At 41.4% G+C, this 529,955-nt stretch overlaps 1 protein-coding gene, 1 long non-coding RNA gene and 1 pseudogene across 2 annotated transcripts; 1 reads left to right on the forward strand and 2 right to left on the reverse strand.

The window, feature by feature from the left end:
• Nucleotides 1-112,617: 112,617 nt before the first annotated feature.
• Nucleotides 112,618-487,223, reverse strand: fam135b (family with sequence similarity 135 member B). The gene is made up of 20 exons (XM_043687860.2): nucleotides 486,663-487,223; nucleotides 389,650-389,746; nucleotides 368,319-368,398; nucleotides 292,288-292,427; nucleotides 276,826-276,896; nucleotides 261,989-262,162; nucleotides 260,994-261,120; nucleotides 222,220-222,373; nucleotides 217,038-217,087; nucleotides 214,010-214,165; nucleotides 207,765-207,838; nucleotides 192,041-192,195; nucleotides 183,257-185,312; nucleotides 178,523-178,695; nucleotides 176,991-177,082; nucleotides 159,965-160,062; nucleotides 136,564-136,715; nucleotides 127,697-127,807; nucleotides 115,112-115,225; nucleotides 112,618-113,824 (listed from the first exon to the last, which is right to left on the reverse strand). The coding sequence occupies exons 2-20, from the start codon at nucleotides 389,724-389,726 to the stop codon at nucleotides 113,619-113,621; spliced, it is 4,260 nt and encodes a 1,419-aa protein (XP_043543795.2). The 5' UTR covers nucleotides 389,727-389,746; nucleotides 486,663-487,223; the 3' UTR covers nucleotides 112,618-113,618.
• Nucleotides 293,331-304,370, reverse strand: LOC148150476 (uncharacterized; annotated as a pseudogene).
• A 4,393-nt stretch (nucleotides 487,224-491,616) lies between the features above and the next one.
• On the forward strand, nucleotides 491,617-494,111 carry LOC148150477 (uncharacterized). The gene is made up of 3 exons (XR_015757039.1): nucleotides 491,617-491,886; nucleotides 493,282-493,315; nucleotides 493,448-494,111. It is a non-coding gene; the product is annotated as an uncharacterized LOC148150477 (long non-coding RNA).
• The last annotated feature ends 35,844 nt before the right edge of the window (nucleotides 494,112-529,955 follow it).

The raw sequence follows: 529,955 nt of genomic DNA on the forward strand, positions 1-529,955 counted from the left end.
CCTCTTCATGACCAATTAAGAATCAGTAACAAATGCTGGCTTTTCTGCAATGGTGACCTCCCATTAAAGAATAATGAAAATGTATAAACCCCCCACGAAAAGAATTGAGCTCTGGTAGCAGTATGGAAGATAGGAGTACAGAATTGTCTCCCTAAGAGACAATGGTTTATCACACTGACAGCTCAGAAGCTGTCATATTTATTCCCTCTGAAAGCAACCAGCTTAACTAGGTGAACTCTTATGGCCATCTATATTCTCAAAATACAGCTAGCTATGAACATGTGGGCTTTAATTTATTTAATAAGTTTATTAGATTAGATTACTTACAGTGTGGAAACAGGCCCTCCGGCCCAACAAGTCCACACCAACCCGCAACCCACCCAGACCCAATCCCTTACATTTACCCCTTCACCTAACACTACGGGCAATTTAGCATGTCCAATTCACCTAACCTGGGAGAATGCGCAAACTCCACAGTCACCTGAGGTGGGAATTGAACCCAGGTCTCTGGTGCTGTGAGACAGCAGTGCTAACCACTGTGCCACTGTGCCACCCACAGTGTCTATCTATCAGTATTCAAAGTTTGTGAAAAGATTTGTAGCTCGGGTGCTCGTTGCTGTGGTTCTGTTCGCCGAGCTGGAAGTTTTTGTTGCAAACGTTTCGTCCCCTGTCTAGGTGACATCCTCAGTGCTTCGGAGCCTCCTGTGAAGCGCTTCTGTGGTGTTTCCTCCGGCATTTATAGTGGCCTGTCCCTGCCGCTTCCGGTTGTCAGTTTCAGCTGTCCGCTGTAGTGGCCGGTATATTGGGTCCAGGTCTATGTGTTTGTTGATGGAGTTTGTGGATGAGTGCCATGCTTCTAGGAATTCCCTGGCTGTTCTTTGTTTCGCTTGCCCTATAATGGTAGTGTTGTCCCAGTCAAATTCATGTTGCTTGTCGTCTGCGTGTGTGGCTACTAGGGATACACGACCAGCTATCCTTAGTAGCCACACGCAGACGACAAGCAACATGAATTTGACTGGGACAACGCTACCATTATAGGGCAAGCGAAACAAAGAACAGCCAGGGAATTCCTAGAAGCATGGCACTCATCCACAAACTCCATCAACAAACACATAGACCTGGACCCAATATACCGGTCACTACAGCGGACAGCTGAAACTGACAACCGGAAGCGGCAGGGACAGGCCACTATAAATGCCGGAGGAAACACCACAGAAGCACTTCACAAGAGGCTCCCAAGCACTGAGGATGTCACCTAGACAGGGGACGAAACTTTTGCAACAAAAACTTCCAGCTCGGCGAACAGAACCACAGCATCTATCAGTATTAACTTGTCAGATATCTGAGTAATCCAATTCAAAATTAATCTGATTAATTTCGATTACTTTCAGATACTCATATCAACGGTACATTTTTAGTCACAAAGCCAGTGAATGCTAAAACACTGTGGCACAATTTAACTGTGTTTTCATTGTGATTATTTTATCAATTTGTTGGTGTGGAATAAGTTGGTCATAAATTGCAAGCATATAGATAAAGCAAATACATTCACAAGAAGATCAACCAGGTTGCAGAAGAGAGACATTATGGTCACAAGGGAATTGTTTCTAAACTTCTGCTCATTGTGAGGAATCTTGCCTGCTAAGAGCACAAATGATGTTTTGTTTATGAAAATTGATTGAACAACATGGGACAAATCTTTTATTCAGACCTTGCAGCCTTTACTTGTTCCCCCAAACCCTTATGTTGTGATGTTTTAACATGACCCATTTTTTCAGAGACTTTAACATTTGTTCATTTAGTAAAGCATAGGCCTTTATACTCATAGGCTTTTATGCATTGGTTCCTGGCAGTTCAGCTGATCTTAAATGTTAATACATTCTCAAACAACAAAAAGGATAAGACCACTACTTTCATGATTAACTTCTTATAGTGACATCTCAGCGTATGGACAAAGAGATTTGCTTATTTGGTTTGCTAATTTCAGACCTCAAATAGAAGCTGAGTGATCTTTACTGAATCAAAGTCTTGCTTTTTATACCACCCACGCTGATACCCATTGTAGAGCCACATCTCCAGTATTTGCTTATTTGCTAACATTAATTAGAGATGTCTGTCACTGCATGAATGCCTTTTGTCTGCCAACAGAACAGATGACAAATCCACAGCCAGTGTAGAACATGGAAATAAAGACCAGGTTTGATGTCCTGTCTGATGCTTTAGCTACTCTCAGTAACAGTAGCGCTACCAGCAATGAGTTTTCACATGAAGAAAATGAAAAACCTCAGGCAGTTTTTTTTTCACTTTTGATCACAAACAATTAATCTCTTATGGAGAGTGTGACTATATGAATGCTGGATGAGAACAGGATGAGTGTGCATAACCTATAAACTTGGTCAAATAGCATATAGATATATAATTTTCATTTTATCTTGTTTAGCCCACTAAACTAAAGGGCAGTGTTAAAATCAATCAGGGAAAATACAGTTTTGCATATTACCAGTTCAGATTTTTAGGCAAGACTTGATTTAGACCATCAATGATTCCATTACTAAAATGGGTAACCTCATTATAACGTTAAACCAAGCATCTTATCAAGAAATTGATAAGACGATGACAAAATTGGCTTCCAAATGTTAAGTGCAGCTGAACATATTAAGTGCAGCTATGTTATACCAACGCCTCTTTCAATAAGTCCATTGTTTTCATATGCTCCTTTGACTGTTCAAATATTACTGAAAGAAAGTGAGGATTGCAGATGCTGGAGAGTCAGAGTCAAAAAGAGTGGCACTGGAAAAGCACAGCAAATCAGGCAGCATCCGAGGAGCAGGAAAGTTGATATTTCATCAGGAATGTGGAGGGGGAAGGGGGCTGAGAGATATGTAGGGTGTTAGGGGTGGGACTGGGGGCAAGGAAGGTGGGATGCGATAGGTGGATGCAGGTAAGAGGTAGTTGTGATAGGTCAATGAGGAGGGTGAAGCAGATAGGTGGGAAGGAAGATAGACAGTTCGATCAGATCAAGGGAGTTGTAAGGTTGGATCTGGGATGAGGTGGGGAGATTTGAAAACTGGTGAAGTCAATGTTGATGCCATTTGATTGTAGGGTCCTGAGGCAGAAGATGACGTGTTCTTCCTCCAGTCGATGGGTGGCTTTGATTTGGCAGTGAAATGCAAATCATGTAAGATGATAAGCAACACGTCATGCAGCTCAACAGCACCATTCCTTGATAGGTACAATGGAGACAAAATTGAAATGGAGGAGTGTTGACCTGAAGATAAAGAATGAAATAATGTCAGGGAATGGATCAGCATGAAAGTCAAGAGGAATTTGGAATTACCCAGAAACTTGTTTTAATTTCACGATGTAATCATAATTGAATTGCCACCCCAAAGGCCAGCCTGATTAATTACCTTAATTTTCAGGCTGGGGAGTGGGTTGTAGTGGTCAGCACTGGATCAAAGGCTTCATGATGGGGAGAGGTCAGGTGCTTGGGGGATTGATTGGTGGCTTCATGATGGAGATCGAGAACTCATACGTGGAGGATTTAGTGAGCTCGAGAAAATTGGAGATCGAGAATTGGAATAACATAATAGAACTGAATATGTCAGAGAACATCAGGATGTTTCTTGTTACGACACTGGGTAAAGCCTCCTGCTTAATTTAAATCAACAACACAGAAAAGATTTATCCCGTGCAGTAATCTGTGAAAATTCAAGAGGCTAAGAAACATTTAAAGTAAAAATTAACAACTTTATTTCTTAAAGTGTAACAGAGAATAATTAACTAACAACTATTTACAATTCCTTCCTATCTTTTACTTGCCCTTCTATAATACTAGTCTGATAAAACCCCTGATTAAGATTTACCATAATTCAACTTTTCAAAACCAGCCAGATGATGAATCTTCTCATTATGTCTTCCTCTGTTTTCTTTTCTTCTTCTTAGGGATTTCTGCTTCAGAGGTTACTGATCAATAAAGGTACCTTTAAGAGAGCTTCCTCCGGACAGTCTGCAGATGCTGATGGCTTGGCAGTTCTCCCCCAAACTGTTCAAAGTTCTCCGAACTTATACCCCCAAAGCATTAGATTGTGTCATTGGCTTTTAAGATTATCAATATACTAAATTCAAATTTGATTGGAGTTTGGTATTTTTTGGGTTATAATGTAAACTGACTGGCCTAATTTGAATTTGTTTTGTCATCTCCAGGCAACCAGCTACTCAAGTTGTTTGACCAAATATTACATTATATCTTGGTCAGAACACGTAGTGTTGTGTCAGGTAGTTCGGCTAGATTTTAACTCTTAAAGGTACTGTATACCCACATCTTCATAACACCTCCCTCCTGAGGAAAAAAATGAACCATCACAATAAAAAGATGGCTTCATTTTTTTCTATTCTTTAAACACATTACCCGAACATATAGATAACTTTAATCTAAGTTCACCTTAACTTCTTCCCATATAACTGTATATATGTATATAACATTAAACAAAGAAAAATCTCATCTAAACTTTATACCCTACTGTTGTTAGAATACTGAATGGACTCTCAAACTCTTAACACTTGTCTAAACCTGTGTTTTTGTTTTTTGCCATGATTTACCTATTATTTACTATCTATGCTACTTAACTCTGCGATCTGCCTGTATTGCTCACAAGATAAAGCTTTTCACTGTGCCTCGGTACACGTGACAATAAATTCAATTCAATTCAATTCAGTTAAATCTGCGATAACACATCTGTGATTACAATCTTACTACCCGCAACATATACGATTTTTAAATTAAAAGTCTATAACATAAGTCTCCAATGAAATACTCTCATATTCTTTCAAGCATTCTAAGAATGTAAGATGATTGTGATCCAGGTACAACACCTTCTCCGACACATTGTTCGTGACATACACATTAAAATGTTGTAATAGTTCTTTTGATTTTGGAATATTTCCTCTGGTAGATGTTGATCTTCTTTGAAAAGTAACCAACTGGCAGTTCAATCTCATCCTTATCTTCCTGTAGCAATACAGATCCAACTCCTATGTCACTAGCATCAATGGTGACTTTAAAAGGTTTTGAAAAGTTTGGTGTAGCTAAAACTAGTTTGATGGTTAATATTGAATTCAAATGGTTGAATGCCTCCTGGCATGGTTCTGCCCACCAAAACTTTGTGTTCTTCTTCAGCAAGTCAGTTAATGGTGCCACTACACTGCTGAAGTTTGGAACAAACGTCCAATAGAATCCACTGAGTCCTAAGAATTGAAGCACCTCTTTCTTCGAGGTTAGTTATGGAAATTCCTCAATGACTTTCATCATTGCCTGTGGTCAACCTTTCAGGACTGATGTTATGTCCCAAGAACGTTACCTCTGCTTTCGCAAATTCAGTTTTATTTAAGTTTATCACCAGTTTTGCTTCTCATAGGCGTTCAAAGAGCTCTGCTGACTGTACCATGTGATCTTTCCAGGACTTCCTAAAGATCACTACATTATCCAAATAGACTGCACAGTTTGTTAACCCAGCCACAACTCTGTTCATGAGTCTTTGGATGTGGCAAGTGTGTTTTTATTCCAAAGGGCATCACTTGAAGCTGATATAGTCCACTTGGGGTTACAAATGCAGAAACGTCTTTCGCTGTCACTGATAAAGTTACCTGCCAGTAACCACGCATTAAGTCCAACTTGGTGATGGAACTGGCTTGTCTGACTTTCTCAATACAGTCCTCCAATCTAGGAATTGGATATGAGTCCAATTTTGGAATGGTGTTAACCTTCCAATAGTCCACGCAGAATCATTGTGTCCCATCCAGTTTGGGAAATAAGACAATCGGTGAACTCCACTCGCTCTGGCTGGGTTTGATGATGTCCTCATTGAATATTGGCCTCCACCTTCATCTGGCTTTGACAGGATTAAGCCGACAGAGGTGTTGTTTTAATCAGAGCAGTATTCCCTAGGTCTATTTCATGTACAACACATTAGTCCCCCCCATCTGATTATTTATAATGCAGTAACAAATCTTTCAACTATGTTCTATGCTCCTGAGACAGATAGCTGACTAACCTATCCCACTCCTCAAGAACTTCTTCATTTTTTAATCTTTTTTGAGGCACATCAAAAACCACATCATCTGGATTTGATTCCTCAATCTGTGGGACAGTAACTAACACCTGTTTCTCCAGGTATTTCAACATATTCACATGACATACCTGATACTTTTTTCCTGTCTGGATTTAGTCTCTACCTCACCTCCAATACATAATCTAAGTGTGAGATCTCCAACTTTGGTCCTGTCAATTTTTATTTAATTAATTTCAAAGAGCCTCTCACTTCATGCCCGAATATTAACTCGGGGGGAGTAAACTGAGTAGATTTGTTCGGGACATCTCTAATGGCAAGCAATACAATGGGATACCTTTATCCCAGTCATTCGGGTAATTCTGACAGTATGCTCTCAACGTTGTCTTCAAGGTCTGATGCCACCTTTCTAATGCTCCCTGGGATTCAGGATGATACATACATTAAGGTGTCGTATGCCTAAACTATCCACAACTTCCTTAAACAACCTAGCAGTAAAATGCGACCCTTGGTCTGACTGAATCTCTCTGGATAGCCCATACTGTGCGAAGAAAGCTACTAACTCCTCTGCCACCTTTTTTGACTTGATACTCCGTAATGGAATTGCCTCTGGAAATCTGGTAGACACGTCCATTATGGTTAACAAGTACTGGTTCCCACTTTTAGTTCTTGGGAGGGGACCAACGCAATCAATTATAACCATGTGAAAGGTTTTTCAAATGTGGGAATTGGCAACAAAGGTGCTGGTTTTATTACCACCTGAGGCTTACCTACCATTTGGCATGTATGACACATTCAGCAAATATTAACCACATCCTGTTGCATTCCAAGCCAATAAAAATGTTTTTGTACCTTAGCCTGAGTCTTTCACACCCCTAGGTGACCTCTACAAGTAGTTCATGTGCTCACCATAACACCTCCTGTCTGTATGCTACTGGCAACACAATCTGGTACATTTCTTCTCTTCACTAACCTGTCGTGGTCTCCATTTCCATCTTAGGATTCTATCCAAGGACACCACTTCGACTCACGCATCCATCCAAGGACAAGCCAAACAGAAACACGCACGAGAATTTTAAGAAGCATGGCATTCCAACCAGAACTCTATCAACAAACACATTAACTTGGATCCTATTTACCACCTCCTGAGAAAAAGAACAGGAAATGACATTACCACAGGAAATGAAATCACCACAAGAAATGACATCACTCACCCAAGGAAACCTAAACACGTAAATAAAAAGCAGGCCGTACTATCAGTGCTTCACCAGAGGCTACTGATGATGTTACCGAGTATGGTGACGAAACATCTGAAAATAAACCTTCCAGCTCAGCAAGCAAACTTACATCCAGGATTCTGTCTTTCAGATAATAACACTCCAGAATATTCTCTGCCTCCTTTTCAGATACGACATATATATCTTTTATCTTCTTGTCTTGCTGCTGCAATTCTTTTAGTCTTTCAGGAGTAACCACTTCTGTCTGACCCACTACCTGTTCAGATTTTTCCTGCACCATTGTGTCAAACAGGGCATCCGTTAACTGAACCTCAAATCCTTCGTCTTTCTATTTACTTTTCACTTTGTGCTGTGACTTATGATCCTGGGATCTGGTTATCACACAGTCTGGGAAAATAACAGGATATTTATGTTTTAACTCCTCAGTTTCCTGGTCTTCCTTGGCCTTCTCCATAACAAGGGATGTTACTCCCATTTTGGATGCTGCCAAATCATTCCCAAGAGCAAACTGAATTCCTGGAACTGACACTCTGTCAAACACTCCCACTGTTACTCTCCCAGTCTTGAGTTGGCACTCCAAACTGATCTCACACAGTGGAACACTAAATTTCTGTCCATCTATCATTACCACACTCTCAGGTAACAGATCAGAAAAAGTTCATATTCACTCATCCCTTCCTATTAGGAACTGGTTAGATCCTGTATCTTTCAAAATTATAAATTCTTGTCCTTCTCCTGCTGTTCTTTCTGAGTAAACTTTACTCACAGAGGCGAATTCTTTGTAGAGGTCAGGTACTAACTCCATTCCCAGCCACTGTTGAGGCTGTGCACTCTCCTACAGCTCCTCAGCTCTTCTTGGGTTCACCTTTACTGCTGCCACTGGCTTTTTACCACATCTTTTCCCACAATGCCTTTCTTTAACGACCAGCACTTTATATGTCCCAATTTATCACATTGGAAACACCTAAGGCCTTCCACCTCCTTTCCACCCTCTTGGGCTTCTTTTTTTTATCCTGTTTTTACCAGTGTACTCTCCTCTTGGTTTCATAGTGTAGGATCTGCCCTTCTTCCAACTTCTATCCCTCACAGGATGAAATTCTGGCCAAAAGCTTGTCTTATGCACCAACATGTACTCATCTCCTAATTGTGCTGCCCCTCACTTCCTGCACTTCCTGAACTTACTGTTCCTCCATGTGAATTCTTTCCATCTCTGGAAGTGAGTTTTTGAACTCCTCCAGCAGAATAATCTCTCTTAGAGCCTCAAAGGTCCTATCTATTTTCAAAGCATGCACCTATCTATCAAAATGACTGTTTAATTCTTTCTAACTCAACATAAGTCTGATCTGATTCCTTCTTTGTGTTTCTGAACTGCTGTCTATATGCTTCTGGTACCAATTCATAAGCACTTAAAATAGCCTGTTTAACCTCTTCATAATCTCTTGACCCCTCATCTGACAACATGGCAAATACCTCATTAGCTCTGCCTACCAGTTTAGTCTGAACTAGCATTACACATAAATTCTCAGACCACTCCATCTGCCTAGCCAATTTTTCAAATGAAATAAAAATGGCTTCAAAATCTTTCTCATCAAAATGTAGCAGAATTTTGACATATTTGTATATATCATTACCTTCTCTTTTAATCTCCATTCTGTTAACTTGACCTTGCTAAGTCGCAACTTCTTAAGTTCAAATTCTCTCTTTTTGCTCAGCTAAGAATTGTCTCTCTCTTTCTTTTCCTCTATCTATCTTTCTCTCTCCCTTTCTTCTCTCTCTTTGTTTAGCTAAGATACTTCTCTCTCTCTTTTTCCTCTCTCTCTCTCTCTTTCTCTGTCCGTCTCTCTTCCATCTCTCTCTCTCTCTGTTTATCTTCTAACTCCATTTTCCTCAATTGTAATTTATTTTTTTTACCTCTGTTGCACTTATCTGTTTCTCTGACACACCTAGGTGTTTGAATAGTTCTCTTAAAATTTTAGCTTTCCTTTTGTCCTTGGTTAAAACCAAATCCAATTTCTTTGCAACTTCTTAAGTTCAAGTTTTCTCTCTTTTTGCTCAGCTAAGAACTGTCTCTCTCTTTCTTTTCCTCTATCTAAAGATATGGCCTTTTTCTTTCCTTCTAAACTTTCTCAGCAAATTTGAGAATCATCTTCAAATCTCATAACCTCTTTAGCAATTTTAAGAGCCATTTCTCTCTATTTTAATTTAATCAACCACAGGTCACCGAAATTAAACAAATTGTCTCACCTACGTTTTATTTAAAGATCTAGGACACTAACCTGCAAGTGTTTAAATCTGCCAGGATTTTTGTACCCCCAAATCTATTCAAATCTGTCTAAACCTATTCAAATCCCAATGATGAGCCCCCCAAACTGTTACGACATGGGGTAATTCCTCCTGCTTAATTCAACCAACAACACTGAAAAGATTTATCCTGTACAGTAATCTGTGAAAATTCAAGTGGCCAAGAGCTGTTTAAAGTAAAAATTAACAACTTTATTTTTTAAAGTGTAACAGAGAATAATTAACTAACAACTATTTACAACTCCTTCCTCCAACCTATCTTTTACTTGCCCTTCTATAGTACTAGTCCAATAAAACCCCTGATTAAGATTTACAATAATTCAACTTTTCAAAATCAGCCAGATGTTGAATCTTCTCATTATGTCTTCCTCTGTTTTCTTTTCTTATTCTTAGGGATTTCTGCTTCAGAGGTTACTGATCGATAAAGGTACCTTTAAGAGAGCAATTCTCCGGAGAGTGTGCAGATGCTGGTGGCATGGCAGTTCTCCCTTAACTGTTAAATTTTCCCCAGACTTATACCTCCCAAAGCATTAGATTGTGCCATTGGCTTTTAGGATTATCAATATACTAAAGTCAAAACTTAATTGGAGTTTGGTATTTTTTTCAGGGTATAAGTTAAACTGATTGGCCTAATTCGGATTTGTTTTATTGTCTCCAGGTGTCTTGTTCAGAACACGTAGTGCTGTGTCAGGTAGTTCTGCTAGCTTTTAACTCTCTTAAAGGTACAGTACACCCACATATTCACAACATTTTAATTGCAGAGATTCTTAAGGAAGACAGCAGACCTGAGAGTTAGATCCAAAGATTTTTTAATCTCCTGAATCCAGAATCTCTTCACCTCAATGAAGTAACTAGTTTTCATAATGTGTGGAAACTCTGTCAACAATAATGAAATGATTGACCATATTTAAAAAGTTTACTCCACTTGGCAAAGTTCAAATGACATGCTAGATTTCCCAATCACAAAAAGTGTAAGCTGTTTATAAGTAGCATGTTTAGTTCTGGCATTTCAGCTGGTCAATATAAATGATTCCCATCAGCTAAAACCAATCAAACTTTCTTTGATATCATTGAGAAATTTCCAAAACACTTCAATGTTTGTCCCACATGGTTTATAGTCTCGCAGTTTGCAACCTTTGACAAAATATCTAAGCATGAGCTGACAGGATGAATTAGGAATAAAAGTTAAACAAAGAATAACTATCAACTGCTTAATTTAAGCAATTCCTTACATTTATTCTCAGAGTTTCAATTTGTGGCCATAACATGAGGAACAAATGATGCACGCTAAAGAATAATTCATCCCCCCACCTCACACTTAAAGAATTAGATTTTCTAATTTAAATTTCACCTGTTGGAAAAAGCTCAAGTTAACATCTTCAATTTGATCTCCTCCAAATTATTCATTGTCCATTATCAGCTGCACTCAGAGTCTGTGATAATACTGATAAACTGAGGCTTCTACAAATCCCTATTGTCAATACAGCTGGTTTACTATCCACATAGTCAAAGTGCAAAACCAAAGCAGCACATATAAAATGTTCACCTTCTTTAGCATTCTTAGAGAAAGAATGAGAAATGTTATATTCCCAAGATCAGAAATTAAAACAGAAAACATAATGCAGATCAGTGTGTATCTGAAAGAGAAAGAAATGCATGTTAAAAAATTAAACGCAAGATCTTCCAAAGTAAAGGATTACCAGGTGAAAGTTCATTTGCCTTAGTTGTTCCAGTAAAGATCTGAACAATTTGGTTGATCTATGCTAGATTATAAGAAAACCTTAAGGAAATTGAAAGGCCATTTGACTCATAAGAACTTCTTCCTCTCAGACTCAACCAGTATAGCATCCAACTTCACTTCAAACAACCCCAATATTTTACACTTTGATCAGCTTTCTCACTTAGACAGTTTAATACCATCACACAAGTTTGAACTTCTCAATGTCCACCTCAATTGGTGTTAGTATTTTCTTCCATGCTTTTTTATTAATGTTTTGATTTTTGATGTTCTCTAGTTATGCCTTCCAACTTCCATCCTCCACTTTGTGTTGTTGAGTATCTCGAAGTCCGCCTTAGAGGATGGTCACCCGAGATCTGAGGCTGAATGTCCCAGGCCATTGAAGTGTTCCCCAGCTGGAAGGGAATATTCCTGTCTGGTGATTGTTGTGCAGTGTCCATTGATCCATTGTCATTGCGTCTGCCTGGTCTCGCTAATGTACCGTGCCTCGGGGCATCCTTGCCTGCAGCATTTCATATAGACAATGTTGGCCGAGTCACATGATTACCTGCCGCATGGTGGGTGGTGTCCCCATGTGTAACGGTAGTATCCATGTCGACACTCTGATATGTTTTGCAGTGGTTGCCATGTCAGGTTTGTCCAGTCTTATGGTCAATGCTGTCCTGAAGGCTGGGCAGTTTGCTGTCAGCAATGGTCTGTTTAGGGTAAGGTATGCCCATACTAAGCCTTGTTCATCCAATGACCCTTTCTTAGTATAGGGTTTAGATCAGAGTGGTGCTGGAAAAGCACAGCAGGTCAGGCAGCATCCGAGGAGCAGGGAATTCAACGTTTCGAGCAAAAGCCCTACATCATGAATACAGGCAGGAAACCTCCAGTGTGGAGAGATAAATGAGAGGAGGGGGTGTGGGCCAATCCCTCTACACCTCCATCCGCCATGACCAGGGCCACCAAGCCCTCCGTTTCTTCCTCTCCCGATGTCCCCACTATACCCTTCCACTGACACTCTCATTCTTTTGGCTGAACTGGTCCTCACCCTTAACAATTTCTCCTTCAAATCCTCCCACTTCCTCCAGACCAAAGGGGTAGCCATGGGCACCCGTATGGGCCCCAGCTATGCCTGTCTCTTTGTTGGCTACATAGAACTGTCCATCTTCCGTAGTTACACCAGCACCACCCCCCTCCTCTTCCTCCACTACATTGATGACTACATCGGCGCCACCTTGTGCTCCCGCGAGGAGGTTGAGCAGTTCATCAACTTCACCAACACATTTCACCCCGACCTTAAATTCACCCGGACCATCTCTGACACTTCCTTCTCCTTCCTGGACCTCTCCATCTCCATTAATGATGACCGACGTCATTTTTTTTACATTTTTTACAAACCTCTTCCCACCTCTTCCCACCCCACCTCCTGCAAAAATCCCATCCCATATTCCCAATTCCTCCGGTTCCGCCGTATCTGCTCCCAGGAGGATCAATTCCACCACAGAACACACCAGATAGCCTCCTTCTTTAGAGACCGCAATTTCCCTTCCCACCTGGTTAAAGATGCCCTCCAATGTATCTCATCCACATCCCAGACCTCCGCCCTCAAACCCCACCCCTCCAACCGTAACAAGGACAGAACCCCCCCCTGGTCCTCACTTTCCACCCTACCAACCTTCGCATTAACCATATCGTCCGCCGACATTTCTGCCACCTCCAAACGGACCCCACCACCAGGAATATATCTCCCTCCCCACTCCTTTCCACTCTCCGCAAAGACCGTTCCCTCCGTCAGGTCCACACCTCTCAACAAACCACCCTCCCATCTGGCACACCCTCTGCCACCGCAGGAATTGCAAAACCTGCACCCACACCTCCTCCCTCACCTCCATCCAAGGCCCCAAAGGAGCCTTCCACATCCATCAAAGTTTCACCTGCACATCCACCAATGTCATTTATTGTATCCGTTGCTCCCAATGTGGTCTCCTCTACATTGGGGAGACTGGATGCCTCTTAGCAAAGCGCTTTAGGGAACATCTCCGGGACACCCACACCAATCAACCCCACCGCCCCGTGGCCCAACATTTCAACTCCGCCTCCCACTCTGCCGAAGACATGCAGGTCCTGGGCCTCCTCCACCACCACTCCCTCACCACCCGACGCCTGGAGGAAGAACACCTCATCTTCTGCCTTGGAACACTTCAACCCCAGGGCATCAATGTGGACTTCATCAGTTTCCTCATTTCCCTTCCCCTCACCCTACCTTGGTTCCAACCTTCCAGCTCTGCATTGTCCTTATGACCTGTCCTACCTGCCAATCTCCCTTCCCACCTATCCACCCTCCCCTCTGATCTTTCACCTCCATCCCCACCCCCATTCACCTATTGTACTCTTTGCTACCTCTCCACAGCGACGCCCCCCCCCCCCCAATTTATCTCTTCACCCTGGAGGCTTCGTGCCTCTATTCCTGATGAAGGGCTTTTGCCCGAAACGTCGATTTTCCTGCTCCTCGGATGCTGCCTGACCTGCTGTGCTTTTCCAGCACCACTCTGATCTAAACTCTGGTTTCCAGAATCTGCAGTCCTCACTTTTGCCTAGTTTCCACAGTATAGGCTCTAGTAAAGCAAGATCATCATCATTCTACAATTCTCATTTTTGTCTTCACATCTCTCCACGGCCTTGCTCTCTCTATTTCTGCAAAATCCTCTAATCTTGTATTCTTCCATGATTTCTTCAGTACTCTTGCAGTATTTTCTGCACATGTATAATTTTAAATGCAGTACCATTGGTGGCCATGCTTTCAACTGCCTGCATCCTTGATTCTGTAATTCTCTCAATAACCTTCTTTGCTTCTTTCTTGCCTCCTTTAAGCTACTTCTTAAAGCATATCTCTTTGAACAAACATAAGGTCATCTGTCTGGAGACCTCAAGTGGCTCTGTGGGAAATATTTTGTTTTATATGATTAAAGTAAATTGTTTTGAGATGTTTTACTACAGTAAAGGGAATATATAAATGTCACTAGTTGCCTTGACTGTTAGTATTTCTGCAGCATTTTCTCAAAATGCTTACAATGTATTTTCAGGAGGTGAAGCACAGAGTTAATCATTTATACTTCACTTTTTTTTGTTGGGAGGAGGAGTGCAAGATGGATAGGGTCCAAAGAAATTGGTAGCTACCCCTCAGAATGCCCAGGTTCTTAACTGCATGATGAAGCTCCTGCTCTGCTTTTGTAACTTTATCACAAATGCAAATCAACTCTTTTTTTGTTCCCATGACGTTTCTGTTGAAAATGTGGCAATACTGTTGGAGTAGCTCCAGTGAAGCTCCAGGCTTATAATGATTTTACATTTATATGTTTATCATAACTTATCATGCGGTACTGTGTGGATAATCTTATCTCACATTTCATATATTTTGTGGCTAACTAAGATTTGTTGTATAAGGTGATTGTTCTGAAAGAATTAATGCTAAAGTTGCATTAATTCCACCCAACCTAATTTTATAAGATGTTGTGGGTTGGTTTAAAATGGCATCATAGTCAGGACAGACATGGTGGGCTGAAGGGGCTGTTCCTGTATTGTATTGTTCTATGACTTGGACACAAAAATATTAAGTCTTCTGGAACGAACCAATGGAGTCAAATGTGATATAACTAAAAGTTGTAATTGTAAAGACTTTAGATTCCCAGAGCATTCTTGCAATGATGTCACAGAACTGCTCACCATTGGGCATAAATAATACAGCATGGCACAGTTGTTAGACAGATCGCTGATGGAAGAGTAATAGAATTCATGGAATATTGTAACATAAAATCAAGCCTGGCATATTTTAGGTTACTACATATAGTTGTATTTAGTATTATGCAGTAAACAAAGTTTTAAACAAGCCTAACCGTAAAGACAGTTATTGACCTTATCATAGCGTCATTGAGTCATGCAGCATGGAAACAGACCCTTCAGTCCAACTAGTCCATGTTGAACATAATCCCAAACCAAACTAGTCCCACCTGCATGCTTCTAGCCCATATCCTTCCAGACCTTTCCTATTCATGTATCCATCCAAATATCGTTTAAACGTTGTAATTGTATCCACACCCACCACTTCCTCAGGATGTTCATTCCACATACGACCTACCCTCTGTGTAAAAAAAATTGCCTCTTATGTCTCTTTTAAATCTCTCTCCTCTCATCTGAAAAAATGTTCTTCCTCGTCTTGAAATTCCTCATCCTAGGAAAAAGATAACTACCATCAACTCTATCTAATTAGTTTGATGATTATATCTATCAATAAAGGACACATTTTTTAATGTAAGAGGAGTGTCTCTTCTTTTATTGTCATCTATTCTCAGGTTGTCAGACCCAGCATTGAAAAGATCACGAGGGACAACAGCAAACTGTCTCAACCACATTAGACAACACCAGGTTATAGTCCAACAGGTTTATTTGGAAGCACTAGCTTTAGGAGTGCTGCTCCTTCATCATGTGGTTGTGGAGTATCTGAAAGCTAATGCCTCCAAATAAACCTGTTGGGCTATAACCTGGTGTTTTATGATTTTTAACTTTGGACACCCCAGTCCAACACCAGCCCCACCAAATCTTTGCTAATCAGGTGATACAACATGATGATCAATGATGGGCAGACAGAATTCACTTGATCCTGAAGAATAGAGGCTATTTTTGAGGCAAGTGGCTTATCACTTATATAAATAATACAACTTTAAGAAAGCATCATCACTCAATCAGCAGTTAAAACATTAAAATTGACAAGCAGTCAGCAATAGTTGATGACCACAAAGAAGAACATCCAGGAATTTAAAGATCCTCCAATAGAGAAAAGATTTACAGCAAATCAGACTCAAGGTTAATTGGCCTTGTCTCAAAGAGTTACAGTCTTCAAGTCAGAACAGAATGTATTCTAGTTGAATTCTGCAACCTGCAGACTGCCAAAATTTGTGAGGTCAGAGATTTTGAGAGAGATGGCATAGTGCTGAGTGTGAATGTCATTACTGTATATGTATGGATGTGACCAGAGGAAAAAGCTTTGGGGAGTTGTTGCTTAAGTTAATTGTTATCAGAGGCTCTTATGACACACTAGCAATGTTCCTATCTTTGGGCAAGGAGGCCCAGGTTCAAATCCCTTCTGCTTCAGCGGTCTGTCATAACTTTTCTGAACAGGCAGATAAGAAATAAGTTAATAATTGCGAAAGGCTTTTTACCCAAAACATTGATATTCCTGCTCCTCAGATGCTGCCTGACCTTCTGTGATTTTCCAGCACCATACTCTCAGCTCTAATCTCCAGCATCTGCAGTTCTCACTTTTGCCTGGTTCCTGATAGACGTGACCATGTTAATAGTATCTATTGTTTGCATGCATTAAATCACATCATGTTGTATAAGACAAATGCTTGTGTTTAAGATTCTTTAGTGGTCTATCCTTACCACTGATAATTTGACAGCCCTTTAGATTAGATTAGATTACTTACAATGTGGAAACAGGCCCTTTGTCCCAACAAGTCCACACCGACCCTCCGAAGAGCAACCCACCCAAACCCATTCCCCTATATTTACTTTTCACCTAACACTATGGACAATTTAGCATGGCCAATTCACCTAACCTGCACATCTTTGGACTGTGGGAGGAAACCAGAGCAGCCGGAGGAAAACCACAAAGACACGGGGAGAATGTGCAAACTCCACACAGACAGTTGCCCGAGACTGGAATTGAACCCTGGTCTCTGGCACTGTGAGGCAGCAGTGCTAACCACTGTGCCACCGTACTGCCCAAAAGGCTCAGGATAGATACAGGATTGGCCACAGTAAACTACCTCAATGACAAGAAACTCATATTAGTAACCAGAAGATACCCCAAGACACCAATTCAACAGTCAATTGCTTCGACCTCCTTGAGAACTACTTGCTAATATATTCTAACATTTTCTACTTCTCCCTCTGCTGTGTCTTAATTTGCAAGTGTCAATTAAAGTCCACCTTTTTTCATAATAAGAGAGAAACAAAATTAAAGGTTTGATTTACCAGATAGCTGAAAATTGGAATTGACAAAAGGCTGGGAACTGCCCTATCCTTTCTATCACAAAATGGTTTGTAGCTACTGGGGCACCTAATTTACTTCAGAGACACTATGTTAGTGTGCATTTTAACTGCATTGGTCCATCGATAATGATATCCACTAAGTGACAAGATTAAACAGAGGTGTTTGGTTTGTTTGCATCAATGTGGTATTCTGGGCCAGAAAGTTAATACTATTAATTGGTAAATTAAATCTACCCAGTAATCTTTAATCCTCCAAATCCTTTCCAATAGCTTTTCTGAACTGTTTGCAATGTGCTTTAATTAGTTGGCTTGTTATTCTCCACTCAAAAATAAATTAACAAAATCCTATTTTTTCCTTGCTTTTTAATGGAGTCATTCTACCTTTCAGACTGCGATCAAGTGTCCAAATTGTATCCAATTTCAGCCATAAAGCATAAAAAGACAAAAAGAAAATCAGAATGCATCATGTAACAGTTTGCACTGATGAATTATTCAAGAATTAAGGGTTGTGTGACGGAATGATTTTACATAAAGCGCCTTAAGTATATGATATAAATTACCAGGTTAGACCACTGAAGCAAATCGTATAAATTAGTGTAAGAACTAACTGGATTTATGTCCGGACATAAAATGGATTAAGGGATACAATGGGATGAAAGAAATATAGGTTTCAGAGGAACCAAAAGAAAGGGTGGGTCATTGGTTCAAACTGTATTTTCTTTTTCCTAAAATTTTGAACACATAAATTACAAACGGAATAAGCTTAACACCAAATCATGCATACGTTTGTCTTCAGCTTTTTAACTGTTCATCAAATTGGTGACATTTTCATTTGAATCTACACTGTGACTGTGCCATCACATTTTTCACCACTGCAACTGCATCAGGTATACTCAACACACATGCAATCATGATGCCTGTGACATTACTGCCAGCGATGCTGCAGAAAATTGCACAAAACAAACAATAGGACCAGTTGAAATATTAAACAAAGACATTTCAATATGTGCAGCCTGAATAAAATGTGTTACTTACTCAACTATTTCTCTAATATGTAGTTTTAGATGTTCTTTAAGTATATTCAGGCAACCTAATACCATGGTTCGGGATTTCAGTTTCCATTGTTCACCAAAGCACCAGTCAAAAGCCCTGGTATCAGTATTTTGCTATGTCTGTTGCCCTGCTCACTGCTTTCAATACCTCACTGCTGTCATGCCATTCACCGCCCTGTTCCATCACTGTCAACAGCATCTGTGAATGAGGGAGCAAAATTTTCTCTAATTAGCTTGGAGACAATGCGGAGTCAGGTACATGGTGACCAATGAGCAAGCCAATGTGGACAATCTCATCTGTGTGTACACAAATTGGTTGAGCAACCAAGTGGACCATTTTCTTATCTGTTACTCTTGCACATAGTTTGTGTTGAGTCAACAATATCAACAGTAGTACAAACCTTTTTTTCAGAATTGTTCCTCACCAGACAAAGATTACTGGAACTGGTTGTCAGACCTCATCAATTATTCCAGCTGCATATAGCTAACCTGGTACAGCCACTTTCTTGTACATTTTTTTCAAATAAATTTTACTTGTTGGCATGACCATTTCCTTCTATATAGTATACATTTGAAAAAAAAATTGATTTAATTAACCTCTCTCCATTCAATATATGACATTGTATGTTTTGTAGGAATGTATACTTCAGAGTATAGGGTTAATGATATCTTTACGCATTGAATATCTACTGAGAATGTATGTCAGGAACTATGTCATAGTGTGGTCAGATCACAAGAAAATGGAGCCTAAGTCTGGGGACTTCTCACCATCCCTTTTATATTTTCATGCTTAACATAACCTATTAAAGTGGACTTGCAATACGAAATGAATTTTCTTGATATTGTTACATGTGCCTAGATCTTTTCAATATTATTCCACATCAGGTAAATTGAGCACATAGAATTAATTATTAATGTAAATATTTAAATAGATTCATTTCCTGAATGTCCTTTCCCTTTCTCTAGTTCCTTAAACTTCCAGAATTCACCATATGAGCAGAATCAGTCTTGTGCCACCATGAGACACAGGTAACATAGCACAAGGCAAGAATTGCTGGATTTAGAAAGGGGCTGGTAACGTTATTATGTGGCCTCTTAATATTTTCACCTTGTATTATTCTAAACGTCAGAGACTGCAGGTGTAATTTACTCAGACTCTCAACATTTAGACAACATTTTCATCTCCGAGTGCAATTACAAATGCAGACTGTACCAGTCTGAAGGAAGTATATTGTTCCTTAGTTATGAAGATCAAAACTGAGTTTGATCTCACCAAAGCCCTTATTATTGTAGCAAGGTTTCGTTCTTGCACTCTAATCCACATGCAATAAAGGAAAACATAATATTTAGCCTCCAAATTTCTCATTGTATCTGTGCCTTCCTGTGATCAGTGTGGCCCTTTTACACATGAACATGGCTTTTAGAAAATATATTCTGTTTTGTTATTTTTATGACCAAAGTGAATAACCTCACACTTACTATATTACTTATAAGCCATCTATTGCCAACTGAGGTAATGCACCTATATTTCACAGAATCCTTACAGTGTATAAAGAGGCCATTTGGATGACGAGCATTCCACATTTATCATGGGCTAACCCACCTAACCTGCACATCTTTGGACTGTGGGAGAAACCAGCTCATCCCATGCAGACATGGCGGGAGCATATAAACTTCACATAGAGAGTCACACAATTGTGGACTTGGACCCAGGTCCCTGGTGCTGTGGGGTAGCAGTACTAATCGTTGTGCCACCATGTCATCCTTGTTTTGACATCTTCCTTGTCACCACCTCACAGGCTTACATTTCCATCTAGCTCATGAGCTTAACTCAGTAAATTCTGATATATTACTCTTTCCTTTGAAAAAGTCATTAACCTAGATTGTAAACAGCTGACATTCAGCACCACTGGTGGTCCATGTGACAACTTGAAAATACCACATTTATCTTGTCCACTTGCATCCTTCTGCTGTCTAATCCTCTATCCTTGCCTCTGTGTTCATGAACATCATGAATCTTTAACTTGCCTTGTAATCTTCTGTCTGGTACCTTATTGAATGCCTTATAGAAACTCAAGCATAACACATTTACCAATTTCTTTTTATCTACTCTACAAGTTGCATATTCAAAAATCTCCACTATGTTTGTCTATTGCAATTTCCTTTTCACAAAACAGTAAAACAAGAAATTAGAGACAAAAACAGAAATTGCTGAAAAAAAACAGCAGGTCCACAACATCTGTGAAGAGAAAGCAAAGTTGACATTTTGGGTCCAGAGATTCTTCTTCAGAACACTCACATTCTTCAGAACAAATTTGTAGAGTTGGGAATGAGGTTGGCCAGGTATGAGTTTCCTGATTGGAGCTGTTAACCTGGGCTACTCAGGGAGTCCTGGCTGACAGATACAAACAGGGGACTCAGGGATTCTCCTCACTTTAGTGACTGACTCTGAGTTAGTTGGTCAGAGTCCATGTACTGTCCACATATAAATGAATGGTGACTTGATGATGTGATATCGGACTCCGTGAACTTATTTTAAAATATTAACTCCAGAGATGCTGCCAGACCTGTGTTTTCTAGCAATTTTTGATTTTGTTTCTTTTTCACAAAATCCAGTTGACTTTGATCATAAAAAAACACTTAGAAAATGATAGTTAAAAATCATACAACATCAAGTTATAGTCCAACAGGTTTAATTGGAAGCACACTAGCTTTCTAAGCGTCGCTCCTTCATCAGGTGATATCACCTGATGAAGGAGCGACGCTCCGAAAGCTATTCTGCTTCCAATTAAACCTGTTGGACTATAACCTGGTGTTGTATGATTTTTAACTTTGTACACCCCAGTCCAACACCGGCATCTCAAAATCATGACTACTAGAAAATCATAGTAAGGATTTTTTAATGGTAGATTCCAACACTAATGACTGATGTCAGAATGCCCTGTTGTGTCCTGTAAGTCCTTGTATTCTCTCTCTTTTCTTGTACAGTGGTGTTACATTTGTCATCTTCCAATTTGCTGGAGTCATTCGAGGACCTGGGGAGTTCTAGAAAATCAAAGACGGCCCATTTCTATCACAACAACTATTCGCTTTAGTACCTGAGGATGTAAGCCATCTGCTCTTGGGGATTTGTTTGAGTGAAAACATAAGTGTGGGTAGTGAAAATAGACTGCTGAATAAATATTATTAACTTACTGTTTCTGTGTGTTCAGAGCTTCCCTGAAGGTTTCTCTTTGTCAAGATAGGTTGACTAAATACCACAATAAAGAGAAAAAATGAAAGAAACTGGTCAGGGCTCAAAATGATGACCTCAGACCTAGCTTGATATGGGGAAAGATGAGTTCTATCTGACATAAACTTCAGACGAGAACCAGTTGAGCTCATCATTAACTGAACTTAAATTGTGTAATAGCCATTTCCTTATCATTACTGCATAAGTTTTTTAAGCACTTACAGAATGATGTTGAATTATCATCAGTATGGCGACACATAAAATAAATGATATATTGCCAGCAAAGTGAGAGTCTTGAAATCAGATATCACTATTATTATTAGTTAGTGGTTCAAAACTGTTTTATCTTTTTAAAAGTAATGTTTTTTTATGAATACAGTAAAGCAACATTTTTCTGACTATAAAGAAATCAAGAATATATTTCTACATATTTCTGTTACTGAGAGGCACTTTTTTAATTAGACCATCTGAATGTATTTTTCAGTTCTTTCATCCGATCCATTCAAATACACCCTGTGTACAATTGAATAGCAAAGTCGGTTCTTAAAGATAAGCAGTGTAATTTAAGAGATAGACAACAAATACGTTTTGAAGGTGGAAAGATGAAATAGAAAAGTCAGATGAGGAAAACAGCCAATAATATGAACCATTTCTCTTCAACATTTAAAGTATTAATTCTCCTGCTCATAATGGGAGACATTTTCCAAAGGCACAAAATCTTGATTACAATTTAAAAGTATATAACAAATTGCACAAATAGTATTCAGTATACTTTACATTAAAATAATAATATTGCAAACAATGATCACTCTCAAGAGATTGAAACTAGCTTCTCAATTTTTACTGATGTTTCAAAAATACATTCTGCCACAAGAAAGTCACAATGATGTGTCATTGATTTACATAATTTGTTTTATATAATATGATTCTCAACATCTAGCTCTAGGTAAAAGAGAATGAACAAAAGGATGTATAACTTTGCTCATTCTCTGTTTAATATGACCAATTTGTCAGGATGCGGCAGAATTGATCCTGTTAAAATCATTAAATCATTGTAACAAATTGCTGATCCACTTTTTGCTGACTTGGAAACTTAACAGATTGCTTACTCGCTGCTGGTTGCAAATTATTACTTCACAGAATCAAATGATTGCCCTTTGCATTTTGCTACAGTTAAAACTTTCATATGTCTGAAAGTGAAGCATGTTAATGCATGAGGGTTTTATTAGTAATAATGGTAATAAAACCATGACATGAGAAGTTATAAAGTACATGAATCATTTTAGTGAGTATCTGAGGTGCTGAGCACTGAAATATATTCATGTAAATCCCAATGCCAAATGCAATCTATATTCTTGTGTTTCACAAAATCAGTTAAGCAATGTGGTGAAGCTTTCCTGCATTCACTGCTTTAGAAAGGTATCTGTTCAGAGTTTCACACAAAATAATGCTGATTCTAGGCTGGACATTACCAGATACTTTTGAAAAAGAAGATTAATGTCACCATGACATCAGTATATGCAAAGAAAGCTTAAATTTCAGGAAATGCCAGCAAGATAACAAGGTGCAAGTGAAAACCTTTATGGAGGCATCAAAGAGTTATCACAGGATATGATATCATTCATGCACTGCGTAGGATACAATAGACTTTAATGATCCTGTACTTGCTGATTAATTGTGAGAAATCTTTATAAACCTGCCCACCAGCCAAGATCTGAAGGTTGTGATGATCGGCCATTTAATAGACCAAAATCATTACAGGCCTATAACTCTAGCTGATCAGAAGTGCAATGCAACAAAGTTGTCTGCTTTTCTGTCCACTTTTTGGTCAAGTTGGAATGGAATGACAAATCTCAGCTGGGAAAAAGTGAAGTTAGATCTAAAAATCTGTCGATCCAAATTGCAGTTGTGCAATAGGGATAGGGTTAGGGTTAACCAGAAGTAATTGCAGTATCACTGAAGGAAGGAATTAGACACTGATATCAGGGACTGAAGTGGAAGTATGGTGGGAAGTCAATACCTACCCATTGACTTCTGAGCTTTAGTCAGCCAATGCAAGGGATTGTAGCTGATTTGCTCTCAGAAAATGAATTCACATTTTAAAATGTTAACAAGACTGTTTACACATTAGCCAGGTTTTCCCAGGTTTTCTCTTATACTCTAATTTATTCCTTCTCATTAACCTTTTGTCATTGTCTGTCATTCTTCATATTCTGACCAATCATCTGGCTTACAACTCATATTTGCTGTTATTTGTTTTTTACTTAAGATTGATGCTATAGTTAACCACAGATCCTCCCTTTAGGATGTTGCTTGATGATAGGAATAAGTAGGAATATAATAGCATTCTTGAATATCTCATTTAATATCTGCCAGTGTGTCTCTATTAATCTATATTGATCTATACAAGTTCATTTCAGCTAGGTCAACTTTCATGCCCACAAATTGCCCTTGCTAAAGTTTAAATTATTAGTCTTAGACCTAAAGTTAAATCATACTGTGATTAGTGATACCCTGAGGGGCCTGAACACCCTTAACACTCAGATTATTATTTAATTCTGTCACATTACATAATACCAGACCTAATATTACCTACTTCCTGGTCAATTTCAAAACATGCTCCTCTCAGAAGCATTTTATTGACAATTTCCAAAGAAGAGCTATACTTGACTCAAAATGTTAACTCTGTTTCATTCTCCAGACGCTGCCAGACTTGTTGAGTTTCTCCAGCACTTCCTGTTTTTATGTCAGATTTCCAGCATTCATGGCATTTTGATTTCACATGATTATTGCTGTCTCATTGTCACATGCAACAAATATCTCTTCTTATATACATTATCCGACATTGTGGTTACTGATAAAGAGCCCAGGGACCACTTCATTAGTAAATTCCTTCCCCTGCTATTCCTCATCTCCCTCCAAAGTGATTTGGCATTCTGATCCCCAAATCCAAGGTCATCTCTAAATTATTGAATATATGTCATATAATAGAATCCTTACAATGTGGGAGCAGGCTATTCAGCCCATCAAGTCCACAGAAACCTTCCAAAGAGCATCCCACCCAGGCAGACTCTTATCCTATTCCTGTAACTCTGCATTTCCCATGCCTAACCCACCTCGCTTGCACATCCCTCAACACTAGGGGCAGTTTATCATGGCCAATCCACCTGACTTGCACATCTTTGGACAGTGGGAGGAAACTGGAACTTCTAACTGACAATCACCCAAGGCTGAATTGTACCTGGATCCCTGTTTGGCAGCACTGTTAACCATTGAGTACAAGTTAGAATGTACAACAACCAATGTCTGTTCTCTGCAATAAAAGCTACTTTAAGGGTGAAGAAAACTAATTTATTAGTCCAATTTACTAGTTGCTATGTCTTTCTTGCTGAAGCCTCCACCTTTACCTAGCTTCCTATTTTTCTTGAAGTCATCTGTGCTTCAGTACTCAAGACACAATCCTTGTCATTCTGAAGATTTGTCATCATAATGACTATCACATTGTATAATAAATTACTAAAATATGTTTGATCAATTGTTTTATTATGTTATTAATGCTTTGTTGTGCCCTTTCCTGCCATTCTCTGACCCTCATTACAATTTCCTCTATTACCTTATCTCTACTCATTGATATAGCACATCATTCTATGTTTTATCCCTTGCCTACACTATTAAGTTATAAATGCTCTATACTTTTCTAGATATGAGGTTCACAAGAACACAGATCAGGTGATCTGAGCAGCATGGTGGCTCAGTAGTTAACACTGATGCCTCACAGCACCAGGGACCCAGGAGCGATTCCAGCCTCGGGCATCTGTCTGTGTGGAGTTTGCACATTCTCCCCGTGTCTGCATGGCTTTCCTCCCACAGTCCAAAGATGTGCCTGTTCGGTGAATTGGCCATGCTAAATTGTCCCATAATGTTCAGGGATGTGTAAATAAGGTGTATTTTCAGTGGTAAATGTAGGGTAATGGGTGTGGCTGGGTTATTCTTCAGAATGTCGGTGTGGACTTGTTGGGCCAAAGGGCCTGTTTCCACACTGTAGGAATTCTATGAAGGTGAAGATTGTCCCAGTCACCCACCTCTCCAATACCCTGTGTGATGCTATTATGGCTTTAACAGGTTATTTTGTCCTGAGTATTTTTTTTGAAGAGGGGTTTTTAAGGCAGAGGTGCCACAATGGCTATTGATGGCCCATAAAGTAAACAGGTTGGGAGATTTTTTATAAGTTGGAGCAATAGACACAGCCTGAATGGTGTGTTCAAGCTCCCACAAAACAAGGATTTTTAGTTTCTTAGTTTGTCAGTAGCAGTTGTTGCTGGGTTTTCAGTAAGTTTGGAAGCGACAGCACATCTCTCCCGGCTGTCACACTCTCTCAGAGATTTTTTTAAACAGAATCCCTACAGAATGGAAATAGACCCTTCAGCCCAACAAGTCCACACTGACCCTCCCAAAAGTAACCCACACAGACCCATTCCCCTACTATTCTACATTTACCCCAGACTAATGCAGCTAACCTACACATCCCTGAAAAATATGGGCAATTTAGCTTGGCTAATTCACCCAACCTGCACACCTTTGGATTGTGGTAGAAACTGCAGCACCCGGAGGAACCCACGCAGACACAGGGAGAAGGTGCAAACTCCACACAGATGGTTGCCTAAGGCAGGAATCGAACGTGGATCCCTAGCACAGCAGTGCTAACCGCTGAAGTATTTTCTCTGGATGTTTTTCCTCTTCAGCTGCTGGAGTTGCATGTGAAACAATCTGTTTTCTGAATTTTCCTTTTTGCCAAGGGTATGTTTATGGAACATTACTATATTGGAATAATTACTGTTTGGTAGTTAACTAATCTATTACTCTGTTAAGTTTTCCAAAAGAGTTACAACTGTATTGTTCTTTTTTTAAATTGTTGTATTTTAACTAGAATGTATGAATGAAGTGTGTTTTACTTCAAAATTGGTAGTTTGACTAATCAAATTGCATCTGGAACACATCATTTTACACTTTAAAATAAAGAAAACATTAGGATCTAGACTACCTTTGTAATATATTTTCAGAGATCTGGTCTGGTACATGAACTAGAACCTGCAAATACAATGCCAGTTCTCTGTAGTAAAAGCTATATTAAGGCTGAAGAAAACCAATTTATTAACCCTTCACTAGTTGCTGTCAGCCTGACTTTTTAATTAATGAGTAGAGACTTTTGGTCATCATGGACCAGTCACTTTGTACTATCTGCAAACCAGTGAAAGCATCCAGAGAAGGAAGACCAAACAACAGCAAACTGATCAGCACAAGACCCATCTCAGTAGATCCTAGAATCATACAGAGTAATTGAATCATTGAGTTATATATCATGGAAACAGACCCTATAGCCCAACCTGTCTATGCCGACCAATCTTGAACTAATTCAGATCCTCTGATTAGAAACCGTAGAGTTTTTTTTCCCAGGTTGCATTCTGTCTATAGTGCATGTGTGTTTTTACATAGAAAGGGGAGTCGAGAATGGTGTTACAGTTTTACCTAGCAGAGCTAAACACTGACACTTCATAATTCTCTACCTGTAGCTAGAGTCTATTTGTTTGCAATAAATAGTCATTTTTGTTAAGTATGGAGTATGTTTACAGGTAAAGCACAGGAATTTTTTTCTTTCACTGCCTGAGAAGATTTCTCGGGATTATGATGCTGTGAAGAATAATGTATTGGTTGCATGTGAATTAGAGCCCAACGCAGATAGGCGTTGGTTTCAGAATTTAAGGAAGCAGCCAGGGTCAAACCTATGATGAATTCAAAGGGTTAAGCAAAACAAATTTGATAAGGATATGAACATTAAAGGCTGAAACCACATATGAAGCTCTGAGAGAGATTATTCTCCTTGAGGACATTGAAAACACACTACCTTCTGTGTTAAGAACTCATGTTGAGGACCAAAGCATTGCAACTGCTAAATTTAGATTTAGAATTAGATTTAGATTTAGATTTGATTACAGTGCGGAAACAGGCCCTTCGGCCCAACAAGTCCACACCGACCCGCCGAAGCGCAACCCACCCATACCCCTACATTTACCCCTTACCTAACACTACGGACAATTTAGCATGGCCAATTCATCTGACCTGCACATCTTTGGACTGTGGGAGGAAACCGGAGCACCCGGAGGAAACCCACGCAGACACGGGGAGAACGTGCAAACTCTACACAGTCAGTCGCCTGAGGCGGGAATTGAACCCGGGTCTCCAGCGCTGTGAGGCAGCAGTGCTAACCACTGTGCCACTATGCCGCCCACTACCACAGTGCCGCCCACAATAGGGACCTGTAATGGTTGACAACTTTGAGCTAATCCATACAGCTAAACATTTTTCCTGTCACACTCATAACTTCAAAAGTGATATTAAAAATATGGAAGAAAGGAATCTGAGCAGTCAAGGATAACTGGGAATGTCCAAAGGTTTTCTCCTCAGAACAGAAGGGGAAGTACTGACGATGGAGCTGAAAAGCAGAAGCCAAGCTTCTTCCATTGCCATGAGGTGAGACATATTTTTGGAATGCTGGAAATTGAGAGGGAAACTCATGGGAATGATTGGAGTTGATAAGAATTAGCCTGAAAAAGAAAGAAAAAGTCATGGTTCAGATTGTAGTTTTAACAATAACTTAAAGTCAAGAGCTAGATGCTGCTGTGAGTGGAAAAGGCATTGTAGCTAGGGTGAGTGATATGAAGGATGCTTATTGAAAAAAAAATGGCCTCCTTTCCTTCAGAGAAAGCATTCAAACCCATAATTGTACTGAGGGGTCCTGGGGACTACTCAAGCTATCCTGTTGAAGAAGGATTTTGTTGCCCGTCCAGACTGATCAATGAAAATCAAAATATTGGTAGTGGGATTGATAGAGAGTATATCCCAGTTATAGAGTCATAGAGTCATAGAGATGTACAGCATGGAAACAGACCCTTCAGTCCAACCCGTCCATGCCGACCAGATATCCCAACCCAATCTAGTCCTACCTGCCAGTACCTGGCCCATATCCCTCCAAACCCTTCCTATTCATATACCCATCTAAATGCCTCTTAAATGTTGTCGTACAAAGTCCATTTAGAGTTGACTTAAGAGTCATTGACTCAGAGTCTTGCAGCAGGGAAAAGACCTTTCAGTCCAACCATGCCTGTGCTGACCATTCCCAAACTAAACCAGTCCCACCTGCCTGCTCTTGGCCCATATCCCCCCAAACCTTTCCCATTCATGAACTTAACCAATTGTCTTTTAAATGTTGCAATTGTGTCTGCATCCATCACTTTCTCAGGCAGTTCATTCCATACACAAACAACCCTCTGTGTAAAAATATTGTCTCTCATGTCTTTTTAAAACTTTCTCCTCTCACCATAAAAATATGCCCCCTAGGTTTTGAACTCCCCCACCCAGGAAAAAGAACCTTGTCATTCACCTTATCTTTGCCCCTCATGATTTTATAAATTTCAATAAGGTCACTCCTCAATCTCCTGAACTTCAATGAAATAAGTCCCAGTCTTTCCAGTCTATTTTTCCATCCAAAACCTTCCATTCTTGGCAATATCCTGATAAATCTTTTCTGAACCCTCTGTAGTTCAATTCTATCCTTCCTGAAAGAGGGAAATCAGAACAGCACACAGAACTCCAGAAGAGGCTTCATCAATGTCAGTAACACAATGTCCCCACCTCTCTTACATCCCCTTTGTCACACCTGAAATGTCTATACCCTGAACATTGAGCTATCAGTCCTGTCCTTCCTTCAAACATGTCTCAGATAATGTGATCATATCCTAACAATTGCCAAATGAAACCAGCTCATTCAACACATAGCAGGGATCAAACTTATTCTTTACAGTTGAATTTCAAGTTCGGCAGGAAACGCCCCATCGGAGTCCCTGATTATACATTTCTCCTTTAAATAAGCCAAGTTAACATAAAGAGCCAAGTGTTTGGCTCATTGCCCCAGCTTATCAATGAAAGAGACTGGAGACGAATCGGGTATAAATTGGTAATCAATGAAAAGCTACAAGTAAGTAAGCAGAGCTGCAACAGAGTGCAGTGACATGCTATGTGTGAAATTAAGAGATGGCAAAGGTCAAGGAAATTTTTGCATCGTGTTTCTGTCAGTATTGTATTTCTGCCTTGTTTCATTTTGGCTTTCTGCTTGTTTGGATGATAACATCCAATTCTTTAAGAATAATTCAGGCATTGTGCTGTCTTGCTTTTTTAGATGACTGTTTTAATGCAATTTGTGCCATATTGTTCAAAAGAGATGAACATATATACATACAAATCCACCTCACTCAAAAAGGTAGAATAAATTATGAAAGATATGTGGTCTGTTCAGGGGGTAGGGCTCACATTTTCGGGAAAGCACTTCTTGTTTCAGGACTGTCTGGTTAAGGCCACAGTCTGTCTATCAGATCTGTGCAGAGACATAAGTGGGAAGGGATGTATTGGGAGACAAGGGGGTTGCTGTTACCAAAGGATGGAGACTTGGGGAAATATTTGTGCTGATTGAGGGCCGCAGGACATCAGGAGTGGCTGCGGGGGAGATGGGTGCATGAGAGGGAAGAGGAGTTAAGGTGAAATTGTGAAGACAGGCATCTGTATTTGTAAGGGGGGGGATTACAGTAAGGTGTGGATGGGAATGGGATAATGCGGGAAGGGGGTTTATCCATGATCAGTTATATTTAGGTTTAAAGACTGGGGAACAGTGCATGACGTGGCATGAATATCCCCATATGCCAGAGGCTGGGTTTGGGAGTAATGGGGTATAGTGGGTAGGTGGAAGCTCTTATAGAGGGCTGGTTGCAATGCTCCCTCTCAGTCAGCAACTGCAAAGTTGCTGGGAGATTCTCTGCACTCCAATCAGCATAGCCAACACACTGACTTCTGCTGCTGGAGTGTAATACTGGAAGAAGCACTCATTGGGTGTAGACCTGAGAAGAGCAAAACCTAGAAAATTGGAGCAAGGGCTTTCAGGTAGGGGATCTACTTGTCCGGGGCCTCACCAACACACAGAAGCAGCGGCTGCAAGCCACTGGTCAAAGAACGTTTACTGTCACCTTCGGTCATCATGCTGCAAATTGAAATTATAGAATGGGAAAGAAAATGACTGCAGCCACACTTGTAGTAGTAGAAGGGTAAAATAACTTGACCTGTGGAGGAGGGGACCATAAGACCCAGTAATTTTAGAGGGTAAGAGTACAACATGTTGACTCATTCATTGTACATGGCAGAGGCCTGGAGCTCCTTAATCCTGAAGATCCCAGTGCATTGGCTCCACGAGTGTTGTACACCTCCCTGTGCCAAATACTGCTGACCACTTCATTGACACCAACACTTTCACACACAGAGAGACATGGTAAAGAATATAGATTTTTGGTCATGAGGAAGAAGAGTTGGCACAGAACTCATTGCCTTGTATATGCCTTATTCATTTTGCTTCCACATGATTTAGCAGGCTCTCAACAGACTGATTCATAGAACATCCTGTAAACCACAATGTTAGGTGTCGTGCTGGCACAGTTACATTCAGGGCACTCTCAAACTGACTGATTTATTGCAAACACTAACATTTACAGAAATGTGAGGCTTCATATACAGTGTAATGTGACTGTATCATCGATGTGTCCTTAAAATGGCTTTATTTTTTTTTCTCTCCTACTATGTCCCAGTTGCTGTAATTGGCGGCGCAGAACCTCTGCTCAACAATGGAGTTTATTGGCCTTGGAAATTTGTCCAGGTGAACCTGGGGACATATGTGTCCAGACAACCCAGACCTACTGAGAGTCTCCTTGCCAGAGGTAGGTGGACCCTCTTCAGCATGAACTTCTAAGCGATGGAGGAAGGCAGGCATAATGAAGGTGGAGCCCTGACCATCTCTGGAGTGTCCTAAGAGGAAGGAGGATACTTCTGAGGTGAATGTGTGGAGGTTCTCCTCCAACTGGGTGCCTCCTGATACTGCCCTGTCTCCCTATGAGGAAGGGTCACCAGGAATAATCACCAGATTCTCCATTCAACCTGTCAATCTCAAAATATTGGATGCATTGATGGTCATCTGTGAGACTTAAATGGATATTGAGAATATGTAAGTTGTAAGTGTAAGCCATCCAAACAAATTTGAGAGGTTATCCCCATAAAGCTTAGACTTTTTGTCTAGGTGTAGCTAAGTGGTCAACAGCCTAAGCAACTAGCCCCAAATAAAATTGGACAATCTAAATTAAACTCAGCTTCTGTAAGCAAGGCCTGATGGACCAGCAGCCCACATAAGCTGACCAGAGTGGGTAGTATATGTGTTTTCATTTGTTTGGGGAAAAGTTAATATAATTTGTTGTGTAAGAGTTATTTCACTAACCATGGTTCTTTCTTTGGCTCATACAGAAACAGCACCTGATTAAAAGCATTTTATGAAGACTATGGAAGTGATTGAAATATCTGTATAGAATGTTTCACAGGCAACAAAAGTACTTCTCAAACCAAATTATATTGTCTGAGTTTCCTCTCTGTTTTTAGTTCAAGTTTTTTTTAAAATTCCATTCCATTTTGCAACCATAAAAGAAGACAGCACAGAAAAAGGCCATTTGGCCCATCTCATCCATGCCAGCTTATTGATTTTTAAAAATTTCTTGACGATCCAAGCTTTCTTATTTTTGTCTATCCTTTTATTTCTCTTTCTATCGCTTTACTTTCAGTTGCTTTTTACTTTAGAACAAGGAGTAGTAGTAAGTCATTAGGCCCCTTGCACTTGTTCCACCATACAATAAGATCATGGTTGATTTGATAGAAGAGTTGGTGTCTTAGTGGTAATAAAACATTGCCATAGGTTCAGATGACCATAAGCTGCAGCATTGTCAGAGGACCATAGCCTCCTCCTTACTAGAGAAAGTGAAGCAGCTGGTGGTGAGGATCACCACACCTCAGGCGAGGTTGCGAAGGTGGGATCTTCCTGGTAACCCTACTTGAATCTGGTAATATCCTCACTAGTAACTGAAAAATAAGATGAATAACCAATTCAGGAATGTCAGTTAAAGTCACAGTGTGGTACTACCCTCCAATTTGTCGCAAGTGTTCCAGAGTTTATTGGGATGACACCAATGCATCCACTTCTTTCAGTACACTGGAATGTAGATGATTAAACTTTGGGAATTATTAGCCTTCAATCCCATCAATTTTCCCAATGCCATTTCCTGACTAATTGTGATTTCCTCTGGTTCATCCTACTCACTAAACTTTTCTAGTTTGTTGTTTGTGTCCTCTTTTGTGAACACAGAACCAAAGTATACATTCAGATTTTATAGTCGGTTGGTCAGTCTTTGTTTCCCATTAAAAATTCCCCTGTTTGTTACTGTATGAGACCTACATTTGTCTTCACCATATAGAAATCTTTACTGTCAGTTTTATGTTCCCCACAAGCTTTACTATCATTCTCTATTTTCCCTTTCTTAGTCAATCCTTTTGACCTGCTTTGCTAAATTCTAAACAGCTTCCATATATTATGCTCTTTTTTAACATAATCAGTTTGTATGCTTGGATCTATACTTTTCTAACTTCAGATATAATGGTTTTACTATCTTTGGAACATTTAGTTTTCATTTTTCTTGCATTCTTTGTTGTTGTTCTGATGCTTTCTGCTGTTATCTGACCCTCAGTTCCCAAATCACTCATTTTCTCTTTACTTCATCTGTACTCTCTACTGCTGAGAATCCTGTCAATCCCTGTCACTATGCTCCCAATGACGACGATTGCATTCCTTATTGCTCCACCCACTTGAATGGTTTCCTGTATCATGGTGCTATGTTCAGTTTGCTCAGTCCCTACTCTCATCTAAAAAAACTGAGAGCACCTTAAAAACTATCAGACAATTGCAGAAGCTGGCACTCCTGCACTCCTTACCTTTGGGTCCACTTAGCATTCTCTCCTACTCCTGAACATTGATCAAATCAGAAGATGCTATCCTCAGTGAAGTGCTTGCCTCTTGATATCTATCCCTTCCTTAATGTGTTGCAGTGTTGGCAATTCAGAATTCTGCCAACAGACTCCAAGTTAGAACTCGTTGAGCTGTGAACCTTAACAGAAATAGTTGCCTGAATCACAATAGATTCCAAAACCTCCAACACACTGAAGCCTTTGCACATCCTGACGTTTCCTGGCTTGCTGGGTTCTTCCAGCTTCCTGCTTGTCTATTCTTGGCACATCATCTTGCTTTACATTTAATTCTTGTATTCACTTATTTATATTGTATTTTATATATCTTATTTACTTTATCATCAATATTATTGATGAATTACACTACTTGACATTTGAGAGAAGGAACAGACCCTAACCACTATGAGATACTCACCAAATAGTTCCTTTTCTGTCACAGAGCAAGAGCCAATTCCAACTGGAAGTAGATTTAGGCTTTATTGTCACTTGTACTCAAGTACAGAGATACAGGAGGACAGCAAAAGGTTTACAATGTTGGCATTCATTGCACCATCTTAGGCACCAGGTACTTAGGGACAAAATCTTGGGTAAAAGTTGGGAAAATAAAGAAATAAGATAAAAGTTCAACATTACAGTTCTTCCAGAGCAGATAAGTTTAAGGTGAGGGGGAAAGTTTTAGAAGGGATCTAAGGGGTAACTTTTTCACGCAGACGATGGTATGTGTATGGAAAGAGTTGCCAGATGGAGTGGTGGAGGATAATATAATTACAACATTTAAAAAGGATCTGGATAGGTATATGAATGGGAAGGGATATGGACCAAATGCTGGCAAATGGGATGATACTTATTTCGGATATCTGGTCAGCATGGACAAGTTGGACCGAAGGGTCTGTTTTTTGTGCGGTACATCTCTATGACTACATGATTCTTTGTGTAAAGTAGTAAATAAGAAATAAACTTTTAAGTTCCAAATTATAGTTTTTCTTTAACTTTGGTCCCGCAGTCACTCCATGCTGCACTTTCCCCATGAGGGCTTAATCTTTCCCCTGCACTGGATTCGATCTCTTGATCCCCGTACTTCTGCACTGCCATCTCACCGCAGAATGAAATTCTCTCTCTCCCACACTCAGCTCAATTTCTCAATCCTGCACCTTCCCACTGCTACCTCACGGCCAACTGCCATTCAGGCTCACCAGCTGCATGCACAGGCTGCCAGGGTGCTACTTCAGGCCACCAGCTGCTTTCAGAAGAAAGAGAAGCAGTCAGAGCCAATGAGCTCCAGCTGAGGAGGCCTACTCCACTGCCATCTTGGATTCTAGGTGAGAAGGGCAAAAATGCAAAAGCGAAAAGAAATAAGTACTTCTTTTCTCACATGGTGCTGAACTCCCCAATCACTAACCTTTCAGGTTTGCACTTAAATTCCTTAGCTGCACTTGATGATTAAACCAATATTAATTAAAATTACTGTGAATACTCAAACTGGAATTAGACACTGGATGCAAGTCGGGTAGAATTTAATGGTCTCACTGGTCACATGTTTGGTGATGATCAAGTTCAATTAAGTTGGTGATTGGAAGATCTGTGGATGATCTCTCTGCCCTGCCACCAAATGAAGACTTGCTACTTCCATTGAATACTGCCCTCCTTTTAGCTGTCTCAAACTGTGAAGAGGGAACCAACAACTGGAAAATAGGCTGTTGGGGCAATATGTGCATGTGTATTTGTGTTTCTTCACACACCCCATCCACCCACTCACCCTCATCTCTTTCATCAGCAATATAAAGCTGTAAGAAAGCAAATGAGCATGTGCACATCATAAGAATTATGATTGAAAAAAATGTCCAAATAATTTTTTTCTGGATAAACAGAAAAGCAAATGTGTTGAATTTTTATGTTATCTAATAACATGTGCTGTAGTAATGTTGCCAGCATAGCCATAAGTGCTAAGTGTTAAAAACACATATAGCTATGCTGATATCAGTGTAACAAGCTTGCAAGGAGCTATTGGAATTATTGCTAAGGTTAATATATCTACAGTACTGACAGCGCAAACAAAAAATATCAACTTTGTAATAATTTATACAAAATATACGCAGACAGACTTGAAAAACTACTGTGGAGCATCTCTTTGCCATGGAGATAATATGAACTGTGACAAATAGCAAATGACAGTAAAGAAAACACTTTCCCTCAAGATGCCTTCTTACATATTTTATTATTGTATTATTAAACTGCATGAATGATTCCAGGCAGGATGTGGGGTGGGTGGGAAGCAGGGACAGCTTCTGTGATACATATAGCTTGTGATACATTTATTTACAAAATTCATCACTTTATGGAAATCAATATTGGTGACCCAGCACCCCACTGTCTGATGTGAAGTCAGTCATTTCCAAGCACACGATACTTGTCATTTTGATTCAGATCGCTATAAAACGCATCCTGGATGTTGTATCGGCCGTAGCCAAGGTTTATGCAGCATGTGTGTGTGAGAGAATGAGGAAAAGAGCCAAAATTGTGGATGTGGGAGGGGAGCAAAAATTGGATAGCCCTTAAAATTAACCATGGGGATCATGATCAAAGCTTTGTATCTTATGTTCATTGAGCAGTGCTGATGTGTCTCATGTTCACATAAGGCCAAAGCCACTTAAAGCCAGTCTTCTGTTTTTAAAGATGGTGTGCATTCTGGCTGAAACAAATGCTTGAAGAGCTGGAAAGACATTGAGCAAAAAGAACAACTAATTGTGCCATAGAGCAAAACGTCTGGCCCAAGGTTGGCTGGATGCAGCATGAGAGGCCTTGGCAAACGAGAGGATGAGCCATATCACCTTTTGTTGAGAAACATAGAAGATAGGAGTGAGAGGATTCGAGTATGGGATGAGGGATGTATTGCTGCAGCTTCTACAGAACCTTGGTGAGAGAGCACCTGGAACCAGAGAATGAGTGAGTAGTACCAGGAGAGAGACAAAGTAAAATTCATATGTTTATTGCTCGTAGTTTTGAGAACGGAGAGTGGACGAGAAAAATCTGTTCTGGTGAGAAATGGGTAAGGTTGAGCAATTGATTCCTAATTTATTGTTTGTAATTGATAAGGTTCACAATGGCAGGAAAATTCAGCCCTGTGGACTGCTCCTCCTGCAATAAGGGGGGAAATCAGGAACACTTCAGTGTCTGTGGTGACCGTGTGTGCAGGGAGTGTGCTCAACTGCAGCTCCTGATTGACTGCATGGAGTGACTGGAGTTGCAGATGGACTTACTGTGGAGCATCAATGATGTTGAGGACATTATGAATAGCACGTTTAGTGAGCTGGTCACACCAGAGTCAGGGCTACATGGGCAGACAAATGTTGGGTGACCACCAGGAAGATGAGCAAGTGTGGGCAAGTGCTACAGGTCTCTCCTTTTGCTATTCCTCTCTCAAACAGATATATTATTTTTCATACTGTTTGGGGAGAGGTGGACTCTGAGGCAAAAGCAGCAACAGCCAAGTCTACGACATCATAGTTGACTCTGCTAACAGCAGGAGAGAGAAAAGACTAGGAGAGTGTTAGTGAGAGGGGACTTGATTGTAAGGAAAACTGACAGACAGTTCTGTGGCCACAAACAAGGCTCTTGCATGGTATATTACCTCCCTGGTGCCACGGTCAGGGATCTCTGTAGGGCGTTCTGAAGGAGGAGGGTGAACAGCCAGCAGTAATGGCACATTTCCATGCAAACAATATGGGTAAAAAAGAAATGAGGTCTTGCAGTGGTTTGTTTTTGTGTTTGGAAGCCTGTGATATTCAGCATTACCACTGGGATTGGTGCTGGGACCATTGCTGTTTCTTATGTACATTAAAGATTTTGATATGCATGTAGAAGGTATAAATAGTAAGTTTGCAGATGGCATGAAAACTGAGGTGTTGTTGATAGCGATGAGGCTAGACTCAGGCTACAGACAGATATTGATTAGTTGTTAAACTGGGCAGAGCAATGGTAGATGGAATTTAATCTCAATAAGTGTAAGATGAAGCACTCTGAACTCCTTACTTGAGAAGTTTTTCTGCTATGGAGAGAGTGCACAAAGATTTAACAGACTGATTCCTGGGATGGTGGGACTGACCTATGAAGAGAGGTTGAAATGTTCAGAATTATATTTATAGAAGTTCAGAGGAATGAGGGGGGATCTCACAGAAATCTATAAAACTCGAACAGGAAGAGACAGAGTAGATGCAGAAAAGATGTTCCTGATGGCCTGGTGTGTCTAGAACCAGGGGTGACAGTTTAAGGATAAAGGGCAAACTATTCAGGACTGAGTTTTGAAGAACTTCTTTCACCCAGAGGGTGGTGAGCCTGGGAAATTTGTAACCGCAGAATGCAGTCAAGGCTAAAGCATCATACGATTTCAAGACGATTCCTTGATCTCTTTCGCACCAAGACCTAAATCCAAGGTCTTGGTGCGAAAGAGATCAAGGAATATGGAGAAAAAGCAGGAACAGGCTATTAAGTTGAATGATCAGCCATGATCATACAAGTGGCACAGCAAAATCAAAAGGCTAAATAGCTTACTCCTACTACTATTTTCTATGTTTCTATGAGTATATTATTTGACCCTTTCAGCCAGCTCTGCCATTCAATATCAATATAGCATCTATACTCTATTTAGACTGCATAACCTATGTCAAAGATAGTCAGATCCTATTGTGTTAGATTTTTTTAAGTTTATTTATAATTCTACCCCCTTAGAAAGCAATGATATCACAGATATAGTCTGATTTCTGTACTTACTGATATCACTGCTGATTACATTATGCACACATAGCCAATTACACTGACTCAATGATACAGAGCGTGACTGACAGAGAAATGGATACCTTTGTGACTTTCTATATGTTCTGACATAGTGAACCTGTCTTAAAAAAAACAGGTCTGTCTGGTCTAGAACCTGTGCCATACAAAAATGCCCCCTTTGACAGGCACGATGATGGAAGTGGAATCAAGTAAACATGATGGTCACTGTTACAAGTCTGGAGTTGATCACCTGAATGCAGCATCCTGAGATGTAATGGCCTGATATGAGAGATCACGTTGAGCAAACCTATCCACAAATCTCATTTTCCCAGTAATTGAACTATCAACCTCACACCATGTTCCATTCACCTGCCAACAATCTCCAGTCCCAACTCAAATTTCACATGGTCTTCACACACTTATGCTGTTAAATTCATGACTGATAACTTGGAAACAATGTCAACTATTCACCATATTGGGTGCTTAATCCAAACACTACACCAACACAATTACACACTTCTCACTCTCTTGTAGGATAAGGTAGTATATAGCCAAAGGCTGAAGGCATCTAATCATAGACCCACTCATGGGACAGATATGGTTCATCATCATTCCAGGAGCCTTATTGTTGCTGATCTCTATACAAATCTCTAACATAGAGTCATACTACACAGAAACAGACCCTTCAGTCTAACCAGTCCATGCCAAACGTAATCCCAAACTAAATTGGTCCCACCTGCCCCCTCCTGGCCCATATCCCTCCAAACCTTTCTTATTCACGTACTGATCCAAATGTCTTTTAAAAGTTACAATTGTACCCATATCCACCACTTCCCGAGGAAGTTCATTCCACACGTGAACCACCGTCTGTGTAAAACAATTTCCCTCATGGATTTTTTAAAATTTCTCTCCTCTCCCCTTAAAACTGTGCCCCCTACTCTTGAAATGCCCCATCCTAGGGAAAAGACAACTCCCATTAACTCTATCTATACCTTTCATTATTTTATAAACTTATATCAGGTCGCCTCTCAACCAGCTACATTCCAATGATAAAAGTCCCAGCGTTTCTTTATAACTCAAAACTTCTGTATTCAACAACATCCTGGTAAATCTCTTCTGAACCCTCTCATTCTTAATAATATCCTTCTTATAACTGGGAAACCAGAACTGGATGCAGTATTCTACAAGAGGTCTCACCAAAGTTCTTATAACCTCAGCATAACTTCCCAACTCCTACACTCAAAGGACTGAACATTGAAGGCAGGCATGCCAAACACTTGTCTATATGTGACACCAACTTCAAAACATTATGTACCTGCATACCGAGGTCTCTCTGTTCTATGACACTGCCCAATGTCCCACAATTAATTGCATAAGTCCTGTGCTTGTTTGTTGTACCAAAATCCAATGCCTCATATTTATCCAGGTTGAACTCCATCTGCCAGTTTTCAGCTCATTGACCCATTTGATCAAGATCCCTTTGTAATCTCAGGAAACCTTCTTCACTGGCTACTGTGCCACCAATTTTGATGTCATCTGCAAACTTACTAACCATGTCTTCTGTATTGTCATCTAAACCATTTATATAAATGACAAACAAAAGAGCACCCAAAACTGATCCCTGTGGAACACCACTGTGACAGAGCTCCAGCCCAAAAAGCAACCCTCCACTCTGTCCCCTGCCATTAAGGGAAATAGGTATCCAATTGGCATGTTCACCCTGAATACCATGTGACCTCTGGTACAGAACATGAATGTAAGTATGCCAAACTTCAAATGATCACAATGATCATCTATTTTAATATACATTCATGGGACATGGGTGGCATTGAATCATATAATCCCTATAATGAGGAAAGAGTCTGCACTGACCCTCCAAAGAGCATCCCACTCAGGCCCAGACCCCCTCCCTATCTTCATTAACTTGCATTACCCATGGTGAATCCACCTAGCCTACACATCTCTGAATGCTAAGGGGCAATTTTAGCATGGCCAATTCACCTAACATATATGTTGTTGGACTGTCAGAGGAAACCAGACCACCCAGGGTAAACCCATGCAGAAAGGGGAAAATGTGCGAACTCTGCACAATCAGTCACCTAAGGCTGGAATCGAACCTAGGTCTCTGGCACTGTGAGGCAGCAGAGTTAACGACTGAGCTGCTGTAGCACCCATTGGAGGAGTATTCCACCTGGCCAAACTGCCCTGCCATGGCTTACCCTTACATTACTTGCCTTTCATGTACTTCCTCAAGTTAAGGGATTTTTAAGTATACTGTATATCTAAAGAGCTTACCTTATTACTTAAATTTCAAACAATCCAAATTTAAACAAAAGAGTTTTAGTGTGACGAGTGGACAGAAGAAATAATCACCCAGTTTTACTTGCCAATGCTGCCGTTTATCACACCTTGGCTTCCAGATCCATTTGATAAGCTTATGTTTTACCTGTATGTCTCACTTGAATGTATTCAAAACCCACCCCTCTCACTCGTCTCACTGAGGCCGAGCATAGAGAATGGAAAAGAGCATCTCCTTCTCTAAGCCAATTCCTTTCTCACAAACTAAGTTTTTCAACTCTGAGCCAGAGCACTTCAAGACAGAATACTTAGCCTTTCTTATTTACATCAGTGGGATTCAGATAAATATCCTATATGGTTTTACAAATAAAACCTTTTGAGCCATTTACTTAATTTCTCACCTGCCTTCGGGGCCTTGATTTACTTGATTAGCCCTGCATCCAAGAGACTGTAAAATTAAAGCAATATATTTAACTAAAATACTAAATTGTAGACAAGCTGTCCAAGATTTAACACAGGATTAACACTTAAATGTAAAATTTCCACCAAGACCCAGACCCTTTCTCTTACGGATGCCTGTTGCTGCTGTTGGCATGCACTCCTACACTCTTCACTGAATCAGATTTGATGGTAATGGTTGAGCAGGGAATATGCTCAGCCATGAGGTTACAGGTTGTGTTGGAGTACAATTCTTTTGCTGTTGGGGGTCTACAGCACCTCATGGGTGCCCAGTTTTGAGTTGTCAGATGTGCTCGAAGATTGTCTCATTTAGCTTGACGCTGTCTCCACAAGAACCTAGTGGACAGGAACACCACAGCAGCCAGATTGATGAAGATGAAGTCAAAATCTTACTCTCTTGTAGGCTCCTTCACCATCTATCACAGAACCAGTCAAGCAATAATGTCCTTTAGGACATGGGCAGCTCGGTCAGAAGTGTTGCTACTAGCCACACAGTGATAGATAGTGATTGGCCTTCTGTGCCTTTACTACCCTCACTGCCTCCTGCAGGTGGTGTCATCATAGAGAAATATTGATTCACCAGCGGAGGGTTTGTGAGATAGGTAATAATCAGCTGGAGATTTCTTTGCCCATGTTTGACTTCTATCAAATGCCTGGTATTGATTTCTATGAACCAGTCATATAACGGCTGGAAAGTGACAGAGTGAACATCTTCCAGTTGCTGTAACTCTCCAAGTTTCTATGCAGTGTTTGAAATGCGTGCAGTCAAAGGCACCTTGCACAGTTAGAGAATTGACATCGGGTAAAGCCATGTGCTCACTCCACCACATTGCAGACTTTTTGCCAAGCGAGAGTGCAATGCAGTTCTCTTTACATACAGAGTCTCAGGGACTTATTGCATACAACAAGAGATGGCAAACTGGGAGATGATGTAAATATCATCTGTTTCAGTCTGGAACAAGCCCAACATTGCATTCACATTCATAGCCGCTGGCAATGCTATCTCTGCCCAACTTTTAAACTGTTGGTTGCCATGAATCCATGCTGATTGTCCCTGATTAACTGAAGATCTTTGAGGTATTCAGTTACTCTATCTTAATTATACTCCCACCAAGTTTTCCATCACTGATATTAGGCTATTTGGACTGTAATTCACTAATTTTCCTCTTCCGCCCTTCTTAAAAAGTAGAGTGACATGTGCATTCACTCCCTCCACCACAATGTTCAGTAGCAACAGTGAGCACTCCCTACAAGATGTAGGCCAGAAATTCACCAATAGTCCTTAGACAGCACCTACCAAACCCATAAAATCCACCATCTAGAAGGATAAGAGCAGCAGGCACATGGGAACACTACCACCTGTAAGATTCTCTCCCAGTCAAATTTCACTTAGAAATATACTGCTGTTTCTTCATTTACACTGCATCAAAATATTGGAATTCCCTTACTAAGTGTTGTGGGTGTAACAACATCAGCATTCAGTGCTTCAAGAAGTCAGCTCACCACCACCTTCTTAAGGTCAATTAGTGATGGGCTATAAATATTGCACAGAGAATGCCACCCAGATCACTTGAGTGAATAAAATATTTTCTAACACTTTCATATAAATCCTATGCAAATAGCATTCTGGGAAAAGTTTGCTGCATGGATAATTGTTCTTTTGAATGGGATATCCTGGATTACGATAAGTTTTAAGAATGATGAAAAGCCTTTTTTTTATTTGATTGCTTTGTATAGTATAAAGGTTTTCTATTAAAAGAAGAAACTGGTATATGTTCATGGATTGATTGTGTGCTAAAGATACAAAGGTAATGTGCATTGTTTAATCAAGGGCTGAAATCATAAAAAGAAAATCAGCTGTGACATTGAGTACTAGGAGAAAATAAGCTGTAGGGCTGCATCCAGTGAATAACACTACTATCGAATCAAAGGATTGTGTCTTATGTTGTGCTTCATCATTTGGTTTTGACTTATTTCACAGTAGACTCCTTTCTGCTGCTGAAAGTATCTTACGTTGTGCATGGGTAAAAGTGATTGGTAGTCAGATAGAATTGAGGTGTAACATGGCATTACTGGTGTAAAATTATGCTAATTGATCTTCCTACTCTGCACATTATCAGGACCTCACAGCAATGTGGACCAGGATTCGATTCCAGCCTCAGGCGATTGTCTGTGTTGAGTTCTTCCAGTGTCTGCGTGGGTTTCATCCGGGTGCTCCAGTTTCCTTCAACAATCCACAGATATGCAGGTTAGGTGAATTGGCCATGCTAAATTGACCATAGCGTTCAGGGATGTATAGGTTAGGTGTGTGAGTCAGGGGTAAATGTAGAGAAATGGGTTTGGGTACGGGATAGTCTTCAGAAGGTCATTGTGGATCTATTGGGCCGATGGGCCTGTTTCCACACAGTAGGGATTCTAAATATGTAGGGATTCTACATTTTTGCTGTGCATGAGCTAATTCTCTTGCCAAAACTAGAAATGTTGCATCTGCCATGATTCTGAAACTATGAATGCCTATATCCTAATTTTGTAGTTAAGATTGTTAAATAAGAAGTAATATGAAAGATCAATTTACATGGTTGAGGTGACAACCTATGACCTTTGGAGATCTTATTCTTTGATAGTATGTATTTCTCTGCTCATGTGAGCATTTCTGATATGATTTGTAAGGCATCAAATTTAAGGCTAGAATATGATATGTTCTCTTAAATGTCAAATAAGGCATGTCTTTAAGTTTTATTAACTTTCTTTATTGTCCACACTGATCCAAGATTTATATTATATTCATATTTGGAAGGGTTTTTCTAACAGTATGAGCATATTTGGACTAGATTCAAAGAGTCTTTGTGTTGTAACCTACTGTCTTTATTTTACCTGCATCCTCAATCTGACATTATCCATCACAACCTTTTTATTGTCCCTACATTTTATCAATATTATTGTTCTCATTTCTCCTCCGAAATGTTTTCCCGTGTGTCATTCAAATTTATGTTTAAAACATCTGATTTTTACTCAGCAAACAGGATGATTGAAGATTCCTGTCCAAACCTATCCTTTGCAAGTTGTCTTACCCCAGGCCATAATCTAGGCTAACACTTCAGCTCAATGCTGCTGTAGATATTATCTTTGAGACAGAGACATTAAATTGGCTGCCAGCTTCGATGAATGACATCACAGAAGTGCTTGATAATGTCAATCTCCAACAAGAGAGAAACTAACCATCTCCCCTCGCTGCTCAATACATTACTCTCACTAAATCTCTCATTATCAACAGTCTGGATGATCACTGACCAAAAATTGATCTGGACCAATCATATAAGTATTGTGGTTAAACATCAGGTCAGAGACTAGAAATCCAGGAGCAAATAACTCACCTCCAGCCTTCCCTTTGTCCATTCATCATCTGCAAGGCACAATTTAGGAATGTGCTGGAAAACTTGCTTGGATGTGTGCTATAATTAAAAAAAAAACAAATTAAATTTACACAATTAAATGGTGCAAGGTAAAAATATATCTTAATCAACCAGTTTGGACATATTATGACAACTCTTTGTGTCTTCACATTTGGCGGTGGTGTTTGACTTCCACCTTCTGACCCAGAGATAGCAACATTACCACTGCACTGCAATGCTGAGTAAGTTTGAATTGAAGGCAGATGGATAGCATTGTGCGAGTATTGTGGAGCAGCCCTTTCGGGATCCTCAAATACCTGCATCTCTCTTAAAAAAAAATGTTATTTATTCCTTCCACCATGATGCAACTTTGTCATATTGCCTTTTGCTCAGTAGACTTTCAGATCAGTAAGGTGAACTTTAGAATTTGTGTTCACTGTAGTGGCTTGCAAGCCATACCTATGACCCATGACATTCTTCTATTCTTCACCTGTATCACGCAACCCCTTCTTCCTTGACAACTCTTCATCAATGTGGCTGTTTTAGTCCCATCACATAACTATCAAGCTGCCCAAGGCTCTTGTTGGCCTTATACTCTTCCCAAAGTGAGACCAGTGTGAAATTAACTTGCCTTGATCCCCAACCTCCCCTACCCCTTGAGAACTTGTATTTTCTTCCCATCAGGGGGAAAAAGTGAAGAGTGTAGATGCTGGAGATCAGAGTCAAAAAGTGTGGTGCTAGAAAAACACAGCCATACAGGCAGCATCTGAGGGGCTGCAGAGTTGATGTTTTGAGCATGACTGAGCATCAGGAATGTGTGGAAGGGGGTGTGGGGGAGCAAGGTGTCTTGAGAGATGAATGGGGGGGGTCGGGGCTGGGGGAAGGTAGCTGGGAATGTGATAATTAGATGAAGGTGGGTGATGGTGATAGATCAGAGTGGAGGGTGGAGCAGATGGGTGGGAAGGAAGATGGACAAGTAGGACAAGTCAAGAGAGTGGTGCTGATTTGGAAGGTTGGATCTGAGAGAAGGTGGGGGAAGGGGAAATGAGGAAACTAGTGAAATCAACATTGTGGTTGGAGGGTTCCAAGGCGGAAGATGAGGTATTCGTCCTCCAGGCATTGGGTGACTAGAATTTGGCAGTGGAGGAGGCCCTGGATTTGCATATCCTTAGTGAGGGAGTTGAAGTGTTTGGCAACAGCCCAGTGGGGTTGTTTACTGCGTGTGTCCCAGAGATGTTCTCTGAAATGTTCCGCAAGTTGGCGTCCTGTCTCTCCAATGTAGAGGAGACCACAAAGAGAGCAACAGACACAGCAACAGACATAGTAGATGATGTGTGGAGATGCAGGGGAATCTCTTTCAGATATGGAATGATCCTTTGGGGACTTGGATGGAGGTGAGGGGGAGAGGTTTGGGTACAGGTTTCACACTTCTTGCAGTGGCAAGGGAAGGTGCCAGGAATGGAGACCAAACAAGGGAATCATGGTGGGAATGGTCTCTGCGGAACGCAGAGAGGGGTGGGGAGGGAAATATATCTCTGATGGTGGGGTCTTTTGTAGGTGGTGGAAATGGCAGAGGAAGATGCCTTGTATCTGCAGGTTGGTGGGGTGGAAGGTGAGGACCGGGGGTTCTGACCTTGTTACGGTTGGAGGGGTGGGGTTCAAGGGTGGAGATGCAGGAAGTAGAGGAGATGTGCTGGAGGGCATTGTTGACCATGTGGGAGGGCTAATTACGGTCCTTAAAGTAGGAGGCCATGTGGGATGTTCTGGAATGGAATTGGTCCTCCTGGGAGCTGATGAGGTGGAGGCAGAGGAATTGGGAGCAAGGGATAGCATTTTCACTGAAGGGGGTGTGGGAGGAGGTGTAGTCCAGGTAGCTATGAGAGTTGGTAGGTTTGAAGTAGATGTCCGTGTTGAGTCAGTTGCCAGAAACAGAAAGGGAGAGGTCCAGGAAGTGGAGGGAAGTGTCCGAGATGGTCCACGTGAACTTGAGGTTGGGGTGGAACATATTTGTGAAATTGATGCACTGTTCAAACTCGTTGTGGGAGCATGAGGTGGTGCCGATACAGTCCTCGATGTAGCAGAGGAAAAGGTGAGGAATGGTGCCAGTGTAGCTGCATAAGATGGACTGTCCATTGTTTGCCTTATGACTCCCACCCACCCTCTGTGGACCCCTTCTTCCACCTCCAGCACACTCCATCCACTTGGACATCCAGTGCTGGTCTGTTACCTCCCTCAATCTCTTCATCTCCAATTGCTTCTGTGACATTGACCATCTCAACCTGTCCACCCTCACACCCACTCCAACCTCTCACCCTTACAAGGCACAGCCCTCCACTCCCTCCACTCCAACCCAACCTCACCATCAAGCCAGCGGACAAAGGGGGGATGCAGAGGATAGTATGGCGCATCAACCTCAACTCCACTGAAGCCATGTGCTAACTCACGGACACCTCTTCCTACTGCCCCCTCAACCATGACCTCATCTCCATCACCAAACAATGATCTCCCAGACCACCCACAACCTCATTACCTCAGGGGATCTCCCATCCACAGCCTCCAACCAGGAACTGCATACCGCCTGGTTCTACCTCTTACCCAAAATTCACAAACCTGACTGATTCGGTCCACCCATAGTCTCTGTTTGCTCCTGCCCCATCGAACTTATCTCCGCATACCTTGACACTGTTCTGTCCCGTTGGTTCAGGATCTCCCCACATACCTTTGTGACATGACCCATGCCCTCCACCTCCTCCATGACTTTCAGTTCCCTAGTACCCAATGCCTCATCTTCACCATGGACATCAAGTCCCTATACACATCTATCCACCATGAGGAAAGCCTCCAAGCAAGATGGCGCCAGATCTGGTCGACTCCTTCCGAGCTCCTGCATGCAGATCTAAGTTTCCTATTTCCAACAATCGTTCTTCACACTTTAAACTTAATAGCATGCTTTTAAAAATTACTAAAAACTCTGTTTTATCTAAACTCACAGGTTTGAAACTCCTCCGATCCTCAAAGCCAGCTTACTGGATGAAGGTGGCAGACCACGTGGTGCCCATAACCCATCCGACCACCCCGGAAGAAGGCGAGGCCAGCTGGAGGCAGTCTATGCGAGTCCCAGGCTTGGGGCCTGCAAGAAAATGAAGGGGCCTGAGAGACCTGCCACAGGAAGGAGAATCAACACAAAATGGTTCCAACCCCATAAGATGCCTGCCTGACAAGGAATCTATCCGAACTTACCTGGAGAGCAGCCAAACATCTCTGCAAAAAATATGGCTGGACCTGAAGCAACAAATTGGCGGTAACTGAAACCAGGACCTAACTGGACAAATCAGAACATAAGCAGAACCCTACCTTCTCCACTGGGTCCTAAGCACACACCCTCTGATTTAAAAAAAAAACCACACAGTAAATAACCTGTTATACTGGGTCCTAAGCAGACCCTCTGCAGAAATACACCAAACTGCAACCTCCCTGCTCCACAGGGGCCTAGAAAGGATCCCTTAACTAGAAGCAGTCAGAATCCACTCCACCAGACTACCAGATCACTCCAATGTAAGAAACCTGCGAGGAAGCGGGGTAAACATGCCGGTCTGCTGGTAAGATTGAGACTACATGGTTTCAAGACCCCCCTGCCTAGCTTACTCCTAGCAAATGTACAATCTCTGGAGAACAAGATGGATGAACTCAGACCACGGCTCAGCTTCCAGCATGAACTGTGGGACTGCTGCACACTCTGATTCACAGAAACCTGGCTCAACCATCCATTCCCGACTGCGCACTTCAGGCTGATGGTTGTTCTATCCATCGTATGGACCGCATAGCATCCTCAGTTAAGACAAAGGTTGGAGGGATTTGCTTTTTAATCAACAACTTATGGTTCATGGACATTGCATCCCTGGGCAGCCATTGCTCCCCAAACCTTGAACTCTTCACCATCAAATGCTGCCCCTTTTATCTACCACGGGAATTTACCTCTGCTTTACTAACTGTTGTATACATACCACCACAAGCAAAGGTTGAGGAAGCTCTGGATGTGATGTACTCCACCACTAACACCCTGGAGATGGAACACTGAGGCCTTGTTTATTGTGACAGATGACTTCAATCAAGCCAATTGAAAGAAGCTATTGCCCAAGTACCACCAGAACATTAGCTGCCCCACCAGGGGCCTGAACATTTTAGACCACTGCTACACCACTGTGAAGGATGCCTATTGTTCCATCCCCAGCCCTCATTTTGGGAACTCCGATCACAATGCCCTGCTTGTTCTCCCGGCTTACAGCAAAAGCTCAAGCAGGAGACCCCTCTCCAATGCTGGTTGGAGGAGGCAGAGGATCAACTCTGGTGCTGTTTGGAATCGGCTGATTGGGCCATGCTCAAACAGTCCACAGGTACCTTGGACGGGTACACCACCACCGTCGGAGACTTTGTCAGCAAGTATGTGGAGGATTGCATACCGAGAAGGTCAATCTGGGTGTTCCCCAACAGTAAACCCTGGATGAATCAGGACATACAGAACCTGCTGAAAACCTGCATGAGGTCTTCAGATCAAGAGAGCCACTCAAATACAAGGAATGCAAGTATGACCCTCGCAGAGCCATTAAGACAGCCAAAGACCAATACTGATCCAAACTAGAGACCCAGACAGACACCCGGTGAATATGGCAAGGACTGAATGACATCACAGGTTCTAAAAAGAGACAGTGCAAGATAGCACATAGTGCACTGAGAACAACCTAGCTCTCAATGTCAGCAAAACCAAGGAACTCATTATTGACTTTAAGCAGGATGCTCCCCTACACAGTAACAGCACAGAGAGAGAGCAAGTGGAGAGTGTTAAGCTCCTGGGAGTGGTCATCCACAACAAGCTTTCTTGGACCCTTCTTGTGGACGCTCTGGTTACAAAGGCCCAAAAATGTCTCCTCTTTCTCAGGCAGCTGAGGAAATTTAGCATGATGGTGAATACCCTTGTCAACTTTTATAGGTGTGCCATTGAGAGCATTCTGTCTGGAAGTATCACTACCTAGTATGGCAACTGTACCACTTAAGATCGGAGATGGTTAGAGAGACTGGTGAACTCAGCTCGGACAATCACAAAGACCAACCTCCCATCTATAAAATCTATCTACCAGGCCCGCTGTCAAGGAAAGGCCGTCAGCATTCTCAAAGATCCATCTCACCCTGGCAATGTTTTTCCACAATCTCTACCATTGGGGAGAAGTTACGGAAGCCTGAACACACGCACCAGCTGGTTTCGTAACAGTTTCTACTGCACTATTAGAATATTGAATGGACTCACAAACTCTTCATATTTGCCTGTTTTTGCCGCTGTTTACCTATTATTTACTTATCTATGCTACTTAACTCTGCGATCTGCCTGTATTGCTCACAAGACAAAGCTTTTCACTGTGCCTCAGTACACGAGACAATAAATTCAATTCAAGCCCTCCATTTCTTTCTCTCCTATTGACCCATTTGTACCATTCCACCAACACACTCATTTGTTTTGCTGAAATGGTTCTCAACCTCAGTAATTTGTCCTTTGAGTCCTCACACTTTCTTCAGATCAAAGGGGTGGCCATGGGTGCCTACATGGGCCCCAGCTATGCCTGTCTCTTTGTTGGGAACATGGAACAGTCTATCTTCTGCAGTTATCCTCCACTTCCTGTACCTCAGCCCTTGAACCCCACCTCTCCAATTGCAACAAGCACAGACGGACCTGGGCCTCACCTTCCACCCCACCAACCTCCGGATACAACACATCTTCCTCCGCTATTTCCACAAGCTGCAAACAGACACCACCAGAGATATATTTCCCTCCCCACCCCTCTCTGCATTCAGCAGAGACAATTCACTCCATGACTCCCTTGTTAGGTCCATGCCACCCACCAACCCACCCTCCACTCGTGGCACCTACCCTTGCCACCACAAGAGGTGAAAAACCTGTGCTCATAGCTCCCCAGTCACCTCCATCCAAGGCCCCAAAGAATCCTTCCATATCTGACAGAGATTTTCCTGTACTTCCACACGTGCCATCTGCTGTGTTCATTGTTCATGATGTGGTCTCCTCTACATTGGGAAAACAGGATGCCAACTTACAGAATGCTCCAGAGAACATCTCTGGAACACACGCACTAAACAACCCACTGCCCTTGGCCGAACACTTCAAGTCCCCGTCCCACTCTGTCAAGGACATGCAAGTCCAGGGCCTCTTCCACCACCAAACTCTAGCCACCTAACGCCTGGAGGAAGAATGCCTTATCTTCTGGCTTGGGACCCTCCAAACATGTGGGATCAATTTCACCAGTTTCATCATTTCCTCCCCCCACATTATCCCAGATCCAACCCTCCTATTCAACACCGCCCTTTTGAACTGTCCCACCTGTCCATTTTCCTTTCCACCCATCCGCTCCACCCTCCACTCTGACCTATCACCATCAACCCCCACCTTCGTCGACCTATTGCATTCCCAGCTATCTACGCCCTGCCCCACCCTTCCTCCCATTTAGATTTCTTGAGCATCCCCACCACATTCCTGATGAAGACCTTATGCTTGAAATGTCGATTCTCCTGCTCCTCCGATGCTGCCTGACCAGCAGTGCTTTTCCAGCACCACAATGTTTGACTCTAGTTTCATCCCATACCCTATTAGATCCCATCCTATTATATTTAAATTGCTCCCTATGACTGTGACCATCCTCTCAGCCACCAAATATGAATAGGCTAATTTCCACTCTTAAGCTGACCTAAACTTCAATAATGGCCCGGATAGACATAAAACCCCTTAGATTATGTAAAATCTCACCTTCTCACTGACCATGATCCATTCCACATTGATAGACCTTGCAGGGCACCTGCGAATAACAATGGACCATCACTCAGATTCAATTTGTAAGATGTCTGTAAATGATTAACAAACAAGTCCCAGACTGATTTTGCTTGACATCCAGGACTGACTGTGGCCTAATAGACATCTTCGGCAACATCCTGCAAACCTATAGTCACTACCATCTGGCAGGGCAAAGATAGCAACTGCATTGGAACACCACAACCAGCATTTTCCCCTGCAAACCACTCACCATCCTGATTTGGAAATACAGTGTAACCTCAATTATCCAGCATTCGATTACCCAAATTTCAGATTATCCAGCAAGATTGTAAGGTCCCAATGCTTGGCTAAGCTGGCATTCGATTATCCGAACATTCAATTATCCGAACAAAACACTCCCCACCCATGTCATTCTGATAATTGAGGATCCTCTGTATATGGCTATTCCTTCAGTATCACTGGATCAAAATCCTCAAACTCTTCCTAATGGCATTATGGGCCTAAATTCATCAAATGGATTGCAATAGTTCAAGTAGTCAGTTCACTACCGTTGTCCAAATCCTATGAGTGAATGAAAAAAAGTCACTTGCATTTGCATTGAAACAGCCACCATACACACCACTACCAAACCCCAAGACTAAAAATGGCTTCGCCTCTGCACTGGCTGTGCTGGTGCCCCCTAACTAACTGGGTTTCACTCTCATAGAGTCATAGAGTTATACAAGCATGGAAACAGACCCTTCGGTCCAGCTCACGCGTGCTGACCACTTTCCTAATTTAATCTAACCCCATTTGCCAGCATTTGGCCATATCTCTCTTAAACCCTTCCTATTTATGTACCCATCCAGATGCCTTTTAAATTTTGCAATTGTAACAGCCTCTACTACTTCCTCTGCCACTTCATTCCATGCACACATTTCCTTTGCATGAAAAAGTTGCCCTTTAGGTCCCCTTTTAACTCTTTCCCCTCTCACCTTATACCTATACCCTCTAGTTTTGGACTCATCCGACCCAGGGAAAAAACAGTAGCTGTTCATCCTATCTGTGCCCCTCATGATTTAATGAATCGCTAAAATGTCACCCCTCAGCCTCCGACATTCTACGGAAAATAGCCCCAAACAATTCAGCCTCTCGCTACATCTCAAGCCCTCCAACCCAAGCAGCATCCTTGTAAATCTTTTCTGCACCCTTTCAAGCTTAACATGTTTCCCATTCGCAGTGAAATCAGAATTGGACACAGTATACTAAAAGTGGCCTAACGAATGCCCTCTCATCCCACTGAAGATATTCAAACTTTCCATTTCGCTCATCACCATGCACTTCATGAATAGATCTTGTGTGATTGCTAAATAGACTGCAGGAACATGCACAAACTCTGATGTTGACTTTGTACAATGCCATTGATATCACCACTTACCTTCATATTGACATTTCACATTTTCCTATGGTTTATACTTTGGAGTCTGCGATCTACTCAGAACCCCCGAGCCACAAATTGCCTGCTTTTATTCTGTGCTTAAGTGCCGCCAGTATAACTAAAGTTGCTTCCTGACCTAAGTAGCCACCCAATAGACTGGTGTTAGAATAAATTAGACAATAAGGGTAAATAAGGAAAACTGAAAAGCAGACCTTTCCAAATATACAAGAGGAACTTTGTGGACACTGAAAATTAGTTCAGCTGGAATTTGTACAAACCACAGTGCTAACAAAATGTTCCAGAGAGGTCTTGGAGTGAGAAAAGATTTAGAGACAAGAATGTAATGGTATAAGAAATAGAGAAAATATCCTTGACTAGATAGAGAAGATATTAGCCAATAGCCAATAACCTAGAATAGACATGTTTTTAATACTTGTATAAATCAAGATTGGAATTTGGATAATGAGACTTACGTGACCAGAAAATTGTATAAAATACTAACCTTTTCTGTATTCATCAGAGTTACTCTAGCTGGCCCTAGAATACACTCTCCTTCTGCTTCACTTGAATAAATTATCATAAATTTGTACTCAAGACTTCTGCAATTGATTATTCATAACCACGCCACATGTATTTCTGTTCTTCAATTGTGTAGAGTGATGGATGCAGGACACATTTTTCCCTCATTCATATGAAGGTACCTACTGCCACAGTAGAGGTTACAGCAAGGTGAAGTCAAGGACCATTGAGATATTTTTGATAAAGGGAGCCAACGCTATGTAATCACCTGGACAGGAGGCTAAAGAACAAGTTCAACAAGTACATGCTTGCTTTATGCAGTTTGGTTTCTGAAGTATTTTGTTTCTTGATTGGACGCAAGTTATGTGGGAATTGTAAGTTATTTCCAGCAAGTTGTGAAATTAATGAGTTGCAAATAGAAGTACATAAGCTTCTAGCCACTTGATGGTGAGAAATTCATCTTGGCAGCTAAAGAGGAAAGACTTAATTTCAAAATCGTTTCATTGGTGAGAATACATTCTTACCCAATTCAGCCATCATGTTTGTTCTTATTCTTGGTACCTCAGGGAGTGGAACATCATTCTATTCTCTGTTTCATTCAGTCTGTTCATGGACATCAAAACTGTAGAACTCATGACTTCGCTCAGTATTGTCATGAACAGGTGCAGAAAATAATCAAGCAAGCTAATGGAATGCTGGTCTTTACACACACTGGACTGGAGTATAAGGATAAAGAACTTATGCTGTTGTTACACAAAACTCTGGTTAGACCACTCTTGGAGTAGTATGAGCAGACGGGGGCACCACATCCTAGGAAGGATATATTAGCTTTGGAGGGAGCACAGTGTAGGTTTACAAGAATGATACTTCAACTTCAGGGGTTAAGTTATGAGGAGAGATTAAACAAATTAGGCCTATTTTCTTTTGAATTTATAAGATTAAAAGGAGAGCTGATCAAAGTCTTCGAGAAGTTAACAGGAAAGTACAGGACAGATAAAGAAAAACTATTTCCACTGGTTAGAGATTCTCGAACTGGGCAGCACAGACTAAAATTAGAGCGAGACCATTAAGGAGAGATGTTATGAAGCACTTGTGGAGCTTCCTTTCACAAAGGGTCTTTAGTGTTAGATCAATTGGTAACTTTAATTCTGAGACTTTTTTTGTTCAACAGAAGTATTAGGGATATGGCCCAAAAGCAGTTATACGGATATAGGCCACAGCTTAGCTATGATCTCAGTGAATGTAGAACAGGGTCCAGGGGCTGAATGGCCTACTCCTGTTTCAATGTTCCTATGATCCTTAATATTCCTTGACTGCTCTAAATTATGATTTTGTACAATTCAAACTTCATGATGATTCATGACTCGTGCATCTTTGAATTGATATTAGTTCATCCTTGGTGGTGTCCTTCAACCAGGTTCCATATTATATTAAAAATGTAATTAATTGAAATTCTGGAATGGAGGTACAAAAGAATTCTACAGTGACGCAATTCTCAAACATCCTCATCTCAAATGTATATCACTCATCACTCTGCTGTAATACATTTCCAAATTAGCAGCCAGTTAATAATGAATTTTGGTGCAGTTCTGACTCAAGTTTAATATATACACTGACAGCTGGATTACACTGGTAAGAAACCATTCACTTAGGATTCTTTTCAGCTGTCAGAGAAGGCAATTATCGCCTTTATCATGACTGGATTTAAACCCAGGTCCACGAGGTAAAAAGGACAGTGTTTTAACCATCTATGCCAGCCTGTATGGACTGGATTGAACCTTGATGGAGCAGATTGTTTCTGATAGTCCCAACATAGCAATTCCTGTCTCCTAGGTACATGAAGACATTTCAGGTCACTAAGAAGGAGGAGGATTATCATCTCCTAAATTATTCAGAGTACAGTCCTATGTCTTTAGGCTTTGCTGTCAAATATTATAGAAGCACAAGCAAGTAGGCTTGTCAACGAAAATTACTGCACAAATAAAAGGAAGCCCAATCTCACAAAAGGGAGAGAGGAATAAATAAATCATAACTGGTGCACTGTTCAAAATGAGGTCAAAATAGCTTGTTTATTGTATTCCAATGCATATGTTAATTGTACCTGAAGAGTTTAAAATTAAAATTAAAGCACATTTATATTCTTCTCATTTGTAACCTGCTTGTGACCAGTAGTTATTTGTTGGCAATGATGACCCTGAGCTAAGCTGAATGTAATATGGACAAAATCAGACTTCATGTAACCAGATAGAAATGAAATGAAAATTGAGCATGACAGCAGAGAGCCCTGTCAATGATGTACTGTGTAGCTGAACCATCTGATCAGACAGAGTGAGCAGACATATGTGTGCTGAATTAACTGATGCCAGACAAGGCTTCAGTAGTGTAGGGACAATTAGTTTCAGTGTCACACTTTTGAGAATTAGAAGTCAATATTAATGTTTTAAACTATTTTTAACACAAAAATGATAAATTAAAGGATTATTTCACAATCAATGTGCTTTCAGGTATTCAGTTACATTCTGATTCTGATTTTGGGACTTTATATTAGTTAAGACAAAGAAAATATCACAGGGAAAATGAACCATTAGGGAATATCTAGCTTTGTATCTCACTGTGAGAATTGTAGAGCTGCTACAGGCATATGACCTAACTATTTATGCAAAAATCTATATGGATTCACTCAGGCGTCTTTTTAACTATCATTGAGTAGTCACCTCAAATTATTTGGGGTAATCATTGAAACTCTTGTTGTAGAATATTATGCACATTTAGATTGCATTCAGATCTTTCTCTTTTAATTATTTGAACTTGACTTAACAAAGACTTTCTATTTCAAGTGACTATGACGACCTTAAATACAGACAAAACAAATCCTAGTTTTATAGTCTGCCTGCACGTTCCACTGCCACAGGGAAAGGGGAACCAGTGTTCTTTTTTCTGAGACTTTTGCTTTTGTGATTCCATATGTGCATTTTCCTTACACCTCAGCTGACTAACTTGCACTGCCATGGTCATTGGGAAGAGAGCATATTTCACACAGTTCAGTCCACTTTTTCTTAATTTGTATTCACATAGGCCACATTCTATCATATATCCTGATGCACTGAAGGCAATTTTAACATCCTTCCTTTGAGCTCTTTCAGCCCAGAGCAGGATTTATGCCTAGGATCGTTCTGGTTCTTTGTGCCTCAATTCAATACTTCGGAGTGCATTTGGGGACATAGCCATGAGAAATGTTCTTGCTAAAAATAATGCGTTACAGTCGGTATTAATAGTGAAACATGGACTTTTCACTTGCTAAATATGTTAAACAAAGGATAGAAGACAGAAATGTTCTGTGAAGATTAATGAAGTTTGAAATGTATTACTATTACTTCAGACAGCATAGAAGGCTAAATAAGACAATCTGTACTTTTGCGAAGATAAAGGGCAAGGTTAAAGATAAGGCAGTTGCCTGTCTCAGTCTCTAAAGTTTGCGCCATTAGTGTAGCATTAGCTTGCTTGAACTATGCAAGATTAGATTCCCTACAGTATAGAAACAGGCCCTTCGGCCCAACAAGTCCACACCAACCCGCCAAAAAGTAATCCACTAATGCAATTTAGCATGGCCAATTCACCTGACATGCACATTTTTGGATTGTAGGAGAAAACCCACACAGACATGGGGAGAATATGCAAACAAGCACCCTAGGCTAGAATTGAATCTAGGACCCTAGTACTGCAAGGCAGTAGTGCTAGCCACTGAGCCACCACACCACCAGAGAGGGAGCTTCAAATATTAGCAGTTTGTCTTTGCCAGCGAGAATGGGATAACAGCTGCAATTCTACATGAAGGGTGGAGACAGTTTACAAGACAAATTAGAATAACTTTAGGAGCAGTGTCTGTAGAGAATTAACCCTTTAGTCCCTTGAATTTGATCATTCTGAATTTCATATTTTATTACTATTTATAAATTGTGTTTGGTTTTCTAGCATTGCTAGAAAGGCCAATATTTAATGCCTACCACTATTGTCCTTGGGAAATTCATTCACAATATTATGGCTGTAGGGTCACATCGAAACAGGCCAATAGGTTTTCCTTCCCGAAAAGACGTTAACTTGCAATGAGGAGATTAGACCCTTGCAAATGGATATATATAGTTTAGGAGAGTGGGTCAAAATGTGACAGATGGAGATTAACATGCATAAGTGAGAGGTCATGCATTTGGGTCAAAAAAATGGGAAGGCGACCTATTATCTTAATGGGGAGAGACTTCGAGGTGCTCTAGTGTAGAGGGATCTAGGTGTACACGTTCATATGTCACAGAAAACTAGCATGCAGGTACAGCAGGTAATAAAGAAAATGAATGGAATGTTGACTTTTATAGCTAAAGGTATAGAATATAAAGGTAAGGAAGTATTGTTGCAACTAGACAAGATATTGGTGAGACCGCACCTTGAGTATTGTATGCAGTTTTGGTCCCCTTATTTGAGGAAAGATGTAATGTCATTGGAGGCAGTTCAGGGGAGATTCATTAGATTAAACCCAGAGATGTGGGGTTTGTTGTATGAAGAGATTGAACAGTTTAGGCCTATACTCTCTGGAATTTAGAAGTGTGAGGGGAGATCAAATTGAGGTATTCATGATGATAAAAGGCGTGAATAAAATAGACATGGAGTGGATGCTTCCTCTTGTGGGGCATTCTAGGATGAGAGATGGATAAGGGGGAGCAAATTTAAAACAGAGTTGAGGAGAAACTACTTCTCCCAAAGCATTGTGAATCTGTAGAACTCACTTTCCCAAAGTGTAGTGAATGCCGGGACAGTGAGTAAATTTAAGAAGGAGTTAGACAGATTTTTAATTGGTAATGGGTTGAAGGGTTATGGGGTGAAGGCAGGAAAATGGGGTGAGGAGCTTATCAGCCTTGAATGAATGGCAGAGCAGACTCAATGGACCGAATGGCCTAATTCTGCTCCTATATCTTATGAATTTATAAAAGTTCATAAACCAGTTGGGTTTCTTTCATAACAAGCTAATAGTTTCATGATCATCAATCCTAATATTCGCTTTTTATTACAGGTATACTTAAGTTCACCAGCAGGCATGGTCAGATCTTAACTCAGGTTCTCAGTGTAAATCCCTGGATACTCATTGTGCCATCACACCTGGGCGTACTCGTGTTTTAACGTTAGTAAAGCCAATTGTTAGAAATCTTGTACAAGACAATTAGTACCTGAAAGTGTCCATTGACAGCATATCATAAGTCTGTGAGTGTCTGTGTGTTTGTCGGTGTCTGAATGTGTGTCAGTGTGTGTGTTTAGGTCTTCTAGTTTTTAGTCTAAGGCTAAGGCGACATGGCTGACAGTAAGACATACTCACTCTTAAAACGAGCCTGATAACTCACAAGAGACTGTCAGGTAACTCAGATTTAATGTAACTAATTACTGTGGATCAGATCCTATTTTACCAACCAATATTGAGTCCATCGCCTGCCAAAGACTCTGTGTGGGCATCCTTTTCCACTTTGTACCTATCGTTTAAACTAAAATAAATAAGGGGGATCAGTGGCTGACTCTACAGGAAATTTCTCAGATGGCTCCAGGAGGGTATAGTCCCTGCAGAATGCTGATAGTGGAGGAGGGAGAAGATGCATTTGGTGTGGCCTTCTTCTGAGGTGGTGAAAATGGCAGAAAATTATCCTTTGAATGAAGAGTCTATTTGGTGGAACATAAGGGCAAGGGGAACATTGTCGTTCTGGAAAGGGGGAAATGGGTGAGGCTGAACTGCAAGAGATGGTCAGACATGGCTGAGGGCCCTGTCAACAGTAGTTGGGAGAGTCCTTAATGGGGGAAAGAGAAGGTTATGTCAGAGGCAGCTCAGTGGAAGGTGACATTATCAGAACACATGTGATAAAGACAGAAAAACTGGGAGAAGGAAATGGAATACAGACGAGAGAAGACCCATTCTCTCCCTTTAACATCTTAATCTCCAACCATTTTTGCATGTCTTTTCCTCTTTCAGTATTATTAAATACCTCCTTGTCTTTTGCACTTTCACACTGTTCCTTTCTCCACAGAGACCAATAGACCTGCTGGGTTTCTCGAGGATTCGCTGCTTTTGGTTCACAATATATACCATGCTGACAGAGGAGTGGATTTTACCATATATGCCAAGAAATGCATTACTTCTAAGTGTATTGCAGTGCAAGTTCAGACAGATGTAAGAAACTGGGCTGAACTTCAGTATGAAATTAGAGTTAGAGTTAAGTGGATTCCTGCTTTGTTACTGTCTCTGAGAGCTGTGGTATCTAATCTTTGATAACAATATCCAAGCACACAAAAATGGTAGCTAATTGGAGAAAGGAAACTACAGCTCACTACTGAATTTATTAATTTTTAGCCTCACCTTTTGACATTCAATTATGATATGACTCCTCAGTGATTAATTCCTAATTAAGACTTTCTATGGCATCATTATTCAATGCCTTAAGGAGAAATTAAAATCCACACCTTTCAATAGAAAGTGGCGAATGCTTGATAATGTTGCATTTTTCTTTCAAAAAATAATTATGATTATGAGTGTTTTCACACTGTGTAACCTGTAGCTTTTAAAACTTCACATGTCATTCATCAGCACTAATTTTTAATTTACATTGATTTCCCACTCTGCTCTCCCCTTCCCCCACATTTCCTTATACTTTATAACCTGGTGCATATAGTCTACAATGAAACTTAGTTCATCACTTCATTTTTTTTGGCACTCTCTAAAGCAGAAACAAATAGATTTGTGGAACAGATTTTGACGACAGTGCTCTCGAGGGGTGTCTGTGAAATGGGTTGCAGAAATGAGATGACATTATAACTGAGCCTGAACCTGCTTACCCACAATGTTCGTGCAAAGGCATCATGTCATGATCAAGAAAACCAAATCCAATTATTTATTTTGCCTTGCTTCAAGGATAATACAGGCAATTTTAGCAGATCTTATTGGCATTCCCATTGACATCAGCTAACTCAGTACAGAGGCAGTATGACTATAACAAAACCAATGTAAAATTAGCCTTCTGCTATTGCCGCCTTGGTGAGTCTAGGACTGCAGTGCATTGATTAATTGGTCACCGACCAGAAGTAATTATCAAATTTTGCCTGTGCTCAAAGAGTAGATTATTTTAGAAGCCCCTATGGCAAACTAACTGAAGCTGTTCATAGAACTAAAACATTTCTCTATGTTTTAATCATGAGAATCAAGTGCTTCCATTTATAGTGAAAAGATTAAAACTGATGGGCAGTGTTTAGGTATAAGTTGTAATGAGTAGAGCTTTTCACTTGCTTAATGGGGCTACTTGTCTCTGTTTCCTTTTGTCTCAATGTGAGAAGATTCTGAGTTCAAGTTATTAATGCACAAACTCATCGTCTGCATGGTACTCCACCGCACTATTTAAGGAGTGCCATAAAGTTATACTATTCAAGCTTCTTTTTATTTCAAATATATATTTTATTCAAAAAAAATCTTTATTTATGTATACATAGTCATAACGCAATTCGATTCTGTACAATAGAATATCAAGGAAACAATCATTGCAGTTAGACTCTATTCAAACATGCCAAAGACATCTCTTACTTGATCGAGTCTAATTGTACATGCATGTGAGGCACTAGGAGGGTCAAATAATTGAATGGATCCCCAATTAACTTGAGCAGGCAGACCTCAGGAAGTGATCTTCCCCTACTGTGCATAGGCAGCAGCTACCCCAAGCATTAGTGTGCCCCTCAGGTTGCAATCCTGGACCTTGGAATGTCCCAGTCCACAACACTCAGTCAAGGTCAACTCTTTGTTCTGGAACTCTTTGTTTTGGGCAGACCAAACAACATCTTCCACCAAGTTGATGATCCTCCACGTGCGATGGTTGTTGCGGTGTGCGGAAATAGACTGTAGAGCTTCATGTTACAGAACTACTTCGGATGAACCTTGACAAACATCATTACATTCTGCCATTCCAGCTGAAGTGTGAGTGAGTTAGTCCAGTTGGCGAGTTGGCTGGTGTGTAGTGCAGAATGACACTCATGGGCCGAATTCCCTTTCTGGCTATGGTGTCTATGGGAACTGTATCCTTGCCTTTAAGTACACTGCATCATTCCATCCTTCATCATTCCTAATGAAGGGCTTATGCCCGAAACGTCGACTCTCCTGCTCCTCAGATGCTGCCTGACCAACTGTGCTTTTCCAGCTTTTGAACCACACCTTTTGAATCTATATACTGCAGACTGGTGACCCTCAAGCTGCATATAAATAATTGTCTCCCTCAACAATTGAAAGATATTAATAATCTGTTGTGGACCATGGCTTCACACTTAATGTTAAAACAAATGCTAGCCCATATTTGTACGGTAATGAAATGCGGTTTTGTAGTAGCAAAAATACCAGGAGTCAGGGATCCAAAGTCCTGATCCCAAACCCAGCATTTTCATTTTTGTAGGGACTATGGATTGTAAACATGCAATTATTGGAGGCAACTGGCTATGAATATGATGAAATGTTTCCAAAGAGATGGGACTTTGGAGCCCCTGGTATCTGAAAGCTGAAGTTTGCTTTCAGTGCATTTCTTTTGGATCACTGTGAAACCCATTTGGATCAAATCCTCAGACATCTTTGAGAGAGGTACAGCACCCTTGCAATTTTGAAATGTAAGCATAAAAAGTGTAAAAACTATTTTTCTTTTATTCCTCCATGGTGGGCATCACTGACTAAGTCAGCATTATTTTCCATTCTGACTTGTTCTTGAGAAGGTGGTGGTGAGCTGGCTTTGTGAAGCCTTGAGGTCCTTAGAGTGTCAGTACACCCAGAGTGTTGTTAGGAACAGAGTTCAGAATTTTCATGCAGCAACAATGAAGGAATGACAACATAGTTCTAAGTCAAAAAGTTATGTGTCTTGGAGACTAACTTGAAGGTGTTGGTGTTCTCGTCCATCCGCTGCCCTCCTCTTTCTAGATGGTGGTGGTCATAGTCTGGAGAGTACCGTTGAACATTCCTGCTGAGTTATTGCAATATATTTTGTAAATGGTCCATGCAGTTACTAACTGTGCATTGGTGATGAAGGGAGTGGAATGTGGAAGATGGTTGACGAGGTGTTAATCATTAGCATTCTGAATGGTGTCCATCTGTTTATTGTTGTTGGAGTTGCACCTATCCAGGTAAATGGGGAGTATTCCATCACACCCTTGACTTGGACCTCATAGAAGGTAAACAGATATTGGAGAGACAGAAGATGAGTAATTCACCACAGAATTCCTAGCTTCTGATGCAGATTTCGAGCCATGGTATTTATGCAGCTGGTGCAGTTTATGTTCTGGTTAATTATGTTGATTCAGCAATGGTAATGACATTGAAAGTCAAGCAGAGATGAATAGATTCTTACATGCTGGAGATGGGCATTGCCTGGCTGTTGTGTGCAGTGAATGGTATTTGTCACTTATTAGCCAAAATCCTGAATGTTGTCCATGTCTTGCTGCGTATGACCATGGGCTGCTTCAGAACCTGAAGAATCATGAATGGTGCTGAATATTGTGCAATTATCAGCAAACATTTCTGCTTCTGACATTATGAAGGACAGAAGGTCATTCTTGAAGCAGTTGAAACTCGTTGGGCTGGGGATATTACCCTGAGGATCCTCGTATGAGGAAAGGTTAGACAGGCTAGGCATATATCCTTTGGAATTTAGAAGAGTGGGAGGTGACTTAATTGAAACATATAAGATCACAAGGGGTTTGAACCAGGTAAATGGGGAAAGGCTCTTATCGCTTGTAGAGGAATCTAAATCTAGGGGTCATAGTTCAGACAGAGATGTTCCTGGGGCGGCACAGTGGCTCACAGTGCTGCGTCACAGCACCAGGGTCCCAGGTTTGATTCCAGCCTCAGGTGACTGTCTGTGTGGAGTTTGCACATTCTCCCCATGTCTGCGTGGGTTTCCTCCCACAATCCAAAGATGTGCAGGTCAGGTGAATTGACCATGTTAAATTGCCCATAGTGCTAGGTGCATTAGTCAGAGGGAAATGGGTCTGGGTGGGTTACTCTTCGGAGGGTCAGTTAGACCGAAGGGCCTATTTCCACACTGTAGGGAATCTAATCTAAAAGCTTTTTTTTCCCTCTGAAGGTTGTAATTCTTTGGAATTCAATTTCTTAAAAGGCAGTGGATGTAGAATCTTGAAATATTTTTAAGGTAGAATTAGATAGATTCTTAATTGCTGTGGGGATGAAAAATTATCCAGGGTATGCAGGAAGGTAGAGTTGAGATTAAAATCAGAAATGCCATGATTTTGTTGAATGGTGAAGCACACTCGAAAGGCCAAATGGCCTACTCTTGTTCCTTGTTCTTATGTTCACATGTTTATATGAGCTCCTACACTGATGTCCTTGCAGTGAGATACTTAGCCTCCAAAAAAACACAGCCATTTTCCTGTGTGCCAAGTATGACTCCAATCAGCAGACAGTTAGTTCACTAATTCCTATTGGCTCCATTTTTATCGGGACTTAAATCTTGGCATCACACTGAGACAATTGCTGCCTTAAGTCAAGGGTAAACACTCTCACCTCACCTCTGGAATTCAACTCTGTTATCCATGTTTGGACCAAGGCTATAATGAGGTCAGGACTTGAGAGGTACTGGCAGAACCCAAAATGACAATTGCTCAAGAATGTAAAGGTAAAGTCATTATAGTTCCCAAGGACTGCTCGCTAATTAAAGAGAAACGACTGGTGGTGGTTTAATCTAACCGCCACCACAACTCAGGCAATGGCAGAGGTTCAGAATCAAAGTCCTTTCAACATATTGATTTTAAAAAAATATCTGATGATAACTTGGTGCACATAGAGTATGAAAGGCTGTGGGTGATGGGTCAATAAGTGGCTTGGGTTGAAATGAATGGTCCATGGAGAGTGAGTTGTTAGAGCAAGAGAGACGTTTCTTGTTTTAATCTTTATCTATAAACTCTGAACACAGAGCAGGAGTCCTCAGGCAAACTATCTGACAAGCCTAGTTCATAAACCGGCAACCTCCTCTGCACTTCCTGCGTTATCTGGCCTGACTCCATCCATCCCAAACCATAAATGAACAGCGCAGTCAGTGATTTTTTTAACGTTGAGTTTGAGAAGCTAGGATTTTTCCAACCTCTGCATCTCTGATTCAAGAATAAAAAGCTGGGGCCACTGTACATAACACCCTTCAATTAAATAAATGTTAGGTATTACATGGACCAGATTGAAGAGGAATAGTGACTTTTTCTCAGATATCCTGACCAACATTCCTCTCAACTCAAGACCACTAAATCAAATTAATTGATTATTCATTAGTATGACAGGTTGTTTGTGGGATTACTGGCTCAGAACCTTTGCCTTAATAAAGCTAATCACTGCATGTTAAAAGTATAGATGTACTCTGACAGGCTTTAATATCAAGAAATGTTATCATAATGAAACTTCAGTGTTATTTAATTGAAAATACATTAAAATCACTTAATATATTCAATGTGTGACATTAATTTCCAAACAATTTTTGATATTGTAGCTCCAAGCATTTTTATTACTTTTATATTAGAATTATAAAGAAATGTCTTTTCATTTTCATTTAATTCAAAATTTATAAAAGAAAATGATCTATCGGTAGAGCTGATTCCACATAAATTATTATAAGTTTATCTTACCTGAATATTTGTTCAGCACTGGTCTACAGGGTCAATTTTAGGAAAGACTGCAATTTGTTACACCATCCAAAACTAAATCCAACCTGCTGTTTCTAGATACAGCCCCACATGGATCCTCATCGGTAAACTAAACAGGGTTTCATACAAAGTTAAGGTCAAAACAAAACAGAGTCATACTTTCAAGCACTAGCCCACTATCCAGTAGCCAGCTTAAACAACATAGTTACTTGAGATTAGAGTGAATATCTATTATTGGTTCCCACAGACAGAAATTCAAAATGCAGAAGTTGACCAAAGATCCTTAGACAGCATGTTCCAAATCCACAATCACTTCCATCCAGAAGGGCAATATATAGGCAGGCAATGAGAACTTCACCACCGCCAAAGTTCCCTTCTATGCCACTCAACACTCTTATTTGGAAATATGTCGCCATTCCATCAGTGCTGTTGGGTCAAAATCCTGGTATTCCTTATCTCATGGCATTGTGGGTCTACCTACAGCACATGGACCTCAGTGGTTCAAGAAGGCAACTCATCATCACCTTCTCAAGGGCAACTTAGATAAGGGCTAGCATTAGACAAGGGGCAATGTCTAATACTTGAGGGCATGCCTTTAAGGTAAGAGGGGAAAGTTCGAAGGAGATGTGAGGGGCACATTTTTTATATAGAGAGTGGTAGGTGCCTGGAATATGATGCCTGGGATAGCAGTGGAGGCAGATGTAATAGGGGTATTTAAGGTGCTTATAGATAAGCACACGAATAAGCAAGGAATAGAAGGATATTGACCATGGGCAGCCAGAAGGGATTAGTTTAATTTGGCATCATGTTTGGCACAACATCGTAGGCCAAAGGGCCTCTTCCTGTACCATACTGTTCTATCTTCTATATCCTAACTAGGAACAGACAATAAACTCTGGCCATGCTAGCAGACCCATGTACCAGGAATGAATCCAACAAAAGGAAAAGGCTTCAGAGAGAGGAAGTGGGAAAAAAAAAAGCAGACACAATCCACTTTTTACTTCCGAATTTCTGTTGCAGTGCAGCCTCACAAAATGTAATACTTTATCTGGATGTGCTCTGTTGCCAATGTTTCTCCAACTGAATGTGTCACAGTTCTTACACACATGCTATAAGTGTAGCAGTTTATGCTGGATGCACTGCAAGTGTCCTGTGATTAAACATTTTATTTTGGTTGGCTTCTTCCAAAATTAGAAGCTGCTTTCTTAAAATTTCTGTTGATCTGACATTTTACTGAATGTCATTCATGTAGATGAGCTGGTGCAGTTATAAACATTGTCATCTGTACACACACATGCCCAGATGGGTTGGGACACCCAAAGAACATTATAATAGTGACTCTTCAGGGCCACATACTTAAGAACCAGTGAATGTGCCATATGTCACTTTATACATGCAATGCAAGACAGCAGTTTCCAAACAATCTACAATTGGCAGCATAAAGTAACAGCAAAGTCAAATTTAAGTCATGATCAATTAATCAAATGGTTTGAATGAATGTAAGCTATTAGTATTCCCTATCAGTGCTAGCTGTGAAATGCAATTCAGGAATGAAGTTGGTCAAGCTAAATTTAGGCCAAAGTTGTAGGGCCAACAGTAATTAAATATTTCAATGCCATTTCAGATTCAACATTTGCAATGTAACATTAGAGATTGAATGTAAAGTTTAAAATTATATTCAATAAGTGATCCAGTGGTCTGTGCATACCAGTGCTTGAACAAAGATTGAGAAATACAAATGTGCATGTTTCCGACTTAGTGTCATAGAATCATAGAGATGTACATCATGGAAACAAACTTTTGGTCCAACCCGTCCATGCCGACCAGTTATCCCAACCCAACCTAGTCCCACCTGCCAGCACCTGGCTCATATCCCTCCAAACCCTTCCTATTCATGTACCCATCCAGATGCCTTTTAAATGTTGCAATTGTACTAACCTCCGCTACTTCCTCTGGCAGCTCATTCCATACATGTAGCACCCTCTGAGTGAAAAAGTTGCCTCTTAGGTCTCTTTTATATCTTTCCACTCTCACTCTAAGCCTATGCCCTCTAGTTCTGGACTCCCCCACACCAGGGAAAAGACTTTGTCTATTTATCCTAAGCATGTCCTTCATGATTTCATAAACCTCTATAAGGTCGCCCCTCAGCCTCTGACACTCCAGGGAAAACAGCCCCAGCCTGTTCAGCCTCTCCTATAGCTCAAATCCTCCAAACCTGGCAACATCCTTGTAAGTCTTTTCTGAACCCTTTCAAGTTGCACAACATCTTTCCGATAGGAAGGAGACAAAAATTGCATGCAATATTCCAACTGTGGCCTAACCAATGTCCTGTACATCTGCAACATGACCTCCCAACTCCTATACTCATTACTCTGACCAATAAAGGAAAGCATACCAAATGTCTTCTTCACTATCCTAACTACCTGCAATTCCACTTTCAAGGAGCTATGAACCTGCACTCCAAGGTCTCTTTGTTCGACAACACTCCCGAGGACCTTATCATTAAGTGTATAAGTCCTGCTAAGATTTGCTTTCCCAAAGTGCAGCACCTCGCAGTTATCTAAATTAAACTCCACCTACCACTCTCAGTCAATTGGCCCATCTGATCAAGATTTCATTTTAATTTGAGGTAACCTTCTTCGCTGTCCATTACACCTCCAATTTTGGTGTCATCAGCAAACTTACTAACTATACCTCTTAGGCTCATATCCAAATCATTTATATAAATGACAAAAAAAGTAGAGGACCCAGCGCCGATCCTTGTGGCACTCCACTGGCCACAGGCCTCCAGTCTGAAAAACAACTGTCCATCACACCCTCTGTCTTATACCTTTGAGACAGTTCTGTATCCAAATGCGGGGTTTCACCCTGTATTCCATGAGATCTAACATTGCTCACAAGTTTCCCACAGGGGACCTTGTCAAATACCTTACTGAAGTCCACATAGATCACATCTACTGCTCTGCCCTGATCAATCCTCTTTGTTACTTCTTCAAAAAACTCAATCAAGTTTGTGAGGCATGATTTCCCTTGCATAAAGCCATGTTGACTAACCCTAATCAGTCCTTGCCTTTCCAAATACATGTACATCCTCTCCCTCAGGATTTCCTCCAACAACTTGCCCACCACTGACGTCAGGCTCACTGGTCTATACTTCCCTGGCTTGTCCTTACCACCTTTCATAAACATTGGCACCATGTTAGCCAACCTCCAGTCTTCCGGCACCTGACTATCAATGATACAAATATCTCAGTTAGAGGCCCAGCAATCACTTCTCTAGTTTTCCACAGAGTTCTAGGGTACACCTGATCAGGTCCTGGGGACTTATCCATCTTTTTTGCATTTCAAGACATCCAGCATCTCCTGCTTTGCAACATGGACATGTTTCAATATGTCACCATCTACTTTCCTACATTCTATATCTTCCATGTCCTTTTCTACAGTAAATGCCAATGCAAAATACTAATTTAGTGTCTGCCCCATCTCCTGTGGCTCCATACAAATGACGCCTTGCTGATCTTTGAGGGGCCCTACTCTCTCCCTAGTTACCCTTTTGTCCTTAATGTATTTGTAAAAACCCTTTGGATTCTCCTTAGCTCCATTTGCCAAAGCTATCTCATGTCCCTTTTTGCCCTTCTGATTTATCTCTTTAGTATATTCCTGCCTTTATACTCTTCTAAGGATTCACTCGATCTATCCTGTCTCTACCTGACATATGCTTCCTTCTTTTTCTTAACCAAACCCTCAATTTCTTTAGTCATCCCTTTACCTTTACCTTTAGCATTCCCTATACCTACCAGCATTCAGTCTAACAGGATTATACTTTCTCTGGACTGTTGTTATCTCATTTCTGAAGGCTTCCTATTTTCCAGCCATCCCTTTAACTGTGAACATCTCCCCCAATCAGCTTTTGAAAGAGAAATGACTGGAAGTACGAAATCCTTGGCGATGTTGATATTTGCAAATTCTTTTATGATGAGGAAAATAGTATTTATTTTCTCTTTCTTTCTTCCAATTTGTGTTATCTCATGTGGAGATGCCTGTAACCAGTATTTGAGCTCTTGAAGCTGCTGACATCCTGTGCTGAGGGTCCATTAACAGCCATGTTACACTCCCCATATTTAGGTCTGGTGAACATTGCTGGATTGTGGTTGAAAGCACATGGCACATCATATTAGCTGACTGAAAATTTACAATGTTGACAAGCAAGTTCTGAAGAATTAGTCTGAAAGTCTTCCCAAATCTGTTTGCTGGATGTTAATAACATTTCTGAGGGAGTGAAGTGTGTTATTTTGTTTAACATGCACATTACCCTGATTGTGCAAGTTGGTATCCGCATAATTGCTCATTAAGTCAGAAACATACGCATTTGTATTTTTCATACTTTACCCATACAATACATTCCAACAGCTTGTGTGAACCACTAAATCAGAAACTAATTCAAAGCAATGTGAAGGAATATTTCATAAATGAGTAATTACTGGAAGAAAATTTGCCACAATAGGTATTGTCTTTAATATTGTCCAAAAGAGTGTATTATATAACCAAAGAGCTTAAGAGATATCAAGTGATACCAAAGGGACACTATCTACATATGTGTACTCCTCCAATGGATCTCCATCTAAAGGATAAAGATTTGGAAGTTTTCACAGATGTCTATCTCCGCTCAGAAATATACCTTTATCTTTTCCATACTTGCACTCTACCCCATTATCAAAATTCATTTTGTGCAAAAGATGTTTCTACTGTTTTTAAAGATGTTTCTACTGTTTGAATTGTTGTTCAACTTTTTTACAACTCTGTATTGAAATCTCTCCATTTATGTTCCCTTCCCTGGCACAGTGTTAGGTATCGCAGATAGGCAGGGTGGTGAGGAAAGCATTTAGCACACTTGCCTTCATTGGTCAGAGTATTGAGTGTAAAAGTTAGGATGTCATGTTGAGTCTCTACAGGAAATTAATGAGGCCTCTTTCAGAGTATTGTGTACAGTTCTAGTCACCCTCTGCCATAAGAAAGTTATTAGTAAATTGAAAAGGGTGCAAAAAAGATTTACAAGCATGTTATTGGGATTGGAGTGTTTGAGTTATAAGAAGAGATTGGAAAGGCTGAGACATTTTTCCCCTGGAATGTAGGAGGTTGAGAGGTGATGTTATAGAGTTTTATAAGATCATGAAGGGCATAGATAAGATCGATAGCAAAGGTCTTTTCCTTCAGGTAGTACAGTTCAAAACTAGAGGGCATAATTTTAAGGTGAGAGGAGAACGATACTAAACAAATCTAGGGGCAACATTTTCACACAGAACATGGTTCCTTTGTGAATTGAATTGCCAGATGAAGTGGTAGACACAGGCGGAGTTGCAATATTTTAAAGACATTTGGATATCTACATGAATAGGAAAGGTTGAGAGGGATATGGGCCAAAAACAGGCAAATGGGAAACCTGGTCAACATTGATGAGTTGGCCCAAAGGGTCTGTTTCCAGACAGTATGTCTCTATGACTCTAAGATCATCCAATAGGGTCTAATTCTACATGTAAGCAGACATTTACCCAAGCCTGCATACCACTCTTTTGACTCCTCCATTGTCGCTTTCCTTAAATGATTAACCATTTGCACACTCTCTGTTCTTGGATGATATGTAATTGCTATCAGTTAAATATGAAGACCAAAGTCATTACCTTGCCACTAATTCAATCTACCAGCTAATCTCTTTCACAAGCCTCAGATGGTTGTACTAATCTGTTTGCAGCTACACTGTCCCATGGAACCCTAACCTTTAATGACCATACACATATTCACTCCATCTTGGGAAATGTGTCTAAGAAGAATCATTGCACTCGAAATATTAATTATAATTCTTGCCCCATAGATGCTGCTAGACTTGCTGAATATCTTCAGCAATTTCTATTTTTATTGCAGATTTCCAGTAGGCATAGTATTTTGCTATTATTTGAATGTTCTCTGTCTTAGATGCATTTCTGAAACCTTGCTTGACTCTGAAAGCATTTTAGTCCACATGTCCCTTTAACACTTACTTATGCATTTGGCACCACCAGACTTGGCTATTCCAATGCATTGTTGGCCAGCATTCCTTCTATGTCTTTTCTAAATTTCTTCTCATCCAAACATCTCCTCTCTGTACTTTGCATCATCATCTGTCCATGGAGCTCCCGATAACCTATAATGTCTGCTGATTCGTCAATGCCTCCAACTGTAAATTTCTCATCTTTGCATTTAAAGTGGATCAATATACAAGTGATTTACGACACTCCTATCTGGGCTACTGTCCACAACATAATGCTCAGAATCTAATGAACAGAAAACTGTTTTACATGCAGCAGTTCCCTGATCAGGGAGAAAGTGAGGTCTGCAGATGCTGGAGATCAAAGTTGAAACTTTATTGCTGGAACAGCACAGCAGGTCTGGCAGCATCCAGGGAACAGGAGATTCGACGTTTCGGGCACAGGCCCTTCTTCAGTTCCCTGATCACCAATATTATATCTTGCAAGACAATTACCCAGAAGGCCATTGGCATACTTTCATTTTTGTCAATTGTCTGTACCCTACACATTTGAAGGCAAAAAGAGAGACTGGAATAATTGTTCTGTTACCATGGGTCATGATATATTTGTGATAACAACTGACAGAAATTTAAAGGTAAAATGATTATTGCCTGCTGTCTCGTCTATGAATTTATTTCCTAACAGTGATTTAGCATGGAGGAGGAGAAAAAAGAATTTGAAAAATGCTGGAGTTACAGATTAACATTGATAATAAAAATGGATTTACAGAAACACCAGTGTTCACTTCGGCCTGATACATTCATCGTTTTTTTATGTCTTTGATCTTAATCCAACGCAATTCCATTGTGAGGTCAAAGTTCCTAGGTGGTATGGGAAAGGCAGTTACAATTGATTCTCCCAACAGTCGTCTACTCCTTCCAACCAGTATCACTGCCTCATGTTTAAAGTCTGTACTTTCTGACTATTAGTTTTCAAAAAATGCAGTTAGTAAAGCTGCATGCTTGCTTGGAAACTATGTTTCTGCTATTGCGGATTCATGCAGACTAAAGTCAGATGAACATCAAATTATGATTGCAAATGAGTGCAGTCCAGAAGTCCCATCATTGAAGCTGAGATTGAAGAAATTGCATTCTGGGTAAAATGTAGACCATTTTCAAAGGCTGCTGCATAATTTGTCATGTGGAGGTGCTGGTGTTGGACTGGGATGGACAAAGTCAGAAAAAGAGAGTACTAACAAAAACCTCTGATTTCTGGCTATGCTCAACTCAAGGAAAAATCCAGTCATTTTCTTAGTATCCTGATTTCCATGTGGCCACTGAACACCATGAGGAATATCTCTGCTGGTGGCAATTCATTCTCTTCAACAAAGGTAAAACCCATCCTGACTATATAGAACATTAACTAACCTGAACAAGCACTACTAGGGTAGAAAGTATGGAAGGAGAATCGATGTTTCGGGCATAAGCCCTTCTTCAGGAATGCTCATTCCTGAAGAAGGGCTTATGCCCGAAACGTCGATTCTCCTGCTCCTTGGATGCTGCCCGACCTGCTGCACTTTTCTAGTAACACAGTTTTCAGCTCTGATCTCCAGCATCTGCAGTCCTCACTTTCTCCTAGAAAGTAGGGAGGTTGACAGATAAAGACATGAGCTAGTAAAGCCTTGGAAATTATGAATAATTTGTGAGATTATGTGTTTTATTACTGAACATTTACTACAAGGTTAAGCCGCTTTTCATTTTAATCAGTTACAATGGAAGTTAAATCTTACTGAATCATCCTTGCCTGCATTTCCTAGTAAATAAATTTTCTTGATTAAATATCTAATTGAGAATTGTTTCCATTGACTGCTTAAGCACAAACCTTTATGGCAAATTGTGTTTTACAAATAATCTGCAAGATAACAACAGGAAATGTATTTGTCATTGTCAAAAGCAGGGGCCCTCAGATGATCCAGCAATAACCCCTTGTTATGATGGATGCCAAGGAGTGCATGATTGTTGTTTATTGGTCATGCACAATGGCAAGCACTGCAACTTGCAAGCTTGCAGCGCCACTCTCTGGATACATGTCAGTAATGCAGTCCTTTCAAATGTGGCAGTCAAGCAACATTTTTAATGACTGACCATGTAGTGTCATTTCAGAGAATAGATTGTTAAATCTAATGAATGATTTGTTGAAGGGGATAGTCAAAGTAACACACTATAAAGCACTTACCTTCATTTGCTTTTCTATAATTTTGACTGTACAATTCCTCTGTCGTTTTACATTTTCTAGTCTCCTTTGATATGCAATTCAGTGCCCATCTGTTACATTGATTTCACAATGTGATCAGAAAGAAAATGTCAGCAGTTTTATTGTGTCTAACAGGATGTTTCCTATGTATAAGCACCTGATTCTTTCACGTATGTATTAGCATATTATTAAACATTTCGTAGAAAAGTAGTAAACAGTGATAAAATGTCTCTGAAAATGTATCAATTAATTTGTCTAAAAGCATTTATCTTGCAAAAAAGCAAAAGGAAGTGAATGAATTGGTAAGCAATTTCTCAAAGAGAAATGTAACCCTATTTAATGTCTCTATTGAAATAGCAACAAAATAATTGAATATCATTGTGTTATGTGTTCGCACACTGATATTTTAAAGTTCCATTTCAAAGCTATTACATTGATTTATTGTTTTACATCCATAGTTATCAGATGTCCAGAAGGCATTTGAGCAATTGTGACACCATTGACATGAAAGCATTCTTCTTTGTGGGTAAAAAATGCAAAAAAAAGGATAGAGGGTGGAGGTGCTTAGTAACTCAGGCCTGCTAGAATTGATGATGAGAAGAGGTAATTCAATAGATTTAAAATTGTTTGAAAGGCTTATAAACAAGCCATCATTTTAACTCAAACTCTAAGCCTTAAAGTGGACTCTGGCTGCAGGCATAGGCTGCTAGGAGGTTGTGATACTGGAGTAGCAACCGAAAAATGCAGTTGACTTCTGGAACATTCAGCAGGAGGAATATTACAGATGCTTCTTAATTTTTCCATTTTCGGGTATTTCTTTCCAGTCAAAATGTTCTTGTCTTGCTTTGAAGCAGAGAGAGAGAGAGAGAGAGAGGTCTTCAACTTGTATCGTTTTTTTCAGACAAAAATCCGATGTCTCAGTTTCTGTCACAAAGAGAGAGTTTTTTGAAACTGCAGCTTTGTAGTCTAATCTGACAGCAAGTGATGTTTTCATCTCAATGTGGGAAAATTCTCTTGATGGTGAAAATCAGAGAGAAAATGAAGACATTTTCATTCCTCCTGGGAGAACAAGGGTGAAGTGGGGTCTGGTTATTTTCTTTATCTTTGAATAAAATGTTAATTATAGCTTGTTCACTTCCTGTTTAATCCATGTTAATTCTATGAAACTTGGCCAAACTGCATGATCAGAGATTGCCTCTTTTTGGGGCCATTTCAGTTTACCAATGTCCCTGATTTTAACTCACACAATTCAATTCAAGATACATTATCCTCTTCTATACCATCATAATACTATACAGGCTGCAGATCAGCTGAAATCAAAAGGCATTGGAGGTAATCACCTGGCCCAGGTTAATAATTAGTTAAGAAGTAGAAGATGGAGTTGGAATAAAAGTAATCATATAATCATGGAACCTTTCCACAGATCATGTCGGGAATCTATTTTTTTCAGATTACATGTCGATATCTTGGATTAAGAAATAAAGTTGCATTGCTAGTTTTTGAGATGATGATGTGGAAGCACAATAAGATGTCTAAAGGAAAGCAAAAAATCTAGAAGGCAGAAAATTTGCATACATTGTACACCTATGACTTGCGAAATTCATGTGATCTCTGCTGTAACTTGTGTCTTCATGCAAAGGCTGAGAATGCTGGGACAGTAGACATTTCCAATTCTGATAGTCATGGTTTGGGAAAAGTATCATGAGGAAAGTTTGTCAAATGAAATGAAACACATCTCAATGGATCAGAAGGTGGGATAGGCTCAAATGCTTGAATGCCCTATTCCTGTTTCAATAGTCCTACTCACCACTCACCTGGATGGATGAGATGAAACAGTAATTCATAAACCAATAACAGTCAAAGGCAAAAAAAGGTTTGTTTGATGAGCAGCACGGTTGCTGGACTAGCTTTTTCAGGTCTTCATAAATCAACGTCTGAGCCTATGACCAGCTGATATGTAGATATAGTAAAGTAGCTGGAATATCCAAGAGAGTAGATTCAAAGTTTCACCTCAAATTAGCTTGTCCCTATCATGGAGTGGCAGAGTCATAGTGAAGGTGGTGTGATATACAGCAATAAACATCCTAACTGATTAGCACTTTGTTTGACCAGTGGTATTCTTGATTTGGAGTCAGAAATTCTTTCTACACATAATGCAGTTTGATATTATAATGACAGATTTTTTAGACAATAAGTCAAAGGCTCTTCTGCCTTCTCAAGGAAGATGATGTTGCAATGGTATGTTACTGGATAAGTAATCCAGAGGGCCAACCTAACATTATAGTGTTGTGGGTTCAAATCCCACCAAGATAAAGTTTGGATTGAGATTTACTGAATTAATTATGTAATGAATATGAAGCTTGTCTCAGTCTAAAACATTCATTGATTGTTGTAAGAACTTATTTGGTTTATTGATGTGTTTGAGGCAAGGAAATCTGCCATCCATTCCTTATCTGGTCTCCATTTGACTCCGGTTCAAAGATAGAGGATTTAATCTTAACTGCACGAAATAAGTCATGCAGTTCAAGGGGAGAATGGGCAACAACTGGCCTTGCTGGTGACATCCTTTAAAAGGAAAAAAGAGGTTGATTTAAAAGACCCCATGTCACCATTGAAAGGGGAGCAGTTGAGTTCTCTCTGTGTCCTGGGCAACATTTGTCCCAAAAACAACAAATGCCAGATTCTCTTTATTCAATGCAAGTTTACAACTATGATACCTCAACTTCAGGGGATACGTTCTGAGGAGAGATTAGTCAAATTAGGTCTTTATTCTCTTGAATTTAGAAAGTTAAGGGATGATCTAATCGAGGTCTTCAGGATATTAACAGGGAAAGATAGAGTCAATTAAAGGTAAACTATTTCCACTAATTGAAAATTCTAGAATTGGATGGTATAGTCTAAGAATTCATACAAGGCCATTCACGAGTGATGTTAGGAAGCTATACTGTATGCACAATGTAGGGGAGGTTTGGAACTTCCTACCCCAAATGGCAGTCAATGCTAATTCAATTTTTAAATTCAAGTCTGAGAGAGACAATTTTTTATGAAGTTAGGATATCAAGGGATATGGGCTCAAGCAAGCAATTGGAGATAGGCCACAGATCAGCCATGATCTTAATGAATGGCAGACCAGGCTGAGAGAGGCTGAATTGCCTATTCCTCTTTCTAAGTTCCTGTATTCAATTTTCCCCTCACCATCTATTGAATATCGGCTGGCTACTTTTCCATATGTTATAACCACTCTATTGTTGAAAGGAAAGAATACATGAGGTCTTCACACCCTTTGCAAAAGAAGTAATGATGAAGTTAGGAAAACTTTTTTTCATGCAACTTGTGGTAGTTAGGCTCTGGTATGTACTGCCTGGGTGTGTGGTGGAGTAAGCTTCAAACAAGCAATTCAAGAGAGATATTAATTATAATCTGATAGGGATGAATATGGAAAGCTGGGGAGAGAAGCTGAGGAGTTGTGTTAAATAAAATATTTCAGTGGAGAGCCAGCACAGATGGGCTGAGTGGCCTCCTTCAATATTCCAACAACTTGATGACTTCAAAAGCAATTGTTTATCTCAAGCATTATTGAAATTTATTTGTCTCTCTTCAGAAAAGGTTTAAAAACAAGCTGCAAACGATCATTACCAAACAGGAAGAATGCAGTTAAATTAGACAACCATGGTTGAATCATGATAAGATCATTTTAGTTGGGCTCATGATGACTGAACAAAATGCTTTTGTGTCTGCATCTTCCCCCTCCCCCACCAATTCCTCCCTGCTCCTCATTGTTTGCTGACATACGCTTGGGCTATGGGCCCACATTAGCATCGCATTTGGGGTGGAATCACAGGGGAATCGAATCAAACAGAAATCCCTGAGTTTTCATTTTTTTAGGCCCAGACACTGTATTTCAATGCTAGCTAAGTTTATTTTCATAATTTCGGGATCGAATCTGGGACTGGGAGGGCGGAGCATTTACAAAGTGAATCGCCACAGAAAAATGTAAAATTTTTAAATCGTGAGCTCTTAGCTCTATTATCAAATAAAAGCATGTTTTATCTCTTCATTAAAAATTCTAATGCAGGCAATGTATTTACATGTTGCAACTGCACAGATGATACATATATATAAATATATGTATATAAGAGAGAGAGAAGGTTCTATTGATTTTCTTTTCCATTCATTTGAAGTAAAGTGAAATGATGTATTAAAATAATGCACTATGTCCAAGTGATAAGGGAAAAACAATTTCCATAAACTATTAGTTGTGATGGCAGCTATTACAAGATTATTAAGTTTCGAACCTGTTTCTATCCTCAAGGGAGAGCACAGGTCACTGGAGGGTAACTCTCACCTCCAGTCGCTAATGATATCCTAAATTAGGTGTTGAGCAATCGCAGCTGACAAAAAAATTGTAAGAAATTAATTATAATGAACTCATTAATTATTCTGTTATTCGGAAGTGTCAAATGGAATGGTGTAATGAGCAAATTTAGACATGTACTGCAGCTTTATATCTTCTGATCCTCACCGGGGAGCTACTTATTGTATGTGTAATGGGAAGCCAATGACTTCTGGGCAAGGACTTGCCCACTTTGCATTCAGGAGACATCTCATTTACAATGCAATTTATCCTGACACAAAAGTGGTAATGGTTCAACATTTGCCACTTTCACCATCGACGCACAATTACTCACTCAGGCTTCTCTGAAATCTCCTTCCAAACCAATGATGTCCAAGACCTTGATGGACAAGGGTAGATGATGCATGCAAACACCACTCTTCCAAGCTTCCCTCCAAACTACACATGCCATCCCATTTTGAAATTATATCACTGTTCCTTTAGTGTAATAAAGTCACCCCTTAACTCACCCCCACCCTTCTCCCCAACACTAACAGTCTTCTGAGTGCCCTGACAATCTCAAGTAGTTTAAAAAGGCAGCTCACCACCACCCTCTCCAGGACAATCAGGGAAGGACAATAAATGCTTATCCAGTCAACGAAATTGACATCCAAGGAATGAGTAATTAGAATGTTTATAAGAAGAGTGAATGGTCGAGAATAGGTGTTAATGGTAGAATAGAATATAGATCATAGAATATAATCAGCACTGTTGATGTTGTGAAGATGAGGGTACAAAATGAAAGGCAGAATATGTGGTCTTCAGTTGCTGAATTCACCGTTGAGTCCAGCAGGCTGTAAAATGTCTAATCATAAAATGAAATGTTGTTCCTTCAGCTTGCATCACCGAAACACTACAGCAAGCGAAATACAGAACAGTGAGCATGAATGGATATTAAAATGACAAGTGACAGAAAGTCTGGGTCATACTTGTGGACTGAGGAAATGTGTTCCACAAAGCAGTCATTTGGTACCTCAATGTAGAGGAGACCACATTGTGGGTGCCAAATGCAGCAGACTAGAATGAAAGGTCCAAAAACTTGCTACTTCTTCTCGTGAGGTGTATTTGCGGCTTCGGACAATGAGGAGAGAGGCTGTAACGGACAAGTGTTATTTCTCCTGTGATTTCATGGGAAGGTGCTGTGGAGGGAGAGGAGAAATTGAGTGTGATGTAGGAGTGGACCCGGTGTCATGGAAGTAATGGTGCCTTTGGAATTATGATAGGAAGGAAAGGCAAGATGTGTGTGGTGGTGGTACTTTGCTGGAGGTGAGGAAAACTGTGGAACTGACAATTTATCCTGAAATGTTGCTAAAGCTCTGGCTTTCTCCACATTGCGCTGAAAAATCGCAGAGAGGGTTGTATGCTTCAGTTTCTCAGTGGCTCTATCTCTCTGAATTTCTGGTTGCCACAACCCTCACCACTGAACCCCACTTTCTAATGAAGAGTTTTTGCCCGAAACGTCAATTCTGCTGCTTCTTGGATGCTGCCTGACCTGCTGTGCTTTTTCAGCACCACACTCCCGACTCTGGTCTCCAGCATCTGCAGTCCTCACTTTCTCCCAGCACCCCCAAGTTAAAACCACTGTAACACCACAAGGCATAGTTAGCACATTCCAGGCAATGAGTGGTTGAGTTTAGTTTTAAAGTAGAATTTCACATGGCACATGAGACAGTGCTTTCTACATCTTTCTGAAATGTATTGCCTATTCAAAGTGTATAAGTTTCACAAGAATTTCAAGAAGCCAGGGTTTTCCATTAATAAGAAAACGGTATTTCGTGAAGCTTATGAGAATTAAAAACCATTTTCCTTTGAGAACCACATGTATTCTGACTGAATCATTGTGAGGACAAAGGATTATTTACAATTAACAACTGGTTCTCTTGTGTGTCGAGAGCTCAGTCCATCCAAACATTCCCAAATTAAAGGAAGAGTTAAATTGTCTGAACAGAACCAAAAATACCCAAGATGTTGCTGAAATGGTGAGATGAGGAGGTTCAATTTGAGCATAAACGTTTGGCAATGGAGGAGGCCCAGGTTCTGCATGTCCTTGGTGGAGTGGGAAGGGGTGTTGAAGTGTTCAGCCACGGGGCGGTGGGGTTGGTTGGTGCGGGTGTCCCAGAAATGTTCTCTGAAACAATCTGCAAGTTGGCGTCCTGCCTCCCTGCTGTAGAGGAGACCACATCGTGTGCAACGGATACAGTAGATGACATGTGTGGAAGTGCAGGTAAATTTCTATACGATGTGGAAGGATCATTTGGGGCATTGGGCGAAGGTGTGGGGGTAGGGATTGGTGCAAGCACAACTTACTCTCTCACTCCACCACGGACATGCAAATCCTGTACCTCCTCCATCGCCAAACCCTAACCATCTGACATCTGGAGGAAGAACGTCTCATCTTCCACTTTGGGACTCTGCAACTCAGGGGATCAATGTGGATTTCATCAGGTTCCTTTTTTCCCCTCCCCCCATCTTATCCCAGTCCCAAGCCTCCAATTCGGCACCAGGGTCTTGACCTGTCCTACCTGTCCATCTTCCTTCCCACCTATCTGATCCACCCTCGTCTCTGACCTATCACTTTTGCCCCCACCTTCATCTACTAATCACAGTCCCAGCTACCTTCCCCCTAGCACCCTGCCACCCCACTTATCTGTCAGCGCCCATACCCGGCCCACAAGCCTCATTCCTGATGAATGGCTTATGGCCCGAAACGTTGATTCTCCTGCTCCTTGGATATTGCCTGAGCTGCTGTGCTTTTCCACTGCCACACTCTTGAATCTGATCTCAAACATCTGCAGTCCACACTCTCTCCTACTTTTATGTAAAGCAAAACAAACTAAAAGGTTTTATGGTGGTTAGCTCTTTAGATCTCGTTTCCTTAAACGATTAACCATTTGCTCTTTGTAATTGCTTGACATGCTATTGCTTAAAGTATCATCATAATGTAAGGGAAGCCTTGCAACAAAAAAACATCAAACAGCTGCAAAGCTTGTTCTCTTGCCAAAGCACAACGACAAAAGAGAAGAATATTAGATTGATCAACGATTCCTGACAGAGAAGTCTTTTTGCTAGATTTAAAAATAAAACCCATCTGTTATTCAAAACTAAGTAAGTAAATTGCTGAGAAGAAGCATTCTATGCAACAGGGATGAAATAAAATCACTGGAGAGTATTGTTCAAGAGGTGGTTCTGAGCAGCTGAAGTAGGAGAGCCTATCAATTGGATGCATCGGTAAACATTCGATGAATACAAAGCCAGAAGCTTATCAACAATAGGTTGACTAATTCAATTCTGAGGAAGGGTCCATCAGCCCAAAACATTAACTCTGATTTCTCTCCACAGATACTGCCAGACCTGCTAGGTTTCCCAGCAATTTCTGTTTTTGTTTCTGGTTGACAGCATCCGCAGTTCTTTAGGTTTTTACATACACTTTTCAACGCATTAAAATTCTAACTCTTCACAGCTGATAACTTTCAACTATAAAAAGGGTCAAAGCGAAACTAACCTTGCTGAGTTTCAGCACATTTACAATGTTGAATACAATGTAAATGTAATAAGCAGAACCCAACTGCTACAGGAATAGTATTTACACATTTGAACTGTCTTTGTGAGGACTGATGATCCAACTAACCTTTCCTTTCCTGTCAAAGAATTTCTGTCCAATGTAGTCTCCTGATAGTGTTTTAACAGAACTGAATGCTTGCATGGTTACCTCACAGGGCACTTAAGAGTAAACCATGTACATATGGGACTATGGTGGCATACAAGACCGCTCAACAAAGATTGAGATTTACTTTTGTAAAATACATGAGTGAACTGTTTGGATTGTGTGGTATTCTGACAGCTTCATTACCATTGTTAATAATAGAGTGTGAGAACCTTAGTTGACTTTCTCCTTGCCAACTTTAGACATACCAGTATAAGCTGGAGACCTCTACATACTCAGTAGCACATCAGCAGGGTATTGAATTGTTAGAAATGTTACCAATTATAATGTAAATCCATTATCAACATTCTGAAAATAATGGCAAAACATCTTGTAGCAAACAGAGAAGTGAGGAGTTTTGTGTTGTACTGTAAAAGTTCCTTTGTCTCTCATTTGCTAAGTACTCATTGTCCATGAAAATCCTAATAACAAAACTAGGTTGATATTTTATATGTAGCTAGTTAATTAGATATTCAGTTTTGCAGAGTTTGTAAATGTTATTCGAGATTCTTAATATTTAATTTTCCCAATTATGGTACAGTTCGTTCTGATATAACTCGATAGTTCCATTCCCGTGTGACCCCACGTTATAAGAAAATCACGTAATAGCAACAATTTAAACTAATGGGGCAGAATCAAATTATAGCCAATACAGATAAGGAATGTTTGTGTTCTACAAATAATGGTCTAAATTCTTCAATTGCATTATAGCCAATTCACATTGAAGAAAAGCACATTATAGCAGAACTGACGGTACTTAAAGGCAATGGGTTATATTTTCACCTTGTTTTCTTTCTATCAGTTTTAAAATCAAGAAATTCCCTTGTTTAGATTGCTGGATAATTTCTTGATTTTAAAATTGATAGAAAGAAAACAAGGTGAAAATATAACTTATTGCCTTTACGTACAGTCAGTTCTGAAGTAATTCCATATAGAGCAGCCAATCACAGCACACATAAAGAAGTGAGTTAACAGATGCACTGCTCCATTGACCATGCTGGAGCAACCTACTGCTCACTTTCTGATCTCTCTGAGGGGCAAATGACATTGATATCATGACAGGCTTGGCTGGTTTATCTCATGCTTGGCTGCAAAGGATTTAACACTATATGATTCATTGGGACTGATTATTTGTTTGAAAAATAGTTGCTGGAAACACTGAAGGAAGAAAATAAATATAACCAATAAATATATGACTATATTGACATTCGTTGAGTTATAGATAATAGCTTTAAATATAGAGATGTACAGAGAGGTATGAAGAAAGATATAAATGTTAGATAAACTAACATATATAGATATTGAAGTATTTTTAAAAGTCTTCAGATAGGATAATGATGTTAAAACAAAATAATACCATTTTGCGCATAGAGAAATGTATGAAGTTGGTGTCAGATGTTGCAGTCCTGTTGAATATTTCCCACATTTCCTGTTTTTTAATACTGTATATAAAAATGGTTTATTCATATTGCTTAACTGTTTGTCTGTGACGGAGTCCACAAAGTTGTTCTGAGTTGAAAACATTTAAAATTCCATTAATGTTTCTTCAAAATTGCTCAGCAATGAATAACCATTCATTAAGGATATAAAATCCTTTCTAAATTGTCACCAATAGCACATAGAAACAAACGCTCTGAGTGATGTCCTGAGGTTGGGGATTTAATTTAATTAACCTCCTCTTCCCCCATTCTTGTTTCTAAATGAGACAGTGAAGGAAAAAATCTTCCCTCCACTCCACATCTTTTTAGCAAAGTTGTCAACTTACACTAATCTGATCAAAGACAGATCCTGTTCCATTTTTTGTTTGACTTTGTTCTGCTCTGTATGACTATGTTGGATGAAAGATTGCTCTGAATGGAAAGTTTAATTTTTTTAGCCCTGGAAATGTAACCACTGTCCAGTCCATGATTTTAATGATTCAAATTATCATTTCCAGGAAAATCAGTGCTCATATGTTATCCAACAAACAATTTAATAGGTTTTAATAGAATTGTAGAGAATCATGAGATTACTGATATTTCACTCAGAAGGTATCTGAGCTATTACATTAATTAACAGGACAGAGAAACCTAAAACATTTCACCATCTACAGTTTCCGTCCATTCAATATAGTGGCTGTTCAAAAAGGAAATAATTAGGAAATAGAACAGACATATTTCCAAAAACAAAATGGAAATGCAGCCTAAGCTGTAGTTCCTTGGTTGGGCAAGTAAAATTAAAACTGCAATCTGATTTTTAACAATGTCTGATGACAATTTCAGGTTTAATAATCAAAAATAAAGCTAGAAAATGTGAAAAAGAAATTAAAGAAGTTGAGGGCAGATTTGAAGGAAGACTTGACAGAAAGCATAATAGGAATGGTTAAGCATTTTATAAAAGAGAACAGAATAATTTGCTTTATATTCATTCTCAGGCTGTTAGTGTTGTTGACGGGTCCAGCATTTATGGGTCATCTTTAATTGCCCTTAAGAAGTAGGTCTTTATTATACTGAGAAGTCACTGTTACCTGAAACTGACTGTGCTCAGACTGTCCAGGTGGAATTTCACATTGACCCTAGGTTCCTGAACCTCCTTCAGAAGCTTGCGCTCCTCCACCCCCCCCCCCCCCCCCCCCCCCCCCCCCGAGTCCATCCACCTGCGGTGGAAGTGCTTCATGTAGAGAGGACTGCTTCTGCACACCATTCATTTGTACTCCTTTGTGCACTGCTCAGGCATGACATGGTGCACTGCTGGGCAGCAGGAATCCCCAGTGGAGGGCTCTCTATGCAGGAATCCTTCTGCTTCCCTTTGGGAACCTGAGGTGGATGCAGTCAGCAGCTATCCTGGGTAACTGCACATTGCAATAGCTCATGGACTCCCAGCTTGACTGTTTATTTTGCAGTGCTCTGTAGTCTCTGTACCTTGTATATATTGTCTGTGGGGATTACCACCCTCCCCTTCCACCTACCTCCTTTCTTTTTGTTTGAAACATCTTTTGTTGTGCTTTTGGTTACACCCCAGCCTCACATTCTTGATCTTTGGTGCAGAGGGGTGGTGCAGGAAAGTCAGAGGACCTTCTCATGGCTCTCTTCCTGGACCTGACCACGCTGACCATTATTTGGTCCAGGCGGCAGGTAGTGGAGGGAGTCACAGTTGCTGACTGTCTGACTCTTTTCGTTAGCTACGTTTGTGCCTGAATGTCCTTGAAGAGGGAGCACGCAATGTCCACCAATACTCTCGATGCCTTGAGAGAGAGAGGTGGGCACCTCAGGGGACAGATAGCTTTATCTTCCCTTCCAAGTCCAATTTGATTAAGCCTCCTCGCCTTCTCCTTTGGTGGTCTGCATTGCCTTTTAATGATTCGCATGTAAATTAAACAATTGGAAAATATGGCAGTGATTTACTGATGGTGTTAAACAGGTGAAAATTATCACATGCACTTTGCTGATGAGAAAAACCATTTTGATGTGCGCAAAATTACTTCCAGATATATATAAAATGAAATTAAATGCCCTGAGAAGTCTTTCTCTAAAGGGGGAGTTAAGAGTTAACAACATGGGTCAAATAAGGACAACAAAAATAGAAATGTATTTCCTAGTCAACCTACCTTTCTCATGAGACTACTTGCACTATTCTAAATAATTGTCCATGTAAGCTTCCCCACCTCTGAAGTTTATCCTTATAACCAATTTTGAATTAAGGCCATAATTTTTATGATTCTTCAGTCCTCTGGTCCTGCTCTTAATTTTAAGTTTTTTTAATATTATGTATGACTTCTGTCACTAATATAGGTGCCGTGGTAGGACAACTTATTAAACATTTCACTATATTTTTCATGTAAATGTACGTGTGATAATAAAACTCGATTCGATTCAATTCTATTCTGTTCTATTCTATACTATATAGTTCATATCCAAGTATGACAACTGTTTTCATGTAGCATGTGCAGCATTCAATGTAAATGTAGCAACATCCCACACCAGTAGGAAAGATGAATGATCAGTTAATAGCAACGATTCTGTGGTCCTAGTGCCATTGAAGGCTGAGAGGTTCACTGTGTATAAGGTTTCTAAGGTCCTCCAACCTCTGGCCAACATTGGTGTATTCAGTTACAGAAGTTGCAGTGCATTATAGTGTCCTTCAGTGGAGCCAGGCCAATGATTCAGTTTCAATTTATTGATGGAAACCTTGAGCTTTTTAAAACTGTTCTTCTCTCTTAAGAGACTTGGTCTCACAACAGGATCTCTTATGCTTAAGAGGTAAAAACAATGACTGCAGATGCTGGAAACCAGATTCTGGATCTGTGGTGCTGGAAGAGCACAGCAATTCAGGCAGCATCCGACGAGCAGCAAAATCGACGTTTCGGGCAAAAGCCCTTCATCAGGAATAAAGGCAGAGAGCCTGAAGCGTGGAGAGATAAGCTAGAGGAGGGTGGGGGTGGGGAGAAAGTAGCATAGAGTACAATAGGTGAGTGGGGAGGAGATGAAGGTGATAGGTCAGGGAGGAGAGGGTGGAAAAGGAGCTAGGCAGGTCGGACAAGTCCGGACAAATCAAGGGGACAGTGCGGAGCTGGATGCTGCCTGAATTGCTGTGCTCTTCCAGCACCACTGATCCAGAATTTCTTATGCTTAAGTCAATCCTATTTCTGATGAGCTCATATTCCAGTTACCCAGACTTATAGTATTTAGCTAGCTTTTGTATCATCGCATACTGATCAATGGGAGCTCCTCTGAGCTCTGCCTTTGGATATATACCAGTAATAAGTAGCATTAATATTGGATTCAAAGGATGTTTTCAAAACCTGCAAACCCTACATCTCTCCTGTTTGGCTTCCCTTATCCGTTGTGAGACTAAATAGCTTGTAGAATTCTTTCCCTAGTGCTGTTGATAGAGTTTCAACTGTTACATGTGTAATTTTTTTAAAAATCCAGTTCTGCAGTTATTGCATATATTTCTTGCTGAGACTGAAACAAATTACTATTCTATCTTATATTTCTTTTAATTTCAATCACAGGAGGGAGAGGAAAATTCAAGGCCATTTTGTCTCGCCCGGAAATTCAATATTCAAGACTGCAGATATAATTCTATCTCTTAAATGTAGCTGGTTCTCTCACAGCTCTGAGATTTACTCAATCTCACTTCACATTTCTGATGCCATGTTTCATAAGATGCGTTTTAATGGTTGTTCCAGACTAAAGTGAAAGCACTTACAGCAGAGGTAGAGATGATATTGGCACAGCAAATCAGCCAGGACGCTGTACACAAATGCATTTCTCGAAATTCAAACCATCCGTTATCTCTTCTGTTCAAACAACAAAGCAGTCAAAATTTTCTAATCTCCATCAGTATTTTCCAATACTAAACAAATCGTTGTGAATCTGTGATATGAACTTTTATTGTCCCAATATCTTGTAACAATGTGGATCACAAATCTATACCCACTATTCTAATTACTTCATCCAAATAGATGATCAGGAAATTATCTGTCAATTTAAAGTATGACCCTGCTAGCTTCTTGAGGGCATTCTACTTGCTGTGGTTCTGTTCGCCGAGCTGAAAGTTTTTGTTGCAAATGTTTCGTCCTCTGTCTAGGTGACATCCTCAGTGCTTGGGAGCCTCCTGTGAAGCGCTTCTGTGGTGTTTCCTCCGGCATTTATAGTGGCCTGTCCCTGCCGCTTCCGGTTGTCAGTTTCAGCTGTCCGCTGTAGTGGCCGGTATATTGGCAACGAGCACCCGAGCTACAAATCTTCTCACAAACTTTGGGCATTCTACTTGCTTGCAGAAACATATAAGTTTTCAGGGTTAGCATTTCAGGTCAATGATCTTTCATCAGAACATGAAATAGTGCTAGCTGAAAATGTTAGCTGTGTTTCTGTCCACTGATGTGGCCAGACTTATTGAATATTCTCAGCAATTTTTTTGTTTTAATTTCACATTTCCAGAATCAACTGCATTTTACTTTTAGTACTTGCTCATTATCAGCTCTTGGGAGAAAAGGAACGAGTCCATAGTGGGCGAAATGTTGCCTTCATTTATTACCTGACACTCTCCCTTAGCTGAATTAAGTTCGGGGCCATACTTTTACAAAGATAATCGTGCAGTTGAAAAACCTCTTTTAAAGGTTCTTGAATGTAATACTGACCTTTTTAAAAAGTCTATCTTTTTTTGCAATAAAGATTAAAATGATTGACTTACCCTTCTGCACAATCAATGACTGATCCAGAAATTGGATCAATTTACAAAAGGGATAATAAGCCTGTCTTTGCTGAAATTTGCAATTACGCTAATTGTTCCCATTTGTGTGCGCTGTTCATCAGCTGTAAAGATGGCCACACTTTCAAGCAGTGACGAATGTGCCAATTTTTAACCTTGTTCTTGAATTTATATTGTTAAAAGCAATATTAGGAAGAAAAAGAAGAGTGGATGGAAATTGCTTTCCTTATAACCTTTGAAAAGCCTAGCTTTATTAATGTTAAATAAGGTCGTGTGCAGACACAATCCATTACTGGTAATTGTGTATTTTAACAGTGAAAGCCCGAAATGTGTGCACAGTACTTCAGTTAAACAGTAAAATATATCTTAACAAAAAAGCCCTGGTATTGCAGCTTTGCTACAAAATGTAAGTCTTTTTGTTTCCTTCTGTTTTATGTACTGATTCATGGAGTCTTAGTCTATAGACACCAGTTGCACTCTCATACCTCATTCTGTTACCTTAGGACTCAGCCACATTACTCTGTTCATCCACAGCTCTTAAAAATAGATTCGCTGGTTATACAACTTATTTCCTGTGGGATGATGCTATGCATAATTTATCTGGTGTGTTCGCTCAAGTAACAGCAACAAATTTGTTTCAGAAATTTATTTGTTCGATATGAAGCTTTGGGACATCCAAGGAAACAAAGTACAATATTTTCTTTCATGCAAGTGATCACTCTCCCATGGTTAGGCTTGGATGGTGAGCATTGCTAAAATGAGGGTCTGCTGAGAGTGCCTGCTGTCTTCATCTAATGTTGACAAACAGTGCTATCTAGAATAGTCAGGCAGGAGGCTGGAAATACACAGCAAGCCAGGCAGCATCAGGAGGTAGAGAAGTCGATGTTTCAGGTGTAACCCAACTTCAGGACTGATGGTGGGTGTAAGGGGAGCTGCAGATAAAGGGGGTGGTGGGGGCAGGGTGGTGAGGTGGGGATAGGTGAAGGCAGGCAGAGGGTATGACCTGGTTGGTCAATGGAAGAAATGAAATTGGTAGGTGGCTAGGAAGGGGAGATGGTGGGAAGGGAGTCGGGAGATGGGATGGGAGGTTATTTGAAACTGGAGAACTCAATTTTGAGTCCTCCGGGCTGTAGACTGTCCAGGTGGAAGATGAGCTATTGTTCCTCTAATTTGTAGTATGCTTCATTGTGGCAATGGACGAGGCCAATGATGGTCATGTCAGAAAGGAAGTGGGAAGGGGAATTAAAATGGGCTGAGACTGGGAGCTCCTTCCACTCCTACCTGTCACCAACTGGATTCATTCCTCCGGGTCATACCCTCTGCCTGTCTTCACCTATCCCCACTTCAGCATCCTGTCCCCACCATGCCCTTTATCTGCAGCTCCTTCTACACCCACCCCCAGTCCTGAAGAAGGGTTACACCCGAAACGTCGACTTCTCCCCCTCCTGATGCTGGCTTGCTGTGTTCTTCCAGACTCCTGTCTGTGTACTTTGGATTCCAGCATCTGCAGTTTCTTTTTTTTAATCTCTAACCAAGTGCTGTCTAGAATAGCAACCTAAATCTTTGCAACCTAAATGTCACTCTAAAATTCATCCTGAAATCTCTCTGACTCTAACCCTCTAAGGCCTCCTTTAAAACTCTCCTTTAAACTTATATCCTTGAACAAGATTTTGGACGTTTCTGTCTCTTTGTATCTCTTTGTATGGCTCAATGTTAAATTGGCTTGACAGCATTCCTGCACAGCGTTTGTGATTTTTTTTGCTTCTGTTATATTTCAGTGGATTGGAGAACAGGAAATAAAGCTCTTCTACTCCTAGAGTTTTCATAAAAGGTAAAGTTTTTAAAAGGTAATCAAATTTCCTGGTTTACCTGCGTTTTAGACCTCGGTTAACATAAAGGAAAGCACAGCCCAGGTTTCTGTGATTATCAATAATTATATTATTTCAAATAAGTAGATACTAATAACAAGTAAACAATTATGAATGGTTGATGTATAAATTTACTAATTAAAACTCAAATCCTCTTAAATTTCCCCCTCTATGCACAGACACAAAAATTGGGTGTTATGGGTTGAGGGAAAGATTAAGAAAGCAGGATAATGGTCCCTGTTCATAGGGTTCACTGAGATAGTCCTTTTGACTTATCCGGAAGTATTGCTACTTGATTCTGCTTCTCCACACACTTTCACTTGACTGTGGAGATAAAGGTTGGCTGGTTCCCATTTAGAATGTCTCTCGTTTACTGGTTAAGAACAACTGCTGAGGGAAAGAGACAAAAAAAAACTAGATATCTTTAGGTATGAGTTTTTTTAATGCAGGTCATAAAAAGCTCCTTCTCCTCCAGACATCTGATGGCCAAAACATTCCTACCTCAAGCAGTTCAGCTATTTGGGAGCCAAACACATTATTGTTGGCAAGCAGAAGACCAATGTCTTCAGTAACTGGTCACTAGTTCACAGACTAATCAATCACTTGATGCTAGACAAAGTTCCATTTGTACACGTGGCTTGATGGCTACAAATTAGGCTTCCACTACTACTTTAACAAGTGGAGATGTGGAAACTTGAAATATAGCTAGTGCAACTTGGTTTTTATGACAATGCTAGTTTGGCTCTGATTTTCCCAATGTTATTGGGAAGCTATTTGATGGAACAGATCTCATTGTAACACTGAGCTTAAAAGCTACCAGTGAAAGTTCTCTCTCAGTGAGGCTATAATTACTTTGTTTTTAAAGCTTTTTCAAAGTGTGAAAATGTACAGGAAGAAATGTCCGGATAATATAAAATGATCCACACTAATAAATTAATTTAAAGAATGACCAAAAGATTATTAATAATTATCTAGTTAAAATACATATCACAATAACAAAAAAACTGCCTTGCAGATGGTGGATAAGCTTTAAGGAGTGAGGAGATGAGGTAACTACTTCAGGATTCCTAGCCTATGACCTGCTTTCGTAGCCATTATAATGATGTGGCTACCAGTTCAGTTTCTGGTCAATGGTAGCCCACAGGATAGTTGGGGATTCAGCAATGATAATGTCATTGCACGTCAAAGGATAATAGTTAGATTGTCTCTTTTTGGAGATGATCATTGGCTGGCATTTGGTGTAGCACAAATATAATCACATGTCAACTCAAACCTTGATATTGTCCAGGTCTCACTACATTTGAATATAGACTGCTCCACTATCAGAGGAGACAAGAATGGTGCTGAATATTGTGTAATCATCATCAGAAATGACTGACCATTGGGAAAATCAGAGCCAAACTAGCATTGTCATAAAAACCAAGTTGCACTAGCTATATTTCAAGTTTCCACATCTCCCCTCAATATTATGTTTGGCAGTTTGGAGAACCATTTAATAATTTCTGCTCCCAAAACCATCACCTTCTCCAGGTCAGTCCCTAAGAGTAGACTGACCTGATGCAGCTGTCAGCATACCAGATCATTTTCCAAGTTCCACTTCCATAACAGAAGTTGAATCAGGAACATTGTGTAATCTCCCATCTGACATTATGATGGAGGGAAGATTATTGATGAAACAGCTGAAGGTGTTTGGGCCAAGGATACTACCTCCAGATATGTGCTGAAGCTGAAATGACTGACCTCCAATACCCGCAACCATCTTTCTTTGTGTCAGGTACAATTGTAACCAATGGGGAATTTTCTCCCAATTCCCTGTAATCCAAGTTTAGCTCGAGGTCCTTGATGCCACACTCGGCCCATTGTGGCCATGATGTCAAGGACATTTACTCGCACCTCATTTCCCAAATTCAGCTCTTTTGTCCTTGTTTGAACCAAGAATGTAATGAAGTCGGGACTGAGTGGCCCTAGTGGAACCCAAACTGAGCAGCCATGCAGGTAATTGCTGAGCAGCTGCTGCTTGATAGCACTGTTGCGAACAATGCCCATCACTTTACTAATTACTGCAAGTAAACTGATGAGTCACCAATTGTCCAAGTTGTATTTGTCTTGCTTTTTGTGTGCTGGACAAACCAGGTCAATTTTCCACATCGTTGATCAGTTTAACATAGCAGCAGTACTCACACAGCTTGGCTGGGGGTACGTCAAAGTCGGGAGCTTATGTCTTCAGTACTATTGCCAGAATTTGTCGAGGTTGAGAGGGAATGAATAGAGTTGGTTGAAGCCTGTTGATTGTGTTGCAAGGCACGTCTGCAGGAAGCGATCATCCACTCAGTACTTCTGGTTAAAAGTTGTTACAAACTTTACAGCATTGTTTTTTACTCTGATGTCTTGGGCCTTTCCATCATTGAGGATGGGCATACTCATGGAATGTCCTCCTTTGGAGAGATTTATTTAATTATCCATGATGATTCACAATTGGATATGGCAAGACTGCAGAGCTAAGGTACAATCTGTTGTTTGTGAGATCACTTAGCTCTGTCGATCATTTGCTGCTTATGCTGTTTGGCATGAATGTTTGCAGCTTCAGCAGAGTTGAAGGTTTTTAGGTATGTCCAGTGCTGTTCCTGTCATGCTCTCCTCAATCTCTTGAACCAGATTTGATCCTCTGGTTTGATTGTAAATGTTGGATGGGGGACATGCCAAGCCATGAGGTTTCGGATTGTATTTGAATAAGATTCTGCTGCTGTTGGCCTGTGACACCATATGAATGCCCAGTCTTGTGTTGCTAGAGCTGTTAAAGGTCAGTCCCAATTAGCACAGTAATAGTGCCATGCAACATGATGAGGATATTCTCAATGTGAAGATAGGATTTTGTCTCCACAATAACTATGCAATGGTCATTCTTACTGATATTGTCATGGACACATGTAACTGTGGCAGGCAGATTGGTGAGAATGAGGTCAATTATGATTTTCCCTCTTTTTGGTTGTCTCAGGATCTGCTGCAGGTACACTTTAGCAGCTATGTCCTTTAGGACTTGATTAGTTTGGTCAGTAATGGTGCTGCTGAGTCACTTTTGGTTATGGACATTGAAGTCGTCCACCCAGGTTCATTCTGCATACTTGACCCTCTCAGATCTTTCTCCAGCTGACATTCAAAATGGAGCAGAACTGAAGGGGGGGGGGTGTTGGTGATAGGGGGTCAGTATTCTATAATCAGCAGGAGGCCTCCTTGTCCATAATTGACCTGTTATCATGAGGTTTCATGGGGTCTGGCATCAATGATGACTCCCAAGGCAACTCTCTCCTGACCATATACTGCTGTCCTGCCACTTGGAAAGAGCGTAACTAGATGGTGACAATGTTATCTGGGACAACAGTGAACAATAGGAAATGATTATGTCAGGCTTATGCTTGACTGTTTGAGACAGCCCTCTCAATTTCGGTGCTAGTCCTCATATTTTAGTAAGGACTTTGCAGGTTTGACAGTTCCTTGTTTCCGATGCCTGGCTCAAAGCCAGGATTCATTCTAAAACCCTTTAGCAGTTGACACAACTGAATGGTTTGCCAGGCCATTTCAGAGGGCAGTTCTGGAGTCAGATCTAGACCAGATCAAGTAAGAAAAGTAGTCTCCCTGAGATATAAATCCACAATGGCCAGTGTCCTGTCACCAAGTTAGTCTTTATTTATACATGGAGAGTCCTTGACACTAATCCAGCTCCATCAGAGCCAGTTCTCAATGAGCAGAAACTGTGACACTCTTGTTTATATCTATCAGCCAAGGCTCTCTGTTTGGACCAGATTAACAACCTCAATCAGGGAATCCATATTCTATGAGGTCTAACTGGCTGACCTCGTTACAATCACTACACTTGGAGGGACCAAATCGACTTTTATGACTATGGTTTCACAGTCATTAATAAACTTTTAATTCAAAATTTTATTGAATTGAAATTCTATCATTAGCCCTAATATCAGACCTGGAATTATGGCCTTTCTTCTATTTATTTAAGTTTTGTCCTTACGTGTGATCTTTAAACCTGCTAGCACCTGTATAATTTTTGAATATATAATGATGAAACTTTGTTGAGTAGGTGTGTTGGCAGATAGCAGCAGAGTGGTGCTAAGGTAGCAATGTCATGCAGTGTTGGAAATTGAAGTCCCTTTCAGACTGAATTTTCCCGGTATTTATTGCATAGCATAAAATTTAATTCAACTGTGGGTACAGCAGCAACTAGCTTCCCAAATTTATCATCTATGAAAACAAAAGGAAAACTTGCAGGGATCAATGAGGTGAAGACAAAATAACACACGGTGTACAATTGTGATTGGGGTGCAGGAGCAGAGTGTATATATGCACAAATCACTGAAGGTGGCACAACACACAGAGAGAGCAATTAATACAGCATACAATGCGCTTGGCTTTATTACTTGGGGAATAGAGTACAAACGTCAAAAAGTGTATCACTGAAAATGCACAGCAGGTCAAGCAGCATCCGAGGAGAAGGAGAGTTGACGTTTCAGGCATAAGCCCTTCAATTCCTAAAACGTTGACTCTCCTGCTCCTCTGATGCCACCTGAACTGCTGCGCTTTTCCGGTGGCGCACATTTTCACTCTGCTGTCCAGCATCTGCAATTCCCACTTTCTGCATAGAATACAAAAGTAAGGAGGTGATGAGCTTGTTAGACTTCAGCTATGGTTTACTATTGTGGGGACCACATTTATCCTTGAAAGTTGCCACCCAGGTTGACAGGGTTGTTAAGAAGGCATACAGTGTTTTAGCTTTTATTAATAGAGGGATCGAGTTCTGGAACCATGAGGTTATGCTACAGCTGTACAAAACTCTGGTGCGGCCGCACTTGGGAGTATTGTGTACAGTTCTGGTCACCACATTATAAGAAGGATGTGGAAGATTTGGAAAGGGTGCAGAGGAGATTTACTAGGATATTGCCTGGTATGGAGGGAAGGTCTTACAAGGAAAGGCTGATGGATTTTAGGCTGTTTTCGTTAGAGAGAAGAAGGTTGAGAGGTGACTTAATAGAGATATATAAGATAATCAGAGGGTTAGATAGAGTGAACAGGGAGAGCCTTTTTCCAAGTATGGGAATGGCAAACACGAGGGGGCGTAGCTTTAAATTGAGGGGTGATAGATATAGGACAGATGTCAGAGGTAGTTTCTTTACTCAGAGAGTAGTAAGGGTATGGAATGCTTTGCCTGCAACGGTAGTAGATTTGCCAACTTTAAGTACATTTAAGTTGTCATTGGACAAGCATATGGACGTATATGGAATCGTGTAGGTTAGATGGGCTTCAGATTGGTATGACAGGGCGGCGCAACATCGAGGGCCGAAGGGCTTGTATTGCACTGTAATGTTCTATGTTCTATTATAGGAAAGATGTGAATGCACTGGAGGGAGTGCAGAAGCGATTGACAGCAATGGTTCCAGGAATGAAAAGATATTTCCGTGATGAGGATAAATTGAAGAAGTTAAGATTGTTCTTCATTGGAGATAAGTCTCAGAGGAGATTTGATAGAAGTGGGCCAGATAGAGAAGGTAGGGAAAAGCTGTTCTAGCTTATAAAATGAACAAGAATGAGAGTGATGTGCAAAAGAAGCAAGAGTGATAAGAAAAAAAAACATTTTCACAAAGCGAGTCATTAAGATATGGACAGCACTGCCTGGAAATGTTGGCAGAGGCAAGCAGATAATTATTTATATAGAAATATTGTGCAACCAGGAGATTGGCACTCGATAATGATGGTCATTTGAAGAGGCCTTATAGGCACAATGGGCTCCTTCTGCAACATACCATTCTGTGATTCTGTGATGCTCCATTGATCTAGCATTGTCTGATGCCATTAGTGCTCTATTGTTAAGATATTGCTTTGGAAATTAAGACATTTTATATTTAGACATGATTTGGATATGCCAGTGTTGGACTGGGGTGTACAAAGTTAAAAATCACACAACACCAGGTTATAGTCCAACATGTTTAATTGGAAGCACACTAGCTTTCGGAGCGTCGCTCCTTCGTCAGGTGATAGTGAAGGTGATGAAGGACCGATGCTCTGAAAGCTAGTGTGCTTCCAATTAAACCTGTTGGACTATAACCTGGTGTTGTGTGATTTTTAACTTTATATTTAGATGGAATAGTAAACTAACCCTCAGCTGTTGGCAGGCAAGGGGACAATGGTCATCCTAATGTTATGCGTAACTGTCCGTGGTAATTAACTGATGACAAATTACAGGAGAAAAGAGCAAGCGAGAAATGTGAATTATCTAAATACTCAGTGCAGGATAGAATTCGTTGAATGGTGGAGCTTACCGAATGGCCTAGTTCTGCTTATGACTCAATTGCCCGTGATCTGGCAGACACTGGAGTATTTAATGTACTGCTCATAAAGCCGTTTTCATCTAATCTTTGAACATTTTTACTGACTGTTTATTTTTGTGGATTAATGTTAAACCCGCATTGCATCTGCTTGGAAATATGAGATTAGTCTTAATTCCAAATAAGCAGCTTTGCTTGCAGAATTCAAAGGAAGGCAGAGAAGAGGTTAGAGTTATTTATGACATTATTATAATGTTATGTATGTGCATTTGCAATAAATACTCTCGGTGCAACTATGGTTTACTATATTAAAAAAACCTCAGATCAATCTTGCGATTCTGCACCACGATCCACATATTCTGGAGATCATTACTGAAATATCATATAACTGATAATCTCAGGGTAACTGGATTGATATCAATTTACTGTCCGAGAACGTTGGGATGGCCTTAATGCAACAGGATATGATGATTATGTGGTACATTGACAGGACCAATCTTCTCATTAAAAATATATAATTCGATATAACTTGTTCGTCTTTGGTTTCCTTAGGAAGAAACCACTTGCACAAACTGATGAACTTGCCATTATTTTACCCAGAGGAAGCCAGATTGAAGCAAAATTTCAAGAATTCAATAATTGTAGTGAAGACTTATCGCTTCAGGATTGCCATCTAGTGGCAGAGGTGCACAGCTGCAGCCTCAGAAACCAAAATGGGCCATTCAATGCTCATGGTTTGAGACAAAAAAACCTGCAGATGTTAGAATCTAAACTGGACAGGCAGAAGGCTGGAAGTACCCAGCAAGCCAGGCAGCATCAGGAGGTGGAGAAGTCAACGTTTTCAGTTAACCCTTCTTCTGGACCTGATGCTGCCTGGCTTGCTGTGTTCTTCCAGCCTCCTGCCTGTGTACATTCAATGTTCATAGCATGTATGAAAAATTGAATATAGAGCTACTTTGTGTTTGAACATATTTTAAAAAGATATGATGCGTATATCCTTGGCAGGACTAGCATTTATGGCCCATTCCAAGTTGAAAAATGTTGATACAACAGTGGGACTTGAAGGTTACCCTTAAACGATGACCAGGTTGGTGTGGGACCAGAGTCAGGTATCGACCCAAAGAGTTTAAGGCCAACAGTGAATCGCTTTGGCTTTTAGCACAGTGGCTGAGTGGTTAGCACTGCAGACTCACAGCACCAGGGACCCGAGTTTGATCCCAGCCCTCGGGCGACTGTCTGTGTGGAGTTTGCGCGTTCTTCCTGTATCTGTGTGGGTTTCCTCCGGGTGCTCTGGTTTCCTCCTACAATCTAAAGATGGGCAGGTTAGGTGAACTGGCCATCCTAAATTGCCCATAGTGTTCAGGGATGTATAGGTAAGGGGTAAATGTAGGGGAACGGGTTTGAATGCGATACTCTTCAGAGGGTCAGTATGGACTTGTTGGGCCGAAGGACCTGTTTCCACACTGTAGGGATTCTATGACTGACAGCAGTTTGATGGCCACTTTTGCTGTTGCTGTCAGTATTTTACATTTGCTTATGATTTTCATCAGCCATCCAAATTTATTAAAATTACACAAACTGTTTACCCGCAAACACAATGTGACTTATTTGTTTCATGATAGGTATAAAAAACAAGCCATTAAGAACATTGAGTTAAACAGTTCATTGTGTTGTTGGTGTAATGTATTTTGAAGTATGGAAATGATCAAATCAGTTAATGTTCTTTAATTTACAGTTTCACATAAATACTTGCACTTGTCGAGCAGATTATCAACTAAAAGATTTATGTTACTATAGCATTTAAATTAACTCAGAATGTTTCAAAGTGCTTTGAGGCACTGTTGTAATGTAGCTAACACAGCTGATGACTTGTACACAGCAAGATACCACATATTGTGATTTGAGCCAAATAATCTGCTATAGTGATTTGACATCAAGGACGCTTATGGGCTAGGACTTCAGAAAAAGCGTCTGTTCTCTTCATCCAGTTTCCTAAATATCTTTTACAACCACCTGGTGACATATTTAATCTTGGTTTAAGTCACCTTAAATTGTACACCACTACTCCAGACTTTAGAACCATAGAATTTATAGTACAGAAAGAGGCCATTCAACCCATTGTGTTTGTAATGGCTTCTGACAGTGCTATCTAGTGAGTCATATTCTCCATGGCCCTTTAACTTCAGCACTTTGAAATACATATCCAGCTCTGTTTTGAAACCTGCAGATGACACCAAAATCGGAGGTGTATTGAATAGCAAAGAGGGTTACCTCAGATTATAACAGGATCCTGACCAGATGGGCCAATGGGCTGAGAAGTGGCAGACAGAGTTTAATTCAGATAAATGCAAGTTGCTGCATTTTGGGAAAGCAAATCTCAGCAGGACTTATACACTTAATGGTAAGGTCCTAGGGAGTGTTGCTGAACAAAGAGACCTTGGAGTGCAGGTTCATAGCTCCTTGAAAGTGGAGTCACAGGTAGATAGGATAGTGAAGAAGGCGTTTGGTATGCTTTCCTTTATTGGTCAGAGTATTGAGTACAGGAGTTGGGAGGTCATGTTGTGGCTATACAGGACATTGGTTAGGCCACTGTTGGAATATTGCATGCAATTCTGGTCTCCTTCCTATCGGAAAGATGTTGTGAAACTTGAAAGGGTTCAGAAAAGATTTACAAGGATGTTGCCAAGGTTGAAGGATTTGAGCTATAGAGAGAGGCTGAACAGGCTGGGGCTGTTTTCCCTGGAGCGTCGGAGGCTGAGGGGTGACCTTATAGAGGTTTACAAAATTATGAGGGGCATGGATAAGGTAAATAGGCAAAGTCTTTTCCCTGGAGTGGGGGAGTCCAGAACTAGAGGGCATAGGTTTAGGGTGAGAGGGGAAAAATATAAAAGAGACCTAAGGGGCAACTTTTTCACACAGAGGGTGGTACGTGTATGGAATGAACTGTCAGTGGAAGTGGTGGAGGTTGGTACAATTGCAACATTTAAAAGACACCTGGATGGGTATATGAATAGGAAGGGTTTGGAGGGATATGGGATGGGTACTGGCAAGTGGGACTAGATTGGGTTGGGATATCTGGTCGGCATGGACGGGTTGGACTGAAGGGTCTGTTTCCGTGCTGTACATCTCTATGACTCTATGAATCTCAACCACTCTCCCAGACAGCGAATTCTAAAACCTAATGACTCTCTGAGCAAAAAAGTTTCACCACATCTCGCTCTTCACTCTCTCTCTCTGACACTCTTGAAATTGTGATCCCTAGTTACTGACATACCAACTAGTGGAAACAAAATTTTTACTCTGTCAAAATTGTTTATAATTTTGAACACCACAGGAAGGTCACCTCTTAATCTTCTCTGCTCCAAGACAATAAGCATAATTTCTCTAATCTTTCCTTGTATCTGAAATCCCTCATTTCTGACATCATTCTAGTAAATCTGATTTGCACTCTCAGTAGTGTTTTAAAATCCTTTTGTTAAATAAGGTGCCCAGAACTGAACGCAATATTCCAAATGTAGTCTAACCAGTGGTTTGTACAGATGGAGCATCACTTCTTTGCTTGTGCATTCTATGCTTCTATTTATAAGCTCTATAAGTCTTCTGAACAACAGTTTCAACTTTCCTGGCCGCCTTAACAGAATTGTATACATGAAATCTAAGTCCCTCTGCTTCCGTACGTCCCTCAATGTTGTACCATTGAGCCTGGATTGTCTCTCCATGTTTCCTTGATTAAAATGTATTACTTCCCATTTTTCTGCATTGATATTTATCTGATAGGTGTCTGCCCATTTGGTCAACTTGTCAATGTCTATCTTAGGTCATCAGCATTATCATCAAAATTAATTGTTCTCTCTAACTTAGTCTCATTTGAAAATTTAGAAATTTGCAACGCCAATGCCAAATTGTTTATATAAATCAGAAAAAGCTAGACTCCTAAAACCCCTGTCTTTTAACTAACTTCTAATCCAGGCTACCATGCACCCATCAACCCCAAATATTTCTAATTTGCTAACTAACCCACAATGAGGCAGTAATGCTTTCGAAATGCTCAAATGTACGACATCCAAAGTACCACCCCCATCCACTACCCATGTCACCTCGTCAAAGAACTCAATTCAATTTGTCTGACATGACAAAGCCATATTGACTGTCAAGTATTACCTTATTTTTCTCTACATATATATTTACCTTATTTCATATTATGGCCTCCATCAGTTATCCCACTGTTGATGTGAAGCTGACAGGTCTGTATTTTCTGCGTTATCCTTTGCCCCTTGTTACAGTTGCAATCTTCCAGTCTCTTGAGGCTAATCCTGCATTCAGAGAGGGCCTGCACAATTTTTGTCAATAACTGAATGATTTGCTCCCTTACCTCTGTCTGCAATCTAGGCTGCATCCCATTACGTCTTGTCCACCTGGAGTGCTGACAGCCTTTTTAACAACTCTTCATTATTAAGGGGAAATTCTTTTTATTAAAAGGGAAAGACTTAAGAACTCTGAAGCTCATAGGGAATTGGGAGTCTTAGTTTAGGATTATCTTAAGGCTAACCTACTGGTTCAGTTGGCTGTTAGGAAGGGAAGCGCATGTTAGCATTCATTTCAAGTGAGTTGAAATACAAGAACAGATAATGTCTTGCTGAGGCTGTATTAAAGCTGTTTTTTTTTTTGGATTATTATATAAGCAGTTTTGGGACTCAAGTCTAAGGATATATGTGCTGGCTTTGGTGGGTGTCAATATTTAGTTTGCAAGAACGATCCTGGGGTGAAGGGCTTGTTGTATGAGAATTCCCATCTGAACTTGATGGAATATAGGGGGATGAGGGTGGGAATCTCATTTACAGAATACTGAGAGGCCTGAACGGGATGGATGTGGAGAAGATGCTTCCACTAGTATGAGAAGTATGGGGCACTCTGAGAGTGAAGGGATGACTCTTTAGAGTCATTATCATACAGTCATACAGCATGGAAACAGACTCTTCGGTCAAAACAGTCCCTGCCAAATGTAGTCCCAAACTAAACTAGTCCCATCTGCCTGCCCCAGCCCATTTCCTTCCAAATCTTTCCTATTCATGTACTTATCCAAATACTATAATTGTACCAACATTCATTTCTTCAGGAATTTCATTCCACACGCTGACCACCCTCTGTGTAAAAACATTGCCCCTATATCTTTTTCAAATCACTGTCCTCTCACCTTAGAAATGTACCCCCTAATCTTGAAACCCTCCATCCTAGGGAAAAGACAACTACCACTAACCCTATCTATACCCCTCATTATTTTACAAACTTCTATAAGGTCGCCTCTCACCCAAACTGAGATGAGGAGGAACTTATTCAGCCAGAGGGTAGTGAATCTCATTGCCACAGAAGGCTGTGGAGGCTGAGTCATTAAGAGTGTACTTAAGACAGAGATATATAGGTTTCTGATTAGTAAAGAGGTCAAGTGTTATGGGGAGAAGTTAGGGGAATGGGGTTGAGAAACATATCAGCCATGATTGAACAATGGATTGATAGGCCGAATGGCCTAATTCTGCTCCTCTCTTTATAGTCTTATGCATTAACGTTTCTTTGTTAGTTAATCTTGACTCATTTAGATACGGCTTCCCATTGTCCCAATCCCTAAATAGAAACTGGATGCTGATAATTCCTATTGTAAGAGGCAGAGGGTGACTCCAGCTAACTGCTTGCTCCCCTTTACCTCTATCTTGGACACCAGGCATCAATATCTCCGGGCATGCTCATTAGGCAGTAAGCATGTTCACTGTGTGTCCAAAGATATACATCAGCCTTGCTGCATCATCATGGTACCTCTCCAATCTAATTGCACTGTGGTTTTGCAGTTCAGTGCTGTACACTGGAATGCACTAGTACCTTTTATTGCAATGCTATTGTCAGGACCCCACGTACACAGGGACAGGCACCCAGGGAACATCTGAGAATTGCTCACTTGCCCTTTTACCATATACTCACAGACCCTACTTCAAAGCTCATAAAACCCCTGCTTTTCTTTGCCTTTTGGCAATTTGCCCCTTCCGCCAGAGCTTAAAGGCTCACAGTGCTTCCATCATGCCTTGCTATTTAGCCCAGACACAGAGCCAGACAGATGGTCATGGTTGCTAATAGTCATCAGTCAAGGGGATTAGAGATGCTGCTGTGTGGCACTGTGCTATGTCAATTTTGTGTCTACAGCATGCATCAGCATTTAAAGCTTCAAATACACTGTATGTGCATCAACCAATGGCGATGTCTCAAGGTCTGAGTGGTCCTCAGTAAAGTCAAGGTGGGGCTCCTGCCAGTCAGGAGGTACAAAAGCAGTACATCATACACATCATCAAATCTCAATCCAGGGACTTGTACACATTTAATTGATTGGGGTGGTCATGGTCACGGGGCTGTGTAACTATAATCCAGGGATTCACCTATGGTCTGTTCTGAAGGTCCATTGCAAACAGTCATGGATGCTGTGTTCAGTCAGTCAGGGAGCTGTAAACTGATCACTCAGGGGTCTGGTCGCACATCAGTAGGAGCTGTCTGTACAAGTCAGTTGGTGTGGTAGACAATGCTTAGTTGTGGGGGTCTCTTAATGAAAGGGGCCAAGGGGAATTTGGGAAAATCAATGCTGAGGACTGGTGATAACAGCCTGGGATGCAGAGGGAGGATTTCCATTAATCCAGAGACTCAGCTGATGTTCTTAGGACAGAGCTTCAAATCCTGCGTTGGCAGAATTGGAATTCCATAAAAATCTGGAATTAAAAGTCGAGCAAAGACATTGTTGATTGTCAAGAAAAAAAACATCTGGTTCATGAATGTCCTTCAGGAAACTGTTGTTCTTTCCTAGTATGTGATTCCAGACTCTCAGACGCTTGATCCTTAACTGCCCTTTTGGATGATCAGGAATGGGCAATACATGCCGGGCTTGCCAGTAACACCCACATCCTATGAATGAATTAAAGAGTAAAGTTGGAGAAGAATGGAAAAAGGGAGTGGATTTAATATATAAGGGAAGACAGTAGAGCCTGGGAGGACATAAACTACAGGAGCTTTTCAGAGGTCACTATCAGCACGGCCTTTGCAGCACAATAGTGGGGATGACTAAACTGTAGGACTGGGGCTCAGGGGTCACTGGAATTTCAGGGTACTGGAGTGCTAAGGGTCAAGGGTCATAGACGTTTCAGGGGTAATGAAGACAGCTACAGGTGGAATTCCAGGTGATGCATGTGGTAACATGTGGAGATCAGTATTGATGGACTGGGCAGGGAGTACTTGGAAGAAGTGGCCATTGAGGTTCAGGGGTATCTATTTGATTACCAGACTGAACCTGAGACAGACTGTGCCAAGCATGACCTGTGTTTCCTGCCATATTCACAATGTCTGTGACCACACCCAGCGAGATCACAGTCAGTGTCTCTTTTCTGCCTGAACAAGGGTGCTCCACTTGTGACAGAAATGAGAACTTGCAAGGGTTAATCAGGTACTCTGCACAGGTTCAAGCCAACCATAATCATAGGACTGTAGATGCAAAACGCATGGATTGCCATGATAGGTGCAAATGCTGGTCTCAGGTAATCTTGACCATGCTAATGGCCCTTGTGGATTGAAGATAGTCCTCTCTGTGAAGCAGAATTAAGCACAGTTGACATTAAAAAGTGGCATTTGTGAATAACAAAACACAAAAGGTACTGCAAGATCTTAAAGGCTGCAGACAGGTTTGGGAATGATTCCCTCACACCCTAAGTGGTAGATATATGTTTTATCTGCAATGCTACTTTACCCAAGTGAAGAGAAGATCTTAGTACTCAAATTTATAATCTCCCACTGTGTTAGTGTAACGTGACTACTGATGAGAATAGGAATAAGATCCAATGTAAAAGTTCCATGATAAGGCATTCCACGGAGGACTATGCTAACTCGTCACTTATACATAACACAAATGCTGATTGTTTATATGACTAAAGAAGTTTTGTGTTTCTTATGTTCCCCATGCAGGTTCATTGCAAGTGTGACTAATGGATCCAGTCACAGCAGGAGCTTTCAAGTTGCTGTGATGCAACCAGAGAAATGGAGGAGGGATAGATGTGCCAGCCAGACTCGGACCAGCAACAAGCTTCAGCAGCAACTGAGATCGCAGCTAAAGGTCACCTCAACCTACGCAAGAGGTACAGGAGAGCCAGATTATCTCACCCTCAGTTAGGGAGATGCAGTATTGCCACACACTGAGGATGTCCAGGTACACCGTCACAAGACTAGGCCAACTACTGGAACAGGAGCAGAAGGAGTGGGTGACCATCAAATCCCAGTGGCTGTCATGGTGGCAGCTACACTAAAGTGTTAATGCAACTGGCAACTTTCAGGGACCCATTAGAAACCTGTGTGGAATCTCCCAATCATTGAGCCACAGAGGTCTGAAGGCTGTTGGTGATACAGTTTGTGCTGGATCACTTCACCCCATGACGAGGTCAGTGCTGCAGCCTGGTAGTAACTTTCTTCTCCCAGATGCAGAGCTCTATAGGTTGTACATATATTGCATTGACAGCAGTATAACAAAACACAGCTGACCTTATCAACAGCAAAGGGTTCCACTTCATTAATTAGCAAGTCACCAGTGCACTGCTGATACCATATCTTAGACATCTGTGTCAGGGACCCTGGGAACTGCTGTGATGCCCACATCCTTGAGAATGCTCATGTTCCTAGTTCAGTTTAAGGGCCAGATACCTTACAAGCATGGTTACTGGATGGTCTATCTTCACAGTTAAGGACTCCATTACATACACCCCCCGATGGAGCACAGTGCAGATAGAATGCAGCTAATTCCTCAACTAGGGCAATGGCAGAGCAGATTCCAGGTGTCAAGAAGAGGAGGTTCCAATGTTTGGATTGGTCTAGGGTCACCTCATAGTTCATTCTGGACAAGGCATGCTGCAATAATCCGAGCATGCTGTACTCTGAACAGTTGGAGCAGGCAATGTGGGGAAGTGATGGAAGCTGAAGAGCTGTGAGTGGCACTGCGTTTTAGATAAAAAGTGGCACTGACTTCAACCAGGTTATAAGATGGGCTAGGTAAGCTGTGTGGCTTGGACCTTAAACAGCGTTACATGTGAGACTTTGCAATATATTAAAGTATGAGCAATTCAGTGTGAGCTGTGCCACCCTTTTACCTTGAGAAGTGTTGGTTTGTGGTAGCTCTCCCATTAGACAGTGATGGCCTTGTGGTGTTATCACTGAGCTATTAATGCAGAGAACCAGGGAATGTTCTGTGGTCAAATCCTGCCATGACAGATGGTGGAATTTTAATTCCACAAACATTTGGAATTAAGAGTCTAATAATGACTGTGAAACCATTGTTGGGGGTATGGAGGAAACCAAAATGTCAGGTTCATTAATATCTTTGAAGGAAATATATCCGGCACGGTGGCTCAGTGGTTAGCACTGATGCCTCACAACAGGAGGGTGCCGGGTTCGAGTCTGGCCTCGGACGACTGTCTGTGTGGAGTTTGCACATTCTCCCTGTGCCTGTGTGGGTTTCCTCCCACAGTCCAAAGATGTGCAGATCAGGTGAATTGGCCATTCTAAATTGCCCATAGTGCTAGGTGCATTAGTCAGAGAGAAATGGGTCTGGGTGGGTTACTCTTCAGAGGGTCGGTGTGGACTGGTTGGGCCGAAGGGCCTGTTTCCACACTGTAGGGAATCCAATCTTATCTGAGACTCCAGATGCATGGGAATGTGGTCGAATCTTAACTGCTCTATGGGCAATAACTGTTGGCCTAATAGTCTGTGAATGAATATTCAAAAGAAAAAAATAATGTGAGAGGCAACTGTGGACTGCCAATGTTTGAGTGGGTGCATAGCTGGGCTTCACCAGGATGTCCTGGTATTGATGGGTACTTCTGCCAATAGCAAGTGTTAGAATAAGGGAATGATACATAATGAATCAGCAAAGTTTTAGATAACAGCATGATAAAACCCTTCAGGGCTTGAGGAGAGAAACCCCCTAGGAAACTCACCAAAAATCTCATTTAGCCGATTTCTCATAAGATTCAAATACTGCCACAATAAAAGACTTAATGGGTTCCGAATAAAGGAAGCCAAGAACTTTATTTGGTTTGTACACAGAACACAAGCCACCATGAATGATGCAAAAGCAAATGTAGAAAAATAGTCGAATCATATTGGCACTGACGACTATCTGTTCTGTACACAGTTTTAGTCAAAATAAATAGAAGATTTCCATCTTGCAATGGCATCAATGTATACAATAAATTTCTGCTTTCAATTTACATGAATAATTATAAAGGTTGGGAAGTTCCTTGGTGCTGCTTATACTCTTCAAAGGTTATTTTGCCTTAAGTATAACATAATTCCTGTTTATATATAGAATGGCAGCAGCTCTGAGGAACTTTCCAGTCAAAGTCTGAAGGCATCCCACTCTGCACGTATCTGATATCTATTAAATTGTCCATGTATGTTTGTATGCTTGTCCCAAAGTCAATCCTTTCAGCACTGGGTCTGGAACCAGGGTAGATTGATGTTTGGTTTTAAGTGGGCAAACTGGTAAAATGTCAAAATGCTCTAAATTGCTAATGGATTGATGACATTGTTTGTTCCATCTGCAGGTGCAATACTAAAAGGGGGGGGGGGGGTGCGGTGGGGAATGAAAATCTGGCTGTGTCGCACTTTAAATTTGCTACAGCACCATGGGAACATCCATAAACCCTGGATTGTGAATTTTGGAAATCTGAAATAAAAACAGAAACTGGTACAAGAATTGACTGGCACTTGAAACAGATATTAAAAGTTCTAAAGTTTCATTTGTCCTTATAGAGTTTTCCATCCAAAATGTAAAAATCTTTCAGGTGCTGCCTGACCAAGAGTGCGTTTAAGGAATTTCTTGGGAATAGAGCAACAGAGTGGGGCTTATTGGGCAGTCTTTTCAAAGAGCCAGAACTCGCATGATGGGCTGAATGGTCTCCTTGTCTGTTGTATGATTAGGTAGATATTTTTTCTTGCTGTTGACCAGCCACTTTGACAAAAACATCATATTATGTTTGGCTGCCTTATTTGAGAATGAGAGTCTACTTGTGCCTCGATTGGAGAAAACATATTCGCAGTCAACCTGTTCAAATATGACCTAATATACCTCGCAAATGCAAGGAACTTGAATCTGTGTCATTCAGCCCAAAGGTAGGGACATGACCACTGAGCCATAGGAACACCAATTAGTCTTATGAAGGCATTTAGGTGATAGATCAAGATCTATAGGAGTAAACACCACCAAGATTGAAGAGAGTAGATAAAATGATGAGCAAACATCAAGATTTTCTTTGTAAAAGCCTGAATATCATGGATGAAGAGGACATTTGAACAAAACAAGCTCTTCGGCTTTGAGGCGATGGAAATTATTCATTTCTTTTTACATAAATGGCTTAAATAATGATTTGAACAGAGTAGCTGGGTGTACATTATCTGAAATAATGAATCGTGGGTAGAGACTGAAAAAGAACATTTGGAAATGCAATAAGTCAAAAGGCCTGAGAGAGAGAGAGAGAGATTGAACAATTATATCTGTCATTGACTACATCGTGTAACCTATGGAGGGGGAGAGAAGAGGCAAATGAATAGAATAACAAAACAAGTTCATTCATCCATATAATGTGGGACTCTTAATTGGCAAGGTTAAAATGGAATGCTCTTTTCTACTTGATGAATCTAGTGATAATTTGATCACAGACTCAACTGTGACCCAGCACAGTCTATTTAGTTTAACGCAGAACTTTTTTATTTTATCTGTAAAGCTCAATTATCGGGCGGCCAATTTGGAATTGGTTCAGAGAAGCACCTTTACTCAAATTCAGCACCTGAACCTAGGGCAAGTTGGTTTTGGATTTCCTTGTTAAACTGACAAGGCTGATAGAAAATCTGGATATAAATGGGCCTGTAACAAAATGTCAATGTGTGACATAGACCCACAAAAGGGAAGAATCAATCTGTAACTACTTAATGAAATGAACTGTGAAAAAAGGTCATAATATTAAAGCAGTTAATGCTAATGTTAACTGTTCAAACCATTAAATAAGAGTGCATTAAGGCTGCTTATTATGTCCATTATAGTAATAAAAGCAAGAGTGTAATGTGCATATGTACCCTGAGCTGCCATCTTAAAATGTTAGGCCAACACCAAAATTAATAAATAAAGATTGTGATGATCATGAATTATCTGAAATAAAACAGGATAGACAGTAGTTGGCTAGATCTTCTATTTTTCTGAGTTCTTCATACACTTGTGCCTCATAATAATGGCCCTTCTGAAAAGATGTGGCAAGAGTACAGTGTTCTGGCCATATGGGAAATCAGGCATTTGTCAAGATTTTATAGAGGGGATGATGCTGAAGCAGAGCTATTATTGCTCACAATTGTTTCAAGCCCTGTCTGCAAGTGACAGCAAATACAGTCCATTACCCAACAACACTTCAATGACCTTGTCAACTGGACTTCAAGTAATTGAGCTCCCTCACGCTGTTATGTAGTGGCCCTGCCTGATGATGTTATTAGCAATTGTGGTTGTTCTTTCCACGCAACTTAATGGAAATTGAAGAATCGGAAAGGAAATTAAATTTCATCAAAATTCTACAACGGCTTAATTTTAGATAAAAGCATTGTTGTTTGACACAATTCTATGTTGTATGCTTTTGATTCTGAATCTTTCAGTCATGTTGGTTGTACGTCTAATTTTTAATGGTACCAGCTACCACAGAAGGTGCCACATCATTGCAAAAGGAGGCATGCAGATTGCCTACATCTTGTCCAGGTAAGAGTTTTAATGAATAGGGACTATATTCTTTTACATTTAGGATCCTTGGGTGTGACTAGCACTTGACTAAACAATGTTGTGACAGAACATCACATGGAAATTACTCAACAGAGCAATAGAAAATAGGTAATATTTAGAAAATATTAAGATAAGGCAGGTTTTCTTTCCCCCAGGAGGACTATTGATAAGACTTGGTGACTAAAATTAGTGGAAAAGGTGGAAGGACAAAAAAGAACTTGAGGGGGGTTAAAGCTAACTTTGTGCAAAGAGACAAGGAGGAACTAACAATTCATTTGACACAACTGCAGATTGATTAGAAAGGAAATATTTAAAAATCCAAATCAGTTTTGTACCAGAAATATTGGTGTAAACCTTTCTCTACATTCTGACAGAATGAATTGCCCGTTCAGTATAGAATCTTTATAATTTTCATTCCATCCTTTTGGGATTTATAAAGGACAATTAATTCAATCTGCCACATTTTCACATTTACATGAGGATAATATCTACCCCACTATACCTTCTCTTCCAGATACTGCTCAATGCATCGTATTATCATAGCAGTTTCTGCTTTATTTCAGAATTCCAGCTTGAAAAGGTAGGGGGCAGGCAGCTGACATAAATGCCACTCCTCAGCACCTTGCTTTTTATTGTAGCAAAATTCCTTACACACTTTGATTAACCCAGAGATGGATGCCACTTTGAAATGTCAGTTGCAAGCATCAGCTAACCATGGACTTATATTGCACAAATATGATGGGCCTATATTAATAGTAACTAACATCTAGGTAACAGATTGTACCAGCGTATAAATCATTTCCTTATTTTACTTTTACCCTGTTATTTCAATGAAAAGCACATTTAAAGGTGCGATTTATCAACTGGATTTTATATTCTTACATGTACAATCTCAAATACTGTTAGAATTAGGTTACCACAGTATGTAAGTATGAGCAATTATGGAAGATAAACAGTGCGCATAGGCCCTTACCATATAATATCATGATATGGAAATATTTACTAATGCACAAAACACTGCAGTAGGATCTGGCACTTTTACAATTAATGGAAGGAGATCCAAAACATAATAAAATCAAATTCTAATATTATGATTAATTCCCCATCAATGCTGCAATTTCAGTCACATTTTTGTTCCCTCATGTCATTCACATACAGAGGGAGACTAAAATACATTCCTGGGCTGTGGGAGGCAACCTTGGATGCTGGTTTGTGAAGGGGGTAGTGGTGGGGAGAACAGTGGGGCAAGGAAAATAGCAGAGGACCCTGTTGGGCTGGCTCCCTGATGCTATCCCACTTCTGGCTCAGAGCTGCAGGGATAGATTGCTATGGGCAATCTCCACATGACAATGATGACTCGAGACAATGGCCATTCTCCAACATCAATTGAACTTTGCTAGGCTCACACACTATGATGGGTCTAACAGCTCTTTCTTTGTTATTGAAATTTATGTAGCTTTGCAAGAATGACTCAATTTTGCCATGACCCTCTCCCACTGGGGCTGCTATTGCTGCTGGTCCTCCTGCAACCCTGTTCCAACCACCAACTTTGGCTGGGCTGATGAAGAAGGCTGCCTCAGGCAAAGCTCTGCTGTTGGCCATCCTACTGAGATGTATAGGCCGGGGATGCATAAATGGTGCCAAAATCCTGTTCCCAGTACTCATGGGCAAATTCAGTCCAGAAGCCTGAGTACCTTAAAAAAAACTGAACCAATCTATTGCATCTGAATGACATTATAATTTCATGAAGCTCATAACATTCGTCAAGACTGATCTCCTCAGTGGGACAACAGATAGTCTGGAGGTAAATTAAACCTATCAGTCAACAGGTTCCAACAATAACTTTTTTTTCAAAAAAGGAAATCATTTCACCATAATCTCTGTCTGAGGGAGAGAATGGTGAATCATAACCCCTCCAAAGTAGGTGCTTTTGGATCAGGTGGGAAGTAAAAATGTGACAAGTCTCTAACACAATTGATTTATTCATGATTTTACTGGAAGCCGGATGGAGGGCCTGTAGGGTACTGGTGATCAAATCTCTCTCATGAGGTAAGTCCCCTTATTCCAGCTTTAATGCTGGCTGATTGGGTTTTCTAGATTATGGAAACCCAGAAACTAAAGGGTAATGAGGATTGCTGAATGGAACAGGTATGAGGCTTTAGAACTCAGCTTCCAGGCTAGGAGAACTACCCAGGCCCACTACCAACCATCTCCCTCAAACCAAATCTGTTAATGTCCCCAGCAATTGGTTCACTCATCAGTAAGTTATGTCCTCTTGGTACCCTCTGTGGGCTGTTATTTTCTCTCATGCAATCTCAAATTGCTCAAAATCTCTGCAATCTTATCAGCTCCATCCATGATATCTCTGGCCCTCCACAGATTTCTCTTCTCCTCCTCACCCAACTTCTCTGACTCCTTTCACAATCTTATTCTCTTGTCTCTCGATCACTCCAATCTTCAGCAATTGTCTCCTCTACTCTGCCCTCAGTCTCTCCTCTCAAGCTGGCTAGCTATTGCTGGCAAACAGACTTGTAAAAATGTTAATCAGATACTGCCATCCAGAGGGAGACATTTCTTTCAGGATTCCCTGACCTTAAAACTGCATCCTTACACTTGTAAATTTCAGGGACAGAGTGTGACAGAAAGAGATAGGCAGTGCATGTTTGTAGGGACTGGATTTAAATAGGGGTGTCAAGGAGTCAACCAAATGTGCTTATGATTGTTTTCTCTCCCTTAAAGCTGTCTGATTGGATTTAAGAATTTCAAGTTAAATTGCTGTTTGGTAGAAATGTTGTTTTTTTCACATCAATGCTTTGGGAATGCAATTACTAGTTTTTTTCCAACAATCTCAGAGTCAAGCAGGTTGATCTTGTCTCTCTGTGACAGTATAAAATGGATGTTAATGAGTCATGAGCCCATTTCATACTTTATCCCAATTTTAGTTCCATGGAAGTCAACATATATTAACTATGAAACTCCCTTATTGAAGTTTTTACACAAAATCATGAACTACATCAAGCTTCTCTCAATGCAGCTAGAGCGTGTGCCATAGTAAGAAATTAAAGTTTAAAACTCAAACTGCCATTTCGCACACAAACTGTTTATGCTTATTCCATCAGGTACTCAGACACTCCCTCAACCCATAGCACTGTCTGGTGATCTCCCTCTTTAACAAATTGTGAACTGATCCAAAAAGGTGGCTACTTCAGTCTGTCTGTGCGGGCTCTCTGTTTTCTCTAATCTTCTACTTGAATATGTTCTCTATTGCTAAGTTTCCTCGAACAGGCTTGCTAGGCCTTATCAGAGTGAATTTAAGAGTCAAACGTACTGTTGAGGTCTGGAACCATAAGGAGGCCAGAACAGGCAAGGATGACAGATTTTCTTCCATGAAGAATATCAGTGAATCAGCTCAGTTTTTAACAACGCTTGATAACAATTGTCATGACCACCATCACTGAGACTCATCTCTTACCAAGACCAAATATTTGGATTTAAATTCTAGGAGAAGTTACAATGGGATTTGAACCTGTGTCTTCAACTGAACTGCTGGAATACTAGCTCAGTGGCATGATCACGATACCACTATATTCTAGTCTTTCTTTGCAGCTCAACAATTTTCCACTTTCAAATGTACAGGCAGTTCCTGAGTTAAGAGCAGGTTCTGTTTTTGAGTTCATTCTTAAAGATGATTTGTATGCAAACCAGAACACAATACAGTACAAAATATAATAGTCGTTCATAAGCATGAACAAACATTTGCATGTCAGATGCTTAGAATTAATATTAATATGGGATCCTGTTCGTAAGTATGAGCATATGTAGGCCAGATGTTCATACATTATGGACTGCCTGTACATCCAAACCAACTTCCTTTCCCTATCTTCCACAAAAGCTAAGGCTTTGGGTTTATAATGAACTTGAACCACACTATATTTTTTCTGTGAGTGCTTCACCTGAGTGAACATAGCAAAATTAATAGTCAAAATTAGAGTGGTGATGGAAAAGCACAGCAGGTCAGGCAGCATACGAGGAGCACAGAAATTGCCCTTCATCAGGATGCCCGAAACGTCTATTTTCCTGCTCCTCATATGCTGCCTGACCTGCTGTGCTTTTCCAGCACCCCTCGAATCTTGACTCTAATCTCCAGCATTTGCAGTACCCACTTCTGCCATAGCAAAATAATATTCCATTCCCCAGTATTGATGTTCCTCACAATGATCAAGGCATAAATAATTTGGTTTTACTTTAGTCATGAATCACTCACTCAACACGACCAAGGTAGACTCACAAAGTCATCAGCCTTTGCATTTGCTGAGTTATGAATAAAATTAATCCATATGTTAATGAAAAATTAATGAAAAACCCTGGGGTGCCCTTCACACTAACTAATACAAGAAACAGCAGGCACAAGGGAGTAATTAATTTTCCAAACTCATAGCTGGGAGTCAGGAACCATTTGCACACTAATTGATATCACCTAAACCTACAATAACACTGCCCACGTGTGATTATTCTTCTTCACTCATTATTATACAGGTCCCTCATCATTGCATGGAATGGTTCTCATAAAGGGGAAATGGACTGTTGTAGGGGGCACTCGGGATTAAACTGGCACAGGTACGGACATGCAAGTAACTGAAGACATTTGTTGCATTTGGCTCTACTCAAAATTATGAGTTTCTGTTTGAGGAGCCAATGCAGTGCCATGTTTATTCCAGAGGAAGCAACCAACATTCATCTTTTATCACGTGGAGATAGACACATGACAGTTAAACAATAAATAAAAGATAAATCAGAATCTTCTACTCAAGCTGCTTCTCATAGAAAGCCTTTGCTCAATGTCTGTATGTATTTTAAGGCAGGAAAGTATTTATAGATAAGTTTAATCTGAAATGTAAATTATTTTTCGTACTATTTACAATACAATCATGTTTTTCACATGGGTTAATAAATGGATGTTTGTAATCAAGAATCAAAACCGACTCAAGTCAGTGCTTTCCGACAAGAAAACATCTGAAAATGCTGGAATATTTTGGGGTGCTCCGAATGAGGAGGAGAAACTTGGGGTGCTACTTGAAGTAGTTTAGACCTGCCACCAGCAAAAACTTTTCCAGGAACAGTTCAGAGTCCAGGACGGCAATGTGAGCTGCCCGTCCAATCAATGCGTTGGCAGTGTTTGGCAGTGCATGGAAAATATCATAGCGTATCAAAGTGCAGTCCTCAGTCTCTGTCACTGGCCGAAGGAGATTGTTGATCATTTCAGTGTAGACAGAACCTGTTCCAGCAGGAAAAGGAAACATTAGGAGAAAAAGAAATGTATGATATTCACAATAGAAATTGATATTTCAAAGACATACGATTACTTGCGAGCCCGGAATTTGAATATTGCTGTAATTGTGACACGTTGCTGAAGCTTTTCTACCTGCACTCATCAGGACAAATGCAAAGAATGCCCAATTCAAATGACCTTACCAATTAATAATACAGGAGAAAAGGGTGCTGATTGGCTGACAAGTTGATTCTGAATGGGTCAGCCATTGCAATGGAAGAAAACGATATATTTTCAGCTTCAGCTGCATAAAGAAGATCATAAGACATGGGAGTGGAAGTAAGGCCGTTTGGCCCATCGCGTTGACTCTGCCATTTAATCACGGCTGATGGGCGTTTCAATACCACTTCCCCGCATTCTCCCCGTAGCCCTTAATTCATTGCAAGATCAAGGATATATCAATCTTTGCCCTGAAGACATTCAATGTCCCAGCCTCAACTGCGCTCTGTGGCAGTGAATTCCACAGGCCCACCACTCTCTGGCTGAAGAAACGTCTCTTCATTTCCATTCTAAACTGACCCCCTCTAATTCTAAGGCTGTGCCCACGGGTGCTAGTATCCCACCTGACGGAAACAAATTCCCAGCGTCTGTGGGATACGCTATGATATTTTCCACGCACTGCCATGCATTATCTTGTAAGTTTCTATTAGATCTCCCCTCAACTTTCTAAACTCTAATGAATACAATCCCAGGATCCTCAGCCGTTCATCGTATGTTAGGCCTACCACCCGGGTCTGCTTCCCCTCGCTTCCTCACCCGGGACTGATTCCACTCGTTGTCTCACCCGGGACTGCTTCCCCTCCCTGTCTCACCCCGGACAGCTTCCCCTCTGTCTCACCCGGGATCATCCGTGTGAATCTCCACTGGACACGCTCCAGTGCCAGTATGTCCTTCCTGTGGTATGGGGCCAAAAACTGGACACAGTATTGTAAATGGGGCCTAACCTGAGCTTTACAAACTCTTAGTAGCACATAGTTGCTTTTACATTGCAACCCTCTTGAGATAAATGACAACATTACATTTGTTTTCTTAACCACAGACTCAACCTGCAAGTCAGCCTTTAGAGAATCCTGGCCTAGCACTCCCAGATCCCTTTGTACTTTGGCTTTATGAATTTTCTCACCATTTAGAAAACAGTCCATGCCTGTATTCTTTTTACCAAAGTGCAAGATCTCACATTTGCAAAGGAAGGAAGAAAGGAAGTAACAAAACAAAGCACAAGGAGATATTTACCAGTCTGTCTGTCTTTTAGTGCTGTCTTACACATTTCAATCCGGGCAGAATGAAAAGGAACATATCGATCCTGCGTTGATGCCACAAGCATGACATTCTTGAAGTACTGCAGCCCTACGTCAAAACAAAAGATTTATAATTAGAAGTTTGATTCAAATAAAGCATTTGGTTTTCAATTATTAGAAGTTTTTACTTCACTCATTTCCTTCTCAGTCTCACTAGGTCTGCTGGTACTGAGAAGGATGATCGTGACTAACCCCCATATCTGTCAAAAGCAACAATGAGCTGAATAACAAGAGTCTAATGCAATCCAGATCTGAGAGAGGAGAAATGGAGTTCTGGGTTCTAAGTAAGCCAGTAGGATCTGTGAAATTAACAGAATCCAAATTGAAATCTGTGTGCTTTCATCCACTCAGTTAACTTGCAGGAAACACACATTATCAGAATAAACAAGCTTAGTTAATTTTGCTAGGGACAAAACTGCACCTGGTGGAATCCAAAGTAGACAGACTCTAGGCTGGAAGAACACAGCAAGCCAGGCAGCATCAAGAGGTGGAGAAGTCAATGTTTTGGGTGTAACCCTTCTTCAGGGCTGAGGGTGGGTGTAGGGGAAGCTGCGAATAAAGGGAGTGGAGGGGGTAGGGTGGTGAAGAAGGGATAAGTGAAGACAAACAGAGGGTACGATTGACCTGGTTGGTCAATGGGAGGAATTAATCCGGTTGGTGGCAGGGAGGGATGGAAGGGAGGGGGAGGGGCTGGGAAGAATGTCGGGGGGTGGGAAGGGAGGTTATTTGAAACTGGAGACCTCAATGTTGAGTCCTCCGGGCTGTAGATGTTGTTCCTCCAATTTGAGGTTTGGTTTGTTGTGGCAATGAAGGAGATCAAGGATGGTCATGTCGGAGAGGGAGTGGGCAGGGGAATTAAAATGGGCGGTGACTGGGAGGTCCGGTCGACCCCTGCGGGTCCAGTTGAAATGCTCGGTGAGCTGATCCCTAAGGTTATGCTCTGTCTCCCATGATGTAGAGAAGGCCACAGCGGGTGCAGTAAACTAGGTAGGAGGAGAGGCAGGTGAACCTCTGTCTCACCTGGAAGGACTGTTTGGGGCCATGGATGGAGGTGAGGGGGGTGGTGTACTGGCAGGTTTTGCATCTTTTCCGGTTGCAGGGGAAGGTACCGGGGTGGGGGGGGGGGGGGGGGTGTTTGGTGGGGAACATGGTGCAAACCAATGACTGGTGAAGGGAATGGTCCTTGTGGAAGGCAGAGAGAGGTCGGGAGGGGAAGATGATCTTAGTGATGGTGTCCAGTTGAAGTTGGTGGAAGTGTTTAAGGATGATGATTTGGATGCGGAGACTGGTGGTGTGGTAGGTGAGGACAAGGGTGACTCTGGTCTAAACACGCCCCTCCCAACACAATAAAGAGTGGTGAAGTGAATAGAGATGGTGTGGCGGAGGGCTGTCTGGATGACGGTGGGAGGAGGTGTAGTCCAGGTAGCTATGGGAGTCTGTGGGTTTGTAGTAAATGTCTGTCTGGAGACTGTCGCTGAATATGGAAATGGAGAGGTCAAGAAAGGAAAGGGAAATAGACTAAATGAATTTGAGAGTGGAGTGGAATTTGTGAGCGAAGTCAATGGACTGCTCCAGTTCAGCTTCGGTGCTGGACGCGCATCGATGCAGTCATCGATCTAATGGTGGAAGAGTTGAGCTACAGTGCCTGTGTAGGTACTGAAGAGGACCTGTTTGACACAGCCGACAAAGAGGCAGGCGTAGCTGGGGCCCATCGGGTGCCCATGGGTTTGGAAAAATGGAAGGGAGTTAAAGGAAACATTGATGAAGATGAGGACCAGTTCAGCAAAGCGGAGTAGAGTATTGGTGGAGGGGGACTGGATGTATCTGTTAGAGAGGAACAGGCAGAGGGTATGGAGGCCATCCTTGTGGGATTTGAATGTGTATAAGGACTGCACGTCCATAATGAAGATAAAGCCCTGGGATTTGGGGAGCTGGAAGTTACTGAAGAGGTGGAGGGTGTGGTTGTTGTCGCGGACGTAGGTGGGAAGTACCTGAACCAAGGGGGAGAGGATGGAGTTGAGATAGGACGAGACGTGTTAGATGGGCAGGAGCATGCAGAGATGTTGGGTTGGCCGGGCCGACTGAGATAGTATGTTCATGGGTGGCTGACAGGTAGGGTAGTCAGTGGACTGGGTAGCAGCTGGCTAGTTTGAAGGTGAGGTACATTGGCAGCTAGATAGTGTCATTCCCCCTTGTCCTCACCTACCATCCCACCAGTCTCCACATCCAACGTATCATCCTTAAACACTTCTACAAACTCCAACTATGCCCCACCAAGAACATTGTTCGGTCTCCCCAAAGATGTGGTCTTTTCTACTTTGGGGAGACCGAACGTAAACTTAAGGAATGGTTCACTGAGCATTGCAACTGGGTCTGCAGGGGCTGACCAGACCTCCCAGTCACCGTCCATTTTATTTCCCCTTCCCACTCCCTTTCCGACATGACCATCCTTGGCCTCCTCCATTGCCACAACGAACCACAAATTGGAGGAACAACAGCTCATCTTCTGTCATGACACCCTACAGCCCGGAGAACTCAACATTGAGTTCTCCAGTTTCAAATAATCTCCCTTCACATCCCCCGACTCCCTTCCCCACCCCTCCCTCTCCCTTCCATTCCTCCCTGCCACAACCGGATTCATTCTTCCCATTGACCAACCAGGTTAAATGCTCTACTTGTCTTCACCCATCCCCACCTCACCACCCTGCCCCTGCCGCCTCCTTTATCTGCAGCACCCCCTACATCCACCCCCAGTCCTGAAGCAGGGTTACATTTGAAACATTGACTCCTCCACCTCCTAATATTGCCTGGCCTGCTGTGTTCCTCCAGCCTCCTGCCTGTCTACTTCAGTTCATTTTACTGGCTGTCAATCATGATGGGCTTCATCCCACCTGATTCACTGCAATTGATGGACAAAACATCTCCTGATTTTCCAATAGATACTTGCAATAAATATAATTCGCACTCAGTGTTGCAGTCCACGAATATCTCTGGTTTAATGAGTACAATGCACCAAGTTGTCTCGATGAGTGTGGCTTGAGCAACATCCAAAAAGCTCAATGCAGGCAGGAGGCTGGAGGAACACAGCAGGCCAGGCAATATTAGGAGGTGGAGGAGTCAATGTTTCGAATGTAACCCTGCTTCAGGACTGGGGGTGGATGTAGGGGGTGCTGCAGATAAAGGAGGCGGCAGGGGCAGGGTGGTGAGGTGGGGATGGGTGAAGACAAGTAGAGCATTTAACCTACTTGATCAGTCCCCCCACCTAGATGAATAAAAGAAATTCATCAAACTTTGAACACATCTTTCAAACTCACAAGCTCTATTATCTTGAAGCAGACACATAGAAACACCACCAATTTCAAGTTTTCATGTGAGCCACACGCTGTCCTGAGTTGAGACTCTTATCAATGTTCCCTCTCTGTTGCTGGCTCAAAATACTGAAAGTCCCTTCAAACAACAATGTAGGTTCATTGCAGTAATTCAGGAAGCAAGCTCATCTCCAGCTGCTCAAGAGCGGTTAGGGATGAACCACAAATCCTCGCCTTGCCCACGATGCTCTAATCCCATGAAAGAATAAGAAAAGGTTAGGGGACTTTAACTGGGTCAAACATAATGATTAATTTGGCATCCTTGATCTGATCAACATCCAATGTCTCTGGCTGGACAGCAAATGTACAGGATGTTACATGAGGAGAATCAGGTTGGGTATCTCTTGCATATAGGGGAGACAGTGGCGTGATGACCATGTTGCTGGACAAGTAAACCAGAGCTAATGCTCTGGGATCAGAAGTATAAGCCCCTCCCCTCCCCAGGGTGGCATTTAAATTCAATCAATGAAAACGGAATTGAAAGCTAGTTCCATGGTCACCAACACGGAGGAAATCCCCAATTGTTGTTTCACTAATGCTCTTCAATGGATGGAAGTATGCCCCTTACCCAGCCTGGCCGACATGTGACTCCAGACCCACAGCAACATGGCTGACCCTTAACTGCCCTTTGAAATGGCCTAGCAGGCCACTCAGTTCAAGGGGAATGAGGGATGGGAACAAATGTTGGTGTTGGTAGTGGTGTCCGATGGAAGAATAACAGGGTTAAAAAAAAACCCTCCTTCGGTAAATAGGTTGCTTACAATTGTTCACACATGAAAAGAACTTGATTATGGATGACTGTACCCTCAGAGGTTGATTCAGTCATGAAAGAGTTTTCAGTAAAGGACGAAAACAAATCAGGAGTAAAGATTTTAAAAATCCACACTTTGAATGCACACTTTGACTGATTCATAAGGAGCAAAATATTTCTTCAAAAAAGTGAAATGACTGCAAGCATTGAAAACAGAATGCATATCATATCATGCATAATTCATAGAATCCCTACACAGTGTGGAAACAGCCATTTAGCCCAACAAGTTCACACTGACCTTACGAAGAGTAACCCACCTAGACCCATTCCCCTACCCTATTGTTCAAGAATTACCTCTAACTAATGCACCTAACCTACACACCCTAAACACTAGGGGCAATTTAGCATGGCCAATTCACCTAACCTGCACATCTTTGGACTTTGGGAGAAAACCGGCGCACCTGGAGGAAACCCACGCAGACACACGAAGAGTGTGCAAACTCCACACAGTCACCCAAGCCGGAATTGAACTTGGGTCCCTAGCACTGTGGGGCAGCAGTGTTTACCATTAAGCCACCATGCCGCCCAAATGCCTCTACTTTATTTAATTTTGCATATGTGTTGATACAGAGCCGACTGAGTCATAGCCTCTAACTCTTTCACAGATCAGCATTGAAACAGTAACTATTTACTGAATGAGACATTTAACTCCCTATTGTTTGGGACAGTGTGCATTGGGCCATGTGAACAGATTATATTTTCTTCACATTTTTGGGATTTTTGACATTTGTGCACTATGAATTGAGTAATTTTCAGTGGTTGCACAGTACAACCACTGAAAATGGCATCCCTGGGTATTTATATTTCGCGAGGCTAGTGCAACACTTCTACTTTCCACATCACCTTTATGGCCACTTAAAAGACCTCTTTAAAGTTTAGTGCCACTATATACCTAATAATGATTAGCTTTTTGTAATGCCCTGCAGACGCCTGCAATGGATTTCACACAGTCCAAAATTATTTTCACTTTGCACCCACATCAGTCGATAGAAATAAAAGGAAGTACAATGTTCAATTGATTTCAGCATTTAAATTCCTCTGAATGACATTAATTCCTAAATGATCAAACTCAGCTCTGAAGAAGTCAAAATATTACTTTTAAACATTATGTATTGTGAAAATTTCAAGCTCCTTGAGTAAGCAATGTAAAACAAAATATTTTCAGTTTGTGTACAGACGTTGAAACCAACATTACTGATAAAAAGTAATGATTCAAGAATTTGCAATCTGCAGGCACCTTGTGCAAATACCCGGTCTTTGCTTTTGGGCTTTAGATATGAACATCACAGGATTATTTAACTGTGGGGCAAGAAAGTTTGAAACTAATCGTGTTCGAATATCCTTAGACTTTTCTGCTTTAATGTTTGCTGATATGTGGAAACAGCATAATTATTGTTGAGAAACAGAGAGAACAAGCAGATCATTAAATATCTGACTCACTGGAGACCTTATCATTCAATCCTTAATTGTAAAATGCTCACGTTTACCACTAAAGAACTGCTAAATGAAAAGCAGAAGTTGCTGGCAAAGCTCAGCAGGTCTGGCAGCGTCTGTGGAGAGAAATCAGAGTTAACATTTCGGGTAAAAGTTCTGACGGCGGGTCACTCAACCCCAAATGTTAACTCTGATTTCTCTCCACAGACACTGCCAGACCTGCTGAGCTTTGCCAGCAACTTCTGCTTTTGTTTCTGATTTACAAAATTTACGTTTTGAGAAATGAAATAGTCTATTTCACTCATTCATTTCCTTTTCTTGACTTTTGCCTCATTTATAATTCATGACTCTATTTAAAAATAAAACATCCTTAATCATATTGCTTTTAACTCTTCTTTTTTCTTCTTATCTGACCCACAGCGGAGTTAGGACTCAAAAACGTCCTGAACAACCATTTTAAGTCAAATACTGTCAAGCTAGCAGTGACGCAATGTCATCCTGTTTTCACCTTTTGTCAACATTGTCAAAGTAGATCATTCATCTCATTGCTGGATAGGGAATCTCACAGCATACATATTGGAAGCTGGATCTGCAATCTGAAATAGCAACTTTCTAAGTAAATCGTTATTAGGTGTGTTCTTTGAGGTGTTTCAGAGAACAGTAATAGTGAAAGCCTTTTCTGGGTTTATGTCTGTATGCCTCAATTTTTATCCTGACAGTGATGAACACTGGTAAATTTTATTTGAAAAGTCCTCTGCTGGTCCTTATTCAGCTGGCAAGGTACAAATCAATAAGCAAAAGCTGAGATCAAATTGCCAGGAGCTCTGAGAAAATTGAGACTGCTTGTTCGTCTGCACCATGCACCCATCACAGAAACTTGAGGGCTGTTCTCAGATTCATGATACAACTTCAGATGATTTCACATCCCATATTTCAGAACAGAACACTTTGTACTTGGTTATCAGCAGTAATGAGTTTTGTCTTGCAGATTACATTACTTCTTGCCGAACTGCAGTTAATAAAGCCGTCATCACAACATTTACAGGGGCACTATGACTTGCAAGAACATCTGTTTCAGTATTTTTGACAGATGTTGGTACTTTGTAAGAAGCTACTTAATATTGGTGCATATGCTCATTAATAAACACAGCTGCCAACAACATTGATCTCTTTAAATCACATAAATATTGCACATTTTTCATGGTGACTTATGCTTTTAATAGTAATTTGGATAGCAATTTTATTTTGCAAGCTTTTTGTCCAAGCCGACAGTTTCAGACAATACTTTGCTCAGGATTACTCTCAGGAATGCTCCAATACTGGGTTGAGCCAAAATCCCTCTAAATATTCTTAGCAAGTGTCCTGGTCACCAGCTCCATTCTCCTCAATGAGAATAGTGTGAAACCGCTCCAGACCTTGGTACCATGCTTAGAGGCATTGAGTCATAGAGATGTACAGCATGCAAACAGACCCTTCGGTCCAACCCATCCATGCCGATCAGATATCCCAACCCAATCTAGTCCCACCTGCCAGCACCCGACCCATATCCCTCCAAACCTTTCCTATTCATATACCCATCCAAATGCCTCTTAAATGTTGCAATTGTACCAGCCTCCACCACATCCTCTGGTAGCTCATTCCATACACGTACCACCCTCTGTGTGAAAAAGTTGCCCCTTAGGTCTCTTTTATATTTTGCCCCTCTCACCCTAAACCTATGTCCTCTAGTTCTGGACTCCCCAACCCCAGGGAAAAGACTTTGTCTATTTATCCTATCCATGCCCCTCATAATTTTGTAAACATCTATAAGGTCACCCCTCAGCCTCCGACGTTCCAGAGAAAACAGCCTCAGCCTGTTCAGCCTCTCCCTGTAGCTCAGATTCTCCAACCCTGGCAACATCCTTGTAAATCTTTTCTGAACCCTTTCAAGTTTCACAACATCTTTCCAATAGGAAGGTGACCAGAATTGCATGCAATATTCCAACAGTAGCCTAACCAATGTCCTGTACAGCCGCAACATGACCTCCCAACTCCTGTACTCAATACTCTGACCAATAAAGGAAAGCATACCAAACGCCTTCTTCACTATCCTATCTACCTGCGACTCCACTTTCAAGGAGCTATGAACCTGCACTCCAAGGTCTCTTTGTTCAGCAACACTCCTTAGGACCTTACCATTAAGTGTATAAGTCCTGCTAAGATTTGCTTTCTCAAAATGCAGCACCTCGCATTTATACCTAGGTCATCACCAAGACGAACATCTCCAAAACAACAGCAAAAATGGCTTGCATCTTTAATCTAAAGAAGCATCCTAATGGACTTCACAAACATGCTACAAGAGATAAATTCCCAGAAAGTCACATTCACAGATATCTGGGCTAATGTGAAGAACCTTTAAGTAGTAATTCAAGGAATGAAAGAGAGTTTGGGGCCATGGCAGCTGAGAGCGCAGCCACCCATGGTGTGGCAGTTAAAACCAGGGTTGCTTAAGGGAACAGAATTAGAGAAGAGCAAATTTCTCAGGAGTTGTGTGGGAGAAGGAAATTACAGAGATAGGGAGTGTTGAGACAACATCAACAGGGATAATGATTTTAAATTGGGGGTGTTGCTTAACAGAAGCCCCTATGGGTCAGTGAGTGATGGGCAAATGGGACATGATACAAATCAGACAGTGGGCAGCAAAATTTTGAATGACCTCAAATTTAATGTGTGAGAGGCCAGGAAGAAATGCATTGGAATGGTCAGGCCTAGAGGTAACAAAGGCTTCAGACATTGCTTCAGTGGGTGAAATAAAAAGTCTTATTGAGGGTTCAGGTCTAGGATTGGAATTGCAACTCAGGGTCAATAAGTCTGTGAACTGTTTAGTTCAACTTAACATAGCTACAAGTTAAAAAGTGGGAATCGGTAACTAGGGCATGGAATTGTACGAGGAACTGAAGACAATATTCCCATTATTTAACTTGAGGAACTTCATCCAAAACCAGTTAACAGCCAAGCAGTCTGATTATTTAGAGATGAAGGAGGATGACAGATAGTGGTCAAGAATAGCTTGGTGTACCCCGTATTCATGTGAAAACTGATTTTGCCTCTTGTTACTGTTGGCTTTGGCTCACTTTGGCTTTGGCTCACTTTTTTTGTTATCCAGTCAGAGGATGTGGGCCTGAAGAAGGTAGCGTTGAAGAGAGAGTTAGAGAATTTCTGCAGTGCATCTTGTTGATGGTACACACTGCTTCTCCTGTGCGTCTGTGGTGGGGAGAGTAAATGTTTGCGGACGTGGTGGCACTGGACAGGTATTAATGCAGGGGGTAGTGTGGCAATCACATAACATCAAAGGGAAAGTATTCTTAGCTTCAATACAAACTTGATATTTGTCATGACCCTGGCTGCTCGGGCTATGATATACTGAGTGAGAGATTAATCCATGGCCACTTCATCAACACGGACGATCACCCTGAACTGAAGCTGTACTTTTTCCTGTCATTTGAGAGCAGCTAAAGGTAAGCTCTATTGTAAACGGTCATTGACTTTAATTGTGCATTCACCTACATGCCCTTGATACCATTTTACAGCATCTGTGATCAATATCTCAACTCTTCACATCCTGCTGCTAACCTTGTCGTGTTCACAGGCATTAACTACTATTCCCTCTTTTTCTCCCCATCTGCAGCTTGCCTTGGCCCTTGGCTACACTTGAAAGGGATGACTTGAAGAGACCGAGCCTGGGTCTGCAGTTATAACTTGAATACTGGAGTTGATCAGACCCAGAGAAAGCAAGCAATGTTTGGCGTGGGAGTTAGTTTATTCTGGAGTTTTATATTCTGTGAGCTGTCTTTTTTATATTGGCTGTGCACCTTGAATGACATTCTCAATACAGCATCTTTCAAATTCTTAAATATGTTCTGCAATTGATGTTGCCATATACACCATCTGAAGCACAAAGTCCCATCTGTATGGACTTTTATATCCAGTTAGACCCTGAGGAATCTATCTGGGAAGCATCTCTGTATTGCACTACAGACAGTCACACTTACTGCATATAGATGGGTCTGTCCAAGCTGTGTAGTTGCAAATATAGGCACTCCAATATTCTGCGCACAGCAATCAGCGTCCTGACACAGATCACAACATTGGCTGCTGATGACAGAAGCCACTACCACATGGACCTCAGTGGTCCACACAGAAGATAAAGAAACTCAAGAGAACGCTGGCCATAATACACATTTTCATAGTGCTGCAATTACAACAGGAATCTTGACCAGTATGGCGGGCTCCCAAACCAATAACGCTTCAACAACGACGGATAATACTGATCCTGAAATTAGTAACATCTTCTGGTTTCAATTCCCATCACAAACAAGTCTTTCACTGATCCTGTGCTACTGGCTTTTCCTTCTGGGAAACCAAGAGAGTTGCTTTGTTTTGGATGATATCAAGATTCCTGAATGGCTTTGGAGCAGCACTTATCCAGGCAAATGGGAAGTATTCTATCACGCTCCTGACATGTGCATTGTAAGTAGCGGACAGGCTTCATAGTGTCAGGAGATGAGTTACTCACAAGAGATTCCTAGTCTCTGACCTACTCTTGTAAACACAATACTTATGTGGCTCGCCCAGTTCACTTTCTGGTTAGTAATAAGCCACTGGATGTTTACAGTAGAAACTTCAGTGAATGTATTCCATTGAATGCCAAATCGTTAGAATAGTGAAGAAGGTGTTTGGTATGCTTTCTTTTATTTGTTAGGGTATTGATACAGGAGTTGGGAGGTCATGTTGCGACTGTACAGGACATTGGTTAGGCCACTGTTGGAATATTGCATGCAATTCTGGTCTCCTTGGAAAGATGTTGTGAAACTTGAAAGGGTTCAGAAAAGATTTACAAGGATGTTGCCAGGGTTGGAGAATTTGAGCTATAGGGAGAGGCTGAATAGGCTGAGGCTATTTTCCCTGGAGCTTCGGAGGCTGAGGGGTGACCTTATAGATGTTTACAAAATTATGAGGGGAGTGGATAGGGTAAATAGACAAAATATTTTCCCTGGGGTCAGGGAGTCCAGAACTAGACGGCATAGATTTAGGGTGAGAGGGGAAAGATATAAAAGAGATCTCAGGGGCAACTTTTTCACACAGAGGGTGGTACGTGTATGGAATGAGCTACCAGAGGACGTGGTGGAGGCTGGTACAATTGCAACATTTAAGAGGCATTTGGATGGGTATACGAATAGGAAGGGTTTGGAGGGATATAGGCCGGGTGCTGGCAGGTGGGACTAGATTGGGTTGGGTTATCTGTTCGGCATGGATGGGTTGGAACGAAGGGTCTGTTTCCATGCAGTACATCTCTATGGCTCTATGGTTAGATACACTCTTTTTGGAGATGGTCATGGTATAATACTATTATTGGCACTTGTCAACCCAAGCCTGAATATTATCTATTACCATTTGACCATGAATTGTTTCAGTATCTGAGGAGTCAGAAATAGTGCTGAACATTGTGCAAAGAGCAGGGACCATCCCCAACTCTGAACTTCAGATGGATGGAAGGACCATGTAAGGGTCTCAATCTGGGCAAAGGCAGGTAGGCCAAGTTAGGCTATATTTCATTTGACTAAAAGTATGTCAAGGTCGAGATGGACGGAAGGCCAGGCTGGGTGTGTTCCAAAGACGTTTTACAATTCCTTGCTACTCACTTCTGCCCCACTCATCAGTTTCCCCTCTGCAAGCCTGCATGTGAAGCACTGTAATGTTTTATCCACAGTGATTTAAACCTGGCCGGAAAATTAATAAATGTGTGTGATTACACACACATTAATAGATATCAGAGAGGATCACAGAATAGCAGATATTAATGATTAACTAAATAGTGAGCTGAGCTGTGCATTTAAACATATTTCAAGCTAAGCCTTAGATTGAGTTTGCCAGCAGTTTCCAATACGTTTTCGCAACTCTGAATCTGAAATGTTGTACCAATTAAGATTCCAGATGGTGCATGTTTAACTTTCCATTAGCATTCCACTGGTTTTTCTTCATGATACTGTAGACTAACCTGTGCTGTATCATGTCAAACTATATTGCAGCTTTGATCATGATGGATTGATAGTCCAGTCTTCAAAGGAACAAACGGTTAAAAACAAATAGACTGTGCCGCAGGGTTTTTAAATCTTTGTTGTGTTTCTGAAATCACGAGCCAGCATTACACATACTTAAAAGAAGAACTGAAAGGTTTCTTGGAAGAATTACTTGATTATTTATGTTTATACAGTTTTCAAAGGGAAATAAAACTCTCACAAATTCAGCTTTTAATGTGTATGCAATTTAAATCTAAAATTTAAAATTTATGTATTATTTAAGTAGAAAAAAATGAATAATTAGTTTAGCTTGTGCAATTCTGTTCAATGCACCATATTTTCTGTCAATCGATACAATGAATACCTAGCAGAAATCTAAAATGGATTTTCGCTGGCTATTTACCACAATCAGAATTAATCATTAGACATGAACTAAGTTATTTTTGCAAGTCAGAAAGCAGAAGATGTAATTTTAATATCACCAGGAATGTGAAACTATTAGATGTTTGGAAAAGAAAAATAAGAGTGTAGAAAGTGCTAGAACTGTTGCAGATTCCTATTCAACACATAACAGTGGATATCAGATGAAGAAAGGCTCGACTGTGATGTTGACTTTGATTGACTCATTTCCAAACAGCAACATCAAGGGTCAAGGGCTAAACATATACTTATGTGAAGTGTGGAAAGTCATCTTGCATTTGTTCATCAGTGCCTCAGCTTTAGTTATTTTTGTTCAGAGCAGCAAGGAAACAGGAAGAGATTGGAGGTGGGAAAGGGAAAACGTCAGCATGCGCTTCAATGGAATAATACCCAATTGCTCGAAAATGCACAGATCACATAGCACCTACCTGGCTTTTCACTGAGTTTATACAGAAAAGTCTTGCGAGGATCAGCTTGGTCCTTGAAGGTTAATTGTAACAGTGAGCTAGACTTTTTCAGCTTCTGCATGAGCCAAAGACCTAAATTGGTGAAAGGGCACAATCAGTTACTGAGAAATCATTAAAGCCCAAGCACTCCCCCGTCTAGTTCAGACAATGACAAGGAGAGAAGACAAGTTAAGTCAAGTCCTGATTAAGTGATGCACAACTTGATTTTTAACGCACACAGAATGTGGGGAGATGGCTAAAGCAAGTATTATTTGAAGCAGGCCCAGGGAGAGAAATTTAAGGTTTTGGTGCTTCTCCTGTTTCTAGGCATCTCATTCCCCCAATATCTTTTGCATTAAAAATCCTCCTTCCATCCATCAGGTCTCCCAAATCAGGAATAATTGCCAGAGTAGGGTCAAGCTGCTTTAATCAACCTGATCAGATATGTTACAACACCCCCATGACAGACAAGACTTGAATGCAACCCTTCTGGCCCATAGGTACAGACACTATCACTGTGCGATAAGAGCGTCTATATTTTTAAGCATCTTGTTATGACACACTTCCACAGCCATCATGTCCTGAAGTGGGAACTAAGCCTGGATCTTGTGGCCCGAAAGTAGGGACACTAACACCGTAAGTCCATCTGCAAATCAAACCTCTTAACTTCTGTAAATGTGTCCAGTTCACTCGATTTGACAGGTTCACAGCCTTTCTGTCATTCTCACTGTCCCATAGACTCTCTCACACATGTATATAGGAAACCCTGGCCACACCATGATTGAGTGATTATGGAGAAGCCAGGAAGGGAAAAATATAGTGGGAAAACAAAACAGAGGATCAAAGGCTGGTGTGTGTGTGTGAGGTCAGTTTCAGTTCAGTATCAGTATTGGAGAAAGTGGGATTTGTAGATGGGATAATGTGCAGCACAAGCATATTATGGATGGTATTCTTGCCAAGTGTATAATGAGGCAAGTAGAAATGTTTTTAAACTAAATCATGGGGCAAGAATCAAACTTGGGAAGTTATGGTAAATTAAAGAGTCAAGGCCAAAGAGAAAGATACTAATAAAAGAAATAATAAACAGACTGCTGCAGGAAGTGATAGAGAGGGCAAATTGAAGAGTCAACCAACAGATGGATTTACAATTTATAAAGAAAACAAAAAGGAAAAAAAAAAACTAAAGTGAATAAAACTAAAACTGAGTGTACATCATGTTTGAAACAAAACAGTTAGAAATGAATAAATACAATAGAATGAATAAATAGTTGCTTAGTGGGCACGGTGGCGCAGTGGTTAGCACTGCTGCCTCACAGCGCCAGAGATCCGGGTTCAATTCCCGCCTCAGCCGACCGACTGTGTGGAGTTTGCACATTCTCCCCGTGTCTGCGTGGGTTTCCTCCGGGTGCTCCGGTTTCCTCCCACACTCCAAAAATGTGCAGGTCAGGTGAATTGGCCACGCTAAATTGCCTGTAGTGTTAGGTGCAGGGGTAAATGTAGGGGAATGGGTCTGGGTGGGTGCGCTTCGGCGGGTCGGTGTGGACTTGTTGGGCCGAAGGGCCTGTTTCCACACTGTAAGTAATCTAATCTAAAAAAAAATCTAATCTAAAAAAAACAAAAACAAAAAAAAAAACAATGCGGTAGCAATGACAGAGACATGACTGCAGAATAGCATGGATTCGGACCTGACATCAATACTGGATATGGAGAAATGACTGGAAAATAGGAAAAGGTGATAGCGTTGGTCCAATCGTTCATGACTGCATTTGCACAACAGAGAGGGATGAACTAAATTCAGGAAAGCAAATGTGGAAACAGTTTGGGTAGAAAAGAGAAATGATAAATGCAAGATCCACTTATGGGAGTAGTGTACAGGCCCTATAACAATATTCACATTGTAGGGTTGACTATATAGGGAGAATTAATGGCTCAATTTTTTTCTGCTGGCCAGATAGTCATTTTTGACGCATAGATGATAGTTACACATGGGGACCCTGTAGAGTCCCTGAAGTAGCAGACTTCAGGTTGCCTAGAAAACTGAACATTCATAGGGTAATTTGCCAATTGCTTGGAACCCTCTTCAAGTGTCCATTTCAATCAGAGAATGTACAGGCTTCTGCTGCAGTTAAGTAAATAGTTGCTTGGGTCTGTCACAAATCTAAGCTGAAAAATGTGTTGCTGAAAAAGCACAACAGGTCAGGCAGCATCCAAGGAGCAGGAGAATTGACGTTTTGGGCATAAGCTCTTCTTTCTGAAGAAGGGCTTATGCCCGAAACATCGATTCTCCTGCTCCTTGGATGCTGCCTGACCTGCTGTGCTTTTCCAACAACACATTTTTCAGCTCTGATCTCCAGCATCTGCAGTCCTCACTTTCTCCTACTCTATTACAAATCTAGGCTAACTCTTGAATAATTATCAAAGTGACTCCACAACCTCCCACATTGACATCCAACTCCACCTCCCCCAGATTCCTTATATCTGCAGAACCTGATCCAGCGCAACCCTTTATCCTAAAGGCCTGACAGCCCCTGTTGCCAGACCTGACAACTCCGCCTTCACCACTCCCCATATCACATCTTTTTCCTGCAGCTAAACCTGAAATCCAAACCCCTCTGGAATGCTAACACCTCATATTTACATTCTGACAAATGCCTTGGAGTGCAGAAGTGTTAGTGGAAAGCAAACACATCACAATCAAATACCACTCCCACCCTGGTTCAACTCTCTTCCACCCTCTTCTGTCAGGCAGAAGATATAAACACTTAAATACATTTACGGACAGCTATTATCAGACCTTTGAATGAACCTCTCAAATGTTAATGTTGATCGCGCTCTCTGCACCTTCTCTGCAGCTGTAACACTGAATTCTGCACTCTGTTCTGCTACCCTAATGCACTTTGTATGGTATGATCTGCCTGTAGAGCATACAAAACAACACTTTTCACTGTATTTCGGTACATGCGACAATAATAAATCCAATCAAATCTTTCTCGTTACAGTCAGTTTGCTGTATGCTGTGATTTCAAGGTTCAATATTATAACCATCCACTTTGAAAGCTCCTGACATCTCATCCACAGCAAACTCTCCCACTGGATCCAATATTTCCCAGTCACCCTGACCTGTGCTAAATACCTGGGCCCCTTGAGCCTTGGCACCCAACCCTACCGATCTGGCACCATATTTACCTAACACTGTACTACCTACCAACCTGACATCCCATTTAGAATAGAGAATGGGCGATTTTGTTTTTCCTTAAAGTGCTGAGAGTTTTTGGAACTCCTCTCTTGAAAAGATGGTGGAGGTAGAGTCCTTGAAAATTTATAAGGCAGAAGTGAATAGATTATTAGCTTTATATGCAATTGTTTGTCAGGGATGGCAGGAATGCAGATTTGAGTTTACAATCAAATTGGCTATCATCATACTGATCAGCAGAGCAGGTTCAAGGGGCTGGATGTCAAGATTAGAGTGGTGCTGGAAAAGCACAGCAGGTCAGGCAGCATCCAAAAAGCAGGAAAATCAACATTTCGGGCTTTTGGACCAAAATGTCGATTTTCCTGCTCCTCGGATGCCTAATCTTGACTCTAATCTCCACCATCTGCAGTATCCAACTCCTCAAGGGGCTGAATGGCGTACTCCTGCCCGTAGTTAGTATGATTGTAGGCTTAACCTTACCTTCAGTTCTAGCAGCCTGGAGTCCATCTGAAGGAAATTGAAGAACCCAACAATGCCCAAAATGAGCAGTGCACAATGTCAGTAAGAAGGGAGAGATTGGCTATCTGGCTGCCTCCTACTCAGCTGTTCAGAGAAACTTAGATCATTGGCTGACTAACCAATAAAGCCTGCATCAGGTTGGCTATTCTCGCTACTCAATGTCCAGATTGACAGTCTACTCAGCCAATAGATGGGCTCCCAAAGGTTTGAGATTCAGTAATTAGCATAATTTGCACCCACATATCTCAGGCCTTGCACCGAGTTTCTGGGAAGGAATGAGGCAGTGCAACTGCTACTGGAATGGGTAGCAGACATTGTGTTTACACCTTTGGAGGAAAGTAATATTCAAAACAACAACAATGCCCAGAGGTGAACCAAGAAGAGAGGCAAGAAACAAATCAATGGAAGGATTTGGAGGCTAGAATTAAAGCTGATGCAGTCACCCTCTGCTCAGCCCCAACTTTGTGTTTTGTTATGATTTAAAATTTTGAGTTATGAGTTAAAATTTAGAAGAGGCAAAAGAAGTGGTTAGCACTGCTGCCTCACAGCGCCAGAGACCCGGGTTCAATTCCCGCCTCAGGCGACTGACTGTGTGGAGTTTGCACGTTCTCCCCGTGTCTGCGTGGGTTTCCTCCGGGTGCTCCGGTTTCCTCCCACAGTCCAAAGATGTGCAGGGTCAGGTGAATTGGCCATACTAAATTGCCGGTAGTGTTAGGTAAGGGGTAAATGTAGGGGTATGGGTGGGTTTCACCCATGGGTGGGCGGGTCGGTGTGGACTTGTTGGGCCGAAGGGCCTGTTTCCACACTGTAATCTAATCTAATCTAATCTAAAAAATGAATGGCATTTGAAAAGTGGTTCATGAAGGTAGCTCACCACCACCTTCTCGAGCAACTAGGGATAGGCAGTATATATTGGTCAGACAACAACTCCCAAATCCCCTGTAGAAAACAATGACTTTTTTTATTGGTATTGTCTTATTTACGTTTGAGAAGTTACACTTTGTATTGTCAATGTGACCATGGATCAAGCAGATCTTGGCTAAGCAACTAGATGTTCAAATTGTTCAGTGCCTCACACGTGTAGTCCATTGAGCAGATGAATTAGAAGTTGGGGTGGTGATGGGAGTGGCAAAGTATAAAACTATATGAAGTGCGCAGTAAGCTTCCTGACTTTCTTTGCAAGGTGCCTTGTTTAGTTTTGCAGAGGACACTGATGTCATTGCAATGTCAGTGTATGAGTGATCTCCAGGACTGAGGTAATGGTCCCAGGACATGGGTTCAATTGCAAAAGAGAAGATAGTGGCATTTAAATGCCATTAATAAATTTGGAATTGAAATCTTGTCTCAGTCATGGTGCCACAAAACTGCCATTGATTTTTTTTGTTAAAAACCCCATTAGGTTTGCTAATGTGCTTTAGGTAAGGATATCTACTATTGTTATCTAGTCAGAGCGAAATGTGACTTGATACCCATAGCAATGTCATTAATCTTTACTGCCTTCTGAAATAGCTCTAGCTAGTCCCTCAGACCAAGGGCAATTAGGGATGGGGTAACAAATTCTGACCTTGAGGTTGACATTTCATGATGAAATAATTGTCAAAAGACTTTTAGAGGCCAATTCAACAGTGGAAGTATTCTAAGATGATTTGTAAGCTCCAATCTGAACAGAAAAGAAAGCAGTTGTTGTGACTTGGCTGAACCAGTTTGTTTTCACTTTTATAGATATTTTATAATCGATATGTTAGTGATTCTATAACACACTTCTGGGACAGGTGTGGCTTGAAACCAGGCCTCCTGAATCAGAGCTATGGACACTGTTACTGGGCCACCTCAGCTCCAGCTTTTTTTTTTAAGCTAGCCTTCTCTGCCTGAAAGCAGCTGGAGCCTAAAATAATCACTTGCCCAGTTCCAGACCTGACGACGCAGTTTTTTTTTTTGACAGCATTTGATTGCTATGGCAGGTAATGGGACTTCCACTACAATTAAAGTCAGTTCTTTCACCATTCAGTACTTGAAATGTGTTGTAACATACAGTTTCTTGTCTCAGAAACGCAGTGGGGAATGAGCGTGGCTCGTGCTGCTGCCTCAGTGTGACACTGCGATTCCCCTACACTCAATACAGTCTGAATGAGTTTGCCAATTAGTGTGGAATTGTCGCAGATGGGGTGCTGTGAATCTCATCACTGGCAATTCAGTCAGGCAGCCAAATTCATCGCATGCAGCAGCTTTTCAGGAGAAACATGGAGAGTGAGAGAAAACGAACACGAAAGAGGCAGCAAGCAAGAAATATTTAAAAAAAGAATCCACATCATGAAAAATGCAGACAGAGAATGACGTCGACATTCTTAAACACAGAAACCGATAACTTGCATCTATCTGAGCTGGATTATTCTGCAAATCCCAGAGGTGAAAGGACAGTGTGCTCATGCTGACTTGACTCTTAAATCTCTCTGCGAACAAATTGAGTCTTGATAAAGATTTGTTTAAATCTGATTAGCATCTGAGTAGATTTGAATTGCACACAACATGGTTTAGTATAAAACTATGGGAACAGCTGTTGTCTAAGATCACAACTAAACTATTGCTGTACGCTCAGCAATCTGTCATTGCCTCTAGTGCCTTTCATCAGCCAGCATTTGTTTCCAACTAAATATAGAGAAAAGAAACTCTATTTCCAGGCAAAAAAAACAACAAAGAATTTCAAAAATCTTTCCTGAAGAGACTTGAATTTACTAGAAGTACACACTTGAAATATCAGCGAGAATGTTAGCGTGTGAATAGCATTTTTTCATGATGACAATTAGGGCTACTTACTGAGATTGTTTGTCATAAATAACTTGGTAGTCATACATGAATAATTAATCAGATATTAAAGTGACTGGGTGAAGCAAAGAGTTTTTACCATTCCTGACCATGAAGGTGTCCCCTTACTGTGTCTGCATTTGTTTATCTTCCAGTCCCTCAAATTAGTAGTATTATTCAAGGTTGACCTTGGACAATCATCTCTTGAACGAACATCTCATTAATTGAAAGTTTAAGATGCATCAAAGCAATTTGTAAATATTCAATTGAATAACTTTGTGAAATTAGAAAGAAAAATCAACAAATCTGCTGATTTATCATAGAATCCTACAGGAAATGTACTTCATATCTTTTCTGTCTTAAAGGTACTGAATATGAATGAGGATTCAAATTTTAATAACTTTTTAATTTTCATATTAATAGGAAACCCCTGAAGGTCAATGACAATAGGGATATTTGGCAAATGGGAATTATTATGGGATGGAAGAAATGCACAAGATTTTAAAAGTGGGAGTTTATGTTTGGATGTGAAGCTGGAGGGAGCAGATAAAAGCAAGGATTATGATTTTTGCAGCCGTGGGAGTGAGGGGAGGGAGGTGACAGACTGTGATGAATGTTAAGTGGCCTTGGCATGTATACACTGCAGTGTTTGACCTTTTTATTCAGAGTTAAACAGGAGACGGAGGATTTATATGATTTGGTTTTGCTGGAGCTAGTGACTGGTGAGGAGGATAAACACCGTTAGGTTTGGAGGAGAAGCTGAATGGTTTCTGTTGGAAGAAATTGACTTATCCAGTCAGCTGTCTATGAACGAGTGGCAAGTGAATGTTAGTCAGAGCATCCTCAGCATGCATTTGGGGATATATATTGGTTCCCCATCAACAAAAGTATCACCAGAGATTTTCTTTTACAACCAGTCATTACAATCCTTTAAAGTATACATCACCATAGTTAGATATCTGCCATGAACCATGAATCATGCATCATGGTTCAGTCCAACCCCAATCCATGCCAACCACGTTCTTAAACTAAACTAGTCTCACCTGCCTGCACTTGGCCCATACCCTTCCAAACCTTTCCTAATTATGTACTGATCGCAATGTCTTTTTAAATGTTGTGATTGTACCCAAATCCACCACTTCCTCAGGCAGTTCATTCCACACAACCTACCCTCTTTGTAAAAAAAAAATTGTTGCGCATGTCTTTTTTAAAAATCTTTCCCCTCTCTCCTTAAAAATGTACCCCCTCATCTTGAAATCCCCTATCTGGGGGAAAAAGACAGCAACCACTAACTTTATCTTATACGTCTCATTATTTTATAAATTTCTATCTGGTCGTCTCTCAACCATCTCAGCTCTAGTGAGAAAAGTCCCAGCCTATGCAGTCTTTCTTTATAACTCAAATTTTCCAAACCCAGTAACATCCTCGTAAATCATTTCTGAACCCTCTCCAGCTTGATAATACCCTTTCTATAACTGGGCAACAGGACTGGATACTAATGTCCTGTACAAACTCAACATGATTTACCAACTCCTGTACTCAAAGGTCTGAGCAATGAAGGAAAGCATGCTTGGAGTACTGTATTTTAGTTGGCCTTTTAGCAGAAGGATATTATTAAGCTGGAGAGGGTCCAGAAAAGATTTACCAGGATGTTGCTAGGAATTAAGTGTTTGAATTCTGCGGAGAGGTTAGATAGTTTGGGGCTTTTTTTTGACTGGAACGTCAGAGATTGAGAGGTGACCTTATAGAGGTTTATAAAATCATGAAGGGTATAGATAGGATGGATGGTATGTGTCTTTTCCCTATAACAGGGGATCTCAATACGAGGGGGCACATTTTTAAGGTGAAAGTAGAGAGATTTAAAAAGACATGAGGCAAACTTTCTACACAGAGGATGGTTCACATGTGGAATGAACTTCCTGAGGAAGTGGGTACAATCACTACGTTTAAAAGACATTTGGATAGGTACACAAATAAGAAAGGTTTGGAGGGATATGGGCCAGGAGCAGGCTGGTGGGACGACTTTAGTTTGGTCAGCCTGGACTGGCTGGACCGAAGGGTCTGTTTCGTGCTATATAACTCCACATGAGGCCTCCTGTACAACATTACATTCCAATTCCTATACACAAATTCTGAATAAGGGGCAAAAGCATGCTAAATGCCTTCTTAACCACCTTGTCTACATGCAATCTTCAAAGAACTATGTACCTGGACCCTTGGGTCTCTGTTCTACAACAATATAAAAGGCCCTACTTTTAACAGCATAGTATTGTATAAAACCCATGGCGTGGTCTTCATTTTATTACCAAAATAAATTTTAGTCTCCTCAACGTACCTGTGCTAACCAATGTGCTATTATTATACAGTGTTCCCAGATGTGGCCCAGAAAGTGATAGGAACGTATGCAGCTTGTTCAGGTAGCATCGAAACCTTGGTCGTGTCAGCACTGAGCGAATGATGATGTTGCCCAGTGAGTGGCCAATGAAGCTGCAAAGAAACACAGAAGATGAATTAAAACCTCAGAATACCTGACAGCTCCAATCTTGGCAGTGAACAATATATATGTGATGCTGACAATTAACATGGAGAATAAGCAAGTCCAGAGGCTGGAAACAAATATCAAGGTTGGATTATATTACAAAGCATGACAGCGGAACTGAAAATTAGATTGAGAAATCAAGGTGAATGATCAAGCCCTACAGCAGAAGGGCAAGCTAAAGTATGTTACAGTCTATATTAATAGCTGAAACCTAAAAGGAATGTTAGTGAAAACCTTCTGGTTACCATTTAGCAATTGCTAGAAATCATTAGCAGTGTGTTTTTTTAAAAAAAATGTTTTGTCACCAGCCAGGGTGTGGTGTTTTCCAGCTTCCTTTAAATGATTAAGTGAAGGACATTCTAGTGAGTAAAATTTACATCAGTGGGCCATAAGTAGCCCTTGAACATTTGCAAGTTCAGCTCAAGATACACAAGCAACACTTGTGTTTATGGTAATTTCTTCCAAGCACAGCAAATGTTGGAAAATTGGGCCATAAGCCATAGGTAATGTGCTACAATTTTTCAACATTCTCATCCATATCGAGTGGTAGTGTCTTCACGTACCTCAAATTAAAAGCAAGGGAAGCAAAGGTCTCTGAAGCATGATTTATGGCTCTTAGAATTGGGCTTTCAAAATTTTTGAAGAGCAGTGTGTTTGGCTCTGCAGCTCTGAAGAGATTAGCTTCCCTTTCCTTTGCTGTTTTCCCTTTCTCCTGATGATTATTGTAGGGGGTGCATTGGTAGATTTTATCAACAACATTTATTATTGCAGTTTTTATTTCAATCACGTTGAAATGTTTCCTTTCTGTCTGAAAGAATATTCTTTCTCTATTATCTGAATAACCAGAAGTGGGCTATCTCTGACAAACTGACAGGATTTCAGCACAACTGGAGTGGATGCAGGAAAACAGGATTCAAGAAAAGGAGTTCTTCCAATTCTACCTTTCATAAAAGCAGCCTGAATCACAAAGCGCCTAAGAACAGAGTGCAGACCACGGTGGGCTACCAGTCAAAATTAATTTAAAGGTGAAGCATTTCTTGCTCCTGCAATACAGTATTGGTTGTAGTGTAACAGGTTGACAGGTGATGAGAAATTTGTCAGTTGTTGGAGAAAGGAAAATTGTACAGACAGTTGAAGCAGTGGAAGGTGCAGGACTGTGGGGAGAAATCATGGCTCTGTGAGTCTGCTCCCAAAAACAAAGCACGTGACACAACCGGCCTCCTCCTCCTGTACTATAAATTTAGATAGTTCCAAGGCAGATCAACAGACAGCTGATATGCACTGATCTTATTTCCCATTACACAACTCTTGAAACACCTAACCAACAATGCTTAGAGGCAATTGTCTCCACAGGCTCTAAATCAGTGGAGAGACAATTACAGAATCCAACCATATGCTATGCCGTAAGTAGTCAACCTGGCAGTTCCGTCAACGGCACTGCAGGCCTCAATATTTTTGGCTCCAGCTCATTTCAGCCGAGTATTACACTGTCAGCTTATGTAGCCACAATCAATGCAGCCAACAAGCAAGTGAAGCAACGGTTATGATCACAGCACTTTTGACTCATTTGTTGTTGAAAAGAAGCATGACCCTGCTTGCCAATATGACTCCTGTGTAGAAGAACTGATGCCACTCTTGCGATCATCTGTCCAGCAGATTCCTGCTCTTTAATTTTTGCCAACATGTCTTGTTTGCCCTGGCACTTCAACTTCACTGACTACATTCCCTCTGGTGGGTGTGACTGTGTTGGCACTGGTGTATGTTTGTGAAACACAGGACCTTTTGCAGCATAGTGTTGCTGTGATATGAAGGGAGATGATAGGAAGTCACTTTTCCAAGCTTAGACCAAACATAAAGGAGCAGGTGCTTCAAGGGACAACTTCGTGCAAGCCTCATGTTGGAAAATTCTACACACAGGGAGCAAGAGATGTGTGTCTGAGAATGTAAATCCTAACTTTCAAGGGAAGGGGCTGCAGGTGACTGAGCAAAATCACACAGGCCTCAACTGTTACACAGCAAAGGTTAACCATATTTAAACAGAAGTAGAAGTCCACACATTTAAGTGAGAGATTCATTTGTTTGCAACAGTGCATTAAACTCATTAAATTAGATTACTTAGTGTGGAAACAGGCCCTTCAGCCCAACAAGTCCACACCGATCCTCCGAAGAGCAACCCACCCAGACCCATTCCCCTACATTTACCCCTTCACCTAACACTATGGGCAATTTAGCTTGGCCAATTCACCTAACCTGCACAGTTTTGGGCTGTGGGAGGAAACCAGAGCACCCGGAGGAAACCCACTCGGACACGGGGAGAATGTGCAAACTCCACACACAGTTGCCTGAGGCGGGAATTGAACCCTGGCCTCTGGTGCTGTGAGGCAGCAGTGCTAACCACTGTGCCACCATGCCATGCCTTACAGGTTACAAGCTCTCCACATTTATTCAACTAATTCAAACCCAATTAACTCTTAACTAATATATACCATTCCATTCTACCATTGTATCTCAGGCCCTCCTTCAAATCATATTAGATGACAACATCAGCTTCCACCAAACTACTCCTTGTTTCTCCTCCTACTTTTTTCCCATTGAAGTAGTAGCATCCACCTTTTACTTTCTTTCAACATTTTTGGCGTTTTTTTTTGGGATTCTGAAATATCTGCACAGAGGCCGGAATCCCATCACCAAGTCACTCTATATTGACAACCTGGGTCAATCAAGGATTTCTGTCAATGACATCTACCTGGTTCCAATCACAACACATTGCCCACTAGCTAGATTTTCTGTGGTTAGTTCTGAAAGAAGGAGAACTTTACATTGCAAATTCATTCTAACTAATCAAGGAGTAAGTTGATGCTTAAAAGTTGTTACTGTGTGATTTTGTACTAGTTATTGGCAGATCCAGCTCATGATAATCATAAAGGAAACCTAGTCCTGTATGCTTAAATGCTGGTATCCTTTGCTTAAATATGGTCTTTGAGGTTTGGAGAGGTTTTCATTTTAGTGCCATTACCTCACTGTTATGTCACTGAGATCAACAAGATGTGTTACAAAGATATATATATATGAAAAACTTGAAATAAAATTCATATACACTTCATCTGCTGCAAGGGCAAACATTAAGTGAACATGAAGGCATCAGATTGCACATTCACTTCTTTAGGTTTTTGGGACAGCATATATTTGATGGACCGAACAACCTTCCCTCGTTTGAGGTTATTAAGAACTGTTTTATTATGATACAAAATGCACAATTCAATCTTTTTTTTCTCAAAGTTCACTTTGGTAAATTAGTAAAGTGTAAGATGCCTGGTGGAACCTAGGAAATACACTAAAATGACCTGCACTTTGTTGTCCTGCTGAATCCTGCCTGTGTTGGCTTTATCAGTAGTTCTAGACAGAGTTAAGACACCTACTATAAAAAAGCAGAAGCATCTTTATAAATGAGATCAGATGAATTCTCTGCATTCTAGTTGAGAGTTAAAGTCTGTTCTGAGAAAGGACCCCAGTGTGATTTACTACTAAATGAAAGCCTGTCAGAAGAGAATCAGGATGTGAATATTCTGACTTACATATCTGGTGTCTTGTGTATCCTTTACCTTTTTACCACAGTACTGGTGGCCCTGCTTTTTGACACCTTGACCATAGATTTTTTGAATCAGAACAGAAAATGCTGGAGAAACTCAGCAGGTCTGGTATCAGCTGTGGCAAGAGAAACTGAGTTAACAGAGTCCAATAACTATCCTTTTGGAATGGAAAATGTTTCTCTCTCTCCACAGGTGCTGCCAGATCTGCTATGTTTCTCTGCCTTTTAAGTTTTATTTGACTTCCAGCATCCGCGGTATTTTGTTTCATACTAGATTCAGGAGATAGAACATAGAACATAGAAGAATACAGCGCAGTACAGGCCCTTTGGCCCTCGATGTTGCGCCGATCCAAGCCCACCTAACCTATACTAACCCACTATCCTCCATATACCTATCCAATGCCCGCTTAAATGCCCATAAAGAGGGAGAGTCCACCACTGCTACTGGCAGGGCATTCCATGAACTTACGACTCGCTGAGTGAAGAACCTACCCCTAACTTCAGTCCTATATCTACCCCCCCTTAATTTAAAGCTATGCCCCCTTGTAATACCCGACTCCATACGCGGGAAAAGGTTCACACTGTCAACCCTATCTAGCCCCCTAATCATTTTGTACACCTCAATCAAGTCACCCCTAAACCTTCTTTTCTCTAATGAAAACAGCCCCAAGTGTCTCAATCTTTCTATCTCCCTTTTGGATTTTAACTGTACTTGACACTGAGGTTTTTGACCAAGGTTTTGGTTATTCATCCTAAACACTCATTTTTGGCTCAGCTTTTGTATTTCTCTTGACTTCACTGAGCAACTGGTGATAGTCTTCTATGTCAATAATGTCATATTAATATCGTGTATGTGGTTACTGTTCTTACTAAGGTAGCTCCATGAATTATCTAAGAACTGGGTAATGATTTCTAAAAGACTAAATATTCGTGGTCACAAAATGTGGTGAAAATCTCTGACACAGGCCCAAATAATATTTTTATTCTTGTTCAATTCAATTCTCTCCATTAAAAAAAATTGATACAAAAGCTTTTCAACTGTTTTCTATTCCTCTGACCAGAGCAGTCTACATTCCCCAGTTTAGGCCACTAGTATTTCTACAGCAATGACCAGTGGGTAGACATTCTAGAAGTAAACTTACACTACAGTAAGAATTACCAAATAATTGTGCAGCATTTTACCTAAGGAGATTAAATAACTAGTATGCATGTCATGGTGAGTTAGATCATACATTTATAAAGAAAACAAACCTGATAGATTGCATGAACAATGAGATGTTTTCAGAACAGGGATTTATTACTAAGGTCAGCAACCCTGGACCCAGTGCTTCTCAACCACAGCTAACCATCTTCACTTTATCCTCCCACCCCAGCATTTCTTTTCCACTTGAGAAAAAAATCTTAATTACCTCTGGTACCCATTCATAATGTCCGCTTCAATGACTTTCCCTGATAACTTATTCCACAGTGCCATTATGCTTTGAGTAAAAAAAGTTCCACCTGAATGCACTCGTCCTCATTTCAAATTTGTTTCTTTGATACTTTGGATACTTTGCTATTTGTAATCTTGAAAGGTTTGATCAGGTCAAGTCAGGAGTTATTTTAAAATGAAAATAAGTCTTGGTGGCATTTTCTTGATATGATCAATTGTTATCGTGGAAGAAAAAAAAAGGAGCAAATTACTCATTATAAATCAGTTATATTGTTCTCTTTTCCTTTATTTTCTCAAGGTGTCAATTCACAAATATACAGTTACTTGCAACTTTTCAACATTGTGATCATTTTGCATTGGCATTTTGAATGACAAAAAACACCTTGAGGCATATCTATCTACTTTCCAAAGAAGAAAAAATAACCCAGGATCATCTACTATTAACTGCCTCTTTATTGACAAGCAGCCCTTAATACCACCTTACAATAATCAACTATTAATCACCCCTTGTTGCTTGTACCTTCAACTCCAAAAATGTACAAAGAGCTCAGGGATCTTTGACACCTTTCATTCAGCTGCATATGCTGATTTACCTCAATTCCCCCTGTGCACTGCTCACTTACTCTTAGTCATCAAGCCAGTTCTCACTCAAGCTCCTTTTCACTGTTCCCTTGAATCCATTAGACCAATTTCCTCCTCCATTGATCTCAATACGACAAAACTGTTGAGAACTTAACGAGGCTTAAAGGCTCCTGAATGTTAAAATTGACCCTTCTCAGGATTCCTTTTTAAAACTGGTATTGTCACTAATTCTTCACCTTGTTTTGTTTCATGTAAACTGCTATCCCACTTCCAAACTCTCCTCCTCACCATTTAACTTCTGACCTTATTAGAGACTTGTTCAAAAAAATGAGAGGTGAGGTGAAATAAGAGTGATTTCCTCAACATCAATGCAACATTTCACTGAGTATGTGATAGAGGCCCTCGAACAATGGGAATCAAAGAAACCTCTCTACTGATTGGAATCAGTAGAACAAAAGGAAGATGTTTGAGGTTGTTGGAAGTCACTAACATGAGCCTCAGGGATAACTGCAAGAGTTCCTCGGGATAGTATTCTTGGCTTGACCATCCTCAGTGGCTTCATCCATCATAAGATCAGAAGTGAATGTTCGTTGATGACTGTACCACATCCAGTATACTTCACGATTTCTCATAGTGAAACAATCCACGTCCATATACAACAAAACTTCCACAACATCAAGTCTTGGGTTGACAAGTGGCAAGTAACATTCATGCACCAGAATCAAGAAACTCCACACCATCCAAGACAAAGCAGCTTACTTAATTGGTACCTCGTTCACCATCTTTTAACATTAACTCCCTTCATCATGTAAGCATATTGGTAGTAGTGAATACCATCTACGAGATGCACTGGAGGAATTCACAACGATACCTTCCAAACATACAACCTCTACCACTTAGAAGGACAAGGACAGAAGTGGCATGGGAGCCCAATTCCTGCAAGTTCCCCTCCAAGGCATACAGCACCCTGACTCAGACCTGTATTACCATTCTGTCACTTTATTGGATCTCTGCTAATTACTAAGCATCTCCCTACACCTCAAAAACTGCAGCAGGTCAAGAAGGTAGCTCACCCTTGAGTGCGATTTAAGGATGAGCAAATGTACTTTGGTCTCGTCAGTAATACTCGCATCTTCATTCTAAAGAAACAAATCCTTGACCATATCTTCAATTCTTCAACTCATACCATTGTCTCTAACTTGTTTTTGTCCTTCTCTTGGAATCAAAACAGCCTTAGGAAAAATCTAAATGATATGACGTCAGTGCATTTTCCTTCTACTTCTACTTCTGCATCCTTTGACACCGTTAACTATAACTTTTTCCTTAGTGCCTTTTATCTCAGTGTCTGCTCTCACTTACCAGCACTTTCAGAGGTGATGGCCTCTACACAGCACTGGTCTATAAGAGAAATGAGTAAAAGTTGATTTTTGTAGCCTCACTTGTCTACAGTATATTTGTGTGGTAGAAATCTGCAATTGCGTCATAAAGTGATGAAAATCAAAAGCTAGTTGGTGAGCATTGCAAAAAAAGTTAATGTTTCAGCAGAGCTGCTGGATCTTTCATCAGTTCAACATCTTTGGTTCTCTAAGGGTTTAGTTCTTATTCTTTCATGGGGCATGAGTGCTCTGGCAACATTAGTATTTGTCCATTCGTGATTCCATTTGAACTGAATGGTTTTCTACAGCATATCAGAAGACAAATTAAGAGTTAAGTAAATTGCTGTAGGTCTAGAGTCACATGTGGGTCACACTTAGTTTAAAAAAAACAGCAGCTTTCCTTCATGGTGAACCAGATGAATTTTAACGATGACTATTGGCAGTTTCATGGTTATCATCACTAAATCTAGCTTTTATTTCCAGACTTATTCATTACAGCATTAGTCTTCCGAATTACATATCCCTGACATATCACTACTCCATTGCCTTCCCTATTCTTCATATTGTTACATTTTATGTCAGCTGTTTCCTCTGCATAGTTCGAAGAATTTTGCAAAGCCAAGAGTTTTGCTTCCAAGAATACTTTCTGTTTACTTTTGACAAAGGCTGAGGTAGCGAGGCCAAGAAAGTTCAAATGATCTATAGATGTTTGACAAGCTCAGAGTTGGACAGATTATCTTGTAGCTTTTATGACTGGTTTTTATGGATTTCTGCACTTTAAAAGAATACCTCTGAGAAGCGCTCTGACATGAGCAGTCAACCTCAGATTTTATCATGAATTTTTTTAAAAAACATCTGAATCGTTTACTTTGCTCTGATGATCAAACTTTTTTCTCCAAGTCCCCATACAAACCATGGGCTGGATTTTAGACATATATCCTGCTTCTCCACTGAAAAGCCAATTGTGAGCCAGCTGACTTAGCTCCTGGCTACCCTACGGCACGAAAAGCAGCATTAATTGTCTCAGGAGAAAATTGGAAAACATGGTGGGCTGAAAGCTCTGTAGTCTCAACAGCGCTAGGATCAAGTGGTGGCCACAGCTGAGACTACAAGCAGTCCCTGAGAAGAACAACATTGGAGCTCAAGTCTGGTATTTTAGTTGTGGGTCACATGGGGTGAACCCAGCGAGAGATGGTCAGGAGTGTGGAGAATGGGGTTAGAGGGGCTGCTAAATTTTGATTTTGAGATGGTGGAGTGATCCCTCCAATTTTCACAGGCTGTGTCTTTAAAGGAGGTCCTCCCTTTCCTTCATGACAATAGGCTGCTCAACGTTACTGCCAGGTTATCTACCTTGCTTCCATTCACCCTGTCCCACACACACACAAAAAAAGTAGAGGCAAAATGAACCAGTCTTTATTTAAAAGGGGAAAGATTACCTAAAGCTATGGAACTGAGTAATGTGGGAGTCCTTGTCCCTAAAAACAAAACTACCGTTCAATGGGAAAGGCAAATAAGATGCTGGCTATCATTTCAAAGGGAATATAAAAGTAGGGAGGCTTCGCTAAAACTACACAAGACACTACTCAGACTACAGCTGGAATACTATGAACAGTTTTGGGCCCCTTAGCAAAGATATACTGGCTTTGGAGGCAGGCCAGAGAAAGTTGACGAGTTTGATACCAAGCGTGGAGGAATTGCCTTATGGGGTGGGGTTGAGTAGGTTGAGCTTGCACTCACTGGAATTTAGAAGAATGAGAGGCAATCTTATTGGAATGTGCAGGAGTCTTAAGGTGATTTGGCAGGATAGTTGAGGAACGGTTGTTTCTTCTTGTGGGAGTGTTTAGGCCCAGAGGGCATAATCTCAGAATAAGGGGTCCCCTTACTCCTTATCAAAGAGAGATAAGGAATTTCTTCTGAGGGTAGTGAATCTATGGAATTCTTTACCACAGAGGACTGTTGAGGCAGAGGTCATTAAACATGTTTAAGAATGAGGCAGATTTTTTTTAAAATCAGGGAGTCAAGGGTTATTGCAGAAAAGTTGGGAAAGTGGAGAAGGTGGTTCAGATCAGCTATGATTTCATATGAAGGGCTGAATGGCCTACCTTTGCTCCTATGTCTTCTGGTCTTAAGTGGTCATTAAGGCCCTCAGTGGATCTAAGGGTTGGTGGGTTGTCTGATAGCATTTCTGCTGACTATAAAATCCAACATGAGTTGGGGGGTAAGAGGGAAGGTCACCACATTATTTCACACCTTCAGTTTCAGCAGCTTAAATTGTGAAGTCTAGCTCCATGATTCAATCGAAATATCATCATTTTTTTAAGCCATAAAAACAAATTGCTGAAAGTACTCAACAGGGTGCGTAACATCTATTAATGAAAAAACAGTTAATGTTTCAGGTCTGTGGTCATTTAACTTGTCCATTTTTGTAATGCATACCTTGGATAGCTGTTCCCAGTACTGACTGTGATTGTAGCAAACATTATGCTCTGAGTTTCGGTTCTAGGTTCAGTGTGCAAATTGGGACATTTCCCAACTCTGCAAACTCAACCTGGGGAATAGTGGTCCTGAATGTCAGATTTTCATGCTGGGGTGATGGCATTCCCTGGTAAGCAACCCCAGAATGAGAGCACAGGCTGCCAATTGCAGAGGCAGGTTGTGAGAAAGCTTTCCCTCAGTGTTTAATGACAATAAAAGAATGAATGAAGTAAGGAACATTTTCTTAGCTCTCAAACCTAACTTCCCAGCTCTTGTAGCACACTCTCTTCATGCTGTAGCTACATGAAACCATGACTCCTCATACCCTCCATGCCAACCTTGACCTTTGCCCAACCTTCATGACCTCTCATGCCCTCCATGTGCTGCACTGCTCATCCAGATCTGGGTGCCTCTGCCAACTTACTACCAATTTATGGCCCCCATATAGCAATTACTGAACATACAGCTGCAGTGACCACCATAGGTAGAACTCAGGACCCATGCAGAAATGAGAATTTAATTTTCTATTAAATAAAGTTTGAAGCTTGTGTGCACACTTCAGTATATTGGAAAAAGAACACTGATACGCATAAAAACCTTTTACTACCTTCACTTTCCTTCAACTAGATGGAGTTTTATAACAATAAACATTTAATGCAACTACACAATTCCCTCATAAAAATGGATTACTGCCCCATTTCAAAAGCCTGTTACAATTTGTGGCTGTCAATCAAACTGACAAATTACAGGAACCCGACTATGTTAATGGGTGGTTGTGAAACCAAAAGCATAACATCAATCTAATTACACAAATTCTCATAGATATGGCAACAGAGTGAACTGGCAAGAAACGAAGACACATTTTCCAAATATTTATCGCTTGACAGCTCCCATTGACAGGTGATTTTGCAAGTCCTCTTGAAATTTCTCACTGCTCCTCTTTATAGTGCCCTTTGACATTTTTGTCAGCTACACTTCAACATGATTCTTTGACAGGACCTCTCAACAGTTTTGATAGGGTTTCTTGACAGGAGCTGCTGAAAATCCTGACAGTTCATTGTTGTCAGAATTGTTGCCAGTTCCAATCAGCTTGACAGAAATTTTATATGTTGCCTACTTCAAAACCATTTTAGAGTGCATCTTTTCTCTCCAAAGGGTTACCCTGGCTATTTAAACAAGTCTACAAAGTTCTGACCTGCTCATACCAGAGGAAATCCGAATAAGTTGAGCAAACCAAGGGTACTAAATTCAGTGACGTAAGAACATAATTTAAATGGCTATCTGCCACTTTCACTCAAATAGTGAGACTCTCTGTCATGCGAAAATTCTGGTCTTTCGCATCTAGAGAACCAAGTTCGGAAGATATGGGCCAGAATGCAATTGACCTATAATCTACGTAAAAAGAACTAAGAATTCAACCAGCCTGCACCCCAAACCCCACAACTCAGAGCATAAAGATCCTTCTGTATCAGGTGATTAATTGATTTGTGGTATATTCACCTCCACAATCTTGCCCAGACTTTAATCTGTGTTTTCTTTATGAATGATTTACTGACATAAGTGGAACTTCACCTTCGTTTTGCTTGAATCCATATTGTTACTGTCTAACCAGTTTAATTATAAAGCAGGATTCCACACTGCCAAAACATGCTCTCAGATCAGAAGCCAAAAAGTAAAGGATCTGGAGCAGGTCAGACGTTCAAAGCAAAATGCCAGGAGTGTGAAGGAGAGAGATGAAGCATTGGGAGCAAACTAAACCAACCATAGAGAAAATCAGAGAAACATTAGTATTAACTCCAAGTGAGGAGTGATAGAACCCAAGGCACTTAAAACAAATAGGTTAAAAAATCAAGATACAATTGTTGTATATTGTATTTTTATCAACAGATCAATTGGTTCTAGAGATCTGAAATAAGGGATCATTAGCCTCAGGGAAAAGGGTACAACAGAACAAAATTCATGAATATAAAAGGACTTGAATAACAAGTACCTGGTGTTTTCTTTCTCTCTAGATCAGGAACAAGTCTATTTTGTTAAATTTCAATTATATGGCTATAGAGAACGTATCCTCAAGGAAGAGGAGCAGGCAATACAGCCCCTCAAACCTGCACAGGTATCTCCATCAGTCATATTCCCCCTCATGAGCACGTTACTAATGTGTGAGAATTCTTGAGCCGGTGCCACTATTAAGTATGATCATGCTGATCTCATCTTGGCCACAATTCTAAACTTCTGCCCATTCTCCATAACCATTTAACTAATCACTAATTCAAGGAGATGGACAGATTACTCAGTATAACTGAGTACTTTGGTACCTGTGAAATGCAAATGTTGCCAGCCCCAGGGGGTTTCTCATGTTCCTGACGCACACGTGTGCAGTGGGTGTTGTCAGCCTGAGGAAATTGGGCTAAAATGTTTGCAGCTCAACCATTTTTTCATTATAATGCATCTGTGATTGCTACATGGATAGTACGTCCTGGAGAGATCACTCCTCAGCATAGAGTGTCACAGCAGAAAAACAGAAGGCAGGTTGGTTATGCAGCAATCCGGAGTGTACATTGTATTTTTACTAGTATTCAGTTGTGAATATTGACATGAGAGATACTTCCCCTGCCAGAGAAGAACAAATCCTGTAGCTCACCTACACAGGGCTGTAGAGGTAACACAAATCGGAAGCAAGGTTAAAAAAGCAAGTTTTCGAATCACAAGATCACACACTGAGAACAGGCCCCTTGGCCCAACAAGTCTGCACTTCCAAATAGTTCTTGGGATGCGAATGATGCTGATTCAGTCAGAATTTATTGTCCACCCCTAATTTCCATAGTAACGTGCTTACTAGCGACACTGCTACTGATGGAGTAGCACGCATCCAGAAAGTGAGTTCTGTCTCTGGCCGACTCCATTGTCAGATCTAAAATTACCATAGCTTTAAACTGAAGACAAAGAATAATCCCTGTAAGTCTGTTTTCTTATCAGCTTGCTCTAAGTACAGAACTTGGTGAGACAAAGCTCTGGAATGCTTTCACCAAAGACCTGAATTTCTGCCTGACAACTGAATGGCAAGACGACAAAGTCTGAAACAGCGAGGACCATCAGCACAAGGGCACGATAGCATGGACGCCACTTTCGATTTAATTTAGCCAGGTAGGTCATAAGGACAACAAAAGAATCCTCAAGCAGATCTTTGGAGAATGGTCTCAGGGCAACATCAAAGAGGACAGTATAAATGATACAATGACAGCCTTTTTTTGGGGGGAAAAAAAAGCTTTCCTGCATTGCAGACTACTTCCCTTGGCAGAACATTAAAATTGCTTAACCATGTGGAGACAAGCATTGAAATTTAGTTCACTCTGTCTGGACGACGAGCTACAGCAAACCCACAACAACCAATGAGTTTAAAGACAGGCCAGAGGTAGTACAGCAGTCGCAATTTTGTCAAGAACTAACACTGTCAAAGTGATCTGGCCATTTTGTGGAATCCATAACAATCCCACATCGTATGCTTCAGTCACGAGGATCCAAAAAAGACAGTTAAGTTACTTATAGCTTGAAAATACTCAAATAATGAGGAGTCTACCAAAAGAGAGGGTTAAAACAATGACTGCAGATGCTGGAAACCAGATTCTGGATCAGTGGTGCTGGAAGAGCACAGCAATTCAGGCAGCATCCGAAAGAGAGGGTTGGCAGGCTTTGGGGAGTCAGCAGGTTAGTTGCTCACTGCAGGACTCCCAGCCTCTGCCTTGTTCTGATAACCACAGTATTTATAAGGCTCACCCAGCTCACCCATTCCTGAAGAAGAGCTCATGCCCGAAACATTGATTCTCCTGCTCCTTGGATGCTGCCTGACCTGCTGTGTTTTTCCAGTACCACACTTTTCAGCTCACCCAGCTCAGTACCAATAAACACCAACAGGAGATGGTTAGAATCTCTTGTTGATAGTGTTGAAACTGCTGTGAATTTTCATGTTTGGGCTTTTAACAAATAACAACCATGCTTTACAACTGCCAGACAATGGTCTGTTTTTAGATATTTTCTGATCAACCTGTTTAGAGATTATTACATACCTTTTTTGAATAGGTGGAACTCTAACCTGGGCCTCCTGATTGGGAGGTCAGGACTCTACCATTGTGTTGTTAGAGACCTGTAATGACTTGTTTGCATGCATATTCACTGTTGGCATTAATACAAACATTCAAGATAGAAACAGCAACGAGCCGTTTGGTCCCCTCTGGATAATCCATCACTTAATAACATAATTGCTGAACTAATTGTAATTTCAACCTTACATTCTCACCTAACTCAATAACCCAGGTACTAAGATAACACGGTAGCTCACAGCAACAGGAACCTGGGTTCAATTCCACCCTCAGGAGACTGTGTGGAGTTTATACATTCTCCCTGCGTCTGTCTCCAATGCTCATTCCAAAGATGTGCAAGGTAGGTGGATTAGCCATGGGAAATGCAAGCTTATAAGGATGGGAAGGTGGGGGGAGTTTGGACGGGATTCTCTTCAGAGGGTTGATGTGGACTCTGTGTGGAAGGAGGCCATTCAACCCATCGGGATTTTATGAACCCTTCAACCCCTTGAATACCAAGAATATACAAATATCCATGGAGCGAATGCTATTTGCTACTTAAGTCATAGAGATGTACAGCACAGTAAAAGACCCTTCAGTGCAACTTGTCCATGCCAACCAGATATCCTAAACTAATCTAGTCCCATTTGCCAGACCTTGTCCCATATCCCTCTAAACCCTTACTATTCATTTATCCATCCAGATGCCTTTTAAATGTTGCAATTATACCAGCCTCCACCACTTCCTCTGGCAGCTCATTCTATACACGCACAACTCTTGACACAAAAACGTTGCCCCTTAGGTCCCTTTTAAATCTTTCCTCTCTCACCCTAAACCTATGCCCTCTAGTTCTGGACTCCCCCTCAGCCCCTAATTTAATAACCTCTATAAAGGTCACCCATCAGCCTCCTTCGGTCTAAGGAAAACCATCCTAAAGTATTCAGCCTCTCCATGTAGCTCAAATTCTCCAACCCTGGCAACATCCTTATAAATCTTTTCTGAATCCTTTCAGGTTTCACTACATGCTTCCGATAGGAAGGAGACCAGAACTGCATACAACATTCCAACTGTGGCCTAACCAATGTCCTGTACAACTGCAACATGACCTCCCAACCCCTACACTCAATGCTCTGTCCAGTAAAGGGAAGCATACCAAACATCTTCTTCACTATCCTATCTACCTGCAACTCCACTTTCAAGGAGCTATGAACATTCACTCCAAGATCTCTTTGTTCAGCAACACTCCCTCGGACCTTACCATTAAGTGTACAAGTCCTGCTCTGACTTGCTTTTCCAAAATGCAGCACCTCACACTTATCTAAATTAAACTCCATCTGTCACTCCTCAGCCCATTAGCCCATCAGATCAAGATCCTGTTGTAATCCGAGGTAACCTTCTTCACTGTCCACTTCACCTCCAATTTTGGTGTCATCTGCAAACTTACTAACTATACCTCCTATGTTCACATCCAATCATTTCTATAAATGATTAAAAGCAGTGGACCCACCACTGATCCTTGTGGCACTCCACTGGTCACAGGCCTCCAATCTGAAAAGCAAACCTCCACTATCTCCCTTTGCCTTATACCTTCAAGCTAGTTCTGTATCTAATTGGCTAGTTCTCCCTGTATTCCATGAGATTTAACATTGCTAACCAGTCTCCCATGAGTAACCTCAGCGAATGCCTTACTGAAGTCCATATAGATCACGTCCACCGCTCTGCTCTCGTCAATCCTCTTTAGATTTTTTTTGAAAAAGTAACAATCGGGTTTGAGAGACATGATTTTCCATGCACAAAACCATGCTGACTATTCCTAATCAGTCCTTGCCTTTCCAAATATATGTAACTCCTTCCCTCACGATTCCCTCCAACAACTTGCCCATCACCAATGTCAGCCTCACCAAATTATAGTTCTCTGGCTTTCCCTTACCACCTTTCTTAAACACAGACACCATGTTAGCCAGCCTCCACTCTTCCGACACCTCACCTATGACTATCAATGATACAAATATCTCAGCAAGAGGCCCAGCAATCACTTTGCTAGCTTCCCACAAAGTTCTCAGGTACACTTGCTCAGGTCCTGGGGATTTATCCACTTATTTGCGTTTTGAGACATCCAACATCTACTCCTCTGTAATATGGACTATTTTCAAGGTGTCACCATCTTTTTGCTCACATTCTATATCTTCCATGTCCTTCTCCACAGTTAACACTGATACAAAATACACATTTAGCATCTCCTGTGGTTCCACACATAGGCTGCCTTGCCGATCTTTGAGGGGCCCTATTCTCTCCCGAGTTACCCTTTTGTCCTTTTAATATATTTATAAAAACCTTTTGGATTCTCTTTAATCCTAGTTGCCAAAGCTATCTCATGTCCTCTTTTAACAGCCCAAACCTGAATGCTCATCAGAGTTTCATGTTTCAGAGAACTAACAGGTATTTCTGCCAAAATTAACTCCAGATTGGTACAGTTCCTCTCTCCTTCCTGGGCCAATCACACCTCTGACACAATTTTACAGGTTCTGAGGGGAGTAGGATGAACCATGAGAGATTGTGGTTCACATCAATACCAACAACAGGTCGAAAGGGGGATGATATTCTGCAGGCAGCGTTTAGAGAGCTGGCGAAAACTGAATGAGTTCCAAAAGGTAGTAATTGCTGTGTTACTCTTGAGGCCACGGATTCATGATCACAGAACCAAGGGGACAATGCAGATAACATTTGGCTGTTATAACGGTCCTCGGGTAATGAGGCCTAGACAAACTTGAACTGTTGCACCTCCAAGGAATGGGCACCATTGTGGCCAAGAAGCGCAGGATATCTGACAAGGGGATAGGAATCAAAGAATAGGTTCAAAGAGATGACAATTTATGTGCGAGTGAAAAGAGGAAGCAAAGACTAGAAAATAAACAAAATCAACAGCTTCATGCTGGCTAGTCCAGTGAACCAAGAAATGAAAGAACAAATGGCAACTTGGGTATTAATTTTTATCTCAGGCAGCCCACTCCCCAGCACTGGGATCTTCAAATACAGACAATATCAAGCAGCTGAGATTTTGTATTACATGTTATTTTGTAACAGCACCTGGAACAGGACTAAATTGACTAAATCTCTGCTCAAATGAGAAATAAATCAATACATTTTCTCCTCCTGAAGGCACTGACTCTACACTGTGGTTCCACAAGCCTCAGCCTGTGTGTTCTTTGAATGCAAGTAGTGCCAATCATTATTGTGGAACATAGTCTGACATTCTCAGGTATGCACTTGCTGCCACAGTCATTGGATACTGAGTAGGAGCCCTGCCTTGCCTAACTAATGGAGTAGTGACCTGAACGCAGCACCCTTATCAGCAACATAAGGTTAGGTGCTTAGCTGCAGCCAGGTAATTGAACCAAGCAGCTATCTGACACAAATACCACAGCTACTCAGTATAACTCAAAAGGGCAAATTCTTGTCTTGCAACGGAGATGCAAATCAAAGCATAAAATTGAATTGCGATTTCGTCAGTTCAGTTTTGCTCCTGTTGCTGTCACAGATTTCACCACAATAGTGACACTGATGACCAACCCTGAGCAATGAGACATTCTGTGTGGGAAGTTCCTGGCTCCAGAAATTAGAACTAAAGTGGCCATATGTTCCTTCAATTTATTTGCCTTGTTCACCAAAACTCCTGTTTTGAACCATCCAACATGAAGTTGTCAATTATTCTATTTATTTTCTTGTCTTTGTTTCCTCTTCTTTTCACTCGTTCAAATTTCTTGCTTTTTCCAATGTTGCTTTCTTCCTTCTGAGTATTTTGTCAAATTCTTATCCTTGTGTCGGATGAGGTAACCTTGAGCAAACATATCATGTGCAAAGCTCCCCATGGCAACAGTGGTGAATTTTTAGTTTTCATTCACTGGGAGAGCAATTTTCCTTTGCCATTGTCATCCCACACCCTTTCTGTATGGTGGGCTTGTTTTGGGATCACCACTGTGAAGTCCACAGGAAAATGGTACGACTCCTCGAGAATTCTTATGTGCAGGAGAGAGTTTTGGAAACCTTAAAATAAAAATGCACCACCCCAGAGAGTTTGTGACCACTGGGGAAATTATTCTGACGGGTTGTGAAATTGCTGAACCATAAGTCTGCAATGCACTAGTCGCAATAATTACAACTATTAGATGCTGCAATCTAAGATAGATGTGTTTTTAATTCAGTTTGATTCATAATAGGAATCTGTTCTGCAAATGCAAGTTGACCCTTCCATTGCCCATCATTGCGTAAGTGTCGTCTCTCACTAAAGAACATTTACTGATGGGGAAAGTGTCACAACATATAGGAGATGGAGGGTAAGGTCTCGTTAGCCTCTGTTGCCAGGTTTTATGGCACAATTTTTTTTTAAACAACAAATTTAACTTACTTTTGAAAGTTGAAAAGAATGTTACCTGTTCAATTCCACTAACAGGCACTCTGCTTTGAAATGAAACATTGGCCTACTCCTGTTCCTATGTTCATTCAGCCCATCATGATGTTCTGCTCTCCATCGTGATCATGGCTGATCCTCTATCTTAAAGTCATACGACTTGACAATTTTAGTTTCTAGAAGTCTTACTTATTAAATATATTCAGTGATTTCATCTTCACAGCCTTTTTTGGCAGAGAATTGCACAGGTTCACTACCCTCTGAATGACAAATTGCTCCACATTCTGTCCAAAATAGCATATGGCATACACAGAGACTGTGAATGTTTGTTCTGGTCAAGGGGAAATATAACCCTGCACCAATCTGTCCAGCCTTGTCAGAATTTTGTATGTTTCAACAAGGTCCTTTCTCACTCTTCTAAGCTCCAGTGAATACAGGCCCAGTCCTCCCAGTGTCTCCTCATATGATTGGCCTACCATTCCATGAATCAGTCCAATTAGCTTTTGCTACACTCTGTCTATGGGAAGCATATTTTTTCTCGGATCAGGAGACCAAAACTGCACACATTACTCTGAATGTGGTCTTACTTAGGCCCTGTTCAACACAGCAATACACCCTTGTTCCTGTACTCCATTTTCCTGCAATGGAGGTTAACATGCCACTTGCCTTCCTAGCTGCTTGCTTACCTTCAATGACTGGTGTGCTAACACCCAGATTCCTTTGCACATCAAGCTTTCCAAATCTCTCACCATTTCAATAATACTCTGCCAGTCTGCTTATCCTACTGAAGTGAACAACTTCACATTTATCCATGCTGTACCTCATCTGCCATGCATCTGTACATTTAATTAACTTGTCAAAATTATCCTGTAGCCTCTTTAGCATCATCAGCAAACATGTAAATATTCCATCAATCAAATTGTTGATATATATTGTGAACAGTTAGACCCAAGCACTGGTCCCTGTGGCACCCCATTCCACAAATGAACTATTTATTTCTTTTGTTTTCTGTCTGCTAACCAATTCACCTTCCTTGCTGGTACGTTACCACTGATCCCACGTGACTTAATTGCGCACCATACCCTGGGAATTTAATCAAAATCATTCTGAAAATCCGAATACACAACATCCATTGATTTTCCTTTGTCTGCTCTGTTACTTATGTCCTCAAAATAAACTCCTATAGGTTTGTCAAACATGATTTGCATTTTGTAACTCCATGTCAATTTTGTGTAATTGTTAGTATTTTCTAAGTGTCCTGTTATGACAGGACACTTCTAACAGACCCCAGCATTTTCCCTACTACCAACGTTAGATTAACCAGTCAGTAATTCAGTTTCTTCCTGCTCTCCTTTTCTAAGTAGCCAGGATTGTTCCAGAATCCACAGAATTTTAGAGGACAAATGAGAAATCAGCTATTTCCACACCATTTCCTGTAGTATCCTGACCTGTACATTGAGGCCCTGGGGGTACATCACCCCTCAGGCCTACTTTTTTTCTCCATCACATTTTAAAAAAAAACTAATACTTTCAATTTCTCCTTTCCAAAAGACCCCTGCTGCCCCAGCACTTATGAGAAATTACTTGTGTCTTCTGTGAATGAAGCTGGTTAATTGTTCTATCATTTTCTTGATTTAATTCTCCTGTTTCAGACTGTAAAGGGTCTACATTTCTCTTCACAAATCATTTTATTTTCATATAGTTACAGAAACTCTTGCAGTCTGTATGTATGTTTGTTGCAAATTTGCAATATTTTGTTGACTCCATATTAGTTTAAAGCAATATAGTTGGAATTTCTTTTTAAATAGTATTTTTAGCCATTCTGAATGCTTGGTTGGATTTCAAAAGCTTCCAGTCATTTCAGTTCAGCAGGTAGTCTAGTGATCTGAGAAACACCAGAACATTTAATAATAGGCTGTAATACCAACAGGTAACTTTAATGTGGTCTCTTGTTTGTCTACAAGCCTAATTAGTCCCAAAAAATTCTATTTAAACTAGCATTTTCTTCTTTTGCTTTCTAGTATCAATAACAATGTTTTTGAATTCAGGGTATTATTAAATTGTTAGAACATTGAACCAATCTTAAATAATTAGAACAATGATTTTAACATTCCTATTGATATTGCAAAAACCCAAGGACTGCTCATATTTTATATACTGAGCAAAAACTGAATATTGCATGGAGATTTGAGGAGACTTGGGGGTGACATGGGCAACCTGAAGTGTTATGGATTGGCATAGATTGGCATGAATGGCATGGCATAAAGGAATTAGAATGGCATGAAGGGTCGTCTGGTGACAAGAGAATTGGATAGAGAGGTGGTGCGAATTTGGGAGCTGGGCTGTTGTGTTGGACAACGGAGTACTACTTTCCAAGCAACTCAGCCCCCACACCCACAATCTCCTCACAGACTTCAATGCTTGCAAAATATAACATAAATCTGACTCCTGAATGAAAAACAAAAACAGAAGTCCCAGGCAAAATGACCAATGGTCAGTTGTCCATTCTGGGATGTATACAAATTAGGTTTTCCAGGTGATTCCAGACTAGGATTTAGTCTAGGACTACAATTCCAATCTAAAATTTGAAACTGTGGCCTAGATATTTCAAGACAAGTTGACAGCACCAAGACTACAGGGGCACAAGGAACGATCCCTGTGGCTGAGTGGTTAGACTAGAGGTAAACCTAATACTCGGCCCCAGGGCTCATTTCAGTGAGACATGTGAGTTGTGAAGAGCTGCTGGGAAACTTGCCCAGAAAGGGGCTTTAAACTCAAGCCATCAGAACATAGAACATTACAGTGCAGTACAGGCCCTTTGGTGCTCTACGTTGCGCTGACCTGTGAAACCTATTTGAAGCCCATCTTACCCACACTATTCCATTTTTATCCACCTTTTATCGAACATCCATTTAAATCCCCTTAAAATTGTTGCGTCTACTACTGTTGCATGCAGGGCATTCCATGCCCTTACTACTCTCTGAGTAAAGAACATACCTCTGACATCTGTCCTCTTTCTATCACCTCTCAATTTAAAGGAGACTGTAAAAGGCGAAGCAGAGGTGATCATGAGGAAATGGCCATTAAAGGCTGAGTAAACAGGCAGGCATAGATAATCAATTTGCCAGTGGGTGGGTAGGGAGAATGAAGATATAATTTTAATGTTGTGGTGGAATGACCACCCCACTTCTACTAGTTACATGTTCAGCATACTTTTTTTAAATTTAAAAACCAAACTATTGGCGTACACAAAGAAATGCAGAAACTCGATTAATGAAGGGCTGGGGTGGGGTCCATTACTTAGCTTATACCAATATGGTGTGCAGTGTCAGTACACTTGTGGCTTTGAATGAATCTAAAATGCCATATTGCAAGCTACACTAGTTTGAGAAAAATGGGCACGATGCCCATGAAATTCTCAGCCTTTATGTCGAAGAATGAAAGAATAGTTTATATTGATTTCCAATTGAAAAGAAGGCAGCACTCTGAACAAAATGTACTCTTCCCCCCTTCTTGTAATTTTAAACTGAGGATGTTCTCTGACTTGCAATTGACAACAATCAGCAAGAACGAGTGCAGGGTAATCTCCTGGCAATAAGCAGTTGCTGACAATTACTCTGCAGTTGTGAATAAAAAGAAACAATCCATTTTCAAACTTGTTCTTTCCACCTCTTTGGAGGAAAGGCAGAAATGAGTGACAGCTGGGAGCTAGATAATTACTTGTGTGTTTCAAAGCTTGCCCCTTTCTGTTCACACAGGTCCGCATTCAACAATTACAGAGAGTGCATCATTTGCTGAGTGAATTGGATATGATCTATTATGTCCGCCTGGTATGGTCTCTAGAGGGACATGGAGGAGAGGCAAGGAACGGTCTGTAAATCGAGGCAAACATTTTGCAGGGACAGCATTTTAGACAATCTGCAACGTGAAATGATTTTTGAGCAAACTATCACTTTATGATGGACATGGTGACTCACTACAATTTGATGGCAATTCTTCCCAAAGGCATTAGTGCAGTTAACTTATTTTTATATATATTGCTTTGTCCAACAAAGCATAGCTGCTGCAGATCTGTGCAATTATTTCTTAACTTTCCACTATATTTGTTTGTCTGTACTTTGTGCTCATGACGAGGAGGGGATGCAATTCATATTCTGAGAACACTTTTTTTTTTTCTCCAGGCAATTCTTCCCAGGTTGGGTAATAACAGTAGAATGTGGTCTCACTGTTACATTCTAAGTTTTGACCCATTCTAAATGGCTGGAGGGAGGGTCAAAACATTTTACGTAGGGTGGAAGGGGATGTTTATATATATTAAAAAAAAAAGGAGCACTTGATCCAAAAGTGCTCACATCTCAGACATATTTAAGTTCAAGGGACAGAAAAAGATCCCAATCACTGATCATGCTCTCATTACTGCTGGATAACCTGCCATGTATCCCACAGAATTGAGACAGAGAATAAATAACCATGCTGTTGGATTTGGAGATGCAGGTGTTGTACTGGGGTGTACAAAGTTAAAAATCACACAACACCAGGTTATAGTCCAACAGGTTTAACTGGAAGCACACTAGCTTTCGGAGCGACGCTATTGGAGCTATGCACCAGAATGCAGTATTACCAAGCTCCGCAGAAGTGCAATGGGTGGATTGCTTAAGTGGTTTGTGTACTGAGTTCTCTTCAATCTAAATTGCAGTGAGAGCATACGAGGAGCTGGTCAGAAGGAACACTTGCCCCACTTACTTGAAAACCCTCTGTAAATCCTCATGCATTATTTGTCTTGCAGATATTCTGAGCTGTCACCTTTTACGTGCAAAGGAAAACTCTTTGTACTCTATCCTAGGATGTCAGAATGCCCAATTCAGGAGAGTAACAAGACTGTCAACACCATAGAATCTGTGACCTATCTGCTGGAGACCACCAAAAAAGGATTAGATTAAGATCATCCGTACTCAAATTTTCATAGCATACTTGCAGGCACCAGCATAAAGAAGCATACAGTCTCCAGTCTCCCACAGATGTACCAATAGATTAAAAGGAAGATGCACCGAAACAACATTTAGCCACAATTAAAAATGGAATCGTCTACCAAGCATGTCATATGAAATTGGCTTTATTACATGCTATGCATGTCTATAAGGTTTCTGCACTTTATTTTTGTTTAAATATGTGAAGTAAATGACTTACTTGCTAGTTACACCCATGCAATTTTGATTCTTTTCAATAGGAAACATTATACAAAAGAGTTGTGACATTTACCTTATTCTAGATATTGTCAGATTGTAGAGATGGATATGTTGAATAATTTCATCCAAGAGTCGATCAGTCATTGCATCAAAATCAGCAAAGGTGTCGCTCTGCAGACAAATGCAAAGAGCAAAATCAAATAAAATAAATACAGAAAAATGGATCACAGCACGAAGATTATGAGTCACCTCACTTTGAGCAGCTTGTATCTACGTTCAGGAACGTAAATCTGACAACAATTTCTTTTCTACTTTTCACTTTCCCTCTGTTCGTTATAAGCAATTATTCATTCACATTTCACTATTTAACTTACTGCTGTGCAAAATTCAAAGGTATAATTGCAGCTCCTTCCCACTCATTCCCTCCCATGCTACAGACAATCTCGGTTGAAATTTGCCGTGGTAATTCTACTTGGGCAATTTACCAGAAAAGTGTTTCATTTAATGCTAGACTTTTCTCCCATCAAAAGATAACCCAATCTACTGAATTTATTTATAATCTTAAATTGTTCTATGAAAGCTACCAGTTGCTGTGTTTCTCCTGTTAAGCCCTTGTGTGCATCTTGTCTCATAACCTTTAGCTCCACAGTGACCTCCTCCACCTATCTTTTCTGCCCCAAAGCCCTCCTGAATACAAGATTTTGGTCACTCCTCCAAATATCTTTTTAACTTGGCCATCAGTTTTATCTGATGCCTCTGTGAAGAGCTTCAGGGCATTTTCCATTGAAAGATCAGTGTAAATTCAAGCTGCTGATGTTCTTGTGCAGTTTATGGATGCTGTTTAAACATGTGTTGATGCTTCCTTTCAGGTAACACTCTAATAAGGGGCATCCAGTCAGGTGATACGTTGGGAGTAAGGAAAAGCTTTTCCATACAATGAGTACTAAGGGGCCAAAATGTGTTGCCTGGAGGGGGAGGCAGGTTCAAATGAGATATTCAAGAGGACATTGGACAAGTACTTGAATAGCAATAATGTGGAAGGACGTGGGGAAAAAGTACGCAGTTGCTAATAGGTAATGGAGCTCATTTCAAAGGCCAATGCAAATGTGATGGGCTGAATAAGCTTCTGTGCCTTAACCCTTCTGTGAATAGAATAGATCAGAATGGAAAGGGTTAATCCAAGCAGTAGCATAGATCCTGCTACAGAATTGACGAGAGATGAAACCTGCTGGGTAATACATCTGAGGTTTTTTTGTTAGACAAAGTTACTGAGTGTAGCTGTGAAAAATGTTACTTTTTATCTAAAATGTGAAAACGTACCTCTAAGCCAGAATACTTTGATCAATATTCAGGCATTTCCTTAAGCCTGACTGTGTGCGTCAAGTGGATAAGGTGATGAAACTTGTGGGAAGAGACTACTGAGATCAAATAGTTAGAATGTTAATTCTGCAAAGGGCTCAGACTAAGTGTATGTTAAGTTTGGGTAAGAGTGAGGAGCTGCGACCAGAGAAATTGTGAAGAGAAAGGACATAAAGGAAGAGGAAAATTGGTCTAGCCTCTAGGACAGAGATAACAGTTGTATCATGATCACTAATGCTGCCTTGCAGTGGCGTTGCTGCTACAGTTTATGATGCTGCCTTGCTGATATACTTGATGTTCATTGTAAATCAAAATTAAATTGCTTTTCATCTACACATGTACATAGTCCTGTCTGATTTGACAAGAATAAATCGAAGCTACATATATTTAGAGACACGATGATTTACCGACATCTCCACAACAACCTATTATCTCCATTTCTTGACACAAAGGAATGCTGAAGAACTCGAGCAGATTGTCAGGGAAAGCTGAAGAGCGCAGGATTTTGAGCTCATTCAAAGAACAGATATAGCAATGTAAAGAATTTGCACTTATGCATCAGCTTCAGACTGTCTCAGAACAACAAAGCATTAACAAAGTGTAGTGATTGAAGCATAGAATGATTATAGCATGGGAACCCATCCAGCCTGTTGAGTTCATGCTAGCTGCCTGCAAGAGAAACTCATACAGCTATAACCTCACCCATCCTTCCTTCACACCCTGTCCATTCCTGGTTGTCCTGTAATATTTATCACTTCAGGTGCTTATTCAGTTTTCTTTTGAAATCTTTAAGTGATCCTGCCCTCTCAGATATATCCCTCTAGATCCCCACTCACTTGATGGAAATGTTTTCCTCTTGTTACCATTGCTTCTTTTGCCAATTGCCATAAATCAGTGCTCTCTGGTTCTCAATCCTTCCACCAACAGAAACAGTTTCACCCTTTTCACTCGGTCCAGATCCCTCGTGATTTTGAACACCGCGATCAAATCACTTCCTCACAAAAGGAGGGATAGTCCCAGCTTCTCCAAACTAGTCAAGTAAATAAAGTTTCTCATCCGTGGAACCATTCTTGTGAAGCTTCTGTGCACCTTCTCGAATGTATTTGCAATGTTCCTAAAGCCCAGAACGTGACAATATTCTCCAGTGTTCTTGCAATCAAAGAAACATTGGAAAACCCAAACTTCTCCTAGTATCTTTGGGTGTGTTGTGTTTTATCCTGGTAACATAAAAACACAGACAACAGGAGCAGGAGTAGACCCATCGATCTTCCTCTACCATTCAACAAGATAATGGCTGATCCACTATTACAATGTCCAAATCCTCCTCTCTTCCTGCACTTCTCAATATCTTTTAGCTTTGAGAAATCAATTTCTTTCTTAAATATATTCAGTGACACAGTTTCCATCATCTTCTGTGATTAACTGGTTCACTGCCCTCTGCATGAAGAGAGATCTCCTCATCTCAGTCTGAAATGGCCTACCGTATACCCTTGTTCTCGACTTGCTGACCAAGGGACACATCATGCCTACATCCAGTCTGTCTAGGCCAGAATATTATTCATTTCAATGAGGTCCCCATATCCTTCTAAAGTCCAGTGAGGACAGGCCCAGTCAACCCAATCTCTCCTCATTTGACAAATCTGCCATCTCAGGAATCAGTCCAACAAACTTATCGATTATTCTTTATCAATTATGATTACAGTCAGCCTTGCTAATGCCTTTTCTTATCAAGTTTTGGTACACTGAGTATCTCAGCCATGATTGTCACAATATCTACTTCTTTTGTAAAGATGAATGCAGAATACTCATTTACTGCCTCATCTATGCCCATGCCTTTTTGCGTATGTCCCATTTGTTGGTCTTAGTAATCTTTTAGCATTTAGGTATGGATAGAAGACTCTGGATTCCCTTTTGTGTTAGCAGCCAGTTTCTTCTCCCTCTTTGCACCTCATTATCTTCAGCTCTCATTTGTATTATCTACCTGACACACTCTCCTTTTCTGTTTCATCTCCCTCTCAATTGTTCTTGCCATTCCATCGCTCTGGGTTTCACCCTTGCAAGAATATACCTCAACAATTCCTGAATCATCTCCTCTTTAAAGGCAGAACTCTACTCATTAATGGTTTTGCTTGTCAATCTTTGATTCCAATTCACCCAAGTCAGATCTGTCCCCACCTCAAAGGAAAGCAGAGCTAATGTTTCAATGAAAGCAGGTTCATCAGATTCGCAACATTAACTCTACTTTCTTCCCACAGGTGCTTCCAGACCTGCTGAGTTTCTCCAGCAATTCCTGCTTTTGTTACTCATCTCAGAGAAAATGGCCCTCTTGCAATTAAGCATTTTCACTCTAAATTGTTCATTGCCTTTTACAAGAAATAACCTACATCTTAAAGTTCTAAAATCACTGTTCCTTCATGGCAGAATCTTTCCAGGCCTGAAGGACATGGGCTACAGTGAGAAATTTGGAAATATGGGGTGAAATGTCTCGTGCCACGTTTCCTGACTGAGATCAAAAAAAGTTGTATTTTCCAACCAGGTCCTAGACATCAAGTTGCGATTGTAATTTGAGTGGCAAGAGGCCTATTGATGAGGGATTCTTTCGTATGAGCTTCCTTATTTCTACACAAACTTGCCTCATTAATAGGCGGGCTCCAATTGTCCCTCCTGCTAGAAAGTAACTAGTTGGCATGAAATCCCGACAGGCACATCTGAGTGGGGTTCAGCTCACTGCTTGCTTCTCTTGGACAGCTGGCACCAATGCTCAGGGGACATTCTATGGGCAGTGACTACATGCATCCCATGTCAATGGACATTGGCATCTGGTACGCATCTGTCTCCTCTCGTGATCCTGGCACACCTCCATTCTATTTACAGAACAATTCTGTATTTCACTGAGTCATGCAGCACAAAAGCAGCGCTTTCAGCCCATCATGTTTGTGCTAGGTGAAAGTGGGGACTGCAGATGCTGGAGAGTCAGAGTCGAAAAGGATGGCACTGGAAAAGCACAGCAGGTCAGGCAGCATCTGAGGAGGAGAGTCGACGTTTCAGGCATAAGCCCTTCATCAGGAATGCCCTCTGGTCTTAGACATACTTGCTTTGGGGGAAAAAAAAATTGCATGCTCTACCCTGTCTCTGCCTCTCATAATTGTGTACACCTCAATCAGATCTGATCCAATCCACCCCCTTCCCCCTGCCCCAGCCTCCTCTGCTCCAGGTAAAACAAACCAAGTCTATCCGGTCTCTCCTCATAACTGAGACATTCCATCCCAGGCTATATTCTGGGGAATCTCCTCTGCACCCTCTCCAGTGCAGTCACGGCCTTCCAATAGACAGCTGCTCACTCACTCTCAGAACATACTCACTTACCACCTTATTGGATGATCAGAGCATCTCTATCTTGCCCTTTTTGTGTTTTGCCCCCTCAGCCAGTCCTTAAAAAGGCTCTGTGTTGTTTTGTTGTTTGTGGCACAGCTTGTCATAGTTGTCCACAGTCAACAATCAAGAGGGTGGAGAAGTTGTGATCTGGCACTGTGTTACATTAATCTCAGGCCTACAGCATACATCGCAAACACACTACATGTGCTTCAAACCTATGGATCCATTTCAATGTCAAACGGGAGTTGTTCTCAGTTAACACAAATGCCTGGAAATGACCATCTTTAAATAATAGATCAATAACCATTGCCCCTTGACACTGTTAGGGTGAAAGGAAAGGCTGGTAGGTATAGGGAATGCTGGATGCCGAAAGAAATTGAGAGTTTGGTTAAGGAAACGAAGGAAGCATATGTAAGGTACAGACAGGATAGATCGACTGAATCCTTAAAAGAGTATAAAGGCAGTAGGAGTATACTGAAGAGCGAAATCAGGAGGGCTAAAAGGGGACATGAGATAGTTTTGGCAAATAGAATTAAGGAGAATCCAAAGGGTTTTTACAAATATATTAGGGACAAAGGGGTTACTAGGGAGAGAATAGGGCCCCTCAAAGATCAGCAAAGCGGCCTTTGTGTGGAGCTGCAGAAAATGGGGGAGATACTAAATGAGTACTTTATGTCAGTATTTACTGTGGAAAAGGATATGGAAGATATAGACTGAAGGGAAATAGATGGTGACATATTGCAAAACGTCCAGATTACAGAGGAGGAAGTGCTGGTTGTCCTGAAACGCATAAAAGTGGATAAATCCCCAGGACCTGATCAGGTGTACCCGAGAACTCTGGAAAGCTAGGGAAGTGATTGCTGGGCCTCTTACTGAGATATTTGTATCATCGATAGTCACAGGTGAGGTGCCGGAAGACTGGAGGTTGGCTAACGTGGTGCCACTGTTTAAGAAAGGTGGTAAGGACAAGCTAGAGAACTATAGACCGGTGAGCCTAACATCGGCGGTGGGCAAGTTGTTGGAGGGAATCCTGAGGACAGGATGTACATGTATTTTGAAAGGCAAGGACGGATTAGGGATAGTCAACATAGCTTTGTGCCTGGGAAATCACGTCTCACAAACATGATTGAGTTTTTTGAGGAAGTAACAAAGAGGATTGATGAGGGCAGAGCGGTAGATGTGATCGATATGGAAGTAAGGCATTCGACAAGGTTCCCCATGGGAGACTGATTAGCAAGGTTAGATCTCATGGAATACAGGGAGAACTAACCATTTAGATACAGAACTGGATCAAAGGTAGAAGACAGAGGGTGGTAGTGGAGGGTTGTTTTTCAGACTGGAGGCCTGTGACTAGTGGAGTGCCACAAGGATCAGTGCTGGGCCCTCTACTTTTTGACATTTACATAAATGATTTGGATGCGAGCATAAGAGGTACAGTTAGTAAGTTTGCAGATGACACCAAAATTGGAGGTGTAGTGGACAGCAAAGAGGGTTACCTCAGATTACAACAGGATCTTGACCAGATGGGCCAATGGGCTGTGAAGTGGCAGATGGAGTTTAATTCAGATAAATGTGAGGTGCTACATTTTGGGAAAGCAAATCTTAGCAGGACTTATACACTTAATGATAAGGTCCTCGGGAGTGCTGCTGAACAAAGAGACCTTGGAGTGCAGGTTCATAGCTCCTTGAAAGTGGAGTCACAGGTAGATAGGATAGTGAAGGCGGCGTTCGGTATGCTTTCCTTTATTGGTCAGAGTATTGAATACAGGAGTTGGGAGGTCATGTTGCGGCTGTACAGGATATTGGTTAGGCCACTGTTGGAATATTGCAATTCTAGTCTCCTTCCTATCAGAAAGATGTTGTGAAACTTGAAAGTGTTCAGAAAAGATTTACAAGGATGTTGCCAGGGTTGGAGGATTTGAGCAATAGGAAGAGGCTGAACAGGCTGGGCCTGTTTTCCCTGGAGCTGAGGGGTGACCTTATAGAAGTTTACAAAATTATGAGAGACATGGATAGGGTAAATAGGCAAAGTCTTTTCCCTGAGGTCGGGGAGTTCAGAACTAGATGGCATAGGTTTAGGGTGAGAGGGGAAAGATACAAAAGAGATCTAAGGGGCAACCTTTTCACGCAGAGGGTGGTACATGTATGGAATGAGCTGCCGGAGGAAGAGGTGGAGGCTGGTACAATTGCAACATTTAAGAGGCATTTGGATGGGTGTATGAATAGGAAGGGTTTGGAGGGATATGGGCTGGGTGCTGGCAGGTGGGACTAGATTGGGTTGGCATATCTGGTCGGCATGGACGGGTTGGACCGAAGGGTCTGTTTTCATGCTGTACATCTCTACAACTCTATTTAATGGCATTATCATCATTGAATGCCTTACTATCAACATCCTGGCAATTACCATTGAGCAGAAACTGAGCTGGATTCGCCATGTAAATACACTGACTACAAATACTGCAGCAAGTAACTCACCTCCTGTATCCCCTAATCTTGTTTACCATCTACATAACACAGATCAGGATTGTGAAGGAATACTCCCCAGTTACCTGGATGTGTGCAGCTCCAGAAACACTCAAGAAGCTTGACACCATCCAAGATTAAGCAGCCCACTTTATTGGTACCACATCCTCAAACACCCACTCCCTCCAGCACAGTTGCAGCAGTGCAGACCATCTGCAAGATGCACGGCAGACATTTGCTGAAGGCAGATCTTCCAAAGTCATGACCACTTCCATCTAAAAGGACAAGGGCAGTAGATACGTGGGAACACCACCACCCCCAAGCCACTCACCGTCCCGACTTAGAAATATATCGCAGGTCCTTCACTATCACTGGGTCAAAATCCCAGAAGTACCCCCTCACGGCATTGTGGCTCTACCTACAAGAGAATGGACTGCAGTAGTTCAGGAAGGCACCTTTTCAAAGGCTGCCTGGGATGGGCAACAAATGCTGACTTTGCCAGTGATGCTCACACCCCATGAATGAATGAAAAAAAATTCAAGCAGATCTGTCCTCAGTGGGCGAGTCAGTCAGTCAAGGGGACTGTTCACTCACATCCCAGGCACTTCAGCACAGCCAGTCGTCCACTCAAGACCATCAGGGCCGGGGCTTAGCTTACCACAGTCTGGGATAACACCACGGTCAGAACGGCAGGTCAGTGCAAGGAGTCAGGGGATTCACTGCTGGTCAGTCGAAGATCTGTAGGCAGCCTGTTCAGTTTTCGATCAGGGTTATCCATGCAGGTTCATCAGTGGGTGGGCCACGATCAGTCCTGGAATGCAGCCGATTCTTTAAACAGGTCTATCGCACAGCACACAAGAGGTCTCCTGAAGATGAGGTTCCAATGGTTTGATTGTTGCTTATCATAGGACGTTCTTGTAGTCGGTGAGGGTGGCAGAGGGATTCAATGCTGGAGACTGCAGGCAAAATCCTTGTGATGCTGAGGGGACAAGGACAGTGCAGGAAGAAAACTGAACATACAAGAGACAGAGCTGGCTGTGCATTGGACAATATGAGATTCTATACTCACAACCGTACTGAGGCTGACACCAGTACAGTTGTGCCAGATCACACTGTTCCAGCTGGTTTCTCTGTGACGAGGTCAACTCAGACAGGATAATTTGACAACACAGTGGCTTTCTCTCAGGTGCAGGGTGTGATAAACTACACGCGGGACACGGTGAAAGGGCCATACTATAATGCAGCTTATATACAGGTTAACTGTGATCACTGGTACCACTTTGCAAACATTCGCACATTGTATCCTGAGAGCTGCCATGGTGCCTCTCATGTTCAAGGTGTGTTTGAGATGCTGGCTCTCTCACACAGGAGGTTACTGGGAGACAAGGCCTATCCTTTCTGGCCATGCCTGATGACTCCCTGATCGGGGCTGAGCCTAGACAAGATGAAACCTATTCTTTACCCAGGGCTATGGTGGAGCACACAACAGATCTCCTGAAGGGGAGGTTCCAATGGTTTGACTGTTGTGAGGAGGGGGTTTGTTCAGTGGGTACATTCCAGGAACGTGCCGCATCCAGGCAGAGAGGGAATGTAATGGAACTGATGAGCTGGGAGAGCAGGAGCTTGCTTCTGAGGGGGATAAGTGTGAGCAGGAGGAATGTGATTTCATTCACATGACAGAACGCAGCAGTGTCAGAAGCCACCAGCCAGACAGGACTTAACTGAAAACCTGTTCCAGGAGATGTAAGCAAGGTGCAGTGATCTTCCATCAAGTGCTTGGCAAGCAAGCAGCTAGTTTCTGGTCTGAGAAGCAAATGCACCTTCCATTTGTTTAATTGCTGCTTGTTTTGGTGTCGGTGAAGAATGGGGAGTGTTTGAATCATTCAAAGTCTTCTCTGGATCAGATGGTCCCACATTGAGCAATGACAAAAATCTGAGCTACATTGTGTACTTGGGAACAAGTAGTATGAATTTAGAGAGAGTTATGAATTGAGTGTGGCTAAGGACGTGAGGGGATAGAAGGTTGGTGTCTCATTACCTAGTTAATGAGGCGAGTTTGGGATGGCCACTTAAGAGAACACACTAGGCCTTATAGCGAGAAACCTTTTAAAAAACATGACACTTTCCTAGTTTCTCATAAGGTTCAGCCCTAAATTGACACATGATGGAATTTTTCCATCTACATCCCTGTTCTGGAAATAATCTGAATGCACAGGGAAATCCTCCTTCCCTCAGTGATTAATTTATTACTATTACATTTATAATGAGAATAATGTGTCCCATTATCTGTCATTTTCTTCCACTCCTCTGCATTACCTTGCAAATTTTCTCCACCATATCCCATGAGTTGTTGCCATACAGAATAAACCTAGCAACGTAATGGTATGTCGAATGATTCTTGTGCATAATCATGTCCTTCACCTCGCCAGGATATTTTCTTTTTCCAGCACTGCACCACTCTCCTCCACCACCATGTTCTTTTCTTCCATATCTTTCCTGAACACCTTGTATCCAGGAACATTCAACAGACAGCCTTTCCCTTTATCTTGTCTCCATTATTGCCACACCGTTGTACTTACCTGTGTCTGCAGCTCATTAACTTTATTTATTTTATGTTTCCACACCAGCACTGCAAGGCTAATTTAGACCTTATTACATACCCTCTCAGTCAGGTCCTATCTTTCTGTCTCATCCTGTCTGTCTCTCCTAAACTTCAATGCAACTTTTAATCTCACGTTTTAACTTCCATCGCTTTGCTGAATTGGTTTGCATACTTGTCAAAAGCACCAGCAAACTGCCTCCAATTCTTTGGTTATTCACAGGAAACTTATCCTGTGAATTATTCACAAACTGCCATTGCACCTCTTTTATTCACTTGGGAAGGCTGACCTGGATAAAAATGCTCATCCGAATGATTGGACCTGATGAGGTGTGCAAATGAATGCAAAGTGAGCCACTGAAGCCAAATGTGGTAATGCAAGACTTGGTGTTCAGACAGGAGATGATGAACGGTCCAACAGATCTTCTTCAGGAAGGGGAGATCCAGGAGACGGCAGCTTCAGCAGCGGCGATGGCATTGCAGCCCAATGCAGGAAGAGTGAGCGGTGAGGGAGGTCGCTGGTATCTCCGATGGCTGTGTCAGGGTCAGGTCTCCCGCAGAGCGAGCTAAGCAGAAGACTCAGACTGAGGAACCTTTAACTTTAGTCCTTTATTTTTCTAGTTTATACTAAAAAGTATTTCAATATTCATTATTATCTTATTTCTTTATTCTTCTACTTAATGTACGAAGATTTAACCTTGTTTTCAAACTTTGTTTCTTTTACTACTTTGCACCTAATTGTTCTGTACCCAGGTACCTTTGCACTTAAGATGGAACTGTGTGTGGCGACATTATACACTTTTCACTGTACTCCTATACTTGAGCATACATGATGATAAAATCTAAATCTAAAAAACATCATTTGACTCTATGTTGTGATTAGTTCTGGTGGGAAAAGACATTCCATGCAAAATATTGACTGTTCTCCAAAAATCACAAAAAAGTACAACACAATGTTAATTAGGTACAGCTCCAAGATATCTTTTACAATCATCAGGTTTATATGATGCTATAAAGGAATGAATATTTTCACCATCAGGTAATGACTGAGTATTTTCCTCCTTTTGATATTTGAGATGAGACTGGGCTCCGTTTATTTAGCACATCTAAATGCCTTGAGTTGGTAATTTTGAGCTTTCATTTATAGGGTTATTCTACAAGTGGCTTGCCACAGAGCACCAAACCCTCAGGCCAGGGAAGGTTCCCTTTCCCTGACTGACACTGGTGAATGGGTTTTCATATTACAAGAGAGCATGGCCTTTATTCTGATGCTAGCTCACCAAGGAACAGACTCACTGAATTCAGTTTCACAACTTGCAATGATGGAGCTGCAGGATGCAGGTCCAATGCAACAGCACCTTGACTGTCTAAAATAAAGGGCAATGGAACATCTCCAATTTCCTTTCTGGGTCACTCACCATCCTGGCACGGATAATATGCCACAGTCCCCCTATCATCACTGGTTGAAAACTCTAAAACACTTTACGAGCTGAAAGCACTTTCACAAGAAGAACTGCAGCATTTCGAGCAGAATGCCCACCACCTCCATCTCAAGGCTTACTAGGAAGGGGAAATAAATGCTAATAATGACTGCGAAAGCACCATATATTGTACCATGTACTTTACTCCACATTGCTGATATCCTCCCAGATCCTCAACGTTACTCACAACAAAGTGGTAGAACATGATCTCCCCCCAGTGGCTCTTGATTGGTAGTGCATCCAGAATTTTAAAGGCTGCTTGCCATGGGAACTTAGAGGACGAGCCACTGCACAGAGCTGACATGAAGGAGAGATGAGTGAAGACGTGATAATTGCTGTGGAACCAGTACAACCATCAAAGAACAAATGGATCCCCTCAACCCAAGCCCAGCCCCTCTGTAATTTCAACCTGTTCCTATCTGAGTTCAACTAGTTGATGTCTGACCACGAGTTTCCAGCATAACCAATGAGCCTGAGCAATTATGCATTCACATAAGGATTAAGAACTCAGCATTACAGTGTGCAAACTCAGTCTGATTTTCCAACACTAAAGGAAAAACACACAATGAAAAACTGAGCAAGCTCAGCTGTCTATCTGTTTTTGACCAACATGTTCATTTGTTGGATAACAGCTCCCTCTAGTGCATTTAGTCTGCATTCTCATACTGGAGCAGCTTTGACCGAAATATTGGCCTCCTGTGGATTTTAATTTAAGAGATATTAGGTCTGTTTATGAAGAATATCAGCTGCTGACATTGCTAATTCATCAGAGACTGATGTCTGATAAGAGCCTGTAGGTTTTATTATTTTTCACACCAGGTGTTTAATTGTTGGGCTGTCTACTTTTTTTCTTGTCTTCTGCTTGGATAACGTTCCACAGGCACTGGCCACCCGCTGAGATCTAGCCCTGGTGGTCAATCTTTATGTGCAGGTCCAGACAGCGAGTACGGACAGTTGTGTGCACCCACACATCATAATCTGGGTCACTGAACAGGTAATCAAGAGCAAGGTCAATTTCTTCAGCTCTCTAACTCATTTTCAACGGAATTCACTTTCATGTCAGCCAGCATACTAGCTATTTCCTAGTCACTATTTGCTGTGTGATACCTTGTACATTGAATGTCCCGCCTCACTTTCAGTGTTTATGTTCATCCACCACTAAAGATAATAGCAGGACACTGTGAGAGTGTGTGTGGAAATTCTATGCTTTGATTTTGTTTTTGCCAGTCACTCAATCAGGGCAGTGTGTGAGGAAATCCATTTGGAAATGTATGGGGCAATTAGTTGAACTGCTAATGCGGTCATTAGCTCAGGACTGTGTTTATACAACAGTTGCAGGAGTTGACACTAAAATATTCTAACATAAATTCCAAGTCTCCTTCTCTGATTTTTCTTTGTGTGTAACTTTGCTTTCCTTCTTTGTATTCTGCTTTCTCCAGCGCTCTCAGCCTTCACTTCCCATCTGAGAATGTGGTAAGAACACCAGAAACTGGGAGCAAGAATAATCCACCAGTCCCTCAAGCTTGTTCAGCCATTTGATTCAATCAAGTGCTCATCACGATCCTAACTCCTGTTTCCTGTCTGTCTCCTGCTCCCCATGTCTGTGTGGGCTTCCTCTGGGTGCTCCAGTTTCCTCCCACAATCCAAATATGTGCAAGTTAGGTGAATTAGCCTTGCTAAATTGCCCATAGTATTCAGGCATGTGTAGGTTAGCAGAATTAGTCAGGGGTCAATGGTAGAGTGATGGGGAATGGGTTTGGGTGGGATACTTTTCAGAAGGTCAGTTGGGCTGAAGGGCTTGTTGGGATTCAAATTCTAATTATCGATCAAATTATCTCTCCAATTCTACCACAAGCTCCTGAATGCTATTCACCCACACATACATCAGGAAGATGCGAGTAGGCTGTTGTAGAAAGGAGAATAGAACATTATTGCTTAAGCTTCTTTGCCTCTCCTCATCTCCTTAATGATGCCCCTCAGAACTTGGGTCTTTGATGAAGCCTGTCCTAATTTCCCTCTGTTATTTTATTTGCTCTTTTTCTATGCTGTCGATCTCTATGACTCTATCACTCAGTCATAGGAGAACATGACCAGTGTTTACACCAATGCCAAGTGTAGCAATCTGCCTGAGACTATCCTTTCCATTTTAACATCCATTCTATATTGATTCAAGGTCCTGGCATCTACCTTCCAAGATTTAGTATGATTTCCTAGACAGGGGGAATGAGAACAGGGGAACAGGTAGATTTTGGTGGGTTAAAATTAATTCTAATTAAAACAGAATCACAGAATTATGTTGTAGAAGGCCATTCAGCCCATTATGTATTATACCAGCTCGCTCATTATTTTTACTTTGTGCCAATCTCCTGCCTTTTCTCCATGACCCTACACGTAGTAATACCTGTCCAATTCCTCACTGAATGCTTCCATTGAATCTTCCACCACACTTCCAGGCATTGCATTCCAGACCCTAATCATTTTCTGTGTAGAAATGTTTGTTTTAGAAAAAAACTCACTTCACATTTGCTTCTTTCGCAAAACACCTCAAAAGCTGTGCCTTCTGCTTCTTGATCCACTTATAATTGAGAACGGTTTCTCCCAATCCACTCTGTCCAGATCCTTCATAGTTTTTAAAACCTCGAAGAAATTTCCTCTGAGCCTACCACTCCCCAAGGAAAACGTTCCAACTTCTCCAATATTTGTTCATAACGGAAGGGTCTCACCCTTAAAACCATTCTCATCAATCTCTTCTGCACTTCCGCCAACATAGTGACGTCCTTCCTAAAGTATGGTACTCCAAACTTTACACAACACTCCAATAAGGTGCAGTATGTGTCGTATGTAAGTTTATCATACATAGGACATAGACCAGTACAGCCCCTCCAGCCCTCGATGTTGTACCGGTCTTTTATCCTACTCTAAGATCGGACTAACCTTCATTGTATTAACTTCCATGTACCTATCCAAGAGTGGCTTAAATGTCCCTAATGTATCTGATTCTACTACCACTGCTGGCAGAGCATTCCATGCCACCACTTCTCTGAGTAAAGAACCTACCTCTGACATCTCCGCTAAACCTTCTACCAAGTACCTTACAATTATGCCCCCTCATGATGGCCATTTCCACCACGGAATAAAATCTCTGACTATCCATTCTATCTATGCCTCTCATCATCGTGTACACCTCTATCAAGTCACCTCTCATCCTTCTTCATTCCAATGAGAAAAGCCTTAGCTCCCTCAACCTTTCTCCATAGGACATGCCATCCAGGCAGTATCCTGGTAAATCTCCTCTGCACCCTCTCTAAAGCTTCCATATCTTTCCTATAATGAGGTGATCAGAACTGAACACAATATTCCAAGTGTGGTCTAATCTGGGCTCTATAGAGTTGCAGCATAAACTCACGACTCTTAAACTCAATCCCATGCTAATGAAAGCCAACACACCATACACCTTCTTAACAACCCTAACAACTTGGGTGGCAAATTTGAGGGATCCATGGATACAGACCCCAAGATCCCTCTGTTCCTCCACACTGCTAAGAATCCTGCCTTTAATCCTGTATTCTGCATTCAAATTTGACCTGCCAAAGTGAATAATTTCACACTTTTCCAGGTTGAACTCCATCTGCCACATATCTACCCAGTTTTGCATCCTGTCAATGTCTCACTGCAACCTACAACAGCCCTCCACAACTCCTCCAACCTTCGTGTCATCAGCAAATTTACTTACCCACCTTTCCACTTCCATATCCATGTCATTTATAAAAATCACAAAGAACTGAGGTCCCAGTACACCACTGGTCACTGAGTTCCAGGGTGAATACTTACCATCAACCACCACCCTCTGTCTTCTATGGGCCAGTCAATTCTATATCCAGACAGCCAAATTTCCCTGTATCCCATGCCTCCTTACTTTCTGAATGAGCCGAGCATGGAGATCCTTATCAAACACCTTGCCAAAGTCCATGTACAGCACATGCACTGCACTACCTTCATCCACATGTTTTGTCACATCCTTGAAGAGTTCAATAAGGTTTGTGAGGCATGACTTGCCCCTCACAAAGCCATGTGGACGATCTCTAATCAAACTTTGGTTTTCCAAGTAATCATAAATCTTGTCTCTCGGAATCCTTTCCAATACTTTGCCCACCACTGACATAAGACTTGACTGGTCTGTAATTCCCAGGATTATCCCTATTCCCTTTCTTGAACAAGGGAATAACAATTGCCACCCTACAATCATCTGGCAGTACTCCAGTGAACAATGACAATGTAAAGATCATCACCAAAGGCACAACAATCTTTTTACCTCACTTCCTGTAGTAACCTTGGGTATATTCCATCTGGCCCAGGGGATTTATTCCTAACATCAACCTGTTCTAGCATATCAATCTGTTTCACACTGTCCTCATACCCACCAGACCCATTTCCCTCTAACTAATGCAACGGGCAATTTAGCATGGCCAATTCACCTGACCTGCACACCTTCGGACTGTGGGAGGAAACCGGAGCACCCGCAGGAAACCCACGCAGTCACGGGGAGAACGTGCAAACTCCACACAGACAGTCGCCCAAGGCTGGAATCGAACCTGGGTCCCTGGCACTGTGAGGCAGCAGTGCTAACCACTGAGCCCATTTTGCTGCCACTAGTTGCTATCTCAGCAACTAGGGGCCACACTTTCAGAATTGTCAGTAACAGAGTTAGGAGTGAAATCAGGAGAAACTTCTTTACTCAGAGACTTGTTAGAATTTGGAATGTGCTGCCTGAGAGAGCGGCAGAGGTGGATCCCACAGGAATTTTCAATAGAGAGCTGGATATATGTTTGAAAGTGATTGATTTCGAGGGTTACGGAGATAAGAATAGAGAGTGGGACTTTGCACGTTCTCCCCGTGTCTGCGTGGGTTTCCTCCAGGTGCTCCGGTTTCCTCCCACCATCCAAAGATGTGCAGGGTCAGGTGAATTGGCCATACTAAATTGCCTGTAGTGTTAGGTTAGGGGTATGGGTGGGTTTCGCTTCGGCGGGTCGGTGTGGACTTGTTGGGCCGAAGGGCCTGTTTCCACACTGTAATCTAATCTAAAAAATCTAAAAGAAATCTAACTGGGTAGCTCTTATAGGAACTACTGCAGGCACGATGGGTTGAATGGCCTCCTTCGGTACTATAAATTCTAAAATTCCATTATATAATCTTAACTAGTGGAACTGGCCCACCAGGTTGATCTAACAGCTGAAAGAGAATCAAAAACAGAAATTTCTATTTTTGTTTCTGATTTCCAGCATTTGCAGTTCTTTCAGTTTTCATTTTTCTGAAAAGAGAAGGATAGGTCAATGTTTCAGAAGGGAAAAGTCTAAGCACGATGGCTCAGTGGTTAGCATTGCTGCCTCACAGCACCAGGGAACCAGATTCAATTCCAGCCTTGGGTAACTGTCTGTGTCAAGTTTGCACGTTCTCCCCGTGTCTGTGTGAGTTTATTCCAGATGCTATGGTTTCCTCCCACATTCCAAAGATGTGCACCTTAGGTGAACTGGCCATGCTAAATTGCCCATAGTGTTCAGGGTTGTGTAGTTTAGGTGCATTAGCCAGGAGAAATGTAGAGTAATAGTATTGGGAAATAGATCGGTGTGGGATACCATTTGGAGGGTCAGTGTGGTCTTATTGGGTCAAATGACCCTGTTCCCACACTGTAGGGATTTTATGTTTTTCCTTATTTCATATTTGTTTCCAATTTGTTTCTAAGATATCAAATTATTAACAAAACACCAGAGGTTATTCCCCACCAATAAGATCAGGTTACTCAGTTTCACCTGATTCTAGCCTACCTGGTTCCTTTCGGACATTAAGAAATCCAGTTTGGCACCAGGAAGTCCCAGCTCAATGAATGTCTTCACAAGTCTCAGGTCTGCACTGTTACCTGAAAAGAAGAACTATTCTTTAATTACCCTCAGCATGTCCAACTGGACAAGTATAGTCATCAAGTAAATTACCGCTCCTGCTCAGATTCAGTCCTGAGATAGCTGCAAACAGTGAGAGTAAGGAGTTCATCTTAAACATGCATTTTATGGATATCTTGACAATGAACATCAAGGCTCACGTCCGTTGACTAGCTGTTGACTGGGAAGTTGGAGGTTTGTTGGCCTTAATCCAATTACACATAAGGCAGCAAATTCATGGAGAAAGATTAAGCATTTGTGTCAGGGTTACAAAAAAAATGTGGACTTCACCAGTTTCATCATTTCCCGTCCCCCCACCTTACCTCAGTTCCAACCTTCCAGCTCAGCAATGTCCTCATGACTTGTCCCACCTGTCAATCTTCCATCCCACCTATCAGCTCCACCTTCCTCTCCAACCTGTCACCTTCACCCACACCTCCATCCACCTATTGCACTCTCAGCTGCCTTCTCCCCAGCCCCACCCCCCTTCCATTTATCTCTCCACCCCCAGCCTTATTCCTGATGAAGGGCTTTTGCCCGAAGCATCGATTTTTCCTGCTCCTTGGATGCTGCCTGACCTGCTGTGCTTTTCCAGCACCACTCTAATCTTGACTAAAAAACAATTTCATTTAGCAAGATTCTATTGTTCAATGCAGACGTGGAATATTGCTGAAGGTTCTCATCTTGCACCCATTAGGACAAACACACTGTTGTGATCCTTTGAAATTTGATATGCTTGTGCTTGTCTTTATTCTGTTCAGCAAAGACGCAACAAGGATTACAATATATCAGAAGTCTAGCCTCTCAAGAGGAATTGTGCCATTTTAGAGTTCATGACATTAACTGTACCATGCTACAACTATTGGTCACAGATCTGAGGGTAGAGACAGAAAGGTGGGGGCAGATTGTCACCCATGTCCCCAAGTGCAGGACAATCACTTAAATTGTGGGCATATTTTGATCGTGCTTTCTGGATCCAGGCAGGTCTAAACAGTTGCCTATCATGCCCATTCAAGTTTGCATCCCTCGAATCTAAGGAAGTGACAGATTTGGGGAACAGCCTGGATGTGAGAGAGAGAATAATGGTTTTACTGGGGGCTGGATTGAAAAAGATACTGAGGTAGTGGCTGAGCAGCAGATTGGCAGCTGCAGAAACATTGTGGGGGTCAAAGGATAGACATTTGGGATTTTGACAGCGTGGTTGTAAGTGAATTGAGGAGAACCTTTCTGTTAAATTGAGGTAGAGACAGAAGGAAGTAGGCTTTTGACAAGGAAGTCTGATGTGTGCGGAGAACAATAAAGGGGGATGGTTAGAGATGGTTTATCTTGTGTAGGCAGTCCAGCTATTCAATATCCTCATTGGGGCTGTGAGTGTAGTGAGGTGTATTATTCTAAAAACTGACTCCACAGTCATTGCCTACCGTCTAATCCATGAACACAGATAATCAGGTGGATTCCCTCTTCCAAATTCACCTCCTCCTCCTCTTCCTCTGGAGTGAAATAAGGGATCTCAGAAGCCAGAAGAGGCAGATCACTGTACAACAACCCTTCGAACTTCAGTCCCTTTAGCAACTCGTCTTTGGCCTGAACAAAACTGAAACAAAAAGAAGGTACCATGTTGAGATCTGTATATGTGCAGCACAAAGAGAGAACTGGCACAAAATAACCCTCTTTGCAAGTTTTTTCCTTATTCGAATTAACCTTAATCTCTTATCGAACCTGACAGCTGTGTACAACTGGCGTACTCAGATTTAGCAATTCATGATTCAAAAATTTCCTTCTAAATTTCATGAGCCAACACCTCAAGGAACTTAACATGCCATTAACTGAAGGTCTTCCCAATTTCCTTTGACCATTCCTTTGAAAATTCCAGTGCAACCTGAAGGCATCAGGTCACTGACATTAAGACTAGGAGCACTATTTTTAAAGGACGTGCCTTACCCTTCCTGCCTCCATAAGCAATTCAAAATCCTATCCCTGATTCCTAATTAGGTCCAAAGAAAGTACTGAGGAAGGGTCACTGGACCCGAAACATTAATTCTGCTTTCTCTCCACAGATGCTGTCAGACCTGCTGAGTTTTCCAAGCAATTCCTATTTTTCTCCCATCTTTCCAGCATCTGCAGTTCTTTGCTTTTTTTTTCTTTTGTGTAAAGTGTTCTAGTACTCCAGAATTGTAAATTGAATGTGCAGATGTCTGGCTGCTTTTAGGCACTGAATGAGTTTAGATTATTCAAAACAACATTCAATACCTATATGTCAAAATGAGTGGCTTGTCTAAAGCATAATTTTGAGAATAATTCAAATTAGATTGCACTAGTAATTCTTGACAAGACATTAAACAACATGACAGCTTTCAGGTATATAGGGAAAATGTTCCGGTTATGTCTTCGCTTCCATTTGAAGTCATATAGCTGGGCAGGGGTACTTTGCTTGTTTATTATTTTAGCTGCTACTCCATGTTCTGTACTCCATTTAAAGGATAAAGTCAATACAAAATATTGTTGCTGTCTTCGGGGATAACGTAATTTTGTTCATGGTATGCAAAGAAGGAATGCTACAAGGAGACAATTTAGTGCAAGTCTTCTGGTCTCTGGACAGTTGGACATCAGGGGTAGGCGAGGGTGAAGTTGACGAGGTGGCAGAGGGTTTGGGGCAAAGTCTTCTGGAAGGGCAAGTTGGGAAGAAGGAAGTTGATGAGGAATAGGGGTGTGTGTGTGTGTGTGCGTGGCAGGGGCATTGATCAGATGTGGAGAGCTTGGTCTGGAACCAGATAACAGTTGGCATTAGCTGTCAGGATGGGCTGGGAGGAGGAACACAAATTGACAGTCTGAGCAATTGCTGTGGTGGGGTGTCAGTTTAGTGATGAAGCAGGAATTAAGCCAACTTGTACTCCCTCTAATCATTTCTGGGTAGCTTTTAAGGTGAGCAAGCCAGAACTGTTCGAAATCACCAACTCTACCAAAGGTTTTAGAATCTCTCTCAGATCGTTCTAGATTATGATGTTTAAAGCTATTTGGATAGATACATTAACAGGAAAGATTTGGAGGGATATGGGCCAGGAGCAGGCAGGTGGGATTAGTTTAGTTTGGGATTATGTTCGGCACGGACTGGTGGGATCAAAGGGTCTGTTTCCATGCAGTAACACTATGTCAAGTAAGTGACATTAGAATTTTAAGTTTAAATTAACTTCTTGTCAGTGCACCTGGACTTCCAAACAGTCCGGCTGTGCGTTTTTCAGTGTACATCTTGAGACTAACTATCCCTATGATTAATCCATTTTGCTTTTTCCTTCAAGCGTAATATGTTTATGTTACCTCATAGCGCCAGGGACTCAGGTTCAATTCCCGTCTCGGATGACTGACTGTGTGAAGTTTGCACATTCTCCCCGTGTCTGCGTGGGTGTCCTCCGGGTGCTCTGGTTTCCTCCCACAGTCCAACGATGTGCAGGTCAGGTGAATTGGCCATGCTAAATTGGCCGTTGTGTTAGGTGCATTAGTCAGGGACAAATATGGGGAATGGGTCTGGGTGGGTTACTCTTTGGAGGGTTAGTGTGGACTTGTTAAGCCGAAAGGCCTGTTTCCATACTGTAGGGAATCTAATCTAATCCACTGTTCTCAAAGTGAATTCTGCAGTCACCAAAGTGGACTCTGAAGCATTGTATTAACATGGAATTATTCCACGAAGTGGTGGAGGGGACAATGTTTCACAGAAGGAGGTGTGGGGGACCGGAATCTATTCACGCCATTGTGTGAAAGGTTGACTGATTTTTGTTTGGTGAAGGTACTAAAGGACATGTGATGAAGGCAGGTAGGTGGAGTTAAGATACAGTGCCTAGATCAAAGTGGTGCTGGAAAAGCACAGCAGGTCAGGCAGCATCCAAGGAGCAGGAAAATCAATGTTTCGGGCAAAAGCCCTTCATCAGGAAACTTGATTCCTGATGAAGGGCTTTTGCCCGAAACTTCGATTTTCCTGCTTCTTGGATGCTGCCTGACCTGCTGTGCTTTTCCAGTACCACTCTGATCTAGACACTGGTTTCCAGTATCTGCAGTCCTCACTTTTGCGGAGTTAAGATACAGACCAGTCACAAATTCTAGAATCCCTACAGTAGGCTTTTGGCCCATTTAGTCCACACTGACCCTCCGAAGAGAATCCTATCTGGACCCATACCCCACCCTATCCCTTTAACCCCGCATTTCCCATGGCTAATCTAGCTAGCTTGCACATGTCTGGAGGCCATAGGCAATTTAGCGAAGCAAATCCACCTCACCTGAACATCTTTTGACTTTGGAAGGAAACTGATGAAGACATGGGGAGAATAGGCAAACTCCACACAGTTGCATGGGGTGGAATCGAACCCAGGTCCCTGACACTGTGAAGGAGCAATGCTAACCACTAAGCCACCGTGCAGCCCACTTAACTGACTGACAAAACATCTTAGGTCTAGAATAGCTTCCTCCAGTTGTTGCACTGATGAATCAGCATTTCATTTTGATTTTGATTATTCTTGCACAGAATGTAGGCATCTGTTGTCCATCCTTAACTGCCCTTGAACTGAATGGTTTACTTAGCCACTTCAGGGGGCAATAACAAGTCAACCAGATTGCTTTAGACCTGGAGTCATATGTACATCGGACCAGGTAAAGATGTCAGATTTCTTTCCCTAAATACATCAGACGGGCTTCAACGATAGTTTCATGGTTAAAGATACTAGCTTTGGATTCCAGACTTTTTTTGAGTCAAATTTAAATTCCACAATGCTACCGTGTTGGGATTTGGACCAGTGGGCAGAGATCCTCTTCATTCCCGCCAGTAGGAAAGTCAGGGGCAAGTGAACGGGCACATGACCAGAAAGTGCTACAGACATTCTAAATCATTGCAGAGGGGGAATGCTGGCCCTCAGTGGCAACAAGTCACACCCTCAGAAGCTGCCAGACAGTTAGATGGGGTGACATCTCCAGCACACACAGCAACACCAAAGTTGTGGGCCCTGCTGAGATTATGGGCAGACCTTCGAAGGAGGCCTCAGTAGAATATTGGATGCCGTTAAATTGGGGCATGGGTCAGGGAAGTTTAAATACGTGTGGATAGGAAGGAAGTGAATACTATTTTCTTGGGGGTGCTCACAATGGGCACCATCCAAAGGCAGCATCCCCTTTTCTCCTCCCATTTTGAAATCTTACAAAAAGGGCTGACCACTCCTACTCGCCTGCTCCCAACTCCCATGTTATGGCATTGGCAAGGCATTACTGAGGTCACTGAGCCTCGAACAAGTTCAATATACATATGGTAGTAGGCTGGGATTTTAAGGATGAGTTGAGAGGTTGGTGGGCAGTTGGATGGGATTGGCACTTACCCTATGTTTTCCATCTCCTTCCCCCAACCAAAAACACACTTGTGGGGGGAAACATCCAGCAATTTGTTTCTCTTGAGTCTCTGGATATAGTCCAGTAACATTACCATGGCACCATTTCTCCCAAACTTGCACTATGCAGTGTTAATTGTGTGCCTTAATGATTCCCTATGTAAATGATCCTAATTTTGGATGTGCACCTTCACTCTTTGTATGTATGAAGCAAGCTGTTCATCAAGTGTAATCTGACCTGAGGTGTTTGCATAAGAACATGGGAATCATCAATTCATTTTCCCATCTCCTTTGTCCTAAGTACATTAGGATGCTGCAATCTTTTTATTCTTCACCCAGCCTGGCGACTTCTTACTCCCAGCCTGAAGACTTCTTACTGTGTATGGTCCTCTACATTGATTACAGATCAATTAATATCGGAATAATTTAGGAATAATCCTCGGCAACATCGTGGGCCAAAGGGCCTGTTCTGTGCTGTACTTTTCTATGTTCTAATATGACCAACTAAAATATATATATAAAGCTTAATCCTGTTCTAGTTGTTGAAAGAACTTTGGGAATTTACTTGAGAAATTTTTCTTTTCCTTACTGTCAATTGTGGTATTTTCGACAGGTCTGACTTTCTTATTGATAGGGCAGTTTTCATAGACTAACCCAGTTCTAATAAGAAACTTCAGTCTGGCCTGTTTTGAATGTCTCAGTTCACCACTAGAAGGTGTCTTTATCCTATAATCCCAAGGCATGTGCACAGATTGAGATAGGATATAAATCAGTGACGGCTTGTAGATTTACCTCACCATTCTCTCATTGGTTTCTGCATCAGCATCCTGTGAAGTAGAAGAGACAACGCCAAACGAGCCAATGGGCTGTCTAGTAATGGGAGACGCTAACTGCTTTGAGGGAAAGGAAACTGGAGAATCCCTCAGCATGGAAGAAAATGGCAGGCACGTGGCTGTGCATGAAACAGAAAGATTCACCACCTCAACCACATTCCTCTTCTCAAAGGCGATGCCTGCATTACCAGTTTCAGAGGAATTTCCACCATGAACCATAGGCTGAAGTTCACCGTTGTTGGTATCCATTGACAGGTTTTCACCCCCATCTTGTACTCCTGTACAGCTATCACACTGCTGCCCCATTTCTCGTTTTCCTTCGTGTAGGCAGGGAGCTTCTTCATGACATGTTCTGTCAGGCAAGAGGACATCACTGAACGTGGCTTTGGTCAGCTCCAAAGACTCAGTCAGCAGGTCAGGCTGTGTTGTCAATTTACACGTCGTCTCATCACTGCTGTTCGGCACAAACACAGAATTTGGCAACTTATCACCAAATGATTCATGATCGCCATTTTGCAGCTCAGCAGAAAGAAATTTAATCTCTTCTGTGTGACTGTCAGGGTCAGAATTGTTAACATCTGTATCTAATAATCTATTAAACTCTACTTCCTTACATACAAGCTCTTTAACACTGTGACTTATCGAATCGCTATGGCTATCAGCACTGAATACATTTGGAGGCTGGTCAATATTATTATTCACTTCAGAGGAACACCACTGATCTCTTGCCAGAATGAGAGCATTTTTGATGGGCTCCATTTTGCTGCTACTATTCAGTACTGAATCTTCTAAATGCTTTGGCAGGATCTCTTTATCTGACAGAGAATTAGAATCCTCACTGTCGTTCCTTTGAACTGAACGCATATCATGTTGGTCTTCCCTTTCCTTCTCTGAGGAATTCCTATTCAGCCATTGATTTTCATCAACTATCTGTTGCTGTATTAAAGATTCTGGGGTTTCACCTGTTTGATCTGAGCTGCTGATCTGTGGGGCTGAAACAGATTTGGTCAATTTGCTGAGTTCCACCTCCTCTTCATCCTCAAATGGTAATGAACTGATTGATGTCAAAGAAGCCTGAATCCCACTGGGCAAACTGGTGCCACTTTCAGTCTGACCACCCTCCAGTGAGTTCCTGTGGATTGCTTGTGCTCTAATTATCTGCTGCACAAGGTCCCGGTCACTAGATGAATCCAGTGGTTTACGCATCTCTGACCAAGCCATGGAGCTGGGCTCACTCTCTATTCCCGAATCAGATATTAATGAAAGAGATCGTTTCATGGCCCCAGATATAATGGGATAGTCGGCATTCTCTATCCTCCTTCTTACAGATTCGTGTTCAAAAGACTCACTGTCCATATGCTCAAAGTTAACAATAGAATAGGGCAAGTCCAAACCTAATTCACTAAATTCTTCCTTCTCACTAATTTCAGTGTCATTAGAGACAGAGCATTCGCTGGGTTTTGTTCTATTTGGAGAGCAGACTAACACAGTCTCACCCTGATAAGGATCCTTGGTGCTGGGTTTCACCTCAATGTACATCAAGCCTGACGTTGATCCCAACTGTTTGACTAATTTGGCATCATTACATTCAGAGACAGTTTCTTGCTGCTCAGGATTCAGTGACTTTTCATTCAATCGGAGTGATTCAGAATGATTTTCATAGATTGTCGAGAGCTCCCCTTGATACGGTCCAACAAACCTATCTGCTTCTGCGTTCTGAATACTTTTGACTTCATTTTCACTAAATTCATCATATTCTTGGCTGACAAAAGCAGCCAAATCCACAGAGTTGTACATCGTTTCCAAGGAAACAGTTTCATTCAGTGTCTGTGTTCCAGATGTTCTTGTCGCAAGCACCTTCAAGGCCTCGGAATTCAAAACACTATCACGTATTTGCTGGTACCCTTTCACTTCAATGGGTAACCTTCCAAACTCTGAAATGTTTGTGCCCGACACATGATTCACCTTGGGTCCCATCTCCCTGTTCGATGCACCATTATCAAACATGTGGTTGGCTGCAAATAGGAAAACACAATTTATAACGTAGCCCAATAAATACTACATGTCAACAGAATATTCAACCAGGTCAAGTTAAGAATGTAGTTGCTGTCCAATGATTGTCCAATTAGCATTCTAATGGAAATAACTAGCGTGCCCAGTGTGATGCATTGAAGTAAAAGCATCACACTGGTGAACCAAGGGGCTTACGTTAATTAAAGCACACCATTGAGGGATGTTTATCCTGCATTTTAGAAGTTCAATTTTACAAGTTCAAATTAGGATGCAGTACTAAGAGAAGTAAATGGAAAAAGCTCTTTTTTTGAAAGTAAACAATATGTGGGTTCATATGGATGTTCTTCTGGTGAACATAATATGGCACCACAGTGAGTAGATGCCTCAATGGAAAAAAAAGTTTATTTTTCTAAGTTTTATTTTTCCCTTGCTTCACCTCACCTGGCAATCCTTAATAACAGCCAGGGTACAAAACAAGCCCATCAAACAGTTTTACAGCCTCACTTTAGGAAACCTTTAAACTGGTGTAACAATTCAGGAAACATGACTGGAAAGGAACATCAATTATTGTTGAACTCTAAAATAGAGCTGAAACAACAGCGGATAATGTAAGTCAGAAACAGACAGAAGTTGCTGGAAAAGCTCAGCAGGTCTGGCAGCATTTGTGAAGATGTTAATTTTTCAGGTCTGATGACCTTCCTCTGTACCTCTACTAAAATAGTGCCACTACTTATAGTGTCCATTGGCTAGTTCCAGCTGGGAAAGACAGTTTTGAAGACACATTCCTGGGGCTGCTTTTTTTTTAATGCAATCAATATACTCACAACCAGTATACACATGGTCTACTGTGTCTGCTTTTCAAAAAAAATTATCATGGACCTGCTTAAGAATAGGCGGGGCCTAACCCAGACCTTCTGGCTCAGAGGCATTTTTTTTTCATTTAACCTAATTTTCTGATCAACCTGTTCACAGATGTTATTACACACCTCTGAAGCAGGTGCTACCTAACTACAACTTTTTAATTTTTTTAATATTCAGTTTTCTAACCAACCTGTTTAGTGATACTATTACACACTTCTGGAACAAGTGGGACTTGAACCCAAGCCTCCCAGACCTCCAGTCCAGAAGTAGGGACACTACCACTGTGCCACAAGAGTCTCGAGAGGTCTTTTATTAATTAACCTATTTTTCTAATTAACTTGTTCAGAGATATTATTACATACCTCTGGAGGTGTGACTTGAACCCAGGCCTCTCGTTCCACAACAGCATCCTTCTAGAGGTGGGATCAAGGGCTCAGGTTACAAGGGAACTCACACTCAACAAACTCCATTGGGAGTTTAATTAGTAATTCCCCATGTGACTTGAAGGGGTTATCATATCTAGCATGTATGAAATTACACTGGCTTGCAAGAATAATTGTTATTGTCAATGGCACTAAAACAAATCATGGTGGTGAACATTTCTCCCCCTTATGGCTGCTAACAAAAGTAAGAAATAAGTACATTAGCCCATACTTAAAAACTTAAATAGCCAAGGAAAGAAAACTTAATGTGTGAAGAACGATTAGGCTTTGGAATTATGCCATGAGATAGAAACATATACTTCTGCTCAAAGGTCAATGCTCTAAACTAGTAATCATTTCCCTCTTCACAAGTGCTCCCTGACCTACTGAATGTTTTCATTTCCTTCCAGATTAGAGCACCCTCTTAGCATTTTTATCTCATGTTCTTTCAGCTAAGGAGGCGATCTCCCATTTATTTCAACTGATTTTACAGAGGTTGATAGGAGAAAAGTATAGTCTTATTTACATACTCGTTTTCCATTGCTTCATTTGATCTTTGAAGATGGAACATTTTATCACTGGGAGGAAGTGAGACTGAGCTCACATCTTTTTAGCCAGGAATAAATCAGGTGAGGTTGCAAGATTACTCAGAGAGGACTTTAAAATTAGTTTTGGATGGTCTTAGGAAAGTGCAGGCTGAACGCAAAGGATTAAATAGCCTCTTCCTTTGCTGTGAAATCTTGTGCATCATAATTTCTTTGAAATTTACATCTGCACACCAACTGTATTCATTTGTTCCAACACCAGTAGGTGGTGCAAACGGCAGTTTGCATCAACAATGCAAGTTTTTGTTTGATCTAAGCATCACTTCGCCTGAATTTTGATCCCCTCTTAGGTACACTCAAAATAGAAAAAACAAAGAGTTTGTTTCAAAATGTTCTAGTCATCATTCATTACCATGTTAAAAATAAGCTAAGAATATTTTAGAGTACATGCTTTTATCATGGCAGAAGAGTGTGCATTCATCAAATCAGGACCTCTAAAGAATACTTCCCAAAGCATGGAAGTGTGCGCATATCTTCTATTTCTCCTTGTTTTTACTTTACTCTAGCCTGACAACATGCCTCAAACCCAGCCTCCAAAGATGATCTTCTTCCATTTCTCAAACCAGCCAAACTGCAGTCACTGTAGTTCCAATATATTCCCAATTAGTTGTGGCTTTTCTGCTTTCAGCTTGAGATTAGATCTGTGAGCCTAACATCTGTGGTGGGTGAGTTGTTGGAGGGGATTCTGAGAGACTGGATCTCCAGGCATTTGGAGTGGCAATAACTCATTTGGGACAGTCTGCATGGCTTTGTGTAAGGGACATTATCTCTCACAAATTTGATGAAATTGTTGAAGGGGTGGCCAAGAAAGTAGATGGGAAAATCTCAAAAAAAAAGTTATGTTTAAATGCTTCCTTTTTAATGTGTGGTCTCTCTAAACAAATTAATGAGATGCATAGACAAGAAGTAGTTTGAGGTCGGGGCGGTGGAGGGGGGGGCGAGAAATTGTAAATAGCCAAATTATTAACCTATCTTGGCAGACTTCTCATACCCATTGTCCTGTAAAACCTTTGATCCCTTCTCATGGCTGTGAGCAAAAAGATACAAGAAAGAGACTGGAAGCTGGCAGCCAGATTATTTGGAACAGAACAGCAGTTATGGTTTTTAATGGGAAAACTGTGAAGGTTTTTGCCAAAGTGAAGAGCTTAGAAATGCTGGAGAATAATCAGAGATTATCTTGTTCGACCTTCTAATCTGTATTACCACGGTGCATTCCTTAACTGTGAGTGACATTTTAAGATAAGTTCTGTGAGCTGAATTAAGTGAGCCTAGTGTCTGTATCTTCCCTATGTCACCAACGGTTTGCTCAGTTTTCTCTCAGAGAGATTTAAGAAACATGAAAAGCCCAAATATCCGGTTCAGGTGATACGCAGATATTATTACGCCTTTGAGTCATGCTATTGTACAAACAGGTTTATGATCATATGATGTCAACCTTCATAAAGAAAATGCTGCTCAGAATCCAAAAAGGGATGGACACTAGTCTCAAATATGTAACCGTTCAACTGCATAAAGAACCATGAAAGAATATTACACTCAAAAGTAAGAGGAGGCACTTACTCCCTCAGGTGGGGCTGAGAAAAAAACTGCTCCCACCAAGAGAAACAAAAACGGTGACTTGCTGCAGGTGTCTGTAACTTGGCTTCTTTTATATTTAATGTACATTTATTAATTAAAACAGTATTGAAGCCTTGCCAGATTAATGTGGAGGGATTAATGGGGCTGAAGTGCAGTATATCAGAATGTCAACATCCTGTATAAGGCAGTATTTGGACATGACTGTGTATTCATGACGTACATTGGTGTTTGCCTCAACCATGTGGTTAAGCCGAGTTTGTGAACTGGATCCATAACCTGCTACTCTGAGAAAGGAATAACTAATGTCAATATCGAGAAACAGTGGCCATAAAATTTTGGTTACAAATGGCAATCACGGCAGCATTCAATCTCCAATTCACTTCACTTGGCTCAGGAGTGCAACATTTCACCACCAGAAAGTTTTGGTTATGAGTAACATTTAATAGATTTCACAGGATATAAGTTGCTGCTGGTAATTTTAGTGAATGACTCATTTCAAATGTATATAAGGAGGAAGACAGTAGGTAGGAAAAGAATAGATCCATTCAAGGACAGAGGAGGGAATTTATGCATGGAGCCGGAGGAAGTGGGTGAGGTTTTTAAATGGTATTCATTTGCATTATTCACAATAGAGAAAGATAGGTGGATGAGGCCAAACAGAGATATGTTGACATTGTAGGAGATGTCAATATAAAAATAAAAAGGAGGTGGCGGTGGGTGTTTTGAAAAGCATTATAGTAGACAAGTCTCCAGGGTCTGATGGGATCTATCCCAGAACTCTGAAGGAAGAAGATGAGGAAATTGCTGGGGCCTTGTATGAAATTCTTGTATCCTTTTTACTCACAAGAGTGGTCCCACAGAACTGGAGAATATCCAACATTGTTCTTTTGTTTAAGAAGAGCAAAAGGGATAATTTTGGAAATTACAGGCCAGTGAACCTTACATCAGTGATAGGGAAATTATTAGAGAAGATTGTTATGGAAAAGATTTACTCACATTTGGAAAAATATGGATTTATTAGTGACAGGCAGCATGGCTTTGTGCAGGGAAAGTCATGTCTCAAACTTGATTAGACTTTTTAATGAAGTGACAAAGATGATTGATGAGGTCATGCTGGTGGATGTGTCTACATGGACTTTAGCAAGGCCTTTGACAAGGTTCCTCATGGCACGCTGATTAAAAAAGGTGAAGTCACATTGGGACCTCAGAGAGCTAGTAAGATGGAAACAGAACAGCCTTGGTCATAGCGGTGGAAAGGTATTTGTCTGACTGGAGATCTATGACAGAAGGTATAAGTTAGTGTAGGTTAGGTAGGCTTGGATCGGCGCAACATCGAGGGCCGAAGGGCCTGTACTGCGTTGTATTCTTCTATGTTCTATGTTCTATGTTCTATGTATATTACAGGGATCATTGCTGGGACCCTGTTTTTTTTGTAATATATACAAATGGTCTGGAGAAAAAATGTAGATAGTCTGATTAGTAAGTTTGCGGATGACACAAAGATTGGAGGAGTTGCAGATAGAGGGGAGGATTGCCAAAGATTACAGGACATAAATTAGCTGGAGACTTAGATGGAGTAATGACAGCCGGAGCTTAATCTGGTCAAATGCGAGGTGATGCATTTTGGAAGGTCTAATGTAGGAAGGAAGTACTGTTAGATGCATTAGCATACAGATGGACATAGGTGTCCAGGTCCACAATTCCCTGAAAATGGCAATGCAAGTAGACAAGATGGCCAAAAAGGCATATGGCATGTTTGCCTTTAGCGGTCAGGGCACAGAACATCAACATTGGCAAGTCAGGTGTACAACTTTAGTTCAGTCACATTTGGAATATTGCGTACAGTTCTGGTTGCCACATGACCAGAAGGATGCAGATGCTTTGGAGAGGATTGAGAAACTGTCTACCAGAAGGTTGCCTGGTTTGGAGGGTATTAGCTAAGAGGAGAGATTAGAAAAACTTGATTTGTTTTCACTTGGAGGTTGAGAAGCAACTTGATATAAGTTTAAAATATTATGAAACAAATTTATGGGAGGAATGGATAGTAAGAGAGTTTTGTTTTCCTGAGGATAGAAATGTCAATTATTAGGGGGCATATGTTAATGGTAAAAGGGAGAAAGTTTAAACGAGCTGTGAGACCAAGCTTTTCACACAGCAAGAGTGATAAGTTCCTGGAATGCAGTGGTAGAAGCAGACACAATAGCAATGTTTGAGAGGCATCTGGACAGATACATGAATAGGCAGCACCTTGTGAGAAATGGGTCATGTAGATGTAAAATGGTTTTAGTTTAGAAAGCCATTAGGTGTCAGTGCAGGCTTGGTTGGCCAAAGGGCCTGTTCTAGTGTTGTACTGTCCTTCTTCTGCATCAGTTATACTAACGACTATGGAACAGTCGGATGATGTCCGTTATCCTATTCTCACTGTCTCATCACCAACTAATTCAATTTACTGATCAAACTGACAACGTCCTCAATCAGGCTAGTCACCTCATGGTTTTCATCAGGATGAGTTCAAAAAAAGCTCCTCCTGAAACTACAGGTTTGAGTACTGCAACAGTGGTCAGGCTTCTCAAAACGTCTCGTTCCGCTGGATGAAATCTTAATCTGGATCTTCCTACAACAATGCTAGGACTTTAATTTTTATAAATGTGAATGACAGCAGACTCAAAAATCATGAAGTGTGACAATGTCAATTGTTAGGTGAAAGGGGAAAACACAGCAAGATTCAGAAACAGTTCACAAACAAGCCAGTAAAACTGGTTAAGAGCTGGTTATGTTATCAGTTTCTAGCTGTTAACAGGATTAAGGGATACTGCAAGAATATAGCTTGTACTTACATGGAATAAGAAGTGATGTCAATAATTTCCTAACATGTCATGGCTACAACTAGTCAGTAGAATTTAATCAAATGAACCCTGATGGGATTGGCCAGTGCTCATGCATTTAGTGGAAGAAAAGTACTTGCAGAGTCTCAATTGGATGGCTGCCAAAGTAGGCTGGTTGGTAATGTAACCAATACTAATGAAGCATAAAGTATTTGTTTGTAATTAAATCAGGGATATTGCTATCCACTACACGTATGCTTGAGTAAAGCCAGCCAAACCACCTGGAGTCTCAAGTGATCTGAGAGAGAATCAGAGGGTGTGTGAACTATGGTGAATCTCCCCTTTCACTGGGCTATAATTAAATAGAAATGATCTATCTGTATAGTGCACATGTAATGGAATGGCAGATGTAAAAAGTAAATCAGAAAATGTAACCAACCTTTAGAAATAGATTCTACATATCGATCTTCAAATATAATAGGAAGATTACTCCAGTCTCCATCTATATCCAGACACTCAATGGGCAGTGGAGGCATACTGGTGAGGTAGGATGAATTTCTGACAGCTGTTGCAACCTGGCTGTGCCTTTGGATTCTAGAAATAGGAAATAACAAAGTGAGATTTAATGTTCTTACAACTTTGTGTTGAGGGTGGATAAACAAATCTGAGGATAAAGATAAAATAAAACAAAGGATTGTGGATATTGGAAATCGGAAACAAACACACACGTTGCTGAAGAAACTCAGTAGCTCTGGCAGCATCTGTGGAGAGAGAACTTTCTGAAGAGGGTCACTGGACTCAAAACATTGACTCTGCTTTCTCTCCAAAGATGCAGCTAGACCTGCTGAATTTCTCCAGCAATTTGCTAAGTATAAAACTAGTTGACAAAAGATGAATGGTGAGTGCTCACAAGGGAAATACTGTTTATTAGTGAGGTTGTAGATACGTTTGCTAAGCTGAGGCAGTTTTGTTTTTGCAGACGTTTCGTTGCCTCGCTAGGCGATATCATCAGTGTATCTTCGGTAAATTGTTGGTGGTCTGTTCTGCCTGGTATGTATATGTCCCTGTTTGATTGTATTTCCAGTTCTGTATCGGAGTGGTTTGTTTATGCGGTTCAGTTCAATGTGTTTATTGATTGAGTTCCGGTTGAATTGCCAGGCTTCAAGGAATTCTCTGCCGTGTCTCTGTTTTGCCTGTGCCAGGATGGTTACATTGTCCCAGTTGAATTTGTGTCCTTCATTGGCTGTGTGATTGAAAATGAGAGAGTGCCGGTCATGCCTGGCAGTGGTGAGTTGATGTTTGTGCACTTGCACGGTCAGTTTTCTTCCTGTTTGTGCTCTGTCGTGTTTTCCCAGTCTTTGTAGGGTGTCTTGTAGATTACGCTTATCCTGTTGGATGGGGGTGTTGGGTCTTTAATCTTTGTGAGGAGCTGGTGAAATGTGTTTACTGGTTTATGTCCAACAGGAGTGTAATAAACACATTGAACTGAACCCCATACACAAACCACTCAGACACAGAACTGGAAGTACTAACAAACAGAGACATAGAAATGCCAGGCAGGACAGAGCACCAACAACTTATCGAAGACACACTGATGATGTCACTCAGCAAGGTAATGAAATTCTGCAAAAAAACACATCAGCTCAGGGAACCAATCTATAACCTCACCCACAACCCTCGCCACAAATCTTTTCAAAAACACTGTTTATTAGTTTTAAATTCCCAACATCGAACTGTTCTAGAAATTGGAAATCAAATTTGAATTACTTTACTATTGAAATCCTTGAAGTGCAAAGAAACTGACCACTGATACTTTTTTAGCATATTGATAAAGTGGAAATAAAGGCTGTTCAATTGCAGTTTTGCTTCATGACAAAGTAATTGATCAATATTGTGGAATACAGTCGTGGGCGGACTGGTTAATGGAACATCCATGATGATATAACTTTTGAAAAACATTCTTGCACAAAAGACAGGTGAAGCTGTGCCAAATACTAATTTGAAATCAGATCTCCTTTTCCAAACCGACTGTATTCCCTCCTGTACAAGCCGATTTCATTTAGAATTCCTCAGTCAAATTCCAAACGGTTCACCTTTGGCCCAGAAGACCGTAAGGCACAGGAGCAGAATTAGGTTATTTGCCCGAAAGAGTCTGCTCTGCCATTTGATTACGGCTGGTATGTTTCTCAAACACATCACCTGCCTTCTCCCCGTAACCCCTGATCAACTTACCAATCAATCTCTATCTTAAATACACTCAGTGACTTGACTTGGCCTCCACAGCCCTTTGGACAATTAGTTCCATAGAATACCACCTTCTGGCTGAAGAAATCCCTCCTCATCTCAGTTCTAAAGAGTCCATCCCTTCTATCTGAGGCTGTGCCCTCAGATCCCAGTCCCATTGTTCAGTACACCTTTTCTCCCACTCCTGATCAGCTCAATTGCACCTCACCTTCACCACTCATTCCATGTTACCGGTAAAACCATTACTCAGTCTCATTCATGTCATTCTTTGTGGAATGGTTCTCCTTGTCACTCTATTTAACTCAAGGGGTAGAGACTTGAAGTGAGATGGCTGAAAACTGGTTAGAACATTGACCACCAGATTTATCAGGTGGAAGGAAGCATGATCACATCCTCCTCTCATCAGCAAGAATCGCTCACATTTCCAGGTTCAGTCTGTATCACAACAATAATTCCTGCCCAGTGCCCTTTACCGTTTACTCGTTTTTAACTATTGGACATTATAGCACTCCTAAAAGATAGTCTGTGATTTTTAAGAATAATTCCTCAACATAAATATCAATTGCTGTCAAATCCGGGTTGATAGATTTCTGTTAGTGATAGATATTGTCTGTATTAAAAGTCATTCTTGGGATGTGGGCATCATTAGCTAAGCCATCTTTTATATTGTCCATCACCGATTTCCCTGGAGAAGATATTGGTGAGTTATCTTGTCAAACTGTTGCAGTTCTTGATTTATAGGGACACCCACAGAGATATTAGGGAGGGAGTTCCCGGACCCTGACTGATAGGGAAGGGACAGCAATATAATTCCAAATTAGGATGATGTGTGGCTTGGAGGGGAAGCCACTGATGGTGGTGTTCCCATGCATTGGCTGCCCTTGTTCTTCTGAATGATAGAAGTCATGTGTTTGGAAGGTGTTGTCAAAGAAGTTTTGGGAATTTGCTTGTAGATAGTACAAGTGCTTCTTGTTATTGTCAGTGGTGAGGGGATTGAATATGGAATTTGGGGTGTCAAACAAGCAGGCTGCTGTGTCTTGGACATGATTTGGAGATGCTGGTGTTGGACTTGGGTGTACAAAGTTAAAAATCACACAACACCAGGTTATAATCCAACTGTGCTTCCAATTATACCTTTTGGACTACAACCCGGTGTTGTGTGATTTTTAACTGTGTCTTGGACAAGCTGCTCAAGTGCTAGTGGAGCTGCACTCATCCAGATCAGTGGAGAGTATTCTGTTACACTCCTGGCTTGTGCCTTGCAGATGGCTTTGAGAAGACATGACTAATTACTTACTCGTTACAGAATTCTGAACTTCTGACTTGCTCTTGTAGCCACAGTATTTCTATGACTAGTTCAGTTCCATTTCTGGTCAAGGATAACTGCCAAGAAGTTGATAAGGGGGAGATTCAGAAATGGTAATGCTGTTCAATGTTAAGGGGCACTTTTCCTGTTCAATATGCTTAGTGCCTGGCACATGTGTGGAGCAAAGACAAAAACTGTTTGATGGAGCTAGGTCACACATCACCTAAGATATCACTGCATGTTAGGACAGAATTTCACTGTTAAACAGCCAAATTCCATTCCTATGACTGATCGACACACTTTCTAATGCTCATTGTTTAAATAGAACAAGGAAAACGTTAAAAGCTGGCCTAATCTATTTGCCTTGATTCGATAACAGCAACCTTACTTCTGAGTTCAAGCCCATCTTGAGCACATAACGTAGTATGACTCTTCAATGTGACACTGATTTGAAGGTGCTGGTGTTGGACTGGGCTGGACGAAATTAAAAATCACACAAAACCAGGTTATGGCTGGAAATGTGTTGCTGGAAAAGCGTAGCAGGTCAGGCAGCATCCAGGGAACAGGAGAATCGACGTTTCGGGCATAAGCCCTTCTTCATTCCTGATCTCCAGCATCTGCAGACCTCACTTTCTCCTCAAAACCAGGTTATGGTCCAACAGATTTATTTGGAAGCACTAGCTTTCGAAGCGCTGCTCCTTCATCAAGTGATTGTGCTGCATGATCTTCTTGGAGATCTTCTCCACTTTGAGCCGGCAGTTAGTGGTGTCGATGGTAGTCATGATTTGGAGGTGCCGGTGTGGATTTGGTTGGAGGAGCACAACCGCCTGATGAAGAAGCAGCGCTCTGAAAGCTAGTGCCTCCAAGTAAACCTGTTGGATTATAACCTGGTGTTGTGTCATTTTTAACAATGTAACTTTGAAGGAGTGCTGCATTGAGGTGTGGTTTTTGTAAGAGTTCAAACTCCAGCCCATCTTTTCTGTCACAGTGATGTAAAATATCCATTGACACAATTCAAAGAGCAGCAGAGGATTTGGTCTCACATCAATCGTTATCCTTGAACCAATATCAGTAAAGAAGACTGGGACCTCTCTGTGCACAAATTAGCTGTCATTCTTCCCATATTGCAACCATGCCTACAGGATCAAATATGAAATCTTTTGATGGCATGAATTTCTTTGGAAACATTAAGCTGTGAAAGATGCTTTATATCATACACACACATACATTATTTCTTTTTGAGAAAGAATATTTCCCCTTGCAGGTGTATCTGAGTTTCTGCCTTTCAGGTAGATTCAGTGCTTGTCATTATTGAATTTGTAAATCAATTTTTACATGATTTATCAATATCAGCTTCTTTTTTGCCAAGGAACAAACAACTCTTGAAGAATAATGATTTGCTGAGAGCTAAAGGTTGATGTAGGGCAAGTAACTGTGTAGTGATTGGAGCAAAGTCAGCCAGATGAACCTCACAGAATACGAGTTCCCTGATAGAGGCTGTTAACCTGATGCAATCAGGGAGTCCTGGCTGACTGATATAAACAGGAGTGTCAGAGGCTCTGATCACTCTAGGAGCCAGCTTTGTGCTAGCTGGTCAGTGTCATGTAGTCTGCGCATGTGAATAAAGGATGACTTAGTGACGGGATACTGGCATTCATGGACTCATTTCAGAATGTACTGTCATTTTTCCATTGTTTTGGATAATGGTAATTTCATAAATAATCTGAATCCTTCAATTAACACCAGGGACAAGGACCAAGGAGAAACAGATTTAAATTCGCTTTCTCATTGCAGGTAGAGGTGTTCATTGTATTGGACTTTATAAAGTACTGTAATGCACCAGCTACTAACAGCAACTGCAATAGCCCTGGTTAAAAAAAACACTAATTCAGCACATTTTCTGTCAGCAACCATAACCAGTTGGAAAATGGTTAAAGGATTTATGTTATTCTTTTCTTGGCTTACTTTTTATCCCAGTCTCAAAGTAAAGCATCCAATGTTACTTTCTTCATTCTTCTCCAGCCAGACAATGAACTTAACCAATTCAATAATCCAGTTGAACTTTTGCAGCCCACATCATTCAACATTATTCAATCTTGATGGTTTTCAGTCAAAAACAGCAACATCTTCCACCTTGTGGAGATGCAATAGTACTGAGGACTGCATGGTTTTCTGCTGAAGACACTGCCTTATGTTTCAGCAGAGTTGCATCAGAATTAATGGTATCTTTTAGTACCTAATATTAATAAATGCAATTAAACTGAGTGTTCTATCCTCTTCTGAAAAATTCACACACACTCAGGAGGGGAGAATTTCAACACCCCATAAATCAGTGGTTTTTGCATGAAATAATGCAAATGTTTCCCTCCATTTTGAACATTCTGATTAGCCTTAAAGATTTCCTCAATCCAAAACTCTCCGATACGGATTCTTGTGATTGCTCACCCCTCTCCACCTTTCCAATCATCTCACCCACAACTGAACCTCTTGCATTGAGAGGCGACAAATTCTTCCCCAGCATAAAGGTATATAAGGGATAAAAGAATAACTAGAGTAAGGTTAGGACCAATCAAGGACAGTAGTGAGAAGTTGTGCGTGGAGTCAGAGGAGATAGAGGAGCGCTAAATGAATATTTTCTGTCAGTATTCACACTGGAAAAAAGACAATGCTGTCAAGGAGAATACTGAGAAACAGGCTACGAGACTAGATGGGATTCAGGTTCACAAGGAGGAGGTGTTAAAAATTCTGGAAAGTGTGAAAATTGATAAATCCACTGGGCCAGGTGGGATTTATCTTAGGATTCTCTAGGAAGCCAGGGAGGAGATTCCAGAGCCTTTGGCTTTGATCTTTATGTCATCATTGTCTACAGGAATAGTACCAGAAGACTGGAGGATATCGAATGTTGTTCCCTTGTTCAAGAAGGGGACTATAGACAACCCTAGTAATTATAGACAAGTGAGCCTTACTTTGGTTGTGGGTAAAGTGTTGGAAAAGGTTATAAGAGATAGGATTTGTAATCATCTCAATAGGAATAAGTTAATTAGGGATAGCACGGTTTTGTGAAGGTAGGTCCTGCCTCACAAACCTTGTTGAGCTCTTTTCAGAAGGTGACCAAACAAGTGGATGAGGGTAAAGCTGTTGATGTGGTGTATATGGATTTCAGTAAGGCATTTCATAAGGGTCCCCATGGTAGGCTATTGCACAAAATACGGAGGCATGGGATTAAACGCAATTTAGCGATTTGGCTCAGAAATTGGCTAACTGAAAGAAGACAGAGGGTGGTGGTTGATGGGAAATGTTCATCCTGGAGTCCAGTTACTAGTGGTGTACTGCAAGGATCTGTTTTGGGTCCACTGCTGTTTATAAATGACCTGGATGAGGGGATAGAGGGATGAGTTAGTAAATTTGCAGACAACACGAAGGTTGGTACAGTTGTGGGTAGTGCCGAAAGATGCTGTAGGTTACAGAAGGATATAGATAAGCTGCAGAGTTGGGCTGAGGGGTGGCAAATGGAGTTTAATGCAAAAAAGTGTGAGGTGATTCACTTTGGAAGGGGTAACAGGATTGCAGAATACCGAATAAATAGTAAGATTCTTGGTGTCACCCCAGTTAATAGGACTGTTAAGAAGGCATACAGTGTGTTAGGTTTTATTAGTAGAGGACACGTGTTTCGGAACCATGAGGTCATGCTGCAGCTGTACAAAACTCTGGTGCGGCCACACTTGGAGTACTGCATGCAGTTCTGGTCACTGCATTTTAAAAGGATGTGGAAGCTTTGGAAAAGGTTTTAGAGAAGATTTACTGGAATGTTGTCTAGTATGGAGGGAAAGTCTTACGAGAAAGGTTGAGGGACTTGAGGCTGTTATTGTTAAAGAGAAGAAGGTTGAGAGGTGACTTAATTGAGACATACAAGATAATCAGGGGGTTAGATTGAGTGGACAATGCAAGCCTTTTTCCTAGGATGGTGATGGCTAGCACGAAGGGGCTTAGCTTCAAATTGAGGGGTGATAGATATAAGACAGATGTCAGAGGTAGTTTCTTTACTCAGAGAGTAGTAGGGACATGGAACACACTGCCTGCAACAGTTGTAGACTCGACAACTTCACGGGCATTTAGGTCATTGGATAGGCATAGGGACGAGAATGGAATAGTGTAGGTTAGATGAACTTTGGATTGGTTTCACAGGGTGGTGCAACATCGAGGGCTGAAGGGCCTGTACTGCGCTGTAATGTTCTATGTTCACCCAGGTTTTCAATCTTATCCTCCATTGTCCTTTTCAGCATTCCCGAGGTTTCTAATCTGAACCTCTCGACTCTGCTCACCAGACAATGATCTACTACATGGGCCTCTGCCTTCCTGTCATTCTGACTGCCGTATGGTTTACAGGACCTGAACAGATCTGATAAGCACTGCTTTTCAATGCCTGGGACACAACAGCTTCGAGAAGTACCTATATGAAGTTATTAGTGATGACTTGGAAATCGTTTAGGTATTTCACATTCTTTCTTGCCCTTTTTCTTTGCCTCGAAGTTAAAATCTAACCCAATGATTTCCCAGCAGGACATACTGGTTATAAGGAGACAGTGGGGACTGCAGATGCTGGAGATCAGAGTTGAGAGTATGTTGCTGGAAAAGCACAGCAGGTCAGGCAGCACCCAATGATCAGGAAAATCTCTCTACCTCTGAGGCTCCCAGACTCATTCCTGATGAAGGGTTCCAGTCCAAAACTTCAATTCTCCTGCTTCTCAGATGCTGCCTGACCTGCTGTGCTTTTCCAGCATCATACTGTCCACACTGGTTATAACTTAGGCACGGAAACCCAGAATCATTTTGTTTTTCTAGCCCAAACGACCTGATGCCAAGTGGATGACCTAAGGGAATAACCAATGGAGATCAGTTGTTTTAATACTATTAACAAAGTTGTCTTTAAATAAAACAAATCAAAAGATGCCTTTCCATAAAGGATTTAATGCCAATTTTTTTTTTGAAAACACAATAAAAACGGATAATGACCGGTGCTCTTCACTGCAACAGAACACAGTCATTTATAAGTGTACCTTGACAGAATTATTAATAATGATTTTCATTTTAAAAATGGCTTTCAGTTATCTTATGTAATTTAAAGCTGCAATGTTTTCCTTAGAGATAAGAAAAAAGAAATCAAATTTTGCTTTTGGCTAATTGAAAGAGAACATTCTGTGCCATTTGTCGAAATACAATGGAAATGATATTAATCAAGTATCATGTTTAATGTGGGTTCATCAAATTCAGCATCATAACTGATTTAAATCTCCAGTACACAGAGTAATTTCACCATTCATTCTATCTCTGTTGCAATGTCTCTTCCCCCTCTTTCTCTTCCAAAGGATATTTCAAGGTGACCAAATTGAATTTTTTTTTTGGAACAGGGCAATTAAAAACTTTGATCCAGACACAACTTTCATTTTCATAAAAGGGAGAAATACAAGTCTCATTTTAACATGTTAGAGGCAAGGCATGGGGAAAGAACTCAAATGGAATCTAATTAACATAGAGAGTAATTCTCTTATTTATCGACATGCTGTCTCCTAGTGACTGACATCCTCTGCAGATACTGGCAAGATTTTGACCTCTTCCATTATATTACTATTTGTCTCTTTGATTGTTAACTCATCTTTTAATCCAAAGTATCTATTTCCATGAATCCAATTTTTTGCCATAATTCCTTTAATTGTCTTCGAAGACCTTACCTTTAATTGGCAAATTCTGGGAATGTCCTCTCTGTATCTTCCTGACCCTGCCAACTCCCTCTTGTTTTTAAATCATTCCTTTGCCTCTTTGGTTCTGGTTCTGTGTTTCACTATTCCACTATGAAGTGGTGTGAGCTATTCCTACTTTTACAAATTAAAGTTGTGATCAATCTCCAAATTGTGCTTTTGTAGATGTGTAGAGTTATAGGGAAACCAAAACAAACAGGAAAAACCACTGATGCCAGCACAATCGATGTGTTTAAAATCTACAAAAAAACAAGAGTATGACAAAAAGTAAGGCAGCATCTCATTCATCGAAATAAAAGTAAGTCACTGCAGATGCCAGCTATCTGATTTTTTAAAAAAGTTAGAACATACACCATAGAACAATACTGCCCTTTGGCCTCGATGTTGCGCCAACCTGTGAACTATTCTCAGCTCATCCCCCTACACTATCCCAAAATCATCCATGTGCTTATCTAAGGATTGTTTAAATCTCCCTAATGTGGCTGAGTTGACTACCTTACACAATATTCCAAGTGTGGCCGCACCAGCGTTTTGTATAGTTGCAGCATGATATTGCAGTTCCGGAACTCAATCCCTCTACCAATGAAACCTAACACAGCGTATGCCTTCTTAACAGCACTATCCACCTGGGTGGCAACTTCCAGGGATCTACGCACATGGACTCCAAGATCCCTCTTCACGTCCACACTACCAAGAATCTTTCCATTGACCAAATACTCTGCCTTCCTGTTATTCTTCACAAAGTGCATCACCTCACATTTAGCTGCATTGAGCTCCATTTGCCACTTCCCAGCCCACTTCTGCAGTTTATCCAAGTCCCTCTGCAACCTGTAACATTCTTCCAAACTGTCCACTACTCCACCGACTTTAGTGTCATCTGCAAACTTACTAATCCATCCACCTATGCCTGCATCTAAGTCAGACTGAATATTTTCCATCAACTAACACTCACTGCCTTCTTCCAGAAAGCCAGTTTCTAATCCAAACTGCTAAATTACCCTCAATCCCATGCCTCTGCATTTTCTCCATCAGCCTACCATGTGGAACTTTATCAAAGGCTTTACTGAAGTCCAAGTATACCACGTCAACTACCCTACCCTTATCTACATGCCTGGTCACCTTCTCAAAAAATTCAATGAGGTTTATGAGACTTTTTTTTTGCCTGACTCCAGATCTGACTGGGAAGTTATCTGATTCCCACCCATTGATTGAGACTGCACTGACAATGTTGGTGTAGAGCAGTCTGATCCAATTATAAATTCCCTCCCAAAAGCCCATTTTGGAGAGAACATCTCTCACATACGTATGTGATATCCTGTCAAAGGCTTCCTCCTGGTCCAGGCTGATGAGGCAGGTGTCTGCACTGATCATTTCATCTCCCCTGCCAAGTAAGTTCAAAAGAAACACAGCAGGTCTGGCAGCACCTGGCGAGCAAGTGCTTACGGTTTTTGTTTTGGTTAAATGGGGGTTTTGGTGAGTTACATTGAATTATTCTTGCTGCAAAACAGTGTGGGTATTTTCACCATACCTTACCAAACCCACGGCATTCATTTGTGCTTAAGCCTTCATGACGATTTTCAAATCCCACTTGAATTTTCTCCAGGTGCTCTGGTTTCTTCTTACTGTCCAAAAATGTGGTTAGGTGGATTGGCCGTGCTAAATTGCCCATAGTGTCCATGAATTTATAGGTTAGATGGATTAGCCATGGGAAATGAAGGGTTACAGGGATAGGATGAGGGGATGGGTCTGACTGGGATGCTCTTCGGAGGGTCAGTATAGACTATTGGGCCAAATGGCCTCTTTCTGCACAAGGGATTCTGAATTCCATCCCATCTCACATACTCACAGTGGCAACCCATCGCTCACCAGAATTTGCTGGCATCCAGAGTATCGGAGCCATCTTTAAAAGCCCTTTGTGCACCCAGACAAACATGGCCAGTCCAATGCTGCCCTGCACAGTTCTTGACATATGGCAGACAGGAGAATATCGGCACCCTGCTCTGCAGCCAGGCTCCTGGAGCTCCTGCTGGACAGGGTGCTACACAAGCAGAACTTCCTCTTTCCCCTGGATCAGCAGTGGATGCTACAAAGCAGACTATGCCAACCTGGTCCGATATTGCCACTCAGGCTGAAGCAGTAACCAACAACAAAGGAATGCTCAGCACAGTAGAATAGAATAGAATCCATGCAGTGTGGAAACAGGCCCTTCGGCCCAACAAGTTCACACTGATCCTCTGAAGGGTATCCCACGCAATCCTATTCCCCTAACCCATTATTCTACATTTGCCTCTGACTAATGCACCTAACCTAAACATCCCTCAACACGATGGGCAATTTTAGCATGGCCAATTCACATAACCTGCACATCCTTGGACTGTGGGAGGAAACTGGAGCACCTGGAGTAAACTCACACAGACACGGGGAGTATGTCCAAACTCCACGCAGACAGTCGCCCAATGCTAGAATCAAACCCAGGTCCCTGGCAGTGCTAACCACTGAGCCACCGTGCCACCATCCAAGAAGAACAAGGTCAGTATCTTACTCCACTCCATCAGGGTCAGTGCCACTGTTTTCTCTCCGATACCTTGCATTCACTCTCTATAACTGTATTTTCCACCAAGGCTCACGCTCTACCATTTGCACATCTTAGCCACTCACCCTCACCCACCACAACCTGCCACACAACTAGGCCTGAAAGCTCTCTATGCAGCTAACTCACTTACAGTGGAAACTTGCCCAGCTGCATCTATACTATTAGCTGTACCACCTACTTTCATTTCGTAGAATACCTGCCTCTCTCTCATCCCAGAAGCGAATCAAACCACAGTAGGGAAGAATGAATCACTGGCACTGATTTGTCTGTCATTCGGCAATTAATGCTTTGATCTTTCCGAAAGTTCCAAAACAGTGCAACAATGTATAAAACAGTAATTACTGCTTCTAGAATTTGAGGAAATCAGCTCCAACACTGAAAATACCTCAAAAAAAAAGCATCTCTTACAGCCACAATTTCTTCCAGTTCTCCATCTTGGATTACCCAGAATTCTGAACTTAGAGGTTTATAAAATTATGACAGGCATGGATAGGGTAAATAGACAAGGTGTTTTCCCCAGAATGGAGAAGTCCAAAACTAGTAGGTTTAAGGTGAGAGAGGAAAGATTTAAAAGGGACCGAAGGGACAACATTTTCATGCAGTGGATGGTGCGTGTATGGATTGAACTGCCAGAGAATGTGGTGAAAGTGGGTAAAATTACAACAAGAAATTTGGATGGGTATATGAATAGGAAGGGTTTAGAGGGATATGGACCAATTGCTGGTAAATGGGGCTTGATTCACCTAGAATATCGGGTCAGCATGGACAAGTTGGACCAAAGGGTCCATTTCCATGCTGTACGTTTCTATGACTCTGTAATGCCAATGAGCAGAAGATCCCTGACTCTGACAGCAGGGTCTGGGCTGGTATCACAGGCTGCCTTTGACCTTCTGTATCCTGAGTGAAGATTATTCCCGTCACTGATTCGTGGCCTGGAGACAACTGTGGCAGGTTTCCTGGCTTTGAATCTGCACTAGGTTGCACAGCAAGATATGTGTGATATTAGCCTGATATCCCTGTTAAGGGGGAAATAAAAGACAAGCCTAGATAAAATGCCAGGCAAGTGAGTATCCAAAAGGCTCTGAGATCGTGAGCACTGATAGTGAGCAAAAAACCCCAGAGATTATAGCCTGATCTAGACAATGAACTGGGTGCTGTTCACAAGAATCAAATGTTTTTGTTGAACAACTGCAGTAATTATTACCAGTGCAGCTGGAAGGGCAAGAGTAAACTACAGAAGCCTCCTGTAAATGAATCTGATGTATGCCATGAGAATTTATAGCAGTTGGCACATCAGATGCCAATGTCAATGAATGTTGGGTATGCATATTCAGTCCTAATACAGCGTGCCTGGGATCTTGGTCTCCAGTGTCCAACATGGAGGTCCTTTTTAGCAAGTTGAACCTGCCAGGAAACAGTCACACTTTTCATGTCAAGATTTCCTGATGACTCGTCTGTATAGTGAGTTTAGTAAGACTGCAAACTGATCCTACAAGTTGGGCTGTTAACAAGAAATGCAACTCACAACAAGGAGTGTCAATTGGGAATTAACCACTGCTTAGTAAGAATCTCACAAAATCACTTGAGAAAAGTGTACAAGATCTTGCAAAGCATTCTTATGTTGTGGTACGTCTCTCATTCTGGATTAGAAGTTTCAAGTCCCACCTGCACTAGACATGCATCGCAAGATAGCTGAACAGGTTAATTAAATTATCTACAAGTTGCCGCATGACAATCTCAATGCCAAAATGGGCTTCACTAAACTATCTCGCCTGATTCTGACACACATCACACCACAGTCCACATCGTGTCTGCGTGGGTTTCCTCCGGGTGCTCCGGTTTCCTCCTACAGTCTAAAGATGTGCAGGGTCAGGTGAATTGGCCATACTAAATTGCCCGTAGTGTTAGATAAGGGGTAAATGTAGGGGTGTGGGTGGGTTTCGCTTCAGCGGGTCGGTGTGGACTTGTTGGGCCGAAGGGCCTGTTTCCACACTGTAATGTAATCTAATGTAATCTAAAAAAAAAATTCAGAGTCTAATATGATTCCACCCAATGTTTTGTGTCTAATATGAATCTTCTTCAGAATCTGAAGTTCAGGTTTGGAAGAAGAGTTTTATTGGAAGTGAAACATCAACTCTGTTTCTAGCTTCACAGTTGCTGTTTTGGTGCAGAGTTCTCCATCACTTTCTACTTTTTATTTCACTACATTCATCATCTTCTTTTGCTATGCAGATTTCTGCCCAAGATTCCTCCATTTGCCCAGGCCTCTGCTAATGCCCCAAGTAACTGCTGCACAATACATAATAGTGGCCAGTGCAATTCAATCCAGAACCACAGGTCACATCCAAGGCTATGGGGTAAGCTGTTTATGACTGAGATGAGGAGTGTTTTTTGATACCCAGAGATTGTTGAGCCTGTAGAATTCTCTGCCACGGAAAGCAGCTGAGGCCAAAATATTGAATGTTTTTCAAAGAAGAAATGGATATAGTTCTTAGGGTTTAAGGGATAAAGGGTATGGGGTAAAATCAGGAGCAGGGGCTGAGTTGGATGAGCAGCCATGTTCATACTGAATGGCTGAGCAGAACCAAAGGACTGAATGGCCTTCTCCTGAACACATTTTCTTTGTTTCTCATCTTTCCTTTCTTGTGTTCCATCTGCTTTACTGGCCATGACAGTGTTGCTGATAGTGTGGATACAATCGCATAAGCCCAACCCATCAATAACACAGTTTCTGCTCAATGGCATGGTTTCATTGCACAGAGTCTCATGGAGACACTGGGGGTCTCAACCACCAGTTGGAGAACTAGCACGAGTCCCGGTTCACCCTTTACCTGGATGGGCTGCTGTATCTCATTAGACTCAGCCACTTACAGGGCCTGCAGTGGACATTCATCTGGGGTGAAGGGGCCCAGGCAGGCTGGAAATTTTATCCTCTGAGATCTGCTAAAAGCTGACAACACTTTTGTATGGGTGCTACTGATACCACACCCATTGGAGGCCTAGGAACTTCACTGGGTAGCAGAAAGGAGGGAAGTCACAGGGAAAAAGGAACAGCATCAAGTCTACCAAAAGTGCACAGCCCATCCCACTGTTTCCAATGCCAGGTGGCTTGGTCAGCTATTGAGTCCCTATGAACAAGGGATTCCCTCCAAAAGACTACAATAAAGTTTACACAACGTGGCCCTTAAAAATGTGCATCATTCAGGGTTCATTTTTGAATCTTAATTGTAAGAGTTATATCAATTTAAATTGTAGACTGAGTTAATTTTGTGGGAGAAAGTGAGGAAACATCAACTCTCCTGCTCCTCAGATGCTGCCTAACTGGCTGTGCTTTCCAAGCACCACAATTTTTGACTTAATGTTGTGGGAGTCAGTTAAAAATATCTTTGCATTCTGATAAATTGCAAGACCATTCCAAGTATAAGCTTGTTTTCACAATATGCACAGAGGTTATTACAAAGGAACAATTATGAATGTTCAGACATTGATTTTTAGTTGGCTCTTATTAGAATGGCTCCTGTTACAATGGCTTTAATGAGAATGCCACCTTGGGACTTCAAGCTAACGTGTCTCTTGTTTCACTGATTGAAGTTCTTCTGTTTTCTTTCCTCAGCATTCATTCTGCACACTAAGCTACTAACTGGTGTGGCTTATTAACCCTTGCTACCCTGTGCACACCATCAGGGGCATCCTGAACTCTAATTGCCATCTAATACATAAAGATCACATGTTCAGTCTCAAATTAGCAATGCGCAGAATGTCTGATTGATGATTAGTTTCTTAAGAGTGATGGTCATCTTACTGAGTTTACCTCCTATTATTTCCTGTCTCCTTAAGGCATCAAACCTTATTACTCTAGTGGGTTAACAAAATAGCATTTCATGATATACCCAAATACATAAAGATTAAAATCATTACAATACCATTTATAGATCTTAAGTACAATGTAGTTACAAAGCTATATGGATTTTAAATGTGAAACTGTTTCAACTTCAAAGTGATGAAACATTTGTCCTGTGCTGATAAAGCCAGAAACATGAATCTCTTCCAGCATTTGTTTCTTGTGGCTTGAGGACATATGGTACATTATAATAAAGACAGATATAAAAACTACAGACAATATGATATGACATCAATATTCTATTGAATAAAACTTAAAATATAATTTGTTTCTTCATTTGTTGACCATTACACATAACTAAACTATAAGTACTGATTGAAAAATAAACTCTATCCTAAAATGGAGATTGATAGAAGGACTTACACATATTCCTGGAATGTAAGTGCCATCTGCTTCTGGTGCTCCATGAAGAAGAAAGCCTCTGAGAATCTTCTTACCTGTAGAGAGACATATGAGTTTCTTTCATCTCAATTTTCTAAATTATTTCTTCTATTTTTAAAGCATCTGATTTAATTGTCACCAAGTGTTGCTTCTCTGACTCGGCTATGTCACTTCACCAATAAAAACCTGCACAAAAACAGCCGTTGAAGCACAGTACAATTTGCATTTCACAATTTAGCCTGTAGAAACAGTAATTACTTAGCAGGTTTTCAGTGTCAAAATAACGATAAGCCTAATAACACTCAGCGCTATTTATGTACAAAGTCAGATCAACAACAGTTCAATTACAAAAGCCAGAAGTTGCGTTATTATCAGCTTTATGAAAATGGAATGTTGCTATCTTCTTCGAAATGCATGGCCTGGCATTTGGTTGTTGTATACATGCAGTAAATGAACTCATCACAGAATGTTAAATCAAGTTGTATCCTGATACCAACATGTTAACACTGCCAACTTTTCTCTCTGTCACTGATTTTAAATATTAAAAATGTGGAATTTAATTCCTTCATAGTTGAAATTATTAGGAGAAAGTGAGGACTGCAGATGCTAGAAATCAGAGCTGAAAATGTGTTGCTGGAAAAGTGCAGCAGGTCAGGCAGCATCCAAGGAGCAGGAGAATCGACGTTTCGGGTATGAGCGCAAACGTCGATTCTCCTGCTCCTTGGATGCTGCCTGACCTGCTGCGCTTTTCCAGCAAGACATTTTCAGTAGTTGAAATTATTGTCGACTTTTTAAAAAAATGCTTTGTTTTACTATTCTTTTCTGCCTTTTTTGTCTTTCTCATTGTTAGACTATTAATCCACAGACCCAGGTAATGTTCTGGGGACCTGGGTTTGATTCCTACCATGGCAGATGGTGGAATTTAAATGTAATAATAATCTGGAAATAAAAGTTTAATGAAGACCATTAAACCATGCCAATTATCAGGAAAAACCCATTTTGTTCCCTAAAGTCCTTTAGGGAAGGAAATCTGCCATCATTACCTCATCCGACCTACATTTGACTCCAAGACCCACAGCAATGTGGTTGACTCTTAACTATCCTCTGTACAGTTCGGGATGGACAATAAATGCTGATCCAACCAGTGACAACCACATCCTATGAATTAATTTTAAAAAAAAACCTGGTCTTCCTTTCACTTCTGCTCATCATTCTTTGTGCACCTGATTTAATATTGAATTCATCCACTTGAATGTATACTTTCACCTCAGTCATTGCACTATTAACTTCACAATCCTTCAAGGTGACTGGTTAAGCTGAGATACACCTGTTTGTCCTGTTCAGTAAGGTCCCAGCCGTTCGTTCCGTCATTTTGATATCATTAACTTATACTTTGAACAATTTATGATGGAAACATTCAGAAACATAACCATACAAGAACAAGGCAAAAGTGAGAACTGCAGATGCTGGAAACCAGAGTTTAGATCAGAGTGGTGCTGATCTAAAGGGCTTTTGCCTGAAATGTCGATTTTCCTGCTCCTCGGATGCTGTGCTTTTCCGGCACCACTCTGATCCATACAAGAACAAGGTCTAACTATACCCAGCCACATCAAAATTAGCCCGATAAGTTCATTAACAAACAATGCACTATTTTGACTTCTAACCCTCGGATACTGTTACTATAACTTCACAAACTTCCCACCAACACACCAATCCCACCTCTACCACCACCTTTATGGTATCAGAGATAGAACATTTTTCATCACATTATTTAAACCAATGTCTCAGAAATGGAGAAACAATAATTTGACTAACAGTCATTATTTAGCCCCAATGTGCAATTTAAAATGTTTCTTAAATCCTAGATAAGTGCTTGTATACCGTTTGTCACAGTGCTTTCTCCCTACCTTCATCACATTTAAAATACTGTAAAACGTACCATAAAAAGGCAGAAACGAACAGTAAAACAAAACAATGTTTTAGAAACGCTCAACGAAGCCCTCTTCTCTGATCAAACCAATATATTTCAAACAATACGTTAATTCAGGACATCAGAACTCAGGTTCATGAGACAAATCCTCATAAAACCTCCAAGCTGATCTTGATTGCAAAATACAAGTGCGATCTAAATGTAAAACTATTTGTCTGTAGAGCAAAAACACAGCTGAACCATTTTCTACCTTTACATTGTCTCCACTCCAGATAACAAACAGTCTCAGATAAAGTTTAAAATCACACAACATCAGGTTTTAGTCCAACAGGTTTATTTGGAAGCACTAGCTTTCGGAGCACTGCTCCTTCATGCAACCACTTCCAAATAAACGTGTTGGACTATACTGGTGTTGTGTGATTTTTAACTTTGTCTACCCCAGTCCAACACCAGCACCTTCAAGTCTCAGGTAAAGGGAGAGTTATCCCTTTCAGCTATTATTAACAGGAGAGGATGATTGTCATTATACAAAGTGAAAACACCTTGCTGACTTGTATTATATTTCAAATCCTTTGCCAATGATGTATTGATATTTGTAAAAGGAAAAGTTTCATTTAAAAATAAGCTGGATTACTGCAACATGAATGGCATTATCACACTACTTTGCTGATAAATGTCATTGGAAAGCTCAGGTAATGTCAACCAATTCATACGAGTTCCCTTGAGAAAAGTAATATTTTGCTGGGGATTCAGTTGAAGGATCGTACAGCAAGAGAAACAAATGACTGGACTGAAAAGGGTCAATCAAGTTGTGTCTCAGGACATCTTCATTCACCTTTTCAACTGGATTGCTAACAATCTGTTACTGATCACCAGATAATGAAACTTCACATAAATGAGTCTTTCTTTGCATTGTATGGTGCATTTACTGCACAATTTATCCAGGAAAAGAATTGCTTCAGTAACAATCGCTTTCCAAGTAATTGCCAAGGGATGTACTTTATGGGGTTGGGAATGGCGATCAAAATGAATTACCCACCTCACCAACTGAAGTTGATTGACACTTTGCCAAAGTGCACTCTGGCTGCCCCATAATGCTGATGGCATGTCTTTGAACCCCACCATGGCAGATGGGTTAATTTGAATTCAATGAAAATCTGGAATACAAAATCCTAGCTTATGGCAAACATGGAACCATAGTATATTGTCATAAAATCCTATCTGTCTACTACTATCCTTCATGGTAGGAAATCTGTCATCCACAGCAGTGTGGTTGACTCTTAATTGGAAGAGAAACAAAGGATGTGCAATGAATGCTAGCACAGCCAGTGAGGTCCATATTCCATGAACAAACAAAGGAAAAGTGAGTTTTGCCTTAATTAATGCAGAGCTGGACCTTCACTCCTCAGAGATAGGAAGTCCCGTCTAAGAAACTTGCAGTCAGGAAGTGAATTGCTCAGCGGAGCATTTCCAGCCTCTGATCTGCTTCTCTGACCACAGCTAATGAACTTCTGTTTCTGGTCAATGATAACATGAGGGTAGTGATAGTGCAGGGGTAGTATCAGCAGTGTTCATGTCATCCACTGCCATAGGAAGATGGTTATATTCTCTCATCATTGCTTGGTACTTCTGTAGCACAAACATGAGTAGTCACTTATCAGCCCAAGTCTGAATTTAGTCCAGGTCTTGCTGCCCTAGGACCCATACTGCTTCTGTACCTCAGGACTGATGAATGGTGCTCTTTGAACCCCACCATGGCAGATGGACATTGACAAAGGAGCTGAAGATGGTTGGGCAAAGAACATTACCCTGAGGAACTTGTGCAGTGCTGCCCTGAGACTGAGTTAATGGTATGCGTACACTTGAGCCATGTACAACACTAAATTGAAGACAGTCATTGCTGGTGTCACCCAGCCCTACTACTAATTCACAGTGACTGCTGGATCACATTGGTAGAATTCCTAGATATCATACACAGACAATTGTTACCTTGATGTTAAGGGCAGTCATTCACTATTGAGTTTATTTTTTCTGGTCCATTTAGAGGATCAGGGTCACTAAGATGTGACGAACTGAAACTAAGCACCAGCGAGCAGGTTGTTGCTGAGTAAGTGCTGCCTGAGAGCACTGATGACACCCCTTTGAATACATTGTTGATAATCAAAAGGAGACAAATAGGATGATAATTGGCCAGCTTGGACAGGACTTACCTGAGAGGTTTTCCATATTGTTAAATAGTTGCCAGTACTACATCTGTACTGGAACAGCTTGTTTAGTGATGAGGCTAATCCTGGAGCAAGTCATCAATACAATTGCCAGAATGTTGTTAGGGTGCATTGCTTTTGCACTATATAGTGCCTTCAGCTGTAGCCACCTGAGGAGAAGGCCGAGATGGATCATCCACCTGGTACTTCCAACTGAAAATGATGGAAAACACTTCAGTCTTCTTTTTTTCATTGAAGTGTTAAACTCCCCATTTGGTGAGGGTAAGAATATTTGTAAAGCCTCCTCCTCAGGTGAGATATTTAATTGTCCATTACTATTCAGAACTGGAAATAACAGAGTAGCAGAACTAAGACTTGATCTGTTGATCATGGGATCTCTTAACCCTGTCTGTCACTTGCCGTTTATGCTGTTTGGAATGTTTATGTTATAGTTTCACCTTGGTGACCTCTCATTTCTCGGTATTCAGGATGCTGCTGCTGACATGCCTTCATACGCTCTGTGCTGAACCAGGCTTGATCTCTTGGATTGACGGTAATAGCAGAGTGGGGGATATGAGGTTACAGATACTTCTGATGGCAAATAGTGCTTCACAAATGTCTAGTTTTACATTACTAGATCCACTTGAAGTCTATTCCATTTCAGATTATGGTAGTGCCATTCAACATGGTACAGGGTATCCTTTATATGATAACAGGACTTCACCTTCACATAAAGGACCTGATGTGATCAATTCCATTGGTACTTTTTTGCATAAATGCAATGGCCAAAGTCAGATTTGTGAGGACAAAGTCAAGTATTTTTTTCCATATGTTGGTAACCTCACCACCTGCCACAGTCCTAGTCTGACAGCTATGTCATAAAATCATACAAAACAGAAACAGGTCCTTCGGCCCACCATGTCTATGCTGACCAATAAACACCAAACTACAATAATCCCACTTCCCTACATTTGGTCCAGAGCCTACTATGCCCTGGCATTTTAAGTGCTCATCCAGATACTTTTGAAATGCTGTGAGGAATTATGTCAATGCACTTGAAGAATTTCAGAGTGGTCTTACGAGACTAATGTATGTGTATTCTGAGGAAAGATTGGACAGGTTAGGTTTGTACTTGCTAAAGTTAAGAGTAAGTGATGACTTGACTGAAATATACAACTTTCGGGGGGTTCTGACAGAGTGGATCTGGACAGGATGTTTCCTCTTGTGGGAGAAGCTAAAACTAGGGAGCTCTACGTAAAAATAGAGGTTTCCCAGTTAAGATCGATGAGGAGAAATGTTTTCTTACAGAGGACTGTGAGCTTTTGTTCCTCAAAAGGCAGTGTGTTTTAATACATTGCTGACTGAGGTAGTTAGATTTTTAATATGGAAGGCTGTTGGGGTAGGTGGCAATGTAGAGTTAGCAGGTCAGAAATAATCTTGAAGCAGACTTGAGGAGCTGTGTCATACTTCTAATTCATAGGCAGGCCATGGTATGATTTGTCTCATTCCTCTTGGCCTCCACATTGACAGGCCTCGACACAACCTCCTTTCTTTCCGATTTGCAGTTTCTAAACAGCCAGGTGTCATTTAACCAAGTATTTTTACTCCCATCAGATCTTTTTATGCAATTCTTGTCTGCTTTTTTTTTTACAAATGCTTTTTTTAAGATGGCGGTAGACTTTTTTTAAGAAAGCCATGTGGTCATAGGGATAATAAGAGAAAATCATTCTGGAAAATGCTGAATGGTTTGGCAACCTCATTGGGATTTTCATATACTCCAAGAGGCATAAGAGAAAATGTTGATGGATGGACTCAATTTAGGCAGAAGGGTCGTTTTTGTTTGACCTCTTTCAGAAAGTGGTGGAACAGTGTGTGATCCCTTTTGTACCTGGACATCTAAAAACACAACAGAAGACTCACTTTTTCTAAGTGAGTTTGTTAAGTCCTTTCCATCCAGATTTCAATTAAACATTGTATTTTTAACATTTAATTGTTAATAACCCTTTATTGTAAGTGAACAATCTGAGTCACAACATTGTTACATTTGGGTGGAACAAAACAAGATGTTGCATATGTTACAATTGTTATATTACCCTCAGACTGTGATGATCTTGGCTTAAGAAGGCTGTAACGTCTGGTTGGAGTGTCATACTGTCTAGAAACTGACTCCACAGCGCTGCAAGGCAGGAACAGAGCTGGGCCAGGTCCCTGCTGATCTGTTCTGCCACTTTGTCTGGGTTGTTGAACATCTGCAAGAAAATCATAAATATTTTACAACCAAAAGAACTTACCTTAAAACCTACAATCACACTTCATAAACTGGCAGTGTTATGAACATGAGGTAACATATTTTGAGCAGCAAGATAAAAGTAGAGATCTTATATATTAAATGATGAAATGTTAACAGGAGTAAAATTCAGAAACATTGGGCTGTTAAGTCATGGTGTATTTCTTAACATTCTTATAATAGAACATGTTATGGTTAAATATGTATCTTATTCTGTTTAATGTTGTTTAAAATTTTATTTTGCACATTAGAAATTTCCATTGTCGACAAAGCGTTGGAGGTGACATTTGTTTTCAAAAATATTTGAGTAATTCCATTACTTTAATTTTATTTTTATTATTAAGTTGTTTAACTGGGTATTCAAAATATTTTTTTTTCATTCATTCATAGGAATGAGGGCATCACACATAAGGCCAGTATTTATTGCCCATCTCGAATTACATAGAGGGCATTTAAGAGAAAACCACATTGTTGTGGGTCTGGAGTTACACATAGACCAAACCAGGTAAAGATGGCAGTTTCCTTCCCAAAAGAACATTAATGAACCAGCTGGGGTTTTTTTTCCTGACAATTGGCAACGGTTTCATTTTCATCATTAGACTCTTAATTCCAGATTTTTATTGAATTCAAATTCCACCATCTGGCATTTAAATGTTTAGCAGTTTCTTATTGTCTCCTTTACTTGCTCTTGATTTATATATTCCTTGCATATTCAGATTTGCTGCTTTTCCTTTGAACAAACAAACACATTGGAGGATAAAAATGCGACAAAAGTGTGGTAACGAGCAGCATAAACTCATTCACCTCACTGGTATCTGCAGTACCTTTTACTCCTGTAGATGTCACACTCTATCACATACAACGGTTGGAGATTATAGTGAGAATGTATTACCCTGAGAATGCTCAAAATGGTTACAAGGCCCTGACAGATCATTCAAACTGTTCTCAAAACATTTTCCTGCACAATTTATTTTGGACTATTTCTACACCTGCAATATTCTTTAATTCTAAAATTGGAACTATGGTGAATGTGTTACCTCATCAATTGATTCACTATTTTTAGAATTCAGAAATAGTTGAGTTTAAGAACACAAAATGCTTCTTTCCATTATATTTTGACATATCAACAGTGGCAGCAGGAATACTCATAAGTGGACAATAGCACATAACATCACAGTGAGAAACAATAACCAACAAAATAATGCAGCATTCTCCTGAGATCTCTTCACTTAATTTTTGAAAAACAATGTTAGTCAACTAGACATGGGTGAAAAAACAACGCATCAATACACACAAACAGAAAATCTGCTAGTTAATCAAGGATCGGTAAGAAGAAGCATCACATTTCTTAGGGAACGTCCAAATGGTGCGTTAAACCTAAAGAATGGAGATCGAAAAGTCTCGCAAATCCTCTCACATCCTGAAGTCCACAGAATGCATTTTGAGAAAGTCACAAAACAGTGGATACAGGATCTTTCAAAAAGAACAAATCCATTGATATTGTTGGAATAAACGATCAGTGATACCCGTCATGCTTGTATAGTGGAGAGGGCATACCTGTGCAGTGTTTATCTCTCAGTTACCCCCTTTCAATATTGTAAGCACTTTCTCAGTATAACTCAATCTTCTGAATCTAAAGGCTTTTCTTGTCACATCCTCAAGTATCACCTTTGTGTCAAAGTAACCAAAATTGGATAATGTGTTCACGTTATGGTATTTTAATGCTACTATATGATTTTAAGCAGACGTTTACTGACTTGTACTTGATTGTTTTACAAACTCTGCATTCTGATAGCTTTTCAGACAACTGAATGTATCCAAGACAATCTTCTGAAGCCTTTCATCTTAACTCTTTGCTCATTTAATTCAGGACTGATGACTCAGTTTTTATAATCAGCCATATCTTTTAATCTTTTACCTGACATGTTAAGTTTTTGGTTCAACTTATTTTTCTGTTTCTAACCAGTCTCTTCAGATTTGAACTACTACACCTGGTTTGGTATTGCCAAATATGATCATTTAATAAGCTGCTCATATAAATTAGAAACAGCACTTGCACCAATGCCCATCTGCAAGTTCATCCATTGACTTTGCATTGTGTTTTCTGCATTTACAGCATCTCCTCTACTCTGTGTGGAATAGACAATGTGATGTTGGGAGTTTGGGCAGCTGCAGCTCGTTAGAAGAATATCTACTGTCACAGATAATTATTCTAAACAGCTTTTAAAATATTATCCTAATTTATATTTCTGTTGCTATTTTATACCTCACAGAAAATACTTGCTGCTTTCTATAAATTTATTTGTTCCGAACCTATATACCTTCATTCTTGACTCTATTAGATAGAATCATAGAATCCCTACAGTATGGAAACAGTCCAACAAGACCACACCGACTCTCCGAAGAGTAACCTACCCAGACCCATTTCCCTACATTTAACCACTGACTAATGCATCCAACTTACACATCCCTGAACATTGCGGACTATTTAGCACAGCCAATTCACCTAACCTGCACATCTTTGGATTGTGAGAGGAAACCAGAGCACCTGGAGGAAACCCACGCAGACACTGGGAGAATGCGTAAACTCCACGCAGACAGTCGCCCGAGGCTGGAATCAAACCGGGTCCCTGGCAATGTGAGGCAGCAGTGCTAACCACTGAGCTGCCCAAGATTTAAGTCACTGTGAAAATTAAAATTTGACTTTGGCAGAAATTTTAAATGAACAGTAGTGGGTGGATGATCTGCTCCTGCCCATTTTTTCCCAATTGCCAAAGTTCAATTTCATTCAAATATAAAACTGACACTTTTAGAATAGGTAATAAAGCCCTTACCTGCAAGTTAATGCGAAGCTGGCACAATGTTTCTTCGATGAGGCAGTCCTCTGATAGCAAAAAAAAATACGATCAGAATTCTATCCCTCAATTACAAAGTCACTATCATACATTGTGTGATAATGTATAGACAGAAAAAAGACTGCAAATGGAATCTGAATCATGAAGCGTGAAGAAGATGCAATTTTATCCATCACCATTGTTCCCTGGGCTCTCTACTTCACATCTGATGTTAACTTTTTTTAAGCTTCAAAAAACAAACCCCACCAATATCTGACAGAAAAAAGCCAAGTTAATATTATTGGTGTAGACGTTTGATAGAAATATTGCGAGATACGGTATATGCCTAAAAATTTTTACCTTTTTTTGTTTAACAGATACCGACAAACTTGTGCATTTTCTGCAGCGGCAGTCTTTTGTTTGCCAATAATGGTCATTTTGATGATTGCATTATCTTTAAGTGCACTTCTTATGAAAATGAGGTTGTGGGATAAATTTTGCGGCAGTGATCTGAAATTTCTATCTCAGTTCAAAATGGTGCCATTCAATGTAGTTCACATTCAAAATCAACTTTCTAACTTGCAGCATTCTAATGTTTAAACTTACCTGGAGGAATAAGTTTTGGAATGAAGAGCTGTGTGATGTATTTTATGTTTAGATCTAGCTTTACATCAATTGCATCTTGGTTGTTTAGCAAACTCACTGGATATGAATTATACCCCAGAGTACATTCGTGAACAAAGAATGGGTCACTTATGGCACATGAACAGTGAAGTCAAATAATGACACTTCAATTAAAACACATATTAGCTAACTTTGAAAATAGCTGCACCATTTCTATGTGCTGCTGTATCTTCGCTGCCATCAGATGTCAAACGTGGATGGCAGTTTAGAAACCCATTTCCATCCACACAGTAGAGAGTTAGTACTAACCTGCAAAAGGTACCCTGTTATCTTTAAGATATACAAGTCTGTAACACTGGGTTGAGGTCAACCTTTTGTACTGGAGGATCAAAAAGTTTCAGGCAGACCAAGGAGTATCTTTCACTTAATTGGTAGTCCTCCAGGCTCCATCAGTGTGTGTCCCAGGGAAGCCCATACAGCACAGGGTCCTCCATCACAGACCTGCTCGGGATAAACCTCGAGAGAAATACCCTTATCAGTTGCTGGGCTTTCTATGCAAAGGCAATTTCCAAAAAGAGATGTGTGACAGCGTCTTCACCACCACAATCTTCTTAAGGGCAGCAAGCAGTGGTACGGAGTGTACAGGTATGTATGAAGGACCTGACAGGTACTGCCCCTCTCACCACCAGTCCAAGCTATGATTTGGTGCTTAATGGAAAGTTCAAGCTAGGAGGTATTTTTCAAAATACAGTCTGCTCAGGGACCCACCTGACAGAATTGATCCTCTCCTTTCTCTGCAGGACATTACATGCTGACACTGCCTGATGGACTTGTTGTCAAGGGTTTTCTCGGCAAATGTTTCCATGAAGAACAAGTGATACGTAACGGTCCAATTACTTGGCATCCTTCGCAACGCTAGGGATGGGTACATCCTCAGCATGTAGTGACACTTGTTGTTTGTGTACTGAGGATCTACACACAACTTGGTGCAGCTGCATACAAAGGTGAGCATCTGGATGAGGGCAATGTTAGGTATGTTCTTCCCCCCTCCCTTATCCAGAACATGCTTGGGACATCTATCACCAAGGCGTAGTGGGGAGAGGCCACCATTTAAGTCTTTCTGCCAATGTACAATGAAGGTCTGTTAACTTTCAAGATACCATTGTGGCCTGAATGGGAATGCAAATAGTTTCCTTTCAAATTTAGAAACATTTTTTTGTTGCAACTTTATTAAAGCTCTAATGAGGGATGTCAAAATTCCACAATATTTTCTTCATAGAATTGAACTGTTTACACCTGCATTTGCTTTTAGATAATTTATGAATGAAGTACTTAATTTATTTTTAAAGAAAAAGATGTGGTCGATTTGCCAAAATATTCAGCTCCTTTATTATATCATACAACTACTTTCAGCCACAGGCAAATAAGAGTAAAAGTACTGCCTTTTTCAAAGTAGAAAAAGAGGCCACAATGTATATGTCAATGTGCTTCAATCCTCATATTGTGCTTATGCAGCAAGAGTAAGCAATGAGAGATGGGTGGCAGTTAAAAAGAGCAAGATTATGGACATAACATGGAAGCAGCAACTCTATGCAAGGACAGATGAGTGATTTAGGGTGCTGGATTCAGACTCTTAATTTGTGCCTTGCCATAAGCTAGTGGTCATTTTAAAAATAGTTGAAAAGTATGGTGCTGGAAAAGCACAGTAGGTCAGGCAGCATCCCGGAAATAGGAGAATTGATGTTCTGGGCATAAGCCCCAAAATTCCTGACGAAGGGCATATGCTCGAAACACCAATTCTCCTGCTCCATGGATGCTGCCTGACCTTCTGTGCTTTTCCAGTGCCAAACTTTTCAACTCTAATCTCTAGCATCTGCAGTCCTCACTTCCTCAGTCATTTTAAAGGCACACAGGCTCAAATCCCACTTCTGACATTACTTATACAGAATAGGTTTCTCAGTATGAAATGCCATTTGGACATTCTCAAGAAGTGAGTCATTGGCAAGGACTGCATTTATTGCCCAACATGAATATTCCTGGGAAGGGGAGGGTGGCAGCAGCCAATTCAGAGTTGAGTGAAGAGTCAATACCATTGGTGTGGGATTGGAATTATATATCGAAAGGACATCATGTAGAACAATTCAATTTTAATTGTAGTCTGATAGCTGCATGGACAATTGTATTGAAATTGTGAAGTTGTAAAAATTTACAGATTTTATAACACTGAAATGATATTCTCAAGTTACCATCTGATTTGAAGTTGTAAGTATGAGTCTTTGTCTCCCAAAGAAATAAGGAATGTAACTGAAAATTTTCAAAAACGAAGTCACTCAACCAAAAACATGAATTGCCTCCTAAAAAGGTACCTAAATAAACTTTCCAAAGAAGGAAGTAGTTGGGGTGGGGGTGGGGGAGTGGGGAGGTATGTTTAGTTTGTGATTTTGTATGCACAGTCAATGATGCCGAGGTCACCACTGACAGGCCAAGGGAAAAGTTGTCTTGCAAGTCCCATATATTTTCATTGGGCGATGCAGATTTTGACAGCTTCTGGAAACATGTTGATTAGAGTCATAGAGACATACAGCACGGAAACAGACCCTTCCATCCAACCCGTCCATGCCGACCAGATATCCCAACCTAATCTAGTCCCATCTGCCAGCACCTGGCCCATATCCCTCCAAACCCTTCCTATTCATACGCCCATCCAGATGCCTTTTAAGTGTTACAAATGTACTAGCATCCACCACTTCTGCTGGTAGCTCATTCCATACATGTATCACCCTCTGCGTGAAAACGTTGCCCCTTATGTCTCTTTTATATCTTTCCCCTCTCATCCTAAACCTGTGCCCTCTAGTTCTAGACTCCCCCAACCCAGGGAAAAGACTTTGTCTATTTATCCTATTCATGCCCCTCATGATTTTATAAACCTCTATAAGGTCACCACTCAGCCTCCGATGCTCCAGGGAAAACAGCCCCAGCCTATTCAGCCTCTCCCTATAGCTCAAATCCCCAACAATGGCAACGTCCTTGTAAATCTTTTCTGAACCCTTTCAAGTTTCACTTGGATAGGAAGGAGACCAGAACTGCATGCAATATTCCAAAAGTGGCCTAGCCAATGTCAATAGTGGAAACATTCTGGCAGGTAAGTGTCAAATATTTTGACAAAATATTTAACTATCACGGTTAGATTTGAACTTCTAAGTGAGACGAGTGTTAACTGCAGTGATCGATCATTGGGTACTGTCCTGCAAGGCAGATTGACAATTGCACTGACCAACATTGTGCACATGCTAAGCTACAAGAGTACTTTTTATAGATGTGAAAGTATGATGCCTCTACATTCAAATGGTGTAGAATTGTGCTGGATAATTATTTTGGCATGATCTGAAGTGATTGAAATTTTTACAATCCCAAAGCTTTAAAAACAATTTCTCTGGATCTTAGAATTCCTTGAGGTTATCTGATGTAGCTTAAAAAATAAACCCTAGCTATCTGCTGTGCACGCATGGATTGTCTTGATGGCCGAGCCTTTCACAAATGCTTGACTAAGTCTCAGATACTATTGATGTGTTTAACTAAGCAAAGGGCTGTTTCTCCATTTTGGTAGCTTTCATAGGTTGATGGATAATTATTGGCCTTTAGCATGGTTTATGACTAGATGCTTGTTTTTCACAACTCAGTGACCAGTTGAAAAAATATAACTTTCGCTAAATCTTTTTCAAAGCAGTACAAATGGAGGTTTATTGTGTGACATCTTTATTTGATTGTTTGGGGTTTATTTTTGAATGCCCATTTCAAAGCCTTCCCACTGTTTTCCCATGGCATCTAGATTAGATTATCTACAGTGTGGAAACAGGCCCTTCAGCCCAACAAGTCCACACTGACCCTCCGAAGAGTAACCCACCACCACCCCCTGACTAATGCACCTAAGAACTATGGTTGAAAAATGTTGTGCTGGAAAAACACAGCAGGCCAGAGTACCCGAAGGAAACCCACACAGAAATGGGAAGAATGTGCAAACTCTACACAGACAGTTGCCCAAGGCTGGAATCAAACCTTGGACCCTGGCACTGTGAGGCAGCAGTGCTAATCACTGCCATCGTGCCGCCCTAATATTGTAAATAAGGATGAAGTGGCCTGAATGATACAAGGGGTGGATAAGGGAATGTGGAGAGGCATATAAATTGATGTAGGGGCATAGGCAGCAACCCTAATGGGCTTTCTAATCTCATCAGCACTCATCCTTCCCCATCCCCAGGAAGGTAGCAGACCTGAATCTTGATCATTCAGATCCACAGTGCTTGAAAACATGGTAGAGATATGAGAGGTCATGGGTTCAGGTTGTACAAGTTGCAAATGGCCTAAAAAATACATTTCCCAAACCTGGAGTGAAATTTGAGCCCATATTCTCTCAGCTCAGTAACATAACCATGACAATGCCTGGCCTCACAGTATGGTAAAATTGATACCAGTGAAACTGCAGTTTAGCATGGGTAAGCTAAAGCGGTGAAGTGGAAGACAACAGCAATATTACACTTTAAAAATCCACTTCTCTTACCCAGTTGAATCTGATGAAGTTCTGGGATCTGTTTCATGATTGCACTGAAGTAGCAAAGAAGTCCTTTGTAAGCAGAAAGTAAAGCTCGGCAGAGATTTTCATGCCATCGGTATACATGCTGCATACAATCCTCCGAGGTGACATTTGTGTTCCCCTAATAGAAAGAATAAAAAACGTCTGATATGAGAGAACGGAATTTCATGCTCCACACTTCTTATTAATGAAAGCAAGACAACCATAACCAAGATGGACCATGGTTGGACACAATTAAATAATTCCGACATTTTTCCAGGCAACAAACAGAATTGTAACACTTCATGTTAAAAGAACAATGCCTAGTCCATGACTAAGTCACCTTTAGGATGCACTTTTTCTGTTATGACTTTGCTTTTGCTGTTTTTCAGCATTGTCAGGGCTTCTCAAAGCTTTTCTCTTTTGTTCCTCCTTCACAACAAATACTGTGTCTTCCACATCTGGCCCTCTCCTTGCATTGTCAGTTTCCAACTCTAAACATAACCAACTGCAAATCATCATTCCTGGGATCAAATCTGGGGAACTCTTCCCTTCCTTCACTATTCCCCATCTTGGAACAGTTATAAGATGTAAAGGTCAATCTTGACATTAATTTTCTTGGATTCCTATCAACCTTACCATTGTCTTGACTAAGGACTTGGGTCTTCCAACGAGCTTTCTCAACTTTTACAAAGAAGTTGCATGCCTTGGCAATGGCGAAAAATAGTCATGATTTGGATGTATTTAGATTAGAATTAGTCTAAACATTATGGCACAGACAGAACACAGAGGCTAACACTTTCAACATATTGTCTGGCTAACACCCATTGTTACAGTCAACCTGAGAATGTAACGTTTAAAAACATTTTGTGATTGACACATGGAAGAAGTGAAACTATCATGGTATTTGAACAGATGAAAGACTCAACAAACAATCAAGGTATTATTCAATGTATAATTTCAGTTACATCACACTAAACTTTTGCTATAAATTCTATGTCTTACAATTGTGTCCTCCACAACCACCTGATGAAGAAGCGATGCTCCGAAAGTTAGTGCTTCCAATTAAACCTGTTGGACTATAACCTGGTGTCGTGTGATTTTTAACTGTGAAAAACAGTGGTTGAGTTTTACTCATTTTAAGTTGGGGAGTGACACTTCAATGGCCTAATTTAAAGAAACTCTCCCAATTCACCCACAAAACATTTAAGCAATATTAAAAAAAACAGCAACACGTTATTTGAAGGAATCACTTTTTTCCCCAAGCTGATAAGATTTCATCTTTGAAGAAAAACAAATTGATGGAGAGAGAATGCAAGTGTTATTCGAAATCTCCTCAAAGCATGGCATAACCTGAAAAGATAATCTGTATTAGTGTTAACTAGTCGCAGCTCACCATCAGTTCCTCAAGGGCAACTGCGGGTGGGTAATAAATGCTGGCCCAGCCAGTGGTACCCATATCCCATGACTGAACGAAAAAGAATGCTGAAGATTTCAAAGCAGGGACAGCACAGGTTAAAGTTAGTCCTTTAACTTATCGATTCTAGTGATTTCAAAGACACTAAATGGAAGCCACCGAATTTCCTCTGTCTCCTGTGGCCATGCAGATATTGAATGAAGATAGAATCAAATTAGGCTTTAACGCTCTCTTTCCAGAATAAATGTAATTGTCTACACTTAATCTTTAAAGATGAAAATGTGGGAAGGATACCAATGGACTCCCAGTGTCATGGAACCTAACTCATGATGAGATGGAGCATGTAAAATGAAAAAACCTGCAGACAGAAATATATATACTTTTTCAAAAAACAAATTACGTATTTACATTTACATGAATAGAAGTTTATCTTGTAATAGTCCTCCATTAAAATCAATCACATTCCAGTTTGGAATAATATTGAACATAATGAAATTAAGCAGATTTACTCTCTCCAGCATGAGATGAATTAAAATCAAAACAATTTTTAATCCTTGAGAGAGTCACCCAGAAAACCATACATCAAACTTCTCCAATCAACAGCAATTCAAACTAGTTCGAACAGGAGGGCTACCAGATGTGGCATAATGTTGTAAAACATCTCAGTAGCAACCCAAGTAAACTGAAGTGTAACACAAAGCCCAGTTAACTGAGGTGAGGAAAACAAACTGATATTGCTGATTAATGATATTGTAAAATGAGAGTTTGTCAGGCAATTCTTATGATCAAAGTGCATTAATCAGCAGAAAAAAATTAAAAGTTTATTAATTAAATTAGACACAATACTGAAGAGTAGGGACAACTGAAACTGGGAATACAAAGAAAATAAAGCATTGCAGATTACTTAGAGACATAATTATAATATATTGAAACTCATGACAAAGTTTGAAACTGAGTAAATTCATAATTCTGTGCAATATTTGTATTTGCTGTGCAAAGTAAAAGTACCACATCTCCGATGAACTGAACAGCACTGAAAATTTATGCTAATGAACTAGCTGTACTCCGAGACAAGCTGTCCCATTCCAGCTCCAACGTTACCAGATAGTGCGGAAATTTGTCGAGAATAGCATATGTGCAGGCGGATTTAAACTTGAGGCAGACTGGGAATGCAGCAAAAAGGAAGGATAACTTAGGACATCTCATGACTTCCAATATCTCTAATGATAAGAATGTTAGCATTAAGGCACTTTACCTGAATGCTCGTAGCATTCATAACAAAGCAGATGAACTAATGGCACAGATCATCGTGAATGATTATGATGTAGTAGGCATCACAGAGACGCGGTTGCAGGGGTTCAGGACTGGCAGTTAAACATCCAAGGATTTTCAACTTATTGAAAAGACAGGGAAATGGGCAGAGGGGGTGGGGTTGCCTTGTTAGTTAAGAACAAAATTAAATCTATGGCACTGAATGACATAGGGTTGGATGATGTGGATTCTGTGTGGGTGGAATTGAGGAACCACAAAGGCAAAAAAATCATAATGGGAGTTATGTACAGACCTCCTAACAGTGGTCAGGACCAGGGGCGCAACATGTACCGGGAAATAGAGAAGGCATGTCAGAAAGGCAAGGTCATGGTGATCATGGGAGACTTCAACATGCAGGTGGACTGGGTAAATAATGTTGCCAATGGATCCAAAGAAAGGGAATTCATGGAATGCTTACAGAATAGCTTTTTGGAACAGCTTGTCATGGAGCCCACAAGGGAGCAGGCTATTCTGGGGAGAAAGTGAGGTCTGCAGATGCTGGAGATCAGAGCTGGAAATGTGTTGCTGGAAAAGCGCAGCAGGTCAGGCAGCATCCAGGGGAAGGCCCCAAAGGAAACTTCCATATCCGCCACAGATTCACCTGCACCTCCACACACATCATCTATTGCATCCTCTGCACCCAATGTGGCCTCCTCTATATTGGGGAGACAGGCCGGCTACTTGCGGAGCGTTTCAGAGAACACCTCTGGGACACCCGGACCAACCAACCCAACCAACCTGTAGCTCAACATTTCAATTCCCCCTCCCACTCCACCAAGGATATGCAGGTCTTTGGACTCCTCCATCGTCAGACCACAACAAAACGACGGTTGGAGGAAGAACGCCTCATCTTCCGCCTAGGAACCCTCCAACCACAAGGGATGAACTCGGATTTCACCAGTTTCCTCATTTCCCCTCCCCCCACCCTGTCTCAGTCAAATCCATCAAATTCAGCACCGCCTTCCTAACCTGCAATCTTCTTCCCGACCTCTCCACCCCCACCCCAGTCTGACCTATCACCCTCACCTTGACCTCTTTCCACCTATCACATTTCCGACGCCCCTCCCCCAAGTCCCTCCTCCCTACCTTTTATCTTAGCCTGCTGGACAAATTTTCCTCATTCCTGAAGAAGGGCTTATGCCCGAAACGTCGATTCTCCTGTTCCCTGGATGCTGCCTGACCTGCTGCGCTTTTCCAGCAACACATTTCCAGCAGGCTATTCTGGACCTAGTGCTATATAATGAACCAGACTTTATAAAAAATCTTAAAGTAAGGGAATACTTAGGAAGCAGCGATCATAATATGGTAGAGTTCAGTCTGCAGTTTGAAAGAGAGAAGGCAAAATCGGATGTAATGGTGTTACAGTTAAATAAAGGTAATTATGAGGGCATGAGAGAGGAACTGACGAAAATAGACTGGAAGCAGAGCCTAGCAGGGAAGACAGTAGAGCAAAAATGGCAGGAGTTTGTAGGTATAATTGAGGACACTGTACAGAGGTTCATCCCCAAGAAAAGAAAGATTATCCGGGGAGGGATTAGACAGCCATGGCTGACAAAGGAAGTCAGGAAATATGTTAAAGAAAAAGAGAGATCCTATAAAGTGGCTAAGAGCACTGGGAATACAGAAGATTGGGAAGGCTACAAAAACAAACAGAGGATAACAAAGAGAGAAATAAGGAAGGAGAGGATCAAATATGAAGGTAGGCTAGCCAGTAATATTAGAAATGATAGTAAAAGTTTCTTTCAATACATAAGAAACAAACGACAGGCAAAAGTAGACACTGGGCCACTTCAAACTGATGCTGGAAAGCTAGTGATGGGAGATAAGGAAATAGCTGGAGAACTTCACAGTGGAAGACATGAGTAATATCCCAACAATTAAAGGAAGTCAGGGGGCTGAGTTGAGTATGGTTGCCATTACAAAAGAGAAAGTGCTAGAAAAGCTAAAAGGTCTTAAAATTGATAAATCTCCTGGCCCCGATGGGCTACATCCTAGAGTTCTGAGGGAGGTGGCTGAGGAAATAGCAGAGGCGTTGGTTGAGATCTTTCAAAAGTCACTGGAGTCAGGGAAAGTCCTGGATGATTGGAAGATCACTGTGGTAACCCCCTTGTTCAAGAAAGGATCAAGACAAAAGATGGAAAATTGTAGGCCAATTAGCCTAACCTCGGTTGTTGGTAAAATTCTAGGATCCATCATTAAGGATAAGGTTTCTAAATTCTTGGAAGAGCAGGGTCGGATTAGAACAAGTCAACATGGATTTACTAAGGGGAGGTCGTGCCTGACAAACCTGTTGGAATTCTTTGAAGAGGTGACAAGTAGGTTAGACAAGGGAAACCCAGTGGATGTGGTCTACCTAGACTTCCAAAAGGCCTTTGATAAAGTGCCACACGGGAGGCTGCTGAGCAAGGTGAGGGCCCTTGGTGTTCAAGGTGAGCTACTGGTATGGATTGAGGATTGGCTGTCTGACAGAAGGCAGAGAGTTGGGATAAAAGGTTCTTTTTCGGAATGGCAGCCGGTGACAAGTGGTGTCCCGCAGGGTTCAGTGTTGGGGCCGCAGCTGTTCACATTATATATTAATGATCTGGATGAAGGGACTGGGGGCATTCTAGTGAAGTTTGCCGATGATACAAAGTTAGATGGACAGGCAGGTAGTACTGAGGAAGTGGAGAGGCTGCAGAAGGATCTAGACAGTTTGGAGGAGTGGTCCAGGAAATGGCTGATGGAATTCAATGTGAGCAAATGCAAGGTCTTGCACTTTGGAAAAAATAATACAAGCATGGACTACTTTCTAAACAGTGAGAAAATTCATAAAGCCAAAGTATAAAGGGATCTGGGAGTGCTAGTTGAGGATTCTCTAAAGGTAAACATGCAGGTTGAGTCCGTAATTAAGAAAGCGAATGCAATGTTGTCATTTATCTCAAGAGGGTTGGAATATAAAAGCACCGTTGTGCTACTGAGACTTTATAAAGCTTTGGTTAGGCCCCATTTGGAGTACTGTGTCCAGTTTTGGTCCCCACACCTCAGGAAAGACATACTGGCACTGGAGCATGTCCAGCGGAGATTCACACGAATGATCCCTGGAATGGTAGGTCTAACATATGAGGAATGACTGAGGATCCTGGGATTGTATTCATTGGAGTTTAGAAGATTAAGGGGAGATCTAATAGAAACTTACAAGATAATACATGGCTTGGAGAGGGTGGACGCTACGAAATTGTTTCCGTTAGGCGAGGAGACTAGGACCCGTGGACACAGCCTTAGAATTGGAGGGGGTAAATTCAGAACAGAAATGCGGAGACATTTCTTCAGCCAGAGAGTGGTGGGCCTGTGGAATTCATTGCCGCAGAGTGCAGTGGAGGCCGGGACGCTAAATGTCTTCAAGGCAGAGATTGATAAATTCTTGATGTCACAAGGAATTAAGGGCTATGGGGAGAATGCGGGTAAGTGGCGCTGAAATGCCCATCAGCCATGATTGAATGGCGGAGTGGACTCGATGGGCCGAATGGCCTTACTTCCGCTCCTATGTCTTATGGTCTTATATCCTGTGTACAGACGGCAGAACAAATCCGACCCAGTGAATTGCTGCCCTGTCAGTCTAATCTTGATCATCAGCAAAGTCATTGGAAGGAGTCATCAAACAGCACGTGGAAAGAATAACCTGCTCACTGACACTCCGTTTGGGTTCTGCCAGGCCCACTCTCGGGTCTCATTACACCCTTGCTGCAAATATGGACAAAATAGTTGACCTTCAGAGGTGATGTGGGAGTGTTTGTCCCTGACATCAAGGCAACTTGTGGCATCAAGGAGCATTACTAAGTCTAGAATCAATGGGAATCAAAATAAAAACTCTTCATTGGTTGGATTTATATCGAACACAAAGGTGACTGTTGAAAGCTAAATCAGCTCAGCCCCATGACATCAGTAGAAATGCTTCTCAAGGCTGTGTTGCAGACTCGAACACCTTCAGCTGCTTCATGAATGACCCTGCCCTGACTAACGTCAGAATCCAAACATCTGTCATGATTTCACAATGTTCAGCACCATCTTCGACATCACAAAAACTGAAACAGTCTCTATTCATATGTCACACGACCAGGACAACACCCGGGCTTTGGCTGTTCTGGCAAGCAACCATCACATCCACTACAGTCAGGCAACAGTTACCTTTAACAGGACAAATTCTATCCATTGCTGAACTTCCCTCTACCAACGTCCTGCTAGTTACCATTAACTAGGAACGGAACTGGACCAAAGTAATACTGTGGCTCAAATAGCTGGTCTGAGACCAGGAATTCTGTGGCAAGTAACTCACCCCTGAATTGTCCAAAGCCTGCCCATCATCTACAAGTCAAAGTCAAGCGTGTACTAGAATACTTTCCATTAGTCTGGATGAGTGCAGCTCCAAAAACACTCAAGAAACTTCATAACATCCAGGGCAAAGAAGACCACTTGATTGGTACCCCTTTCATCAACATTCAGTTCCTTCACCACCAAACATTGTGGTAGCACCATATCTCATCAATAAAATGCACTGCATCAAGGCTCCGCTTCTAAACCTGCAACCTCTAACACCTACAAGGGCAAGTGAAGCACAACATATACGGCAACACCACCAGCTGCAAGTTCCTTTTCAAGCCACACATCACCCTGACTTGGAACATTTTCACTGTTCCCACAGTGTTGCTGAGTCTAAACCCTAGAGCTCCTTTCCTAATAGCATTGTGGGTGTCTCTAGACTCTAAAGCCTGCAGTGGTTTAAGAAGCTCACCATCAGCCTCGGTCCTTGCCATGCTCTCGCCTGCCTGGTCGAGTTAACTTGGACTCTTTAATTCTGTACTAGCCTCAACCTTCTCTTTTATCTCACTCCTGTTTACGGTCCCACACCACAGCAGACAGATTCAAAGTATTGATCAAGAACCAAGCCATATCTTCTGTCTCAAAAGCGTTTTGTTTTTGCTCTTTAATTAACTCCACTGGTTTGGAAAGCCAGCAAGAGACTGTCTTATTTAAAAACAGATACTTTAGAATGTTCGAACATAAGAAATAGGAGCAGGAGAAGACCATATGGACTGTCAAACCTTCTCTGCTATTCAATGTGACCATGACAGATACTGGGTTTCAGTCACAGGCAAATTGAGGAACGGTGCACATTCACAAAGATTTGGTTATACTGAGAAACAGGAAGGTGGACAGACTAGGAGATTGCAGGCTGGGAGGGAGGAGAATTGACTAAAAATTTCAGAGTATTAGCTGGAGGGCCCAGGGAAGCATTTAAATATCGCACTTGGCAGTTTACATATAATCTTTTAGCTGCCAGGTTTCCTGAGCCCTGGAAATCACAGTCTATAGTGTTAGATTTAAATAACTGCCAAATTCTGAGGGATGCAGCTTTATTTAAATAGAATCACTGATCTGCTTCTCCAGAGCAGATTAATCAGATGCCTCAAAGCTGTGTGGTTAAAACAGAAGTGGAGCATTCGTAACAGGGTGTCCAAATTTGCTGTATGTAACATCCATTATTCTCTGAATTCTGAACCTCTGCTGTCCATTATGAGTGAGGTAGAGAGTTTTAAATCCTCCCATAATCCAGTTTCCTGTAGACACAAAAGACGCAACAATCCTCAGCCAGAAGTGCCAAGTGGGTGATCTGAGGTCCTTAGCATCACAGATGCCAGTCTCTAGCCAAATTAATTCACTCCATGTGACATTAAAAAACAGCTGGAGGAGGCACTGGACGGCAAAGGTTTATGTGCCCTCACAACAATCTGGCAAGAGCATGAAGACTTATGCTCCAGAACCAACTGTACTCCTGGCCAAGCTGTTCCAGTTAAGTTATAACATTGGCATTATCCAATACCATGGAAACTTACCCATGTAGGTCTTGTACTCAAAAAGCAGAACAAAACCAAATCAGCCAATTATTGCCTCAATCTGCTTTTTGTATCAGCAAACCAATGGAGGGGGTCATCGATTGTACTACCAAGCAGCTCTTACACAGCAATAACCTGTTCAATAATGTGAGTCTCTTGCTCGGCAGAGGTGAGTTGCCAATTAAGGGGGAATAGAGCTTGCTAAATGCCTAATTTACATAGCAATTTGCCTCATTAATACTCAGTTTCCAACTGACAAAATGTGCCCAACAAGCTAGATGTCAAGAATTCTCAATGTAGAATGGGTAATTCGTTCAGCTCATCACTTGCTCCAAAGGACCTTTTTGTTGGACAGAGTGCAACCATTTCCCTAGCCCTACATTCATCCTGGAACATCTAGATAATAGCGATACCTACATCAGGCTCCTGCTTTTTGACTACAGCTCCACCCTCAACACTATAATCTCAAAACTCCATGATCTAGGTCTCAGTTCTACCTGCTGCAACTGGACTCTCAGCTTTCTGACCCACAGATCTCAATAAGAGATCAGCTCCAACATGATAATCCCCAACACTGGCACTGCGCAAAGATGTGTACTCAACCCTTAACTGTCCTCCCCATACACTCACGACTCTGTGGCCAAATTATGCATAAATGCCATCTACAAGGTCATTGATGACACCACCATTGTAGGCAAGATATCAAAAAATGATGAGTCAGAATACAGGAAGGAAATACAGTGCTTGGTGTCATGGTGCCATAATACCAATCTCTCCGTCAATGTCAGCAAAACAAAAGAACTGATCATTGACTTCCGGAAAAAAGGAAGACACGTGCCCCTGTCTACATCAATGGAACTGAGATGGAGAGAGTTGACAGTTCCTAGGAGTAATGATCACTAACCATTTGTCATGGACCTCCCAGGTGGATGTGACGGTCAAGAAGGCACAACAACACTTCTTCCTCAGGCACCTTAGGACATTCGGCATGTCCATACACGCCCTCACTAACTTTTACACATGCACCATAGAAACCATTCTATCGGGTGCATAATAGCTTGGTACACCAACTGCTCTGCCCAGGATTGTAAGAAACTACAGAAAATTGTGCACACAGCCCAGGTCATCACAAGTGCCAACCGCCCATCCATAGACTCCATCTACACTTCCTGTTGTCAGGCCTACAAAGACCCCTCCCACCCGCAGTAATGCTCTCTTCCAATTTCTTCTGTCAGGCAGAAGATACAGAACCTTAAACACGCATACCAACAGGTTCAAGAACAGCTTCTTCTTTACCATAGTTAGACTGATGAATGAACCTCTCTAATGTCAAATCTAAGGTCGATCTTGTCTTTGCGCACCACCTGTGCAGCCATAACCTTGTATGCCATGCTCTGCCTCAACACCCTATGAACTGTATGTACTTGTATATTATGATCTGCCTGTACTTCATGCAAAACAAAGCTTTTCACTCTACCTCAGTACATAAGACAACAACAAACCAAATCAAATCTAATGAGAATAGAAATAATAAGGTATACCATATGAATGTGTGGCTGGAAAAATAGCATAGGAGGGAGGAATTCAGAATCGTAGGTCACCGGGATTAGTTTTAGGGAAGGAATGATTAAGAAGCTGGATGAGTTGCGTCTGGGCAGGACTGTGACCAATGGCCTTGGAGAGGCATTCTCAAGTTAGGAACACTTAGACAAGAATGGTAGAGGGATGGGAACCAGAGCAGGGAGGCAGAAATAAGAGAACAAGGACAGAAACAAAACATAGGAAGGTGAGAAGCAAAAATGGAAGGCAGAAAAATCATATGAGAAAAATAAATATGGCGACAGTACAAAAGAAAACTAAGATGACTAACAATATTTAAAGGACACCTCAAAGACTTTGTGTCTCAATGCATAGAACATTCCCAACAAGATTGATTAATTAGCAGCGCAGACAGATATTGTTGCAATTATGGAGACATGGTTAAGGGAGACCAAAATGGGAACTAAACATCCAGCTGTATTCTTATTTAGAAAGGACAGCCATAAAGGGAGGGAGGCGTGGTAGTATTGTTAGTAAAGAACACATCAATGCAATTGTGAAGAAGGATATTGATTCAGAAAATCATGCTATGGAACCTGTATAAGCAACACCAAGGGGCAGAAAACATATTTGTAGGCCTGAAGCGAACAATTGGGGGGAAAGCTGTGTCATGGTAGGAATGTCACTAAGTATCCAGAATCCCAGGCTAATGTTCTGAGCAGGTGGTGAAATCTGAATGGAAAAGAAAAGCTGAAGACAAGAGAAAAAGCTAGTACAATGGCAACCATGTAACCATGTCGATTGTTCTAAAAATACATCTATTTCACTAACGTCCTTTAGGGAAGGAAACTTGTTATCCTTACCAGGTCTGTCCAACATGCAACTGTGGACCCACACCTTAACCACCCTCTGGGTAATTAGTGATGGGCTGTAAATCCGAGCCTAACCAGTGATGCCCACGTCACATGATTGAATTAAAAAAAGGCCAAGCTTCATGAAACCAAAATCCATTAAACTATAAAGACAGAGTAATCTGAAATTAATTTTTGTTCTCCAAGGGAAATGAAACCAGATTGCCATACCCCATGGGAAGCATTAAAGATCCTCATCTCTTATCTGATTTACATTGTGATGAGAATTTTCTTTCTCGGAGATGAAACATCACTTGAAATTATGAAGTCTGTAAACATAACCTCAGCAGACAAGAGAATATACAAAACCAGCTGCTAATTCAAGAAGGTCTTTTTTTTGTTAGACCAGAGGGGGTGCAATTAACAACACAGTGCTGAACACAGGCTGAGAAAGCTCTGTGCTCCCCAAGGAGCAACATGCCCAGCTTGCCTGCACGCACTGGAATGAAACATCAGAAAACTGAGAACGTAAAGGGTAATTGTAATATTTACAACTGGCCTTGACAGCTTAAAAAAAAAAGACAACTAACTAACCACTCAGCTTAAAACCTTAAGCCTTTAGGATACCCAAAGAACATAAGATTGTTCTGTCTGAAAGCTACAAAAACAGATGTTGTCTGATCTTTTATCTTCCATTGCACAGGGACTATCACCTTTTAATTTTGAACCTCTGTACGTGTACGTATATATATATGTACATACTGTGTGTATGTGAATGAAGCCCCAGGTAACTGCAAGAAGACTGTCTACTTGTTGGTGGATCTTAATTATTTTTCTTGGGGTTCCTGCACAGTACACTTTTTTTTTTGAGGACTCCTCTTGAGATTTTCTACCCCATAATTTTCTTCTCACTCCACTCCACTCACTTTGCAGCCTCGCTTTCTCCCACTATCCTGTTTCAGCCTGCCTGTCACCCACTTGGTAGCCTTCCTGTTTTCTTCACTGCCCTGCCACCTCCCTGTCTCCTCTAACCTCCCTCACAGTTTTCCTGACCTTCTTTGCAGCTTGTCAAACCCCAATCTCACTATCACTGGTGGACCCGGCAGACGCCGATGTTGGTATAAAGTTGATCCTGGCTTCCCACATCCCATTGCCAGTAAAAAGGCAGCTCCTGAACCTGATCTGTCCCACTCTGTGCTGGTTTTGATGCTCCTGGGTTCATTAGCGAAACTATGAGCAGCTACTATAGGAGAAAACCATCCTGTGGTCGGACAAGCAGCCCATTTCCATTTCTCCATCTACGTATAGTGAGGGCCTTTCTCCAACTGATTTTCCCAAATTGTTCTTTCATGAGTTTCAATGGGAATTTAAAAAAAAAAACTATTTTTCTAATCAGGGATGTTATTACACACCTCTGTAGCAGCTGGGACTTGAAAGAGGTTCTCCTGAAACAGGAGTAGGGACACTACCACTGGGGCAACATGAGGACCTTCACGGCACCTGAGTATTCTGATTGTTGTTTAGGAAGCAATAACATTGCTTGTTCTTTCACTCATGGAAACCTTGTGATTGCTCCTTATTGCTTACTGTAAAAGTAGTTAGCTACATTTCAATTAAGGAAGAGGTATAGCCTTATGCTAGATGTTATTTTTGTTGACTGGCCATGAAGGTTGAAAAGAAAGGAGTTGGTTTATTTCCATTCACCAGGTTGCAAAGTAAATTGGAGACTTAAGTCTGAGAGTTCTCATAGCTTAACAAAAGAATTGCAGTAGGGAATTTTTTTTTTTCCTTTGAAAGCTACTTAAAAAAAGCTGCAAATAGCTTTTCTGAAGTCTGCAAAAATAAAGAGCTAGGAGGTCCAGTTTTGATGTTAATGCCTTCGTGGAATAGGCTGAGAAAACTCATTATAAGTTAGGGCACTGGCCTTGTAGGATTCAGAAGGTGCTGCAAGACACTTCAAGGTGGTATTCTGTCTGAAAGCTACAAAACAGAAATTGCAGAATGGGCAGTAAACATCTGCAGATAGAAGCTGAAGATACTGAAACATACAGGAAAATTCAGTCGCAGATAGCAGAACTAAAATTTCAGCAGAAAAAAAACAGGAAAAAGAGAATTCTAGGAAATAACATAGAGAGGAAGCTACACAGGGGCTCAGTGGTTAGCACTGTTGCCTCACAGTGCCAGGGATGCCAGGTTCGATTCCAGCCTGTGGTGAGGTTTGCACATTTTCCCTGTGTTTGCGCCTGTTTCGTCCAGACGCTCTGATTTTCTTCCACAGTGCAAAAGGTGTGCAGATTAGATGGATTAGCCATGCTAAATTGCCCATCGTGTCCAGGGAGATGCAGGTGAGGTGGGTTTAGCCATTAGATATGTGTGCTAAGGGAGAATCCCAATAAGCTCATTAAAGGCAATTTAGGAAACCACCTTAATTCAGGGCTGAGATAGTGAAATTTGCCGTGTAATCCCAAGTTTGATGAAAATGAAGCCATTTATATTTCTTTCAAATGGTCAGCATATCAGTTAAAGTAGCCAATCCAACAATGAATGCTGTGGCAGAGTAGGTTGACAGTAAAAGCCCATGAACTTTACTCACACTTGCATGAGGCAAGTACGACCAGCTATGAGGCAGCAACAGTCAATATTTTAAATGGGTACCAGTGAGGACCAGAGATTCTGCAGCCTCAGGAAACAGTTTCCTTGGAATTGGAAAGGCTTAAGTAGCTTAGGGAGATACACAGTCTCATCCTAAAAGGAATTTAAACCTTAGTTGGGATAAACTAAGGAGTTTGAAAAGAGAGCAACTGGTTCGCTCGTTCTTACCCAGTTGTAGCTGCCTGCACATTCCATTCCAAGCCATACTCAGTCCTGACTTTGAATTATATCACAGTTCCTTCACTGCCGCTGGGTCAAAATCTCTTTCTGAATGTGCCTACATGCGATGGACCTCAGAAATGCAAAAAGGTGGCAAGCAACCATCTTCCTGTGGGTATTCAGGGATGGGCAATAAATGCTGGCCAAATCAGCAAGGGCCCTTTCCCATGTGAGGCATACCAACCAGCATTAGTTAATGCAATTTATGAAATAGGCTTTCAATAATTTAGTAGTGAGATTAGAATATGAAAATCATGCAGTGTAGCATTTAGTCTCCATATGGCATTTACGTGTAGCAAACCATAGTACAAAAAGCCCATGCCAGAAGACCATTCTTGACTTGTTCTTCTCTTCAACAGTCTGCCTTGAACTCAAATTCACAGACTTGGGTAAAAACCACACAACATGTGCTGTGCTATCTACATGCATGCATTTCTAATTTTATACTGTTCTACAACATATTGCAACAATGCTGTATAGTAACCTACCTCTATTGCTATGTCCTTGCAGTTCTGCGATTGAGTGTTTATACTGAAGCAATTTTCTGGCAGCCTTTAAAGGAATGATTAGATTCCCTCCAGTATGGAAACAGGCCCTTTGGCCCAACAAGTCCACACCGACCCTCCGAAGAGTAACCCACCCAGACCCATTTCCCTCTGATGAATGCACCTAACTCTCTGGGCAATTTAGCATGGCCAATTCACCTGACCTGCACATGTTTAGACTGTGGGAGGAAACCGGAGCACCCGGAGGAAACCCACTCAGACATGGGGAGAATGTACAAACTCTACAGTCAGTTGCCCGAGGCCAGAATCGAACCTGCGTCCCTGGTGCTGTGAGGCAGCAGTGCTAACCACTGAGCCACCTTGCCACCCTATGCAGCTTGCCCCCTTGTTTCTGGCAGGAAGTTGATTAGAAATGGAAATCAGATGTAATATTATCAATTGTAATTTTCAGGGTCAACAGGACAGATGATGTACTCATCTAGCCTGCTAAACACGGTGGCTCACGGCGGTTATACCCTCATGACAGGAGCCCCAGCATGCTGATTCCCAACCTGTAGGCCCTAAAGCAGTTTACTGTTTTAATTGCAAAAATTAAATTAAATTAAATGCATAGATGGAAAGGGGCTATCTTTGATGGAAAATACTGAATCTTTTTCCACAATCCTGAATTTCAACTGATCTTCTCAACCTCTGTTCTATTTCTTGTTCACATCCACCCTTCCTTTCATTAAATGGCATTACAACCAGTGCATCATTCACAGTCAACACTGACAACCTTCACTAGTCACATCAATGCTGTAGCTGGAAAGTCAGCACATCACCTGAGTGTATCACAGCTTGGGAATTCAGGGGCTCCAACAGTGACATTGCTGGCCTAAGTGAGACATGGCATATCGATGAAAGCTGACAAATAAAGCAAGCAGCAGAGGTACCAAAGAAATATCACCACCACAGAGTGGGTTTCAGCATCAAACATGAGCTTGTCTGCTACCTCAGTAATCTCCTGGTGGGATGAGCAAGGACTTCACAACTGTCCAGCTCAGTCCAAAGAGGAATCAGCAAATCAGTGCCATCAGATCACATCCTCTTACCTTGAGGGAACAGATAAAACCTAAAATGGATTCTACACTGACCTGGAGCAATCTTTAGCCTGAATCTAAGTAGGCACTAAATTGTTTTTTCTTGGGCATTTCAATGCCAGAGTTCAGAAGAATGCAAATCCCTGGAAGTGTATAATTGACAAGGAAACAGCAGGGATATCAGACTCCAACAGAATCCTCCTCTTTTCAGTATGTTTCAGACATGAACTTCTTATCACCAACACTCTGGTTCATCAACAAGACAAGATTTTGTGGCAACAGTCAAAGTCCAAACACTGGCATTTGTTCAACTATGTCATCACTCAGCATGGGTCAGTAGAGGAGTCCATGCAGCTCAATCCATGATAGGTACTGCTGGTTGCAAGACCAGTCACCACCTTATCTCATCGACCTGACTCCCAAACAGTGAAGGCAACCTAAACAAGTAAATTAACATCAAAGATCTCATCAATCTTACTCTTTCAAGTTAGAACTTCACTCAAATCTCTCAGACTTCAGCCTTTTGTTTTGAAATACATATCTAGAATCCCTACAAATGTGGAAACAAGTCATTTGGCCCAACAAGTCCACACCAACCTTCCGAAGAGTAACCCATCCAGACCCATTCCCCTGGCCTATTACTCTAAATTTCCCCTGACTAATACGCCTAGTTTACACATCCCTGAACACTATGGCAACTTAGCACGGCCAATTCACCTAACCTGCACATCTTTGGACTGTGGGAGGAAACCGGAGCACCCAGAGGAAACCCACGCAGACACAGGGAGAATGTGCAAACTCCACACAGACAGTCGCCCAAGGGCGGAATCAAACCCAGGTTCATGGCGCTGTGAGGCAGCAGTGCTAACCATTGAGGGACTGTGCTGCCCTCAGTTTGCCTGGTGGCTGGTTGAACCTAAAGTCCACAACAACAAAGGACTTGCAAAGAGGTCCTTGGTCTTTCCACCAGGAAAAACCAAGACTGGTGAGACAAAAGCCACCAGGAGATACATGACAAAATCTAGCATAAAGCAAAGCTTTAGCTGAATTGAAATTTCAACAAATCTTTGCAATCTTGGAGGCAGCTGATCACAATCATACAGTATAAAATCATGACACAAACAATAAATGGTGGACAGAAACAGCACAAGAGATCCAATAATTTACACACAACAAATGGCATACAGTTTCTTCAGCATTGTCGAGACAATCTCTGCCCCAAGTCGATGTTTTCACTGTAATGAAAACCAAGCATCACAAAGAATTCATTGAGAGGGCCCAGACAACTTGGTCACTGTGCAGTGAATTCAAGAATACATAAAGGAACAGCAGCAACGACTTTATATTGCTAGTTTTTACCTCCCAAAGTTCTTTGACTCTCAATAGTGAAGGCTCATTGAGTGCGCTCCAGTTCCCATTCTCTGCCTACTCCAGAAGTCATAGCGTCATACAGCACATAAACAGGCCCGACAGCCCACCACGTCTATACCAACCAACAGACATCAAATTACATGAATCCCAGTCACCTGCATTTGGTCCATTGTCTACTACACCCTGGAATTTTAAGTTCTCATCCAGATGCTTCTTAAATGTTCTGAGAGTACCTGCCTACACCACCCTTACCCTCACCCTCATGTTCCATATTTCTACAACCCTCTGGAAAAAAATCTTTTTCTCCAATCCTCTCTAAACAACTTACTCCTCAATTTAGACATACATCTTCTGATCTTGGACACAGACTCAGAGCTATAGTGATGTACAGCACGGAAATAGACCCTTCGGTCCAATCTGTCTTTGCCGACCAGATATCCCAACCTAATCTAGTCCCACTTAACCAGCACCTGCACTAGATCCCTCCAAACATTTCCTCTTCATATACCCATCTAGATGCCTTTTAAGTATTGCAATTGTATCAGCCTCCACAACTTCCTCTGGCAGCTCATTCCATACACGTACCACCCTCTGTGTCAAAAAGTTGCCCCATAGGTCTCTTTTATATCTTTCCCCTCTCACCCTAAACCTATGCCCTCTAATTCTGGACTCCCCGACCCCAGGGAAAAGACTTTGTCTATTTATCCTATCCATGCCATTCATGATTTTGTAAACCTCTATGAGGTCACCCCTCAGCGTCTGATGCTCCAAGGGAAAAACAGGCCCAGCCTGTTCAGCCTCTCCCTATAGCTCAAATCCTCCAACCCTAGCAACATCCTTGTAAATCTTTTCTGAACCCTTTCAAGTTTCACAGAATTGCACGCAACATTCCAACAGTGGCCTAACCAATGTCCTGTACAGTCACAACATGACCTCCCAACTCCTGTACTCAATAGTCTGACTGATAAAGGAAAGCATACCAAACACCTTCGTCACTATCTTATCTACCTGCGACTACTTTCAAGGAGCTATGAACTTGCACTCCAAGGTCTCTTTGTTCAGCAACACTCCCTAAGACCCTTACCATTAAGGGTATAAGTCTGCTAAGATTTGCTTTCCCAAAATGCAGCACCTCGCATTTATCTAAATTAAACTCCATCTGTCACTCCTCAGCCCATTGGCCCACCTGATCAAGATCCCATTGTAATCTGGGGTAAACTTCTTCACTGTCCACTACACCTCCAAATTTGGTGTCATCTGCAAACTTACTAACTGTACCTCTAATGCTCACATCCAAATCATTTATATAAGTGATAAAAAGTAGTGAACCCAGCACCGATCCATATGGCACGCCACTGGTCACAGGTCTCCAGTCTGAAAAACAACCTTCCACCACCACCCTCTGTCTTCTACCTTTGAGCCAGTTCTGTATCCAAATGCCAAGTTCTCCCTGTATTCCATGAGATCTCACCTTGCCAACCAGTCTCCCATGGGGAAACTTGTCGAATGCCTTACTGGAGTCCATATAGATCACGTCTAGTGCTCTGCTCTCATCAATTCTGTTTGTTACTTGTTCAAAAAACTCAATCATGTTTGCCAATGGGGAAAAGATTCTCACGATTTACTCTGTCTATAACTCTCATTATTCTGCATACCCCTCAGCCTCCTCTGCTCCAAGGAAAGCAACCCCAGCCTATCCAATCTTTCCTCATAACTCACACTTTTTATCCCATGCAACATCCTAGTGAATCTCCCCTGCACCTTCTCCAATGCAATCACGTATTTCTAAGAGTGTGATGAACAGCATTCTATAGCCTAACCAATGTTTATATAATTGCAACACAAATTTATTGCTTCAATATGCTGTTGAAGATTCTGTTTGTCTCCTTCACCATTCTGTCTCCTTGTGCTGACACTTTCAGGAATCAATAGACTTGTACATCAAGGTCCCTTTGTTCCTCAGTACTCCTGAGGAACATTGTGTATCCTTTCCTTATTGGACCTCCTAAAATGCATCACCTCACACTTATTGCGATTAAACTCCATCTGCCATTGCTCTGTCCAATTTACACCTGATAAATTTGAACTGTTTCCGGAGACCATCCTCCTCACTATCAACAACACCCCCAACATTTGTATTCATCTGCCAAGTTACTATTTATACCTACTACGTTCACATCCAAGTCATTAATGTAAATAGCAAATAGCAAGGACCCAGCGCCGATCCCTGTAGTATTCCGCTGGTCACAGGCTTCCAATCATAAAAACCAGCCCTCCACCATCATCCTTTGCCTCCTATTTGTAAACCAATTTCGGATCCAGTTTCCCAACTTTCCTTGGATCCCATGGACTCTTACCGTTTGAACCAGCCTTCCATGAAGGACATTGTCAAAAGCCTTTATGAAATCCATGTAAACCACACTAACTGCACTACCTTCATGAATATATCAAAAAACTCAATTAAATTTGTCCCTCTAACAAATCTGTGCTGATTCGCCCTGATCAATCCCTGCCTTTCCAAGCGGTGACTAATCCTGTCCCTCAGATTTTTTTTCTCTTGAACAGAAGAACCACGAGCAATCCTCCAGTCATTTGACTCTTCACTTATGGCCAACAAAGTATTAAATATCTCTGTCAGAGTCCCAACTATCTGCTTCCTTGCCATTAATAGCAGTCTGCGTTGCATCTCATCAGGCCCTGAGGATTTATGCATCTTTATCCCCATTAAAATGTCTTATGCCTCCTCCTTATTAATCTCATCATCCCAGACAAAATCCCCAGCAACAATGTCTTTCTCCTCTGTGAATGCACATGGGAATTATTCAGCTAAGATCTAACCAAGGTCCGCTGGCTCCATACACAGATTGCCCCTTAGATTAGATTAGATTACTTACAGTGTGGAAACAGGCCCTTTGGCCCAACAAGTCCACACCGGCCCTCCGTACAGCAACCCACCCAGACCCATTCCCCTACATTTACCCCTTCACCTAACACTACGGGCAATTTAGCATGGCCAATTCACCTAACCTGCACATTTTTGGACTGTGGGAGGAAACTAGAGCACCCGGAGGAAACTCATGCAGACACGGGGAGAATGTGCAAACTCCACACAGACAGTTGCCTGAGGAGGGAATTGAACCTGGGTCTCTGGCGCTGTGAGGCAGCAGTGCTAACCACTGTGCCACCGTGCCGCCCAATAATAGGTCAATAACAGGTCAAACTCTTTCCCTGGTAAACCTCTTCCTGTTGATATACTTATCAAAAGCCTCGGGGCTTTTCTTGATCCTATCTGTCAGACATTTTGCCTTTCCTATTCATTTTTGAAGCAAACTCCGACACGTTCTGTACTTTTGATGTTTTTTTTTATGTGCTGCACCTGATATATGGATTCTTGTTTCTTCTTTATCAATCTGATGATATTCCTTGACATCCAGAGTTTCCTGGACTTGCTGCCCTTGCCTTTCCTTTCTGTAGAAACAATGATCATTTCAAACAACAGAGAATCTAATCATCACTCCCTTAAATTTCAATGGCATTACCATCACTGAATCAACCATCGTCAGAGAGTCACAGAATCCCTACAATGCAGTATGAGGCTATTCAGCTCATTGAGTCTGCACCGATCCTCTGAAAAGCATCCTACCCAGACCCAGCCTCTCACCCCATCCCCATATCCTTACATTAACCAAGACTAATCCACCTAACCTGCACAACCCTGGACATGGTGGGACAATTTAGCATGGCCAATCCACCTAACCTGCATAAATTGGACTGTGGGAGGAAACCGGAGCGCCCGGAGGAAACTCACACAGACACAGGGAGAATGTGCAAACTCCACACAGACAGTCACCCAAGGCTGGAACTGAACCAAGTTCCTGGCGCTGTGAAGCAGCAGTGCTAACCATTGAGCCACCATGCCACCCAACATTCTTGAAGTAAACATTGACCTGAAACTGAATGGGACAAGCCACATAAATACAATAGCTAGAAGACCATGTGAAAAAGCTAGGAATTCCACAGACACCAACTCATCTTCTCACTCTTCAAAACTTGTCCACCATCTCCTGTGCACGCCAGGAGTGTGATGGAACCTACTTGCCTGGATGAGGGGAGATCCAGCAACACTGAAGGAACTTGACACTCACAAAGCTTGACACCATCCAGGATAAAGTTGGTTGCTTGATTGTCACACCTTCAACATTTCCTCCATTCCTAACATTGCACAGTGGCAAAAGCATTTACCATCTCAAAGCGCATTGCAGTCACTTATCAAAGCTTCTCTAATAGCAACTTCCAAATGCTTAATATTTAACATCTAGAAGGATAAAGACAGTAGGTGCATGGGAACACCAGCACCTGCAAGTCCCTCTCCAAGACACTCAACATCCTGACCTCAAAATATATTGCCGTTCCTTCACTATCACTGAGTGAAAATCCTAGAATTCCCTTCCTAATAGCACCATGACAGATTGCAACCGTTCAAGAAGACAGTTCTTCAATACCATCTTCAGAGCAATTGGCGATGAACAATAAATGCTGGCCTAGCCATTGATACCTACATCTCAAAAATTTAGTTTTTTTAAAAAATACCAGGTGATCAAGTGGAGTATAACCACCTGATGAAGGAGTGGCGCTCCAAAAACTAGTGCTTCCAACTAAACCTGTTGGACTATAACCTGGTGTTGTGCGATTTTTAACTTTGTCCACCCCAGTCCAACACTGACATCTCCAAATCATAAATTATTTTCATTCCTCAGTTTTGCAAGTCTCTTGATCACCTGGTATTTATGGGAGATTTTCTGTGTCTTCTTCCATGAAGTCTGACACAAAGGTACTTTACCACCTGTTCCCAATTACAAATTCTCCTATCCTCACCTGGCATGGATCTCTGATTAATTTAGATAATTGTTTCCTAACCATATACCTACTGGAGCTTTTGCTGTTCACCTTTAATATTCTTTCTGGCCTTCCTTAATCAGTTTCTTGTCCCTCCCTTGCTGGTTTCTAAAATATTCCCATTCTTCAGATTTAGTGCTTTTTCTGGTATCCTTAAAAACCTTTGATCGAATGCAATTTTTAATTTCTTTTGTTACCACAGCATGGTTTTAATGCAGACTTGCTGTATAATTTAATATGTTTTTTGACAATTTCCTACATTTCTTCCTGTAAGGCATTAGATAAAATCACATCTGTTTAACTTTGCTTTCACATGTTTGCTCTGATTATTCATGAAGGAAATAATTGCCATGATGGCCTGATTTCTGTGATCAAAGTGACAATTCATTTTCTGGAGGCCAGCTTCAAAGCACTTGTATCTCTGATCTGAAACCACTCTGACAGTTACAAAGTAACATTTGGAAAACACAGCCAAGAAGAACATGGATTTAATTTAATTTAATCAAACCATCTTGCTTTTTGTTCATTTTACCACCACCCCGGTCAGTTTCACCTTCACTCAACTCCTGGGTCATGCCCGAATAGAGTATAAATCATCACTGGCAACCCTCCCACATTTTATCAAGTTATTTTTCTTGTGCATTATTCTGTTTGTGGGGAAAACAGAGTGTAGATATTTCCATATCTATTCAGTAGAGCATATAATCATGCAAAAAGATGTAAGTGGTGAGAAGATGGGGGCGTGCTACTGTGGGAAGACTATCTTCCTCTTATGAGTTTTCACAACAAATTCGACATGGGTAATTATTTATTCCAAAGGCACAAAACAGGAAGTTCAGCCTCAAAGGTTTAGAAGGACATGTGAGGAAGTTCTGGAAAACACTCAGCCGGTCTGGCAGCATCTGTGAAGAGAAAGCCGAATTAACTCTTCAAGTCCAGTAACCCTTCATCAGAGCCGATTGTGGCTCGGAAAAGGTTGGTATATATAATGAAGAAGACGTGGGGAGGAGGAGGAGGAGAAAGCCCAGGAGGTCAAGCCCAGAGAGAGAGAAAACTAATTAGGGCAGACAAAGAAGTGGGGAGAGGTCAGCCCGGGAGATTCATTTGCTGCTAACAGGGACCATTAGTGGCTGACAATGGGCTGTTTATGGTAGCAGCCAATGTGATAATAGGACCTGTGTGGGAGAAGGCGCTCAAAGCCTAAAATCGATATTGAGTCCAGAAGGATGCAGTGTCCCCAAGGGGAGAATCAGGTGTTGCTCTACCAGCTTGTGCTGAGGTTTGCTGGAGCACTGTAGCAAGCCTGAGCCAGGGATGTTGGCCAGGAGACAGGGTGGCATGAAGTAACACACAACAGGAATCTCAAGGTCATATTTTGCAGACAGATAGTGTTCTGCAAAGTGGTAGCCCAATCTCTGTTTTGTCTCTCCAAAATGGGGCAGGCCACATTGTGAGCAGAGAACACAGTAGACTAGATTGAGTAAATAGCAGTTAAATCAAAATGTTTCACCTGGAAGGTGTATCTGGGGCCTTGAATAGTGAGGAGGGAAGGAAGTAAACCATTGGATGTTACACTTTCTGCTACTGTTTTGGAAGGTGCCGTGGGTGTCGGGGGGATGTTGAGAGTGGAAGAGGAGTGGACAAAGGTATCCCAGATGGAAAGGTCCCTGTGGAATGCTGACAAGGGAGAGGATAGGGATATGTGTCTGGTAGTGGCATCCTACCAGAGGTAGCAGACATGGCAGCTAAAGATCCTTTGAATGTGGATGCTGGTGAAGTGGTAAGTGAGAACTGGGAGGGCCCTATTGAGGTTTGCTCTCCATTGGGGAGATGAAATACAGATTCAGCAATTGCTCTCCAGTACACATACATTCTGTCTGCAAAAATGACCATGGGCTTCCTGTTGCCTGCCACTTCCAAACACCATCATATCCCCAGGCCAACAACTCTGTCTCTGGGCTTGCTGCAGTGCACCAAAGAAGCTCAGCTCAGACTGGAAGAACAACGTTAAAAATCACATAACACCAAGTTATAGTCCAACAGGTTTAATTGGAAGCACTAGCTTTCGGAGCACTGCTCCTCCATCAGGTGGTCATCAGGTACAACGACCTGATGAAGGAGCAGTGCTCTGAAAGCTAGTGCTTCCAATTAAACCTGTTGGGACTATAACCTGGTTTTGTGTGATTTTTAACTTTGTACACCCCAGGCCAACACCGGCATCTCCAAATCATGGAAGAATAACAACATCTCACTTTCCACTTGGGGGCACTGCAGCCTTCTGGACTCACTATTAAATTCAATAATTTTAGGGCCTGAGCACCTTCGCCCATGCCCTTACCCCATCATCCACACACTAGACTTGACATCACATGAGCTACCACCACAAACAACCCATCGTCAGCCACTAATGGTTCCCATTAGTGGCTACTGATCCTTTTAGACTGACCTTTACCTCCTCCTTTGCCCAATGATTTTTCTCTCTTGGTCTCTGGGCTCCATCTCCAAGTATCGTTTGCTCCTGCCTTTTCCCTCCACCCCATATACCAACCATTTCCTAGCTACAACCAGTTCTGAAGAAGGGTCAGGTAATTTCAAATGTTAATTCTGCTTTCCCTCCACAGATGCTGCTAGACCTAATGAGATTTTCCAGCAATTGTTACTTCTGTTCCTGAACTCCAGCACCCACAGTTCTTTCGTTTTTTAAAATTTCATACATGACGTATTTGTGGTTAGAAGTCAAACCGGTTATTACCTGCATGTGCTCATAGACAGGCATCTAGTTAAATAAGATTCCCAAAATAGTTATCTGGAGCGTGAACTCATCAAACGTTTGTCAAATCTGCTCTCTTCCACCTCCTACCACCTCCCACGTTTCTACACGAAGATGAGAAGCTTAGACAATCTCAAATGACTTCTCCATGACTGTCCCATGACTCATGAGTCAATGCAATTTAAGTAGGCTGACTTGCACCAGATCTTCTACTTATGACACTGAGGGGGTGGATCCTTTGGGTTCCTTGCAATATGCCATCGGAGGCAGACATGAATAAACCTTTGAAAAATAATCAAGTAAGGTTAGCCAAAAATGACAAGCAATCATTCAGACTGAGAACCATTGGCACTATCCCATTCCCTGTAAAGATAGATGAGACATGACAATATCGGAGGACAGTAGATTGGAGCTGTAATGCAGAGGAAAAATAATTTTGTCTTGCGCTCCCAATGGTGCTATACATCTCTTCATGACAGAGAAGTACAAGCATTCTCAGATGTACTCTGTTTTGGTGCTGTGCTGCTTTTCACCAGGGCTCAATGTAATTAGATTGGATATGTTTCTTCATGCCAGCATCCTTCATCCACCTCACACAAGACAGATATCTTCATTCTCACAGCCTTTGAGATTGGAGGAAAACATTTCCATTGACTTTGTTAATGATGACAAAGCTACTCCTTTTGGAAACATACTACATTATGCTGTACCAAAGGGAGAACAATAATGTGAAACTTTGAATGAGTCAAGGTTTGGAAGCAACTTCCACATTCTGACAGTGAGGCTGCTACTGCTGAAGAAGCAAATCCTGCTTTTAAACTATGGATCAAATAGGATCCCTTGGTGGAGTCAATTTATTAAACCTATCATAAAGGCCCAGGAGAACATGTCCCATCCGGTCTTGGTGATAAAAAAAAGTCTCAGCCATTGCTAAAATGTGACTGTAGGAAAGCAACACGATGAAAGTCAATTATGAGATGCTACATGACCTTGTACATTCATTTAATTATTCTTGTGGAATATGATGGCCACTGACTATTGCTGCACATACTTTAATTACCATTGAGAATGTGGTGTGCCATCTTCTTCAACTGCTACAATCCATAGTGGGTAGATAAGTGCTGTTAAGAAGGAAGTTCCAAAGTTTTGACCCAGCAAGAGCAATGAACAGTGATATAGTTGCAAGCTAGAATGGTGAGAGACTTGGGAAGAACTTGCAGGTGCTGCAGTTTATATAATTCCAAGCTCTTGTTATTGAACTGGTAGCACGTGTACCTTTGGAAGCCCCTTTATGATCACTTTATATTTTAGATTTATAATATATTCAACAACATTTGGGATGTTACGTTTAAGCTGTACAGGACATTGGTTAAAAACACTTTTGGAATACTGCGTTTAATTCTGATCTCCCTGCTATAGCATTATGCTGTTAAATTTGAGGTGGTGCAGAAAAACAAATTACAGGGATATTGCCAGGGTGGGAGGGTTTGAGCGATAGGGAGAGGCTGAATAGGCTGGGTCTATTTTCACTGAAGCATCCAAGACTGAGGGGTGACCTTACAGAGGTTTACAAAATCATAAGGATGGGGTGAATAGTCAAGGTCTTTTCCCCAGGATCGGAGAGTTCAAAACTAGAGGGCATAGTTTTAAGATGAGAGAGGAAAGATTTAAAAGGGACCTGAGGGGCAACTTTTTCACAGAGTGTGGTACATGTACGGGGTGAGCTGCCAAAGGAAGTAATGGAGGCAGGTACAATTACAACATTTTAAAGGCATCTGGATGGGTTTATGAATAGCAAGGGTTTAGGGGGATATGGGACAAATGCTGGGAAATGGGATAGATTAATGTAGGATATTTTTGTCAACATGGACAAGTTGGACCGAAGGATCTTTTTCAGTGTTAGGACTCTGTAACGGTAAATTAAATAAATAATTCCACAATCGTGTACACCAAACACTGAGCAAAGTTTAAGAAGAGTATTCTATCTTTAATTACGTTTTCCTATAAATACAATGTTGCTGCATTAATACACAGCTCTCCCATGACCATTTGCATGCAGTGCATTGAGGTTCCTACTAGACCATGTTGTATCTGCTCCCCCCTTTGAACAAAAGGGTGCATAAGTTTGCAAGATTTCAGCAATAAAAGGCATTCAGTACAACCTGAGTTTTCACCATTTTTTGCATTAATGTTAAAATCACTGAGCTGGAAGCAGGCTCTGCCCACAGAACCTTACCATGTTGCCTGGGTGAATTCATCTCCATCCCTCAGTGACATCTGTGGAAAGGACGATGGATGAAGACTCGCCATCTGAGGTAGTTTGGGCTGAGGTTAGGAATAGGAAAGGTGAGCTCACCCTGTTAGGAGTTTTTTACAGGCCTCCTAATAGTCCTAGAAACGTAGAAGAAAGGATTGCGAGGATGATTCAAGAGAAGAGTGAAAGTAATAGGGTGGTTGTTATGGGGAACTTTAACTTTCCTGATATTGATTGGGAAAGCTATAGCTCAAGTTCGTTAGATGGGTCAGTGTCCAATGTGTGCAGGAGGGTTTCCTGACACAATATGTAGATAGGCCAACAAGAGGTGAGGCCATACTGGATTTGGTTCTGGGTAACGAAACAGGCCAGGTGTTAGAATTAGAGGTAGGTGAGCACTTTGGGGACAGTGACCACAGTTCGGTGACTTTTACTCTAGTGATGGAGAGGGATAAGTGTGCACTACAGGGCAAGAGTTATAGCTGGGGGCAGGGAAATTATGATGCGGTGAGGCATGACTTAGGATGTGTGGCTTGGAAAAGTAAGCTTCAAGGCAAGGGCGTAATTGATATGTGGAGCTTGTTCAAGGAGCAACTATTGAGTGTCCTTGATAAGTATGTACCCGTCAGTCAGGGAGGAAAGGGTCGTGTGAGGGAGCCGTGGTTTAATAAGGAATTGGAATCCCTTGTTAAATGGAAGAGGGCGGCCTACGTAAAGATGAGGCGTGAAGGTTCAATTGGGGTGATTGAGAGTTATAAGGTAGCCAGGAAGGACCTGAAGAGAGAGCTAAGAGCAGCAAGGAGGGGACATGAAAGGTCCTTAGTTGGTAGGATTAGGGAAAACCCTAAGGCTTTCTATAGGTATGTCAGGAATAAAAGAATGACTAGGGTAGGAATAGGTCCAGTCAAGGATAGTAGTGGGAAGTTGCGTGTGGAGGCTGAAGAGATTGGGGAGACACTGAATGAATACTTTTCATCAGTATTCAATCAGGAACAGGACATTGTTGTCAATGTGAATACTGAGTCACAATTAAGTAGAACGGATGGCCTTGAGGTATGTAGAGAAGAGGTGTTGGAAATTCTGGAAAGGGTGAAAATAGATAAGTCCCCTGGGCCTGATGGCATTTATCCTAGGATTCTCTGGGAAGCAAGGGAGGAGATTGCAGAGCCATTGGCCTTGATTTTTATGTCCTCGTTGTCTACAGGAGTAGTGCCAGAAGATTGGAGGCTAGCAAATGTGGTTCCCTTGTTCAAGAAGGGGAGTAAGGATAACCCTAGTAACTATAGGCCGGTGAGTCTCACTTCTGTTGTGGGCAAAATCTTAGAGAGAATTGTAAGGGATAGGATTTATGAATATCTGGATAGGAATAATGTGATCAAGGATAGTCAGCATGGTTTTGTGAAGGGCAGGTCGTGCCTCACAAACCTTATTGAATTCTTTGAGAAGGTGACTAAGGAGGTGGACGAGGGGAAAGCGGTAGATGTGGTGTATATGGATTTTAGTAAGGCGTTTGATAAGGTTCCCCATGGTAGACTACTGCAAAAAATACGGAGGTATGGCATTGAGGGTGAGTTGGAGGTTTGGATTAGGAGTTGGCTGGCTGGAAGAAGACAGAGGGTAGTAGTTAATAGCAAAGGTTCATCTTGGAGTGCCGTCACTAGCGGTGTTCCGCAAGGATCTGTTTTGGGACCATTGCTGTTTGTCATTTTTATAAATGACCTGGAGGAGGGGTTAGAAGGTTGGGTGAGCAAGTTTGCGGATGATACGAAAGTTGGAGGAGTTGTAGACAGTGAGGAAGGATGTGGCAGGTTACAGCGGGATATAGATAAGCTGCAGAACTGGGCAGAAAGGTGGCAAATGGAGTTCAATGTAGCTAAGTGTGAGGTAATTCACTTTGGTAAGAGTAATAAAAAGATGGGGTATTGGGCTAATGGTCGGATACTTGGTAGTGTGAATGAGCAGAGGGATCTTGGTGTCCATGTACACAGATCTTTGAAAGTTGCCACCCAGGTAAATAGTGCGGTGAAGAAGGCATATGGCGTACTGGCTTTTATTGGTAGAGGAATTGAGTTCTGGAGCCCTGAGGTCATGTTGCAGTTGTATAAGACTCTGGTGCGGCTGCATCTGGAGTATTGTGTGCAGTTTTGGTCGCCATACTATAGGAAGGATGTGGAGGCACTGGAACGGATGCAGAGGAGGTTTACCAGGATGTTGCCTGGTATGGTAGAAAGATCCTATGAGGAAAGGCTGAGGCACTTGGGGTTGTTTTCATTGGAGAAAAGAAGGTTTAGGGGTGACTTGATAGAGGTGTACAAGATGATTAGGGGTTTAGATAGGGTCGACAGTGAGAATCTTTTTCCACGTATGGAGTCAGCTATAACAAGGGGGCATAGCTTTAAATTAAGGGGGGGGTAGGTATAGGACAGATGTTAGGGGTAGGTTCTTTACTCAGCGAGTCGTGAGTTCATGGAATGCCCTGCCAGTAGCAGTGGTGGACTCTCCCTCATTATGGGCATTTAAGCGGGCATTGGATAGGTATATGGAGGATAGTGGGCTAGTGTAGGTTAGGTGGGCTTGGATCGGCGCAACATCGAGGGCCGAAGGGCCTGTACTGCGCTGTATTCTTCTATGTTCTATAAATCTGCTCACAGGATTTTGAGACAGCTCCAAAAATTAACCTGGAAGGATAGGCTACAAGGAACAACTAGAAAGCTTTTCTTTAAAAAATACTACAAAACAAACAACTTTCCACAAACTAACAAATATCATTTGTGAATTTAACAACAAAAAAAATTAAACCAAAATTAAGCTAACGTTTGCATCGAGTCTGCTCCATCATTCAATGAGATCATGGTTGCTCTAACAATCCTCAACTCCACTTTCCTACCTTTCCCACAAACCTCGACTCTCTTACTGATCAAAAATCTCTCTCTCAACACTGAATATACTTACCAACCAACTTTTACAGCTCCCTGCAGTAAAGTATTCTGCAGATTGACTCCCCTTCAAATCAAATCCACATCATCTCTGCCTTATACACTGAGATTGTGCTGGGCAAAAGTGAGGAATGCAGATGCTGGAAATCAGAGTCTAGACTAGAGTGGTGCTGGAAAAGACAGCAAGTCAGGCAGCATTGATGTTTCGGGCAAAAGCCTGCCCCGGTCCTAGATTTTGCCAAGGGAGGAGACAAACTCTTTGCATCTACCTGCCAAGCTCCCAGATAATCTTATCTATCTCCATTAGGTTGCCTCTCATTTCTCTACATGCCAATGAAAGCAAACCCAACCTTGGTGGGCGGCACGGTGGCACAGTGGTTAGCACTGCTGCCTCACAGCGCCAGAGACCCGGGTTCAATTCCCGCCTCAGGTGACTGTCTGTGTGGAGTTTGCACGTTCTCCCCGTGTCTGTGTGGGTTTCCTCCGGGTGCTCCGGTTTCCTCCCACAGTCCAAAAAATGTGCAGGGTCAGGTGAATTGGCCATGCTAAAATTGCCCGTAATGTTAGGTGTAGGGGTATGGGTGGGTTGCGGGTCGGTGTGGACTTGTTGGGCCGAAGGGCCTGTTTCCACACTGTAATGTAATCTAATCTAATCTAATCTACTCAGCTTCCAGCCTAGTGAATCTTCTCTTGACAGCCTCCAATGTCAGTGTATTTTTCTTCAGGTAAGGGGACCAAAACTATTCACAGTATTGAAGGGTGGTCTGATTAGTGCCTTGTATAGTTTGAGCTCGATTACCTTGGTTTTAAACTCCATCCCATCTGAAATAAAGGTGAACAGTAATTTGCCTTCCATTGCGATTCATGCATGGAGGCTGCAGCTTTAGATTAGATTACATTACAATGTGGAAACAGGCCCTTCGGCCCAACAAGTCCACACCGACCCGCCAAAGCGCAACCCACCCATACCCCTACATTTACCCCTTACCTCACACTACGGGAAATTTAGCATAGCCAATTCACCTAACCTGCACATCTTTGGACTGTGGGAGGAAACCGGAGCACCCGGAGGAAACCCTCGCAGACACGGGGAGAACGTGCAAACTCCACACAATCAGTCGCCTGAGGCGGGAATTGAACCCAGGTCTCTGGCGCTGTGAGGCAACAGTGCTAACCACTGTGCCACCGTCTTTCCCCATTAAAATAATATATAGCTCATCCATTCTTCCAAAACCTCATATTTTCCCACATTCTATTCTAGCTGTCACATTTTGCCTAAAGTTTTAAACTGTCTATTATCCCACTACCTCCACCCATGCTTTTCTTGACTGTTTTCTATTAGTTAGCCAATCCTCTATCCATGTTGATATACTACACCCAACACCATGTGCTCTTATCAAACATTGTCTGAAATCCCAAACATATTACATCCACTGCTTCTCTTTTATCTATTCTTGATTGTCACCTCCTCTATGAATAGTAATACATTTGTCAGGCATGATTTCCCTTTTATGAAGCCATATTTTCATTGTGTGATTATATTGTGTATATCTAAATGCCCTGCTATTACATCCTCTATTATAGATTCATACATTTTCCAAAATAACTTCTGTAAAACTATAGTTTATTGTTTCTGTCTCCCTTACTTTAGTGTTTCAGCAATGTAAAGGTGGCAGAAATCTGATTGGAGAAAGAACGGAATTGCAGGAAAGAGTCTAGAGGTTTGGGAGATGAAAACATATTCAAGAACATAGCAGAGGAAACACAAGTTGGAATTGGGGTGAGGATGGGGGGATTGGATCATGGGTGAACATTTTGAGGAGTGACTTAATAATGGATGTTTTGTCAGTGAGGGAGACAGTATGTGGAGAAAGGGCAGAATTAACAATATCAGCTAACAATCAACCCTGGATGAGACATTTGGTGGTTAATAATTTGATCACTGTAAGATTGAGGAAGAAAAGGTAGGTGCCCTGGAGCTGGGGAAAGCTAAGATAGGAGATGGGAAAGAATCCAGAGGAAAGTTTGAGTTCAGAGCTAGAGATGTGATGAACACTGAATGAAGCTGATCACAGTGAGATAGATGAAGAAGCCAGCTGAATGGATGGTTTTAATCATGATGACACAAGTCCATGTTCTTCTCGTACTTGTTGTTGATGATGAGAGTGAAGTAAGCTTGGGAGCATCATTTCTTAAACTGGTCTGTGATGCAAAACATTTTGCATTTAAGATGATTTTTGAATAGTAAAGAGATTTGGCAATGAAGGACAGTGTCTAATAATGCTTTATGTCTTCCAGCCAGACATTGTGAAGGATAGACAAACCAGTTTTCTGCCATAAACATTCAAATATGCATCCCTCTGACTTAAATGAATTGGGGAGGGTAGTATACCAAGACAATGTCTAGGGTGAGGTGAAGCAATAGTTTTAATAGGAGCCAAGGTCTCAAAAGTGGAGGAGAGGATGTGATTAGCAAACTCGCAGCTCCAGAAATGTCATGCCAAATTGAGAGACAAAGGGAGATAGTTGGGATTCAATAAGTATCGCAATAAGTGGCTTGAGAGAAAGTTTCTTCCGGAGCAAACAATGGAAGAGGTGTCAGGAGGGAAAAGGGAATGTGCACTTTATAACATCACCTAACATTGGGGTTTAAGAGAATGGGATATTGGTTTGCAAACTGTACTGTAGAAATGGGGTCCATGGAAAATGTTGATCTGATGGACAAGGTGAGCTCAAGTAGTGCACAAAGGAAGACAAGAACAAAATTGTAATTAGATTGGGGTAAATCTTTCAGGGTACCAGCTCCATGGTATTAAGGCCAACAATCAATCCTACTGCATGCATTAAATAATTTACTACAAAGCACTTGGCTCATTTTGAGCTATGTTAGGGATTTCTTTTAAAAATTGAACCCCTTGATTTGTACTCCCTCTGAATAAATCAAGGAGTAGAGTGTACTTGAGAATAATTACATCAGTTACTTGGGAATAGCTACATCAAGCTAATTGCAGCGATAAGAATAAACAACCATGACATGCAGATTTGAAGGTTTGCAAAACATCAATTAGCAGCAGATTGCTAGTGAATAAAATGCTTAGTCTGTACAGGACCAAAATGCTTCCGACTGACACTTGACAGTCTTTGAACAATATACTTGCAGGTGTTATGACAACTGTTTAATCAACTGTACTGAACATGTGTCTCTACACAGACTTACTTATTATCAAAGCTTCTCTGTATAACGGGCCAGAATTCTCTATTGAAGGCAACATTGGTGCACCTACAGTTATATGTTGCAATCTAAACGTTTAATGCATTTACAACACATCTGCTGTGCAACTATGCAACATCAAAGAGAGGCCAGGAGTGAATGAGAAGCAGCATGGATAATATAATTGATCGGCAAGTGCTAACCTTGTCAGCAACACCACTACCCAATGATTCGATAAAATAAAATCGTTAAATGATTTGGTCTGTGTGGCAGATGATATTGTTTTTATTAAAAACCTTGTAAAATGGATAATAATGTGTGAAAATATGTATCTTGTAGAAAAAAACGTAATGTCAGTTTGAAAAGTGGTGCCTTCCACTTGTATTTAAGTTAATGCCAAAGTAGTTAAAATGCAATGATGAGTTCATATTGTGATTTAAAAAGTCCTAATAATTTTTTTAAAAACTAGCTCATTCAAATTATATGTTGCACAAGTTTTCTTTCTGGAGATCTGAAGTGGGTAACTTCTCATTTCCCCACAATAAACTCCATTTTTCACAGTTATTCAGCTTGCTCCCCACCACACTTCAGATATTGCACAGTATCAGAAAAATGTCAGGACAGAGTAAAAAAAAATTCATACCGATTTCTTCTGATCTGCAATTAATTATGTTGAGGCACATGTCAATCTGCAGACTTTGAAAATTTAAGGAATTACACTCAATGAGAGGAGGCAGTGTAAAATTAAAATAAAGATTTTTTCAAATACAAAGTACAGTACAGTTTGTAGCAAGGAAAATACGAAGAAATTAGTAAGAGCTGTAGGAAAGTGAATACAATACAGTCAGTTCTTCTATAATTTGATGGCTGTGTTCTTGTGCAACTGCTGTGTTATAGAAAAGTCATGCTTTAAAGTACTGGTGCTGTAATCACATGACAGCCAACAGACATTTTAAAAGTTTGCACTTTAGAAACAGCTTTCCCAATTCATCAATCTCGTTACAGCAAATTTGTATTGATAAAATAGAGTCATAGAGATGCACAGCATGGAAACAGATCCTTCGGTCCAACTCATCCATGCCAACCAGATATCCCAACCCAATCTAGTCCCACCTGCCAGCACCTGGCCCATATCCCTCCAAACTCTTCCTATTTATATACCCATCCAAATGCTTCTTAAATGTTCCAATTGTAGCAGCCTCCACCGCTTCCTTTGGCACCCCATTCCATACCCTTACCACTCTCTGTGTGAAAAAGTTGCCCCTTAGGTCTCTTTTATATCTTTCCCCTCTCACCCTAAACCTATGCCCTCCACCACTTCCTCTGGCAGCTCATATAACAGACTGACCTGTACAACCTCCCCAGGAAAGTCCATGCTAGAAGATTTTTAAAAGTGTATTAAGCGAAATAAAATCCATGGCTAAGGCTACAATTGGCCCCTTAAAGACAGAAGCAGGTATAATTTGTGTTAAAAGCAATGGAATGATGGATTTGTGAATAGATAAATAGGACTAAGTCCTCATGGTAAAGGAAATAGATGAATGATGTGACAAGAAACAAAAATAATTTAACAGACGAGCTTCCAGATTTAACTAAAGGACAAAAATTGTTAATAGAAAGAAGAATTCAACCAAAACTTGACACTTTCAGAACCTGATTCTTTCCACGGCACATTGTAAAGGGAGGTGAGCAAATTTTTAATCATGATCATCGAAAACTCTCTGATTCAGGAATTATTACTTTAGGTTCAAAAATTGTCAATGTCAGTCAAGCATTGAACAAGAGTTGAGAAAGAAGCCAGTAAATGATAGTTTAACATCTGTTGTGGGGAAGTAAAAAAAATTGCCATAAGGTTCTGAGCAACTGAGCTCTTGATCAAATTGGAATTGATCAGAGAAAATCAAAATTAATTTGTAAACATTAAATTTCATTTATTTTGTCAATTTTTTTCGAGGAGCTCACTAAATCAGAGGATGGTCAATCTCTACCACAGAGAGGCTGTGGTGGCCAGTTTACTGAGGATATTTAAGAATGAGCTTGAGAAAGTTTTAAATATTACAAGGCAGTGAGGTCGAGGATTAGCTATGTTCACATGGAATGGCAGAGCAAGCGCAAAGAGCAAATAGCCTATTCCTGCTGCTCGTTTCTATGTTTCCAATATGTGTTAGAATACAGAGTGTAAATATTCTACATATGGATTTCTGGATGGCATCGATAAGACTCCATATTGTTAGCAATAACATTAAACCCAATGAATTGAAGAAAAGCTGGTAAATTAACCATGAATTAGCTAGGTTGTAGGAGACAAATGAGTACAGTTAATGGGGCATGTATTCCAATTGCTGAAAATGTGTTGCTAGAAAAGTGCAGCAGGTCAGGCAGCATCCAAGGAGCAGGAGAATCGACGTTTCGGGCATGAGGGGCTCATGCCTGAAACGTCGATTCTCCTGCTCCTTGGATGCTGCCTGATCTGCTGCGCTTTTTCAGCAACACATTTTCAGCTCTGATCTCCAGCATCTGCAGTCCTCACTTTCTCCATGTATTCCAATTGGCAGCTTATGATTAGTAGTGATTCTAGGGATCTGCTTTCTGCATTTCAATATATTTATCAATTACATAGGTGAACAGAAAGCTGTACAACTACGTTTGGTGATAGCAGTATCTGAAGTTACAGTGTAAGTACTGAAGCTGGAAAAGTGTCTTGACAGGTTAAGCAGGTGGATAAAATCGTGTAGCTGAATGGAAAGATGGTGAGACGACATCTACTTTGGACCAAAGATTTAAAAAGGCTTGTCTAAAATCAGTTTTGAATGAGGTATTATTTCTTATAGATAAACATTGGAGACAAAGATCTTCAGCTGCTGCCCCCAAGTTTGTACTTTTCCAAAAAAATCCATCCCCCTACCTCAACCAAGTTTTCAGACTGTTCACTAGTTTCATGTTTCATTTAGCACTGATGCCGTCCTCTACAGTTACAGGTTAATGTACTCCTGTTGTTCTATTTGACTCTGAACTGAGCCTCTGATCCTGTATACACACCGTCTGCACCTAAAACGTTATTCTATCATTTCCATTCTGCATTATTTCCATTATCCATTGGACATACTCCCATCTTCTACAATATCAACTTAACTTAACCTCTTCTGATTTGATCCTGCTCGAGCCCATCATCATTATCTATTCTCACCTAGATCAGCTACCAATTATAGAACAGTATTAAAATGTTCATTCTTGTTGCACTTACTAGTTGATGTGTGCTATGCATCTTAAAAGATCTATCATCTCTATTTTTGTGAAATCTAAATTCTTATGACTCAGGCAGGAATGTAGATGCCTGGGCTCTATCCTTCACTGTTTCATCCTAAACCCCTCCGCATTACTATTTCTCCGAGAGATGTTACAAACATCAGGGTATTATGGTTGGGTAAATTAAGATTAGAAATAGGAATAACAGAGGAATAAGTCATTCTGTCCTTTGAGTCTTGCCTATAATTCCATAAGATCAATATCAGTCTTCTAAGTTGCTCAATAAACCCAGCCCACCACTCTCTCGGATACAGAATTCCAAAGTTTAATAATCTTTTGAGTCATGAAATTTCTTCTCATCTCAGTCCTAAATAGCACAACTTTTATATAAACACTATCTGCTAGCTCTGGACTATTAAGACAGGAGTCTCAGTTACTCAGTATTAATTCCAGTCAAGCTCCCTAAAAATGTTAAACATTTCCATGACTTCACCTGTCCTTCTGTTACATACCAGAGAATGTAAGCCCATTCAATCCAATCTCTCATCAACTCCACTCTAGAAATCAATCTACTTTGCGGAGTTGGTTGCTTACTGATAATGTCACTAGAATAGTAATCCAGAGCTACAGACTAATGTTTTGGGACACGGATCAAAACCCACCATGGGAATTGGTAATATTTCAACTGACTAAAATCTAGATTTAAAACACTAATGATAATCATGAAATCATTGTTGATGATTGTCTTAACAACCTATCAGATTCACTCATGTGATTCAGAGAAGGAAATATGTCTTTATTAACAGGTCTGACCAAATCTTCAGACCCACAGCAATGTGGTTGACTCTTAACTGCCCTCTGAAATAGCCTAGCCACCTCAGTTAAAACAATTGCTAGAAAGTCTCAAAAAAACATAAATCAGATCAACCTGCTGTTGATCTAGGCACTGGAAGCAATGCCAAACACAGACCTAATGACCTTGCAAAATCTTTCTCAGCAATATTTGATGGCTGGTGCCAAAATTGGGAGAGCTGTCTCAGGGACTGTTAAGCAGCAGTGTGTGTAATGGAACAGACTAAAGCCACTCAAAACATGTGATGGAAATAGCCTAGACCCACTAGCGTTTCTTATTTTAAAGGCAAGTGCAAGACATTGCATTAGATTAGATTAGATTACTTACAGTGTGGGAACAGGCCATTCGGCCCAACAAGTCCACATCGACCCGCCGAAGCGCAACCCACTCATACTCCTACATTTACCCCTCACCTAACACCGCGGACAATTTAACATGGCCAATTCACCTGACCTGCACATCTTTGGACTGTGGGAGGAAACCGGAGCACCCGGAGGAAACCCACGCAGACACGGGGAGAACGTGCAAACTCCACACAGTCAGTCGCCTGAGGCGGGAAATGAACCCAGATCTCTGGCGCTGTGAGGCAGCAGTGCTAACCACTGTGCCACCGTGCCGCCCACATTCAGATGCAATTCGATGGGTCAAACTACCAGGTTTGAAACAAAACACAATTTATTAATATATTACCATTAAAATACAGAAAAATAAAAGTAATAGAATTGGCCTAACTAACGATCACAATACTTAAAATAATAAACTATTTATGAACTGCTCCAATATAGTAAGATTCAATAAACACACCCTTGGCAAATGCAAATTCAGAAAAATATATAGGTTTCCATGAGACAGAGACACAGAGACATAGTTGCTTTTACAACCCCAACAGCTACTGAGAGGTAAACTAAAAATCCTAGTTCTGTGGGAGCATGACCATACCCATTCAGGCTACTTCTATTATTCCAAATTTTTCAAAAGAAAACAAGGCTTCACAAGACGTTTACTTTATTGGCTTGAACCATACTGCTCAGCACCTCTGTCTCAACTTCTCTTCACAAAACAAGGACAAAATACACTTCTTAAAGGCATAGTATTGTCACATGTGACACCGTCATAGATACCAAATAATCCCTTACACAAACTGTCCAGATCAATGCCATCACCATCGCTGGAATGTTCTGTCCCACCAACAGCAAGATGCAGCAGAAGTGATGGGATTGTAGTACACAATGGAACTCCAAAGAATTTCCTTTGGAGTCCTTAGCATTGACTCTGGACCACTTGAAGTCTCATGTCATCATGTCAAACATGACCAGGCAAATATTCTGCTGATGACCACATACTGCCCCTCCACCTTCTGCTAGTGAGTCAGTTCTACTTCATGTTGAACACCACTTGGCGGAAGCACTGAGGATGGCAAGAGTGCAGAATGTATTCTGTGGGGAAGCAGGGGATCTGCAATGTCCATCACCAAAAGTGGCTTGACAACACCATCACTGATTTTACTAGTACTAATGACATTAAATTCTTCACTGTCATTAGAACTCAGTTCCCTTATAAATTCTCCAAGCAAATAAAACAAATCAACTATATATGAAAGACATTTAAATAAATCATAGTACAATGCAACTTGACCATAATTACAATACAGTTAAAAAAAAACGAACAGGAAAGGCAAATGCATGAGAGAAATGCTCTGTAGGTCCATCATACAAATATGGCAAAATATCTGAATCTCAGAAATATCCTGCAGCAAAACACTGAGGTGGAAATTCGCTTACCTCAACTGTAAGCTGCTTGTAGTAGCTAGACCCAAACATGAGGTTTTCAAGATTCAGATTTGATACATTCGGTTCCATCTCCTGACCACTTTTCCCAAGCCAGATCCCTTTGCTTAGTCGAGGGAAACTAAGGGACAGAAACAAATGCTAGTGTAATTCAAGAATGTACATGGAGCATTGGGGTTTATGGGGTTATCGGATGACATTTTGTGATCATTTAGGTGAGGGATGAAAGCATTGGGAATGGAAGATTTATTTTCTGTCATCTCTTCCTTCTTTTAATCAGAGCGAGTATTGCCCAGGTCAGATACAACAGAAGGTAGCACTGTCTTCTACACAGTGCCAGTGTTTAGCCATTACGAACTGTAGAGCATAGTTGGGTATGAGGTTAAGTGTGTTTGCTAATGCAACCTTGGAGTTTGCTTGATTGACATGTGAAGAAATTACCTGGGAGGTTTTTTTTTATGCACTGCAAAATTTGTTTTTGTTTTCCTAATCAACACTTCCCCACACACAAAATAAATACTCTCTGTTGGTGACATACAGACATGTCTTGTACTTTTGTATGGAATCCATAACAGATTGGGATGACTTTAGGGTCTGCTGCAAAGTAGACTGCGCAGATAAGTCAACCTTTTTTCTGTTGCTGTTATATTCAATGAATACAAAAGCAAAATACTGTGGATGTGGGAAATATAAATTAGAGCTAGAACAACTGGAAAAAAATTGACAGGTCCATTAGCATCTAAGGAGACAAGTAGAATTAATGAATCATCGACATGAAACTCCAACTCTGCTTCTCTTCACAGATAATGCCTAACATGATGAGTTTTTAAAGTTTGAATTGTTCTTTTCAATAATGGCATTTTACTTTGGGAAGAACCACGCTGTCACTGTTACTATAAAAACTGTTTGGAGGTCTAAGTTACCACACATTTAAGTTTTCTGCTAAGACACCCTTGCAGAAAGTATTGCAATCATATTCACCACTGTACCTTATCAACGGTTGATGTAAAGCAACAAGCGATGCATGCACAGTCACGGATATGACGGAGAGATGGAAATAGTCAAACATGACAGGTACGTGATGATGCAAGCCCCTCCTTGGATGGAAGTGAAGACCCAGCCTCCGGCTGCTGATCAAGGGTATTCCTGCAATGTCACTCAACCTGTTGGCAAACGGGAAAATGGATTTCAGATGTAACTGGGAAACACAGCTCTGACAACGATTCTTCAACATTGGGCAAAAGTAGTCATAAAAATCCTGGAATGATTTACGTGCATTCCAAGTCACTGTTTTAAAAGAGAAAGCATTATAAATTAAATTACCAAAACAAAACCATTATTCATTTTGTGTAAATAGAGAAATCATGGTTACAGAGACATGAGTTCCTGTTTGTTCGGTTCTGATCTTCACAATTCAGTGAAGCCTCTTAACTAACCATTTCCATGACACCAAACCTGAAAGAGTCAATTCTCCATTTCATGTAACTATTCATTTACGAAGAGCTATCCAGTTTCTGATTTTTAAGAAGCACACTAACACTGCTTCAGGGTAGATGTTGCAAACAGAAAACATTGTGACCCAAGTAGCTTTGGAAAGAAAAACAAGAAATTGCTGTGAATTAAGCCTCAGAACTACAAAGCAGTAGACAGATTGAAAGGATTAGGGAAGAAAACAAGATAAAATAAATAAGACTTGGGTTAGGTGGTGAAGCCCAGTTTTAAAAGCCTGGCATCTGACAGAAATGAGTTCTCTGGTTATGACAGTTGAATTGATTGTTGATTCAATTTCATTAAATTGGTATGTATTTTTAATTAAATTTTAAAAATTACTTTTCAGCGCTCAGCTATTTTTACAAAATGGTAAATATTATTATCTTGTGAGTATGTCATTTCTTCCTCTCCCATGGGTGTACTGAGTCATGCAAGAAAATCAAAGATGGAAGATAGCAAAACGGTCTGAAGAGAACTCTTGGATTCAGACAAATAATTGCAATAAAAAGTAAAAGTTTCAGCCTTCCCATTCCTTTTGTTTAATGAAACCATAACTTGTACTGTCAACAAAGGCCCACAGCAAGAACAAAAGTCAAAACATTTGGACAGTGTCAACTAACATTCATAGAGAAAAATGAATGGCAAACCCAGAAACATGGTCACCTCTGCACTGTTACGCATAGTGAAGTATATTAGTCACATTTCAAGATTACAGGAGTGCAAGTTTTGCATTGAAATGAAGAAAATTATTGGATTGTAATTATGTTCAGCCTCTGATATAATTACATTTTCCAAATACGACTTTTGAATACACTGTTGATAATTAATGATATAACTGTCCTATTGAGTATTACCATACTTCAGTCATTTACTGTTTTTAGTTTGTTCAAGTGAAATGCCAACATCATTATGTGTGACAGGACATCTGCGACACTTCAACTCAGATTCACAGTATAAATGGATAAATATCTGGACCGATTTAATTTCGATTTGCAATAATTAACACTCAGTGCCCAGGATGCCCCAGCCAAAACAACTCTGACACACAGCAATAACTGCTCTTTCTCAAGCTGTGTGTACATTGTTTACATCTACACTGACAAAACGTATTTCTCTTTTACATATTTGTGAAGCCAAGGGTGGAAATGCTAGCGAGCTGCTGTCTGCACTTTGGTTTCAAGGCTAGTATTTTTTGAGTCAGGCCATTACTGATGAAGAAACACAACCACATGTTTCTGACAAAGGGGAAGGTTGTGGCTTAAAAGCACAGAGCTCTCAGAGATCAAATTTAAGCAGGAGGTGGAGGCAGGTAGAATATGAGGAGTTATATATACAGAATGAAAACTGAAGTCTGGGTTAAGCAGCAGGGATTATGACAAAAAAGTACTGCTGCTTTTACACTTCTTTTATCAGAGCCAACCACATACTGTATCACTGGGGTGTTACTGAGCGATGGGATGACGATGACTCTGGGGATTCTATGCCATCAGCAATGTTGTGGACTGAGCTAAGGACGTGCTAAGGTTAACCATGGAATCTGGACGAGGTAAAGCTTCTGTAGGAGGCAACGTAATGGCCAATTCCTGTGGGAATTAAAAGAATTGAACTCTACTGAAAATTATACAGAGGCCTGGAAGTTTTTAAAATCACTACATATAGTGCTGTATGTGCCAAAAGCAATTCCAGTAAATCTGTGGCATCATTTTAGTTTTCATGATTTAAAGCACCTTTATTGAATACATTTGCCCTTTAATCCATCCTTACCTTCTGTTCATTTTGTTTGATTGTTGAAATAAAAGTCACACAGGTTCCTAACATATTGATGTCACCTGGCTCTCTTCCTCTCCATCTTTATTTCCATGATTGTTGTGGACAATAAGTCCCCATTTAATATTGATTCACCAGGTGTTGTTTCATTTCAAAGCTATTAATAAAATATATCAATAAATCTATATAATGCTGCGAGTCATTTCCTAATTTATGAAAGACCTCTTGTTCCACGGCTTGCTGTGCAAGTTACCTTTTCCCTAATGCTTTGGTTCCTTCCCTCTGATCTGAAGTTCTTCTTCCCCATACTCTTGCTTCCACCCTCCACTTTTAGTTTTAAAATTCCCAGTGTCCACTGCAGTCATTGCAGACTTCAGAAGGTCCTCTTACCTTATCCTGGCACCCAGCCTAGATCCTGGCCATAGCATCTGCCCAGACCCCTCCTTCTGCCCTAACCTTCATTCCCTCTTCTCCCTGTCCAAAGTTCACATTCTTACATTTAAAATCCCCGATGTATGTCACCACCAAGACTTGAGTTGCTGCTGGCTCCCATTCTGAACTCCTGAACTCTTGGGTTCTATTTATGCGAGAAGTTGGTCAGTGCTACCATTTTCTTTGCTACCAACGTTTACAACTGATCAATGTAAATCTACAATGGGTGGGTGCAATTTTTAACTTTTTTATGATTTATTTATGCAGTATTTACGATTATATTAATATTGTGTTTTTTAAAATATTTTTAAATGTATGCTATTGCAAAATGATTTTATTTATGAATTGATTAATTTAGAAATGTGCAGCATTTTAACTTCAAAAATCATTTTTCTGCTGACAATGTCCTATAGTAGCTATCCATACTGTGTTTCTTGATATTTATTGATTTTTTATGATTTTGCAAATTATTACAGCTTTGAATGAACAGTACTTCAATGTGCATTTGTTTTTCTCAGCAAGAAGTGTCCAAAAGAAGCTAACTTCATTTTTAACACTGATTGCTATCAGAAGTTATAGTTCACTTTAAATTGTGATTTTCAGACATGCAATCACAACTTTAAATGAGGGCTACCTTACTGCCCAAATGCCTGAACATTATCAATTCTTGAGTGAGGTAGTTTCCTTCAGTTCAGCACAGTTAGAATTGAAGCGGATGAAAGCTATTTACTCAAAACGAACCTGACATGTGCAACTTGAGAGTCTACATTTCAAACTTTTAACACATACTCTCAGTTCTGGCACATTCCCTAGTTCACATCGTCCTGTGTCACATCTAAATTATGAAAAGCACTCAGATATATCTTCAATAAATCATTACCCGATTTCTCCAATACTCTCCATTTGAACTTTTAGTTCCACCTTGCACAACTCCACGTCTTCTCGAGTTAATCCACACCAACTGACATTCTTCTTTGAATCTGACATGAGCATATCAACTTGAAGTTCTTTGTCTTTTTCCTGTAAATCTTTCAAGGCCTCATTCCACCATTTCCCTGCAATCATCTCCAGTCCTATTTTACGACTTGAACATTCTACTTGAGCTGTTATAAATACCTCTCCATTTGCTACACCATCAGTGGAATGTTGACGTTTTCTGGTGCACCTCCAATGCAGCTGCAGTCTTGCATGCCTCGCTCTGTCTAAGCGCCTTATGATCTGTCATTGTTTGCTATGATCTGCCTGTACTTCTCACAAACAATTTTTTTCACTCTACTTAGGTACATGCAACAACAATAAATCAAGTTAAATCAAGTCAGTAGCAGAAATTTCAGCTTTTACATCTTTGCTGTTTAGCGTCCCTTTCCAACGGTTGTTGTTCCACTGCTAGAGTTCTGGAGTATTTAGTTACATGAAAGGTGCTATGTAAATGTTTGTTGACATTATCAACAGGTCATTTAAACATTCAAACTAGAGACGTACAACTGTTAACATTGAAATTTTCATCCATCATCCACATGATATGGCATCTCAGTACAGGTACATGAATTAAATGAAAAAACAAAGAATTATGGTAAAATTAGCTGATTTTTGACTCTTGTTCATCTCTCATATGCTTTGGTCAAAAAGCAAATGTGTGGATGGTCTTCATGGTTCAGTCATTTAATGAGTTGCATAGAATTGTTAACATATATTAGCTGACACTGAATGAGCCAGAACAGAAGTTAGCCTCAGGGACAGATGAGACAAGTGAAAATTGAGCTGGGTCTCTGTGGTGCTATATGACTCAGCCACCCTTACAGGAAAATGCATCAGTTCCAAAAGTACATGAGGCCGCCTGGATTATGATTGTTCTAGCACTGTACTCCTCCATTGCTCAACAGCCTTGGCTCAATGTCATGACTCAAAAAGACAGAATGGTCACTGAGAAGAAGTTGCAGCAGTCTGCACACAACTGGATTGTCCCTTAACATTCGTTATCATTTTAGGACAGAAGGGAAGGGAATTGGATGAGAGGAATGCTAAATGTACTGGAAAAAGCAGATCAGAGGAATTCCAGAGTCTGATAACACTAGGTAGCTGAACTAAATTCCATCGGTGTGCATTTTATTATTTTTATATTTACTACATTTCGATTCTGAGCATTGATGAGAATGGGAACAAAATGATAACTTCAAGCTATCCAAGTAAGCAGGCTGAGAAAAAAATTAAAATATTTGCCACTTGGAATAGCCAGATTGCAATGGAATTTTATGAACTTTTTATGGGGTTTTCATTTGTTTTGATGAATTCATGTATTTCTTTTTATCTTTGGCACCTAATTGCGTAAATTTTGAGAGATGATTTGACAGGCTTTTCCGATAACTCACCATTCAAAATTATTGCCTGAATTATTGCACTGAAAACCATGTAAAAATATTGGTTATTAAGAATGTCAAGTGTAGGTACTCTACAAATGCTCATGAGAACTATGAAAAATAGATGATAGCAAATTTCAGATAGCAATCTGTTGCCTTATTTTCCACACCATTAGATACAACTAATTCCTACATTATATACACTAAATATTGGAATACACTAACATATTAGTTGTTAACTGTTTAAAGAATAATTGTGAAAGAATAAGCATGGACAAATTTTAGTTTGTCAAATCCTCTTGAGAGTTAATTAATTAAATATCTTTAATGTGCCAATAAATTTGTTTATCTTCTCAAAAGTTGATCTCCATTACCTTTGAATTAGCTTCCAGCAAAACAAGAAAGAGAATAATGCTGCTTATGGAACACCTTTACAGTCTCAGGCTATCTCGAAGGAGTTCACAGTTAATTTGTTACTTTCAAAGTGCAGTCATTGTTATGCAGGCAAACAGCAAGAAACTGGCATGCCGCAAGCTTCCACAGATAAAATTAAGATAATTAATTAGTGAATCTTTTTTAGCGATGCTTTTGCAAGATAACTGATGAAGAAGACTGCTGTGAACTCCAAATAACGCCATGGGACTTCTGTGTTCTCTTAAACAGGCAAATATGATTGATTGATTGATTTCACTCTACTTAGGTACAAGTAATAAAGCTTTGTTTGAGTTGTACAGGCAGGTCACAGTAAGCAAGGATATATAGATCATAGGGTGAAAAAAAACCTTGGAAAGAGTGACATGTACAGGTTACATCGCATAGGACCTGCGCTAGACAAGATTAACATTATCAAGGTCGGGGGATCCAAGATGGTGGCGACCCAGTAAGACTGAGTCTATAGTGCTCCTCCCAAGACTTGGGCACAGTGGGTCACCTACCCCCTACCAAGCTCACCAAATCATTTATAATAGTTTTGTAATTTAATTAGTTGTGTAATACTACATTTAAACAATTTAATCCTAAGTTAAAATGACTAAAGGGAAGGGAGCCCGCAGCTCTCAGCAAGCAGGAACCCCTCCCCCACCCTCTCCAGCTGCAGCAGAGGCGTCCACAGCCGCCCCGGGGGACTTACCAACAGTAACAAGCCTTGCAGAAATGCTTTCCAAGCTTGACTCGAAGATCGATGCTTTTATTGTCGAATCCAGAAATCGTTGGGAGTCGCTCTCGGCCGCGCTGCAGAAGCACGACCGAGAGATTGAAGAAATTCAACGCCGAGTCGGAGGGGCGGAGCTAAAGGCCGCGACCTCCGAGACAACCGCTCAATCGGCCGTGGATCAGGTCCGCACTCTCGAGCAGCGAGTCCGGACCTTGGAAAATCATATTGACGACCTCGATAATCGAGGTCGCCGAAAAAATATTCGTTTGCTGGGCCTTCCCGAACGGGAAGAGGAAGGCCAGCTTACAGCATTCCTGGAGCAGTGGCTGCCACAACTTTTAAATCTGCAAACTGGATCAGGCCAGGTAAGGGTGGAATGGGCCTACCGGGTCGCAGTATGCGGGCCCGGCTCGAACCAGCGCCCACGCCCGGTCCTGTTCCGGCTGCAGAGCTACAGGGAGAGGCAGATACTCCTAGAAGCCTCTAGAAATCTCGGAAAAGACCCCCAAGCTATGATCTAGAAAGGATCCAAGATCATGCTATTTCAGGACTTTTCCCCGGCTCTGGTTCGAAAGAGGAAGGCATTCGACGAGGTGAAGAAGCGTTTAAGGGACTTAAATGTTCAGTACTCCTTACGCTACCCAGCGATGTTACGCTTTAACCATGAAGGATCCGTATATAACTTTGGATCACCAGAAAAGGCTAAGGAATTCTTGGACTCTCTTAGATAAACTGTAGGACATAATGGATGTTGGTCTGCCTTTCCCCCCCGCTTTGGTTTATATCCCCTCCTTTTTTTTTCTTTCTCTTATCTTACTGCTTAATATTATCATGGGGGGTGGGGAGAGGGATTTGATTTTCTCCCCCTCCCCCCTTGGAGTTGTTTTCTATTATTATTTTATGTATATATGAGGGATGTATGTATATGTGTGTGTGTATGTATATATATTATATGTGTGTATGTATGTATATATATATATATATATATATATATAAGCTGGGGGATTTGGTTAATGTTGGTGGGGGGAGGTGGTTACCTTATTCGATTTTACCTCTGTCTTTAGGAACGGGGTTGTTTTCCCTTCGTTATTTTGTATTATTATATTTAATTATTATTTGTTGAAGTGGTAATTTTATAGTTATATGTTTATATATGGTATTAACATTACCAAATATACCCAGGTGTTGGTATGGGTGGGGGTGGGGTGCTCACTGTTAACTCTAGCTTTGTATTATATTTGAATTCTCCTCATTTTATTGAGGAGTGCCTGGGTCAAGGGTGGGGCATTGGTTGGGAGAGGATATGAGGGACTTTTGGAGAGGAAGTGACGCCCCCTGGGAACAAGGGGGAAAGTCTCCAATTAGATACGTTTTATTTTTTTTTATTTAGAAATAGTTTTTACTGTATTGTTGTGGGTGTATTAAAGAGGCTTTATTTTTGTAAATTTTACATGTTCCACGCTCGGGATGTTCTGGATAGGGTTCCCCCTCCCGAGGGGTCTCGGATTGGCCCAGAGGATTATGGTTGATCAGTCGGTTAAGTGGTGCACCTGGAATGTCAAGGGGAGTAATTCGCCACTCAAAAGGAAGAAAATATTATCAAATCTTAAGAAGGAAAGAGTTGATATAGCTCTCCTACAGGAGACACACCTGTCAGATAAAGAACACTTGAAATTACGACAGGGCGGATTTGATCAGGCCTTTTTTTCTTCTTTTAGCTCAAAAAGCAGGGGAGTTGTTATTCTTGTTCGGAAGAATTTCCCTTTCAAAATTCTAAAGCAGATAAAAGACGAATCTGGGCGATATATCTTGATTAAAGCCCTCATAAATGGAGAGGAATATGGGATTTTAAATTTGTACTGCCCCCCGGCACACCCCTTTAAATTTATAACGGAAGCCTTTTCAAAATTGATGGCTTTTGATGCCCGTCATATAATTATAGGGGGAGACTTTAATTGTATTATGGATCCGGAAATAGACAGGATTCCCAAGAGTACTGCAGGAGTATCTCCCAGATCTAGACAATTGATGGATCTGAACAAAGAATTAGGATTAGTAGATGTATGGAGATGTCTTCATCCACAGAGTAGAGATTTTTCTTTCTACTCTAATCCACATAAATGTCATACCAGAATTGATATGTTTTTTGCCCCCTCGATTTTTTTAAATTCCATATCATCCTGTAAAATAGGTAATATAGCAATTTCTGACCACGCTGCTGTATATATGGAAACTAAGGCGAGGAACAGTGGGACATCCCCTCGGCATTGGCGTATGGACCCCTTCCTAATGAAAGATAGTAAATTTGTAAAGTACTTCTCTCAAGAATTTAAAACTTTTTTAGAAATTAATTCAGGTACAGCTAGCAACCCGTCAATGATGTGGGAGACCATCAAAGCTTACACGCGAGGCTTGATCATCTCCTACTCAGCGACCCAGAAGAAATTAAAGGGAGAACAACAGTGTCTGCTTGAAGCCCGCTTAAAAGCGGCTGAAACAGCATACACTGATAGACCTTCTATTATTAAATTGCAAAGGATTACAGCTCATAGGACAGCTCTAAACACTACACTTACTCAAACGGCTACGAGGGAAATATTATTTGCAAAGCAAAGGTTATATGAATATGGCGACAAACCGGGTAGATACTTAGCATTTCTTGCAAAGAAAAAAAAGGCCCCTCAGACTATTATGTCTATCAAGGAAAGTACGGGTATTTTGACTCATGATCATAAAAAGATTAATGCGACCTTTAGAGAATTCTATTCTGAGTTATATAAATCACAGGATTGTGAAGATAGGACGAAGAGGATGCAGTCATTTTTTAAAAATTTGACTTTTCCAGACCTAACTCCGGAACAAGTATCGGTCCTAAATGCTCCTCTTACACCCCAAGAAATAGTTGATGCAATTAGGCACCTTCAAAATGGTAAGGCGCCGGGCCCAGATGGCTTTCAAGCTGAATTCTATAAAGAATTTACAGAAATACTGGCTGGTCCACTTATGGACATGTATAACTATGCATATAGTCAGGGCTGTCTCCCGCCTTCGCTGAAAGAGGCAAATATCTCTCTTATCCTTAAAAAAGGAAAGGACCCAGAAGATTGTACATCATACAGACCAATATCCTTGCTAAATGTAGATTTTAAAATCCTCTCTAAAACGTTAGCACTGAGACTAGAAAGGATACTGCCACATATTATAAAGGAGGATCAGACGGGGTTTATTAAGGGCCGTAGATCATCCAATAATGTGAGAAGGGTTCTGAATATGATTCAAGCTTGTCATCAAGGAAAGATACCAGGAGTAGTGGTTTCATTAGACGCGGAAAAGGCATTTGATAGGGTCGAATGGTCATATTTGTTTTACACATTGGAGAGGTTTGGCGTTGGACAGGTGTTTACCAAATGGGTCTCAACATTGTATAGTGATCCCAAAGCAGTTGTGGTAACCACAATGGATTAGGCTCGGATAGCTTCAGTGTGGGTAGGGGCTGCCGTCAGGGATGTCCCTTCTCGCCACTGTTATTCACGCTAATAATTGAACCACGAGCAGAAGCTAAACGAGCTGATCCTAATATAGTGGCCCCAAGGATTGGCACAGGTAAACATAAAATTACCCTTTATGCAGATGATGTTCTTCTATTCCTCAGTAACCCTTTGATGTCCATACCTCGCTTAATCCAAGTTATTAATACATTTAGTGCATTCTCAGGCTACAAAATTAATTTTTCAAAATCGGAGGCTATGCCAATGGGTGGCCTTGCTGTGATACCCCGCTTAGCGGACGGTTCCCTTTTTCCCTTTCGCTGGTCCCTGGAGGGTTTCTTATATTTAGACATTTTTATTACTCCAGTATTTGGTCAGTTGTATAAGGCTAATTTTGTGTATTTATTGGAAAGGATAAGGCAGGACCTCCAGCGATGGGGAGACCTACCAATTTCCTGGTTGGGTAGAATAGCATTAATCAAAATGAATATCCTGCCCCGTCTCCTATATCCTATGAGAATGCTTCCAGTGATGCTGCCGAGGACGGCTTTATGTAAATTATACGGCTGGCTGAGTTCCTTTATCTGGAATCATAGGCGGCCCCTCATTAAGCTGAAGAAGCTACAGCTTCCACAGGCAAGGGGTGGATTGGACTTCCCAGACTTTAGGAAATATCAGTTAAGTTCCCTATTGAGTTACATAGCTGATTGGGTCTTGTCTGATCCACAATCAATCTGGTTGGACATCGAGGCTTCTCAAGTAAAATACCCACTTATTAACCTTTTATTCTCAGACAAGAGGAAAATCATTACAGATCACTGTAAAAACCCTATAATACTAAATACAATCAAGGCTTGGAATATAATGCGGCAAAATGAGGGTAATTCACATAAAACATCCCCCTATGCACCGATAGTGGGAGCATGGGGATTCCAACCGGGGTTAACAGATGCCACTTTTAAACTCTGGAGATCCAGGGGTATCTCATGTCTCGGGGATTTATTTAAAGATGGGGTCCTGATGTCTTTCGGACAGCTGCGTCAGAAATTCGGATTACCCAATGGAGACCTCTTTCGATACTTCCAAATTCGAGATTACATACAGAAGAAGACTACGTTATTAGATAGTCTTTATAAATCCGATAGAGAATGTAGTGTCCTACGACCAGTGGGGGTATCTTCCGTCAGTAATATTTATCATTTACTACATGATGAAGTATCGGGAGATATGGATAATCTGCTTAAAACATGGGATCAGGATCTGGGACTAGAAATCTCCACAGAAACGTGGAATGATATCTGGGAAAATGCTAGAAGAATTACTATTTGTAACAGAACCCAGGCTATCCAGCTGAAGATACTTCATAGGGCCCATATAGCACCGGTTCGATTGGCAAAATTTAAGGCAGGAGCATCTCCAATGTGTCCTAAATGCAAAATAGAGGTGGGCACTCTTGTACATTGCTTATGGACCTGTCATAAGATCCGTAGATATTGGACTAAAGTAGCAAGTACCCTGACAGAAATTTTAGGAATGGAAATTAAAGTGGACCCTGTATCTCTCCTCTTGGGCTTTTCGAACTTTCCCTCCCTGGACACGTACGGGAAGAGACTATTTTCTATTCTTTCTTTCTGTGCAAGGAAAAATATTTTGGTGAACTGGGCGGCGAAGGGCCCCCCTGGACTTTCAAATTGGCAGACTAATTATGGAATGTATTCCCCTTGACTTCCTTACAAATATGGTGCACCGAAAGACCGAATTATTTTATAAAATATGGCAGCCCTTTTTGAATTACATAAATACAGATATTTCGGCTATCCTAACAAGGGCTTTTATTTAATTGAGATTACAAACCTGGCTGGTCCGCGGCCCCTCAGGGGAGGAATCCCGCACGAATACGGGTTTTATTATATCTGATGCTAACACATCCCGAGCATGTAAGAGACTTAAATATACACCCTGGTTAGTTGTAGGTTAGATTAGTAGATAGTTGAGTTTTGTTTGTTTGTTTTTTGTTTTTTTTCTTTTCGTTTTTTTTTGTTGTTTTGTTTTTTTTTGTCAAATTTTGGCTATTGTATATTTGAGCTAATTGTATATCAATGTTTATATCTGAGAGTTTTGTTTATTTTTGTAAACTTGTAAAAATGTTAAATTTCTAATAAAAATATCTATTAAAAAAAACATTATCAAGGTCAGCATTATTTGAAGTTACAGATTGCATTCATCTGTCTAATAATGGCAGAGAAAAAACTATTCTTCAACCTGTTGGTGTATGTGTTCAAACTTTTGTATCTTCTGCTTGACAGAAGAGGTTGTAGGAGAGCTTTCTTGGGGTGACATAGGTCTTTGATGATGCTGGCAGCCTTTCTGCTGCAAAGAGAGGTATAAGTTGACTCCATGAATGGAAGGTTGGCTTCCATGATGGTCGGGGCTGTGTAGGCAACCTTTTGTAGTTTCTTACGGTCCTGGGAAGAGCAGTTGCTGTACCAAGCAGTCATGCACCCAAACAGTATGCTCTCAATGATACATCTGTAAAATTAGTGAGGGTCCTTATAGACATGCCAAATTTCCTGAGGAAAACCAGGCAATGTTGTGCTTTCTTGATCATCACGTTTGCATGGGAAGTGCAGGACAGTTTATCCTGGTTGTACAACTTAACATTTTATTATCTTAGCCCAAAAATAGTCCCTCTCCCTCTCAAAAATACAGGAGTCCCTCTGAACTTGATCAGAGGGATCTTGATTAGATGGGGAAGTGGGCTTCGCATTGGTAAATGCAATTCAATACAGTTAAGTGTCAGGTGCTGCACTTTGGAAAGTGAAACTAAAGTAGGACTTATACAGTAAATGATAGGATCCTGAGGAGAGTTGTGGAACAGAGAAACATAGGAATACAACTAAATAGTTCTTTGAAGGGTATGTCCCTGTCAGGCAGGGAGGAAGTGATAAGGTAAGCGAACTGTGGTTTACTAAAGAAATTGTACCTCTTGTTAAGCAGAAAAGGGAGACTTATGTGATGTTGAGACGAGATGGTTCAAATGAGGGCGATGAAGAATTACAGGTTAGCTAGGAAGGATTAAAAGACACAGATATGAAGAGCAAGGAGAAGACCTGAGCAGTCTTTAGCAGGTAGAATAAAGGAGAATATTAAAACTTTCTATAGTTATGTGAGGAATAAAAGAATGACTAGGGTAGGAATAGGGCCAGTCAAAGACAGAAGTGGGAAGTTATGTGTGGACCCTGTGAAAATCAGAGACATGCTAAATGAATATTTCTCATCTGTTTTCACTAAAGAAAAGGAGAATATTGTAGAGGAGAAGACTGAGATGCAGGCTATTAGCTTGACAGGATGAGGTTAGTAAGGAGGAGGCATTATCAATTCTCAAATCTGTGAAAGTAGTAAGATTTATCTGAAGATTCTTTGGGAAGCTAGGGAGGAGATGGTGGAGCCTTTGACCTTGAGGTTTAGTACCAGAGGACTGGAGGATTGCAAATGTTGTGCCCTTGTTCAAGAAGAGCAGCAGAGATGACCCAGGTAATTATAAACCAGTGAGCCTTACATCTGTTGTAGAAAACATTTTGAAAAGGATTATAAGAGATAGGATTTATAATCATCTCGCAAGCAACAATTTGATTGGAGATAGTCAACACGGTTTTATCAAGGGCAGGTCATTTCTCACAAACCTCACTGAGTTTTTTCAGGTGACCAAGTATGTGGATGAGGGTAGGGAAGTTGACGTGGTGTACATGGACTTCAGCAAAGCCTTTGATAAGGTTCCATGTGGTAGGCTATTGGAGAAAATGCAGAGGTATGGGATTAAGGTTGATTTAGCAATTTGGATTAGAAACTGACTTTCTGTAAGGAGGCAACGAGTGGTTGTTGATGGAAAATATTCATCGTGGAGTCCGGTTACTAGTGGTGTGCCACAAGAATCTGTTTTAGGACCACTGCTGTTTGTCATTTTTATAAGTGACTCGGAAGCAGGCATATGTGGATGGGTTAGTAAGTTTGCAGATGACACTAAACCCGGTGGAGTGGTGAACAGTGTGGATAAATGTTGCAGGTTTCGGGGGACTTGGATAAACTGCAGAATTGGGCTGAGAGGTGGCAAATGGAGTTCAACGTAGATAAATGTGAGGTGATTCACTTTGGGAAGAATATCAGGAAGGCAGAATATTGGGTCAATGGAAAAATTCTTGGTAGTATGGATGTGCAGAGGGATCTTGGAGTCCACGTACATAGATCCCTGAAAGTTGCCATCCAGGTGGATAGTGCTGTTAAGAATATATACAGTGTGTTAGGTTACATTGGTAGAGGGATTGAGTTCTGGAGCCATGATGTCATGCTGAACTGTACAAAATACTGTACAAAACTGCATATGGAGTTTTGTGTATAGTTTTGTTCACCCTGTTATAGGAAAGATGTAGTTAAACTGGAAACAGTGCAAATAAGATTTACAAGGATGTTGCTAGGAGTAGGCCTGAGATATAGGCATAACTTGGTCAGAATAGGACTTTATTCCTTAGAAAGTAGGAGAATGAGAGGTGACCTTATTGAGATGAAGAAAATAATGAGTGCATATAGTAATTTTCCCAGGGATGGGAAATTGAAAACTAGAGGGCATAGGTTTAAGGTGGGCGGGGAAAGATTTAAGAAGGAGCTGAGGGGCAACTTCATCACGCAAAGAATGGTGCTGATATGGAATGGGCTGTCAACGAAAGTGTTTGAGGCAGGTACAATAGCAATTTCAAAAACATTTGGATAGGTACATGGATGGGAAGTGTTTAGAGCGACATGGACCAAATGAGAGCACTTGGAATGAGTTGAGTGGGCACCATGATCATCATAGACCAGTTTGGGCTGATGGGCCTGTTTCCATGCTGCAATACTCCATGACTCTAACTGTAACTATGAGTCAGACTAGCTTTGTGTGACTAAGTCCCAAGAGTGGCAAAAATGCTGTCAATGACAAGTTAACGCATACAGCGGACTGAAGAAGGGGAAATAATAATTATGGACCTATTATCAACAACAAGCCATGACAGGCGAGTGGTCCTTATTGGCAAATTACTCTATTTAGTATCAGTAATCCATTGGGAATTCTACTATTTTTAGTGAAACACTAAAATATTACTCACTGCTGTTCAGAGTCTGTGAAATGCAGGTCAAGCTTCAACTGGAAGTCTACTTCATTCAAGGCTTCTTCCACCTGCAAAATGAGACATAAGAATAAAATAAAGTTGCAATACTCTGTGACAGAAATATACAATTAACGTCATAGATATTTGATAGAAACAAAGGCTCTTGAGTATTGTTGTATAAAAAATGAAATATGCTTCTCGCTCTTTTCATCTTCCACCAATCAGGACAGAATCACAAGAACACCAAATTTGAAAGCAAACAACAACTTATACAGCATGAAAAAAAGGTGTGAATGGTTGAAAAGTGGACTAATTTGATCAAAATGTTGTCATGCAGAGTGCTAGCCGGCAGTCATTTGCCAGCTTTTGTTCAAATTCAAACTGGGCAAGTTGATTCTGATGAGTCAAGGTGTTGCCATGGTGATTGCCCAGGGCTGAAAATGTGTTGCTGGAAAAGCGCAGCAGGTCAGGCAGCATCCAGGGAACAGGAGAATTGATGTTTCGGGCATAAGCCCTTCTTCAGGAATGAGGAAAGTTTGTCCCAGGGAAATGGTGTCATCAAGCCTTAGTTCAATGAAACAAGGTGAAGTGTTCGGACATTCTCCTTCACAAGTTGAAACATTTTCTGTGAGTTTGGATGGCTGTTGTTTGTCAAATCACGTCGCAGGCTCCAAGTAAAACCAGTGTGGGCATGACAGGCCGAGTGGCCTCTGGCGTGGTAACACTTCTGAGACAGTCACATCCTTGCAGCCACGAGAGAGCCATGCACCTACCTCTGCACAATTTCATGTACTTTGCTAGTGAGGATGGAAATACCCACTTGCTCAAAATATCTCAGGTGGAGTTTACTTCTCCCCACAAGTGGGCTTGAAAGCCTCACTCAATTCAGTGCACACCAGCCTGTTACACACCTATCCTGCTACCTAATTCACAGGGGGGCAGTGGAGGGCGGGATGCACATACTTCGTCCTAATGAGGCCGTTAAATAGCCAATTCCAAGTGCCTATTCCTCCTACCCTCCAGTAGTTTATACATATTGGAGAGAAGTCCAAACCAAAAAGGAAGCCTGGCAGCTCTAGCTTCCCATCTGCCCATTGAAGACACCTCAGAGTCATACAACCATCTTTACCCTACCTGCTACAGCACCTTAAACACTGCCTCCCACGTCCCATATACAACCCTCACAGTTAGTCAGCCAGCAGAGAAAGAACGCCTCCATCCTGGTTTTGAACAAGAGCACATGAGAAATATGTGTGAACCTGTGGTTCCCTGATATACAGAGAACAAGTTCAGTCTATTTCATTTTGTTTGTCCTTGCAGATCATAAGGTGTAAAAGCCCAACCCCATGGATAAAAGCAGTGGCTCCATCTCTGACAAGGAAGGCTTACTACAGCCTGCCTTCTGACCCTCCAGCTATACTGCAATCACCCACTCCTTGGAAGATTTGGATATAGAATTGGTGGTCAATAATTCACACGCAGACACATCAGAAGCTGAAGGAGATACATCAACCAGAGATCTCTGATAGTGGTAAGTCAGGCTCCGGATCAATGAAAAGTCTGTTGTCTTTTCCAGGCCATGAAATGATAGAGAGAGATGAACAAGAGAGAAATACAAAGTGGCAGAGGTTATGCTGACCCATACCCATCCTTGGGTTCTGTCATGGATCTAGCATGGGCATGCATGGCTTTGTCCATGAAGCGTTTGGCAATCATCATGAGAGCAATGTTTATCATGTAATCCATATACACAAAGCCTGGCTTCCACTGCCCTGGCAAAAGGTCTCAGTACAGCCATGTCTAGGCAAGAAAGAATTGAAATACTTAGGCCATACTTATACTGAAGGGAAATATCAAGTATTGAGCCGCTTGGGCAGAGCCAAAATGAAGTTATGAAAAGGAAATCATGTTGGACAAATCCACTGGAGATTTTTCAGAATGGTATTGGCAGGCAAGACAAAGAGGAACGTGGATGATATATTTTGTAGTTTCAGAAAGATGTTAATATGGTCTTCTAGATGTTAGTAAGCAAAATTAGAACAGTGGGATAAGTGGCAACATCCTGTACTGAGGTTTAGGTAATAGAACGAAAATCAAACAAGATAAAGAATAAACAGGTTATGCTCAGGTTGACAGGCTATAAATATTGAGGCACTGCTAGGATCTTTGCTCCAACCCCGATTGACTTAGATGTGAGGAGTAAATATAATATTTACATGCTAGTGAATGAAATAAATGGAAGTGTGTGTGGTGAGGAGTATGCAAAGAGTCACATAAGGATTTCAACAGACTGGGTGAGCAGGCAAGAACGTGGCGGATGGAATATCCTGTTTTATGGCTGCTTCACATTTGATACTTTATGTTATCCTTGAGTTTGAAGGATTATGAAAAAAAGGACAGTGGATCTGTTCTTTAGCAAGGCATTTCTTGAAAGGCACACATCACCAGTGGGGAAGTCATCTCAAATGGGTTGGGGGAGCAGTCTCATCATGGGCTGGAGGTTTACTCCCAAAGAAATCTGGACCTTAATGCTGGGAACATGTAGCAGAGTTGCTGATCTGATTCTAGACCTTGAATCTGCTCACAGGAAGGCAATCCTATTGCTGACTCTGGCATGCAACCTGACATCTTATGATCGAAGGAGGGGCTGTTGTCTGCTGGATTCAATGGTGCAGATAGAGATTAAAGGGTCAGAAGAGAAGCAGTCCTGCTACATCTTATCCATGAGGAATGATACCCTTGGCCATTTGCGTCACTGCAGCTGCCAGTTTCTGACACTTAGCACACCGTTCGGCTTCAAAGTAGGACAAACTGGAGACTTCCAGCTCTATCCAAGTGTCTAAGATGATAGCTGAAAATGTATTGCTGGAAAAGCACAGCAGGTCAGGCAGCATCCAGGGAACAGGAGAATCGACGTTTCGGGCATAAGCCCTTCTTCAGGAATGAGGAAAGTTTGTCTAGCAGGCTAAGATAAAAGTAGGGAGGAGGGACTTGGGGGAGGGGCGTCGGAAATGTGATAGGTGGAAAGAGGTCAAGGTGAGGGTGATAGGTCAGACTGGGGTGGGGGCGGAGAGGTCAGGAAGAAGATTGCAGGTTAGGAAGGCGGTGCTGAATTCGATGGATTTGACTGAGACAAGGTGGGGGGAGGGGAAATGAGGAAACTGGTGAAATCCGAGTTCATCCCTTGTGGTTGGAGGGTTCCTAGGCGGAAGATGAGGCGTTCTTCCTCCAACCGTCGTTTTGTTGTGGTCTGGCGATGGAGGAGTCCAAAGACCTGCATATCCTTGGTGGAGTGGGAGGGGGAATTGAAATGTTGAGCTATAGGGTGGTTGGGTTGGTTAGTCCGGGTGTCCCAGAGGTGTTCTCTGAAACGCTCCGCAAGTAGCCGGCCTGTCTCCCCAATATAGAGGAGGCCACATTGGGTGCAGAGGATGCAATAGATGATGTGTGTGGAGGTGCAGGTGAATCTGTGGCGGATATGGAAGTTTCCTTTGGGGCCTTGGAGGGAGGTGAGGGGGGAGGTGTGGGCGCAAATCTTGCACCTCCTGCGGTTGCAGGGGAATGTGCCGGGAGTGGAGGTTGGGTCGGTGGGGGGTGTGGATCTGATGAGGGAGTCACGGAGGGCGTGGTCTTTACAGAATGCTGATAGGGGAGGGGAGGAAAATATATCCTTGGTGGTGGGGTCCGTTTGGAGGTGGCGGAGATGACGGCGGATGATGCGCTGTACATGGAGATTAGTGGGGTGGTAGGTGAGGACCAGTGGGGTTCTGTCCTGGTGGCGATTGGAGGGGCGGGGCTCAAGGGCGGAGGAGCGGGAAGTGGAAGAGATGCGGTGGAGGGCATCGTCGACCACGTCGGGGGGAAAATTGCGGTCCTTGAAGAAGGAGGCTATCTGGGTTGTACGTTTTTGGAACTGGTCCTCCTGGGAGCAGATGCGGCGGAGTCGAAGGAATTGGGAGAATGGGATGGCGTTTTTACAGGGGGCAGAGTGGGAGGAGGTGTAGTCCAGGTAGCTGTGGGAGTCGGTCGGTTTGTAGTAGATGTCAGTGTTGATTCAGTCGCCTGAGATAGAAATAGAAAGGTCGAGGAAGGGGAGGGAGGAATCTGAGACTGTCCAGGTGAATTTGAGGTCGGGGTGGAAGGTGTTGGTGAAGTGGATGAACTGTTCAACCTCTTCGTGGGAGCACGAGGCGGCGCCGATACAGTCATCGATGTAGCGGAGGAAAAGGTGGGGGGTGGGGCCAGTGTAGTTGCGGAAGATGGACTGTTCCACATATCTTACGAAGAGGCAGGCATAGCTGGGGCCCATGCGGGTGCCCATGGCTACTCCTTTCGTTTGGAGGAAGTGGGAGGATTGGAAAGAGAAGTTGTTCAGGGTGAGGACCAGTTCAGTCAGTCGAAGGAGGGTTCAGGGTGAGGACCAGTTCAGTCAGTCGAAGGAGGGTCTAAGATGATATCCTACATGCTGGAGTTGTGTTGGCTATTCATCTCTTGCTCCATTTCAATAAAAGCCTAGTCTTGGTAGATTAGATTAATAAGTTTCCATTTTTTGACCATTTAATGATAAAATCCAACCCCCCCTCCCCACCATGGATTCTAATTAATAGTAAAAGACAATGTTTGTATCAGTCCAATGTTATCTATGCCAAATAAAATCATACCTATGTAAAAGGCATTTGTCAAATATTTCAAAGATATCATTGAGTAAAAGATATTCACTTTTTGACAGTTACAGACTATTTAAATTGATTTTGTTTCAATAACTGCAACAAGAGGCATAGGTAATCTCTGCAAATTACAGAAAAGCAGTCAATGCACTGCAAAAATTTTGTACATTCAAACTTTTAAGGTCAGGCACTCAAAGAATGTCTACGCATTTTGGAAGGAGAAATTTATACTAATTATCTGGACTAGGAGTCTTTTCTGAATCTGCAGTCAACTGCATCCATCAAAAATAATTGTACCACCAAGAGATAAGTACTCGGCTCGAGTAGATATGTTCAAGTGTCCAAACATGTCTTAATTACATAGCTGCTCTGCTGACCAGAGAACCCAGGGCACCTTAACTAAATTACCATGGTTGATGAGAATTTCTGTACAGGAGGAACATGAATCAGAGGGAGGACAATTAAAGCCTAAAAAAAGCATGGAAGGAGACAAGAAAAATCGCCTTATACTGCAGCGTTCTCTCATATCACAAAGAAGGGTACAAGAATTTCAAAAACGCAATTTAATTCTCTGAGGGGAAGTTTTTTTTACCGGCTTTCTGATTCTTGACTGTTATCGATTTTTCTCTTTACACAATATTTAATATTACCTAGTTGCTCGGCAACACAAAAAATCACTGCATCTTATATAGATTATTCGATCATTTTAATATGTAGCAATTATTATGCCTACAGCTGGTATGTCTAGTTCAAACTAATTCACTATTTGAAAACTAGACATTCTGGATGCCCCAGATTATTGGATTTCTATTGCAGATCAGGACTATTCCTCAGTCTCAAGGAGGAAGAAAGGGACCTTCCAGACTAATGTGTTTCAAGAATTGACTTTTAAATCAGTCAAAAAAGATGAGAGCAATTGAATAGGCCAAACAAAAACAAAGACACTGACTTTACTCTTTAAAGCATCAAACCACACCATGGGATGTTCAAATCAACATAAACAACACCGCTTATTTGGATGCATCCGAAAATTTACATGGTGAGACTGGCATGCTTTCTATATGTTTATTTTTCAAGATCAGTGAAAACTATTTGCAAGAGGGTCCTCCACATCTACAAGGTTACCAAGCAGCCAACACGTAATTAGTAGCAAATACATTGAAAGTGGGATATTCCAATATTGAGGCATCTTCTGATCTGTTTCACCTTTAAGGTCACCTGAAACAACATAGAAACTTGACAATAGGTAAATTCACAGCCTGCTGAGAGAAGACCCTTCCCTTCTACTTTAAACCACTTTACTATCCAAGAAACTACAGGCCTACTCTGACACTATGTGGGAGGTTAGGGATTGTAAATTAGTAATTCAGATAAATATCAAGTGTAACCTACAACATCTAATCTGTGTGTTGAGAGTGTGGGACATGACTTTTAATTCAGAGTAATGAGAGAAATAATCTCCTTTGTTTTAAATCTCACAAAGCCTGATGTTGCATTATTGAATTGGGATTTCTACTCCAGTGGCAAGAAAACACATAATTCATTCATCATGTTTCAAACTGATCGGAGGCAAAAGGAAGCAAACAAATTCTTTCTAGTATTTCAAATTCAAATCAAGTATCTAATCAGTTTTTATTTCCAATTTGTTAATTAACTATGCCAAACATTTGAAATAAAATCGAAGTGTTGTGAATCCTAGAAATAAAACCAGAAGTTGGCGTCTCTTCAAAAGAAACATATTGGGTTGGAAGCATTAACTTTGGATAGAATCATTCCAGGCTGTGAACAATGTGAGCACTGGTCAAAAGGTTGGAAACATTGCCAGTGAGAAACTTCGGCATCAAGAGCAATGAATCCCATTTTTCAACCAAGTTCTGAACGGCAAAATGAGATGTTCGCTAGTGATTGGCAACAGGCTTATTTTCATGTATCAGCGTGCATTATCATCTCGTTATTATGTAATCCCACCTCACTTATATTCAGCTTCCCATTTTCCCACCTGCAAGACAAAAACTACAAAGTGACAATACCTGGCATAAAAGTTCAAGTAGCTACCTAATGACTACAGCTCATTACTGCCTCCTCCAAGTCTCTGTCTTGGACACCACTGGGATTCCTCCATAGGCAGTGAATGCATTCATGCACAGTCCATGGACATTGACATTCAACACGTACCATCCTCATCGCACGCTCATGGTACACCTCCAATCCACCGACAGTTCAGCTCTGAACCTTAACAGTTCACCCGTACCTTTCATTGCAATACTGCTGCCAGGACATTGGTACCGGTCCATGCATGCAATCTCACATGACCAGAAGCATCTTAGGGATCTTTGTTTGCTCTCTTAATGGTCATTTACTTCATGCTTACTTTGATATTTTCAGTCTTTCTTTTTGGTCTTGTGGGGTAGTCCTACAGAAGATTTGGATTGATGCCCTGAAGTGATAATTGGCCACAAGATGGGTTAGTATTCATCCTCTTGCGGAAAAAAAACAAGATACTTGAGTTTATTCCAGTAAAACTTGCCAGGGATTTTAATGTCTTCATGCCTTACCACCACACCACCATCTTATGGTCTAGTTAGGTCCATTTGAAATAATGGCCATGAGAGAGCCAAGAAGCTGGCCTCGGACATCAAGGAGAAGCCATTTGGTGGTGAGAAGGAAGCTCTCAGTCTTGCTTTGCCTTTTCATGCTTTGCTGCCTCAGCTAGAGCTTTCAGTCGCTCACTACATTTGTATTCCAGGGCAGACACAGAGCCAGGTAGCATACCGTACTACCCAGCAGCGGTGGGTACTACTCAGTCAAGGGGATAGATGCATTACTGTGTGGCACCATGTGCCACAATTGCATACATGCATCATGTGCCTGCACCAAACACATAGCAGATGCTTCTACCAAATGGTCATGTCTCAAAGCCTGAGGGGAGTAGTCCTCCGTCAGGCTAAGTGGGTGAGGCACAGTAAGAGATCAACAGCTTTCCACATCAGACTAAGAGCTTGGGATGATCAGAGGCTGGATTTCCTCTGTACCACCCCATCTAACAGGAACTCCAGGTCCCTCTCAAAACAGGGCTCCTTCACTGTTGCTGGATCAAAATCCTGGAATTCCCTACATGAGGGCACTCTGGATTGACCTACGGCATAACAGTTCAAGAAGGCAGCTCACCACCAACCTTTCAAAGGCAATTAGGGACAGGCAATAAATGCTGGCCAGCTAGCGACACTCACATCCCATGAATGAATACAAAAAAAGTAATTGAGTCATAGAGATGTATAGCATGGAAACAGACCCTTCGGTCCAACCCGTCCATGCCGATTAGATAATCCAATCCAATCTAGTCCCACCTGCCAGCACCCGGCCTATATCCCTCCAAATCCTTCCTATTCATATACTCGTCCAAATGCCTCTTAAATGTTGCAATTGTACCAGCCTCCACCACTTCCTCTGCCAGCTCATTCCATACATGTACCACCCTCTTGTGCGAAAAAGTTGCCCCGTAGGTCTCTTTTATATCTTTCCCCTTTCTCCCTAAACCTATGCCTTCTAGTTCTGGACTCCCCGACTCCAGGGAAAAGACTTTGCCTATTTACCCTATCCATGCCCCTCAGAATTTTGTAAACCTCTATAAGGTCACCCCTCAGCCTCCGACGCTCCAGGGAAAACAGCCCCAGCCTGTTCAGCCTCTCCCTGTAGCTCAGATCCTCCGACCCTGGCAACATTCTTGTAAATCTTTTCTGAACCCTTTCAAGTTTCACAACATCTTTCCGACAGGAAGGAGACCAGAATTGCACGCAATATTCCAATAGTGGCAGAACCAATGTCCTGTACAGCCACAACATGACCTCCCAACTCCTGTACTCAATACTCTGACCAATAAAAGAAAGCATACCAAACGCCTTCTTCACTTTCCACGTTCAAGGAGCTATGAACCTGCAGTCCAAGGTCTCTTTGTTCAGCAACACCTCCTGGGACCTTACCATTAAGTGTATAAGTCCTGCTAAGATTTGCTTTCCCAAAATGCAGCACCTCGCATTTATTTGAATTAAACTCCATCTGCCACTTCTCAGCCCATTGGCTCATCTGATCAAGATCCTGTTGTAATCTGAGGTAACCTTCTTCGCTGCCCACTACACCTCCAATTTTGGTGTCATCTGTAAACTTACTAACTGTATTTCTTATACTTGCATCCAAATCATTTATGTAAATGACAAAAGGTAGAAGGCCCAGCACCTGCTCCTACAAAACAGAGATGCAACACAAATCACTATCCTGCAGCCTCAAAAGGATTTATACAGACTTTTATTTTGTCATTTGCCCCTTTCCAATTGGCACTCCACTGGTCACAGGCCTCCAGTCTGAAAAACAACCCTCCACCACCACCCTCTGTCTTCTACCTTTGAGCCAGTTCTGTATCCAAATGGCTAGTTCTCCCTGTATTCCATGAGACATATTGGACTATTTCTCTCTCACAGATGCTGGCAGACCTGCTGGCTTTCTCCAGCATCTTCTGCGCTTATTTCAAATATCCAACATCTGCAGTATTTTGCTTTTATGCCAAATTTCCTTTGTCTGCCATTTCCTGGGCAAATGACGCAAGCTGTGCAGTGCAGATGCAGACTAGCACTGACTGTGCACAACTGACTTTTAAATATAATGCAGCATCAGGAACTCTGTAAAATCTCTAAGTACTTCTGCCTAAAGCAGGAGGGACAATATAGCAAGCAGGTTAACGTAGGAGGTGGTCCATGGCAAATGAAGCAGGAAGGTAATGGGAGAAAGCTTAAGCGGCCTTGTGGAGACAAACCCTCTACACAACTCTCCAAAATTGATACATACTGATTTCTGGTAACATTTGGTTCTCTGTTTGTGCCTCCACAGATGCAACCAGACCTGCTCAGTGCTTCCAGCACCCTCTTTTTATCTTAAAACATCTTTGTTGTCAAACAAGTTTATTCGTCATCCAAAGATGTAGCACAACTGGCTGAAGATTGTTCTGACCTGTACCTTTCCGTGGCTCAAGACTTACATATTTAACATTTCTCATGTGGTGGTCCTAACAATCTGCAGACAGACAGATGCAAAAAACACATGAGAGTAACTTACAACTGTTCCTGATCAATAAAGTTGAGTTTTCAAAACTGATGTCTAATGAAATTAAGACATTTGCATTAAAGATATATTGACAATGGTAGAATTACCATTCAGGCACGCAATATGTATTAAGTTGTAAAATCACAGTCCATAAGCATGGGAAACGAACTGCTCCTACAAAACAGAGATGCAACACAAATCACTATCCTGCAGCCTCAAAAGGATTTATACAGACTTTTATTTTGTCATTTGCCCCTTTCCAATTGGAGAGCAATTGCACATAAAACTTGGGGCCGTAAATTTAGTGCCCCAGTGACGATTGAAAGAGAAAATAAGACGGGGACTGCGAATTCCCACCTCGGTGTATATTCTTTGGTCTGTACCAACTGGGGATGCTCCAGACAATTTCAGAGTGCAGCAGATACGGAGAATGGATATAAATTACCCCACCACCTTTGAGTATGAGGAAAACACGCATCTCCCCAACTATTACTTATATCCCAACTTATATGTCACTGAATCAAAATCCTCAAACTCCCTCTCGTACAGAATTGTCAGTCTACCTACTGTAAATGGATTGCAGAGGTTCAAGGCAGCTCACCATCTCTTAATGACAACTAAAAACGGGCAATAAATGCTGGCCCAGCCAGCCAGATCCATGAATGAATTTAAAAAAAAAGTTTGCAGACTTCAACATGAATCAAGACAGCCAAGGACAAGAAAAGGATTAATAGATGACATCTCTCAGCTACAACTAGCCTTGTTTTTGTGTCACTTTCCTATGCTTCCACTGTCTTTTATTGTTTCTACAAGGCCAAATGGCACATACTAATTGCCTTGTTTTCATAATACTTGTACTGTATCCCATACACTGAAACTATGTGAAAAAATGTGTCAGCCTATAACTTAAGAATTGCCATCATGAAAGAAAATCCAGGTAGATTTCGGACAGCAGTTACAAAATACAAAATATTCATCACCTGATGAAGGAGCAGCAGTCCGAAAGCTAGTGCTTCCAAATAAACCTGTTGGTCTATAACCTGGTATTGTGTGATTTTTAACTTTGTACACCTCAGTCCAACACCAGCACCTCAAAATCCTGGCTTGATTTCAATAATGTAATCAGTTAAAGGCTTTGCTTCTTTAATGGTACAAGTCTCCACACTATTTCTTATTCAGTATCTCAAGGTTCCATGGCAAATTAGACTGTATATTTTTACTTATTTATTCCATGTTCTGCATCTCATTATCAGCTGAATTTGCCTTGTTTCTGTGCCACTTCGAATTTTCCAAACACAAACAAACCTCTGTGCAAAACATTTGCCTTTTTTTTAAAAATCTCTCTCCTCTCACCTTAAAAATGTTCCCCTAATCTTGAAGTCTCCCATCCTAGGGAAAAGACAACTACTATTAACTCTACCTATACTTCTCACCATTTTATCTCATCTCATTTGATCGCCTCTCAACCTCCTACACTCCAGTGAGAAACATCCCTGCCTTGCTTTATAACTGAAACCTTCCATGCCCTGCAACACTCTGGTATATCTCTTCTGAATCCTCTCCAGCTTGAGAAAAACAGTTACTACATGTTTTAGGAAAAAAAGTTTTTCTGTAAATCAAATTAAATGAATTAAAGTTGGAAAACAGCTGCAATGTCTTGCTTCATCTTTGACCCTTTGCATTCTCAATAAGAAATGAAATACAGCTCATTCAGAAAGTGAGGGGACAAGTGTGTTACAATAAAAGATGCTACACTGTGCATTTAATTCTGTAGATGTCTGTTTATTATAAAGGAAGAGTGTGTAGAAATAGTTTAGATGTCTAAGATGCCAATATAAGAACACAACCAAATATGAGGTAGACCATACAGCTCCTTGAGCCTGGTATACTGGTTAATACATTAGGGAATTGGTATGGGAGAGAGGAGAACAGGGTTGAGAAATATTAAAGCTGAACCGAAGAGTGGCATTAAAATCTTCGCGAGCAGCAGGACCAAAACTGCTGCATCTGCAAAATAACATCTAGGCTCGAAGGAAAGACCAGACAAAATAAAATTTTGTTTTCTGTGTGATAATGCATGTGGGCTACTAGACAGCTTCAGGTCAACATGTTCAATAAAAACTCCTTTAACTACCAAAAGTGTGTCTGTAAATTTTAAACACATTTTGTTTGTGCATACGTTGAGTCATGACTTGGCATGGAGGAGTTTATTTAATTAAAACCTGAAGCAAAAAAAATTAAGTCCATTCAACTTTCATCTTAAATGTTCTTTCATCCTCCAACCACTGACTCACCAATCCTGATTATACCCAGAACAAATCACTGAGCAGCATTGATTTTGAAGGCAAGCCACTTATTTGCCTCGCCATTACTGTCCAGGCTAAATGAATAAAGGTGATTTGTTTTTTGGCAGAAACATGTATTTTGATTTCATGTTCTTCAGTTAATTTTCAATGCTTTCAAAGTTTCCTCTTTGGTGTGAAATGAGTTATGGCTTTCAGAACTAGTTGGATTTACTCTAGTTAGTTATATCATATCTGAGTTACAACTGGAGCTTTTATATGTTAAAAACAAATCAGTACAGGTAAATACTACACATTCCAGGCAGTGCATTTTATTAAATGCCAAGAGCATGAGAAAAATCTGGCTCCTTCTAAGCTGCACCTTGGTGTCAATCCTGACATAGTTACTGATATTTACACCATGTGAATTATTATAAAACTACATTATGCAAAATGTGATCATGAGCTTGAAAACTTCAACTATATTGCTATTTTTCAAGGTGTTCATGGTAAATCTGGTGATATTGATTTACAATATCAGGTGTAACTTGATTCAAAGCAACAAAATTTCTGACTAAATACAATATGACTGGCTTACAGAAACTGGACTATAAAACACCAAGCTAATTTAAACACATGAATTAATACGTGTAGCATACCTGATACTGTAAATCAATATCACTGGATGCACCATGTACACCGTGGAAAATGACAATATTGTTGAAGCATGCAAGCTTATGATGGCATTTTGCTTTAGAACAGTTCAACAGGTATAAGCATCACTAACTATTGTCCTGGGGATGGTGGTGGTGGTAGAATTGCCTTCTTAAACTACTGCAGTCTTGGGCCTGTAGGTGGACCAACAATGCTGTCAAGGATAGAATTTCAGGGTTTTCACCCAGTGTCCCTGATGATATATTTCCAAATCAGGATAGTCAGTGGTTTGCAGGCGGCGCTGTTCACAGGTAAACATGTTGCTTTTGTCCTCCAGATGGTAGAGATTATGAGTTTGAAAGGTGTTTGAAAAGCCTGGGTAAGCTGCAGCAGTCCATCTTGTAGATGATAAACACTCCTGCCAATGTGAAGACTGGAGGTGGGGGATGAGCTGCCAAGTGAGCTGCAATCCAGTTTAGCATTCTTAAAGAAGAGGATATATAAAGACAGGGAAAGATGGCTAGTTCTTGCCAAATTTTCTGATGTTGGGATAGTCTCACATCCCTCCCCTTGCTGGTTTAACAACTCTCTTGATACATAACCATAATCTATGATTTTCTTTTGGATAACAATTTGATTTCATTTCAGAAAATCCTTCCAATATTCCCTTATGGCCGTGTCAAATCTTCCCCAAAGTGAGATATCATTCGTCAACATTCTGATTGGTTAAATACTTCTCTGTAAATGTCACAATCTATTTTTGTCTTCGCTTTTACTGTAAACCGTGTTTGAATTGATTTTGAAACAAAAGGAAATATATTTGAAGATCAATCATCATGAAGACACCAGCAGAAGGGGTTTCTCCAGAGGAGGGAAGGGACCCTGGAGCAATGAGCAGTGAGAAAAGAGATCTCATAAAGTCTTCTGAACAGTAACAATTGTATTTCAATGTTCTAGATTCAGCTGAGGAGGTAGACAATATCAATAAAATTGCTCTATTTTTAGTTTACATTTTGGCTGAAAGACATTTCACACTGCTTTTAAAGTGTCATTTAAAAATGCTAGATAGATTTGTCCAAAGCTGTTTTTAGCAACATCTGTTTCTTTTGATTGTTGATTTTTTTTTGTTGTTTTATTCATTTGTAACTAAGTAAGTTTAGGGCGGCACAGTGGCTCAGTGCCCCAAAGCGCCAGGGATCCGGGTTCGATTCCAACCTTGGGCGATTGTCTGTGTGGAGTTTGCACATTTTCCCCGTGTCTACACTGGTTTCTTCCCACAGTCCAATCCAAAGATGTGCAAGTCAGGTGGATTGGCTATGCTAACTTGCTCATATTGTTAGGTGCACTAGTCAGAGGGAAGTGGGTCTGGGTAGGTTACTCTTTGGAGGGTCAATGTGCACTTGTTGCCAAACGACCTGTTTCCACACTGGGTGGAATCTAAAAAAAATGTCATTTATTCTTTGATCACTGTTAGGATGTGGGCATCGCTTAATAAGGCCAACATTTGTTGCCTGTCCTTAATTGCTATTCAGAAAGTGACAGTACTACAAAGGGGCATAATTACTGAAGAAATTCTGTCCACAAATGTTCCAATACATTGCCTTATGGTGCTTTTAGAGTCTACATTGTGCCTGTGACTTCACAGGTTACGGTGCAGGGACAAGATGGTGAGAAGAGTGGAAAACTAGACACTACAGCATTCTTGCAGACTGTCCATGCAATAGCTACAAGAACATAAGGAAAAGTAGAATGAATATACTACTTGGCTCTTCAAGCCTGTTCCACCATTCAACAAGATTGAGATTATTTTTCTACCTAAACTCTACTTTCTTAAACTTATTCCCACACTAGTTAACTTTCTCAAGCATTTTGCAAGCACAAAACTAGAGTCAGGGTAGCCTGTTATATCATTTGCTCACAGGCACCACTTTATGCCTCCATTTTGAGCATTCTTCCCTTTGTTCTTACTTCACCATCGCCCTGCAAAAACAAAGACTCTATATTTGCATTCCCAAATGGAGGTACCTATCATTACAAAGCTCGAGCTGTACTGAGTGTATCATCTGTCCTCTAAGTGTTCAGCAAAGTCAATACATTATTCTGTCAGTGCTTAAGCTGAGTCTTGCTCAGTGATCCTAGCATTTCTTTCATTTCTTTGTAAATTTCTATGTAACAACACAACACTTATCATGATTATGATAATATTGATCATTTTCCTTCTAGTTCCTTTCCTAATTAGTAAATATTCCCAAATGAAGTGTCAAAATTTATTGAAAATATAATAGCATGTAGAGTGATTTAAGAAAATAAGAATAATGACAATTATTGATACAATAAACATTGATTATGTTCTATATACAGGGCTTTCCATCAGTTATTTGATCGTTTGCTGAGTATTTAACAGTCCATTAAACTGGTTAGTTCTGGCTTACTAATCCAGTTTTCATACGTGCTTTTCTTTTGCAGGGACAGTTAAGGACTGTAATGTTCCCAAAGTGTACGATTAAAAGCAGCTAATTCAAGAACAAATTGAAAATGCATGTTTGCAATTTATGTATGGAGACAACTTGAAGAGAATGGGTTATAGGATGAATGTGTCAATCCAGTGCTATTGGCAGAGAACCTTGATGATGGAAACATAGGTTTGAAATTGGGCAACAATGCAATTATGCAGAAAATCTGACCCCTGCCCTCTTCAAAACCTGCTTCCTACTTGCAGTGTTGTTACCCTTAAGAATACAATGTTTAACAAAATAACTCACCCTTTCTCCATCCAACAAGAGATGAACTCTGAAAAGGCTAGAGTTGTTCACTACGACCTCTTCATTTCTGTACAAGATCTGGAATATCTTGCTGTAGACTGTGCTGTCATGAATGAAGGGTGGACTGGGGACCGAATCACCTGCAAAAAACAAACAACTTCAGTGTATACTGAAACAAAACACCTTCACTGCCTCAAATTGCTCTAGAATGCAATTCAGGCTACTATCAATTCCTGAAATTATTTGAACTTCTGACCAAAAGAGAATTCTTAACAGCAGTAAAAGACCAAAGACATCTGTTCTGGACTAGGCCAGACCACTCAAACATTCTTAAGCAGGCAGCCCAGACCATAACTTTGCAATTTGTTTCAGTAAGTGTACAGTGAAAATTACCCGGAGTGAGGTAGCTAGGTTGACGACCAGGTTTTAAAACAGGCAAAAATTTATTCACAATAAAACACAAAGAACAGAATGAAGAACCTCAACAGAACTCAGTCTATCCAAACTAGACCTAATGATGCTGTTCCAAATACACACAACAGTCCCAATAAGCAAAGCCCCTTAAAAACCAGTACAAATGGAACACGTGTTTGCAGGTTGAGGTTAGAAGGGGAGAGAGAGTGAGAGAGAGTGAGTGAGTGAGTGAGAGAGAGTAAGAGTGAGAGAGTGAGAGACAGACACAGAGATTCCACACAGCTCACTGTTGAACTCCTCATTAGTTCTGGACTAAACTAAACTGCTCAGCTAGAGAGCTGACCACTCCCCTTTCATTATACAGGTCACTCCTACAACATGGCCACTTTGGCCTGAAGTCTCATCTGTTTACACATAAACAAAAAGGCCTCTCAATACCCTCTAATCTGTGTACCAAACCAGACTATCTGGAACCGAGAGTGGTTTATTACCCCTCTGAAAAAAAATCAAGGACATAGTATCCTTGAGAAAAGGAACAGCATTTAGAAAAAAGAAATCAGCCTTATGACACATTCCCCCCCCCCCCCTTTAAAACCAAGTTGGTTGTCTAAACACACATATACGCTATACTAACTATAAATGTGCAAACATGCACAACCACATGCAAATTCAGGCTGCGGCACACCGGCTACCAAATGCCTCCGTATCGCATTCGAGTCTCGATAACGAATCAGCAATCGTGTTTTCATGACCTGCCACATGCACAACAGTCAAATTGAATGGCTGCAACAACAAGCTCCATTGAAACAGTCTGGCATTTCTGTCCTTAAATGTTTCCACAAATGTCAATGGGTTATGATCAGTGTACACAGTTGTCTCAAATGCACTGCTGGCAATATAAACACTGACATGTGGTAATGCCAACACCAAGTTTAAAGTCTCTTTCTCCACCATTGAATATTTCTGTTGGTGAACATTCAACTTTCTGGAAAAATACCCAATGGATCTCTCGATCCCCTCTTCATCCTCCTGCTGAAGCACCACACTGACACCCACATTACTGGCATCGATAGCCACCTTGAAAGGTTTTGCGTAATCCGGTGAGGCTAATACTGGGGCAGTGGTTAACACAGTTTTTAGACTGTCAAATGCTTTTTGACAGTCCACTGTCCAAGGAAACTTCTTGCCCTTTTTTTAACAATTCAGTGAGTGGAACAGCTACCCTGCTAAAGTTCGAAACAAACCTTCGGTAAAATCCACTCAATTCCAGGAACCGTAGTACTGTTTTTTTTCCATCGACAGTGTGGGAAATTCCCCAATTACATTCATTTTTGCATTCCATGGGGCCATTTATCCATGTCCAATAACATGTCCCCGGAAGGTGACTTGGGCTTTGGCAAATTCACTTTTAGCTAGATTTACCACCAAAGTCAATCAATCAAGTCCAAAAAATGCTGTAAATGTTCCTTCCACGAATGACTAAAAATCACCAGGTCATCAATATACACAACACAGTTGGGTAATCTGGAAATGTCCTTATTAGTCAGTCTCTGAAAAGTGGCTGGACCGTTTTTCATATCTAATGACATGACTTTGAACCGATATAGTCCATTTGGCATTACGAAAGCCAAAATTGCCTTTGCTCTCTCTGACAGAGGTACTTGCCAGGAACCTCTGAGCAAGTCCAACTTAGAAATGTAAGTTGCTTGTCCCACTTTTTCGACAGTCCTCCAACCATAGAATTAGATATGCAGCAGTGTTTGTAACGGTGTTGACTTTGATACTTTTAATTGCTGTCTAGCCAACTCTCCAGCTCTATTTAATCGTTCTCTAAAATTTGACACCTAGTCCAAATGGGTGGTCTCTGAATTCTGACTGATTTAACTTCTCCTTAATCAACTTTAACAGTCCTCTTCCTGCATGCCCAAACATTAATTCAAACGGACTGAATTTGGTCGATTCATTCAAGTGCAGCTTTGATCGCAAGAAGTACAAACGGAACTCCCTTATCCCAATCATCTGGATAATCCTGACCATAAGCCCTCAACATGGTCGTTAGAGCTCTCTCGTGCTTTCTGCAATTTCGGATGGTACGCAGTAGATTTGAACTGCTTTATTCCCAAATTATCCATAACCTCCTTGAACAGTCTGGATCTCTATTGGTAATCTGTATCTAATAAAACAATTAAGTAATTCTTCTACAACTCTTTTAGATGTGATGGTGCAAAACAGGATTGCTTCTGGAAATCTAGTCAACACATCCATTATTATTAATAAATACTTATTCCCACTTTTTGTTTGAGGTAGGGGACCTACACAGCTGAAAATGTGTTGCTGGAAAAGCGCAGCACGTCAGGCAGCATCCAAGGAACAGGAGAATCGACGCTTCGGGCATAAGCCCTTCCTCAGTAATCAGGATGCTGCCTGACCTGCTGCGCTTTTTCACCCCCTTTCTATACCCTACTGGCAAAACAATTTGATGAATCTCTGCCCATTTCTCATCTGCTTGAATGTGTAATGATCTCCATTTCCTCATTAAGACATCATTTGTTAAGTAATGCCACACATTCACTTTCCTTCTCCGAAAGTGCCTTCTGATACAGCTATTTTAAGTTTTCATCTTTCTGCTGTAATTCAATCAGCTTAGCAGAGCTAAAGATACTTGTATGTTGACCTATTTGCTCCTTCTTTGTTCCACTTATCTGATCAAAAAAGTCTTGAATAATGCTATGTCAGCTTCCTTATTTGTGCCTTTTGAACTTTCCTGTATCAGCTTGTGCCTCTGTGATCTTGTGACCACACCATCAGGGAAAATTTTTGGATAAACATCCTTCATGTCTTCAGTTGCCTGCATTTCCACTGGCTTTTCAACTAGAATAGGCAGCACACCTGCCAGTGAATCAGCTACATCATTTGCAAGGAGAAAGTGTATTCCTGGAGCTGAGAGTTTGCCCTGTACTCCTAACACAAATTCTCCACTCTTCTCTAGACTCTCTAGCCTCAATTTACATATTTAGCACTCTTTGTCGCACCATGAATTCCTGTTACCAGTACCTTTTCTGGCAGTAGTTCCTCAGGAGTACATGTCTCCTCATCCTTCAGCATTGTAGACGGAAAGGATCCCGTGTTCCTTAATACTGTAACCTCCTTACCTACTATTCCTGACCTATGTGAATAAACTTTACCCTTGCATGTATTTTTTTTAAGCAGATATGGCACTTCCTCCTTAAATCAACCTCTGAACATCTTGTATGCTCTGAGGCAGTTGTCTAACTTTCCTTGTGCTTTTTGTTACTAGTCCAACACAACATTCAGGCTTGTCTGGTTTTCCTAGATCTGGCTTTCTCCTAGCCCACCAACACTGATTTTGTGTGGCTGGAGTGGCACAATTAAAACACCGGAGCTTTTTAACTTCTTTGTCCCCCTCAAGGGCTTCTTTTTTACCCTGTGGTAAGTTATCCTTATGATCTTCACTGAGATGAACCTTTCCCTTTCTATGTGAGGATTTCTCTTTGCTCCAATTTCCATCCCTCGTGGACTGAAACTGATGCTGGAAGCCAAACCGTATATTATGGACCAGCTCATAATCAGACACTTCAGCTGCCAAACTTGCCATTTTAAATCTCTGCTCTTCCACATAAGTCTGTACTGTTTCCTCACTAAGATTATCTTCAGCCTTTATCTCCAATCTTTTAAGCTGACTTTCCTTTTAAAGTGTCAGTTTTTGAAGTTCAAAAACCCTCTTTTTCTCTATGCTCTACCACTCTCTTTTACCCTTCTGCTTTTAATCATAATTCAAACTGTTTCACTTCTATTGTGCTTTCATTATCTCTCGCCTCTAACTCAAGCTACTTCATTTGCAATTGAATTCTTGCCATCTCTATGGATTCTGATGGTTTCTCCAGCAGGTTTAAAAGCTGAGCTATTATTGTAATTATGTCTCATTTCCTCACAGATGCAGACAGTTCCAATTCCAGTTTCTCTACTAATTCCTGCTACTTGGTCTTATTCCCCTTTTGTAAAACTTCCAAAGTCACCGCATCCATATCCGGAAAACTTTTGGCAACTGAAAGAGGCACTACTATCCCAAGCTATGTCTACCTAACCAAACCAACACCTAAAATAAAGACACTAGCACCTACCACTCGCTGTTTAAAACCCCACAAAGAGCTCCCAATCTGTTATGGACTAGACCAGACTACTCAAAGCATTCTTAAGCAGGCAGTCTAGACCGTAACTTTGCAATTTGTTTTGGTAAGTGTACAGTGAAAATTTCCCAGATTGAGATAGCTAGGTTGACTACCACGTTTTAGAACAGACAAAAATTTATTCACAAGATTACACAATGAAACACAAAGAACAGAATAAAGAATCCCTACAGAAGTCAATGCATCCAAAGTAGACCTAATAACCCTGCTCCAAATACACACAATAGTCCCAATAAAAGCCGGTGGGGAAACCATTCCCCATTCATTATATAGGTCATTTCTAAAACTTGACCACTTTGGCCTGAAGTCTTATTTATTTACGTATAAAGAAAAAGGCCTCTCAAGACCCTTTAATCTTTGTACCAAACTAGACTAATTGGTGCCGAGAGTGGTTTATTACCTCACTGAAAAGACAAGATATAGTATCCTTGAGAAAGGAACAGCTTTTAGAAAAAGAAACCAGCTTTGTGACACATATAACATCTTTATTACTAAGATCCACATATTTTCTACTTTATTACATAATTTAACTTTTCTCTCCATAAACTACCTTGAATTCAATTATTTTTGTACTGTCTTTGTCAGTGATTTTCCCTGACTGAATACTGGGAAGAGAAAAAAGGGAAGGTTTACCAGAAAGGCATATTTTAAACCCTAGGACTATTACTGCCGCTGAAACATTTTGAAGTGTATGTCCGCCAATGGGACATAGAGGCACTGGCAAATGCTCAGCATAATAACATTTTAATAGTATAGTAGGCTCATTCATAAAGTCAGGAAGTATGGGACATAGGGAGACTTGACTGGCTGGATTCAGAATTGGTTGGTTAACAGAAGGCAGAGAGTGGTTGCAGATGGAAAGTATTCTGGCTGGAGGTCAGTGTTGAGTGGGGTCCTGCAGGGCTCTGTGCTTGGGCCTCTGCTCTTTATAGATTTTATAAATGGCTTGGATGAGGAGGTTGAGAGGTGGGTTAGTAAATTTGTTGATGACACAAAGGTTGGAGGTGCCTTTGATAGTATTGAGGGCTATTGAAGGCTGCAGCATGACATAGGCAGGATGCAGAGCTGGGCTGAGAAATGGCAAATGGAGTTCAATCTGGATAAATGTGAAATGGTACATTTTGGAAGGTCGAACTTGAATGCTGAATATAGGATTAAAGACAGGATTCTTGGCAGTGTGGAGGAACACAGGGATCTAGGTGTTCAAGTACATAGATCCCACAAAGTTGGCATCCAAGTGAATAGGGTTGTTAAGAAAGCATATGGTGTTCTGGCTTTCATTAATATGGGGATCGAATTTAAGAGTTGAGAGGTTTTGCTGCAGCTCTACAAGACCCTGGTGAGAACCAGATTTGGAATATTGTGTGCAATTCTGGTCGTCCTATTATAGGAAAGATACAGAGGTTTTGGAGAGGGTGCAAAGAAGGTTTACCAGGATATTGCCTGGACTGGAGGGCTTGTCTTACGAAGAGAAGATGCTTTTCCAGCAATACACACTCAACCTCAGTTGTAATACTGATCTGTGTTTGAAATTCATTACTACTGGTCGTGGGGAGACTTCCTGGAACAGTCGTAGCTGGCTAAGTTCCTTTTTCTGGAAATGAAGAGTTCTCAAAAATATCCACTTGAAGAACTCTCCCTGCATTGTCATGATGACTTTTGCTAGGATTAGCTCATACATTTTGCATGGCGGAATTACAAAGAAAGGAGAGGAGGCAAGCAAGCCAAATTGTTTATCTGACTGATTTCAGAAATGCACTGGTCTTATTACATTCAAAATGAGCCATGTGACATCTCAAAAGACAAAATGACTCCAGCTAAGCTTCTTGCTCCTGGTAGGTGCATCATTATTACTGTTGTGTCCAGTGCCTTTTCCTGAGCAAATTGCTCTCTGTTCAAAATTTTAAGATATTAAACCTGCAATTTCCCCTCCGAGCCACTCACCATCCTGACTGAAAATATATTGCTGTTCCTTCATTATTGTTGGGTTATAATCCTGGACTTCTCTCCGAATGGCATTATAGATTTACCTACTGGACTGCAGTGGTTCGAGAAGACAATTCCGGGTCACAGTAAATATTGGAGTAGTTAGCAACACCTAAATGCCATTATTGTTTAAAAATTTTATTAATTAATAAAAAGGATCACAGCTCTTGGTGAAATGAATAGTAGTTTATAAATGAATTTCATTACAGGGTGTAAAAACATAAATACATTTGCATGCATTCACTCTAAGTTCAAGGAGTACAGTTTTTTTTTAGCATCTTGTTAATCAGGTAATTCAGAATGTTTTTCTTTAGCCCTGCAATGCGAACAGTCTTTAAGAGGTAGAGCTGCAACATTAAACTCCATTGAAATAGGTTGGCATTCAGATTTTTAAGTATTTTTTCATAAAAGGTAGAACATAGAACATAGAAAAGTAAAGCACAGAACAGGCTTTCTGCCCACGATGGTGTGCCGAGGATTATTTCTAATCTAAAATAAAATAACCTATCCTACGCATTCCTCAATTCACTACTCTCCATGTACATACCCAGCAGTCGCTTAAATGTCCCTAATGACTCTGCTTCCACTACCATGCTGGTAATGCATTCCATGCATTCACAACTCTCTGCGTAAAGAACTTACCTCTGACATCTCCTCTATATCTTCCTCCTAACATCTTAAAACTATGACCCCTCATGCCAGTCATTCCTGCCCTGGGGAAAATGTCTCTGGCTATTGACTATCATGTTTCTGATTCATTACCTTCTTTACCTCAATCAAGTCATCTCTCTTACTCCTTCTCTCCAGAGAGAAAAGTCCGAGCTTAGTCAGCCTCTCTTTGTAATATCTTGTAAATTCTACTTTAGAAATAGAAGCAGACTGACTCAAGATTGGGATATAGCCAGACGTTAACCTCACACCTTTAATGCATTGTCTGAGCTAAGATGTCACCTTTTCTTAAGAAACCTGACGTTATCTTGAGAACGTGACTTAAAAGAAGTTCTGGGATTTACACATTAAAGAACTGAAACTAGAAAATCCATTCTAAAGGATGAAAGACTTAATCTAGATTTGTTCAATGTATTATTTTAACTGCATGACACTGTAATCTTTTGTTATATATTCTGTCTTATGGTCCTGCTTCACAACCATCTGATGAAGGAGCAGCACTCTGAAAGCTAGTGCCTCCAAGTAAACCTGTTGGATTATAACCTGGTGTTGTGTAATTTTTAAATTTGTCCACCCCAGTCCAACACTGGTTCCTCCAAATCTTGTTCTTAACAGTATCCATGACATAGTCTGAGACCCATGTAATTAAACATATCACCAACCTGGGTACATTTAAATTTGTCTTGATGGGTGGAAATGTGGAACTAGAATAGGAAACAATGTACCCCTCCCATTTCCATGGTAACTCAACCTTAAATTGTATCTTTGTAAAATCTCACAAGATCGAAACATAAATTATCATAAAGTTCTTAGCTGGTGCTCAAATTCTGACAAGGATACAGAGACGTGATTGAAGTATGTGATGGCATACAGCAGCAGGTCATGGTTTTACACCTCGGATTCCTCATGCCATAGATTTGAGAGTAGGAAGACTCTGAGTCCATAAAAATAGCTGATGGGATACAGATTTAACAAACCATTTCTGGATGAAGCTTTATTGGCATTCCATATCACAACGCTGGTGGTCCATCTAAAATGAGCTGAGAGTTGAAACAGATTCAACTGTGACTGTTGCCAGTGTCTTATCCATGGTGTGAATGTCATAAATTGGTGGAGTATGCATAAATTCTCCTGAAGGGCAGATAGTTCTCAGGTTTTGGAGTTTTTTTTTAAAAATCACCTGCTCTATAAACTTTAAAACAAGCCACAGCTGCTAATGAGAGCTTTTCAAAACAAAAACTGTTTGATTTGCAGAGGAAGGTCCAAAAAGAAAAAGACCTTGAATGCTATACTTTGATGAGCAATTAATTTACCTTTCTCGAAGCATTTTATTTATATTGTTATGAATGCTTGGCAGAGTTAGAAAAGCTTGAGTGAGCTCAGTAAGGGTTTCTGAGTTTCAAAATGTAATGGATAGCTTATTGAGGATATTAGAGGATGAGACATCTTTAATGTTGGAGCTCAAATAGAATTTTGTTTTATGTGAGATTCATTACTTGAAGATATTTGACGTTTCTGTTCTTCTTTCTGAATGGAAATTTTATTCATGATTGACTATGTAACAGAGACAATATATTGAATTATTAACATTTACTTTTTTCCCCTCATCTTCACATGATACATGAGGTTCTTTCATAGGGGATAAACTGGAAAATATCTACTATGACGTTGATCCCACTGTTAGTTAAGAATAAAACATGATGGTATCCTCTGTTAGGCCAAAGGCATTGCTACTTCCAACATCTGCCAGAATACTTAGAGTCATAGAGATGTACAGCATGGAAACTGACCCTTCGGTCCAACTCGTCCCTGCTGACCAAACACCCCAACTAATCTAGTCCCATTTGCCAGCATTTGGCCCATATCCTTCTAAACCATTCCTACTTATATACCCATCCAGATGTATTTTAAATGCTGCGATTGTGCCAGCTTCCACCACTTCCTCTGGCAGCTCTCACCATACAAGTACCACCTTCTGTTACCACTTAGGTCCCTTTTATATCTTTCCCTTCTCAATCTCAATGTATGCCCTCTAGTTCTGGGCTCCCCCACCATAGGGAAAAATGGCCCCAGTCTATTCAACTTCTCCCTACAGCTCAAATCCTCCAACCCTGGTAACATCTTTGTAAATCTTTCCTGAACCTTTTCAAGTTGAACAATGTCCTTCCTAAAGAAACTTAACGTCAGGATGAGGCTACTTCTATGAACTATGGGCTAAAGGCAGCCTAATCCAATTAACACAGCACCTTGTATTAAACTGCTGCTGATGAGATGATTGAATCTTTCCCATCGTAATGGCAAAAGCTTCAGGCCAATCATAAATGTAAACATGTGCAGGGCCTTCTTGTGGCATAGTGGTAGTGACCCTACCTCTACCTAGAAAGACCAGGGTTCAAGATGGTATGCACGCTCACAATACAGGAGCAGGGCCCTGATCCTCTTCCTATTTACTAGGCTTCAACCTCACTTTCCCACCCATTCCCAATATCATGTCCAATGCCCTTGAGTATCCAGAAATTTATTCACCTAAGTCTTACATATTCTCACCTTCCAACCACTCACAACCCTCAGACACAGAGAAACGTAAAGATTCATGTAATCACCGAACAAACTTCTCTGGGTCTAAAATAACTGACGCCTTGCTGTCAGCTGGTCTAATTTCGCGCACTTATTTTGTTTGAAGGGGTGGGGGTTAAAACAGACTGGTAGCATCCAGTCTGTCAAAATATGTTAGCTAACACATGTTGCAAAATTGCCATGAGGTGAGGGGTCCATTCAGCCCATTATGCCTGCCATTCTGAAGGATCAGTTTGCTTCATGCCCCTGACCCACTCTCTCCCTGTAGCCCTGCTCATTCTTTGCTTTCCTATCATTTGAAAGACGCTGACTTCAACTGTAACTTCAGCGAGTGTGGGCCCTGACACAGATATACATACAAGTCGTTCTGCTATAATGCACATTTCGTCAACATGAATTCTTTGCAACACTATTGACAAAGAGGGGACACCGTTTCTCAAAACGATACTTTCAAAACATGTGTTGGCTGTAGCGTGATTGCATCGCCAAAACTTTAAATGTGATTGAGAGAATCATGGAGATGTACAGCAAGGAAACACACTCTACGGTCTAACTTGTCCACACTGACCAGGCATCCTAAATTTAGTCCCATATGCAGCATTTGGCCCATATCCCTCTAAACTCTTCCTATTCACATACCCATTCCAGATGCCTTTTAAATGTTGTAATTGTACCAGCCTCCACCACCTCCTCTGGCAGCTCATTCCATACATGCATCACTGTCTGTGTGGAAAACGCCCCTCAGTTCCCTTTTAAATCTGTTCCCTCTCAACTTAAACGTATGCCCTCTAGTTCTGGACTCCTTCACTCCAGGGAAAAGACCTTGTCTATTTACCCTTTCCATGCCTCTTGTGATTTTATAACCGTCTATAAGGTTAAGCCTCAGTTTCAGTGATTTGTATAGCGTGACTTTTGTGTAGCGTGGGGTCTCACAGGAAAGCAACTGCAGTGTAATAGCAGAATTACCTGTACGTAAATACTCACATGCGGACAAGAGGGACTGCTGAGAATGGAGGGTATGGCTCAAATTGTCTTCCTTCCTACTTGTTTACAATGCAACTTTAACTTAATAACAGACTGTACATTATTGATAGGTCAAGCACAATGCAATTGGCCCTTCCAAACAAACATTGGCTCCCACCCTTAGCACGTCCATCTCCCAGAGTAGCCCTTACCTTAGTCTTCCCATTGACCACGTATGCCCCCAGCCCTGCCAGCGCTATCAGTGAGCAGCTCATCGATCCTGGCCATCAAGAGGCCAATATTGGCACAGGCTTGTTCCTTGTCATCCACCCTGGAGGTCTTGTCACCTCTGATGCTCCAGGTGGGCATGCTGAGAGGGCTGACTACCTTCCCCGTCCATCAGGATCCCATTCTGGTGAAGGGTCAGCACTTCCATAAGGACCTTATTGTCCAGTCCCTCCCCCAGAAAATTGTCCTTGACGCAGATGCCAGAGCAATTCATGCAGGGCATAATATAGTTGTTGACCAAGTCCTGCATCTGCAGTCTCAACTGCATGTCCTGCTATGCCCTGCCCATCACATTAACGTCTCGGCACACCAAGGGCACAATGTTTTCATCCTCCTCTTTCTTACATTTGGCATCCTTGCCAGGGCCCGGATCTTCGCTGTGGCCATTCACCAGTCTTAGACCGCCAGGACTGTCCCAGTTTTCCAGTCTTTTCCACTTGGGTACATCTGGGCTATCACTCCCGTCTGCTTGTAGGCCCCCATCACTGTCTCCCTGCCACAGGCAAGGGGCTAGCATCAGACATGGGGTCTCCAAGGTTCTCCTTCTACAGTTGCTGCTCGCCGTCTCCTGGCCAGCAGAAAGGGTGCTGAGGACTGGATCGATGGTCAGCATGAGGTCCCGAAGATAGCGGTGAGGTTGTTGGTGCAGCTTCCGTGCACTCTCGCCATGCACAGTGACCACAATCTATAACCGCTTGAGAGCAAGTGGGCACTGAAACTAGTTGGGATTCCCCAGATGCTGTAGACATTTGGGTGCCAGTAGGAATTGGGGCTATTTCTACTGCCTGCAGGTACTGTATCTATTTGGATGCCAGTGGAAACTGTAGCCCCTTGGATGCCAGTCGGAATTGGGGCTACTCTAGTGCCCACGGATACTGTAATCATGTGGATGCCAGTGGATGCTGTATCTATTTGTGTGCCAGTAGATACTGTGACCACCTGAGAGGATACACTGTCTCTGCCCACTTTCACTCCCATGTCTATGTCCCCGAGGTGGGCTGGAGTTGGCGGTGGGGGGGGGAGGCTGCCAGCTACCACCGGCTGGCTGGCAAAGTCCTATAGGCACAGTGGCCAGGGCTAGCGGCTTAGTGGGGCAGGGGGCAGAGCTGAGAGCCTCTGGCTGAACAGTGGCATCAGTCACTTGGGCAGCGACGGCTCTGCCATCTCAGCTCACGTCCCGGGGCCATGGCTTCGCAGAACCCGGCACCGACTCATGGACATCTCATCCTCACCAGGCCGGAAAATGCTGTACCCACCCTCCCTCTTGCTCACTGCCACCACTTCTCTCTTGCTCTTTCACGCTCTCTCTCTCTCTTTCCTCAGCAAATTGCAGTCAGCCACCACCTGCCTGGCGCTGCATTTAATGACTTGCACATGTCCGGGGCTGCACTACCTACAGGAGCCCCAAAACCCACCACCTCCTTTCCATCAGCCCTTGTGTCAATTACGTGTGCACAGCCTTCTGCCCTTCATCCACCCAGGCCAGACTTGTTTGAGATAGGTGTAGTTCAAGTTGGGTCCAGGCATTGCTTCAAATTAAAGTAATCTCAGAGCGTCCCTACCTGAAAGTCAACAGCCTTCCACCAGCCACTCTGGGTTAACACTATTTAGTTTTGAACATGCAACAACCAAAGAACAATGCAGGGCTAATCAACTAATATCTGCATGCAAATGGAATGATATATTCAATTTGGAAGATTTATTTTCTGGAGGATTTTATTTTTGAAATATAACCTGGTGAATGCTGCAATGGTCAGTGATGAAATTGTTGGACTTGGGAATCGTTTACTTGGGTCACAGGCAGATGAATCATTGTTTTGGTTATCTCCTCCTCATCATTATCATCTCGATGCTGCATAGCTGATAGCAATTAGGAATTTAGCCTCATGATGATAATCGTGTGCAGGAGAGAGACATGCACAATGGTCTGTTCTATCAGATTTTATGTTGGAATATCTTCCAATATTTGCAAGTGGACAGCTATGCCCTTTCTCCTTTATCATAGAGTAGCTACTCTCTGGCTAGCGGAGGTGGTTACATTGAAAATTTGAAGATGGGACAACAGTCTGCCTCAAAATGAGCACACAGTCTCTGCCAGGGCACCAGGCATTGACCTGTACAATGGCGTGTTAATTATTGCCAGACATCGAGGAAGCAAAATCCCTTTCAGCTCTGGTCCATTTTAGGTGGGCAGGTTGTGGCCTCACAGTTAAATCCTCACACTGACACACTGCATCAAAAAAGCCTATCAACTGAGTTTTAAGCTGATTGACATTAAAATCTGCATACTTCCAGCAGATGCTCCCTGATGTAGTAATGTCATCAAATTGGTGGCTGAAATTAGAGCTAGAAGTAATCACAATTCTGTGGATGTAAATTCGCTCCCACTGCTGAAAAAACTAGCTGCCACAGGGCCACACAATGCAGCCTGTTAATTTAATGGAGTAACACCTCAAGCAGTTTAACAGATGCAGAAGATAAATTAAAGAACGTTAAGTGTTTTTCACTGAAATGATATTAAACTTCTTCCTTCCTTTAGCTCCTTGGAGGTGATATTCCTTAATTGCAACAGGTCAAAGAGAGATATTTTAGAATTTTTTTTTCCCAATATTTGTATGCCAGAATCCCTTCATATAATGTCAGTTCCTTGATTCAGTAAAAACCTTGCTCTAATTTCTCTCCTTTAGATCTTCCCAACTGTGTCTCAACTATTTCTGGATTAGAGAATGGGTGATCTCCTGCCAATTTCTGCTAACACTACTGCTAATCCATCTGTTCAAAGAAATACCACTGTAACTCTTCATTCACACTCTGATCTGCTTCCCTTCTTGCCCTGTAGGGAAGATCCAAGTCTCTGCTTGACACTTTGCCCTCAAGGAAATGCTAGGGAAGGGAATGCAGAGTGTGGAAAATTGCAGGTACAGATGGTTTGATGCCAAAAGCACTGCCTCATCATAGATCAGTGAAAGGAGCTGAAAAACAGTATACAGAAAAACATTCAACATGATTCAACAGAACTTAAATAGGTCAGTTACAGTATGCCAATTAATAGCAGCATCACTCTGGAAGGGAGGTGAAAATTATTGCATCTATGCTTGTGATAGCATCCTGCCATGAGCCATTGAGACTGAGAAGTGGAAACCAAACGGCCTGAGAAAGGTTCAGGTTACAACTTTGGATGAAGCATATCAGCAAGAGACAAGAGCCATAAGAAAGGAAGGAAGGAAACTGTATGTAGGTGTGGGTGCCGGTGGGGGTGGGAGAAGGGAAATAAAATGCAGGTGAAAAGAGGTTTCATCCGAACACAAAATCATCATTTTTTATTTTGTTTCATCACCAGGTTTGTCAAATGATCATGTAAGAAATTATCTCTGCTTAAATCGATTTCAAAGAAAGTACAGTACATCTAAATCGAAGCTCACCTAATTCACACAAATGCAGCTATTTCACATTTGAATTGGACTGGGTTTGACCCATTAGGTTTCTTCCAATGCCACATCGGGCATTCTTTTCTCATTTTTAAAGAAAGTTTCAAGAACACAGGAGTCTTGCTGAGACAAAAAGTGTTCGAGAACAGGAGAGTCCTGAAATGACTGTGATCACTGGTGTCTCTGAAATATCAGAACTATTTAAAATCCCCACCAATCCTGGACATAAAAGTGCTTCTGAAATTGGAATTGATAATTCCAAGATGGTGGCAGTGGAGTAGCATGTTCAGGCTCCTGCTTGTCCACTGCTTCCTTCCATTTCTCTTTTTCCTTTTTCCTATAGATCTCTCTTAACCTTTTGTCCTTGGGAGCACGACTGCAGCGGAACCAGTGGCACTGGTGATGGCAGGTAGCATGGGCCCCACAGCGAGATATGCAGTGTGGTGACTTTCAACTTTGGTGTGTCCAGCACAGGACTCGAGACAATGGTGGCCACATTGGCATCGACAGCTGTTCTGATGTCAGCGCTCGCTCAAAACGATAACATTCTTGCATTTGTGGTGGACTCTGATACTTTAATTGGTTCCAAGATGGTGGCCATGTCGGTGAGGTGGGCCCAGTGGTGACTCCGATGTTGGTGGGTCAGGTGTAGGCAGTGAGGTGCAGGACTCGAGGTAGCAACAGAGGGGGTGAAGTGGTGGCAGCACCATGGCATTGGTGGGACCGGCGCAGACAGCAGGAGTCAACCCAGCTCAAGACTCATGGTGGCAGCAAGGCTGACCTAAATATTTACTTCCCTTTTTGTTTCAGTTTTGGGTCTTGTTCTTAATTTTAACGATTGTATCCTAAGATAGAGCCAGAGAGTGGAGGCTCTATACATTTTTCACTGGATTCATACTCGGGTACACATGACAATAAGATGTAATTTCATCTAAAATAGTAGTATTACATGGCAATCTATACCAGTACCTGGTCAAAATACTTGAAATAAATAGTATTGGTCAGTAGAGAAAACTGGTAGCTGCTTCCTATCAGCCTCTGTCTAAAAGTCAGGCAAATTGGCAAATTTGGTGTACCTTTTAAAATTTTTGTGACAACCCTAGAAGAGAGGAGTTTTACTTCCAGCATATTTCCTCAGCCAGTTGTGACAGTATTTACATATTGGCTTGAAAACACAGGGCCTTGAAAAATCTCAAGCCACTTCAAAATGAGTATAAGAAAGGAAAAACCTGACACCGGAACACACAAGGAAATTTGGTGTCGGTGGCCAAAAGCTTTGTCAGAAACATAGGATTAATGCAGCATCTAGGAGATCGAGGTAGACAGGTTTAATCAGAGCTCAGACAGCTGAAGACAGAACCAGGGCTATATGCCAATATGGATCAGCAGAGATCAAATGAATGAGACTTGCTGTGAGTCAGCACATAGACGGCTTTGGACTCTTGGATAGGTTTATAGATAGTTGTAGATACAGCTAGAAGTATAATTAAAAAAAAGAATTCCTAAAACTAGGGATGGTTTATGAAATTTGCCAAAGATACCTACAGGGTGAAAACAAAAACTAAATTGTGACTGATCTTTTAATTGAAACCAGAAGCCCAGTATTCATCACTTGAATCCTGACATTTATGTTTCTAAATCATTTTCTTGGCAGTCTGATCGGGCAATAGAAACAGATGTAATAACATAAACAGTAGCTGGCCCAAAGACTCTGGCTCCAAGAAGATGAATTAAAAGACAGAGAATTAAAGCCTAATTTCATAGTACAGAGATTGTGTTTCAGCTGAGTGTTATGTAGCTCAAGGTAACTCTCCAAACACAACCCAAGATGATTTATGTTTATGGTTCATAAATCTCATGTACCAACAATATGCACTAAAGTTCTGGTAATCATACTGTTAAAACTTACCGATGAGGAGCCAATCTAATCCCAACACACCACTACTGTGATTTAAAGTTCAGAAGATCAGGTTGTAAGTGTGCTCACTGACCTGGTAGATTTGTTCTCAGACATTGTCACCATATTAGGTAACATCATCAGTGTGCCTCCAATGAAGCGCTGGGGTTCTGTCCCACTTACTATTTGTGTGTCTTGGTCTGTTGTGGTGGGTGATATCACTTCTGGTTCTTTTTGGGAGTTTGGTAAATGGGGTCCAAAAATCAATATGTTTGTTACTGGAGTTCTGGTGTGAATGCCAGGCTCTAGGAATTCCCTCGTGTGTCTTTGTTTAGCCTGTTCCAGGATGGATGTATTGTCAGAGTCGAACTGGTCTTCATCTGTGTGTATGGATACTAGTGATAGATCTCTAGACAACTTAATGATGAGGCAGGCCACAAACCTACCACTACACTGAAACAGCTCCTGATGAATTTAAAGGACACAGTACCAATAACCAGCAGAATGAATGCCATATACAAATATCCTGCATGAACTGCAACAAACATTACATTGGACAGACAGGCAAGAAACAAGCACCAAGATACATGAGCACTAACTAGCCACCAAAAGACATGACCAACTATCACTCGTATCCATACACACAGACAAAGGGGGGCACCAGTTTGACTGGGACAATACATCCATTCTGGGACAGGCTAAACAAAGACATGCATGGCAATTCCTAGAGGCCTGGCATTCAAACTGGAACTCCATTAACAAACAAATCAATTTGGATTCCATTTACCAACCTCTTAGAAAATTAACTGGAAGTGATATCACCCACTACAACAGACCAAGATACATAAATAGCAAGTGGGAGAGAACACCAACGCTTCACTAGAGACTCTCTGATGATGTTATCCAGCATGGTGACGAAACATCTGAGAACATCTACCAGCTCAGCGAGCAAACTTACAAGGAGAAAATGAAGACTGGAGATCAGAGCCAAAACGTGTGGTATTGGAAAAGCACAGCCGGTCAGGCAGCATCACAGGAGCAGGAGAGTCGATGTTGAGCACAAGCTGTTCATCAGGAATGAGCAAATTTACAACCTGATCCGCAACCTGAGCTACAAATCTTCTCCAAAATTACAAAGTCCAGAAGATCCTAGTTTCAATTTTCTCAAGTGCTGATCCTGTTCTAATGAAACTTGTTAGACAGCATGTATAACATGTGGACATTGTTCTTACCTATCATCGGTATCAGTCATGCTGCGATGTTCTCCATGTTTGAATAATCATGATTGGCACTCCTCAGGTATGATAACAGTGGATGGAAATAGACTGCCCTGTGTAAAGGGGTGGAAAAAGGCCTACCTAATTTGACTCCCCATTTCTTTCCTTGAGATCATAAGACATAGGAGCAGAAGTAGGCCATTCAGCCCATCACATGTTTTTTGCCACTAAAGGAAATTGTGGCTGGTCTAATAATCCTCAACTCAGCTTTCCTGCCTTACACCATAATCTTTGATTCTTCATTGATTAAATATATCCAAGGCTGAAGCAGCTTGTAAATTGCCCAGACTCTACAACTGCCTATGGTAAGTAATTCCACAGATTTACCCCTCTCAGAAAAGAATTCTCTTCATCCTTGTCATAAATGGGTGATTTTATATTCTGAGATTATGTCCTCTGGTCCTAGGCCCATCACAAGGGGAAACACTCTCTCCACATGTATCCTGTCAAGTCCTTTAAGAATCAGTGATGCTTCAATAAAGTCATCTTCCATTCTCCTAAACTCCACTCTGCCAAACCTCTCCTCACAGGACCGTCCCTCCATACACAGAATCAACCTAGCGAAACTTTTCTAGATTGTCTAGGATGACGGTATATCCTTCCTTTGAGGAGAGGCCCATACTGTTCACAGTATTCCAGCTGTGGTCTGGCTAGCATTTTGTATAGTGTTGGTGAGACCTCCCTATTTTTATACTACATTCCCTTTGAAACAAAGGCCAACATCCCCTTTGCCTTTCCTACAGCCTGCTGAACTTGTAAGCCAACATTGTGTGATTTAAGCACAAAGGCTTCCAAATATCTGTGGTGTAGTTTTCTGTAGTGAATATCCATTGAAATAATCTTTAGCTCTATTTGTCCTGCCATAGTGTACAACCTCACATTTTCCATCATTAGAGCGAACACCTGCTAGGAATCAGCAAAAACTTGGCAGATGGAATATAAAAGTGCTGATTGAATTTTTTTTCCTAAAATTGCAATTGAATCTTCCTCCACTATTCTCTCAGGCAACATGCTCTGGATCCAAACCATTCACTCTTTGAAGATACTGAAAGCAATTAATGCTGAAGATCACAGCAGGTCAGACAGTATCCACGGAGAGAGAGCAAGCTAATGTTTCGAGTCTAGATGACACTTCAGAGCTGAAGAGAAGTGTGGAGGTGACAGCATTTATGCTACAGTTTGGGTTGGCTGGGGGAGGGGGCATTGTGGTGCTGGTGGAGAAAAGACATTGATAGTTCAAATTAAGTGATTTGAATGAGAGAATGGCAGAACAACGGTCTCCTGCCAGACTTGAAAGGACACAGTCAGTCCACCTGGGGGTCAGGAGAGAGGAGAGAGAGGACATGATTGCAGAATGTAACAAGCTAAGATGATAAGGAAAGAAAAAGTTCACAATTTGAAGGTGTTGAACTCAATATTTGCCCAAAAGTGCCTAATCTGGTGTTGCTCTTACAGTTTGCGCTGTGATTCACTAGAACACTGCAGCATGCAAGCAGGACACTGTTAAAATGACCGTCTAAGGAAAGGACAGGGTCATGCTTCCGCAAGTCACTTTTGGCTCTTTTTTCAAAACAGCCTGCTCTTTGTCTCCTAATTCTTCTATCTTATTATGGACCAGGCCAGACCCCCTCAAAATATTTTAAGAAGGTAGCTGTGACCTTAACATTTTCTTATTTTGAGAGGGAGATGTGAAGTGGGTGTTCTGGGTGTGATGCAGCTGGTCAAACCACTAGGCTTTAAGCAAAACAGTTTATTTAAACACTATAGTTGAAACATGAACAAAATAAAACAGAACTTAGAATGATTTACTTATCAATCCGATACAGCAACCTAACTAATTAACTGTTCCAATCCAGTAACATCCGTAAACACACCCCTCGGCAGAAAGGTAAATTCAAATACAAATTATTACAGGTAGGAGGGAACAACGCAAATTTCAGAGAGTGTCAGAGGAATTCTTTACTAATGCTTGCATCTCTCCTGGACTCCAACATTTTGTGACTGCTAAAGCTAAAAACAAACTAGAACTGGCTATTCCCCTTCCATTATTAAACTAGACTCTTCAGCACCTCTGCCTTTACGGCTTCTCTTCAAAACAAAACCAAGGACAAAATAACATTTTTAAAGTGACAGCATCATCACAATCTAGAATCTCAGAATCTTTAACAACCCAAGCAAATCTCCATTCAAACATTTGTGCTCCAATAAGGATACCAATAGTGTCTCAAATCTGTCCACATAAATGTAGTCCCTCATCCTAAGTACTACCTTCAAAAATCTCTTCTGCAAACTCTAAAGTTCACATCTTCCTGAAATTGTGGAGCCTGGAACTGCACACAAATAAGCTGTAGAAGAATCAATATTTTATATTAGTTCACTATAATCATTTTGCTTTTGTACTCAGTGTCTTCATTTAGAAATTCCAATTTTAACATTTTGAATTGTTTTCTCAAACCATTCTGCTCCCTCTGATTGTTCTGCACACATAGCCTTGTTTCCCTATTCCTCCATACTCTTTGGAAATCACTCTTTAATTTCTATTGCTTCTCCTTGTTCCTTTAACCAAAATGTACCACTTATTATTTTTCTGCATTAATCTCATCTGCCATGTGCCCACAATAGCACTAACCTGTCTCTGTCTTCTTGAAGTTATTTATCATTCTTCTCATAAAAAGTAAAACAAAGAATTGCGGAAGCTGAAGATCTGAAATAACAAAAAATAAATTGCTGGAGAAACTCAGCAGCTCTAGCAGCATCTATGAAGCCAAAGTAGAGTTAAAACTTGAAAAGGTTCAGAAAAGATTTACAAGGTCGTTGCCAGTGTTGGAGGATTTGAGCTATAGGGAGAGGCTGAATAGGCTGGGGCCGTTTTCCCTGGACTGTGGGGTGACCTTACAGAGGTTTATAAAATCATAAGGAGTATGGATAGGACAAAATAAACAAGGTCTTTTCCCTGAGGTGGGGGAGTCCACAACTAGAGGGCATAAGCTTAGGGTGAGATGGGAAAGATATTAAAAGGGAGGAGCAACTTTTTCACGCAGAGGGTGGTGCGTGTATGAAATGTGCTGCCAGAGGAAGTTGTGAAAGCTAGTATAATTGAAACATTTAAAATGTATCTGGATGGGTAAATGAATAGGAAGGGTTTTGAGGATATGAGCCAGGTGCTGGCAAGTGGGACTAGATTAGGTTGGGATATCTAGTCAGCATGGGCGAGTTGGATTAAAGGGTCGGTTTCCCTGCTGTACACTCTATGACTCGATAATGCTTTAAATCCAGAGACATTTCCTCACAACCATTCTCAACATTCTTCTCTCTGTTCACCGCACTTGCAAGTTCTGAAATTGACCTACATCCATGTGGTTTATATCAAGAAAAACAGTAATGCAAGCAACAAACGCTAGGAAATCCTATCAAAATCCTAACAAAAAGCATCTGTTTGTTCAGAAGACAACTATTTATCATTAATCTGTTTCCTATCACTCAAACAACTTTAAATACTTGCTTCCAAAGCCTCTTTTACTCCATAAACTTATTTTTTATTTCAATATTATTGAGTGACACTTTATACCACATCTTTAAAAATCCATATAGATCACATCATCTGCATTAACGGCAACAAACCTCGCTCTGTTACCACAAGTTGAATAAACACAATTTATCTTTTATTTTATCATTAGTCCTTCATGGGACATTGAAATCATTGGTTGTCCTTATGGGGGTGGTGAGCATTCTTCTTGAACTGCTTCAGTCCAACTGGTGCAAGTATACCCACAGTGTTACAGTGGAAATCTAACAATATTACCCAATCACTGAAGAAACACTCTTCCAAATCAGCATTTTGGGTGACTTGGAGGAAAACATACACGTGGTGTTCCCACGTGTCTGCAACCTTCAGGCCGGTAGAAGTAGTGAGCGTGAGTGTTGCTGTCAAAAGGTGGCTTTGTTACAGTGCATCTTGTATTTGCTACACACTGCAGCCACTGTACCTCAAAGTGGTGGAGGAAGTGAATATTCAAGGGAGTGGATAGAGTGCCGATCAAGCGGACACCTTTGGCATGGAGAGTGGGTGTTGTTGAAGCTGCATTCATCCAGACAAGTGGAGAATATTCCATTATACTCTCAATTTGCATCATTTGGATAATAAAAAGATACAGGCAGACAAGAGGTAATTCCCAGCCTCTGATCTGCTTTTATAGCGACAGCATTCACATAGCTGATGCAATTAAGTTCCTAGTCAAATGGAGCCTAACTGAGGTTTGTAATGCCCAAGGTCCCAAAAATACTTCCCAGATGCAACAGAATTTCACCTGTACTTCATTCAATGTACTCTACAGTATTCACTGCTCACAATGTGGACTCCTCTACATTGGCGAGACTAAATGCTGACTGGATGACCAAACATGTCAGCTGTGTCCACAAGGTTGACCCTGACCTTCTAGGTGCTTGCCATTTAAAAAAAAGCACCTTGTTTGTTGGTTAATATGTGTCCTGAGCTTATTGCAAACGTTCCAACGAAGCAATGCAGTTTGAGGAACCACATCTCATTTACTGCTCAGGCACATTTAGGCCTCACAAACCCATTAGTGAATCTCAAAACTTCAGAGCCTGATTCCATTTTTCTTTCATTCTCTCCACACAATGGACTTGCCAGCGTCTTGTTTACTTTGCTCTCAGTGGTCAGGAACCATTTTCATCCATCCACAACTTCATTTAGACAATATCTTTATTTCTCTTTCAACCCCTGTCCACAGATGTGACCAGACCTGTCAAGACTCGCCGTATTTGTTTCTATCTGAATATATAATGTACTACCACATCCTGTAATAACAGATATTAGGCTAACTACCTCCTATAATTATCAGAATTCTGACCCATTCCCTTTTTAAAGAAAACTGTCTAACCCAGTTATATCCTTTCTTAAATAAGGAGACCAAATGTGTACTGAGGTCTCCAGACGAGGTGTTGATGGCATTGATGATAACTAGACTGGACCAGTAATCCAGAGTCCCAATCTAATATTCGGACAACTTCAGGCTGAAATCCAACCATGGCAGATGGTAACATTTGAATTTGTTAATTTAAAAATAAACAGCCGAAACATTAAACTAATGGCAATCATGTAACCATTGTCAGATTGTCATAAAAATCCATCTGGTCCATTAGTCAAATCTGCCACCCTTACTTTGTCTACATGTGACTCCCAGACACGTTAATGCGGTTCCACTTAGCTGCCCTCGGAAATGGCCTGGGAAGCCGGTCAGTTTGAGGGCAATCCAGAGATGAGCAATATATGCTGGAAGAACCATTGACACCCACCTTTCCATGCATGAAGAAAATATGTGATCTCACCAATGCCATCTAAAACGGTAACAAAGTTTCCTTACTTTTATTTCCCATTTCCCTCACAATGAAAAGCATTCAATGTGCCTTCCTAATCACCTACTGTATCTACATAATTCTATTTTATTATACATGTACCAGGTGGCCTCCATCCCTCTGTACCTCAGAGTTCTGCAATCTCACTATTTAAATAATATGCTGCCTTTCTGATCATCCTGTTAAAGTAGAGAAGTTCATATTTTCCTACATGTATTGGATCTGATAGTTTCTTGACCACTCTCTTGAAATATCTATATCCCAATGCAGATTTCTTATGACATTTTACAACATGCAACAACTAAGGTAGGAAAGTATCATCAGCATATGAATCAAACAATTATTCAGCCCTTTCACCCAAATCATTGCACTGCTATCCTCCAATCTTTAAATCACAAATTTGGCAAAGACATTGGCAGTAGGACAGAAACAGACTAGTTCCTCTGAAGGTGGGTGTGGGAACTGTACAGCTGTGTCAGCCACAGCTCAGTTGGTGACACAATCACCTCTACATTACAAGGTTTGGTGATTAAGTCCCACTCCAGGTCTTGAGCACTAAAACTAAGGCAGAGCCACCAGTGCAACACAAAGAACACAATGTACTGTTACAGGTGCCAGCTTACAGAGAAGACCTTAAACTGATGCCAACTGCCCACTTATGGCATTATTTTGAAGAAAAAGAGAGCTGTCCTTAGTGTCTTGGCAAACACTTACCTCTCAAATCAACATCACAAAAAGCAGCTTATCCTAATGTCATTTGTGGGATATTACTAAGCACAAATTGGCTATTTCCAACATTTCAACCATGACTACAATCCAAAAAATACTTTTCAAAAAAGAAGTACATCTTTGGAGATGTATTGTGATCACTCAATAATGCAAGTCAATCTTTGTTTTAATCACATAAAGCCAGTGTAACCTTGAAAAGGAAGGGGAAATTATTATAAATTTTATTTAATCCTCCTGCAACAATCTTCAAGGTTGGTTTTAGAACAAACAGATTAAATTACATTGAATTATTCAAATGTAGCAGTGACCCCTCCTCCCACCTCAATAACAAACACGTTTCTTCTTCTGCTTCACCAATGCCCTTCCTTTACCAACAAGATCATATGTGGTGCTGTCAATGACAATTTGAGTGTTATTACCATTTTATTAGAAATTGCAGTATTCCATGCCTACGTAAAGCAAGACCTGGTAAACTTTCAGGCTTAGACTGTTGATTGATACATAATGCGACTCTATTGCCAAGCTCCCCACCATCAACATTCTTGAATCAGCCAGGGTCAAAACAAACTGGTCATTTACATAAATGCCAAGGCAAAAGGTTCGAATTGTGGGATGAATGGCTCACCTCTGGATTATCAAAGCTCTGTAATATCTACAATACTTTCCACTGCCTTGGATGGCACAGTCTTTGAAAAGCTCACTCCTATCGGAGATGAAAAAGTCTCCTTCAGCAGCCCTGTTTCACAAGTTTAAAAAGCCATTCACTGTATCACATTAGTATCATAGCTGTGCCAAATACCATTGATAGGATGCACTATGGTATCATTTCACTGTTTATTTGGTAACCCATCCAAATCCTGCTACCTCCACCTTGAGGACAAAGACAGATGGATTGGGCTTATGTTCCTGTTCCTTCACTGTTGCAGGCTCAAAATCTTAGAGCTGTCTATTTAACGGCATTTATGGAGTACCTTCACCACATGGACCATAGTGATTCACAAATATTCTCAAGGGCAATTACAGATGGTCAATAAATGCCAGACCTGCCAGCAATGCCTACATCCTAAGAATTAAGAATAAAAAACTGCTGAATTTTTCCAACGCAGCCATATTATACAGAATGTCAGCACTACAGTCAGCCCAAGCTGAAATTGGATTTCCTCAAGTACAATGCTGTTAATTTAATTAATGTTTGCCTTCAGTCACTCCTGATGGCAATAACAATTTATGACTGGATGAGCTCATAGACATAAGGTATGACCTTACATAATATCACATGCAACGTGAAGGTTAAAAAGGTGATTCTTTTACTGCATTTTCATTAATATCAATATCACCAGCACAGTTAATGAGCGGTGAGCAAATAATCATCAGAAGTTCAAAATAATAAAACTTTAAAATTTCACCAGTTGTCCATGCCTGCACAATCACCACTAGAATTACATTGTCTGAATTTGCACCAAATTGTTGCTTTATTTTCAAGCCTTTTTTTTTCAAATAATTTCTCTCTGCAGCAAAACACAGTAATTAAAGTTTGAAACACTTTGTACTTTCAACAAGAATCTTGAATTTATGTAACATCTTACATCCGTTGATTTCCAAAAACCTTTTACATTTCATAAATCACTCATGTTTAGTCATTTGCTAATTGGATGAACACAGCAGGCACTGTATAGAGTTCAAGGTCCCCTAAAACAGCAATGAATGAATCGATCAATTTTTAGTGGTGTTGATTAATTATTATGACAATAAGTCTCATCTTAATGTTTAATCGAAGATAGACACTGAAGCTCTGACTCAATGTGCTGTGTTGTAACCTTGACTCTACACCGAGGTCCGAGATGCAATTTAGATCCACAATCTCCTGATATTATGATCATATTTCCCAGGTTAAGAGGATCATAGGCTAAAGAACAACGCAGCAGAGCAACAGTACTTCTGACTTAAAGCACTTGATAGTGTTCTTTATTTATGTGCAACTCAGTCAGGAAAGAACAATTCAGAGAAGGGTGACTGTTTCAAATCAGAAACTGGTGAACATTTCGAAGTCTCTAACCCCAAAAGCTGTGTAGGCTCACTAATTGAGTATATTTAAGACTGAAACGGAGAGGTTTGGCAATATCAAAAGGTAGCAGGGGATAAAGGATATTGTGGAGAAGCAGAGTTGAGGTAGAAGATCTAGTCAAATAACAGAGAAGGCTCAAGAAGCTAAATAGCCTATTCCTGCTCCTATTTCCTTCTAAGCATGTCTCTATCAGAAATTGCATGTTCCTAAAATTCATTACAAAAGAAAATGAAATGCCAATAAATGATTAACCCAAATGGCTAGGTTTTTTGTGCATTCATAATATATTGCAGAAAACTAGCTGAAATTATTCGTGAATATTACTGGTTGCAAAGACATATCCATGAGCACAACTCTACAAGTGGCACTATAGCCATTAAATATAAATTGATATAACCTTCCACATGTCTTCTTATATTAAAAAAAGCAGGAGGGGCCTTACATTCTCATGGGTTTATGGACAGTTCTGTATCGTGGTAATGTTACTGGAGTAGTAATCCAGAGGATTGTACATCTGGAGTTCAAAATACAGCATGGCAAATAGAGAAATTTCAATACAATTAATCAAATAGAATTTTTTTAAAAAGTAGGCACTACTGGATAATGATAAAAACCCATCGACCTCACTACGGTCTTTTAAAAGAGGAAATAGGAGGTCTTGTCTGTTCTGGCATGTGATGCTTAACTGCTCTTTGAAATGGTTTAGAAAGCCAGTTGTATCAAAGCACTACTGGATAAGAATAGAACCATATGGTCAATCCATCTTCACCTGGACACCCAAGGTGCCTTCTAAGGTTAACTTGACTAATATCTGAAATGAGCAGGTTGCTTTATGAGGAAAGACTAGAAAGGCTATAGCTGTATCCTCTGGAGAATAAGAATCAGATGTGGTTCAATTGAAATATGTAAGATCCTGACTGGACTTGACTGGGTGGACATTAGGTAAAAACAATGACTGCAGATGCTGGAAACCAGATTCTGGATTAGTGGTGCTGGAAGAGCACAGCAGTTCAGGCAGCATCCAAGGAGCTTTGAAATTGACGTTTCAGGCAAAAGCCCTTCATCAGGAATAAAGGCAGAGAGCCTGAAGCGTGAAGAGATAAGCTAGGGGAGGGTGGGGGTAGGGAGAGAGTAGCATAGAGTACAGTGGGTGAATGGGGGAGGAGATGAAGGTGATAGGTCAGGGAGGAGAGGGTGGAGTGAATAGGTGGAAAAGGAGCTAGGCAGGTCGGACAAGTCCGGACAAGTCATGGAGACAGTGCTGAGCTGGAAGTTTGAAACTAGGATGAGGTGGGGGAAGGGGAAATGAGGAAGCTATTGAATTCCACATTGATGCCCTGGGGTTGAAGTGTTCCGAGGCGGAAGATGAGGCGTTCTTCCTCCAGGCGTCTGGTGGTGAGGGAGCGGCGGTGAAGGAGGCCCAGGACCTCCATGTCCTTGGCAGAGTGGGAGGGGGAGTTGAAATGTTGGGCCACGGGGCGGTGTGGTTGATTGATACGGGTGTCCCAGAGATGTTCCCTAAAGCGCTCTGCTAGGAGGCGCCCAGTCTCCCCAATGTAGAGGAGACCGCATTGGGAACAACATATACAATAAATGATATTAGTGGATGTGCAAGTAAAACTTTGATGGATGTGAAAGGCTCCTTTAGGGCCTTGGATAGAGGTGAGGGAGGAGGTGTGGGCACAGGTTTTACAGTTCCTGCGGTGGCAGGGGAAAGTGCCAGGATGGGAGGGTGGGTTGTGGGGGGGGCGTGGACCTGACCAGGTAGTCACAGAGGGAACGGTCTTTACGGATGGCGCAAAGGGGTGGGGAGGGAAATATATCCCTGGTGGTGGGGTCTGTTTAGAGGTGGCGGAAATGTCGGCGGATGATTTGGTTTATGCGAAGGTTGGTAGGGTAGAAGGTGAGCACCAGGGGAGTTCTGTCCTTGCTATGGTTGGAGGGGTGGGGTCTGAGGGCGAAGGTGCGGGATGTAGACGAGATGCGTTGGAGGGCATCTTTAACCACGTGGGAAGGGAAATTACAGTCTCTAAAGAAGGAGGCCATCTGGTGTGTTCTGTGGTGGAATTGGTCCTCCTGGGAGCAGATCCGGCGGAGGCGGAGGAATTGGGAATACGGGATGGCATTTTTGCAAGAGGTAGGGTGGGAAGCGGTGTAATCCAGGTAGCTGTGGGAGTCGGTGGGTTTGTAAAAAATGTCAGTGTCAAGTTGGTCATCATTAATGGAGATGGAGGTCCAGGAAGGGGAGGGAGGTGTCAGAGATGGTCCAGGTAAATTTAAGGTCAGGGTGGAATGTGTTAGGTGAAGTTGATGAATTGCTCAACCTCCTCGCGGGAGCACGAGGTAGCGCCAATGCAGTCATCAATATAGCAGAGGAAGAGGTGGGGAGTGGTGCCGGTGTAATTACGGAAGATCAACTGCTCTACGTAGCCAACAAAGAGACAGGCATAGCTGGGGCCCATGGCTACCCCTTTGGTCTGGAGGAAGTGGGAGGATTCAAAGGAGAAATTGTTAAGGGTGAGGACCAGTTCGGCCAAACGAATGAGAGTGTCGGTGAAAGGGTACTGTTGGGGACGTCTGGAGAGGAAAAAACAGAGGGCTTGGAGGCCCTGGTCATGGCGGATGGAGGTGTAGAGGGATTGGATATCCATGGTGAAGATGAGGTGTTGGGGGCCGGGGAAACAGAAGTGTTGGATGAGGTGGAGGGCATGGGTGGTGTCTCGAACGTATGTGGGGAGTTCCTGGACTGGGGGGGATAGGACAGTGTCAAGGTAGGTAGAGATGAGTTCAGTGGGGCAGGAGCATGCTAAGACAATGGGTCGGCCAGGGTGGTCAGGCTTGTGGATCTTGGGAAGGAGATAGAACCGGGCAGTGCGGGGTTCCCAGACTATGAGGTTGGAAGCTGTGGGTGGGAGATCTCCTGAGGTGATGAGGTTCTGTATGGTCTGGGAGATGATGGTTTGGTGATGGGGGGTGGGGTCATGGTCGAGGGGGCAGTAAGAAGAGGTGTCCTCGAGTTGACGTTTGGCTTCAGCGGTGTAGAGGTCAGTGCGCCAGACTACCACTGCGCCCCCTTTATCCGCTGGCTTGATGGTGAGGTTGGGATTGGAGCAGAGGGATTGGAGGGCTGCGCGTTGTGAGGGTGAGAGGTTGGAGTGGGGGAGGGAGGTAGACAGGTTGAGGCGGTTAATGTCCCGGCGGCAGTTGGGAATGAAGAGGTCGAGGGCAGGTAATAGGCCAGCGCGGGTTTCCAGGTGGATGCAGTGTGTTGGAGGTGGGCGAAGGGGTCCTCGGAAGGTGGGCGGGAGTCCTGTTTGTGAAAGTAAGCTCGGAGGCGGAGGCGACGGAAGAATTGTTCGACGTCACGGCGTGTATTAAATTCATTGATGCGTGGACGGAGGGGGATGAAGGTGAGTCCTTTGCTGAGGACTGATCGTTCGTCCTCAGTGAGGGGGAGGTCTTGGGGGATGGTGAAAACTCGGCAGGGCTGGGAGCTGGGATCTGATGTGGGTGTAGAGCTGGGAGTGGGGGCAGAACCTGTAACTGGAGTGGGTGTGATGGTGGGGGGAATGGGGGTGGAGTCATGAGCAGGCGTAGTGTTCCCCTCGGGGTTCTGGGGGGTGGGGATAGTGACAGTGGGGTCTGTGGGGGGCGTGTCAGCAGAATGCAGGTGAGTGGCGCTGGTGGGGGCGGAAGTGGTGGTGACCATGCCAGTAGGGGTGGCGGAAGTCACTGAGCGTGTGGCATCAGCGATGATGTGAAGGGCGGAAGTGATGTCACATGTGAGCTCCCTGATTAGGGTTTTTAATCTGGTCCAATTAAGGAGTCCTGGTTGACATATAAAAAGGTTGAATGTCAGAGAGATTGACACACTAATGTTTGGTTCTGCATGAGGCAATACGACAGTCAAGGACTGTTAGTGTGTAAATAAAGGATGACTTGTGGAGTTATTTCACTGTCCCAGAGGTGCTGGCACCATGGCATACAAAGAGATTTGTATTAGAATTATGGAAATATTACACCACAAATGACCTTATTGAAAAAATCCAAAGTGAAACTGGTAGGATAGAAATCAAGAGGATGTTACCTTTTGTGGGCAGACACGAACTAGGGAAAACATTTTTAATAAGAGATCCCCCTTTTAAGAAATTAAGGAGAACATTTACTCCCCCCAGACTGAGCAACTGTCCTCCATAAAAAGCAGTGGAAACTGGGTCACGAAATTCATCCAAAGTGAGTTGGATAGATCTTTGATTAATAAGAGTCGAGGCTAAGAATTTTGAATATCTGCCACTGCGCCGCTGTTGATCTCTCCTGTATCCCACTAAGTCAGCTCTCTGCAGCTAGCTCAGATTTCATACCCACATAGTTTCCCTTAATTAGGTTTAAAATAACAGACTTTGACCCAATCTTCTCCCTGTCAAACAGGATTAAAAATGCAAAACATTTTGGTTGCTGCTGACTGAGATGTCTTAGCCCTGACAACATTAGCCCTGTGGGCGGCACGGTGGCACAGTGGTTAGCACTGCTGCCTCACAGTGCCAGAGACCCGGGTTCAATTCCCGACTCAGGCGACTGACTGTGTGGAGTTTGCACATTCTCCCTGTGTCTGCGTGGGTTTCCTCCGGGTGCTCCGGTTTCCTCCCACAGTCCAAAACATGTGCAGGTCAGGTGAACTGGCCATGCTAAATTGCCCGTAGTGTTAGGTAAGAAGGGGTAAATGTAGGGGTATGGGTGGGTTGCGCTTCGGCGGGTCAGTGTGGACTTGTTGGGCCGAAGGGCCTGTTTCCATACTGTAAGTAATCTAATCTAATTAACTAATCCTGTCAAATTACACAATACCAAGTCTAATATAACTTGTTCTTTGGTCAGTTCCAAAATGTGGATCTCTAAGAAAGTACCTCAATAGCATTATATAAACTCCTCATTGAGGTTACTGATACCAATCTGATATTTCCTATTTTAAAATAATGACACTCATGATTGTGATCCCTTTATTACAAGTAACCAAAATTCCTTTGTATTTTGACCCACATTGTGATTAACATTAGGGGGCCTGTAGATCACTGCAACTAGTGGTTGGATTGGAAACATGCTAAACTGACACCCTTATTCAAGAAGGGAAGGAGATAGGCAAAATAGGAAACTGTGGACAAGATTGCTTGATCTCTGTCAAGGATAGGTTGCTGGAGCCAAACATAGGAGGTGAAGATAACTGAACACCTGGAAAAACAAAGGTCAATTCATCGGTGTCTGCATGGTTTTTTAATTTGTCCCATATTGTGATTAACGTTAGGGGGCTTGTAGATCACTTCAATTAGGAGTGGGATTGGAAACATGCTAATCTGACACCGGTGTGAGCACATTTTTATGAAGGGAAGTCATATTTGACAAATTCAGTTCTTTGAGGATATAACCAGCAAAGTGGATTATGAAACCTGGTGAATCTAGGCTTCCAGAAAGCATTTGACAAAGACTGATCAAGACTTATGCAGAAGAAGGTTGGATCTGGGGTGTTAAGGGTAGATTATTGACTTGGATAGAGGATTATCTGACTAGCAAAAAGCATAGGATAGAGACAAATGTGTCCTTCTTAGATGATGAACTGTAACTACTGGGATACCACAGGCTTCTCAGCACTCAACTATTTACAATCTATAATCTGCAAGCAGGGACAGAAGGTAATTTATCAAAATTCATGAATGAAACTAAAATAGGTAGGAAAGCAGGCTGTATTGAGGAGATAACGAGCTTACAGATGGATATTGATAGGCTTGGCGAATGAGCCAGAATCAAGCTGGAGTTTAACGTGAACAAGTATGAGATTGCCAATATTTGCCCTTACTTTTTGGCCAAAATGATTTAAACAAGAAGCAGATTCAAATTGCATCAGTGCAGAGGGATCTGAGCATCTTTGTGCATGAATCACAAAAAGTGGGTATGCAGGTGCAGCACATAAGGCAAATGGAATCCTGGCATTTATTGCAAAAGGATTGCATTATAAAATTAATGAATTGTTATTACAATTATACAAGGTGGTGTCTAATTTTGGTCTCCTAACTTGAGGAAGGCTGTGGTGGCACTGGAGGCAGTCCACAGGAGGATCACCAGGTTGATACCAGGGATGAAAAGGCTGTTGTTGAGGGAACAGTTGAACTATTTGGGCTCGTACTTCGTGAAGTTCAGAAGATTTTGGGGGAGTCTCAGGTATTTAAAATGCTAAAGGGGATTGATAAAGTGGATGTTAAACAGATTCTTCCTCTTGTGGGACAGTCTCGAGCAACAGATCATGGATATTGAGAGAGAGGATGTAGGTTCAAACCAAGAGGAGGAGAAACTACTTCTCTGAAGGTTGTGAACTGACTGTCCAGAGTGCAGTGGAGGGAGAATTAATCAACAGACACAAAAAAATGTTTAGCTAAACTATATACAAATGGGAATTAAATGGAAAGCTTTTCACTGTTTGAAGTCATACCTGGGCACAAAAAGCAATAGCTATGCTTGTTGGACATCAATCATCATTGCAACAGGACATTTCTGCAGCAAGTGCACAGGAGAGAGATATTATCTGAATCAACCTGTTCAGAGATATTATCTCACACTTCTTGAACAGGTGGGTTTTCAACCCCTGGCTCCTGCTTCAAAAGGTAAAGTCACAGCCACAAGAGCCCATAGTTTCCCAGTGTGGCACCCAGACCCAACCAACTTCAGCTGCTTCATCAATGACCATCATAAAGGTCGAAAGTGGGAACGTTCGCCAATATCTGCACAACGTTCAGCATCATTCACAAATATATCTGAAACAATCATTTCCATTTCTGATGTGGGAAATATTCAGTCTTGGCATGATAATTGCCATTTGACTGAAAGATTTATTGTTGTCACGATACAGCGAAATATCGTGTTTGGTATGCTGTACAGGTAGATTGTATCATACAATGTGCATCAGGATAGCAGAACAGAGGGCAGAATAGAGTGGAGACACCAAGGACAGATATTCAGATAGAATGCTTAAATTTTATACACCTATAAAAAAATCGGTAAGAGTCCTTGTGGACATGCCAAAGTCTGTTAGCCTCCTGAGGAAGTAAAGACTTTGTTGTGTATTAAACAATTAACTTGTCATTACCATCTCCATGAGATGGATCTATCTAATCGACCTGCAACTCCATTTTCAAGGAACTATGAACCTGCATTCCAAGGTCTCTGCTCATTACCACTCCAAAGAACCTCGCATTGAGTATACAAATCCTGCCCTGATTGGCTTCTCAAAAATGCAGCACCTCACACTTATCTGAATTATACTCCATTCACCACTCCTCAGCCAACTGACCTATCTGATCAAAGTCCCATTGTACTCTGAGGTAACCTTCTTTGTTGTTCTCAAAGTGCTTTACTCTTGCCTGCATAAGCAGTTAAAATTGCTCAACAGTCCAATTAGTGGCAACAGCTTGCTTGAAAAAACATTAAATCACTAATTGTGCCTTTTTCCTCAGATGCTGTCTGACCTTGAGCATATTTGGCAAGAATTTTCTCTCCATTCAAAATTTTCCATTATTCTTGAATTTTAACTTTTTGTTTCATGTACAGTATTTACACAGTACGAAAGCCAAAAAAAACTTCAGACACTGGAAATCAGAAACAAAACAAATTTCTGGAAAAACTCAGCAAGTCTGGTAGCATCTGTGGAGTGAAAGCAGGGTTGATGTTTCGAGTCCAGCAGATTTACATGGCTTCCTAGACACCAATTTCAAGGACAGTAAATGTACTAAGCTCATGAATTGAATTGAATTGCCTGCAGATATTGAACCAATGATGAAAGACCAATTTCTGAGTGTATTACAAAATAATAATAATTCCAAACACATTATTTCATCTACAGGCAATGAGAGATGATTATTCATTGTATTCTCCATAAGAAGGTTAGTTATGTACTTCACAGCTTTAACAAGTAGCTATCATTGTTATAATCATCACTTCTCACACAACCATTTAACATGTTCTTACTAACTGGCATGTCAGCACAATATTTAATGATCCATAATTAATTTATCAAAACAAATTTTTTGAACTACCCAATAGGGACATGCACTGTAAAGGGATATGAACTGGAGACTGCTCTGCTACTAGTGTAGGGTTGGGAGCAGAAGATCATTTGCTTTCATACATACATGAAAAACAATTTTATGCACAAGTAGGAATAAAACTGATGATGATATAATGGATTCCTGCAAATGAGTTGGAAAGCTGTGACTTTATTAAAGTCTTAATGAGATTTTGGATATCTTAGAAATAGCATATTAGTCAAATCGTAGCATTGTTTCGGAAATACGTATGTATATATTTAAACGCAAATACCATGTCATAGGGTCATTGAGATGTACAGCACAGAAACTGACTCTTGGTCCAACTTGTCCATGCCGACCAGATATCCCAACCCAATCTAGTCCCACCCAGCCCATATCCCTCCAAACCCTTCCTATTCATATATCCAGATGCCTTTTAAATGTTGCAATTGTACCAGCCTCCACCACTTCCTCTGGCAGCTCATTCCATATGTATGGTCTCTTTTATATCTTTCCCCTCTCACCCTAAACCTATGCCCTCTAGTTCTGGACTCCCCCAACCCAGGGAGAAGACTGTCTATTTATCCTATCCATGCCAGTTATGATTTTATAGACCTCTAAGTTACCCCTCAGCCTCCGACTCTCCAGGGAAAATAGCTCCAGCTTATTCAACCTCTCCTTATAACTCAAATCCTCCAACCCTGGCGACATCCTTGTAAATCTTTTTTGAACCCTTTCTTGAACCAGGTCTTGAAACTTGACCAGATCACCACATATGGAGGAGATTTTCAGGAATGCATCAAGTTTAATTGAGAAATTCAACTTGCCCATAGCCTCCTTCCTAACCCTAGCATCAATGTACCCTCCTTTCACCACAATGCCTCTGTGACATTCATCCCTACCCACCTTTCTCCCTTCAGCTTCCCTGTACCCCACTCCATCTACTTTACAGCCTCCCTGACCTTACACTTCTCCTAGAGGTCTCCCTGTCCCCTCCATCAATACCACCCCACTAGTTCTGCACCGCCCACCCACTTGGCTTCCATGTCTTCCCCAGCACTCTTGTAGTCTCCATCCTCCTCAGAACTCCCTGGACCTGTAGACCTCTACAAGCAGACAGCTCCTGATTCCACCTCCCCAGCTTGAATACAACAGTAGCTAGTTCTCAGTTCCTTGTTGGTAACTAGAGGGCCCTGGCACACTCCATCCCTCTGCCAGAATGGGATCCCAGCACAGAGTCCACTGCTCCTTGGCCCTCGACCTGAGGTGAGGTTAAAAACAGGAAAAGGAGAGGTCACCCTGGTGAGAGTTTTATAGGCCTCCGAATAGTTCCAGAGATGTAGAGGAAAGGATAGCAAAAGTAATTTGGAATAGGAGTGAGACTAACAGGGCAGTTGTTATGGCCGACTTTAACTTTCTAAATATTGACTGGAAATACTATAGTTCAAGTACTTTAGATGGGTCAGTTTTTGTCCAATGTATGCAGGATAGTTTACTGACACAGTGTAGACATGCCAACCAGGGGCGATGCCACATTACTGGGTAATGAACCTACCCCCGTGTTAGATTTGGAAGTGGATGAGCACTTTGATGGTGACCACAACCTGGTTTGGTTTACTTTAGCAATAAAAAGGGATAGGTGTATAACACAGGGAAAGGCAATTATGATGCCATTAGGCAAGCTATAGGATGCGGAAGATGGTGAAGGTAACTGCAGATCGTGGGCACAATTGAAATATGGAGCTTATTCAAGGAACACCTACTGCATGTCCTTGATAAGTCTGTACCTGTCAAACAGGGAGGAAGTGGTTGAGCAAGTGAGCAAGGGAGGTTTGCTAAAGAAATTGAAGCTCTTGTCAAGAGGAAGAAGGCTTATGTTAGGATGAGACGTGAAAGCTCAGTTAGGACTCTTGAGAGTTAGCCTAGAAACTTAGCCAAGAAAAGACCGAAAGACAGAGCTAAGAAGAGTCAGGAGGGACAGGAGAACTTGTTGACAGGTAGGATCAAGTAAAACCCCAAAGCTCTCTATAGGTATATCAGGAATATAAAGAATGAGGAGAGCAAGATTAGGGCCAATCAAGGATAGTAGTGGGAAGTAGTGTGGAGTCCGAGGAGATATGAAAAGTGCTAAATGAATATTTTTCGTCAGTATTCACACTGGAAAAAGACAATGCTGTCGAGTAGAATACTGAGATACAGGCGACAAGACTGGATGTGATTGATATTCGCAAGGTAGAGGTGTCAGCAATTCTGGAAAGTGTGAAAATAGATAAATCCCCTGGGCTGGATGGAATTTATCGTAGGATTCTCTGGGAAGCCAGGGAGGAGACTGCAGAGCCTTTGGCTTTGATTGTTATGTTGTCATTGTCTACAGGAAAAGGACCAGAAGATTGGAGGATAGCAAATGTTGTCCCCTTGTTCAAGAAGAGGAGTAGATACAACTCTGGTAATTATAGATTAGTGAGCCTTACTTTGGATGTGGATAAAGTGTTGGAAAAAGTTAAGGGATAGGATTTATCTAGAAAGGAAGAAGTTGATTAATGATAGCCAACACGGTTTTGTGAAGAGTGGGTCATGCCTCACAAACCCTACTGAGCTCTCTGAGAAGGTGACCAAACAGGTGGATGAGAGTAAAGCCTTTGATATGGTGTATATGGATTTCAGTAAGGCATTTGATAAGGCTCCCCATGGTAGGCTACTGCACAAAATACAGAGGCACATGATTGAGAGCAATTTAGTGGTTTGGATCAGAAATTGGCTAACTGAAAGAAGGCAGAGGGTGGTGGCTGATGGAAAAATGTTCATCCTGGAATTCAGTTACTAGTGATGTATCACAAGGATCTTTTTTGGGGCCACTGCTGTTTGTCATTTTTATAAATGACCTGGATTAGGGCATAGAAGGATGGGTTAGTAAGTTTGCGGATGACACTAAGGCCGGTGGAGTTCAGGATTGTGCTGAAAGTCTTTATTTATGCTGAAAGACATAGATAAGCTGCAGAGATGAGCTGAGAAGTGGCAAATGGAGTTTAATGTGGAAAAGTATGACATGACCCACTTTGGAAGGAGCAAAAGGAATAAGTAGTACTGGGCTAAAGGTAGGACTTCTTTAGAGCCGCCTCTGCCGTATCTGCTCCCAGGAGGACCAGTTCCACCATAGAACACACCAGATGGCCTCCTTCTTTAGAGACCGCAATTTCCCTTCCCACGTGGTTAAAGATGCCCTCCAACGCATCTCGTCCACATCCCGCACCTCCGCCCTCAGACCCAACCCCTCCAACCGCAACAAGGACAGAATGCCCCTGGTGCTCACCTTCCACCCTACCAACCTTCGCATAAACCAAATCATCTGCCGACATTTCCGCCACCTCCAAACAGACCCCACCACCAGGGATATATTTCCCTCCCCACCCCTCTCCACCTTCCGCAAAGACCGTTCCCTCTGTGACTACCTGGTCAGGTCCACGCCCCCCTACGACCCACCCCCCCATCCTGGCACTTTCCCCTGCCACCGCAGGAACTGTAAAACCTGCACCCACACCTCCTCCCTCACCTCCATCCAAGGCCCTAAAGGAGCCTTCCACATCCATCAAAGTTTTACCTGCACATCCACTAATATCATTTATTGTATCCGTTGCTCCCGATGCGGTCTCCTCTACATTGGGGAGACTGGGCGCCTCCTAGCAGAGCGCTTCAGGGAACATCTCCGAGATACCCGCACCAATCAACCAAACCGCCCCGTGGCCCAACATTTCAACTCCTCCTCCCACTCTGCCGAGGATATGGAGGTGATGGGCCTCCTCCACCGCCGCTCCCTCACCACCAGACGCATGGAAGAAGAACGCCTCATCTTCCGCCTCGGAACACTTCAACCCCAAGGCATCAATGTGGACTTCAACAGCTTCCTCATTTCCCCTTCCCCCACCTCATCCTAGTTTCTAACCTCCAGCTCAACACTGTCCCCTTGACTTGTCCGTACTTGTCCGACCTGCCCAGCTCCTTTTCCACCTATCCACTCCACCCTCTCCTCCCTGACCTATCACCTTCATCTCCTCCCCCACTGACCTATTGTATTCTATGCTACTCTATCCCCACCCCCACCCTCCTCTAGCTTATCTCTCCACGCTTCAGGCTCTCTGCTTTTATTCCTGATGAAGGGCTTTTGCCCGAAACGTCGATTTTGCCTGTCCTCGGATGCTGCCTGAATTGCTGTGCTCTTCCAGCACCACTGATCCAGATCTCAGTGCCCATTTGCCTAGATGCTTGAAAGTTGCCACCCAGGTTGATAGTTGAGAATGTGGTACTGAAAAAGCACAGCAGGTCAGGCAGTGTTCGAGGAGCAGGAGAATTGACGTTTTGGGCATAAGCCCTTCATCAGGGATGAGAGGAGCCAGCCCAGCACCCCACTCCACTTTGACCTCCAGCATCTGCAGTCCTCACTTTCACCCAGATTGGTAGGGTTGTTAAAGTGGCATATTGGTAGAGGGATTGCATTTCGGAGCTACTAAGTCATGCTGCAGCTGTACAGAACTCTGGTGCGGCCGCATTTGGAGTATTGTGTAGAGTTCTCGTTACCACATTATCGGAAGGATGTGAAAGCATTGGAAAGGGTGCAGAGGAGATTTGCCTGGTATGGAGGAAAGGTCTTATGAGGAAAGGACTGGAGGCTGTTTTCGTTAGAAAGAAGAAGGTTGCGAGATAACTTAATTGAGACAAATAAGAAAAGCAGAAGGTTAGATAGGGTGGACGGTGAGAGCCTTTTTCCTCAGATAGTGATGGCTCGCATGAGGGGACATAGCTTTAAATTGAGGGGTGATAGATATAGGACAAATGTCAGAGATAGTTTCTTTACTCAGTAGTAGGGATGTGGAACACACTGTCTGGAACAGTAGTTGACTCACCAACTTTAAAGACATTTAAGTGGTCATTGGATAAACATAGGGATGAAAATGGATTAGTGTAGGATAGATCGGCTTCGGATTGGTTCCATAGGTTGGCACAATATCAAGGGCCGAAGGGCCTGTACTGCGCTGTAATGTTCTATGTTTAATTAGACAGGCAGGAGGATAACAGCAAGCCAGCAGGCATCAGGTGGCTATTTGAAATTGGAGAACTCGATGTTGAGCCCTCCAGGCTCCAACTGAGTTCTCCAAATGAAAATAACCTCTCTTCCCAACTCCCTTCCCACACTCTGCTGCCAACCAGATTCATTCCTCCCATTGACCAACCAGGTGATACCTTCTGCCTATCTTCACCTATCCCCACTTCACCACGCTGTCACTGCCACCCCCTTTATATGCAGCTCCCCCTATACCAACCCCAGCCCTGAAGAAGGATTACACCTGAAATGGCAACTTTGCCACCTGATGCTGCCTGACTTGCTGTGTTCTGCCAGCCTGGGCAATTTAGCATGGCCAATACACCTAATCTTTGCATGGCGAGAGGAAACCTGAACACCTGGAGGAAATCCACGTGGACAGAGGGAGAATGTGCAAATTCCACACAGACAGATAGTTGCCAAGGGTGGAACCAAACCTGGGACCATGGTGCTGAGGCAAAGCTAACTACTGAGCCACCATGCTACCTACTTGTGCTCCAGAACTTGCCACCTCTCTATCCAAGCTCTTCCAGTATAGGTATAACCTGCCATCTCCCCAACAATACAGAAAATTGCCCAGTTATGTCCTGTACACAAAAAGACAGACAAATCCAACTTGGTCAAATACCACCCCAATTAGTCTACTCTTTATCAGTGAAAAGTGATGGAAACTGTCAGCACCAGTGCTATCCAGCAGCATCCTCAGCAACACCTAGTTGGTCCACTCAGCTTCTGACCTTATTAGAGCCTTGGTTCAAACATGGACAAAAGAGTTGAAATCCGAAGGTAAGGGGAGAGTGACAGACTTTGATATCAAGGCCACATTTGAATGAGTGTGGCATCAAGGAGCCCTAGCAAAATTGAAGGGTAACGGGGGCATGCTATCCACTGACTGGAGTCATACTTGGCACATGGGAAGATAGTTGCAGTTGCTGGAAGTCAGTCACCTCAGCTTCAGGATCTCTCTGCAGGAGGTCCGCAGGGGAGTGTCCAAGGCTCAACCATCATCAACTGCTTTATCAATAACCTTCCTTCCATATGTCCAGAAGTGGGAATGTTTGCCGAATAATTGCACAATGTTCAACACTATCTGCAAATTCTCAGATAGTGAAAGCAATGCATGATCACATGAACAACATTAGCCTGACAAGTGGCAGATAACATTTGTGGAGACAGAATTAACTAGTGCCTTTGGTATTCAATGGTGTTATCATCACTGAATCCCCCACTATCTCAGAGTTATCACTGACCAGAAACTGAACTGGACTCACCACATAAACACTGACTATAAGAGCAGGTCAGAGGTTAGAAGTATTGTGGAGAAAGTGAGGACTGCAGATGCTGGAGATCAGAGCTGAAAATGTGTTGCTGGAAAAGCGCAGCAGGTCAGGCAGCATCCAAGGAACAGGAGAAACAAAACATTTCGGGCACACTTGATTGGCATCACATCCACAAGATCCACTCCCTCCACCACCGATATTCAGTAGCAGCGGTGTACTATCTACAAGAAGCATTGCAGACATTCTTAAAGATCCTTAAACAGCACCTTCAAAACTCACCACCATTTCCATAGAAAAACAAAGGCAGCAAATAAATGGCAAGTTCCCCTCTAAGCCACTCACCATCCTGACTTGGAAATATATCACTGTTCCCTCACTGCCACAGGGTCAAAATCCTGGAATAGTCCTTCTAACAGCATTGTCGGTAAACCTACAGCACGTGGGCTGCAGTAGTTCAAGGCAGCTCACCACCACCTTCTCAAAGGCAACTAAGGACAAGCAATAATGGCCAGCCTGCCAATGACACTCGTGTCCATCAGTGAATAAAAAAAAGGTTACACAATCAAACCATATTTTAAAGAAAACAACTTCCATATAAAGAACAAGAAGGTAGATTGACTGACAACAGCAGAACTGGAAGACACTGTTTCTCAGCCTCTCAAATAACAATGATGAGTGATGTTAAAGCAAAGGAGGCAATGATCTTACGATATTATCACAGAACTATTAATCCAGAATCTTATCTAAGTTCTGGGGACCCAGGTTCAAAACTTGAATTCAAAAACAAATCTGAAATTAAGAGTCTAATATTGACCATTGCCGATTGTCAGGAAAAACCCATCTGATTCACTAATGTCCTTTAGGAACAGAAAATCTGTCTCCTTAACTGGTCTGGTCTACATACGACTCCAGACCCACAGCAATATGGTGGACTCTTAACTGTCCTCTGGGAATTAATGTTGGCCTATTCGAAGACATCCTCATCCCAGGAGGGAAAAAAAGTTAAAGAAACATCTATTCACTGAAAACTTTAAAATAGCTTCCCATCTCATAACTGCTGAGGCATGATGAACTAAACAGCCATGGTCTCATTAAAATCTTACACCTCAAAGACTTCCAGAACTTTTGCACGATATATCTCTAATCTTCCTTTTTGTGTTAGACGTCCTTCCTTTTGTAAGCATTATACCTATGTTTGTGTGTGTTTAATGTTGTCGTTAATTATTTTTGTCATGCTTAGGAAATAATACAATCCCTCTTTCACAAGAAGAAAAATAGTTCAAATGAAAGAGATGATTCTATGTTTTAATTGAAGTATGTAGCTGCACCTTCAAAAGAAGTAAAAATGTGCCTTGAGCAATTGAGCAGATTAAAAAGAGAGAAGCCAATTCAAGCTTCCCAACATGTTTATAACAATGAGGTTAAAGCAAGTTATTATTTCTTTTCCCCCCCTCCCCATTCTACATTGTATTCGGAAAAGAAAACAAAGGTGTGAAGCAGGAGAATGTTGGTTATTATAAATATGAATAGCAATGTTTGACACATATGAAAATAAAAGCACCTTTTTAATAAATGTTTCTGAATGAACATCCTACCCCCACTAAGTATTACAATTATTACCATTGTTATTATCTGACTCATTGATTCCATACACTATGCATATTCCATGAGTGAGCATTGAAGTCACGGCAAGAGCAGACATAGATAAGACCTTTTAAACATATTTCTTAAAAAGGTTCCAGAAACCAGTCTACAGTTCATGATTCAATTGAATGTCCATGAGTCTGAGTAACTGGTGTGATATCACAGAAGGTGCAGAGGAATTTCAGATTTCACACAGTGGAACAGGCCAGGTTGGGGGCTGCAGTTATCGGAGATTGGGCCTGCCTTGCTCACAAAAATTCCACTGCCATTTTGAGAGGCTTCCAAAGGGAATCTGTTTCTGCAAAAATCTAACCTTGACTTTTCATCAGTCCATCTCAAAGCTGCTCCTCTTTCCACTAGGAACCTTGCCACTTAACCTAAACTTGTTCAAAGTGAATCAAAACTAACTTACTGCATGCATTTGAAGACATAATGCATATATGCACCTTTTGCATTGCATTATCCACTGAAATTAGAAAAGGTAATAGGAGGTGGGAAAACCGGGTCGTGATTCGGAGAATCAGCTCTGAGAGGACCGTTCCTACTTTCAAATGGTTTCAATCTCACAGCTAGAGACACAGTCTCAGCAAATGGCCTTCCCAATAAATACTCAATGCCACCTTGCCCACTGGCACACACACAAATTTCAGATCCCCTCTGCTGGTCATTTGCCACAATATCATCAAGGAGGAAGCCAGTGAGGCAAATGTTGAGTGAAGCAGCTCCCACGATTGAATAGCTGGCAGTATGTACAAGCTACAAGTGTGAAGCTCATGTGAGAGGCAAGTGAAAAACAAAATGAGAGAGAGATACAATTCCTGACTGACAAGACCAAATAGGGAGCAACCATTTCAGTCAGCAACAGAACCAAGGAGCGGGCACAACGTAAACAGGAGCAGAATTTTTCAGATTGAAGCTTTGCACACGCAGAGGGCTTAAGTTTAGAGCTCACTTCCACAAACGCTAGATCAATTGTGAAGCTTAAATTGGAGATTGAAAGATTTTTGATGACCATAGAAATATGGGGTATCAGTGTACATGGGCATGAGTTCTGAAGAACAGCCACACTAGACTCAATATTATCTATTTCTCTGCCCACAGATGTGGCAGGGAAACAGGGATGTGGGATCAGGTTACACCTCAGTTTAATCTCACTCAATGACAGCATGGCTCGAGGGCCTGAATGGTCTACTCCTGTAGATGCGTTAGCATACGGTATCTGAAGATGCACTGACCTTGACAACTCGTGCAATTACTGACTGGTTTTGCAACATTACATCCAAGTCCTCAGGGTTTGATACTTGGCACTGATCACCATAGCTATCTGCTCCCACAACCTTCCAATATAAGTAGCTCCATGACGTTGTGCTATTATTACTAGTTAGTTACTCATTTGAGGTTAAACTGATCTAGCCAGTTACCTGGCTAATTATGCACTTTTCTCTTACCAATAAAGCAAAAGTAGAGCGAGGGAGATTTCACCAATGAACGTGTGTCCGAGCAGCCGAGAATCATTGCAGCTATGGGCTGCACTCTCTTCTCACACTGTCTTTGGTTCAGGACTTGGCAAAGCAGGCAGGAGGACAAATGTCTGAAGCAATAAATAGGACTTTGAAGAAGTACAGCATAAAAAGGACACTATGCAGTGGAGTGAAAGTAAATCAAGCAACAGAACTGTACAATAGCTTAATCAGTATTTGAAGAGGAAAAAGATAAGTTAATAGAAACATGCTCCATCATAACTTAGTGGAATGACAACACAATAGCAGAATAATCAATCACCTATGCCACACTGATGCAACTGACTCACTGAAATGCACACAGATACTTGATGCATTCTTAAAACTAGGATCACCAATATTAAACTTTTAAAGAAAATGGATTTGAATCAAAAAGGAAGCAGTGTTGCAGATTCTTTTTGATAAAAAGTGATCTTCATTACAAGAGGCTGCAGTTGTGATATGGCCAGATTTAGTATTCTGTAAGACTTTTCTACAAAACATTTTTCTACAACCTCCTCCCCCTAAAAAAAAACAACTTCATGTTATTAGCATCCATCTCATATCAAACTGCCTTATTTGATCTCTTTCATCGTTGCATTTCACAATCTATTTGACTAGGTTTGTGTAGTTTAGATTATCATTTATAGAGTTGGAAATGGAGGACAAGGACCATGTGTAGCCCAGTCAGCCCCTGGAGTACCCTGTCAGTCAGTTAGATTATGTCTGACCTGTATCATTACTTGCCGTTGACTCATATAGTTCGATATCCATGCCAAGCGAAAAACAAACATCTGTTGTGAAAGCCAAATGGACAAATTAAACTCAAGATTGTCAACAAGAGAACTCCAAATTTCCTCTAATTTGTCAGAAGAAATGCTTTGTCAGTTCATTCATGAAGCACCTAAATTTAATTTTATTATGATTCTTTCTGGATTCCTCACCTGACACTGATGTTCTTTATCTGCCCCACTATACTTAAACATCTAAAGTAGATCATCCCTTAATCTTTCCTGCTGTGCAACTTATCTCTATGATTTGCAGCAGGAATTCAAAGGACAAACACAAGGATTACAGTCACTTCTCGGATCTTCTATACTCCAACACTACTTCTTGTTTGACTTGAGAAAAGTGAACTTCTACAAACCTCTCCTTTGAAGATATTGTCTTAAATGGACAGTGTGGTATGGTACGATATCCCTTTATGGCAAATTGGACTCTCACATACCTCCAAGACCATAGCACCTTTTCCAGGTACTCTCTCCTAATGAGTCAGCCCTCAAAAAGCTCACAATTCTGGAAAGCTTGGATCATTTCAACTCCGAACAGAGAAAGAGTCAAAAAGGATGGAGCAATGTTACAAGGTGAATTAGAAAACACTGGTCCCAGTCTTCTGCTCTCTGGAGATCAGGCGGACACATCCACCGTCCACCCAGCTCTAAGATGTGCATCAGCATCCAGCAGAAGTCCCAATGCAAAGGACTCAGTGGGAACTGCATGAGAAGTTTTGACTTCTGATGTCCAATTCCCTGTTTGGAAAGTTTGGCCAGAAAAATTGGAAAAAAAGGTAAATCAAGATTTTGTTTATTGTTTGTTTTCAGAACCTCCCCTTTCAGACAACAGCTATCAGAATGCTTACCCCATTGTCATCACTGGTCAGTCCAAAATAGTGTCTGCATAAATTTAAAATCACCAGAAGGATCCAGACAATTAACTTTTGAAACATGGGATTTACTAGCACATGAAATCTCAGAACAGAAATGATACTGGAAACAGAACCTATTACAGTTTATAAAAAAGAAAATGGATTTTTATTGAAGACAACTTTAGTGTAATGGAAATGTACAAGGGATTAAACCTTTAATGGTCAGTATGGCCTCATGTACATTTCTGATGATTCCAAGTAAGCCTATCCCATAATATAAACATAGAAAATAGATGCAGGAGTAGGCCATTCAGCCCATTGAGACTGCACCACCATTCAATATGATCATGGCTGATCATGATGTGGAGATGCCAGTATTGGACTGCGGTGGACAAAGGTAAAAAATCACAACACCAGGTTATAGTCCATAAGGTTTATTTCGAAGTACTAGCTTTCGGAGCGCTGCTCCTTCGTCAGGTAGCTATGGAGCAAGGTCATAAGACGTCTTATGGTCCTGCTCCACAGCTACCTGATGGAGAAGCAGCGCTCGGAATGCTGGTACTTCCAAATAAATCTGTTGGGTATAACCTGGTGTCATGTGATTTTTAACTATGGCAGATCACGCAATCTCAGTATTCCATTCCCACTTTCTCCCCATACCACTTGATCCCTTTAGCCGCAAAGATCGAGTCCAGCTCTCTCTTGAATATATCTAATAAATTGGCCCCAATAACTTACGTAGGAGAGAATTGCACAGGTTCACAACTCAATGAAGAAATTCTTCCTCATCCAGCCATTGGCTTCAAAGATCTTGACATAAGCCATGACCAGCATCAATATGCCACCTACCTTTAGTCTAAGCTTGTACCTTGTGAAACAAAGGTCCATTGATGTGCACACAGTAGTGCAGTTCATAATGGGAGTCAGTAAAGCAGAGCCTGCTTCTTCAAACCCTACTGATCAGCTTACAGCAATCCCATCTCTGATTCAGAAAGTTTTACATTCAAGTTCCATTCCAAGCTTTCAACACAACCTAAATTAATGCCGCTGTGAAGGGGTGCTATATTATTAAAGAATTTAAACTGAAAGGTTAAACAAAAGCTGCACTATTTACATCAGTGGATTTAAAAGATCTCATGTAATTACTCCAGATTTTCACTGTAATCTAGCCATGGAGCCCTGAATCAATTACTGCTGCTTAACAGAACCATCCTCTCAGTGCAGTTTGAATGTCCTGTTAAAACAAAATAACAAACGTAACAAAACCGATACCTTATCAGATGAACATGTGCATACTTCTGTTCAACTACAAAGCCTGATTCTTTTGTGACTTCCATGTGGTTTCATCGATGTGGCTGAGGTTGAGATAGAGTCAACATGCAAGAACACAGCAAGCCAGGCAGCATCAGGAGTTGGAGGAGTCAACATTTTGGGCGTAACCCTTCTTCAAGACTGGGGGTGGGTGTGGAGGGATCAAGAGTGTGGCAGGGGCAGGGTGGTGAAGTGAGGATAGGTGAAGACAGGTCGAGGGTACGACCTAGTTGGTCAGTGGGAGGAATGAATCTGGTTGGTGACAGGGAGAAGTGGAAATGAGGGGGAGGAGGGTTGGGGGATGGGAAGGGAGGTTATTTAAAATTGGAGAATTCAATGTTGAGTCCTCCAGGCTGTAGGCTGCCCAGGCGGAAGATGAGGCGTTGTTCCTTCAATTTTTGGTTTGACTCATTGTGGCAATGGAGGAGGCCAAGGATGGCCATGTCAGAAAGGGAGTGGGAAAAGGAATTAAAATGGGTGGTGACTGGGTGGTCCGGTCAACCTCTGCGTGCACGGCTGAGATGCTCAGTGAACCCTTCCCTAAGTTTACATTTTGTCTCCCCAATGTAGAAAAGACCACATTGGGAGCACCTGATGCAATAAACTAGGTTGGAAGAGAGGCAGGTGAAACTCTGTCTCATCTGGAAGGACTGTTTGGGGCCCTGGATGGAGGTGAGGGAGTGGTGTACCAGGAGGTTTTACATCTTTTCCGGTTGCAGAGAAAGGTACCTGGGGGTTCGGTGGGGAGAGTGGTGCAAACCAAGGACTGTCAAAGAGAAAGGTCCTTGTGGAAAGCAAAGACAATAGACAATAGGTGCAGGAGTAGGCCATTCAGCCCTTCGAGCCTGCACCGCCATTCAACATGATCATGGCTGATCATTCCTAATCAGTATCCTGTTCCTGCCTTATCTCCATAACCCTTGATTCCACTATCTTTGAGAGCTCTATCCAACTCTTTCTTAAATGAATCCAGAGACTGGGCCTCCACTGCCCTCTGGGACAGAGCATTCCACACAGCCACCACTCTCTGGGTGAAAAACTTTCTCCTCATTTCTGTCCTAAATGGTCTACCCCGTATTTTTAAGCTATGTCCTCTGGTTCAGCACTCACCCATCAGTGGAAACATGTTTCCTGCTGCCAGAGTGTCCAATCCTTTCATAATCTTATACGTCTCAATCAGATCTCCTCTCAGTCTTCTAAACTCAAGGGTATACAAGCCCAGTCGCTTCAGTCTTTCAGTGTAAGGTAATCCCGCCACTCCAGGAATTGACCTCGTGAACCTACGCTGCACTCCCTCAATAGCCAGAATGTCTTTCCTCAAATTTGGAGACCAGGGCCCTGTACAGCTGCAGAAGCACCTCTTTGCTTCTATATTCAATTCCTCTTGTTATGAAGGCCAGCATGCTATTAGCCTTCTTCACTACCTGCTGTACCTGCATGCTTGCCTTCATTGACTGGTGTACAAGAACACCCAGATCTCTCTGTACTTCCCCTTTACCTAAATTGATTCCATTGAGGTAGTAATCTGCCTTCCTGTTCTTGCCACCAAAGTGGATAACCATACATTTATCCATATTAAACTGCATCTGCCATTCATCTGCCCACTCACCTAACTTGTCCAGGTCACCCTGTAATCTCCTAACATCCTCATCACATTTCACCCTGCCACCCAGCTTTGTATCATCAGCAAATTTGCTAATGTTATTGCTGATACCATCTTCTATATTATTAACATATATTGTAAAAAGCTGCGGTCCCAGCACGGATCCCTGCGGTACCCCACTGGTCACTGCCTGCCATTTCGAAATGGAGCCGTTTATCACTACCCTTTGTTTCCTATCAGCCAACCAATTTTCAATCCAATTTTTACTTTGCCCCCAATACCATGCACCCTAATTTTACTCACTAACCTCCTGTGTGGGACTTTATCAAAAGCTTTCTGAAAGTCCAGATACACTACACCTACTGGATCTCCCTCGTCCATCTTCAGAGTTACATCCTTAAAAAATTCAAGAAGATTAGTCAAGCATGATTTCCCCTTCATAAATCCATGCTGACTCTGTCCTATCCTGTTACTACTATCCAGATGTGCCATAATTTCATCCTTTATAATAGACTCCAGCATCTTTCCCACCACTGAGGTCAGACTAACTGGTCTATAATTTCCTGCTTTCTCTCTCCCATCTTTCTTAAAAAGTGGTATAACATTAGCCACCCTCCAATCCTCAGGAACCGACCCCGAATCTATCGAACTCTGGAAAATAATCACCAACGCATCCACGATTTCCCGAGCCACCTCCTTCAGTACCCTGGGATGCAGACCATCAGGCCCCGGAGACTTATCAACCTTCAGACCTAACAGTCTCTCTAACACCAAATCCTGGCAAATATAAATTCCCTTAAGTTCAGGTCCTTCAGCCACAGTTACCTCAGGGAGATTGCTTGTGTCTTCCCCAGTGAACACAGATCTGAAGTAACCATTTAATTCCTCTGCCATTTCTTTGTTCCCCATAATATATTCCCTGTTTCTGTCTTCAAGGGCCCAATTTTAGTCCTAACCATTTTTTTGCCTTGCACATACCACGGCCGCCCATGCCTCCTCCTGGGATCTTTCTTCCTTTTTGGAATGAACTGATCCTGCAACTTCTGCATTATACACAGAAATATCCGCCATTGTTCCTCCACGGTCATCCCTGCTAAGGTATTGCACCACTGAACTTTGGCCCCACATTTGGGGTGGGGAATATATTCTTGGTGTGGGGTTTAGTTGGAGTTGGTGGAAGTGTTTAAAGATGATGTGCTGGATGCAAAGACTGGTGGGGTGGTAGGTGAGGACAAGGGGAACCATCTTCATTATGTGGGAAGGGCATTTAGAGCAGTGGAACAGGTAATAGAAGTGGTGCAGTGGAGGGCTATCTAGACGACAGAGGGAGGAAAAGTACATTGTTCAAAATAAGAGGATATCTGGGATGCTTGGGAGTGGAATGTCTCCTCACCTGAGCAGTTGCAGCGGAGGCGGAGGAATTCAGAGAATGGGATGAGATTCTTGCAGGATACTGGGTGGGAGGAGGTATAGCCCAGGTAGTTATGGGAGTCTGTAGGTTTATCGTAAACATCCACGCCTCCTGATGCTGCCTGTCTACTTTGGATTCCAGCACCTGCAGTCTTTTTTGTCTCTAATGGAGGTTGAGATAGAGGCGGAGGTGCTGTTGGCGAATATTCCTTGAGGCTTGGAGACCATAAAGACTGCTCCTCCTGCAGCCACGTGGGGACAGATTCAATCTTCGTGAAACAAGGCTACTGCCTGCGATATGTAGACTACTGATTGAGGAAAGCTGTGGCTTAAAAACTGAACTGCTTTAATTGCCTTCACTCATACAATCGGGAAATTATCAAGTTATTTGCACTCATGGGTCTCCCTATTCTTCTGCAGCCATCAGCAATTTTCCATTTGATGTATCTGCTAGTTCCTTGCTTAGTTCTGTCAAAGTGCAACACCTCACACTTAACCACAAAGCTGCACCTGCATGGCTGGCAGGATAATACAATTTTGGGTCAGGACACAAGGGCTTTCAATCAGTTCAGAATATTAAAAGATCATTATGGGAACCAGTAGCACATCAGAAGACTGAAAAGAAAATGGAATTAAAAATGGCAGAAATGAAATTACCTCCAGATGATCAAACAGGAGTAAATTTATATTGGCTAGTGCAAGCAATCAGATATCAGGGGCACTTCAACAGTATAAAAGCACCTCATCACTGCCAAGTATATAATTTCAAACTTTTCCCCTCATTTCCTTTTCCAATGAAAGACTGCTCTACATTGTTTTAAATCACACAACACACTTTCTTCTTGAAAGATGTACTGGATGCCTAATATCTGGGATAAGGCAAGGAGGAATATTCATAAATGTTAACCGAAGAATGAAATTACCTAAATACATTTGTGGGGTAAAAGTGAAAATGGAAGACAAACATTTGTCCCTCCAGAGTATTTACATCCACACAATTAAATATTTCAAGTTTCATCTGAACACAAGAGAACATCTGCCCAAGGACCTGCTGTCAGTCATGGTGCAGATGCAATCTTTTAAGTCATAATGCATGTGCTCAATAATTGAGACATAATGCTCATTTCATTCCCAGAGCTAACAGTAGGTACAAAGGCCATGATTAACATTGCAGGTAATTTTAGCTCCTGGAAACATGCTTGCATTCAGGGAAATAACATGCATTTGGTGACCAAAGGATATCCAATATCCCATAAGCAGCAGCAGAAAGGAAACAGGCAGACAATAGATTGTTCCAGTTGTATTGTTTGATCACAATACAACTTTTCAGGTCCTTTGTTGTCCTGGGCCTGGTCAGCTTCCTTCAACATGCACATGCAGATTGATATGCTAGTACATAAAAACAAAGTTAGAGTGGTTTGGGGCTATTAATTTAATCCCAAATTTTATGGCTGTCAGATTTAAGTTTTTTTTTAAATTAGCAGCAATTGATCCAGTTTCATTTTGCTTAGCAATATTTTAATATCTCACATTCACGTAGATCTTGTTACCACTACTAACCGTGGTCTTTACTTCAGAATATTTGGCTCTCATTGTGTAAAACTACACATTCAAAGTGAAGAAAGATGTCATGATGGTGCACAGATTTCACATCAAAATAGAGCATTTAGTAAGGTATACAAAGTTAAAAATCACACAACACCAGGTTATAGTCCAACAGGTTTAATTGGAAGCACTAGCTTTCAGAGCGACGCTCCTTCATCAGGTGATTCGCTCCGAAAACTAGTGTGCTTCCAATTAAACCTGTTGGACTATAACCTGGTGTTGTGTGATTTTTAACTTTGTACACCCCAGTCCAACACCGGCATCTCCGAACCATTAGTAAGGTATGTCATTCATGTGCATGCATTTGTTTTCTTTAATGGCCTGTCCTGAATTATTTTATTTCTGCACCATGACATTAAATGCTATCACTTACCCCATCCATTCTTTGTTAGTCTAGACATTATTTTCAATTTAAGGATTGATATTTATACAAGTTCCCCACATGTTCACTTCCACCAGACAAAAATACACAGTTTTTCCATTTTTACTGACATTGGAATTATAAAACCCTAGCTGCTCCTCGGTTTGGCATCAGTTAACTCAGCACAGATATGTAGACAATACACTAGCAATAAGAAACTCCCGCTTAATATATTCAGATTTAAAAGATACCTCAATGCTCATTGATCTGATTTTTAGCCAGCTCCTGATTAGGAAATAAACAAATTAAATGACAGACAATCAAAATGCTTCAGAATTGCTTGTTGCTGGGATTTGAAGTCACACCATCCTGGGCTCTTGTGGTGAAAGGATGAGAAAAGAAAGCAATTTTCTTTTGCTAGTACACTACTATTTTATGTAAGTCTGGGTTTTGCATGCTGCTTTGGACCTGATTGATGACTTACACAATTTGAAACTGCCTGCATGCATTCAAACATGACATTTGAAGATTTAACAGTCATGCTTTATTTGCCAGCAATTCTCAGCAGTACATACATATGCTCTGTGTACCCATTCCCATTGAAAGTATGGAATGCAGCAGACACTAAATTGCATGTTGAAAGGTCAGTTCAGGGATAGAGGGACAGAACATATAGGGTGTTAAATAGGGTGCTGGCAAGCAGCTCAACTCAACCTCCTAGCCATCTCTCCTGCAGTAGCTCATGGTGCTACAGCCCGGCCTAACGGTTTTCCTCTTCTCCCAGGGACTAAAGGGTCCCGGAGTAGATTCCCAAGAGTAATCACACCTTTTTCATTATTACATCAAAACAAAAGTCTAATAAACTAGAATGGTACTGCACTTGTTTTCAGATGACGTCTTCAGAAAAGTTTCAGTATAAAAGTTCACAGTAATTGGTAAAACCGTCATAATCTAACTCAGAAAGTCAAGTCTTCCTGGGTGTTGCGAAAGTTCCCATCAAATCTCCAGAAGCAAGTGAACAATGAAAACAGAATGTGCCTTTTAGTAGCACTCCAAATCCTCAGCAACATGGCTGCGCTGGATCAGCTAGTCACTGTCAGGAATGGATGGTAATTCAAGCCACTTAATTACCATATGTGGTGTTAATAAACAGTAAGGGACAGATTGACACTGAAATCCCCAATAATGACCCTACAAGGTCCCAGTCCTCGCTCATACTTCAATTCCTTTGCCAAGAGGACACTTTGCATTAAAGTGGGCTTGCAGCTCAAGACCTTAGAAATAAATATTTTAGAAATTCTTCACTATCTAATAGAAACATGGAAAATAGAAGCAGGAGCAGATCATTTAGCCCTTCAAAATTGCTCCACCATTCAATGGGGTCATTGATTATCCAACTCAGTACCTATTCCTGCTTTCTCTCCATACTCTGATCTCTTTAGTACTAAGAATAATGGAACAAGGAAGAATTGTCCCCCTGACATGCAGACCCTTCAGCCTAAAAAATCCTCAAGGATCTTTAAGAACTCAAATCTACACTACAACAGGAATGATTAATTTTTATAACAAACTGACACTGATTCAGACAGGGAGATCATTGGCAGCCATCCCTCGATCCAAGAAGATTGTACACTCAGGGTCATGGGATTCTGCCACTGACCTTTAAAGTAAGCAATCAGGCCAATTGTCAAACCATAGATTTTTGGGCACATGAACCATGTGCCCAAAGAGGTGAAGATCCGATCCTTTCCTTCTTTCTCTGCTTCACCATTAAGATGCTAGAACTCAAAGCATGATGCACCTTGATGGGCAAATTGCCCCCATTTTGAATAATTGTTAGCAAGTTCCTCCTGATAATTATTGACAATGCTGCCACACTCCGAGAGCTTAAAATAGGCAGGATCGGCAAATATGGCTGAGTTTTAATTTTGATCTTAAAGGGGGAAAATAAAAAGAGGGATGACGAATTAAAAGCAAATTCCAGAACTTAATCCAAAGATGGCTGAAGGCCAGAGTGAGGTGAAATTAGTGGACAATGAACGAGGACCTGAAGTTGTAAGAACATTAAGACCATTCAGAGAATTAGAGCCTAAAGTCACTGGGTTAGGCAGAGATTTATGCAAAGCCAAGAATTTTTAAGAGTGAGGCATTTACCAGATAGGAAGCAACTTGGGCCAGTAAGCACAAGGGTCTTGGAAGATGCAGAACTGGTAGAGATTAGGGCACTGGCAACAGAGTTTCTGACAAGCTGAAGTTTGTGGAGGGAGGGCTCGACAGGAGAGCAACAACAGGAGAAAATGTTCCGGCTGATGCAGGAATGGAGACCGGCAATGTTAGGAAGGTGGAAGTAGGCAGCCTGCATGTCAATTACGACATGCAATTGGAAGTTCATCTGAAGGTCAAACAGCAAATGAGGTTGAAAATAAACTTGTCACTGTTCACTGCTGGTCAAAGTTGGAGATTAAAATCAATAATTCTCTCAAAATCATTGAGGAAACAGATTTCAACTAGAAGGTATGAAGTCAGATGTTTCACGATTCAGTCAATATCAGGATTACATCATAAATCAATTGTCTCAGCACTCAGATCTTCTTCAGAAAGACATTATAAGCAGTTCTAACAATCAATAGCCAGAGGTGTTTCAAACATTTGAACTAGTTCCTTAACATTGTTACTTTTGATGAATTAATTGATAATCCATTAAGAAGTGCAAGCCTATGGCACACATGGGCTCTAAAGTCCTCCAGTAAAACATTGCACTAGCAGCATAAACCATGTCATTCTACTCTATCCAACACATGAGGTAATGGACCACATTAACTCTGACAGATCAACCTCATTTTACTTGAATCATTTCACCACCACCTATTGCGATGTCATTTGAAACCAGAATGGAGAGACTCCATACACAAAAGCAACCATTTTGGTAATGGTGAATTTTATCAAATGTTGACTACTCAAAACAATAATCATCTTGTTCATAGAGATGCAATTTAAATAGAATGATCACCCTACATTGAGCAAATCTAATCCTAAAATCAATACTTGTTGTAAAACACATTTTCCCTCTTAGAGATCATCGATTCATAGAGCATTAAAACAGGTCCCAACCAGTCCATGCCAACCATAATCCCAAACTAAACCAGCCCACTTGCCTGTACTTGACCCATGTCCCTCTAAACATTTCTTACTCATATACTTATCCAAATGTCTTTTAAACACTGCAACTGTAGCTACATCCACCATTTCCTCTGGAAGTTCATTCTACACACAATCACTCAATGAGAAAAAAGCTGCTCAGGTCTTTTGTAAGTTTGTTGTCCTCTCACATTAAAAACAAACCCCCAAGTTTTGAAATCCCAAACCTTAGGAAAAAGAGACCTGCTATTCATCTTATCTCTAACGCCCATGATTTTATTAACTTTAAGATAACCTTTCAGCCTCCTACACTCCAGTGAAGTAAGTCCCAGTCTATGCAGCCTCTCCCTACTACAAGTCAATTTCAATTGACATGTTTAATCACCTGGATCAAAAAATACCATGGAAATGACCATGAAATCACTGGGCTTATCCAATGAGCCACACAGATCACAAGAAAGATTATTTACAATAAATTAGTTAATTCTATTGGGACATCACAAAGACATTGCAATTAATCTTGATTTACTAAGGTTATCCAAGCGAAATGCTCAGTGTCAGTCTTAAACTCTAACGAGTAAGCATTATTGGAAGGCCACATGTGAAAACAAGTGAAACAAATACATTCCTCTCAAATAGCCAGGCATCATTCTACTCCCACACCCTAGTATACCTCAGCATGACTCAACACTTTCAGGATTGGCAGGTTTCTCATGACCAATTAAGGATGGGCAATAAATGTTGGTTTAACCATCAACACCTAGATGTGATGAATGAATTAAAATAAAGGCAAGAAAATTAAAGGGCTGGTACTCTGTAATGAAATGATTTTCAGACAGAATTCAATTAAACTTCACTTCAATACCTTTCAAATTGAGAAACCTAGGTTTGGGGCAGCACAGTGCTCAGTGATTAGCACTGTAGCTTCACAACACCCAGAACCCAGGTTTGATTCCTGCCTTGGGCAACTGTTTGGAGTTTGCACATTCTCTGTGTCTGTGTGGATTTCCTCTGGGTGGTCCGTTTCCTCCCATGGTCCAACGATATGCAGATCAGGTGAACTGGTCATGCTAAATTGCCTATAGTGTTCGGTACATTGGTAAATATAGGGAATGGGTCTGGGTGGGTTACTCTTCAGAGGGTCGGTGTGAACTTGTTGGGCTGAAAGGCCTGTTTCCACACTGTATGGAACATAATCTAGGTTGCATTCGGTTAGAAACCAAAATAATGTAAATCAGAAACAAAAACGCAAGTTGCTGGAAAAAACTGAATTGATTTTATTGCCATGTGTATCAAGACACAGTGAATAAGCTGCTCTGGAAGTATCTGCGAAGAGACATCAGAGATAACATGCAGGTCCAATGACAAAGGTTAACAATGACAAACATTAACTCTGATTTCTCTTCACAGATGCTGCCAGAGCTGCTCAATATTTCTAGCAACTGTTTCTGTTGCATTCGCTTTGCATTTTAAAAACACTTTTCACAAGCTCATTAATTTTACAGCCTTATTCCATGTTCTTTGTCCATCTACACACCCAGGGCCCTGTCATGACATGGGCTGATTAACACAGCCAAACCATGTTCACTTACTCATAGTCCCCAATATCAGCTTTTCCCATTCCCTGGCTTACTATCAATCACCCCTTTCTCAGCCTCCATTCTTTTTCTCCAACGCCACTAATCTGCTTTGTCCTTTCCTGCCCAGACCCTGTCATTAGCATTAAAAAAAAATTCCAAGCTACCAGTAGTTTTGAAGAAGGGTCACTGAATTTAAAACATTAACTCTGCTTTTTTTGCCAAATATAGTGCCAGTCCTGTTGAGTTTCTCGAGCATTTTCTGTTTCACAAGATCAGGGTGTTTTTAGATTAGATTGCTTACAGTGTGGAAACAGGCCCTTCAGCCCAACAAGTCCACACCGACCTTCCAAAGAGCAACCCACACAGACCCATTCCCCTACACCTAACACTATGTGCAATTTAGCATGGCCAATTCACCTAACCTGCACATCTTTGGACTGTGAGAGGAAACCAGAGTACCTGGAGGAAACCCACGCAGACACAGAGAGGATGTGCAAACTCTACAGACAGTTGCCCGAGGCAGGAATTGAACCCGGGTCTCTGGGCTAAAGCGCTTCGCATCCACTGAAGTACAGTTGAAGTATACTCAGCATGACTGTTGCCTCTCTCTCTTTCTAACGAGAGAGCAGCCCTATCTATCGTCCTGTGAGACAATAGTGAGTTTGCTTTTTATTTTTACTTGCTATGATCATGCAGGAAACATGGCAGTCAGCTGTTAACACCACACTTCTGCAAACAGCAATCTGATAATGATCAAACAAACTTTTTCTTTCAAAAAAAAGGTCTTGGTAAAGGATAAACATTCATCAGAGCACCACAGAGAGCTGCAAGGCTCGTCTTTGAATAGTGCAGTGGGATGGGTTTACATCTCCCTGAGACTCCTCAGTTTAAAAACAGTATCTTCTGACAAGGTAGTACTCTCTCAATACTCCAATGGCATGTCAGTATAAATGTTGCACTCTTATCTGTGCAGTTGAATTTGACTCTGTGGTCAACAAGGAGAAAGGGAGGTCTGCAGATGCTGGAGTTTAGGGTCGAGTGTGTTCCTGGAAAAGCACGGTAGGTCAGGCAGCATCCAAGGAGCAGCAGAATCGACATTTTGGGCCGGAGCCCTTCATCAGAAATGAGGTTGGGAGCCTCAGGGATGGAGAGATAAATGGGAGGGGGGTGGTGCTGGGGAGAAGGTAACTAAGAGTGCAGTAGGTGGATGGAGGTGGAGGTAAAGGTGATAGGTCAGAGAGGAGGGTGGAGCAGATAGGTGGGAAGGAAGATTGACAGGTGGGAAGGAAGATTGACAGGTGGGACAGGTCATGAGGGGGGTGCTGAGCTGGAAGGTTAGAACTGGGGTTGAAGGGTCCCATGGAGAGGGGAAATGAAGAAACTGGTGAAGTCCACATTGATACCCTGGGGTTGAAGGGTCCTGATGTGGAAGATAAGGCATTCTTTCTCCTGGGAGAAAGTGAGGTCTGCAGACGCTGGAGATCAAAGTTGAAACTTTATTGCTGGAACAGCACAGCAGGTCAGGCAGCATCTAGGGAACAGAAGATTCGACGTTTCGGGCACATGCCCTTCTTCAGGCATTCTTTCTCCTGGCATTGGGTGGTGAGGGCGTGGCAATGGAGGAGGCCCGGGACCCGCATGTCCTCGGCAGAGTGGGAGGGGGAGTTAAAATGTTCAGCCAGGGGGTGGTGAGGTTGATTGGTGCAGGTGTCCCAGAGATGTTCTCTAAAGTTCTCTGCAATAAGGCATCCAGTCTCCCCAGCATAGAGGAGACCACATCGGGATCAACGGATACAATAAATGACGTTTGGAAGTGCAGGTGAAACTTTTATGGATTTGGAAGGTTCCTTTGGGGCCTTGGATGGAGGTAAGGTTGGGTGCAGGTTTTGCGATTCCTGCGGTAGCAGGGGAAGATGCTAGGAGAGGAGGATGACTTGTTAGGGGGCATGGACCTGACCAGGTAGTCGCGGAGGGAAGTCTTTGTGGAAAGCGTATAGGAGTGGGGAGGGAAATATATCTCTGGTGGTGGGGTCCATTTAGGTGGAGGGCGGACATGCGGGACGTGGATGAGATGTGTTGGAGGGCATCTTTAACCACGTTGGAGGGGAAATTTCGGACTTTAAAGAAGGAGGTCATCTGATGTGTTCTGTGGTGGAACTGGTCCTCCTGGGAGCAGATGCGGTGGAGGCGGAGGAATTGGGAATACTGGATAGCATTTTTGAGGGAGGTTGGGTGGGAGGAGGTGTAATCCAGGTAGCTGTGGGAGTCGGTGGGTTTGTAAAAAATGTCGGTGTTGAGTCGGTCCTCGTGGATGGAAATGGAGAAATCTATGAAGGGGGAGGGAGGTGTCAGATGAACTTGAGGTTGGGTTGAAATGTGTTTGTGAAATTGATGAACTGTTCAACCTGCTTGTGGGAGCACGAGGTGGCACCGGTGCAGTCATCAATGTAGCTGAGGAAGAAGTGGAGACTGGTGCCAGTGTAACTCCGGAAGATGGACTGTTCTATGTAGCTGACAAAGGGACAGGCATAACTGGGGTCCACGCAGGTGCCCATGGTTACCTCTTTCAAATGGAGGAAATGGGAGGATTCGAAGGAGACATTGTTGAGGGTGAGGACCAGTTCAGCCAAACGAATGAGAGTGTTAGTGGAAGGGTACTGGTGGGGATGTCAGGAGAGGAAGAAACTGAGGGCTTGGAGGCCCTGGTCATGGCGGATGGAGGTGTAGAGGGACTGGATGTCCATGGTGAAGATGAGGCATTGGGGGCCAGAGAAATGGAAGCTTTGGAAGAGGTGGAGAGCATGGGTGGTGTCTCGAACGTACGTGGGGAGTTCCTGGACCGAGGGATAGGACAGGATCAAGGTAGGTGGAGATGAGTTCGGTGGGGCAGGAGCAGGCTGAGATGATAGATCTGCCAGGGTATTCAGGCTTATGGATTTTGGGTTGGAGGTAGAATCGGGCTGTGTGGGGTTCCCGAACTATGAGGTTGGAAGTTGTGGGTATGAGATCTCCTGAGGTGATGAGGTTGTGTATAGTCTGGGAGATGATGGTTTGGTGATGGGGGTGGTGAGGTCATGGTCGAGGGAGTTGTAAGACGAGGTGTCTTCGAGTTGGTGCCTGGCTTCACCCCCTTTGTCCCCTGGTTTGATGGTGAGGTTGGGGTTGGAGCAGAGGGAGTGGAGGGCTGTGCATTGTGAGGGTGAGAGGGTGGAGTGGGTGGGGTGGTTCGACAGGTTGAGGCGGTTGATGTCAAGGCGGCAGTTTGAAATGAAGAAATAAAGGGCAGGTAGCAGGCCAGTACGGGGTGTCCAGGTGGATGGAGTGTGTTGGAGGTGGGAGAAGGGGTCCTTGGTGAGTGGGTGGGTGTCTTGGTTGAATAAAGTAGGCACAGAGGCGAAGGCGGTGAAGAAACATTCAAAGTCACAGCGTGTGTCGAACTCATTAATCTTATTTGAGAGCATGTATCCTCCTGAGGATGTAGAAATACAGAGGTCTGCTGCAGGTCTGGGAAGGTTTTTTGAGAGCATGTCTCCTCCTGAGATTTCCATCACCTACAAATGTACCCCACCACCAGGGATATATTTCCCTCCCCACCCCTACACGCTTTCCTCAAAGACCGTTCCCTCCGTGACTACCTGGTCAGATCCACACCACCTGGCAATCCATCCTCCCCTCCCGGCACCTTCCCCTGCCACCGCAGGAATTGCAAAACCTGCGTCCACACCTCCCCCCTCACCTCCATCCAAGGCCCCAAAGGAGCCTTCCACATCCATCAAAGTTTCACCTGAACTTCCACACATGTCATTTAATGTATCCGTTGATCCTGATGCAGTCTCCTCTACATTGGGGAGACTGGATGCCTTCTCGCAGAGAGCTTTAGAGAACATCTCCAGGACACCCACACCAATCAACGCCACCACCCCATAGCTGAACATTTCAATTCCCCCTCCCACTCTGCCGAGGACATGCAGGTCCTGGGCCTCCTCCATTCTCAATCCCTCACCACCCGACGCCTGGAGGAAGAACGCCTTATCTTCGGCCTCGGGACCCTTCAACCCCAGGGCACCAATGTGGACTTCACCAGATTCCTCATTTCCCCTCCCCCACCTTACCCCAGTTCTAACCTTTCAGCTCAGCACTGTCCTCATGACCTGTCCCACCTGTCAATCTTCCTTCCTACCTATCCGCTCCACCCTCCTCTCCGACGTATCACTTTTACCCCCCACCTCTATTCACCTATTGCACTCTTAGCTACCTTCTCCCCAACCCCACAGCCCCCTCCCATTTATCTCTCCACTCCTGAGGCTCCCTGCCTCACTCCTGATGAAGGGCTCCAGCCCGAAACGTTGATTCTCCTGCTCCTCGGATGCTGCCTGACCTGCTATGCTTTTCCAGCAATGCGCTCTCGACTCTTGACTCTGTGGTCACCTGATTCAAGGTAACACTCTTGAGCCATTTTGGTGTGAATATTAGGAAAGGGCAATGTACAGGATAGCATCAAGGTAGAAAGAAGATACAAGAACAACTGTCTGAATGAACTCAACAAGTTCAAATTGTCAGAGGAAAAAAAAACCGAGGGATATGATGAGTTTCACAGTCATCCCAATCTATCTGGTACAAGACAAAAATCTACCACACTTATTATAATTGTGATTGTGCCTTTGACTGTTTCTAACTATAACAATTCTCCTTCCAGGATCCTGTGTCATGTTTATGCATATGGACAATAAAGTAGATGGTTCAATTAATGAACAGACAGGTCAGATCACACCTATTTCCAAAAGAAACATTCAACCTTGGGAATTCGGCACAAATTAATCGGTTATTCAAGTCTTACAGTGACTCAGACATTTGAATATGCGATAGCAGCAGTCCGCTAATACAATGTGAGTCAGAAACATTTTAGATTCTGAACATTCTTCCAGCTAAAACAAATAAATATATCAGAAGTTCCATGGGGACACCCATTAATGTGGAGGCAGATTTGTCAGCTAAAACACAGCAGCAGGAAAAAACGCACAAGCAAACTCATAAACAGTCCACATAATTGATATTAAGTGGCTAAAAATGGACAGTGAAGGAGGACTGTGAATATCAGGCCTGATTATTCATCTCAGTGACATTTGGAACCCAGAGACTCCCAAGGATCTCATAGAGATCGACCTGGAGGTCTTATCGGAAGCCATAATGGAAAGGAGGTGGCAGGAGAAGGGGAACCGACACAGACCAGGTAATTTAGGATGGGATTGCTGTAATTGTCAGTGTTAGAATGACACAATATGCCCTGCCAAGGTGAGTACCAACAACCCAAGCTTTACAACAAGATTCTGGTTGTTCACCCTCTCAGAGACACATGAGCCTCGGAGCCTCAGAGTTCAATCTACTCCTGGATATGGGAGGGGTGTGTGCCAAGGCTACCTACTCACCCCACAGAATGGGTCTGAGGCAAATTGCTTCTGTAAACCTGGCACAGTCACCAGACCCAGAAATAGGCTTGATTTGGAAAAAAAACAATCAGGAGAAGAGACCCAAGTAAGTCAGATGAATTATGTGTCTAGATTATGGGGGCACATCTCTATGATGCATACGAAGAACACTGGAATGTCTGGTCTGCCACAGCTAACCTCCTCCTGAACTGCAATTCAGACTCTTCCATGGTTTGATATTCCATTACTGTGATGATGTTCAGATTGGGTACCCCTCTGTTTGCTTGGTATTTTTCAGTTAAGACTATGTGTCTTTCAATAGGACAAACAGTACTAAAACTGGCATCTTCTAATGAAATGGAACACATGACCTTGGCCATTGAGGACAGTAGTGCTTCACTGTGCTGTGTGTCCTTTTAAAATCAACAGGAGATTGCCTTGCCCATGTTTGAACTGATGCCATGAGACCTCATAGGAATCAAAGTGAATGTATACCACTTCACCACCACCTCTGATCAGTCTGTCCTGGTAGTAGGAGAGGAAATAAGCAGGGTTGGTGATGGTGATATGTGGCGTATCATCTGAAAGGTATGATTCTGTGAGTATGACTTTATCCAACTATGGCAGACCTAATCAGTGGGACAGCCCTTCCAATTTCGGCAGTGTCCTCTGATGTTGCCCAATAGGATTTTGCAAGGTCAACAATGTTGTCATTTCCAGTGCTTTCCAGTGCTCACTCACTCATGATTACGACTCATCACTACGCCTATTTGCCTCATCTGACACCGAACTGCTAGAATAAATGAGACAGATGTTTAAAATACATGAGGAACTGTGTTCTTGTGTTCGCATGTGCCAGCGTTTCATACACATGTAAGCCCTCCATCTTAATTGAAACTTAATTGAACTGTAAAAGTGACAGCCCGATAGTGCTACTGATGCTACAATGTAACCCACACAGTGACTAATTTCAAAGTGAAAACTTACTGAGTGTCGTAGTATAGTCATAAAAAGTCTAAATCAGCTATTTGTCCAAAACACAACCATCTCCAACTGATTCATCCATGACCTTCTTTCCATCATCAAGTCAGAAATTAGGATGTTCACTGTTGATTGCACCATATTGAGTGTCATTGTGTGACTCTTCAGACACTGAAGCAGTCCATATTCAAATACAGCGAGGACTGGAAAATATCAAGGCTTGGGCTGAAAAGTGGCAAGTAACATTCACATCACACAACTGCCAGGTAATGACCATCTTCAGGGAGGAGAAAGTGAGCACTCCAGACGCTGGAGGTCAGAGTCGAGACTGAGGTGCTGGAAAATCTCAGCCAGTCAGGCAGCATTCGATGAGCAGGAGAGTCGACGTATGATGACAGGCTTATGCTTGAAACGTCGACTCTCCTGCTTCTCAAATGCTGCCTGAGCAGCTGTGCTTTTCCAGCACCACACTCTTCGACAATAACCATCTTCAATAAGCAACAAATGAACATCACTCCTTGACATTCAAATGTGTTGCCATTACAGAATCCCCCATCATCAACATCCTGGGGGTTACTATTAGTCAGAATTTGAACTGGACTCAATGCATAAATATGTGGCTATAATTCAGGTCAAAGTCTAGAAACACTGCAGTGAGTAACTTGCCTTCTGACTCCCCAACAGCTGTTCACCATCTAGCAGGCACAAGTCCGGAGTCAGGATGAATACAGCTCCAACAACACTCGAGATATTCGGTTCTATCCAGGACAATGCAGTCCACTTAATTGGCATCACATCCACAAACATCCACTCCCACCGCCACCAAAGCTCAGCAGAGTGTAACGTCCATTGCAGAAATTTACCAAAGCTCCTTCAAAAACACCTTCCAAATCCACGACCAGTTGAAGGACAAGGGCACAGATGTACGGACTTCACCAATTTCCTCATTTCCCCTTCCCCCACCTCACCCCAGTTCCAACCCTCCAGCTCAGCACTGTCCACCATGGGCAGCATGGTGGCACAGTGGCTAGCACTGCTGCCTCACAGCGCTAGAGACCTGGGTTCAATTCCCGCCTCAGGCAACTGTCTGTGTGGAGTTTGACATTTTCCCCGTGTCTGCCTGGGTTTCCTCCGGGTGCTCTGGTTTCTTCCCACAGCCCAAAATGTGCAGATTATGTGAATTGGCCATGCTAAATTGCCCGTAGTGTTAGGTGAAGGAGTAAATGTAGGGGAATGGTTGCTCTTCAGAGGGTCGGTGTGGACTTGTTGGGCCGAAGGGCCTGTAAGTAATCTAATCTAATCTATCTCCCTATCATCTCCATCCCCACCCCATTCACCTATTGTACTCTATGCTACTTTCTCCCCACCCCCACCCCCCTCTCATTTATCTCTCCACTCTGCAGGCACCTTGCCTCTATTCCTGATTAAGGGCTTTTGCCCGAATCGTCGATTTTCCTTCTCCTCGGATGCGCCTGACCTGCTGTGCTTTTCCAGCACCACTCTAGTTTCCAGCATCTGCAGTCCTCACTTTTGCCATCATGATCAAAGTCAAGCCACAAACTGAAATCTAATCCCTGAGCATGATGTGGCTAAGTGAAAAACAAGGGTAAATGTGCATCAGATGAGTTTTACCTCGTTGGGGATATTTCTGTGTAGGGCTGCATTAAATTAAAAATCAGATTTTACTGCCTTTCAATAGATTCAGCTCACAATTGAATCATAATCCATCATCGTCAAGGTACAGTACATTGACAAAAGCAAATCAACAGGTTGCATTCAATAAGCTGATTTGTTTTTATGAGGAGCACTTGGCACAGGGCTTAAATGAAAACACTTTATGGATCACTTTGTTCTATTTACCTGCTCTCCTGCTGTTGCTTTTTTTTAAGTGGACTCAAACTCTGTGCAGAAAAGCAGTTTGGAGATCAACATTTAGACAATGTGGCAATACCATGGCATACTGTGCCACATTGCTATGTTCATGGTTCATGATGTAGTTCATAGGGGCCACGACCATTGTTGCCATCATTATACGGTTGAATAGAAAACATGGAACAGTTGTATTATTCAAAGAACGATCATCCCATTTAGCATGTATCTTCCTACTGTGCTGTTATTTACTCCTCACATTACCACCCACAATGTAATCTCAGAAACAGAGAAATTAAAGATGATTTGACTTGATAAACTTAAATTTATGGAAGCTGCCAGTTTTACATTAAAACTGCCATCAACAGTGAGAGAATTGGATAGCCACTAGTACCGGAAATCTGATCAATTTATTTCCTCATTTGTTGAAACATGCTGAGGTAAAATTAGTGCATTCAAGTCATATGAGGAATCAGCCACCGTTGCACAAACCACCTTGTGTACTCATTCCAACCAGTAACTTACAATTTATAGCACCTTTAATATGACAAATGATTATTAAAAAGGTGTTTCACCTGTGTTCTCAGACAATATATAACGAGGAAGAAGATACTAGAACAGATAACCGAATGCTTTGTCAAACAAGTATATTGTCAGGATGATATTAAAGGAGGCGAGACAGCTACAGAGGTTTCAGGATGGTATTTCTTTGTTCAGGGCTGAAGCAGTTCAAAGCAGGTGAGGGAAACAAGCACCAAAATGATGGAAGAACAGGTTTGCTGCGAATCAAGAGACAGCAGAACTTTGGATCAGCTCAGATCAGGCTGGAAGTTCGAGTTAGAGGGAGAATTACCTCAAGATATCTGCTTTTCAGAAATTTACACAATTTGTTTGAATCCAGACATTTATGTTGCTAAGTGCTTTTTCTGGTTGACAAATTTAACAGCATAAACAGCATAAAGTACAGCCTGACTTCCGTGATTACTAAACAAAAATTGGAAGAACTGCGGATGCTGTAAATCAGAAACAAAACAGCAATTGCTGAAAAAGCCTGTCTGGCAGCATCTGTGGAGAGAAATCAGAGTTCACATTTCGGGTGCAGTGATCCTGAGCACAGTTCTGAGGAAGTGTCATTGGATCCAAAATCTCAGAAAACTAGCATACAGACTAGCATACAGGTAAAGATAATAAATAAAGCGAACGGAATTTTGGCTATTATGGCTAAAGGAATGGAATATAAATGTAAAGAAGTCAGGTTGTCAGTTTGCTCGCTGAGCTGGTGGGTTTGTTTTCAGTTGTTTCATCACCAGGAACTGCAACGAAAACTAAAACAGCTGTTAGAAGACTCAACACTCCATCCACTCCTCGCAGGAATTCCTTAACATCACCAAAGACACCTAGATACAGGACAACAAGGCCATCGTTTCCTTTGATGTGATGACTTTATTCACTTCAATAAACATCACCCTGGCCAAAGAAACACTGGCCTCACTGCTAGACAAATCAGGGATACAAACACCCGACAGCAATGACCACCAGACTACTCCAGCTCCTGAGCAATATGGCAGCCCACAAACCTACTACCACACTTCAAAAAATCTACTGATGAATTTAAAGGACCCCATACACACATCCAGCAGAACAAACATTATATACAAAATACCCTGCAATGACAGCAACAAACATTACATTGGACAAATGGGCAGGAGACTAGCCACCAGGATACATGAGTCGAGAGTGTGATGCTAGAAAAGCACAGCAGTTCAGGCAACATCCGAGGAGCAGGAGAATTGATGTTTTGGGCATAAGCCCTTCATCAGGAATTTGAGGAAAGATGTAGTGGCATTGGAGACAGTTCACAGGAGGTTCATTAGATTGATCTCAGAGATAAGGGGTTTGTTGTATGAAGACAGATTGAACAGTTTAGGCCTATACTCTCTGGAATTTAGAAGTATGAGCAGAGATCAAATTGAGATATTCAAGATGATAAAAGAATGGATAAGATAGACACGGAGCAGATGCTTTTTCTTGTGGGCACTCTAGGATAAGAAATCATAGTCTTAGGATAAGGGGTAGCAAATTTAAAACAGAGTTGAGGAGAAACTATTTCTCCCAAAGGGTTGTGAATCTGTGGAATTGGCTACCCCAAAGCGTGGTGGATGCTGGGACAGTGAGTAAATTTAAGGAGGAGTTACACAGATCATTAATTGGTAATGGGTTGAAGGTAAATGGAGAGAAGGCAGAAAAATGGGGGTGAGGAGCATATCAGCATGATTCTGCTCCTATTGAACTTATGACCTGCTGAGCTTTTTCAGCAATTTTTGGTCCCTGATTTTGTTTTCAAAACCTAGTATTTGAATTCTTTAACTGCTTGAAGGGGAACTCTTTCCTGGGAGCAGGGGAATGGAACTAATTGGGTCGCATTTTTGATGGTTCCCACATATGCCCGATAGGCTACAATTTTCCTACACTCATTGACTGGTGCTGTGCAATTCTGACACATTCAGCATTTATTCCCCATCCCTAAGTGCCCTTGAGAAGGCTCTCTGGCTGCTGTGTTACATGATCCGATGGATCTACATTCTTCATTTGTCTACAGCTGCATACATCTACATTGCTGAGATGAAATTTGTTAAGGTAGCGAAGAGTAGTAAAAACGAAGAGCGGCTGGCTGTGGCTCACATCTGCTCCAGAACATGTCTACCAGAAAGCAAAGCATCTGTGATTTGGTCAGCGAGTTTTGTTTTTAATAAGTAATGTTTGTCACTGCTGCTAATGATTCAGCTCCAACATTACACAACATCAAACGAGTGACAGCATGCTTCCCCATCAGCACTGCAGTGAGTGAAGCTAATTTGGAGGCTCCCTCCCAGTGCAGACTGGAACAAACATTGTATTGCATTTGTTAGCATATGACTGCCTGCTAACAGACAGCACCAAGAGCTCAGTCCATAAGGACTTGCTGTCATGGCTTCGAAAAGCAAACCATCAGCACTCTACATGTTATCAAGCATTTCCAGACCGAAGACTTGTCAGAGCAGAGCTTACTGAATAAGTGGCAGTAGCATCTTAAACCAGGCCTCCTCAAAATACAAAGTGCAAACAATAATAGTGAAATTTGAAGCCTCACACTTAAAAAGGAGTGACAATTTATCCACCATCTTGAGCTTTGAGTGAGCTGACTACAAAACTAAACTGCAGGCAGCAAGAATATCCCTCTTCAGAATCCTTCTACAAATATGGAAACCCTGCTATCAGGTCCTGACTGCAATATCTACCTGAGCAAAGAAACATTAGTGGATCTTCCACTTAGGCCCAATCAAATGAAGCATGTCACAGAACAGGAGGAGGAAGCAATCAATTTTATTTTTCTTATTATTTAAAATGGAAATGCGAGCACAAGAGACGTAAAGAATATTAAACAGGAAAACAGGATCCATCACTGAAGGGAGGGTGGACTGAGGAAATTGATGTCACTTTCTGCTTTAAAAAGGAAAGATCTCCTGCCGGGTTACGGCACTTTCTTTCTTAACTAACACCAACACGAAAACTAATAATGCTCTGTCACTGTTTCAATACTAATACTAAATCAAGAAGAAGCTCAAGAGTAATCAAAGGATGTTTCAAAGGCTGTGTGGGTGAAAAGTACATTGGAACAGAAACAGAAACAGTCTCTCAGGAACCGTATCTGGAAACCTTCATTTAGCTTCATTTCTAGTCTGAGGCAGCAAGCTGTGTTGATAATGTGTTCTTGCATGAAGCAAAGAAACATTAAAAGGGAGAGAAGCACTGTGGTGATTCTTCTGTCCCAGCAATTTATGACTTCCGAGCGTTTCGAGGGAAGATGTCAAGGGGTCTACCCATAATGAACAGAGAATGTGCACAAAGCAGGCTTTGTACAATCTGCATGCATCTCTCTCTCTCTCTGATCAATATTTCAGCCTGCAACTGAGCAGACCAACCATTGAAGTAAGCCTGCAACTGACCTCCACCATCACTCAGGAACAGAATGGTATGCATGAGATCTCTTGTGGCGCAGCGGTGGTGACCATAGCTTGAGGCCAGAAGGCATTGGTTCAGGTCTTAGCTGCTGCAGAGGTGAGTAACAACACACTGAAAATTTTGATTACAACTATCAGATTGGTATACACTTGTACCATGTAACTACAGCTTCCATGTAAACATCAAATTGGCACCTATTCCCTTCATCCAAGCCTCAAACCAGCAACAGGTGTAATGTGTGTTGCTCACCCTGAATTATGTTGAGTTAAACTTGAACAATATTTCAAAATTTATTTACGGCATTCTTTTATTTTAATTTGCATAAAGACTTGATGATTTTTTTACTTCTGTATCTTTTACCTAATTTTATTTCCTCCAAATTGTTTCTATAATATCGCCACTAATGCTATTGTTGCTGGAGTTTGATTAGATTAGATTCCCTGCGGTATGGAAACAGGCCCTTCTGCCCAACAAGTCCACATCGACTCTCTGGAGAGTAACCCACCCAGACCCATTCCCATATATTTAACCCTGACTAATACACCTAACACTATGGGCAATTTAGCATAGCCAATTCACCTTGCCTGCACATCTTTGGAGTGTGTGAGGAAACCGGAGCACCCGGAGGAAACCCACACAGACACTGGGAGAATGTGCAAACTCCACACAGACAGTCGCCCGAGGGGGGGAATCGAGCCCAGATCCTTGACGCTGTGAGGCAGCAGTGCTAACCACTTAGCCATGAATTGTGGATGATGTGCTTCAATAATGGGAAGGATAAGGAGAAATGTTACAACATTGTTCAAACGTAGAAATAGTGAGAGAAGCAGAACCTAAAACACTTTCGAAAGGGAAGTGGAGAAATACTTGGAGAAAAGTAAGCAGAAGGAAATTAAGCAGATTCTTCTTTGAGAGCTGGCACAGCCATGATGGGCAAGCTAGTTTCTCTCATCCTAATAATATTGCACAGTTAGTGGCAGTGCCCCCGATATTGCAGTAGCAGAGGTGGAAATCAGATTGTGTAGAATGTGCAACATCACCTTTATACACTGAGGACCCCTCCTGCTCTATTCTAAAACTGTCATTGCTGCAGATCTCATGAAAGAATATAATGCAATAGCTTGCCCATTATTCTTGGTTTCCAGGATCAAATGAATATAAGATTCTTAGCTGAAAAATCATGCTATAACTCAGAATATAGGATTGATGTTATGCTTGCACAATTGATTACCTTTAATGTTGTTCCCAATGCTGAAACTAACAATTTTCCACAACTAGCATTTGCCTTCAGTAGCACTGGGAGAAATCATTTCTAGGCAGGAGTAGGAATCCTTTCTCAACAACACAGTCATCTTTCCTGGCAACTTGGGATAAGGGGCACTGTTAATGTCATGGAATTGTTATAATATATTAGAACGTCAGTTAGCCCAGCATGATGGGTTAGGGTTTGGATTAGGGTTCCTAGTGAAGGGTTTTTGCCCAAAACATTGACTCTCCTGCTCCTCAGATGCTGCCTGATCTGCTGTGCTTTTCCAGCACCAAAATCTCGACTCTAATCTCCAGCATCTGCAGTCCTCACTTTCGTCAACATGGTGGTGCCAATTCTCAAAGACCTCTTCGTTACATTCAACTACCCTACACCACTGATGTGCCAAAAACACCTCATTAATTCCTCAGCCAGTTGAGGGCATTCTGCGTCACTATTCTTAATTCAATTGCAAAATTCAAAACTCACATGTAAAGTGTACAACCATGATCATGCTCCTCTCACACAGCTTGTCCACCCTAGTCCAACACCAGCAACTTCACACAGCTTCGGCACATGTATGCAAAAGCCAAGGAGGAACCATTTTCAACCAGAAGCACCGAGCGTAAGATGAATCTTGACCTCCCACAAAGCTCTTATATTCACCATTAGCCAAGCCCCAATTATAGAAGCCAATCCTCAGCTAATTTGAATCATTCCATGTGATAAAGAAACTGAGCACACTGGATAGATCAAAGACAATGGGTTGTGCTGATCTCTTGGTGGTGGTGGTCAAAATCTGTGCTCCAGAATCAACCACACTCCCTGGCAAGCTAAGCCAGTACAGCTACAACACTGGCAATGAAGAGAAGTGCCCAGGCAAATCCTCAAAGAGAGGGCAAGTCCAATCTGGCCAAGTACCACACCTTCAGTCAATCCTCATCCAGGTGATGGAAGGCATCACTCATACGGCCCTCTAGCAGAACATACCAACCAACTGCATGTTCAGTTTGAGATTCAGCAGGTTACCTCATACAGCCTTTCTTCTGAAATAGTCAAAAAGGATTGATGTCCAGAGATGAAAGTGACAACTCTTGACATTAAGGCAACATTAGACTGTGTACGGCATAAGGAATCTTGGCAAAATTGAACATAGTAAGAATTGGAGAAAACTCTTCACTGATGAAGTCATATCTCATACACTGCAAAATGGTTGCAGTTGGAGATTACAGTTGTACCACTACAGGCTTTCATCAGGGTAGATATCTTTAAATCAACCTGGAGCAGGAAGAGGTTGAGCTCAGGCCTCGTGGTTCGAAGGGTCACAAAAACCCTTTTGTGTTCCTCAGTGGAGTGTCCTAGGATCAATCACAATCAGATCCTTCATCTTCAATTATTTGGACAACACTCAGGCAAAGACCTAAAGTAGCAACTAACATTCATGCCACATGAAAGGCTAAGCAATGGCCAATATGAAATCAACTTCTCTTCATATTCAAAAGTATTGCTAATTCTTAATCTATCACCATCAATATTGTAAGGGGTAACCATTGACCAGAATCATAACTAAATAATAAGATGGCTACAAGGGACTTTCAGAGAATGGATGTCCTGCAAGAGGTAACGTGCCTCCTGACTACTAAAAGCCCGCTCTCTATCTATAAGGGGTAAGTCAGGATTGTGATTCAATATTCTCCGCTTGCTTAAATCAAATCAATTTCAACAATACTTGAGAATCTTGAAACTACCTTGGACAAAGCAATCACTTGTTTGGTACTACAAAATATTTACCATCTACAAGATGCAATCCAGGAACTTAACAAATTTCATTATTCAACTGCATATTCCCTATACACTCATGAGTGTGGGACTAAATTTCATTTTAACTCCATCTACAAGTTCATTGACGACACCACTGTTGTAGGCCAGATCTCAAACACTGATGAGACAGAATAAAGGAAAGAGATAGTGTGCTTGGTGTCATGGTGTAAAGATAATAATTTCTCCCTCAACATCAGCAAAATAAAAGTGCTAGTTGTTGACTTCAGGAAGCAAGGTGAAGGGCATGTCCCTGTCTACATCAATGGTGGAGATGGTCAAAAGCATCAAGTTCATCGGAGTGAGGATCACCAACACTCTGTCCTAGTCCACGCACATTGATGCTACGGTAAAGAACACACAACAATGCATCTACTTCCTCAGGAGGCTAGGGAAATTTGGCATGTCCATAAAGACTCTTACCAGTTTAGATAAAATGCTTTCTATAGTGCATCTCTCTGGGTGCTTCACGGCTTGGTATAGCAATTGCTCTACCCAGGTCAGTAAGAAATGACAGACAGTTGGGAGCACAGCCCAATCTACCACACAAGCAAACCTTCCATCAATTAACTCCATCTATACTTCTCGCCACCTCAGGAAGGCAGCCAACATCATCAAAGACCCCCAAACAGATTGCTGGAAAAGCTTAGCAGGTCTGGCAGAGTCTTGCTCTTCAAAATTCAGTTCTGAAAAAGGGTCAGTCGACCTGAAACATTAACTCTGATTTCTCTCCACAGATGCTGCCAGAAGTCCTCAGCTTTTCCAGCAATCTCTGTGTTTCTGTTTACAGTATCCGCAGTTATTTTGGTTTATTATAATCAAAGACCACACCCACCCTGGTTATAATCTCTTCCAATATCTCATTGGGCAGAAGATACAAAAGCTTAAACACACTTACCAACAGATTCAAGAACAGGTTTGTACTTGTTGTTATCAAACTTCAGAATGGACCTTTCAAATATTAAATTTAAAGGGTGATCCCACTCTTCATGCACCGTAACATTATATTCTTCACTCTGTTCTATTACCCCAAGGCACTTTGTATGGCATGATCTGTCTGTACTACATGCACAACAAATCTTTTCACTGTACCTAGGTACATGTGACAATAATAAATCAAATCAAACCCATGATCTGTCCTGCCGAGAAGGACATGGGCAGTTTGCTAACATCATGGCTGCAAGTTCCTCTCCAGGTCACATGCTTTGGAACACAATCACATTACTTTCCTATCAGGGATCCAAAATTCCTCCATTAGAGCACTGTGGGTGTATCAGCAGCATGCAACTGCAGCAGCCTAGGTCTGCAGTTCATCACCAAGGGCAATAACGGGAATTAATGCTTACCTTGCCAGCTACACCCATCTCATGTCAACAAATTAACAATATAGAAAATAGCATGACTCCAGATGTAGTCAAACTTACAGGTTTTTTTGGATGATGGGGTTTTTCAGTTAAAGGGCCAACAGAAAATGTACCTCTAATAATGCCAGCTGCCCTGTAGCTATTTAACATTCATTACGGTGATAACTGGCTAAGGCCAAGACATTTGCCCCTTCTAAGGACAAAGTCCCATTTTAGGGAGCTGCAGCACTGTCATGCAGATTGAAGGGTTGGTCACCACCAAGGGTATAGACAGTTTACAAAACAAATCAGTGATCTGTCCTGCCGACAAGGACAGGGGCAGCAGGTGATTGGTAATACCACCAGCTGCAAGTTCCTCTCCCAGTCAAATGTATGTGCTTCAATAAAGCTGAAGGGTGTGTGAGCTACCTGAAAGGTCCACCATAAAATGGGAGACAGTCAGGAGCGGGCAAGGTGGTGGTGGGCTGGCCATGTACTGCATTTTACAAACTCCAACCCACCACCACCCTCAAACCCACCAGCAGCGGTCCAGAAAATTCCACTCAATATGCTGTTCAAAAGACAGCTTCAAGCATGGCATAATAATTCACCAATAATAGCTTAGTGTGCTGCATTCTGTGTTCTTAACCTACAGGTCCTATTGATGTTGCTGTCACTAGAGATTGAACAGACATGGGAAAAGCTCTATGCACAGGCCCAAGGCTGTGTGCACAACATTCTGGGTGTGTGTGATTGCAAAAGTGTGGATTTGATTTAATTCAGTTTGACTAAGAACCATGGACCAAATTACCACTGGTGGGGTAGCGAACAGCCAGACGCAACCAATATAAGTTGGCCATCAAAAAAAAACTGAATCCGAGATTCAGAAGAAATTCAGAAGAAGAGTGATGAGAAGTCAAACTCACATGTAGTTGAAGGGGTGTATCTATCTAGATTAGTAAATAAAAGCAAGTTGACAGTTTGACAGATGGGCTGATCAGTGGCAAATGGAATTCAGTTCAGACAAGTGTAAAGTGCTGCGCTGAGGCAAGACACACAAGGCAAAGGATTCCAAGATGGATGTTGGGATCCTGGGAAGCACTGAGAATCAGAGTGATCTTGATGTGCACGTCCATTGGCCCTTTAGTGTATCAGGGCAATTGGATAAAGTGGTTAAGAAGGCATATGGGAAACTTGCCTTTATTAGCCCAGGCATAGCGTTTTGGGAGCAGGGAAGTTAAGCTGGAACTGTCTGAAAAGTTGGTAAGATCACTGTGGGTATTGCATGCAGTTCTGGAATCCACATTCAAGGAGGGATGTGATAACACTGCAGAGGTGCAGTGGAGATTTACCAGGATGTTGCCTGGACTGGACATGTTAGTTAAGAAGAAAGATTGTACAGACTGGGACTGTTTCCATTGGAGCAGAGGAGACTGAGGCGGGACATGATTGAGATGTACAAAATTACGAGGGCTGTAGACAGGGTATACAGGAAGGAACTTCTCCTCTTGGCGGAGGGATCAATGCCCAGGGAGTGTGGATGTAGAATCTGGATCTCACTGCCTGTAAAGGTGTAGAGGCAGAAATCCTCGTAAGGTTAAGAGGTATTTAGATGTGCACTTACAACATCATGGAATAAAAGGTGAAGGGCCAAGTGCTGGAAAATGGGACTAGAATACTGGCTTTTTTTGACCGGTGCAGTGTATCTCTGTGCTATAAATCTCTATGACCCTGTAAGGTTAGATGAGAATGAATAAAAAGATGAATGCCTGGAGTACGGATTAAATAGGCCAACTGGACACTTTCTGTTCCATGACCTCTTTATGATTGTGTAAATACCCCACAAATCCCATTCCCAAGTTGTCCCTCTTTTCTCCATACCTATATACTCATTCTATCAAAAACATTATCAATGTGACATCGTTAACATTTGTTTCTCTGTCAGTTGCACAATGTTGTTTTTCCTCTTAAGCAGCAGGTTACTGTTAAATGGTTGTAAAAGTTCCCTGTCACTAAATAATTCTAACAGCTGGTTGTCAGCAGCTTTCAGCACACTGCAGGAAGATGTCACAGGACGATCTCAGCAGGTTCAGTGTACACCAATAACATGCCATATAATGCAATTAAGATTATTCAAAGACTCTTGTTTTGTGGAGTTAAAATTTTTCAAAAATCTCATCCTCCTAACTTGACTAATTATGACAATACCCAATGAATTACAAATGCCAGTTTCAGATACAGCTGTCTTTTAATGATGCACTTGCTGTGCCTTCCACTCACTGGTCTTAACTTTTAATTCATTATGTATGTGCCAGAACATTCTGCACCTTGCTGAAACCACAGCGGTTCTGTGGTTCAGCTGTGCACTGGGATTGATCAAGGATGGATTCCAGATGCTTTTCCAGCATAAAATGTACTATTGTTTACTGCAAAGTCTGCCTGGCAGGCTGACTGCTGGCCAGGCTAGTGCAAGAGACGAACTGCAACCTGTGATCCCAGCTTTGTCTTGGAGTTTGACTGACAGCTCAGAGGTAACAAAGATCTCTGCTGTGTTGGCTCAGCTCAGCAAAGCTACTGCCAGAGGATGAACAAAATCACAGGTGAATGAACAGAACTGTGACTGACAACAGAGTGAAAGGTTGCAACGGGTAAGTAAGAGACTGGGGTTCAATCAGATCACCCTTGATCTTACTGAATGGCACAGCAGCCTCAAGGGATTAAATAATACACTCCTATTTCTCATTTTCTTATGTGCTCAACTGAGCTTAGCCACCTCAGGCCACGGTTTTTACTCCTGAACACGGTCCAGTGACTCTGGAAAGGGCAATGCACAGGCAGCAGATGAGAATGGAAAAAACAGCTTCCTGACGTTCAACATTCAAGATCATCAACAGAACAGCCATTCAGGCAGCAGACAGAGGATGTCCCAGTGACTGTGATTCGGTAGCCTTTAATTATGGGGGTTCATTTAAAATTCTGTCTGAACTCATGAGGAAAGGAAATCCAAGAGGACTGCTGAATGACACAAACTGATCCAATTTATCTTGCATATTTCAAATTGGAAGTTCAGAATAATCATTTCCAAGCATTTTTTTGTTAAACTCAAGCAAAAAATCACTGTAGGAGAGAAAGTTCTCACAACAAATTTACAATGGCATTCCTGTGGGGCAGCTTTGACGAAGAGCTAGTAATTCAGCAAGGCCAGCTCAGCATTCTGCTTCTGTTTTCTTACCTGTGGGTCCTGTCAGTGTTGCTGTCAGCCTGTGAGGAATTCGGGGTGGGATTTTCAGAGCTGTGCGCACCTGGTAATACCTGAAAGATGGAACAGGATTGAGAAATTAGTGAAACTTGTTGCTTTGACAGCATATCCTTTGGTTTAACAGTGAAAGACATGCTGAAAATTTCATATAGAGAATAGTCTCATCACAGATCAGAGGATGCAAGAGCAGAAATAGGCCATTTACCCCATCAAGTCCACTCCATCATTCAATGAGAGCATGGCTAATCTGATAATCCTCAATTCAACTTTTCTGCCTTTTTCCCATAACCCTTGATTCCCTTCCTGATCAAATATCTGCTTGTCCGTCTCAATCTTGAACACAGTTAATGACCCAGTTTTGACAGCCCTCTGTGGAGAAGACTTAATCAAATTCACTACCTTACAAGGGAAGTAACTCCCCCTCGATTTTTTTTTAAATGGGTGACCCACTACTCTATGATACCCTCTGATCCTTGACTTTACCACTAGGATTAAACAACTACAGAGTGATAAGTGGCATCGCGGTGCAACAGTATGCATTATTTCACCTCGATTATCAAAACTCATACCCTTTGCTATAACCTGATAGGTATTCACAGCACAGAAAGAGGCCATTTGGCTCATCATGTCCTTACTGGTCAACAAAGATCAGACAACACTAATCCAGCTTTGGCCCAGAGCCCTGGAGGCAATGTAAGTGAATAAGTAAATACTGTTTAAACTTTATGAGAGCTTCTGACAAATCTCTCTTTCACACAAGTTTTTTTTAAACTGTACCTAGGTACATGTGACAATAATCAAATCAAAAGGTGAGTTCTCACCTCCCACCATCCTCTGGGTGAACATAATAGTCCTCACATCTCCTCTTAGCATTCTACGTCTTATTTTAAATCTCTACCCCTGGTTATTAATTCCTCTACTATTAGAAAAAGTGCCTTCCTATTCAGCCTATCTATGCCCTTCATAATCTTACGTACTTTTATCAAGTCCCCTCTCAAACTCTGCTGCTCTCAGGAAAACAACCACAACCCATCCATCCTTTCCTCAAAGCTCAGACCCACCAGGCCATGAAGCATCTTGGTGAATCTCCTCTGCACTCTCTCTAGAGCAATCAAACCTTTCCAATAATGTGGTGAATAGAACTGCACATAGTACTCAGTTGTGGCCTGTCCAATGTTTTATACAGTTCCAGTATAACCTCTCTGCTTTTGTACTCCATGCCCATGCTAATAAAGACGTGTACCCTAAGCCTTCCTAACAACCTAAATTCTCTGCTCTGCTATCTTCACAGATTAATGGATGTGCACACCAAGATCCCTCTGATCTTCAGAGTCCTACCATTCTAATGTAATCCCTTGCCATGTTAGTACTTCTAAGTATTTCATACTTTCCAAGATTAAATTCCATTTGCCACTGCTCTGCTCAGCTGACCAGTCCATTGATAACCTATTCCAGTTTATGGTGATCCTTCTCACCTGACTAATTTTCATCCAAATGTCATCAATGAACTTTCTGATCATATCCCCCAATAATGAAACCCAAACCATGAAAGTACACCACAAACACAAAAGTCCCAGCACTGTGCCCTATGGGACACTACTGGAAACTGTGATGTTACTGTGGCTTTCAGAGGTGTACTGTGTACTGTTTTTTTTGAAGTTCTTAAGACAGAGGTGCTGGACTACCTACTGACAGCCTGTAAATAGCTTGTGAGGCCTGTGTTTTTTTTAAAAAAAGTAGAAACAGCCTGAATGTGAGGGGCAACCTCTTACAGAACCAGGATGTTTGGTTTTAGTTTTTCTATAGTGGTGTTTGTTGCTAGGTCTTGAAGCTGAGTGGGGGCTACAGAGCATCTCTCCCTGCTTTCTCTCTTTCAAGAGTTTTCTCTTGATCTTTTTCCTCCTGAACGGGAACATTGCCTGTGAGGCAATCTATTTTCCTGAATTTGTCTTTGTCCAGGTTGTGTTCAAAGGATGTTACTATATTGGAACAGTTACAGTTTAATAGTTAAATAATCTATTATTCCAATAACGTTAAGTTGTTCCAGTTTCTTCTTTCTTCCTTTGTCTTTTAACTATAGTACATGAATAAAGTGTTTTGCTTCAAACTTGGTAGTTTGACCAATCTAGTTGCATCTGGAATGAAATGCCCACAGCTTGCCCTTAAAGTAAGAAATAATTAGGCCCTGGTCCATCTTCTTAATATATTTTGAGAGGGTCTGGTCTGGCCCATAACAAAACAAGCTTCCAGTCACAGAAACCCTCTACTTATCATCTACTGCTTCCTTCCTCTCAGCCAAATTTGGATCCCAAATACCACTTTGTGTTCGGACCCATGGAATCTTTCTCTCTTGACCAGTGTCCCATGTCAACAGCCTTAATCAAATTCATGTAGACCACGGTGAATGTGTAACCATTATCAAAACTGCTGCAAAAACAAACTGATTAAATTTGTCAAACAAGACCCTCCCTTAACAAATACATCCTGACTATCTTTGATTCATCTGCATGGATACAAAAAGAGGTAAATTCTGTTCCTCAGAATTCTTTCTAATAACTTGTATATTTTCGAGGTTAAATTGAGTGGCTTAAAATGTTCTGGTCTATTAATTTCTCATTTTTTAAATAATAAGACAATTAGCAAATCAGGACCCCCCCCAGCCCCCCCACAGGGTCCTTGAGCCCTGTGTCCTTGAGAAGCTGGCCTCACTTCATAAAAACATTTGGTGAGGATGGGGTTGGGGCTGAAGACAGGGGTAAGAGATTCTCACCTCTGCAATGGAACTGTCCAGGCCAGGAATATAAGGTGAGGGCTCACTCCATCCACCCTTACATTGGCAAAAATTACTGGCTCCAAAGTTTGGGAGAAGATTTGTAGCTCGGGTGCTCGTTGTTGTGGTTCTGTTCGCCGAGCTGGAAATTTTTGTTGCAAACGTTTCGTCCCCTGTCTAGGTGACACCCTCAGTGCTTGGGAGCCTCCTGTGAAGCGCTTCTGTGGTGTTTCCTCCGGCATTTATAGTGGCCTGTCCCTGCCGCTACCGGTTGTCAGTTTTAGCTGTCCACTGTACTCATGGCACTCATCCACAAACTCCATCAACAAACACATCGACCTGGACCCAATATACCGGCCACTACAGCGGACACCTGAAACTGACAACCGGAAGCGGCAGGGACAGGCCACTATAAATGCCGGAGGAAACACCACAGAAGCGCTTCACAGGAGGCTCCCAAGCACTGAGGATGTCACCTAGACAGGGGACGAAACGTTTGCAACAAAAATTTCCAGCTCAGCGAACAGAACCACAACAATTACTGGCTCCAGGAATGAGGAAGGAAATCCCAGAATCAGGTCCCTCACATCATTTTAAACACTTCCAGAGTTGGTTAATCTACACAGCAATCTGGCCCAAAGTGTTCAATCCAACTCACAAAGGGATCCTTGCGTTAACCTTGATGTATAATTAGTTATTGGGTTGCACACACTGAACAGAAGATGCTAAGACTACTGAGAGGAGTGGTATTATGCCTAATAGCATATCAAAGACAATTCCAAAACTTGTAACAGTGTGCTTTATAGAAAGCTGAAGATTCCCTATTTGGGTAACAGTCTGTGTTGCTTTGGCTAATATCAGTAGCACCAAATAGGATACAAGTTCAGCTCGGAGGAGTAATATGTAAATGGCTGGAGATCCCAGTCTCAATTATACCAGATACCTGCTCCAAAATGTCAATGTGAATGAAAGGTGGGAAGACATGAACGTTCACTGAAATTCAATCCAGAAGTTGAAATAAAATTGGTATTCTATTACAGCTTTGACAATCTTCAGTTTCCAAAGCAAATAACTGTGTCATTTATCTTCCAGACCTCAGCTGAATAAATGCTGAATTCACAATCACCAGACCTTTGCTGACCCTATATATTTTCAACAGATGATCAGCAGGAGTCAATTTGTGTTCTTTTTTCATTTAGAGCCATATTAGATTTACATATTAGAATTTCATTTCCTGCACATTTAACTTCCCTCCTTCCCAACCTAAAACTAGAAATATTGAGACTGCAAAAACAAAACGTTACAGTTGTTGGGAATTAGTTCATGAACAAAATCTCTATGTGATTGATTCTCTTTGTTCAAAGAAAAATGCCTACATATCTCTCAGATGGGTGGGTAACACTTCTTGATTTACGTGAATTTAAGTGCAAGTTGGCAAAGGTCTTAGGAACTTCTCTTACTGTGTGGGATACTGCTAGCTTTTAATCAAGAAAGTGTTGGCAAAGTTCCTGTTGCACTGTCAGCTAGAATCAACCTACTTGTTGAGCATTGCTTTGTAGGAAAATTGTTGGAACCAATAACAAGGTCAAAATGAAAGAGGGTGAAGCCTTGGACAGAGAGTATTGAGTCATCAAAGTTAAGTGGTGTTTGACAAACGTAATTGAATTCTTTGCGAGAGTGACCAGCTAGAGGGGAATTGCAATTGATATTTTGAACATAGATTTTCTGAAAGTGCCCAATTGCAGTCCTCACTTTCTCCCAATTAGGTCTTTCACAAGAGACTTATTAGAAAATTTAAGCTTGAGTCATAAAATCATACATCATGGAACCACACATTTCAGTCCAACCAGTCCACTTTGACAACACTGTCAAATTAAACTAATCTCACCTGCCTGCACTTGGCCCATAGCCTGATGTGATGATGCTGCTCCTTGAGAAAGGCTATTTTGTCCTTTTTTACAGAGGGGACATAAAGTCATGGGTTCCGAGATGTCTGGATTTGTCTACTTGAAGAAGCTTTTAAGTTTAAAATAAACACTTGTGCAATGAAAGGGGAGTGGCCAGTTCTCCCAGCTCAGCTTTTCTCTGGTTTGTTTTGGTTTTAGCAGTCTGGCTGTTCAGGAGCTGCTGGTCAGGTGTTAGCTGGCAATCCAAAGGGACGGCTTCATTGAAGAAGGAGGTTCCATGCTGAATCTCGCTGCTATCTCTCTCTCTCTCTCTCTCCCTCCTGTAAGAATCTGTGTCTGATTTTACCTTTTTGCCAATGGGGTGTTTATGGGGACCATTGCAGGTGTTTGGAACAGCATCAATAAGTTGGGTTTTCCGACAGGTTGTTATTCTATATTCTGTTCTCTTTTGCTTGTGTTTCATTCGGTACTTTGTTAATAAATTCTGTTTAGAAACGAGGGGTTTTAGCCAGCTGCATCACTCCTGGAATATCCACTTTATACTTGCTTGAAACAAGTAAAAAAGCTAGGAACCAGGCTAATTCTTTGAAATGGTTTGAAAGGGTCTGGCTTGGTCCATAATACCCCCAAACATTTCCTACTCATGAACTTAACCAAACATCTTTGAAATGTTGTAAGTGTATCTTGCATCCGCCATTTCACACACACACTGTGTAAAAAAGTTGCCCTCCATGTCCTTTTTAAATCTTTTTCCACTCACCTTAAAAATACACACACTTCTTTTGAACTCACACGCTCTAGGGAAATCACACTTGCGATTCACCTTATCTATGCCCTTCATGACTTTTATAATCCTCATAAGGTCATTCCTCAATCTCCTGTGCTCCAGTGAAAGAAGTCCCAGTCTTTTCACTCTATTTTTTGTGTCTCAAACCCATTCCCAGCAACATCCTGGTCAATCTTTTCTGAACACTTTCTAATTTAATAATATCTTTCTTATTACAGGGTGATGAGAACTGCCCACAATGCTCCAGAAGAGGCCTCACCAATGTCTTGTACAACCTCAGATGACATTCCAACTCCTCTACTCAATGGTCTGAGCAATGAAGGCAAGCGTGCAAAAATATGCCCAATACGGATAGAAAGTTGACTTCATGGATAACGTTACATGAAATGGTTGTTGCTCAGACTTCGAATGACCCCATTTCTTGTCCAATTGAGTTCCTGCAGTATAAAGATATTGAAAAAGGCAAAAGAATCTCTAACTTTTCACAAATTATATAATGAAACTTATTGGCAATGTGAGAAATTGTGCCAATTCTCAAACACAAAACCCTTTTTTTAAATACTCTCAGCTTCTGCCAGACAAAAACAACAATAACAACAATCTGCATTCATACAGCATCTTTACCACAGTAAAGCACTTCACGATATTTCAGAGACATAATACCTGAGAATGTCTGACACCAAACTAAATTTATTGACGATGAGTAATTGCTCAAAAGTTTGCTCAAAGGCGTTTTAAAGGCTGAGAGGGAAAGATTTAGGAAGAGGCAAGATTGGAAAGGAGAAAAGAGACTTCCAGTGTTTACTACCTTGGCTAGTGAAGCCAGGATCACAAATAGTACAGTAACAAAAATCAATGAAATTGTACAAGACGCTAGAATTACAGTAATGCAGATGTCTCAGGCCCAGTTAAGGAAAGAGAGCTGATGGTGGCAAACTTCTATGACAATTACCACATAGTGATCAGTCGTGGGCTTAACATTAAATGATAAAATGTTTTGAAAACAATCTACTGGAACCAGGAAAGCAGCCACAAGCACTGGAAGAAACAGTCAGTCAGAACTCGTGGAAAGGCCAATGAAGGAGAAACAGCACTCCAGGCTAAAGCCTTTACTTCAGACCTTTTGATAAGAAGCATAGAAGAAGCAGTGTGTGCTAGAAAGAGCTTAAAGGCTAGTCCAACCTGGAAGTTATAAACTCCACCAGAAAGCAGTAGGATCAGTAGTTATAGGTTTAGCCAAGAATCAAACGTATTGGAGTACGTAAAGTTAAAAATCCCCATTAGGGTAGGGAACAACATGATATTAATGGTGCAAAAAAGAGGCTGATGGGACTAGAAGTGGAGAGAAGAGAGTACTTATAGTTCACAATGAGGGTACTGTGATAGCAAGTGGAAACCTTAACCTGATAACAAATAAAATTCTGCAAAGATCGACATGTGACAGAAGAGTTCAGCATCCAGGGAAATCTATAGATAGTTTCATTGATAAAATTTACAAATCAATGGAAAATTGTGGAACTGGAATCACAATTCATAAGAAATAGAAATGCGGTTGGAATTATGGATGAGTCTTTTTCAGATTCAATACAGTCTGAGGAAGAGTTGAATTTGGAGGAAGCTACCCAAATTATGCGAGAATCAAAAACCAGTAAGAATCACAGAGAAACCTTGAGGAGAGTTGGCAATGAACAACCTAGTCACATGAGAAAAACAGAACTTAATCACTTCGTAAGATATAAACACTCTAAAGACATATGTGCTAAGCCAACATTAAGAGTACACCCATCAACAGATACAAAAGTTGAGATCTTCTGTTAGGAAGACAGTCATTCCAGTAGTGTACACTAAAGTTCTGGAAGATTCCCCCCATTACAAACTTCTGAACTGAAGAAATGTATTAAAACTGTTCTGAAGAAGTCATATTGGGCTCAAAACATTAGCCTTGTTTTTCTCTCCATAAATGCTGTCAGACTTGCTGAGCTTCTCTAGCACTTTCTATGATTGCTGTTGATTTTGTATTGGGAAATGATTCAGAAAGGGCTAATGTTAGAGAAAGCGTTGTGCTGCAAACAATCTGACAATGTCACACTGGCTTTGGTAAGAATAAGGAGTGCACACCTATAATCACTATTCTCATAATACTGTCTATCTTAATAATTTAATTATCTCTGATTGCTATAGTGTAATAAACCATGTCTTCTTAAATCAAGATCCTCCTCTTGTTAAGACTCAATAATATTTGGTCCTCTAGTAAGGTAAACCAAATCACTCCTTAGATCCAGCCAAGGCAAAAATGTTTGGTAATGATGTACCTCAATCCACAAATTTCACTGTGATGAGATTTTTTCTTAAATTGATATTTTTGGATAACGTAGTATTGGGGAAAAAGTAAGCAGCAATTCACTCACTAGAAAGGTCAGTTGCATATTGAATGATCTGACATTTGGCATCATTTCAACGAACTCCAATTCTGGGATGCCAATAAAATATTCAACTCTTAAAAAAGGAGTTATCAGTTGCAATTGGTTCACTTGGTTCACTTATCAGAAGGGATTGTGTGCAAATGAACAACACTGGAATGGAGGCAGCTGGAGAGGTCATTCATGTCTGACAGACAATGCATAAGTCAAAAAGTGTGGCACTGAAAAAGCACAGCAGGTCAGGCAGCATCCGAGGAACAGGAAAGTCGACGTTTCGGGCATAAACCCTTCATCAAGAATGTGGCCAATCCTGATGAAGGTCTTATGCCCGAAATGACAATTTTCCTGCTCCTCAGATGCTGCCTGACCTGCTGTGCTTTACAAGCGCCACACTTTTCAACTCTGATCTTCAGCATCTGGAGTCCTTACGTCCTCCTAGACAGTGCATAACTCAAACAATATACTCAAAAAGAAAATGAAGCAAATATATACATTTAAATACACAGCGATACAACAGCATTATTTTCTCTACTCTTTTTCTCCTCTCCTACACTGAATTTACCATCTCCTTTGATACATAGTACTTAATCTGCCAGCAACCTCTGACACTTTATCCCAAAGGATCCAAGAAGCCAAACAGAGATGATGGAATAATAGTAAAGTCACCCGACTAGTTTTTGAAATGTCCAATTAATACACTTATATCATAGTGGTGGCTGGAATTCAAATTCAATCAGTTAATTAATAAATATTGGGAAATGAAATTTAGTCTTAATAATTGTACCATGAATTAACATTAAAAAAAAACTGTTAGACTCTTTCATACCTACCTAACCTATGTGATGCCAGGCCAATGATAATGTGACTGACTCCTAACTGCCCTCAGAAACGGTCTTGTCTCTCCATTTGAGCAGACTTAGACATTGGCAACAAATCTTGACAGCAATACCCACACCGGTGAACAGAATATAAACAAAATACCCAGGATTGATATCCAGTAAGCACCTTCCCAAAGAAGTAACTAACAACCAGTTTCAGAATAACGGAAAGGGATGTGAAGTGATTTAAATGTATAGGAGCTGGATGCGCAGTAAGTTAGACACAAGTAGCCATTTTTAATATGTAAGCAGAGATAGTGAATTTCTCTAAGACTATTCAGTCATGAAAGGCATTGTGGCTGCAACTGTTCTAATTTCAACCAAATTTTGTATACATTTTTCAGAAGAAATCAGTGTGAGATAACCAGGAAACTCAGAATGTACGAGCAGGAACAAAGTACACAGCTTGATTAACCTTCACAGCCCAAGGACATTGAGCCAGAGTTAGCACAGTCTTCAAGCTGAAGCCTGCAAACTTAATGTAAACTATTGCAACAGTCACCATTTAATTAAGTGTAGAGAGATGAGACATCCATTTAGAATTGAAAAGAATGGGAAATCAAGCTGACAAGCAGCTTGCTGGCTAAAATGATATTGTAATGTAGTTTCAAAGCAATCAATCTAAATGCTGCAATCTAATGTTTTGCTTGTGGTATGTCATTCCATTTTCTCCAGTTACTTTCATTTAACATTGAAAATGATATTTTCTTTTAGCAATAATTAATTACTGATGGGAGGAATGGACACGTGGAGTGGAGGTTATTTTCTATTCTGCAGAACCCTTTCTCTTGTCCAATTACTCAATGGCGCTGTGCCCTTTGGTAACACATATTCAGTGTCCATTTGCAGCTGCTTTCTGACACATTTTTGATGCTAATCAGATGGGAAGGGCTCACTTTAATATCTTACAAATTTTATACTTTCTTCAGAGCTCTTATTGTTTGAGGCACTGCCATGGAGAATGCAACTGGGATATTAGTTTGGACACAGCTAGAGAATTTTGTACAGGTCTGGAATCACATTATCAGAGGGATGTGATTGCACTGGAGAATGTGCAAAGGAGATTCACCAGGATGTTGCCTGGGCTGAAGTGTTCCAGTTATGAAGAAAGATTGGATAGATAGTTATTCTTTGGAATAGAGGAGACTTAAATGGGGGCGGGGAGGGGGTGGGGATGGATAGGATTGAGATGTATGAAACTATTAGAGGCATAGATAGGGTAAGCAAATAGGAACTTTACCCCTGAGGTTGGTGGGAATCTGGCACTCATAATGATAGAGGCAGAAAGTCTCATAATGTTTAAGAAGTATTTAGGTGTATGCCTTGGCATCGCAAATGCACAGGACTATGGGCCAAGTGCTGGAAAATGGGATCAGAATAGTTAGAATTATAGAACTTCTACAGTATGGAAGTAGACCATTCAGCCAATCGAGTCCACATCGACCTCTGAACAGCATCCCACCAAGACCCACCTCCCCTACTCTATCCCTGTATTTCTGAATTAATCCACCTACCTTGCACATCCCAGGACATTATGAACAATTTAGCACGGCCAATCCACCTAACCTGCACATCTTTGCACTGCAGGAAGAAACCCATGCAGACACAGGGAGAATGTGCAAACTCCGCACAGACAGTCACCCGAGGCTGGAAAAGACCCGAGTCACTGGCGCTATGAGGCAGCAGTGCTAACCACTGAGCCAGCAGGTTAGATGGTCGATTTTAATTGGTCCAAATTTGATTGTGCTGTAGATCTCTATGATCCTAAACCAGTTGGCACAGTTAATTGAGTAGATGGAAACAATAGTTAGAAAATGATGTAGACAAATCAGGCATGTTTGGCAAAACAATGTTGAAGTATGAGGTAATTCACTTTAAATCCAAGGAAGATAAATAATCATAACTTAATGCTGAGATACCATGATCTGTGGATGAGCAAATGGATATATAAATAAGCCTTATTAATCATTAAAAGCAAATGTTTTGATATAAAGAGGAATACAAAATGCACTTGGAATATGAGTCTTTATCACAAGGGAGATGGAATAGAGATTTGGTTCAGCATCACAGAAGAATGAACAATTTCATTGACAAATGTAAATGAAAGGTTGAAATATCGTAACATAGATCAGTAACAGGCTTAAAAAGGATCACCCAAAGCATGTTTACAAAGACCTAGACTGGATTAAACTTTAGATTAAAAGAAAAATGGGAAACGAAAAGGAATTCACACACAATGATGAATACAAGTGCAAAACAGTTCTGTTTCTGCACTGAAGCTGAACCTCAGTTTGTGATTGAGCATCAAGGTCAACATTGATTCTTATCTGAAGCAAAATGACTACTTTGTCTGGGAGTCTCACTCGTCACTTCATTGTCAATCAGCCCCTGATTCTATATTCAAGTTGAGTTGACACCATCTTAGCAATTCAAGACAAAACTGAAGGAATTTCCACAGTCACTAACTGTGTACCAAATATACATGCAGTTTGAGTTTCTGAGAAAATAGCACTCAGTGTTAAGTTGAAATTTCTGCATCACAGGCTTCAAAAGGAAAAAGAATAGCACTCAGGAAGGAAGGAATGAACAATAAAACAAGGGTTCGCGGCTACAAAGTTCATCGATCTTCAAGCCACTATTACTCACAACACAATACATTGCCTGCCAAAACACAATAGCAGTGTTCAAATAAAGTCATTGATATATTTCAATTAATCAAATAAACTCTTTGTGATGTGTAACTTTTATTAGAATCAGCTTAATTTTCTTATCATGCTATTTGCGAAACTGTAACTGAAATATGAACACTTGCAACTCACTAGTCACAAGAGTGACTCTCACAAGTTATAGCTATGCCTGAAAGCTTTCTGTAAAAATAAAACCTCACATGCCTTGTGGGCATTGCTGGCTGGGTCAGCATTTATCCCTAACTACTGTTGAGTAAATGGTGGTGAGTTGTCTTAAGACATATGACATAGGAGCAGAATTAGGCCATTCAGCGCATCAAGTTGTTCTGCTGTTCAATGAGGTCATTGCTGATCTGATAACCCTCAGCTCCACTTTCCTTGATTCCCTTACTGATTAAAAATCTGTCTTTCTCAGCCTCAAATAAACTTCATGACCTAGCCTCAACAAAGTTGTGCAGTAAAGAATTCAATAGGTTCACTACTCTCTGATGGGGAAAAAAATCTTTCTTATCCCTGTCTTAACTGGGCAACCCTTGACCTGAAGTTACATTGTCTGGTCCTAGACTCTCCCACGAGAAGAAACAATGTATCATGCTTCCTCTGAAGCTTGTATGTTTCGATAAGCTTGCCTCTCATTCTTTTAAACTCCACTGAGGGACACCCACACTGCTTTTAGGAAGGGAGTTTCAAGATTTTGACCCAACAACTGTGAAAGAACAGTGATATATTTCCAAGTCAGGATGATGTGTGGCTTGGAGGGGAATTTGGGGGTGATGGTGTGCCATTGCATCTGTTGTCTTTGTCCTTCTAGGAGGTGGAGGTTGTGGATTTCTAAGGTGTTATCAGAGATGTTGTGGTGAGTTATTGCATTGCACTTAGCAGCTGCCAACCTAATCAGAAATGTGTACATCATATGAACATTTTATTTTAGATCTTGACATTTGAGGATTGAAGAGCAAGTTGGATGAAATTGTCAGGATACAAATAGGAACAGCTGGAGAAAGTGTTGAGAAAACTATTCTCACTTGTTTCAAAGTTTCAAACCAAACAGCATGATCCAAAACATAAAGCTAGACTTATCAGTTATGAAATTAAGAACACTTTGATGTACAAGCAGTAGCACTGATTTGGAACTATCTTCCACAAACAGCAATTAATAGTACATTAATCATTTTAAATCTAAGATTAATAGATGTCTTTAGATAGATAACTTTAACCAAAGTTATTAAGAATTAAATGCAAATGCGGACAATCAGAGTTAGGTTACACATCAGCCATGATCTCATTCAATCATGTAACAGGCTCAAGGGCAAAATGGCTGCCTCCCATTCCTCTGTTCCTAAGCTTTAGCAATAAATCATCCAAAGGTTATATATAACATTTCAGCAGATAAATGCTTAACGTGATCATGCGTTTAAATTACTAGTTCAATGTAAATGTTGAGCATCTCCTCCAGGACGAGTGGGCATAGCCTCAGAATGAAGGGGTGCCAATTTAAGACTGAGATGATGAGGAGTCTTAGAAACTCCTTGCCACAGCCACCTGCATCTTTGTGTATATTTAAGGCTGAAGTAAATAGATGCTTGATCAATAGGGGAAATCAACAGTTAAGAGGGAAAGGGCAGGAAAGTGGACAGAAGGAATGTCAGACCAGCAATGATCCTGAATGATGGAGCACGCTCAAAGGGATGAACGGCCTCTTCCTGTTCCTGTTGCCAATGGTCCTGTGGTCTATTTTCAATTGTCAATATTTCCATGAATATACTATACAAAGTGGTATATTATACAGACTCATTATGCATTTGTGGTATTCGTAGTTCATTCATGATCCAATTTCTTTCCCTTATGTTTAGATTATATCAATGATGGGGATGGGGAAAGATATTACACAGTCACGTTTTGTAAAGCAGAAGTAAAAGGATATTGAAAACACGAAATAAGGAACAAATATTTGTTTTATCAAGCCTTGATTCCTTCTACACACGACTTTTAATCTATTTCACACACTCTGTCTGACACATTTAAATTCATGAAGGGAAATTCAAAAGAAGCATTTCCCTAGGTAAATTAGGCAAATCTCAATAATATGAATTCATTGTCACATTTTGAGTATTAAATCTTGGCTGGGTGCCCACAGACTACAGCAAGCCCCTGAACGATAAGGTTATGTCTTGAATTTATTCATTGAATGTGGCTAATAATGGCAAGGCTGCACTTACTTTTCAATTCTGTTGATGATGTGGTGATAATTTGTACTGGTCAGTGGCTTTTAAAGGTCATTCAGCCTCACTGCCAATGTGAATGCCACCACATTCAAACAGGCAGTCTGCACTCTGAGCACAACAGAGCAAGCCAGCAACAAGTGGTACATTCCCTTCTTTCAATAACTATAGTAAAGCAGCCCCAAGTTTATGGCAATCATCAGCTTTCAGGTTTTGCTTTAAACATTGGCATCATTTGTCCAAGGTGCTGGACAGACTTGGTGAGGAGGGGATAGAATTATCCAGGCCAGAATATATGTAGAATTATCTGAATAATCCTTCTCACTGCAGCAACAGTTCAGGCTCCTAACACTGCTGGCTAGTCAAGTATTTCATATCTCAAATCTGGCTTCCTTCCAGATTTAAATGCTAATTTGAGCAGCAATTGAATTGGGAAGCAGGGAGGAAATAAAAGCACAGACTACCTGATAGCTCATGGCAAATACATTAATTATTAATTATTATCACTGCTTTTTCTCTCTCACACACTTTTCTCTCCTTATCCCAGCATTAATTTGATAGACAAGCAAGACGTCTATGTAATATTATTAAATGAATAAAGTTCACCAGCAATGTCAAGCACTCTAAGAATAGAACAACAAACAGGTACAATTCTATGCATTTAGAAGCATAATCCTGATGATTATTGCAGTTCGCACACTACATTTTCATCTTAACTGGAAGCTGCTACGTACCAGTTCAAATTCTCTGCACTTCATTACGAGCCAGGATTTCCTTTAAAATTCAATTTGAAAAGCTGCCCAACATAATTGGAGCATTTTTCAGCAATGCTATAAATATAATGTTTGTCCTTATTAAGAGGTGAGTACCAGTTCTGAAAACAAACCATTTTCTGCTGCAGATACCCAGGTTGAATTTAACTCTGAACCAGTCAATGCATCAGCAGCAAGTTGCACCTCATCTTCAATATAAGCGTAAACAACTGGACTGCTGTCACAGTCAATCCGTTTTGATACCAGCTTTCCAAAATGTGGTCAGTTTTCTCTTTTGCAACCAAAACTATTGAGACCTGTCGTGCCAATGTCCTATCATTCTGAGTGAAATAATTTACTTCAATCCCAACACCCTTCACCATGTGTGTAATGTACCATATAAACTCACTCAGTCATTGCGGAGAGCAGCATTAGTTAGCAATAATTTAATGTTCAACCACACACCAAGACTTCAATCTACATTTGAACTTTTACTGGTTTGGCATGAAACATTGGCCTGGATCATCCAGACATTCCTGACTCACATTTCTTCCAATTATAAGGTCAATTATAAAACCTTAAGTTATCTTGAGAATGTGACTTTAAAAAATGTTCTGGGATTTACATATTAATTAATAGAAAACTGCAACTCATTCTAAAATATGAAAAACCTAACAGCAATCTATGTTTTTTCAATATATAATTTCAGTTGCACGACACTGTAATCTTTTGTTATAAACTCTGTCTTATGGTACTGCTCCACAGCTACCTGATGAAGGAGCAGCTACCTGAAGGAGCAGCACTCCGAAAGCTAGCGATTCCAAATAAACCTGTTGGACTATAACCTGGTGTTGTGTGATTTTTATCTAAATATCATGACATTGGCAATTAAGTAAGAATATTCCTTCCAATAGTTGAAAAAAATCTAATAAGATTCAGCTATTAAAATGCAAATAGTGACATCAAGCCATCAAACCTTGTTTTACAGTTGTACTAATTTACCAGTTTGTATATTGAACTTGTACTTGCTATTTTCGTTCTATGTCTGAAACTTATCTATATTGTCAACAACAGTTTGATTGATGGTGAACAAGTGGACAAAAAAGAAACCACAATCATAACAGATTACACTTTTATAGCACATTCTTGGCCATCTTTTTGTTTGGATGGTTGGCCCAAATCTAATATAACTTTTAATAAACAGTGCATCACTATATTTCTATTGATGCAGCTAGAGTTCCAGCCAACATTAAGCTCTCTTTCTCATAAATCTCTCATGGTACTTTATGATATTGCTTTGAAAAGAGAAAGAAACAAGAGATAACAATAATCTGTAAATAAGTAACAGAAGTTCCACTTATCAGCAGCAACTGAGCAAAATAACCTTTTTTGCTGCAGCGTGTTGGACCAAGTCCAACAAGTAAATGTTCTTGATTGTGTGTTGTGATACTGGCCTGAAGCCAAGGGCTCCAATGTAGCCACTGTATATAATCAAAATATCTGTTTACTGGATAGCTTCCACGTAAAAATGAGATAAGAAAGAATATGCCGTTCACAAAGCATTAACTGGTCCAAATTTGGTATTGGCCGATTGAAAGCTGATGTTTTGAGTCAAGAGAGCACAAAATTGGAGCAGTACAGTGGCTCAGTAGTTAGCACTGCTGCCTCACAGTGCCATGGAGCCGGGTTTGATTCAGGTGACTGTCTGTGTGGAGTTTCCATGTTCTCCCCATGTCTGTGTGGGGTTCCTTCGGGTGCTCCGGTTTGCTCCCACAGTCCAAAGATCTTTGATGGATTGGCCATGCTAAATTGCCCATAGGGTTCAGGGATGTGTAAGTTAGGTGGATCAGCCATGGGATATACAGGGTTACAGAGATAGAGTAAAGTGTGGGGGGGAGGGGGGGGTGTGTCTGGGTGGAATGCTCTTGAGGGTCAGCAAGATCTTGATGGGTCAAATGGCCTGTTTCCACACTGTAGGGATTATAGGTAATTTGGATAAGAGCGACAAAAACATTATGCAATTACAATAGATTGTATTCTCCAGCATTTGAAACCAAAGCATGTATTGTTGTGCAGAACTGAGACTTAACTCTGGACATTGGTGTGCTTAAACAGACTTGAAAGCTTCGATGTTAACGATAAATGGCTATTCCCCAGTGCTAACTTTCTACATCACAGTTAATGATATACAAGCAACTGTTCTCAGTCAGATAATTCTGTCAAAGCTCCTTCTAACGCAATGCCTTGATTTAAATATTATGATACTTGTGTTCAATCCTTAGCCTCTTGGGCAAGGTCTTCCACTTGGGGTCAGGACTCTGACACTGAAACCATTTTCAGGTCATGTACAGAGTAATCAAAGGCCACAATTTTCCATGAGGTCGACACCTAGTCAGCTGGAAGATGGGTTTGGTGGCCAATTAGCAGTGGCAGGCATGAGCTGGAGACAAAATTCTGAAAGCCCAGCCAACCTGAGGGCACAGTAGCAGCCATTGCTCAGTGGTGTAGATGCTGCTGGTGAAGTCTGGCGGGGTGGCAGGAGAAGGCAGCCAAACTAACAGCAAAATAAAACAAAGAACTGCAGATGCTGGAGATCTGAAATAAAACAGAAATTGCTGGCAGCTACACTCTCTTCCACCCTCTTCCTTTGGGCAAAAGATATAAAAATTTGAATATACGTACAAACAAATTCAAAACATTTCGAGTCCAATTAATCTTCACAATTCTGATGAAGAGTCAAACCAGCAGGCTGGGTTTGGAGATAGAAGGATCTGATCAGACATAATGGGGTCCAGAGAACCTGACAGAGTGCTATTAAGGTTTTAGTGGCTTCTGTTTTGGCAAGGTGAGCTCAATGTGAAACCCAGGCCTTCAGGACTGCAGACCCACTAGCCAAGTTGTCCCAAGGTGCAAATTGCCCTTAAACAGGGGAAAATGTGAACCCAAAGTGATAAATGCCTGCCAACAGACTCAGTACCTTTGCATTATTGAAGTGCTGGCAGCACTGATACATACAACATCCTATTTGTCTTGCAGGAAGAAAGGGCACACAATACCAGGGAGAAAATATGCATGGGAATGAGTGGCCCAAGCTCTCTATCCTTTGTGCAATGCAAAAGTTGACAATGGACACTACAAGGGTGACACGATTGTAAGACACAGAATGCATAGACTATATAGTCTTACAATCGTATACTCCACAACGGCCCGATGAAGGAGTAGTGCTCCGAAAGCTAGTGCTTCCAATTAAACCTGTTGGACTATAATCTGGTGTTGGGTGATTTTTAACTTTGTACAACCCAGTCCAACACCGGCATCTCCAAATCCCGTAGTTCATGCAGTGTGCACTGGGAAATCAGTCAGTTGTGAAGGACAAGCATATCAGTAAAGGTGCAGCATCAGTGGGGAACTCAGAAGAGATGGAACATAGAAACCCAACACTATCACACCCTTAAGTGCAAACCTCCATCACTCATGGTCCTCATAAGAAGACTCTCGTGCCTGACTGGAAATGATGGCACTGAGTAAGACATACTCCTTAAGTAAGCAAGAGGTGGTGACTGAGGCAGATGCAATTGTGGGCAGCACCTCACAAGCACAGCAGCTTAAACTTTTACTGTCGCCTGAGATGTGTAGCCACATGTTCCTCGAGGCAGTTCATGGTCTCGAGCTGAAAATGAGGGAGCCCATTCTATTCATCAGCATCATGTGACTCTTGGTTTTGAACAATGGTAGTTTTCTAATGAGAGAGTAGCCAACCTCGTGAACAGGCACATGTGGCAGCACTCCTAGTGAGGCAGCACTCCTAGTGCGCAAAGGAACAATGCATTAGCATGCATAGAATATAGGCTCAAAAGTATCATTGAAGGGTCTGTGGTATTGAGTCTAAAAATACATGTAGGGAATGCCAGCAGCACACCTCCAGTGATATATAACACCAGCCAAGGGCTGAAGCAGTTACAGAACAGTGTGAAGGTACCACCCATCACGAGACACCAAAGGTTTGGCCTTTGAGGCCTCTCTGACCAAGGGTCCATCTAACAGCAGGCTTCCATTACAGAGGTCGCTCCCACACTGACGCCCATGCAATGTCCTCTGCAGATGCCTTCACAGTCACAAAGGTCATCACTGACATCCCAGCTACAAGCTGACCCACACAAGCAGGCAGTCAGTCTCTCAGCCAAAGCCAGAAAAGGAGGAGAGTCGAAAAGTGTGGTGCTGGAAAAGCAAAGCCATTCAGGCAGCATCCGAGGAGCAGGACAATCGACGTTTCAAGCATAAGCACTCCTGATTATCTCAACTCTCCTGCTCCTCCAATGCCGCCTGATCTGCTGTGCTTTTCCAGTACCACTCTGGTTTCCAGCATCTGCAGTCTATCCTCCTAGAAAGGGAACATCACGTCAAATTTATTGGGTGCAAAGGCCACCACAACGATTACTGTACTGAATGGATCACTTCAGTGACTTTCATTTGTAACTGTGTAAATTTTTATTCTTGTGCTACCTGGGGATCCACATGACACAACATTTCCATTCTTTAATGGCAAAGACTGAGAAATGGACAAACTGATGAAGGGAATCAATCGTCTTAGAACCTGCATTGAAGTTATTAGAGAGTTGCGTACTTTGCATTGTCTATAAGAATGGGACATTTCATATCTTATCTGTTAAACAAAAAGGCAGTTCAAAGCTCGTGCTACAGCAGTAAGTCTTAAGGATGAGTTATGTTTTTTGAAATTGTCTTGCATCAGACATTTCCTGACCACCTCTCTGTACTGTTATGTTCTGCATCATTCTCCTACTTGCCCTCCTCTTTTTTTTCTCCAGTGAACTGCACTAATCCAGGGTTTTGTCCTCTTTAAACTTGGCATATTTCTGAGCACCATGTTGTGAAGCATTGGAGACCACAATATGCAAGACCCTTGCAGCATTGTGCTGCAGGGAGCCATTCAATTATTCCGAGTATGAATGTTGCATCCTCAGGAATTGAACAGCCCATTCAATGGGCATTTTAACACCTCTGTACCTTCATCTCAAGATCATGTAAATGTATAAATAGCCGTCTTGTTCCTGAAATCGAGCCACAGAGTTGCTGTGATAATTTGAAGAGTAGCAGTGCTCAGGATTACCAAAAGTTAGAAGGGCTTCCTTTTGATAAATGTCCGGGCTCTCACCCAGCACTTTGATGGTCACATAGGCACTACTTATAAAGCCATACACTGCAGGAATCCAGCAATGGAGATGAGTTTCATTGTCCCACATCCTGTTTGAAATTGTATGCTTTGTACACAAAAAGTACATCAGTGAGATGCAATACACATGTTGCAGGAGACACCACATCAAGATCCATCTCTGAACTATGGAACAAATCAGGGGTCAAGACAGGTATAGTTATAGGCAATTGTTACTTAAAAAACTATTTGAAATGCTACCTTTGTGCCAATGATTGAAGACTCCTCCCAGCTTGCACCCCTCAGTGAATGATACAACCTTCTGTTGGGTTGCAATTTCCCTCTATTTGGGCTGCTATAGATCCATGTTGTAGATATTTTCTAATTAACGTGTTCGGAGATATTCTTACATACCTCTTGAGTAGGTGGGATTTGAACCCAAACGTCCCAGTTCAGAAGTAGGGACATTACAATGTACCACAAGGGCCTTGTGCCCAGATTCATGCTGTACGCCCACGGCCTGTCCACAAAACTTATCAATTATCCCTGAGCATCCAGACAGGCTTATTAACAAACTTGGTTCCAAATCAGAATGGTTACCAGGATACTCTAGCTCCCTTTTCAGTAAAATTGCTGACTGTCCAAATGGAATCAGCAAACCAACAGCGTAAAATTGCATGCCCGTCCATTCCATATGAGGACAAAATACCTGCCTGCCATCTCTGTGACTTCCTCCAGACAATTCTGTACCATCCACACCCCTGTCCCCAAAGGTCTGATTTTTTGGGCAACCCTTTGTCCTACCACAGGGCAATTGCGCCTTTGGAAAGCTAGGCCTCAAATTCTAAAATCCTCTCATCTATCCTGCCTATCTTGCTTGCCTTCTTTAACACCACCCGCCCCTTAAAATCATGAGGCAGAAGAGTGCAAAGTGGAGGATTTGCTTACTTTTCTTTCCTTTTTGTCCACTGCTCCAACCCATCATTAAGACATTTGAGTCCTGACATAAATTGATGGAAGAGTTGTCTCGATTTTGAATGATTAGAAGCTGGCTCAACCCAGTCAATCATGTCAATGCTGTCATTTTTCAGTGTCTTTATAGCATTTTCTTTGTCCTTCTCTCAAACACTGAGATATTTGAGAATTGAAAAAATCCAGAGGGTGAGGTGCTTTTACTGCCAACCAGACCGAATGATCTCTTGTAGTTGATTACTTGAAGCCATTTTTTTATCTACAAATATACTAATATCGTGATTTACAGTGTTTAGACTTACAGGTTATAATATTTTACTTGTTTCTCTTAACGTAAAAGCTCCCAAAGATTTTACATTAGCTGCTGATTCACTTCCAGTGTTTTACTTGAAATTGCATTTTACAGGAGCATTGCTCCAATGTTAATCAAGGATTTTACACAATACCCAGTTCACAAGGAGATTCTACCACTGAAACTGTGGTTTAGGCATTGTATTAATAATTGTATTAAGGATTCAAAGTTTGTGAGAAGATTTGTAGCTCGGGTGCTCATTGTTGTGGTTCTGTTCGCTGAGGATATAAAGCTAAATGCAAGATGCTGATGAAAATGTCAATACCACTGAATTGTATTTTTATGTGCATTGTATGTTAACACTATGATCTGCATAAGATGTTCGGTGTGACTTGTTAGTGGCAAATAACCATAGCATGGAAATGCAGCAGTTAAAAGACTTCTCACCCTCGCTGAAAGAGATCAACGTTGTAGAACTTGTGCAATTCAACGGAAAACTCAATGGTTCCTTGTACTTCAGACATGATCTGTCCCAGAGCATCACCTGGAAACAAAGATAGCAGAAAGCAAGTTACATCGCAACCAGGAACTGTTTCAGTAACATTAAAAATGCTGCTTTAACCAAAATGTGCACTTTTAAAACTTTCACTCTGTTCCATTTTATCATAACAACAGAAACAAAAACAGAAATTGCTGGAAAACCTCAGCAGGTCTGGCAGCATCTGTGGAGAGAAAGTAGAATTAACATTTCGGGTCCAGTCACCCTCCTTCAAAATTGATGGCAGTTTGGAAAAGGTTGCTGTTTATGCAGAAGATAGGGTGGTAGGAAGGGGAGAATGAAACGATAGTTGGAGATAGAGCCCAAAGAGAGAAAAACAAATGAACAGACAAAGGAGTCTGTGAAGGGTCAGCCTGGGATAATGAATAGCTGCTAATAGGGACTATGAGCAGCTGACAATTAGTCATTGACTATTTTTGTTATTTCCTAAGTGCTTTCTCAGAATACAGTTTGTTCTCTGGAAGAACTCATTCATTCTCCCAATGAATTTAAATGCCATCTATGTAAACCCTATCTCCCAATGAATTCACTACACACCCTTATTGATATTTTTCTTGCAAAGCAATGACTCAAGGTTCTGTACAGTCATGTGGAAACCAGTAGCCTATCGGTATCTAAAAGAAGATTCTCCATGTGCAAACCGAGGGAAGGGAATCAGTGAGATTTTTCACAATAGAAGGCTTTGTAGCACAACTTTCAACCCTCAGTCCATGTTCACTGATGGAAGTAGGTCATTGATCAGGAGCAGAAAACCTAATTTATTTCCCACATTTCCTTCGCTTACTCATCAGTACTAAATCAGCATGCATTAGCTCAATTTACCTTTGATATAAATCAGCTAACTTAGCACAGACTCAAAACAATCACTTTTTTGGTTCAGAATGTTATGAATGATGCACTTACTGATTCTGGGATACTTCAATGCATATTACTGGATATCAAACTGGGCAAAAGTGAGGACTGCAGATGCTGTGGTGGTGGAAAAGCACAGCTGGTCAGACATCCATATCTAGCTCCTGTTACTTAAGGTAAATGACTCTATAAGCAACCTGGTGAGATGATTGCTGTCAATTTTGTTACTTGGGTTTTTATGACCAACAGAAGTGAAGGCCAGGGGCAAAGGGTAGGTTTCAATTCAGAAGAAAATATTCATATTAGCAAACATGTTAATTAACAGCTTCAAATTGGTCAAAGCCTTGAGATTACTATTAGAGTTCAGTGAGAAACTCAGTGAGTCAGCAGAGATGACTGTGCCTCTCAGGGGGTAATATCAGAAAGAATCAGAATCAGATTCTGTGAGTGTGCAGAAAGTCACTGAATGGAAATATTTACAAGCATACCAGTTCAGTAAGAGATTTGAAAGAGAAGATAGGAGTAATATTTCACTGGGGTTGAATGTCAGTAAAGGATATTGCTGGGGAAAAAGTGAATCTTATTTTGCTGTTTTTGCCAAAATTGTCAGTTATATGTCATTTTTTTGAGTAATAATTTTTTTTGAGAGAAGTACAATACAGACTACCACAGTAAAGAAACTGCAAAAAATAAACTTATGATCTATCAAGCCAGGTTTCACTCCAGAATCTGACTTGTTCGGTATTATCATCAGATCATAACACAATTCTTTAATTTATTGATACTCATCCTGTACTGCTATGGTCTGGAGAGCTCCCAGGTTTTAGTTATGTTTACTGGCTATTCCTTTAATGATTCTACAACCACTCACCACATTGTTGTTACTCTCAGCTCCTAAGAAAATATGGACTCCACACCAAATCTGGTTTCATGCTCTTGCACATCTATATTTCTCTACCCCATTCAAGTCCAAACCCCCAAGTCCCAGTCAGCCTACTTCCTCCCTTCCCATTCTAAATCTCAGTCTCCCCTTGCCCACCGTACGCTCCAACTCAGCATCTGTCTGAGTTGCCACTTTACAATCGCCCTCTCTTGCAACTCAATTTACCTCTCTCTCCTAATCATAACTGCTGAGCTTTACACATCCATTTCCTTGAGTCCTGAGATCCTCGCATCCCACAATGAACAAAAAATATAAATTCAATTTAAAATCCTGGCATGTGAAACTCCAAGAAAAAAACAGTTCCATTGCTACTACAGCTGTATCAGACATTGGTGAGGCCACTTAGAATCCCTAATTTCATAGAATCTTTTTAGAATAATGCATACAATTCAGTTCACCTTGCTAATGGAAGGATGTTAGTAAACTGGAAAGAGTTCAAAGTTGATCTAAAAGGATGTTCCCAAGACTGGAGGGTTTGAGTTATAAGGAAAGGCTGAATAGGCTGGGACTCTTTACCAGATGACCTTAGAGAGGTTTATAAAATCATGAGAGGCAGAGATAAGGGGAATAGCCAATGTCTTTTCCCCAGGGTACAGGAGTTCAAAACTACAGGTTTAAGGTGAGAGGGAGAATGATTTAAAAGGATTCTTAGGGATTTTTCACACAGTGGGTAGTGCATATATGATTCCATTATCTTTTGCTTTGCTGTCATATTTTCCAATAATCTATTCAAACCAAAGAGATTGAGTTTAGTTTCTCAAACCCAACCTTAAATCAAATTCCTCATCCTTACAATCAAGTGTGATGAGATGAGAAAACATGTCTCATTGGTACGTTGTTATTATGCCGAAAGCATTCTTGAAAGGCAATAACTTTCAAAACCAAACTGGAAAAATGTAAATATAGCAGGATGCATGATGGGGAACACACTTTGAGGGCTATGGTGAAAGACAAGGTAATTGGGTAGGTGTACAGAAGTGCTGACACAGATCAAATGGGCCAAATTGCATCCTTCTATGCTATATTCATCCATAGATTCTATGTTTGCAATCTTGAATCAACTTGTATTTATCCAGGTGGTCCAACAACAATTGGTGATGGATTATATTTGAGTAGCGGAACAGGAGACCTGCATTGAGCTCTACAACAAAGTCCCAGAGGAGCATTTCGAATCACAAGAAGATATGCTGAAGAGTATGACTGTAAATTTTCCACCCACTTGCATGTTTTTAGGGAGCTTCTCTCATACAGTGCTATCCTTTGCATACCCTTAGTGTCTGTAGTATGTCTGCAGTACCCAATTCCCATTTAATTGGGGATAATACGATGTATTCTGTGAAAGCAAGATCGGCTGCCTGTTTAGCACTTCCCCCTTCTGGCAGCTGGGCAGCAGAGCAAACTCCCTGCAATGATCCTCAGGCCTAAAACTGACGCACTATTGTAATCTTAACAAACTACTTTGTCTGTGGTGGAGTTTAATTGCAAATCAAATTACTAGTATACAGCGCAATTCTGACACTGCCTCTATGGGGAACTTTGTGGTTGGTAGGACAGCCACTAACAAATCCATCTGAAATGCAACCTCACCTCCCCCATATTCCTTTTTACATTCTCCTTCTCTTCCTGTGGGCAACAGATAGAGCAAGGATTCTGTACGAAAATGTGTTTTCCAAATCTTCCAAAGATAATTATAAAATATAACAATGTCAGACCTGGAGCAGAATAAAAACTTTGAACAAGAAACAAGTGCATGAAACTACTTGCAGACCATCCTCGAAAAATAACACTGTTCCCCTTTGGATCATCACTTCCATATCCAATCTGACAAGTTGAGTGCTCTGTTTTGTACATTTAATGGCTTACTGCATATTCTAAATCAAGAAATAGCATGGAAGTCTGAAGACTGTTATTTCCACTGCACTGTAAGTATTAAAAAGTTACCACCTGTTTCTAGCAGCAGTTTCTTGCGTCTGTTATAACTACGCAACAGTTATGTAAATTATAAGCAGATATCAACAATAAATGATATCTGTTCAGATATATATTGGATCAGAAGCATTGAAGAGTTACAGCACAAAAGAATGTCATTTGGCACATTGAGATCACACCTCCCTGTAAGATGGCAGCCATGATGGGGAGGTGCCAGGTTGGACTGGGGAGGCCAAAGTTAAAAATCACACGACCTCAGGTTATAGCCCAGCTTGTACTTTCAAATAAACCAGTTGGACTATAACTTGATGTTGTGTGAATTTTAACTCTGCAAGAGCAATTCAGCTGGCCCCACTCTTCCACCCTCCCCTCCAAACCCTCCACATTTATCAACTTCAGGCACCAATGTAATTTCCTTTTCAACACCACAGTTGAATTGTTTTCTACATCAGAGAAGGACTCTTATTGGGGTCTAACTGAGCAGAAAGTCAGAAGAAATAGATCAGAACTGCTACAATCACACCAAAAAATACAATGTAGCAGATGGCAGACCTAACTTAAAGGAAAATCAAAAGATGTTTCATTCATACAAGGGGGATGTCTAAGTATGGGGTAGGAACTATGAAAGATGTATAGGGTGGCTTCTGCATGGCAGAAGGTGTGGGCAGGGTTCTTAATGTAAGTTTTGCAGACATCCAAGGTAAAGAGGATGAGTTTGAATTACTAAACACTATAAGCAAAAGGAGGAGTGAGTTTCTGAAGGGTCTGACCTCCTTGCAGGTAGATAAATCACCAGGACTGAATAAATTGCATCTGAGGTTGTCAGGGAGGAAACAGCAGATGCTTGGAGGGTCATTTTTCCAATGCTCACTAGACAGAGGCAAAGTACCAGAGGATTGGAGCTGTATGAACATCGGACTATTATTCAAAAAGGGTACAAGGGACAGGCCAAATAATTCTACATCAGTCAGTCTGCTCAATGGTGGAAAAATTACTAGAATCAATATTGATCCTTTGATTCTAGTAGATTGTTCCTTGAAAAAGCGCACAATAATCAGGAAGAGTCAACATGTTTTTGTCTTGGGAGAAAGTGGGGACCTCAGATGCTGAAGATCAGAGTCGAAAAGTATGGCACTGGAATAGGTCAAGCAGTATCCGAGGAGGAGAGTCAATGTTTCAGGCATAAGCCCTTCATTCCTGATGAGATTTCTTCAGAGGTTCCATGCAGACTTGATTGGCCAGATGGCCTCTATCTACACTGTGGGGTGTAGGTGTTTTATGAAAATGGAAATTAGATTCAGTGGTGTTCCACATGATTCAGTGTCAGGCTCCATGCTGCTTTTGGTATATATTAAGAAGCTAGGCTCAAATGTGGGAGGCACGATATTTGCAGACAACACAAAATTTGAATGTGCAATTGATATTGAAAATGATGGTTGCTGACTGCACGACAATATCAATAGTTTGGCTGACTAGGCAGAAAAACAGTAAATGATGGAATGCAACCCAGAAAAATCTGAAGTTATGCGTTTGGGAAGGGCAAACAAACTAGGGGAATACACAATAAACAGGAGGATATTGAGAGGGGTGGAGTAGTGAGTACTGTGCATGGTCACACCTCCCTGAAGATGTCAGAATGGTAGGTAAGGTGCTAAAGAAGGCAAATGGCATGTGACATTTTTTGGAGTGAGATATTGAATACAAAAGCAGAGAGATGTAATGCTGGAATTATACAAGATACTGGTTAGATTGCAGCCACAAAAGTGCATACAGTTCTCATCACTATATTACAGGGAGGACACAATTACTTGACGGAAAGCACAGAGGAGATTTACAAAACCTTTGCTTGGGCTTGAAAACTGCAGCAAGAGAAATGATTCAAGAGAGCAGCATTTCTTTCCTTAAAATGGAGGAGTCTGAGGATGATGAACAAAATAATGAATGGTTTGGCAGGGAAGTTCATTACCTCAGCACAGAAATCAATTACTGAAAATGTGTTGCTGGAAAAGTGCAGCAGGTCAGGCAGCATCCAAGGAGCGGGACTCAAGTTGGCGCACCGATCTTTACATTGCTGAGGCTAAACGCCAGCTTGCGGACACCTCCTCCTACTGCCCCCTTGACCATGACCCCACCTCCCACCACCAAACCATCATCTCCCAGACCTTCCATAACCTAATCACCTCAGGGGATCTCCCATCCACTGCCTCCAACCTCACAATCCCACAACCCCGCACCGCCCGTTTCTACCTCCTGCCCAAAATTCACAAACCTGACTGCCCAGGCCAACCCATTGTCTCAGCCTGCTCCTGCCCCACCGAACTCATCTCTGCATACGTCTACACGGTCCTGTCCCCCTTAGTCCAAGAGGTCTCCACCTACAGTCGGGACACCACTCACGCCCTCCACCTCCTCTATGATTTTTGCTTCCCTGGCCCCCAACGCCTTATCTTCACCATGGACATCCAGTCCCTATACACCCCCATCACGAAGGCCTTAAAGCCCTCCGCTTCTTCCTTTCCCACCGAACCAACCAGTACCCTTCCACTGACACCCTCCTTCGACTGACTGAACTGGTCCCCACTCTGAACAACTTCTGTTTCCAATCCTCCCACTTCCTCCAAACCAAAGGAGTAGCCATGGGCACCCGCATGGGTCCCAGCTATGCCTGCCTCTTCGTCGGATATGTGGAACAGTCCATCTTCCGCAGCTACACTGGCATCAACCCCCACCTTTTCCTCCGCTACATGGATGAATGTATTGGTGCTACCTCGTGCTCCCACGAGGAGGTTGAATAGTTCATCCATTTTACTAACCCCTTCCACCCCGACCTCAAATTTACCTGGACCGTCTCAGACTCCTTCCTCCCCTTTCTAGACCTCTTCAATTCTATCTCGGGCGACCGACTCAACACGGACATTTACTATAAACCGACCGACTCCCACAGCTACCGAGATTACACCTCCTCCCACCCTGCACCCTGTAAAAACACCATCCCATATTCCCAATTCCTTCGCCTCCGCTGCATCTGCTCCCAGGAGGACCAATTCCAATACTGAACAACCCAGATGGCCTCCTTTTTCAAAAACCGCAATTTCCCCTCAGACGTGGTTGACGATGCTCTCCACCGCATCTCCTCCACTTTGCACTCCTCCGCCCTTGAACCCCGCCCCTCCAATCGCCACCAGGACAGAATCCCACTGGTTCTCACCCAAAACCCCACCAACCTCCAGATACATTGTATCATCCTTCGTCATTTCCGCTACCTCCAAACAGACCCCACAACCAAGGATATATTTCCCTCCCCTCCCTTCCCCTATCAGCGTTCCGGAAAGACTACTCCCTCCGCGACTCCCTCGTCAGGTCCACACCCCTCACCAACCCAACCTCCACTCCCGGCACCTTCCCTTGCAACCGCAAGAAATGTCAAACTTGCGCCCACACCTCCCCCCTCACTTCCCTCCAAGACCCCAAGGGATCCTTCCATATCTGTCACAAATTCACCTGCACCTCCACACACATCATTTACTGCATCCGCTGCACCCAATGTGGCCTCCTCTACATTGGGGAGACAGGCCGCCTACTTGCGGAACGTTTCAAAGAACACCTCTGGGACACCCGCACCAACCAACCCAACCGCTCTGTGGCTGAATACTTTAACTCCCCCTCCCACTCCGCCAAGGACATGCAGGTCCTTGGCCTCCTCCATCGCCGGACCATGGCAACACGACGCCTGGAGGAAGAGCGCCTCATCTTCCGCCCAGGAACCCTCCAACCACAAGGGATGAATGCAGATTTCTCCAGCTTCCCCATTTCCCCTCCCCCCACCTTATCTCAGTCCCAACCCTCGGACTCAGCACCGCCTTCTTGACCTGCAATCTTCTTCCTGACCTCTCCGCCCCCACCCCCTCTCCGGCCTATCACCCTTACCTTATCACCCTCACCTTAACCTCCTTCCACCTATCGCATTCCCAATGCCCCTCCCCCAAGTCCCTCCTCCCTACCTTTTATCATAGCCTGCTTTGCACACCCTCCTCATTCCTGAAGAAGGGCTTATGCCCAAAACGTCAATTCTCCTGCTCCTTGGATGCTGCCTGACCTGCTGTGCTTTTCCAGCAACACATTTTTCAGCTCTGATCTCCAGCATCTGCAGTCCTCACTTTCTCCACAGAAAGCAATTAGCAGAGATCTCAGATGTAATGTGATCAGTAGACATGAAGGAAAATGTTTATACCTAGAGGGTGATGGTGCCTGGAATTCACTGCCCAGTTTGATGGTTTCAGCAGAAATCCTCAGCTCATTTAAAATGAACTTGGATTTGCACCTGGAATGCTGTAACCTGCATGGCTGTGGACAAAGTGTTGGAAGTGGAATTAAAATGGGTGGCTAGTTTATTCAGACAGTGCTGACATGATGTGCTGAAGGGCTTCCCTCTGTGCTAGAACATTTCTATGGATCTACATTCATATGTTGCACAACCAATAAAAAAAATTATGACAGCAAAGAAACATTATCAGTATGTTAACATGACCAGCAATGAAGCAATCACTTTCCAAAAAGCTGGACAAGTATCACAGAATTTATAACGTAAAAGTAGGCCAATTATCAACTGTGCTTGTGTCACACCTTGACGATCTACATCCGTTGTTTCCAACATTCTCTCAAATTCATATGACTGGATCCGAAATATCATTCCATAGAGTATGCTAAAGCAAATAGGAAGCCGAATGATTTTCAAAACTAAGCTAAAGTGATGGCTTGAAGAACGCAAAATTAACATGTAAATTTGGAAAATTATAGCCTAAAATCAGACACCACTGAAACTTGATGTTAATACTTGACAAATTTTCACCTGTACTCATGAACCAAACATTTTGATGGGGCCTGTGAACCTCTGTCTCAAATAAGCCTGTTTCCTTTACGGGATTGTAAAGAAAACATGAGGAAATATAGCAAAGGTGGGCAGGATGTGGGAGAATGAATGAGGATATGACATAATACAATATGCAAAGTAAGCACGCATAAAACATATTGTTTGTATAATATAGAATAATCTATTCTTAAGAAATCATAGATATGACATGTGTGAACTAGCAAGGGTATAGATTATTGCTATCAATTAATTGAGCATAGTGATATAAGGTTGTAAATTGAATACTAAAGATGTCAGCCTCTGCACAGTGCAGTGGATTCTGCTCATCTGCTTACGATGAATTGCTTTCAAAGGAAGCTGAAATCTGAATCAGCTAATTGTTATGCTTATGTATTATGAACTCTCAGATTTATGTGAAATGAGAACATAACTTTTAAAAGAAAGTAGAGAGCAAGTTGGCATTGAGAGTTCGGGTGACACTTCCCTCCATTTTTTTTAATCACTATTCATGTAACTGCACAAGGTATCCACATGGCTGGACAGGATATTAGAACATTTTTGGGACATTTCAGCCAGACTATACTAAAGAGCAACTAAACCTTTGTGTGGATGAATGGCTGCTATTATCCAAATATTTGCAGAAACTCAGTCAGAACAGATTTGCAGACTTCTGGGCTTTGGAGTGGGAGTTCCAAGATTGGGTTTGAGAGGAATCCCACCTTATCATAAAGATATGTACATTGATAAACTGGAACACCACTATGTGTCAATAGCCATGCCATCTGGGATCATTTGTCAGGACATGGCTAACAGGTACTCAGTCACCTGATGGACAGCGGGCTGCTTATAAAGGACAAAATTAGGAACTTTTTGTGAGCAGCAGGGAGAAAAATATAAGACATTCAGACCAGCAAAAGGCGCAGTACTCTATGTTACAACCCATCGGAAGACACAGAATCCAAGCATGCCTTGACATGAGAACATAAGAACTAGGAGCAGGAGGAGGCCATCTGGCCTACTGAGCCTGCTCCGCCATTCAATAAGATCGTGGCTGATCTCTTTGTGGACTCAGCTCCACTTACCCACCCTCTCACCCCAGCCCTTAATTCCTTTACTGTTCAAATATCTTTGCCTTAAAAACATTCAATGAGGTAGCCTCAACTGCTTCACTGGGCAGGGAATTCTACAGATTCACAACCCTTAGGGTGAAGAAGTTCCTCCTCAACACAGTCCTAAACCTGCTCCGTCTTATTTTGAGGCTCTGCCCCTTAGTTCTAGTTTCACACACCAATGAAAACAACCTCGCTGCTTCTATCTTATCCAATTGCTTCATAATTTTATGTTTCTATAAGATTCCCGCCAGTCTTCTATACTCCAATGAATATAGTTCCAGTCTACTCAATCTTTCCTCATAATGTAACTCTCTCAATTCCAAAATCAATCCAGTGAATCTCCACTGCACCTCCTCCATTGCTAGTACATCCTTTCTCAAGTAAGGAGATCAAAACTGTACACAGTACTCCAGGTGTGGCCTTACCAGCATCCTATTCAGCTGCAGCGTAACCTCCCTGTTTTTAAACTCAATCCCTCTAGCAATGAAGGATAATATTTCATTTGCCTTTTTAATTACCTTCTGCACCTGCAAACCAACTTTTCGCATGCTGCAATTTTTCACCATTTTAATAATATTCTATTTTATTCCTACTAAAATGGATGACCTCACATTTACTTAAGTTGTACTCCATCTGTCAGACCCTTGTCCCTTCACTTAACCTATCAATATCTCTCTGCAGACTTTCAATGTCCTCTGCACCTTTTCTCTACTTTATTGTCATCTGCGAACTTTGACACACTATAGGTGGTCCCCAAATCATCTATGTAAATTGTAAATGATTGCAATTCCAACACTGATCCCTGAAGCACACCACTAGCCAACCAAAAAAACACACATTTGTCTCCACTCTTACCTTTCTGTTAGTTAACCAATCTTCTCTCCATGCTAATACATTACCAATAACACCTTGACAGCAGCCTTTTCTGTGGCACCTTGTCAAATGCCTTCTGGAAATCCAGATACGCCAAATCCCCATTGTGCACCGCGTTCATAATGTCCTAAAAGAATTCCAGTCAATTAGTTAAATATGACCTGCCTTTCATGAACCCATGCTGTATCTGCCCATTGGGACAATTTCTATCCAGATTTCTCACTATTTCTTCCTTGATTATAGATTTGAGCATTTTCCCCACTACAGATGTTAAGCTACCTGATCATGGAACCAAGTCAGGTGACTGCCTCCGATGTTCAACTGCACCTCAACTGTAGTAAACCTGGAGAAACCTGGTACTACAAGCAGTAAGCGACTATGAATCCATCTTCATTATATTCTAACTTTGAGGTTTTTCAATAGACCCCACCCAAACAAAAGTTATCAGGACTGCAACACTTCAAACTTTCAGTCAAGACAATCAAGTTTTTTTTGGAGGATGACTTTCAAAATCTTATATATATGTGCTACCTCTTATCTAATCATCTTTTCTTTTGTATGTGAGACGACAGTGTGAGTACGTCACGTGTTCATCTTCACTGTTGAGTAAAATATAGTTTTTCATTTTTATTAAACCTATCTTTATTCAGCTCTTGAGAGTTGAAACAGGGGAACCAAAACACCGTCTCTGCCAGTACTTAGAAGTAACATCACTTCAGAATACTAGAAGCATCCATAAACATTACAGCTCTTACAGTATGTTAACATTAGAGATACATTATGCATTTAAAGGTTTTATGAGGATGCTGGGACAGACATCAATCCTGCAATTGTTTCAGGATCCTGGCTGAAACAGGAATCTAGTATCAAGACCAGCTATCACATTGGATGGTGCACAATGTCTTATTTCAGCCTTAATGAAACAATGTATGAAAGAACCGTGTAAAAGAAACAAGCAATACAGTTGCAACTCAGCAGATGGACAAACTCATGGTGCTTCCGGAACATCCTCTTGATGGTGTTGGCAGAAGGATCATGCCGAACAGAAGTTGCTGTCCAATCTGTCCTGAGGATGGATAAAGATGAATGGTCCAGTGAGAATCCATTGTCAGTGAGGGAAAGGGTAATTTGGTACAATTTCCACTTCCCTCAATCAGTTGAAAGGATGGGTACTCTTACATTATGAAGTTTGTACTAGGGAGATTGATTTTGCTTTATCACTTACATGCTCCATGCACTTTAAAAGTACAAAACAATCTCAGTTCAGCTGAAAACTGGCCAGTTTTGCTTCAATGTATGGGAGAAAAGTAAATTATTTAACAAGGGGCAAGGTCACTGAGTAGTCTACATTTTTCTAACTCAATATTACTACAATTACACAGTTCACTCTTGAGACATTTTCATACCTGCATAACATTCTGTATCTACAAAGCTGAAGAAAGGAATCGTTTTATTAAGAGCTTGCACATCACTGAAGAGGTTTCAAGGTTCCATCTCACCAAGGACGCTAATTCCATACCCTTCTTAAATGCATCATTTTCTCAGTTCCATGGTCTTTTACAGAAAGAATTACTATCACTTAGACCTTCACCTTCCACAATCTTTCTAATCTCTAAAAAGACTTACTTGCCTCATAGTTACTCTCTTACATTTTACAGGTTATCACAGCCATTTCCATATGCAACCTTCAGGCATTTATTTTCATATTTGTTTCTTATGGATAGAGTCAACTCTCCTTCTTCTTACTGAAGCTTAGCGATGCTTTCATAGTCATCAGCAGATTTTTAATTCCAGATTCTTTTTTTCCTGCAAGTGTTCTGAAGAAGGACGCACTGGACGCACTGCCAGACTGGCTGAATCTTTCCAGTAATTTTTGTTTTTGTTTATATTTTCCAGCATCAGCAGTTCTTTCAGCTTTTTGTTTAACTTTGGCAGGTCTCTAGGCTACTAGAGCTGGAAAAGGTTTTGAGATGTTTTCACAATCGAAATTCACAGGACTAGGAAAAGCCTGCAGCTTTTCTGAAAACTCAGTGAAGAGTCAGAGAATTAGTCCGTGACTATTTAGCTATCTAATGAAGGAGCAGTGCTCTGAAAGCTAGTCCTTCCAAATAAACCTGTTGGACTATAACCTGATGTTGTGTGATTTTTAACTATTTATTTCAGTAAAAGAGACAATCACATGTGATGAATGTGCAGGAATTCACCAAAAGGAGATACTTGAAACCTCATCAGTTAAGGAAGAGGTTTCAGACTGAAAAGTAGCAGTGATAGTTCACTGATTAGATTCCCTACAGGATGGAAACAGACCCTTCGGCCCAACAAGTCCGCACCAACCCTCCGAAGAGTAAACCACCCAGACCCACTTCCCTCTGACTAATGCACCTAACATTATGGGCAATTTAGCATGGCCAATTCACCTGACCCGCACATCTTTGGACTGTGGAGGAAACCGGAGCACCCGGAGGAAGCCCACACAGACACGGGGAGAATGTACAAACTCCACACAGACAGTTGTCCGAGGCTGGAATTGAACCTGGGTCCCTGGCGCTGTGAGCCACCGTGCCACCCAGTGATGTGAATCATTATAAAGTTTGTTGCTGTGGAAAAATTAATAATAATTTAAATTTCTTTTTTATATGAACAGAGGTGCCCAGAGATTTTGCTTCTGATGATGTGGGCTAAGGGTGTACAGTTGGTGAGAACCAGTTTTTGATTAGATTGGATGTTGTGAGTTGTTAACAGCCTCTTCCAGTAGTTCCTGGAAACTTGAATCTCCAGCAGACCAAAATTATCGGCTGAAAGATGGCACAGTTCAGAACACTGCTTTGCAAACATGGTTGCTTTTGTTAGGCCGATTGCTATTTTAAAATTTATTGTTCAGGGGTTTCTATTATTTATGGGATAAGATGTGTTGGATCACAGCTCAGCCATGATCTCACTAATAGGTGAAAGAGGCACAAGGGGTTGAATCTTCTGATATCAATATTCTAAAGGATGGTGTCTCCAACTTTACTTTGTAGGGATTTCCTTCTTACAAAAAAGAATGGGACAGGCCATACACTGCTGCATGGACTTGCAAAATCACTAGTGTGATTTCTTTCTTCAGTCTGGCCTGCGACTGAATGACCTAAAAGAATCATTAGGAAATGAAGGTAGAAGTGGTTGGCAGGAGTGAAGAGCACGTGCGCTCGGGGCAAGGGAGGGGCATGTTGGTGGGTATGCCGGGGATGCAAAATAACGGAATAATAAAAAGCATGGCAGAATTTCAAGCTTCTGGTAATCATGGTACACCTCCTGATCTTGGATTGCGAAATGCACAATACAGAAGGGTGGAGATAAGAAACAAAAAGAGGAAGAAGACACTGATAGGAGTAATCTATTGGCACCGTAACCATCGTTATCCAGTGGGACAAAGAATAAATCAGGAGAAAACAAGGGCACGTAACAAAAGCAGTAGACTAATCGTGAGTGAGGTGAATCTTAACTTATATTGGGATAGTCAGACTCGCAGAGGTAGCCACAAGGAAGATTCTTACAGGTACATTTGGAAAAGTCTCCAAGATCAATATGATGTGAATTCAATCAGGCATCAGGCTATTATTGGCTCTGGCGAAAGGTAATAAGGCAGTCCAATAAATGATGTCAGAGTAAAAGAGCCCCTCGGAAACAGCGACCACAACACGGTAGAAATTAGAAATTAGTCACTTTGAGAGGGAGGAACTTAGGTTGTAAATTCGGTGCTAAGTTTAAATGAGGAGTAATTGTCAAGAATTGAGGGGGAATTAACTGAAGTAGAGTCTGATTTGGAGGTGCCTGTGTTGGTCTGGAATGGACAAAGTTAAAAATCACATAACACCAGGTTATAGTCCAACAGGTTTATTTGGAAGAACACAGAATTCTGTGTTTTGTCAGCCTGCCCCACTAGCTACCTGACAAACGTTTGTACTTCCAAATAAACCTGTTGGACTATAACATGGTGTTGTGTGATTTTTAACTTTGTTTAACCCAGTCTGACACCGGCACCTCCACATCATGTTCATGCTCTTCTATTACATTCTGTTTTCTATGTTCTGCTCACTAGCTACCTGACAAAGGAGCAGCACTCCGAAAGTTTATAGTTTCAAATAAACCCCATTGGACTATAAGATGATGTAGTGTGATTTATAACATAGTATGAACCAGCAGACTTAGTATGGTTTCATTAAGTGAAAATCAAGCCTGACAAATTTATTAGAATTTGTTAAGGAGGCAACATGCAGATAGATAAAGGGGAAGCAGCAAATTAAATAAACTTGGAATTTCAGAGGCATTTGATAGGGTAATGTTGGATTATGCAACATTATTAGAGCCCACAGTGTTGGCGGCATTATATTAGCATGGATAGACAATTGCCTCACTAATCAAAAACAAAGCTAGAATAAAGTGGGGATGGCATTTTCAGACAGCAAACTCACAATAGAGTGCCACAAGAATCTATGCTGGGGCTACAATTATTTACAATATAGTAACACCTTGGATGAAGAAAGTAAATGTAATACTGCCAAGATGCAGATGAAACAAAAATAAGTTGGAAAGCAACTGGTAAGGATAACTCTGCAGTGGGACATATAGAGGCTAAGCAAGTCAGCCAAAACTTGGCAGATGAAATATAAAGTGGAATAATGTGGGAAAATGTGACGTAATGCACTTTGGCAGACAGAGTAGAGGAACTGAACACTATTTATATGGCAAAAGCTACACCGCAGAGGGATTTGGGAGTGCAACAATCACAAAAAAGCAACCAGACAAGTTCAACAGGTAACTAATAATGAAGTGTTGCCCTTTAATTCAAAAGGAATCAAGTATAGAAATATTAAGGACTTGTTAAAACTCGTTTACTAAAGAAAGATGTATGGGTATTTGAGGTAATTGAGAGAAGATTCACTAGGTTGATCCTAGTGGAGGAGATGTGTGCTTGGATGATGTCACGAGGAGAGGTTGAATCGTTCAGGGTTGTACTCATTCAAGAATGAGAGGTGTTCTTACTGAGACATGAAGATTTTTAGGGATTTCTCTGGGTGGGTGTGGAACGGTTGTTTCTCCTTGTGGGAAAGCCGAAGATCAGATAGCCTAATTTAAGGCATCGCCCATTGAGACGAAAAGGAATTTCTTCTCTCAAAGGACAGTGAACCTGTGGAACTCCTTATACTAGGGGGTTAAGGAGCTTGGGTCACTATGTATGTTCAAGGCTGGGGATAGACAGATTGTTAATCATTATAGGAATCAAGGGTTAGAAAAATAAAGGCAAGAAACTTTCAATGCAGATTCTCAGCTCAGCCACGGTGTAGTTGAGAGTTGATGTGGACTTGATGGGCTGAATGGCCTACGTCAGCTCCTATGTCTTATGGTCTGTTAGAAGTGCCCATTTGTGGGCGTCAAATAGGGACGATATAATTCAACAAAGCTACCCACATGATCAAGCCATTCAGGCTTTAATCTAGTTGTTTGTTTGACACATTAGAATACCAGCAATACACAATTCAGCATGTTACTGCTTTCAAAACAAGCAGGAAGATTAAAAAGGAAAAGCTATTTTTCAAATTTAAAAAAAATAACTAGTGCATAATCCATTGTGTGTACTGGAACAGAAATATCATTAGAAAGATTTAAGGTTTTATAAAAACCTAAAGTACTATTTACCCATCAGTAACTCCCCAGTGAGCAGAAGGAAGATAAATCAGTAGGAATTTCAATGCATAAGTGTTCTTTGTATGGGGTGAGACATGTTTTTATGAATTATGAATTGCAATGCAGTTCTCCAGATGTTGGTCCATCGCCTTCAACTACATCAGAAATGTCAACATAAGATCAAATTGAAATTGCACATTGCTAAATTGAAACATAATCTATAATGCTGTACTTGCATACTTAGATTTTTTGACACTCACTTAGAATGCTTAAGCCATGCTATGTTATATTTAGTCTGTATGTCACACATTCCTTATTTGTCAGCTCCCCCAGATGAACAATTACTAAGCTACAAGCGAGAGTATCAGTGGTTCCCAGAAATGCCTGCAGCTCCACACTTCAACCATGAGACGGAGATTCAGAAGTTGCAGACTTCCCAACCTTTTCTTCAGCACTTTTGAGAAAGGCATTACAGCCCAAAGACACAACCAATATCTCTAACTTTTACTGAGACAATAGGTAATTTGTCAGAAAAGAAGCTGGACATCTCAAAGCAATTTCCAACCAACGAAGTACTTTTCAGGTTCATACCTAATATTTATGAGCTTTACTTTAGCCTCGCACACTTAGTGCTGCTATAGTTCTCATAAGTACCACGGGCAGTGAAAATTAACTGAGGGGGACATATACCTTCATATTCAAACCCCAAATGGAGGAGACAGTGTTGACCATTATCAGGAAGGCAACTAACCAACCTATTAACAATGAAGGTACTAATCATCATCCATCTCACATATCAGATCCCCCTCATCCCACAATTACATCCATTCTAGCCTGCACCTTACCCTTGACCCTTCTTCATTGCGCATGAATTGCAACCTGGCCTGAACAGTTAAGAAAGACCAAGAAGGTGGTGACGATGAAGACACACCACTCACACTCACGTTCTCTCACCTTTATATTGACAATACATGGATCCCACAGAGAAAGTATCATTGAGACATACTGGACACAAGTGTGCGGAGGTCAGACAGAACTGAAGATAATGCAGCACCCAGCTTTCGGGAGAGGGTGGTCACACTCAAGTTCTGCTGCTGAAAATTCAGACAAGAATCGTAATGGGTTGAGCAGCAGAGGGCCAGAACAAAAATAGAGCGTGCTGAAATAACACTTACATGAAGCAACAAGTGGAGTTAACATTTAGAATCCAATATGACCATTGTCAGAGTTCTGGAAGAAGGTCAATGGGTCCATATGTCAAAAGACTTGATGTGCTAAAAAGCCTGCAAGCTTGTGATTTATGTGAAGAAGCATAGAGAAATTCTGCATCAATCTGGGACTGAGCGATCCTCAGAATTTGAAGCTTGATCTTTCCAGCAAGGAATTAGTTACAACTCCATTTATGCAGATGTGGAGCATCCATGTTAGAGCATCTGATGACCAATGCCTTTGTTTCCACTGCAGCACAGAGATTACCAAATATTTGAGTGCCGAGTGCACACTCAGCTTGGTGTTATGCAAATTCAGACTAATGGCTATGGACTGTAGTTAACAAAAGGGTTTGTAGTTATATCACCACAGTCCTGCAATATATCATCCAGCAGATTACTATGTTTGCTCAGGTGCTGACCTTGAAGAGTAGCAGTGGTTCCACACAGCACAAATTTCCCAATTCTTTTCACCAAGAAAACATTCAGCCAGTGCGTGTGTTATTGCCGCCATCAACCAACCAGACCAGATAGTTTACCTTTCATATCAAGATAAAACAGCAGGGAGTGGGGTATTCTAGGCTCAGCACTGCACACAGTCATCCCCTGGGAAAGTCAATAGCTGACTACCAACTATGTTGTTGCTAACAAACAGAAAGTAATGAGGAAAAATTATTTTTCTGACTGGAGGAAGAAACATCGAAAATCACTGGAGGAAGTTTCTCCTTGCTTACTTTATCAAAAAAAAAATCAGAGTCAGTTCACAGAAGGTTTAAGTTAACAAAAAAATGCTTATGTTGGAAATCTGAAAGAGAAGCATAAAATGCTGGAAATAGTCATCAGGCCTGGCAGCATCAGTGGAGAGAATGTTTCAAGTCTGCAGCCTCTCGTCAGAAGAGATTTGTGATATTGGTCAAAAACATCTGAAACAAAATTTTCCGCTGTGTTCCAGAATGCACAACTTTATGAAGAAAAAGATGTATAAGAAGAGTCAATTGCAACAGTCAGATTAGAATTAGATCAGCACTTAAAAAGGAAAATATCACAGAGCAACAGAAGGAGAGCGGTTGGATTAATTGGACAACTGTATCAAAGGGACAACAAAGGCCCAGTGGGCAAAATGGCTTCCATGTTCATCAATAATTTTATGATTCTATTATTTCCAAGTAGAGGGCATGTATAATTGACATGCCCTAACAGATCTGTATGTAACTCTTAAACGGTTAATGCTTATTTGGCAAAAGATCAACTAATGGTGTGAATAGGATATTCATTAGTACTAAGGAAACGTTATGATTCGGGAAGACTTTATCTTAACATTCATTTATCCACTCAAGGTACTGGCTAAGGACTGCAGTCATTTCACTTCACTGACTCTGAAATTAGTAGCATCATTTATAGATCTATTCATTGAGGTCACCAGACAAAATTGATTCCATTACTGCTGATTCTCTGGGATTCTGATTCCCAAGGCACTGTTTGTTCTTTCCTAATTCATCCAGTTATACATCATCCCACAGTGCTCTTTACTCTGTAGAATGCAATGTAATTTATAATTCAGCAGCACAAAAGGCATTTATATCAGAAATAAAACAAAATTAAACAGAAAAGGCATCTCTGTGAGGTGGTGCCTTCTGAGAGTTTTTCTTTCCTGCTCCAGTATGATGTAAAAATTTGCTGTCATAATATTATGATATGCAGTACAGATATGGTGCTATATTTAAACAATAAAAACTTCTAACAGAATCCCCAGGATACTAGCCTGTGGTCACAAATCACAGCAACTGTGACAATCACAATCAATACAAAAGGAAGATCTACAAAGCTGGGCTATTTCAGTGAAATGTCAAAAATCACTTCTTCACACAAAGGGTAATGGAAAATTTGGAATTCTTGATCTCAGAAAACTTAAATTTAGGCTGGAATGGTAAGAATTATATGACTAAGGAAGATAGCTGGAGTTGAGGTACAAATTACTGATAATCCAATTGTAAGGCAGAACAGTTTAAAAGGGTCTAATTATGTTGCTAATGGTCAGACAACATTCCACATGAAAGATGTGATGCTTTAAATGTATATCAATATTTTGGTAATGGTATAATTATAGTCAAGTAAATAGATTGTATACTGAAAACATCTGTATGTAGACAGTTGTACACATTCAGTTAAAATTGCATGACTGAACTTATATGAGAAATGCCACAATAAAGGAGGCAATGTTCTTGGACTTATAATTTGAAGTCAAGGAACCTCAAACTAATGAGTTAATAAAAACATGTGACAGTTATGTGTTGTGGGATTTGACATTAGTGACTGGAGACTTGGCTGGAGAATTCATAACAGAAATGAACAGATTGCAGACCTGACCGGGAGCAAATGGATATGCTAAAGGAGAAGCATGAGATAAAAATGTGAACATAGGTCCAGAAAACTGACCAGTGTATTGAATGAATTGCTTAATTCAACTTAACAAAGAAAAAAGCTGCAATTTCAATAACCTGCCAATATCATTATAGGTCAACCCAAATATATTACAATGGCAGATGCAATCACATTCAGCAGAAAACCAATGTGCAATTTCAATTTGCAGGTACTGGGTAGATAATATATCACCATTTAGGCAGGCTATGTCAATACATCATTAAACAAAAAAATACATGAAGTTAGCATTTCTCTATCATGCCCTTATGTACAGTTTGAAATTCTGGTTACCTAATCATAGGAACGTTCTTCATGCCATTACTCCTACCAAGAGTAAAGAAAACCAAAATGGTAGTTTCCTTTTATCAGGAATTGAGGGCCCACTATTGATATTGTCCCCAGTTGCTTCCATCCAGATCTCAATCTCCATGTTAACCTGGAGAGGATCTGAAACAATGATTTCCAAGTCCCTTTGTGCTTTAGATTTCTGAAACCTTTCTCCATGTAGAAAATTGTCTCTGCCTCTATTCTTAGCACCAAAATATGTAATCTCACACTTTCCCACATTGTAATCAATCTGCCACTTTATTGCACAGGCTCGTAGCCTGTTCAAGCTCTTCTGCAGCATCTCCATTTCCTCAACACTATCTGACCCTCCACATATCTTTGTGTCATCTTCAAACCTAGCAATAATGCCCTCAGTTCCTTTGTCAAGATGATTAATGTATAACATGAATACTAGTTGTGGTCCCAAAATGGACCTCTGTGGAACTCTATGAGTCACTGGCTGCCATTGTGACAATGACTCTTTTATCGGTACTCTTTCCTTTCTATCAGTCAGCTAATTCTCTATCCATGCCAGTACCTGCCCCAAATACTATGGGATCCTATCTTGTTCAGCAGCCTCTTATGTGGCACTTTGTCAAAATCTAAATAGATCACATTCACTGCTTCTCCTTTGTCTAACCTGTTCATTACCTTATCAAAGATTTCTAACACATTTGTCATGCATGACAGTCCCTTGACGAAGCTATGTTGACTCAGTTCTATTCTGCTATGCACTTCCAAGTACTCTGCAAGTAATAGTAGACCCTGAAATCTTACTAAAAACCAATGTCAGGCTAACCAGACTATAGTTTCCCATATTATGCCTTCCTTGCTTTATAAACAAGTGTGTTACATTAGCCATTTTCCATACCTCTGGTACCTTCCCTGAATCCTGTGATTCCTGAAAGATCACCATCAATACCTCTACAATCTCCTCAGCTATCTCTGGGGTGTAGTCCATCTGGTCCAGGTGACTTACATCTTTCAGCTTCCCCCGTACTTTCTCCTTTTTGATGGCCACAAGATTCACCTCTGCCCCCTGACTTCCTTGAAATTTTGGTATGCTGCTGTGTCTTCCACTGTCAAAACAGATGTGAAGTACCAGTTCACTTCCCCCATTATTTCTTTGTTCCTCAATACTACTTCTCCAGCCTCATTTTCCAATGACCCAATGTCCACTCGTGCCTCTCTTATCTTTTAGATATTGAAACAAAAATTCCTGCAATCTTCTTTCATATTACCAGCTAGCTTACTCTGATGTTTCATCATCTCCTCTCTTATTGAATTTTTAAATTGTCCACTGCTGGATTTTAAAGGCTTCCTATGAGACTTCACCATATTAGGTTCCATGAATAACTGTGTTCCCAAAGATGGGTAAACTCATAATGTCAGTACAAAAGATATGGCTGACGTATTTACAACAATCTTCAGACTGAAGTGAAAAGTAGAGGGTTTATCTTGGCCTCCTCCAGCACATAGAACCATTCAGTATGGAATCTGCACTTACAAAACTAGTATAAATCTACACTTGTCACAATTTCCAGCACTTGGCTCATCAGCCTTGAATGCTTAACAACGTACTCATTAAAAATTGTGAGTCTTCTACCTCAACTACCCTCCCAGATTCCTACCACCCTCTGGGTGAAAAAGATTTTCCTGAAATCTCCTCTAAATCTCCTGCCTTTCACCTTAAAATTATGCCCCTTTGATATGGACCCTTCAAAGAAGGGGAACAGCTTATTTCTATCCACCCTGGAGGCCCCTCATAGACACTTCAATCAGGTACCCGCTCAGTCTGCTCAGCTCTAAATAAAACAACCTGAGCCAGTCTATCCTCTCTTCATAGCTAAAGTGTTCCATCCCAGCCAATATCATTATGGATCTCCTCTGCACTCCCTCCAGTGCAATCACATATAGTGCAGTGACCAGAACTACAGAGGATATTACAGCTGTGGCTTGATCAAAGTTTTGTATGACTCCAATATAACTGTCCTGCTTTTATTCAGTATAGCTGTTTCACAGACAATGTAATAATAGATGTGGACAGTGCCTGGAGCAACTGGGTCAGGGGGCAATCAGCTGTATTTGTGAACAAAGAAGGAATTGACAGATTTATTGAGTGGGAGGTAACAGTGATTGGCCTGTAAAACAGGAGCAGTCTCAATACATTTACCATCTGCTAAAAATTCTTCCATTTACATGATAGCTTTTGAAGTGTGCTTTTGGAATGCTATTTTAGTCTAACCTGTGTCAAGAGGCTTCTACATTGCCATAGCAACTTTATTGGCTGACTTACAGCTTCTGTCAGGGAATCTGCAGAAAATCCCAAAAGATTGACCATGTCAAATTATTTCAACAGGAGCACAAGAATGACAACACATACTTCAACTTGATTTGCATCGGGTCAGTGATAATAGGATGGTCATCAATGGGGCGTATCACAGAGCAACAGAATATGGTTCATGTAACTTGGGCTGGCTGTGTTATCTTGATGCGTTGTCAGGTCAAGCTGAACAGTGACAAAAGTGAACAGAGAGCTCAGTGAGTAAGTCACCTTGGGCAACTTGTTGTCATCTACCTCCACTAAAGATTACAAGCATCTATAATAATGCAATGTACTGTGCTGAACATTTTGGTTATGGAAATCAGTTAAGAAAGAACAAAATAAAATCATCTAAATCCATTCCTTCCATAGGCTTTCAAATAATGCACTCACCTCAAAAATGGCTCAAGATTTCAAAATATTCATTTGTCTTTACCATCCACCTCTGGCTAAATGCTCTACACACCATCCTCCAATTCCAAAAGTGACAAAGGTTCAGTCCAACTTATTTCTGCTCAATATTCCTTTTATAGCAATGGAGATCGATACTCACTACACAGGCTTTCAAAAGACTTGCAAGAAAAATGGGTATCACTTTAACTGGATAAGTAACTATTCTTCACCATTAGGTGACCAATGTTGTCACCACTGACAGAACAACCATATCTCATAGTCAGAGACACCAGGAGGATGTGTAGTGATAGAGAATGTCTGCTGACCTCAACCACCCCAAAAAGTTCTCACTACACATTTGCAATAATCAAAGTACAGTATCGCTACTAGTTTTACCAGTGACACTATCCCATTCCATTTGCTCCTACAGTAATTCCCCACACGCATCCGCAGGGGATACATTCCAAGACCTACCCCGGATGCCCGACACTACGGATAGGAACAAGCCCACTCATTTAAATGGGAAACTTCCCTCCATGGCAGTCTCCTGGTTTCTGATTCTGGAATGTTCCATGTAATAATTTCGGGCTGCAGCAAACCACAGATAACTGAAACCGCGGAATTAGATTCCATGGATACGGTGGTTGCCCAGTATTTGTTGCCATTATTTGGGTGCCACCATGTTTTATTTTACTCAGGCATTCCACACCAAATTGTGGATGTGCAAAAATCTTTACGTGTGTAATGTGAACACTTCAAGGGTGTCAGGAGAGAGGTGTTTATTTTTGGAAGACACATTGCTAATTGGTCTGAAAGAGTTCATTTTTGATTGAAGAGTGCAGAAGGGCATGGCCAGGAACAACACGAGACACACTTACCAATGCAGCATCAATCTAGTGGAGCTACAAAATAGGACTACTGGCATGCCAAACATCATAAGCAGCAAGTGAAAGACAGGACTAAATGATTCCACAGCTACTGGATCAAAGCAGATCTAAGATCTGCTGCCATGCCACATCCAGTTGTGAATGATGGCGGACAAATAAACAATTCATTGGAGGGAAAGGTTTCATAGATATTCCCATCCTCATTGACAAGGGAGCTAGGATCTTCTGGCTTCATCTCAACCAGAGGTCCCCAATATCACAGATGTCAGTCTTCAATCAATTTAATCCACAATGATATCAAGAAATAGCTGCAGACTCTGAACTTTGCAAAGCTACGGATGTGATAACATGCAACATTAGTACTGAAGACATGTGCTTCAGCACTTGTAGTGCCTATTGCCATGCAGTTTCAGTTCAATTAGATTACTGGCATCTATGTGCCAATGTGGAAAACTGCCCAGTAGAGGACAGATCCAACATGGTCAATTATTGCCCTATCAGTCGACCCTCAGTCATCAATGAAGTTATGGAAGATATCACCAAAGTTCTATCAAGCAGTACCTGGCCAGCATAACCTGCTCAGTGACACCCAGTTTGGGGTTCAGCCAGGGCCGCACAGCTCCTGACCTCATTCCAGCCTTGGTTCAAACACAAACAAAAACAAAACAGCTAAATTCCAGAGGTAAGATGAGAGTGAGGTCAGATGCCACCCTGGGAATCATGTCTGCATTTGGCTATATGTGGCAGCAAGGAACCTGAGCAAAACTAGAGACAATAGGAATCGGGGGAGAACTTGAAGTTTGTTGGAGTCAAATCTGGCACGAAGGAAGATTTCAGCAGTTATTAGACGTTATCACCTCAACTTCAGGACTTTCTGAGGTGTTCCTCAGGGTAGTGTCTAACACCCAACCATTTTCAGCTGCTTCCAACAAGTGTGAAGCTCCACGAAAAACTCAAAAAAACTTGACACCATCCACGATTGGCACTCCATCCACTACATTTGACATTCTCTCCAGCAGTGATGGCTCACACTGCTGCCAGTGTGCACCATCGACAGATGCAACAGAGTCAACAACTCACCAAGGTCCCTCAATGGACAGCACCTTCCAAACCCATAAAATCCAGCAGCTAGATGGACAAGGGCAGAAAACACAAGGGAACAATACCACCTGTAAGTTCCCCTCCAAGCCACAGACCATTGCATTTATATATATGCATCTTTACTCTCACTGGTCAAAATCCTGGAACTCTCTTTCTCACAGTATTGATGACGTTGAAACACTAAAATGGACTGTAGTCATTCAAGACAAAGGAACAGGAGAAGGCTATGCAGCCCCTTGAGCTTATTTCACCACTCAATGAGATCATGGCTGATCAATGGTCGAACTCCACACACTTAGGTAAATTAATTCGAACAAAGATTGGTTTGCAATTTTTGAGAAGATTTGTAGCTCAGCTTGAGGTTTAGGTTGTAAGTTAGCTCACTGAGTTGGTAGGTTTTTCTCAGACGTTTTGTCACCAAGCTCGGTAACATCATCAGTGAAGAGAAAGTGAAGACTGCAGATGTTAGAGATTAGAGACGAGAGTGTGGTGCTGGAAAATCACAGCAGGTCAGGCATCATCCAAAGAGCAAGAGGATCAACATTTCGGGCAAAAGCTCTTCATCAAGAAACAAAGGGCTTCTGCCCGAATGTTGATTATCTTGCTCCTCTGATGATGCCTGATCTGCTGTGCTTTTCCAGCACCACACTCTGAACATCATCAGTGAGCCTCTGGTGAAGCACTGGTATTCTGTCCCACTTTCTATTTATGTGCCTTGGTCTTTTAAGGTTAGTGACATCATTTCCTGTACCAACAACCAGCAAAATGGATGTCATTTACAAAATAACTTGCAAGAACTGCAACAAACTCTACATTCGATAGACAGGCATATAACTAGCCACCAGGATACACGAACACCAACTAGCTACCAAAAGGCAAGACCAGCTATCACTAGTATCCTTGCACACAGACAAAGAAGGACATCTCTTCAACTGAGACATCCATCCTAGGACAGGCTAAACAGAGACACCCACGGAAATTCCTTGGCATTCAAACCAGAGCTCCATCAATAAACACATTGATTTGGACTCTACTTACCAACCTCTGAGAAAAAGAGCCACCCACCATTATAGACCAAGACACATAAATAGAAAGTGGGACATAACACCATCCCTTCACTGGCGGCACACTGATGATGTTCCCTAGTTTGGTGGCGAACCATGACAAACCTTCATGTGACAAATCTACCAGCTCAACGAGCAAACTTACAACATATTAAGATTGGCTCTGGTCTTGTTTTGCATTATCCATCATATATGTACAGGAAGGACACAATTAAAGTCAGAAGTTTGTTGCTGAAAATTTAACATTATGCAACATGATGTCAAAACAATTTACAAATCAAGAGTCATATTCCAAGCGAAATATACATTTCCATCTAAACATGTACATTAGCATTATTAAGTTAATAAAGGTGATAACCTACTGGTATTATCGTAAGACTGTCAGTCCAGAAACCAGCTGATTTTCCAGGGGCCCACTTTAAATACTGTTATGGCAGATGGTGAATTTGAATTTGTGAATATCTGGAATTAGAAGTCTAATGATGATCATGAAACCTTTGCCGATTGTCAGAAAAATCCACCTGATTCGCTAATGTCCTTTAAGGAAGGAAATTGTCATCCTTGGCTGATGTGCCTTTTATGTGACTCAGGACCCACAGCAATGAAAGTGTAGGAACTGTCAGCAATCTATTTACCCTACCATGAGAAAGCTGAGGAAATCAAATGCGTGTATTGATCAAGCCGTGAAGTCTTGCCTTCTTGACAATATATCATCATAAAAAATCCCAATCTTTTCCTGACTATGCTTTAAACTAAGAGATGTGTATTGTTGAGTTTGATTGTCAATTCTAAAGGTTAGCAGTCTTTCCATGTCCATTATAATTCTACGCTGATTAATTCTACTTAATTTATCCGCAAGCAAAAGATAACACGATCAGTATAGCAACTCATTTATCAGTATTTTTAATAATTATTCTCACCATTGTTGCTGGCAAGTCAAGAACTTGAGCAAAACTCACTGCATTTTCACCCATTCCAAAGCAATTTATAATATCTAACTTAATTTCAAGTGTAACATATTTTCACTGTCTTTATTCAGCAGAAAGCACTTCAGAACCACTAGCCCTCTTTCTGTACCATTATGAATGAATTTCACAGCTAAAATGAACAAATAATACCACAACAATTCAAGGATGTCAAGATGGAGGTGCAAGATAACTGATATTTTGATCAAAAACAAAACTCCACCCATTTGTACAAGGCAATTCAGCACCAGTTTGTTTTCAAATAATGACCAGAGATATTGCGGTTTAGTGCAACCTGGACTGATGCTAAAACTAATTTTGGCTACCTCCAATCTGAGAAGCGTGACTGACAGAGAGTGGAGGTGGAGGGTTGTTTTGCAGACTGGAGGCCTGTGACCAGGGGAGTGCCACAAGGATCGGTGGTGGGTTCACTACTTTTTGTCATTTATATAAATGATTTGGATGTGAACATACGTGGTATAGTCAGTAAATTTGCAGATGACACCAAAATTGGAGATGTAGTGGACAGTGAGGACAACATTACAACAGGATCTTGATCAGATGGGCTAATGGGCTAAGTGGCAGATTGTATTTAATTTTGATAAATGTGAGGTGCTGCATTTTGGGAAAGCAAACCAGAGCAGGACTTATACACTTAATAGTAAGGTCCTAGGGAGTGTTGCTGAACAAAAGAGACCTTGGAGTGCAGGTTCACAGTTCTTTGCAAGTAGAGTGGCAGATAGATAGGATAGTGAAGAAGGTGTTTGGTATGCTTTCCTTTATGGGTCAGAGTATTGAGTACAGGAGTTGGGAGGTCATGTTGTGGCTGTACAGGACATTGGTTAGGCCACTGTTAGAATATTGCATGCAATTCTGATTTCTTTCCTATCAGAAGGATGTTGCGAAACTTGAAAAGGTTCAGAAAAGATATATAAGGATGCTGCCAGGGTTGGAGGATTTGAGCTACAGGGAGAGAGAGGCTAAATAGACTGGAGCTGTTTTTCCTGAAGTATCGGAGGCTGAGGGGTGACCTTATAGAGGGTTATAAAATTATGAGGGGCATGGATAGGATAAACAGACAAGGTCTTTTCCCTGAGGTGGGGGAGTCCAGAACTAGAGGGCATAGGTTTAGGGTGAGGGCAGCAAGATATAAAAGGGGCCTAAGGGTCAACTTTTTCATGCAGAGAGTGGTGCGTGTAAAGAATGAGCTGCCAGAGGGAGTGTTGGAGACTAGTAAAACTACAACATTTAAAAGGCATCTTGATGGGTATATGAATAGGAAGGGTTGGGAGGGATATGGGCCAAGTGCTGGCAAATGAGACTAGATTAGGTTAGAATATCTGGTTGACATGGATGAGTTGGACTGAAGGGTCCGCTTCCGTGCTGTATACCTCTATAACTCTATGACTGCAAGAGTACTTGCTCCTCCACCTTGTCAAAGACCAAGCTTTCACAGGCTCAATTGGAGAGATACTTGGGCAGGTCCAGGCACAAAACAGTAGTATTGCAATGCAAAGGGAGGGTAATTGGAGATCAGAGTTAATACGATATGCGTTCTGCATTTGGCATTAAGTAAAGGCTTCATACATATGCGTGGGGTGGTACTATTGGAGTGGCAAAGTCACTTGCCATGTAATCTACAGTTCCAGGCTAATGATTTGGCAACATTCCTTGCTCGAGTTCAACAATAAAGAAAAATACATGGAAGCAAACAACATTGCCTGAAGGTGCAGGTGGAAATGATGAAACATTTTTCAGGCAGAAAGCTAAAGTTAAATGTCCAGTGGCATTTGTGAAAAAGAGCAGCAAGCAAATGTAAGTTGTTGGGATATGATTACTCTGCAACCTTCACAGAGAATAAACCAAAAAACCAGCTGAAGGCATGAAATGGAAATATGCCAATAGGTTACATCTCTACCAAAGAGAAGACAGGATATGGCTTCTTCTTCCAAAACCCAAAGTAAAGTGTTTTGTGAGTTGGATGCATCTCACTGGGATGCTGATGAAGGTGTGGACCATGTTAGAGTTCATGAATGAGCCTTACAAGAAAGATAATGTACTGAATGCTAATGAGGCATGGTCATCATTTCTCAGATTTAGGATAACAGATAGTCACTTTATTTTAGAATAATTCATGGATTCCAACTGTTTTTAAAAAGGATTTCCAAAATTCAACTTCAGGATCCTGGATTGATTCCAGGGATGGTGGACTTAGCACAGGTTTAGGTTGGTGTTTTTCTGAAGAAGGGTCAGACTAAATTTGAAACGTTAACTCTGTTTTTCTCTGCACAAGTGCTGATAGATCTGCTGGGTTTCTATGTTTGTTTCAGATTTCCAGCATTTGCAATATTTTGTTTTGTTGTGCCCATTGATATTGTTCTCCTTAGAGTAAATGAGACTGATTGAGGGGTGATTTACTAAGGATAGTACAGGTCTAAATAAGGAAAGTGAAGAAAAGCTATTCTGAAGAGCTGATGGGTCAAAGACTAGGAGACACACATTTAAGGTTTTGACAAGACTTGCAGGGGGGAAATGTGAAGAACAGCCATTTCTGCAGTTGGTGGCAATAACCTGGAACTTATTGTTTACAAAGCCTGGTGGAAACAGAAACAAAGAATTATTTAGATTAGATTAGATTCCCTACAGTGTGGAAACAGGCCCTTTGACCCAACCAGTCCACGCCGACTCTCCGAAGAGTGACCCACCCAGACCCATTTCCCACTGACTGATGAACCTAACACTACGGGCAATTTTGCATGGCCAATTCACCTGACCTGCACATCTTTGGACTGTTGGAGGAAACTGCAGCACCCAGAAGAAACCCGCGTGGACACGGGGAGAATGTGCAAACTCCACACAGACAGTTGCCCAAGGCTAGAATCAAACCTGGGACCCTGGTGCTGTGAGGCAGCAGTGCTAACCACTGAGCCAATGTTAAAGCAATGGATGGCACTTCAAGGAAGTAATCTTGTATAATTATGCAGATAGACCAGGAGGATAGGACTGACTGGATTGCTTGACTGAGAGCAGGTCTGGGTTGGAATGGACTAACTGGCCTCCATCTTTTCCACTATCACTCTATTAAGAATGGCAAATCAGAAAAGAATAATCTCGTTATGAGTATGGAATGTGCAATTTCCTTTTGTGTGTGCAGCAACTTTTTGAATTTTCATTCATTGCTCATATAATTTTGGCTGAAAGCAAGAAGATTGAGTTGGGGGAGGCAAGTGTTAATCCAAAGATCCAGGTGATGGATTGGGGTTTGAATCCCATCATGGCAGATGGTGGAATGTGAGTTCAATAAAAATGTCCTTTCGGGGGGGGAAAAATGACCATCCTTCCCTGGTGTGGCCTGCATGTGACTCCACACAGCAGTGTGGTTGACTCTAACCTGCCTTCTGAGCAATTAGAGATGTGCAATAAATGCTGGCCTAGTCAGCAACGCCCTCATCCCATGAATGAATAGATAGAAAAAGCAAATTCAATGAGTCCCCCAATTCCAAAGGAAAGCCATTCTAGAAAACAATGCAAATACAGTGTGGTATTCTCCAATCAATACTCCATTCAAATCCATCTCACTACTAGGAACATGGAACTGGAGAATTTACCTTAACAACTTCACACACAATTTCAAAACATTTTGAGGTGGTCCTTTCCACCTTAAGGATAGAGGATGGCCATCTGCACAAATAATAAACTGTTTTGTCAAATGTGATGACTGATTAGCAGGTGAGCACACAATAAGTAGAAAGGGATGAATTTTTAAAAGTACAATGGCCCACAGGGAGGCCATTTATCCTGTCAGCTCAAGGCAAAAAGCAGTGGCTAGTCCAGTTCACCAATCCTTTTCCCAAATTCTGAAATATTTTTCTCCCTTTAAGTACTTAACCAGTTGCCTTTCAAAATGCACAACTGAATGTGTCTTCATCACGTTTACGGAAATGCATTGTTGCTCGTAAAACCACTTGGTCTATAAAAATTATCCTCAAATCAACTCTTATTCTTTTGCCAATTACTTCTTCTTCTCAATTATCCCAACAATGGGATTGGTTTCTTTTCATCTCCTCTGTCCGACCCCTCAAAATGTTGAACACTCAAACAAATGGCCTTTCAGTCTTCTCTTCAAAAGAAACAACCAAGCTGCATCAATCTACCACGCAACTGAAGTCTCTTAACTCTGGAACTTGTCCAATTTTCTTGACCATATACGCACACACACTCTACAGACCCATACATTCTCTCATATGCTCACACATACACTCCCACACTCACACATGTATCCTCTCACAGACTTATACCCCTTTACACTCGCACTCACACACAAACACACTTTCTCACAGACGTTCATAAACTTCCCCCACATGCACACATACACACTTAAGTTTGTGGGGTGAATTTGTACTTGCAGAATTACATTTTATTTTGCTCAAGAATTGCATGAATCCATGTAAGATTCTGTAAATCCATTTTTTTAGACTAGAATCAGTCTGACCACAGACAGGTGGCACGGTGGCACAGTGGTTAGCACTGCTGTCTCACAGCGCCAGAGACCCGGGTTCATTTCGCGCCTCAGGCATATGACTGTGTGGAGTTTGCACGTTCTCTCCGTGTCTGCGTGGGTTTCCTCCGGGTGCTCCGGTTTCCTTCCACAGTCCAAAATGTGCAGATTAGATGAATTGGCCATGCTAATTTGCCCGTAGTGTTAGGTGAAGGGGTAAATGTAGGGGAATGGGTCTGGGTGGGTTGCTCTCCAGAGGGTCGATGTGGACTTGTTGGGCCGAAAGGCCTGTTTCCACACTGTAAGCAATCTAATCTAAAGACAGTCTCACACAGGGCAGTTCACACCTTCAATGCATTATCTGGATGAACATGACACCAATTGTTAAAGTTCACTTGAGAACGTAACTTTTAAAAAAGTTCTGTGATTTACATATGAAAGAACTGAAACCAACATGTTCATTCTAAAAGATCAGAGACCTAACAAATAATCCAGGGTCGTATTCAATATATAATTTCAGTTACATCACAATGTAAATTTTTGCTATAGATTCTGGATCTTATAATCTTATACTCTACAACCACCTGATGAAGGGGCAGCGCTCCGAAAGCTAGTGCTTCCAAATAAACCTGTTGGACTATAACCTGGTGTTGAGTGTTTTTTAACAGCATGCTGTAAGAGACTGTAACCATTTTATTTAACCTGCTTAACGGTTTGGGCACATTTACAGAGGAACTGGAGTAGGCCATTCAACCCCTCAAGCCTGTTCAACTGCCATTCAATTAGATCATAGTCGATCTGTGGCCTAACTCCACATGTTTGCCTTTGATTCATATTCTTTAATATGTTTGTCTAACAAAACTACTCTTTCTGATTAAAATTAACAACTGATCTCGCATCAACTGCAGCTTGTGGAGGAGGTTTCCAAATCTCTACCTGCCTCTGTGAGGAGAAGGGCTTTCCAACATCTCTTCCTGAATGGTCTGCTCATTTTTAGCCCTTCACAGCTCCTAGGTCCTCCATAAACTCTTCAAGGCACAGAACTACTCAACTGCTCCAGGAATTTTCCCCCGTCCCCACATTACAGATCCCACATAGTTTAGTTGTTTAAAGAAGCACAGCTAACAGCAGCCCTACCTAACAGAGGATTTGCTTCTCGCTCCCTCTGTCACCTTCTCCAACCAAATATCACCCTGGAACCATTCTTCAGTCACACCTGAATGGTTCTGAGTGACCTACTGATTCCCGTGTAGCAGGATCTATTGCTATGGGGTGGCCAGCTAGTCCAATCAAATTAATGCATGATAAAAGGAATTCATAGCAAATATATAAACAATGTCTTCACCAAAATCTGCAAGACTTTCATTGTAGTGAAGTCGAGAAAATCTCAAAAGAACTGAAGATAGCCATCGCCTCCGGCTGTGACTGGTTCAACAAAAATGACCACATCATCCAAGACCTAACCAAAAGAAGAGGACAGCTCTCTGTGCCAGGCAAAACAACATTATCAAATGAGGCAAAGGCGAGAGCTCACCAAATAGCAAAGGCAGAGTTACAAAGTAAAAACAGGGAAATTAAGATAAAGCTAAGCAACTTCTTGCTGACAAGAAGAGCACTCAAGGTTTCTTCACTGCTATCAAGACAAAATAGGGACTTGTCCCTTGGTCACAACTGGTTCAGAGTAAGATGGAACTTTTTTGAGAGACAGAGAAAACATCAGCCTCTGACGGACAAAGGACCCCTCAACTGTAATAAAATTGTTGATGAGGACAAATTTGAGGAAATCCACAACCTCCCATCAAAGACAATCCTACTTAGTGTGGCAGAAGAGGTTGAAGTCACAATTAGGCACATGAAGATTGGAAAAGCCTCAGGAGTAGGCAGGATTCCAGCAGGGACTTTCAAATTTTGAGGAGTAGAACATACCTGTCATTTCCAACAACTGTTCTTGAAAATTTGAGATAAAATAGAAATCTCTGCCAATCTCAGGAATACTGCCATCACCATAATCTTCAAGAAAGGAGACAAAGTGGACAGTGGGAACTTCTGAGGAATTTTCCTACTCTCCATCTCCGGGAAGATCCCGGCCCAATTACTTGCAAGGTGCGCTCTCCCAGTCTCTGTGGGAATCCTATCTGAAAGTCAATGTGACTTCCAACCGAGACCTAGAATGATGGACGTGATTTTCACTGCTCAGCAACTCTGAAAGAAATACTAGGAACAACACCAACCACCCCAGTTGGCCTTCATTGACCTGACCAAGGCTTTTAACTCAGTTAGTCAGGAAGCGCTATAGAAGACCCTGACAAATTTTGCTACCCTGTGAAATTCAGCAACATCCTTCATATCCTCCATGACAAAATGTTCATGTTGGTCCTCACTAAATGGTAATATGATAGAATTCTTTGAGGTTAAGCAACGATGTGTTATCAACCCCATCATTTTCTCAACCTTCATCGCTACCATTCTTCATCTTGTCAAGAACAAACCTCCCATGGATATGGATATTATCTACAGGATGGATGGAAAACAGTCCAACCTCAACCACTTGAAATACAAGAAGTGACACCAACCTCACTTGTGGAATTTCAGGGTATGGATAACAACGTCATCTCTGCTCTCTCAGAAGAGAATCTTTAAGCTTCACTTAATTCTTCTGCCAAAACTTACCAAAGTCTCAACCTCAAGACTACTCCAACCCTTTACCAATCCATTGAGGGTCAAGTTCTGGTCCATCCCTCCATTACGATCAAAGGAGAAATTCTCTAAAATATGGGAACTATTTCTCATCTAAGGTTGACATCGATGTAGAGATTCAACATTGCATCTGATATGCAAGCATGACTTTCAGATCCATAAAGTTTTCACTCCCCCTGACATCCTGTTGATGTTAAGATCCTTGAGTATAAGGTAGTGATACTTCTCATTCTTCTATATAGCTAAGAAATCTGGCCTATTGTACTTCAAGACCCTTGACATGTACCATCAATGCTGAATTCTCTGTATCAGCTGAGAGGACAGACATACTAACATTAATACCCTAGAAGTAATTAACAGCACCAGCATCAAGGCCATGATCATCCAAAACCAAGTCCTCTGAACCAGGCGTATGTGTAGGACGCCTGAGTTCCAACTGCCAAAGCAAATCTTTCTCACCCTGCTCAAGAAGGCACTCAAATAAGAGAACAACAACGGAATAGTTTCAAAGATTCTTGAAGGAATCCCTCAAGAAATTTAGCATAGACGTTAACACATAGGAGACAGAACAAACTGACTTGGAAGAAACTCCTGAATGAAGGGACACAGCGTTTTGAGAATAGTGGCGGCAAGAGGAAGTATGGAAAGCAGTGAGAGAAGGCATGTCAATGATCTCGAGGCCAACAACCAATTCCAACTCCAGGAATCACCTGCCAGATGTGGATGGAGTTGCAGCTCTAAGCTTATTAGCCATGCAACAACCTACAGCACCCATGACCAATGACATGGAATTTCCTCGCTGGACAATCAGACTCGTTATGAATGATTGTCGGCAATGACTTCAAGATTTGTTCCATGTAAAAGTGTTGAAATTCTGCCATGTACACTCAAGCAACTGAGATAAGGTGAAATTTCTTAACCCATGGAGTGGTGAGCCTGTAGAACTCTTTGTCACAGAAAGTGGTTGAAGCCTTTGGATGTTTCCAAGAAAACAGCTTGATATTGTTCTCAAGGAGAAAAGTACTGATTGCCTGGTTTCCACTTCAGAAACTGATGACACACATGCATCTTGTAGGTCTGCACAGCAGAAAACATTGTGTGGTGCAGAACATTGTACCCTTGTATGCACATGAATACACATCAAGAAATGCTTCAACAAATTACTGTGAAAGCTGATAATAAGAAATAAAAACAGAACATTGGACAAATACTGAGCACTTCTAAAGAGAGAAGCAGACCTTATTTTCCTTTCTCTGTTTTAGGCAACTATTCAACTTGTTTGATTAGATGAAGAGCTCCCTTCTAGAATGTTCACCTGTCTTTATTTGTCAAGCAGGGCTGATTTAAGGATCTGGAATGAATGAGTTAGAGCAGAACGGGAGAACAATATCAAATGAGATGGGAATGCGTATTAACAATCAAAACTATAATACCGTCAATGATTTCTTTGGAACTTAATACCCCCAGTGGGCAATAACAGTTGTGCATAGGCAAGTGCTGCATTATTGCAGGGCCAACTGGAACAATCAATATCAGCATGCAAATTGAGGTTTTGTTTTACCTGTTCAAGGTTTCAAAGCTTGTCACAACACATTAAATGTACTGAAGTGTTTCAGTGGCAATTCAGTGCAATATTGTGGATGTGCTGGCCTGTTGAAGATGCCATCTTTTTGATGGGCTGCTAAAAATTCTCAGATGAACTAATACAGACCTTGTGGTCCCAATGAATATGAAGAGCAGACAGGTTCTTAGCTACATCAGTCACACAGTTTAATAAATAGCTGTTGTTGCATTGCTGCTGTTTGCAGCATGCTGTGCACAAACTGTCTGTCACATTACCCAAAGACAACAGCATCTGCAGTTCAACATGCTCAATTAGCTACATAACATTTTGGGGCAGTCTGATGTTGAAAATCATTGTTTAATATTGCAGGATTTTTAACATATTTCTCTACTGTGAACACAAAACTCAGGCCTAACATTGGTTTTCAAAATAAAGTATCTCCTTATGTGTGAGTCTACATTGTGCTCATACTCTCTCCAGAAGTAACCTGAAAGTACCTTAGAAACGGCGTTTCTAATAGTACTGTTAAACTCTGGGAAGCAGAGTGAAAACTAAGATGCATGTGCTAGGATACTAGATTTTTCACCCAGGCATGTCTGAATTGATTGGCAGGTCATACTGTGTCACCAGTTTAAGAATGACCTGGGACGATTCACAGGTAAAGAGCAACCTCTATCTCATACAGTCTTCTGATATTATTTAAGGGCAGACAAATTCAAAGGAGTTTCCGCAACTGAACCCAACGCCCATGATTTGAAGATAGAGAAAGCAGATTTGCAATATTAGCAGATGACATTTACCACAATGCCGCATACACCACACCAGGACCCTGGATGTATGTCAAAAAGAGGTGAACAAGTTCTATATCAATACAGAAGGATGAGATTATTTCAGGTCAAGAACTTGAAGTTAGAATTGCAAGCTTGACTTAACTAATTAAATGTTTCAATACATGCAACAGAGTCCTCAAAGCTGTTAACTTGTCAGCTCTGTATGCATGAAGACCAGTCTCAATTAATTTTGCTACTTTAAAGTCAGTTTTGAAAACTGAAGCTATTCCCTGGTTGGGTAACAACTGTCATGAAATTTTCTGGTTCGCCACCTCCATCTAAGGAAAACGTGGAGAGACTTCTATCCGGTGGGTGGTGGTGGGTACAAGATGGAGTTGGGCCAATGATCTCCTGATGTAAATCAGGGACGAACACAGGGGCTGCTGAGTATTAACATGATTGTTTGAAAGATTTGTCTTGGTTTTCTTGGCCTTCCCTTCAGTTGTATTTTAAACATTCGGCCTCACAGTCATGGACAATCACATTTAAGCACCCATTCTCCATACCAACCACATGCTAACCAATCCTTCCCTTTCCCAATGGTCCCTAATACTCTACAGGCCAACCCATGCCTCTAAAGACTGTTGGGCAGTAACCAGCAGTGTGCCACAACGATTGGTTCAGGGTCCACTGTTGTTTGTCATTTATATCAATGATTTAGATGAAAATATAGGAAGTATGGTTTGTATGTTTACAGATTGCAAAATCGGTAGTATAATGGACTGTGAAGAAGGGTGTCTGAGAGTAAAACGAGATCTCGATCAGATGGGCCAATGGGCCAAGAAGTGGCAGTTTGGGTTCAATTCAGATAAATGCAAGGCATTGCATTTTGGCTAGGCAAACCAGCGTAGGACTTGCACAGTGAATAGTAGGGTCCTGGGGAGTGTTGCTGACAAAAGAGACCCAGGGGTATGAATACATAGTTCCTTGAAAGTGGCATCGCAGGTAGACAATGTTGTGAAGAAGGCTCTGCTTTCATTTGTCAGAGCATTGAGTACAGGAGTGGGGAAGTCATGTTACAACTGTACAAGAAATTGGTGAGGCCACTTTCAGAATACCGCATACAATTCTGGTCATCCTGCTATAGGAGGGATGTTATTAAACTGGAAAAGATGTAGAAAAAAATTAATAAGAATATGGCTGGGACTGGAAGGTTTGAATTATATGGACAGACTGGAGGGTAGAAGGCTGAGGATAGAAGACCTTATAGATGTTTATAAAATCATGAGGGATATTGATAAGCAATTTTTCCAAGTGCAGGACAGTCCAAAACTAGAGGACATAAGCTTTAGGTGAGAGGGGAATATGGGCCAAACGCAGGCAAGTAGGACTAGTTTGGTTTAGGATTCCTGGCTGGCATGGACGAGTTGGACTGAAGGGTCTGTTTCCATACTGCATGACTCTATGACTCTAAGTATGATCTATTAAACATAATGTGCCAACTTAGTGCTAATTGACCCAAGATTCATCATCCTTTGTCCTTTTTCATTATTCGTTCAAAGATGGTGTCACAGCTACACTCAGATTTACTGTCCATCTCGAATTATCCAGAGGGCACCTGGAAACACATGTAGGTCAGACCAGAGACCCAGGGGTATGGCAGATTTTCCCTTCTGAAAGACATTAGAAAACTCAATGGAAATTTACAACAATCAACATGATTGGCATCAAGTCAGTTTTTTTTATTTCAGTATTTTATAGAATTCAAATTTCACTATCTGCCACGGTGAAATTCAAAGCTGTGTCCCCAGAGGATGACCTGACTAATGACACTACTACTGTTCCACTTGGACTACTGACCAATCCCTCCTCCCCCAACCCCAGCCAATGTCTACCTTCTACAGTTACTATCTGTATGTCTTGATCTTTATTTGTCCTTGAATTTTTATTTTAAAATCTACGCAATTTATAGTCATGGAATGGAGAAGTTACACTGTAGACTTCAACAATTAGTTTTTCAGGGCCAGCCAGGTTGTTCAGCAATAAATATGGCTTAATACACTGTAATAAACTGAGTTTTATCTCATTTAACAACAGTGAACAATTTTGTGTTTCTTTTATCAGTGGAAATGCAGTGGGAAAAAAATTTCATTTGAGATCAAATTGCTGATGAACATGCTGATTGCATCTGTGAAAACAGCAGCAGTGCATCTTATGGAGGACTGGGGCATTATGGTCATTAACTCTGAATTTCCATCCTCTGCCTGCATCTTTAAGTCACTACACCATCACTGCAACCTCAAAAGTCATAATGATATTCATGTTATCCATTAATTCATCCAGACAAATAACAAAAACAAGAGGCTAACTTTAGGCAAATCTAAGACTCCCTAAGGAATAAATGTTCTCAGAGGCTGCAGTTACACAGAATGTATCACTGGAAATGCTTTAGCTAACTCAGCCAGTGGAATATGTTCCAATGTTCCCAAGAATAAATACCATACAGGGATATCCAAAAATAATCATTAACCATCCAAGAGGCTTACTGATAAAATTATTTTTTTGCTCCAAGGAATTCATCTCAATCACTAAATCTACACAGTTTTCTATCATATTTATACTTGTTCATACTGGTGATATATTGAATTAATGGTTCAAGGCAATTTACCACTAGAAGGTCAAATCTGACTCTGAATCCCATCCCATTTCATTTTAACTCCGAATACTTGTTTCACTTTTCCAGCTCCATCATTGTGTTTTTCTACATGAATAGCCCTCTTTCCCTTTTGGATCCAATGTAAATGTAGGTACTCCTACAACTGCTCACTTGCTCCTGCTAATTAAATCCTAATTTTATAAAATCGCACAACTTGATCATTTTTGTTACAGTTGATTCTACCAAATCTTTAATATAGCTAAAACACAAAATTGGTCTCAGAGCTAATTCCATGGTCGACAGTATGGTGCTGGAAAAGCACAGCAGGTCAGGCAGCATCCAAGGAGCAGGAAAATTAACGTTTCGGGCATAAACTCTTCATCAGGAATCAAGATTATGCCTAAAACATCGATTCTCCTCCTCTTCGGATGCTGCCTGACCTGCTGTGCTTTTCCAGCATCACACTCTCAACTTTGATCTCCAGCATCTGCAGTCCTCAGTTTCTTCTAATCTCCATGGTGCACCATCATCTCCTTTCAAACTCACGCTGGTCCCTTAAAGATTACTTTGCATTATCTCAGTCAGTGACCTACATCCATCGCTTGACCCTTCTGCTATGTGTACAACCCCCAGAATGATATTATGTAAAGACTTGGCTGAAATTTAGTTTGCTAAAATCTGTCTAGTTATCTTAATTGAATGCAATACCTTCAAAATATTCCAATATATTTGCGAAGCAGATTTTTCCATCTCTAAGATTATGCCGATAACATTGTGACTATGCTTCTCTTGCTGTTCTCACAGGAACCCATTGCATTATTTTATCCGTAAGTTATATCAAACCCACAGGTTTACAAATCACTGGGTTACCCCACTGTCCAACTGAAGTGACCGTACATTTGCTTGTCCCTAGCCTTTTATCAGAATTTCTGTCCATTAGCCAACCTTGTGAATAACTTGAATATCTACTCGTTTTCTCTCTTTTTAACCTTTTACTTCTAGGCCCGTATAGGGGAAGGCATTTTCTGGATTAAATTTGAAGTTCAAAGAAAGGAGAGCTGAGAAGGAGTTGACATATGAAATAGGGGCATCATAACATACTGCATCAATAAGCCACAATAGAGTAGGGGGTGTTTCCAGTCGTGTGCCATTCTCCATCTAAAGATAAGATGGAGACTGAAGTCTGCATACTCTTAGGTCACATACAATGGCACAATGATGTCATGAGTATGTCTTTTGAAGATATGCTGTGATACTGTATCTCTTAAAGATATACTGGCATACTGACTGTGAGTCACAACACAACACATCTCCCCTCTAAGCTTTCAACCCACATTTTAAAGCCATGCCCTTCATCACTAATCTGTTTGATGGGGTAAAGATGTAGTTCCCAACCACTCCAATCAGGATTCCCACAATTTTGAACGTCTCAAAGAAGTCTGCCTGGAACTGTCTCAGTTCTAAGAAGAACAAGGCCAGCCTATCTCGTCTTTCCTAATAGTTGCATTTGACGCATCCTGACAGAATGAGAACTAATCTCCCCATTCCATTTCTCGTGCAACTATATTCATTCTGCCATGAGGTGACCTGGTTGCACACAGTTGTGGTCTAACTAATGATTTAGACAGTACCAGTGTATCCAACCTGTTCTTATATTCAGACCTAGAATGATTCTGCATGCCCCTTCTTAACTAACTTATCGACCTGTCCTCCTTGGGGATTTGTGGATGTTCACTTCAAGATCCCTCACCTCCTCAATACATTTTCATATTCTTCCATTAATTGTGTATCATTTTACCATGTTTGATCTTCCAAAATGCAGCACATCAAAATTCTCTTGGTTAAATTCCATTTGCCCAAGTGACTAGTCTATTGATGTCTTCCTGTGGACTACACTCATTCACACCCAATAGCCAATTTTTTTTTTATCGTCTACAAACTTCTTTATTAATTCACCGGCATTTACATCCAAATCATAAATGTACACCAGAAAGTAAAGGGGTATTTTTGTACTAGGCCCTATGGAATCCCAGTAGAAAAAGCCACAAACTTACAAAGACACCAGTCAATAATTATGCTTTGTTTCCAGCTATCAAGCCAATTTTATATTTCTCCTGGATTCAATAGGTTTTTTTTTTAGCCAGTCTGCCATTTGGGACCTTGGCGAACACCTTGCCAAAATCCATTTCTACCACATCAACTGTATTATTCTCATCAATGTTCTTTGTTACTTCTTGAAAAATTCAATCAAGTTAGATGGACCTGATCTTTTCTCTCGATTTGTCTTCTTTTCTATCAACAAATGTTTGATGGACCTGGTCTTCATTAATGTAAATGCCTGACACCTTTTCAAATGGCTTTCAGGGACAGATGGTAACTCCTTTTCTCTTGTTTCTGCCATAGTCGCTGCCTCACATAAAACTATGCAAACTGCCATCTGTTAATCCGTGCCTATAAAAGTAACAGTTTATCCTTTCTCTCAGAATTCATTACAACAATCTGACCGCTACTGAGGTTAGACTGATGGGCCTGTAAATATATGTTCTATTCCCCACTGCCTTTTAAATCAAAGAGCCCTTGGTAGCGAACTTACAAACTACACCCCTATTTCCTCCCCCTCTCTCCTTCCCCCCGATACACTGGGTGGGTGGGGGGAAATGCAGCAGTTCGTGACAGAGGGGTTAGTCAAAATGGCTGAGGCAGCCTTTCTCCCCTCCCTCAGTCACCCCTTCATCCCCAAATATACCTCTCTCTTACTCTCCCCTCCCCTGCCCTGCCCCCTCAGTTGGGGGCAGTGGTGGGGAGGGGATGGTAGTTGACTATTTGACTATTTAGTATGGCCAATTCACCTGACCTGCACATCTTTGGACTGTGGAAGGAAACCTATGCAGACACGGGGAGAATGTGCAAACTCCACACAGACAGTCGCCCGAGGCTAGAATCAAACCTGGGACCCTGGTGCTGTGAGGCAGCAGTGCTAACCACTGAGCCACCGTGCTACCCATTTCTTTAGATTTTTCCAGACAATTAATAGACCTCTGCTTGTCTTTCCATCAAACATTTGTTGATAGAAAAGAAGATAAATAGGGAGAAAAGATCAGGTCCAACTAACTTGATTAAAATTTTCAAGAAGTAACAAAGAACATTGATGAGAATACTGCAGTTGATGTGGTAGAAATGGATTTTGGCAAGGTGTTCACCAAGGTCCCAAATGGCAGACTGGCTAAAAAAAAAGCCTATGGAATCCAGGAGAAATATAAAATTGGCTTGATAGCTGGGAAACAAAGCATAATTATTGACTGGTGTTTTTGGATGTGTTCATCTGCATGTGCAGCATCTGTTTTCTCTTGCAAATTGTCCTTGAGATGGTTAGCCATCTCTTGAACTGCTGCACTCGGAGTTGCATAGGTTTGTCTACCGTGTGTCAGGGATGAAGTTGTAATATTTTGGTCCAATGACAGTGAAGAAACAGTGATATAGTCATGATGGTACGCGATTTAGAAGGAAACTTGGAGATGGTGGTATTGCTGTTGTGTCTTGTTTTCCATTGGTAGGGATTGTGCATTTAGAAGATGATGTTGAAGGGTTGCTGTACTACTCAATTGCATACTCCGTTTGGGAAGAAAAGGGAACGAATGCTTAAGGTGGTGGCTAGAGAAGCAGTCAAGCTATTTCAGTACAGTAAGTACTGGCCCAACCAGTGGAGCACACATCCCATGAATGAATTAAAAACAAAATTTGGAACTGATCCGTGATCTTATTGAATGGTGGACAGGCTTGCCTAATGGCTGACACTTGCTTATAATTCCTATGTTCATTAGCACGCACGTGACCAGGAACCTGACTTTCTCCTTGAAAGGATGTGAATAAATAATGCCTTTCCCTGACAGTTCTACACTACGAAAGAATGACAGTCCCACATTGCAAAGGGAGTTCTAAGTGGAATCTCCTTTAAGAAATATATGGCCTCCGTCTTCCATAAAAGAAAAGAGGCCAGAGTGGCAACCTGTCACTCCTCAGAAAACCTAGCCAAATATATCTCGTATTAATATTAAATAGAAAACATGCAGCAACTTTTGGTCAATGCTAGGTACAACACTGCAGCAGCTAAAAAACAACTTACAATTAAGGTTTTAGGCATATCCGGTGTTTCGACCTGGGAGTTGATCCTTCGTCATGCATCTGGTGATAACATCTAAATTCATCACTGTACAATTCTTCAAAAATGTCAAATATGTGAATTTAAAATCGACTTGGGTTTCAGTGAAATAGATACCCTAAATAGTGACTTATGCAATAATTAGCATCATGATTTCAGAAAAGAAACACGGAAACAAATCCTCAGCTATAGTGATCTCTCCAGAACATTTTCAATCTTTTTTCTAGCCTTTTGTTCATCTTTTTATCGACTAGTTTCCTCCTCCCATTAACATAAAAATAACATGAGAGGATTCTAAGCAGTTATGTCTGATCAGAAAGGAAGCAAATACTTTAGAATCCATAACTAAATGTTTAAAGGAGGGGAGAAATTGAAGGAGAAAGCAGTTCCAGATCTTTTATAAAAGTGTTAATCAAGGGATGGGGGGAAAATAATTGCCCTGAAAGTAGATGCAATTACAAGGTTATTCTGTGACCATTCAACTGTGATGGAGAATAAATGAGTGACGTAGAGACTGGCATCAACATTCACTTTGACTGGAAGCAAGAAGTTCAGATATTTGAATGCATCTCACATTCACCTTCTGCTTTATTTTATCCACATGAGAAATCTATCAGCTTAGTCTTAATCATAGTGCATGCAATGTGAAGTTATTTTCCTTCTCTGCAAAGGACCTAAAGTTTAATAGAGCAAGAACTCATTAAGGATCCTGATGGCGCTTGGCTATATAATTAAAACCGAACACAACTTTAAGAACCAGAAATATTGAAGGGAAAAATGCCGCAAAGGAAGACAAAGAATACTAAAGTAGCACTGTAAATAAAATTAAAATTAAGAAGTGTAAAGTGGAAAATGCTACAGGCAGGTAAGATTTTCCTTGGCTTTCACATACATAAAATGACATTCGTGTCCGCCATTGCGAACAGCTTGTGAAGCACACTGTGTGACGGGTACTGCATTAACATAAATCATTTCTGTTTTCTGTTGAAAAAGAAAGTAATTTGCAGACAGGGAAGTGTGCATCCCATTTTCTATGAAAAACATTTATCTTTTTAAGAAAAACAAACTTCTCTTGACTAAATTCTCCCTTTTTTTTCATTTTGCTCTTTCTACTTATTCTGTTTCCACTATGCACTTCTCATTTCTTGCCCTACTAACAGAGTTACTTTGGTTTTGCTTTTTTCTTCCTTTGCAGTGCTTTCTCCTTTCAATATTTCTGGTTCTTGAATTTCTATTTATTCTTTAGTTTTTCTATTTATTTGTCAACCATATTTTTTTCTTCATTTGTTTGTTAAGTGCCATTTCCAAATTCAGTGAGTACTAATTCTGTGCTTTTGTCCCATTTCCCACTTTTCCAGCCTCCCAGGGTGGTTTTTTTTCATTCTTGATCACAAAGCAGGTGAACATGATATGCACTCTTGAGCCTGTTCTGCCATTCAACATGGATTTCATAGGTAGTCCTTATTTCAACACCACCTTCCCATTGGCTCCCAAATCACTTGACTTGCTAAGACGCCAATCTGTCTACCTCAGCCTTAAACACAGTCAATGACAGAGCAACTGCAAACCTCCAGCTGGAGAATTCTCAAATGTTTGCAATCTTTTGAATGAAGAGTTTCTCCACACCCCAATTCTACACTGTGGGACTTGGATGTTACTGAAAAGAGGAACATGTCTTTTACATTCATCAGGACAAATGCAAGAATACCAGATCACAACAATTTATAATGAGGGAGAAAAGATGGTACTAATTGGTTGGCATGTTATTTCCAATTGACCGAGACACTGTCATGGAGAAAGCAATAAGGAATTATTGGTTCCCCATGCTTCTGGGTAAATAAATTAAGGCATGAGACTTGAACATATTTGTCTTGTCTGCAGAGAACAGGGTCCCTTTACATGGAAACGACACAGATGACACTGTAATCATTGCTCTAGATTCCTCAATCAAGGGAAACAAAGGTCCTCTCTATCAAGGCTGTTCAGAATGTGCATGCTTCAATGAGATAACTTCATGCATCAAATCTCTGTATGGGGCAGATTATCAGGCATCTTATAAAAACAATAAAGACCAACACATTGCTTGCCATCTATTTGCGAGCTAAAGCTGCATGCTAACTTTATGTTCCTTGTTATAAGTACACCCAAGCCATTTTGAACATGAACACTTAAAGATTTTACACCTTTAAAACAAAGTCTGAACACTATTCTGACCATAATCTCATACATACCCACAATCAACTCTATCTGTCACCTTGTTGCCCACCCATTTAAACTATAAATATCTCTGTATAGCTCCTTTGTATCCTACAGTTTAGATTACCACCTAAATTTGTATCATCAGCAAATCTAGCTATGTTACAACCTACATTAATACCCAGATAAAGGTACTGTGAGTAAATAGGCTGAGGCCCTGGCACTAATCTGATAGCTCTACTGGTCACAGCCTGCAAACTTGCCCATTTATCCCTGTTTTCTGCTTCTTGCTCACGAACCAATCCTCCATCTAGACTATCCAGACTACAATATCATCCCTGCCTCACTACCACAGTTAATGGTTCCATTTTAACCCAACTAGTTATATCCCACAGAATTCTAGCACATTTGCCATGCCTGATTTTCATTTTGTAAAAGCATGTCGATCTCGTCAAATCATATCATGGATTTCTTCATCCATTGTTAAGAATTCCTTAATAATGCATTCCACATTTTTCTTGGGAATGCTGCTGAACAAATGAACCGAAAATTCCCTTGTTTTCTCTCGTTCTCTTTTCTTGGATGGTGTTGTGCCATTTTCTACTTTCCCATTCAAAATTCTGAGGATCTTTGGAAAATTATATGTAGTGCATCCAACATCTCTGTAGTTACCTGTTTTCGAATGCTTGAATGCAAACCATCGAATCCCAGGTTTTGCTGTATCTTAGTTGTTCATGTTTCTCTGATACATTTTCTCTGCTGACATTAATTACCTCCAGTTTCTCACCCGTAGGGTAACCCGCATTTCTGACATGTAATCTTTTTTCCACAGTGAATTCAGCAAAATATTTGTTCAACATTTCTGCCATTTCCTTGTTTGTGACAATAATTGTCCTGGCTCTGAAGGACCAACAATTATTTGATCCTTTTTTTTCAGCATACTAATAAAAGTTCTTAAACTTTATTCTTACATTCCTGGTAAGCATGTTGTCCTTTGACCCAAAAGCAGTCCAATAATGAACTGTATTTGCTTCAAAATATCTATGAAATCTATAACTATTTTGGAGGATGTTTGAAATAAACTCAAGGGTTTGCAACAGTTGCAAAGAGGTCAATTGCAATTTTCTTGGATAGAGAGGAATGCTGGCCACAGCTACCTGGTAACCCTTGAAAGGTGCTAGGAAGTGAAGATAAGCAGCCATGAGTTGGCAGACAAAGCACAAAGGACAGCATCACAGGATGAAGGTCTAGATGCAGGTACAAAGAGAAAACAAATGGAAAGAAGAGCACATCAAATTCATGTCAGGAGCAAAATAAATTACTCTAAAGAAGAGACCTTTTTATCTGGCAGTAAAGAAAACAGGAGCTCTGAAAAGCAATGTGTGAGCTGACTAAAGAAAAGTGTCAAACCTCAAAAACTGTGTCAGTAGCTCAGAGATACTTCAGAGTTGAGTGTTTGCTTAGAAATGGCTGATTCAGAGTTTTACTGGTTGCTTGGTTGAAAAGGAACTATGGAAATTGAAACCAGCATGATTATGAGGAACCAAGGGATGGTTTTCACAGAGCTCTGACTTATGATGATAATCATGCCTGCAAAAATTGAAGATGACACCCAATTTTGTGACAACTTATGAAGAAAGAACAACATATTTGAAAATGTGCAGGCATATATACTGTCGTGTTTACACAGTCAGTGCTGTAGTCCTGTGAGACATGTCTTCGTTGTATCAACAATTTAAAGTGAAATTTACTTTTGTACTTGTTAAATTTATGTTTCATGTATGTTGGTGTTGATCTATGTGAAATAAAAAAAGTTACAAAATGTGAATTCCTGTTGAGAATGTCTTGCCTGGATATTTATTTGGCAGATTTTGGCTATTTTGGTTTACAATTGTGATATTAATTTATTCTGCTATACCAGTCTTTCAAAGGTTTTTATGACCATTTGTTTGTTTGAGAAAAACACACAATCCTCAGACTCAGAGAGCCAGCGGGATCTTGGGGTACCTTTTTAATAGAGTAGGTAAGAAGGCATTCAGAATGCCTGTCTTTATCAGTCAAGATATAGATTATAAGAGCTGGGAGGTCATGTTGGAGCGGTACAGAACTTTAGTTAGGCCACAGCTAGAGTTCTGATCACCACACCATAGGAAGGATGTTTTTGCAATGGAGGGGGTAAAGAGGAAATTCACCATGATGTTGCCAGGGATGGAGAGTCTCAACTATGAAGAGAGGCTGGATAAGCTCAGGTTTGTTTCTTTATGGCAGAGAAGGCTGAGAGGAGAGTGTGATTGAGGTACATAACATAATGAGGTGCATGGACAGGGTGAATAGGAAGCAGTTGTCCCCCTTCGTTGATGGATCATTAAAAAGGGGAAAAATCTTTGGTTAGATAACAGGAGGTTGTCTAGGAGATTTTAAGAATTTTTCTTCACCCAGAGACTGATGGGAGTCTGAAACAAACTGCCTGAGATAGTAGTTGAGGTGGGAAACTTCATAATATTTAAAAGGCACATGATGAGTACTTGACATGTCATTACATTCAAGGCTCTGGATCAAGTTCTAGAAAGTAAGACTCATGTAAACTTAAGATTTGTTTTGTCAGGGCAGTCTCAGCGACGAAGGACCTCTTTGGTACTGTATGATTCTATGACTGACCATTATTCTGGGCAACATTATTATCCTCCCCTTTCAATCTAATATTATCTTTAACTTTTATCAAGCTATTCATGGCATGGTGGCTCAGTGGTTAGCACTGCTGCCTTCACAGCCCCAGGGATTCTAGTCTCAGGCTGTCTGTGTGGAGTTCACACATTCTCTCTTGGGGTTTCCTCCAAGTGCTTCGGTTTCCTCCCACAGTCCATGTTAGGCGGATTGGCCATGCTAAACTGCCCATAGTGTCCAGACTAGGTGGATCAGCCTACATCACAGGTGGACCTCCAATGCCAATTTTTTAAAAATGTATTTTTGAACAATTTGAATAATTTCTTGACATGTTTCCCAAGGTTTATTTGGCAGCATACTATTGAGTCTGTTTAACCAAACAACCTTAGCCTGTAGCTCCTCTCAAATGTAGTGTGCAATTCAATTATGTTGTACTTTCTTTCCCCAGAAGATTATTTGCTATGGATTATTAACTAAACCTGTTGTATTGGATAATGGAATCTCCAAAACCGAGTTGCATCCCAACATCTGTATTGATAACAGTATCCAGATCTGTGACCTCTCCTTCCAACAGCACCTTCCTCCACTGACAAAAAGGACAAGAGACATGGGAACACCTGCAAGTTCTCCTCTAAACTACACACCATCCTGACATTAATTTACATTGTCATCCCTTCATTGTCCCTGGATCAAAATCCTAAAGCTCCCACCCTAATAGCAGAATAGATATACCGACAGCACGTGTTATGCCAAGAAGCAAAAAACATGGTTGGGGATTACCTAAAGTCCTTAAACAGTTGTGGAGGTGCAAAGGAAGACACCAAACAAGAAATCAGAGATGCATGCAATAAGGATACAGCTGTAATCCTGGGAAACTTGAATTTACATATACTGCAGATTGGACAAACCAATACAATGGTGTTGTGGAGGAGGACTTCCTGTGTGTGTACATAATGATTTTTGTTCAACAATACTTTGAGGAGCAGTCTATTCTAGACAGCATACTTTGTAATGAAAAAGAATTATTAAGCAATTTTGTATGGGGTCATTCAGAGTCTTAGAGTCATAAAGCATGGAAACAGACCCTTCGGTCCAACCCGTCCATGCCGACCAGATTTGAGATAGTGTGACCATAATATGATAGAACTCTGAAATAAAATGGAAAGTGAAGTAGTCCAATCCAAAACTAGGATCCAGAATCTAAACAAAGGGATCAAGGAAGGTATGAGACACTAATTGGCAAGGATGAATTGAGGAACTTTACTGAAGGGGTTGACAGCGGATAGGTAATGGCTCATACTTAAAGAACATGTTCACAAATTACACAATTATTCATTCTTATTTGGGGCAACAATGGCTTTTTAAAAAAAAATAAAGGGTTAGTATTAGATCCAAAGAGGAGACAAATAAATTTGTCAGAAAATGCAGCAAGCCTGAAAGCATTTTAAATTCAGAAAAAGACAACAAAATGTTTGGAAAATTGAGTAGGAGTGTAAAATTGCAGGGAACATAGGAACGGATCATAAATGCTTGCCTAAATATGTGAAGAGAACATGATTAGTGAAGGTAAATGCAGGCCCTTTACAGTCAGAAGCTGGGGACATTATAATGGGGTACAAAGAAATTGAAGAAGAATCGAACACGTACTTTAGTTCTGTCTTCACAAAAAAGATAGAAGTAACTTTCCAGAAATGCTAGTAAACCAAAAGCCGAGAGAGAGAGAGGACAGAATTGAATGAAATCAGTATAAATAAGTAAATGGTGCTGAGGATTTTCATGGGGTTAAGGGCTTACAGATCACTAGGGCCTGATAATCGATAGCCCAGCATGCTAAAGAAAATAGCCCTGGACATACTGAATGTAGTAGGACTGCAGGTGCTGGAGAATAGAGTTGAGAGTGTAGGGCTGGAAAAGTACATCAGGTCAGGCAGCATCCGAGAAGCAGGAGAATCGATGTTTCAGGCATAAGCCATGATTAGTGATGAAGGGCTTATGCCTGAAATGTCGATTCTCCTGCTAGGATGCTGCCTGACTTGTTGTGCTTTTCCAGTACTACAATCTTGATACTGAATTTATTGGTGTCTTTTTGCCAAATTAAAGCACATGGGACAGGGGCATGGACCGATAATTGGTTTAGAGACAGGAAAGTGGGAATGAATGGTTTTTTTTCTGAATTGATGGCAGTGTTGAGTGAGGTACCAGAAGGATAGTGTTTGAGGTCCTAGCTATTGACAACATACAGCAATGAGAGAACCAAATGTAACATTTCAAGTTTACTGACACACAAAATTGGATGGGATAATGAGTTGCGATTGGAATAAAAAGGCTTCAGGTGATTTAAACAAGTTGAGTAAGTTAGCAAACACATGGCTAAATGTGAAATTCTGCAGTTAGGCCTGAAAAGCAGAAAGGAAGGACATTATTTAAATAGTGATCTAATGGAAGTGTGAATGTACAAAGGGATCTGGTTATCCTTGAGCACCAGTCAATGAAAGCATACAGGCAGGTGCATCAAGTAGTTAGAAAGACAAATGGTATGTTCACCTTCATTGTAAGTAGATTGCAGTTCATAAGTGGGGATGTCTTACTGCAGTTATATGGGGCCTTGGTGAGACCACACTAGAAAACTGTGTGCAGTTTTGGTCTTCCTACCTAAGAAAAGATATACTTGCCATAGAGGGAGTGCAATGGATGTTTGATGTTCACTAAGCTGATACTGAGGATGGCAAGACTATCATATGAGGAGGAAATGGCCTGTCTTCACTCAAGTTCAGAAGCATCAAAGGGGATTTTGATTGAAACCTAAAAAATTCTAGCTGGGCTGGAGAAGACTAGATCCAGAGAGAATGTTTGCCTTGACTGGGGACTCGAGAACCAGTGGTCACAATCTCAGGACACAGAGTACACCATTTAAGAGTGAGATGAGGAAATCTCCATGACAGAAGGCAGTAGAGGCCAAATCACTGAATACATTCAAGGCAGAGATAGATTTTTTTAAAAAATGTAAAGGCAGAAAGAGACAGTAGATTAACCTTGATTATATTGAATGGTGGAGCAGACTCAAACAGCTAAATGTTGCTTTGTATCAGATTAGCAATCATTGATAAGAATCTTTCAACGGGACATGGGTATCATTGGAAAGATCAGTACTTACTGACCATCTCTAATTGCCCTAGAAATGGTAGCATTGAGGCACCTCAGAACTGCTGCAGTCCATTTTGTGCAGGTACAAAAGGATTGCTGAGGCGGAGAACTCCAAAGATTCACCCCCTTCCGTGTGAAGACATTCTTCCTCATCTCAGTCATAAATTGGTGGCCTCTTTTCTGAGATTCTGTCCCCTGCTTCTAGATTCACCTTTCTTTCCCCAATTTTACCCTGTAAGAATGAGTCTGTGTTCTCTCACCTATACTGGCAGTTTATGAAACAACGTCATGAATTTAAAATCCACATCCTTAAATCTATTCATCGTGTTGGTGGTGAGTTTGAGGAGAGAGGGTAAATACTTCATTAGGCAGGGTGGTGGTATATTTAAACACTGCCACATTCCCACCTCTGCCAAAGATAGGTTTAAGGTGGGTCAGGCATGTGGTTGACCTTCCAGCTCCTGCTGCCAATTAAGGATGACCAAAGGGTCTCAGCCTATTGCTGTTCGAATCAACATAAGTTAATGAGAGACAGCCACATGGTGACATTCATAACAGATGCAGACAAGATGTCACCTCTTACAGAGCTGGGGTTGTAGATCTCTCAAACAAAGGCAACATACTTGACCGTGGGACTGGTCATCAGCAGGGGTGCCTGCTGGGGGTTATTCTGCTACCCCATCCTCTGATCCCCTGCACCCCCGATCATCTGTTCAGACATAGCTCTCAATGAAAGGAACTTCTGCCTCTCCAGAGAACCAGAGTCCAAGTGAAACCCCAATGTTGATCTCACCACTGCCTGATTGGTGTAGCAAAAGGCCTTCCCTGGAAGAAGTGGTGCAGGTCTTTCACCAGTTGTTCAGCCAATTGATGAGATCTCTGGTTACTCCAGATTATTCAATCCTTTCTCACATCCTTCCACCCCTCCCAACCTCTGTGATCTCCTCCAATTCCACCACCTACTGGAATACTTGCACTCTTCTAATTCTGGCCCTCTTGCACAACCAATTTCAATTGTTCTGAAGAGCCTGCCATACTCCTTTTGTCCTCTCTACCATACCTTTCTTCTTTAAAGTTAAAAATCACACAACGCCAGGTTATAGTCCAACAGGTTTAATTGTAAGCACACTAGCTTCCAATTAAACCTGTTGTACTTCCAAACTAGTGTGCTTCCAATTAAACCTGTTGGACTATAACCTGGTGTTGTGTGATTTTTAACTTTGTACACCCCAGTCCAACACCAGCATCTCCAAATCATTTCTTCTTTAAGACACTCTTTAGATGAAGTGATTTGTTGCCTGTCCAAATATGTTGCCTGTCCAAATTTGTTGCCTGTCCAAATTATGAACCTTGGTGTCATAAAGTATTTTGTTTTACAATGCTCCCCTGAAGCAGGTAGGGATGTTTCATTATGTTAAAGTTGTCACTTATGCTACAAAAAAATCCTATTCATACAACTGCTTTCAGCCAATTATAGAGTCACAGAGATGTACAGCACAGAAACAGACACTTCAGGTTAACTCAACCATTTAGATAGTCTAAATTTATCTAGTCCCATTTCAGAACTTGGCTCATATCCTTCTAAACCCTTCCTATTCATATACCCATCCTGATGCCTTTTAAATGTTGTAATTGTACTATCCTCCACTATTTCCTCCGGCAGTTCATTTCATACATGCACCATCCTTTGCATAAAAAAGGTACCCTTTAGGTCCATTTTTAATTTTACCCCTCTCACCTTAAACCTATGCCCTTTAGTTTTGGATCCTGCTACCCTTGGAAACAACCTTGACTATTCATCCTATTCATGCCCCTCACAATTTTAAAAATTTCTATAAAGTCACCCCTTAGCCTCTGATGCTCCAGGGAAAATAACCCCAACCTATTCAATCTCTGCTCATACCTCAAACCAACCAACCCTGGTTACATCCTTGTAGATCTTTTCTGAACCCTTTCATGTTTCACAACATCTTTCCTACAGCAGGGAGACCAGAACTGAATGCAATAGTCCAAAAGTGGCCGAACCAATGTCCAGCACAGTTGCAACATGACCTTCCAACTCCTACACACAATGCACTGACCAATAAAGACAAATGTACCAAATGCCTTTTATCACTATCCTGTCTACCTGCACTCCAACGTATTGACAGCTGACTACCAGAGCCACTGGTCAGCAGTTTCTGTTAACTGATTATCTTAACTGGTTTGCAGTTTATCTTGTGAATCTTAAAGTTTCAAAATCAAATCCAAAGTATTACTCTAAATTACAGCAAAGAAACTCTTACCTGTTTCTCTAGACTTTAACATCTTGCTATTTTTGAATTCTGATTTCCTGTTTAGGCTGGTATTCACTGGGGTTTAGAAGTCTAAGAGGTGACTTAATTGATAAATATGTGATCCTTAGGGGTCTTGACAGGGTCAATTTGGAATGGATGTTTCCACTTGTAGAAGAATCTAAAACTAAGGGTCACTGTTTAAATTTAAGACAAAAGCAGAATACTTTTCACACAGAGGAAACTGCGTCTATGGAACTCAGTTCTTCAAAAGGCGATGGAAGCAGAGTACTTGAATATTTTTAAGGCAGGATCGATGGATTCTTGATCAGCGAGGGAGTGAAAGGTTATCAGGCACAGATTATGAACGTTGATTAATCCTAGCAGTTGTGTTCTTATTAAATGATTGAGCAAGCTCAAGGGGCTGAGTTGCCAACTCTTGCTCCTAATTTGTACATTTGTATTCTGACTCATAAAGAAAACAAGGAAACACTAAAAAAAAATGTCAATAGAAGGTGCAGACCACATAAATTGATCTCAACATAAGTGATTCATTTTCACCACTTCATACACAGTGGTTTACATTAAATTTACACTGATCCATAGATTATGTGGAATAATGCAACAATTTGTAAAACAGTCCACAGTAACCTTACCTCTGCCTCAGTGATCGCAATTACAGTCAACAACAGTACATTTCTTTGACCTATAATGAAAACACTCAGACAATGCAGCAATGAAATAGATGCAATGCAATTATGCCAGCAACAGCTTCTCTCAAGCTCTTCAAATTAGCCTTCATGGTTACGAGTAAATCACAGTGTGGGGTGAAAATATTTAAGGGCAGGTTAGGAGATCTATTTGACTGCTGTATAACAACAGTAACTCTACCAGATTCCGTTATGTACTTTCAAGTACAGTGCAAGATTGAGCGCACTGTAGATAACAGATATATCTAACTGAATATTGTTCCCACTCAAACACGATAACCTTTCAACCTTGCTCGTCAAGAATTATCTGCCTCGGCCTTACATCACCTTTCAAGGAACCAAGTTCCAAAGCTTCATGACCTCCTGAGAGAAAAAAAATCTCCTCATCTCAGGCTTAAATCGATGACCTCTTATTTTCAAACAGTGACCCCGAATTCTAGATTCTCCCACAACAAGAACCATCCATTCCACATAGACTTTGTGAAGACCCCTCAGGATGTTATGTTTTAGTCAACTCAGTTCTTATATTTCTGAACTCCAGCAGATAGCCTGTCAAACTTGTCCTCATAAGAGAAGCTGTTCAATTCTAAACTTTCCAGTATTGCCTCAATATAATCATATCCCTCCTTAAATAAGGAGATTTATTTTGTGCATCATGCATTAGCAATTATCTCACCAATAATGCTTTTTATAGCTGAAGCATAACATACTTCATTTGTATTCAATTTACATTGCAACCAACAATAATGTTCTACCAGCTATCCTAACTACATACCGTACACACACATTAACATTTTGTTATTGATGCACCGAGATCCCTCTGCATCTCAAAGTTTTGCAATTACTACAATTTACAAATTATGCTTTTCTGTATTTTCCTCAATAAAATTGACACTTTCACGCTCTCCCACAGAATGTCCATTGGCCAGATCTTTGAACACTCGCTTAATCTATCCACATGCATTTCTAATTTCCTTATACACTCTTCACAATTTACTTTCCTGTTGATGTGGAGAACTGTATGAAGCTTTGGTCATTTCCAGTGTCTGAATCAGTGAAGAGTGTTCCATCCGCTTCTTCAAGCTTATTCATCCTTTTCACAGCAATTTGATGCAACTCACTGGCTTTTAAGTCCATTTCCAAAGGAATGGAGCATAACAGTTGGGAACTTTTGCTAAGAGCTTACCAAACACTCGTCTGACCACAGCTAGAACACTGAACAGATATGGGCCCCTTTGCTGAGGAAAGATATACTAGTATTGGATACAGTTGAGAGCGGGTTCACTAGGCGGATAGAGGGACTGCTTTATGAGGAGAGGTGGAGTAGATAGGTCTGTATGCATTGTAATGTAGAACAATAAGAGATGTCCTATGTGAAACATACAAGGCTCTTAGGGGACCTGACAAAGTAGATGAGGAGATGTTGTTGCCCCCTGTGGGAGAATCCAGGTCTAGAAGCCATAAATAAGGAGTTGCACATTAAAGACACAGATAAGAAGGAATTTGTGCTCTCAGGGGGCAGTGAATCGTCTACCATAGTAGGCTGTCAAAACTGAGTCATTAGGCGTAGTCAAATTTGAGATAGACAGATTTTTTAATCAGTAAGAGAATCAAGGGTTATGGGGAAAAAAATTAGGAAAATGGAGTTGACGATTCACAGATCATCTATCATCTCCTTGAATGGCACAGCAGGCTCAATGGGCTGAATGGCCTAATTCTGCTCCTACACAATGTGACCTTATGCTGTTACGTCAGACTGAGATCAGGAAGCACCAATTTAAGAATGAGAAAAGAAGGCATTTCTTCCCTCAGAGTGTTGAGAGTCTTTGGAACTCTTTGCCAAAGACATCTGGGGCGGTGGGGGCTGGGGAGGGGGGGAAGGTGGTGGACCTTGTTTATTTTCTGAACTGAGATAGATAAATTCTTGATCAGTTGGGGAATCAAGAATAATAGGGAAAACACAGGAAAGTGAATGTGAGGAATGTTGGATTAGCTATTGAATGGTGGAGCAGACATGAGAGGCCAAACAGGCTATTCCTGTCCCTATTTCTTATGATTTTATGGTTACGCTCTTAAGGAATAGAAAGATTTCTCAAGATTAAAGATATCAAGGGGTATGGGGAGAAAGTGGGAGTATAACACTGAGACACAAGATTAGTCTTGAGCATTTTGAATACTAAAGTAGAATCAATGAACCAAATGGTCTTCCCTCCCTCCTAGTTTCTATGTTTCTGTGTTCTAAGTAGCATTGACAGAACAGTATTGCAGCATAAGACAAAAATTACACAGCAAAAAAAAGTGATTTTGGAAGAAAGGATCAAAAAAAAGGATCAAAAAAAGGATCAAAAATCCCACAGACTCACCAGTTCTGCACAGGGTTAAAGCAACACTAGAAGGACCACAGACCTTACATTGATAGACACTGCACTGAAAAGTGAATTCACTGACCTAACCGGACGTAGCTCAGAATCTAGATAGGATGACTACAGAGAGAGCAATCCAAACGGCCATATGATCAACTCACAGGATGGAAGCAACATATGCTCACAAAAGGAGCATTGTACTACCTTCCAAATTGCTTGACACCAGAGCATAATGGAAAGATTACAGAGCCTGCACTTAGAGCGCAATTTATTATCACATTTTAAACTTCACACTTGGTTTTGGAATGCATTAACTGATGCTATTTTAGCAAACAAGTCTACCATTCCATTCTGAAATAGCCTTAGTCCCAAGATGAACAATTTTGCTATTATTGGATGAGGGAGCTGTACGGTCTCAGATATTAGAAGCACTTTTCTTACAATAGTGACATAAGAGACACATCAATATTTATCTGACCGCGTGAGAGAATATTTAACAACTTATCAAAGCGCCGCATTCAAATGCAGCATTCTTAGAATGTAAAAATTGCCCACTTAGTGTTTCTGGTAAAGTGCTAGTGTGGGATTTGAGACACTTTAAACAGTAAATTAATTGATGGAGCTGATTAAATAAAAAAGAAATAAGAGAAAGGATGAAGCAATGGCAGAGTAATTTCCTTTAGTTTTCAGAAAAGAATATAGTAATCAGAAAGGATGAAAGATAAGGAATAACTTAGTAGATGGGTTAAAAATACAGAAGAAGGACATATATAACAAAGTGGCTTAGCCCAAAAAGGAATGACACATTGATCTATCAAGCCAATACATGAAATTCCCTGGGAGAGGTAAGATAATAAAATCCCCTGGCAATTGGGGAAAAAAAATTAATCTGAAAAATTTATCTTCAATCTGTTTAGCTGACCAAAGCCTGCATAGGAGATCATACTAACCCTGACATATAATACAGGGATAAGTACCTTTTATACACAATGATCGCTGCAATACTACCTTTTGAAGTAGTGGAGCAAATCAACCTGTTCCACAGGCAACTATTCTCTGGACAATGAAAAATATCCAGCCTAATTCTTGCCTTAAAATGTTTGTGGGTGCAAAACCAAACAATTGTGACCATAGCACATTGTTCCATAATTCTATCCTATCTCCAGTCTTTGACAAAAGTGACCACATCAGGCTCCTTCAACACCTTCCCTCTATTATTCAGATGAAACAAATTTCTTTTGCCTGGTTGCATATTTACCACGGCTAATGGATTTCCACTCATTCTTCCATGCACCCGTGGTAGCTTCCTAATACAATTGTATCATGGTTGTTATTACAGCTTTATTTCAAGCCTCATTTACATTATTTGTCATTAAACTCTTTCATAAAATAAATTTAATGTGTTCACTAATGCACTTGTAACTAATGAGTTTGATGTGATAAATTGAGGATAGTGAATTTACTTTGTATTATAGCTTTAAAATGACATCTGACCTCATCATTACAACACACAGCAGAAAGCTTAGAGGAATAAGAATCAAAATACATGGCAGGTCAGTCAGCACTGAAAAATAAACAACCGTCTTGCCCTTTGGAATGGATCCCTTCATCTACTGTGAAGGAGCAGACCTCTAGATAATACTGGACTTCTTCAGTCAGATGCCAATTGGCTGCTGACCATTCAGAATGATTTCTGCTAGGTTTTCTACCTTCCAGCATTTGCAGTTATTCTTTTAAATTTATGTAACGTGCTGTTTATAAACACAACATTGATGTAAGAAGAGAAGAAAATTGCAGCAATACTTGAGGTAATTAGCAAAAACTTCAATTGGGGAGGGAAGATTTCTCTTTTAAACACAGTGTTCTGGAATGCACCATCTGCACGACTGGTGGAAGCAGATGTAGCTGTTATTCTCAGAAAAGAGTTTTGAATACAAACAAACAATCTGCAGAGTTATGGGCAGAAAACAAAGGGTTAGGGCCAATTATGTAGTACTGGTATAGATAGCCAAACAGTCACAGGTTGACCCGAATGGATTGAAGATTTTTCAGTTTGCGAGAGTGACGAACACATGCACAAATGGTGTAACAATTGTAATCTCTGGAAGGGGCTCTAAGAAATGACTTTATATCTACTGTAAAATCTAGTATCAATATGATGAGCTATTTATCGAGTTCTGTGCATGAATTATAATGTAACGGCAGTTAATCATCTGGAATCTCAATTCCCTTAATATTTAAACACACCTGCAACACAGTAAATAAACAGTCAGTAAAGCTTTGCTAGCTTTTTGTTTCATTATTGTTCCAGAAGATGCTTTGTACTATTCCGGTTAATGAGTACCTCCACAGATAAAACAGATCCAACTGAGAATAGGAGTGCCAGGAAATGGGTAACTGCTGGTGAACTGTGCAAAGTTATATTACTCACTGACCTTTGTTCTGTTTTGACAACACTCGCCACTTTAGTTTCAAATTGCAATTTTGTGGCATTACAAATCTGTTTTCCCTCTTTAATCTTGATCACAGAAGGTCACTGGAATAAAATCAGGAAAGAACAAGCAACTTCTTTCTCTCAACTAGCTACTGTTAAACAAAAGGCTGTTTTTGCTCTTGAGATTACGAGGTGTGAAGAGAAGAACATTCTCTGTGAGAGAAACAATCAGGAAGTGTAGTACATGTTTAGGACATGTCAGGTGTACAATCCAGGGGCAGAGGACACTTAGAGACAGAATTAAACTTGCCAAATAAAAAAAAAAATCAAGAGTTTAACATATATAGTGCTCAGAAGACCCCATTCACACTGCTACTCTGATTGGCATTATATATTTTGCGACAGCCTAACATTGGGTTGCATACTTTTATCAGATAATAGGTTCTCTGCCTCAGAAGGCAGTGGAGTCATCTTTAAGGCAGAGGTAGACTGATTACTTAACAAAAGTTAAAGTTATCAATACTAGATGAGAATGTGGAATTCAAAAGGAGCCATGATATTATTGAATGGTGGAGCAGGCTTAAGGGGCCAATCTGTTTCTAATTTGTGTGTTTCCATGTGCATTCAGGTCCTATGAGTCTCATGACTGACTAGCTCTTTGTTAACATGTCAACGTGGGCTATACGCATTCTCCAATTGGGTTTTACTCACATTGCTATTGAGTTGGATTGTTTGAAGAGCTACATTAAATCATTTCTCTGGGCCTAGAGATATAGAAGTACTCTCATTTTCAGCTTTGCCAGCTCTGAAATAGAGAGCAGTGTACAGTTTCTGATCTTCATCCCAGAACATTAAGTGGTAATCTCAGCCAAAACTGACCAGAAGTGTTGAAGAAGTCTTCCATCGGCTCCTTGGTATATCCAATCAGTCAAGCAACAATCAATGAAAATTGAGTTTCTGGTATTAAAAAGGTGAATATTTTCCAAAGTGATCTATAAAACACCTTATGGAAAATCACAGTGAGATGTGAAAACCTTTCTCGGTCCAAAATGCCACAGTATTAATGGGGTTTATGGTTGAAACTCAGTTCAGCAATTGAAGGGGGGCACCATAGTCCTACACAGAAGATGATCTGTGAAGCAGAGGAAAACACTGTAACATTCACTCAATAAAGACATAACAAAGCAGGGAAAGTAGCAACGGCACTGATGCTTGAGTTTACAAAGTTTCAGGTGCTATGGCATTGCGCCATGCAGACTAAGCAGGTCTTTCTGAATATACTCTGAAATAACTCAATCACTGGTGTAGTGAAGAAAATGATTCGTAGCAGCATCAGCATTTCATGAAAAGCAAAGGAATATGTGGAAGAGAATTGGATTGATGGAAAAATCTTTCATAACAGAGTCTCCTTGAGCTAATACAGAGTGAAAGCCTCCCATTTGTGATCCAGCTATTTATATGAGTCAGGTCATTACAGCAAGTGAACCAGAGGAACTTTAAGAGTTTGCTTTTGTTTATCTTAACAATTTTAATCATATTACAATTATCAAACAATCACAAACAACATGTCTCCAGACTACTGAAAACAAGGCAGCAAGATGAGTGAAGTATTTCAATAAACACTTAACACATAAATGTATTGCAGTACATTTGATAACCCAATATATCTCACTATGACTATAACATGTATAGGCAATAACACTCAAGTGTAATGCATTGCTGAGCCATTTTGTCATTTCATTATTTCAATGGCAAGCATGGCTATCAGCCAACAACCTACATTAAGTATTACCCAAAACAGAAATAATTTAGCTAAGAGGATTGATTTGAACACAAGTCACTTTCTCTGATCAAACCACAGCAATAAATGTCACACTTGCTTCAAACTGATTACATTCCTATAACTAATAAGCATTGTGATTAAAGTTATTGAAGACTTAATCTCCAAAGACTAAATGTGAATTCCCTATTCAGCGCTATTCCAGTCTTCCCCCATGATCTTCAGTAGAAATCCAAGTATCTCTACACTTCCACCTGTAACCCATCAATGCTGAGATTCTATTACCAGGGGCATGCTAATCATATAAGCACTTCAGTGAATGCAACTTCTAATTGTAACAAATCAGAGGTAACATATTCCCCAAGTGGCTCTCGGTCCAATGACTATCATTTCCTATTATTGGAAGTATGCCTCTGGGCAGACTGAGGCATCCTCTCTCCCCCAGGACCAGAACAGGAGGTCAGAGGTCGTATCTCAACTCAGTGTAGTCTCAGCCCTCTTGAAGAATATCCAACAGTACAGGAAGCAGACTTCCACTCGGCTAGCATAAATGCTGCTATCTTCTCTCCGATGCCTCAAGCTCACTTTATCTCTGCTAATGTAACCACCTCTCATCAAGGGTCATGCTCTATCACTCTCCTACTGCCTGCGACATCTTCTCTAGCTCACTGTTACTCATCCCTGCCACCAAAAGCACAAACCCTGCAAGCATTCTGTACTGCCTACTCATTCACTTGGGACACCTCCCCACCGGCATCAAAGGTAACAGTTGTGCCACCTACTTTCATCTCCTCGAATGTGTGTCTCTCTCTTATTCCAGGAGGAAAGAATCAGTACACATGGTGACCCGCCCAACATTCTCCTCCTCACCTCTCATGAGGACAGAATCCTGTCTCTGACTCATCATGTCCAAGCCCCTGGACTGGCATCAGAGTCAGTCCTTGCTGGGACATTGATACAACGTGACTAAGGGTCACTTCCCTTGACTTGAAGGAGGCTGACAACCATGACCAGCTTCCTGTGTTTGTGTCTGCACTAAACAACACAGTAAGACAACAGTACTGTCAGCCTGGCACCCCTGGCTGAGAGGCAAGGTGCAAAACGTCAAGGCAAGGCAATACGCTGAACATCCAGGCAGGTTCAAAGTGAATGCTATGACAGCAAATGAAAAACTGAGAGGAGTAGCCCAGTCTGCTCCTTGTGCTGGGTACATGTCCCTGAGCACAGTGTCTGTGTAGCAGCATTACAATGATAGTGCTGTTGCAACCCGAGGTGCAGCACTGAAGAACAAAAGCATAATTTCAGTGGTTTGGAGATGTGTCATGAAGCTTCTTAAAGGCTGTGACATGTTGGATGGCAACACATGTGGACAAGGGGTGTGTGTGGCCGCTGCCCATGGAGCGGGCCCTGAGACTTTGGAGTAAGTGGTGAGCTGAACCTGCTCTGAATTCCATGCCACTAATGTTTGGTGGATTGGCAAAATAAAAAGCTGCATATTCACGAAATCCTTCACAAGAAATAATCCCTCTTAACAGGCATCTTGCTGCTGCTTAATGAGAATCTCACCTCAGCGCTCAACATTTGCATAAAAGATGCAGCAAGATATTCCTGACGTCAAGATAGGCCCCATCTGACTTTTCGCATGTTTCAACCATATTTCGCACCCGAGCCCATATTGTCCTTTGAGATTCCACTCCATATTTTTTGGTTGTTTAGCATTATCTGTTAGGCTTTACACTTATTTCTCTAATACCGGGAGCTCAAATTTTGCTTTTTCGTTTGGCATGAGGAAAATGCTGGCAATTTATTGTCCAAGTGACCTGGTAGCATTTAGATTCATTCAGACACAATGGCCTACATCTCACACCAGATCCAAACAGGTAGGAAGAAGAATGTAAGTGAATAGCATCATTCTTATGATGCTAGCTCACACTTTACTGGATTTATTGAACTTAACTTTACAACATGACATGGTGGGTTCCTAGCTCATAATCTCCATGTTACTTTTGCTGTGCCTTAGCCACTGCATATCCAAGGTTAGACAGTTGTATGAGATGGTGTTACATCCTTTAACATGTATGACACTTGTTTCCAATGTTAGACAGTGTATTATCAATCACTTTCAAATGAATGTTTTTTCCATACTCAAGTTCAGATCAGTGATTAAAAAAAACACTTCAACTCCAGTATGTGAGGTGTGGCTCATTTTTGTCTTCACGGAATCTCACTAATCTGTCTTGAACCACAATATGTTTACCAGCACACATTTATTTCTCAAGCAGGTGACTACTTATAATGTGTAAACTTGAAGACAGGAACACAAGAATTCAAACAGCAGTTGGTTAGTTGGCACTTCAGGCCTCCATCAGTCAATAAGATCACAGCTGATTTGATTGTGGCCTTTAACTCCTGTTCCTGTCCACTCCCCATGACCATGGAGTCTCTTGCTCATTAAAAAGCTATCAAACTCAGCCTTAAACATATTCAGTGAAGGTAAGGTCTTGTATGCTCTTCAGAGGATGCCACGGCTAAGCTTTTTTCCATCAGAAAGCAATCTGATTTGGTGGGACTTTCATAGAAACATAAACAACCGGAGCAGAACTGGACCATTCATCTCCCGATCATCCAACTCAGCACCCAGTTCTCGTCTTCCTCCTATATGCTTTGATCCCTTTAACCCTAAGAACTATATCTAACTTATTCTTAAAAATATCTGATGATTGGCCTCAACATTAGGGCCTCACAGCACCAGGGACCCGGGTTCGATTCTGACCTCTGGTGACTGTCTGTGTAGAGTTTGCAAATTCTTCCTGTGTCTGCTCTGGTTTCCTCCCACAGTCCAAAGATGTGCAGGTCAGGTGAATTGGCCATGTTAAATTGCCCATCGTGTTAGGTGCATTAGTCAGGGGTAAATGTAAGGAAATTAGTCTGGGTGCATTACTCTTCGAAGGGTCGGTGTGGACTTGTTGGGCCAAAGGGCCTGTTTCCACACTGTAGGAATCTAATATCTAATAACAGATTTCATGACTTTCTTTCCCTTTCAATCAATCATATCAGGTGAGTTGGACGATGGCTGCAATTAAGTAAGTCAACAGCCAACCTGAATCCTTGCTGGTGTGTGTGCTTTTGTACCATATCAGAGAGCACATTTGCCACCTATATCGCAAAATATGATTAAAATTCCAACTTAACTTGTTATCCATCTGTTCACCTCTAAATACTCTATTGAGATCAGGCTAAAGGTTTATTGTGTGATGCTGAGCGACAGCCAATTGTTGAGATTTAAAACAAATGCAAATAAAAACCCAACAAAAAATTGTTTCACTCCACTGCAACAGCATTTCTGACGCTTCCATCTGGAGTCAGCAACCCAACGCCCGAAACATTTCTGGATCCTGAATCTACATCATGGTGACTGCAGTTCTGCACTCAATTGGCAATGCCTGGGGCAGCACGAAAGCATGATACTGTTCCCAAAAGCCCTTTGCAAAAGGCCAATGGGACCCATGATTGGGCCAGAGGTAATGAAGCAGCAAAGACTTCAAAGTATAAGTGCTGGCAGAAGCTCGTATCCACAGCAGCACCATCTATCCCACCCCCTTCCTTTGGGATATGTTAAATGGTGCAACAGGAGACAGGTAGAAAACTCCTTTACCCAGATTCCCAAAGATGAAACACGCTCAGACGCACAGGGAGATTGTGGATGGAGTTGGTAACAGAGGTCAACAGTTGAGGAGTAACAGCAGAAAGATGAGGATCCTGTGTAAAAAGAGATCCAAAGATCTGGTAAGGTTTGCAAAGGTGAGGGGCAAATTATATCCAGGATGACAGATCTCTACGTCTGTACATGGGAACATTCATGTGAGCTAACCTGAGTGTCCATAACCTTCCTTAAAGCTATCAGATTAAGAATGCAGTTGTGTCATTGTGACATGTGCAATATTCACACTGGACATAATCAAACAGGAGGAGAGCTACGTCTCAGGCACATGTCAGGGAGGGATAGGTGAGAGAGCAGTCTTCTCAGAAGCCTTTCTCTCCACAGCCTGTGGGAAATGAGGTTATACAACTTCGTGGAAACATTTCGGATGACGACAATGTGTTACTTGACCAACACTCTGATCCCATTGAAGAGGGCAGCTCTGGAACTGTGCATTGCTGTCATCTAGGTCGTATGCAAGACCAGTGGCTGGGAAGAGCAAGGCAAGTCCCTCGCTCGACTATCAGGCATAAAATGTGTGGACCATATTGCACGCTGTATTTACACAACTACCGTCAGTTAGGCTGAGGTTTCAGTTGAGCAGCCAGAGTTGTCAAGACCACCTTTTTGTGTTTTCCACAAGGCTAACCACAGAGGGGGAGCAGAGCATCCCAACCTCCAGCCTCCTTTATGGAGAGAGAGATTCTCACGGCAGCGCCGCTATGTCATTCCTTCAGACCTGCCAGCAGCAAAGACCTCCTCCTCTGAAAGGGTAATACTGGATGATCATGAGACGTGCATACAAGAGGGGGAGAGTGAGACAGAATCAGCTATAGGCTGTGCCCTTCGGGGATAGAGGGCAGATACCTCAATGGGCAAAGCGATTACACCTTGTGTGTCACAGAGAGTGGTTTTCTGGCAACTGAGATCTAAAATGTTGGAGATGCCTGAAGCCATGTGAAGCCATTGACAGACAATGGAGGAATTTAGGTAGCTCAAATGCTCAGAGATCTGATTTATTATTGTCACATGTAACGAGGTTCAGTGAAAAGTTTTGTTTTGCATGCAGTACTGGCAGATCATACTGTACAAAGTGCATAAGCGTAACAGAACACAGTGAGGAATACAATGTTACGGCCACAGAGAAGGTGCACAAAGAGCGAGATCAACACTGGATTTGAAATTTGAGAGGTTCATTCAGACGTCTAATAACAGTGGGGAAGAAGTTTTCCTTGAACCTGTTGGTTTTGGCTTTTGTATCCTCTGCCTAGTGGAAGAGATTATAACTGCGGCGGGCGCGGTGGCAGTGGGGGAGGTTGGTGTGTGGTGGCCATAGTGGCCTCTGTTGATGTTGGCTGCCTTTGCAAGGCAGTGAGAGGTGTAGATGGAGTCAATGGATGGAAGGTTAGCTTGCATGATGGACTGGGATGCATTCATAAATCTCTGTAGATTTGAGAGATTTGACAACATGAGCCCCTTCACTGAGGGAGAGAGAGAGAGAGAGAGAGAGAGAGAGAGAGAGAGACAGAGATAGAGATAGAGATAGAGAAAGTGAGAAAGAAAGTGTTCAAACTCTTGGCAAGACATATGCAGCAAAACTTTAGTTGGGTTCAGTAGCAGCATGATAAAACACATTTCCATTTACCACAGTGATGCTTGGACTGGATACCATGTCAGCAGCTGGCCTCAGTTGGGAATTCAGGGCTCCAGGAAAGGCTTGAGGCTGTCGAAGAAACTGATGAGTGGGACCATCCCTCACAGGCACTGGAGTTATCCCTCCTCTTCTCGGCACCCCTGCCATTCCCGCCATCAAGTCCCGTGACGAAGGCTGCCCTGCAATGCTGCAGCTTTTTAAGAACCTCCAAGGCAAGTATGAAAGCCTTGGTCGTCTCCACCTGAAGGAGCAATAAGAGAATGGGCTGGTTCCTCCACCTCATCCTCAGGTACAGGAGAGCGGGCAGGAAACCATGGCATTACACACAGTTTAGAGCACCTGGGTGATGTTATTTTCTCTTTGTTTGTTCATGGATTTAAGGAGGATGGAGGGAGAAGAGCCTGGGTTAGTTGTCGGAGGGAAGGGGAAGAGCCTGGGTTAGTTATAGGAGGGAAGGGGAAGAGACTGGGTTTGTTGTGGGAGGGAAGGGGAAGAGACTGGGTTTGTTGTCGGAGGGAAGGGGAAGAGCCTGGGTTAGTTGTAGGAGGGAAGGGGAAGAGCCTGGGTTTGTTGTAGGAGGGAAGGGGAAGAGCCTGGGTTTGTTGTGGGAGGGAAGGGGAAGAGCCTGGGTTTGTTGTCGGAGGGAAGGGGAAGAGCCTGGGTTAGTTGTAGGAGGGAAAGGGGAAGAGCCTGGGTTTGTTGTGGAAGGGAAGGAAAAGAGACTGGGTTAGTTGTGCAGCCGTGGCCTGTGTTGTGAAAGATGTGCAAGTCTCCGAAATCTACAATGGAAATTCTGTGAAGAAAAAGATTAAGAGTTTGATCCAGTATCACATGATTGTTGCTCCTGTTAGCTAATATTTTCATGTTTTTTTATTGATTCTTATCTTATTATTAATGCTCCCTTTGAGAATTTTGCTCGCTGCTACATATGTGATGCAGAAAACCAGGTTAATGTTTTATTTTGATTGTTATCTGATCAGTAGAAGTGTATGAAAAGTAGAACTATCATTCATGTGGTGTCCACCATTTAATAAAGTCACTATATCTTTTTCCTGGCTGGAGCATCTGCGATATGTATATACTTAGATCACAGCTATTAATAGCAAAGTTTATACCTTCTACTTGGCTTTCTGTCTTAAGGAATTGCAAATAAGCTTTTTCTAATAATCCATCACAAACCAAAATTACCTTATTCATCAACTGTCATGAAACAATCCCTTGAGATGGCTTTTCTTCCTGCCCTGTACCTCACACTGTCGATGTGTGATTTCCTTTCAACCCAAAGTTGCACCATAACATTACTCAAAAAGCTTGTTCTAATGAAAGCCCAGCATCAGCCTGAAGCATCCGTCTGGATACGACCAGGAGTGGGTTTACATAAATTAAAGGGTGAAGTACAGACTGAGTCTGGGTTTCCGTGTTTGTTTAAGTTGTAAATTTCCTGATGGACTGGTTTGGCTTCTATTTGAGCAGAGAGGAGAAGGCAATAGGAAAAGGCCACAAAAGCAGAAAGGCCCAATTCACAATCCCAGAGGTTATTAAGAACGTTTGGATCTGTTCCAGGCCCTTGAATAGTACAAAAGTTACAATCCCAAGAACAGTTGCATACATTAGCACATTCTGGCATGACTCACACATTGGCAACTCACCCAATGGCAAGAAGAACAAGAGTATTGGGCTCCTCTGTTGCCCTTTAAAGGTAGCCTGTACAACTGGATCATAGGTCATAGAATTCCTACATTGCGGAATCAGGCCATTCAGCCCATCAGGTCCACAGTAACCTCTGAAGAGCATCCCACCCAGACCCATGTTCCGCCCAATGCAACCCCGTTTTTCCCTTGGTTAATCTACCTGGACATTACGGGAGCAATTTAGCATGGCCAATCCACCTCACCTGCAAATCTTTGGACTGTGGGAGGAAACCGGAGCACCCAGAGGAAACCCAGGCAGACACGGGGAGAATGTGCAAACTTCACACAGAGAGTTGCACGAAGGTAGAAATCGAACCTGGATTTCTGGCAATGTGAAACAGCAGGGCTAACCAATGAGACAACATGCCACCCTAGAGACATGGTGTACTTTGATTACTATAAACAACCAATTGCTGTACAAACTATCAAAAACAGCTGTTGTGGGGGCTTGAGTTTCTCAGGTGCTGCCCTGTGAATCTTAGCGAGGACAGTCCTATAGAGTGAGGTATTATTCCTATCACAGTCTAAAGACAATCAAACTAACAGTTCCACTGCATGGGCAAAAGGCCACAGAGATAATTTGATCTCAACATCGGTCTAAGTTTAACAACCTAACCAGGGTTGTTAAAATGTGACTCCTAATTTATACATTACTCTTTCCAAAACTCATTTGTAGCTTCACTTAGAGAGTATTCTTGGAGGCACATAGCATGAGGGACTGTTGGTACCGTTGGAAAGGAGAGGGATTCTTTGGACAAACCTTTCAATTATTTGCTACTGTGCAGCTCTGACAGAGAACTATAGTACAGATGAAGGCCCTTCAGCTCTCCATCATATCTGCACTGGTCACAAACTACCATAAAACTAATGTAATCCAATTCTCAGCATTTGGCTTATAGTCTTTTGTGCCTTGGCATCAAAAGTGCACATCCAAATACTCCTTGAATATTATGGTTTTTGCTTCTATCAACCTTACAGGCAGTGAGTTCCAGATTCTCACCACCCTCTCGGGACAAAATGTTTTCCTCACATCCCCTCTCAATCTCCTGCCCCTTACATTTGTGTCCTCTGGTCACTGATCCCCCCATCAAGGGGTAAGGTTTCTTCCTGTCCAGACCGTCATAATTTTATACATCTTAAACATGTCTCCTCTCAATCTCCTCTGCTCTAAGGAAACCAACCCCAGTCTGTCCAAATTCTCTTCAAAACTGAAACTCTTCAGCTTAGGCAGCATCCTGGTAAATGTCTTCAGTACTCTATCCCAACTCTCCTAGAATGTGGATTCCAATGGAATTCCTTTCTTTCCATTTTCTTCCTCATCCTGCAGAAAATTCTCCTGCTCCATGGGGTCAGTTAGTTCAATTGACTGGATGGCTAATTTGCAATGCAATGTCAACAGTGTGGGTTCAATTCCTGCACTGGCTGATGTTACCATGAAGGACTCATGTTGTCAACCTCTCCCTTCACCTGAGGTGATCCTCAGATTAAGCCACCACCAGTCATCTCTCTCTCTCATTACAGAGTAGCCCTGTGGTCTGTTAAGACCCTGGCAACTTTACCTTTTACATTCTTTTCTTTCATTCTTGCTTCCACTGTGGTTGAATCGCAGAATCCCTATCGTGTGGAAACAGACCCTTCAGCCCAACAGGGGCACACTGACCCTCCAAAGAATAACCCACCCAGACCCATCCTCCCCTATTCTATATTTACGCCTGACTAATGCACCTAGCCTACCCATCCCTGAACATTATAGACAATTTAGCATGGCCAATTCACTTAACCTGCACATCTTTCGACTGTGGGAGGAAACCGGAGCACCCGGAGGAAACCCATGCAGACACGGGAAGAATGTGCAAACTCCACACAGACAGTTGTCCGAGGTTGGAATCAAACCTGGGTCCCCGGCGTTGTGAGGCAGCAGTGCTAACCACTGAGTCACCATGCCACCCTCAGGAGTGGTTTTAAGGAGTGGCTCCTGAGGACGATAAAGATGTGGAGTGAACAACAAAGAACCAGAAATCTGCAGACTCTGTCAGGGAAGTATAGCAGTATTCTTCCAGAATAACCCAAAGCAGGAAGCTCAGTCTCGGAACTCAAATAATGCTTGTAAAACAACTGAAGGCATTGCACATTTTCTACTTTCAGTTTATAGGCTGGAGCTATGACCCTCACATAGCCATCTTACCATATCCCTAAGCAGCAATCTGACGGGTTGAGTTTAAGAGATAGGATAATGAGGACTGTCAGGTATGAGAGGCCATTTTGGGGGCTAATAATCCAGAGATAGTGACTAATAGTCCAGAGATTGCAAGTTCAAGTGCAACGATGGCAGTTTGAGAATTTTAATTAAAGTTATATCCAGGAAAAAAGGTAGATTTAAACAAATAGGTGAATGTGAAGCCTTTTAGGGAACAATTCTTGTCCTTGTCCAATCTAACTATACATGACTCCAGTCTAATGCTTAAATTGTAATTTCACTCATCAAATGACTCAAGAGGAAGATCCAGAAACACCACCTTCTCAGAAGCATAAGGGATTGCAATAAATGCGATTGACACATTTCAAGAATGAACAATAAAAGGATGACATCTTCTTGGCTACTTTCAGGACAAAGGGCACCAGCATGTAGACTTTGCTGCAGGCTGTCACCCTTTTTTTTTAATTCACTCATGGGATGTGGGCATCTCTGGCTAGGACAGCATTTATTGCCCATTCCTATTTACCCAGAGGGTAGTTAAGAGTCAACCACATTGCTGTGGTTCTGGAGTATGCCAGACCAGGTAAGGATGGCAGCTTCTTTCCCTAAAGGTCATTAGTGAGCCAGATGGGTTTTTCCAACAATTGACAATGGATTAATGGTCATCTTTAGACTCTTAATTCCACATTCTTTACTGAATTCAAATTCGACTTTCTGCCATGACAGGATTTGAATCCAGGTCCTCAGAACATTAACTGAGTTTCTGGATTAATAGTCTAGCAATAAACCACGAGGCAATTACCTCCCTACACTGAAGAGTGGAATTCCGTACTAGCCATGTGCATACCCAGATCTGAATGTAGAACTCACAAGGCAATGTGTGTGCAGTTTATTATTCTGTGCACTGTTAGGGAATGAGCAACGCTGTTTTCCTCAGCTTCACTTGCCTTAACCAAAATGAAGTTGTTACTTGTGGGTGACAGAGCCTCATTGTATTTTGATACTGAAAGGGACAACAAGTGAGGCTGCAATGCTTCTGGCACCTGTTGCAAGAAAGGTAGAGGGTACAACCTGGTTGGTCAATGGGAGGAAGGAATCCAGTTGGTGGCAGGGAGGAATGGAAAGGAGGGGGAGAGGCTGAGAAGGGAGTCAGGGGAAGAGAAGGGATGTTATTTGAAATTGGAGAACTCAATGCCAAGTCCTCTGGGCTGCATGTTTTTGCCAAGGATGGTTATGACAGAAAGAGAGTGGGAAGGGGAATGAAAATGGGCGGTGACAGGGAAGTCCGGTAGACCCCTATGCGACCAGCTTGACGAACCATTCCCTTTTTTACATCGATCTCCCTGATGTAGAGACGGCCACATTGGGTGCACCTGATGCAGTAAACTAGGTTGGATGAGAGGCAGGTGAACCTCTGCGTCAAATGGAAGGACTGTTTGGGGTTCTGGATGGAGGTGAGGGGGTGATGTGCATCTTTTCCGGTTGCAGGGGAAGGTACTGGACGATCAGAGGATGTCGGTGGGGAGAGTGGCACAAACCAAGAACTGTTGAAGGGAATGGTCCTTGCGGAAAACAAAGAGGGGTCGGGAGGGGAAGATGTTCTTGGGGATGGCGTCCAGTTGGAGTTGGCAGAAGGTTTAAGGATGATCATTGGATGCGAAGACAGTGGAGTTGTAGGTGAGGTCTGTCTTTATTGCGCTGGAAGAGGGAATTTAGAGCAGTGGAATGTGGAAGAGAGCTCTCTGGATAATAGAAGGAGGAAAAGCAGGTTGTTCAAAATAGGTGGATATCTGGGATGCTCGTGAGTGGAATATCTCCTTGTTCGAACAGATACGGAGGAGGCAGAAGAATTGGGAGAATGGGATGGAGTCCTTGCAGGATACTGAGTGTGAGGAGATGTAGTCCAGGAGACTGTAGATTTGTAGCAAAGGTCTGTCTGGAGACTGTTGCCAGATGCGGAAATGGTCCTGAAGAAGGGTTACATCCGAAACGTCGATGTCTCCATCTCTTGATGCTGCCTGGCTTGCTGTGTTCTTCCAGCCTGCTGCCTAACTACTTTGGATTCTAGCATCTGTAGTTTTTTTTGTCTCTGTCACAAACGGATTCCCAGGCAATACTGAGAAAGTTAAAATCACCAAAGACAATAAACCTGTTATTTTTATATCTTTCCATGAGTTGCTTACATATCTGTTCCTCTTTCATTTGCTAACTACTGGGAGAGGCCTATAGAATAGGCTCATCATAGTGACTGCACCTTTCTTACTCCTGGGTTCTACCCATATGGCCTGCCACTGGAGGGACCATTGTCAAGACTGCCTCCTGAACCCCTTCAGCAGCACAGATGAGGACAGTCCAGTTAGTTTATTGGTCACTCTGTGTGTTGCACATACCAACAGCCCTGTGATTGGCTGCACTGAAAGCAGCCCATATGATGACAAGGCCTTGTTTCAGATTTCCAGCACCTGCAGTTTTTTTTTGTTTCATTCAAGCTCTGAATAGATTAACACATGGTGACTGGTTGAAAAAGGTGTTCTAATGTTTAGAAAAGCATGCAATTTTGTGATCATATTCAAACAAGTAATATTTCAATACTTTGTAGACGATTTGGGTTAAAGAGTAGAGATAAATGGTCTAGGTCCTGCAGCATCCTAAGCCACAGGAAATTTGCCATGCCTCAGACTATTTCTAAGCTCAGTTTTACTTGTTTGAGTGAATCATTATAGTAAATTGATACTAAATTTGGCAATCTTACTGCATCCTTTTGAGCAAAGGAGTCCATGGTTTTAGTCAAAGGGACATGACTAAGCTCTTAAGTTAGGTAAAAGTACAACGCTTATATATTACAACATATTCAAAAAGATTAAGCTAGCATATGATGCCTGTCCATTTGGACCTCCATATCTGTTGAATAATCGTGAGGAGAGATTAATTGCACTTGCCTGAAATACTTTCTGTGCCAAATAACAAATTTATGTTCAGTTAGAACATGAAGCACTGCCTTTGATTTTTGAAATAAGGCAATTTAGTAGATACATCTTTTTGATAAAATTGATAAGCCTCTGGTGGCTATTTTCAATCTGAAGACACCAGTACCTAGCTTAGCTGCAGCTTGCGAACATGACATTAAGTACAGACGATCAGATCATTGCAACTCTGATGGAATGTCCACATTACAATATGTTCTGGTGTACAACCCAACAGGATATAGAAAAGTTGCCTCTTTCATCAGATGACATCAGAGAGAGAAACTGTAGGGATCCTATATCATTCAGGCTATACAATTATATTATTTGGGAGGGCATCTCAAATGCTGAGATGAGGAACCAGCCTTTATTTTAAATCTGTAACGCTGAATTGTTAGTCGATAAAGGTTGCATAATGTGCAGAGCCGGAGTTGTAAATATGGAAACTTACAGATCACAATTGCTACATGCCTTTCATAATTAACACTTAGGGAAGAGTCTAGTGCAAAGCTATTTTTGGTGGCCAGGGTTAGACAAGGGCATTGAAGACACAGTGAAACAGTGTCAAGTGTGTCAAGCTGTAGGAAAGCTGCCATTAGTACAAGCATGGAAACAAACAGCAGGAAGTAGGCTACTGCTACACATTGATTTTTTGCAGAATTTGAAAGGCCACAAGATAGACATGTCGCAGATAGCCACTGAAAGTGGGCTGAGGCGTTTCTGATTAATCGAACAGCCAGCAAAGCTTTGGAGATGTAGTGTAATTGGATTGCAGCTTATTAGCTCCCTGAGGAATCTGTGTCTAACAGTAAAGCTCAGTTTCAGACAGAAGATTTTTCAAATTTCATGAGAATGAATGGAATAAAACATGCTCAAATTCCATCACAGTATCCTGCTTCAAACGCTGCAAAATCGTTAACAGTGGTCTTGTTAAATATATATTAGATGCAAACTGGAAGAAATGTCAGACATCGTTGAATCAAAAACTGACAAATATTCTGTTTATTATAACACCTCACACTGCTACCAGGAGAACACCAGCTGAATTATTTCTTGTAGACATTAGAAAATGAGATTTTCCATGCTGAAACCACATTTAGCAGTCAGTAGACGAAAAGAAACAGAGAAAGAGTCATGAGTCAGGAAGACTGGCAAAAGTAGTCTGAAGATGAACTGAGTGAAAAACATTATCATTAGTGGTGAACTAGCTAACAGGAAGACTTGTAAAAACATGTGGTCCCCACACGCATTTAGGCAGATGGTTGTTGTTGGAAAGATTCAGTTTTTATATGGTGGTGATCAAGTTTTACCTTCAGAAGTTCACGAAGCGGAGAATTGGAAAGGATTAAATGAATCTGATGAATTGCATATTTTAGACGTAAATGGAGTAGCAATAGTTTTTCCAGCAGAAGTTGTACGTAAAAAATGTTTAGAATTAAGTCAGAGACAGACATGTCTGAAAGACCATAAGAGGAAAGGCAAAGTGGGCCACTCACCCCTTGAGTCTGTTCTGCCATTCAATGAGATCATGGCATATCTAATAATCCTGAATGCCACTTTCCTGCCTTTTTCTCATAATCAATGATTCTCTTACTGATAAAACAAATCTGTCTATCTCAGCCTTGAACATACTTCATGACATAACCTAAACAACTCTCTGGGGTAAACAATTCCACAGATTTACAGCACTGAGAGAAGATATCAGTGCTCGTTTAAATATGCAAAAACCTTACACTGTGCCCTCTCCCCAAACTCTCCCACAAGGAGAAACAACTTTTCTGCATCTACTGTGCTAAATTCTCCTAGAAACTTGCATGTTTCAACAAGGTCTCATTCTTCAATATTCCAATGGGTATAGACTCAATCTACTCAACCTCTCCTCATAAGATAGTCGCTCCATACCTGGTAACAGCCGAGCGAACCTTCGCTGGACTGCCTCCAATGCCAGTATATCTTTCCTTCAATAAGAATAAAGGAGAAAATTCAAGTGAAGGACAAGAACAAATGCATCCCTAGTTCAGTGTTCATGCTCTGTACGTTTCAGCAGTTTTTAGTCTGTCCATCAAAGAGGATACAGGATATAGTTAATTAGCAATTGAAAAACTACTCGTCTTCCGTTCTCGCTATGATTTACTGACAGAGTTTTTTTAATATGAAGGATCAAGCATTAAGCTGAACAGATTTCAGAAATGGACGCTAACATAACCTAAAAATCACAATTCCAATATTGTAATTAGCTTTGCACTGATTTCAGGCATGCACAGAGAACTAAAGATCGCCCACATCAATGTGGATATATTGATTACATGCAATTAGTGGCACAAAAGGTAGCTTTGGACACATTTTATGGACAAAAGAAAAGAAAAATACCATCTAGCTTCACTCCGAGCACAGCATCTGTCAGCAATCTTTCACAACACATTTTAATAGATCTCCAAATACTGAGTTGCACATTTAAGATTAATTCTTGGGTATGCATCATGATATGTGCTTATGATTCATTTGCCTTCTGTCTGTTTTTCATACTCTGTTTTACATCCAAGGAAAAATATAAAAATATAAACATGAATACTGCCGTCAAGAAAACACAGGTTACAATTAGAGCTTATTTTCTTTCTGAAAAGCAATAACATCAAATGAAGAAAGGTACTTTGTCTCTCTAACTGCTTTTAGAGAGTAAATTATTTACATTTTCTATTGTTGAAGTACGGGCTGACAATCAGATGTGACACTTAGAGGCTGCTGCTCAAATTCAATTGCAAAACAACTTAATTATAATTTCCAAGCTTACTGCACTTTTCCAAGTTTATAGGACACAAGTCAGAAGCTACAATACAACACAGTAAAAAGTATAAAGGTTACAAAACTTGGCAACATTCCTGCAATAGGCCCAATGCTCTTTAGAAAGCACCTTCCAAACACAATCACTACCATATGGAGCAGATACGTGAGAACATCATCAAGTTCATATCTAAGCCACACACCATTCAGAGTTGAAAATATTATCATTTCTCCACTGTTGTTCAGTTCATATCCTGGAACTCCCTCACTAACAACATTGTGAGTGTCCCTACATGAAGTGGATGTAAATGTTCGAGAAGGTAGCTTATGTCCACCTTCTAAGGTGCAACCAGGGAATGGCCAGTGAATCCCACATTCCCTAACGAATAAAGAAAAGTAACAATAGAAATGCTGTTGATAAAACAGCAAACACGAATCTTATCTAAAGAACTTTGAATGTTGTTTTTCTTCAAAACAAAGTGCAAGTGCTCAAATGTTCCATTAAAGCGACTAACAAAAAGGCAAAGGTGGGTTGGTTAGCTTAGTTGGCTGGACAGCTGGTTTGTGATGCAGAATGGACCAGCAGCGTGGGTTCAATTGCTGCACTTCCTGAGGTGACAATGCAGGACTCTTCTTCTCAACCTCTCGCCTTGTGTGAGGTGTAATGACCTTCAGGTTAGACAGCCACCAGTCGTCTCTCTCAAATGAGAAAGCAGTACAATAATCAGTAGGGTTACTGTGACTTTACCTTTACCCCTGACTGTGATGCATCATGGCAAATTATGCACACATAAAAAGGCACAAATTACCCAAGCAAATTTCAAAATTGCAGTTCTGGTCAAAAATATTTATTCAAAGCTAACATTTTTGGGATAATCCTTAAATTAAAATCATAATAACAAAACAAAACTAAAAAAAAACAACTAAATTAAGAAGTTTAATTGCATCATTTTGAAACACCATTTTTTTTTGTTATATTACACACTAGAAATTTCAGTTTCTGAGGAAACTAATGGCCAAATTAAAGTGATTTTAGATTATTTTGACCGAGTTGTGGACATTTTGATTGCTAGAGTGTGCAATCAGTAGTCTGTGTTTAGACGGTTAAATCTATTTTAAAAATTACGTTTGGAATTCAGAAATTTACATCGGACAGCTACATGTACAAATGGTCACAAAATTGTAGCAACATAGAGTCAAAGAATTCTAAGTTATTTTTGATTGTGGTCAACTTTAAATTTTAATGCCACACTATTCACAAATTGGTGTTAATATTTGGTGTTGGTTAGAGTGTTGGCATGTATACTTTGGGAATCCGGATGACAGGAAAGAGGTGTACACATTGTAGAGAGTGCAGGAACAATTTACACGAATGGTTCCAGGAATGAGAAACTTCAATTTTGAGGATAGATTGAGGAACTTGGGATGGTTCTCCTTGGAAAAATGAAGGCTGAGAGTTTTGATTGAGGTTTTCAAAATCATAACTGCAGTGGATAGAATAGGTAGGGAGAAGCCATTCCCAGCCATAAAAGTAAAAGGAGTAAAACAGCACTGATTTAAAGTGATCTGTGAAGGAAAGAAGCAAGGTTAATGTGCGAAAAAAAAGTTTTGTTCACGGAACAAGTAGTTAGGGTTCCAAAGCACTGTATGGAAGTATGGTGAAGGCAATCTCAATTGAGGACTTCACAGGCACAGGATGACTATTTGAGTAGAAAAGGTACTCAGGGAAATGAAGAAAAAGCAGTAGATTGGCACCTGGTAATGATGCTCATTTGAAGGGCCACTGCAGGCAAAATGGGCCTAATGGCCTCTTTTATAACAAATTCTGTGATTCACGTTGAGCAGCCATTAAGTGTAAAATTTTAAACTTTATTATAGACAGTTACCTATAAATATACTGCAGTACAACTCAGGCATGATCTTGAATGACTAAGAAGAATCAAGAGTCTGAATGGCCTATTGCCTTGTTTCACTGAGCTTGGCACATCCAATGTATCCTATCAGCAAAAAGTAACTTGCTCCAATTGTGAGAACAAATCAAGCATCTTATCATTTACTCTTGCCTTTTAGTTATTAACTTTTGGTTGAGTTGGAAGTCGTGGCGTGATGGTGGTGGTGGTTGTTGTGAGGAATGGTAAGGGATCTACACAGTGAGGGGCACTAATACCAATGTTAACATAATGAAGCAACACAAATCAGTGAAGCAAAGCTGTATCTTCCTCATTAAAAGGACTGAATGAATGTGAATATTCAATTAATCATGTTCTCTGTGCCAACTCAATCTTACATATGGTCACAGCTGCCATTGCTGTAGGGAGTATCATGCAAATGACCATTCATCACAAGAATGAACTTTGTTTGCAGGCTATTCTGTTGTGGTGGAATATCAAAATCATGCCCAATCATGTTCTCAGTTCTGCTCTTTATATCAAGGTTACTAAATAGCAGTCAAGAGCAAGACTCTAAATTAATTGTTCCTCTCTTCTGACCGAAGGCCATCGAAGCTAATTTGCGCATCACAGGACAGCTTAAATCATAGGGCAAAGACTGAAGGGGAGTCCTTCCAGATCTGTATAGCTGACTGTTTTTAACTACTGAGCCGATGAATATATTCTACATCTTGGTTTGAATGAACATTGTATGAATCATTTTTTTAAGAAAAACTAAAACACTGCCTTAAATTGAACCCAACCATGATGAAGGTGAGGAGGACAAGTGTCTAACTGAAAAAAAAAGCATAGATATCAAGTTGTGTGAGTGTACTTGTTTGGACAATCAGACAATTCATTCACTGATTTAAATCAGTCTACCACAACCCAATTATGAGACTGATTCACATTTGTTGCTTCAACTCAGTTCTCCTGAACTCGAAACTCCTGCAACAAAATATAAGTAAGATCCGAGTTGAGTTGAAAGGTCTGGTGACCTTTCTAAGGAAAGGTCACCAGACCCAACCGATGCAGTCTCCTCTACTTTGGGGAGACTGGACACCTCCTAGCAGAGTGCTTTAGGGAACATCTCTGGGACACCCGCACCAATCAACCACACCACTCTGTGGCCCAACATTTCAACTCCCCCTCCCACTCTGCTGAGGACATGGAGATCCTGGGCCTCCTTCACCGACGCTCCCTCACCACCCGACGCCTGGAGGAAGAACGCCTCATCTTCCGCCTCGGAACACTTCAACCCCAGGGCATCAATGTGGACTTCATTTCCCCTTCCCCCACCTCACCCCAGTTCCAAACTTCCAGCTCAGCACTGTCCTACCTGCCTATCTTCCTTTCCACCTATCCATTTCACCCTCCTCTCTGACCTATTGCCTTCATCCCACCCCCATGCACCCTTTGTACTCTTTGCTACCTTTCCCCATCCTCCTCCCTAACTTATCACCTTCATCCCCACCCCACTCACCTATTGTACTCTATGCTACTTTCTCCCCACCCCCACCCTCCTCTCATTTATCTCTCCACCCTTCAGGCACTCTGCCTATATTCCTGATGAAGGGCTTTTGCCCGAAACGTCGATTTTCCTGCTCCTCGGATGCTGCCTGAACTCTGTGCCTTTCCAGCACCACTCTAATCCAGAATCTGGTTTCCAGCATTTGCAGTCATTGTTTTTACCAGACCCAAAACATTAAGTCTGATTTCTCTGCAAACATGCTGCCAGACCTGCTGAGCTTTTCCAACAATTTCTGTTTTTGTTTCTGATTTACAGAATCCACTTTCAATTTTTAAATGTAAATAAGATTTGTTGTATTGAGAAATATTTTGATAACACTCCCAAAGGAGCAGAAGGTACATGTAGTCAAAGTGGTCAAGGAGACATATGGGATACTTGCTTTATTAGTTAAGCAGGGAGGTTATGCTGAAACTGCATAAAAACTTGGTTAGCGCATTCAAGACTATTATGTGCAGTTCTGGAAGCCACATTATAGGAGAGATGTGATTGCAGTGGAGAAGGTGCAGTGCAGAGATTTACCAGGGTGTTGCCTGAGCTGGAGAGTCTTAGTTATGAAGAGAGACTAGATAGACTGGGGCTGTATTCCTTGGAGCAGGGGAGATTGAGTGTGTACATGATTGAGATGTATGAAATTATAAGGATCATAGATTGGGTGTAAACAGGAAGAAACTCTTCCCATTGATGGAGGGATCAATGACCAGGGTCACAGATTCAAGGTAACAGGTAAAAGGTTTAGAGAGGATATGTGGAAAAAGATTTTCACCCAGACAGTCGTAAGAATCTGGAAGTCAATGCCTGAAAGGGAAACCCTCATAACATTCAAAACGTATCTTGACATACACTTGGGATTCCAAGGCATACACGTCTATAGGCCAAGTAATGGAAATTGTGATTAGAATAGTTAGTTAGGTGTTTGCTTCCGACTGGTGCTGACTCAATGGGCCAAAGGGCCTTTTTCTTTGCTGTCGATCTCTATGGTACTCCTGCTCCATTACAATCAAATAGTAAATATTGGGGTTACACAATCACACTGAAGGAAGCCACTCAGCCAGCATGGGTTGATGCTTTGAAAGAACTAACAAATAGTTCCATTCCCCACAGCTCAGCAAATGTCTCCCTTTCAAGTTTCATCTTCCAAGTTACAACTGAATCTGCTTCCACCAACTATGCAGGCAGTGTGTTCAAAGTTACAGTAATCCACCGTAGGAAATTCTTATCTTCCTTTGGTTCTTTTGTCAATTAGCTCAAATCTGTGTCTCCTGGTCCCAATCCTTCCAACAGTGGAAATGGTTTCTTCTTTGTTTGTCTCTTCAAAAAAAATCATAATTCCTCCCTCTAATAAATTACCCTTAATCGCCACCCTTTGTCCAAGACCAAATACTGTAGTGCTAATTTATTCAATTTCTAATGATGCCTAACCTAAATGATTAACAAATGTAATTTGATGGCTGGAAGTTTACCAAGTCATAGTTAGCTGATTAATGGAAGACATATCACAGAATAAGCATCTGTACACTCAGTCCTCCAATGCAATCGTTAGTCAGCAGATACAACACCAACAATGTGATTTACACAGGCTGTCAGGAACTCAAACCCTGCATACTTTATAATTTACAGCATATCTTTCTCAACCTAGATGGTGGCTTGCAATCCAAAAGCCTTCCATTTTTCTTGTCTAAGCCAGCCAAATGTAACTATCGAACACTACACCAATTATTCCCACATTAATTTTAAACCTGATAAATCCTGGAAATATGAGTCTCTGTGTGCTTTGACAACAGTGAGGACACAGCTGCTCTGCCTGTTTCGGTGAGGCAGCCTTTAGTTCAGGCAGCACTTTAAAATACATCTTCTGTTAACTTCATCACTTACCGAGTTCATTGGGCGGATGCTCAAAAGACACAGTAATGCAGTTGATAGTGCATGTTGAAAAGGGTGGCGCTGAGAAAGCACAGCAGGTCAGGTAGAATCCAAAGAATAGGAGTTTGGGCATAACCCCTTGTTGTCCATCTCATACCCTGCAGACAAGGATGCTCTGAGGCATGGTACATTAGCTAGACCAAGCATACACAACAACAGATGAACGGACACTGCACAGCAATCGCCAGACAGGGGTGTTCCCTCCCAGTCAGGGAACACTAGAGGGACATTTGGCCTCAGACCCTTGGGTGACCATCCTCCAAGGCGCACTTCAGGATAGGCAATAATGCAGAGTGGCCAAGCAGAAGCTGATAGCCGAGTTCAGTATCCATGAGGTTGGCCTCAACCGGGACCTTGGGTTCATGTCACACGACAGATGACCCCATTACACTGCGTGCGTACACACACACACACACACACACACACACACACACACACACACACACACACACACACACACACACACACACACACACACACACACACACACACACACACACACACACACACACACACACACCCTCTCACAGGCCTATACTCCCGTCACACTCACACACACATTCAACCAAGCACACGCGCAAGCAAACACACACACTCGCACTCACACTCACTCTCTTTCTCACACACAAACACATATGAGTCTTTGGGGTGAATTTGCATTTGCAGAATTGTAATTGCAGATACATTCTATTTTGCTCAAAAAGCACACAATCTGCATGCAGTCAATCCATGTAACATTTTATAAATTCCTACTTTGGAAATAGAACCAGTCTGAATCAAGATTGGGATACAGACAGACTCTAACCTCACACCATTACTGCACTGCCTGAGCTAGGATGTCATTTTTATTTGTAAAACCTTAAGTTTTCTCAAGATCATGATGAAAAATAAATTCTGGGATTTACATATTAATGAACCAAAATCTGCAACCCATTCTAAAAGATGAAAGACTTAACAGCAATAGGTTTGTTCAATATATTGTTTCAGTTGTATATAAATTCTGTGACTTATGATCCTGCTCCACAGCTACCTGACAAAGAAGCCATGCTCCAAACGCTAGTACTTCCAACTAAACCTGTTGGATTATAACCTAGTGTTGTGTGATTTTTAACTAAAACAGGAGGTTGATAATGAATGTCAACCATCAAAAGGAGCACTCTGTAATCCTTCATAATTTACTAGAGTTTCGCATTTGTTTTACAAATAGAAAAGTAAACCTTTCAGATAGCAAATACATTGTTTCACTTATCAATGTGGAAGAGTTTGCCTCAAATTCATAACAACTCATAACAACATTCCTTTTACAATTCGTAAAATGTGCCTATACTCTCTGGAGTTGACATTAATGAAGGGCGATTATGTTGAAACACAAAGGGCAGGATTTCTTGGAAAGTGAGGTCTCAAACTCAGCCTCCCAATGAGCCAACATGGTACACATTTCACTAATACGAGTGGCCCACTGCCTCATAACATTCAATTATGGCATGAGGCAGAATTTTAGTGGCAAGTGCTCAGTTTCCAAAGTTCTTTGGCTCCTGCCTCAGTTTAGCTGCTGGAAAACCCACAGGTTGGATATCTGCAGAGTAAAGAGAATTGGACCTTCACTCTGGGTATTGATACTGAATGGAGCTCTGTCCTATTGATGTCAGAGTAACCGGAACGGTAGCATGGGTCTGTGCAGCTCCACGAAAACTGTCCTCTCCCATGTATAGTTATATTCAATAAAGTCAGTTGAAAGTCACTCAGTTGAGAAAGTAGATCTCCCAGACAACAATGTACCCTCAGTCTCTGGTAAATTTTTATTACACCACGGTAGATAATAATTAAGTCCCAGCCTGCTTTTCTGTGGTAGCTACACCTGTGACTTGAATCCTGCACTTTAAAATTAAAAAAGGATTGAGTTTCTGGTCTTGCTACTTTAACACCATGATGAGCCCTCCCAATCCTCTCCTGCCAACAGGAGAAGGCTTTAAATTGAACCAGGACATTTCATCTTCATATTCTCAACCTTCTCTTTATCCTGAAGTCATAGACATTGGGGTGTCCACCAATACATCCCTTGTGTACTCATTTGTGTGGTAACCTATACAGCTACTGCAGACTGTTAAACTGGTTCAACATTTCAAACAAGTAAAGTTCTTTACCCAACTGTTGCTTTAAATTCATTCACAGAAAGTGGACATCACTGGCCAGGCCAGAGTTTTAACAGTGAACCACATTGCTGTGGGTCTGGAATCAAATGTATACCAGACCAGATAAGCATGGCAGTTTCCTCCCCTAAAGGACATGAGTGAACCAGATGGGCTTTTCCCCAATAATTGATTGTGATGGCATGGTTATTATTAGATTCTTTTATTGGATTCAGATTCAATCATCTGCCATGATGAAATTCAAACTCAGACCTCCAGAACATTACCTGGGTCTCTGGTCTGAATAGTCTAGTGATAGCACCATTAGGTCATTGCCTCCCCACACTCTGAAGTCCAAGCTCCCAAGCACTAGCTATAGGGAGGACTGGATAGTAATAACGTCCAACAGAAACCATGCTCAATAGTTAATATCAGTGTCAATGAGAGGCAATGGCCTAGTGTATTATTGCGAGACTACTAACCCAGCGGCCTAGACAATGTTACAGAAACCCTGGGTTCAAACTCCACCATGGCAGATGGTGGAATTTAAATTCAATAACAAATGTGAAAGTAAGAGTTTAATGATGATCATGAAACCATCAGGAAAAAGATATCTGATTCATTTTAAGGAAGGAAACTGTCGTCCTTACCTGGTCTGACCTACATGTGACTCCAACAATATGGCTGGCTCCTCACTGCCCTCTGGCCAATTAAGGATGAACAACAAATGCTGGCTTAGCCAATGACACACGCATCATGTGGATGAATTATTTAAAAAACTGACGGCCACGACGGTAGCCTTAGTCCAACAGCGAGAAAGACAGGGGCCATTTCCAGACCGCTCACTGTAAAGATGTTACTGGGTTTTCCTCTTCTGTAAAGGCAGAGATTCCACCAGGAAATTGAAGGGATGACAGCTCTTCAGCTGTACCACCGGGTAGTGGCAGCCACTGCTGGGACCGTGATCAATCCTCTCCCAGAATGGGGGAGGCTCACTCTGAATCGATCACAGCAACCACAGCGAGGGGATGGAATCAGAGGGTGGTGTTTGATCCCAAGGACTTCACCAAGTCCACAGACAGCAGCGATTACTAAGTGACCTCCCAATGTAGATCTCTACACCCTGACAACCCCTACTCCACTCCCATCAAACAGAATGTGTGCAATGCTGTATGAACTGCAGCAGCTGTCAATGAACTGCTTATCAGGACTGATTGAAGTGCCAGCAGGAAAGTCATCCCCCACCCTGACTCTATTGTGGAAAAGGATCCAAGAAGATAATGGACACTCCACTCTGCACTTTGCCTCCTGATTCGAAGCACCTCTACTCTAACCCCAATCCTTGCCCACCTCCCACCCATCGCTAATGGGCAAATCCACACAGAAAGTGCTTGATTTGTCCTGGCTGAACTTTGCAAACTCAGCAGAAGTCAGCATTTCTCCTCGACTGCCTTGCATCTCAGTCAGGACAATAGTCTCTTGCAACATTGCTATCATAACACATTTCTTTTAAAGAGATGAATTATTTCGGATATAATTACTGGTGCCACAATATCATGTTTACAAATTCATATGTAAGCATTTCACTTTTCCGTCTTAATTACTGATTAAATGCATTCTCGTGGCACGAAGGCCTAGAGGATCAGCAAATTTGCACAAGGCGTAGGCTGTTTTGTGCTGCGGTAGAAATTGCTTTGACTCTGATGGAAATAGCAGGCTAGTACTGCAGGCAGAGTCAGCCTGATTTGCCAGTTATAACCTCTTTAACAACTGCACCAGCAAACCTGAAAACTAGGAAGACATTAAATCATCCTTTAAGAACAGAATCCTAGAATCAAACAGTGCGATTGAAGTCCAATTGGCCTTTCAAGTCTCATCCAGGCAAGTGGGGAGTATCCATCTGTAGGGAGTCAAGAGGCAAGTTATTAAATGCAAGATTCCTAGCCTCCAACCTGCTCTTATGGTCACAATATTTATATGGCTAGTCCAGCATAATGTCTGATCAATGGTAATCCTCAGGATGTCGACAGAAAGAGAGTCAGTAACAGTAATACCACTGAATGTCAAGGGCTCGTGGTTAGGATCTCTCTCATTAGAGATGGTCACTGCCAGACATTTGTGTACCACAAATGTCACTTGCCATTTTTCAGTCCAAGCCCGGAAATTGCCCAAGTTTTGCTGCTTATGAATACCGACTGCTTCAGTCTGTGTCTAAATCTGAACAGTCTGTGCAATCAATAGCAATCATCTCCACTTCTTATCATCTGATAGTAGGAGACAGCTGAGCCTAGGGCACTATGCTGAGTAACTCATGCAGAAATGTGCCAGAATAGTGATTGCTAGATCTCCAATAGACACAACCAATATTCTTATTGCTGGTCATGACTCCAATCTCACCACCATTACCCATTTGTTTTCATTTTCCCTTGAGCTCCTTGATGCCACACTCAGTTAAATGCAGTCTTGATGTTCAGGGCAGTCACCTCTGCACCTCAGTGCCTTTGCCTATGTTAGACCAAGTGCTGACCCTGGGGGACCAAGTTTACCATCAGTGAGCAGATTGTTGCTGAGTATGTATCATTTGATAAACATCGATGACCCCTTCCATCACTTTGCTAATAGTAGAAAGTAGACTGACAAGTTCGCAATTGTCTGGATTCGATTTGTCCTGCTTTGTGAACAGGTCATACCTGAGCAACATTGCTCATTGCCATGTAAACATCTTGTTGTAGCTATACTGGAATAGTTTGTCTAAGGACAGCTAGTCTTCAAGATGGTGGCACTGGCACAGTATGTAGTGTTCAGACTCCTAAGCCAATCCACTCCATGCCAGCAGCATCTTCTCCTCTCTCTCTCTCTCCTTAGGAGTATTGATATGCAGAGGAATCTGGGTGTGCATGCCCACAGATCACTGAGGGTGGCAGCACAGGTAGAAAAGCCCCTTGATTGTAAGGGGCTTTGAATATAAGGATAGACAAGTTATGCTGCAGCTTATCAAACTTTAGTAGGCCACACTTGGAATATTATGTACAATGCTGATGACCACACCACCAGAAGGATGTAGAGGATTTGGATAGGGTACTGAAAAGGTTTACCAGAATGTTGCCTGGTATGGGGGAGTTTAGCTATGAAGAAAGATGAGGAGAAAGTGAGGACTGCAGATGCTGGAGATCAGAGTCAAAGACTGGAGCGCTGAAAAAGCACTGCCGGTCAGACAGCATCCGAGCTGCAGGAGAATCGACATTAACTCCCTGATGAAGAGCTTATGCTCAGAATATCAATTCACTTGTTCCTCGAATGCTACCTACCTGGCTGTGGTTTTCCAGTGCCACACACTATGAAGAAAGATTTTAATCTGGGTTTGCTTTCTCTGCAACGCAGAAGGTTGAGGGGCAACTTGACAGAAGTCTATAAGATTGTGAATGACATTGAGAGAGTGGAAAGGATGAGGCTTTTTTCCCAGATTGGATGTGTCAATTGCTGGGGCCACAATTTCAGGGTGCGGGAGCTGGAGGTAGTTGAAAAGAGATGTTCGAGGCAAGTTTATCACACAAAGTGCGGTGAGTGGCCGACAATAAAATCATTCATTCATAGTTGTGGAACACAAGTACTTCAGTATGACTTTCAGGATATTGTCAGGACCACAACCTTTGTGATTTCCAGCACCTTTAAATTATTTCTTCAAATCCCATGAGTGAATAAAGTTGGTTGAAGACTGGCATTTGTGCTGCTGGAGACCTCAGGAGGAGGCTCAGATGAATCATCCATTTGGCACTTCTAGTATTCCCCATTGTGTAAACTGTGGATTGTTGTAGAGCCTATTTCTTCTGTCAGTTGCTTAAGGCTGTGAATGACTCAAACACCATCTTTAGGTGGTGCAAATTGTATAAGAGGAAGCCATGTCATGCTGATGCAGAGGAAGCTTTTATAACAATGATAATTGAAAGTTTTTCAAATGCATCGGGAAACTTTACAGTTATTTTGTGCAATGTCCAGGACATTCATTTCTGAATACATCAGGAAGATTATTAATCCCAAAATGTAGTCAAAAAGCAACAGAGGAAAGAGCATTTACAGATGGTTCTACAATATGATGGTTGCATTCTTGTGCAGCCCTGCATTACAGAAAAATCACGCCTTAGAAACAGCGCTTCAAGTGTTGGCAGTGTAATCGTGTTATAGTCCATACACATTTTAAAAGTTTGCGCTTTAGAAAGGGTCCACAATTTGTCACTTGTGTTACAATGAATTCACATTAACGAAACGTTTGTTATAGCAGAACGACCTGGAGTGAGGCTCTGCAATTGGTTAGGTACCTGAGTGAAATATTTAGCAAGGGGAAAAAACAAGCACAAAAAGGGAAGATATAAATGGCACAAGGCACTGAAAAGTACTGCAATACATGCTTGAGCTCCAGACTCAACAGACACAAGGAACCAGGAGGGAGCATAGGAAGCCACCAAGACAGCACAGGGGATCTGTCAGTCTTTTCTTAAAAGTAATTAAAATTAATGTGAATGAAATAAAGGTGTTGCCGTCTGTGCATGTGCTAGTGCTGATGTCAGTGCACACATCATCAACATACGCACGAAGCTTGGCATGGGCAGCTGACATCACCGGCCCCATATGTGCATGCATCGAGACCGGTGTCCATTTTAACAGCTGCTCTTGCATTTGGAGTAATTGCTCCACTTTTTAAATTGTCCACCGGCTTTCAAGAGCATGCCCACATGTATCATGAAACATCCAATGGTCACACAGCTCTTTACTCAAAAACATCCTTTGTCTTTCTGATGAAAACCCTCTGCCTCTGGCCTTTTGATCTGCATTCAACCTGCCAGAACACCAACCACTACCTCTAAGCCCCAATTCCTCACCCACATATATACAGTGACTCTATTGTAAGATCCAACTCTCTTTCTCTCTCAAACACTCCCAACTTTTTTTTCCAACAGTGGTGCTATTTCTGGAATCCCCTAAGCAGCGATTGGTTCTTTCAGAACAATGGGGGAGGGTGGAAGTGCTACAGCAGGGCAGCACTGTCACCACCAAGCATAGATCGCTAGAAAATGGACCCCAGTGAAGCCACAAAGCAGCAAGGACATCACAAATGCATGAGATTTAGAGGGTGAAATTGTCACAGCTTGTTAGCATCAATGCTCGTGGTATCCTTGACCAAATCTACAACACTCAGACAATACAAAAGGGTCAGCAATCCAAGATACTACATGGAGATAAACTATACTACAACCATACGACAATCCTACAGAAGTTGAACAACCAGGATTCCACTGTTGAAGAAAAGTTTTCTAATTTGTTGTATCTCCCAGTTTTACTTGAAAAATAAATATTGAGAAAGAAGAGACTGGAGTTCATTGTACCTACTGTCAGAATTTAATCAAGCTAATAAAACAGTATTGTATGTCAGAAAAGAACAGAAAACAGGAGAAGCCAACACTAAAACAATAGTTTACAACGTCTATTCTGTGACCCTGTTATTAGCTACGATTGAAATTTAAACCCACACTTCATAATAGATAGTGGAACTCGTCTCCTGAACATGTCCATTCTTGTTATCACTTGCAAAGTAACTTAAACTCAAGTCAATGATTTCAATCTGAACTAATTGTAGTGGTTTCTCTAGCTAGAGGCAGTTTCAGGGAGTTTCAGATTGCCTAGCTCTGTCACTGATAATGCCCAGTTCAGTTCATCTCCTTAGGAAAGGTTCCAGAATCCAACAGTTACCGAACCTGCATTAACCAGGATTACTCTGGAGATACCTAAAAAGAACTTATATTTTTCCAGCACCATATCATGATTATCAGGATGCCACAAAGTGCTCTGTGTACAATTAATTGTCTCAAAGTGATTCATTGTTGTTACATAACAGTCACCAGTATGCACACAGCAAAGAAGGATTAAAATTGATCTATTTTAATGGTACTGACAGAAGGAAAAACATCAAAATGTCCAAAGGAAGAGGATATTTAACCATTCAGATTCTTTCTTTTATAGAGTCCAGGAGTGATTATTCTACAACACCTTTCCTTCTCATGCTGCTGACTGATTATCTACCTTGAGCTACCACAGCAAGAGGACTCCATCCTAAATAATTTTAGGATAGGATAGGATCCCTGTGCAGCATTCAACATTGGGCCTTTGTTCAAACCCTTTTGCAAAGCACTTTTGCAAAGCTATAAGCAATGCTGCACATTGTCCAATAAGTGTCCCCCGTACAAAGCTGACTGATTGCATAACCAGCTTAAAATCATCAAATAAGGAGGCCATCATTTGGTTTCAGGGATCTGCATTTGCTAAGTAAAAGGGCTAACCCCCCACTAGTTTAGAGAACACCAGACATACTTCCAAAAAACAAATGTTGCCAAGGCATGAAGAGAACTCTTCTCCTCACTGTGCAGTTGTGCCACGGTATCTCTCACCCCAACTGGTAGTTGCACCATTACATTTAAAAGACAGCGACTGTGACAATGCAACATCCCTTGATCCGGTATTGAGGTGTCAATTAGGATTAAATGCTCAAATGATTGAATGAACATGAACAAAGCTGGCAGGTGCAGGAACTGCCTGTTGTGACACCCAACCAGCAAAACAGAGAAAATGGGCATTAAACATGGAGAGAGCTAATAGCTATCAAGCATAAAATAGTGCTCCCCACCCACATTTCAGCTTTTGCTTCACTAAAATTAGCACCTGGAGCAAAAAATAAATACTTTGGTGTTACTTCATATTCCAATGAACGTGTTCCTCCAGATTCACACAACTTGAGTTTGAATCGGCAGTCTTCTCAATACTCTAATGTGTTACAAGCTTGTAGCACAGTCGTGACAGTGCTGTCGCTGACATATTAATTCAGCAGTGTGGTGTCGCTTACAATAGCATAGTATCAGTGGTATAACACTGCTGGAGCAAAACAGCTGAGAGGTTCCTGCCCACCTCATAATTCACATCAATCAGAATCACTGCCCTGACACAAAGGTGCGCTGAATCGAATATCTCTAATGCCACACCGACGTGATCCGAAAATCTCTAATAGAAAAACATGCAAGGATGCTATTTTCTCTACGTTTTTCATCAAACTAATATTGTAACATCAGAAGCAATTATCTATCATTGTATGACACTCCAACTCTATTTTCCCTAATTAGCCCAAAAAACTTCTCAAATGTAATCTTTAAAGCTATATTGGAAGGTTAAAGGCAGAAAAAGGTCTTAGATAACCATCTTTGTTTATCGTTATGCACTGAAGTGCACTCTTTCTGGCTAACTATGTGTAGACAATTGTTTGGTTTCCTCCTACCACTCTCCCATATTCTGGCGAGCCAAAAGAAAATGTTTCTGATTGGATTTTGGTTTTATTTAACTATTTTATCCATGCAGTTAATGTGTGATACAGTACTCGACCCTTCTGTCTCCTGTACATTGCCCATCCAACCCCTACTTCTATTTCCTCTCCGTTTCTACCATTCTCACTGCTGAGTTGAGTTTAGTACCACGGTACAGCTCCACAAATAGCAAGATTCTCGCTCAGTAAAAGAGTTTGACATAACTTCTTGTGAACAGAACATCTATTTGTTGCTAAGTCACAAGGTCATAACTCTACTCAATCCTGTCCTGACTGGCATCAACATGATTTTCCTACTCCCAATACCCCTTCCCTCCACCATTCAAAAGCTCTTCTTGACATTTTCTAAAGGACTTGTGAACAGAACATCTATTTGTTGCTAAGTCACAAGGTCATAACTCTACTCAATCCTGTCCTGACTGGCATCAACATGATTTTCCTACTCCCAATACCCCTTCCCTCCACCATTCAAAAGCTCTTCTTGACATTTTCTAAAGGACTTCTTTCAGAATTCCAGGGGCCACGTTGAGCATTAGAAGTCTTTTTTTCCCTCTTCAAATAATCATCAAATTCCCTTTTGAGTCTTTTCCTCATGTCAACATTGATCTCACTGGCCGTCACCTTAAATCAGAGTCCTCCACTTCTCGATCTGCTACAATGGGAACAGCTTTTCCTCCATCTGTTCTGTCCACATCCCTAAGCATTTTCACACCTCTATATCATCTCTTCTCCAAGAGAACAAACGCAACTTCTCCAACCTGCACCATAGAAGTCCCTCATCCCAAGATTCGTCCTCATAATCATTTCTGCACCCTCTCTAATACTACCATACAGTCTAGTCTGCAATGGAATCTTACCTTCCCCCAACAAACATCCTGCCTCCTGAAGAGGTAATAAAATAAAAACACAATCAAAAGAGAAATGGTCTCATTCAATTTGAGAAACTAATGAAGTTTACTGTCTTTGGGTTGTCAGGCGTAGAAAGTTACAAATAAATGAATAATTTTTCCCTTGTTGCCATTTAATTCAGTACTGAAATACCTGAGAGACCTGGAACAATATATGAAAAAAATACATCATCCAGATTTAGTGTTTCTGCTGGCTTCATTGCACCAAGCTTGAAGTTGGCACTCCTTTTGAATAATCCATTTGTCTTTGTGGAAAAAAAAAGCTAGGCTCCCTAAAAGCTGTGCAACTGTTCAGAATGCTGCACAGCAAAGGTCCAAAGCCACAGCACTGTCATCAGTAGGGACAGAGTTCCTGATTGCAGCCATCACAGTTAACTGGGCAATACAACTAAACTCCAAGCATAGAGAGGAGGCAAGTCAGCTAAAGTTCTCACTTGCGATTAGTATGATAACAGGAATACGCTGAGTTGCACATTCCTGAATTACAATCTCCACTCACAGTCAGCTGCTGAACAGTCCACGTTCACCCAGTTCAAACCTGTCCTCCCTTCTCCTCACAGGTATACCAATGATTGGGTTATCTCCCTCAACCTATAACTCTTTAGCTTTCTTGTATACTCTCACTTTCTGAAGCTCAGTGTATCGCACGGTTCTGGCTTTGTTTGCCCCTTACTTTCCAGGTTTCTCACTTTTGGGCACATTTTCTACGCCCATTATTTAGAGCTTGCTCTCAATTGCAGTTTGCAGAACGTTGCATATAATTGCACAGTATCATACTTTGGATAGAACATCAAAAAGGGGCCTCTGATTTGGACTCTATTCCCCACCACATCGGTTGTGATCTAGGCAGTACTATTAGAAGGTCCTGAGGTCTCCAGAGAGATAAGCAAAAAAATCTAGGTTGATGCAACAGTGCAATATAGAACAATACTACACCGTTGGAAGTGTTATTGAGATGTCTGCATGCTTGCACTGATTATAAGATCCCTTGACTGTTTTCAAAGAGGAAGCAAAATCTCTTTGATATTCTTCCAAAAAATTGATCCTTAAATTAATATCTCAAAATTCATTCATGTGGTCATTTGGTTTCGTACCGTTTGTGGGAGTTTGATGCATACAAATTGGCTGTCACATTTCTCACATTACTTTAACATAGATAATGTTTAAAATGTTTTCTGTCTGAAAAATGCTTTGCAAACATTTGTTGTTCATGAAAGGTGTTCTTTAAAATCACAGCCTTCTTTCTTTGATTATATAGTTGATACTAGACATGAAAAATATGAAATTATAAATAGAGACTTCCTGAAGAACTCATTCCTACCTTAATGCTTCTAATGCATATCACACAATGTATAGTATTTGAACCGAACGGATTCAAGATTTGTTTTCAAAGATTCACATCACAATGTATTTTTTGTCTCACCCCCACAGGGTGTTGCCATCATTGGCAAACTGAAAGAAGAGCAGCCAAGCACAGTGCCTGGAGTGGGACAAGCTCATATTATGTGCACTTGGAACTGTAAGGAAAAGTTTGTATGACAACTAAGGACCTACCATTCCAAAAACAATTACTACGAGTAATACACTTTGGGGCACAGTTTATTCCTGACAATATGAAGATTGATCTGCATCAGTTATGCAGTAATTTGAATTAAGATTTAGATTATTTACAGTGTGGAAACAGGCCCTTCAGCCCAACAAGTCCACACCTCTGAAGAGCAACCCACCCAGACTCATTTCCCTACATTTACCCCTTCACCTAACGTTACAGGCAATTTAGCATAGCCAATTCACCTAACATGCATATTTCTTTGGAAAGTGGGAGGAAACCAGAGCACACCCACGCAGACACAGGGAGAATATGAAAACTCCACAGACAGTTGCCTGAGGTGGGAATTGAACCCAGGTCTCTGGCGCTGTGAGGTAGCAGTGCTAACCACTGTGCCATCATGCCACCCCCAAAGAAGTAGAAAAACTACAAGCTGGAAATTCAAATCCCAAAAAACTTGAATTATTAGATTGTCTGAGTAAGACTATGGACTAAGACAACAGTCCAAAATTAGAATTTAGATAATCCATCATTGATCACAGGCTTGTCAGACGAGATTCTCAAAACAATCAGCTGGGAGGCTGACTTAGCCTCGAAAAGCTTCAAAATTGGGAAGACAAAATATAGACTAGCAGAGTGTTTTACAGAGTACCTACATTCTGTCTGGAAGAATGACCCTGAAACCGCCATTTCAACATAGCACCATGTTCCTTGGCAATATCTCTGTCTCAGGATTGGTGCTGTGCTCCAGTTAGGATCAGTACGATCTGGAAGAATAGCATATCATTTTCTCTTCAGAGACCCTGCAACCTTCTGGACTCACTGTCGAGTTCAATCATTTTAGGGCCTAAGTACCTTCTCCCATGTCCTTACCCAAACCACCACACATCAGATATTATCATTATACGGACTGCTACCACAGAGTTGAAAAATGTGGTGCTGGAAAAACACAGCAGGCCAGGCAGCATCCGAGGAGCAGGAGAATCAATGTTTCAGGCATCAGCCCTTCTTCAGGGCTTATGCCCGAAACGTCGATTCTCCTGCTCCTCAGATGCTGCCTGGCCTGCTGTGTTTTTCCAGCACCACATTTTTCAACCCTGGTCTCCAGCATCTGCAGTCCTCACTTTCTCCTAGTTGATCTGCTACCACAAACATCCCATTGTCAGCCACGGACAGTCCCAATTAGCAATGAATGATTTCAAATTGAACTGCACCCATTCTTTTGTCTGACCAACTGTTGTTCTGTCGCTCTAGTTCCATCTTCACCTGTTGTTTACTCCTTCCCTCTCCCCACACCCGAACTTCGGCATACATACCAACCCTTTCTTGCCTAAAATCGATTCTGAAGAAGAATCACTGGACCTGAAACATTAACTCTGTTTTCTCTCCACAAATGCTGCCAGACCCATTGAGTTTTTCCTGCAATTTCTGTTTTTTTTATTTTGAAAAGGACTGAGGTTTGGAAACTGAGTGACTTATTTACAATAAATTAACAAAACATGTTTATTTAATGATTCAAGGCTTTGGTATGTACTGAAATCTCTAAAACAAAACATGAATACTGCAGATAATGTTACTTGCATGACTGCCTCACCTGTTAAAAGGGAGTGTCTGAGAAATGAAAAAGGAGGCACTGAAAACCACATATGTAGCCCTTGAGAAAATCTCAAGCAAAGCTCTTGCAAAAAGGTTGCTTCGCTCCTGTTGTCAGGTCGTGGTAACCGTGCTGGAGTAATTTGTTTTGAAAGATATAACAATATCGCACAACTTTGGAAATGTATTGGTATAAGTACATTTTTCTTCCAGTGAATCAATGTTAATAACATTATCAAGTTTTACCACACCATCACCCAAAATGGAATAGAGTTACTGAATTATGATGCTACATTTGATGAGCTCAGTGTGGATTCAGAATGGCTGCCTTGCGTTAATGTCATAGAGTGAGGGTAGGGTTCGGAAGAGGAGAGGTGAAACCACTTCTTTTCTGTACCCATTTGAAAAAAACCAAGAGATATTTATTCGCAAATTCCTTGCTACATCCAAACATGAAGCGATAATAGCAAGAAAAAAGATGGGTTCGTGTCTTGGTTAAATACAAATATGCCCCAATGAAATAATGAAAGCAAACAGCACTCTAATTAAGTTGCTTCATGTTACTATTATGTGCTATTCTTGTTGCTTTCCACCCTGCAGATAATAATGATTGCAGAAATAAGGCTAATCCCAATGCTGCAGTCTGGCTTCTTAGCCTGAATAGTCTCAGAGAAATTCTTATTTATGTGTATACATAAATGCACAGACATCAACATGTCTGCAAATATGTGCACACAAATGTGTATAATGTATGCATGCACTCATATGCATATAAATGTGCATACACATTTGTACACAAAAACATATGTACATATATACATTTCACATATGCACATATCTATATGCATATATAATATAGATGTATGTAACCAGAATCATATTTTAATGCTCATGCATATATAAACACCTATTCTTATTCACATACACACAGGCACACATGCAAGTATACACACAGAACAATGTCAATAACATGTATGTGCACATGCATGCATCCATGCACACATGTATTTATTCACAAACTCAGGTACCCACAGAAGAATACATACATACATATTTGCATACAGACATAGCGGCATAAATGCATGGAAATGCGCATAAATGTATGTAAATGCACATTACACACATTAGATGTCCGAACATTGATATATAAATTAATAGATATTGCATTTATGTACACGTATAAACACAGTCACATACTGACTGACAAGTTAATGGTCAACGTATTTCGTTAACAATCAGAGTGTACTACGAGTGAGGCAGGTAAGATCGAAAGGGGCTACGCAATATTTAAGGCATGATTTGATGCACGGTACGTGGTCTGAATGATATCATAAGCATATATATTTATCCTGATGATGTGATACATTTCAATGTAAATAGAACTTTTTTATATATAAATCAGGCTTCAATATCAATAGACAAGCCAAGACGGAATAACAGCACCAGGTAATACAGAAGAAAAAAAAATCTAAAGCAATCACACAACGAGGTGGTGATGATATCTAACCTCAATCTTCTTTTCCCCCTCTGTCGAAAGCTCACTTGGTCCCTCTACATTTTAACTTACAGTCAACCCCCAGGTTAAAAAAAAACACATTAATAACTCACAATGCCAAGATACGTTCAATGCATAACTTTAAATAAAAGACTGATATTGGGTTTGACGGGAATAAAATATGACTTTACTCAAACTACTTGTTTATACCAGGACTGAGCTTTCGGATTCCCTTGTATTTCTGAAAGAGTAAGCGGGTTTAATGCTTAAAAGTCAATTGGCTGTGTAGTATCGTACAGCCTTGCTGTTTATGCGTTTCGTTGTCTGACACACTAAGTCGCCTACACTGTCGCCTCCAGTTGCTCCCTGTGTCATGTTGCAACCCGCAGTAAAACAACGCCACCGACTGCAAACACAGCCAGCCCCAGATTACACTGAATTCACCAGTCCACTACAATGCATGCTGCTTCTGCTATACCATTACAGTATCTTCCAAATCATCCTTCAAATGACATGACATATGCATTTTGCAAAGTTGATCCTCATCTTCTCCGCATTGTGCGAACTTATGTAATGACATTGATACAATTTTCTCTGTGAACACGTGGACGAAACCATTACTGTACCTATAGGTCATCACAATCACTCCCTCCTACCTGTTTCCAGGGATCTGTACGATTTTCTTTTTGTCGTCCCTTCCAAAAGAAAGATTGGCTCTCCTTTTCTGTTATTTCACTCTTAGTTGGTCAATGTTCCTGTTGCCATGGTTATCTTTCTCTTTCCAGAATAGAGAATGTTTCACATGTTGCCCTCCTCTGGATCAGACTCTCTCTCTCTCTCTCTCTCTATTGCTAGTGCCCTGTCTCGCTGGGTACTGGAGATCTCTGTTGTGAAGGAAATCTCTTCTGGGCTGCTGACGTCACGTCAGTCACAGCAACAACTAAAACACGGCATCTAAAATGATGAGAAAGTGAAGGAGAGTGCGGCCAACTGCACCAACACCCGGAGTTCTCTCAGCTCATCCTGATTTCTGCCTGCCCGATTCCCTGGTGGGTCTGCTTCCTGAGCATCTCTCACGGTGTGTTCGCGTTCCTCCGAATTACGCACAGAAAGCAGCAGTTAGCAAGTGCACCGACCAGTTGTGGCTAGCCTGCATCTTTGGCCCGTTCACACAAAGAGAAAGAGTTTGTGTGTTTTTTATTCATTCAAGGAATGTGAGCCGCTCTCGATCTGGCATTTAACGCCCAGACCACAGTTGCCCCTTGAGTGGATGATAGTGAGCTTCCTTCTTGATCCTCTGCAGTCCATGTGCTGTAGGTACACCACAATGCCATTAGGGGTGGAGATCCAGAATTATGACCCAGTACCATTGAAGGAACCGTGATATATTTCTACATCATGGTGTATGGCTTGGAGGGGGATTTGCAAATGGTGGTGTTCCCATGTCCTGTCCTTGTCCTTCTTGGAATTTTGGTGAATATCTGCAGTGTGTCTTACAGATGATACATACTGCTGCTTCTAAGCATTGGTGGGAGAGGCAGTGGGAGTTGGTGGATGTGGTACCAATCAAGCAGCTGCTTTGACCTGGACAATGTGGAGTTTCTCGAGTGTTCTTGAAACTGCATTCATATAGGACAGATGTCAGAGGTAATTTCTTTACTCAGAGAGTCGTAAGGGTATGGAATGCTTTGCCTGCAATGGTAGTAGATTCGCCAACTTTAAGTACATTTAAGTCGTCATTGGACAAGCATATGGATGCACATGGAATAGTGTAGGTTAGATGGGCTTCAGATTGGTATGACAGGTTGGCGCAACATCGAGGGCCGAAGGGCCTGTACTGCGCTGTAATGTTCTATATTCTATAGAGAAGTGGGGAGAACTCCATCATACGCCTGGATGGAGTATAGTGCAGAATATCATGTAACAGGTCTGAGACTGATCAGTATGTGCCAGTTAACTCAGTTGACTAGGCAACTGGTCTATGAGGTAACAGTATGCCAACAGTGTGGGTTCAATTCCTGCACCAGCTGAGGTCACTATGATGATCCTGCCTTGGTAACCTCTCCTCTCACCACCAGTCAAATCTTTCTAATGAGAGAGTGGCCCTCTGATGACTTTAACTATAATTTAAAAGAGTAAAGAAATGTGGGTGTTCTTGTAAAGCACAAGTAATTGAGAAAGGCAATATGCTGATGCAGCAAGCTATTCAGAGAGCAAACTATATTTTGACTTTAACAGGATTCAAGTGAAAAAAAATTTTAAAAGGCTTGTTAAAATTGAAAGACCATAGCTGGATTACTGTGTACTGAAGGGTCATTAAATTCAATTCTGGGAGGAGTTTTTTTTAAATTCTGTGATTCACCGTGAGTGTCACTGGCTAAGCCAACATTGTTTGCCCATCGCTAGTTGGCTTTGAGAAGGTAGTGATGAGTTGTCTTCTTGAACCGCTGCAGTTCCTTTTGTGGAGGCAAACCAACTGTTAGGGAGGGAGTATCATGACGTTGACCCAGTGACACTGAAGGAATGGCAATATATTTCCGAGTCAGGATAGTGAGTTGGTTGGAGGGGATCTTGAAGGTGATGGTGTTCCCATGTATCTGCTGTCCTTGTCATTCTTTGTAGGTTTGTAAAGTGCTCTCTAACGAGTCTTGAAGAATTTCTGCAGTTGTGTAGATGGTAAGCATTGCTGCTGCTGAACAAAGGTGGCAAAGAGAATGGATATTTGTGGCTGTGGTACCAATCAAAGCTGAGTACTTTGTCCTGCGTGTATCAAGCTTCTTGAGTGTTATTGGAGCAGTATCCATGTGGAATAATCCATTACACTGCTGACATGTGCCTTATAGGTGGTGGACAGGCTTTGGTAGTCACGATGTGAGCTGTAATGCTGTTAGGAGCTGAGTGGCTCCTGGTGGAACTTGAGCTGAGCACTATGGAGAAGGTTATTGCTATGTAAGTGCTGCTTATTAGTGTACTTTGAAGACATCATCTCCTCTGCAGTTCGAACATTTAAAAGGCATTTGGACAGATACATGATAGGAACCACTTAAAGAGATATCGGCAAAATGCAGGAAAATGGGACGAGATTAGTTTGGGAAACTTGGTTGGCATGAACAAGTGGGACCAAAGGGTCGGTTCCATGTTGTATTACTCTATGACACTATCACAATTAGATGGAAAGGGCAGTAATTGGCCTGGTTGTATTTGTTCAGTTTTTGTGTACATGACATACTCAAGCAATTTTATACATTGTTGGGTACTTATCATAGTCCCAGGGAGAGAGACATAACTGGTTGTGAAGGTCACCATGCCTCAGGCAAGAGGTGAGTTGCAAAGGCATGGTGACCTCAGCTGGTACAGGAATGAGGGACTACATATGCACTACCCTTGCTGGAATATTGCCAGAGCCTATAGGCTTTGCTGTGTCCAGGCCCTCCATCCATTTCTTGATATCATGTGGAGAGAATCAAATTGGTTGAACCTGTCACGCTGGGGACCTGGGGAGAAGGCTGAGGTGGATCATCCGCTCAGACCTTCTAGCCAGAGACTGTTGTGAATGCAACAGCCTTTGCACTGATGTGCTGAGCACCCCTCGTTTTCAGGATGAAGGTATTTATTGAGCCACCTGTTCCAGTGATTTGCTTAATTGTCCACCCCTAATCACGACTGGATGTGGCAGGATTGTGAAGCTTAGATCTGATCTATTGGTTGTGGAATCGCTTAGCCTTGTTCAACTCTAGACTGTTTTGTTGCCTCACCAGGTTGACGCCTCATGTTTATGTATACCTGCCACCTGCACTGTCTATTGAACCAGATTGATCCTCTGGCTTGTTGGTAATGGTAGATTAGCAGATTGCTATGGAGCATAGTTCTGCAATTGATAGCCTGTAGTAGCTCATAGTTGCTCAACCTTGAGTCACTAAACAAGCTTGCAGTGTATCCCATTCAGCACAGTGATATTGCCACACCACACATAGAGCATAGGACATTACAATGCAGTGCAAGCTCTTTGGCTCTTGATGATGCACTGACCTGTGAAACCAATCTATAACTCATCTAACCTACACTATTCCATTATCATTTATATGTTTATCCAATGACCATTTAATGCCCTTAATGTTGGCGAGCCCACTACTGTTCCACGCCCTTATGACTCTTTGAGTAAAAAAACCTACCTCTGACCTATGTCTATCACCCTTCAATTTAAAGCTATGTCTCCTCGTATTAGCCATCACCATCTGAGGAAAAAGGCTCTCCCTGTCCACCCTATCCAATTCTCTAATTAGGTTTTATGCCTCTTTCAAGTCACCTCTTAACCTTCTTCTTTCCAATGAAAACAGCCTCAAGTTCCGCAGCCTTTCCTTAAAAGACCTTCCCTCCACACCAGGCAACATCCTGGTAAATCTCCTCTACACACTTTCCAATGCTTCCACATCCTTCCAATGATGTAGAGTATTTCAATGTGAAGACAGGGCTTTGCCTCCGCAAGGAATGTGCGGTGTTCTGTCCTACCAATGTTGTTAGGGACGGATGAATCTTCAGCAGGCAACTTGATGAGGATAAGGTCATGTATAATTTTGTATCTTATTGGTTCCCTTATTGCTTGCTGCAATCCCAGTCCAGCAGTTATATCCTTTAGGTCGCGACCAACTCAATGAGTGGTGGCGCTGTTAAGCCACTTATGGTTGATGTCCTGTAAAAAGACAATAAACTGGGTCTGTATTAACTGAAATTTAGAAGAATTAGAAGTAACTTTATTCAGACATCCAAGATTCTGAATGGGTTTCTGAGGATAAATGTTTAGAGTTCCACTAGACAGAGATTCTAAAACATGGTGTAGAAGCCAATTGTATTAGAAACCAATTGTTCAGGATTGAAATGAGAAAAACATTGCTACTGCCAAGTCATTGAATCTATGAATTATAGAGTCATAGAGATGCACAGCATGGAAACTGGCCCTTCGGTCCACTAGTTCATGCCAACCACAGATCCTAAATTAATGTAGTCCCATTTGCCAGCCTCCTCCACCTCCCCTGGCAGCTGATTCCATACACTCACCACCCTCTGTGTGAAAAAGTTGTCCCTTAGGTCATTTTTAAATCTTTCTTCTCTCACCTTAAACCGATGCTGTCAAGTTTTGGACTCCCCTATCCTGGGGAAAAAACTTGACTATTCTCCCTATCTATGGTCCTCATGATTTTATAAAGCTCTTTCGGGTCACCCCTCAGCCTCCGACACTCTATTTATCTTACTGTTGTTTGAGCAATTTAGCTGACTTATTTCCCCACCAGATTCTAGATTAGAGCAGTGTTGGAAAAGCACAGCAGTTCAGGCAGCATCCGAGGAGCAGGAAAATCGACGTTTCGGGCAAAAGCATTCCTTTTGCCCAAAACATCGATTTTCCTGCTCCTCAGATGCTGCCTGAACTGCTGTGCTTTTCCAGCACCACTCTAATCTAGAATCTGGTTTCCAGCATCTGCAGCTCTTGTTTTTACCTTATTTCCCCACCACAGTGTCTACAAAAATGTGGGCAGAGACTTTTTTTTTGTCTTAATCAGAGGTGCATTGAGATTTTTGGAGTATTACCTTAGCCCTCAGACTAAGCACCAGGGAAGCAGCAAAGTGACCATGATCCACTCAGAGCCATGAATCTCCTGACTGAGAATAACTTCAACTAGACCCACAATCATAGCCTTAAAACACAATGTAAGTCTAACCATCCAGAGTACACTACTGGTATATCAGAGAGTTGCCACAATGGTCACGATGACTCAGCAGATTCAGGATGCCATTGTCTGTGCCCATTCATCATGATGTGGACTGGAGTTTTGTCACAGGCAACATGAAGATTATTCAGACCCAGTGATGAGCTGGATTGGCCAGGTACATATTCTAATTTCATTGTCCAGTTTTCCTGACATTGAGAGTTTGGTGACTTTGATAAATTGAATGTTAAAGAAGGGGATTGTGGCATTAACATGGTGTTTAGCAAACATTAATCCCCATCAAATGACATGTCTCACAACACCCTAATGAGAATCTCACCATGTCACTTGTGAAAAGCATAAAAGGTAGAACAAGATAATTTTGATGTTATGCTGGGACTTGTCAGACTTTACATCTGATTCTGCAACACAGTCTACATCGCTGTATTTGATTCCACCCTATATTGGCTTTGAAGTGCGGTTTATGGTCTGTACTGAAATCATGCAATGTCCAAAGGTCAGTTCTTTATTTTACTACAAAAAAAGGAAATCTCTCTTTTACTAATAAAAATTGAATTCTTAAACAAAAAGAATAGCAAAATTTGGAAGCACACAGATCAGCCAGCATCTGCAGAATGCAGTTAAACCATCAGGTGCATATCCTTCCAGACATGTTAAATTAACTGCCAAAAATAGAACAATTTGCAAAACTATAGGGCCACTGTAAGGTGCAAATTTCTAAATATAACAATGGGCTGCTAGCCTTAGCGATCTAGATGGTGACTATTCGATGGGGGCACTTTAACCACCTGAGTGTAAAATAATTGATACTCAGTAGCCCAAACAGATAAATGCATGTTAGAATGGCACAATAACAGGAAGTTTTATTTATTTTCTTTAACTTATTTTTCTAATCAAACGGTTCAGAGATGTTGTTACACACCTGACTTATACATGGGCTTCCCAGTCCAAGGAGTGGGGACAACCCACTGCATCACAAGAGGGTCCCGAGAAACAGTTTTCTAAATACTGGTGTTAACTAGTCTTTCTAATTGGATAAGGACTGGCTCTACATGTAGTGCTGCTATTACGTGGTAGTTGCATTCTTGAGCGAGCCTGTGCTACACAAAATTCATACAATAAAAATACACTTAAAGTATTGGCGACGTAATCACGTTGTAGCCAACACACACTTTAAAAGTTCATGTTCTAGAAAAAGCATTCCCTGTTCACACAATCGTATTAACGAAAGACATGTTATAGCAGAACTGCCTGTACATGTGATTATGTCGAAGTATTGTGAATATTGTTATTTGCTATCTTACTGGAGAGAAAATAAGTCAAGCATGTGCACATTCAGAATTGAAAGAATATGAATACTATCCTCCTCAAGGGCAGAACAAGAGTTAACTGCATTATTATCTGAAGTTATAACTGGGTAATTGTTGGCTGGTCAATGTGAGAAAACTACAAGGGAAGATTGGCCAACTGAAGACATATTCAGAGTTGCAATATGAGAGGAAATCATCATTTCCTGATCACAATTACTAATTATCTCTCTTTATTATTACAGAATTGAAGAAAACACAAAGGGTTGACTAACCAAGGTGATTCCAAGATGGCGGCAGAGGAGAAGCAGCGTTTAGCATGGGTCCTGAGCTCAGGACCCATCATTTCCATCAGCCTTTGTTTTTTCTCTTTCTTTTACTTTTGATTTTTTCTTTTTCTTCCTTTTTCAGTTGGACAAGTCCCCTTCACAGCATGTCAGCAGCGGCAGGAGCAGTTCTTTCCTGCAGGAGTGGTCAGCAGCAGCGGGTTTCCTGCTAAAATGGCGTTCCCAGGAGGTGGCAATGACAACATTGTAAGCCAGAATGAGGCACTAGCTGCTTCGGCCCGGTGGGCCCAGTATCGAGTTTGTGCCCAGTTGGGACCCCGACTGCTTCAATGGCAACTGCATTGCTGAGATTTGCCCAATGTGGACTCATGGTGGCAATGACATCAGTGGAAGCAAGATGTTGTCAAACAATGGCAAAACGGCCCCAGTGGCTGTGGTGTGCTCCAGGTCATAGCTGGGCCCGGTTACCTGATGCCGGAGGTGGTGGCATTCTGGCCGATGCGTCATGGGGGATCTCAGAGCACCTGAGTGTTAGCAGACTGAGGATGGATTTTATGGCTTTGTTTTTTTCTGGCAGAAAGGACTCACACCAGAGACAGGGGAGCAATCTAGAGACTTCCTTTTCTTTCAGCTGTTTCTTTTATTTCTGCTTCTATTTTAAATCCTGCCATTTATATACTAAGAAGGTACTAGAGAATGGCAACTTTTAACTGTACTCGTGTACACATGACAATAAAATCTAAACCTAAATCAAACCAATTACATTGAACAATGAGAAAACTGAATTCAATACATAGCCAACATTTAGAGAGATGTTTGCTGCCATGCAACTGGAGGTGACAGGGGGTGGGGATAGTGTTTTCCAGTTCCTGCAGTTGCAGTTCCTGAGACAGTAGGGGGAGCAGTGAGAGGCTGACCAACAGCAAGGGACGGTGGGAATGGGAAGGGAGCTACAGGTGCTGGGGTGTTTTCTTGTAATTGTAATCTTCTTGTAACTGTGTAAGACCTTGGTGAAACTACTTCTAATGTATTATGTGCAGTTTCCGAGTCCTTATCCGTGGAACAATGTGTTGGCTACAGAAGGAGTGCAACTAATATTTACTAGACTGATTCCTGGATGGCAGGACTGACGTATGAAGACAGACTGGATCGGTTAGGAGAACATTCACTGGAATTCAGAAGTACAAGGGCGGATTGCATAGAAACCTCTAAAATTCTAAAACGATAGATGCAGGAAGGATGTTCCTGATGACTGGGGAGCCCAGAACTAAGAGTCACAGTCTGAGGATGTAGGGAAAGTCATTTGGAACTGAGGTGAAGAGAAATTTATCAATCTCATTCAGAGTATCGTAAGCCTGACGAATTATCTGCCAGAGAAAGCAGTTGAGGTCAAAACATTGAATGTTTAAAAGAAAAACATCAGCTTTAGTTCTGAAGTCCAAAAGATATGGGGGGAAGGCAGGAACACAAAACTAGTTGGATGATCAGCCTTGATCATATTGAATAGTTGGTGAGGCTTGAAGGGCCAAATTGCCCACTCCTTTGGGCTGGTGTGGGGGTGGCCTACAGGATGGTAAGGTGTGGACACAAAATAATGACACAAATGACACTGACTTGCTGCTCATCATTGAGAAAGGAGCAAGTGATAGACTAAATGCATTCTATTACAATTCCAATAGGTACCATTAAAGATTTTAAATACCCAAATAACCAAAATAAATTACTCCACAAGATTTCACACATTTATCAAAAACTTCATTGCATAAAAAAACAATTACAACAAGCGCTGGCAACTTCACACGACAATTTGTAAAGAAAATGTGATAAAGTCAGAGCTGATTTAGAGGTACTGGTGTTGGATTGGGGTGTACAAAGTTAAAAATCACACAATATCAAGTTATAGTCCAACTGGTTTATTTGAAAGCACTAGCTTTTGGAGCACCGTTCCTTCATCAGGTGGTTGTCTAAGGAGCAGCGCTCTGAAAGCTAGTACTTCCAGATAAACCTGTTGGACTATAATCTGGTGTAGTGTGATTTTTAACTTAATAAACTCAGTTCTACATTTTACTCCTTTGCCTCACCTCTCCTGCACCATTATTTCTCTTAACTTAAAACTTTAAAGGTCCACTCACTTTCCTAAACAAATACCATGATTCTGCAGAATTAATTTTAGTTTCTCCTCAGTATGCAATGCTCCGAAGTATGAGATTTCTCAGGGATCATTCCCTTAGCTTTTGGCTAAGTGATCCTCTGATTTTTCTTTAAGAACCTCGCAGTTGGGGCATTTCAGCTTGTTGTCCCAAACTTGCACCTGATTTTTTTTTCCCTAGTCTGCTACCACCGTTTCTATACAGCTCTTTCCAACTTAACCATTGAACCTAACTGCATTCTGCCACTAGGCAAGCTGCATTTCATTGCAGGGAATACTGTATGTTTCTTTCTCAGGCTTCAAACAAGGGTAAAAATCACACAACACCAGGTTATAATCCAACAGGTTTATTTGGAAGCAGTAGCTAGTGCTTTCAAATAAACCTGTTGAACCATAACCTGGGGTTGTGTGATTTTTAGCTTTGTCCACCCCAGTCCAACACTGGCTCCTCTATATCATTCAAACAACGGAGCTGTTCCAGCATCTGTCCCCCTTTATAAATTACAGACTAGTTCAAGCTACCATTCAGATAAATGCAAGGTGCTGCATTTTGGGAAAGCAAATCTTAGCAGGACTTATACACTTAATGGTAAGGTCCTAGGGAGTGTTGCTGAACAAAGAGATCTTGGAGAGCAGGTTAAAAGAGACCTTGAAAGTGGAGTCGCAGGTAGATAGGATAGTGAAGAAGCCGTTTGGCATGCTTTCCTTTATTGGTCAGAGTATTGAGTACAGGAGTTGGGAGGTCATGTTGCGGCTGTACAAGAAATTGGTTAGGCCAGTGTTGGAATATTGCCTGCAATTCTGGTCTCCTTCCTATTGGAAAGATGTTGTGAAACTTGAAAGGGTTCAGAAAAGATTGACAAGGATGTTGGCAGGGTTGGAGGATTTGAGCTATAGGGAGAGGCTGAACAGGGTGGGGCTGTTTTTCCTGGAGCATTGGAGGCTGAGGGGTGACCTTGTAAAGGTTAACAAAATTATGAGGAGCCTGGATAGGGTAAATAGACAAAGTCTTTTCCCTGGGGTCAGGGAGTCCAGAACTAGACGGCATAGGTTTAGGGTGAGAGGGGGAAAGATATAAAAGAGACCTACAGGGCAACTTTTTCACACAGAGGGTGGTACATGTATGGAATGAGCTGCCAGAGGAAGTGGTGGAGGCTGGTACAATTGCAACATTTAAGAGGCATTTGGATGGGTATATGAATAGGAAGGATTTGGAGAGATATGGGCCGGGTGCTGGCAGGTGGGACTAGATTGGGTTGGGATATCTGGTCGGCATGGACGGGTTGGACCGAAGGGACTGTTTCCATGCTATACATCTCTATGACTCTATGACTCCATCGACATATAATGAACATTATGGTTTATATTTTCTCTGCTTGAGGTCGTGGGTCTAACTAACAATTACTTTCTTTTGCTCCCCTAATTTACTGAGCTGCAGCCTACACAATACCGAAAGTACAACTCCCTTCTTTGGGCAGCACAGTCGCTGTGGTTACCACTGCTGCCTCACAGCACCAAGGACCCAGGTTTGATTCCACCCTCGGGCAACTGTCTGTGTGGAGTTTCCACATTCTCCCCATTCTCGTTTCCTCCCACAGTCCAAAGCTGTGCAGGTTAGGTGGATTAGCCATGGGAAATGCAGGGTTACAGGGACCGGCGGGGAGGTGGTCTGGGTGGGATGCCCTTTGAAGGGTCATTATGGACTCAATGGGCTGAATGGCCTGCTTCTACACTGTAAGGGTTCCATGATTCTATGAGATTGAGATAAATTACACAAAGGAAGCTTGTAATCCAGGGTCCATCTGAACCATAAAGTGTTGTCCTTGAGATGTTTCAAACAGAAATATAAATTAAAAATGAAAGCATTAAATGCTGAAGAAACTTAGTGGATTTGGCAGTGTCTATGGAGAGAAAAACAGAGTTGACACTTCCACCCAATGGAGTCTCATCAAACACAAAACATTAACGTTGTCCTCTCTGCAAAGATGCTGCCGGGTCAGCTGAGTTTTTTCAGATTTCCAGCATCTGCAGTATTTTGCTTTTATTGAGATGACAATTTATTATTTTTACCTGTGACTCATCTGAACTATTTATACCTCGAGTGGAGTTTTATAAGTCACTTTCCCAGAATTGCGAGCTAGTAACTTCTTTTATTGAAACTATAATATACAAGCTCTACCAAGCTCAGATTCAGTCATTCCTTGATAAGTTTTTACACTTGTAAATTTGACCTTGTAAAGTAAACATAAGTTTTTCTTTGATGTAATCAACATTAATCATTTTGATTTGTATTTATTAGATGCATATCAGTTTCTTAACCAAGAGTTTCATCTTACATTAAACTTCTGAAATTAAATGTTGTGCTCTAAAAAATGTAACAAATGTACTATACATTTGTAACAATACCTCAGCCTGAAAGGAATGCTGTACCCGAAGAAGCAGTTTGTCTGGTTTGTAACTGAGATTCTTAGCTATTCCAGACCTGAGCAAGAAATAAAATAGACAATAATAAATTAATTACTGACTTCTTTTCGTTGCAGAATTGAATTAGAAATTTCAGTTGTGAATGTTTTCTAATTATAAAATACAGGAGACAGAATGCAATTGATGTAACTTTGCAGCATTTTTGTGAACTTTCATGTCTTTCGTGTTGGCACTATACACAATAATATGGCCCATGTTTAACAATTAGCCCAGATTGCAGTAATTACTTGTGGAATGTGCTCAGCAATTTTTGTCACATCTCACTTCTCAATGATATATTACAACAATGATTTCCATGTTTAACCTATTGAAATATTTGAAGGTTAACCTCTGGCCATATTTGATATTGAGCTACATAAGGAGGTATAAGGGCACTTGATAAATGGGCAAGTAACAAACATTTGGCCAAAGATTTAATGACAAAATAAGTAAAGGGCACAAATATATAAAGGGATAGAACTTTACAACTTAGGCTCTTGGTAGTTACATTTTTAAAATAGGAGATGCTCAATAAACCACGATCCTGACTTGTGCCTTGTGGATAGACTTTGAGAAGTTAGGGAGTGAGATACTCACCACAGGATTCTGAGCTTCTGGCCTGCTCCTCTAGCTGCAATGTTTATATGGCTGGTACAGTTTAGCTTCAGGTCAGTGATAACTCCTCAGATATTCCAGGTGCAAGATTCAACAGTGCTACTAATGTTGAACATCATGGGGTGATAATTGGGTTTTCTGGTTTTGAAATGCTTGTTGCCTGGAACTTGTGTAGTGCAAATGTTATTTGCCACTTCCCAGCCTAGGCCTGTATTTTGTCTAGGCCTTGTTGCATTTGGACATGGACTGGTTCAATATCTCAGGAGTTGTAAATGATGCTGGACATTGTGTGAACGTCAGTGAACACCCACACATCTGCCATAAGATGGAGGGCAGGTCATTAATGAAAATCGTTGAGCCTAAGACCTGAGGAACTCTCCCAGTGATGTCCTGTATCTTGAAATAGTTGAACTTCAAAGCCATATCCATCTTCATTTCTACTAGGCTCCAATAAATGGAAAGATTTCCCCATAATTCCCATTGACTCTAGTTTGACTAGATTGTAAATCATTTGTTAACAATAATACCAAGTATAGATTCTTGTGATATTTAATTACAATATCACAAATTATATCACAAAGAATGGTCAGATTGGTTGCATGCATGTACCTGAAATCCAAACTGTTTTCACAGTTCCATATGTGTGGCCTTTGTGAATATGTATGTACTTACTTACATAACAAGTGGTTAGGCTCTGGAATGCACTGCCTGACAATGTGATGAAGGCAGGTATTCATGAAGCAATTGGATTATTGTCTGAAAAGGAAGAGTGTGAAGGGTTGCAAGGACAAGGTGGTAAAGTGATACTGGATGAATTGTTCTTTTAGAGGCCCAGCAGTGATACAGTGGACCAAACAACCTCCAATGTACTGTAAGCATTCTATCACCATAGATTCAGAAATTATCTCTTGCTTTTTTTTTCCAGAAATTGGCTGACCATTACTGACAACAAAAATAACTTTGCACGATGTAAATTCATCACTGCATCACTGTTCTGAAACAGGAAGATTTTTTGAATCATGTTCTTGTTTTGTTAGTGGGACTTCAAATAGACAGATGAATTTAATTATTTGCCTTGATAGGTAAGGGGTCCTTTATCTTCACATGTGGGGTAACAAGGTAAATTAGAAAATCCATGGGTGGAACAGGGCATTGAATCATGATGCTTTTATCTGGACCATCAATGTATATCTGTAATTTCATTCCATGTGAAAATGCCAACAACTTTGAAACATTAATATATGCAAGGCTGCCAACTGCAAAGAAAAGAAATCCTTCAGAGTCAGTTGTTGAACAATCAGAAGCATTTCAGACCAATTGAAGTGCATTATCTTTTTTTTAAGATATTTTTATTGAAAAATGTAACATGTTTTAACAAGTTTACAAAAGAAAACTAAAAAAAAGACCCAAGTATAAACATTGATATACAGTTAAATCTTAAATAAATGATAACCCAAATCTATCAAACAAGAAAACAGAAATACCAAGAGAAAAAAAAGACAAAACTCAACTAACTACTCATCTAACTTACAACTAACCAGGTGTATCATTAAAATTCTTACATTATTCAAGAGAAAAAAAGTCCAACTAATAACACATAAATTGAGCAGTGATATACATGCTCGGAATGTGTTAACATCAGATCACAACAAAACCCGTATTTATCCAAAACATCCCAAGCATACAGCATATAAAATTCACAAAAATAAAAGCTCTTTTGTGCATTCAGATCAATATAATAAAAAAACTATTTCTAAATAGTTAAAAAAAAGTATAAAACGTATTTAAATGGAGATCTTCCCCCTTATTCCCAGGGGACATCACTTCCTTTCCAAAAAACCCATCATAACCTCTCCCAACCAGTGCCCCACCCTTGACCCAGGAACCCCACGATAGTTCGCCACCGTAGGTAAGTCCCCCGGGGCAGCTGCGGACGCCTCTGCTGCAGCTGGGGAGGGTGGGTGCGGGGCTCCTGCCTGCTGAGAACTGCGGGCTCCTTTCCCCCTAGTCATTTTTACAGAAGACTGAACTGTATAAATTTAATACTAAACCACTAATTACATTAAGTAAAAACTATTGTTAATTGATTTGGTGAGTGTGGTGGAGGAGGGTGGCTCACTTTGCCTAGATCTTGGGAGGAGCACGATAGACTCAGACTTGCTGAGTCGCCGCCATCTTGGATCTCCCCAAGTACATTATCTTAGGCCTTACTTGCATTCTAAGAGAAAGTGTTGGAACATGTGCCTCTGAGCTTATTGGTTGCAGTCTGTGTAATTGATCAATTGAATCGATTAGTGACCTCTGTTTAACATTAGGATCCTTACAGCCATAGTCAACAGATACTTTGATCGACCAAATGAGTCAACATCCCAATAGCGGGATCATTCACAGAATTACGGCAAAACTTCATTGGTGATCTTCCAATATGCAGCCAATTGGAATCCTGTTGACAAGGGAGCCAGTCAATAATAGCCATCTAGTCATTTCACAACATCATGTATTAAAACCAGACAAAGCCTTCAGTCAGGCTGCACAAATAGAGGGGAGAGGAAAGAGATAACCAACATGAGCCTGTGAAGCAATAACTACATTGAGAAGAAATGCAATGTTCAATCACAGCTCTCTGCTGATATTCAAGGCATAGTGCAAGGTTAAATTCCCATTGAAGGTAGCTGGGCAAGCCAAGAGCCTCAGGATGTTTGCATGAACATGGGGTGCCAGAAGAGATTCAATGACCTTGTGAATTCTGACAAGGTGAGTGGCAATGCATAATGGCAAGGTCTCCCATGTTTTTTTTTGTGGTGCTCATGTGAGATGCAAGACAAGGGCGGCCAACCCATGTGTAGTGAATGACCAAGGACTGATGTGTTCAAAGGGTCACAATGCTCATTGTAGAGAAAAAGATGAACAGCCACGTAGCACCAGCCTCTGAGTGGCATGATGGTGACTCTTTTAAGAGACACAGAGCAACAATAGATTAGATTACTTAGAGTGTGGAAACAGGCCCTTCGGCCCAACAAGTCCACACCGACCCGCACCCACCCAGACCCATTCCCCTACATTTACCCCTGCATCTAACGCTATGGGCAATTTAGCATAGCCAATTCACCTGACCTGCACATTTTTGGACTGTGGGAGGAAACCAGAGCACCCGGAGGAAACCCACGCAGACACAGGGAGAACGTACAAACTCCACACAGACAGTCGCCTGAGGTGGGAATTGAACCCAGGTCTCTGGCGCTGTGAGGCAGCAGTGCTAACCACTGTGCCACCGTGCCGCCCATACTTGAGGAGTCACAGGACAAGTGTGACACTGTGTGCATTTCCCTCACTGTAGGAGGGACAGATTCCAAATGGTCATATCGGGAGACATTTGGAAAATGCTATGTCCTTCATTGCTGTTGTCAGGCCCACGGAGGCAGCAGGCCTCCTCACCTCTGTTCCATTTCAGATTCATGTTGCTGGGACATCTCAGCCTACTGCTCCCCCTTTCCATTCAGTGAAAGCATTCTCTATCCTGCTGTTGGCCTCACTGGAGGAAGTAGTCTCTGAGAGCAGAGTGCCCATGTATCTTCAGAGCCTTGATTGCATAATGGCTCTGAAATAACTCCACAGAGGTTGGTATATATCCCCAAGGTACCCTTTATTTTCACATGAACAGTCCTTGCCTTTAGTACAGCCTCATTTTGAGTCAGGTACCAAAGTGTCAGCATCTCTGACACTCCTCTTTTAATCTGTCAGCCAGGTCTCCCTGATTAGTCCAAAGATGTGCAGGTCAGGTGAATTGGCCATGCTAAATTGTCCGTAGTGTTAGGTGCATCAGTCAGTCTGGGTGGGTTACTCTTCAGAGGGTCGGTGTGGACTGGTTGGGCCGAAGGGCCTGTTTCCACACTGTAGGGAATCTAAAAAAAAATTAGACCAGCTTAACAGCCCCAAACAGAGAACTCCTATTCCGTAAGGCCTAGCCGGCTGACTTCATTACAATCACCACAGATTCAGACTTTGATGCTGGGACCTGAGTCTTCACTGATTGTAATGCAGCTGATTTTAATGACTGGACATCTCAGCAAGTATTTGCTGCTGAGATTTGCCTCCTTTGAGAATTTGGCACCATATGAATCTCATATCTCCCTGAGAAATGGTAAAACTGATGGAAAATCTTATTTCATTAATAACTGCAGTTGCTTCCCACCACCAGCATGCACAATCATAGAGTCATAGAGATGCACAGCATGGAAACAGACCCTTCAGTCCAACTCATCCATGCTGACCAGATATCCCAACCCAATCTAGTCCTACCTGCCAGCACCCGTCCCATATGCCTCCAAATCCTTCCTATTCATATACCCATCCAAATGTCTCTTAAATGTTACAGTTGTACCAACCTCCACCACTTCCTCTGGTAGCTCATTCCATACAGGTACCACCCTCTGCGTGAAAAAGTTGCCCCGTAGGTCTCTTTTATATCTTTCCCATCTCACCCTAAACCTATGCCCTCTAGTTCTGGACTCCCCCCACCCCAGCCTATTTATATGTCTATTTATCCTATCCATGCCCCTCATGATTTTGTTAACATCTATAAAGTCACCCCTCAGCCTCCAGGGTAAACAGTCCCAGCCTATTCAGCCTCTCCCTATAGCTCAAATCCTCCAATCCTGGCAACATTCATTTTGCCAGAACTCCTAATTCCCTTACTCAATAAAAGTCTGTCTATCTCAGCATTGAACACTGTGTGACGGTGAATATTTTAAATTACACAGTCTAATAAATCTAGAAGGGCCACAGGAGAGATGTGATAGTGCATTGACTCTCCAACACTTATGGGTTTCCATCCTGAAAATGCCCCCTTATCCCAACTTTCTGTCTTCTATTAGTTTGCCAATCCTCTATCCATGTTAATGTATTATCTCCAACATCATGGGCGGTAAAGAAGTAGTCTAATTGTGGCACCTTTTCAAACACCTTCTGAAAATCCTAAAATATTACAACCATTGCTTCCCTTGAGCTATCCTGCTTGTTTCCTCCTCAAAGAATTCTAATAAGCTTGTCAGACATGAATTCCCATTCATGAAACTTTATTGACTCTGCTTGACCATATTATGTGTTTCTAAATACTCTGGTTTTACATCCTTTACAATAAGTTCTATCATTTTGCCATTGGTAAATATTAAGCTAACTGGTCTAAAATTAGCAGCATTGTTTTTGTCTCCTCTTTTACCTAATCACACCTAGGAAGGTTGAGTAGTAATGTGAAGAAATATGGAATTCATTCTGACAATCTGTCACTGTTTTCCCAATATGCTGCTCACCCACCACCTTACACTAACCTCCACCCCACCCCACCCCAAGAGCCCCAGAAATTCCAAGCCTTTCACTACAGGATTGGCAAAATTAAGTCCCTCATTTCTATCATTCAAGATCGGATTTCAATGAATATTCCCAAGATATAATGGATATTGGAAGATTAATTTGAAGTAATTATTCACAGCAATGTCAATTCAAAGTTGAAAAAAAAAACAATAATTAATGGCAGAAGAGAAAGAGCATAGTATTAAGTTGATTGTTTTCAAAAAACAGACATAGGTAACATTGATAAAATGGAATTTTAATACAAGATTTTTCAAAACACACTGGCAATGTAGTGTCACTATAAAATGAACATTAAGCAAGGTGTATCTCATGAATTAAAATGGAAAAATAATTATAGGCTTTCTGGACTATTAACTCAATTATATTACACAAAAGTCACAAATCATTGGTTAAAAAGTGGTGGAGGCTGTTACAATTGCAACATTTAAAAGGCATTTGGATGGGTATATAAATGGGAAAGGTTTAGAGGGATATGGGCCACGTGCTGGCAAATGGGACTAGATTAGGTTAGGATATCTGGTTGGCCTGACTGAGTTGGACCGAAGGGTATGTTTCCATGCTGTACATTTCTATGACTCTATAAATGTCAAGAGCCTGCTTACGAAAATTGCCTTTCTCCACTACACACAAGTCAAGAGAGAACAGGAGAGCCCAGCATAAAACTGATCATTATTTCCCTCCAAGGGACAATACTAATTATATCAATTCAGAACTCAATCTAATTAACCTTGTCTAACAAGCTGCATGTTTAACATTTTTAACACAACAGTGAGAATTTTAAAATGTGTGGCATCAAGATATCGATCAATAATACAAATTGGAAAATGAGTAACTGCTACATCATGTGCAAACACAACTTCAGTTGCATGTTGATTCCGAACAAACTCCAGAAATTTATAATCATTTTCTGTTCAACATCAACTTTTAGCATTGTACATCATGCTAGCTTTCTAACTTTCCCATATGAGGTTCTATTCCTCAGGTTTGCTCTTGCATACAGCTTTCTTGTTTCCAGGTCCATTCCATCACAAGCTGAGGATGTCTTTCAGCTTAGCACACATATTAAACATTAAGATCTTGCTCAATATTTCAGTATTGGTCACTATGGTGTCCTCACAGCCTGAAAAATAAAATCTGGTCTCAGTGCCTTCCAAAATTTGAATCCTCAGTACTATTCAAAACTTGATTGTATCATGGTCATATCAATCTTATGCTGCATTATTGGGTCTGCAGCACCTATTATTTCAGGAGTACATGTGCTGTTCAATTCCAAAAGTGTATATATGCTCAGTATATCACAGTGCAAGAGGAGAGCAGCGAACTTGGTATTAAGCAGCATGACAGGAGAACAGTAGACATAATAAGCAATGTGACAGGAGTATGATGAATGAGGATAGAACAACGTGAGAAAAGAGCAATGAAAGCAGCACAAGTAGACGACAGTGAACTCAATGTGTGATAAAAGTTAAAAATCACACAACATCAGGTTATAGACCAACAGGGTCATTTGGAAGCACTAACTTTTGGAGCGCTGCTCCTTTATCAGGTGGTTATAGCGTTTTCATGATCATAAGACACAGAATTTATGGCAAAAGATTGCAGTGTCATATAACTGAAATGATATATTGAGCAAACCTGGATTGTTAAGTCTTTCATCTTTTAGAATGGGTTGCAGGTTTCAGTTCATTAATATGTAAATCTCAGAACTTATTTTAAACCACCTCCTCGAGATAACTTAAGGTTTTATTACAAAAGATGACATCTCAGCTCAGACAATGCATTAAAGGTGTGAGGTCAGAGTCTGTCTGTATCCCAATCTTGAGTCAGACTGGTTTTATTTCCAAAGTTGAATTTACAAAATATTACATGTATTGACTGCCTACATTGACTGCCTGCAGATTGTGCATTTTTTGAGCAAAATAAAATGTATCTGCAAGTATTCTGCAAATACAATTTCACCCCATAGACTTTAACCTCACACCTTTAATGCATTGTCTGAGCTGAGATGTCAGCTCTTTTTTAAAATAAACCTTAAGTTATCTCAAGAAGGTGACTTAAAATAAGTTCTGGGATTTACATATTAATAAACTGAAACCTGCAACCCATTCTAAAAGATGAAAAACTTAACAGCAATCTAGTTTGTTCAGCTTATCATTTCAGTTGCATGACAAATAATCTTTTGCCATAAATTCCATGTCTTATAATCTTATACTCCACAACCACCAGATGAAGGAGTAGCACTCTGAAAGCTAGTGCTTTCAAATAAATCTGTTGGACTATAACCTGGTGTTGTGTGATTTTTAACTGTGTACACCCCAGACAAACTGCAGCTCCTCCACATCAGGGTGTGAAGACAGTGCTGAATTCAGTGAGATAATGTTGGTAGAGGTGTGTCTTTAACTAGCTTTAAATTAGCATGCAGCCGGACTTGGGTCAGGTGAGTACTTCTACTTTATAGTAATTAAACTGCTAATGCCCATGAGCTTAAATAAAATAAAGTCTTTTGACGATAGTGAAAATATTTATATTGCAACAATGGATCACAGTATATTTAGTATCTTTTAAAGAATAACTGATGTGCTTAATCTAAAGGACTGAAGATGGCAGCAGAACTCCCATCTGTGATAAACTCCTCCTGTGCTTTGTGGGAAGTTATGGACACATCCAGTGTTCCTGGCAATTATGTGTGCAGGAAATGTGCCTAGCTACAGCTACTCACTAAACATAATTTGAAGCTGGAGGCACAGGTGGATTCACTGTGGAGCACCTGCGATGCTGACATTGTCATTAACAGCACATTCAGTTAGGTCATCACACCACTGCAAAAGACTGAATGAGCACAAAGGGCATGGATAACAACCAGGCTGAGTAGACAAAGACAAGTAATAGAGTCTCATATTGGAAAATATTATTCATTGTTGGAAGGGAAAACAAAATAATGGACTATTATTTTGATGGAGAAAAGGTGGAGAAAGCATCAACACAAGGATACTTGGTGATACTTGTGCACAAAACCCAGTAAGCTAGCACACAGGTGAAGTAGGAAGGCTAATGGAATCAAAAATTACTGGAGAAATTCAGCAGGTCTAAAAGCAACTTTGGATAGAAAGCAGTGTCAATGTTTCGGGTCCTGTGACCTTTCATCAGAACGAGCAGTAGGTAGGAAAAGGTGAAATATATACTGAAGACAGGTGAGAGAGGTTGGGAAAGGGATGGCGGTAAAGGAGTGAGAGGATGTGGAGACAGAATTCAGAAAGGAGAGAGAGACAGCTACACCAAGGATGGATAGTGGGATGCCAGGGAAGAACAAAAGCTGATAATGAGCATCATAAACAGTCAGAAATGGGGAAAAGTATAACGGGGAGCAAAGAAATAGCAGAAGAATTGAATCATGGTTCTGTCTCCACAAAAAAGAAGACAAATAATTTCCCAGAAATGTTAAGAAGGCAATGCTTTAGTGAAATGGAGAAATCGAAGAAAATCATTATTAGTTAAAAAAAATCTTGCTGGGAAAGGTAATGAAGTTAAAGGCCCACAAACTCACAGGGCTTGATAATCTGTGTCCAGAGTACAAAAGGATGTGGACCCAGAAATGTCATGTTCCAAAATTCTATAGACTCTCAATCAGTTCTGACAGTTTGGAATGTGGCAAATGTAACTTCTCTCTCTAAAAAGGAAGGAAGAAAGAAAATTGGAATTACAGACCAAGTAGCCCCACATCAATAGTGGAAGAAATGCTGAAATCTGTTAGAAAGGTTTTGATAACAAAACACTTAAAATGCATTAACAGGGTTAAACAAAGCCATGTTTTATGAAAGGAAAATAAATCTCAACTAATTTAGTGAATTTTTTTGGAGGTGTAACTAGTAGAATAGACAAGTGAAAACTGGTAAATACAGTGTATTTGGATTTTAAAAAGGCTTTTGATAAGATCCCACATAAGAGGCTAGTGGGTAAAATCAAAACGCATAGGATTGGGATAATATATCAGCATGGTTTAGATTACTTACAGTGTGGAAACAGGCCCTTCGGCCCAACAAGTCCACACCGACCCGCCGAAGCACAACCCATCCATACCCCTATATTTACCCCTTACCTAACACTGCGGGCAATTTAGCATGGCCAATTCACCTGACCTGCACATCTTTGGACTGTGGGAGGAAAGCGGAGCAAACCCACGCAGACACGGGGAGAATGTGCAAACTCCACACAGTCAGTCGCCTGAGGTGGGAATTGAACCCGGGTCTCTGGCGCTGTGAGGCAGCAGTGCTAACCACTGTGCCACCGTGCCACATGGATTGTGAATTTGTTGATGGACCAGAAACAGAGAGCAGAAAATAATTGGATCTGTTTCCAGATTTCAGACAGTAACTAGTGGTGTACTATAGGAATCAGTCCTTGGGCCCCAGCTTTTTATGATATGCAAAAGAACTTAGATCAGGAAATCAAATCCAATGTTTTTTCTGTTTGCTGATGTGCAAACTTGGTGGGATTGTAAATTGTGAAGAGAATGCAAGGATTATTCAGGGCAACAAGTTGAATGTGTGGGCAAACACATATCAGATGCAGTATAATATGGATAAATGTGAAGTTATACATGTTGATGTGAAAAACAGAAAGACAGATAAATACTTAAATGATAATACATTGGGAAGTGTGATGTACGAAACAATTTGGGTGTCCATGTAGATCAATCAGTGAAACCTATCAGAGAGGTGCAGCAAATAATGAGACAAATGGATAGAGAAACCTGCTCATGCTTCCTGATGTGAGAAAGCAAGGATTGCAGATGCTGGAGATCAGAGTCAAGAGTGTGCTGCTGGAAAAGCACAGCAAGTTAGGGAGCAGGAGAATCGATAGTTCAGGCATAAGCCCTTCATAAGGAATGAGCTTCCTGGTATGTTCTGAGTGTGATTTTGTATCCTCCACAATCTGACCATTAGAAGATTATCAGACTCTTGTTCCTCTTCAACAGCAGATTCCTCTACCAGTTCTTGGCCTGGTGGCAGTGTGTCTGAAAGAAAAAAGTCACAAGGGTCAGGTTCGAGTGAACGAAGGGTGGTATAGTGGAGAGAAAATCTGCTGCAAGTAAATCTGAAGGAATTTCAGGATGATGGGAAGGCAAGATCTGAGGAGTTTGTTGAGCTAAAGTACACCAGCAATTCTCTATGGAATCAATCACTCTGCTGGTGACAGGCTTTGTCAAGGCCACCCTAATCAATTCAGTTAAGACAACCACCTGATTAAGGAGCAGCACCCCAAAAGCTAGTGCTTCCAAATAAACCTGTTGGACTATAACCTGGTGGTGTGTAATTTTTAACTTTGTACACCCTAGTCCAACACCGGCACCTCCAAATCACAGTTGAAGAATGGCTTCTCCATGGGGGTGAGGATTTGCAGCTATGCCTGTTCCCTTCTGCTTAGTCTGCTGCCTCTCTTAGAAGGCACTGTGTCCTGCATAAAAGAAGAAAGTGTGTCAGGATTCTTTTTTTTAATGGAAGCATCGGAATCCTATTGACTGGCTGGAGAGCAAGGGAGAGACCTGTATTGTCTCTATCAGGATGGTCTATCAGTTAAGCAGTCAGCAGTGGGCTTTCCCTGGCATCATGTTTCCCAGGAAGAACATAGAGGTCAAAATGCTATCTAGTGACAACCGCTGACCAATCAGAGGCTGGTAGCTCATTTTAATGCAGAGTCATTGTGGAGTCGTAGGCTCTTGTCAGAATGAGGCCTACTGGAGATGCAGAATCAATGAGCTACCCAAGCCAGTGGTAAGAAACGACAGGAGGAATTTTGTGGGGTGAGGGTGATGGCAAGAAGAGCACAAGGGAGTTAGCAGCAAGTGCAGGAGGGTGTGGTTCTCACCTTCACCCTCCTATACTGATGACCAAATCCCATGATCAGGCCCAGAGAACAAGGGACAATCTCCTCCCCAACCGCCACACTACTCCCCCAGTTCTAGAAAGCACAAGTTGATTGCATAGTTCACTTGACATGGTAACAAGCCTATTTACCGTGGAATAATCTCCACACTGAAATCAGTGGCATGGGATTAGAATCTTAAGTGCTCATTAATTACACTTATAAATGCCTCAGTTGGTGGTGTGTTGGAGAGTCTAATCACAACCTTTCTGGCTTGATGTAATTCTGCTGGAGATGGAAGAGTGGTGGAAGTCAAGCATACCACCATCCCACCTGATTAAATGCCATTCCTACTTCCAGTCATTCAGTGAGTGTGGTCCACCATCTGGGCTGATGTGCTTACCACAACGGAGTCGTTGGTAATATGTGCAATCTATGAAATGGAAGTGTGAGGATTTGCAGAAGTTACACTATGGTGAGGTAAGGCAGTGAATTTTGACTCTGAGTCATACTGGATTGAGAATGTTGGTTAATGTGTAAAGTGGGGAGGATGCGTTTTTGATGAGTGGAGCAGTTACAAGTCTAGTTGTAAGATGGAGGTTGCATTTGTTCATACGTTCCTTAAAATTGCCACTCACGCTTGGGTATTGAGAATTTTGTGGCACTGTTAACCAGTCCCCCCAACCTGACTGATTGCATTAAGATGTTGGCAATCTGCTCTGGTTACTTCTATACTGTCTTCTTTGAGGGCCTCTGAAGGAAAAAGGACCATTCTACTTTCCACCTCCAGAAGTCACCTACCCAGTGCGAAATTCGAAAAGTTTGGGGATGGATGCGATCTGATATATTCATAATTTTTGTTCCTTCTTTCCATTCTTGAATCATTTCAGGCAGCCACACATCCCCTTGAAGAAACAAAATCTTGGCATCTAGATGCAGGACTGCTATAAATGCTGGTAGCCTCGCATTGTGCCATTTGGCCCAAGAAGTCCTCACTGATCCTCTGAAGAGTATCCTACCCAGACCCATTCCCCTCCACTATTGCTCTACATTTCCCATGATTAATCTACCTAACCTACACATCCATGAACACTATGGGCAATTTAACATGGCCAATTCACCTGATCTGCCCACCTTTGGACTGTGGGAGAAAACTGGAGCACCCGGAGGCAACCCACACAGAGACAAGAAGAATGTGTAAACTCTGCACAGATGTGCAGCCATTCAACTGCAAGCTCAGCACTGGGCTGCGAGAAGCGATCATTTAATTTATCAAGAATACATCTTGCATTGAGATCCCTGAACTCGATTAGAAACCTTATCCAATTATTCTCCCCTAGAGACTTTTCTATTCTTTGTGAAACAGTTCCAGCATCTCCCTTTGCCAAGATTACAAATGTCACCAACGCAAAACAATGCAAGCATTCCATCTTCTATCAATGTTCTCTCCCACCATTGTTCCGTGATCTGTCATGCACGAAAGACATAATTTTCAGCACTTTAAACTTCTACAGGATGTAATGCCTGAATTTTCTGGAAAGTGCAAAGTGTCAGCATTCAGTATTGATTGCACAGAAAAACCTATCCTTAACGTTTTTGTGATCTACACTGGCAACTTTCTCTTCTGGGAGCTCATATTAGAACAAGCAGTGAGATCTTCCCATGTTGATGTAACTATATTCCCTGATGAAGACACAACTCTTTAGATCAGTTTATAACTGAATGGTAGGCAAGTTTTTAAACATAATTGTGAATACTCTAAACAATTGGCCTTAATGTTTAATTATGTATAAACATTGAAATACTTTTAATATTCACTCAGCAGTTTCAAAAGCAGTCAGATTCTGCCCTTTCAGTAATCATAACTCTGTCTCTTCTTCTAAACTTCCTGATTTTTTTCTGATTTTTCCAATTCCATGACTCCCTTTACTCTTCCAGATTCCCCAAAACACAGAATTCCCTCACTTCTGCTTCTCTGAAGGTTGTAAGATATAGAAGCAAGAGTAGGCCACTGGGTCCATCAAGTCTGCTTCACCATTCAGAGATCTCATAGCTGATCTGATTGCGTCTTAGCTCCATTTTCATGCCTGCATCTCACGACCCATTCCCCCCAGAAGTATTGACTTCCTTGTCAATCAAAAATTTGTCCAACTCAGTCTTGATTGAATTACCCAACCTCTAATGGCCTCTGGAAAAGAGAATTCCCAAGACTAACAGCTCACTCATTGCCATCTTAAATCAGAGACTCATTTTAAAACCATGATCTCTAATTCTCAATGCCTCCACATTGGGAAACATTGTCTCATTAATCCGTTCTGTCAATTCCTTCAAATATTACATATTCAATAAGATCCTCTCCTTCTGTTAAATCCGAATTCATGTAAGCCTGTCCTGCTCAATCTTTCCTCATAAGAAAATCTTTCATCCAAGCAATCAGCCCGATAAACCTTCCTGATCTGCTTCCAGTGCTGGTCTTCTCATTCCTTAAATAGTCTAGATGCACCAGTGTCAGGAAATGTGTTGTACAATTTTTTCATTTTGAAAATCCAACTCTCTTGATATGAAAACCAACATCTATTTATTGGCCTTCCTAATCACTTACAAGTTAGCACTTGCTACTACAAACACTTTGTGACTAATGTTACAAAACACTCAAATCCCTCCGTACTGCAACACTTGGCAATCTCTCACCATTTGATTAATATTCAGCTTTTCTATTATTCTTGCCAAAGTGAACAACTTCACATTTTCACACATTATACTCCATCTCCCTATATCTCTTTTCAGACTCTGTAACCTCACAGCTTGCTTTGTATTATCAGCAAATTAAGCTATAATACAGTTGGTCCCTTCAAGTAAGTATAAATAGCATACCTTGTGACACTCCATTAGTTACAGTTTGCCAAGCTAATATTTGCACATTTATCCCAACTTGTAGTTTACTGTTAGCCAATCCTCTACCTGTGTTAAAACATATTCCCAGCAATATAAATACTTCAGAGGAAAAGTCATACTAGTCTCTCTACAGATGCTGCCAGGTCTGTTGAGTTTCTCCAGTATTCTCTGTATGTCTTTCGGATTTCTAACATCTGCAGTATTTTGCTTTTACTTGAGCATAAGCTCTTATCATAAGCTTTTATGTTGTATCTTCTTGTATGTAATGTTATAATTGCATTCATGGGATGTGGCTACACTAGCTGGGCGAGCATTTATTGCCCATCCCTAGTGGCCTTTGAGAAGCTAGTGAACTGCCATTTTGAGTCGCTGCAGTCCATTTGATATAGCTCCACCAGCATTACTGTTCAGTGGGAGTTTGAGAATCTTGGCCTAATGGTTGTGAAGGAATGGCAACATAATTCCAAACCAGGATGGTGAGTGGTGTGGAGGGGAACATGCAAATGATGATGTCCCATTTATCTGCTGTCCTTGTTCTTTTAAGATGGTAGTTGTCATGAGTTTGAAAGGTGTTGTCAAAGGAGCATTGGAGAATTTATATAATGCACCTCAAAGATGCTGCTACTACTATGTATCGGTGGGAGAGAGAGTGAATATTTGTGGATGTGATGCCAGCCATGTGGGCTGCTTTATCCTGGATGGTGTCAAGCTACTTGAGTGTTTTTGGAGTTGCACTCATCTCGGTATTCCATTCCAGTCTTGACTTGTGTCTTTTGGATTGTCGGCAGGCTGTGACAAGTCAGGAGGTGAGTTACTTCCAACAGGATTCCCAGCCTTAGACCTGTTCTTCTGCACACAGTATTTATAGGGCTTGTCCATTTCTTTTTCTGGTCATTGGCAACACACAGGATGGTGACAAGGGAAGATTCGGCGATGGTCATGCCATTGAATTTCAAGGAGCAATGTTTAAATTCTCTCTTATTGGAGAGAATTGTTGCCTGGCACTTGTGTGGCATGAATGTTAGTTGCCACCTGTCAGCCCAAACTCGGATGCTGCCTGGGTTCTGTTGCACTTGGACATGGACTGCTACAGTACCTGAGAGGAGCTATGATTGGTGTTGATTATCGTGCAGTCATCAACAAACATTTCCAAATTTGACTTTGTGATGGTCGGAAGGTCATTGATTAACCTAGGATTGGGCCTAGGCTACCCTGAAGAACTCCTGCAGAGATGTCCTGGAGTTGAGATGACTGAACTCCAACAATCCCAACCATTTTCCTATGTGCTCCAATCAGGAGTGTTTCCCCCAATTCCCATTGACTCTAGTTTTGCTGGTGTCATGTGTGTTGTTTTGTTGTGTCATCACATTCTTACCAGACATAGGGGCTGCTCTCTTATTAGAGGGAGAAGTGACTAGTGGTGATTTAACCTGAGGGCCACCAGACCTCAGGCAAGGGAAGAGATTGAGAAGGAGAGCCCTTCATGGTAACCTCAATCTGGTAATGGGAATTGAACCTACACTATTGGCATCACATTGCTCTGTAAACCAAAAATCCGGCCAACTGAACTAAACGGATTCCCACTGGAACCCTAGGAACCCTCAAACCCTCCAACCACAAGGGATGAACTCAGACTTCTCCAGTTTCCTCATTTCCCCTCCCCCCACCTTGTCTCAGTCCCAACCCTCGAATTCAGCACCACCTTCCTAACCTGCAATCTTCTTCCTGACCTCTCCGCCCCCACCCCCACTCCGGCCTATCACCCTCACCTTATCACCCTCACCTTAACCTCCTTCCACCATTTCCAACGCCCCTCTCCCAAGTCCCTCCTCCCTACCTTTTATCTTAGCCTGCTTAGCACACTTTCCTCATTACTGAGGGTGGGGCTATTTTGGGATCCTCCTCCTGTGAGTGTTTAATTCTCCACCACCATCATTCAGGACTGAATGTGACAAGACTACAGAGCTAAGATCTGACTCTATCTGACAGTTCCTATTTGTCTTTTAGGAATTCAATGATACTATGTTCCCCCTTAGCCCTTTATCTGACCTGTTTGTCACATCCTTAAGAACTCTAATAAATTTGTCAAGCATGATTTCTCTTTCACAAAACCATGTGGTTATTTCCATGACAAGTTCCATTTGCCCAGCTCAACTTCCCAGGCTGGTTCCACAGCTCAGTTCCTCCACACACCTGCTGTCCGTGTTTCCTTAACTAACCTGATTCAGGCTTGCTCAAGTCCCTGGGATTATCTGTGAGCCATTACTCTTTAGTTCCTCTGGCTCCTCGCTTCCTGTTGATCTGTTTGTTTTTCTCAGCTCTCTATTCCTAGCTTATTCCAGCTCCCATCAGCAACTTTTGTTCCATCCTCCAGTTCCATAGCTCCTCCACAAACCATTCATAGCATCATAGGATCCCTACAGTGAAGATAGAGGCCATTCAGCCACATTAAAGACCATCCCACCCTATTCATGAAACCCTGCATTTCCCATGGCTAATCCACCTAGCCTGCACATCCTTGGACACTATGGACAGCTTAGTATGGTCAGTCCACATAACCTGCACATCTTTGGACTGTGAGAGGAAACCGGAGCCCCTGGAGGAAACCCATGCAGAGACAGGGAGAATCTGAGGTCAGAATCAAACATTCACCTGGCACATAACCCCTGTTGACGTCTCCCCAACTCTTCAGTCTTGCCAAATAGACCATTGTGGACTGAGAACCTAGGGCACTAAGGGTGGTTAGCTGGATCCAGGAGAGCCAGAGATGTTGGAGGCACAGAGGGTGAGGGAAAATTCAGGAGAAGAGGGACTGACAGTGCTGGGGGACCTAGAGATGGGATTGATTATGAACTTGCAGAAATAAAGAATGAAGGGAAGAGGAGACAGGGGATCGAGATAGCTAGAGAAAGAAGGTGGTGTGGAGGAACGAAATATGGGATGAGAAGCTGGGAGACACACAAAGAATATTTTAATTACCAATAATAATGGTTTACAGAAATGAAACTTCCACTCTCATTCCTGACATATTTACTTTTCACTAATTTTGTTGACTTACACCTATGATTATGAGCCTCAATGTTTAGCACAAACTGATAAAATGAAAATTGTGGACAAATAAGCAAAATTCTTCAACTCCTTCCAGAATAGGAAGGGTGCTACCAGCCATGTGACCTCGTCCCCCATTCAGCACAGCAACCGAATTTCAGGTAAATCAGGTCCTAGCAGGTTTGGGCAATTAAATCTCTCATTGACAGCAAACAGATGAACATTTGCCTGTATTGGAAAAGGAAAATCAGGGCTAATATTCTTCTCTCAACATTTTACTTTTTAAGGTTGCAGGATTTGCAAATCGATTTCACACAAGCATACAGATCAATTTCACCCATTTCTGTTTCTTAACCATGCCTGGTCTGCCTCTGCATCTGAAATTATAACCTTTACCAAACAATTCCTCATTCACCCTGTACTACATAACAGTATTAAATAAGGTGGGTGGCTGGTTACAGCCAAGGTGAAAAAGAGAGGCAGGTCAACCTTCTAATTATTTAGAAAATAACAAATCATGAAGAGGAGGATGTTCACAATCTTCAACCTTCTACAGCTCAGATTAGACATTTAATAGGTGAGTGATTGCACTAAGCACATTCTCATAGATATACCATGGATTGAATTATCCGAACATTCAAAATGGATAGTCATACAAAAGAATGTGAAGTTGAGGGCAATATTGAGCCAGCCTGAAAGAGGAGTTGAGGTCTGTGGCAAATCCGCCATGATTATTATTGAATGGCTGAGCAGACTTGAGGGACTGAATGGCCAACTTCAACTCTTATATCTCATGTTGTCATGAAGCCTGTCTCATTAGTTGCAACAAAACACCATGATCCTTGATCTTCTGCACTTAGTAGCAGCTGCCTATTATCCTGGAAGCAAAAACAGATTTAAATGAGTATTGGGAGAGATCAGTGACCATGAGGTGCATCATCTACTGGGCCAACTGCACTTTACGCACACTGATAGGGGTCTCCCCCATTACCTATAGATCCCTTTTTAATTGTTTGCAGTTAGTTCCCTTATGTAGGCTTTTAGTTCAAAATTCTGTAAATCCTCCTAACTTCAAACCTGTTTCCCTGTTTGCAAAGAGTATATTCAGATGGACTACAGGTTTTGTTCAAGGAGGAGACTCATCATCACTTCCTTCCAAGCTAAAATTTGATCAAGCTCAAGGAACAAGAGAGAGAAAAGGTGACCAATACACAGTTACCAAGAACTGGCAGTTGGTGGACTTTAAATTCAGTTAATAAAGTCTGCAATTAAATGCTAGTCTCAGTAATAGTGACCGTGATCGTCATTTTATTTTGTAAAAACACATTTGGATCAGTAATGTTTTTTAGAGAAGGAAATCCAATGTTCTCCATAGAAGGTAATCTATCATCCTTACCTGGTGAGGTGTACATCTGACTCCAGATCTATAGTGATGGTGTGAGATAATAAAACCAGACTTGATAATAGAGCCAGTGCGGACATAATGGACTAAATGGCATCCTTATTTACCCTAATATTTCTGGTATTCTGTAATATGGATTGATGCTTAACTCACCTCACAAATAGCCTAGAAAACCTTTCAGTTCACAGGCAAATTTTATACTAAGAAGTAGGAAGCAGAAACAAAAACAAAAATTGCTGGAAAAGCTCAGCAGGTCTGGCAGCATCAGTGAAGAGAAGTCAGTGTTAACATTTTGGGTTGAGTGATCCTTCCTCAGAAGGCAAATCAACCACCATTTGTCTGTCTGTTTCTTAGGGAAACCAAGCGATTAGGAAACAGGCTGATTGTTGAGTCTCACATTGTACTCTATACATAATACAACTAATAGTTAATAAAGGTATAATTGTTTGGAAAAATTCAGAGTTTTCAGTCATTGATACCCAGAATAATCCTTCCAACCAAACAGAGAATAAGCACCGAATAAAAATAGCCAATAGCAATTTGCAAACTCGCCAGAGGGTAGGGAAAGTACCAAACCTGGAATGATGTGCAAGTGCTAGTAGAGATCTGTGGGTAGAAGGTTGGCGGTGACAGATATGCTAAACCATGGAAAAACAATCCTATTAATGGCCCACAGGCTATTCGTAGATTGGCTCCTAACTAACCAGCTATCCAAATTAATGTTGATTGCTATCTGATTGAAACTTCAGTGCACATAGTCAGGATGTTCACGTTGCAGGCATTTATAATCATTGATCTTTTCAGCATTGGACAGCGACCATTTTATATAGAATGATTGGGAGCCCAATTACCCAATTTTGCATTAAAAATTCCAAGTGCTTGTGAAAAAGCTGCTTTAAGCAGATAGCATAGTTAATTAATTGCATCAATAAGATATAACTTCCTCAGCAGAAAAAAACATTTCCACTTTCAAATGCATGTCTCTTCTGGTTGATTCTTATTTTATCAAGATTAAGGCTATTTATGTCTGTCATAAATTAAACTATGTTGGCTGTGTCTATTGAAATCATCAATTTCAGTGCCAAGACAACAGGCCTTCACTTCATGCCATGCTATTTTCTATGTGTCTTTGGAAAACATTGTAAGTATAACCTGCAATGACAAGTATAGTGAAGCATGCCATTTGCTCGATTGGATTGCATTGAATTTTTATACAATGTACCTTTAAAAATTGCATGAATACTGTGTATGTTGTGTAAGCAAAGTCAGTAGGTCATCAAAATGAAGAGTGATTTTTAAACAACCATATAAAAGATTTGCTATGACATAAGATGCATGGTATGAAAAGGAATGCAGAAAACTAGGCTGTAGAAAACAGAATTGATGTAAACCAATGTTTTTGAATTAATGAGATATGGATAAAGGTGCCTCCCTGGGATCTGTACTGCAATCTCTTTTATTTTCCAATTATATAAATGGACAGAGGAAATATACTTTTGACATTCCCAAATAGAAATGCAGACTGTGAAGTGAAAGCATTCTACTGTAAGTCATGACAGTTAGGGAGTAGAAACAGTTCAACAAAGAGACAAAAATAGAAATTGCTGGAAAAGCTTAGCAGGTCTGGCAGCATCTATGGAGAGAAATCCAAGTTAACGTTTCAGAGAAATCAGAGGTAGCATTTTGGGTCAAGTGACCTTTCCTCAGAACTCAACTGTGTTCTGTGGTAGAGTCACTCAACCTGAAACGTTAACTTGGATTTCTCTCCATAGATGCTGCCAGACCTGCTGAGCTTTTCCAGCAACTTCTATTTTTGTGTCTGATTTGCAGCATTCATAGTTCTTTCAGTTTTTATTCAGTTCAGTAAATATATGGTATTACACTTTTGGAGGGAGAATATTGGAAGCAAGATATCCCAAATTTTAAAGTTAATGCCAGCACGGAGGGACAGGAAGATTTACAGCAACTGTAAATAAGAAAAACCTCTTTGAACGTGGGAACCCAGGTAGAAAAAGTAACAAATGTGTTAAATAACTTCCTTTAAAATTTATAAGCATTTGATAGCCCACAGCTGTAGTCTTGCTTAAAACTCTGGGGATTTTACTTAAGAAGCATTTTTTTATTAGATTTGCTACAGTTTGGAAACAGGCCATTTGGCCCAACAAGTCCCCAGTGACCTTCTGAAGAGTAACCCACCCAGACCTATTCTTCTACTCTATATTTACCCTTAACTAATGCACTAGCCCATTAACACTATGGGCAATTTAGCATAGCCAATTCACCTGACCTGCACATCTTTGGATTGTGGGAGGAAACCCACACAGACATTGGGAGAATGTACAAACTCCACACAGACAATCATCCAAGGCAGGAATCAAACCCGAGTCCCTGGCGCTGTGATGCAGCAGTGCTAACCACCTTGTTGCCCATTTTAGAGATATGGAAAAATCTGTTAGAATTAGAATAGAAATTGAAAAAAAAAATACAATTTTCTGAAATCACAGTTAGTTAAGGCTTTGATTTGGAACAGAGAAGATGAAGAGTGGATGTAGTAAAGAAATATGAGATGATGAAAGGTTCCTAACCTGTAAATCATTAAAATGTTTCCTTTCCCTCATTGAGCTCAGTAGGATTTTCCTTAACAAAAGCAGAAATTGCTCGAGAAACTCAACAGGTCTGGCAGCATCTGTGGACAGAAAAGCTTTTGAGTTCCGTGACTCTTCTTCAGAATTTTTCTAGGAAGAAATTCTGGAATTAAGAATCTACTGATGACTGTGTAAGCATTGTCGATTATTGGGAAAACCCAACTGACTCACTCATATCGTATAGGGAAGGAAATCTGTCATTCTCATCTGGTCTGCATTACATGTCAATTCTGACCCACAGCAATGTGGTTGACTCTTAAGTGTGTATGAAATCTCCGACCAAGCAAGTCAGTTAAAGAGCAGACGGGGATGAGCAAAAAATTCTGGCCAACCAGCAAAACCCATATCCCACAAGCGAATGAAAATAATTTCAACATTAAGAAGACTGATATGTTTTTAGCATCTGCCCCAAGCCTTTATGCAAGTCCATACCCTCACCACCTTAAGTTTGTTTCCCTTCCCAGTTATTGTCAAGTGCCATTTTTGGTCTCAGAATTCTATTCCATTCCAATCTGACCTTACAGGTGGAATCTATTTGGAGTTTGAGTGATGTGGACAATTGGGTGAGAAATCTGGTGAGACCAACACCTACAGCAATTTGTTCATGCATTTGCCAAGTGGCTGCTGAGTTGCCATTTAATGTGGATTATAGCTTATTAAATGCTAAATTACTGATGCAACTCACATCATTAATATTCAGCTTCCTATCTTACCGTGGGCGGCACAGTGGCACAGTGGTTAGCACTGCTGCCTCACAGCGCCAGAGACCCGGGTTCATTTCCCGCCTCAGGTGACTGACTGTGTGGAATTTGCACATTCTCCCCGTGTCTGCGTGGGTTTCCTCCGGGTGCTCCGGTTTCCTCCCACAGTCCAAAAATATGCAGGTTAGGTGAATTGACCATGCTAAATTGCCCGTAGTGTTAGGTGAAGGGGTAAATGTAGGGGAATGGGTCTGGATGGGTTGCGCTTCGGCGGGTCGGTGTTGACTTGTTGGGCCGAAGGGCCTGTTTCCACACTGTAAGTAATCTAATCTAATCTAATCAAACAAGCTGAACATGTTGAACTTCAAGAATTCACAAAAACTTCAGCTGACTGCTGGATTTGAGCCTCCATGTTACTCAGCATCTCATGGCACAATCTGCAGACACCAGCCACACACAGGCCTCTGTCCGTGAGCGTTAACATTTGACATTTGCCAAACTGTCATGACCATCAAGACAGCCCTCTTATTCACTTACACAATGCTCAGGAAGCACTGATCTGCATGGCACAGCACACCAGCAACAAGCATTGAAAGTCTGCTGTATGGGCACTCTACACAGTTCCACAGGCACCAGCTCAAAGATTGGACCAGGCTATAACTCAGTCTGCATGCTTGCTTCGCTTAATGTCTGCTAACTTTGCACTCAAGGTTCACAGTTCCTTGAAAGTGGAGTTGTAGGTAGATAGATCGTGAAGAAGGCATTTGGTATGCTTTCCTTTATTGGACAGAATATTGAGTATAGGTTTTTGGAAGGTCATGTTGCAGCTGTACAGGACCTTGGTTAGGCCACTTTTGGAATATTGTGTGCAATTCTCATGTACCTTCTATAGAAAGGATGTTGTGAAACTTGAAAGGGTTCAGAATAGATTTACAAGGATGTTGCCAGGGTTGGAGGAGTTGAGCTACTGGGAGAGGCTGAATAGGCTGGGACTGTTTTCCCTGAAGAGTCAGAGGCTGAGGGGTGACCTTATAGAGGTTTATAAGATCATGAGGGGCACAGATAGGGTAAATAGACAATGTCTTTTCCCTGTGTTAGGGGAGTCCAGAAGTAGAGGGCATAGGTTTAAAAGGGACTTAAAGGGCAACGTTTTCACGCAGAGGGTGGTATGTATATGGAATGAGCTTCCAGAAGAAATGTTGGAGGCAGCATTTAAAAGGCATCTGGATTGGTATATGAAGACAAGTATTTAGACAGATAACGGCCAAGTGCTGGCAAATGGGACTAGATTAGGTTGGGGTATCTGGTCATCATGGACAAGTTGGAACGAAGGGCCTGTTTCCATGCTGTACATGTCTATTACTCTGTGACTCTATGCCTCACTCACTTAGTGAGCAATATCCATACCTTGCCTTGCCAACTTGCACAGTCAGACAACAGCTTGCCTTGCTGCTCTGCAGTCCTCAGTCCAGGAGACAAACATCTTGATGTACAGTGAATGTCACACTTGTACTGATCACTTTGTGTGCCAGTGCCTTGTAGGGGGGAGATAGGTGGAAGGTGAGCAGGTGCACGTTCAAGTAAATAGGTTGGGTGATGCCATGGGGAGGTGCAAAATTTATAGGTTAATGAGATCAGCTACCAGAAATCCGATCTGAATGGTCAGTAACATGTAGAGGCAGAGGCTGAAATCCACAGACAGAGGAGTGTGCATTATAACCATCCACCACGGTGGAAGTTGCATGTATCAATGACTGGGACCACATTCAGTGTGAGCGGGATAAGTATCTTGATCTTTTAAGAGCAAGCTGCAGGATGCACTGATGTGAGGTCCTTTAAAGACAAACAGCAATACATGCAGGCCTAAGAACTGTACTGGACACAGATTTATGGGATCCCCAATAATGTGGCACCTTATCATATGCCTTCTGGAAATCCAAATACACACACATCTATTAATTCCCCTTTATAATTTCTGTTTATTATATCTTCAAAGTAATACCTGAATAAGGGACCACCCCTTTACGACTGAGATGTGAAGGGATTTCTTCTCTCAGACAGTTATGACCGACACAGTGGCTCAGTGATTAGCACTGCTGCCTCACAGCACCAGGAACCCGGGTTTGATTCCAACCTCGGGTGACTGTCCGTGTGGAGTCTGCAAATTCTCCCTGTCTCTGTATGGGTTTCCTTTGGGTGCTCCGGTTTCCTCCCACATTCCTCCCAGATGTACAGGTCAGGTGGATTGGCCATGCTAAATTGTCCATAGTGTCCAGGGGTGTAAAGGTTGGGTAGATTAGCCATGGGAAATGCAGGGCTACAGGGATAGGGTAATGGATGGGATGGTCTTTGGAAGTGGGATGGTCTTTGGAGGTCCTGTCTGGACTTGATGGGCCAAATGGCCTACGTCCACCCTGTAAGGACTCTATAGATGTCTGGAATTTTTTTTTTACTCCAGCAAGTTGCAGAGGCTAGCTGATTGAAAGCAAAGAAAAGGTTACCAATTTTTTTGAAATACTGGGGAGCTGAGTGCTATGAGGAGTTAGCACAAAAAAGCAATTGAGGCCTGGAGCAGATCAGCCACGATTTTATACACGAGCCATGCAGACTTGAGGGGGCCAAACAGACTACTCCTGCTTCTGTTTTTTTTCCTCTTTATTTCATAGGCTGATGGTGCCGCTGGCTGGGCAACTGACCATCTCACTACCCCTTGAGAAGGTGAGGAAAGTGCTTTCTTGAACTGCTGCAGTCCATTTGGTGTGAGTACACCCACAGTGCCAATAGGGAGGAAGTTCCAGGATTTTGACCCGGTGATACTGAAGTAATACTGATATTTCTAAGTCAGGATGGGGAGTGTCTGGAGGAACTTGCAAGTGATGATGATCCCATGTATCTGATGCACTTGTCCTTGTAGATAATGGTCATGGATTTGAAAATGTTTTCTCAGGAGCATGGGTGAATTTCTGCAGTTTAGCTTGTAAAGAGTACAAACTTTGCTGCTAGAGAGCATTGATAATGGAAGGAGTGAACGTTCGTGAATTTTAAAAAGAAATAATTCACAGGATGAGGGCTTCACTGGCTATGTCAGCATTTATTGCCCATCCCTAATTGCAGAAGGCAGTTGAGTCAACAACATTGTTGTGTATCTGGAGTCACATGGAGACCAGACCTGGTAAGGGATGGCAGTCTCCTTCTCTAAAAGACGTTATTGAACCAGATGGGTTTTTCCAACAATCAGCAATGGGTTTGTGATCATCATTAGACTCTTAATCTAACTTTTTTTTATTTGCCATAATGAAATTTAAGCCCAAGATCCCAGAACATCACCTGGGTCTCTGGATTAACAGTCCAGCAATAATACCACAAAGTCATTGTCTCCTCTTAAAGCCAATCAAGTTGGCTGCTTTGTCCTGGAAAGTGTCAAGCTTCTTGAGTGTTGTTTGAATTGCACCCATCCAGGTAAGTGGGAATCTTCCATACACTCCCAACTTGTGCCTTGTAGATGATGGACAGGCTTCGGGGAGATTCCTTGCCTCAGAGCTTCTCTTGAGGCATTGTATTTGTATGGCTAGTCCAGTTCCATTTCCAATCAATGGTAACCTCCTATTATATCCTGATTTGCTAGTTATAGTTTCAGTTCACATCTTGCAGACAGCCCTCTGTTTTGTCTATTATCCATTTCTAACAGTCTGACCTGCTGCTCTTGATTATTAATCCATTCAGTAAAACATACTATCCTTGTTTCAAATGTCGATCCACACACCTTTCCACCACAGAACATTTGGATTTGTATTCTTCTGGCATGAAGCCTTCCTTGCTGAACAGACAAACTGAACAATCCATATTCTCCAGAAATATATATCCACTGGGCAAATTTGGCACACAAACTTTGCAATAGTGTATCACATTGACAAGACTGTTTACTATTTCTGGCATTATATTGATTAGATCACTGAAGTTTCAATTTAAGTGACCAACCCTGGTTTTGTCAACAAAATAGGAACTTGTAACAATTTCAGAAAGTGAATTGATAACCTATTAATTTATAATTAGCAAAGAGAAAACCACTGCTTGTGTAAACAGTGTTCATAAATCAAGAAAAGGCCAAAAATGGTGACACTTTTTTTGTTCATCATAAAATAGAATCACAAAATAGTTGCAGCACAGAAGAGGGGTCATTCATTCTATAATTTCCCTGTCGCTCTCTGTAGCAACAGTTGAGCCAGTCGCACTCCCCTGCCCTTTAACTGTAGCCTTCCAATTTTTATCTCTTCATATGCTTATCCATTCCCTTTTGAACGTCTTGATTAAATCTGTATCCACCACGTTTTCATTTCAGAACCTAACCACTCGCTGTATATGTAAAAGATACATTGAGTTCCCCAATCATGTCCAATAATTCTGTTACCATGGTTATGCAGTCCACTTCGCTCTTCAGTCAGTCTCTTACTATAAGCAGCGTTCAAGCTCTCATGTTTGAGATACTCAAGACACAGATGACTGAATGCCCTTTCTTCATCTAGGCCTCCTTCACAAAATGTCCTTGCTCAGCAGAACTAAAAGCTATTTAACTAATCATTTTATGATCCCACAAACAATGACTTAAAAGGACATTATGAGCATATATTCCCACAGCTGAGAACATTTGAAAAGAGGTCAGGACCTCAGGCTAACTCAGACGTCATGTTTATATTGTCCAGTAACTACTACTCCATTTCTGCTACTGTATCAAAAGATAACTTGCAAAATGGCACTGCAACACTTTGCTCATCACCTCGATTTACTTTCTTTAATTCTTAATACTTTTCTTATCATTGCTAGTTATTCATGGATACATGGGTTTTAATGAACAAGCAATGTATTGGCAATTAATTTCTGATTGAGCAAGAATATTTGAATTGCATTGAATAAATAATGGGTATGATTTGTTCTTCTGCTGACCAACTATTAACCAGGACCAGCTCAGTGGTTAGCACTGCTGTCTCACAGCACCAGGGACCCTGGTTCAATTCACGCCTCAGGCGACTGTCTGTGTGGAGTTTGCACATTCTCCCCGTGTGGGTTTCCTCCAGATGCTCTGGTTTCCTCCCACAGTCCAAAGATGTGCAGGTTAGGTGAATTGGCCATGATAAATTGCCCATAGTGTTAGGTGCATTAGTCAGGGTTAAATATAGGGTAGGGAATGGGTCTGAGTGGGTTGCTCTTTGGAGGGTCGGTGTGGGCTGTTTCCACACTGTAGGGAATCATCTAATCATAACTCAAACAAAAATCTGCCTCAAAGTATGAACTGGGTCTTCTTCCTCCCCTTCCTTCTCCCACACATCACCGTTCATGCACATTAAGCATTGAAAAGACCATATAGCAATGACAAATTGAGAAGTGATGCTGTACTTTTTACTTCACCAATCTTTGATGATGAATTTTAATTATTCTTGATGGTATCTTTACTTGAGAGAACACATTTTAATTAGAACTGACAAGCATCTAATTTAGGTGAGGACATTTTGTTTTTAAAAGAAAGTACTGAGTATTGATTAGATATCAATAAGAAATTGTCATATGTAGAGGCTGCACAAAGTGTAACAGTAGCCAAGAAGCATCAATCTGCTTTTGATGTTCAAGAATAGGAACTTCTCTCTATAGTTGCAGACTTAAAGTTAAAGTCATGACCATTTGCACACTCAGTTGCCAACCCTCTCCCATTAACATTGTGTGGTCAGAAAAAGGCAAAAGGTAAATGGGCCGACGATGGGAGTTTGAGACGTTCAGGGCTATGGAGAATCAGGAGGAGACAGGCTGGATAGAAACCATGGCATAAGAGGGAGGGGGAAAACTCCAAGGTGACAATGATACTATGGAGCGTATGGAAACCAATCAACGTCATTGAGTGTATTTGCATGAAGTTGTGAGTGATTTAATGTAGAATTCAAGATGTAATGATCGTCGCATGTTGTCAGATCCTGCAGCAGTTAAAGTTGGCCACTCTGAGGCCAGGTGTCAGATCTGCCTATGGACATCAACCGTAGTCCGAAAATGGGGTTTTCCTTGATGTGGATTGACCTTGGATGGCAGTGAAAAGGGGAAGAGGCCACCACAGGACCGTGGAGGGAAAGGACTCTAAGAAAGGGAAATTAGTCTTCTGTTGGGCTTTCAGCAGAACGGGGGATTAGTCTTCAGCTGGGGATGCAAAGGGGTATAGCAATTAATTTTAAAGGACACATTAACACTGGAGCATAAAGGGGGATTGAGTCCAAGGAGAGATCAACTGGCTTGAGACACATATTCCCAACACTGGTGGACCCCCACACAGAGGAAAAATGGTACAAAGGAAGGGAGGGTCAGGCACTGGAGTCTCCAGTGTAGTAGCAGCAACAATAGCTGAAAGTAGGACACCTCCAGCTGGGCAAGCATCATGACGGCACGTAAGGATTGGCAACAGGAAACGTGGGCAAAAGGTCGCAACCACACCCAGTTTCAGTGGTCTAACTGCATTAATCAATGGTATAAACAGGACAACTTCAGTGAAGACTGACTGTTAGAGGAGAGCATCACTGACTCGTGCTATGCCTCTTGGACTCCTGCAGTGTATGCCGGTCAACTGTGGGTATTCCTGCAGTGCAAATTGGTCAGTCTGAATTCCTGAGCTGTGTGCTAGTTAGCCTCTAGGTTTTGTTTTAATTTGCTCGTGGAACAGGTATCACTGGCTGGCCAGCTTTTATTACTTGTACTTTGTTACCCTTGAGAAGGTAGTGGTGAGCTGCCTTCTTAAACTTCTGCAGTCCATATGTTATAGCTAGATCCATAATGCCCTTAGGGAGGAATTCCAGTGACAGGGATATATTTCCATGTCAGGATGGTGAGTGGCTTGAAAGAGAATTTGAAGGCGTTGGTGTTCCCATATATCTGCTGCCCTTGTCCTTCTAAATGGAAATTGTTGTGTTTTGGAAGGTACTGTCTGAGGATCTTTGGTGAATTTCTGCAGTACACCTTGTAGATAGTACACACTGCTACGATTGAGTGTTGGTGGTGGAGGGAGTCAATACTTGTTCATTTAGTGCCAATCAAGCAGATTGCTTAGTCCTGGATGGTGTTAAGCTTCTTGAGTGTTGTCGGAGTTGCAAGTGGCGATTTTTCCATCACACTCCTGACTTATGCCTTGTCGATTATGGTCAGGCTTTGGGGAGTCAGAAGGTCAGTTACTCATTGTAGTTTTCCTAGCCTCTAACCTGCTGTTGTAGCCACTGTGTTTATATGGTGAGTCCAGTTCAGTTTCTAGTCAATAGTAACCCATGATATTGGTAGATGGGGGATTCAGTGATGGGAATACCATTGAATGTCAAGATACATTGGTTTGATTGACTCTCATTGAAGAAGGTCAATGCCTGGTATTTGTGTGGCATGAATGTTACTTACCACTTGTCGGCCCAAGGCTGGATATTGTCCAGATCTTGTTGCATTTGAACATGGACTGCTTCAGTATCTGAGAAGTCGCGAATGGATATTGTGCAGTCATTGGTAAATGTCCCCACTTCTGACATTGTGATGGAGGAAAGGACCTTGATGTTTAGAAACAAAACCAGAAATGATACCACCCACCTCAGCAAACCAGCACACATAAATAGCAAGCGAGACAGAACACTAATGTTTCACCAGAGGCACAATGATGATACTACCTAGTATGGTGACAAAGGAAACTTGCCAGCTCAGCGAGCAAGTCAACTACCTCATTTTCCATTTACCAGGTGTGACTCCAACCAGAGGAGAATTTGCCCCCTGATTCCTATTGATTCCAGGTTTGCCAGGGCTCCTTGATGCCACAGTCGGTCAAATGTGGCCTGATATCAAGGGGTCTCATTCTCACCTCACCTCTGGAATTCAATGCTTTTGTAATGAGTCAGGAGCTGAGTGACTCTAGTGCAACCCAAATTGGGCATCACTGAGAGGTTATTGCTGCACAGGTACTGCTTGGGAGCACAGTTGATGACACCTTCCATTACTTTACTGGTGATTGAGAGTAGACTGATAGGGCAGTAATTGGCTGGATTGGAGTTATAGAGTCATAGAGTCATAGAGATGTACAGAATGTAAACAGACCCTTCGCTCAAATCTGTCCATCCCAACCCAATCTAGTCCCACCTGCCAGCACCCGGCAAACCCTTTCTATTCATATACCCATCCAAATGCCTTTTAAATGTTGCAATTGTACCAGCCTCCACCATTTCCTCTGGCCACTCATTCCATACACGTACCACCCTCGTGTCCTGTTTATACAATACAGGACAATTTTCCACATTGTCAGGTAAATGCCAGTGTTGTAACTGTACTGGAAGAGTTTTGCGAGGGCAGCAGCAAGTTCTGGAGCACATCTTCAGTACTATTGCCGGAATGTTGTTAGGTCCATAGCCTTTATAGTATCCTGTGCCTCAAACTACTTCTTGGTCTCATATGAGTGCATCGAAATACCTGAAGATTGGCATCTGTGATGCTGGAGCCACTGGAGGAGGCCGAGATGAATCCTCCAATTGGCACTTCTAGCTGAAGACTGCTGTGGATGCCTTATCTTTTGCACTGATGTATTGGATTTCTCCACTATTCGGGATGTGGAAATTTGTGGAGACTCCTCCTCCAGTGAGTTGTTTATTTTCACAACTGGATGTAGCAGGACTGCAGGGCTCAGATCAGATCTGTTTGTTGTGGGATTGCTCAGCTCTGTCTATCACTTGCTGTTTATTGTGATTGGCATGCAAGTCATTCTGGTTGGTAGCTTCACCAGGTTGACACCTCATTTTTAGGTATACCTGGTTTTGCTCCTGTTATGCTTTCCTGCACTCTCCGCTGAACCAGGGTTGATCGCCTGGTTTAATGGTAATGGTTTGAGTGTGGGATATGCTGGATCATGCAGTTGCAGATTGTGTTAGAGTACAATTCTGCTGCTATTGGTGGCCCACAGTGTCTCATGGATGGCCAGTCTTGAGTTGCTAGACCTGTTGTAAGTCTGTCCCATTTAGCACAGTGCTAATGCCACACAATGATGGAGGGTATTCTCAATGTGAAAACAAGACTTTGTCTCCACAAGGGCTGTGCAGTGATCACTCTTACCAATATGGCATGGACTGATGCATCTACAGTCAGCAGATTGGTAAGAATGAGGTCAAGTATGTGTCTCCTTCCTGTTGGTTCTACCACCACCTGCTGCAGACGCAGTCTAGCAACCATTAGTCTAGCGACCAGCTCAATCAATAGTACTGTTATCAAGCCACTCTTGGTGGTAGACATTGAAATTCCCCACCCATTTTGTGGTGGGCATTGAAATACCCCACCCTTGCCACACTCTGTGCTTCTCCAAGAGCTGTTCAACATGGAGGAGTACTGAATCATCAGCCGAGGGAAGTGTGTACATGGTAATCAGCAGGATGTTTCCTTCCCCATGTTTAACCTGAAGTTAGTAAGGAGGAGTGTACAGAGTTGACATTGCTGCTTCT

This window comes from Chiloscyllium plagiosum, unplaced genomic scaffold, assembly GCF_037043375.1.
Source record: "Chiloscyllium plagiosum isolate Xiang-an unplaced genomic scaffold, Cpla_swu_hap1 HiC_scaffold_4, whole genome shotgun sequence".
Taxonomy (NCBI): Eukaryota; Metazoa; Chordata; class Chondrichthyes; order Orectolobiformes; family Hemiscylliidae; genus Chiloscyllium; species Chiloscyllium plagiosum.

Coding starts and splice junctions, on each gene's coding strand:
- fam135b (XM_043687860.2), bottom strand. CDS start 389,726: ATGTCTGAAGTACAAGGAACCATTGAGTTTTCCGTTGAATTGCACAAG. Junction 222,374..260,993: donor ACAAGCAGCTTACAGTTGAG/GTAAGCGAATTT, acceptor TCTTTCTATTAG/GGGAACACAAATGTCACCTC. Junction 185,313..192,040: donor TGTAGAATCTATTTCTAAAG/GTTGGTTACATT, acceptor TCCTATTTGCAG/CCAACCACATGTTTGATAAT.